Source organism: Rhinatrema bivittatum, chromosome 13 (assembly GCF_901001135.1).
Source record: "Rhinatrema bivittatum chromosome 13, aRhiBiv1.1, whole genome shotgun sequence".
In the NCBI taxonomy this organism is placed as follows: domain Eukaryota; kingdom Metazoa; phylum Chordata; class Amphibia; order Gymnophiona; family Rhinatrematidae; genus Rhinatrema; species Rhinatrema bivittatum.
The window spans coordinates 27804901-28381616 of NC_042627.1; the positions used below are offsets into that span (position 1 = coordinate 27804901).

The window sequence follows — 576716 nt, forward strand, 5'->3', positions numbered from 1 at the left end:
ATTTTGAATACCAGGTATTATGTGCAGTACATTTAATTATGTGTTGTTCTGCTACCATTTGTGGCTGTCTGTACCTGGTGTCCAGGAAGCAGAATTCAGCAGTCGTATGTTTCTGATTGCATAATTGACCCTTTTTTTTTTTGCTAACCTTTTGCTAGTATTCCAGTCGCTTTTGCTCCCTTTTCTGCAAATCTCACAGCTCTCAAATGAGACATCTACTCTTCTTGATCTGGAAGAGTAGCTCTGTAACTACAACCAATGGGGTAGAGTTTCAAAGGGATACACGCGTACCCCCCGAAAACCTATCCCAAACCCCCCCCTGCGCGCGCCGAGCCTATTTTGCACAGGCTCCGCAGCGCGCGCAAGTCCCGGGGCTTGCAAAAAGGGGCGGTCGGGGGCGTGGCCAGGGGGCGCGGTTAGGGATTGGGGGCGAGGCCGAGTGCCCCGACACAGCGGCCTGTGTCTGGGCCTGCCACGCCGGTGCGCGTAAGTTACTACTGCCCGGAGGCAGTAGTAACATCTCCGATAAAGGTAGGGGGGGGTGCTAGGTAGGGGAAGGGAAGGGAAGGTGCGGGGGGGTAGAAAAAAAGTTCCCTCCAATTTCGGAGCGGCCTCGGAGGGAACGGGCAGCTTGCGCAGGGCTCGGCGCGCGCAAGTTGCACAAATGTGCACCTCCTTGCGCGTGCCGACCCCGGATTTTATAGGCTACTCGCGTATCTTATAAAATCCAGCGTACTTTTGTTCTCGCGCGCGCGTATGTTTTTAAAATCTATCTCAAATATGTACTAAATACATTTTACCCTTAAAATCAATAACTTTCAAAAGTCTTCATAGTTTTGGCCTGTGTAAAATCTAACAGACACGGCTGGATGTATTTTTCCTGGATGCGCTTGCAGAAATAGTTTTCTCAGGAAACTGAAATCAGTCAGTCTTTGTCTGCTTGGTATTTTGCAGCTGTTGAGGATGCACAAGCCAATTGTCTCCTGCTCTGACTTCAACCAGACAATCCAGCTTTTCCAAGATTTTTTAGTCTTGGTTGGCAGTTCCTTCTATTATTTTGGACTTCACTTGTAGCTAGAACTGGGCAGCGGTACCCCGAGCCTTCATTTACAACTTCCTGCTGTTTCCCCCCATTTCTTATCCTCTCCTCCCTCTCTCTTATAGCCCAGCAATCGCAGCAATATTTGCTTGATGTACTTCCTCCTTCATCCATTGCTGCTTGACAGTTACCTGTATGTGTAGGACTGCAAGACATGCCAAGGCCTGAATGTGATCATCATGGAGGTGCAATATAAACAAAAAACTGAGATCAAACATAACCAAACCAGCTGTGTCGCTCTATAAAGCAGCTGTAAGAAACATGATCTGTTAAAAAATCCACAGAACTGAAGATTAACAAAAATAAAATATAAGGTGATACCTTTTTATTGGACTAATTTAATACGTTTCTTTGCTAGCTTTTAAGAGCTAATACTCTTTTCTTCAGGTGAAAATTCAAATGAGCAAAAGATGACATTTAGCAAGAAATGTAAAGTAGTGTGGGTGCAATAAATGAATCAAGAAAGGTTTTGCAATGATAAGGGGAAGGGGTGAGGGAGGTGCGATGGGTGATTTGAGCAAAGGCATTATCACTGTTTTTTTTTTTTTTTATTGTTGAATCTTAGCATTCCTCTGGCTCTTGAGACCCTTGGATATAATCACCCAGAGATCTCTTTGCTGTTTAGTGCTTTATCCACTACCGTGTACTCCTCTCTTGGATTACTACATCCCAAAAGCATGATTTCATTTTTTTTGCATTACCTCTTAACTGTACTGTTTACTGCTACTCATTTTTCTACTTCATCTTATGTCCATTCTGCTTCAGATTTTTTGTATCAAGTGAAGAAAGACAAACCATTTCTTCTAATCCCTCAGATGAAAATACTGAATAGGATTGATCCATGAAACATTCCACTGATAACCTTCTTTCTTTCTTTGGAGTTAATTCCATTTACCACTTCCTTCTGTTGCTTATCACTCAAACAGTTTCTAACCAGGTAATCCCCTTTTAGCCCATCCCTAGACTGCTCAATTTCAGGCCAATACAGTAAAGTGTGGCCGCAGTTACCCTGCTTCTAACCCGCTTTCTACTCACAATTTGGCCGCGTTAGACCAACCCGCGATTCACTATCCCTTTTAACCCATCCTTACTGCTTCTTTAAATCAACGGGTAACCCTTTCCGCCCGCGGCATGTATATGAGATGTAAACGATCGGATTAGCTATTCCCTCCCATACAGTAACACGCGCCCCGATTATCGCTTTTTAAACCTGCAGTTTTGCCGCGCGTTTAACCTAACTTACCGCCTAAATTAAAACAAAAGGGAATAAAGTGTAAAAAAAAAGTAAACTTACTGGCGGGCGTGCGTTCGATCCAGGCGGCGGCGGGATCCGGCGGGCGGGTGGGCGCCCGTTCATCCAGACGGCGGCAGCGGCAGGAGCCGGCGGGTGCCCGTTCATCCAGGCGGCGAGAGCCGGCGGGCGGGTGGGCGCGCGTTTGATCCAGGCCGTGGCGGGAGCCGGCGGGCGCCCGTTCATCCATGCGGCGGTGGCGGGAGCCGGCGGGCGGGTGGGCGCGCGTTTGATCCAGGCCGTGGCGGGAGCCGGCGGGCGCCCGTTCATCCAGGTGGCGGTGGCGGGAGCCGGCGGGCGGGTGGGCGCCCGTTCATCCAGGCTGCGGCGGGAGCCGGCAGGCGGGTGGGCGCGCATTCGATCCAGGCCGCGGCGGGAGCCGGCGGGCGGGTGGGCGCCCGTTCATCCAGGTGGCGGCGGGAGCCGGCGGGCACGCGTTTGATCCAGGCCGCGGCGGGGGCCGGTGGGCGGGTGGGCGCCCGTTCATCCAGGCGGCAGCGGCGGGAGCCGGCGGGCTCCCGCCGCTGCGTTAGAGGCAGGGGAAAGGGTAGGCTGCGTTAGAGGCAGGGGAAAGGGTAGGCGGCAGGGGAAAGGGTAGGCGGCAAACTTTCCCCCAGCCCCCGCTCACCTGCCCTGGCCGTGTCCATGGGTGCCGGTCTCCGGGGCAGCCCCAGTCCTCTCTACCCTCCTCCCGAAGCAACTTTAACCAAAAGAAAACCTAAAATTCCCTCCTCCTGAAGCAAGGCACAGGCGAAAAGCGACTCGACATGTAAAGTGAAGCCAAAGTTAACTTACTTTTCTTGCAGCCCTCTCTGCCCTCCTCTGGAGACGCGCACCATGGCTCCCCTGCCGGCGGGGGCCGCTTTCACTGCTTTCGCCGCCGGGCATCCATCTTCGCCGGCGGGGGCTGCTTTCGCTGCCAGTCATCCATCTTCGCCGGCGGGGGCCGCTTTCGCCGCCCGCATCCACTTCCTGGTACCTGTACAGTAAAATGGATTGCGCTTCATGGGCGCGCGTTGGACGCGGCTTGCATTTGAATGCAATTTAAATACAGTATCGAGTGGTAGGTGATGCAGACTGTGCGTGCAGCAAACGCGGGTGCGCCCGGCACTAACGCACCTCTTTCTACCGCTCCTTACTGTCAGGTCGATACTGTAAGGCCGCGTTAGAAAGAGTGCGGCAGTGCCGGGCGCACCCTCATTCCCCGCACGCACAGTCCTGCTCACATACCGCTCGATACTCTATGTAAATTGCTTGCAAATGCAAGCCGCGTCTGCGAAGCGTTAGGGAAGCATTAGGCCCGCGCAACCCATTTTACTGTATAGGTGCTTAATACAGCGCCTATACAGTATCCTGGGTGCGCTGGTACCTGTCATTTCAAATGTCATTTCATCTGACATTTGAAATGACATTTGAAATGACAGGTACCAGGAAGTGGATGGTTCCCCCCCTCCCGAAGCAAGGCGCAGGGCGAAAATTAAAACAAAAGGGAATAAAGTGTAAAAAAAAAGTAAACTTACTGGCGGGCGTGCGTTCGATCCAGGCGGCGGCGGGATCCGGCGGGCGGGTGGGCGCCCGTTCATCCAGGCGGCGGCAGCGGCAGGAGCCGGCGGGTGCCCGTTCATCCAGGCGGCGAGAGCCGGCGGGCGGGTGGGCGCGCGTTTGATCCAGGCCGTGGCGGGAGCCGGCGGGCGCCCGTTCATCCAGGCGGCGGCGGCGGGAGCCGGCGGGCGGGTGGGCGCGCGTTTGATCCAGGCCGTGGCGGGAGCCGGCGGGCGCCCGTTCATCCAGGTGGCGGGTGGCGGCGGCGGGAGCCGGCGGGCGCCCGTTCATCCAGGCTGCGGCGGGAGCCGGCAGGCGGGTGGGCGCGCATTCGATCCAGGCCGCGGCGGGAGCCGGCGGGCGGGTGGGCGCCCGTTCATCCAGGTGGCGGCGGGAGCCGGCGGGCACGCGTTTGATCCAGGCCGCGGCGGGAGCCGGTGGGCGGGTGGGCGCCCGTTCATCCAGGCGGCAGCGGCGGGAGCCGGCGGGCGGGTGGGCGCGCGTTCGATCCAGGCTGCGGCGGGAGCCGGTGGGTGGGTGGGCATGCATTCATCCAGGCGGAGGGATCCGGCGGCGAAAGCGGCCTTCGGCAGCCCCTGCCGGCAGTGAATGAATGCACGCCTGTGTACGCCCGTGCGATTTCGGTGCTCAAGGCGTGACGTCACGACGCTTGACGTCACGGCATGTGAGTGCCTTGAGCGCCAAAATCGCACGGGCGTACACAGGCGTGCATTCATTCACTGCCGGCGGGGGCTGCCGGAGGCCGCTTTCACCGCCGGCTCCCTCCACCTGGATGAATGCACGCCCGCCGGCTCCCGTCGCCGCCTGGATTGAACGCGCACCTGCCCGCCCGCCGGCTCCCACCGCCGCCTGGATGAACGGACTCCCGCCGCCGCCTGGATCGAACGCGCGCCCACCCGCCTGCTGGCTCCCGCCGCCGCCTGGATGAACAGACTCCCGCCGCCGCCTGGATGAACGGACGCCCACCGGCTCCCGCCGCCGCCTGGATCGAACGCGCGCCCACCCGCCCGCCGGCTCTCGCCGCAGCCTCGATGACCGCACGCCCACCCGCCCGCCCGTGTGGAGATGGGGGATTCGGAAAGTGACATCTAGGTATATATATATAAATATATATAACAACTTTAGCATTTTATGAGAACTGTAATTTTTTTTGTAAGCCGCTGTCAGCTCCCATACGGAACATGCGGGATGAAATAATTTTAAGCAAATAACTAATGCAATCGGAGTTCCGTGCAGCATCGTTCATGCAAAAAGAAGGGCTGAATGCAGTTTGAAAGCAGGTTAGTATATATGGAGGTTGTCCATGGTGCAGGACTAACACCAGGTAGAGGGTAGGCGGTAAACTAACAGGTTAAGGACGCGGCAAAATAGCGGGTTACAAAGGAGATAATCGGAGCGCGCGTCACAGTATCGGAGGGAATAGCTAATTCCTTCACTAAATAGCTAATTCGTTCATTTACATATGATATACATGCTGGGTGCAGAAAGGGTTATGCGTCGGTTTCAAGAAGCGCTAAGGACGCGTGAAACTGGAGACTGTATCGCAGGATCGCTTTACGCGTCCCAATTGTGCGCCCACAGCGAGTTGCAGATGGGGAATCTCCAACCGCACTTTACAGTATAGACCTGTCAGCCTGTTTATTTGTGAACCATCAATGTGGAATAGTGTCAAAGGCCTTGCTGAAATCGAAATGCAAGACTTCTACCATACCCCAATCTAAATTCTTTGGTCACCTAATCTAAGAAATTTTTCAGATTTGATGAGCCTAATCTCCCTCTGTTAAAGTTACAGCTGAAACATCTTCTTTTCTGTTTTGCAGAATGATTATTTTGTAGTTAATTAATGACTAATATTTTCCATAAAACATCATGACTCGTAAAGGTACTCACATTTGAAATATGTCTGTCTTATTTACTTTGAAGGCAGCAAGACTTAACGTCTCCTTCTAAGACATTGTCCTGCCTTTTTGAGCTATAAAATTCCTCTGTGGTGCAGTCAGATGGTGGGATCTCATATTTCAGTGGGTTAGGACTGCAGACTCTTTTTATAAGCAGTCATGAATTAATACATCATATACAGTATAAGTTCCAACAGTTGACTTTCATTATGAGCCAAATCCTCAGAATTTGAAATCAAATTCCCTCTGTCTGATGTTCAAAGCAATGGCAACTCTATCTGTTATTGAACTCTATAAAATAGGAGATTTCAAAGAGGATTACAAAAAGCCATCTTCAAATAATTCTTTTTTTTTTTTTTCCACAGAACTAATCAACTGAATGCATTATATTAAGGAATGTCTTTAAATGAGTATTATTAAAAATATAATTTGTGCACTAAATCTCTGCATTTAATACGTTAACTACAGTGCAGTTACAGCATCTAACCCAGCAGTGCCTCAGGGAACATTAAGTGAAGTTATCTATTAACTGTGGAACAATGCTTATTGCACAGAAATGCTATGTCAGACAGAGATCAAAGCAAACTTGACTAGTCATTTTTTTCTTATAGTGAAGTTTAATTTTAAGCATGTTTCCCCCTTTCAGCTTCCGACTGATGGCCTCACTCACATATTCAACCAAAACAACCCTTCAAAAACTTCCTAGCATTGCTTGTTACACAAACATGGAAGGACCATCACAACACCCGTGTATATGAAGTCAAACTTCCACTTCTATAAGTTTGTGAACGGGTCACATATAATCAATGATTGATCACAATCCATGATTGTGATCAAGTATTTAAAAAAAAATAATTTTTTTTTTAACTTTCTCGTGCATTTAAAACAGTTTATATTCAGGACATCAAGCTTGCTTCCCTTCAGACAGATTCAGCATTCTTGAATGTGGGACGTCCAAAGACAGAAACCTGAAGTTTTGCGTCAGAGGTCTAAACAGCACTTGATGGTACTTCTCCTGCTTATTTGCACTAAAAATAAAACACATGGTCACCATGCTACTGACAGCATTTTGATATTTTATAGAAAATTGGCTTATTAAATAAATCATCACGATTACCAATTGTCCTTACCATAGCCATATTATTTTAAAGGACCAGTAACATGAGAAAAATATCTCCTTTTACTGGGCCATTCCCATACAATTATCTGCAACATAGTAAAGAGGCCCCTTTCTGTCAAATCTTCAGATGTTCACTGATTTTTGGAAAATCAGAAGTGAATTTTATCAATTTCTACTTTGCGATTTCCCCAGATCTGTTTGGAAAAACCTAATACATTTTCCCATAAAACCTGAACCAAGCTGAAACCCACCTGCTTAAGACCCTGCGTTGTTCACCCATCTCTCAATATAAATGTTGGCTTTTCCAAATAATTTTATGAGAATTATTATTCACAAAATCACTTTTTAAAGGATTGAGTCACAAAAAGGGGAGAAAAGGTGGCAATTATTGTATTTTTGGTTTTGAAATCCTGCACATTGTCATTCAAAACCTGTTCCTGTGTATTCATGGAAAGTAAAATTTTAATTTTGTGGCTTGGTGGCAGAGCTGCGCTCTGTCATGCAGAATGTCCTGGTTTGATCCCTGTGTCAACTGGGGCCCAGGGATGTTGCAGAGGCAAAATTCATTCTCCAAAAGTTTTTAAAACAGGTTTGAATAAATTCCTGGTGGAGAAGTCTATAAACTGCTGTTAATCAATAGGGAATAGTCACTGATTGTTGCCAGCATTAGAGAGCAACTCTTACAGACGTACCGTGCTTGCGTGGATGAGACAACTCTCACCGATGTGCCGCGTCTGCACCGCGAATGCGCACGTTAAATGGGAGGGAGCCTTGATCATTGCTTAACGATGACACCTACCAGCCAGATTCAGGGCCCACAATTGCAGAGCTCTGGCAGGAACCTTGGTACATGGCCCCAGGCCCAAGATCATCACTGCAATGACCAAATTAGGTATGTTGGGGGCAGGGTGGGTGGTGATTTTATAAGGGAAAAATCCCCACTTAGTTGCCAATGAAGGCTGAAGGTGCCAGATTCTACATCTGTTTCCGACTGATCTGGAAGTACAAAAGAGCAGGTGGAAACTGCAAGATTTAAAAAAACAAAAAACTGGTATAGCGAGCTGACTTTTGCTGAATTTGTTGCCAGCAGAGATGTGGACCCTTAGGCCGGCCTGACGGAGTGAAGATGTGGAAGAGGAAGTGCACTCCGTGGAGAACAAGCAGACCGGGAGGCGGATACTGACAAGGCGTTGAGCAGGAGTCTTCACTCTGGAAGCCCAGATCCCCCCGGGAGGAGCCCGTGAGGACCCGAGCCGCTGGGACTAGGTGACTGGTGAGATGAGAAGACTTCACCCTGGAGACCTGAGGTCCCCCCGGGAGGAGCCCGTGAGGACCCGGGCCGCTGGGACTTGAGATGAGGAAGCAATCCGAAGTCGAGGCAGGCAGCATCACGGAAGACCGGAAACAGGCAGGAGTCAGGAACCAGAGAATCAATGCCCAGAACTGAAGGAGATCCGGAACTGGAACTGAAGCGGGAACTGGAACAGAAGAAGATCCGGAACTGGAACTGAAGCAGGAACTGGAACAGAAGAAGATCCGGAACTGGAACTGAAGCAGAAACTGGAAAGAAGCACAAGCAGGTCCAGGAACCAACAAGGGAGCAGGCAAGAGTCAGCCGAGCGCAGCAACTAACTTCCAGCAAGGAACCTCCTTGCAAGGCGTCTGACTGAAGCAGACGCCGGCTTTAACTACTTGCCGGCGTCTGACGTCACTCTGAGGGGCGGTCCGTGGTCCGGCGGGAAAAGCCCTTTAAATTGGGCCTCCATGCTCACATGCGTGTGCCTAGGAAGGGAGGGGCTGGATTCAGAGGCCTGGCGGCGTCTCCCTTGTGGAGACGCCGCTGCGAGACAGGCAGGACAGGCCCGAACACCCGCAGACCCTGTCCCCGGCATGCCGACACGGAGCGCGGCGGCCCGAGCCGCGGATCCCGACAAGGAAGCCCCGTGGAGAGAGCTAAGGACCCGGTTGCAGAACCTGCGACCAGGACCGCAACAGAATTCTCAGCATTAAATTGACCACCTATGAGATACAAAACAGTGGCAGATATTAAACTGAAGTTTCTACTAAAACAGTCGATAAAGTGTGTTTATCTTAACCTGGAGACAACTGTAGACACTGTTGGATGCATGTGTGTTTTAGGCCCAGTCAGCTGTAGTGTATGGTAAAGCCAAGCTCCACGAGTACAGACTAGAATCAATGAACCCCGGCTGAACTCCAGACAGTAAGTGCTTTCTGTGCATTATTTAGGGGATGTCAGGAAGCAAAAGGAAACATTAAAAATGCAGAATATGAAAATGGGTTAAAAAAAAGTGAGCTGACTTGTAGTGTATGAGTAATGTTTGTCTAGTCATTAAAACAGTCTGCATGTTATCACATGTTTAAGTGGATAATCGGTATGACAGTGTTGGCTAACACATTGTATCTACAATACCAAGTGTCATGTCAACACTGTGTGCTAGGGAAAGAACTCCTAGTGTCTGTGATTCCACACTTTGTTTCTAGCTTCTGTGGTTAAAGTATTCTCTGACATGAGGCATCTCAGTCTTGTATAGTGATTATCAATAATGATTAACTCCCTCAAATACAATAAATAAGTGCCACAGCTATCTGTTGAGCAGCATTCCACACCATACCACACAGCAATGAGTGACATACATGTTGATGCCTTCAGAACTCCCCAATATTCAGGTTTATCTATTCCTGTTTCTTTAGCTTTTAAATCAAAGTTGTAGGATTATTATTGAAATTATTATTTTCCAGGATAAAATACATCATTCACTATGGGGAGGGTGGAGAGAGAAGCTTATAGCAATTTTATATATCTCAGTCTATGTGTATATATATATATACAGCTATAAATTCAAACGGCTATGATCCCAAAACATAAGACTCTAATATCAGTGTAAGTACACAGCGTGATATTCAAGATAACTTAGCAGCAGACCTCATACAAGGCATACATATTTAATGCTAATTAGCACAAAGTATACCAGTAGTATAATCATAGGTCAATTAGTGTCAGTTCGACTTTTAAAAAAAATTTTTTTTTTATGCTCAAGTGAACATTAAAATGGCCCATAATAGGGTATGCAACATTTGCACAATTTTGCACTTAGCTTTCTGTAATCGAGGAAACAGCAGAGTCATGGACGTGAGGACATGCACAGCGTCAAGCCCGACACGGACCGCGTTTCGGCTTCAAAAGCCTTCATCAAGGGCCAGTGGTATCTGCAAATTTAAAGAGCATCCATAGTAAAGCATAATTTCAACACATCTTATATACATGATTCAACGCAACAGTGGTACCAACGTGAAAGTGTGATAGCAGTATATTGAAGCAGTAATGTTTCTCCTCTACTGGAGGGGCCGCTTTCGCGCTAGTTTTCAAGCAGCATTAGCCAATCAGAAAAGGTCTACACCCAGGATATGACGCAGATGGTTGCTAGGTGATTCATAGCAATGAATACCATTCAATAGCTCCATTGAGCCCATCTGGATGTATACTTTTAAGCTGGAAAATCCAGCGTTGTTCCCGGAAGTTAAGAAGTTTCTGAAGATCTCCCCCTCTTTTTGTCGGGAATATACGATCAATAACCCGCCACTTGAGGTCCACGAACTGATGTTGGTTATCAAGGCAGTGTTGGACTATTGGTGCATTAATTTTGCCCGTATTAAGACAGCTGCGGTGTTCAATCAGCCGTGTTCTAATATTGCGCTTCGTTCTACCCACGTAGATTTTAGTGCATGGGCACACGATGATGTATATCACGTGGGAAGTAGAACAGGAGGAGTGAAAATAAGCTTCGTGAATTAAACCAACATTATCAGTCCATGACAGTCCATCAAGAGATTGTGAGCACATAGTGCATTTGCCACAGGCCCAATGACCAAGGGGTTCATCGAGTAAAGCAGGCGTGTCAGTGTATACACACATACACATATACATATACAGTATATACAATCAGCAGTAAGGTATTTGTTAAGCCGTCATTACAGCCCCTAAGCAATATGGATGAGTATTGTATTTTATTATGCATAGATCAATAAATGTATAGGGACCTCATCATGAGTCTAACGATAGCCTAATACTAGAAGTAAACCTACAGAGAAAAGCAGATAGTTTAGTGTTAAATTGCGATATTGATTGGGAAGTGCCCAAGTTGACCTGGCCAGTCTCAGACTTTGACTAGCAGGGGCACTGAAGTATTTAACCCCTTGGTTCCCCAAATTTGATAAATGTGGCCTTTGTTCAAGGCATTAGTACCAGATTAATTTTTAACACTTTTTACTGCTAAATTTTACTAATACCACTTCAAGCAACCTAGCGATTCTGCTTTCTTCTTTTCTCAGAATTTCCTACTGTGTCTGAATAACCCTCCTTCTAGCAAGCACTAGTTTTATTTTTTCCATCTTGTCTGTGGTAATAGACATTGTATGAATTGTTATAATATGGAGATACTACATACAAATTACATCCTCAGACTTAAGACACAATTGGTTCCTGAAAACTGTTCAGTTGAAACATTGTAAGCTGAAACCAATAGTTCCATAGGGACATGGGGGATTGGTTACAGCACCAGGGCTCTATATCCTATTTCCACCAAAATAACCCAGAATTTAGTAATATATAGACACATTTTAAAGCATTACTTTTTTTTGGTCTGAAGAGGAAAGTGCTAAGAGATGTCTAGAGGACATTGCACTGACCCTGCTTTGAGGTGAGGAAGTCCCTGGTACTCTTTCTACTGAAATCACCTTACCATGCCTCATGGTCATCAGCACATCAATGTGAACCTCCTGTTGTAAAGTCAAAACAAGTGTTGTAAGGTGGATAACGGGTGTCAGTTTAAAAACATAACTGAGTAGCAACTCAAAACACCTTAAGTCAAGGACTTCCTTCCTATGTATTATTAGAGTCGATCTGCTAAACTGAAGGAAATGTATAGCATCATACAATTTATTAGGGATGTGCAGAAGGAAAAATTTGTTTTGTTTCATTTTTCGTTTCACTGGGACCCAAATTCGTTTCATTAGTTTCATAGGGGAGAAAACCAATTTGTATATTAGTTTAATTTGTTTTTCGTTTTGCCATTAAAGTCAATGGGAGAAGTATTTGCAGCCTATTTTTGGCTGTAGAATTGGGGTTCTCTCATCAATTCTGATGAAACTTTTGGGGAGCAATCATCAGAATGAGAAAAGCACTCCAAGGTACTTAGACTGTGGCAAAGTGGCACCAAAGTGGCATGAATAGCCTAAGGCACTGTAAAGGGGTAAAGGGGTACCAGGAGTGGCAAGAGTGCTTTAACAGAGGTGCAAAGCAGCAGCGAGAGTGTCAAAAACACACCACAGCTTCAAAAGAGAGCACCGATAACAGTTGCATGAACCCTTGAAGGCAGCATGACAGGCAAAGTGGCAAGCAAGTGGCATCAACATCCTACAGCACAATGAAGGGGAAACATAGCAAGCAGAACGGGTGTCAGAAAAAACCACAAGGTGCTGATAAAGGGACAAAGCAGCAGAAAGACTAGCATCAACACACTGAGGAACCATGATAGTGGCAAGAACACCACAAGGAGTAGAATCGTCTGGTGTATGGCAGCAAGGCAGAGTGGCAGAAAGTTGATAGGTGCAAGACAGGATGGCAGAGCAGAGGTAGTCTGGTACCTGTGGTTTTGATAGGGGCAAGACAGGCTGGCAGAGCTGAGGGTAGGCTGGCAAACAGCCTTCTCAGATAGAACCCAAGAAGAAAGTGCACTGTGTGCTATGTTTGCTTAAGGTAGAAATTCAGTGGACCCTTGACTTACAAACTCAATTGATTCCAGAGGGCTGGTTGTAACTCAAGTTGGTTGTAAGTCAAGACTAGTTTTTCCATAGGAAATAATGGAAATACTCATAAAGCGTTCCAAACTTCCCAAAAGCACCCCTTATCTAACCATCAGCTATATAACTGAGCGGTGACCGACATGCCATGAATGTACAATAGAGAGCAACTCTTACAGACGTACCGTGCTTGCGTGGATGAGACAACTCTCACCGATGTGCCGGGCCTGCACCGCGATTGCACAGAAGGGAGCAGCTCTGACTGCATGGAAGAGAGCTCTGACCGACGTGCCGCGAACATCCAGAGCTCTGACCGACGTGCCGCGAACATCTCGCCCGTTTTAACAGGCCCATGAGCAGCTGTGACTGTGCGGAATAGACAGTTCTGGCCGGCACACCTCGCCCGTTTTAATGGGCTTAACGGCTTGTTTCTATAATAAAAAACGGTTGTATAATGTCTGTAATTACCAGAAACACCAATAATTTCCTAGTGTACTCACTAAAAAGTTATAAAATGTGCCTAGCCTACCAGAAAATTTCAACTCCTCCACCAGTTCCTTTACGATATATTTTTTTTAAATTTTGATTTATATTCCACTTTTCACACTTTTTTCAGCACTTCAAAGGGGATTGCATTCAGGTACTGTAGGTATTTCCCTTTCCCCAGAGGGCTTACAATCTAACCCCCTCATTTATCAAAATGCGCTAAGGCGTTTTTGCATGCGAAAAGCCCAGTTAACACATGCGATAGGCCCTTACCGCCTACGATAACATCATATTGTATGGTGCGATGCAAATTTGAAAAACAGGAAGAGCTGGGAGTAGGTTGGGTTAGCCAGTCTGTGAAGTGCTATTTCACAGACTTAATGTTGATTTTATCTACACCTTTTTCATTATTGTTAAGCTGTGCGATAGCTTGTGTTATGGGGCAGTAAGGTGTTATTGCATATTGCGATGTCTCCTGAAAGGCCTGTTTTAGTAGATTTGAAGGACCTGGAGCACCAGGGAGGGAGAGCGAGCGAGAGACTAGCCATAATGTCTTCTCCCTATGGTAAGCCCACCCACTAACTCGAGGTGAGGTTTAGGTATTAGTGTACGGGGTTAGGGACCACTTTGACATGCAACATGAGACGTACGAACAGAACAGTGGTCTCTTGTAAAGATTTGATGGCCTTCGGAGTGAGGAAACTCACCCAAAGATGAGATTTGGCCAATGTTCTCTCAACCTAGCTTGATGAGAGTCCATCAAGCTAGGTTGAGAGAACATTGGCCAAATCTCATCTTTGGGTGAGTTTCCTCACTCCGAAGGCCATCAAATCTTCACAAGAGACCACTGTTCTGTTTGTACATCTCACTTTGAATGTCAAAGTGGCCCCTAACCCCCTACACTAATACCTAAACCTCACCTCGAGTTACTAGGTGGGCCTTCCATAAGGATACAAATACCTATCTAGGGAGAAGACATCATGGCTAGTGTCTGCCTGTCTCTCTCTCACCATTAACAATGGTCCCCCAGTGGTTGAATGCAGGAAAAACAACAGGTCTGGTGCTTATTGCAAAGTCTGAAAAGGTTATCACAATTTGCACTAACTTAGCTCTTTGCATAGGTAATTAGCACAAATTGCAATAAACTGTATATTAGCATAAACCACACTTATTGCATTTTGATAAATCCAGGCCTAAGTTTGTACCTGAGGCAATGGAGGGTAAAGTGACTTGCTCAAGGTCACAAGGAGTGAAAGCAGGCCTCAAACCCTGGTCTCCTGGTTTATAGACCACTGCTCTAACCACCAGGCTATTCATCCACTCTGCATTTGGACTCTCTACCTGGGTATCTGGGTGACATCAAGCTAGGTTGAGAGAACATTGCACAAATCTCATCTTTGTGTGTTTCCTCACTCTGAAGGTCATCAAATCTTCACAAGGGAGCACTGTTCTGTTCGTACATCACACTCTGCATGTCAAAGTGGCTCCTAACCCCTACACTAATACCTACACCTCACCTCAAGTAACTAGGTGGGCCTCATATAGAGGTATAAATCTACCTAGTATGAGGGCATTATGGCTAGTCTCTCTATCTCTCTCATGATATGTTTCATTCATGGGGGATTGCTATTTGTTTCATAGACCCATGACTGCAACGAATAGGTTGCAGATTACACATTCATTGAAAACAAATGCACATCCCTACAATTTATAAACCTGTCTTCTTACCATTTTTAAACTGGTTTAAAAGTGCTTAAATCTGTGTCCTCGCACCAAGATACGTTTAAAGCCATTTTGGAAACCTGTTGAGGAGAAGACTTGAAAAAGAGCTGAAAACTGTTTCAAACCAAATGACCATTTAAAACAGAGCTTATGAAGCACGTCTGCCATTTTGAAGAGCAATCAAGGTTCTCCTGAGCTGGTCAATACAGGCCCACATTGTATCTGAATCCTTCTGGGTTTTGTTTTGGTTTTTTTTACGAGGCACTGCACTTCCCCATGCACCAAATGTTCCAAAATAAAATTTAATAACAAAACCGTACCATGCAAAGAGCAGGAGAAAAAACAGAAGATAGAGAGTAGATGGTATACTTCAGTTTATGAAAATCGGTAGGCACTCCATCTCAACAGTGTGCTAGCACAGGGTTAGGTATCAGCTCACCCCAGCTAGCATTTACATTAGTGAACCAATTTCAGTTTCTGCTGCAGTATTGTTGATGTCTTAAACTGATTGTGACAATTTTCTTTTAATGGAAATAAAGATAAACAAAAATATGTAAGATACCTTTTTTATTTCATTAACTTAATAAGTTTCTTCACTAGCATGCAAGAGGACGAACATGGCAGCCACCCTACTTTATGCAAAAACATTTTTGTCATGTGGACAGTCTCCTTACAGCAAGTATTTTCATAGAATGCTTTTTTTTTTTTGCTCTCCTTGAAACAAGCTTATCTAGCAGTTAGAGCAGAGGTCCCCCAACCCTGTCCTGGGGGCCCACCAGCCAGTCGGGTTTTCAGGATACCCACAATGAATAAGCATGAGAGAAACTTTGCACTGCAAACCCGACTGGCTGGTGGGCCCCCAGGACAGGGTTGGGGACCACTGAGTTCGAGAACTGAACTACAAATCAGGAGATGTTCTAAGGTGCAAGGTAAAGATGCCATTTTCCTAAAGGCTGACCTTGGGGAAACTTGGTTTATTTAATTGTGCAGCAGTTTACCTGTGGTAACTAACTGGACAATAATTATTTCAGTGTTTATGTAGTACCATAAACTGGAGCACATTTACAACAAATTACAAGTCATCCACCCCAGGGGTGGTTGCATGCATAATTCATAAGAATTAAAAGCTGTAAAAGTGTTGGAATAAATATTGCCATATGAAACCAAATTATTTCCATGGCTGAACACATGTAGATTACTTAGGGAAAGTGAGGTACAAGAAGTGTTTCAGTCTATGATAAGCAGCTTCGCATAAAGAATGGGATAGGCACAGAAGGACCCGAGCCCTGAAGTACAAGATCAAGTTTGGGTCTACAACAGGCAATAGGCAGCAGTTTGGACAGACCGAAATGGGCCCTGCATTTCTTATACGCCTTCTCATTCTGTTTCTATAATGAAAACAGACAATCAACTTTACATTATTTACCTTTATATCACAAGCCAAAGCTTTCTGAAACATAAATCAGCAGTGGGAAATGGCTAACAAAATATTACAACTATATAAAAAAAAAAATACTAAAAATGTGTATTGACTTATCTTTCACAAATATTTATTTATCTCTCTCTTCAATTTCTGTGCTGCCTGTGCAATTAGAAGTTCTAGAAGGGCTACAGAAAGCCACAGTATGCTGCTTGTGCCATCTCTTCTGCACCATGTGTTCTTGGAACAAAGAACAGTCAGGGAGTATTCCCTGCATAAAATGCATAAAACGTGACAGGTCTGTAGGAACAACAGGCAGCCATGTCACTAAAATCACAGGAATGACAGAGAATATAAAATTTGTTTCAGATGTGGTCCTCCAGGGAGCTTTTTGGGGTGGTGGTGAAGTACTATGACAGGATTGCTTTAGTAGCTCTTTTTGCCAGTTGTTTGGCGTGCTTATCAGTATCAGGGGCCATGTACATGATTTTTGCACCATGCAGAATAACTCCCTGGGTGATCAGGGATCCCTTGCTAGCTTTGAGCTGGAAGGGAAGTCTCCTTTGAGAAAGAACTCATTGCACGACCCAAGGACGATGAGGGGGGACAACCCCACAGTGGCAGTTGTTTTACCCTCCCCCCCTTTAGCTTCGCAAGCTTGTCAGCTCTGTGCTGCACACACTCCATTGCTTTTGTCTGCCTTCTCTGTGTGCCAAAGGCACATAAGAAATTCCCTGGCCAACTTCCACCCTGGAAAATCAGGCAAAGCCAAGCCAACTAAGCATTAAAATGTGGTTTGAGCTCACTTAAGACATGTGAATGAGCTGTAAAACTTTGTTTTTCAGTCTGAACTGGTTTGCAGTTGAACACAAATCCAATCAAATGGGCAAGCTGAGTGCAACCTATCTGAGCTAGAATATGAGCCAGACATTAGCAGAGTGGACCATCCTTTCTGGCAGCTCTGTCCTCTGTCTTCTCTTTCTTGGAATGTATTTTATATATTTCAGTAATCCATTTTCTTGCTCTGTGTTTTATATACTTTGATGCTCTATTTTTTTTTAAACATGCATCCATTGTTTTGTAGCTGTTATAACTGTATTAATCCCTTGCATACCGTAAAAACAAATAATAATGACCCATAATCGTGGTGGAGGTAACCATTCATACTATTGAAGTAGCAATTAGTAAGGCAAGCTTGCTGAGGTTTTTAATTTCCAAGCTCTGCTGAAATACATCTGAGTAAGGAGCCAGGGGCCTAATTTAGAAAGGCACTCAGAGCTGACGAAGGAATATTTCCTCTTCTCTCATTTGCATGGGGAAAAATAAAGGGGAAAAAAACTATCAAGAAGAGAGCTGAGCATGGTAGTGTGGATAGTGTGCATGTTAAGACTGATCTATAAAAGTTGTGGAAGACAGCCAAAGAAAATAACTGCACGATCACATGCTCTGCGGCACGTGATGAAAACTCTTCAACCCAAACTCACATTGCATTATGTCATATTGTCCCTAAAAAGGCTGCATGCATTTCCCATGGATTTGTACAACTTTAAGGAATGCTTGATTTTATTTTATTCCCATAGAGCTCTGCAAGAAAAGTAACCTGAACATAAAATAATTCAGATGGCCACTAATTACTTCTACAAGTCCCGGGGCGGTTCTCTAATGAAGCAGGGTGAGGCGGCTGCTTCAGGCGGCAAGATGTTGAGGTGACAAAATTGCCCCTGAAACCTTCCTGCCACAGCTGCCTCATCCTTCATTCAGGCAAACTCTGGCAGTAGGAAAACCTGCAGTGCTGGTGGCGTGGAGCAGTGACTTGCCCTGTGAGAGTGAGTGCCTATGTATGAGAAAGACTTTGTGAGTATATACATATAAAAGGGTGTGTGTGTATGAGAAGGAGGGTGAGTGTGGGGTGATGTCTTTATGAGAGGGGTGTGTATCTATTTGAGAAGGGTATGTATGTGTGTATATGAGAAGGGTTGTGTGTATTTGTGCATATATGAGAAGAATGTGTATAGTATGAGAGGGGTTTTGTGTGTACCTTTGTATATGTGTGGGATAGAGGTTAATGTTTGTTGTCATCCTCCTCCAATCTATGACAATCTCAAGGGGCTGGAAATCTAAGTTCCCAGGTATGGAGAGTGGAAAGATGTTTTGTTATCCTTGTTAGTTTAATTATTGGATGTGATGTATCTGCTTGTTTGAAATATTTAGCAGTGTTTGGTAATTTTAACATTTTTATACATGTTTTTAACTGGCTGAATTTATCAGCAGATTTGACATTTTGTTATTGGTATGTTTAATGTTTTATATTTCTTGATTTTGTGTTTCCATTGCTTACAGAGTTTGGCTCTGTGATTTCCAGTTCAGTTTTTATCTGTACGTTTCAATTTTTCTTTTATGATCTCTTATTCTGTATTTGGTGAGAGTCTATCTGTGATCTGCTTTATATAAGAAACATAAGAACATAAGAAAATGCCATACTGGGTCAGACCAAGGGTCCATCAAGCCCAGCATCCTGTTTCCAACAGTGGCCAATCCAGGCCATAAGAACCTGGCAAGTACCCAAAAACTAAGTCTATTCCATGTAACCATTGCTAATGGCAGTGGCTATTCTCTAAGTGAACTTAATAGCAGGTAATGGACTTCTCCTCCAAGAACTTATCCAATCCTTTTTAAACACAGCTATACTAACTGCACGAACCACATTCTCTGGCAACAAATTCCAGAGTTTAATTGTGCGTTGAGTAAAAAAGAACTTTCTCCGATTAGTTTTAAATGTGCACCATGCTAACTTCATGGAGTGCCCCCTAGTCTTTCTACTATCCGAAAGAGTAAATAACCGATTCACATCTACCCGTTCTAGACCTCTCATGATTTTAAACACCTCTATCATATCCCCCCTCAGTCGTCTCTTCTCCAAGCTGAAAAGTCCTAACCTCTTTAGTCTTTCCTCATAGGGGAGCTGTTCCATTCCCCTTATCATTTTGGGTAGCCCTTCTCTGTACCTTCTCCATCGCAATTATATCTTTTTTGAGATGCGGCGACCAGAATTGTACACAGTATTCAAGGTGCGGTCTCACCATGGAGCGATACAGAGGCATTATGACATTTTCCGTTTTATTCATCATTCCTTTTCTAATAATTCCCACATTGTTTGCTTTTTTGACTGCCGCAGCACACTGCACCGACGATTTCAATGTGTTATCCACTATGACACCTAGATCTCTTTCTTGGGTTGTAGCACCTAATATGGAACCCAACATTGTGTAATTATAGCATGGGTTATTTTTCCCTATATGCATCACCTTGCACTTATCCACATTAAATTTCATCTGCCATTTGGATGCCCAATTTTCCAGTCTCACAAGGTCTTCCTGCAATTTATCACAATCTGCTTGTGATTTAACTACTCTGAACAATTTTGTGTCATCTGCAAATTTGATTATCTCACTCGTCGTATTCTTTCCAGATCATTTATAAATATATTGAACAGTAAGGGTCCCAATACAGATCCCTGAGGCACTCCACTGTCCACTCCCTTCCACTGAGAAAATTGCCCATTTAATCCTACTCTCTGCTTCCTGTCCTTTAGCCAGTTTGCAATCCACGAAAGGACATCGCCACCTATCCCATGACTTTTTACTTTTCCTAGAAGCCTCTCATGAGGAACTTTGTCAAACGCCTCTGAAAATCCAAGTATACTATATCTACCGGTTCACCTTTATTCACATGTTTATTAACTCCTTCAAAAAAGTGAAGCAGATTTGTGAGGCAAGACTTGCCCTGGGTAAAGCCATGCTGACTTTGTTCCATTAAACCATGTCTTTCTATATGTTCTGTGATTTTGATGTTTAGAACACTTTCCACTATTTTTCCTGGCACTGAAGTCAGGCTAACCGGTCTGTAGTTTCCCGGATCGCCCCTGGAGCCCTTTTTAAATATTGGGGTTACATTTGCTATCCTCCAGTCTTCAGGTACAATGGATGATTTTAATGATAAGTTACAAATTTTTACTAATAGGACTGAAATTTCATTTTTTAGTTCCTTCAGAACTCTGGGGTGTATACCATCCGGTCCAGGTGATTTACTACTCTTCAGTTTGTCAATCAGGCCTACCACATCTTCTAGGTTCACCGTGATTTGATTCAGTCCATCTGAATCATTCCCATGAAAACCTTCTCCATTACGGGTACCTCCCCAACATCCTCTTCAGTAAACACCGAAGCAAAGAAATCATTTAATCTTTCCGCGATGGCCTTATCTTCTCTAAGTGCCCCTTTAACCCCTCGATCATCTAACGGTCCAAATGACTGCCTCACAGGCTTTCTGCTTCGGATATATTTAAAAAAGTTTTTACTGTGAGTTTTTGCCTCTACAGCCAACTTCTTTTCAAATTCTCTCTTAGCCTGTCTTATCAATGTCTTACATTTAACTTGCCAATGTTTATGCTTTATCCTATTTTCTTCTGTTGGATCCTTCTTCCAATTTTTGAATGAAGATCTTTTGGCTAAAATAGCTTCTTTCACCTCCCCTTTTAACCATGCCGGTAATCGTTTTGCCTTCTTTCCACCTTTCTTAATGTGTGGAATACATCTGGCCTGTGCTTCTAGAATGGTATTTTTTAACAATGACCATGCCTCTTGGACATTTTTTACTTTTGTAGCTGCTCCTTTCAGTTTTTTTCTAACAATTTTTCTCATTTTATCAAAGTTTCCCTTTTGAAAGTTTAGCACGAGAGCCTTGGATTTGCACACTGTTCCTTTTCCAGTCATTAAATCAAATTTGATCATATTATGATCACTATTGCCAAGCGGCCCCACCACCGTTACCTCTCTCACCAAGTCCTGTGCTCCACTGAGAATTAGATCTAAAATTGCTCCCTCTCTCGTTGGTTCCTGAACCAATTGCTCATAAAGCTATCATTTATTCCATCCAGGAACGTTATCTCTCTAGTGTGACCCGATGATACATTTACCCAGTCTATATTGGGGTAATTGAAGTCTCCCATTATTACTGCACTACCAATTTGGTTAGCTTCCCTAATTTCTCTTAGCATTTCACTGTCCATCTCACCATCTTGACCAGGTGGACGGTAGTATACCCCTATCACTGTAGTCTTCCCTGACACACAAGGGATTTCTACCCATAAAGATTCAATTTTGTATTTAGTCTCATGCAGGATGGTTATCCTGTTGGACTCTGTGCCACCCCGGACATAAAGCGCCACACCTCCTCCCGACTGCTCCTCTCTGTCATTGCGATATAATTTGTACCCCGGTATAGCACTGTCCCATTGGTTATCCTCTTTCCACCATGTCTCTGAGATGCCAATTAAGTCTATGTCATCATTTACTGCTATACATTCTAATTCTCCCATCTTACTTCTTAGACTTCTGGCATTAGCATACAAACATTTCAAAGTTTGTTTTTTGTTTGTATTTTTATTCTGCTTTTTAATTGATAGGGATAAGTTAGAATTTTTTTAGCTCAGGTGAGCTTTTAGTTACAGGCACTTGGACTACTTTTCTAATTATTGGAACCTCACTGTCGGGATGCCCTAATTCTAATGCATCATTAGTATCCTTTAAAGATACCTCTCTCCGAACCATGCGCTGCTGAGCGACTGTCGGCTTTCCCCTTTGTTCTAGTTTAAAAGCTGCTCTCTCTCCTTTTTAAAGGTTAGCGCCAGCAGTCTGGTTCCACCCTGGTTAAGGTGGAGCCCATCCCTTCAGAAGAGACTCCCCCTTCCCCAAAAGGTTCCCCAGTTCCTAACAAAACTGAATCCCTCTTCCTTGCACCATCGTCTCATCCACGCATTGAGACTCCGGAGCTCTGCCTGCCTCTGGTGACCTGCGCGTGGAACAGGGAGCATTTCAGAGAATGCTACGCTGGAGGTTCTGGATTTAATCTTTCTACCTAAGAGCCTAAATTTGGCTTCCAGAACCTCCCTCCCACATTTTCCTATGTCGTTGGTGCCCACGTGTACCACGACAGCCGGCTCCTCCCCAGCACTGTCTAAAATCCTATCTAGGTGACGCATGAGGTCCGCCACCTTTGCACCAGGTAGGCATGTTACCAGGCGATCCTCACGCCCACCAGCCACCCAGCTATCTACATTCCTAATAATATGACTGAGGCTTTAGGTATTCTGCTAGCATGTTATTTATAACAACCTGGCTTTAATCTGTTGTCTTAATAGGAGGTGTTTAGGGCTTGATGTAATATTTGCAATATGGCTTTTTCATAAATTGAGGGCTGGTAGTTATGATATGGAAGGCTTATTAATATTGGAATTGTAGTTCAGTTTATTCCTGGCTTTCTGTGGGCCAAGTCCACACCCAGTGCACTTTTCCATAGGCCTAATAGGATCCAGTAATCCCCCTGATTACTATGAGAAAGATAGTTTATTAAGTCTATTAAACTATTATTATTATGCCTATATATTATATATGTTGTTGTAAGTGATATTTCTGCTTCAGAAGATTGTACTTTGAATGTCTACTTTCCATATGCAATCTTCCTTTTTAGGTTGGGGAAGTTAATACATTTTAAAATGGAAAAGAATGCATACGTTTTAATTGTGTGCGGTGGGGAGGGGAGGAGAAGAGAGAGAAGAGGAAATGAAAGGCTGTAAGGTTTGTCTAGGGTATCTACTACTCTTGTATCAGTCCTAAGAGAGGGTGTCACACAAACTTCCACCATTTCACCACTCTCACACCCCCAGGGGACAGATCCTGGAGAAGGATGGTAGGCAGGCAATAGGGAATGGAAGAGTCCTATTTCTAGATCCAGGAGATGGGGTGGCCAAAGGCTGCCCAGCCCCATTAAACATTTCTCTGGCGCCCCTAGTGCGGACGCCGAAGACTGAGAAAAAAAAAATAACAGGCCCACAAAACTGAGTGGTTAGAGCAGTGGGCTGCAAACAAGGGAAAAGCCAGGTTCAAATCCTATTGCCATTCCTTGTGAGCTGGACAAGTCACTTCACCCTCCATTGCTTCCCCCTGCACCGGGCCATTGGGGGGATGGGGGGGCAGGATTTCATCCTTCAAATGAGGAAGCAGATTGCCTTGAGGCGCTCCTGTCTACAGCTATAGGAGGTGCTGAGTCTATTCAACCTTATGAAGGAAATAGATGTTGTGGTGAGCTAATTTAGTATTCTCACTATTAACATGCTTTTGCTTGAGTCCCCCATGTGGATTTTTTTTTATTTATACACTTTTTTTTTTGTAATGAATGCCAGCCAAGTAATATTTTTCAATCATTTTTCTTCTTTGATTATCAGTAAGGTAGGCGTTAATTTCTCTGGGCACCGGGAAAGTGCACAGAAAAGCAGTAAAGACTGCACTTTTTCAACCACAGCAAGTTTCAAAGAGAAAGTTCACACAAACTTTGAAGGTATTGCAGTATATTAAATTAATAAACTAAACTAAATGAAATTTTGCGTTGAGGAGTGATGCAAGCCCCGTATATGCGAACTTTGTCCCAATCCGAACAGTTTGAAAATTGTCCCACTATCGGGCCGATACAGTAAAGTCCGTGGGAGAGCGGGCATTCGGGCATGCGCACAGGCCACTCTCCTGTGCGCGCGATACAGTATTCAAATTAGGGCCGGCGGTAAAAAGAGGCGCTAGGGACACTAGCGCATCCCTAGCGCCTCTTTTTGGACAGGAGCGGTGGCTGTCAGCGGGTTTGACAGCCAACGCTCAATTTTGCCGGCATCAGTTCTCAAACCCGCTGACGGAGGGTGCACAGGAAAGCAGTAAAGACTGCTTTCCTGTGTACCCTCCGACTTAATATCATGGCGATATTAAGTCGGAGGTCCCGAAAGTTACAAAAAGTTAACTGTCATGACCACGCTCGGCAGACCACGTGACTAGAGCGACCAGCCCACCGGGGGATGCCCGATCCCCCGATAGGCCAATCCGCCCCTGCACAGTGGGGGAGGGGGCAGTTCTGAGATGGATATAATATTTAGCTAAAATACTTTTAACTTGTGAAATTGCTTTGAACTTTGGCCTTCCCATAAGCAAGAAACACATTGACCAGCCAAAACTTGTTCCCTAGAAAATCACCATAGGGTGGAATAAAGTGAAACCCTCTTAAAAAAATGAAAACAAACCACACTACAGAAAATATGAAATCATTAAAAGACAATAATGTCAAAGTATTTTAATATAAAGTCAGGAAAAAAGCCAAATATTTAAATTATAGCATGCTCGGCGATTGTCGAAAGGTTGAATGTATTAATCCAATCCATCATGTAGTCTTAAAAAGCCAAAGGAATTGACCTGAACACACTTTTAGTTATTGCCAGTCCTCTAGGTTTCAGGAGGTTTAATCCTCCTGTTTTGCTGCTGGTCATTACATCATTGTGTGCCCAATAAGATCGGCTGGTAGGATAGTCATATTATACAGGTTCTCAGTCTTAGCCAAAGACCAAGAAGGACTGTCCTCAGCGGATATTTTCAAATCTGTGTTGGATCTTAGCCCAAAGGCCAAGAAGGCAATCCCTTTCCATGTTCATAGAACCTCACGGTCTTAAGTTCTCAGGGGACTACCAAATCATAAATCTACTAACCTCACCAAGTGCCCCAGGAGGTCTAAACACTCCTTCAGTAGTGACAGTGCTCAACCTGAGTCAGATCTTTGATTATAATTAATAGCTTTTTTTCTTTGCGGGAAATGGTGGCCCAAACACTTCCAAAGCCAGTCCCGTTTCAGCTTACGTCAACAAGCAAAAGCTCAGATGGAGGAATAAGAATTGGGCTTCTTTTTCAATTCCCTCTCTCATTTCAAAACAGATGTATCCAAACGTTTGTTGAGAAAAGCCCGAGACACTGACTTTGCATCGTTATGTTGATTAAACAACATAAAAGTAAATTAACATTAAACAAGGGAATAATGAACAAGCCTATATCCTGAAGTGTGAAATCAAGGAATTTGTATCAATAGCAGTGGGTGTGATTGACTCTAGGAATGATATGAATTTAATAAAAGGCAAAAAGTAATGATGAAGACTCATCTGTTTTAACAAAATTATATAGCAAAAGACCCTCATATTAAAAGAAATAAAAACAGAAATATGAAAGAAGATTTAGAAATATCATTTTTCTCCCAGCAGTTTGGGCTTCCAGCTCAATTAGGTGATAGCATAATGAGCCTTCATTTACAACTACCCTGGGAGTTTCCCCCTATTTTACAATCCCCATCTCAACTCAAATAGTCCAATCATTATGACAACAATCCTCAGCTAGGACCATGCACCAGGACTCCTTGTGGATTACTGCAATTATGAATCCAAAGTCTGGTCACTAGGTGCTGCTGCTTTCGCAACTTCCCTATCCCTGGCCACCCATAGGGAAGTAGAATTGAACCCCAGTCCTCCACATCACAGCAAACAGCTCTTGCCAGCCCTTTATAAATATTTTTTACATTTAGAAAAAAATATCAAAATACAACCTGATAGGTTGGGCAGAAATAAAGGAAAAAAAACCACATAAAAAAGTAAAGTGAATTTAGGAATGATACAGGGAAGGGCAGCAAAGCTGATTATGGGGGTATGAAACAACTTTTATATGAACACATAAAAAACTAGGATCCTTACCTTGGAAAAAAGAACACTAAGGGGAGATATGATATAAGCACATATACAGGGCCAGTGCTACACACTGTGCATACTGTACATTTGCACAGAGCAGTTGCTTCCTTTTTGCCAACACAGATTTAATTTACAAAGCAAATCTTCCTCTCAGTTTTGTGTATAGAAAGTGCTCACACTTCCCATGCAGTATTCTTTTAGCAGCAGCAATCCTAAAAAAAAACCCCCCCCAGACCTGTTTCCCCCCTCAAAGGCTCTATCTGTCTCTCCCCAAATGGTCAGCTAGCATGTCCTCTCAGCTGCTCATCCCCCTGCCTTCCAGCTTGCCTTTTTGGAGCAGGCTGTCTATGGCTCAGCCCCCAGCTGTTTGCTTGTTTTGGTACAAGTACTGGTTGTTGTTTCTATTCCCTCCCCCAACAATCCAGGGAGGAAAACCCTTGTACTAGTCTCAATATTTCCTTCCAGGACTTATTTCCTGTCAACTTCAGCTCCCTCCTCAGCAGCCCAAACAGCTTCTATTCAAAGCAGCAGCAGGAACTGGCACCCTGGGAAGAGAGGTGGGGTTTAAGTAAGGTATGTTACTGTGATTAGCAGCTAGTAGGAGGTATAAGAAATCACTTTGTATGGGGTTCTGGCTAGTGATGGACCTGGAGACATCCAACAATTCTCAGGAAACCCCTCAGTAATTTTTATTATTATTATTTTTTAAATAACAAAATGTGTTACATTGAGGGCAATTTTCAAAACTATCAGGCAAGTTAACATTTACTGTGGATGTTTGCATGAATTCTCAGAGAAAGTATAAGATTACTTTCCCGTGCAACTTAGCCAACGAACAAGTACCCAACAGAGATTGCCCCTAGCTTTTTCTGCTGATGCTTTTTTCTTGCCCCAGACTATGCACATTGTTACCATTCAGGTAAAAATGAATGCGACTTGTGTAACACCACCTGTACTTATACCCGCATACAGAGTGGGCAGTTTTTCAAAAAAGCTTTTTTTGTTTTGTATCAATGGCTTTTGAAAATTGCCCTCCTTGTGGAGCGGAAGTGTTAAGAGCCCTTTCACAAGAAATTGGTAATGCATCACCTGTTGGTTCTGGTTTTTATACTGGATCCAATCCAGGTAATGCCACTGGAAACAAGCTCACAGGGTAATTTCTTTATTCTGCGATGTGCCGATATTTGCACGCGATAAGGCCCTACTGCATGCGATACCGGCCACATCGCAGGTGGTTATTATTCTAATTAGGGGAAGAGGAGGAGCGTGGGTGGGGTTTGGGCAAAGTTATCTCCCGGCAGCGCTGCGGGCGATAATGTTTTTCACATTATCACCGGCAGCACTGCGGGAAATAACTACACCTTTTCCCGTGGCGCTATGGCGGTGATAGTGTGCAGGGCAGCCGTGCTGCACACTATCGCCGGTTGCTCGCTATCACCCCCTGCCCCTTTTTTTTTTTTTTTTTTTTGCACCTTATCATTCTGCTATATAGCAGAATGATAAGGTGCAAATAATGCTATATAATGCTATATAATGCTAGATAATGCTATATAGCAGAATGATGAATCTAGACGTGAGTGCGAAGAGCAAGAGATCCACAAAGTAATTTCAGGGCTGTTGCTAAGATTACACACTCACTCAAGAGATCCAGATTACATATGACGACATCTCACTGGGCATTTGTACAGCTGCACTGAGGAAACTTCCAACTCAATGGGCAATACAGATTTTAAAATCTTTTGAATGTTTTACTTTAGCTTTTATTATTCAGTTTTTTTGGGAGAGATTGCATATTTAGGAGGCTTGCCAGAAAATAAATCATGGGACTTTACTGCTGAGTTGATTTGCTTTTTAATGAATTTGATGAACAGCAGAGGTCACTTCTCTCCTTTTTAATTTTTATTAAATTTAAAATCATTTACAACAGATGACAAAAATATAGAAAATAATGAAGATGCCATCTAAATCAAAAGAAAAAAAAAAAACCACACAGCAACAGATAATCAGATTCATAATCTAGTCCTCATTAAAAGGGGGAAGGGGGAAAAAAGGAAAAAAGAATCTTCAATAGAAAAACATGAAAAGAATGGGGGATGTGACCAGATCAATATTTAAAAGTCTACCAGATTACAGCTTTCTATAGTGATGATTACATAATATCATCAGTTATTCTCCCATTGTATCTCTGAGAAAAAGTTCTAGATGTGCAGGGTCAGTAAATACACATTTATTCTTTTGATATGAAACTAAACATTTACAAGGAAACTTGAGAAAGTTGCTCCAAGTGACAATACTCTCTGTTTCAGTAAAAGAAACTGCTTCCTTCGACATTGTGAATTAAGAAACAGGAAATACCCGTCTCATCGTCTCCCTTCTAAGCTACTAAAATGAAAGCTTTAAGAGAGAGGTTTCCTTGAAGCTTGCATGGCATAGTGAAATGCAATAGGAACTGCAGGGGAAGTGGGCCTAGGCAGCTTGGAAAACAGAGCTGCTGCCCTGTGGCTGGATGCTTCAGCAGCATTCCTCAGTCATGACAGCCAGGTCTCTCTTTGCAGCTGGGTCTCTTGGCAGCTTTCCTGCAAACAGTCCCAGGGTGGAACTTACAATAGCCTCTTGGGGCTTTTACTCAGTTTTTCCCTGGGAAGGCAGTTTCCTGTCTCACAATTAGCAAAGACATTATGCTCTGGGAAGATCCTGGATCTAATATAATGCTGCTCAATTGTTCGCCCTGATACTTTTTGCTTCAATCTCTCAGAACATAAGAACATTCCATACTGGGTCAGACCAAGGGTCCATCAAGCCCAGCATCCTGTTTCCAACAGTGGCCAATCCAGGCCATAAGAACCTGGCAAGTACCCAAAAACTAAGTCTATCCCATGCTACTGTTGCTAGTAATAGCAGTGGCTATTTTCTAAGTCAGCTTGATTAATAGCAAGTAATGGACTTCTCCAAGAACTTATCCAATCCTTTTTTAAACACAGCTATACTAACTGCACCAACCACATCCTCTGGCAACAAATTCCAGAGTTTAATTGTGCATTGAGTGAAAAAGAACTTTCTCAGATTAGTTTTAAATGTGCCACATGCTAACTTCATGGAGTGCCCCCTAGTCTTTCTATTATCTGAAAGAGTAAATAACCGATTCACATCTACCCGTTCTAGACCTCATGATTTTAAACACCTCTAGCATATCCTGACAAATTTTCCACAAATTCAGTGCTTTGCATCTGTACCTTAAAGCTGCTGTATCTGCATGGCATCTTTTGCTTCCACATACTTTTATAATGCAGTACAGTACAAAAAGGTACAATTTGTGCATGGAGGACAGTAAGGAAGCTCAGCATTGTGTCTCTAATATAAAAAAATACCTGCACAAAGGTATTTCCGAAAACAACTGTATCTTCAAAAGACAATACACTGAATATGGACAGCTCTGATTCATAGTGGAATGAATGCACCTATTAGCACTGCTGTATCTGTTTGTCCAACCATAGGCATATCTGTCTTTCTCAGTCATCTTTAGACATGCAGGTAACCAGGCATCTGCATCATGAACACACCTAATTTTTGCTACATGGCTAGCGTGCTGTTACTTTCCGTATTCCTTTCTGGAGGCAGGGAAGACAATTCCATAGAAAGGGCCGGATTTTAAATGCCCTGTGCGCGCCAGCGGCCTATTTTGCATAGGCCACTGGTGCGCGCAGAGCCCCGGGACGCGAATAAGTCCCGGGGCTTCGTAAAAGGGGCGTGTCGGGGGCGTGTCGGGCGTTCCCTAAATGATGCGGCATTTCGGGGGCGGGCCCGGGGGCGTGGCGCCGGCCCGGGGGCATAGTCGAGGTCTCCGGACCAGCCCCCGGGTCGGGTGATGGCACGCCAGCAGCCCGCTGGCGCGCGCAGATTTACGTCTGCTTTCAGCAGGCATAAATCTGCCAACAAAGGTAAGGGGGGGGTTAGATAGGGCCGGGGGGGTGGGGGGAGGGCGAAGAAAAGTTCCCTCCGAGGCCGCTCCGAAATCGGAGCGGCCTCGGAGGGAACAGGCAGCGCGCGCTGGGCTTGGCACGCGCTGGTTGCACAAATGTGCACCCCCTTGCGCGCGCCGACCCCGGATTTTATAAGATACACGCGTATCTTATAAAATCCAGCGTACGTTTGTTCGCGCCTGGTGCGCGAACAAAAGTACGCGCTCGCGCAAAATTATAAAATCTACCCAAAATGTATTTTTCTCTGCTGCTGTGAACTGCCCAAGTTAAGACAAGGTAATAAGATGTGCTCGGCTATGTATACATGTTAGCACATGGTTGTTCGCACATTTTTCTGTGTTAATAAAAGCATTGGCTCTTACTCCCTAATGGAGGGCAGTATGTTAAAACCCTGAAGGCTTAACATCAAGTTTGTTTGTTGGGTTTTGGGTTTTTTGTTTTTTTTTAAACACCGTAAATTTAACTCTTGATCTGAGTTGGAGTAAATTTATTTCTGGGGCTAGTGGTCATCTATGGTGCTGTGTAAGTGTGGTCCCAGACCAGATAGTCCTGCATATCAGGGTCCTTGTGCTCAGGTCTCCTGAATCCATAGACCATAGTTGCACATACAACGAGCATTGCATAATAGTGACAATTGCGCTACTTTAAATGTCTTCTCTAAAGAGCTATTACAACAAAGCACCAAAAAATATTTTTTTGGGGAGTTCTACTATATTAATCAATTCACACTCAATCTCCCCTTATAAGTTATCTTTATATCTAATATGAAAACACTATATTGCTCACAAACAGTGAGTTATCTCATTCGGAACGCCACAACTATTCACTCAGAGGCAGTTGGGTCTGAATTATGACCCGAATTTGCCTCGCTATTTAAATGGAGAGAAAAATGTATAAAAGATGGAGGAAGGGTTTCATATATATGAGTTTAAACCCCCACCAGGGTGGACTCAATTTATGTCAATATAATCATAAACGACCTCCTCCATCCATTCATATCTGTTGAAAACCAACAGATATGAGCGCATCATGGCGTCTTCTTGAAAAAGAACTTTAATATCGCAGAAGACTTGGGTACACCGACTGATCATGAAATAGGATAACATCCCCTGAGGAAAGGTCTGTTTGTGGACCAGAAACGTGGCTACGTCGGGTTGTCAACTTTGACCAGATAAGTCGGGACTTTTAAATTGTTTGGTGAAGTCAATTATTTACGACATTTAGAAAAGAAAAAAAGTGAAAAATCACATAAAAAATGCACACAGGTGTTTGAACTGGCTGCACATATTTTTTCGAAAAAACAATGGATGGAGAAGGTCGTTTATGATTATATTGACATAAATTGAGTCCACCCTGGTGGGGGTTTAAACTCATATATATGAAACCCTTCCTCCATCTTTTATAAATTTTTCTCTCCATTTAAATAGCGAGGCAAATTCGGGTCATAATTCAGACCCGACTGCCTCTGAGTGAATAGTTGTGGCGTTCCGAATGAGATAACTCACTGTTTGTGAGCAATATAGTGTTTTCATATTAGATATAAAGATAACTTATAAGGGGAGATTGAGTGTGAATTGATTCTCTAAAGAGCTTACATAACGACAGTTATACATACAACAATCTTGCCTACAATGGTGACAACTGTGCAAATTGCCTTTCCCAAAGAGCACTTAAGCAAATGGTGACAGTTGTGCTAATAAGTGTCTGCCCCATGGACATTTTTACTTGTACATCTATCTAGTGCACTTTTTCAGTTATTTTATATACATAAATCATATTTTATAAACAATGGGGTAGATTTTAAAAGGCATGTGTGCGGGTCCCAGCGCATGCACTATAAAATACTTTGGCTGCGCCCAGACGTGTGCCAGATTTTAAAATCTGCATGCGCATGTGCGGGCAGTGCACACAAGGGGGTGAATTTTAGTAAATTGCACATGGCGATACAATCAGACCTTTCCCAGTTCCCTCCCAGTCCGCTCTAATTAACGACCCCTAACCTAACCCTAATTATTCCCATTTTTATTTTGGTTTTTTGCTTACTGCTCCATTGGAGCAACTTCTGTGCGATGGTCGGCTGTCAGTGCGCACTTCCCTGGAACAGCGGTAATGGCCGCTGTCCCTGCCGGCCTCCCGTCCCTCCTTGCCCAGACCACACCCCTGGCCTGCCCCTTTTTTCAGGGCACAGCACTTGTGCGCTTATCAGGACTTAAGCGTTTGGCTGGGCCCTTTTGAAAATGCGTGCAGGGCCCAGCCAAGCGCGTAAGTCCCAATTTTTATGCATGCGGCCCTTTAAAAATTCACCCTAATACACAGTTTTGTGTGCACTTTTTTTTAATGCTGCAGTAATTTACAAGCCATTAGTTTCCTGCATTAGGTGGAATTTTTTTTTACTGCATGAATTTCAATGCACGTTTTTTATGCACATCAGCCTAGAGACAAAATGTAACATAGGGGCCCTTTAGGAAACATCTGAAAACCTTTTTGCTCCCTTCTAATTGCTCCATCTGAGCATCTGGGTATGTTATTGAATTTTTCTGGTTTCTAGTTTATTTTTATATTAAATATTTTTTTTTCAGTTTAAATTTTTTGGTTTAGTATTGTATTTATTATTTTATTTTTTGCTCTAAAATTTCCAGGATAGTATGACTGATCAGGTGTCATTTTTGTTTCCTTTTTATGTATTTTGAGTGCTGTTTTTGAGCTTGCAATGCCTGTATTATGTATATATATATATGTCTATGTATTATTATTATTATTTTTACCGTAAATTACTTTTATTTCAGTTCATACACCAATTCAAATAACCTTACAAAGACTGGGAAGGGGGTATATAAATAAAGCAAGATAAATAAGATGTGTTTGCTCAGCCTTCATTGGTACTAGGCACACATTGAGAAGTGGAGATTAAAGGCATATGAATGTCTTTGCTCCAATGCTGAGCTAATTGGGACCAGGAGTAATGTTGGAAACATCTCAGTGGCAGGCTGTGCACAGACTTCGTTCTGAAGGTTCCAGTGAGGAGGTCGAGGTGTGAGATTACTGACTGTATCACTAGTTCTGGTACTCAGACCGCCAAAAATAGTCATCTCCCCATTCCCCAATGTTAGTTTGCTGCTGTTTCAGAAAAGACTTGGAGCTCTGTCAGTGACAATTTATTTTGGGTGAGGTAAGGCAGTGCTCTTTGAAATGAGACACCTGGAAATGGATGCTTTGAGAAGGGAAAAATTAGGGACTCGTGGCATTGTTCTGAAGCAAACAGGCACGCGATCCAAAAAAAAAAAAGACAGTGATGTCAGATCCAGAGGAAAGTCATCCTACTCTCATCTCCTTCAAGGGAGCCTGAAAGTCAAGTGCTATAACAGCAGCTTGGCAAAAGAGAAGGTGAAACATGAAACAGCTCTGGACGTGTACAAGTGATGACTGAAACTCTGAAAGAGGATGCTGAGCGATCTAAAAAAAAAAAAAAAAAAAGGTGACATCGCTGCCTGCATTTATTCTGCCTACAAATGTAAATCAGAAAAGTTAAAGAGATCCAGAAAAGGAAACATTTGTTTGAGATGGTAGAGTAGCTCATTAGTTAGCAGAATGGACTGCAAACTAAAAGATTCTAATTCAAATCCAATATTTGCCGTTTTTGGTAAACCTAGGCAGGTTGTTTCAGCACCTCTTAGTACCATGTGATCAGTCTGGATGCATTTGGTTTGGAAAACATTGAAGTTGGAAAACCGTAATGTAAAGATCCATGGATATTTGAGCACAAAGACTGTTGTACATTTGAGGAGTATTTCCTTTTAAAATATTTTATCTTCTGTAAGTATACAGACACTCTCCTCCCCGGAATTTTGGTTATGGGTTTTAAACCCAGTTTGAAGCCCCCAAATGCAATTGCGGTGCTTTACATCAAGAATCTGTTGGCTTATTAGGTGTTCTTTATGAAAGAAGAAAAAAACACCATATGGAAAGTTTGTCCATCTGTCTGTCTATGACCTAGTATCAGTGAAGAAGAGAGTCAGATTTGATATTTTCTAACTGTCAAAAAAAAGCAGGGCTGGATTTAGATGCAGGCAACCTGAGCGATTACCTCTCTAGAGCTAAGGTTACCAGACATCCCTGTTTTCTCAGGGATTGTCCCCGAATTTGCATGCATATCCTCGACTGGTCACTGCCAGAATTAAATTGTCCCCGATTTGGTCCCTCGTTATCCTGTGCACACTCCTTCGATCTGTGGCAGCACGGGGAGGAATTATTAGCGCCAAATGTGTCAGTCAGTTCCCTCTCCTGCCACAGGAGGAGGAAGAGCAGCACTGGCTGGATGGCAGTGTTAGAGGTGGAAGCTGAAGAGGACCAGGCCTGGCCAGTCCTAGGAGCAGCTGGACCCGCCCTCAGCTCCTGTTGGTGGGAGGGCAGCAAGGCCTGGTGGATACGCTTTAGACATTGGCAGGGGTAAGATGACAAGCACCCGCCCCCACTCCAGCCCCTGAAGCAGGAACAAAAAGGCTCCGCCTCTCTCCCCCCCCCCCCCCAGGTGAAAGCAGCAAGACCAGCCAATGGGCTGGCAGATGGAGGAGTTGCTCCCTTCCTCAGAGGAAGGATGTAGGAGGACTTGGTTTCCCTGCCAACCACCACTGAAGGAAGGGAAGAGCAAGAGCGGCGGGCAGCAGGAAGTCTTGTTTCCTTCCTCCCCCTCTCACCCACTCAAGTGGAGCCAAAGCAGCAGGAGGACTTCAGACCCCCTCCTCCCAGGGCAAAACAGGAGAAGCAACTTGGGGGGGGGGGGGGCAGGAAGAAGCAGCAGGAGGTCTGCAACCACTTCTTGGGAGAGGTAGAGATCCAGAGACAGTGGGAGGGGAGCTGTAGAGCTCATAGGAAGAGCATTAGATCTGTCAGCAGTGTGAGTTGGTGGAGAGGGGTATGACATTGTTATTATAGGCGGAATATAAATATTTTAAAATAAACAAGCAAATAAGGATCCCAAACAGGGAGTCATGGGAAGAGGGTGTTTGATCCAGGTGGGGGGTGACTGGGAGAGGGGTGGCAGAACCAAGGCGGGGAAGGGGGGGGGGGGAGATGGGTGAGAGGGTGGCGGAACGGAGATGAGGGGGCAAGATGTAATGGAACAGAGGGAGGATGACTTAGTTTTTGGGTACTTGCCAGGTTCTTATGGCCTGGATTGGCCACTGTTGGAGACAGGATGCTGGGCTTGATGGACCCTTGGCCTGACCCAGTATGGCATTTTCTTATGTTCTTATGATGGAGCACAGAGTGAAGGAAGGGGATAAGGGTATTCAAAAAGAGAGAGAGGAATTGGGGAGGAAGCTTTAAGGGGCTAAGAAAAGGTAGAAACGGGAAAGGTGATACTGGGGGAAGGAAGCGCTGATGGAACTGAAGAGGGGCAGGGCATAGGCGTCACTATGAGGTGGCAAGTGTCACCCCTTTACCATTCCAGTTTTACCCATTGGATCGGGCAGGGATAAACCAAACCTCTGCGTGATTTGATGTAAAGAGAGAATGCCATCAGTCATGCGATCTTTGAAGTAATCCACTTCCCTCTCTCCCCTCTGCAGCTGTCAGCGGGAGTTGTGTTTAAGTGAACGTCATCTCCTGCTGTCCCGGGGCCAATCTCGCAGCTCTTACCGCAAGATCAGCCCTGCAGCAGCAGAAGACGATGTTGCTTAAATGCAACTCCTGCTGCTCTTCGCCCATGCCACAGCCATTAATGGAGTTTGAGGGTGGGGTGGGCTGCATCTTCCTTCCAAACAAGAGCAGAGTCAATCCCACCAGCAGCCAAAGAAAGGAAAAAGGTCTGGTCTGGCAGGCCAGCAGCAGAGCCCATCCCCACTGGCAGCCGAAGAAAGGAAAAAGGTCTGGTGGCTGCTGTGGTCCCCATTCCGCTGGCAGTCATGGCCGAGGAAAAGAAATATTCCTGTGGTGGCCGAAGAAGAGGCCCTGGACAGGGGAGAGCCCTGAGAGTGAGAGAAAGTGTGTGTTTGTATGGGAGAGAGCGGGTGGGTGGGTGTATGTATGTGGGAAAGGCCGGGGAGGGGGGGGGGTGTGCTTGTGAGTGGGAGAGGGGGTATGAAAGAGAAAATGTGTGTCCCGTCCCCCCCACTAATCCATGTCAATCTCAGGGCTCCTGGAAATGAAAAGTTCCCAGTTATGGAGAGAGGAATTTTTTTACTCATTTGTTTTAATTATTGTGGGGTGTTTGATGTGCCTGATGATCTGAAATATCTTATTGGTGTCTGGAAAATTTTGGATGTTCTGTTCTTATGTTGTTTTGAAATATTTATTCTTTTTATGAATATGGCTTTACTATTATTAATGTTTGACATTTCTAGATTTTATTGTTTGATGATTTATAAGAAATGGTGATGTTTCTCTTTTTCCACTGCATAGAAGCTGGCTTGTTGAAGTTTCCAGTTCAGAATTCATACACCTTGAACGAAAAACAACTGAATTAATCCAGAATCCCATCAAACTCAGAAACAATCAGAGAGTGGAACTAACCGAAAAAACTCGAAACCTAGAAGTAATAATTGACAATGAAATCAACCTCAAACAACACATATCATTGAAAGTCAGAGAGGGGTACGCGAAACTAATGGTCCTTAGAAGGCTAAAACCACTACTAACCCAAGCGCACTTTTGAACTGTTCTTCAAGCACTTATTTTCGCTAGCACAGACTATTGTAACACATTCTTCCTTGGATTACCACATTCAACACTAAGACCACTCCAAATCTTACAGAACTCTGCAGCCAGAATCCTAACTGGAAAAAGCAGAAGGGACCACATCACTCAAACTCTTGCCGAATTACACTGGCTGCCAATCGAACAAAGAGTACAATTTAAAACACTTTGCACAATCCACAAGTTAATTAATGAAGAAAATACTGATTGGTTAAACACTGCATTAAGACTACATGTTCCCCAAAGAAATCTCAGATCAGCAAATAAAGCCTTACTAACAATACCCTCTGTAAAGACAGCTAAACTGACACAAGTAAGGGAGAGAACACTGTCATTAATCGGCCCTATATTATGGAACTCAATGCCACCCGAAATAAGACTAATAAGAGACCATAAACTCTTCAAAAAAAGCCTAAAAACATGGCTTTTCAAAAAAGCATTTCATAATGAGAATGGGGGAATAGGTAGTACTAAGAAACAAGAAAAGGACTTATACACACAGGCAAAAGTCACCTGAGAACATATGTGTTTTTATTTTATCACACTTAAGTATTAAGTTAAAGAATTACAGTATACCGCATCTACGGTTAGCCCATAAAGGGAATTTTAATACACTTTACCTACAGCTTATAATATTGAATCATGTATCTGAACAACTGCGGCACCCTCTGGATAAAGTACAATCCATCTCAAATTTATTTATGTGCCTATTTGTAAACCGTTGTGATGGTATATCACTAAACGACGGTATAGAAAAATTTCTAAATAAATAAATATTTGATGAGGGTCTGTCTCTTTTCTGCATGTGTGACCAAAGTGAGGGAATCTGTTAGGGTAGAGCTTGCTGTGTTTTTTTCCCACATAGGCGATATATTGTTATTTCCTAGGTAGAGTTGTTGCTGTTTTCCATTCTGGGAGTTAGTACTGTTATAGTATGGCAGGGCTGCTGTACAGGTTGGGTGGGACTTTTCAGCAGGGTATTATGTTACTTCATAAAGTGTCTTGCGGTGGAAGGCATTTGTTTTGCTGTTACTGAGGTGACACCAAAGGTCCATTGTAGGGGGAAAGTTTTATGGATGTGGAGTGTATTACAGACTGCAGACCTTGTGCTCATATCAATATTGAAGAACAGGTTAAATGAGGATATCAAATAATTATATTTGGAGTTTTACTGGGAAAATGAAAGTGACCTGTTTTTTTTTTTTTTTTTAGAACGGCACAGAAGGCCAATGGGATTTTTTCTTACTGTGCCTTTAAAGCCAATTTAGGAAGGGGATAGGTGGGATTTGTGGAAGTGTCACTTTTTGGCTTGCTCCCCTCCATACTTGCTTGCCCTCATTGCCCCCCCTCCCTTCCCCACATAATTCTGTCTCTAGAGATGCCGCTGAGCCAGGGGAAGGGGTCTTTTGGATCTAGTGGTGGAAGTAAATGTGGGGCTGGTGATGGAAGTAGAGAGCAAAAGGCTCTTGTATTAGGCCCTAACTATTTTGTGGTAACAATATTTAAAGAATATACTTTTAAGTACGAGGAAGTTGCACATTTTTAGATCACATTTGCTATAATCTTTCTATGAGGATAGTCCTCTTAAGTTACCTCTAATGCCTCCCCGGCTCAACACGCTCACTCCGGATACTGTGACGAAGTGTTCTGTATTCACCCACAAAATATCTGCTAACTTTATCTGGTGCCGGATTTGCATAGGCACTGGAGGACTGCTGTTCCCATGCCCTCAAGTCACACCTCTGCCCTCCATACTGGTCCTGGCCTTGCAGCAGCTTCAGAGGCCCTATGCCACCCTGCCCCTTGCACAGGTTTCCACGGTAACAGGAAGCCCACGGAGAAGAGGGTGGGGCACCGCAGGGCCTCTGAGTGAGAGCAAGGGGCTCACAGACCCCATGGAGAATTTCACAGCTGAAGCTGTTGTAGGGCCAGTAAGGAGGACAGCAGCAGCGGCAGCTCCAAGGTGAGGGGTGAAAAGGGGATTCTGGGAGATGGGAAGGATCCGAACAAGGGCAAGCAAGGGGTGGGATGATTTTCTCCCCCCCCCCTTCCCTATAGACACCCACATAATAAAGTCAGCCCTGCAAAACAGGCAGCCACTTTAATGTAAAGAAGGCCTATGGAAATTTTGCGTGCCCCATAGAGAACCCCTTTCCAGTCTAGTTTCTACTTAAGCTGATTTCTTACTCAAGCAAAGCTTTACCTCAAGACTTCTTCTTTAAAGGAATTCTCCCAATTTATTCCTGTGAAAATTGTCCTTCGCTAATCATATGTTAAAAAAAAAAAAAAGTATTCTGTAAACTTGATGATAATGCATCAAACTGTGAAGGTTCTACAGATCTGATAATTTTTCTATCACGCATTGAACCAATAGAAGATTGTGCTTCAGAAATTCAGATTAATTTCTACAGAATTTGTATAGTAAGCAGATATTTTATCCCACACCTTGGGTGGACAATGGAATTATTACCTGCCTTTTTGAACCAAACAAACAGAGCAATTTATACAATTTAATTTAAATTATATGAAGACATCTGTTTTTAATTAATGTTTCCGTAATAGCTATTTTTGAGAAGAACTTTAGGTTTTTTTTTCCACCATAGGCATATGATAGTTGGGAGGGGAGGTTTGAGTGAAAAGCTTTTGTGAGCCTTTAGATTTCTTAAAGGCAGGTTCCAGCAACATCTGCCTGTAACCATCCAATGCCTTCCCGTGGCAAGTTTTTTCCTTTTGAGGATAGTTTTAATTGATATTTTCTGATATGTTCCGGCATTTGGAAAATGTTAAGATTTCAACATGAAAACTTGGGGACTTGATGGTTTTGTATAAACCCACTCTGATTCCTACTTTCCTTATGCAGGTATTCTAGAAGTTGGAGGCCTGACTTCTTGCGGCTTTCTTCAACTATTTCCCACCTAATGACCCACCTGGTTCTGGTTCACCCCCACTTATGCCCATCTTAATTTTCATGTCTTAATTTGTCTTGTCTAGCTTGATGATTGTAAGCTTCCAGGAGCGAGGACTTTCTTATGTGCATCTGGTAGTACTATAGAAAGGACCAGTGGCAACACTAGTATACAAGGGACATTCTGAGCAATAGCGACAAAGCTATAATCTGTTCTCCCACACTAGCAGCTTAACAGAAAAAGTAAATTTGTCTTACGTCACCGAGAAATGAATCTGTGGTGTGTAAGAAGTGAAGCAAAGCTGATTGCATGTATGACCTTGTGTGGCAGTGAATCCTAACAAGCGCTCAAGCTTGTCCTGTCCCTCCTGCTGGCTGATATTTTTTTTCTTTCCATTTGGATGAGAATCCAAGCCTATTTAAAATTGTTTGACAAACGCGCTTGAGATTAGAAACAGGCTTCCTTTTAATGTATGTGCAGTAGGACTAGAATGCTTCTCTGGTGTCAAAATCCTCCCTTGTGGGTAGAGCTAAGCTGCAGCTTGCCTCTGGCAAACAGAGACTTTGGAGAGATAGAGCCAAATATGGGCCTGGGCAAGAAGCCGTGAATGTTTAGGTTTGCACGATGCTGGGAGGACTGGAGATGCTCATCTCCCTTTTCTCAGTGGCAATCCATTAAGTGTTTCAGCTAATCTAACCTATGGCCACTTACTAGCAAATTAAAAAGGACAAAACAGAGAAACTCGCATGCATTTTCCTCCAGCTCCTGGCTGTTAGGCATGGTTTTCTCAGTTTCTGTTCTCATTTATTGACGACTGACTACAGTATTTTGCTTAACAGAAAAGGTAAATGAAGATCCTCCTGTTTGTTTCTTGCTTCCTCCATCAATGTTTAGGAATATCATTTGGTATCATAAAATGTCCTGTCATTGTGACCATCACATTATGGCAGTGAATCATGATGCAAACAAACATAAAAAAGACCGCAGCATCAGCAATAGAAGGAAAAGGCTAGGCTAGTAAGGGAGTGGATTACCATTGCTCCCAAAATCTTTGCAGAGTCTTCTCCAGTTATGATGTTGTTCAGTTCCAATAAGGACAACAATTGCTGACAGGTGCTGGGGCAATTGAATATGTACAAACTGATAAAATAACCGCATAGGAATTGAAAAAATAAGAATAAAATACATGCCACAATTATACAGTACAACAATCTGCGAAGTTTGCATGAAACATGACTCTGAAAGAAACCTCTTTTTAGAGAGAAATCCAAAGATGGCAATTGGCAATCTAAGGTCCTGATGTAATAGGGTGCACTAGAGGTATGCACATTAGTGTGCAGCTGTGCACATGTGTGTGTGTGTACACGATTTTACTCATAATTTAGCAGGTTTTGCACCTAAAAAATATGCACACAAAAATGTGAGAGTATGTTAAGCATGCCGCCATGCAAACTCCAAGTTAATGAAGGCATTAGTTAATACTCCCCAATACAGGAAAGTGCATTAAAGCCCCAAAGGGTTAAAGTAACATTTTTGTTTTTTGGTGCTGTGAGCCAGTGCAATTCTGGATCTGGAATTCCTGGTGCAGGGGTCCTGGATTGGGTCTTCTAGGTCCAAGGTGGATGAATACAGCTAAGAATCCCAGGTCCAGGACCATGCTGGAACAACACTATAGACAAACAGTAGCCCGATAAATGTGAGTTAACTTATTTCACCTCTGACCCAGCAGTTACAGTAAATTACCAAGCCTAAAAAGAGCATCAAGATGAATCCAGAGAATCATGAGGTGACAGTGCTAGCCAGTTATACACTCAATAAGCACTGCACAATGGTGATAATTTTGCTACTATAACAGGTCGATACAGTAAAAATCGCCGGAGAGCGGGCAAGTGCCCGCTCACCCGGTGCGCACACAGGCCCGGGTGCGCGCACACAGGCCTGGTGCGCGCGATTCAGTAAATAAAAATATTCAAATTAAGGCCCGCGGTAAAAGGAGGCACTAGGGACACTAGTGCGTCCCTAGCGCCTCTTTTTTTTGACAAGAGCAGCGGCTGTCAGCGAGTTTGACAGCCGACACTCAATTTTGCCGGCGTCTGTTCTCAAACCCGCTGACAGCCACGGGTTCGGAAACTGGACGCCGGCAAAATTGAGTATCCGGTTTTCAACTCGCGAGCCGATTTTAAATTTTGTTTTTTTATTTTTAATTAATTTTTAACTTTTGAAACCTCCAACTTAATATCGCCATGATATTAAATCGGAGGGTGCACAGAAAAGCAGTTTTTACTGCTTTTCTGTGCACTTTCCCGGTGCTGAGAGAAATTAACGCCTACCTTTGGGTAGGTGCTAATTTCTGAAAGTAAAATATGTGGCTTGGCTGCACATTTTACTTACTGAATCGCGCAGGAATAACTAATAGGGCCATCAACATGCATTTGCATGTTTGCGGGTGCTATTAGTTTCAGGGGGTTGGACGCACGTTTTCTACGGGCTATTACCCCTTACTGAATAAGGGGTAAAGCTAGCGTGTCGAAAACGCACGTCCAAACGTACTGTATCGTCCTGTAAGTGCCTTACCCAAACAGCTTATATAGCAATAACAAATGGTGACGTTTCTAATAAGAGCCTGTCGAAAAGATTTTTTATTTTAATTTTTTTTTTTACTTTATGTCGGTCTACAAGCCTTTACACTGTTTTATGCTCATAAATCATGGTTTACATTCCTAAATAATTTTTTCCGGCACATAAACCATGGTTTGTCCTCCTAAATGATGGATTTTATGCTTTAAACAGAATTTAAATGCCCTACTCTTTTCTTTGTGCAAATTTTTGGCATTGTGTGCTTTTTATTTCCCATTCCCAATATATTTGCATATTATTAGCTTCCCGCATCAGCAGTAAACTCTTTTCTTAGCACATGCATAAAAAAAAAAAAAAGTGAACTGTAATTCAGTGCATATATTTTATGCATGTTTTATTACATGGCACTCTAATTTGGCTTCTTTTTCTGTTTTCGTTCTTCCTGACTCTCTTGCCTTCTACCAGTTTTATGCTGCGTGCAACAGCACCATCCACAGGCCACGCTCAGTTCCATGACATTCCCCGAGCACATCTACAGAGCAGCAGGCACTGAATACCAAGGATACTGCATCCTCCCAGCCCGGTGAGACAGGCTACAGAAATATGAACACAATTTCAAAGAACACTACAAAGTCAGTGCTATTAAATAAAATAGTAATGTGTGTGTCAGTCCACTGGAATGCAGAGAAATAAAGGTCAATAAACAAAAAAAAAAAAAAAAAGGTGATATATTCTGTTGGTCCAATAAGTATTTCTTGACTAGTTAAGACACTAGAGTGTAAATAATTGAAAGCTAATCAAGAAACATAAATCCAATTAAAAAAAAAAAAAAATAGCATCTTTTATTTATTGACCTTTAAATAGAACAAAATCACTTATACAGCAAATCTCCAAAAGCAAGGATAGTGCTTGTCTCTTGCCTTTGTAGTGTCACAGAGAAGAATAAATCCTCGCAATGACTCATGGTATGCTAGTCCTAGAGAGGTGCCCCATGCCAAATCACTAACCATTTCTGGCTTTCTGGCTTTCTGACCCATAGCAAACCTCCCTTTCATTGCCAAAGTTATGGAGAAAGTTGTAAACAAACAACTTACTGAATATCTTGACGAAAACAATATCCTCACCTCAAACCAATTTGGCTTTCGTAAGACTATGAACACTGAATCATTATTAACATCATTATCCGATACTATCATTTTCAACCTAGAAAAGGGCAAACCTTGCCTCCTCGCTCTCCTAGATCTCTCATCTGCGTTTGATACCGTAAACCACTCATGCCTCCTACAACGCCTAATAGACATTGGCATTACAGGAGTAGCTTTTAACTGGTTCAAATCGTTTTTGGAGAACAGATCATACAAGGTCAAGATAAATAACAAAGAGTCCCATACCATCGAATCCAAGAGGGGGGTACCACAAGGATCATCCCTATCCCCGACTCTTTTCAACATTTATCTGCTCCCGCTCTGTCAACTTCTCACCAACCTTAAGCTAAGACATTACCTATACGCGGATGATATTCAAATCCTCATCCCTATAGAAGATTCCCTACACAAAGCTATTTCATACTGGAATAAATGTCTGTCAGCTATTAACAATCTACTCACCAGCATCAACTTGGTTCTAAACAAAAACAAAACTGAAATCCTCATTATAGCACCGGAAAACTATACCCCCTCCTCACATTCTAATACTAACCAACTTCCGGACACTGCAGGACTCCCCACCACGCAACAAGTTAGAGACCTGGGAGTCATCATAGACAGCAGACTCAATCTCAACAAATTTGTCAACAACACAACAAAAGAATGTTTCTTTAAACTTCAAACTTTAAAGAAACTCAAACCACTCCTCCTTTACAGAGACTTCCGCATGGTTCTACAAGCCATCATTCTCACTAAGCTGGATTACTGTAACTCTCTCCTCCTAGGCCTACCAGCATGCACCATCAAACCACTCCAGATGGTCCTGAACGCCTCTGCAAGAATTCTATCAAATGCCAAAAAAAGAGATCATATCACCCCAATCCTCCACCATCTCCACTGGCTTCCGATTAAATTCAGGATCCAGTTTAAGTCTTTAATGATGATACATAAGGCCTTACACAACATCGCACCTCTCAACCTAACATTTCCAATTCAACTACACACATCCGTGAAACCAACCAGAAGCGCCTATCAGAACAGACTAATCTCACAACCGGCGAAATCCGTTCTGAGGAAACGTGCATTATCCACAGCGGGCCCTTCACTTTGGAACTCGCTCCCTCCAGACCTTCGTCTGGAACCATGCCACTCTACATTTAAAAAGAACCTTAAGACTTGGCTGTTCAAACAAGCTTTCCCCTAGAGCCAAGAACACGAAGAAAAGTAACCTACTTAGATTAATTTTTGCAATGTTAAAACTTGTTTACTTAATTTGTTCAATGTAAAACTCCTGTTTTATTCTTATTCTGTTCTATGTAAACCGCTAAATGTAGCGACAGTTACTGTTCCTTGTGAACCGGGGTGATATGTATATTATACAGGAACCTCCGGTATATAAATCATTTAAATAAATAAATAAAATAAAGAAATAAATTTTAATAAAAAATAAAGAAAAAGCTTGGTTGTTCATGTTTCTGAGGTGACTCATGTCACCAACCAGAAAATCTGGAGAACGGAAAGTAGCCCAAGCAAATATTTATGATCTAGAGAGTCAATAGTGTACATTGAGCCTTTCAAGACCAAACAACTGAGTGAGATGTCTCTCCCCCAGGGAGATTAGAATTTATAGGACAGGGAGGCTGAGTGACTGGTTCAAGGTCACCAAGTTTGTAGTGACTAAGGGAAGTGCACCAGGGCTGAAAAAGCAATGCTTTTCATGTGAAACTTCATTGTCCACTGTAAGAAACATTTTAATAGGATAGTTTTAATTATTTAAAGTCTATAAAGGTACTCAAATTATACACAAATGGAATAATTTATAATAATTTCTGTTATCAGGTGCTGTCTTCCTTTCTGCTTTTTCTCCTTTTTGTATAGATTTGCTTGTGTTTGCTTTCTAGCAGGCCGATACAGTAAAGTTCGCGGGTGAGCGCCCGCTCTCCTGTGCGCGCGATTCACTACAACAAATTATTCAAATTAGGGCCTGCGGTAAAAAGAGGCGCTAGGGACTTAGCGCGTCCTTAGCGCCTCTTTTTTGACGGGAGCGGCGGCTGTCAGCAGGTTTGACAGCCGACGCTCAATTTTGTCGGCGTCTGTTCTCAAACCCGCTGACAGCCACGGGTTCGGAAACCGCACGCCTGCAAAACTGAGCGTCCGGTTTTCAACTCGCAAGCCGATTTTAAATTTTGTTTTTTTATTTGTAATTAATTTTTAACTTTTGAAACCTCCGACTTAATATCACCATGAGGCTGTACAGAAAAGCAGGTTTTTCTGCTTTTCTGTGCACTTCCCCGGCACCGGCAGAAATTAACGCCAGCCTTTGGGTAGGCGCTAATTTCTGAATGTAAAATGTGCGGCTTGGCTGCACATTTTACTTACTGTATCGCGCGGGGGGTTGGACGCGCGTTTTCGATGGGCTATTACCCCTTACTGAATAAGGGGTAAAGCTGGCGCGTCCAAACGCGGGTTAACAGTGCGCTCCGCCAGAGCTGGATAAAAAAAAGGCAAGGCAGGGACACGGTTAGCAATGATATTCAGTGCTAACTGGGTGGAGTCTGGTCGGAATAATCTCAGGCGTAAAGTTACCTGGGTAACCTGGTTAAATATTTTTTAAAAGTTACATAGAGGGCCCTGACAGTCGCCGGTGTCCAAAGGTTACTGCAAGGGATTCCCCTCCTTTCTGGCCAAAAGATACTGGAAAATGAGTGGTGCAGAGATCTCCCCCCCCCCTGCCCATTCCTCTGAGGTAAAGCCTTCTGCCCCAGTCCCTCAATATCTGGGGGGGTTGAGGCACAGATTTGGGATAGGGACTGGTGCAGGTTTTACCTTCACACTGGAGGACTGGGTGGGAGGGGAAGGGTCCCAGCACCGCAAGTTTCCATAATCTTTTTGACTGGAAAGAAAGGGTATCCCAAGGGGAGGGGGGCACTGTTGAGCCCCCAGTGGGAACCTTTGGACACAAGCAGAAGGGAGGGAGATCTCGTGCATAGGTAATTTTGAGGAAGCTAGTGAGTGGCAAAGTTCCTTGGATATCTCTGTCTGGGTAACTTTGGCCAAGCATATTCAGTAGAAGGTAAGTTCTGGTGCATATCATGGGTACATTTACCAGGGACGGATTTAGGATTTTGCTGCTTTCACTCTTCCACCTCCTCTAGGAGTCTGTTACAGGGTAGCAGGGGGCTGATCTCTGCTGAATGAGAGCAGGAAGGCAGGGAGTCAGTCTCACCTCCCCCTCCCCACCAGCAGTCTTGCTCGTTCAGTTCCCTCTCCCTTCCCAAATCCCCTTCCCTCAGGCCTCCTCTGCAGGCTCACTCCCTCAACCTCTTCTCCACAAGACACAAAAGATATTTGGAACCCATATGGCATTGGGCCCATTTTAACATGTACTGGGTGAGGGCTTAGCCCTCAGAAAGGCATGAATAAGGAATTACAGTATAGTAAACCTCCCATACCAAAACACTGCTCAAGCAACAACTAACCTATCCATGAAAAGGCTACACTGCAAATATTACACCAGGCCCTAAACACCAATACTCCTATTAGGAAAAGAAAATGTCAGGCTGCCTAAAAATATCTGTAAAATAAAAATACATGTATCTAAAAATACTGTACAAAAGCTTTTAAACTACATAGATCTCTTCTTCAGATGTCAGATCAGAGACATTCACAAGACAGGTCCTACATTGTCTCAATAGCGCACAAATAGTATTTTTGGATAATACTTAAACACAGTCCAATACAAGTTATCACAGCCTTCCAAGACTACACTTTACCCCAAAAAACAGATCTGCCAAAACAAAACACTAACTCCCAGGACTCAAACAGTTACCACCATACCCAGGAAAGAGCAGCACTGCAAATGTTACAACAGGCCCTAGAAAACAAATACACCTCCTACTTAAAACAGAACAAGTCAGACTGCTATAGATCCCTACTGACAAACTACTCACTAGCAGAATCCTTCCTCTTGGTTGCACTGGAAGACCAACCAACAATAAAATCAAGAAAGATAAAACATCAATCATAATAGTAAAACTATACTAATAAAAAGAATAATTCATGACAGCTGATGAAGAGTATTCAGTAATTTAAATCTCATAAAATGTTTATGTTTCCCAGAACACCAATATAACATTTCAAAAGAGCAACTGCATCAAACATCCAATAATGAAACTTATAAGAATTACAAAATCTCCTGCTCTGCATACCTAGGATTTTTTATCCTCTCTCACACACGCACACTCACATGATTTCACTCACACTCCCTCTCTTTCTGTCTCAAACACACACAAATGCTCACACAGTGCACCCCTGCTCCCCCACCCAGTCCCCAGCAGTCTTGTTCTCCAGCCCCCAATAGTCTTGCTTCCTAGCCCCTCCCCTTTCCCATTTTCCAGTCATCTTGTTCTCCACCCTCCCCTCCCCTCTTCTCCTCTCTCACCGATCACTCTGAGCTCACTGAATATTTTCTCAGCGATGCCCAAATACCGGCACTGAGATCCTGTAAGAAATAGCCACATGGCATTTATTTATCCTCCTCCCACCTGCCCTTGGATCCACAAGGGTGAAGAAGCTAGCTCAGAGTTTGAAGACATCCCGTCCCACACTCCCTGCCGGCCTGTTTTTCACGTGGGGTAGAAGGCGAGACCTTCTTCCAGCCAAAGTCCCATCTTCTACCTCATGCTGGGCTGCTGCTTCAATCAGTGCCTGAGCTCAGCTGCCACTTGTCTGCATGCAGTCCCTGCGATTGGTCCCACCCATGAAGGGCCCCCCCCCCCATCTGCTCTGCCCAAACCTTGTTATTGGCTCCCTCTGAGGTGCAGCTGCAGGTTGCTGTTTCTATTGGCCAAGAGAACTGCAGCCAAAATAAAAAAAAATCCCCGCCCCCCCCCCCCAAAAAAAGGGTCCAGGGCTGCGGATTCACTGAATCCCTTGAAGGCCCTGACCGCACGCCACTGAATGTTTGCCACCCTAGGCACAGGCATAATGGATGCTTATTGACAAAAAACAACAAAAGGAGAGCAAGTCCTGCACTTGAGAAATACACAGTAGCGAAAAAAGTGCAGAATAAAGTAAGAATCCACACAATATTTCCAATAGGGTATAGAAAGTGATTTACTCGGTGGTAGCAACTCCACAAGTCTTGAAACAGTGCTTTACAATACTCTTAACAAGTCCCCCGACACGGATCCTGTGTTTCGCCGCGAGGCTGCGTCGGGAGGGATAGAGCAGAAAACTAAATCTGCTTGAATTTTGAGTGAAAGTTTCCGGGAGTGCACTCAAAATTCAAGCAGATTTAGAGTTTTCTGCTCTGCCCCTACTGTAAAGCTTGCTTGAAAGCAAATGACTTTTCTACAGCGGTTCCCTCTCTTTGGAATAAGCTACGTCTAGATTTCTGGTTGGATCAGAACTATTTTACCTTCCATAGACATAAAATCATTAATGTTTTTTTCTTGGTCTTTATGATAAATCGCTGGGTTTTTCTGTGGACTGATGATAGCATTAGGTAACTAATGGTTAAAGGGTTAGGAACTGATGGGATGCAAACCAGCATGTGTAAGGGTATGGTAATTTGTTTTGGGATGGAGGTATTTTTGTTCAAATGTTAGATTTGTTTGTCTATAGTTGTTTGATTTAGGTATTGTATTTAGGGCTTCTGATTTTAGCTGATAAACCCTGATAAAACATCCCCGATGCAGAACAATAAAATAGGTGTTTTTTAGATAAATTCCAGAGAAACCCCCTAGTACTCTCTCATCCCTCTTTTGCCTGCCTTCGATCTTCCACTGTGTTTTTGGTCTTTTTCCACAACTCCTCAGCTGCACAAATCTGTTTTTGATTCATCCAGAAAATGTACCCAACAAATGTACTTGTGCCATGAAAACACTGTTTTTTGGTACCCCCAAATCAACTGGAAAGTAAACACCTAAATTTACAATTTATAAACACCTAAAATCATAAGCCTTAATTGTATTTTTAAAACATAAGCAGTTGATTTTTCTTGCTTGCCTCAGCTATAAAATGATGTTGGGAATGTGCATTTATTTGAAGTAAAATGGGAAATGATAACAAAACTTCCCATTTCATTTTTAAAACAGAAACAAAAAATGGTTTTCATTTGTTTCATTTAAAAATAAAAATTTCACTTCCACTACTGCTCTCTAAGCCCTCTCATTCCCCAAAACCTTCTTACCATATTTTTCTTTCTTCATGGAGCAGGAGCAATCCCCAGTCGCTGGTAAGCTTGCAGATGGCATCGTCAGACTAAGGCTGGCACCTAATAATTCCGTACCAAATGGAACCGGCCTTGCCCGGCGCAGCAGGTTCCATTTTATTATGGAAGAAACTACCAAGAGTGTTAATCTCAGTCTGCTGGTGCCATGTCAAAGCCTGCCCCTGCCAGGGTAGGAGCAACTGGGGATTGCTCCTACCCCATGAAAAAACAAAAATATTGTGGGGGGGGGGGGGGGTGTTCTTCTCCAATAGGGCCTGACATTTTTGCTTTGTTTTCCATTTTGTTTTTTAAATTGTTTATTTCTTTTTTTTTTTTCACTTTAAATAAAAACAAACAAAATGAAAAAAAAAACCCCCAAAGCAAAAAATGAAAAACAAAACAAAATGCAAACACATCTATGCACACCCCTAGATGGTGTTATAGCTCAGCAATTCTACACAAGGGCCGCTTCCCATATTGTAAAGCTTCTGAAATGTTTTGAGATAAACATAGCAGCTTTAGTTTTCATGAATGAAGGGCGTTGTGTCGGACAAGCTCAGAGTGTGGCATTTGCATTTATCATGTTGAGCAAATAAGTGACTGATAGCTATCCTAAGCAAGCAAGTGGGACACTGTCACTGGAGTGTTTCTTGACGTGAGTAATCAACTCCTGGAAGAGTCTTTAGAGCTGTTAACTCCAAATACTGAGTTCTCTTTAAACTGGACTTTCTTAAACACAGCTGATTATTCTGGCCAGTAAAGATATTTGTCTCCTAGGATTTCAAGGAAAGGTGTTTGAGTGGGGTCTGCAGCTATGTCCTTTAAAAATGGAGGTTCCCATGCTCATTATGTTCTTACTGATACATATACATAGATACATAGAAATGATGGCAGAAAAAGACCAAACGGCCCATCCAGTCTGCCCAGCAAGCTCCCACACTTATTTTCCCATACTTATCTGTTTCACTGACCACCAAGTTCAGGGCCCTTGTTGGTAATTGTTTGATTCGAATTTCCTGCCTCCTCCTGCCATTGATGCAGAGCGTGATGTTGGAGTTGCAGCAAAGGTGAATCATAAGGCTTAATGGTTAAGGGTAGTAACCACTGCATCAAGCAAGTTACCCCGTTGCTTGTTTATCCTGACTGCACAGATCAATGCCTTGTTGGATGTTGTCTGAATGTAAATCCTCTTTTCCACATTTCCCCCTGCCGTTGAAGCAGAGAACAATGCTGTATGTGCATTCAAAGTAAAGTATCAGGCTTAATTGGTTTAGGGTAGTAATGAGTAAGCTACCCCCACGCTTATTTGTTTACCCAGACTGTGTAATTCAGTCCTTATTGGTTGTTGTCTGAATGCAAATCCTTTTTTCCACATTTCTCCTTACCGTTGAAGCAGAGAGCAATGTTGGAGCTGCATTAACCGTGTGAAGGCTTATTGAGTAAGGGTAGTATAGTAGCCAGCAAGCCACTCCCATAGCTCTTCTCTTCATTCCCATCCTCTAGCCTTTATGGATCCACAGTGTTTATCTCATGCCCCTTTGAAATCCTTCACAGTTTTAGTCTTCACCACTTCCTCCGGAAGAGCATTCCAGGAATCCACCACTCTCTCTGTGAAGAAATACTTCCTGAAAGGTTCTGAGTCTTCCTTCCTGGAGTTTCAAATCGTGACCCCTAGTTCTACTGATTTTTTTCCAACAGAAAAGGTTTGTTGTTGCCCATGGATCATTAAAACCTTTCAAGTATCTGAAAGTCTGTACTGAAGGCCTCCAATGCAAAGTATAATTCCATTAATGATTTCACCTGCTCCTTCCCACATTTTTATAAACTTCAGAGGAAAGATTTTATTTTAAAAGTACTCTTAATTCCTGTTCCTCCAAATGTTCGATCCCGGACATTACTCCAGTCACATGGCTGGGGCAAGGTGAGGTCGGCACCACCTGCAACCTTCATTCCATTTTGGCTGCAGTTGGCCCAGTCCGCCACCCCCTCGGAGCGGCCGGCTTGTGCAAGTGCACGGTTTGCACAGTGGGTTGCGCCAGCCCCGCACACATCTAATGCTTACCAGGGAGGTGGTGGTGTTTTATCGCAGCCGACCACCTTCTCTGTTTGCTGCGATAAAATATTTGCAACTTATTGCCTAGTAATGACCACCTTTGCATGCATTTGCATTATTCATGCATGCAAATCACAGGCAAAGGTCATTGTAATAGGGGAGGGTATTTGGACGGGGATATGCAAAATATTGCGTATATCGTACATTAGAGTCCTAACACAATTTGATGAATGACCCTGTTAGTTAACAACCAGGAGAAACATACCATTCCCTAAGGCATCTCTCCCTGAGGTTTGCCTAGATGGTAGATTCCTTTTCTGGTAAGGGAGGGTGAGCCTAGGAGTAGTGAGGGCAGTGTAGTTTTGATTTCCATGAGGGAGGAAGAGTTCCTGTGTGTTCTCTGAGTTGGGCCGCAACCTACCCCATCAGAGGAGAGAGACAGCCCTGCCAGTGCTTTCTACTAAAGGCTGGAGGGAAGGGGGATCGGAGAGAGGGGTTTTATCTGGTTTATTACTTTGTGATATTTTTGGGACTGTTCAGACCTGCAATTCTGGGAGGCAGAAATCACCTCTCTAGGAGGAGGGATTCTGTGTACCTTTCTTGCGAAGCCAAAAGGAGGTTGCAGAGACAATAGTAAGATTCCTGTTTTGTTAAAATTGTACCATTTTTTGGGAAGGAAGTATTTTTTTTCTTCCTTGCCCAGGACTGGAAGTTAAGATCTGATTCCAGAGTAGACCTTCCTCTAAGAAAGGGTCCCACAAGATTCACATTTGAGAGAAGAGAAAAGAACATCAGTAGACCCCCCCCCCCCAATGGAAATCTCTACCCCGGGATGCAGGACCACAGATTGGCTGGAGTTTGGGACGTGCAACATGGACCTCAGATACAATGGGCACCAGGGACTCTACACACAGCTAGGACACCCCAGCCACATTGGTATTCTTCCCAAATGGAGGTTACAAATATCTCAGCTTCCCACACTGAGACAAGAGAAGAACATTAAATATCCTGTACTCTACCAAATCTGGAAGTAAATGGACTTTGGGTTACTTAAATATCTTGATTATGTTATTGCAGCTGACCGTAAAATATTTGAACACCCAGCCTGTGAGTCAGGCCTGATCTGTTCAGGTTCCTGCACCAAAGAGTAAGGGTAACACACAGAAGGTTTCTAGTGCCTGGAATATGAAGGTTTGCCTCCACCCCTTAGAATCAGAAGAGCTGGGGAAAAGGCAGAGCCGCTAGCCTCATTGGATTAATTCTTTTATGTGCCCTGGAAATTAGCCACATTCCTGGAAAAAGGGTTACATTAGCCTTTGTTGCCTGATTTCATTGACTGGTTACTCACTTTTTCCTTTCTTTTCTTTGTGTATCTGAGCTTCATTGCTTTCTGTTTCTTGTCTCTTAATGTCCTCCTATTTCAAAAGCTGTTGTGGCAGTCCATTGGGAGATGCATCGTAGCAACTTTTCTTTTCTGCTAAGTAAAATCATTCTTTCCTCCATTATTTTGTGTTCTTTAATAACTAGTTTTAACCTGAGACCGAATGATAATTTTTGCTACCATTTTCTAACAGCCTGAGATAACACCAAAACAAAAAATAACCAGTTCCGTTGGAAGTCCTCTGTCTCTGAAACTCTTGCATCTGGTCATTCTCTAGCAAGGAATGTACTACATGCTGCATAATTAGTGCATACATTTATACACCAGTAAAAGAATCCAATTAAGGTACAACTGGACTATATTTTCGAAGAGTGCTGTCGTAGACACAATACACCATGTCACTTCTTGCAATTACATGACTGGAAAGGTCCTGTTATACACGCCAGGTAGGTATAGTTGGTCACTTGGATTCTTGATTCTGCTGTTGCAGGCTGCCTGTGTCAGAGGAAATTCTGGTCACAGAAGGGGGAAGGGGCTGCTGCTTTTACAAAGAATGTGGCAAGTCTTGGGTAAGGATAAGTTAATGTTTCCTCACACTGCAGGCACGCCTACACATGCAGGAGTCCATATTAAGTAAGCCAGAGAGTGGGAAAGTTATCTGGGTACAGTTCAGCCCTGGGTTTGTCAATAAGCGGTAACGAAAAAAGTACAGGAGGAACAACAAACAATGCTCCTCGACTGAAACATAATTGATGTTTAGGGGTGTACCGCTAATTTATTTACTGGCAAGGCCTTAAATTGTAGATGGGCCTTAATAGGGAGCTAATGCAAAGATTGCAAAACCAGGATCATTGAAGTACACTTTAAACAAACACATATTCAGCATTCTGGACCATTTGTAGCCTATGCATGAGCCACTCAAGGAGGTCCATAGTAGTCTAATTGCACCATTGGTAGTGAGTGAATTATTGATTGGAATTGTTTACTATAAAGAAACAGTGTCTTCTCAACTTAAGAAAGGCATTCTGTACCACCAACAAAAAATAAGATTCCAGATTGAATACAAAGTTCAAGTTAATACCCAAACATATCACAACTGTAGAAAATCCCACATAACTGTAGAAGTTTCTACATCCTTCAGTCTTACTGAGGAAGGATGTTGGAGAGATACCCATACCAATAATGATCTTAGAATGTGAAGCTTCAGAAAAACTGAAGCAAATAACTGAGACGGGAAGATAATAATAGTGCAACTTGACAAACTAAACAGATCACCAAGCCTGGATGGTATTCACCCCAGAGCTCTGAAATAATTCAAATATGAAATTGCAGACCTATTACTAGCAATCTGTAACTTATCATTAAAATTTAACCACTGTGCTTGGAGAGTGGCCAGTATGACAAATATTTAAAAAGCTATGGTATAATTACACAAAGGGTAAACAAATAACTACTCTTCTTTACTATAATACCTCAGTATACACAAGAAGAAGACACCATCATAAACTTTTTTTTATTGATATTCACATATATTAAATACCTATCTAACATTAAAAATCTCTCTAGCACATACATCCATCACACACATACCCATATACATAAAATCACATGCCTCACTTTTAAATGTAATTTTATAACAATATCAATCAATAAAGTGCAAAAATGTATTTATCACATTTAAATTCAGTAATTGTTGAAGAAATAATGATAATGATGTTGGTCCCTATATCCTACAGGACCTTTGTTTCACCCCCTTTGTCTTGAGGGCTTCCTCAGGGATGGACTAAACATTGAAAGTATCTCAATAGAATCAATCACGTAGTGTCTCAACCATATAATTTCATCCTTCATTAATTAAATCTTCATATAACCCACATCTATATAAATAAAAAATAATAAATAGTAAATTGCATGACAGATACTGGATTTTAAACTAATGCATCAACCATCACAGCCTGAGAAACGGCTCTATACTTCTTACCACACCAGGGCAATTCTAAATGTATCACGTAAATTTTTCTATTTTTTTATGTTAAATTTCTTCACGGAACCCCGATGACACGCCAAACGTGAACTTGCCATACAATCAATATATCACACCACCCGGTACATATCTCTAAAACAAACAAATCAATATGTCAACAATTTTATTCAAACACAAAGAGAACTTGCTCAATCAGAAGATGTTTCAAAATATGGATACTAACCGGAACTACAGATTATTATCTGCGTCGTTTAACCTCACATTAACCATCGTATACCAAAGGGAATATCTATTTCACCATCTCCACACATACCAGAAAACCGGATGTGAATTCACCATCTGCAAAACATAACCATACCCAAAGATAAAACAATTTAGACCCCGTACACTTACCAACGCGCTCTTCCAACTGCTACATCTTACACTTACCCAGAACTGATGCCTTCCTAGCGTTTGAAAAGGCGTAATGACGTAGCCTACCACCTTATAATATATACACTCCCACAAAGGGGATTGTCCTCAAATCAGTCATTCAATAACCAAATCAACACCCGTCATACAACAGAATCAAAATCTCAAAGTCAAATGACATTATATAAATACATTCCATTCAACCGGACCATTAAGTCCCTTCGGGGCTGTAGTAGACCAATTAAAAATGAAACGTTGTTCAGCTTTTCGCAGCGCAGCAGACAAATCCCCACCGTTCTTTAAATATACTTTCTTTATATCGAAAAACTTGATATCCTCCCATGAATGTTTAAGATCGATCCAATGATCGACTAAAGGGGCATGATCTTTCAACGCCTTGACACGACTCCGATGTTCTATAATGTGGGTTCTAATTGATTTACTTGTTTGCCCCACATATATCAAGTCACAAGGACATTTAATAATATATATAACCCCACTACTTTCACACAAACAATTCTGGTAATGAATATATATAATTAGTATTTGGAGGCTGAAAATTTGTACATTGTAACACATGTCTGCAAACCGAACATGATCCACAGGGGACCTGTCCCCGAATTTGATTATCTTCTGTGTCCCTGATATTACACCCTTTCAATCTGTCGTGCAAAGACTGCCATTTTTTAATGGCAAAAATCGGAGATTGGTCAAAAACTTTTAAAGGAGACAATATGTGCCAATGTTTTAAGATGATGATTTTTATATCAAAAACCTTCGTTGAATGAGGGACCACACACACTACCCAAGAGGGTGTATCCCTAGTATTTGGCAAAAAGAGAAAAATGGGTTGTTGGAGCGACGTGTGGAATTTCTTCTCATTATCGCTGAGATTACTCTCACTTCCAACATTTTCAGTTATGATAATCAGCTGTATTTGTAAACTAAGGGGATCCCTATGGGGTGCCCAGTGTGGCGTGTTTGTACGTGTCTCATTTTGAACAATGTTATATATACTCTTCCAGATGGTATCTATGAGCATACAATGCTCTCTTGTATGCTTTCTTTATGCAAGATTTAGAATAACCCGGGGCCAAAAACCTATCTGACAATTTTTGTGCTTGAATCTTAAAATCTAAAGTAGAACTATATAAACGTCTATAACGCAAAAATTGTCCCACAGGAATGTTATCTTTTAATTTTTTCGGATGAAAACTATTGTAATGTAACAAAGTATTTTTATCCTCATCTTCCTGTAAACAGTAGTAACCAATTTCCCCTGGTGAATAAACACCTGGGTGTCCAAAAAATTAATTGTCTGAGTGTGCTTGGTTACAGTAAATTTCAAATTAGCATCACTCGTATTTAATACCAGTAAGAACTGATTCAACTCATTTTCTGAACCTTGCCATATAAAAAATAGGTCATCAATATATCTTTTCCAACTAACGACACATTGATACCATCTGGAAGAGTATATATAACATTGTTCAAAATGAGACACGTACAAACACGCCACACTGGGCACCATCGGGGACCCCATAGGGATCCCCTTAGTTTACAAATACAGCTGATTATCATAACTGAAAATGTTGGAAGTGAGAGTAATCTCAGCGATAATGAGAAGAAATTCCAGACGTCGCTCCAACAACCCATTTTTCTTAAGTTCAATTTCAATAATCTTTAATGCCTCACCCTAAGGTATACTCGTATATAAGGCAGTAATATCCGCTATAACAAGAATCCAATCCTCCGCTGCATCAGGAAGGTTGGATAACTGCACAATAAAATCAGAAGTATCCCGTACATAAGACTCGATGTTAAGCACATTGGACTGTAGATGATAATCCAACAGTTTGGCTAACGGTTCCAATACTGTACCTATCCCAGCCAAACTGGAAGGATGAAATTATATGGTTGAGACGCTACGTGATTGATTCTATTGAGATACTCTGGATGCACTTTCGATGTTTAGTCCATCCCTGAGGAAGCCCTCAAGACAAAGGGGGTGAAACAAAGATCTTTGTAGGATATAGGGACCAACATCATTATCATTATTTCTTCAACAATTACTGAATTTAAATGTGATAAATACATTTTTGCACTTTATTGATTGATATTGTTATAAAATTATATTTAAAAGTGAGGTATGTGATTTTATGTGTATGGATATGCGTGTGATGGATGTATGTGCTAGAGAGATTTTTAATGTTAGATAGGTATTTAATATATGTGAATATCAATAAAAAAAAGTTTATGATGTGTCGTCTTCTTGTGTATACTGAAATATTTAAAAAGGGCATCAGGGGTGATCTGGGAAATTATAGACAGTGAGCCTGACATCGGTGCTGGGCAAAATAGTAGAAGCTCTACTTAAGAATAAAATTACTGGTCATATAGATTGGGGAAGAGCCAACATGGATTCAGCAAAGAGAAATCTTGCAAATAATTTTTCAAAGTTATAAATAAGGGCAAGCCTGTCAATACAGTGTATCTGTATTTTCAGAAGGCATTTTACCAAGTCTCTCATGAGAGACTCCTCAGGAAATTAAAAAGTCACAAGATATAGGATTGGTAACTGGCTAAAAGGTAGGAAACAGATTTGGACTAAATGGTCAGTTTTCCCAATGGAGAGAGCTAAATAGAGGAGTGCCTCAGGGATCAGTAATGTGACTAGCGCTGTTTGCTGTTTAACATTTAATAAAAGTCCTGGAAACAGCAGCTGTTAATGAGATGGTCAAGTCTGCAGATTCTACTATGCAACAACCCTCATTAGAAGCCAAAGTGTAATCTATTGGTTTTAGCCAATCACAATAGGCACTACCGGCACTCAAAATGCCTTCCTTGTCTTATATTTAATCATAGGCTATAGCACAGTTCTACTTTTTTTTTTTTTTGTCTTTTTCTTATTGGAAATAAAAAATAACTTATCTTAAAATGGTTCATGAGAGTTCATCTTTAGATCAAAATACCCGAAGCTGGCTGTGTTTCATTGATCTACATCGGGGGCAGATGACACAAAATTACTCACAGCTGTGAGGAACAACAGAAAGACCTTCCCAGTTATGTTTAATTCGCCAGCTGTGGTCTTATCTGGATCAAGCACATTTAGTCACAATTAATTACTTGACTGGCAAGAAGAATAGACTACTATAATTTTCTGAATCAAGGTCTTCCTATAACAGGTATTAAGAGATTGCAACCATTACAGGACACAGCAGCGAGGCTTCTCAGAAGTAGAAAGAAATAGGATTGTATTACCTTTCTCCTATGTGGCCTTCATTGGCACTGGGTGGAAACGACGTAGAATTTTAAGGTAACTCTGCTTGGTTTTTAAATATTTGTGTAGAGACTCTCCAAGTTACTTAGATCATCCCAGCAGTGGCTCCTGAAGACACCATCATCGAAAACAACACTCCACTAAACATCCTGCGATTAGTTATTTTGGCCCAGCTGTTTGGAATGAAATATCCCATGAGTTTTGTGAAGAATCAAACTATTTGTGATGTAGAAAGAAAATCAAAACATAGCTTTCTATCAGAGCATTTGGTGAGGAGAGTGGAAATTCTCCATTAAGAGAAAAATAGGGTACCTGTTGGGGAAAGTGAAGGGAGAGAAACTATGTAGGGGGATGTAGAATAGTATTACCTACTGATAAGTGTACAGGAAGAAGTGGTAAGGGGTTAATTCCCCCAACCTTTTACAGAGTATGCCAAGCTTTTATTGTTAGTACTCCTTGTTCATTTTGTAATTTCTTTTTATTTTATGTACTATGTCTTGGTGAACTTATTTTATTGCAAACTGCCTTGGTTGCCTTTGCTAATAGGTGGGATATCACATTTAAGTTTATGCTACTGAAATTTTGTGGAATCAATTTGGAGTAGGTTGAGAAGGCACACCGGGTTAATTTGTCAAAGAATCTTGATCATGAGAGAGAGAGAATCACATTGGCTGCAGCGGTGACAGAAGCAGTAGCCACAGCTGTAGAGGCCATTGTGGTGGGAGAGAGCTCATTAGGAGAGAATGAATGGGATCAGCTGGTGCGGGGCAGAGCTGGCAAACTGGAGCTGCTCGACAAGAAAACGAGGCAGCAGCGATAGCAGCACAAAAGCTGACAACAAAAGAAACAGAACAGAAGGGATACTGAAATACTATAGTAATTGGTATTGTACTCTTAATTGATTGCCTGTTATGGGAAAACAGTCGATTTCCAGTTTTGGAGGATGCCTCAGGTAGCACAGGTGATGTTAAACAAGGCCATTTACAGCTGCAAGTTCCCTAGCTGGCTTTGTGGGGTTTTTATTTTCTGCACTTTTAAGGGTCTGTTCCCAGTCCGTACCATTTGATCAAAAGCACAACAGATGGTTCAGCACTAATCGGACTATGGGCACCACTTTAAACACGGTTTAGCACACGTTTTTCAATTCTCCTTTATTCCTGTGAATACATGCGGTTTTGTTGACTATTTCAGCCACACTCCAAAAATCCTTCCCTATAGTACACAACTTGGTAACTTTCTGAGGCCATAGGAGCTGACTTTGGAAAATGATTGGGGGTGTTGAATGAGACACAAATGACAACGCCCCCAGCAAGAGAGAAACAGAACATACAGGCACTGTTAACCCGCGTTTGGACGCGCTAGCTTTACCCCTTATTCAGTAAGGAGTAATAGCGCGTCGAAAACGCGTGTCCAACCTCCCCAAAACTAATAGCGCCGGCAACATGCAAATGTATGTTGATTGCCCTATTAGTCATTCCCGTGTGATTCAGTAAGTAAAATGTGCAGCCAAGCCACACATTTTACTTTCAGCAATTAGCGCCTACCCAAAGGTAGGCATCAATTTCTCTCAGCACCGGAAAAGTGTACAGAAAGCAGTAAAAACTGCTTTTCTGTGCACCCTCCGACTTAATATCATGGTGATATTAAGTTGGAGGTCCCAAAAGTAAAAAATAATTAAAAAAAATTTTTTTAATCTGTCAGCGGGTTTGAGAACCGACGCCGGTGGCCCTAGTGCCTCTTTTTACCACGGGCCCTCATTTGAATACTGAATCGCTCGCCCGCTCTCCCGCGACTTTCACTGAATCGGCCTGATAGTAAGATGTGAATGTTACTGAACAGTCAGTATTTAAATGTCAAGAGAGGAGCAGGTAATATGGAGATGGGGGAAGACAAGTCCCACAATGCATTCGTCTCTCTAACTCCAGCTCATCCGCACCAGTCTCTTCCTTTCTGCTCCATCCCCCCTCCCCCACAAACCATCCACATCACAGACTCTTCCTCCACTTTCCTGTCACCCCCACTCCTTTTTCTCTCATTCTCCATCTTTTCTTCCCTCCCTCCTTACTCCCCCTGCACTCTTAATTCTCCCCTTCCTTTATGAATTTTCTATTTGTGGGGAGGGGATTAATAGCCCTCTTCCAGCTTCACTACCTACATCCCCTCCCCCTTCCCCTCCCCAGCAGGTTCCTCCTCACTGATCCTTGGTCAGCTGCCCTCCCCCTGCAGGCTTGGTTCACCCACCCCTTCACTGACTCCTATCCCTCATCAGCAGGTTAGGCTTCCCTTTATTGGCAGGCTCAGCTCACCTTTCAATTTGTGGGTCCCCCTCCTCCACAGGCTTGGATGACTTCTTTGCTTTGCTCTCCCTGAGCCCATGCCCTTTTTTATTTTTTGGAACTGCTTCTGCCTCCCCCACCCTTGCAGCACTTCTCCCGGCACTCACAGATCCCGAGCGGGTCCCATGCTTGCACTCCACCACCTGCATGCCCTGAGCCCTGGCAGCGCCAGCTGCAGGTGGTGCTTCCTACCCTTTATTTGGAAACCCCAGAAATAACGGCTGTCTACTGTGGTATATAACAGGGGTACCTTGAAAGACCCTCACATAAATATCTATACAATCCTTGAAAATACTTAATCCAATCCTTCTCTTTCATTCCCCCCCCCCCCCCCCAGGTGAGCATCCCTAGTTCCAGACCTCCCAGTGTAGAGGAAAGCAGCTTGGCTTATACAGCAGTTGTGTTACTTCCCTTTCCTTACTGCCAGCCAGCCTTTTCCATGCACCTGGCTGGAGGCTACTTGATTCCATAACATTAATTTTGGTTTATTGTCTATGTGGATGCTTAAGCCTGGAGTCTGCTTTTGCTATTGTATGCGAATGCTCGGCAGTTTTCAGATCCTGCTTTACTCATTCCATATGAATGTCTGGCACTTTCCAAGACTGCCCCTGTCATTGTGTGTGGATGTGTAATAGCGTCTGAGTCTGTTTGTGTTATCAGGGTATGAAAAAGTCTCTCTGCACTGCAGGACTCACCCCAGGTGACTTTGTGGGTTAATAAATCAGTCTGCCTTGGATCCCTCCCCCTATTCCCTGCCACCCCTCCTGGCAGCAGCAGAAGAGCAGGAATCCTCACCTGTGTCCTCTGCCGGCTTCACTCTGAATATTGAACATGTGGGGCCAGCAGGTCCTATGAGACCAGGTGGTTTCAAGCAGTTTGGACTTCAGAGTGAAGCTGGCAGAGGAGATGGCAGATGCAGGTAGGGAGGGCTGCAGTTCTCCTCCCTGCTGGTGGTGGTGGTGGTGGTGGTGGGGGGGGGGGGGGGGTGTGTGTGTGTGAGGAAGGGGAGATGCCCGCAGTACAGCCAGGAAGGACTTTGCTTTGGGAAGGTGGCACACCAGCCGCTTCTCAAAGCGAAGGGGGCCTGCTCAGAGACGGATTTAAAGTTTGGTGCCCCCTAGGCACTGTCAACCCCTGTTACCCTCTTCCCCCGCCCCAAGGTTGGACAACAGGGAGCAAGAGGTCTAAGGCACAGTTCCCTAGTTTCCTGTGGCAGCTCAGGGGTAGAGATTCTGTGGCAAAATGGCAAGCATTTCCATCGTTTATATTACATTACAAAAATACATTAGCATTACAGCATATTTATTAGTATAATTTATTTTATTTTTATTGGGTTAAGAAAAGTGATCTCAAGTGAGGAGAAAGGGGGAGTGGTGGGAGAAGGAAAGAGGATCAGGGACAGGGAGGATGGAAGGGGGGAAGATTAGGAATCCGGGAGTAGGAAAGGTTGGGGAGTGGGTTCTAGGATCTGGAGAGGTAGGAAGGAATGAAGAGAGGGTGCCAGGATCTGAGGGATAGAATCAAAGAACAAGGGAGGGAGTATTTGAATTGTAGTGGGAAGGGAGGAGATGAGGGAGGTGTCCTACCATATTCTGGTCCTGCTCCTCCTTGCATCCCCTCTCTAACATCCCCCATCCAATATGTTGCACATTTATACATTTGGCATCAATACCTTCTCTCTCACATACACACAAACACTGCCCTCCCTTGTTCCCCCCCCACACAGATTGACAGATTTACACTCCCCAGCTGATTCCTCTCTCATCTCCCAGCCTCTCTTCCCACCCTTCAATGATCTCTACTCAGATGCTCCTAATCTTCCAAAATGATCCCCCTTTGTTCTGTCGGTGGGTCGTAGGCTCACTCTCTCTCCTCTCTTGTTCCCTGCATCCTGGGTGAGATTAGGAAACAGACTGCTATTCTCTCGAGTGAAATTCAGCACAGCTGAAAGGCAGCAAATCATCAGCCAGCCTGCTGCACCCCCCACTCCCCGAGTTTTGCCACCCCTAGGCATGGGCCTAGTGTGCCTATTGACAAATCCAGGCCCGGGTCTGGGGAGTCGACCCTGACGTCCTCCTAGGGACGGCTCTGTCTGTGAGCGACGTTTTTCTCTAGTTGATTTCAGAGCAACCTAAAGATACCGGGACTAACGGCAGTGGACACCAGTTTTCCACCGAAGTGCTACAACACAGGTAGAGAAGTGCTGGACTTAGCTTTCTTGGCGCCCTGACAAAGCTCAGGTTTGGGTCACTGAAACTGTTACTCTCTTCATGCTGCACATGCCCTCTTCCTCTCTGAATCATAACCTGTCTTGGGCTGCTGCAGTTGGCTCCTCTACGTCTGGGTTCTACAGCCCGTGAGTGTGTGTGTGTGTGTGTGTGAGTGTGTGAGTGAGTGTGTGAGTGAGTGAGTGTGTGAGTGAGAGTGAGAGTTCACTCTCTTCTGGCTCTTGCAGCCCGGAGGAGCTGTACCAACATTCCGGCTCTGAAACCCTGGGTTCTGGCTACCACGTGGGTCTCCAGTTCGAGCCGCCTCCTGTTTCTATAGCCTGGGGCTCTGACTTTACGCCTTCCATTCTGCTCACTGGTGTAGCAGCAATAGTGGCAACATGAGGCTTAAAGTCAGCATCGTTACAGTTCAGGAATTCAGTCCTGCCTCCTCTGCTCTTTCTCCCTGGACCTCCCCCTCTCCTACAGTGAGCTGCAATGGTAGCAGGAGTGGAACTATGGATTGGGGGAAACACTTTCTCATTCTCCTCTGCTCCTTCGTCCAGTCAGGCGTAGCATGGGCTGGGAACATATTCCTACCTTGTCCATGTGGTCTCCGCTCTAGGCTCTAATTTGCTTGTATGGCTTGGGTGGGAACAGCAGCAGTTGCTAGACACACGCTCCCAGTCTCCTCTGCTTTCTCTTCTCGCCAGGCCCCTTTCTCTACTTACCTTTCTGCTATCCCCATGCCTTGCCTACCTATTTCCTATTCTAGGCAATCACCTACCTTAGCTACCCACTAAGGCCAGCACTGCAGGTTATGCCAGTACCAGCTCCCGTTTGGTCAGCAGTTTGGATAATGTCGTCTCCCTTTCCATTCAAGCGTGGGCCTCGCTGTCAAGGCAAATAAAGTTGCTGGTAAGTACAATTTGGTGTTCTGGGTACTGAAATCAGTAAATTACACAAACAGGCCAGATCTCACAGATATTGCTTTACCTTAATCCTTTAGGAATGTCAGCTTTGTGAGCTTGGCTTAGAATCATTAAGAATAAACAATTCATCTCCTGATAAATCAAACAATCTGCAATGATTTATAGGTTCATCTTGGAATAGGTTAGAAGTTAAGGGAGAGTCTGTAGAAATAAAGAACTCATCTGTGGGATGGATTATCTCCTTGCCTGGCAAGTTTATGAGCTCTGAGGCCTCTCGTGACGTGTGGGGCGTTTTGAATGACATTCTTTTCCCAAATAACATCTGCAGCCTGTTGTGCACTGCACGCAAGGTACATGCTGGCATGACAGCGCATTGGCTCCCAAACATTAGAGATTTATCTCCAGAAATTTAAGTTTTTTTCTTTGGTAATAAAATTTAAAATACTTAAGTTGACATTTTTAATAAATCTATTTGAGGAGGACTTTTGTCCCATGAAACAAAACAGACTACATTAAACATTCTCTAGGTGTTCTCTTTGAGTGATCAGTGGAGGTTTTCCAGAGCATTCTGAATCCTATAGAAGTGCCAAGAAATTACATCACAATCGGGCCGATACAGAAAACCTAGCGGGAGAGCTGGCGAGCGCCCGCTCTCCCGACGTGCGCCCAGGCCACTCTCCTGGGCGTGCAATTCAGGAAGCCAAGGTATGTAAAGTAGGGCCCGTGGCAAAAAGGAGGCGCTAGGGACACTAGCGTGTCCCTAGCACCTCCTTTTTGACAGAAGTGGCGGCTGTCAGTGGGTTTGACAGCCGACGCTCAATTTTACTGGCGTCTGTTCTCGAACCCGCTGCCAGCCATGGGTTTGGAAAATGGACGCCGGCAAAATTGAGTGTCCATTTTCCAACCCGCAGGCCGATTTTTTTTTTTTTTTTTTTAGCTTTTGATATTAAGTCGGAGGGTGTACAGAAAAGCAGTTTTTTCTGCTTTTCTGTACACTTTCCCTGTGCTGGCCGAAATTAACTTCTCCCTTTGGGCAGGCGTTAATTTCTGAAAGTAAAATGTGTGGCTTCGCTCCACATTTCACTTTCTGTATTGCGCGGGAATAACTAATAGGCCCATCAACATGCATTTGCATATTGCGGGCGTTATTAGTTTTGGGGGTTTGGCCGCGCATTTTCCACATGCTATTACCTCTTATGAATAAGGGGTAAAAATAGCGCATCAAAAACGCGCGGCCAAACAGGGGCTAAAGGTGCGCTCGGCTGAGCGTACCATACTGAATTGGCCTGAATGTGAAGAATGAGGATTTGCACTGAGATGCACAAAAAATAAAAACGATCTTTATCAGTTCATTTTAGTATTTTAGTGCTCTGCAGTTCATCAAAGCCCCCCCCCCCCTTTAATGAGTCATTTCAGCTTAATATTTCTTAGGACTAAAACTATTTTTTACATGCTGCATATGCTAAAGCAGTACTTTAGATGGACTGATTATTGTAGGGAATATGCAGTTCTTCTAATTTAGAGTCCACTTTCAGGGGTCGAGGTAATAAAGCCCATGCAGCATAAAGCATTGGTGCTCATCCCTTCAGTTTGCAGAAATTGTGGTTACATCCCTGCCCTTCCTTCCGGCACAGATGCTTCACCCACTCAGACGCCTCATCTCCACGTGGACACCTCTCCCATTCGGTTGCCTCATTTGAGCCATCACTCACTGCACCGCCAACGCTGGTCTCCCCTCTCCTCCCATGGGCATTTACACACTTACATTCCTGCATGCTAGTCTTGCTGGTTCCACATTGGGCGTTGGACGGTCTCTCTCTCAGCTTCTGATCTGCATTGCTCACTTTTGGCTTGCTTTTCTCTTCTTTTTGCAGGCAAGTGCATTTTCATCATCTGCTCTTGTCAATGCAGTCTGCAGAAAAGGTGGTTCCAGTCCTGATCACTCATTATTGCTGCTTTACAATGGTGGATCATCTGCAACTCTGGACAGGGGGTGCTTCGTCTGCTTTGCCAGGCTGTCAGTTTGGGTCTTCCAACGGATTTCCAGTTTATGTAAGCTCTCTAGAATGGAATTTGTGCACTCTTGCTAGATATGCAACCTTGCATTTTATGCAATTACTTTGATGTCAATCTTAAATTTGTACTTGTGCAATTGCTTTTGAAGTCAAGTAAACAATCCGAAAATTTTACTTGTGACTTTTTTTTTCCTGGTTGCAAGTGGGTTATGGGCCTTTCCTTTCCTCCTTTTGGCCTTGGATTTACAGAAAGTGTGGAAACCTCAGACACAAAGATGGCTAGTCTGTGATAAGAATCACAGGCCCATCCTTGCTCCACAGATTTCACAGTTGCCACAGGTGCTGCTTCCTTGGGACAGAATGTGGAAATCTCTGGCCCAAGCATGACATGCCTGTGATAAAATGGAGTCACGCCAATGAAGAATCAGACCAGCCTGTCATTAAAAATGTCACTTTAACAACTCACATTCAAAAACAGAACATATTAGGAAAAAAAAAACAGGTACATGACCACAGCACATATTAAAAACATTTAAAACTGGAAAATATAAAAAACATATAAATAGAAAAAAACAGGTAGATGGCTACATTGCTTATTTCTCCTGGCATTCATCTTCCCTGGATTTCTTGCTGATCTGAGAAGAGACAAATGTTGGAATTAGAACACTAGTTCTTCCCCTCAACCCCCCCCCCTCCCCCCACTATGTGTTGAAAGTACCTCCAAAATAGTCCGCTATGACCCTGCAATGGAACGCAGTTCTCCTTGCTGTACTATCTGCGGTAGGTGGGCACATCCACCCTGGCTCCAGACCCACATCTTGAGGAATACCATGCTGGAGGGTGATATTTGAGAAGCATTCAGTGCACCAGGATGAGTTCTGCCACTTTCTCCGGCAATACTGTAGTGCTCCTCCAGTTAAGGCAGCGGAACTAGATTTTCAAAATGCCAAACGTACATTCTATGACTGCTCTGGTTTTTGTAGGCAACTTGTTAAACTGGATTTCTGCTGCTGTATTTGGCACAGACAGAAGTGTGAGCAGCCATGCTTTGCATCCACAACCAGCATCTCCTGCAAACAAAATGGCAAGTATGTACTATTGGTTTTGGTATCCACCCCAGAGAGTTTACATTTTATATTTTCAGCTAACGCTTTCAGCGCCCATTCTAGAGAGCTTAGACGCGTAGGAGAAGAGTATACAATTTGGCACCAGGCATCAACTATTCTGCCTTTGGTACCCACCCCCAGCCAGCTAACATTTGATTGTATCCTGGAATAGTACATGCTTTTTGCAGCGTGCACGAGAAAGTGCACGCTAATCTGCTTTCAGTACCCACCCATTTTAGCTTGCGCTTTGGTTTGACTTCTATTTTAAACTTACCAAGCAACCAGCCTGTGCCGTATTTCCCTTCAATGAAATTTTCAGCCCGCGCTGACTGCGGAAGGATGGAGTCATGGTTGCTTCCAGAAAATTGGGAGACACGGAGGATATTCATATGCACATTGCACATAACTTGCACAATCAGGGAATGGAAATGCTTCCTATTATGGGATGCATTTTCTGTGTGTGTGTATGGGGGGAGGGTGAGAGAGACATGGATGTAATCGATTGCACCAATTACATTCGGCAGGCCAGTTACATCAACAAAAAAGCATGCTTCATCTCCTACCACTCTGTAAGCTGCTGTGGGTCCTTTATGTATTCTCAAATTTGTTTCATCAAAGCCTCCGTATCTGGCTGAAATGCTTTGAAAACGATGACTGGTCCACACCAGTCACCACAGCCACTGTATTCTGGAATGAGCCAGTGGCAAGAAAATGCAAGGTAGAGAGAAGCTTGACCAAGCCTGGAATGGCACATCCACGATGGGTTACAGGATTAATGTCGTCACCGATTTCTTCAGGGGAGAAAACTGAGGGGAGTTCAGGCTGAAGAACCAGGAGGATCTTGATGATCTAGAAATAGACTGAGCAAATTGGGGGACTGACTGGTAAAACCAGTAATTTCTTTCATGTGTACATATTATATAATTGGATGATTTACATGCATAAAAGACAACAACTGCTAAGGAAAATATGTGAATTAGATTTCCTGATGTACATGATTAAAATTAGGAGCATAAATATGCATGCATAGCAGATATCTACTTATCCAGATTATTTTTTTCTTATCCAGTTTACTGCCACTTATCTGGATATCTTAAAAAGTGCTATATAGCCAGATAAGTAAGATAGCTGGATAAGTCTTCAAATGCTGTTTATCTGTCTTACTTATCTGTCTATGTAGTGCTTTACTTAGCCAGATAAGTCACCACAGTGCTACTTAGCCAGATAAACCAACATTTATGGGGGTATGTTTAAAATATGTGCTGCATATTTTTCGATATGCGAACATGTTGTTGTTGGTAGACTTGCACATATTTAATATAGTGTGCGCACATTTATGCACATAAAATCTGTGTGCATGAGTATATGGGTCTTGCACATGTTTTAAAGTTACTCTCTAGATTTACAGATGATGCTGCAACCAGCAGGGACAATTTGCTTTAGCTTAAGAACACATGACGATATTGCAGGCTAATTTTACTTTGCTTTACTTGTGATTTTCTTAGTGGGATTCTATGTTATGAGCTACCTGTAAGTGACCCACTGGCTTAGATCTACTAGAGGAGAAGACTGAGACGGGAGACAAAGGACAGATGTACTGAAAAAGAGGCAGTTCCTGTTTCACTTATAAATCTTAAGCAAGCAGCAGAAATAGGAAAGCAAATACAGAAAAAGAAACATGATAAGGAGGAGGAATAGCCTAGTGGTTAGAGCAGTGGACTATGAACCAGGAGACCAGGGTTCGAGTCCTGCTGTCATTCCTTGTGACCTTGGGCAAGTCACTTTACCCTCCATTGCCTCAGGTACAAAAACTTAGATTGTAAGCCCTCTGGGGATAGGGAAATACCTACAGTACCTGAATGAATATCGGTATATAAAAATAATAAATAAATAAATAAACGTCCATTACAATGAGGGCTAGGTTTAATGACAGAACTTTAACAAGTTTTATTAATGTGGCTTTCAGGTAATCAGAAAGCTGAAATAGTCACTCATTGTTTGCATGGGTAATGAATCACAGCACCTAGGTGTAAGATAGCTAGGATAACACTCAAGTGCAAAAGTAAACATCTTTGTAAATCTTGCAAGTTAACAATAGTATTACTGTGAATCTTTCAAACTAGAATTCTGGGTAAAAACAATTCTTGGGAAATAGCATTTGAAAATTACAGCAAAAATAACTTCCACTTATTTGGACATATATGGCTCACTGAGGGTTTTATAGGAAGAAAAATACATACCTAGGGTCAGCAGGATCATATTTGACAACTGTGGGAGTCAGAGCATCAAGAGACTATTCTAGAAGTGTTTTATGTGAGGGTCATTATTCAGGGTCATGCTGGATAAGATTTCGGGAATGGCTTGTTTTTTGGTATGTTATTTGTCATCATTAGTGAGCCGAGAAAAGAGTGGAAGAAGGCTGAACACTTTTAAGGATTCTCAGGCATGTAGGATGCATAGTCCTTTCAACATTCTTAGAATGTTTTAGGTCAATATTGAAAGGCATTTCTCTGGTTAACTTTTGAGTTTAGAAAAAGAATACCCTACCAGTCCAATCCCTCGATACAAGTGTTTAACCTGCTGGCTGATCCCCTCTCCCCTATTCCTCACCCAAAATAGTTAAAAACAAAAACAAACAAAAAACAAACTTCATGACTATAGATCTGATGTCTCCCTTCTCCCCCCCCAAATTGGCTACACATAATGAACTCTGCAGATGCCCTCCCTCATCAACCCAACCCCTTTCCATCCCATCCTGAAGCCCAAACCTCTTACTATGGCTGGGAACTTGGAGCAAACGTCCAGCTCCTGGCACATCCAGCATTGCTCCGACAGCAACGATGGTAGCTTACACTATCAGAGTTACTATCAGAGCAATGCACCTGGAAGGGGATACTTTTTCCTAGTTTTGAACATGCTCACAGGGCTGGCATTGACAGAGGAATGGTGGTAGCGGCTCTGCACCAAGCAGGCATTTTGTCTGGAGAGGACGCAGGGAGAATATGGAGATGGAAAGATGCAGGGGAGAGGCAGGAGGCTGATGCTGGGGATGCAGGAGTGGTTAAAAGGCAAGGGAGAGGATGCTGGGAAAAGAAAGAATAAAAGGTGAAGGAGCTAGAGGGCAGATGCTAGGGGAGAGTAAGGGACAGGGAGATAGATACTGAAAAGGGACAAACACCTGGCTGCTCACTTGTAGAGAAAGCTTGGGTGAACATCCCCTCCATCAACAATTTTCATCCGGGTGCCATTTGCTGTAGAGCGAGCCCTGGTGGTGGTGATTGTCATTGTAGTGTGTGTGTGTGTGTTTTGTGGGGGGGGGAGCACTCTTCAAGAGGTAGCTGTGGGTTTCTGTGTGTATTGTGGGGTTGTAAGTGTATGTGGAAGTTGTGTGTGTGGATATTTTGAGCGGTGCTGATTGTGGGTTGTGTCTATGCTGAGAGGGCTGTGCCATCCTTCATCAGCTGCTTTTTTTTTTTTTTTTGTCTGTCGGCCTTCCTTACTTTGGACCAAGCATTTGGAGGAAGTAAGGTCTTTTAGACTGGAACGGGCGCCAACATTTTGCAGCCTCTGTTTCCCACAGAAAACAATGGAGATTTTATCGGAGGGTCTGCTCTCCAAAAATCCCCACTCAATGGGGCCGATGCAAAACAGTGCGCTCAGCATTAATTTCTGAGAACCCCAAAAAGTTGTACAGAAAAGCAGAAAATACTGCTTTTCTGTACATCATCTGACTTAATATCGTGGTGATATTAAGTTGGAGGAACGAAAAGTTTAAAAGATTTAAGAAAAAAAAATAAAAATTAAACAAAAACAAACAAACAAAAAAAAAAAAAAAAAAAGGAGTGCCAGTGGTCAGGTTAAGGAAATGGATGCTCAGTTAACCATCGTCTGTTTTCCAAACCTGTGGACAGCCGACCTCTCCTGGCTGCCCGCTGCCAAGGAGGCGCGAAGGGCGCGCAACTGATCCTGGCGCCTCCTTGGCAGCGCGACTCCTAATTTAAATATTGCATGACACCCCCAGGAGAGGTGCCTCGGCGCACTGAACACTCAGCGCCTGCTTTTGGTGCATTTTTATTGCATGGGCCCCAATGTTTCTAGTTTGCAAACTTGCCTGAGATAGTCCTATTTTATTCCTGTACGCACCATTTGGTGATATTCCATCCTTCCCCTTTGAAGAGTTAATTTGCTCATGGATGGAGACAGACAGAGATCCCTTCTGCATAATTCTTTTCAACATTCTATATGTTGGAAGGCACAGAAATTGTACACAGGGAGGATAACTTTCAAACAACTGCATGCGGTGGCGTATATGCACACATATGGCCTCATATAGTTTTACCAGAAAGATGAATTTTAAATGCCCAAAGCATGTATTACTTAGGGGATGTGAGAATATTTTGGGCTGGTGTGCACCGAGTGGATTTTAAAGGCTGCCAAGATATGCGCATATCTTCCACAGCGCGTACAACATGGAAGTTTTAAAAAAGGGAGCATGGCATGAACATTTCAGGGCATACACCCGAGATGTGCACATAAATACTGACATGATCCAATGCACTCAAAGGCCCCCTGCTGCGTAACTTTACTTCTATGGATGACGTGTTAAGTAAAAAAAATAAGTAAATAAAAAAAATAGGCAGATCTGTGGTGTTTTTAAGTGTCTGAGATAACTGGGGGGGAGTGGAGGGCCTTTCTCTTAACTGGGCAAATTGGCAAAACTGGGAATAGCATTAGCACACATTTAAAATCCTTCAATTTATGCGGTAGAAGTGGCATTTGTGAGTACGTGTGCGCATCCACTTAAAATCTGGCGCACATGTACACATGGCTAAGCTATTTTATAACATGTGCGCAAGTTATAAAATAGCCATGTCCCTGGGTGCGGGCCAATATACGTGCGCCCATGCGCCAGTTTGAAAATTACCATCATAGTATTTTATGATCCACATGGATCACATACGCTCATATTATAAAATATACGAACCTGCAACATACGTGCGTACATATGCTTACGCATGAATACACACGATGCATTGAAACCACCTATATCAATGCCTTGAACACGTCCTTTTCATATTTTAAAAATACATGTGCGTATATTTTACATGCAAAAGTAAAGTAGGACCCACTCCTACCCGATCTACATGTGTAAGTCAGCCAATTATAAAACAGTCACACGTCAAGGAAATTATCAGTTTTACCAATTATTCCACCAGTTCGCTCACTCTTCCAGGTCACTGCGACCCTCCTGGTTCTTCAGCCTGAACCCCTCCAATTCAGCCAGACCTCCCACAGGGCCAATAATGGAAACAATAAACAAGTTTAATATCACTTATGCCAGATAATTAGCAGGTGTAAAAATATGCAAGTAAATTGGCAAATGTACGCATGACCCTTAAAATAGCAACTTATGTGCGTGCACTGGCACCATTCAGGAACACCCCAGAATGCCCCCGATTTTTGCATACGTGCGCGCGTGAAAGTGAAAATCCACACGTGGTTTTTGACTTCTATAAAATATGGCACATGCGAGTAGATGCTACTGACGTGCATATATGCTAATTTTGGTGCACGCAACATTTTGAAAATTCACCCCCCAGTTTATGAATGCATCCACGGTGGCAGACCCCCCTGCGTATCCAGCCATGTTAATTCAGACAGCACAAAATTTAAGTTTCTGGCTTGCTTTCTGTCCTTGCCCTGTTCTCGGAGTCCCAGATAGAGGAATTTTGTTTCCTGCAAGATCTCTGCAAATAGCAACATGCGGGAGTGAACCATAACACCCTGCAGGGATTTGTAACTACACTGCGGTAATGTGCGGCAGAGGTGGTACGTGAAAGAAAGACTACGGATTACTTTCAACAATATTAATTTGTCTTTTTCATAGAAGCAGAGCAAAACCATGTTGGTGTTCAGTTCTGGTCATACCTGCTAGTTATATCAGAGGGGTCCCCCTTGCCAAAATTTTGCCCATGGATTTTTTTTCTGCATTTGCTGTTATGTTTTCATTTCCTCTGAAATACTGATGTTATCATAGGACACACAGTACAATCTGTACTTTTTAACACACCATGGGCCTAAGTTAGGACTTAGCCGGACAAATGGCAGGATTTGAAAATCCCACCTTATTAATTTTTATCCGGCTAACTCAGGGACAAAGTGGGGCAGAATCAGCTATCCAGCTAAGTTAGCTGGATAAATGCCCATTTTCAGTGTAAACTGGCTAAAATAGCTGGATACCTTTAGGACCGAGGAGGAGCAGGATAAGTTAGTGGATAAATGTATCTGCCTAACTTTAAGATAGGCCGGTATATTCAGTAGTGTGACTGCACTGCTGAATATTCCACCAAAGTTAGTCAAATAAGTTTATCTGCCTAACTTGGCTGGCTGGCAGGCCCAACTGCGACTGAATATCTACCTTTATATTTTTCTACGTACAGTATATATCCTCCTCCTCTCTATTAAATGTCTATAAACTTCTCTGACATTTAAATGTGGGATGTTATTAACAGTTGAAGTGAAGATATTGAACACAATTAGGAAACAATAGCTCTGATAATGTTAGTGTTTTTTCCCCAATAGTTTTCTGATAGGTGGGGATATTCTTTAATACGTTAAGAGGTATATTTTAAAAGATGTGTGCACGGTCCATGTTTGCGCGGTTCCCGACGCGTGCATATTATAAAACGGGTGGCCGCGTGCAGATGTGCGCCAGATTTTACAATTTGCGCGGAAAGCGGGGGCGGGGGGACTTTTGCAATTTCTGTGCGGCGACGCAATCGGGCCTTCCCCAGTTCCTTTCCCCCTACCTAAACTCCCTCTTCCCCTATCCTCTCCACCCCCTAAACCCTACCTGTCATTTTTTTTTTGCTTGTTTTACAACTTACTTCAGCTTTGGCCCTGAAATAAGTTGTACAACAAAAAAAAAAAAAAATCGGAGCGGACTGGGAGGGAACTGGAGAAGGCTCGATTGTGTCGCGGTGTGGAAATTGCAAAAGTTCACCTCCCTTGCGCGTGCCGCCTGCACACGTGCGCGTGGATTGTAAAATACGGTGCACATGTGCACGTGGCCACCCGATTTTATAACTTGCGCGTGCATGTTATAAAACTGGCACGCCCACATCTTTTAAAATCTACCCCTTAAGTTGTATTTCTTATTTGAGTTATTGAATATCACATTGTACAATTATACATCAACTATAAACAAGTTTTGGGGTTTTTTTTAGCAATTGAGATGACACCACCATTTATAAAATGTTGGAAAACAAAAGCCCTCCTATAATGTGGTTTCACACACATATAACTACCTTCAAAACCTCAAAATATGTAATTAGTGGGAGAGTCAACTGACTGATTCCTATTTATTTGCTTCTCATGACCCTCAGGACCTGCAGCTTGGCACATGGCTACCTTGAGAAATCTCTCTTGGCTTAGCAGGGCAAGAACCACTAATATGCGGAGGACCCACTGCACTTAGGAAAACATTTTTGGGGGCGATATTCAAACAGCCCGTACAGTGGCAAGCCACATAGTCACATTTAACATGTGCAAGTTACATGCATATTTCTGAAGAGTAACTACTTGTCTTGTTTCTCTTTGAAAATGAACAGATGCAACGTATGTGTGTTAACAGCATTCCCGTGCTTTGCCTCTGCTCTTTGTGCGTGTGGGGAAATAGCATCTATGAACCTAAACATGCCTACAGGAATGCCTCTTCTTCTGGTGGTTAAAAGCATGCGTGGAAAGCCTTTTAGCCGGATTTGAGGAAAGCAATTTTCAGTCATGACGTATTACCCAGGCTATTGCTTTTGAAAACTGAGCTCTCTTCATGATAAGAGGCAAGCTTTGCCACATTTCCGAGGGAAGAACTAAGTTTTATTCATAGGAAACGTGCTCTCAAACTGTTGGCCCCCACCCCTTTTTGCTAATTCACCCATGCTTCTTCAAGAAGACACAAGGTGATAGCTGCTTATCACCTGTGTATTAAGGACAAGTGAAAATAAAGAAGGGTTGAATTAGGTGGATTGTGGCTTCATTCAATTCCCTGAAACTCTACAGGTTTTCTGAAACCTGTGGTGATCTGCATGAATCTATTGATCCATGTGAGATTTTACTGGAAATGGTTTCAAGGTTTGTAAATAATAATTAAAAAGTTTACAAACTATTTTGATCAATTTGCAGATTTTCTGCAAGTTCATCAATTTAGTTCAGCAGCTTTTTTTTTTTAACTGTAATTAAAAAAAAAAAAAAAGTCTAACAGCCTGGAAGCGATGGAGCAACTAGGTCCTGAGAGTCATGCAGGTGAAATAATAAAACTGAGGAGCTGCAGAGAGAGATATTCAGATTGGTGCGACTGCGAACAAAAGGAGAAAACGCACACCTGCCTCCATCAGTTCACTTCATGTTCTTTCCAACAAGCCTCTTTGTTCTTTATTTCTTTAAGCAGTAGTTTCAACATAGCTGGAATATTTTCCATTACATGGAACTATTCCTCCAAGGATACGTAGTGCACTAAGTATCGCTACTTATCCTCTGGAAAATTAACAACTTCTAGCCACTTTTCGTTTCCTAAAAAGCCAAAAACTTTCTGAAAGGCAGAAGAACAGAGCTGCAGAATCACTGGGAAGAGTGATGTGTAGTAGGTTCAGTATATTATCAGATGATGATTTTTTTTTCTTCTTTAATTTCCCCAGGAAGTTGGCATAGTTTTTGGCCATTCGAACTGCTGCTGCTGCTCCCTTCCTAGGAGGGAAATAGAAATAAAATCTTCCACAGACTTCTCTCTTGCCAAATAGCTCTTCCAATGAAGGGAAACTAAGTTATTCTGTATGCTCGTGAAAAGCCTCATCACCAGACAAAGGCCCTTACTGCAGTCCATGTTTCCTTGGTTACGTCGACTAAAACATTCCAAACATTTACAGGTTCTCTTACTGTACATGGAAAGCTGATGTTATGAGGCACAAAAGACAACGAGTCTTTAAACAGGGGCCCGATTCACACTGAAACCTCTGCTCAGACTACCGTAGGCTATTGCAGATCTCTAGTTCGTCTATATGATTATTCAATAAGAGGCTTGCCACCTGCATAAGACATCCTTTACGATATGGTCTGGACTTTCTGAATTGCCTCCTAAGGCCTGCTTGTGTCCGAGGAGCTAGTCCTTAGTAGAACCAAGTTGAACATACAGAAGCTGGCAATATCTAGCAAACAAATGAATTCCGGCACTTACCATAAAACTGTCAATGAAGACCAATAAAGACATCTTTAGCTGGTCTGAATTTTTCTCTCTTTTTTTTTTTTTTTTTTTACAAGTGGCTGTAATATAGATTTTATTTTAACAAGCCAAGTGCGAGCTTGTAAATAACTTGATAGATCCAAAATAATAAAAAAAAAAGCTCCTTTAGTGGCCAGGTGCCCTTTATTCCAATGTGAACAACAGGTTTTACTTCAATATAATACTTCTGAGCCGGAGTGAACCAGCTATTTTCACATTTGAAGCAAAACAACTAAAAAGGGAAAGGGAAATTTATATATATATATTTATATATATATATATATATTTTTTTTAATATATTTCATATCTATAAAATGTAAGAGCACACAGTAGGTTGTTTCCTTATGTTCTGCAGCTTTCACACTTAACTTTTATGTATCTATCTCAATTTTAACATCTCTTTCCAGAGAGGATCCACCCCCTCCCCATTTTAACACCTGATTTTCCAATTTTGTTTCCCATTAACACGAGGTTTTACATGAGCAGCTCTTTCAGGGAGTAGAACAGGTCAAGCCTCACAGAACAGCACAATGCTGGATTCATCATAATTGGTTTTTTTTGTTTTTTTTTTATAAAGAAAGGCAGATCCTGAGGTTCAGTGAGCGAACAGGGGTTGGGGGTAGAGGTTTACAATAGTGAACATATAATACTGAGCCGCCTGTTCAGCCCTCCCGGCCCTCCTACAGCTTGAACCGACAAGGACGAACAAAGGCTGGGTACTGCCTGTTCATTTCAGCTTCTACATTTGTTCCAAATTTCCGCAGGCGGCTTTCAAGTGCCTCATATCAGCATAGTCTCAAGTCCACTCAAATGAGTGCCGCCGCCTTCATCTCCAGTACCTCACCTAAAAAAAAACCCCCCAACAAAACAAAACAAAAAAATCTCCGAAATTCTTAGCCCTCATCCTCTCGCAGTTCTGAAGGGAGAAATTTATATTGCTGCTGGCGAATCTGAGCCAGTTTTTTTTCTTGCCTCTTCCAATTCTCGTTCTTTCTTGAGCATTTCTTCCTGGGCTGCAATAATCTATAGAGAGAAAAAAAAACAAACAAACCCCAGCAAGGTCTGTCATACTAGATCTTTTTAAATGTAACCCTTCGCTCTCCTCTCTTCTGTTTTCCGTTCTCTCGTGATCAAACTCTGCAAGCTGCCTTCAAGAGACTGAGCCTCCTGATGCCGCATGCGATAATGATCAGACTACCTAGGACCTCTTCTTTGTTAAAGTTAAGTTTCATTTGCATGCTTAGAGTGCGGGATCACTTGGCTTCGTTGCCCTCTTCACCTTCTGCTTGTTTTACAAGACGACTACTTTTTGATATCTACAAAACCCTTTTGAGATTATGGTTCTTTTTTTGGTATGAAAGAAGAGATCACACTGTGAAGAGCCACAAACCTGAGCAATTCCTCCAACAAATTTTGTCTTGACCACTACATCCTCGTCATCTGCTTTGCTAAATACTGCTTTTTGGGCTGCTCGGACAAGGTTATCCGATGCTCGTTTGACAGCGTTGCCAGCAGCCTAGAAGGAGAGAGAAAGAAACACAATGCAGAAAAATGTAAAGATAATAATGGATTTAATGGGCTTGCTATGTAGCAATATCCAATTCCAAGACAGACAGGCCTAAAAATCCATTCCTTTAACAACTAAGGTATTTCAAGCTAAAATATATTTTCAGTTCACCAGTTGAGCTGGAATTTGGGGATTAAATCAAGAAACGATTAGTAGACTGGATAAAGTTCTGGCCTTTTGATTGGTGCCCAAGTGCTATCTTGCCAGCATTGTTTGAGCTGAGATGAAATGATAAGCATTTCAACCATTTCCTTATGGAAAGTTAAAGTCTGTTGGTTAATATTGAAATCACTGTTGCCAGACAGATTGCTTCAACAATACCTTTTTACTTGGAACAGGGGAATTGCTCTTGTTCCTGGCTGGAGTATAATAAGTTAGTCTTGTTTAGAACGGGATTTGGGTCTATTGTATATGTGATAGTAACAATTATAACCTTCCATCAAAACTCAAAATGGAATTAAAGATCAAAATGATGATGCATAAGGGTATTGTGTAAAGGTCAGCCTCTAAGATATAACTATATTTACAGTACATAAAAATGTTTTTGTAATGCAATACAATTTAGTAGACATTCAATATCCCCAGATAAGATCTGCTTTGACAAAAATCAAACATCATCTTATGTGTACTAATACATTTTTGTATATATGGTTAAGGCTCCCTCATAATAAGCAAACTTGTTCATTTGACTTGGAGGCCACTTGAAATAATTTTTATAAAATATGCTGGTAAGGTATCTTTCAAAGGGGCATATGAGTGGGCCTACATTGACGTGTGTGCGTTGGCACATGCCCAGGGACATGGTAATTTTATAACATATCAGAATGCTAATATCCCCTAGGTTGGTAGTAAAAGGTCTTATTTATTTATTTATTAACTTTTTTATACCGACATTCGTGGGAAACATCACGCCAGTTTACATAATAACTGAAGAAAGGCAGAAAAGTACAATGAACAGGGGAACAGGGAAAGGGAGTAGAAAGGAAGATAGGAGAGAGAGTAACAGCAGCGAAAAAAGGCAGCAGGAAGGCAGTAGGAACAGTACCAGGAGGTGGTACAGGCAGAGTTATAAATGGGGAGGGAGAGGCCAACTTGTATTTACAGGGGGAAATCTTCACCTAGAAACAGAGAATCCTCTCTGTTCAATAGTTCCACTCTCCTCAAATAGACCACCTGTTACAATGCAAGAATCTATCTTAATGTCAGAAGAAGATATCCTTCTACCTATCCCAGAGGACACAACATTTGCTTGACCAAATTGCAGGGCTCGTGAGGAGTTTCTTTACTTTTCTTTGTCATCTCTTGTTTTTGTTATTCAAATTTAGTCTATTGTTATCTGCACACTTAAAGTATGTTTTTACCCTTTTAAGTATGCTTATTGCTCTGTTGCAACCCTTGATACCAGTTTAATTATCCCTTGTTCGATGTAATGCATTCGTTTAATGCTGCTTCTCGTTCGCTGTAAACCGATCTGATATGTTCTTTTGCACATGAATGTCGGTATAGAAAAGTTTAAAATAAATAAATAAATATATAGGAATAGTATAGCTCTAAAACATTGTAGGATCCTTGTAGAGGTGATATGAATCAAAAATAATCAGTGAAGGATATTTTCCAAATATTTTATTCAAAGATGCTGTAGATCTCGGTCCCCTGACACAGACTGAAGCCCAAAGCGGTCAACAAATAAATAAATGAGAAGGTAGACAAACAAGGATCCAAAGACAGAACAACAAATATAGCAAAGCAGAGATGCTGTATATCTCGGTGGAAAGAGATCTACAGCATCTTTGAATAAAATATTTGGAAAATATCCCTGATTATTTTTGATTCATATCACCTCTTCAAGGATCCTATATTTTTTTTTAGTGCTATACTATTCATATAAGTTTTTTTCCTTTTCTTTTTTTTTAACAAGTGGGTATACTGCTCATCTCCTCCACTTTATTCTTTGCTGAACTGTATAACATATACACACTCACGCATTATAAAATAACCTTGGTGTGAGTATGCGTGCATCTAGTTTTGCAAGCAGGCAGACCCAATTGCGCAAATCGAGTTTCGGCCACGCCAAGGCCAGTTTAACCAGTTTGTCCACCAATTCGACCAGTGTAGAGCTAGATTCTCCAGCCCCCCTGGTTTTATATCCTACACTCCCCTGAGTTACCCCAAACCCTTTAAATCCCTCAGGAATATTTATTTTGTTGTTTTTTTAAATGTACACCTCCTCTGTAGCAGATGTAAAGTTATACGCACTAGATCTGTGTGGGTGTCCAGGCACGAAATAATTTGCATACACATCTCTTGGCCCTGTCCGGGAATGCCCATGTCACACCCCTTTTTCATTCTGAGTGAGATGTGTGCGCAGTGGGAGATACGCACACAGGTAGGCAGCATTTAAAATACAGCGGGTGCGTGTAAGCCCTACATGCTCATGCATCTCCCAATTTTGGCATGTGCTGGGCTTTTTAAAATTCACTTTTTAGTGACTGTGACTGCTATGGGGTATGGCATGATCAAAAAGGCATAGATTGCACTGAGCAAAGCAGCACAAGACCCCGATCAAGCCACAGGCTGGAGAGAGACAGCACCACAGACAAACAAGCAGGCAGGAATAGACTCCTGGTGGCTACCACTTGCATACTAAGCAAAGCACAGCTGCAAAGGAGCACACTCAGCCATGCGGTTGGAAGGAGGTAGCAGGACAAGCAGTAACAGGCTCCAAACCCAAATAAATAAGCAGCAGGAGGGTTTAGAGAGGAAGATCAAAAGTGGTTGATTCATGTTGGATTTTTATACTATTTTGTACTGATATTGTATTTTTATTTATTTTAAAATTTTATGTATGTAAAATTTGTAAACCACCTAGATTGATGATAGGCAGCATAGAAAAAAGAGAAATAACTAAATAACTATGCAACTGAATTGGGGGATTCAATGGTGCAAAAAATTATAAAAGTTTTTTTTGTACGACTTAGCTGAGGAAATAAGATGGCGGCATGACGCGGGCTGTGTTTTGCTGCTCTGGAATTTCCTTTTAATTACCTTCAAAATGTCCTCAAAGCATAAAAAGAAGGTTCAGGTGTTTCCCCCCGATACTCCCCCCCCCCTTCCTGGGCAGCAGCTTATCTCATCCTATATGCCCACTGGACCAGCACTAGTTGGGACTGAAGGCTCCTTTGCGAGTACGGTGAGGGAGCACCTGACCTGCCTGGAGAGGTATCACTCAGTCCCGCCGGATCATCAGCTTCTCCTGCGGAGAGACTTACCGCTGCACTTCCATTGGAGGTGCACAATAACAGCGTCTTGCTAACTCTTCCATTGGCAGGGGCTTTAGGTGGAGCGGCACCCAATCAGTTGTCTCCATTGGTCTTGCTCAGTGAAGCTAATGGAGAGCTTTTTGGCACAATTTTGGCTCAGGGAGAGCCTTTGCCATCATTTGTGCCGGTGTCGATGACTTTATGGCCCTGCCCCCTGAGTCATCATCTTTTTTGACTAACAAGCAGTGGTTAACACTGGATGCTATTTGGGATCTTTTAGAAGGCCTTGGCAGATCCCTTAAAGGTTTTAATAATAAAATTGACCTTTTAACCTCTGAATTTGAGTCTTCGAAGATTGAATGTGACTCCCATATTGCAGATATTCAAGGGAAGTTGACTAATACTGAAAACAAGGTCAAGGACGTACAAAGTCTTCAATGCGGCAGTAGCCAAGTACTCAAATATTTTGTCTCGGCATATTTGTGGAATATTTTGTCTCGGCATATTTGTGGAATATTTGGAAAATCAAGCCACACATTCAAATGTAAGATTTCTTAATTTTCCTAAAGTACTGGGAGAGACATCACTTACTATATTTAACAAAACTTTGCAGTCATATTGATTCGGGGAAAATTCCGCCCATTAATAAAGCTGTTTTTCTTTCCTCTAATCATGGACTGAGTGCTCAGAGCTCTCATCAGGTTTCCTTCAATATTGCTAATAATTTGTCAGAATTTTTAGAAAGTTCAGGAATTGAGATAGCTGAGTGCTCTACTTTGTTACTCTGTTTTATTTATGAACAAAATGTTAGTGATGTAATGAGAAGATTTTTTAGACATTTACCTTCTCTTTTTCCGGGTCAAATGATTCGTATATTTCCTGATTTTGATCAGCCTACGCAGGAGTGGCGGGAAAACTTTAATGCTTTAAAGTTATCTCTGTGAGTATTCCTTTTTCTTTTGTTATCCTTGTAGGTATACTATTAAGGATTGCGAAAATTGTTTCTTTTTCTTCCTGAACAACTAAGGGTTTTTTTAGAATCAAGAAGAGAGCCAATAGTACCTGCTGGCCTCTCAGTAGGAAGCTTTTATATAGATCCAATTACTTAGAGTGCTGTGTAACACATTAAGTATTACTTTGTTGTTGTATTTCTTGGATTCTCCCATAATTTACTGGTTCCTCCTCCTCATTGTTTTTCTTCATGGAGATGAATATGTTTTTTTTTGTCAAACTGTTTCTTTTCGTATCAATGTAATACATACTCTATGTATCCTCTTTCTGTATGCAATGCATTTGTATATAATTAAAATTCAATAAATATAAAGTTAAAACAAAAGTCTTTTGGACTGTTTAATCACACTGTTCAGTTGCGTGGAGTTGTGTTTTGGTGTTCCTTTGGAATTATGCCACTGGCCCCATTTTGATTTTGGATTTTCCAGCAAGAGGATTCCTGCACTTGAACAGGTACGAGAGTGGAAAGGAGAAGAGGCCTGGCATTGGGTTTGATTTCCAAAAAATATGAGATATTCAACATAAAATTACTGACTCTAGTATGAATTGTAACTGGCACTAAGATCATTGTATATTTATTTTTAATATTTTTTATGGTGAAAGTTAAAATCATCTTTGCAGTACAACTTTTACTCAAACTATAGCCCTATGCACTTTGCAATTAATAACAAAAGGAAAGAAACCTTTAGGGGAATCAATATGCAGGAACTGTTAATGTAATAGCAAAATGCACCACAATGGGGAGAAGGTAAAGAACAGTAGAGAAAGAAGATGAGAGAGATGGTCATAAAGTCTTAAGTGGCAATGGAAGAATTTTCATCTAGGTCCATGGATTTCTAGATACTACAATTTTGGTTTATCTATTCCAAATAAGCATGCCATCCACAGTAATATCGAAAGGAAGGAAGATGTCCATATCATTAGCTGACTTCTGGTCTAGTCGGGTCTCCAATGCACTTAACAATCAATGACATTTCCATATTTAATATATATCCACATAGATATACTATATAGATTACGGTACACCCTGCTGAAGATGACTTGAGAAAAATAATTCACAGAGGCTAAACATTTCAGTGTCGCTTCACAGAGAGCTGGAGTCCTATCAGAAGCCCGAATGTCTTACATTCCTGATGTGCACAGGATCTGACAGTTTCAACTTTAGGTCCTTAGCACTGTGCTACTTTAAACCGTTGACATTTTCAATCCAGAAACATGAATTGTTTTATCTTTTTCACATTCTGTGCCCGTATGAAAAAGACTTTGGTAAAATAAACCCCATGTCTTAATGTTTCAGACGGCGCTTCATCCTAAGCACTAACATTCGATGTCACAGGCTATAACAAGTTTTGCTGTTCCACTGTTGCAGTAATGAGTCTTGACACAGATACTGGGGCACTAACTGGATACAGTGCCTTCATAATTTCCAGTATAGCTCAAACATAATTGGCCTTCTACTCATAGGCAAATAGCATAACTCAGAAAAACTATTAAGATGCATTGCCTTGCTTAGGAACCCATCAGGACCACATATGGAAGGGAAACTGTGCATACCTGCTCTACCAGCATCATTATGGATACTCGAAAGATCATCTATCTCAATCCCAAAGCTAGTGTCCAAATGGGATATGACACAAAGAAAAACGAGAAGCAAGAGAGGATTGAAAGGGTTCTCTGTGCATGTAAAGGCCTTATGCTCAAAGTCAATAATTTCTGAGTTCAATTTCCATTTTTGTGCACTAGAAAACTAAAAGGTCATTATACCCCTCAGTTTCAGCAAAATTTCTGAGAATACACAGATATTACAATACCTCTAACACAGCTATCCAAATAGCAATCATGATCCTACTTGAAATTCTTTCAAACTGAAACAATGTGTTTGGAAACAGTATCATTATCTTGGCTTAATGACTTGTTTGGAAGAATACTGTCACTGACAATAAAATAACCTTGCTTTTTAAAAAGCATGCCAAGTTAGTCAACTCAGAAGATAACTTATCAGAATTACTACCCAAGTGAGGATAGCACCACAAACTCATAGGAAGAGCAGAAAGCTTTTGAACTAGAATTCATTCTCTTTGAAATATCAGGACTTTCTTCTGGGTGCCATGAATGCAGCTGCCCTACAACTCCTGCCAAGTCTGGTAAACTATGGAAAACTGCTGAGGAAGAAAATAATGCTCTCTTGCCAGACTCCAATCTACTAAATTCGGGGGAAGAGACAATTTACAAGCTCTAAATTAAAAGTAATTTTATATTTCTCTGGGTAATACCTGTGGGTAGTGTTTCAATCCAGCCTGCTTTTGAATGGCCTATGTTGCAGTGCCTTTTTAAACTTATGCCATGTTTATCTGCAAGGATCTACAGTTTGCACGTTCTATGCATAAAGAGAGGGTCCTGAGCATATTCCAATGTGCCTCCCAACGAGTTCAGGAGAACATAACAATGGCTTTAGCAACCTTACCTGTAGTCTCCTCATGGCTTCTGAATCTTGGTCAGCCTTTACTTTACAGGCCACCAGCAACTGTGCTGTGGAAGCTGCTACTTGCTTGGCAGACGAGATGAGTTTTTCCTCACTGGCATGGCCTTGAACGGAGGCATTAGCTGCCTCACACAGATTGCTAGTAGCGGCTGCTACCATTCTAGCCTAAAAGTCAATGGCCAGAATGTTACTTCTTGTTTTAAGTTTCTTAAGTGCAACACAAGGATAAATGTTAACAGAAATCACTTACGGCTGAAATAAGTCCCTGAGACCACTGTCCATCATCAACCGCGTTTGCAGGTATTGCGCCAACCTAGGAAGACAGTTTGAGAGTTAGTTAATTGGAAGAAGAATGGAATAAACTATATTTTTGTACTTCACCTTGTCATCATGGATGGAATCATTCTTTGACTTAGTCTAGCCTGATATTTACAAATGGAGAACATGTTTCTAATGGTCAGGAAAGTGATCCAATGATCATCAGATGATATAGCTTTATGTAAGAGCCAAATCAAGGAGAGTTCATATAAAAGTAAGAGTCCTGGACTGAATACCAACTTTGTAAAAATGGAGAAGTACAGTAAAGAGGACCAGGCAAGTGAAGTACAATAGTAGGTTAAACTAGAAGGAGCTATAGTACTGAAGACATGAGGAGAAATGACTAGGCAATACATTTTTTTTCTTTCCTGGGAAGAAGTTCTCCTGGAAGAAAAGTTGTAGAACTTCAGTGTCTTCTATCAAATTGACTAATTCAATCTGGATGATGGGAGAAAATACCTTATTGCACAATAGCTCAAAGGAATGCTTATATCCCTGCATCAAAGGCTATCATTTGGTCAGTTTAAATTTATTTATTTATTTATACGCTTTTTATATACCGAAGTTTAGCTAGATGCCTTCACTACAGTTTACAGGTAAAACAACGAAATACAATTGAGGAAACAACTGGTATAATAACATACCGGTAACTGGAAAGAAAACAGATAAGGAGAGGTTATAGCAATGAATACAGAATGGTTAAAGCTAGCAGCTTATTTAACAACAGATTGGGGTTATCATTGGCTAGAGACTGTACCAGAATGCTGTTGGCTTGCATAATTCTAGTATGCTGAAGACATTTTTACCTGGCTTAGAAATTCATGGCTTTCTTTTAACAGAGGTGGAAAAATGGATTTGCAAGTTAGCGGTAGTTCCTCTAAAACACAGTGGCCACATGACCACCTACTGCTGAAGACAGATGGTCAGTTCAATTTCTAAGAAAGCCATTACTAATGTTCTTGGAAGGCAATAAAACCTTTTATAGATAGTAGTTATATGTTCACCTAATGATAAAATTAATCGCAAAATTAGTTTCTTAGTCATTAAATACTACTGCATTTCAAAAGTTTTAATGAGCAGCTTATTTCTAATATTTTGTCTCTTTCTTTTAAAGGTGCACTCAGGCGTTTGCTCTGGTTGTGTCTCAAAAAAAAAAAAAAAAAATCTGCTCCCTTGAAGTTATTGATCAGTCACGTAAGTTACTTTACTTGTGCCTGTATGGTATACAGGATTCATCTCAATGGTTTGTTCGGTTCTATGTCTGTGCAAGACGTTGCTTGAAGACAGGGCCCACGTTGTGATTCTTAAGTAAGAAGAGCTCTAAGAACGGATTTCATTTCACGGATAAAATAAAAATGAGGACGGAGGAAGGCAGTATAATTATTTCATTATAGTTTCAGCTGCCAACAATTCTGGTAATATTGCTTCTTTGGAATGCAATTTTATGATCTGAGTCTTTGAAGGCTGACTGTATTTAAAATGTCACTGTGGACTAACAGTTCCTGTTTTTGTCTCCAAACATGCCCTTAGCTACCACTCACTGGGAATAAGTCTTATTACCTCCCATTACTTATGTACCCCATTGCACTATATGGGATTTGGGGCAGGGATTTATTGTACCTGTATGTAATTTCTTGCACCAGCCCTGCCCAAATTATACTAAAAATACACACATACATTATTAACACAGAACTGAGGACTCTACTGAGTGGAATGTTTTTTTCCTTGATAAAAAAAACCAGCTGCATGGCATGGAAGCCAAATACCCAATTTTGTGTGCGTCAGGCTGAAATAAATTCTATTCTATGAAGCAGCCAGGACTAATCATATGATCCAGTAAGTAATAGCATGTTACACCATTTCACAAATCAATCATACATTATATATATACATTTTTATACCATAACCAATAACTCTATTCCTGAATTTATCCGAATGATACCTAACCGTAAAGAATTCAAAAAAATGTTAAAAACTTATCTGTTTAATGATGCCTACCGAGTACAATAATCAATATGTTACTCTGGCCGTACCATTATGAAGTTAAACCTTTTATAAAATCTGTTCTATTTGTCTTGCTAAGTTTGTTTTAAATTGTGCTTGTTTGATTGTAAACCGCCCAGACAGCCATGTAAATGCCTAATTGTGTGGTATACAAAACTTTTTAAATAAATAAAATAAATAAATATTAATTTTTAGCTATTTGATTTTGGTAGGGTACTCACCTTTCCCTGTGCCACAAGCTCCCGCTGGGCTGCAGAGGCTGACTTAACAAGGGCGCTTGTAGCAGCTGCAATGGATTTAGCTGCTTCTAAGATTTGTTCTTCAAAATCCAAAGTTTCATCTGCTTGCTATAATCAAAGGAGAACAAAGTCGCATATTGTTCATCAACCATATAGTTAGAACCTTCTCATAAGCATAACTTAGCCAAAGAGGCCACATCTGAAACACACTGTATACATTCTAACAAAAAATATACAGGAAAGACACAACCAAATATTGTACAAAGTGTTTTAAAGCAAAAAAGGTTAAAAGTAATAAAGGTAAATAATTTCTGAGAGGGTGGAAGAGGATGAAATGAATTCTAGCCGTGAGCTACTAAGGAATTCAAAGAATGGTAACCAAAAACAGATGTGATGCTAAGAACCAAGTGAAAGACAGGAAACGTAAGAGGAAAGATTAAGCATGCTCTACAGATAACTCAAACTTGAACAATCATGGGGTGCTTGAGAGTTTGCTGTCAGAGAGACATACAAGAGATCGGCTCGCTGAGGAACAAGCCACAAGTAAGAAAACCCTGCAAGTAAAATTGCTCTCTCTTCCAAGTACTTATAAGAGATAACTCTCATGGCTAGTAGCAAATCAGTAAAGCAGAGATTTTTTTTTCAGTGTCACCCAGCACGTCATAAAATGGCTGCTGGCATGGAAAGTAAAACCTCACCTCACTATGAACGTGAAGGAGCTGAACTATGCTGCAATTAAAAGAAAAATTGAGGTGGCTTCCCTTAAAGTGCAATTTTCTTTATCTCAAAACAGAGTGAACGGATTGGAGGAAAAGACATGTTTGTTGGAATATACCACAATGCTATTGTAAGGTCAAAGTAAAAAAATCAATGAACTGAACAGGAGCTTTGAAGATGGAAATAGGAGTCAGAGAACAATATGAAAATTTTGGGGATACCAGAGGGAATGGAAGATTGAAATTTATGGAAATTCAGTTTTTGAAGGTCTTTGAAAATGAAAAAAGCGTATAGTGTGCCTTCCCATAACACCAGAAACAACAAATATGCTAGATTGATGGCAATTTCAAATTTGAGATACCTTCAACTATTGGAAATCCTGAAGGCACATGTGATGGATAAAAAATGGATGGTCATGGATCTAAATAAAGTCACAGCACAAAAAATGAAGAGGTTTCTGACCATGCAAAAGCAACCAAAAAAACTCTAAACAATAAGTTTTGGATTCTTTTATTCAATGAGCATGAAAGTCATTGTTAAAAAGACCAAAACATTTGAGGATCCTGAAGAACTACAATATTATGTTGAGTCTCTTCAGAAAGCAAAATGGAGGAGACACAGGTGAGACAGTGAGTTTTATGTACAGTAATCCAGGCTAAGAAACTACATGGTGGATTTTGATTTGCATTGTTGTTATAACTCCCAACAAGAATATGTATATAGGTTTGAGTTTAAATAAGATTCTTGATTACAGCTGGACTAACTGAGGAAAGTCTGAGACTTAGAAAAGACAGGAAGTTGAGTCAGTTCACATGAAGATCATATAATTTGAAAGTTTCAGTTCTACAGGCAGACTTGTTATTGGAGACAGTGAAATATGACTATGTAAGGATTTACAGTAATGAAATGGTATTCCATACTGCCTCTATGTAATGTGCAAAATGTTTCAGAGATTTCATGTGTAATATAATGTGAATGAAGAAAACAAATCACAGTAATCTAGGTCCATATGGAAATCTTGCAGATATGTGCCAGCACACCATTTAACCTTACATGCATATCAGTAAGTTTTCCAACGACCAATCAGACCAATTGAGTAAAAGTCGCAGGAGAGCTGGCGAGCGCCCGCTCTCCCGACGCGCGCACAGGCCACTCTCCTGTGCGCGCGATTCAGGAGGGAACAACATGCAAATGAGGGCCCGTGGTAAAAGGAGGCGCTAGGGACACTAGCGCATCCCTAGTGCCTCCTTTTTGACAGAAGCGGCGGCTGTCAGCGGGTTTGACAGCCAACGCTTAAATTTTACCGGCGTCTGTTCTTGAACCCGCTGACAGCTACGGATTCGGAAAACAGACGTCGGCAAAATTGAGCGACCGTCTTCTGACCTGTGGGCAGATTTTTAAACTTTTTTTTTTAAAATTTTTACTTTTTTTTTAAACTTTTAGGGCCTCCGACTTAATATCACTATGATATTAAGTCGGATGGTGCACAGAAAAGCAGTTTTTACTGCTTTTCTGTACAATTTCCTGGTGCCAGCCGAAATTAATGCCAGCCTTTGGGCAGGTGTTAATTTCTGAAAGTAAAATGTGTGGCTTGGCTGCACATTTTACTTTCTGTATCGCGCGGGAATAACTAATAGGGCCATCAACATGCATTTGCATGTTGCAGGCGCTATTAGTTTCGGGGGGTTGGCCGCGCGTTTTCGACGCACTATTACCCCTTACTGTATAAGGGGTAAAAATAGCGCATTGAAAACGCGCGGCCAAACACGGGCTAACAGTGCGCTCCACCGGAGCGCACTATACTGTATCGGCCTGAATGGAAATGCAGAGATGAAGTACTCCATTGATTTATATATTTTCATATCATCTACAGGAGTATGTTTTTGCATTACTAGGGCTGTGATATCATGTCATGGACCTTAAAGTGACAATTTTAATGGGGTTCAATTGTTATAAAGGCTCATTGTTTTACAGACATAGGAAAGATCTTACATACTGTGACATCAGAAGAAATTCTACAGATTGTGTGCAAGAAATGACAGGGCTATCGAAAGGGGTAGGCAAGAAGGATGATTATCTTTGGCGCCAAGCCACCTTTGAGTCAGTCTACGAGCATGCAAACCCAAAAGAGAAGAGCTTCGTGAACAATCCTTGCCTGAGGCGCCTTTTATGATTAGGGAATTCATGAATCTGTGTCGGGGATTGAGAACTACTATATTAATGAATTTAGCTATGAAAACAAAAAAGGTCACAGTTGGTTTATTTGCAAAGTGTAAAGGCTTCCAGAGAATTCCTAGGAAATGTATTTATTTTGATTTCTTACACTACCTTTCTGAATATAAATTCACCCAAAGTGGTTTACAGTACATTAGCAATAACAGCAAATGTGCAAAGATCATTTGCAGCTTTACAAAAGTATCACAATTTAAGTAGAAGCAATTTAAGTCTGCAGCAGTAGACACTTCATTTTGGCAATAAAATGTGCTCGACAAAATACCGATTCAGTTCTGCAAAACAACATAGTGGAAAAATACAAGTAAATAAATTCAGAAAAACAAGTTGCATGAAGCAAAAATATTTGTTTGAGGGTGCATTTTTTAGCAGCAATGTTGAAGGCACTCAAGATGAGGCCAGCATTTGAAGTAGGAAAGTTGTGTGCAAACAAGTCAACAAAATCTCTTGACTTTTAAATTTGATGCATTGAGCTTTGCTAATGACCATGGTTTTGTTTGACAATTTGGAGAAAGGGTTTAAAACTGCATGATATAGCAGGGTTCATACATAGGAACATGTTCTCTGTTACAGGTGGTCTTAAAAAGTAACATAATAGACAAAATGCTTGTTCTACGGTTAATTTTACAGTTCATAATTTTGTTGAAGGAGGATTTAACTACTGAAATGAAACTTTTGGTGCATATTTGTTGTTGATACTAAAATATTGTTATAGCGATGAGCTATGTTATACAATATGGTGGTTGCATACTCCCAGTCAGCTGATGTCATGTTTAAATTGTATAGTAAAAAAATTGTGACTTCAATAAAAATATATATACCCAAACTTGACCAACTACGTATTTCTCTCTTTATATATATATATATATATATATATATCTACAGTACACACCACCCCCACACATACACATATCTATCTCTATAGTGTAAAGGTGTCACCAAAATGTTCTTTACTATATATATACCACAAAGTCTTCACAGACACTAGCAGACTGATGCAACATCAGCGCGTGGAAATGGGCATTCATTATTGAGTGCCTGCTCTCCTAATGGGTGCCGATAGACCTCTCCAGTGCACCCGATGCAACATGCAAATGGGCGGCAGTGGTAAAAAGGAGGCACTAGGGGAAATTGTGTGTCCATAGCTCATCCTTGGCAGCAGGTGCCCAGGAGAGGTAGCTGTCAGCGGGTTAGGAAAATGGACACTCATTAATTGAGCATCTCTTTTCCTAATCTGACTGCAGGCACATTTTTAAATTTTTTTTTCTCTAACTCCTTTTTTTTAAGTCCTCCAACTTAATATCGCCATGATATTAAGTTGGAGGAACTACAGCAAAGCAGCATTTTCTGCTTTTCTGTCAACTTTAGGGGCTCCTCAAAACTTAATACCTGCTCCAGGGCAGACGTTAATTTCTGAAGGTAAAAATGTGTGCATCGGGTGCACTTTTTTTTTTTTTGCATTAGGAGGTAATAGCTAATAGCCTCATCAGCATGAATTTACATGTGATGGGTGCTACTAGCTTTGTGGGTGGTTAGATGCACATTTTGGACACATTAATCCCCTTAATGCATAAGGGGCTGTGGACGCACGTTCAATCATGGGTTAACCAGAGTGTTTGGCTGAGTGCACTGTAATGCATCAGCCTGTAGATGTTTGAGGTCAAAGGGAGAACAACACTGTATAGTGTTCTCCAATACTCCCCCATTGGAAGGTGTCTTGTAAAGGAGTGTGCTTAGCTAAACTCATGAGCCCATTTTGCCTCATGTCCTTTTGTTCCATTTTCCATCCTGGGAAGGCGGCTGAAGCTCAAAGTCGGATCATTAAGACGTTCCAGGAAATAAGGTGATTTTTTTTGGAGGTCCAAGGAGGACCCTGAGATAAAAGAGGTGAAGAATAATGAAAGGAGAAAGTCAGTCCCATGTGCCTTGCATTTCACTGAAGATTTGCTTTATGATTTGCAGAGTGGATTTCTGGTTGGAGTCAGAGTAACGACTGCTAGATTGGGAGATCTACTTTCAAAGTCACTGTTTGGAAGTAGTCAGCAGAAGCTTATTCTCCAGGAAAGTGTTCCAGTTCAGCTCTGTCCTGAACCACAGAGATCTGCATACCAGTAACAGATACCAATAAGAGGAAAGCCCAAAAGCTACTGGGTACTGAAGCAGAAAAGTGTGTGTGTGTGTGTGAAAGTGTATGTGAGTGTGAAAGTGTGTGTGTAGATTACTATTGTCTGACCTCTGAACTATTCTACTTTGAGCTTCTTTTGCTTTATGGATTACATTATTCTTCAGTATGTATTCTACTGAATTTATTTATCTGCATGATATTATAGTAATTTATTTTGGAATATCATCAGATTGTGGGGCAGTGTTAGAAGACCTCCTAAAAGCCTAAAGAGTAGACTTTTAAACATACGTGCGATTTTATAATTTGCATATGCTGGCGCCGGACGTTATGAAATCCAGGGCAGCGCGCGCAAAGGGGGCTGGAATAATGCAATGTTCACCCGGCAACACATTGCAGCCTTCCCCAATTCCCTACCCTAACCTCCCTTTCCCTCTCCTCCCTTACCCATTTTTTTAAATTTTACCTTTTGCTCCTCAACAGGAATAGTAGCAAGTTGCGTGTGCCGGAAGAGTGCCAGTGCGCGCTTCCCCAGAACAGCGGCAAATGGCTGCTGTACCGGCACCTCAAGCCCTGCCCCTCCCCCCAGACCACCCTTTTCTTCGGCCCAGCACTTCTGCACTTAACGGGAGTTATTCGTGTGGCCGGGCCTTGTGTGCGCCGTGCATATTTTAGAAGGGGCCCGGCTGCCTATAACCCCCATATTTTACACGAGCGGGCGATGTAAAATCTGCCGTAAGAGAGCCTTGGAAAACTAACTTTTCCCTCTGTCATGAAAGAACCTAGGTGATGGATCACAACTTGGCCCTAGCATTCCCCAGTGAGCCCCTCAGCTCTACTAGCTGGTGGAGCAGGGGAAGTAATGGGGGCTAAAATAATACAGTGAGCAAGGACTGTAAAATGGGCTTGGAGTCTTTGCTCTTGACCTGAAATAACCTTAACCCTACTCTAGAACAGACTAATTTTCTAAGAGAGGGGATGGATGCCACTGATGTTTCCATTCGTGCTTCTTGAAATGATTGGAAGTCATCTTATTGCTCCACCCTTTCCTTAATATCCTGGCCAGCTCATGGCCTGTTCAGCTCATTGGACACAGAGGATGAGAGATGGCGGCATGGCCACCTTTCTTTGGATGGCCATCATTAATAAGACTTCCAAAAACATACATGCACAGATCTACCAAAGTCAGTTGCTTTGAAAACAACATTGTTTTTTGGAAGATTATACAGTTACTTTAGACTAGAGGGACAGTTAGGACTGGTCAAAAGCAAATTGAAAATCAAATATATTTATTTACAATCATGGTGCACTGAAAAGATATACGAAGTAAAGAAAGGGTGACAGACGTTGCTGAGCAAACTTCTGCATAAAATGGAGGCAATGCAGGCAAACAGATTGCATCCATATTCCAATGTGGAAATTCAGAAAACCTGACTAGGTTGAGACCTTTGATCTCATGCCTGGATTTAGGTCCCATAATTGCAGGGTTCCAAAAGTAGACCTGGTGCATGGCTTTCAGTTGATGGGAGAGGATATAAAAAAAAAAAAAAAAAGGGAAAAATATCACTAAGTCCTTGCAAACAAAGGCCACAATTCTGATTGAGCTGCAAGCCCAAAAAGGTAGGAAAAAACCCCAGACAAACTAAAAAAAAAAAAAAAAAAAAGATCAGCAAACCCTTGTTTATCAGTTTGGATATATTAGAATCCTGCTAGATTATGCTCTGAAATACTTGTTTCCACATGTAAATTGGTAGTAATGAGAAGGTAGGGTGAGCTTTCAATAACGTCTAACATTTATTTCACATAGAAAATGAAACAGAGCAGATAACGGTGTGCACTATTTAAACTGCCAAGTGAACACACTGAAAAAAATGAATTTAGTACTGTTGCATTACTAATCTGCTCTGTTTCATACAAGGATTTTTTGTGGATGTTTTGTTTTTAAACACATGCAAAACCAATGGCAAAATGAGAGCTACAACAGTTTAGGCTTTGACAGAGAAATATGCCACTGGAGACAGATAAATCAAACAGAGGTGTTTATTTACCACCTGCATCTGCCTAGTAATGATAACGCTGTGTAACACTGTACATGGAGAGAAAGGAGGAAAAATGCATTAAAACACACTCCCTACTTAGTGTGAACATCTTGTACTGGCAAATATTGTGCAAAGTGACCTACTGAGATTTCCCTGACTAAAGGTGTTGTGTAGTTGCTTAAAAATGAGATACAGTGTGTAGCAGATTCACTGCATCCTTTGGTCCTTGTCTAGTTCCACAGAAGCTCCAGGACTTTAGATGCTCTCTAGTAGTTGGTTTATCTGCCTATCGCTCTTCAGACGTATGAGTTCTCCACGGCTATTTCATAAATGTACAAAGATAGGCAGGGGATTACTTGGGTAATGAACAGTTTGGGTAGCTGATGGCAACAATAAAAAAAAATAATGACAGGAAACTGGCCTTTTATGAGTGTCACCTACTAATCACAAGCATGGATGACATGACAATGAGATTATGAGAACATTTCTACACTATTTGCAGCATCTTTCCATATGCTTAAACCAAGGAGCAGTAGCTTACAATAATTATGTTTATTGGCATTGCTGGTTTGTAACAAGAACCAACTGGTATCATATTATTGGGATATATGTCAGTGTGCAGGGGGAATTCTTGAGATCACACATTCTTAGTGAGGCGATATAACAGGGTCTTACCACATAATTATAAAATTTCTCTTTACTTTGCACTGCTTGGCTTCAGAAGTGTTTTGGCTTACATCCACTGACATATTTGCCGCAATACACACATTACATAAACCTAGGATACATACTGTGATGCACGGCTGTGCACAAAGCCTCAGCTGAAGGGTTTACAACAGCCATGCTGCACCAAATCACAGAGCCACAGCCATCTTAAAAACTGCTCCATAACATTATTAAAATGGCAGCTGTAAGTTACAAAGCTACATTTGTTTCCTCATATGCAACAGGAGTTTAGTAATTATAAAGGCCAGGAAATATTTGCTCTCTTCCTTTGTAAATCTGTGGTAGACCACATCAAGTAAACGGTGAACAATTGGTCACAACACAGTAAATGTAAGAAACTTAGCTTAAGCTACATCAGCCAGGAGGTTTTGGGGTTAAACTAAATCCTAGCCAATACAGGGGCCGATGCAATACAGTGCGCTCAGCCGAGCGCACTGTATAACCAGCAGTTGGACGCGGATTATAAGTAGGAGGAAAAATCTCACACAAACTAATTAAAAAAAAAAAAGCGCTAGCAGTCAAGTGCAGGAAACGGATGCTCAATTGACAAGGAAAACAGATGCCGATAAATTCAGCATCTGTTTTCCTAACCAGCGGACGGCGGAAGCTCTCGGGCTCTCGTTATCAAGGAGACGCTAGGGGCGCACAAGCGACCCTACCGCCTCCTTGTTAACATGACTCCTAATTTAAATATTGCATGGCGCCCCCATGAAGGGCGCCTGGGGGTGCATTAGGAAAGTGGGCACTGACTGTTCAGTGCCCGCTTTCTGCGCATAAATATTGCATCGGCCCCACAGTGATGGAAACGCTGGACTGATGTCTGTTGGTCAATCTGTATTTTTTTTTTTATAATATAAATGAGCATTTTGATGCAGTACTTATTATAACAAGAGGACAGATACCATGCATACTGGCTTTCCTCACATAGCTAGACCTCTTGTAGCAAGAGGGCAGAATAAATCCAAGTCCAGAATTTTAAAAAAGGCAGCAAAATACATCCCAGAAAATAAGACACTGCAATTTTTTCCCTTCTTATAATTAAAACGAATCTAAATCTGAAATACCATTTTATTTTCCGTTTAGCTAACACACAGCAATAAGGATTACTTTATTTGGATTATCTAGATGAAATGCAATGAATCCTGATTGTACAGCTTTCAGTTTCTACCATGTCTGTTGCGTACAAGCTTCTGATGATCCTGGAAGTCGCACAACTTCTCAGAGCTATCTTAAATAGGAGGACATCTGTGGTAAGACTGTGTATGAGCCTTCTAGTCCTTAAAACACCTGCTACCAGCTTTAGATGCTACTCCGTATCGCCTTTATTACTACTTTACGAACACCCGGAGTCAGGGCAGGACACTGTAGGAATATGTTTGATATATAGTTGGATTAAATAACAACCTAATATATCAAACATATCACACAGAGTCCTGCAGAGTAAGAAATTCTGGTTTGATTCGGCTTGGTAAAAGACAACATGCTGAAGGTGACTGGTAGGGAACAGACTACTACGTTGAAAGTCCTTTACCTGCCTTTGGAGACACAAAACCTACCTGCAAATGTGAAGACAAAAACCATTAAAAATCTCTCTGCCAAGTACTAGACTCACGTACCTGATTTGTTTTCCCACCATTTTGAAAAACGTACAAAAAATAAAATCAATATAAATGTACATTCTTGCCCCGCCCCATAGTATCTGTTGATGGAAAAAATTCATTTTTAAAGCAGTAGTACTAGCTAGATTCTTTAAAATATCTACTTTCCTGGGGGGGGGTGTGTGTTGGGGGTGGAGAGAAGTTGGCCTCCTTTTTTCCCCACTCCCCCAAATATATTTTATTTTTTGGAAGTATTTTTTTTTTTTTTAATTATTTTTCACCTTAAAAGGTACAAGACCCATATGTATCATTGATATGACCAGGGCTTTTTTTTCAGAAACTATTTGCCAGAACCGAGTACTGGCATTTTTCCTCCACCTGCTTGATTTATCCTGTGGTCCCTCAAAAAATACAAAACAAAATATGCATCCTGCATGTGAGTACTGACACTTTTTCCCCCCAGAAAAAACTGTTTTAACCGCTCCCTCCCCAATGTCATTCTTCAGCTGTCTATACTCTATTTATGTTTTTTATGTTTTACATGTATGGAGTTCTGATTAGGAGCAGCACAGCAGCACCTCAATTTGCTAAGATTTATAAACAGTTAAGCCACAGAGGAGTGAGATACAAAACAGAATGCCAAAGGGGGTGATTTTAAGCATTCTGTCCATTCTCACTGCCCACTGAATCATATATTAAAAAAAAGGTTTGCTAGAACTGCTGCTTTACATTGGGTACCAGCAAATTAAGGATCACCTGAGCAATGACTAAAAAGCATGTGCACTTAGCACATTGGAGATCTCCCATAGGCTGAAGTCCACTTATGTTAGTAAAGACTGCTCAATTACAGTCAATGCCACCTACATGCATTCTGGCTTTTTGTACATTTCAGCTTGGACTGCATGTTCAGACATTTTAACCATATGAAGCTAACCATTCCAAGCCCTTGACCATGTTAGGACAGACAATACAGTTCAAAATTAACTTTCTTGCAATGGAGACTTACTTCAAACTAGATTTCAATGCTTTCCATGCTAGTTGAAGACATTTTAGTTTATAGTTTAATAGGCAGTCTGAAACCAATTGCTAAACTCATTGGGTGAGAAAGTTTAGTGAGAGCTATACTGTACTATAGCTGGATTACATATTTGGGGAAGGTAAAAATAATTTAAGTTATTTTGCAGAGTAATTTTGGAGCCAGTTTTGGGCCTAGTGCTCTTGGTTGGCTTTTGAACCCTTGCCAAGCCCCATCATGATGCAGCCTGAGAGGCCAACCAAGGATCTGGAAAGAGTCATATTCAGCACTACTTATAGCCGGATAAGTTAGGACTTATCTAGCTAAGGAATGGCAGTTGAATATCCTGCCCTGCTGAATGGTCAACACTTAGCAGGATAGCTAGTTATTTGGCTAACTAGTAGCCAGTTAAGTGGTGGAGCTGACTTAGCTGGATACGTTATCTGGCTAACTCGGATATTCAGAATTAGTCTGATAAGTTATCTAGTTAAGTCTGGTCGGCCTGTCCTAAAGTTGGCCAGATACATTTATCCGGCTAACTTTAAGATATCCAGATAAATTCAGCGACATACCAGCTAACTAGCTGAGCCACAGTGTCACTCAACATCTACCTCATGTTTCCTTTTGCTTTAAATCTGAAACAGGAAAATACCACAATAGTTATTTTTAATCTCAGATATGTATACCAGAATAGGGTAACATAGCCACACAAAAACATTTCAATAAAGTCAACTTTCAGAATAGTTATACTGATGTAATCCTCTGAATAGCAAAAATACCTGTTTATTCTCAGATAAGATGGATTACAAGGCTAATTACACTCAGTTTATTTCTCATACACTCAAATTCACCTCCAGCTATTGGCCACCCAGAACCAAGTACAAAGCAAATCTGAAATAAAATACTATCAAAAATGCAATCACATCAATGGTTACAAACAGTATTAGATTATAAACATATTAGCAGTTCCATATATCCACACTCTTTTTTTTATTTTTTAAGTTCTCCGTAACGTGCAAGCAAGAGAAATTCATTGTACATTTTATCATGAGCGTTAGTGGAAAGGTTCATAGGCAAGGACACCAGTGTTATAGCCTTAATGCCTGTAATAAAATACAGGCCCCAGAAAGGTTACTGTTTGAAAGAAGAAAAAATAGAAGAATAGGTCTCCCTGGAATGAAAGTTTACCTCAACAGATTCCTGGCTCAACAGCGGGCAGAGGAGAGAAAAGGCTAAAAAAAAAAAAAAAAAAAAAAAAGGACCATATGGCCAGTCTGATTAAGACTAAAGCTGAGCACTCTGCCATCTGCTTTATTTTAACCATAATTGGTGCACAGTTTTTTGGATTTATAACATCTTAAAATGGAAAGTTTTGTCTTTCAGGGTTTGCCTAAAACAAAGACAGTATCCCCAAAACTGACAATGTGAGACGGAAATTATCCATGAATGACAGAGGAGATGGAGAGAAATAAAGGAGAGACGGACAGACAACAAAAGAAAGAATGAGGAAAATATTTCTCAACATATACTTAGCCTATGAAACATGACTAAACAGAGTCTTGCTCAAAACTTACACTGTAATTTTTAAATAGGTGCATGGGCACACGTGTGTGTGCATTTTCTGGCTTGCACCCATGGACCCAGCTATTTTATTGCCTATGTGTGTATGTGTGTGCAAGGTATCAAACAGGCTGATCTTGCGCACACGTGTGCGCAAATTTAAGTGGACATGTGCATGCGCGTGCAAATCTAATTTCCATTGGGTAAATGGCATTTTAAAAGGAGCGCACATCTTTGCCATTGCCAGTTTGGGCCAGTTCATTCCCAGTTCGTCCAGGAAAGGGATAGGACTTCCAAACCTCCCTAGTTTACAAGCCTCCCTTTTCCCGTTAACCCCGATCATTAAAACCCTGACATGCCTATATTTTTTTTGTTTTATGACTTACATGCCATCCATAGCAGAAGGAAAGTTACGCAGTAGGGGAACCCAGTGCGCACTTGTGCCTGTAAGTATTTACGCGCTGTTTGAGAAATCCAGGAATGCCCGTGCCCTGCCCGGACCCCACTCCTTTTTTAGAGAAACATTTTTGTGCACGCAGTGGAGATATGCGTGTATCTGGGTGGCTTTAAAAAAAATCGGCTCGGTGTGCGCTGGCCTGACATATTCGCATCTCTCCCAGTTTTGGCGCACGCTGGGCTTTTAAAATTCACCTTTAAGTGTGGAGGGAATGCAGAAAATTTGAAACAATATAAAATAACCTTCCATGTACCAAGAATTGGAAAACTAGCAGATATAGTACACGTATCAAATTACAGTTTCAAATAAATGCTGGCATGTAATAAATGGTATATGTGCCAGTGCCCAGTGAAGAGGCCGAGCTGTCAGCAGGAAGTGTTTGGAGAACAATGGTTACTAGGCAACTCATTGATGCTATTGTGTGCAGGCTGCACAGGAAGGAAATGAATGGAACTGTACTGCCCAAGGGCGCGACTCATTGAAGTTACTTATTTATTTATTTTTTTGCAGGGGGAGGGGGATGATGGTGGACTGACAGCTTCTCCCTGCTCCATTGGGCTTCTAGCTCAATCAGAACTGGTCTCAGTTGACCTACAGTTTTATAAACCTTGGAGCACAACTACCTAGGCGTTCCTCCCCAGATTTACATCATCTTTTAACTACACTGAATACCTGTGGATTTATGGAATTGTTGATTTTGTTTACTTATTCTTGCCTTGTTTTTATGAAGCTCTCTGTCTTATGTTTCTTCTTCTGTTTGTTGTAATGGATTCCACATTGAATTAACTTGAAATAAATCTATCCCAGCAACAGTCCCTGGCCAGGGACTCAAACCTGTTCCTTTCAGAACCTGGGCAATGTGACCTCTAAGCCTGGCCACCAGGCGTCACCATGGAGCACCAGCTGAGACTCCCACCAGGAGCTGTGAACACTGCCTCTGTGGCTGGCCCGAGAAGCAGACCACTGACAGATTTCCCCCCCCCCCCCCATTTCATGGCAGATTCAAAAAAGCAGTATACGTACATGTTTACTGTACTGTTGCTAAATGTATTTGCAAGTTTGCATGCCATATGATTGTAAAATAAATGAAAACTAAGTTTTGATTCTGAACTGAAAGAAAACATATCAAGTACTCACAGATCCCTAAAGTTACTCTATTGCTGGTCTACTTAAGCTTCGGTCAGCTCTAGACTTGTAACATCAATAAACCAGAAAACCAAATTTTAAGCCCAAAGTAATAAGGCATGAGTAAAAAATTTGAGTTGAATTTCAGCGCACATATTCTTTATGCAAGTGATTAAAAGAGACAGTTAACTCTCGATGCAGTAAACTAATAGTCTGCTAATGCATCATGAGATTAAAAATATCATGCCAACCCAAAAATGTACAAATAAAACATTATTCATGTGCATAAATCACATATACTGCACAGAAAATGTGTTATGTGCACAAATAAAGCATGTTTTATGCAAATACATTCAGAGTACAGGACCCCGGGCTGGCACCATGAATTCCAGGTTCAATTCCCCAGGCTAACATTAGTCCAAGAAACTTTACTTCACCTCTGACTAGGAGTTCCAATTCCACGCACCTCTCTGCAATGGCAAATAATAGCTAATGCCTCGATTAACATGGGATGTGCATGGAGGAGCACTGATTTGCATGCATATTTTTATTCACTTTTATGCACTAATCTCCTTGTTAAATTGCAAGTAAAGCTGTGTGCACAAAAATGTGCATACAACTACATGTTAACATATACACAGCCGAGTGCATGTTATTATAGCAGCCTAGTGTGTTTTCTATCTAGCAGAAAATCTTTTCTTTGCAACACAAATGAAAGCAGCAGCAACAAATTCTCTACTACAATAAATAAAACAGAATTTCATGCTTTTTCCTTTAAATTAAATTAAACCTGCGAAATCAAGTACTCGCATATACCATGCTTTGGAACCTAGTCCAGTGCCTGTACATGCTGTCACCATGCATGCGCTTTTTAGCCACTAGGAAATTGATTCATTTCGATTTAGCGCACTAAATCAAAACAACAAAAAAATGAATTAAAAAAAAAACAAAACAAAAATTTAAAAAAAATCCCCAAACCAATTTTTTCTGCTTGCACACCCCTAAAATTATATGTACACCATAAATGCGAGCCTGAAATATGGTGGAGGTGGGGAAAGTTCGGGGCTATGAGTCTTCATGCCTTTTTTGCCTGTCATTTTTGATGGGCCCTTCCACTACAGTTAATGAATATAAAATCATTAAGATTTGTTTTTATTTTCAGAAGATACTTGTGTTTTAATATTTGTTGAACATACCTCCTAACCCTGGCATCCCCTTGCTATGAAGTTAAGTAAATCAGGGAGCTGCTATGCTGCACGCATCATCGTTATACAAGCGGGGTGCATCTCATCTCATGAGTAGCTCTCAAATGTGCCCGGGGACCCCTGCCCCCAACCCCAAGTCAGGCTGGTTTTCAGAATATCCCTAATGATATATCTGCATGCAGTGGGGTCCAATAACTATGCTGATGTATGCATATTCGTCATGAATATGCTGAAACCCAGACTGTCTGGGCAGGTGGCGGTGTCCTAAGGACAGGTTTGAAAGCCAGTGAATTTGGGGATGGATTGTTTTAGAGAAAGTGGTGTTGGAACAGAAGCTACATGCTTCCCTCCCCAGTCCCCTTAAAAAAAAAAAAAAGGTGCAAATATAGTGACAAAAAAAAAAAAGGAGGAGGTAGGAATAAGCCAAAAGAGGGCACACTAAAGCCAAGCAAGTTGACATTTTTGTAGAATCCGGTTAGTATCGTTGCTTATACGGTGCTTAGGTGACTTTTAGTCCAAAAAATGAAATGCAGTCCTGAACAGATGAGGCAGAGATATTTCTGCCAAAACTGTGTGGGCAAATTGTAATTCCACCCAGATACAAGCAGCTGCATAACACTTTGCAATACTCAAATTTTTATTAAAATATGAGAAATATTTGTTTTGTGTGTTCTTTTTATCTTGACTTGAGTCCAAGTCCAAAAGGTTTGAGAATCCTGAGATTTGAGATATCATAATTAAAGACAAATAACTCATGAGGCAAAAAAAAAACAAAAAAACCCCCAACAAACCAAATCATATACAGTACTTTTAAAGAGATTGTCAAGTAGGAAGTGTGCACTTCTTAGCACTGGGCATCTCTATAGGCAAAAGCTCCATTTAGATGAAAATAATTTTGACCAAGAGGGGTAATTGTTTAAGAAGTGAGTGAATTTAACTTTTCTGGCTTCTGAAGTGTTTTTAACAGCACTCCATTTAATTCCTAATCAAACTGTGAATTTTATGCAGGCTCGCCTGTTTAAATGAAATCTAGATCCACAGTGAACCATAAAATACATCAAAACTGCAGAGGTGCACCAAATTGCATTGTGCATTAAAATAAAAGCTTAATTTTGAAACTTAGTATGTCCAAATTCTTTAAAACGTATCCCTGCAGTTTTCCTCTGAGTTCCTACAAAAATGGTTTATGAAAATGTCACAAATTACCTCAGAAATGCCTTTATCGATTGGCTGATATTGAGTGTGATGTCATTGGTATCATCTCACACACATCACCCAGTCAGATACCGTTCTGTAATGCAAATTGCTGTCACTGTTACAAACCTCTGGATGCTTCTAGATGTTTAGGGAAATTGCTATGAAGATGTGTAAAGAATTTCACTTACAAGAACTTCAAATGATAAATTATAATTTTTGATACAGGTGAGTGTTACTATTCACCATATGAACTTAGAAAGCTTTGCACAATACTTGATGGGTAGAGTTCTTTTTGAAATGCTCTGGACTAGATGATCTGGAAAGACCAATGTATTTCTTCCCCTAATGTTCACTTTCATAGGAAAAACAAATGCCTTTGGACAACTGATATTTTTCTTTTCCCAGTGCCATAACTATGACCAGTATAAGGAATCTTCAACCAATATACTTTAATTGTTAAAACTTGTTTTGTAATCCGCCTTGAGGTCTTTTGTGGAAAAAAGGAAGAATGTCAAATGTCTCTAAATAAATAAACACATGGTTGTGCTCAACAAATCCTATCAATTCCCCTAAGACATACTACTACTAATTTAACAGTGCTATTAGACATATGCAGCACTGTACAGACACATACACATAATAGACAATTCCTGCTCCATGGGAGCTTACAGTCTAGTCAAGAGAGACAAACAGAACACACAAGAAGCTACAGGAAATTCATTTATTACAGAAAAGTGATTAAAATAAACAAAACTGGTATCAGGGAGAGCCAGAGTTTAAGATTTATAAAAGCAACCTAAAAAAAGATAGGCTTTTAGGCTGGATTTGAATATGGCCAGAGAGAGAGAGCATGATGCACAACTCAAGAAGTCTACTCTAGGCATACATCCACCTATTTAGCTCACATAGGCATCTAATTTAATTTTCAGATGGAGGTTGAGATGATTAATACTGACTGAGAATCTGCCTCACAAGCTTAAGCATTTGTATATGAAACCTTAAGGCCTGATGTTAAAAAGCATTTAAACACTTGGATTTTACACATGTAAATGCATTTTACCTGTGTAAGTGGGCTTTTGAAAATTGCTACAATATATATTCCATTGTCCATAGGATATTCACATGTAAGTGCATTTTACACAATTAAATGGCTTTTAAAATTGCTATGATAGTATGTTACATTTAGATGTGTAACTCCTTTTAAAATTACCTCCGTAGTTTGTTATATTTAGGAAATAAAAATATATAAAGTAAATTAGCCAAACAACCCTAGCTAATATAATGACATTTACAGGATACATTACAAAAATTATTCACAAAAGGCAGAATTCATTGCTTGACATAAATCAGTACCATTATTATCTTGAATACCATTAACAGGTCCTGTATCTGTTTATCCCTAACTCAATTTTTCTGCTGAATGTATATCTGTACCTCAGTAATACACACTAACATGTCACATTTGCAGATGGCGTACAAAAATACTTGTGTAGAACAAAAGCTATTTTCATATTAGTAAAGTAATTTGAGTAAAAGGCAGAGGTATTTGTTCACAGTAAATGCTCTGCAATGTTGTATATTGCTGGGGACTATTTATTTATGTGTTTTGTACACCGTCATTCCATGTGAGAATCACTAGTTCATAATGGTGTATAGGTTTAACACTCATAAATAAATGATGAAAAACAGAGGTAGACAGACAAACAGGTAGTAAACTAGGTAAACATTTAGAGACAGAGTGCATTTCAAGGACTGATTCATTAAGGAAAGCATAACTGGGTATTAGGGGGGTTAAGGGAAGGAGGGCATTGCTCAGAACCGATTAGGATATCTGACTCATTGCGAACTGGAGATTTCAGTCAGACAGTAGGCATTTTTGAATAGCCAAGTTTTCAACTCGATCTTAAATTTTTTAGTGTCTGTTACTGTTTGTAGGTCCTCTGGCATGGGGTTCCATAGTTTTGGGCTGGCGACTGATCGCTCTCTCTCATTTGTGTTAGATGAGAGTTTGACATGCTGTGATTTTCAAGGGATGGGGGTACTGCAGAGACAATGCTCTTCATGCAGAATCCTGAGTCTAGAAAAAAGGCGGCCATCTTGGATGGAAAGAACTTTCTAAACATAGGTAGCATAACAAACAGTCCTAAAAGGGGAAGATACTATGGTGAACACAATTTGAACAGAACAGGCTGGTTATGAGGTTCCTGGCATACTGCTGACCTAAACCCTTCAGCTCTATATCATATTCCACATTTTCCCTGTTCGTGGTTAGCTGAACCTTACATTAAAGGATTTTACAATGGCATGCAGATGGCAGTTATATAGGGTGTGGCTCAAGTAGAATGATGTTTGGCCAAAGTAAAACAAGACCTAAAATTTTAAATGACTACTAGTACAGCTCGATAAAATGATATTTGTGAGAAAGCTGTATCATGTTTCTTAAAAGACACACCGATGCTCCATGCTTGCAAATGACTGACCAATCCATTCATTGTCTTTCAAACCATACAAATCATATCTACCTTCTCTAATTGGTCATCAACACACTTGTGAGCGTAAATACTGGGTCAGTTTTAGTGGATAAATAACCCAGATAGTATCAGGTATTCTTTTTTATGCTCTATTAACAACAAAGACTAGCTGTAGACATGCACTTACTCTTGGTTTAGCTCTGGGTTTCAGCTGCTCTAATTTCTTAGCAGCAGCCTCTATTGAAGCTGCAGCCCCCAACAGCTCTGTCTCAGCAATGACTGTTGGGTCTTCAGGATCCACCCACTCCGTACCTGAAAATCAATCAAAATGCAAATCTGGTCACCACAAATATAACGGAATACGTTTTCACTCCATTTCAAAATTCAGATTCTAAGCCAAACAACTATATATATATATTAGCGAGGGGCTGAAAAAGTATGATTGCTAATGTGTGTAGGCTTTATTGTATTGTATTCAATGATCATCAATAGTCATAACCAGGAAACTGAGGTAGAATTGAGAAAATCCCCTAAATAATCAGGGACTGTCATTTTTCCTATGATTTCCTGGATTCAAATTATTGTGATTTGCTGATCGTGAAGAGAGAATCCTGCCTGCAGCTGGTCTGCAATTGCAGTACTTCATTTGATCTCAAAGATATTTTGTTCATTCTTGTTAATAAAACATTGGGCCCCGCTTTCCAAACTATTCTGCCATAGCCACAGAACAGGACACTGTCTTCTGAAAACAGGCTAGTGCATTATACACGTCCATGGACCAGCCTGTGCAATGTGAATGGTAACAGCACTGAAGAGAAGTGCCATTACTAAACAGAATCTAAATTAGCAATGCACCAATGTATTTAAACTAAACAAGTCAGCACAACCCGATCCAAACACCAGTTCTGCTGAAATGCTCCCCTGAATTGCTTTAATGCTGTTGCTTATAATCACAAAAAAAATGTCCCCAGCCATTATGGTGCCTTTGAAAAATACAAGAGCCATTGTTTGGAAACAGCATGTTACAAAGCTATGCAGTAATCTACCTCCCTAAAAGTGGGCAATCTGTACATTTCTATAACTGGAGTAATTCTAGAGCTCACAAAACACAGAACAGCAGACAAGCTGCAGTGACACACAAGATTATAACAAATCGAGAGGAACCAGTGACATCACAAACGAAAACTCAAGTGGTTTGAAATATCACAGGAGCAGCGAGATGTAACCGTTTCTTTATATGGCAGCAGTAGAGATGTTTAATTCTAGATACATGGCATGCTTGTTTGAGACTGTCCCGGCTCTAGCTTCTGCTGAATAAGTAATTCCAAAACAGCAGCATCTAAAGACACCAAGGAATTAGCCAGATGACTGAGACACTTCTTTATCGAACATGCCTTGCTGTAGTTACACGATGTTAGGTTCCATATTAGGAGCTACCACCCAGGAAAAAGATCTAGGCATCATAGTGGATAATACTTTAAAATCGTCGGCTCAGTGTGCTGCAGCAGTCAAAAAAGCAAACAATGTTAGGAATTATTAGGAAGGGAATGGTTAAAAGAACGGAAAATGTCATAATGCCTCTGTATCGCTCCATGGTGAGACCGCACCTTGAATACTGTGTACAATTCTGGTCGCCGCATCTCAAAAAAGATATAGTTGCGATGGAGAAGGTACAGAGAAGGGCAACCAAAATGATAAAGGGGATGAAACAGCTCCCTTATGAGGAAAGGCTGAAGAGGTTAGGGCTGTTCAACTTGGAGAAGAGACGGCTGAGGGGGGATATGATAGAGGTCTTTAAGATCATTAGAGGTCTCGAACGAGTAGATGTGCCTCGGTTATTTACACTTTCGAATAATAGAAGGACTAGGGGGCATTCCATGAAGTTAGCAAGTAGCACATTTAAGACTAATCAGAGAAAATTCTTTCACTCAATGCACAATAAAGCTCTGGAATTTGTTGCCAGAGGATGTGGTTTGTGCAGTTAGTGTAGCTGGGTTCAAAAAAGATTTGGATATGTTCTTGGAGGAGAAGTCCATTAATGGCTATTAATCAATTTTACTTAGGGAATAGCCACTGCTATTAATTGCATCAGTAACATGGGATCTTCTTAGTGTTTGGGTAATTGCCAGGTTCTTGTGACCTGGTTTTGGCCTCTGTTGGAAACAGGATGCTGGGCTTGATGGACCCTTGGCCTGACCCAGCATGGCAATTTCTTATCTTCTTATGTTCTTAAAGAAGCAAACTTCAGAAGGGCTTGAATCATGTGATCTACTGAGTCTATTCATTAGGCCAGCGCTTCTCAACCGGTGTGTCGCGACACACTAGTGTGTCGCCAAACACCGGCAGGTGTGTCGCGTCTCCAGGTGTCCCACTGCCCCATTGTACTTTCCTTCTCCCTTTTTCCAGCCCTCGCGGTCCAATTGAAAGCTTCCTTTCTTCCTACCCCCACTGCCCAATGGGAAGCCTCCTTCATTTTGCCTTCCCCCGCGCAGGCCAATTGGAAGCCTCCTCCCTGCCACCTGCCAGTGGTAGTAGGAAGAAGGGAGGAAGCCTTTGATTGGCCGGTGAGGCAGGCATGGCACTGCCCGGGAGTGGGGTGGGAGGAACAGCAGTGTAGGACCCCGACGAAGCAAGGCCGCTACGGGAGCCCATCCCCGTAGCGGTGAAGAGAAAACCCGACCCCGACAAAGCAAGGCCGCTACGGGAGCCCATCCCCGTAGCGGTGAAGAGAAAACCTGACCCCGACGGTGCAAGGCCGCTACGGGAGCCCAGCCCCGTAGCGGTGAAGAGAAAACCCGACCCCGACGGTGCAAGGCCGCTACGGGAGCCCATCCCCGTAGCGGTTGAAGAGAAAACCCGACCCCGACGGTGCAAGGCCGCTACGGGAGCCCATCCCCGTAGCGGTGAAGAGAAAACCCGACCCCGACGGTGCAAGGCCGCTACGGGAGCCCATCCCCGTAGCGGTGAAGAGAAAACCCGACCCCTAGCGACGAAGAGGAAACCCGACCTCTGACTGAGGCGCCCATCCCAGTGGCGCCGAAAAAAGAAGGCCCGCCGGATTAAAGCCACGGCGGAACCGGAGCCCATCCCTGCAATGAAGGAAGAAGTTATTTTTGGTGAGAGCTGGTGTGTCTGAGGGTGTGAATGGGTGCCTGGGGGAGAGCTTGTGTCGGAGGGTGTGAATGGGTACCTGGGTGAGAGCTTGTGTCTGTGGGTGTGAATGGGTGCCTGGGGGAGAGCTTGTGTCTGTGGGTGTGAATGGGTGCCTGGGGGAGAGCTTGTGTCTGTGGGTGTGAATGGGTGCCTGGGTGAGAGCTTGTGTCTGTGGGTGTGAATGGGTGCCTGGGGGAGAGCTTGTGTCTGAGGGTGTGAATGGGTGCCTGGGTGAGAGCTTGTGTCATTGGGTGTGAATGGGTGCCTGGGGGAGAGCTTGTGTCTGTGGGTGTGAATGGGTACCTGGGTGAGAGCTTGTGTCATTGGGTGTGAATGGGTGCTTGGGTGAGAGCTTGTATGTAGGGGTGTGAATGGAAGCCTGGGTGAGAGCTGGTGTGAATGGGTGTAAGAGCTTTTGTATGTGATTGAGAGCTTGTATATAAGAGAACATGAGTGTGATTGAGAGAGCGAGACTGGTCAGGGAGGTGATGTGTTTCTGTGTGAGAGAGAGAAACTGGTCAGGAAGATGACTGGTGTGAAAGAGACCGAGACTGGTCGTGAGGTCTATTTGGGGGTGTGTGTGTGTTGTGAGTGACTGGTTGTGGGTGCTAAGGAAGAAGATTGAGGACAGAGCTTCAGCAGCCCTTGCTGCTTCTGGTTAGTGCTATTGGCCTGGAAGGGAAAGGAGTAGGAGAGTTGCTGGAGAAGGTAAGTAAAGGTGGCTTTTTACATTTATTTTTCTTGATTGACTGCCATTTTAATTATTGGGTATTATGCGATGTCTGCTGTTTTGAAATATTTTATTGATATTTGGACATGTTTTAATAATTTTTATGAGTATTTAATTGAATATTATTCTGTTCAGCAGCTGCTTTGTAACATTTTTGGTATAACTTTACAATGATTTCTGTGTGGGGCTCTGTAGCAGCTTGGCTTATTCTGTTTTCCCAATAGGAAATGTTTTAGTGTTTAGGGCCTGGTTTAATAGTTGTATTTCTTAGATAGGGTTGTTACTGTTTGCGTGTGTTCCGTAATACATGTGTAACTTTGTGCAGGTTAGTTTGTGTGCTTTATTGCAAATCCTGAGTCTGTTAGGTGCTATATTTCTCTTTCCATTTCTCCAGGTTCACACTGTATGCAGAGTGGCTTTTTTGGTTTTCCGTTCCAGTTTCTGTCTCCATATTTATAATTTGTGTTTTTTCTGTACTTGGTGAAGGTCAGTTCTGGGTGTGTGACCAAAGTGAGGTATTTTACTAGCATGTAGGCATTTGTATCAATCTTATTTGATGTGTTTTCTCGATACGATATGCATTAGTGGTAAATTACTGTCTTTTCATAAGGAAGGCTATTGTGCCTGGTAGTAAAGGGAGTTTGTTTTGCTTTTACTGAGATGTCATCAGAACCAGAATATCTTTTTTTTGTATGGTGAGTTGTACGGGTTATACCCTAGATCTGCTTTGCACTCATTGCTGAGGGTTGAGGGGATTCCTGTGGATGCAGAGTGCATGTTTACACTTAGCCCCGTGATGGTCACATGTTCAGTGTGTCACGCATATGAGAACCATTTGTCAGGTGTGTCCCGGCCAAAAAAAGGTTGAGAACCACTGCATTAGGCTACACAGAACGAAGACAATATTGGATTTCTGCTATTTGGTTTGTTAGGGGTGGGTCTAGGAACACTTATGGAAGCAATGCTCATAGCTTTCACTGGAAGAAACATGAAGAACCACTAAAAAAAAAAAAGCAACATCTGCTGGCCGGCATAAATGAAGCGATAAATGAATCACTGATTTGGTCACATCCTACATTCAGGTCCAAGGCATTCACTGTGATATCTGGTTTACAGCAGAGAGAGAAAAAAGGCTTTAACAACAGAAAATAAAGAGAGGAAAGCTTTATGCTGTAGCTTTATGATCAAGTAAACAAACAAACAGGCTAGGTGCAGGGGCGGTCTGGCCCTACAGGTCCGTGGCCGGCAACATCGCACAGATGGAGGTTTGAGTCTTGGCCCCAGCTCCTATGGATCAGTCTGACAGGAGCTGGGAGTGATGCATAGGTCATATCCCATGGCAGCAGTGAATGAAGCCTCACAGCCTTGGACCTCTTGCCATAACATGGCCGTCAGCGGGATTGGGAGGTTTTGTGAGGAGGAAGATGAACCAAGCTAAGCACCAAAGGACGTGAAGGAGCAATCTGGACTGCATAGAAGACCTGGGGCAGCTCTTATTTAGGGCCAAAAAGCGTAAGGAGTGGTGGAGGCATATAAGGAAAACACAATACAATAAAAGAAAATGATTTAGGATTATTAGGGACTAGTAACAGAGATGGTGTTGCACAGGACATAATTCTAGGCTATTAAACTTTGATTATCGATTTGAAAAACCACAGCCAGCTGCCTTTCATCTGATTAGATCTAATGGTCAGGAAAGTGCCAAATGGATGGATGGCAATAGTCATTTCTTTCCAAACTAGTCAATGGGAGAATGATCAGTCACATCATTATATGGCAATGCAAATTCTTGGGACCCAGGTATATTTTAAGTCAGCAGGAAAAGCTCAAATTCACAAACACGTAAAGAAAAAAAAAAAAAAGACCTTCTCTAAATGTAAACCCACCTTTGATGCTCTCTGCTGTCTGGATGAGCTCTGTGACAGCTGCAGCTACTCGCTTAGAGAATCCAGCCAAATGATGTTTAAGTTCTGGAGATGGTTTCTGTAGAATCTGAAAATGAAACGTAAAACTAAGTGGTAGCTATAGGGGAGGAGAAAGACAGTGTGTGCATTTTATTATAATTAAAACAGAACATTGTTGGAAACAGGATGCTGGGCTTGATGGATCCTTGGTCTGACCCAGTATGGCATGTTCTTATGTTCTTATTTATCAAGCAATTTCTCAAATACAGGTCAAAAAATGGTCACTGTTATAAAGTGTCATGATTTTCAGATTTTGAAATGTACAAATCATTTATAGACAGTATATAAATCTTTTCTAAGACTATTAATACACTTATTTGTTCTACACCATTAGTGTAAACAGCACTGTAGATAATTTACATGTTTACAATATCTCTAACCTCAGAGAGCTTAGAGTCTAATTCTGGGCATAGGAAGGTCAGGAGATTTGCATAAGTGACTAGGGTATTCAGACTTAATGCTCTGTGCTGACCACTGAACTACAATACACTGTCAGTGTATCAACATATTAATTAAATGCTGTAATCATAATTATAAAAACCATGCATAAATATGCACGACCCCCATGACCAAGGATGATAAATCCTAAAACACATCCATAGGTTATGATGTGGATTTCCAAATGCAGTCCTTTCACTGGTTCATGATGGTCGTTAAGAATTCAGAACATGATGGCTATTTAGTACATATTTATGCATTTTTTTTAAGAATTATATTTGATCATCATTACTGAGTAGTCAGTGAAATTATTTTGTATTTGCTTGTGATTTTTTTCACTCGTTGGGTTCTTTTTATTTAGTAATAATAACTATGGTAAATGCAAATTAAACATATGAATATGAAAAGAATAGGAGACAGAAGTTGTTAAAGGAATAAACAAAGTCAAGTTCCAGTCATAGGCAGCTACAATTTATATTATCTGTATGAACGGAGGCCACATTTCCTGAGAGACCCGTTTGATCCTTCTTCTTATAAGAAACACTTTCCATGGCTAGCAGTATTAAAATAACCAATCATGGAGTTTGTATTGCTGGTTTTTATAAAGAAAAATTAGTTTTGGTAAATATTATGTATCACTCCTGATAACAACCTTCACCTAACATAGTAAAGGCTTCATAAAAAGTAAACCATATAGATGAAGTTGCACCTCTGACTCAAACTTGGAAGTGGGGGTTAAAAGAAGAGGTGCTTTCTCTCTCCTTAATCTTAGCTCTAATCATCGGCAATCCAACTGCAATATATTGTTTAGAACATTTTGTATACAAATAAAATTATATTAAAATATTTTAATCTGTGAAAAGTATGTTGCTGAATATTAGCCTGTATGAGTTTCTGCATTTGCAAGAGACTAGAAGAGATGGTCCTTTGATAACCTGACTAGTCCCAGATTAGTACAGAAGCTTGCTTTTAAGTGAAATAGGTCCAGAAAACTCATCCCAATTTCTCTTACAACAAAGAAATAACTTTGCTTTTGACCTTACACATGCTCCTGGTGCATGCATCCCTGAAGAGTTTCGTGTCCAACTAAGAATAGACCTGCATCCTGAGCTTAGCATTTAGAGTTATCTGCACCATGGTAAGCACTCAAGCGGGTCGATACTGTACTATACTGAACATTTTCTTGTGGTAAGCTTTGTAGGTAATGCCAGACTTGTAAGTATCCGTAAAAATCTTTAGAGGGGAGGCCAAACATTGTTTGCAAATCTTGGAAGCTACAGATCACTAGAACTGAAGTGAAAACAGCTGAGAAAAGTGTCTAAGGCCTCGCTCCTTCCAGTGAGCAAATATAGTATTAAAGATCCCTGGAGGAAACTCACGGTTCTCCTGGATTGGCATTAGTGCTGTTTTATTTCTCCTAATTGTAAAGACAGACAAATACAGCGCCAAGCAGCCCTACAGGAAAGTATCATAAAATTACATTTTAATACTTCTGGCAGGATTTTATGTGACATCTGCAAAAGGACCCCCAAAGAAAGGGGAACAGACCCAAGTTTGTAAATATACGAGTGTACTATAAGAGGTTTCAAAAATCCAATCCCTCAAATGCCGTTATAAACAAGCTATGTTGTATTGATGTAAATTAGGGCAATTCAACCTCCCTGACTTTGGAAGTTTATCAGAGTTTTCAAGTGAATCCTAGGACGCTCTCCCCCCCCCCCCCCCCACCCATAAAAAAGAACCTACACTCTTATTAATTTCTAACAAATCCTGTTTACTCAGCCATTTGGGTAACATTTGCAAAAAGTAAAGCCATTTAGAGATCTCCATCATTTTCAGAAGATAAATTCTCCCCATTAATGATAGTGGTATGCCATGCCAGGAGTGAAGAGCTGAAACAAGTTTTCGTTTTAAAGGGTCCCACATTGGAATCATATAATTTTCCTATATGTACAGGGATATTGATTCCTAAATATTTCATCTCCCCAGCCACCCATTTCAAGGGAAAATTCCCCTCCCAATTAGCCTGTTTGCCAGTCACATCCAAATTAGCAGTTTGCCAGTCACATCCAAAGCCTCAGATTTGTCACGATTAATTTTAATCCAGCAAATATGCCAAACTCTTGTTGAGTTTGTAAAACATCATCAGCGAAAGCTGCTGGTTTAAATTCCTGATTATTTATTACAAATCCTTGAATAGTCGAGTTGCAAGCAATTTTCCTTAGGAGTGGATCTACTGACAGAATCTACAAAATCAGAGATAGCGGGCAACCCTGGTAAACCCACTCCAAATGTGTATATCATCGGAAATCGTATTATTTACCAAAATGTTTGAGACAGGGTTCTTGTACAGTAGGGAAATGTACATCAACATGGGATCCTGAATACCAAATCTCCTCAAAACCTAAAACATGTAGGCTCAAGAAACCTTTTCAAAGGCTTTTTCTGAATCAAAGCCTATAGCCAAGGCCCAGGTACGAGAGAGACTGCACGCTTCCATAGCAGTAAGTAGTTTAATTATATGAGAACTTGCTGCCCTATTTTTAACAAACCCCACTTGATGTGATGAAATAATGCAACAATAATGTGAGCATAAATTTTCAGGTCGTTGTTTAGTAATGAGATTGGCCTATATGAAGACGCCACCTCAGGATCTTTACCGGGTTTGGGGAGAAAAGAAATAAAAGCCTTATTACAACTTGATGGGAAGGCTTGCTTCTGAAAAGCATCCATAAAGAATTCACTTAAAGGACTCGCCAACGCAGGACATAGCAGTTTGTAGAAATCTGCTGTATAGCCATCAGGGCCAGGAGTCTTATGATATTTACTAGACTTGATCACCTTCAAAACTCCAAAGCTACTGATCGGGCAGTTTAGATACTCCAATTGCTCAGACAACTGAGGCAAAGTAATATCTTTAAAGAAGGCATCTTCCTCCTTTTGTCTTCCTAACCTATGATCTGTATATAATTTTTCATAGAATGTCCTCAATATTCCTCCTATTTCCTTTGCTTTTAGTCTTCCGCTGCCCACTATCCGTCTTTATACTTTCTATGAAAGTTTTCCCTTTCCAAAATTTAACAAGATTGCTAACAGTGTGTCTGATTTATTCCCAAATCAGAAAAAACATGCTCCGAGAAGTGTAAGGATCTCTGGGCTCTCTCAGATGTAAATAGGAATTCTGATTGTTAAGGGTAGCACAGTAGCACTCTTTATTAGATGAAGTAGGGCAATGTGCTAGTGCCTGCTTCGCCTCTTGCAACTGACCTTCCACAAGTACAGAAAGAACTTATTTAGTTGTTTATTCTTACTAATACAATATGCCATGATCTCCCCCCTCCTTAAAACAACTTTACAGGTTTCCCAAACTAGGGGAGGGTTATCTTTATGCTGCAAATTATGTTTTTCAAAATCATCCCATTTACCCACTAAAAAAGAGTGAAATCCTTTATTGTCTCCCAAGAGCCCAGGGAGCCTCCAGGGTCGAAAAGAAGTTTCATCTGACAGAGCGAGGGCTGCAATTATTGCTTTCTTCACGTTTTTACATTAAAAACCTTGTTTGCTTTTGCTTCCAAATCATCTATTAATCAATTAAGTGTCAGATTAATAGAATGCAGTCAGATTTCTGGCATTCATGAAGCTCAATAATCTGTAGCAAGAAAAATCACAACAGTAGTAAAACCTGAGAAGTTTAGATGCCCATATCATGCCCAGCAAAAGAGCTGCTACTGACAAGGTACAAGATAGCACTTGCATAAGGATTCAAATGATGAAAGTAATGCATTGGAAGGGAAAGGGTGTTAATTATTTTAAAATATTTATTACCTGCCCTTCCTACATTCAGAGCAGGGTACAAGAAAACACATAATAAAATTACGTAAGATTACATAAGAATCACCTTGTGTCTTTATTTATTTAGACATTTTATATACCATTGTTCCAAGTAATGATCACAACGGTTTACAATGTGACATTCACAGTTATAACTTAACAAAGAATCAAACATAGATTTTCTACCAGAAGGAATGCTTTTTTCAACACTGGGCACTTACAATTCTTCTGTTTAGGCCACTGAATGTTTCTAAAACCTGTTGGGCTACCTATTAAAATATTTTTAGAATTCCCAGCAACAATTTATTTCAACATAAGACCAAAGAATTTCTTGTCAAATAAATGGCTAATCTAAATCTGCAATACTGAGAGTGAGTATGCTGATAGCTGTAGAGGACACTGATCTTCATGTTACCCAAACAGGATTTCATTACTTAATCTACCTTGCCATGCAGATAATTATTTATATACTATGGGAAATAATATGCACAATGGTTACATTTCTACATTTTAGACTAGAAAATGAAGCCATTAACATCAGTTTTCTTCAAGTTCCCTGACAGGTAAACTAATACTGCAACAAAAGGCTCATGAATGTAAACCACATACCCATTCATACCTTTTGATATTCAAGATGTTTTCTGAATTTCTCTTAAAATATCTTCTAGAACAGCATGCTCCAGACTAATAGTCCTTATAAAAAAGAAACCATTTCTTCAACTAAGAGAATTTTATTCTGTTGTGTTTAAGCACTAGTATCTCTCTTATTTTCATAGTTTAAACACCCAATAAAAATACAAATACATCCTCCTACATTTGTACAAGGCAAACCATGTTGTGTTTCTCTTTAAACTCTACAGTACCAACTGCATAGGTCTCTTGCTAACTTTTTTTTTTCATAAGTTCTTCACCTCTATACATCTTCTCTCCCTCCACACTGCTCAATCTCCTCTTTGAAGTACAACAACAAAAGACAGCATACTATGCTAAAATGGGGTCTAGTCAATGCTTTGTACAGTGGGAAAATTATCTCCATGTCAGCTTGACAATGATCTGCTATCTTATAATTTAGTCCTTTTCTCTTGTACTGCTCACTCTTCTCAGACCTGACAAAGAATGTAACTCAAAATCTTGTAAATATTTATGTTAGGTCAATACAAGTTACCTGCAAAGCATTTGCTGATGTTTGTATAAATCCCTTTTCAGTATTTTCTGTTACAACACAAATTACTTGCTTACTTTATCGAAGTGTATCATCATGTAAAGATGTTAATTAAATTTCACATGCCAACTGGTTTGTTTAAATAATTCTGCAAACTCTGCCTCACTTGTGGAGTTTGCTAAGCTTGGGTTCTTCCCAAGTAAAGAAAGCAGGCATTTTTTTTTATACATAACAAATGCATTACTCTGCCTATAGTAAAAAGTTTGTTAACATTACTGATCTGTACTAGCATATAAAAATGTTAAAATATGTTTTGAAGACCTGGGAAGCTTGTGCCAAAATAATTTGGAAGTAGCACCATTAAAACTATTTCACACTTCTTTGTGCCCTAAAAATGCACGGAATGGACATGCATTACCAATAACTGCAGCTCACAGAGTCAATGCATCTGATAAAGGCGGCACTCTTGGTCTGAAGCAGACATCAAGTGTCCGGACCTTGGAATTCAAGTTTGAGGAAGCCCATTATCACAGCCTAATACAGACCAACAAATGTCCTGCAAACCTGACAACAAAAATATTGCAAGGCTAATAAAAACAAAAGGATTACCTGTGGTATATTCAGATGATGATAAACAGCACTTTCCGCTTTTTAAGCTGCTTCCGCAGAGAATGGCAGTCTGCTTTTTGGGATTAATAGAACCAACCCTCACACAGCAGAAACAGCCAAAAATAAGTAGCACTGTGATCAAGACAATAGAAGAGCACCACGTTCTGTGGCAGAAACAGCTTCTGTCATCACTGGTGCCCCCGGAATGTCAGCGGAATGGCAATTAAATTAGTAGGTACAGCCTAAGCGTATGAACTCTGAATTGTTCCTGTTCCATTTTTCCCCCTGCTTTGCGGGAGATACATTGTTAAGAGAAGATAAAATCGAACCTTTAGAAGCAAAGCACTAGACATTAAAGTTTGCTTTTGTATTTGTTAAAAGATCTTAACAAGAACAGAGATGTGTTAATTCTGGGTGTCCTGCAGTCGGTTCCAACAGAAACAAGTGCAGTACAGCTCAGCTTACTTACATGATAAGAGACACAGGTACCATTTGTAGTACATCAAAGGCACAATAAGGACTGAGTTATTGTCACAAACATAGCCCAAGAGGGCCAAATGTGAAAATCGAGTGGCTTGCTCTGTGGGCCCCTGGTTGGATTTTACTTAAGGTAATCAAAACCTTGTCATATTTCAGTCATTGTGGGGCTTTCTCACCCAGCAATACATCAGTTTTCAGAACAAATGAAATAAGGCAGTCTGGGAGCATTTAAAGCTCAAAGAAGGCTAGCAAGTAGGCTTTTGGAGACTGAAATGAATCTTTCTGAATTATAAAGAGTCAGATATAATACTTCTAAAGCTTACCGAGATCATTTCATATCTAACTCAGTGAAAACAAAGTTGTGAAGGCAGTCGAAGCCCTAGTGGGTCATGGTGGTTTGTGGGTGTTTTTTGGGGAGATGACTAAGTCGCACTTTGAACACGGCTTTTGCTCTTTTGGCATTTTTTACAATTTCCTTCGTTTTTTCCTTTCTCCCTCATAATTGCACTTAGGTACAAATGTGATTTTTTTTTCAGGTTCACAGGCTGATGGTTAACTGAAACTTAAGATACAAAGCAGGTTCTTAGGCAGAGTGCTTTTCATTTAGTACTCACTAAATTGTCTTTTTTTTTTTTTGTCAATACTACTTATTTTGGAACCATTAGTTTTGCTAGTAACAAGCTTAATTAATTACAACTTTGCTTCTATTTTTCATTTAGCAAAATCTAAAAAAAAAAATTCAAATAAAAAAACAAACAATGAAAACATTTGCCAGGGAACTCCCATCTGAATCTCGTTTTCCCTCTTTCGGATTAATCGCACTTATGTGCATACATCTCTGTTGATCGAGATCTAGAGTAACGTGATATACCCGTCATCTTTTCAAACAGCCATGAAGAGGCAGACACTGTCCAGTGTTTGTGCACCAGAGCGGTGCATCACGTCATCTCAATCAGCTATTACTAGGAACGTAAGTGCTTCCATAAATCACTGTGGGCTGGCCCTGGAGCATCAAAAAAATAAACCATTTTACAGTATGACTCACTGATTAATGGAAGCAGTGCAACGCTGTAACAGAGAGGACCGCAAGCATTTACTACTGATAAAATAATCTTTAAAGCAGCACCCCCAAATCAAGTTGGTTAATTTTAGTGCATCCCACTTTTCTTTTTTTCATGATACTGAATTATTGTCTTGTCTGCTTCCATCAAGACTTGAACACTAATAACCATTTTTAGAGCAGCTGCAGTCTAATAACAGTTAAGGTAGTCTATGATTATTAAACGGAAAATGCTTCAGAGAGACTCATTATATCGCACACAAAGCTTCTCTATGAGCAGCAAAGTTGGGGGAAGGAAAAATATTTACCATTAGGACATGTTCTAACAGCTCCAAATATCCCAGGGTACACTCTGTTCCATATCTCAGTGCTCTCGTCCTGATATCCTCATTCACGTCTGGGTGATAAACAGCTTGCTACAATAAAGAAAACATTATTATCCTATACACACACAGCATAAATGGGGCTTAGAGATTTAGAGACATACAATAAAAAGGTAAAAAAAAAGATGTCATTGTTCAGAAAATCTCTTATTGCTTAGATGCCTCTGCACCTAGAAATCTGAAGAAAGCAAGGGAGGAATCAGCTTTAATTTCAATGAATATTTTTATTTTCACCAATTAGACTCCATTTAATAACAGAATCTACTGCTAACCCCAGCTGCGTGCATACGATTAGCTGTGATAAAGCACAGCTTTGGTCCAGCACTGTGAATCTTGCACATCCAGTCCCTACACTGTCAATCAGGCAGAGAAAGAACTGCCAAGTCACTGGCAAGCTGAATAGAAAGAATGATGACCGAATCTAAGGAAGAGTTCAAGGAGCCATACTGGGCCTGAATAAAAACAGGATTCTTTGCTGTTATGTGGCAGCATTTATTGGACCAAGACCAGAACCATCCAAAAAGGAAGATGCTGGACGCGAGTTTGAGATCGCCCTTCTTCAGAGGTCACTCATTCAGATGGGGCACACAGCACAAGAAGGGACCCACCTAGTCTTGAACGTGCCAGTAAAATATTTTGGATATTTTTTTTTTTTATTGTAGGTGCTGTAAAAAGCCAACCCAAGCTGTAAAGAAGCCCAAAACTTGAAAACCGATCTCTTTCTGCGTGGGGATGCTCACACTTATTCTTGCATACTCAGGTAACCTATTGGGATTTTGCTATTAATCCGATTCTCCTGTCTTCCACAAAACAAACTCCGCTTTCTCCTCCTGCGCTCCTCCCTGTAACTGCCAATTAGATTTTGCTCGCCTAACAAGTCTGTATTACTTATGAAGGCAGTAAGGACTCACGCTACCTGCATGTAATAGTTGTAAAGCACCCTGGTTTCTTGTGCTTTATCAAATGCTAAAATCATAGTATTGCAGTGCTAGGCTGAATCTTGAGAAACACCCTCATGCCTTTTCTCTTAGCTTTTTGCTCCCTATTCTGGATTCGCTGCTGGGCCTTCTTTCTGTTTTGTTTTAACATATTTCTCCTCCTATATGCTCCTATTTTTAGGACAACAGCAGCATGCATCATTTATTATGGAATAGACCCCTTCCCCCCCAGGCCCTTATTTTTTTTTAAATTCTCCTTTTCTAAACACAGTCTGTATTTGTGCTGGACATGTATCAATGTGCGCTGGCATGAGCTCTGATAAAGATCAGCCTATCAGCTGCCAAATGTAATTAGTAGCTTAAAGGTAGTTGTGACTAAGAGAAGCATCCCAAAATGTAACAATAGCACTTCAGGAATGAAATGAAAAAATGATTTTGTTTAGTTTCACTGTTAACTATGTTATCCAAAAAACATTTCCAAGCACTGCTGCTTTAATTATTAATAATGCCCCATATTGCGTGCAGTGATCAATCAGATAAGGGACTGACAGGATGCAACAAAAGTACATCTGCAGCTGCTTAGCTTTCCAGATGCCTGTTTGATTGAGACCTGACTGACAGAGATTTATAGTAGCAATAATGCTTTCTACATATTAATATACATTAAAACATTAAAAGATTATTCCAAAGACCTTACATGAACCATATCTTCTGCCTGCCAATTAGGACTTAGATAGAGCCATCTGCTGGATATACAGAAATGGAGTTGAACAATTTTAAATTTTGATGAAAAACAAAATACTGGAGATGTGATATTGGAGGAAGTGTCCACATTAAACATTCTTCTCCTTGGCATGTTTATACCTACTACTGTTTGTGGCAATGACTTCCCACATTCAAGCTAAAAGGACCTCAAGACTGAAACTCAAGGTGTAGGTTGGGCCTTACGAGAGACCGTCTATTAATGCAGTAATAATAGGACACCTGGAGAGTGGGACTCTTTTCCTATGAGATTTAGTTATCACTAGACCCTCACATCCATACCTGTCTCATTACTCATATTTTATTTTATTCTGACTCTAAAACGTTTAGTCTAGGACAAAACCCAAGTCAATACTAAAACAGAAATTAGTACAACATGGGTGCTAGCCAAAACATTTTTGGGAGCCAGGATAAAGTGTCCCCGCCCCCCCCCCCCCCCCCCATAACTTTATTTTGCTTTTACTCTTTTGCTTAGCTTATTTGTTCATTTTAATTTCTATATTTCTTATTTTGCTCTTTTTATTTTTAACTATTTATCTCCCTCTCTCCACCCCTCACTTTCTCTATTCCCCGGTTCCTCCCTTTCCTCTCTCTCCCCTCCCCAACTCTTTTCCCAAATCTGGGGAATCTGAAGTGGTGTTCTCAGTCCGGCCTGGTGGTGGCAGGAATGGCAGTGTCTCAGCATAGCCACACAGGGGCAATAGCAGGCATCTCGGCCCTAGCCAGACTCTTAGCAGCAGCTACTGTTAGCCTTACAATAGACACCTTGAGGCAGCAGGACTCCTATTCTAGGTGTGCTGGTGCCTGGGAAGTTTCCAGCCTTGCTCATATTCCTACAGCTATTACTACTGTAGGGTGTTGATCCAACGTGCTTTACAGACACATAATTAACTGTTTAGCTTGTTCTGGATGCAGTGTGGATCAGGATTGTAGCCAACCTAGGTATGGTAGAACTTGAAGTGTAGAGGAGTTGGGTAAGAACAGATTAAGCAGTGCTCAAAACTGCAAATGGGTAACCTTATAAATCCTTCATGCCCGCCTCCCCCCAACCCCGTAATAGTAAGTGTATCATCAAGCAAGCATCTTCCAATGTCATACAAAGGTTGGCCAGCAGGTGTCCACGTAAGAATAGAATTTATTCCCTCTCTCCTACTAAGGGGCCATAAGCAGTGGTCTCAGCACTCTCAAACCAATTGGCTTAACAAGCAGGAATGAGTGGGAGTGAAATTCAGTTGCCACTTGGTAACCAATAGCATTACCTACTGGATTAGCTTTCATGTGAGCACGATTTAATTAATAAACATGTTGAACACAATTAAAATACCATTTGTGATAATTCAATTGGAAACGCATCAAGACCTACATTTTTTGCTGTGTAGTTCAGTAGCACCAATGTTTCATTATGCAATGCTTTATAGATTTAAGGTTTCTACATGCAGTAGATTCAAATTTACATCAGATTTAAAAAAAAAAAGGTGATTTACAGTTCTGACAGCCTTGCCAGATGGGTAATGCCAGAGATCGGATGTCCTGGGCTAACTTCAGGATTCAAACTAATGATCCCAGTGACTTCCTGCGTGCCTAAATTCAGTGATCCAAGCAATCGATTTAGAGGAGTCCACTGTGACCTTACTAACAGATTGCTTGGATCACTGAATCTAGGCACGCTGGAAGCCACTGGGACCATTAGTTTCAATGCTGAAGTTAGCCCAATCTCTGGCATGCACCCATCTGGCAAGGTTGTCAGAACTAAGTGTAAATCACTTTTTTTTTTTTTTAATCTGATGTAAATTTGAATCTACTGCTTGTGGAAACCTTAAATCGATGATTTAATCGACCTGTACAGCATTTCCCACTCCACATGCCAATTAGTACAACGTCGCTCCATAAAAGGTATCTGTAGAAAAATAATCCCGAACAACTGGAAACAAAGTAAACTGTTAATAAAAGCCATGAACAACAAAGAAAAAAAAAAACAACAAACCAAAACAGGCCTGCAGCAGATTGACATCTTCCTGCATGTAACTAAACCGGCCACATTACAGCTGCCGTGCCGCTCTAAGTCCCTCAACAAAGAACTCGGCCCCCTAACTCAGCAAACTTTTACAAAGTACTGAAAGCTGAGCAAGGAAACAAAACAACTCATTAAATAACGCAAAAACCTCAAGACACATGTCTCCTTACGGATTCCGTGTATTTTCAAGCCTCGCTGCTTCTACCCTGCAACGCTGCATGGTACACAAACACTTTTTCAGATTTAATGCTCCGATCAAGCTCCCAAACACCTGAAACTTCAAACACGCACAAGTTTAAAAAGTTATTCCATCTTCACGGCATGAAGCATGGCAAACAGAGCATTTGCAGGTATAACACACACACACACACACTAGTACTCTGCACCCTGTAAAGGCAACAACTGACTCAGTACTACAGCAGCCACTTTTGTTTAGTGAGCAAGGGTGTCTGAAAACACTAGGAATGGTAAAATGTGTGCATCTTCAGATGCTCTCTGAATTTTTTTGCCAAGTTCAAGGGCTCAGCAGCAAATACGGATCAAATTTCATTTGCAGCAGTTCAATCTCAGGCACAATAAATAAATTTCAAGCTTAAAGCCAAAGAAACCTTAACCATACAGCACTGTGAGAGCAATTTCTATAATCTGTGTGTGTGTTTTTTTTTTTTTAGGCAATACATAAAAGACTTCACGCCAACTAATCAATGCTCTGCTTTGTAAGCCTTGCAGCTATTACTCTTTTCTAGCCAAAATTAAATTCTGGAAAATCAGGCATAACATGGGCTACATTTTACAAACAAGAGGAAGAGTGAAGAGGCTCTTTACCTTACAAGCTGTTAGCATGTCAGACACTGCTTTGCGGCTCAGATTTGCTGTAGCAATCACATCCTCTTGTCTGCATGAGTTCCCAGCTGCAACAGCTTTGGCAGTTGCCATGGTGATGCCTTTCGTCATCCGGATTGATTCTTCAGGTGTCGAGGTCTTTTCTGGTACCTCTTTGGACTGGAACACCTGGATAAAAGAGAGGGAAGCAGAGAAAGTAGTTATTCTCCGCCAGTCCCTGCTCTCCTCCCAGGCTTCCAGGGCTGAAAGAGGCAACCTTTCCAAGGCAGGAAATTAGAAATATAATTTCTGCAGGCTCATATCATTCCTGCTCGTCATTTTAGCTCCCAATAAGCCTTCGACACCTACACACAGAGTGCGAAAGAATAAGCAGTAGGATGCATACTTAAAACGTTAACCCATTGCTTTGAATCAACTGACTCAGCATTGGTATTTAACTACTGAGATATATTATGCATCTGTATTTATATAGCTAATTTCTCTATCTGTATATATATAAATATCATCTCCCTATATTAATTTATCTCAATGTCTATCTACATGGCCACATGTTCTTATTCATTCTATTCTAGTGCACTTGAGATTGCCTTCCACATACACCATGCACTCTCTTCTATTAAAAACACTGCTGTATAGAGCTAAATAAATAGAACAAATTACTCATGTCAGGTTCTCTATTTTAGGTGGGGATAGTGAATGTGATGGCAGTGGAAATTACTATTTTCCCCATCTATAGTTACAAAGGTGAAGGTACAACTACAAACAGGCTGTCTCCTGTAAAGTTTCTATCCATTATCCCACACCACAAAGCATTAGGACTTATTTAGGGAGGCAAAGCACTAATACTACCAACAGGGCAGGATTTAGGCACAGGCAACATTTGCATGTGTCTAGGGTACTGAATTTTGATGGCCCCTCAAAATGGGACTCCCCCTGCTACTATCTGAGGACATCAAGTTGAGAACCAACAGGAGGTGGAAGGCGCCAAAGTCAAGAATAATATATTCCTCAGGAATAAAAGAGAACCTAGTAAACATTGGTGAGGCAGCGTAATTTGAGACTGGTAAACATTCTGCGATTACCCTTGATATCTCCACTTGAAATGTTTAAAAGATACTTAACTGAGGGGCTTCAAATACCTTCCCAGTATCTCCCTCCTTTGACTAGGGCTTACCTGCCACATTATAAGAGAATAGGAGAGGCTGAATGGGTTTAGTGGAACATACAAGTATCTCAAGGTAGTCTAGAATGACCGCCTTATTACCGTCTTCAGAAGAGAATACGGCAACTCTGGCTACTTTGGTAGTCACTTTTGTATTGGATCCAGATCGTGATCGGGTGCTAGGTTTATTTATTTTTATTTTTTGCCATCATGAGGTGCTCTTTTGTTATATGACGATTCATATATTCCCTGATAATTCAAAAATGACTCAGAGGAAAAGGAAGTCCTTTCTAGCATTACAGTCTAAAGTAGTACATCTTAGTGCTTCTGCTTTCCTCAAATGTACTTATAAGTGCTTCATAAAATACCAAGGGAATAGTTATGTTGTCTTTGAACCTTCCCAGTTAGTTCTTTTTCTAAATGATAAGGCTGTCCATGAAGGATGCCTCCCAAAGCAGTTCTATTAAATAGCTGGGTTACATTTAAATTATAGATCCCTAGGATGCTTCTTCATTGTTGCATTTAAAGTATAGTTTGGGTTGAGACTTGGATCTTCTTATATTTGGAGGCTGGTGACTATCGCATTTTTTAATTGTTTTCTTTATTGAATTGTATTTTCCTCTCATTTTTTGTGCTTTGTTTTTATATCTCAATATATTATGCTTGAAGTATATTTGAAAATTTAGCAAAAAACCCCCCAAAAAACCTTAAGTAAAATGTTTTCTATCTTTGTTGGCTGGGCATTTTAGTTTTTCTAACCAGGTTGATTCTTGGCTTTTTCTCCTGTTTTCACTGCCTTTCTCTTCTCCATTTTCCTTTTCAGGTTCTCCTTTTCCATTTTTTGTTTCTTCTCACACCTCCTGTTTACTTTACTTATTCTCCTATATCTCAGTTATTGATCTTATCCTTTCATCTTATCTCTCTGCCTCTCTTTTCACTCATAGCTAGACCACCCCTTCCTCTCCCCCTCCAGTTCTCATTGCCCAAGCGTTTCATCTAACTCTCCCACTGCCCTCCCCTCTCAGCCCTCCATCTTTCCCTGTTTTCCAAAAATCTTTTTTCCTTATCCTCTCAACTGCTGGCTCCTTTCTGACTCTCATTTCCCATCATCCCCAAGCTCTCCTATACCTACCTCTTTACCTTTTTCTTCTTGCCATTTCTCTTTTGTTTTGTACTCTCCCTCACTTCTCCTCATCCTACTGATTTATATGCAACTGCCCTTCCGAGTCCTCAATCTCCCTATTTTCTTCTCTTGCCTACCCTACTTACTATCTCTGAATCTCACCCCTTTCCTAGCCCTTCTTCCCATTCACACTCCTTCCCTAATCTCCTCACTCCCTCAACTATTTTTTTCTTCCTCTCATCCTCCATTAGCTCAGGTTACTTCTCTGTTACTCACCCTTTCTCCTTGTTCCAATCCCTTTCTTCTGCCTCTGTGGGTCCTTTCTTTTCATCTTCCCATTCCTAATCTCCTCTCCAGCTCCCTCCATCCCAATTCTCATGTCCTCTCTCTCTTTTCCTTCCAGATTTAGTTTGCCCCCACTCCTGATCCCCTGTATACACTTAGTTTTCCTTCCATCAAAATGTGGTCCTCTCTCCCTCTGTTACCTCATTCCCAGTTCTTTCCATTTTCCAATCCTCTCTCCCCCATATACCTATCGCTCTATTCTGGATCCTCTCACCCACCTCATGCTACTATCATAACTGCTTTCCTGCTCCCCTACCCCATGTATAGTCTCCTTCTCCCTGTACTCCCCACCATCATACCATGTAGATCTCCTTCTCCGTGTCGTTCCTCACTATCCCATGTACAGTCTCCCTAAATACATAAGATTTACAATACTGGGTCAGACCAAAGGTCCTTCAATCCCAGTAACCTGCCTCCAGCAGTGGCCAATCCAGGTCAAAAGTACATGGCAGGAACCCAAGGGATAGATTCCATGCACTTATCCCCAGGGATAAGTGGATTTCAGCAGCTCCACCTAAGTAATGGTTTATGGACACTTCCTCCAGGAACTTGTCCAAATCTTTTTTAAATGCAACTATACTAATTGCTTTCACCACATCCTCTCCCCCAACCCATCCCCACCAGTCTTTCCATCTCCCCCAACCCATCTCCACCAGTCTTTCTCATCACATCCTCTGATCTCTCCTCCAGCCCATCCCCACCAGCCAAGCCGCACATTTTATTTTCAGAAATTAGCGCCTACCCAAAGGTAGGCATTAATTTCTGCCGGCACCGGGAAAGTGCACAGAAAAGCAGTAAAAACTGCTTTTCTGTACACCCTCACACTTAATATCATGGCGAAATTAAATCGGAGGTCCCAAAAGTTAAAAATAATTTAAAAAAAAAAATTTAAATCAGCCCGCGGCTTGAAACCCGGACGCTCAATTTTGCCGGCGTCCGGTTTCCGAACCCGTGGCTGTCAGCGGGTTTGAGAACTGACGCCGGCAAAATTGAGTGTTGGCTGTCAAACTCGCTGACAGCCGCTGCTCCTGTCAAAAAAGAGGCACTAGGGACACGCTAGTGTTCCTAGTGCCTCTTTTTACCGCGGGCCCTAATTTGAATATTTTTTTTTAGTGAATCACTCGCACAGGAGAGCGGGCGCTCGCCCGTTCTCCCACGAACTTTACTGTATTGGCCTGACTGAGCAGAAGATTTCAATGAATTATCACCTAGATCCTTTTCCTGAGTGGTGACTCCTAATGTGGAATCTTGCATTTTGTAGCTATAATTTGGGTTACTCTTCCCTAAGTGCTTCACTTTGCACTTGCTCACGTTAAATTTCATTTCCCATTTGTATGCCCAGTCTCCCAGGTTTGCAAGGTACTCTTGCAATGTCTTACAATCCTCTTGTGATTTAACAACTTTGAATAGTTTTGTGTCACTGGAGAATTTGATCCCATTTCCAGGTCATTTATAACTTTATTAAAAAGCAGTGATCCTAGTACAGATCATCTTTCTCCATTGGGAAAATTTACCATTTAGCCTTACTCTCTATTTTCTATCTTTTAACCAGGTGGCAAGAGACAATAGGACACTGCCCCCTACCCCATGACTAATTACCTAAGAAGTCTCTCATGGGGGATTTTGTCTTTCCCTGCCTATACTACTGTATGCACAGTCTCCCATTATCTCTCCTGCTCCATACCTCCAATTCATGGTACTTTTGGATTCCCCCATCCCGCATTCTCAGCTCCTCTTTGAGCCTCTTGTGGCTGGCTGGGATGGCGCTTAATAGCACATTAGCTACTTCCGCTGCACAGGGCCAGTCTTGTGATCTGAGCCACAGGGTCTCATAAGCTCATGGTGCATACTGTGAGACTGGCTCATCATGGCAGAGGAAGCTGAGGCATATTAACTGGTGCTCCTCCTACCAGATGCCTGCATAGAAGCAGGCCCGGGGTGACCGGAGGTGCATTCCGTGCATTTGCAAGGATCAGCACACCTGGGGAGGTGGCAGGCTGGCGACAACAGGCTGCCGGCGGACAGCTTCCACCCCCTCCCCCCCCCCCCAAGTGGGAAGTAAGAGTGGGCCTGCACCACCACTTTTGCCTAAAGGAAGCCTGCACCATGGCTCGGGAAGAGGAAAAGAGTGAGGAAGGGCCAAGCAGCAGAAATAAGGTGAGCCAAAGCCAGAGCCTGGGGAAGAGAGAGAGAGGGTAGTGGATATGAACTGGGGGGGGGGGGGGGGAGAGAGTGCCTGGAGGGGATGTGCTGGGGAGAGAGTGGGAACCACCTGGTGGGAGAGAGAGAGACAAATGGGGATGGGCTGGAAGAGAGATCAATGGAAGTGATGAGAGAGACTGGTGGGGATGGACTGGGGGAGAGTAAAAGACTGGTGAGGATGGGCTGGGGTGAGAGTGAAAGACTGGTGGGGATGGGCTGGGGAGAGTAAAAGACTGGTGAGGATGGGCTGGGGTGAGAGTGAAAAACTGGTAGGGATGGGCTGGGGGAGAGTAAAAGACTGGTGGGGATGGGCGGGGTGAGTGAAAGACTGGTGGGGATGGGCTGGGGGAGAGTAAAAGACTGGTAGGGATGGGCTGGGGGAGAGTAAAAGACTGGTGGGGATGGGCGGGGTGAGAGTAAAAGACTGGTGGGGATGGGCGGGGTGAGTGAAAGACTGGTGGGGATGGGCGGGGTGAGTGAAAGACTGGTGAGGATGGGCTGGGGTGAGAGTGAAAAACTGGTAGGGATGGACTGGGGGAGAGTAAAAGACTGGTGGGGATGGGCGGGGTGAGTGAAAGACTGGTGGGGATGGGCTGGGGGAGAGTAAAAGACTGGTAGGGATGGGCTGGGGGAGAGTAAAAGACTGGTGGGGATGGGCGGGGTGAGAGTAAAAGACTGGTGGGGATGGGCGGGGTGAGTGAAAGACTGGTGGGGATGGGCGGGGTGAGTGAAAGACTGGTGAGGATGGGCTGGGGTGAGAGTGAAAAACTGGTAGGGATGGACTGGGGGAGAGTAAAAGACTGGTGGGGATGGGCGGGGTGAGTGAAAGACTGGTGGGGATGGGCTGGGGAGAGTGAAAGACTGGTGGGGATGGACTGGGGGAGAGTGAAAGACTGGTGAGGATGGGCTGGGGAGAGTGAAAGACTGGTGAGGATGGGCTGGGGAGAGTGAAAGACTGGTGGGGATGGACTGGGGGAGAGTAAAAGACTGGTGAGGATGGGCTGGGGAGAGTGAAAGACTGGTGGGGATGGGCTGGGGAGAGTGAAAGACTGGTGGGGATGGACTGGGGGAGAGTAAAAGACTGGTGAGGATGGGCTGGGGGAGAGTAAAAGACTGGTGAGGATGGGCTGGGGAGAGTGAAAGACTGGTGGGGATGGGCTGGGGAGAGTGAAAGACTGGTGGGGATGGACTGGGGGAGAGTAAAAGACTGGTGAGGATGGGCTGGGGGAGAGTAAAAGACTGGTGGGGATGGGCTGGGGAGAGTGAAAGACTGGTGAGGATGGGCTGGGGAGAGTGAAAGACTGGTGGGGATGGGCTGGGGAGAGTGAAAGACTGGTGAGGATGGGCTGGGGAGAGTGAAAGACTGGTGGGGATGGGCTGGGGGAGAGATCAGTGGAGGTTATGAGAGAGACTGGTGGGAATGGGCTGTTAGAAGAGTGGTGGGATAGCAAGAGAGACTGGTGAGGATAGGCTTGGCGGAGAGAATGTTGGGGAAGATAGATATTGGTAGGGATGGACTAAGGGGATACAGTATGGGAGACAGACTGGGGAAAAGCATGGTGGGGAAGGGAAAGAGATCACTGGGAAGAGGGGGGATGGATTTGAGGCAGGTCTGCACCACTGAAGGGGAAGGGCGGAAAGAAGATTGGCCATCACCCCATCCTCCATCCCATTCCCAATTCCTCCCCTCCCCCATACACACCACTGACAGTGTCTCTATTTTTTGCATAATCACACCGAGCACTGACGCCTCAATTTCTGGAATTTGAGTTTATAAAAAATGTAATTCCGCACTTTCTCAGGCAAAATAGCGTTCAGGGCGGATTTCAGTCACTTACAACCATAAAATCCTTAACATGATAAAAACAGAATGATCACAGCAAAATACAAACATATAAGAAAAAAATTCTTGTATCAGCTCTGACTCTGTGCCATAAAATAGGAGAATAAGTGGGTCATAACCATTGCTGCCGCCAATAAAAGCACCCAAAGTTGTTGCTAGCAGTGCGTCCGCACACAGCTTCTGCTCTCTCCCACCCTCCAAGCGGCAAGATCAGTGGGCCATACAGCTCAAAGATAGCAGGAGGCCCTTGGGGCATGGTGGAGCTCATCCCATCACGGCCCGAAGACAACAGGAGACCATAATGTGTGTGAGCTTGTAGGCATGTGTGAATGAGTGAGAGCCAGTTTGTGTGTGCATCTGTGTGAGATCCTATGAGTGTGTGTGTGTGTCTGTGACTGTGTAAGAGCCTGGTGTGTCTGTGAATGTGTTTGAGAACTTACGCATGTATGTTTTGTGCCTGTGAGAGTCTGTGTGTCACATATAGGCTCTCACAGGCATGCACACACACAATGTATCTTTGAAGGTGAGAGAGAGGCAGAGAGGTATGTTAGAGAGAGGGAGTGTGCGAGATAATGAATGTGTTATGGTGCATGCGTGTGAGAGAGAAGATAACATTTGTGCGGCCCTACCTCCCCCAATCCAATCCCAGGTATAGAAAGCAGATTTTTAAATCATTATTAGTTTTAATTATTGGGTGTAATTTAATGATTCTGCTTTTTGAAATTTTTTTGGGGAGGGGGACTAGAACAATTTTTAATTGGATTTTTTAATTATCAGTTTTTTGAAAAATTTTTTGGTGTTTGGGAAATTTTCAATATTCTATTCATTAACTGGTTTGAAATATTTTTATGACTGATTTTACTATTATGATTGTTTTAAAATTCTTGATTTTATTTAATGTTTTATGAAGAATGGTAATGTTTCTGTTTTTCCATTGTTGCCCTGCATGTAGAGGCTGGCTTGTTGTGGGTTCCAGTTCAGTTCTTCTTAGTATGTTTCTGTTTATACTTTCTGATCTCTTTATTCTGTATTTGGTCAGGGTCTCTGTATTTTGCATATGTGATCGAGGTGAGGTATTTTGCTAGCATACAATTTCTGTGTAGGGCTCTACAGCAGCCTGGTTTCCTAATAAGAGTTTTATTGGAGTTTTAGGGCCTGGTGTAATATGTGCAGTGTTGCCTTTTCATAGATAAGTTTTTAGGGCTGTTTTCCTATGGGAGGTTTATTATATTGTAATGGTAATTCTGTTTGTTCACGGCTTTCTGAGGGCCAAGCTCACACCCAATACGCATTACAAAAAGTCTAATTCCACAGGAGCTCCAAGTGCATTTTTTGCAGAGTTTTCTGGTTGGCACTACAGGTGTGCATGTAAATAAAATAAGATTGTTATGATATTTTTGCCTCAGAAGACTGTAATCTTGAATGTTCTTTTTCATGTAAAATTTGTTATAAACGTATAATTTGTGGGTATTTGTAAAGGGTGTGAGAGTGTGTGTGTGTCTGGGTGGTGAGTATGCAAGGCTATAAGGTTTACCTAGGGTACCTAATACTTTTCCCTATCCATGGATTCTGGGGGGTCAGTTAAAAAAAAAAAAAGAAAAAAAAAAAAAAAAAAGATTGCAGGACAGAGCTGGGCCCGGGACAGACACTAAATGAATCGGGGAGGGGGGGGGGCTCATCTTGCACAGGGCAGCAAAAAAAGCTAGCACCAGCCCTGCATGGAATCAGACCCAGTACATCAGTCTTGTCTTATACTGGGCGCCTAGGATCACAACTGCTACCTTGCCTACCGGCTGACCAAACCAATAGGCTAATGCAGGCAGTGCCCAAGACACCTCTTGACTCACAGTGCTTTGGGTGACCTTCCTGCTCGTCCTATAAAAAAGGCCATTTCTGAGTAAAGGAGCCATCCTTTCAGCAGCCTCATCTAGAGTTCTTTTCTATGGGATAATAACAGATAGGTCTAATGCAAAGCTAATGTCTGAAAATTGGGCTTGGCAGTTAAGGCTAAATGAGGTATTCTCACACAGAATTTGCAAATAGTTTCCTAAATTAAGACAGCAAAACTGACCAAAAATAAACCAAGAGAAGGAAAACTATTTTGAGCCTGATAGGAGAAATGGACTTGGTGTATCTCCTCATGACAATGAATTTCAGAGGCAGGTCCTGCCTTGAAGGCCTCTCAACCACCCCGGCTCCTCAAATATTTTGCAGGAAGGACAACTGATGGTCCACCCTTTCCTTTCTGATCTATAGGGTGAGGAGGGGAGGTGCATATTGATTTAGTCTTTCAACCATTTCATATCACAAATTGCAGAGTAAGAACAATCCAGTAGGGTTGTTTTTTTTTTTTTTAACCAGAAGTTTCCTCTTGGTTCTTTAGGGCTTTTAGCTCAATCAGAAACAGGATAAAAGAAGCTGACCTATGAACCGTCATTGGAAACTTTTCAGGGATTTTTTTTTTTTTAATTTCCTCTTTTATTTACTCTTTCAATCCAGTCACTGGAGTGAGTGTCCTCAGCTGGGGATCGCGCATCAGGGCTCCTTCCTGAACTCTTCACAGGCCCCGAGTCCTGCCACTAGGTGTCCCTGTTGCACGACGGACTCCCTGTCTGCTAGGAGCTGTGAATGCTGTCTCCATGGTAAGCCCAAGCCCTGGCTGATTCAGGAAGCAGAAGACCTGAGCTCCCTTCCAGGTCCTCTTGGCCCAAGCTCAGTTCTAATTAGGTACAAAAATGGGATTGACCGGGGGGGGGGGGGGGGGGGGGGGGGGGGTGGGTGAAGATTTCTTCTGCAGTGTTTAGGGTCTTCACTTTTCAAGGAAGTAATGTCAGTGTCTGCTCTGCAGAAATGATCCTTTAGAAAACTGCGTTGCTGATGTTTGAGTAAAATTACATAACCCGAACCTTATATGTGCACTTTTATGTGCATGGGGAGAGGCATTCCAGGGCTGGGACTTAGGCGTATAGTTTTTGGTTTTAAAAAGTACGTGCACCAATTTTCTTTGTGAACCCCCCCCCCCCAATCAAACAGCAGGGGTAATTGCGTATGCGTAGTTTCGCTGGGATAATTTTCAGCGCAGACTTGCGCGAGTAAATCCGCTTTGAAAATCGGTACAGCTTAGTCGCACGTTTATCGGCTAACTTATGTACAACATTATAAAATGATCTCCCAAACGATCACACAGATAAGGATTAGAAATTATTGATGACAATCAGGTTAGAAACAGGATGAACAAAAGGATAGATGCCAATAGTCTTATATAATTCCTTTATTGAAGTCATGTTTGACCGCCCAAGTGGAGATTCTTTCGTGAATGCGTTCAAAAGATTCAATACTGTTGTTGGTCATATATTGGTTTATATGATCCTCCATACACAATTTGTTTGAATTTAAATTGGGAACTCAAGAGAATATATGTAAGCCCCTGAGGCAGCCGTTTTCAGACGGCGAAACTCGGCCAGAGTCGGGCTACCCTTGTGTCTCCACTTCAATAAAGGAATTATATAAGACTATTGGCATCTATCCTTTTGTTCATCCTGACGGCTTTTATAGATCGCCTTCCTTTGTGTTTTTTGGGTCCATCAGGTTAGAAACATGCAGGTTGATGTTTAGGTCTATTGAAGAAAAGAAGAAAAAAAAAAAAAAAAAAGAAGTGGCCAAACCATCTCTTTATTGACCAATGGCATTTCCTTTTAAGAAAACTGGTTGGATTTGATGTAAACCGATGTGATATGACTTGTGCCATGAACGTAGGTATAGAAAAGAATTTAAATAAATAAATAGCAGTCTTTATGGCAAAACATTTCTTCACCTTAGCCATAGATCAGGAAATCCCAGGAACCCAATTATACAGTATTTAAATCGCAGACATTTGTTCCACCCAGAAGATTTCACCTTGTCTCCATCTCAGCTTCCCACTATTGTAACTGGTAAATGAGGCGCAAACGAATGCATTTTCTCTCGTTCTCCTTTTTGTCTTTTGATACTCATTATTTTACAAGTCAACGTGGCGTCTCTCAGTGCAGTTCATGAAATACCTGCTGTACAGTGCAGCACTATTGATATTATGGGTCATCTTGTTGAAAAAAAGAAAACCAAAATGAAGAATATCCTTTTGCCTCTTTCACTGTGGTTTAAATGACTGCAAGAGAAGCATTTCTCTAATGATTGCTGCAATGGGAATTTCTGAAGCATTAATGCTCACTACAATTAACTAATCAAAGTGAGAATCATTCCCCCCCACCTTTAGGTTTATATATAATGTAGGAATGCAACTGTTATATACACCTGATTTATTTAGACCGTTTTGCATTAGGCTTTCCGGCTTTAAGGCTTTTTATTCTTTACTGCTCGATCCTCCCGTAGGCTTAAACCAAACAAGTCCTTGATAGGACTTTGATAATCTGATCATCCGCAGTGCTGCTGTTAGTTTGGTTCTGCTGAGATTAAGCATTGCGTGTGCTACAAGGGACCAGGCTTCAGACAATTCTATAGGCTGCACACACAAGCACATGCTATCCAAGATGGAGCACCACAAAATGCTGATGCTAGTGAGAGAGCCAAGAACCACATTTTGCTGAAACTGCTGAGAACGGTCTCTAGGCTCCTGCATGCATGCAGGGATTGCAAAGCCACATTCCTGTTTTTTTTTTCAAAATAATAGGAGGCACACCTCTAAGCAAAGTTTCAGGGACTGTCCCAGAGCGCACACAACAGGGATGACATTCCCCGTGACGGTCACAGACACGCTACCAAAAAAATATGAGACATGAAACAAGACAAAGGAACTTTGCAATCTCCATCATCACCATCTGAAGCAAATGTGGGGGTGCAGACTGATCACCTGACTTCCCCGCCCATCTGGTTTATGGGAAGCAGTTTGGTCAACTTGTCAGTAAGTACTAATGCATCATCATCAAGAATACTAAACACTACATCCTAGCTTTCTTTTACATATTCTAACAACCCCTCGTGAATGCAAAATATATCTCCTAAGGGGATAGACTCAGGGGTAATCTTAGGAAATATTTCTTTTCACAGATAGTGGATGTATGGAACAGCCTCCTAGCAGATGTGGTAAAGACAAAAAACGTTATCTGAATTCATGAAAGCATGGGATAAATACAGGGGATCTCTAAGGAAGTGAAGGGCATTATAAAGCTAAATTAATTGGATGGATGGGCAGACTGGATGGGCCATGCAGTCTTTTTCTGCTGTCATGTTTCTGTATGTCTGTATATATGCTATAATCTGATTCGTGTTGTAATTTGAGGTATGTGTTCAGCTACACTAAAAATATGTTAGGGGTGCCAGGTGGGCATCTTGATGTCTGCACAGAGCAGTAAAACTCTCCTAGAGCAGGGGGAGGGGCCACCACTGGGCTTCAGGCAGCGAGGCGAGGAGCAGCAGGACGAAGCCACAGCGGTAGCAGCAGCAGAAAGACTGATGGCTTTCTCAGGTTCCACCAGCAGAAAATAAACGAGACACGGTGGCACCAGCAGTGAAAAGGCTGGTGGGGGTTTCTCATGCCCCACCAGCAGCAAGAAGATAAGGTTTGAGGTGGGAGGAGGGGTGGGTGAGAAGAATGAAAGGGATGGCAGGTGAGAAGCTGAGTAAGAGTAGAAGAGTGAATGGAAGAGGGGAGGAGGAAGAGTGAGAGTAGTGGAAGGAAAGGGGAGTGGAGTGTGAGTGTGTGTGTGTGTGGGGGGGCATTTGCACCCAGACACATATATCCACCCCACCCCATGCACCTACCAATCCAAACCTACCATCCCCAAAAATGCACACAATCCTCTTCATCACTACCCACCACCTCCTCATCACTCCATCTCTCTCTCTCTCTCTCTCTCTATATATATATATATATACAGACACACAGGAGTGAGGGAAGGAGTAGTGGGGAGTTAGGGAAGTGTCCCCACCCCCTACACCAAACTCAATCCCCTGACACACCCACATCTCAATCACTCATTCCCTGACACACACCCACTCCAACCTCACAACACAATACAAATCACTCACCCACACCCCACCTATACCATCACCCCTGCACACGCACACACAAAGAGGAAGAAAGTGAAGAGTGCCACGGGGCAGAGTGCAAACATACTCCTCCTCCCATGCCATCCCTCCACAAACATAAGAGGGAAGGAGAGGGGTTAGGAGAGTAAAGAGAAAAAGTACACAGTATGGTGTGGGGAGCAGAGGAGACAAAGTGGAGCATGTGAGGGGGGAAGAGTGCACCCCCCAACTCACCCCATAACATCCCCCGAAAACACATGAAGGAGATGGGGGACAATGTGGAGAGTGCAATGGGGGGTTGAAAGAATGCACACACCGCTCCCCTCAGCCCCTGACACCATTCACATATTCCTCACTCACACCCACACCATACCTAAATATGGGTGAGGAAGGGTAGGGGGAGTAAGTGGAGAGAGCAAGGGAGAAAGAGTGCACACACACACACAATCCACTCATCCCCACACCAATAACGCACCACCTACACAAAATCCAACCACATACACCACCCTCACCTTTCCACGCCTTCCCCACTGACCTACAGACACACCTACCCCCAATTCCTCCACCGCAATAGGGCAAATATAGGATACCATGTATAATGCACACATCCAAGTCATGGCATCATAAAACATGCTCTTTGAAGCCGGCATGCAGTTCTCACCCTCTCTTTTTTGGGGTTCTCTTAATGTCCATGCAAAATGAGTAGGGTTAAAAAAGGAGGAGTGTGATTGAGAATTTTATGGCTCTCTCCCTACCTTTCCTTTCATATAGAGACAAGAGAGGAGAGCCCATTTGTAGGGTTGGCAAGCAAAGCAAGCTTGGATGCAGCCCTTGGTAATCTTTATAAAAAAATATTGGCCTATTTGGGTCATTTAGGTCTACAAGATTTATGTAGTTCCATTTGCAAGTCTGATTGCATATCAGCCTGGTTACCGTTCTTACAGCTAATTCCACTCACAAAACTGGTAAAAGGAAGGAAGGAAAGAAGAGAACAAGCTTCCTCTCTCAATATCCGGATTTTCGCTCCTTTAGAGAGCAGGTACTTCGGCTCTTCCTGCAGCCTTTACCAGGTGGTGCTCAATGCACTCAGTGGCTCCTGGTCAGAATGGCGAGCCAGTCATTGGTGGTCAATCTGCAAGTTTCTAGATGCAATGCGGTGGTAGTAATTATTCTCTCTTAACAATTCAGGGTCCATAACAAGTGACATTCATTCAATAGAGAAAATGTGTTTTTAACATTTTCTAAAGCTAATTAAAATAAGTCTTTGAATACTAATTGGCTAACACTACAATCTGATTGGCTGTTGTGGTTATTGCTTTTGTGGTAGCATACATGGTATAATTTTTAAGTAAAAGTATTAATAAAGCATCAAACATTTCTAACAATACAAGACAATTTTCTGTATAACAGCTGACCTTTCATCTTGATTTCTACACAAGTGTCATATTGCCTTTTCTGAAGAATAAAAGATGCCATTTCTGATTTTAATGAAATAGCCTACATATTACGAGGCTGATGACATGGAAGTCAATGGAGGCAAATGAAGGCTTGAGATGAGGGCAGGCATAACAGTATTAAATACTCCTGGGGACAGTCTGTGCCAAAAATCTTTTTTCTAAGGTACCTGAATATGAGCTAAAATCAAGCTGTTGTAGGACCTCCCAAGTGTTTTGGCTTTCAGTGAAAGAGAGAATTCCAAATATTCCAACTGTGCTGAAGCAGACAGAAGTTTTCCCACTGTACAATCTGATACTTTCTGCCAGAAAGAAATCACTAAATGAGAAACTTGAAAGCTCTGTTTTCTGTACCACAATTTAATTGAAAATAATCAACTGAAATGCAGGATGATGCGAAGCAAAAATTGTGTTTTATCTTGATAAGTGCAGAATTTTAAGATATTGCTTCAAAGTGCTCATAGAATGAGATGTTTCCCATCGCGGTGCTTTCCTGCCTGGTCAAGTCATCCTGTTCTTTCCTGATGTCTGACCTTATCTGCCACCATTCACACACACGACCTCACTACTACGACCTTTGAACTGCTGCATGTTTGCTTGCTGGGTTGTAATTATTAGCTGAGCATAGAGTAGCTTGAGTTGTAACAGTACCACCTTCCCATGACCTCCAGTTTTATTGCCTACACTGCTTTTAAAAAAAAAAGACATCATCTGAACCTGGCCCTGTTCTTTACCGTCAGCTCCTGCTTGATGAACTCAATTGTGGCTTCAAGAGCTCTTGTGCCTCGAGTGGCCTCATCTTCTACAGCTTTAACAGTTTTCAAGAGTGATGTCACATTTGTCACCATCACCTGAAAAGCAAAAAAAGAGAAATAAAAATAATGCAGGTTACAATTTTTTTTTTCAGTTGTTAGGATGCACACACTGAGCATAAGCAGTTTCATTAACATGAACTTCACCAACCATGATGACTATGTTCATGATTCAAAAAGGCCTGATGCATTGATCAGTTTTTCTAATGCAAAACATTCACAATTTTGTATACTTGGGATAGAAATGCATAAGGACAGACTTAAGTCATGACACTGTCCATGGCTTAGTTAATAGCTGAGGGTGAGGTTAAAGACTTCATTATTATTTATTTATTTATTTATTTTTAATTTTTATATACCGAAGTTCTTGTAGGGACTACATTAGCGACACTATTCAGGGACTTGTAGGGACTATTAGCGACACTTATTCAGAACTTATTATTATATTATTATATTATATTATTATTATATTATTAGACACTTATTCAGAACTTATTCAGAACTTATTCAGGGACTTGTAGGGACTATTAGCGACACTTATTCAGAACAGGTGGACTATTTTAATAATGTAATTACTTTGGAAGTACCACTATGTAAACTATGAAAATAATGGTGCGTGGAGTACAGCAGGGCAAAGCACCTATCACAGCATTGGCATGGGCTTCAAACTAATCTCTTCTGCTCTGATGACTACAACAGACCTTTGAAATGAATCCAGCTCACTTGTACTGAAGGAATTATGTAATGCGTGTTGATGTTTGATGCTCCGGATGCAGCCGTAAGCGAAACATGGTACCGTGTCAGGGGATACAATATGGACATTGTCTGTACAATTCTGTTCAACTCTTAATTTTTGAAATTTGGTGTCTGTGCGATTTTCTACGTTATTGGCTTAATTATGATTGGTCAGACACCCTGTGCTTTTTTGATGATTTTTGAAGTGTATCACCTTCAGCTCTCTTTTTGTCTGGCTTCTTCTGAATTTCTCCTATCTCAAAGTCAAAGAAAACTTAAAATCAACAACAACAAAAAAACATTTCAATGTCCCATACCTTTGCAGCACTCTTGAGCTGGTACATAGATGGATCATCAGCTGGTTTGCCAGCAGCACATTTTGTAGCACCAATAAGATCACCAAGGGCCTTGGTAACATCTTTAATGGCATTAATAAGTACAACCTGGAAGAAAGCAGCATTCCAAGAGTGATTTACACTGTGGGCAAATCAAGGTTCGTTTTACCAATACATTTGGGTATTTTCTACACTAGCAATTTACTAGGCAGCAGTACTACTACATTGACTACTATACTGAAGTATGCATGTGACATCTTTGTTCAAAGCATCTCAGAGTTAAGTGGTACAGAGAAAGAACTAGCGAAAAGAATATGGAGCAAAGGATCTAAGAGCTTTTGAAGCCACAAACAATTCCCGCCATGCACCTAAATTAAACAAGTGCTCAGTAGGCCTGTGACAATCTTAGCATGTACTGCAAGGAAGGGGGCAGGCTTTCCCTTTCACCACTGTAGTTGGTGATTCAATCACTAAGGGGCGGCTTTTAAGAGCCCTGCTCGCCTAAATCCGCCCAAATCCGGGCGGATTTAGGCGAGCAGGGCCCTGCGCGCCGGTGAGCCTATTTTACATAGGCCTACCGGCGCGCGCAGAGCCCCGGGGTTTTCGGAGGGGGGCGTGTCGGGGGCGGGACCGAGCGCAGCGCCGTTTTGGGGGCTTCTCGGGAGCGTTTCGGGGGCGGGTCCGGGGGCGTGGTTACGGCCCGGGGCGGTCCGGGGGCGTGGCTGCGCCCTCCGGACCCGCCCCCAGGTTGCGTCCCGGCGCGCTAGCGGCCCGCTGGCGCGCGGGGATTTACGCCTCCCTCTGGGAGGCGTAAATCCCCCGACAAAGGTAAGGATGGGGTTTAGACAGGGCCGGGCGGGTGGGTTAGGTAGGGGAAGGGAGGGGAAGGTGAGGGGAGGGCAAAAGAAAGTTCCCTCCGAGGCCGCTCCGATTTCAGAGCAGCCTCGGAGGGAACTTAAAATCACTAAGGGGCTCTTAAAATCCGCCCCTTAGTGATTGAATCACCAACTACAGTGGTGAAAGGGAAAGCCTGCCCCCTTCCTTGCAGTACATGCTAAGATTGTCACAGGCCTACTGAGCACTTGTTTAATTTAGGTGCATGGCAGGAATTGTTTGTGGCTTCAAAAGCTCTTAGATCCTTTGCTCCATATTCTTTTCGCTAGTTCTTTCTCTGTACCACTTAACTCTGAGATGCTTTGAACAAAGATGTCACATGCATACTTCCCTCCGAGGCCGCTCCGCTTTCGGAGCGGCCTCGGAGGGAACGGAGGTAGGCTGCGCGGCTTGGCGCGCGCCGGCTATACAGAATCCATAGCCTTGCGCGCGCCGATCCCGGATTTTAGCGGCTCCGCGCGTATCTACTAAAATACCGCGTACTTTTGCTTGCGCCTGATGCGCCAGCAAAAGTACGCCTATTCGCGCGGTCTGAAAATCTACCCCTAAGAACATAGATAGCTGGGCGGCTGGTGGGCATGAGGATCAGCTGGTAACTTGCCTGCCTAGTACAAAGACAGCAGACTTCACATCACCTGGACAGAATTTTAGAGAGCGCTGGGGAGGAGCCAAATGTCATGGTGCATAAGAGTATCAACATAGGTGTAGGAGGCGGCTCTAGAGGCTAAATGAGGTCTTTTAGGTAAGAAATGAAATCCAGAACCTCCAGGATTGCATTCTCAGAAAGGATCCCTGTTCCACTTGTGACTCGAATTGGCCACTGTTGAAAGCAGGATGCCAGGTTTGCAGCACCGTGGTCTGGACCTAGCATGGTATATCTTATGCTCCTATGTAGAAGGGGTGACACTTTAGGTAAGATCTGAAAACCCTTAAAGAAAGAGGAGTAAATATGGTTTGGGCGCTTCCTCAGTATAGCAGGAGTGAATCAAGGCCTGGATTTGTCAATCAGGACATTAGGCCTGTGCATGGGGCAGCAGGCTGGCTGAACAGATACTGCCTTCCAGCTGTGCTACATTTCACTTAAAGAACAGCCCTCTGCTTCCTGATCCAGCCCCTTCCCTTCCCAGGGAGTATGCAGCGAAGAGAATGGGAGGGGAGTGAGCATGGAGCACACAGAGGAAAGGGGGACCATTTTGGTACAGTTAGGAGGGGTTATAAATGGGGATCACCGAGGGTGGGGAGAGAGACTAGGGGGAGGAAAGTGCATGTGAGAGAAGGGATTGGGGCTGGTGTGTGTGTGTGTGTGCCAGAGGACAGAGATGGTATTTGGGGGGGGGGGGGGGGGAGGTCGGACCTGAGCACAGTAGGGACGCCTGCCTCCTCTCCCCCCACCCCCTACTGCAGTCCATGTTCTCTCCTCCTTGACCTGGGATTCTATTCCCAGATCCTGGAACCCTCCCCTTCCTCTCTTTTCTCCAGATCCTAGAATCTACTCCCCAATATATCCTCCTCCCTTTTCTCAATCCCAGAACCCCCTCCCTCCTTTTCTCCCATCCCAGATTCCTGATTGTCCACATCGCGCATCCCCGCTCCTCTTTCCTTCTCATACTCCTCTCCCTCTTATCCCCAGTCCTTTCACTTTCTCCTCACCCCATTCCTAGTTCTCCTCATTTCCTTTCCCCATCGCTGGTCCTCTCACCCCTTCCTCCTCTTCTGCCCATCCCCAAGATCTCGTCCCCAAGATCTCACCCAATAAAAAACAACAAATTATACAGACAGAAGCAATATTGGAAAAATTACTTTGTTTTTATAACATAATATAAAAGTTGGAAATGTTTGTCAATATGCTTGAAACTTTTCAGATTTTTGCCACAGAATTTACCCCTGAGCTGCAGCAGCGAACTGTGGGGCTGTGCCTGAGACCTCCTGTTTCTGTTATCTGACCTTACTGGGGGAGGGGGGCGACAGTAACAACAGTGCCTAGGGGTGGCAAACCCCTAAATCTGCCTCTGAGTTTAGGGAGGACTTGGTGGTTCTCCAGATTTCCCTGAGCATTTCTGACAGTAGAACAAAGCCATTCACATTCAGCCAACCAGGCTGGCTAACAGGGGTGTGTGATAATGGAATGGCAACAGCCTCAGCCATGGAAAAGTTGCTTTTGTTCTGATAATCAAAGTGCAAAAATATAAAACATAATGTAATGTCTCTATTCCATCATCATATCACGCTACTAAATTACATATTTTCATGTTGGCACACCAAAGAAAGAAATACAAACTACCAGTTCATAACACACAAAAAGAAAGCAAACTGTGAAACCCACATTTTTTTGCCATTATATAATGTGGAAGCCTGGCCTCTGCAATAAAATAATTTCATAACATGGAATTTTAAACTAAAGAACCTGATAGACAAGCTCAGTAGGAGGCCCAGAATGAAATGGCAACAAATAATGAGCCATTTCATCCTTGGAGCATTTGGATTTAGATTTCTGGTGGCAGCATGTAATCAATTCTTTTCGATTTATTTCGAGTAGAGGGCTGGCAAACACAGGGTAGAAGCAGAGATGTGTTGAAGGAGACATTCAGGAGATCCCTTGTTAAAATATTTTATGAAAACAAAAAGGCTGATGCACTAACCCATGGATATTTCCTGCATGATTTCAACCATTTTCGTGCTAAAGTTTGCTACCTATGCAAATGAGCCAGGTGATATATTGTTATGGGACCCAATGGAAAACCGAAGATATTTTTGCACATCTGTTTTTGCAAAATTCATAATGAATGAGCTGTTTTGAATTATATTATGTTGTAGCAGCTCAATTATGAATTGGAATACAATTTTGCACATAGTGAATCATGTGTCAAACTTTACTATGCGCGAACCTGAAACCTGTGAAAAATTTCAGACAGGGCTATCCGGGTCAGTCATCAAAATGCGTTATGGTGTTAACGCAAGCAATAACTCGTAAACTTGCTTGAGGGGTTAAACTCCATGCTAAATGGCAGCCTGTTTGAGATTTCTTGGCACAACAATAATAATTTCACTGTATAACTTGTTTTACTGATATAGGACTCTAATTATTTCTGTTCTTTATATAGGCTTTGTACTTCCTCTTGTATTACTACTGTCTGTTTTGTGGTGGTTCTTTTCTTGTTTTGTTTCCAAAAAGATTGAACTAAAAAAAAAAAAAAAGAGAGAGAAAAGAAATAATGTACAGCCATTTTGCAAATCATAGGAAGTTAGATGGTTGCACCAATTCATTCTGTGCACCAGAATCCCAATTAATACTACACATTGTCTGAATGTTGTAGAGAATATATGGGGCTGCTGCTTTAAATAAATACAAAATTTAGACTAGGATCGTACAAGCAGCACCTTTTTTCTTATAACAAAAAAATTGCCTAACACGTCACATTCTTGTTAGCTTACAAAGAACTAATCTTTTACATCACAGAAAGTGAATAAAAGAATCATTTATAGTAACGGTGGAATGAAATATGCAAATATCAGTTACAATTTTTTTCATTATAAAATTGTAGGTGTTTTAAAAATTTATTTCTATGCATTATTTATATGAAACAAAAATCAAATGTATGGGGTACTATATGCTTAAGATAACTGTTTAACTTTATTCAACTGTGTATAAAATTGAATATAGCAGATATATTCATGTATTTGAAGTCTGGTTAAGTATGTATATTTTGGGTTATGAATGTGACTTTTTAATGTATGAACGTGTTGGGGTTTATTTGGGATTATGAGAGTGAATTTGTTTGGAAGTTTTTTTTTTTTTTTAACTTTTACTATGTTCCATTTGGCACTGTAATATAATTGCACATTTTGTTGTTTCTAAAACTATTGTAATAAAAAAAGTGTGAATTTTAATTCTTCCCTTCCATTTTTTTGTTGTAACTATAGCACATAGGAGCTTATTCAAATGAGGTGACCAGATATTCCTACTAGTTATTTCGTGGATTGACTAGATAATGCTAATTTAAGTTTCTCAGTTTTCTTCATATTGCACCTACCTGGGTAAATATAAGTCAATATTGTATATAAGCATAGGACATAAGTATTATACTTACAATATTTTCTGTAACCTATGTTGGCATAGATTGTACAACAGCAGCATTTCAAGGCATCACTACACAGAAAAAGTGCACAGCATATATGGGGCACACAGGGCAGAACACAGATGGAGCTCTCAAAGATATAACTAGTACTGAAGCACTAATCCAGTCTCTCCTTTACTCTGCGCTTTCTATGTCTGCTTCATTTGAGGATCACTAGTCCTAAATTCAAAGGAATATTAGTATACTACAGATACTACAGTATATATGTGATATCTATGTGTTATATACATGTAACAAGTGGAACAAGAGTCAGTGAAAAAAATATGGAACAGACAATGGAAAGGAGGTAACTTCTAGGCAAGATCTGAAATGCCTATGCAGGCTAATCTTCCAAGATAGATACATATGGAACTTGCTACTGATAATTTCTCTATTAGTCTAAATGGTCTACCTTCATACGATACCAAAAAATGGTTATCGTGCTGATAAGCTCTATCAATCATTAGGTGACCAGGTACTGTGCTGTTCTATTGCTTCATAATGTTTACAGTCCAGGAAAATTAGTCAATCAAAATAGTACTGAAAAAGTACTTATCTGGAAATCCATTGAAATAGTTTTTACTGTCTGTGAACGCGTGCAGGTAATTTGGTGGGAGAATTTTTCAAAGCTGACTAATGCATGCAAGTCCACTATGAAAATTGGTGTAACTTAAATGTATTCTTGCCAGCTAACTTATGTGGGCTGTTACACAATTACCCTCTAAAAGCGCAAGGAGCAGGGAAGGTTTCTGAAGCAAGCACACTTTTTTTTTTTTTAATTTTAAACATCATGCGCCTACATTTCATTGGGAAAACTAACTCGATGGGTAAAAATTATCCACAGGCTTTATACTCATTGCAAACTGATATATGGGGAAACCTATTCACATAAGCCCTGTATGTGCATAATTTTGCCCAGACTGAATGGAGGTATTCTTGGGGAGGGGGAGGAGGGTGCACAGAGTTGGGGAGGGGTTTGTACTATGTGCATACTTTTGCATTTTCAAAAGCACGCATGCAAATTCTTCCCTGAAATTTTCTGTGGACATAATAGCAGATGTAATTGGGTGGGAAATAACTTTTTGAAAGCATACTTAGGTGCCTAAGTCTGCTTTGAAAAACTGGTGTAACTTCTGCATGGAATTTAGGCAGGCTGCTAAACAATTACCCCCTTAAATGTGAATTTTAAAAGCCGCGTGCTGATGTAGCACATGTGCTCTCGTCCACCCGATTTTATAAGCCGCCCACATGTGCGCACAAGTCCCAGTACGTGAATATCTAGCATCGGAGAAAAAAAGGGCAGAATTTGGGCATGGGGTGGAGCCAAGAAATGTGCATACAAGTGGGCATAAAATTACTTCTGCCAAGTCTAAAAAAGATTTCCAGGTATCTAGGAAGTGTTTGAGGGGTCTGGGATAACTGGGGGGGGGGGGGAGTACAGGATAAATAACTAGGGGGGGGAGGTTTGGAGGACCTAGCTCTATTCTGGACAAACTGGTGGACAAATTGGGGAAACTGGTCATTGGCTAGATGCATGCCTGTTATAGAATACCCTCACTCGTGCGTCTGTAGTTGTGTAGTACGACTTAGGCTGTTGGGCACATACAAGTTTAAAATTAGGAGCATATATAGTCCCGCCTCGGCTATTTTATAATACATACATGTATGTGCAGACATGTTATAAAACCGCTGCGTATATGGCTGCATGCCCATATACTCCTGTATGTGTGTGCCCACATGCCAGTTTGAAACTTATCGTCCCCTATGTCTGCACTGCAATAAGATACCACTTTACTAAACAAACAGGACAAACTTTTGCCAATAAAATCCTTGGGATGCCAAGAAAGGAACACACAAGCTACCAGCTTGTATTGCAACCTCCTCTTCTCCCAAAAAAGAATAAACTGTGAAATGCACATTTTGAGCTATGTAACAGTGAAACGAGACTTTTACAACAACAGGGAATTTTAAAATAAGAAACCTGATGGACTATCTTGGTATTCAGACCAAGAAGGAAAATATTACAGAGACTAAAGCACTACCATCCTTGCCTCATTAGGATTCAGGTGCTGCATACAATCAGCTCTTTGGAGCTTAAAGAATCCGAGTTCTGTTATTTCCAGCACATTATGCTCATTATAAAAGTCCTGACTCCAGGTAGCAAAGAGTTAAAGCTGCAGATTCAACAACACTTGAATAAAACAGAAATACATTTCGGACTAATTTTGAAAACTTGAGAAAATATCATGGAGGGCTTATTCCTTTTCTGCAAAATAAGAGAATTTGTGCCATTTCCTTTCAGAAAAATTAAGGAAAGCCCTGATCTTCTCCGATCTTTCTCCTGCTCATCTTCCTGCTTCCTCTTTCATACTCATACCTGTGTTTCGGGATCATCAGATCCTAAGCTGGCTGATCCCATCTTCACCACCTCTGCCAGCTGTGTGATGGTGGTAGCCGAGGAGTGGGCAGCCTGGGCCAGCTTATCCTGACTCGAAGCAGCACCGGACACCAACAGCTTTGTATCTTCAACAAGTGCCTTTGCCGTTTTCAAGATATTTTCCCTAGAATTAAGAGAAAAATGGCATTAAAAGCAGCAATGCACGAGTTGCTGAGAAAGGAAAGAAAATGGACACTAGGATCAATCAGAAGACTGATGAGAAAACCTTGAGCAGTATTCATATGTTGGTCCCACAGGAGGGAAAAATTAAATAAAAAGACTTCACTCTCTTTTAATGCTGTCAACTTCCTAAACATACACGGACAAAGAGAGAATTCACAATGCATTTACATTAATATCTAACAAGGAATATAATGATATATATCAGGAGTTTGTTTTCAATTCCAGTCCCGGAGAGCCACATACAGGCAATGGTTTCAAGGATATTCATAAAGAATGTTAATGAGATATGCTAATTAAAAATAAGAATAAAATAGTTGTAAAGGGTGATTTAGATGAGGTATTATACGGTTGGGTCCCCTTTCATAGATAAGAGAACATGACCCTTGGATAACTCTTCTTTTAGTATACTCCCAGCAATAATGTATGTTGTAATTATGCTACCAGCAAGGCTGGTGATGTTCTTAGATGGAAGAAAGGACCATCTACAAGTGAAGTTTGTGAAAAGTTCATTTTAGTTTATTTATAAATATGTATACAGTATAACAGTAATTGCAATTATGTACTCTTTAGAAAATCGCTATTCTTGCATACACATTAAAAAAGTGTTGGTGTGAACATTGAGCCTTGTTAACAGACCATTGTTGAGGAAGTGGGACAAGCTTTCTCAGCTGGACATATAGCCATCTATTGCTCAACACTGTTCATATCATGTGTAATATTTGATAGCAGGGGAAGCTCTTTGCAAGTTTCAGCACGAAACCTTGAAACCAGACCTCATATTAGGTCTATAAAACCTACATTGATCCTGGACTTTTTCTAGAAATCAGCCTTAGTGTACACTACAAAAGCCAATACTTAATTTCAACAACTTTGTTTAGTCTGGAATTTGGATTGTTTATCAGAGATTGGGGATGGGCATTCGGGAGAAACAAAATAGAAATGAGACAAAATTTCCTATTTCGTTTTGAATGGTTTTCAATGACATTTCAATGGAACCTCATTTCATTTTGAAAATATTAAAAAAAAAAAGGTCACCATTTGGGCCTAGGCCTAAAGCCGGGGCCTCGCCTAGGGAGAAGGCAGAGACCCAAAGTAGGGGTCCTGGCCTATGCTTGAGTGCGACTCTGGTGCCTTGGCCTCGCCTAAGCATAGGCCACAACCTGATGAAGGGCGCGTGACCTATGCCCAAGCGGGATGCCAGGGTCTCGGCCTAGGCCCTGGCCCAATACTGGGCCCTAGCCCAAAACTCAAGCAAAGGCCCAGGACCAGGCATGGAAAATTTCCCGCCACCTCCATACTTACCAAATCCGACAACAGGGCCTCGCCTGGACCCAGGTCCAAAGCCGGAGCCTGCCCCGGACACCAGGTCCTGACGCCTTGACCTCAACCTAAACCTGGGCCCGGGTCCCAATGCTACAGCCTTGGCCTGGAGGGGCCTGGCCAAGAGACAAGGTCCTGATGCCTGCGCGCCGAGGCCTGACACTGCAGTCCGGCCTGGCCCAGCCCAGACCCAGGGATAACACCGGGGCATCAGCCTAGTGTCGGCCTCAGGTCCAGCGTCTAGGCCTTGATCTTTGAAGACAAAACAGTGAAGGAATTCAAAAGGACATGGCATAAACACTGTGGATCCCTAAAGGCTAGAGGTTGAAAATGAAGAAAGAGTGCATGAGGGTAACTTTCTGGTGTGGCGTTTGCTACCCTTAACAAATAAGCCTTGATACTGTTAATGCCACGCCATCATTGCTCTCTGCTTCAACGGTAGTGAGAAAAGGGGGAATTGGATTCAGACAACAACCAATGAGGGCACAAACTTTTACAGTTTGGGGAACAAATAAGCATGGTGTTAACTTGCTGATGCGGCTTTTACTACCTTTAACAATAAGCCTGATAATTTTGATGCAACTCCAACATTGATCTCTGCTTCCACAGCAAGGGTAAAGGGAAATTGGATTCAAACGGCACCTAACGAGGACCATGACTTTTACAGTCTGAGAAACTGAGAAGCATGGGGGTAACCTGCATAGTACAATAGATTCTAGCTTAAGCCTGCTGGGCAGACTGGGTGGATCATTTGGTCCTTTTCTGCCATCATTTCTATGTTTCTATGTCTTCTTTCTTCTTTGACAGAATGATGCATATACTTGGGAGGTGCCGGAGTTAACGATTGATGTTTGGGAATCTTACGTTTTTTGGAACTTGCGTCAACATTTTCAATAATAATTTTACTTGCATTTTCATGAACCCCCCCCCCCAAAAAAAAGGCTATGGTTTGAAACGCTATAGTTTGTTTGGGTGGATGACAGAGGTCTGGAGATCCTCTATGTTTGGTGGCATAAAAGGACTAGCAGTAACCCCAGCTTGCTGACACCCATATCATTTGTTTAGCTTGTTTGCCATTTTGAATTTTGTTTTTTAAGTGTCTCTCTTTTGCTTTGGCTAGTTAGCTGTTACTATTAATTCAGGCTCTAGTGTGTTTCTTTTTGGATTATAAACAGGTCTATGAAATCCATTTATCCTTAGCAAGATGAATATGTATACCTTGCATTTTCAAAGGTTTTCTGTATGTTCTTTTTTTTTTTTTTTAACGGAAACCACAAGTCAGACTTTCTTCAAATTGAAATTGCTCTCACCTTATGCCCATATGTGAAAAATGCTAATTAAAAATAAGAATGAAATGGTTATAGAGCACACAAAGGCTGATTTCTAGAAAAAGTCCAGGATCAATGCAGCCTTTATAGAGGGAGGCATGGGACAACACCCTCCTGCCCACCAAGAAAATGTAATTAAACTTTTATTGGAGGAAAGGAAGTTTTTCAAATGTTTGATGGCTTCACATTTCAAGCAATATTCCCATCTTCCTCCACTACTTAACCAGCTGACTGGATACCGTATAAAAAGCAGCCATGTTTGCTCACTGCAAATGCCAGGAAAGGTCCATGCAGACAGGTTTCCTGATATCAAAGCAGTTCCCCTCTTTTTTTTTTTTTAAGTCTGACCTGTGATCTGCAAATGATTCGTTGTTTTCTGCGTTGAGGGTTCCAGCTGTAGCAAACATGATTGTGGTGTCAAGGTCTGCAATGATCCCAGATACTGTGCTACCTGCAGTGATGCAGGCCTGAGTCCCTTTGTTTCCAGCCTGAAGGGCAGACAGAACCAAGGAAACCTTACAGAAAAAAGGGTAAAACAAGAGGAGAATTATAGAAAAAATCGTGGCAATGTGGTGATATGGCCAACAGTTCTCTCTCTTTCTCTATCAGAAATAGTTTCAATTTAAATGACAGAAAATGTGTTCTGAAGTCTCATCTAACCACCTGTAATATACTTCACATCAAAGTCGCTTCCCCACCAGCAGACTGTCTGAATAACCTTTGTACACAGAGAGAACATTTATGGTATCTCTGTCATGCAAACACAGTTTGTCTCATGTACCATACAATTAAAATCTGCTTTCTCTGGGGAATACTGAGCACTGTAATTCTGGCCTTGCCAGTCAAAAAGTAGCTTCTCATACTCTCTTCCCCATCAATAAAATAACCAGCTTCTGCTTAAAATACATTGACAGCATAAAGAAACATGCATCTACAGCAATTTATTTATTTAAAAGATTTATATCCTGCAAGTATGGTGGGGAACAATGATTAAACATACACAAAAAAATCAGGTTGCAATCAAAACAAAACATACATCATTAAACATGCATAAAAATCAAGCAACAAAACAAAGCATTTGACAGATTGTGTCACTTGAGGGCCAGGAAAAATAATGGACATTCCATAACTGCTTATTGGGACACTGGTGAAAAAGCCTGCTGGAACAGAAACATTTTTAGAGCTTTCTTAAAGCGCTGAGTATCAGTCAACAACCGTATAGAGGTAGGGAGCTTGTTCCAGAGGATGAGGCCAGTGATACAAAAGGCCCTTTTGCGTGTTTCAACAAGTTGGGCGAGATGGAAGAAAGCACTTCCAGTGAAGCATGCTGCACGGACCTTAGTGCCTGAGACTGTTTATTAACATGCAACACTGCGTTTGCCCAAGGAGAGATGTTTAAACTCAATCTGTGGACCAACATGGCAATCTTATATTTTATTCTCCATTTGAACGGTAGCCAGTGCAGGGAGCGAAGGACAGGAGAAATTTGCTCACAAATGGATTTGTTAGTTAAAATATGGGCTGCTGCATTTTGGACAATCTTTACAGCACACAGTGCATTCGCTGGGAGACCGAGAAAAACGGAGTTACAGTAATCCAAATATGTGAGAATTAATGCTTGTAGGACTGTCCAGAAATCATTAAAACTTAAATAAGGTCTTAATCGTCTTAAGAAATGTAGCTTGTAGAATTCAGATTGGATTAATCTCTTCAGATGTATATGCATGTTAAGATTAGAATCCAATATCACACCAAGATTATATGCATGTGCTGCTACAGAGTGTGTGATCCTCAAAGAGAAAGGAGGAAGGCATATCATATAGAGGAACTTTACTTAGTATATAACTTCAGTTTTTTCAACACAGAGATAATTTGCTTTAAAACAGCTATTGCTTATGCACAAGTGATGATAAAGTTGAATGTAGATGATCAAGAGGATTTTATGGGGACAAAAACTGTTTTGTCATCTATAAAGATTATAAGAGACACAGAGTGTGGCAAGTAATTTGCATAAAGGGATAAAGTAAATATTAAATAGGGTAGCTGACAGAGCCGAAGCTTGAGGAACACCAGACACTATAGGCAGCCATGTGGGCACAGCTGACCCAATTCAAATCTGTTGTACTTGGCCAGTTAAATAGGATTGAAACCATTTAAAGACAAGGCCAGAGATACCAGTATTGGCCAGCTGCTCTAACAGGATCCGCTGGTTAAGTGTGCCAAAGGCAGCTGATATATCCAAGACCACCGTGACATTTAGTATCAAAGCCACAATGCATGGTGTCTAAAGTTGATAACAGGAGAGTTTCAGTGCTTTGAGGCCTCTGGAAACCAAACTGATATTGATCTAAAATTGAGTGATCTTCAAGATAATCAATCTACTGGCTGTGAAATGCAGCTTCAACTATTTTTGACAGAAATGAAAGGGAGGAAACTGGACAATAGTTGGTCAACAGTGACACATCTAATTATGATTTTTTTAAATGGACTGACAGAGGCCTGTTTTAGTGAAGAGGGCACTGAACCCTCAGACAACAGATTAACTATATGGATCAGATATGGACTGATGTTGTCTCGGAGGTGCTTAAGCAGCACAGTACAACAAAGGTTTCATGGGCTGGAAGAGGTGTTCATTTTAGCAAGTATTTGAACAATCTCAGTAGCACAGAAATAAGAAAATTGATCCCACTTAGATCCTGTATCAGCAGTAGTAACACGTATTATTGGTTTTGGATAGTCAGAGAGAAATTTATAAGGCAGCATGTTGACATATAACACGGTATTCACACACGATATATACACCGTGGCCAAGCACCAGCAAATAATTATAGAAAAAGGGTAACCCCCTGCATTGGCCACTATTCTTACCTTTTCAGTAACAACACGAGCGCACTCTATCAGCTCACGCTTCGTGTAACCATCGGACGGGCAGATTTGAAGAGCTCCAGCTTTCTGAACAAGAAAGATGCAGCCATGTCCCAAATCCTGAACCCGGGTCTTTATCTGGAACCCAATCTAGACAAAATGTAAAAACAAAACAAAAAAACAAAACAAAAAAAAGAGTTAATGCACACTATATATAAAATTTTCAACCTAGAACGATAACAAAAATGTGCTGAAAACCCAAAGTCTACAGTTCAAACACTTAGAAAATGAACATAAAACCGAATATACAAGAACAAACTTTGAGGTGAAAAAGTCCCAGCATGCAATGCTAATGAAAAGATCAAAACCAGAAGGTAACCTAGATAAATAAGGATCGTTTTAAAGCATTTATCATATTTACTCTGGCTTCCTGAGTTTTTATTATTGCAACTAAACCTGTCCTGTATGAATACCTAAGTTGGCAGGTGGTGTTTTGGATTGCTATCACTGATTATCTGGTCCATCGAAAGTACTAAAAACTAAAATTAAAAGTACTCATTTTGACCTAATTCATTCATAAATATAGCAAAACACATGCAGACAATGAAATAAATTGTTTTGCTTAAATAAATAAATAAATAATGGGTTTTTCTTTTTAACTTTAAGCTCAACATATAATCAGGGGCTCTCAAAGGCATACAATTATCAAACTAGACATCTATATCAGGCATACATCGTTTTAATACCTTAAATGGACACTGTTTACTTATTTCAGTTCTCATTGCCAGGTGAGAACTGCAAAAAGCAGAAGGATTTTTCAACCAGGCATGTGCATGAGTCTAAAAGGCTTTATTTTTAGGCTGATTGCAAACAATATCTCAATGCTGGATTAAGGATGTAACATTGGTTTTTTTTTTTTTTTTTCAACCATCAGTTTTCATCTGCCATTTGGTTTAACGCAAGCAACTAAACACTAGACACGTTCATTTCAAATTAAAGCTGATCATTATCTCAAATGAATATTTCACAAAATCCATCTATATTCTTTAATTTAGCCCTGTTACCCATAAAATACTATGAGAGCCAACTACTGACAATAACTCAACACCTTTCTTTGATTTTTTTTTTTATGCAAATTGCCATTCTGCTTCCAAGAAGTACAAGAAAATGTTGTAGTAATTACATCACTCAAACTGTGGCCAAGCAAAGAAATAGTTTTTTTTTAATCCAGCATAACACGTGTCAAACTTTGGTCCCCTAACAAACTTTTTTATATGAGTGCTTTATAGTTTACATTTGTAGTTGTAACTTAAATTGTGCATTTCATTAAGATATGTCATGCTAGGCACATAATAGCTGGCTGGCATGGGTTACTGTACATGGACTCTTCCCATTCTGGAATTTATTTAGTGTAACTGTTTCTATTAACAAGCACTTAGGACACAGTCAACAAACTGGACTCCAGTACCAGATGGTTTGCAAACCTCCTTTTAATCAGATTTCTCTAGAGAAATCAGGCTTGCAAACTGCTGTGGCAGTATCATTCCAGCAAGGTGAGAAGCCTGTTTATTCTGCTCTAAATGCTGCCACAACCAAGGTCTGGGCCAACCATCAGCTCAGAGCTACCTGCATTCCCTGACCCAGGGCTTCTCAAACCCATCCTGGGGACCCTCCCTTGACCAGTTAGATTTTCAAGATATCCACAATAAATATCCATGAGACAGCTGTGCCTCTGAGTCTCCAGTGTTTGCACTGATCTCTCATGCATATTCATGGTGCCTACCCTGAGAACCCGACTAACTGGGAGGGATCCCAAGGAGAGGTTTGAGGAGTCCTGCCCCGACCACTAACAATGCCTTATGGACAAGGTACTTACTGGTAAGGGCCACTCAGGGGCGGCTTGTTATAAAATCGGTGCTTCCATGTGTGTGCGCTCCTTTTAAAATAGACTCTTAAGTGACTAGCTCAGCATCACACAGGAGATGCTAAGTAGGGGGAACAGTGTCAGGATCTCCAGGTTAACAGTTCAGCTCTAACGATTATACTTCAATTCTATAATAGTGCAATTGTAACACTATACAATGGGAAGAGAAAACCAAAACAGGTGTACTAACTCTAATTTATTCAGAGTCCTAGGTTTTCTGCACTTGACTGGAAGTTAACCCCAAAGAGCAGCACATATACCATCATCTCTGAGGAGGTCCAAGAGAGGTCAAAGACTGACCATGACCAAAATTAGGCAGTTCTGAGAAATCAATGCACTGTGCAGCAACCAGTGAGACTGGCTATGTCCTTCTGAAACACTATGGGGTAGATTTTCAAACAAGGCGCGTTGGCGTACTTTTGTTGGCGCTCCAGGCTCAAACAAAAGTACGCGGGATTTTAGTAGATACGCGCGGAGCCGCGCGTATCCGCTAAAATCCTGGATCGGCGCGCAAGGCTATCAATTATGTATAGCCGGCGCGCGCCGAGCCGCGCAGCCTACCCCCGTTCCCTCCAAGGCCGCTCCGAAATCGGAGCGGCCTCGGAGGGAATCCTCTAACGCCCTCCCCTCACCTTCCCCTCCCTTCCTCTACCTAACCCACCACCCCGGCCCTGTCTAAACCCCCCCCTTACCTTTGTCGGGGGATTTACGCCTCCCGGAGGGAAACGTAAATCCCCGCGCGCCAGCGGGCCCGCTAGTGCGCCGGGACCCGACCTGGGGGCGGGTATGGAGGGCGCGGCCACGCCCCCCGCCCCGGGCCGTAACCACGCCCCCGGACCCGCCCCCAAAACGCTGCCGACACGCCCCCTAAACGCCACGACGACCGGGCCCGCCCCCCTCGGCGAGTCCCGGGGTCTGCGCGCGCCGGTGAGCCTATGTAAAATAGGCTCACCGGCGCGCAGGGCCCTGCTCGCATAAATCCGCCCGGATTTGGGCGGATTTAGGCGAGCAGGGCTCTTAAAATCCGCCCCTATATGAAGCTAATGCAACTTCTCGTTAACATTTTTTTTTTTAAATTACAAACCTCCTCAGGTTCTGCAGTGGCAGCTGCCAATCGACCCTGAGCAGCCAAATTTCCATAATCACTGGCCACTTGTGATGCCAGCCCTCCTAACTCTTCTGGGTTTGTAAAGGATTTTGTCATCTATGGAAAAAAAAGAACAAATAAATGGAAACGACATAAGCCAGTGCTGAAAAGAACTTCTAGTCTTATGCTTGAGCACACTGCTTATAGTTTATATAAATTTCAGGTCTGCTGTCTTTGATAATACAAGGCACAGGAAAGGTGAGGGCAGGCCATGGCATGCTGAAAAGCCAACGTCACTCTTGCCATACCTAGAAAGAAATTCATGAGTCCATACAACAAGGCCCACACTGAGCTAGGCAGGGCACAAACAAGCCAGCACAAAGCCTCCACCAAAAAACTAGCAGAATTAAGCATGTCATTTGTTTGTTTTTGCAATTTCAAAAAAATACTTACATATTCAAAGAACACACAAGTATTTGTTTCTTTAATAAATGCCCCAGATTTATTTCCTTAGAATATAAATTGTTGTTTTACTCATTTGCATAGCAGATTAGCTCTTATCTGAATTATTACATGCTTCAGTACAAATTAAAAAAACATTCTGAAATACACACGCTAACGTACAGGGGAGGCAATTTTCAGACTATCTGCTTCTGGACAAAATTTGGGAGTGCTTTTTACCCATGGACTTTGTACCAAGTTTGAAAGAGAAAACACATGCATACTTTTCCTTTGAAATGTGCCCCAGGTAAAAACAACCAAAAAAGAAATCTAGGGACTTCTGCACCTGGATTTTGTGCGGGTATATTTTCTATGGAAAATGACATGCACAGCCTTAAAAATATGATCTGCATAAATTATTTTCCAATGCCCCAAATCATGCCCCCAGGAATGCCTCCCTTGAGTGCATGTAAAAGTACATGGACTGTGAAACACCACACACACTTTTAGGTCTAGTAAGAGAGGGGAACTGTCAGCCAATTTACACACATAAATTACTATTTACCTGCATAAATAGTTTGAAAATTTGCACTTTTCAATAAGGCAGAGGCATAGGAGGAAAAACAGCAAGTTTGTTTACCTGTAAACATGGTTCTCTGTAGAGAACAGGATAAATTAGACATAATACGTGGGTGAGGTCATCAGACATTGCTGACATGGTCCCAGCTCTCAAAACTCAGTAAAGACTTTACTTTGAGCATACACAGGAGTTTCCACAAATGCACACTGCCTCATGAGCCCCTTAGTTTCTTCCAACATTTAAACTTTAGTATGACAGATGACTCTCCAGGGAAGCAGATATGCATTAAGTATGGTTAATTCATCCTGTCTATGAAAAACCTATTTACAGTTAAGAAAATTTGCTTTCTCTGTTACCAAGCAGGCATGAATTAGCTATAATCCATGGAGATTCCCAAGCTGAGGGTTGCATTGGAAAGCAAATACTTAAAGAGAAACCAACCCCACCAAGAGAAGAGTAGATTACTGACTGAATAGACTTCATAGAAGTGTTTGTCTAAAGTTACTGTCTCTTTGAGACACTTTGTTCAGAAAGTAGTGGTGCATGGAGGTGTAAACAGACAATCAAGCAGCAGCTTTTCAAAGGTCTTCAATAAAAGTGGCCCTAAGATGAGCCATTGAAGTCACCATGGCTCTCATTTGATGGGTCTTGACTAAGTCTGTAATCTATAAGCAAGCGAGTTCATAACAGTGTGCTATACAGTCCACTAGCTAATTGGAGAGAGTTTGGCAACTGCCCTTCCTAATCTATTGGGATCAAAGTACACAAACAGCTGAGAAGTTTGACTATGAAGTTGAGTTCTCTTTAGGTAGTACACCAGGTCTCCCTAGGAGTGAAGAGCCCATTCTCCTTTGCATTGATGTGGTCTTGGAAAGAATGTAGGTAGCCCAATAGTTTGATTAATGTGAAATGCAGATTCTGTTTTCAGAAGGAATTTGGGGCAATATCGTAGAACTATCATATTATGACAAAACTGAAGGTATGGTGAATGAGATCAAAGCATGTAGTTCACGTACTCTTCATGCCAAAGTGAGGGCCACAAGAAACATTTTGTAGATGAGAAACTTCAAGTTCATCAACCCCGAGAAATTTGAAAGGAGGTTCCATGAGTTGAGCTAGAGCGACACTGAGATTCCAAAGCACTGGAGGTTTACTTACCAGAGGTTTGGGATCCCAAAGACTTTTCATGAACTTTCATAGCGAAGGGAGGAGAGGGATATGAGCCGCTTCCACCTGCTGATGATATGCTGCAATGGCACTGAGATGAACTTTGATTAAAGAGGTGCTGAGGATAAGAGATAGAACAGATACTGAAGCAAGCCCCTTGAGTCACAGGGATCAAGCTGGCTGGTTTTATACCAAGTTAAGAATTTCTTCCATTTGAAAAAATAGTATCTTCTAGTTGTGGATTTCCTGGCCAAAATCAGAACATCCTCTACTTCTTTTGGAAGGAGAATACTGCATGTATAACATCACATTGAGATGGCAAAGCCTGTTTTTGTCCTGTGTGATAAGAATCTAAGATGTTCCCAGTAGAACTGGAGATGAATTGACAGATAGATTAGATATGGATACTACACTTGCTGTGGCCAGGCTGGTACTATGAAGATTGTCTTTGCCTTGTCCTGAAGGATCTTATGATCAATAAGAGGAATCAGCAGTTACATATAGAGTAGACCAATGCTCCAGTCTATCACAAAAGTGTTGGGAATTGATTTGTAATTGTTTGGATACATGGAGCAGAACGTCTTGATCCTTTTGATGCTAATAGTTGATCATCAATCTTCCTCAGTGACTGAACAATTTGTCTGTGATTCCTTGATACAAGGACCACTAGTGCAGTTGCAACACACTGTTGGGGTAGGTTGCTTGGAGAAAGGCACTATTATGTCTTGCTCATGGCCAGATTTGGACAACCCCATGACAGAGGGCATAAGAGCCCATAACTCCCTGCTTGTTTATGTAGAACATGGCTGCTTGGTTGTCTGTCTGGTTATCCATCTTGGTTGTCTGACACTCAATGAGAGAAAGCCCTTAGGGCATAGTGGATGATTTACAGATCCAGTTGGTTAATTCAGCGACAGTTCTACCAATAGGCAGGAAGAGGTAGCTGTCTCAGGTGGCAGCAAGTACCCCCACCCCCACTCCTTTATTCCATCTACCGCCATTTAATGGAAGGAGATCAGTGTTGCAGGCCACTTTAATAATATGCTGGCAGGGTTCCCACGAGCCACTGGCAAAAAACAAACCCATCAGCAGGAGGACAGTCTTGCATGGTGGCATGATTAAATGAAGTTGATACCACCCTGTTGGCAAGTAAAGGAAGTTAACCAGGAGAGGGTTAAGAGGGGAGGAGAGTGAGGGGGTGAGTGAGAAGGAAAGAGAAAGAATAGGAAAAGGAAAGCGGTAAAAGATGGGGGTGAGAAGGGAGGGAAAGGGAAGAGGAGGGTGAGTCTAAGAGAAGAGAAGAGGGGTGAGTGATAGGGAAGAGAAAATGGGTGGTGAGTATAAAGGAAAAGAAAGGGAATGGAAGGGGGCTTGAGCAGGGGTAGAATTCTGTTTTTGTTGTCTCTAGGCACTGTTGTTGCCTGTTATCTCCACCCCCCCTGCCCCAGGATCTCCGATTTCCCCTTCTCCATTAACCCTCAATTCCTCTGCTGCTCTTACCTGCAATCCTCAAATTCGATTCTCACCTCAGCCTGGACCTGAGGTCATTTCCCTTCAGTGTTGTGATAAATCAGTGAGCATAGGGCCTGAGTTAGGTTGAGCCATATGCAGAGGAGGCAAGGCTGACACAGGCCTTGCCTCCTCTGGTCTATTGTATGTGCATGGAGGGGGTTAGGGTCTGTGAGCACATGGCTCAACTTGAATTACTCTCTGCACTCACTGATTTTTTAACAGTGGAGGAAGAGCAGGAGCCCTGCATTCTGCAGGATGGGGAGGCGAGAGAGAATCAGGTTGTGACAGATCACGTGGTGGGAAGGAGTGGTGAAATTAGAGCTGGGCAGGGCAGAAGCTTTGCTACTCCTAAAACTGTGCTGCCCTAGGCACAGATATAGTACATCTATTAGGAATCCAGGCCTGGGGGACAGGAGGAGGGAGGGAGGGAGAGGAAAAGAGGGGAAAAAGGAAGGAAGTAGGGAGGGAGCAAGACTATATGGGAGGGTGAGTGGGAGAGAGTACGCCACACACAGACCCTCACCATTTACCCATTTTCCACTTTACCAGAGGGATCCAGAATGTGGGGAATGTGGGGAAGGGTGGAAGGCAGGGAGCAGCGCTGCCAGCTTCCTACAAATATCAACAACACAGTATCTGCCACTCCTCTGAGAACCCTGTTCCTTGCCTCCCCACTCCCCTAGGCTTTCAAATCACTGAACAGCAAGAATCCTGGGGATTTCCGCTCAGTAAAACTCCAAGGGGGACCCCTCTTCCTTCTGTGCGGTGCCTTGGGAGGTGGTGGCAGAGAGCCATTACATCCTTCAACTCAGGCAGTAGATTACCTTGAGACACCCCTGGATTTATCTGTAGATGACGTTCCACTGAGGTCCATAATCCTTTGGTCCATGCCCCATTCCTTAGCGGAGGCATACGTATTTGAGAGTCATCTGAGGTTGAATGCACAGCGAGACACCCACATTTAGAACTTCCAGATTCATTCATAACTGAAGAGATGTTATAACATTAGGGGTTACAGAGATTTGGTCAGATAATATCTGATAGAGCTGATCCTATTTGGCTCAAAAGGCCACATTGAAGGCCCTGCAAGTATGGATGAGTCAGAACCATCCATACTTGTACCACAGTAGCAATGTTTTCAAGAAGGATCAGGAGTGAACTTGCTGACATTCAGTCCTGTTGAAGGAGAGCCCTACTAGGCCCATCAGCAATGTGGCTCTTTTAATGGGGAAGGGATATCTTTGGAAGAATGGACTCTTGTAGGAAAAATACCGCGTCGGGCAGGAGTCGATAAGTCCCCCGCTGTAGCCAATAATGGCTCGCTTGCAACCATGAAAGCCTTTTGGCTCTTATGGAAGTAGCCAAAAGTCCTGACCACGGTATCTAAAGCTTTGTAAGTGGAAAGAATGAGGCACTTTTCATACTCCATGCCCTCTATTGCTCTACAGAATTCTGCCTACTCTGGGTCTGACAATTCTGTCAAAGGCTTTAGCTTTGGCACACAGCATAGATCCATGAAACACCTTTTCCCCAAACCCACCCAATGCTTTTGGGTGCATCTCAGGAGACAGTGATGGAGTGATCAGGAGTGCGTATAAATGCTGACTCCACAATCGTGGCATGGTGTGATAGCTAAACTACCCCAAATCCTGCGATGGACCAGACCCTGTAATTTAGATTCAGATTCTGGACCTCCGGAAGGAATACTGGTGTCTGCCACATCCTCATGAATAGGCCTTTGAAGAGTTTATGAGCCTAGATAGCCATAGAGTCTGCTGGAGGTTAAAGGAATTGAAGACACCCAAAGACATCTGTTCTTGGGTCCCTTTCCTTCCTGACACTGATAGAAAGCATTTTTGCCATTTTATCCAAAAAACTTGGCAAACCAGAGATTGCCAGGAGGAGAGGTAAGCTGAGACAAGTCTGGCAGAGGGATCTGAAAGAATCCTAGTGAAATCTTCCTCCTCTCATGACCTCGGATGGGAACATTAAGCCATGACCCCAAAGATGAGGGTGACAGAAAAGGAGACATCTAGTAGGAACTCAGAATGAACTGATCCCACTTCTTCCCCTCCCAATTTGTGAAGGGAACAAGGAGGAGAATCCACCACCTCATGGTGAGGACTTATTCTCAATTTTGTAAACTCTTGAGGGAAGGTATGCACTAGTGTGGGACTTTGGATGGCCCCAATATGCAGAAAACTTTCCTCCATCCTGGAAAGGAGAAGTTCTAATTTCCCTTTCTGGTCTTCAGAGCTAAAAGCAGCAAATAAATTCTTCACTATCTCCGAGTTGGGATTGCACTGGCTGGGGGACTTTCTGCATCTGAGTTGGAAGAGAGATAACACCTTTTCAGAAACCCATATCAACTCATCCTCACACAAAGGTGAATTTTAAAAGCCAGCGCACATTAAAACTAGGAGATACGCGAATAAGTTGAGCTTGTGCGCACAGAGTGGATTTTAAAGCCGTCTGTGTACGCTATGTGCACAAATGAAAAATTCCAATAAAGTGCAAGGCATGGGCATTCCTGAATTTCAACTTCAAATTTGCGTGTAAATGCTTACATGCACAAGTGTGTGCTGGGCTCCCCTACTGTGTAACTTTACTTCTGGCTATGGAGGATGTGTAAGTAATAAAAGAAAGATTAATATATACATTGGCAGGGTTTTGAGGGTTGGGGCTAACAGGGGAGAAAGGAGGCTATTAAACTAGGGTGGTTTGGAAGTCCTATCCCTTACCTGGGCGAACTGGGAATGAACAGGAAAAATTGGTAATGGCGTTGGTGCACGTCTTTTAAAATCCACCCACTTGCGCAGTAGAAGCAGCATTTGCGCACCTAGGTGCACGCCCACATAAAATTGTGAAGACATGTATGTGCATTCAGGCTATTTTATAACATACACACATATAAGCCTGCATGCCTGTTTAAAGGTTACTGTATTAGGGCTGCTGGCAAGCTACGGATCAACTCGATGTCATAGCTGTTGCATCTGCTGTGACAGCGGCTGGCTCTGAGGCACTTCACACCAGTTGTATCAACAACTCTTATCCTACAGTGCCTTGGTCCATGGATGGCACTGGCAGCATCTCCTTCCATTTCATAGTGGGACTCTTGGGCTTAGGTGCCAAAGTACTCCGCTCTGACATGAGGATCTTCTGCGCCATAAGGAAAATGAGACTTGTGCCAATGAGGCTATCTCTGGCTTTGGTGTCAAAGAGGGGCCCATTCTGGTAGAGCCCTGTGCCAACAGTATCAATCTTTTCTTCTGCTCCGAGGGAGCTAGCCCTGAAGGGGGTCTCTTGCATTGCTTAGGTGCTCTTGGCACCTCACTTAGCAGCACAGGCTTCCACACCCCTGAACTGAGATGGACAAGGGAACTGGCGCCATGAGGGGAGCTTTCCTATGCTTGCAGGAGCAAGAGGGAGAAGATTCCTATCTCAATTTCCTATGCCGAGTGTCCAGTGTCTTTCTCCTGGACAAGGAGCAGCTCTACTGTTCAACTTGTGCTGAGGCTTCGGGCTCTTACCCACCAGTGCCTTCCTTAGGACCTCCATCTTCCAAGCATAATCTTGCCAGACCCTATGGGCTATCAAAGCAGATCTGTAAAAGTTGGAGGAGTCATGGCACGGGCTCAGAGAGCAATAACAGATGGTGTGTGTGCGCCCATGATGGACATCTGGTACTTACAGATGCAGTTTTGCCTGAGGGTCTCTGCTGGTGGCAGAAAAAGCAATGAGGCAGTAAGGTAAAAAAAAAATATATATATTTATTTAGTGCTTTTTTTTTTTTTTTTAAGAACGCACTATTGGGCACAATATTGTAAAGAAAGACACTTGGATATACTCCTGTGGTAGCTTGGATGAAGAAAGAGTGAAGGGGATCACAAGGCACGTGTGAGAACTCACACATGCTCTGAGAACTGGGTCCGTCTCAGCACCCTCGGATGATATCACTCACGTTATGGTTATTTCATGCCTGTTTGTCGATGGAGAAAAATCAGTTCCTCTCCCACTGGTTTCTTACAAACGTGTGCTGCAAAACAACTATAGCTAAGGCAATATGTCAGCAACGATTAAGGAAAGGTGAACTAGAATCACATAACAGAGACCTTCACAGTGATGCACACCAAGTTTAATCATCGAAAACTAAATTATTTTATTTATTTATTTATTTATTTAAGACTTTTCTATACCGTCGTTAAGTAGCTTCCGTCACAACGGTTTACAGTGGGCACATCAAGATAGGGATGTTGAGACATTAATTTACACAAGTGCCAACTCGTTCGGTACATAGTTTTTTATAATAAAATAATTGGAATGTGAAACAATATTGTTTGGAGTTTTTTATTTTTTTTTTTTCAGAAATAAAAGTAATACTAACTTTATAAGTGTCACTTTATCTTAACGTGAATGATGATAAAATAAAGTAATATAGAATAAAATACAGCTACACACATATTGATTGTGTTGGTGTGTGTTTGATATTCATTTTCATTTGTTCCTACCACGCACTTCGCCGGTTTCTCTACTCCCCCACTCTTTTAAGCAACATGTCTCAGGGGCATTCCAAGACACAAGGCGGAAGACTGCCTAGCCCCCATCTCTCAAACCTGTACAACTGTAGCACAATACAAACCCGGGAGAGAGATGTTACTACTGCATGATAAAATGGATTTGTACAGTTTAAAATGTTTTCTTACAACAATTTCTACCTGTTCAATGACAGGCTATTATAAAAACAGAACTCTTAGGAAGAACTTGTATTGGATTAGGGGTCAAATACAAAGACTGTATAATTGATGTACTATACATATGCAAAGTATATAAATTAGCTTTCTCAGAACATCAGGATTAACATAGCAGCTGCCATATTCTTACCCAATTTTATGAAGGGGTATCAAATATTAAGTAAATCCTCTCTGGATTTCCAGCCGTAAAGAACATGAGTTCAATGAAATTACATGTGTTAGCTCAGCCTCTAGTGGACACAATTCCATATAACAAAAAAAGTACTCTGACATTTATTGCTGCTGAGATTCAAATTCTTTGCTTCAGGATAGGTAGAAGTCTGAATGCCAAATAACAATAGAACAGGGCCTCTATTTGAATGCACCAGACCCTGTCTAGTCCATCATAGCTCTGAATGGTTGGCAAAATCAAATTTTTGCAATCACAAATATTCATTAAGGACCCTTTGCACTATCAATGCAGTATCAAATAGGATTATATTCTCATTGTGCCCAATAGTGCGTTCTTAAATTTATCATGTTTTTGTTCACAAGCAAAGCAGAAGCTCATTCACCACATGAATAATATATATAACTACCACCAAGAAACACATCAAATTAGGTCTCAAAAGAAATAAAAGAATGAAGAAAGAAAAGAACCAGTAGTTCTAAAGTCTCGCCTGCCAGAACAAGGGATTCACAAAATCCACAGGATAAATATCTAATATAAAGGAAAACCAAACTTAGTGGCAGAACAATGCATGGTTAGTATTTTTAGCATACCTGTAATTTTCGCCTAGTTAAACCAAAGTGCTCTTTCCCTGAAACTGTGATGTAATCAAACAGCACACTAGATGTTGGCAGATAAGGACCACATGGCCCAAGCAAACCACTCAAACTCTGCCTCACATAACTCTCAGTCTTGGCATTACCGTGCCTTGCACCAACCAACCACCATACTCTGCACTAAATGACAGGGATGTGCATTCGTTAGAAATCAATGCAATGAATGAGGACATTGATGGTTTGTTCTGAATGAAACAAAAGAAAAATGGCCTCCTACAAAAATACCTGAAAATGTTCATATTCCTGGCAATCATTTAAAAAAAAAAAAAAAAAAAAAAAAAGTGCCTCCCAAAGCCCTGAAAATTCCTTCCCTCCCAGCAAAACGTAATCCCAGAGCCAGGGCTGCTCATCTGAGCCTCCTGGGCCCCTCCAAGCCCCTACTCCTTGCCCAAAAACTAATCCGGCCTGCTGGGGCCTTCCCCCCACTGTTTATAAATGTACTGGGGCTGGGGAGCTCCCATCCCAGCTTCTACTTACCCCCTTCCGGAATCCAGAATAAAAAAGGGCAGGAGTGACGCCTAATTGCTCCCACTTGGGTTGTAGTCCTTTAAAGATGGCGCTATCCTCCAGCCAGGCAGCGAAAGTTTTAAGGACCCAGGTGGGTTTGAATGGGCATTCTTCCTGCCCTTTCTTATTCAGGATCGGTAAAGGGGGTAAGTGGGGGCCAGGGTACAATCTCCCAGCCCTGGCACGTTTACCCTGGGGACGGAGGAAGGAAGGACCTTGGGCAGGCCCCAGCAATACTGTATTAGTTTTTTTGGGTCAGGAGTAGGGGTCAGAGGAGCCCAGGCTCGGATTCATGTTATGCTGAGACAGACAAGTTACGAGGGTTGCAGAAGGTCCTTTTGGGGGAGTTTTGGGCTTTTTCCATGTTTAATGTTTTTTTTTTTTTCAGTTTAGCAAACAAACTGAAAAATTCATTAAACAAACCAAAAAAATGTAAAAGAAAAAGAAAATCTCTTACTTGTAAGCAACATAAGCTGGAATGCCAAGAGGAAAAGGGACTTTTATTTATTTATTTTTTTTACTCTTGTCTGGGGTGTAACCAAACCATTTTGCTACTCACCCTAGGCAACCTTCTTACTTCCTTCCTTCCCACAATTATACCTGAATGCATATCAGAGTATATTTTGAGTCTGTTAAGCCTTTCTGTGTGGGGTTTATGTTGAAGGCACCAAACCATTTCAGTAGCCCTCCTCTCCTTGTCTCAACAGAAGCGCGGCCTTCAGAGCAGGATCTCATCAGTGTTTTGTACAAGGTCGATATCACATCTTCTTTCCTTCTGGTGATACTTCTTTTTATGCACACCAACATACTGCTAACGTTCCCTGCTGCTTCACCAAACTGACCAACAACCGTCAGGCCATTTGTGCTAATCACCCCTAATTTCCTTTCCTGTTTGGCTATTGCTAATCCCTGCCCTTGTAACTGGTTAGTGGATTTTTGTGCCATCTTACATTTTTTTTGCACTGAAGTGCAGCTTCCAAACTCTTAATACTTTGTCAGTTTTTCAAGATTTGCAAAAAAAAAAAAAAAAAAATGCAATGCAATGCTAATAAATTGCAGAAGTGCATTTCCTAAAGCTACATCCCATGTAAATCAGGTACAGGTCTGCCACAATTGAGAAAGGTTAAATTGGACTTTTAGCAGACTTTGGCACCAGAGGTGTCTGAATATTACTCAGGTCAGCAAAGTTTTCTTCTTAGCAGAGCCCAGACATTTTTTTCTTACCATTTCTTGGGCTGTCACAGCAATGGCTTTAGAATATTTAACCACTGTAGTTTGATAATCGACAAACGTTCCTCTTGGCTCTGGTGGGGTACCTTCATCCAACTACAGCAGGAAGAAAAAAAAATGAGATCACACAAACATGCAATACTAATTAAAAGAGAGACTTCCCAATATTTTCAACAAATTGCTGATAATCCAAAAATCACTGTTTTCCAGCTGATCATGCTAAAATGGTTTAAATTTGCTGTGATGGATACAAAGACTTGCACTAAAATGATTCAATTAAACCGAAGTGACCCCAACATGCAAGGAATAATTTTAACAAATGTTACATCATTTTCTAGCTGCACCTTTCATGTATTTACTATGTAGAGATGTGAATCGTGTGATCGATCGTCTTAACGATCGATTTCGGCTGGGGGGGGGAGGGAATCGGATTGTCACAGTTTTGTTTTTTTTAAATATTGTGTAAATCGTAAATCGGGGGAGGGCGGGAAAACCGGCACACTAAAACAACCCTAAAACCCACCCCGACCCTTTAAAATAAATCCCCCACCCTCCCGAACCCCCCCCAAAATGTCTTAAATTACCTGGGGTCCAGTGGGGGGGTCCTGGTGTGATCTTCCACTCTCGGGCCACGGGTGCGTTGATAGAAATGGCGCCGGCGCCATTTTGGTTCCTGTCCCCCGACGTCGCGAGCGTAGGAGATCGCTGCCGGACCCCCGCTGGACCCCAGGGACTTTTGGCCAGCTTGGGGGGGCCTCCTGACCCCCACAAGACTTGCCAAAAGTCCAGCGGGGGTCCGGGAACGACCTCCTGCACTCGAATAGTGTTGCCGTAATGCAAAATGGCCATACGGCCGGCGCCATTTTGCATTACGGCAACACGATTCGAGTGCAGGTCGTTCCCGGACCCCCGCTGGACTTTTGGCAAGTCTTGTGGGGGTCAGGAGGCCCCCCCAAGCTGGCCAAAAGTCCCTGGGGGTCCAGCGGGGGTCCGGGAGCGATCTCCTACGCTCGTGACGTCGGGGGACAGGAACCAAAATGGCGCCGGCGCTACCTTTGCCCTGTCATATGACAGCCAAAAACCATATAAAGTGACATATATTTTGTATTCTTTATTACATTGAAAAAATTACAACAACATTTAAATATTTAACATATTACCCACAAAAATATGCATCTAAAAATTCTCCCTCCATTCATACATCATACATACCCTTACATACTTCCAACTTTTCTTCATAAAACCATCTCAATCCTCTCAGATTAAGTCACATACCAAAACTTCCTTACAGTGTACTATAAATTTTAAATACAATTTTTAAATACAAATTAAATAAGCAGAGAAAATCCCATTGATGTCGGCATCTGTTTGAACGTTATGAAGGTGGTAGTGCGCTAAGAATTATAAGATATGGTAACTCATAAAAGGAAGGGTGGAAGAAGTGTTTAAAACTAAGCGTCTGGGTGAATACCTGTTGAAAAGACGTGGAGTAGCGGGAGTGGAATGGTACATTTATATGTACGTCTAAGAGAAATCTTTTTGAGTACGTACAGGTAAAATCTATTTGTTAGATGTCTTTTGAAGATGAAATCCTTTCAGAAATATGTGATGAATATGAACAGCTGAGCAGTAGGAGATTCGTTCAAATATCTCCTGAGGAAGCCTGTGGGCGAAACATGTTGAGAGAATAAAAGATCTAAAGAATTGGTCGTTTTTTTAAACGAGTGATAATTCATGAAAAATGGGATTTTCTCTGCTTATTTAATAATTTGTATTTAAAAATTGTATTTAAAATTTATAGTACACTGTAAGGAAGTTTTGGTATGTGACTTAATCTGAGAGGATTGAGATGGTTTTATGAAGAAAAGTTGGAAGTATGTAAGGGTATGTATGATGTATGAATGGAGGGAGAATTTTTAGATGCATATTTTTGTGGGTAATATGTTAAATATTTAAATGTTGTTGTAATTTTTTCAATGTAATAAAGAATACAAAATATATGTCACTTTATATGGTTTTTGGCTGTCATATGACAGGGCAAAGGTAGCGCCGGCGCCATTTTGGTTCCTGTCCCCCGACGTCACGAGCGTAGGAGATCGCTCCCGGACCCCCGCTGGACCCCCAGGGACTTTTGGCCAGCTTGGGGGGGCCTCCTGACCCCCACAAGACTTGCCAAAAGTCCAGCGGGGGTCCGGGAACGACCTCCTGCACTCGAATAGTGTTGCCGTAATGCAAAATGGCCATACGGCCGGCGCCATTACGGCAACACGATTCGAGTGCAGGTCGTTCCCCAACACACATGGGATTTCTACCCATATAGATTCTACTGAGCATTTACTCTCTTGTATGATCTTTATCCTGTTGGACTCTATACCCTCCCGGACATAAAGTGCCACACCCCCACCAAGATGTGCCTAGCACCAGCTTTCCCTTAATGCTAAGCCACCAAAGATATGTGAAAATTGTAGCTCATTCCACCGAATTCTATACAAATGCACTTTTGTTTCCTTGTTGCAAAGTTAAAAATGTAATGCAAAATGCAAAATGGCGCCGGCCGTATGGCCATTTTGCATTACGGCAACACTATTCGAGTGCAGGAGGTCGTTCCCGGACCCCCGCTGGACTTTTGGCAAGTCTTGTGGGGGTCAGGAGGCCCCCCCAAGCTGGCCAAAAGTCCCTGGGGGTCCAGCGGGGGTCCGGGAGCGATCTCCTACGCTCGTGACGTCGGGGGACAGGAACCAAAATGGCGCCGGCGCTACCTTTGCCCTGTCATATGACAGCCAAAAACCATATAAAGTGACATATATTTTGTATTCTTTATTACATTGAAAAAATTACAACAACATTTAAATATTTAACATATTACCCACAAAAATATGCATCTAAAAATTCTCCCTCCATTCATACATCATACATACCCTTACATACTTCCAACTTTTCTTCATAAAACCATCTCAATCCTCTCAGATTAAGTCACATACCAAAACTTCCTTACAGTGTACTATAAATTTTAAATACAATTTTTAAATACAAATTATTAAATAAGCAGAGAAAATCCCATTTTTCATGAATTATCACTCGTTTAAAAAAACGACCAATTCTTTAGATCTTTTATTCTCTCAACATGTTTCGCCCACAGGCTTCCTCAGGAGATATTTGAACGAATCTCCTACTGCTCAGCTGTTCATATTCATCACATATTTCTGAAAGGATTTCATCTTCAAAAGACATCTAACAAATAGATTTTACCTGTACGTACTCAAAAAGATTTCTCTTAGACGTACATATAAATGTACCATTCCACTCCCGCTACTCCACGTCTTTTCAACAGGTATTCACCCAGACGCTTAGTTTTAAACACTTCTTCCACCCTTCCTTTTATGAGTTACCATATCTTATAATTCTTAGCGCACTACCACCTTCATAACGTTCAAACAGATGCCGACATCAATGGAATTTTCTCTGCTTATTTAATTTGTATTTAAAAATTGTATTTAAAATTTATAGTACACTGTAAGGAAGTTTTGGTATGTGACTTAATCTGAGAGGATTGAGATGGTTTTATGAAGAAAAGTTGGAAGTATGTAAGGGTATGTATGATGTATGAATGGAGGGAGAATTTTTAGATGCATATTTTTGTGGGTAATATATTAAATATTTAAATGTTGTTGTAATTTTTTCAGTGTAATAAAGAATACAAAATATATGTCACTTTATATGGTTTTTGGTTGACACTTGTGTGATATATAATTTAAGTAGCCAGTATAATCATATCCTGTCATATGACAGGGCAAAGGTAGCGCCGGCGCCATTTCTATCAATGCACCAGTGGCCCGAGAGTGGAACATCACACCGGGACCCCCCCACTGGACCCCAGGTAATTTAAGACATTTTGGGGGGTTCGGGAGGGTGGGGGATTTATTTTAAAGGGTCGGGGTGGGTTTTAGGGTTGTTTTAGTGTGCCGGTTTTCCCGCCCTCCCCCTTCCCCTCCCCCTTCCCCCGATTTACGATTTTTGACGATAAATTGGGGGAATTCCTATTATATATCGCCTCTAACGATTTTTGAAGATTTAAAATATATCGGACGATATTTTAAATCGTCAAAAAATGATTCACATCCCTATTACTATGTGATGACCCAGATGAAAGAGGGCTAAAACCCAGGGCTAGTGCAAGGGTATTAGGCACCCAAGGTGAACCTTATGCTTTGCACACAGTCCCCCACATTAACTTTTGCAAATTAATATTGTGCATTCATATGGATAAAAATCCTGCATTTATATAAACATTTGTTTAATATGAAAAAGAAGAATGTGCTATTGATTGTAATACAATACAGGACGGCAGAAAAAGATCAATTGCTCCATCCAATCTGGTCCACATTGATAAAGAAATATTCCAGCGAAAGAACCTTGACCACTTGTAGGATATTGCTCTTTATCCATTATCAGTTTTTGTTGTCTCTCTCTTTTTGGTTCCCTTGCAGATCAGCATACGAGTTCCCACACCACTTTCAACACTCATCAATTCCTCTCCTCTCACCTTCATCCCATGTGACATCAAAATCAATGAGGCCACTGCACAAATATTCAGCCATCTGTGGCCTTGCTGAACAATAATTAGCTGCCACCAACCAACCTGCTGGCACTGACCTGGTAGCAGTCTGGCTGTCCGATGCCCTCTGCTGATTGCTGCTCCCCTTTCTCTTTAAAACCAGAACCACATGGGGCCCAAAGTCTTGAAAGACTGGACAGCTCTGTGCATAATGACTTTTACAGGGAAGCTACAGAGGAGGCATTTGACCAGCGTTTGGTGTAAAACTCTTGCAAGTAAGGCATAGCTTTATTCTAGGCAGTGTTATAATTTAATTAGTTTGAAGAAAACTGTACAGGAATTTTCAAGATGATCTCACTGGCACAATCTATTGTTAGAATTAGCCATGTGTGCCATGAAATGGAGAGAATGACAATGGTGTAAAAAAATCTCTCTTCTAGCTAGATTACCTTGCTCATTGCCTCGGCTATGGAGTCTACCATTCCACCAACCATGCCTACTTCACTGGCAGCTTCATTCAAGGTCACCATTATGTCATCGACTGCTTCTTTCATCAGCTGGGCAGCTTCTGTGATTGCATCATGAGTGTGTAATGCCTAAGGTATGAGAGGGGGAAGAAACAAGGGAATAACCATTCTTAGCAGCTGAAATCAGCCATCAAGTGCCACCTTATTTGAAATGCAAGAAAGTTAAAAAGTGAAAAAATGCCCTTGTAGGTCCTACTCTGTTCCTTTCATATCTTCTAGCCCTGAACAGGCCATACCCCAGTGCCAAAGTCACCCTATACTGCGCTGTGAAAGACTGCTCTCTCTGCAACAGGAATTTGGCATATGATAAGGGGACATTGAAGACTAAGGCTCAATGCCAGAAAGACTTGATGTTCAACTTTGGTACTTTTCTCCCCTTTTCCCATTCCTGTCATCTCGAACTGGTAAAGGAAGCCCTAGAGAGATCATCTGGAGCTGAGGGGCAGGATGCAGGTCCTCTCATGAGCCCATCCAATAGTGTGTTCAAGTCATCCCCAAGAAAATGGTGCATGCGCCCCTTTCCCCATGGCAATGAAGGCTAACATTTCTGTCTTATCTGAGGTGCAGAGCATGCGGGTTTTATCGTTACCTGAATGCTTGCTTGGGCAAAAATGAGGTACTACAGGTAAGCATGCTAGGTGAGATATATTTTTCAGGGTCTTCATGTTACCTCATCTATCAACACCACATTTACCAAAAAGCCCCAAATAATTATTCATAACAATTACATCAGTCCACCTAAAATTAGCGAGCAAGTCACTAAGAGAAGAACAAACTTAGTAGAATCTGATGCAAATGGGCTTATGGCTCAATAAATGTAATGTTTTACACACTATCTCTATCATGTGCACTGGATGCTGACTTTGAATGGGGAATACAATTCTTTATCAGACTACTGGGGAGATAGTGTGTGGTGCGGCCGGCTGCTCACTATCACCCCCACCCCTTTTTGTTTTCACAACTCATAAATATAGCAGAATGATGAATCTAAGGGTCAGATGGTAAATCCTCTGGAGACAGGGAAATAGCTCCTGTAACTGAATTGGTAACTTGCCTTGTGATACCAATGAAAAAGTATGTTAAATCTAAATAAATAAATGTGTTTACATTTTTAACTTTGCAACAAGGAAACAAAAGTGCATTTGTATAGAATTCGGTGGAATGAGCTACAATTTTCACATATCTTTGGTGGCTTAGCATTAAGGGAAAGCTGGTGCTAGGCACATCTTGGTGGGGGTGTGGCACTTTATGTCCGGGAGGGTATAGAGTCCAACAGGATAAAGATCATACAAGAGAGTAAATGCTCAGTAGAATCTATATGGGTAGAAATCCCATGTGTGTTGGGTAAGAGTATAGTGATAGGAGTATACTACCGTCCACCTGGACAAAATGGTCAGACAGATGATGAAATGCTAAGAGAAATCAGGGAAGCAAACCAATTTGGCAGTGCAAGAATAATGGGAGATTTCAATTACCCCAATATTGACTGGGTAAATGTAACATCAGGACTTGCTAGAGACAAAGTTCCTGGATGTAATAAATGATTGCTTCATGGAGCAATTGGTTCAGGAACCAACAAGAGAGGGAGCTATTTTAGATTTAATTCTTAGTGGAACGCAAGATTTGGTGAGAGAAGTAACAGTGGTGGGGCCACTTGGCAACAGTGATTATAACATGATCCAATTTAAACTAATAACTGGAATGGGGACAATAAGTAAATCTGCAGCTCTAACACTAAATTTTAAAAAGGGAAACTTTGATAAAATGAGGAAAATAGTTAGAAAAAAACTGAAAGGTGCAGCTCCAAAGGTTAAAAGTGTTCAACAGGCTTGGACATTGTTTAAAAATACAATCCTAGAGGCGCAGTCCATATGTATTCCGCGCATTAAGAAAGGTGGAAGGAAGGCAAAACGATTACCGTCATGGTTAAAAGGTGAGGTGAAAGAGGCTATTTTAGCCAAAAAACATCCTTCAAAAATTGGAAGAAGGATCCATCTGAAGAAAATAGGATAGAACATAAGCATTGTCAAGGTAAGTGTAAAACATTGATAAGACAGGCGAAGAGAGAATTTGAAATGAAGTTGGCCATAGAGGCAAAAACTCATAACAAAAACTTTTTAAAATATATCCAAATCAAGAAACCCGTGAGGGAGTCGGTTGGACCATTAGATGACAGAGGAGTTAAAGGGGCTCTTAGGGAAGATAAGGCCATTGCAGAAAGACTAAATGAATTCTTTGCCTCCGTGTTTACTAATGAGGATGTTGGGGAGATACCAGTTCGGGAGATGGTTTTCAGGGGTGATGAGTCAGACGAACTGAACGAAATCACTGTGAACCTGGAAGATGTAGTAGGCCAGATTGACAAACTAAAGAGTAGCAAATCATCTGGTCCAGATGGTATGCATCCTAGGGTTCTGAAGGAACTAAAAAATGAAATTTCTGATCTATTATTTAAAATTTGTAACCTATCATTAAAATCATCCATTGTACCTGAAGACTGGAGGGTGGCCAATGTAACCCCAATATTTAAAAAAGGCTCCAGGGGCGAACCGGGTAACTATAGACCAGTGAACCTGACTTCAGTGCCAGGAAAAATAGTGGAAACTATTCTGAAGATCAAAATCTTAGAGCATATAGAAAGACATGATTTAATGGGACACAGTCAACATGGATTTACCCAAGGGAAGTCTTGCCTAACAAATCTGCTTCATTTTTTTGAAGGGGTTAATAAACATGTGGATAAAGGTGAACCGGTAGATGTAGTGTATTTGGATTTTCAGAAGGCGTTTGACAAAGTCCCTCATGAGAGGCTTCTACGAAAACTAAAAAGTCATGGGATAGGAGGCGATGTCCTTTCATGGATTACAAACTGGTTAAAGGACAGGAAACAGAGAGGAGGATTAAATGGTCAATTTTCTCAGTGGAAAAGGGTAAACAGTGGAGTGCCTCAGGGATCTGTACTAGGACCGGTGCTTTTCAATATATATATAAATGATCTGGAAAGGAATACGAGTGAGGTTATCAAATTTGCGGATGATACAAAATTATTCAGAGTAGTTAAATCACAAGCAGACTGATACATTACAGGAGGACCTTGCAAGACTGGAAGATTGGGCATCCAAATGGCAGATGAAATTTAATGTGGACAAGTGCAAGGTGTTGCATATAGGGAAAAAATAACCCTTGCTGTAGTTACACGATGTTAGGTTCCATATCAGGAGCTACCACCCAGGAAAAAGATCTAGGCATCATAGTGGATAATACTTTAAAATCATCGGCTCAGTGTGCTGCAGCAGTCAAAAAAGCAAATAGAATGTTAATAATTATTAGGAAGGGAATGGTTAATAGAACAGAAAATGTCATAATGCCTCTGTATCGCTCCATGGTGAGACCGCACCTTGAATACTGTGTACAATTCTGGTCGCCGCATCTCGAAAAAGATATAGTTGTGATGGAGAAGGTCAACCAAAATGATAAAGGGGATGGAACAGCTCCCCTATGAGGAAAGGCTAAAGAGGTTAGGGCTGTTCAGCTTGGAGAAGAGACGGCTGAGGGGGGGATATGATAGAGGTCTTGAATGAGTAGATGTGACTCGGTTATTTACACTTTCGAATAATAGAAAGACTAGGGGGCATTCCATGAAGTTAGCAAGTAGCACATTTAAGACTAATTGGAGAAAATTATTTTTCACTCAACGCACAATAAAGCTCTGGAATTTGTTACCAGAGGATGTGGTTAGTGCAGTTAGTGTAACTGGTTTCAAATAAGGTTTGGATAAGTTCTTGGAGAAGTCCATTAATTGCTATTAATCAAGTTTACTTAGGGAATAGCCACTGCTATTTAATTGCATCAGTAGCATGGGATCTTCTTAGTATTTGGGTAATTGCCAGGTTCTTGTGGCCTGGTTTTGGCCTCTGTTGGAAACAGGATGCTGGGCTTGATGGGCCCTTGGTCTGACCCAGCATGGCAATTTTCTTATGTTCTTAAAATGGAAAAAAACTGGCATGTTTACATGTAGATCAAGAAGGATTTGGCCTTAAAATGCACTATAAAATATATATATATATTCAAATGGGATATTGATAATAAGAAAAATGGTTTGGAAACAAAGATATCTAATAAAAAATAACATGTGTTTCATATAGGTTCTTTCTGTCTGCTCTTTATTCTCGGTGAGTCACAGTCCTCAACCTCTGACATCCCAATCGCTTCCTTTCTACTGATTATCTCACCAAAAAAGGGATTAGGATTAGTAACCAGAGATTAAAAACTTTCAAAGTCAAGGACTTGTGTTATTGTGCAAGTACTGCTCAACCTAATTAATAATCATTATAAAAAAAAGGGGGAAGGAGCCATACATTATTACTAAGTATGAAGTGCAGCAGTCCCTTTTTAATAGAACTCCTTATATAACACATCCTGGGTATCAGAAACTAAAGTCTTGCTCACTGGGAGATCATTTTTCAAAGTGTCTGAAATTTGCCTGTCCTTTCTACCGGTAAAAGTTTGTGCAAGGATTGACAATGCACATATATCTACCTGCAGATAAAGTAGGCAGGCTCAGAGGTGGCCAGTGCTGCAAGCAAGCTGGTACAGTCAAGTTGGGAGTATATCAGACAGAGAGACAGGATTTAGCCCCTCTCCTTCAGGCAGTCTTCAATCAGTAAGTGCTCAGCTAAATGAATGGCTAACAGATTCAGAAAAGACCATGAAACAGACAGTCCTCGTCTCCCTGTTGGATCTCCTGAAATATCATGGCAGAAGCTAGGCAGCACATCTAGTGTTACTGGAATGCTAAGCAGCCTTTGATACTGTACATCACATCATACTATTACACCCAAGTGGAAAGGTCCTAACCTAGCTCAACTCCTTTCTGTGAAACAGGCAACAACTGGTATTTTGCTAACACCGCATTGACACCCTAGAGATCTTGAACACTTGGTTCCTCAAGACTCCATACTAGGGTTGGGCATTTGGGAGACATGAAATGGGAAATTAGAAGAAAATTTCCCCTTTCATTTCATTTCGTTCTCAAAGCAAAATGATTGAAAATCCGACAAAATTTTGTTGGTTTTCACATCTTGTTTTGAAATAAAATTGATCTGTTGGGCCCTAGGCCCAGAACCGAAGCCAGGACCTCACCTAGGGAAAAGGGTGAGGATTAAAGCAAGGGCATCGGCCTAGGCCAGGGCCTTGCCGAGGCACAGACCACGTCCCAATGCAGGAGCCGCAGCCTAGGTCAGAGTGCGAGGCTGGGGTCTCAGCCGAGGCCCGACACTAGGCCCTTGACTGAGACCCCAAAAATGCAAAAAACGTACCTGCTCTGTCGGGGATCCAGCATTGCGATCCAAGTCCAACCTGGCCTCCTGGTTGAGTACAGACTGAAGCCTGGGTCTTGCATAAGGCTCAGGTTTCTGTGACCTACTGTGGTTTAAGCCTATGCATGACTGAAGCTCAGCCTTGCATAGGCCTAGACCATGGTAGGATGCCGCAACTTCGGCCTGCACACTACGAAAGGCCCAGGCTTCGGCCTAGGCCTTGGATCCCCCTGGACTAGGTAAGTAGGGGCCAGGGAGGATCCTGGCCCTGGCATTTTTTCAGGTGGGACAGATGGGTGGGGGGCTTGGGAGGCTTCAGAAGCCTACTTTAAAAATTTTTTAAATATTTATTTTGTTTTTTTTTAAACAAAATTAATGAAATATTAGATGAAATGAAATTCATGGAAAACCAAACCCTCCAAAACGAAATGAAAACCAAAAAAAATGTTTCTTCCCACCATATTTTCACTAATACTGGCATAGCCAATTCAAACCTTTGAGATAAAGGTCTACATCTAAGCAGATGATGTCCAGCTCATAGTACCACTGGATCTATCTAGACCCATCAACAACTATAATTAAGCTAAGCACATGTCTTGCAGCTGTTCAAGAATGGACAAAAAACAAAGTGACATCTGAATCCCAACAAAACAAAGATACTATGGATATAAAACAGGCACAAACAAGTCCCTGACCTGAAAATCTCATTCGGAATCTGTGAACTATTAAAAGCACAAGTAAAACGTCTTGGTGTTTTAGTGGATCAGAACTCACCATGCTACCTTAAATCCAAGTAACAGTAAAGAGCTGCCATTTTCAATTACGGAACTTACAAAGGCTATGCCCACTAATTGAGAAATCAACCTTTTTGCAGTGGCTCATGCCATGGTAACTATAGTATTGGACTGTTGCAATGAGCTGTAGAAGGATCTTAAAAGACCAGACCCTCCACAAACTATAAATACAAATTAATACATGACTAATAGGAGGATACAAACCATATGATTACATCATACCTGTGCAACACAAACTACACTAGTTGCCAATACCATACAGAATGAAATTCAAAACAGACACTGACATACAAGGCTCCAAGACTAGATGGACCTATCTACCTGAGGAACAGGCTCACTTCATACATGCCTTCCAGACCACTAAGATCATCACATGGAGCCTCAATAACTTCAAAAACAACAAACAAACAGCTCGATACAGTAACATTCATTTGAAGATTTCTCGTCTGTAACGAGCTCGCTGCGCACAATTCGGACGCGTAAGGCAAACCAGCGATACAGTCTCCAGTTTCGCGCGTCCGTAGCGCTTCTTAAAACAGACGCGTAACCCTTCCCCACCCGGCATGTAAATGAACGAATTAGCTGTATAATGAAGGAATTAGCTATTCCCCTCCGATACCGTAACGCGTGCTCAGGTTATCTCATTAGTAACGCACTGTTTTGCCGCGGCCGTAACGTGTTAGTTTACCGCCTCCCCCTAGTAGGAGTTAGGACTGTGAGTCTAGTAACAAATCCATCGACACCGCTTAAGACACTCAAAAACAATAAAACACAATAAAAAAAAAAAGCGATACAGAGATGATCGAGAAAATGTAATGATGTGGGACACATAAAACCTGTCAGAAAAAAAAATAAAAATTTTTAAATACCTGTCGGAGGGCCGCGTGGGTACAGGCGGCGGCGGCGGCGGGAGCCGGGTGGTCGCGTGTTAAATCTAGGCCGCGGGCGGGTGGGCGCCTGTTCCAGGCGGCAGCGGGGGGACACGCGTTAGTTCGAGACGGTCGGTGGGCGGCGGGTGGTCGCGTGTTAAATCTAGGCCGGGTCGCACAGGCGCGCATTCATTCATCCAGGCGGAGGAGCCGGTGGCGAAAGCCGCCGGCTCCGCCTGAATGAATGCGCGCCTGTGCGACCCCTGCGATTCGGCGCTCAAGGCAGTCACAGCATTCATTCACTGCCGGTGGGGGCTGCCTCGCAGCCCCCACCGGCAGTGAATGAATGCGCGCCTGTGCGACCCCTGCGATTCGGCGCTCAAGGCAGTCACATGCCGTGACGTCACGGCATGTGACTGCCTTGAGCGCCGAATCGCAGGGGTCGCATTCATTCACTGCCGCCTCCACCGGCAGTGAATGAATGCTGTGACTGCCTTGAGCGCCGAATCGCAGGGGCCGCACAGGCGCGCATTCATTCAGGCGGAGCCGGCGGCTTTCGCCGCCGGCTCCTCCGCCTGGATGAATGAATGCGCGCCTGTGCGACCCGGCCTAGATTTAACACGCGACCACCCGCCGCCCACCGACCGTCTCGAACTAACGCGTGTCCCCCCGCTGCCGCTGCCGCTGCCGCCTGGAACAGGCGCCCACCCGCCCGCGGCCTAGATTTAACACGCGACCACCCGGCTCCCGCCGCCGCCGCCTGGACCCACGCGGCCCTCCGACAGGTATTTAAATTTTTTTTTTTTTTTTGAACACTCAGGTTTGTACTTATTTTGGTATTTTTTTTTTTCACTTCATGGTGCCTGTCATTTCAAATGTCATTTGAAATGACAGGTACCAGCGCACCCAGGTTACTGTATAGGCGCTGTATTAAGCGCCTATACAGTAAAATGGGTTACGCGGGCATAACCCTTCCCTACCGCTTTAAAGCCGCGGCATGCATTTGCATGCGATTAGAGGAGAGTATCGGGGAGTTAGTGAAGAGAACTGTGCGTGCGGGGAGGAAGGGTGCGCCTGACACTGCCGCACTGTTATTACCGCGGCCTTACAGGATCGACCTGAAAATCAGAAGAACAGATACACACAAAAAGTCCTTCATGGGAAGAGTACCTAAACCTATGGAACTCCCTCCCACTACAGGAAACAAATAAAACCCTGACTTTTCTATCAAACCATTAAATACTATATCAGGAACTCAAAGCTGCTAAACTGAATAGGCATGAGATAAATTTGCATACAATGGAGACTCAGTATATGCAAATTCATTGTGGCTATCCTGAAAACTGAACTGGCTGTGGGGTCCCCAGGACAGGTTTGGGAAGCCCTGGTCTATTTTACAATTCCTGGATTTATCAAAAAAAGCAAGATGCAGGTTAAGGACTGATCTATCACCCATCCCCCACCGAGGAATTCAGCTTTCCAGGACGCAGCCACTTACAGTATGAAGACAGTGAAAGGGGCTGTTTGCATAATTCACACTGAACTGGCATTCTTCTCCAAGGACAAACCAAGCCTTTTCAGGACAGGCATCTCACACTAACTGGTTGCACAATGACCTGGAATTCTGGGTCTAGACATGCTAATTGCAACAAACATTGCACCACAGACAAACATTTTCGCCTAACAAACTGTGAGCTACGTTAAAATATATATATTAATAAAAATGTAACTAGACGCAAAACAAATTTTTGTGAAGTAAACATGTCCTGTGCTATAGCACACACTGGTGGACTAAAAGCTTGAGGGCAGCCTGCTGACAAGGAGCTTGCTCCTTGGCTCTATCATCAGTAGTTTTATTCATGCTACTGCTACTCCTCAACATCACACATGCATATTTAAACAGCATTCTCTCCCACAACTTGTCATCTACCCAGGCGTTATCCTGTCAGTGAGCGTTAATCCAGTGTTTCAAACTATGCGCTTGCTCGCTTACTGTGCCATTAACTGTGATGCCAAGATCACAGGACTCAGGGGGTGGTCGTTTCTTGTGGAGGAGGAGGCTAGGTGCTGAACAAATCACACGACTAGCAACCCTGGTAAGCAACATTCCGACACACGTGACATGCACAGAAATCCAAAGCTAAAAAAAGAATAATTTATGGAGCTCTTAAAGGACTGTAGGGGACCCCTCTGAGTTGTTTTTTTTTTCCCTTGGGTAAGATGAATTCAGACTCCCACATTAATTTAATAATTCAATAAAATATTCAGAATTTTTTTTAAAGCTAATCTCCAGGCAGACTGGCTATTTTAAGTAAGAGCTTTGCTCTATTTTTCTATGTTAGTGAGATCTTTTGGGAACTACGCTGAAGTGCAAAATACATGGTATTTCTGAATTTACATCGTTTGCATTCTTCATCTAATCCAAAGGGCTGGTGGATGACGTCTATCAACAAGCAACTGATGGTCCTGGATTACCTGATCAGCCAATGAAAAATTCATACGATCAGTAGCAATACATTAGAAAAGCCTGAAATTCTACAGTTTTTATTTTTCAAGCAATTTCATGGCTCCAGCAGTGTACTGATGTATCCAGTATGCACTTTATGAGGGATCTAGTAGGAAAACCCATCATAAAATGAAGGGATAAACAGATTACTTCTTGTTGCCTCTTAGCCTGTGTCAACATAACCCCTGTCCCCTCGAGCTCACCCCAAAAATAAAATCAATTATCGTAACTTTTAAACAGGTGTGCGGACTCACATGTACACGCATTTGCCGGCTCATCCCCATAGACGCGGCTATTTTCCCAGCATATATGCGTATGTGTACTCATGTTATAAAATAGGACGAGTGTGCGCAAATCCTGTTTCCACCATGTAAGTGGAGAGATTTTAAAAGGGGCACATGTCCACATCATTGCCAGTTCCCAGTTCGCATAGACAAGGGATAGGATTTTCCAATCCCCTAGTTTAATAGACGCCCTTTTCCCCTGTTAGTCCCAATCTTTAAAACCCCACTGACTAACATAGATTTTTTTAAATTTTATTACACGTCATCCATAGCAGTAGTAAAGTTACACTGCATGGAACCCCGGTACGCACCTGTGCATTTAAATATTTACGCGCACATCTCTTGGTCTTCCCCTGACAAGCCCCGCCCCTTTTTTTGAAACGTTATATTTGTGAAAATTGTGGGAGATAAGCACGCAGTTAGGCGGCTTTTAAAATCCACTCCTGCGCGCTGGCCCGATTTGTGCTCGTATCTTCCACTTTTGGTGCACGCAGGGCTTTAAAATTCGCCTGAATGGTGAATCACCACCCTAACAAACTTTCAAAAAATGTGCATCCCCATTTCCTTTCAGACCCCTCCTCATGCGACTTCCGCTTGTCCCAGGGAAGCCATGTTTCTCCTGGCCTGCTGGCCACGATACTGCTGAGAATTCTGTCTCTATGTCTACTCTCTTGTACCCCGTCGGCACTGCACATGTGTCAGAGGGTCACAGCATGCACTAATTGCCAATAGCATGCTATATCCCTGTGGCATATGAGCAGAGAGGGCCTGAAATACAAAAACTTGAAGGGCATAAACTTGCAGGAAATTACCTTTTTATACATTATCGGGCCGATACAGTACAGTGCGCTCCGACGGAGCGCACTGTTAACCCTCGATTGGACGCGCGTTTTCGATGCACTAGCGTTACTCCTTATTCAGTAAGGGGTCGAAAACGCGCGTCCAACCCCCCCCCCCGAACCTAATAGCGCCCGCAACATGCAAATGCATGTTGATAGCCCCATTAGGCATTCCCTCGCGATTCAGAAAGGAAAATGTGCAGCCAAGCCGCACATTTTACTTTCAGAAATTAGCGCTACCCAAAGGTAGTAAAAACTGCTTTTCTGTGCACCCTCCAACTTAATATCATGGTGATATTAAGTCGGAGGGTGCACCGTTACTATCACCCTCCATCACTATCATGGTGATATTAAGTCTGTCCCGAAAGCTACCAAAAGTTTAAAAAAAAAAAAAAAGTGAAGTCGGCCCGCGGCTTGAAAACCGGACGCTCAATTTTGCCGGCGTCCGGTTTCCGAACGCGTGGCTGTCAGCGGGCTCGAGAACAGATGCCAGCAAAATTGAGCGTCGGCTGTCAAACCCGCTGACAGCTGCCACTCCAGTCAAAAAAGAGGCGCTAGGGACGCGCTAGTGTCTCTAGCGCCTCTTTTTACCGCCGGGCCTAATTTGCATACTGAATCGCACACACGGAGAGTGGCCTGTTCGCCCGCACTCCCACGAACTTTACTGTATCGGCCCATATGTCTGTTATATATCTATGGATCCATAAGACTTCCAAATTTAAGGTTTTAAAAGTGTTGCTCGCACAAAAATGCCCATATACATGAGTATGTGGTCTGCGCATGACCAATGCTGATTTTAAAAAGCCATGATTTACATGTGTATACATGAGTGCTATACATGCTCCTTTCTGAGAAGAAGCAAGTCTGCAGATCTCGCGTTTTAGGGCTTAAACAACAGGGTGAGGGGTCTGGGTCAATTGGCGGGTGTGCAGGATGAAGAACCAGAGGGATCTGGAGGATGACCTCCAGAATGACTGGGCAAACTGGTGGACTAATTGGAAAAACTGGGAATGTCCCTGACGTGAGCATGTTTTAGGAAAAATCTTTACAAAGTTAACAAATACAACTTGTCAATTATAAACATTACTAACATAATGCAAAGCATAATTTCTAACAATTAAATATTATGGATCTTCCTCAAAAAGAACATTTCAGGTCACCCTCAACCCTTATTTCCCCCCTTTATCCCTCCTTTTTTTTTTCTTCCCAAGTGCGCGCATGATTTAAAGCTCTAGCTTTCTCTGCTCGCATGCCGATGTGTGTGTATATGAGCACATGCATGCTAATAAATTGCACTTGGCACAAAGAATATTAACTATTCATATGCAAACCATACTGCACCCACCAACCCAAGCATCAATTGACTTAATCCTGTGCAGTTGCTTCACACTCCCCTAGTAGGTGCATGGCTCAAACTGTTTAACAGAGGGATACCTTCAAAGTATATCCAAAATCTTAATCTGTCTAGAATTCAAACACTGGTGTAACTGGGCAGAAAGACTCATTAAAAACTCTTCAGTACTCCTTGCCATTGTCAGCAGCTTGAAAACAACTGCTTCATGTTGTTTTGGCCAAACAGTAAAGTAGCTGGCAAGTCTTTTTCCTTAAGTAGCTCAAAACTTATCCTGCCTTATGAACTGGCTCCAAATGCACACACAACAGCACATAGAAACATAGAAATGACGGCAGAAGAAGACCAAATGGCCCATCCAGTCTGCCCAGCAAGCTATGTACTTTTTTTTTTTCTCTGTCTCTTATACTTGTTACGCTTGGCTTCTAGTACTCTCTAGTTCTATTTCCCCTCCACCCCACTTTCAATGTAGAGAGCAGCGCTGAAACTGCATCCAAGTGAATATCCAGCTCAATTAGGCAACACCCCTGCCCCTGTCCACCCAGACTATGCAATCCACATACAGATCCTCCCTTCCTCATTCTCCCTGCTGTAGAAGCAGAGAGCTATGCGTTGAACGAAAAGTATTAGACTTTCTCCCCTGCCGTTGAAGCAGAGAGCTACGCTGGACATGCATTGAAAGTAAAGTATCTGCCCAGCTACACCTCGCTTCCCTGTGAATACAAATATTTTTTTTATTTTTTTTTTATTTTTCTTCCAAATTACCTCTTGCCGTTGAAGCCCAGAGCAATGATGGAGTCTCATCAACCGTGTGTATGTACACTGAACAAGGGTATTATCTCTAGGTAGTAGCCCCCATTTCCGCGAGCCACATTAACAAACAACAAATATTGAACAAGCCTAATAATTGGCAATACCTATAGCCTATGACCTCACCGGTAATTTTACATACTCTTATCCACCCCTGTTTTTTTTTTTTGGAGATGGCAGCCCTCCATCCTTCCGCTCCGTGAAGGTGGAACACCGACCACTGGCATCCCGCTCCGTGAATGCCTCTGTGGCCAGATGAATCTCATCTGGCCAAAATGACTCTGAACAAGCTCATCATGTGTAAAGTGATTTGCAAGCAAGCAGTTAATAGTATACTTGGATTTTCAGAAGGCGTTTGACAAAGTTCCTCATGAGAGGCTTCTAGGAAAAGTAAAAAGTCATGGGATAGGTGGTGATGTCCTTTCGTGGATTGCAAACTGGGTAAAAGACAGGAAACAGAGAGTAGGATTAAATGGACAATTTTCTCAGTGGAAGGGAGTGGGATAGTGGAGTGCCTCAGGGATCTGTATTGGGACCCTTACTTTTTAATATATTTATAAATGATCTGGAAAGAAATACGACAAGTGAGATAATCAAATTTGCAGATGACACAAAATTGTTCAGAGTAGTTAAATCACAAGCAGATTGTGATAAATTGCAGGAAGACCTTGTGAGACTGGAAAATTGGGCATCCAAATGGCAGATGAAATTTAATGTGGATAAGTGCAAGGTGATGCATATAGGGAAAAATAACCCATGCTATAATTACACAATGTTGGGTTCCATATTAGGTGCTACAACCCAAGAAAGGGATCTAGGTGTCATAGTGGATAACACATTGAAATCGTCGGTTCAGTGTGCTGCGGGAGTCAAAAAAGCAAACAGAATGTTGGGAATTATTAGGAAGGGAATGGTGAATAAAACAGAAAATGTCATAATGCCTCTGTATCGCTCCATGGTGAGACTGCACCTTGAATACTGGGTACAATTCTCGTTGCCACATCTCAAAAAAGATATAATTGCGATGGAGAAGGAACAGAGAAGGGCTACCAAAATGATAAGGGGAATGGAACAGCTCTCCTATGAGGAAAGACTAAAGAGGTTAGGACTTTTCAGCATGGAGAAGAGACGACTGAGGGGGGATATGATAGAGATGTTTAAAATCAAGAGAGGTCTAGAACGGGTAGATGTGAATCGGTTATTTACTCTTTCGGGTAGTAGAAAGACTAGGGGGCACTCCATGAAGTTAGCATGGGGCACATTTAAAACTAATCTGAGAAAGTTCTTTTTTACTCAGCGCACAATTAAACTCTGGAATTTGTTGCCAGAGGATGTGGTTAGTGCAGTTAGTATAGCTGTGTTTAAAAAAGGATTGGATAAGTTCTTGGAGGAGAAGTCCATTACCTGCTATTAAGTTCACTTAGAGAATAGCCACTGCCATTAGCAATGGTAACATGGAATAGACTTAGTTTTTGGGTACTTGCCAGGTTCTTATGGCCTGGATTGGCCACTGTTGGAAACGGGATGCTGGGCTTGATGGACCCTTGGTCTGACCCAGTATGGCATGTTCTTCTTAACCACAGCTCATCATCTGCAATATCAATTCTAACCTCTCACCAGGTATGCAGTGCTATCTGTCATACATGATAATGCAGTATCAAAATCACTATATAATGGGGTAGATTTTAAAAGGGTGTGCGCGCTACCCAGTGTGCACACATGTACACCCGATTTTATAAAGTTATAAAATCATGGGTTGGCGTGCGCAACGGGGTGCACAATTGTGCACGCCGAGCTGTGCTGCCTTACTCCGTTCCCTCCCCCCCCCTAGCCTGACCTTCCCACTCCTTCCCCTCCTAGCCCTACTCTAACTCCCCCAAAAGTTTTATCATACCTTTTGTGCCTGCCTCTGGCCCTGACCCCACCCCTCCCTTTTTACAAGCCCCGGGACCTACACGCGTCCCGGGGCTTTAATGTGCGTCGCCGGGCCTTTTTAAAATAGGCCTGACACGCGTAGGGCTTTTAAAATCCAGCCCAATGTGTTTAAAACTTCCACCCTGCTCAATGTGATCACTGTAAGAAATAGTGATATTAATATTAAGCAGTGGTGGAGCAGTCCTTCCTGGGTGGGCCCGTCATGTTACATTGCTTACCATATTCAAATCCTCCCTAAAAACACTCATCTCTTTCTGGGTGCTTTTAACACATTAACCTTGGTTCTCCCAGTCTATGGCAAGTTGGAGAGATTGCTGGGGACATGGTGGATTTTGAGACAGGCCTGCACCACTGAAGGGGAGTGGGGTAGGGGGAAGAGCATTAGACTATAAATGCCATGCTCAGTCAGACCAATGGTCCATTGAGCCCAGCATCCTGTGTCCAATAATGGCTAGTCCAGGTCATCTGGGAGTATCCAGCACATCCCAATGCCAAAGTACGTTTCATGTTGATCTCCCCAAGAATTTAGAGATAGAGAAACCAAAGTCTACCTGGCTAATAATTATTTATGGCCTTGTCCTCCAGTAACTTGTCCAAACCTTTTTAAAAACCAGTTATATTACTAGCCTTAGCCACATTTTCTGGCAACAAATTCCCTAGCTTATTGTGCGTTGACTGAAAAAATACTCTCTCCAATTTGTTTTAAATCTACTACCTGTTATTTTCATGGAGTGTCCCCTAGGCCTAGAACTATTTGACAGCGTAAGAAACCATTCCCTACTAACCTGTTCTATGTCATATCATTTTATAAACTATCATATAAACTTTGTCTCCAAGCTAAAGAGCTCTAACTTGTTTAGCCTTTCTTCATAAGGGAACCAAGCCATCCCTGGGATATCTATATCTATCCCTCTCTCTAAATTATTATTATTACTTTTTTAGGAAAAAATCATCCCTGCACAAGTAGTAAATCTTTTTCATAGGAATGAACACTCTACAATAAAAGATAATGGCATTAGGCTCCTATATTGTAGATGTAGGAGTAACATCAGAAAATATTTCTTCATGGAAATAGTAGTGGATACATGGAATGGTCTTCCAGGAAAAGTGGGGGGAGAAAAAGAAATTAGTAACTGAATTCAAAGTAGCATGGTATAAGCACACAGCATCCCCAGTTGCGAAGAAGTGAAGGGAAAACCAGAGATCAACTGGGATATATGGCATTGCACCAGGAATAAAATGGGGCATAGATCGTCATTTTGTATTTCGATAAAACGTTTCTAAGCTGACTTTTCATCATAAGGTGATAGCACCATACCTTAGGATTGCCTCCTCCTTCTTTGGCTGCATAGAGCATCTGCAGGGCAGATTCAGCCAAAGTCTTGGTTTGGTCTAACACAGTCATCTGCTGTTGGTGATCCAGGTTTTTGGAAACCACACCCACTGCAGCCAAAACCAAGGGTTCAAAGTACTTTGCCAGCTGAGTGACCTAAAAGGAGAGAAAAGAATAAAATGTCTCTGACCTACGTTCTTATATACAGTATATGAAAGAAAACAATTCACCTGTTCTTCCTGAGCATCTTCATTAGAAGCTACAATTTTTTTTATAGCAGTGTTTATAACATCACTCTTCCATGTTGTGTGGCTGTATTAGTGTGTAATTTTATGTTATTTTTATGAGAGAAAACAACAGTGAATATTTTATAATAGCAACACCACACTTCATGGTGTTGTCAATCCTGATATTAGCATTGCAAGATGAATCATAATACAGATGATATGTGATGGCAACCCTTGCCAAGCAATCTGTTGCTAAATGCCATTGCTTCAAGGAGAAGTGACAAAACATGTGCGCGATCAATATTTAAATGAAGGGTCACACTGCCAAAGAGGCACTAGGAACAAATGTGCGCCCCTAGTGCCTCCTTGGCAGTGGGTGCCTAGGAGAGGCGGCTGTCAGTGGATTAGGAAAAAGGAGGATACATTTTACAAGCGTTTGTTTTCTTAACCTGTGCACAGCCACGAGTTAGCAAAACTGACACTCGTTAATTGAGCATCCCTTTTCCTAACCTGACAGCACACTTTTTTTTTTACATTCTCATCTTTTTTGTTCCTCCGATTTAATATGGCCAGTATTTTCTGCTTTTCTGTACACTTTTTGGGCAGCTCAGAAATTAATGCCTGCAAACTCTGCCCCAATTTTTAAAGTGAAAGTACACATTTACTTTCATTTTGAAAACTGCCTAAGGAATAAAGTCCCCGCAGACACTGGCACCTGCTTGTTCTGCAGATACTTTTAAAAATGCAAAAGCACATGCCTTGTTGCAATTCCCGCCCCCAGGGACGACATCTCTAACTGCGGGTAAACGTATACGCATTGTGGAACTGTGTGCTGTACTTTTTACTCGCATAAAGGGTAGGCTATTAATTGCCCTCATTATGTTTTATTTAGCTTAACAATACAGTGTTTATTTAAATAAATACAAGCCAGATACAGTAATCATCTGGATGATGTTGAAAGCCAGCACTTGGTAATACTGCAGCCAGCTCCAGTATGATCCCTCCAAATCAAGGACCTCTCTGTCCACTTATATCTTCTATTTTTTCAGGCATGCTTAATGCAGTATATGAACCTTTTCCCCTGAATTGTTTTTAGTTTTCTCAAGTGGATATTTTTTTTTTGCTTCTCCTTTTATTTAGTGTGATTTAACATACATGCATATTTGTCCCACTCTCAGCTAATGGCGTGGTAAGGAAACAAAGTAATTTTCCCCTGCTAGTTTTAGTTACGGCATGCTAACAACTAAACATGTTCCACAAAATTCAGAATAACCACTGTATGTCATGTCTTATTTTTTAAGAACAGCTTAACGTTAACAATGCTTTTGCGGATAGCAGTGTGTTGCAGTTTTAATATTTTACTAAATAAAATATCTAATTGCAAAAAGTGACATACCATACAGGAGAACCTGTAACCTGAACGTAGTAAGAGTTCAGTCTGTTTCCCACGGAGGCAACAACAAAGACGGCTGGGGCCAGTGAAATTACACATTTAACACACTGCATCCTGATTACATAATGTCATGTTCTTCTTGCTTTACAGATGGACAACAGACTGTACAGAGATTAAGATGCATATTCTTTACTGAATATCCAAGATCATGATCATCCAAGATCATAAACTGGTGGTACCTTGTGTCCCAGCTGAGCTGCTTCTCCTCGAGCTGCAATAGTTATGGGATCGATAAGGTGTCCAATTTCCTGGACCACTGATGTCAACTGCTCCTGCAAAGCCTGATAAGAAAAAAAAATGACAGTCATTTCCAAAACACTGCATTCACTCTGCTGTGCTGTGTCACAAGATGGATTTAACCATCAAGGGCAAACTAAGGTGTGGTGTGTTACTGCTTATGTTAATTTAGAAAAAAAACAATGTACAGCGTAATCTACTGACTGAAGCAGGCAATTTCAGACTAATGATTGTGGCAATTTCAGACTATTCATTTTTTCAAGTGACAGTTTTCCTCTATATTTAAATGTGTTCAAGGTCAAATGCCACACACAATTCCCTACAGTATCCCATTTCTTTTCTGTTTAAATCAAATCTCCCCATCCCCTACCATTTCTGACAATAGCAATTCTAGTAGTCTGGCCCTGTACACGTGTCGGGTTTATGTAATCTGAATACGGATGTAATATATTTCTTTGTGTCTCTGTAAATCTGACATCCCATGGAGCAGTAAACATTAGAAGCGGTCTGAATAAAAGACAATACAAGCGAAACCCTTCCCTCCCCACCCCTGCCAAAGAACGTTACTCCTGCTATACATTTCAATAACAGCCTCATTTAGAAAATGGTCTGGGATGCTGACATAAGCCCCTGCCTTCTATTAAAATATATGTGATGTTGCTGATAGGGGAACGAAAGCTAGGACCAATTCGGAAGCTCCAGCAAAATGTTCTGGGCTATAATAGCACAAGTCAGGAAATTGGAACACACGCTTCTCTAAACCTGCTATCAAACAGAGGTTATTTCACTATAAAATTAAGATTCATACTAGTGTAAGGGCACATCAAAAATGAGGAGGGGGAAAAAAAGGCATGACCATGACCATGAGTAGACCCTCTCTCGGTACCTGGAACACACCCGTATCTCAGCCATGCACTTTGTACTACGGGTAAAATTACAAACACACAAACCCGGAGACACTGCACAAGTTAATGTGCGCACAGGTCCTCAACCACCAGAAAAAAGTGCAGAAAACAGGCATCCAATGAGAAAACCATTTTTAAGTATACTAGGGCAGAACTTTGGGTGGGATACCATAGGGACACATTAAAGAAATGAAATCAATCATCAGACCTCCCCAACATACAAATGTGCATCTTTTTTAAATTTTAGAATGTGACACACAAACATAGGAAATAATATATCTATCTATAAGGGACTGCTTAGTATCAGAGGGTGAACTAAAACCAGATATGGACTTTATATAAACCTGCTGTAGATGGCAGTGTCTGGCAGGCTGGGGCCAAAGGTTACTGTCCTTAGCATTGTGTGCGTCTTTGTGCCTCGTCCTGCCAGTTCTGTATTGTGTTGGGTCCTTCCTTCCATCTCTCCTCATTCTAGCCCTATGAGTTTGGGTTAGCTTTGGCTTGCATGGATTTCTCAGCTTTTACATTAATAATGTTAGGCTTCTTTATTTTTCCAGCGGGTTTTCTGTGCTGTTAATCTCTGTATCTCTTTTGTATAGTGCCATGATTAGGACACAATACAAAAACCATAAATAAAAAAAATAAGATTGAAGCATACTATATACAGCATGAACTTATTAGCAACCACATTATTTCTAACTGTCAAATCCCCACAAACTGCCAATCACTGCCTTCAGTGGTAAATAATTCAGGCTCGAATATTCCTGACTTATACTCATGAAACTGAGGAATGAAGCCAACAATGTGTGTCCCGAACCCCAGACAACACAAAATGAACCAAGCTTTGAAGAATGATTACACGTTTCCCTCTTATGGGATGGGCATTTAGATTTCTCACCTCAACAGGTGTAGCTGAATGACGCTCACAAGGTGGGAAGGTAACTTCTCTGAACTTCACAAATGAGGATTTTAAGTAGCGATGTCAGGAGACGTAAAATGGAGCGGTTGTAGCCCGGTAAGTTAAGACATTACCACTAAGGAAGCAGTAAGAGTAGTACGCTAACTTACCCCTGCGACCAATCAGGAATCCTTTTGTATATTCCATTTTATAGTAAATCAAACATTTTCACCCACACATCTGACCTGATAATCAGTTAAAATGGCTCCTCTCACCCACAATCCATGCCTGGTAGCTCTGCTATATTTCCTTTGTAAATGTTACGGGGGTGGACCCTTGGACTAAGACGAGGTTGACGCTACCTGCAGAAGGAGGTCCCCCAACAGGACCTTCACCAATACTAGCCTTCATTCCCTGCAGGTTGAGCCCCTGGGTACTGGGACCGGCTGGACTTAGGCGCAGGTCTCCGGGCGACGAATCCGAGGATGACGGCAGACTAGCAGAATCCAGAAGACAGGCTGAAGATCAGGGCAAGCAGCGAGCAGAAGAGTCCAGGTGGAGGCCAAAGGTCAGGGCAGGCGGCGAAGAGAGCAGAGTCCAGGAAACAGGCAGAAGATCAGGACAGGCAGCAGACAATCCGAGGTCAGAGGAATGTATTGAGGTCAAGCCAGAGAATCAGTCCAAGGGAAGGGAACACAGAGCCAGGAACGGAAGCAGGAACATGGAGCCAGGAACGGAAGCAGGAACACGAAGGAATAACAGGCACACAGAGCAACTCACTACTCAGAAGAGTTTGACCTGTTGCTGAGGCAAGAGTTGGGCAGCATAGGCTGCCTTAAATAGTCCTGGGGCTGACGTCATTATCCAGGGCCATGGGAAGTTTTCCCACTGCGGCCTCTTTAAGTTCCGGGGGAAGCTGCGCGCTCGCCTAGAGGGGACTGAGGCAGGCTGTGTGTCAGCGGCGTTGGCGCCCTGCCATGACGACAGAAACTGGCGATGGCGGCTCTGAAAGGCCGCGATAGGCTCAGCGGGGGGTAGGTGTGGCGGCCGCGGAGTCACACGGTCTGCCATCACAACAGTAAACTATTCTATTTAAAATCCATGCAGGATTTTTTTCCCCCCCAAAAATGAAAACACCGCAGTTTAACTGCTTGAAAGTCTTTGTTCTATATTTTAGAGGCTTATTTGTGTCACCATAACACAGCTGCATAGTTGGTTTAGGTTGAAAAAAGACCAGACGTCATCCTTTAGCTTTCTCCCCCATGTTCCATAGTTTACACCAGATAACATCGTTAGCCTGGTTAGCTGCAGGGGCGCATGCGTGCACTGAAAGTAATACTATCCGTGACTGACGTAGTCTGTAACCTTTCAATGAATGACTTTTCTTATTATCCACGAGTTTGGAAAAGACAGACAAAACCTTTCATGCTGTGTTTCTATCTCCCTCCTAATGGATGCGCTCAGAGTCTACAGCCCAGTTCTCTCACGGAGCAGATGTGGGTCAAGGCTGCTCTCTGAATGGAACCTACTAAATGGAAACTCAGAAAACCTAAAAGAAAGGCAGTAACATTTACGGCCAGACAGCATTTGCCAGAAGTCATCAAGTTAAAAATAACATTCATCTATTTATTATTTTGGGGGCAGCCAGTGCAGTATTTTACCCAAAATATCTTTAAAAAGCACTGGCTTCTGGTCATACTTTTTGATTTTCTTTTTTAAGTTATAAGTTTTTATGTTTCAAATCTGTTTATGAATATATACAAGAAAAACTAAACAGAACAAAAGTAAAATGAGAAAAGCATTGGTGTGATCTTTCTAATGCCTGCACTTTACAACTGTGTACAAACCCACCGTGATACCCCCCATCCCCTTCCCCGCACTTCCTGTGAACGTCTCGAGAAAAGATACACGTTTTTAAATTCAATTATAAAATAGCACTTACTGACCAGCAGCAAATTCTTTTATTTCTTTTCTCTAAATTGTTACCTCAATTGAGATGTCATCCCTCGTGGCCAGGTTCTGACTGACTGTTGCAAGGGAAGCCTGCTCAATATCCCTAATGCATTTGTTGATGCTGTCGATGGAATAATCACACTCTCTCTGGCCTGGAGCCTTATCCCTGCAAACAAGACCATGCTATGATAAGCCAACTCAAACTTTAATCTTGTTTGTTTTCTAGACATATCGCAGCACTCTCCGGAGATGCAATCTGGGGAAAAAAAGCACTCCATAACAACTACAAAAGGCTTTGGTTACAATTCCAAGGACAGCTTTTGGGCAGCATTTGACACATGACATATCCCAGCTGTTCATGGAGAAGTTCTCTAAAACTGAAGCCTTTTCCTAATGCCTCAGTAAGTACGTTTATTTTATTTTACATTTGAAAATGCTTTAAGGTGGCAGCATATGATTAGTCATGTCTGTGCAAATTACGGTAAAAGTCAAAATTAATTTATATAAAGCAAGTACAAATTAACTGCCCCAGATTCATCCAAGTTAAACTTTTGTTAAATATTAATTTTTTGTAATGTAAGGAGAGTCAATGTAAATATTAATCTATGACATAAAAATTCAGGTGCTGCAATTCAGCACTTCCATTCCATTATTTTATAATCTATCCTCAGAACATCAGAAGTCATGTAAATAACAAACCCAAGTGCCCTCAATTAATATTTATTGTATACAAGCATACAGATGCAGACCGACAGAGTAAGGCCACATGGTAATCACTTCAGCCTATAAACTTAAAAGAACATGGCATAATGTGATAAACTGTTCCATTCACAAGACTTTATCAGGTTTTCATGTATTTACTGTATGTTTCATGCCATAATGTGGTTACATTGTGTCACGGTTATTTTGGTAACTGCCAGTAATTGACAAACACTAAGACGAAATTGATCCATTAATGAGAGACCAGGTCACAGCTGTAACAGAAATATACATGATTCCAAAGGCAGGGTTTGATTAGTGATGTTCTTTGAAAAGTCTTTGCAATACTGACTGAAATTTTGACATCTGAATGACATGCCCACCACACATGGCTATTTGGGACTGTATCTTGACAGGTTCTCCAACATTTATGTGCATAAATCAAGGACCTACCAAAAACAATCCTATCCTGCCTAGTAAAAAATGTAAATGCCTCTCTACAAGGAGGACATTAAACTCATAAAAGTCAACCCAAGTCAGGCCTACACTGAAAAAGCCCCTCAAAATGTGCCTACCACCACTCAATATCAAAACCAACTACTACTGGCCAAACTCTTGGAGTCTATAGTCACCCGACAACTGTAAGTCTACCTTGAAGAGATAATCAAATTTCAGTATAGTATTCCTAGTAAATGACTGATTGATCAGTGAGTCAGGTCTCCTAATCTTCCTTGACCTTTCCGCTGCATTCAACATGGTCAACCACAAAATCATGCAGACTAGGCTGACATACCTAAGTATCTGGAGAAAAGCAGAAAGGTGAAATTTAATTTTACCTGTTAATTTCCTTTCCTCAAGTTCAGCTAGGCCAGTCCATGTGTATGGGAATTTTCCCTTCCACAGTTGCCAAAGACAGGGGGCACCTTTTTCTCATATGACACCACTTATAGTTATAAGGAAGGTGTGACTCTCTGCAATTGCCAGAAACCTTCTGTCAAAGCAAAAGTGGCCAACTACCCTATTCTTAATTTGGAATGAATATCCATAAACATGAATTACAAAATAAAGAAGCAGGAAGGAGTGAGGAAGTCAGAAAGAAAGATTAAGTAATGTTATCTAGGCACTTCTGTTGACTGAGGAATCTGTCAGTCTTGGCATTTGCTCAAATGGCCCATCAAGTTTATTGCTGGTGGCCCCTACTGGTGTACTATCATCCAAAATGCTTCTTAGCCAAGTTCCCATTCTCTGGCATCCAGCCAATTTGGGCTGAGGAAGTTGGCTTTAACGTTCTCAATTCCAGTGATGTGGATAGCAAAACTTAGGTTTAGTTCTGCCCACCTGAACTGAAGGCCTACTTCTGACCGACTGAGTGCCCCATTGTTTGTACACATATGCTACTGCTGTGGCATGGTCTGACAAGATCCTTGTACTCTGATTGATGGCAGGAAAAATAGAAGGACTCATCTGATATCCTTGTTTCCAATTTGTTTATTGACCATGTTGCTGCTGACTTCAATCACGGACCCTGTGCAACCTGACCTTGGAAATGGGCTCCCCAACCCACTGTACTGGCATCCATGGTTAGGGTAATTCAGGAGGGAGGATCTAGGTCCATACCCTTCAAAAGGCTGGATGACTCTGAGCACCATCCCAGGCTTCTTCTTACTGCTGGAAGTAGGAGAAGACATGATTCGTAGCCTTGAGACTTGGAAGACCACCACATCAAGAGAGACCTGTTACAAGAGTGGCACTTATGGGCTCTTGAACATGGGACTAGATCTATTGTGGCCAACTTCAGGCCCAAAAGATGGTGGTTGATCCAAACTCTGGGTGCCTTTTGAGCTCAGAACTCCTATACCTGTGCTATCCATATGACAATTTTCTTTGGGGTGAGGGAAACCCTTTCCTCCTCTACTGTACTGAAGAGGGCCCCATGAAATTCCCAGGACTGAGTAGGGTACAGACTGCTTTTTGTGTAGTTTACCACCCAGCCTAACTGTTCCAATATCCACAGGATAGTGTTTTGAGGCCTGCTGGTTTTCCTGGAAAGACATGGCTCTGAAAAGCCAGTTGTCTAGTCAGGGTGTTTCAATATCCCTTGCTTGAGAAGTGTGGCTGCCAAAATGACCACTACCCTGCTGAAATCAGTAAGACAATTGCAAGATTGAAAGGAAGGACATGGAATTGAAAATGCTCATTCAAAACACATAATTGCAGAAGATTTTGGTGAGTGTCTCCTATTGGAATATGGAAATAAGTTTCCGCCAGATCCAAGGATGCTAGGAACTCTCCTTTTCTTACTGACATGATGACAAAACTGAGAGTCTCCATTCAAAAATAAAGTATCTGGAGACACTTGTTGACTTTTTAGGTCTAGAACTGGATCGAAGGAACAATTCCTCTTTGGGACAACAAAACAGATTGAATATGTACCAAGTCCCTGTTTCCCTGAGAGAACTGTGACTATTGCTGCAAATTTTGTAACTTTGTTAATGCGGCTCTTATTTTATTTATTTAACATTTTTATAGACCAACATTCATTGGGAACATCACATCGGTTTACACAGAACAAAAAGCAGCAAAAGGCTTTACAGGGAACTGGAATTTAAACAGCTAAGAACTAAAATTTAGAACAGGAACTGAGTGAGAAGATTGTCAAACAATTTAGGGTATATATAGTATCAAATATTTACAGTAAAAGGACATAGCATTTCTAAGGATGGGTTGGGTTTAAGGGAAGGGTATGTTGAGGGGTCAGGCGCTTTCAATGAGATAAAATGAAGAGGGCATTTATATAGAATAACTATGCAGCGAATGGCTTTACAGGGAAAATGGTAATTAACCAGTTTAGAACTAAAATTAGGAGCATTAGCTATGTAAAAGTTTGTCCTACAATTCAAGTTATATACAGTATGCAGATATTTACAGTAAGAAGGGAAATATTATTACTCTTCAATCAATATAGAGGCTCTTATTGCCTCTATCTTGATTAGAGAGTAATAGGGGAGGCCATAAATACCTTGGTAACAGGACAACCGTTCCAGGGAATAGACCTTCTGGATGACATCTAAGACCCATTGGTCTGAATTATGTGGGTCCATTCCATGTAGAATTCTTGGAGGTATCTCCTCACCAGTAATATATAAAAGAGCAGGAGCAAAGAAAGCTGACTTAAAGGGGGACAGAGAGAGAGGGAGAGAGAGAAAGAGAGCACGCACGCGAGGGTTACAGCTCCTATTCCCTACTTCTAACCCCATCTCCACTGCCCAAACAGGAGGCAGTAGGTGAGGGGAAATATCCCTACAAGGGTTGATCTACCAGACGCCTAAGAGCTGAGGGCAAGCTCAACCAGAAAAACTTTTTTTTTTGTTGTTTTAAATATTCAGATTTTTTCCAATTTTAAATTCTGGGCTAATACTGTGAGAAGAAACTCCTAAGTGTTGTTGCTCCAGGACCCAGTAGGATCAACTAGGCTGAGGACTAACCAGGCCCCTGGGAGCTGATCTAGAGGCTTTCCTCACTGGTCTGCATCTGCTGGAGGACACAGACTCCTGTCAACTGCCAAGAGCCACATGGAAAAATGGTGTGTCCTCTGTCTCTGTCAGCTGTGGAGGGGAAAATTCCTCTATCTAAGGACTGATCTAGCAGGAAGATAAGGAAGCTGGTTTGAGTCATTCCTCACCAGCAAAATCCAAGAAACAACCTGGAATGCAGGGTCATCCAAACCCTGGGTCCCTGAAATGTGGTACACCCCAAGGCTTTCCACTATCACCCATCTTATTCAGAGGATACTTCAGGCCCCTCACAACCACTGCAATGAGATTTGGACTTATCTATGTGGCTGACATTCAAATCCTCATGCTAACATCAGACACCTTGGAAAAAAAAACACAGTAGCCTTAAAAAAGGTTTCTAAAAAAAGATAGCATTTTGGATAACTAATAAATGACTTCTGATAAACAGGGACAAAACAGATCTCCACAATCCAAACGCCCCCTGCTTGCCTTAGACCAGAGCTTCTTAAACGTTTAGCTAATGTGACCCCATTTTAGCAGCTGAAAATTCACATGACCCCAGAAGATGACTAAAACAAACAGGGGTGTGGGTCCCCCTCCAACAATCACTTCACTTTTACCTTCCCATATTCAAGCTGCTCTTCTCGCTCAGCCTTCACCCTCTTTAGTCAATCTTTTCTTTCCACCTCTACCCCTCCAAAGAAACTCCTCTCTTAACCTCCTCCCCCAGCAATCTCCCTCTCTCAATTTTTACCCTTTCAGTTGATCTCATATTGCCCCCTCCAGCCCACTCTCTCTCACCCCTTCAGTCCTTTTTTCAACCCTCACCTGATCCTCTCACCCCAAGCCTTTCTTATAACCTCCAACTGATCCTGTCATCCTTTCCCTCTCCCTCTCCCTCCATCCCCATTCCCTCCTTACTCTCATTCCCATTCCCACCACTTTCCCCACCAGCTCCTTTCATACTTCTCCTGGTTTATCTTCTTTCATCCTCCCACAACCAGTCCCTCTCTAGCTGATCCAACCCTCAAACCTCTCCTAACAGCCCCTTCTCCAAATATCCCCTGGACCAGAGTCAGTGGCAATATTTTCCTTTTGGTCTTTTGGGCCATAGGTTGATGACAACAGAGCGCAGGCTGTTGAGAGGGGAAACATTTCTCTTGGGGAGGTTCAGTGGTGGATGAGGAGAAAGGTCCACTGGCAATCTCCACTGGCCTGATGCATTATCAGCCCCCCTCCCCGCCTGACTGTGATCTGCAAGCATCAGCATCATCAGCATTAGTAATGAAAGTCAGCATGGGCCAGTGCAAGATCAAAGGCCCTGCAGCAGCCTGGATTCCAACTCATGCAAGGCTTCCACAAAAGGATGGGGCCAATGGGGGGCCTTTGATTACATGCTAGCACACAGGCCCCATGCTGCTTTCCACTACTAATACTTGTGCCTAAAGAATGTTGCCATTTGAAGCACTTGTTACCCAACCTGAAGATTTTATGACCCCATTTGGGGTCCTGACCCATAGTTTGGGAAGTCCTACAGACGATATCACCCTAGACCCATAACAGGGTATTAGCAGCACTGAAAGTGTTTTAAATGGTGATGATATTATTTTAATTGATCAATTGTATATTGATTATTTGTTCTGTTGTAAACTGCTGTGACCAGAATTCTGTTTGCGTGAAAAAGAAAAGTTGGGAAATAAATAAATACAAAAAACGGGAGGCAGAGTCTGGGAGTCATCCTGGACTCTGCACAGGCCTTGGAAAACCAGATAATAGCAGTGACAAAGAAAGCATTCTGGTATCTCTGAATGGTGGTGGTGAAGCAACTATGCCCCTTCCTGCTACCAACTGACCTTACTGTTTGCACACACAGACTATTGCAAGGTCATCTACACAGAACAAAACAAATGACCAAACTACAAGTGCTCCAAAATGCCACTGCCAGAAAATTCACAAGCAGCAACAAATGGAAAACATGCTTTACATCTCTTAGTCACCCTCCATAGGCTTCCCATTTCACTACCTATCAAATTTAATGTCTTATCACTCACATTCAAATCATTGAAAAACTTTGGCCCTGAATATCTGTCTAGAAAGGTAAAAAGGGTATTGTCCAATAAGAAACCTTCATTCAATTCAACAAAAACAGCTAAGCAGCCTGCCCTTTAAATGATTCAACTAAAAAACAAAATCTAGATTTAGAGCTCTCAGAGGTGTGACACTCAATCCAAAGAATGCACTTTCCCTAATCTGCAAGGAATCAATGACTACCTAGACTTCAGGCGCCAACTGAAAACATGGCTGTTTAGTCAACAGAATGATGCCATCTGTAACTTACCCCCTCCCCGCCCCCCTGGTTTGGTATTGGCTAATCACAAAGAAACTGAAAACAAGGAACCAGGGACTCAAAAAACTGATATACCTATAAACCATGCTACATGGAAATTTGCAAGCAACGCAATGCTTCCCTATTCGCTTTGTAATGTATCTCATTATAATGTAACCCTCTATTTGACCTAACCTACCACAATGTAATGTAATCTCTTTTAATGTAATACCTCAACTTTTGACCTAATCTACCTTACTGTAATGTACCTCACTATAAACTACCTCCAAGTAATGTAACCTCCTAACTCTGGTCTAAGCTACCACATTGTAATTCGCCTCAAAGTGGCCTTGTAATGTAATACAATTATCTCCAATTTTTGACCTGATCTACCACACTGTAACCCACTTTGAAGCAGCTGACCAGCCATAAGAGTAGACTAGAAATATTAAATTAAATTAGGTTCAGAAGTAACTTTACTGGGGACATACGAGTTAACTAAGTTTTGTAAAATAAAATTCTGGTTGGCCTGAATTACTTTATTCCTCAAGAAAGAAATGAAGGACTAGGTCACGGAACAATGAGCTGCTTTGTTTCGTCAAAGACCTCAGCATGCAATAGCATTTAATGATTTGACTACTGTGTCCCTTTCTCAAAGAAGGAAGAAGGACGTGCTACACAATGGAGCTGTTGTAATGTTTTATTAATATGGATAGTAAGAGTTCAGTAGTCACCAGTTTCATTATGTGATCAGAGCAGCATAAGTAAAGCAGATTAAGTAATTTTGATATGGTGGGTTTGACCAAGTTATTATCCAAAACATTATGAAAGACAACTATCTAAAAATAAGTTTACAAAAGTTCAACCAAACATTTCCTTATATATTAAGAAATATTTTCTGAAAAATTTACTTCAAATAGAATTAAAAAAAATGAACTATTTTAATGCAATTTGGTCTCGGATTTTTAAAAAAATTGTATTATCTATTGCAGAAAAAACTCTAGGCACATAGCTAAAGTTTTTTTCCATCATACAGTCAAAATGAACTATCATACCTATTGACATGGTTCAGCATAAATTTATAAAAGGTCAAAAAGCATGACCAGTTCAAACCATGCAAGCATTCTGCATTCACACCACTTAAATTGTGGAAAAACTGCTAACTCAAATTATTAGAATTGCTTGTTATTTTTAAAAGATTTATACATTTATTTTATGTTCCACTTTTTCAGACACTTTTTCAGACACATTCAGGTACTAAACTTCCCTATCCCCAGGAGGTTTAGAATCTAAATTTATATCCGAGGTGATGGAGGGTGAAGTGACGTGCCCAAGGTCACAAGATTTGAACCCTAGGCTACTCTGACAGCAAAGAACAAAAACAACAAACAAATTCATAATGTTAAACAGGAATGAAAAGCATATAGCAACATGGAAGATTTGTTAACAAAAACGAACAAACAAAAGAATGCTGCTGAATGAGATATCAGAAATACACTTTCTTTTCTTTGTAATTAAGTTTACTTCAGTACACAGTCATTATCAGTAACAAGCACTGAGAGGGAAAATCAGGGATATGTGCTTTTGGTCTACTTTTTACACTATTTAGAACTGAGCCAATTCCATTACATTTGCAAACAAAAAGTTTTAATTGTGGAGCACCTACCTAATAGATGTTATAAGGCTCTTAATAGAGTCAGAAACTATTCGAGAGTGGCCGGCCAGTGTGGACCACGTGGGCGGGTCTTTTGGATTAATAGCCAATGAGCGAGCAGTTCTGATTAATGACGACGAGCTCTCCAGCATGGTCTTGGCAGAAATAAGAATTGGCTCCTGCGCTTGAGTTCCCTATTTATGAAAATGCAAGAAGAAAAAACAGTTCTCCTTAATGAGGCTGTGTGCGAACTGTAGGGTTAATTTATTAATTGATGTACCTGGAAGCCTTTTTCATCAAGAAAAATTGCCACTATTTTTTGGTTAGTGAAACAAAAAAAAAAAAAAAAAAATTCGCTCTCTTGTGAATTCATGTAAAAATAAATATTCATGTAGCAACACAACTACTTATGTTTCTATATAGTGCATACATCTAAAGCATTTTATGAACAGATGGAACGTTATTCAAATTTCAATCATTTCTCATTTTAGTTACCCCAAAAAGGAGGACAGGATGTTGAGCATGCTAGAATTTGATCCTAAGAACCCCTAGGTGTGGAGCGATGGCAGTCAGCAGAACTTTTCCTGCATTTCTTTTGCATGGTCCTCATGCAGTAAACACAAAGTCCAGTTTTCACTGTTCTAACTTCAGTAACTGAAGGAACCCAGTTTGTGCTGAGGTATCACATTAAGGGGCTTATGTACTAAGTATTTATTTTTCCCCCCAGATACAAAATAGGAAAAAATTCCAAAGTACATCTGGCCCTAATTTACTAGTACAATTACTACAGATGGAAGAACAGATACTAAAGAAAATAACCTTACTCAGCCAGTACAGCAAAGCTGCCTACTGTAACAGGTGTAGAGATAGCCATTCACCAGTCACAAATATGGTCATGTGACTGCACTTTGCACCACAGGGATTCTTCCAGTGTAAAAACCTCTCACTGCTCACATGTCATGATTCTTGGGCTGCCATAACCCCTTTAAGGTACATATATAATAGATTTGATTGGAGAGAAAGCTCTAGAGGGAAGAAAGGACAGATCATGTGACTGGTGAGCTGCTGTCTTCAGAGAACACTTATTACAAGCAAGCACCTTTGATTTCCCTGAAGATAAATGATTTGCATTAATCACACAACTCCCCAGCTAAGGAAACAGCAATAAAAACTGCCGATGGACAATAAATCACTTCTTTGCTGGGAAAAATCTTTTTTAGTTTTGTAAATTTTTTTTTAAACAGAGGAAATAACCCAAAATTGCAAAATCTCTCTCAGGAGGGATGGAGTTAGGCTCTACTATTCAAAAAGATTGTGAAGAAAGGGCCGTCCACACTCACTATCCTAGAAAATAATGGAATATGAATATGTGGACTGAATTCCAGGTTGCAGCCTTGCAAATCTCTTCAATGGAGGTAGTTCCAATGTGGACAACTGACATTACCATGGCCCTAGTATTATGGGCCTTGACATGCTCCTCTATAATTGGATCTACCTGGGCATAGCAGAAGGAAATGCAAAGTTATCCAATTAGAAATGGTATGTTTTATCACCGCATTCCCAGGTCTATTAGGGTCAAAAGAAATGAAAAGATGGGTGGACTTTTTATAGAACTGGAGCCTGTTTCAAGAAGAAGGAAATAGTTCTCTTGCAAGCACATTTTCAAGTTGTAACCTATACCACTCATAGTTGTTATCGTGCCTATATGTAAACCGTTGTGATGGTTCTCCAACTTAACGACGGTATAGAAGAGTTTTTAAATAAATAAAATAAATAAATAAATCCAGGAAACTAAGGGCCTTTTCACCTTTATAGGCTTAGGAAAATGTTAGATTTCATTTTTCCAATGTCACTTTAGGCAGAAACTTAGAATACATGCAGAGCACCACTCCAAGATAAAATCTGTATAAAGTAGGCCTAGAGCTCACTGACTCTGCAGGTTGAAGTAACCACCACAAAAATTCTCACCTTCCAGGTCAGGTACTTGAGCTCCCATGAATCTAGAAGCTTGAATGAGGCTTGCTCCATATTAATATGACAACGATAAGCTGAACAGACATGGGTTTCTTTCTACATGCTAGTGATAATCATGCTGCACTGACATGAACCGTGACAGAGCTGGTTTTGAGGTCAGACTCTGAAAGATGCAGAAGGCATTTAAACATTTTTATGGGCCATGAGAAGGGATCTAATGCCTTACCCTCACAACAGACGGCAAATTTCTTCCATTTAAAACCATAACGTCTTCTGGTAGACTCCCTTCTAGAAGTTGGAATGATTTCAGACACTTGCTTAGATAAACTGAGGGATTTTATTCTATCCCCTCATAGCATCCAGGCTATGAGAATCAGAGACTGGATTGCTAGGGAGAAGCAATATTCCTTGGTTTCAGGTGGTCAGAGCTGAGCAAGTTCCCAACTTGACTGGTTTCCTCAGGGACAAATCCAAAAGAGTTGCTATAAGGATCATTGAGTTTTACTAAGGTTGTCATCACCAGGGTTATGGAAGGATATGTGTACAGGTCCTCCAGTGAAGGGAATACTGCTAACCTGCCTTCTGATCTCCTTTTTGAGCAGAAAATGTGCACCTTCAGGGGTTCCCCACTTAAGAAAGTGTCAGTTTGCTACACCCCAATCCAAGAACCACTTGTGAGGTCTAGCTGTCAACTTTCTTCTAGGATATTGTCTGTTTCTCAGGTACATGGCTTTTAGGGTCATCATGTGAGAAATGGCCCAGTTCCACACCTTGACAGACTCCTGACACAAGAGGAAGGAAGTCTGTTCTTTTCTGTTTGTTCAGGCAGAACAGAATTATTTGGTTTGCCTGTTTGAACTATGCTGATTTTGTTGGCAATCTGATTTCTGAAAGCCTTTAAAGCATTCCTGCCTTTATCTCCAGTAATTTAACATAGAAACATGATGGCAGAAAGACTATGGTCCCTCTTGTCAGCCCATCACACAACTGCTCAGCTCTACAATTCCCACTAATCCCTGCACTTGTCCATGTTTTCTGAATTCAGATACTGGCCTTAACTCCACCACCTACACTGGGAGGCTGCTCTATGCATTTACTACCCTTTCTGTAAAGGAATACTTCCTTATATTAATCATCAGACTATGCCCTTTCACTCTCATCCCATGACTTCTCATTCTAGAATCGTGTTTCTATTGAAAGAGATCCGCCTCCTGTGCAATGATCTCTTGGAGATATTTAAATGCCTCTATTACATCTCTCCTATCCCAACTTCCTCTGGAGTACATATGTTTAGATCTTTACGTCTACCCCCATATGCCTACTTTAAAAGACCACTGCCCATTTCAGAAATTATCTTCTGGATAGATTCCATCCTGTTTATAACCTTTTGAGGTTATGATTCTAGAATTATTCATAATATTCTATCCTGGCAGGACTGACCTTACCTCCACCACATACACCTATACCGTTCCATGCAGGGGGTAAGCTGCATGGAGCAGCAGTTACTACCATAAGAAACTTGCTGGGCAGACTAGAAGGACCATTTGGTCTTTATCGGCCATTATTTCTATGTTATTTATTTGTTAATATTTCTATACTGCTATTCAGTCAAGTCATCATGGCGGTCTACATATTTTCAAAGAATAAAAAAATACATAAATAAATATAGCCTAAATAAAACAAATATATTAAAATACAGTATGCTAAATAAACAAGATAAAATACAGTATACTAAAATTATTCATAAGAAAATACAATAAATAAGATGAGATAAAAGAATCAAATAGAAGAGTTCTTTGCCTATTTTTCTTCCAGGTTCTTAAAAGCAATACCAAACAGCCAAGTTTTAAGGTTTTTTTCCCTAAACACTTTTACATCTGCTTGTAATCTCAGTTCCGCTGGGAGTGAGTTCCAGAGTCTCAGGCCTGCTATTGAAACAGCTCTGTCCCTCACTTGACTTAAATGATCTTAATTTACAGATAGCACTGTAAGCAAACCCTTATTTGCCGAACGCAGGTTCCTTTGTGGTGTATGTAAATGAACCACTGCTTTCAGCCAATCTCTCTGGACACCATATATCATTTTATGTATAATACACAATACTTTAAATTGTATTTGAAATTCAATGGGAAGCCAATGTTACTATGACTTATACAGAGACAATATCACCTCTTTTTCCCTGCAGATTCATTCCTCTCTCGATGCAACTAAGCATCTTTCCGGCTTTTACCATCACCATATCCATCTGTTTGGCCACCTTGAGATCATTAGATTTGATCATTCCCAGATCCTGCTCTTGTTTCACTCCTTAAAATGTAATAACTCCCTTGAGTTTTTGCAGCTCGAATGCATGCCTTTGCATTTTTTTACATTAAATTTTAGCTTTTAGACTCAAGACAATTCCTCAAGCTTCACTAGATTCCTCCTCATGGGTGAGGCACTGGGTACAAAGCCATTGTAGGAAAGCCAGGAAGGAAACATCTGTACTAAGATAAATTGATGAGGAAGGATGTGAAAGGGTAAACCTCAGATAAAATTGGAATGGGAGAACCTCCAAGACAGGGAGGCTCATCTGACAGATGATCTCAGGGAGCCCCAACTGGCCCAATGTCACTGGAACATCTGGCTTCATTGGACATCTCGTGCAAAGATTTGCCACAGGAATTACATGAACTGTGGGAACCATAAAGCCTAACACTCTCAACATGGACCAAGTCTGCTAAATCTGAATTACTCTTTTATTCCAACACAGTCATTTTTATTGTTGGTCCTGCTAGTAGAGAGATGTTATGGCTTGAGTTGTGTTTAGAAGAGCCTCTATAAATTTCATTTGTTGGGTTTAGATTGGATTTGGGGTAACCTGTGAAGAACTCTAGTGACTGCAACATCCAGTTGGTGCTCCGTATGGATTCATTCTGCTCAAGAGGTGCTTTTGACCAGTCAGTTGTCCAGGAGGAACACCTGAATCCCTCCCTAGGTTGCTTAGAAATACTGAAATAACTCAAGACATTTTGTGAATACTCAAAGTGCCGAGATTACACAAAAAAGCAGGAGGTGGTACTAGAGGTCTTCCCCTAAGAAATCTGAGATTCTTCTTGTGACTAGAATTTATCAATATATTTTATTTATTTATTTTGAATTTTTCTATACCGGCGTTCATTTAGCAAATACATATCACGTTGGTTTACATTAAAACAGTAGTTATATGGATATATACCTCCTTAAATTCCAGAAAAAAATAACCAGTCTCCCTTGCTTATAAGAAGAAATATGAAGTACAGGGTAACCATCTTGAACCTTTCCTTTTTTAAGACATTGTTCAGGGCTCTAAATATCTAAGATGGAACGGAATCATCCTGTGTTTTTGGGGACCAGTATGTACCTGGAGTAAAATCTGCAGCCTCTCTCCTGCAGTGGGTCAGGTCTGAGCCCTCTGGCCTGCAAGAGGAAGATTCCCAACTTGAACAGGTCCTGGTACTGAATAAGACTTACTGCTCTTTTGGGCAGCAATTTGGTGAGATTCCCAATAGGTATATTTTATAACCTTACTTTACAATCTAGAGGAACCAGATGTCTAAGGTTACAATAGTTGTTTACAAAAAACTTTTAACCTCCTTCACACATGGAGATCTTCCAGAACAGAGACTAGAATTCAGATTAACTTCTCTGGATTCAGACAAAAACTTACCCCAATTTTGACAGGGTGGTCATATGGGGCTTACAGCTCCTCTAGTCTCACACCGGTGAGGGAAAAACTGCTTCCTAGGCAGACCACTATGAAATCTTTGATATGTAGAGGATACTTTAAAGATGGTAGTAGATATGATTCTGAAGCATAGAATAGTGATCTTTCATGAGCTCTACTGCTTTCTTGACCTTAACTTTGAAGAAATTTCCAACACTGCAAGCCTTTCCTGCACATCATCATTAAGGCCTGAAGCCCATTACTGAGAGTCTGTGGGTAACTGGGTATCAAGAGGCAAGGAAAAGGCTCTCAATGCCATTTCAAAAGCATCATAGGTCATGTGAATCAGATGCTTCTCACACTCCTCACTGGTCCCCATCATTCTTTATTTATTTTATTTATATTCCATGTGATAGAGCCCTTTTTGCTTCTCTTCAGGGAGAAACTAGGTAAATTACTGGGCCCATTCCAGGACTGTAAACAAGTACTGCATCCTGTACTTCTGGTAATATGCTTTTCAGGATGGAAGAAATATTCTGGTAGTGCTTTATCCCAAAGAGATCTAGAATCAGAGTAAAGTCCAGGGGTAACACAGCATGGGCTCAACTTCTTATCCCTTTTCAAGGCAGATCTCACCACACTCTGGTATGGTACCCAATATATTAAAGTCATAAGAACATGCCATACTGGGTCAGACCAAGGGTCCATCAAGCCCAGCATCCTGTCTCCAACAGTGGCCAATCCAGGCCACAAGAACCCGGCAAGTACCCAAAAACTAAGTCTATTCCATGCTACTGTTGCTAGTAATAGCAGTGGCTATTTTCTAAGTCAACAATTAATAGCCATAGCTACTTGGACACAATTCTTTATGTTTGCCTTCTTAATGCAGGACCTCATACATTTTCTGTACTTTTGGGAAGAGAGGGTGGATGGGCCACCAACTTTTTAAAGTCATTCTTAAGAAGGCCAAGAAAAGGTGACCTGAGTTTATCCTCAACCTGCAACTCAAAGGGGACAGTCACAGCCATCCTATGCACAAACTTCAGAAAGGAAATATCTTCAGAAGATGGCTTATACCCAGCTTGTAGTGGAGAGGGCACTGATGGGAGGTCAGTAGGGTATTTTTCCTCAGGTTTCCAAAACTCCATCACTCTTCAACTCAGAAAACCTTGGTTGGATGGAGGTTTTGGACTGCACCAACCATGGAATCAAAAAGACCTCTGTGGTCTAAAATGTGGCACCTGGGCAAATTGCACAAGTGATGTAGTGAGGCAGGAGAAGCTTCCAATGCTGAACCCATCATGATTTAGCACAGACGACACCTAGCCTCTTCAAGGTGCTGAATGGACATATGCCAGCATTAGCATGTTCAGTACTTAAGGAGAGAAACTGAGGAAAATCACTCAGTGCACCAAAATTAATGAATGTGCTTTACTTTAGGATCTTGATTAATATGGCATGTTGAGTGAATACTTTGGCAATTCTCCTGTACAAGTGCACCTCAAAGAATGCTGATGACAACACAGGGGTGGGCCTAGTAGGTGAGTGGACATCCTCCATAGCTCTCTGAGCATCAATGTCGAAGGACCTGAGTGTGGATTGCTTCAGAAACAAGCAGCATAACATCAGGAGAGTCAAATCCAGGCAGCTGGCAGTAGAAGGTCTTCTGCTTGTGCCAGTCATCTTCCCTTTGAATTGAACCATAAGGTACTGTGGCTAGTGAGGCATAAGAAATGGAGATAGCTCCCAATATGAACAAAGAGCGAGAGTTCTGGAATGGAGTAAGGAACTGGAACAAACCAGGAGTCTAACATCTGTCAGGATCGCTGAAGGCAGAACCTGGAGCCAAAGATGTCTGCTGGAAACAGGAAAGGAGCCAGAGTACAAGGTCCAGAAGGTAGAACCAAGCTTCGGCTACTGACTGATGAAACTGCCTCAGTTTAAATGCAAGCCTATACAGAAAAGAAGATGGTCACTGGAAGGGAAGCGAGGGGCACATGGCTGAAAGAACTGGATAGATAGACCAAACAGCTCATAGCACCACCTGCAAACTGGAGGAGAATTTGGCAATGGATCGTTACACTGGGGCTGGATCTCTGAAGACTGTTCAGTTTTGGGAGGCAGAACTTACTTCAAGATAGTCACTTTAAATGATGAAGAACTTTCTGTACCTCCTTGCTCTCAGAGATGTGTGTCAAAGATATACAGCGAGGCTTTGGAGCCTCTTCTCCATCTCTGCAGTCGAGTGATGAGTCCTTCTCTTGGCTTTGAGCTGTAAGAGTTAGATTTCTTTAAACTAGGGAACCAAAGTTGAAGTCTTCTTTGGCATAGCATGGCCTGGGCCAGACCACTAGCAGTCAATGCAGTTCTGTGGTCCTCACTTAGAACATAAGAACTAAGTCTTGAAATACTGGGTCAGACCAAGGGTCCATCAAGCCAATCCAGGTCACAAGCACCTGGCAGGATCCCAAGGGGTAGATAGATACCATGCTTATTTCAAGAATAAGCAGTGGATATCTGCAGCTCCACCTTAATAATGGTTTATGGCTTTTCCTACAGGAACTTATCCAAACCATTTTTAAATTTTTAAATGCAGCTGCATTAATAGATTTTACCACATACTCTGGCAATGAATTCCAAAGCTTAATTATGCATTGAGTAAAAACATTTTCTCTTATTAGTTTTAAATGTATTACGTATCTTCATTGTGTGTCCCTTAGTATTTGTACTTTTTGAAAGAGTAAACTCATTAACATTTACTTGTTCCATTCCACTCATTTTATAAACCTCTATCATATTTCCCCCTCAGTCATCTCTTCTCTAAGCTGAAAAGTCCCAACCTCTTAGGGGAATCATTCTATCCCCTTTATCATTTTGGTTGCCCGTCTCTGTACCTTTGCTAATTCTGTTATATCTTTTTTGAGATGCGGTGACCAGAAATGCACACAATACTAGAGATGAGGTCGACCATGGAGCGAAACAGAGGCATTATGAAATTTATTTTATTCTCCATTCCTTTCCTAATAATCCCTAGCATTCTGTTTGCTTTCTTGGTTGCTGCTGCACACTGAGCAGATTTCAATGTATGATGCCTAGATCCTTTTTCCTGAATGGTGACTCCTAATGTGGAACCTTGCATTATGTAGCTGTAATTTGGATTATTCTTCCCTAAGTGCATCACTTTGCACTTGTCCACATTAAATTTCATTAGCTATTTGCATGCCCAGTCTCCCAGTTTTGCAAAGTCCTCTTGCAATTTCTCACAGTCCTCTTGTGATTTAACAACTTTGAATAATTTTGTGTCAGCAGCAAATCTGATCACTTAAGAAGTCTCTCATGAGGGACTTTGTCAAATGCTTTCTGGAAAGCCAAATACACTATATCAATTGGTTCACCTTTATCCATGCTTATTTATGTCCTCAAAAAATACAGCAAATTGGTGAGGTAAGACTTCCCTTGGCTAAATCAATGTTGGCTTTGTCCCATTAAACTATGCTTTTCTATATGCTCAGCAATTTTGTTCTTTATGATAAAAACTATCATTTTGCCTGGCAAGGATGTCAGACTCACTGGCCTGTAGTTTCCTGGATCACCCCTTGATCCCGTTTTAAAAATTGCCATTACATTGGCAACCCTCCAGTCCTCTGGTACCACAGATGTTATTGATAGCTTAAAAATTTCCAATAGCAGATCCACAATGTCATTTCTCAGTTCTTTCAGAAACTCTGGGATGTTACCATCTGGTCCAGATGCTTCATGCTTCAATGTCAACTTTAATGACTTGGGCTTTTATTCACTTGTAAGAAAGGCAAGAAACTTGACCTTTTGGGACAGAACTACTCTGGGTGACATCCTGCAACACAGATTATACAACCTCATGGCCTTGACCCAGACACTTAAAGCATACAGTACAGTGCGCATGTTGAGGGCGCTATTAGGTATTCTTGCTCGATTCAGAAAACAAAATGTGCAGCCAAGCCGCACATTTTGCTTTCAGAAATTAGCGCCTACCCAAAGGTAGGCACTAATTTCTTCGGGCACCGGGAAAGTGCACAGAAAAGCAGTAAAAACTGCTTTTCTGTGCATCCTCTGACTTAATATCATGGCGATATTAAGTCGGAGGTCCCGAAGGGTAAAAAAATAAAACGGATGCTCAATTTTGCCGGCGTCCGGTTTTCGAGTCCGTGGCTGTCAGCGGGCTTGAGAACCGATGCCGGCAAAATTGAGCGTCGGCTGTCAAACCCGCTGACAGCTGCCGCTCCGGGCCAAAAGGAGGCGCTAGGGACACACTAGTGTCCCTAGCGCCTCATTTAAATACTGAATCGCGCGTACAGGCGAGTGGCCTATGCGGGCCGATTCAGTAAAGACCGCGGGAGAGTGGGCAAATGCCCACTCTCCCGCGGTCTTTACTGAATCGGCCCGAAAGTTTGCACTTGGACAGAACTTGATACTGCAAGCCTGCTTCTTGGACATGGTAAGGAAAATGGATAATGTGAAATCAAACAAAGAAATTTTCCTCTAAAATTAGATGGTACAAACAGAAGAAAAAAATGTGGCTGGGCAGCCTAGTGGTAATAATCTTGTCAAAAAAATGCGTGGGCCAGGTTCAGTGGAGATATGAAAATGAAAATAAATCTGTGCCAAAAATATAACTAGGAGTAAACTAGAGTTTTAATGGCTTAATCCAGAAGAAGAAAAAAAAAGAGAGAAGGAAGATTCTCTTCATTAATTTTTCATGCTGCAGTGCTAAGATGCATCTCATGGTTTCTATGGAAAAAACAGGAGTGAGAGGAGCCATGGGGCTTCAGCAGCATGGAAACCACATGCACGAGCAGTGAAAGGCTTTTATGTCTATCCAGCAAGCTCTGGGAGAATCTGTCTGCTCATCACCAAACATGGTTGTGTGCCCCATGTGTGTGACTAAGGTTACTTGGCTTCAGGGGAAAAGTAGCTAGACACAAGCTTGTATCTTTTGTAAGCACCTCTTCTGTGGAAATACAAGGCTATTTTTCATGCAGAAACCTCCGAAACAAAAATAAAATGGAGGTGAGCAGTTCTACCATTCACTCAGAGGATTTACAACAGGTGTGAAGCACATTATTACCCACATTAATTAGGGAACCCTGCAGGTTACTACAAAGCAAGCATCTAAACAAAATAAGCCAGATGCACTAAGCATTTTCCCCAAAGACACAAAATGGTAACAATGCCAGGGGTAATTTTATAAGAGGCTGCATACATTTGCAGGCTGTTATGCACCAAAGTTATACTAATTTTCAAAGCAAACTTATGCTTGTAAGTTTGCTTTGAAAATTATTCCGGCATAATTAAATGCACACAATTACACTTGCTGTTTGATACGTGTAGCTTTGCTGAGAAAATTTATGCAAAAACATTTTAAAAGCAGAAATCCCTACCTCTCGAAGACTCCCCCCGCTCTGGAACACCTCTTCCCTATGTGCATAAAATTATGCACATGCAATGCGTATGCACATAATTTTACTCCTGTATTGGTTGTACAGCTTTCTAAAGGGCCATTTCTTCAGGCACAGAATTATTCTACCCACAAAAGGCCCTCTGAAATGTTCCCTCCCCTTCAAATATCAGGCTCAATGAGAATTATAATAGGATATCCTGTGATGAAAGAAAAATCAACATCTCAAAGGTGGTGTTAAATTTAGACAACAATTTTTTTACATTATTAACATATCTACTACGTATATAGAACTTGTTAGAGTATGCTGTCCTCTACCCAGTAGTTCAAATGCTTACGTGATTCCTAATCCAAAGTATATTTTATTCAGTGAGATACAAGAAATAAATCAACTATTGAGGATCTGGTGGATACTTGTGACCTGGACTGGCCACTTTCAGAGACAGGATGCTGGACTTTGGTCTGATCCAGCATGGCACTTCTTATTTCTTATGGAACAAAACTGGGGAAATCCCATAATCGGTATATATATATATATATATCTATCCCAAAAACGTGTACACAGGTTGATGAACTTGCTCAAGGTCAAGCAGTGAGAAATGGAGATGGTATCTAAACCTCAGGTCTTCTCCAGGGGTCACAGGCTTATGCACCAACTCACTAGGCCACATTCAAAGCCTTAAATATAGTCTAGATACTGTATAAATCAACTCAAAATTTCTTACCTCATTGCTGATCTGAGCTGGAATGCTGACAAACTCGGGATTGGAAGCAAATGCTGTCAGATTCTCTACTGCTTCAATTAAAGGGGCTGTTGCAATTCGACACTTATCACGAGTGCTTTCCGAAAAATCTCCATCCAGAGTCTGGAGAAGAGATTGAAGGGAAGCTCAGTGCAGACACCCACTTTTCAAGATATAGCATAAAGAGTATTTGTGCATTTTTCATTTGGATAAGCATGTCTAATATTTGTTTTAGAGTGGAAAAACAGAACATATATTGGATATTTCCAATGGTAAACATAACTAATCTGATCAGTAAGTGATCTACTAAATATCAAGCTGATGCAATATCGTCGCATGGAAAACAGGCACTCATGATTCAGCACCCGCTCTCCTAATGCGCACCAATTGACCTCTCCGGGGTGCCCGATTTAATATTTAAATCGGCTGCCACGGTAAAAAGGAGGTGCTAGGGGAAACTGTGCGCCCTTAGCACCTCCTTGGCAGCAGGTGCCCCGGAGAAGTAGCTGTCAGCAGGTTAGGAAAATGGAAGCTCAATTTTACGAGCATCCCTTTTCCTAACCTGACTGCCAGCATACTTTTTTTTTTTTAATTTTTTTTTTTGGACAGTTCTAAATTTTCAGTGGCTCAGACTTAATATAGTCACAATATTACGTTGGAGGAAGTACAGAAAAGCAGTATTTTCTGCTTTTCTGTATACTTTTTGGGATCCTCAAAAATTAATGCCTGCTCTGGGGCAGGTGTTAATTTTGGAGAGTAAAAATATGCATGTCTGGCGGTTTTTTTTTTTGCATCGGGGGGGATAGCTAATAGCCTCATCAGCAAATGTACATGTGATGTATGCTATTAGATTCGTGGGGGGTTAGATGTGCTTTTTGGACGCGCTAATCCCCTTATAAGCATAAGGGGTTGTGAATGCGCATCCAAAACGCGTATCCAATCACAGGTTAACCAGTGCGCTTGACTAAGCACACTGTATTGCATTGGCCCATATTCAAATAAATCAGAATTTCAATTTTTCCCATTCACAGCTATGATATCTGGCCAAAAACCCATTACAGCTGCCATGATGCTAACTTAAATAAAAGATTTACAACTGAACCAGAATATGTTGAGATCGTTTCAGTACCTCTTAAATAACAAACACCCCCCCCCCCCCCCGGGATGCCCATTTCTAAAGAGTTTATGTTTAGACAGACAGACCTGGCTTTTTTGCTGTTATAATTTTCACTCAAATAAACTATCATTTTCTCTTCTTTCCCTGCAGGAAATCTCTCAACATGAAAGCACCTTCTGCAGAGCATCCCAAATGAGTCTTCCCGTCCTGGAAGGCCTGCTGTTTTGCAATGGGTTTTAGTTGGGGGTTGGCTAGGGCCGTTCAGAGGCATTCTATTCACAGCCCCAGGGGCCACACAATCTTATTTCTCTCTAACAGGAAAAAAAAAACAAAACTGTATTGTGCCGGAGCTCAAGGACCTAATGTCATTATGAACAAGTCACCAGGTGGTGTTTAAGCGCTAGCCAGGGAGACCTGCGTTAAAGCAACATTCAATCTTATTGTTATTGACCAGTAAATGTAGTGCATTAGTAAAGCATATGGCAGCTTGAAGCTGTCATGAGGAACACAAGCTCCTTAGTAAGCAGGGCCCAGCATAAGATTGAAAGCTGCTGGGGAGAGAAATGATAGGAGGCAAGAGCAAGCAAGAAATGTACCACTTAATCGTAGTCCGGGCTTGACAAACAATAAATATGCAAAATCCCTGTACTGTCAACTTTCAAACACACGTACGAGGTCACATGACCTTCTGCATTTTCCTACCATTGCTCCAGGATCTATCACTCCTCCTTATCCTGAATTAAAATGGGTAAGCAGAACATCTGGGGCACTTTGCTGGTGTCTGTTCTCTCAGCTCCTGTCTTTTTAACTTGATCCTTCTTAACACTTTGTGGTCTACAAGACTCCTTCTGCTCACCCTCTAATCTCCCAAATTAACTTTTAAACTGTTTTATTTCATGCTAGTCAACTGCCTGCAACCTTGCTTGCTCTTTTCTTTCTTTTTTTTTGATTGCCTAATCACCCTTGACTTATATAGTAACATAGTAAATTACAGCAGAAGAAAGAACAATTGGCCCATCCCATCTGCCCAACTGAAATTCCTCTTCTGGTTTTCTACCACACTGGGCAGATGAGCATACAAATCCCCACCATGGCTTCCACCTGACCTCTCAACCTGCCTCTTACCATGGCCCTACACATCTTTTCCAATTAACAAATATGAAAAAAATAACCTTAAATAAAATACATTTCTAAAAAAAAAAACCAAAAAAAAAATTAGCTTTAATTCACCTCGGTTTATAAACTTTATTTTGATCTGTAACAAAAACAGTACAGATAAGTAATTTGTGTTTGATATTTACAATGTGCTTGCAAATGTAAGTTCACTGATGTAAAATTAGAAATTTACCATCCCACTAGCCAACTGGCCATTATACTGCTTGTGGGAGTCCTGGCACGATTTCCTTAAACCATGCACAGTTTGCGCAAAGGTACTGCATGCAAATTAAAACCTTTTATACATTGCAAAACACAAAATGTGATGTCTCAGCTTTCAGTAGCCAGCAGATAAAAAGGAGACAGCAAGGACTCTTCTTTTACCCTCACTGCAGTAAGACACAACCAAAGTGCTGTGAACTGCCCTTCAGGAGAGTCATTTTTTTTTTACCGTGTGGTGGGGATAAAGTCTGTGGGTATCTTGCATATGCAAGACTTTAGCCAAGATTTTCAAAGCAAACTTATGCACATGCATTCACTTTGAAAGTGCTCAATTAATTGGCTTACGTAAGATTAACTGGCAGAAGGCGTAACTTGTGTGGGTTAATTTATGTTCTTGCTTTTTACAATCACAAAGAATGCACGCGAGTTCTAACTTCACCTCTGGAACGCCTCTCTTCGGTTTGCGTAAAAGTACACCTGCAGTTTTACGCATCTGAGGCCCGGCCAATTTTACAACAGCCATTTACGCATAAAACACAGTTTTGGGTGCGTGTAAATGGCACTGAAAATTCAGCCCACTCAAGTACCTAATGATCATTCTGCCAGCTCTTATTAAGCTCCCTGCATTAGCTGCATATTTTCCAGTGCTTGTTGCATGTTTTGTTTTGTTCTTTCTTGCTGCTGCTGCTTTGCCCTCAGCTACTTTGCTGGAAATCACTTTTCTCAGATGCATTACAACCTGCACTGGATGTCTTTCAATGCTCCCAGGAGTGGACTGAGAGTCTGTTATACTAAGATGTATGAAAACAATTTTCAAAAACATTTGCCCAAGTAGCTAAGCAGCTACCCAGGTAGATTCCCCAGGTGGAAAATCTGCCTTCCCCTTGGCAGGAAGAAGTTCACCCACTGTTTCACAGTGCACGTAGTTTCGCCTGTGATGTAAAAGGACAGGGCCAAGGAGTGGTGTTAGAATGGGGAAGGTGAGATAAGGTACACCCGGGGATATCATTTGGAAGTCCCTATGCATACTTTGCACCTGGTACTAAAGTAGCTGTGGTTTCTGCTGGTCCTGAAATTTGAGAGGGAAACTGGCCAAGGAGTTTCCCCTTTGAAAGTTACCCATGAGCGGGCGAGCTAACAGCCTGCAAGCTGCCCATGGGCATTGGAGAAATGCCATCTATTGGTTAAAATACAGTGATCAGTTAGGGGGAAATTCCTCTATTGGCTCCATGTTATAGTTTAAAAAAAGCAGTTGGAAAGAAAAAGAGCAGAAAAATTCACGTTCCTTAGATGCAGAGCAAACGCTTTCTTTGCACTGCTACCAGGTGACTCCATTTTTTCGATGCAAACCAATCCTGCTTTTAGCCCACAACATAAATTGGTGGCTTTGTTTTTTTTTTTTTTTTTTGGGGGGGGGGGTGGGGGGGGGGGAAGAAATTGGAACTACATACATACAACTGGAGTAAAAATAGGACTGAATCAATCTGTCCTAAAAAAAATAAAATGAAAAGCTGATTGATAACACTCAGTATATCTTGGCCACTTCTTATAATTAGTTCAGAAACCTCAGAGTATATCAGAGGCATAGCGTATATAAAAGTCTGTGTGTCAGGGAGATGATGTTCCACCGTTAAGTTTGATTTGATTTTTGTGTTTTACAGAGTATCCAATCTAGGGTTAGACTTTTTTTTTTTTGGCCCAGCAGTTTCCTCCTGCTTCCAGTTCAGTTTGAACTAGGGCTGGGATCTTGTGCAATGAGCCTTATTTTAGTCTGCCTGCTCCCAAATCACTTAGCTCAGTCACTGCTGCAAAAGTCCTCAGCCAGGTGCCACACACACAAGGGCTCCTTCCAGGTCTGGGCAATTACGAGCCTTAAGTATAGCCACTAGGTGTTGCTGTTGTGCAATGACCGAGACTTCCTCTCGCCAAGGGCTATGAACACTGCCTCTGTAACATACTAAGCCCTGAGCAGTCCAGAGAGCAGTGTCCTGGTCTTGGAATCAAACCTAGATCCCCCACATAGCAGTGAGCCAATGAACCATTTGGCTGGCCCAAGTTATCAGATTGCCGATTACAGGTTTTATATTATAAAACGGAATACAACTAAGAAACTTAACACTGAGACTGCATCGATAGCGGGAACAAAACTCTGTGAAATTCTTACATAAACAGGTTAATCTGTATGGAACTAGAAGCCAGATATTTTGCTAAATATTAATTTGCTGTGGAAATCATAATACCTCTAAACTCTAAATTTTTCCAACAACCAACAGAGTGCAACTTGAATCTAATTACAGGTTCTTCTCTCCTCTTTGTCTGGAATTGTTCCTGAAGTGAGGGTAGTGCATGTCTGTCCTTATACAAAAGACAAAGGAAACCAGGTCCCAAGCAGTTTAGTACAAGAACACAGACTTACTTAATGCTACTTTCCCTTCTGCCAGATCATTCTGACCCAATTAGATGTCCGAGACCATTAGAGGCCTTTTCCTTTTCCAGCTCTACACAGAAACTTCCTATGCAAGTCTGGTCAAATTATTTAAAATGAAAATCATATAAATTTCACAAAGGCTACAGCAAGTTAAAAACAAAAAGCCCTCTAAAACTAAAGTGAATATAAAACATGTTAAAAAAAACCCTTATATTTGGGGGGTGAAGCAAGATGGTGGTGTGAAGGTGGTTGTGAACTGCTGTTGCCCTAATCTTCTGGATTTTCTTCATGGAGAGTTCGGTTATGCCCCAATTTTCCAGGCAGTCGTCGATTATCTCCTTCATGGTCCTAGTCTCCTGGGATAGTGGGTGGTAATGTCCCCCGTTGCATCTTTTGGTGTTGATGCACCACATTCACCAGGGGAAGAGGTTTCTCTCAGTCCTCGCGTTCAAAATCCCCAACTGAGAGAGGGACACGATCACTCCTAAGTCAGCAGCAGTGCGGGAATGACGACATTGGTCCGGCGATCGTGTGAGAGGTTGCTGAGGAGGCTTTGGCATCTGGATGTGCTCTCTTTTCCAACTGATTTACTCTGTTGAGGCTACTTTCGTCCAGTGGTCTTTGGGCTTGACCTCTGAAGGGGGGATTGCTGTGGAGGACGGTCATCCGATCCTCCACTCTGGGCTTGACCACAGCAGCCTCATGGTGAGTCTTTTCAGCTGTCTATGAAGCCGGCGGTGGTTATGCTAGAGTCGCTCTGGGAGTTAATGGCTAGGTTTGGCTGAGTATTGAATGACTGTTAATAAATTGGACTCTTACTTCCAGTTTAGAGTCTATGGTTTTGAAACACAAAGGCTTGTTACTGGAGCAAGGTGAGGTTCAGACTTTGAAAAAAGAGATTAAGGATATTTGTCAAGTTCAGGCCACAATGATTCACAAGCGAGGAGCAGTATTAAAAGACTGGAGTTCTTGAAAAATCCTTTGCACATCATGAATTTCCCTAAGGTTACAGGGAATTACCCATGGTGACATTAAAGATATATTTTATGGAAGTTCTACATAAGTCAGCGATTAAAATGCAGAAGATAAAGGATTCACCTTAAGGCTGTTTTCTTATTTTGTTTTTTTCTTATATTTTTCTAATTTCTCTCTCATTCTCCAGGTTTCTTATATTTTTATGAATGGGGATGATTTGTTTGTCAAATTACTGTCTTGCTCCTTTTTTCTTATTTGTATTTCTCTGCAAAGTGATTGGGCTTTTTATTTGATAGTTAAAATAATAAATATAAAAATAAAAAAAAGCCTTATATTTTAAAATTGCTTTCATAAATTGATTAGATTTATATCCCAACAGAATATTTTGCGTCACACATTAATTAACCAACTCTGAAAGCCTTAAGATGGGCATTTTTTCCTGAGACTTATCTAGAGCTACAGCTCCTTTGGCTTTGGGCTTTATCAAAGATCTTTTTACTTCTATTTACATCTGCGAACCTTGAAGCAATGAGTTGCAGTGACAAGTCTGTACCTAGCAAGCCTCACACCCCCCAAATGCCCAGTGTTCTCTTGGTGAAGTCATCATTTGGTTCTAGTTATCAAAGCCATCAGAATGCCACTCCACCTCAACCAGGTGCCATGTGACAATATTTCAACCAAGTTAAAAGAGCAGTGGTGGATTTACTGCTCTTCAACAAGGAAATTGAATGGGAGAAATGTTAGGCTTGTCTGTTTATCCAGTTTTCTTTCACGAGCACAGAACTGGGTATTTTCCCCTTTTGAGTATGTTTCTATTGGCTTTGTATCATTTTAGAAAGTATTTTTCTAATGAGTAGTTCTCTTTCATGTCTGTTTTTGTCTTTGTTCCGCCTCCCCTCTTTTTTGGTTTGATAGATTGAAATGTTCTATATTTGAATGGCATTTTTTTTGCTTGAGAGGGGTTGAGCAGCTTTTCACCATTACTACACCGGGTCTTGACACAGCCCAGGAATGTTTGAAGGTGGGTCTCGTTTGTATATGTGTTTAGTTTTAATTTATAGACATTCTAATTCTGGTTTTTTTTTAATTGTTTAATTATTTATTTATTTTTTTACAGATTGTTGACCCTTTTTAAGGCCATTGAAATACCCATTCCCCTTTACATTGCCCTTGAGGCAGGCAGTGCAGCCTGCAGAAATATGGGCTCATGTCGGGCATCCTGAGCTTTTGAAGAGCCAACAGTTTTTGGTTTACCCCTTTCCATGGGTTTTATTGACCTTGTACGATAAGTAATTTCTTTACATTTTGGGCATATTGAGTTTTGGGGGAGTTCATGTTAGTGGTGGGTGACATATGCTGTTTGGATATTCATAGGAAAGGAGTCTTTAATTTAGTTTTAGAGAAGTGCATAACACTAGAACTGGCAAATGCCTGAAATTTCAGGGGTTTAAGCTGATACTGCTTGAGGCCCATTGCGTGATGAGAGGTGGTGGATGTACACCGAGTAACATCATTTACTTCTGATGCTGTGTTCTTTTTGATTGATCTTGTGTTTTTGAATTTAATTCTTCTTTTTTACTTAGATTAATTTTTGTTCTATATCCTATTTTGTTTGTGGTTTTTTTTTAAATTCTATTAGGGGGATATCTGCTTTTTTGTTTATATATAAAATCAGACATTTTTCAGTGCAGATATACAGATCGCACATACACTATGGATATTGTATGTACTATTTTATTTGTTACATGGATGATTTTACTTTTATCTGTAAACCGTTGTGATTGTTTAAACAGAATGGCGGTATATAAATCAAATAAATAAATAAATTATAAAAATGATACCACACATTTATTACATTTTCCTCTTCCTAAAAATACCTTGGGGCCAATGTTAAAAACCATTTTGATTACTACAAGGTTGAAGTCTTGGCATTAAATACCTTGATAGTTTTAACCAGGTTGGCGGTGCTATTGGCAACCTCCTTGGCAGACTGAACAAAATGTCTCTTGGCAACAGGATTGGCGGTCTTTGATGAGGCGATGCGGCACGCGTTACACAAAGCTGATGTATGTTTGGCAACTATTGTGGCAGCTGACAAGACCTAGAACACAAATATAAATAATGCAGATTTAAAAAACAAGGCTAAACTAATGTTTAAGCAATATGGTGGTCAGCAAGCTTTGCTTCTGTAAAATTGAAATTAATCACCAAAACAAACCCCCCAAAAAACATTATGCCCAATCCTTATACTGAACAGTCAGAAAACAGAACAATTGGAGGAATTCATAAACTGGTATCATAAAACAGCACCTGTAAAACTCCACTATAACGGGATCGTTGGATGAGCAGACACATGCTGATGACCTATGCGGACATCTGCAGCCCTTGACGCAGATGTCCGTACAGAAACACTGCCAGTGTCAGGCATGTCTTTCCAACATCAAAGCCGCCCTGGCTAGGGTTTCCATCCATTGCAAGCTTGTCATGCCTTAAGTTAAATACTATTTAAGCTAAGTGCTACACATTTAAACAGTTTGAGTTTACCATAATTATTTTATTTGCATTTCAAAAAGTATAGAAAAAAATCAGCTGCCATTAGTGGACACTCACTGGTATATGATTACACGTTTCCCTGTATGTACACTAGTTTGAGGTGTTTTTTTTTAGCCCGCTATAGTGGAGTTTATAGGTGTTTTATGATACCAGTTTATGAATTGCCTCCATTTGGTCTGTTTTGTGACTAAACTGAAATTAATCCAGGCCCACTGGACAAACTGCAATCTGCTAAGTCAACCCATTTCAGACGGCTGGAACCACTTCAAAATTCCCTACACTCGCTTTTATGAAACTCTGATCTTGTGCGTACACCTTAATACTCTTTGGAAAGTTTTCTGTCTCTCTCTTCCCTTCCCCCAATTAATTTTAAGGAGGTATGGGGGAATCTGCCAAAAGACAAAAAAAAAAAACGGAGAGAAGGAAGGAAGGGAATAAGTGCACTTTCAAACTTAATCTTTTACAGCCCGATCCAGTAAAGTCCGTGGGAGAGCGGACTAACGCCCGCTCTCCTGGCGCGCGCACCGGCCCCTCGCCGGTGCGAGCGATCCAGTATTTAAATTAGGCGACGCGGTGCAAACGAGGAAAAGGAGGCGCTAGGGACACTAGCGCGTCCCTAGCGCCTCCTTTTGGCCTGGAGCGGCGGCTGTCAGCGGGTTTGACAGCCGACGCTCAATTTTGCCGGCGTCGGTTCTCGAGCCCACTGACAGCCACGGGCTCGGAAACCGGACGCCGGCAAAATTGAGCGTCTGGTTTTCGGCCCGACAGCTGCGGGCCGAATTCAAAATTTTTTTTTTTTTTTTTTTTTTTACTTTTTTTTTACTTTTGGGGACCTCCGATTTAATATCGCTATGATATTAAGTCGGAGGGTGCACAGAAAAGCAGTTTTTACTGCTTTTCTGTGCACTTCCCTGGCGCCGGAAGAAATTAGCGCCGACCTTTGGGCGGCGCTAATTTCTTAAGAGTAAAATGTGCGGCTTGGCTGCACATTTTACTTACTGGATCGCTCGGGAATACCTAATAGGGCCATCAACATGCATTTGCATGTTGAGGGCGCTATTAGGTGCCGCGGGTGGGCCGCGTGTTTTCCTCCCCTTACTGAATAAGGGGTAAGGGAAAACACGCGTCCAGAGCAGGGTGACAGTGCGCTCCGACGGAGCACACTTTACTGGATCGACCTGTTAATGTGCAAAATGACCTTCTCTAGTTAAAATGATGCACATTAAAGATGGTACTTTATTTTATATTGTATATTTCTGGCCTAGCAATTTGCTACTGTTCCTTTGGTTTTCCATCTCAAATGGAACCAGCTTTTACTGGGCTACAGGGTCATGAGCCTTCATTTGCAACTCTTTCCCCTTCCCTGTTTTTGTCTCTGTAACCTTGCATTTAGCTTAGCTATTCTATTACAGCAAATGCCTTTGAACATGTGGATTCTATCAGAAAAGTAGCACACATGCATCTATCTGGCCACTAGGTGGTGGTGTGCTATAGTTAAGCCCCTTCTCCCCCCACCCACCACCAAGGCTGTGAATGCGGTACCCCCAGCCACAGCTGACCTGATGAGAGGATGCCTGGCATGGGGATCAAACCCACCTCAATGCCTCTGAGCCACCAGGCTGCTATGGGTAGCTCTGTGTTAAAGACAGAAGTGCCAGTGCCAGAAATCCTATCACTCTTTTTTGCATGCGCAAACCTGTACAAAGTGCAATTAGAAACCAAGGCAGATCGCTACACTGAAGCCATGATCTGTTAAGTGCAACACTATGATTCCATTTAGACACTAGGAATGTGCATCGTTTTTTTTGACAGATGAAAATATCGTACGATATTTTCTAATCCGTCATGTATCGGGGGTCCCCGAAAATGATAGGAAAACCCCATGAAATTTTCGTGTGGTTTTCTTATTGTTTTGGGGGGGGGGGAAAGAAAGGGCACACAGAACCCCCCTGACCCTTTAGATCTAATTATTTACAATCCCCCACCCTCCCAAAACTTTCCTAAAGTACCTGGCGGTCCAGTGGGGGTCCCGGGAGTGATCTCCCACTCTCGGGCCATCGGCTGCCAGTAAACAAAATGGCACCAGTGGCCCTTTGCCCTTACCATATGACAGGGACTATCGGTGCCATTGGCCAGCCCTTATCACATGGTAGGAGCAATGCATGGCCTGTGCCATTTTTTAAGTTGGTGCTGGCTGTCCATTGCTCCTACCATGTGATAGGGGTTGGCCAATGGCACATGGTAAGGGCAAAGGGCCACTGGCACCATTTTGTTTACTGGCAGCAGACGGCCCGAGAGCAGGAGATCTCTCCCAGGACCCCCGCTGGATCACCTGGTACTTTAGGAAAGTTTGGGGGGGGGGGGGGGGGCCGGGAGGGTGGGGGATTGTAAATAATTTGATTTAAAGGGTCAGGGTGGGTTTTTTTTTTTCGGCTCAGGACAGCCGAAAAAAAAACCCAAAAACGTCTGGACCGCGGGAAATGGAATTTCCCGTGGGTCCACGATACTGAAACCGGAACAGATTCCGGCACCCGATTCACATCTCTATTGGACACTAGTTCAGCCCTGGCTTTTCAGTACCTCCTGTGATTACATTTTTTTTTTTTTTTTTGCAATTGATCAGATACAGAAATAGTCCGGTTTCCTTTCAAAACCTGGGTTCTTCAGCAGCTTTGACACTGTGAATATGAAATCTAACAAGTTTGTCAGTAACAGAGATGCAATTTCGAGAGGGAATAGTTTCTTAATAATCATTTTACGGACTAAAATATCTCCTGGTTTCAAGTAACATTAATTATGGATACATGTCCAAGACTCACTTTAAAGCTTACCATTCACTAAGCTGTACAGTTTGGTTTGAAAAATAGCAACTATTTCCATCAGTAAGATGAGGTTTGTTGAGTGGCTGCTTCCAGCTGCAGAACTACAGCGTTACAATCGGTTATGCTAGAGCAACCTAATCCAGAAGCTATCCAAACTGCAGGTGCTTTTCATTTGTCCTGATGACTGTGCACCAGAGAATGAGGACTGGGGAAAGAATTCACGCCTTCATTTTCCACTTTCTTCCTTGTCTGTAAACCCTATGAATCACAGATACTGTTCTCTACATACATCATCATAATCAACTCCTTCACTTTTTCAGAATCATGTCATTTTAACTCACAGCTTTTTTTTTTTTTTTTTAAACTTACCCTCAACTTCTCTGGGTCACATTCTGCCAAGTCTTCAGTGTTATTTATATAATTCAGCTAATTCAGTTTTTTTTTTTTTTACTTTGTGGTTTCCTCCTGCTCCCTTGAGCTTCCAGCTCAGTTGGAACGAGCTCCTACTGGGCATCCAATTTGGCAGTCTTTGCTAGTATTAGCAGTGAACAGGAGGAACTATTCCTAAATGAATAAAATGAATGTTTCACCTACTCTACGTTCTACCACCCTAGTAAATACAGATGTTTGTGACTTCACATAGACTGTTTATTGGTAGCACTGAACACAATTGTGGGCAGAATATGTCTTAAGTAAACTTGATTGTTAATGGAGACCGCTGCTTCACAATGACTCTTCTGCATCACCATCCTTAAGCTACAAACTAGGAAAACAACTATTGATTTTACAGCAGTAACAATGATTTTAACTGATGTAGCTGGCAGTTACTTAAGAACCTAGGATGCGCCATGCTGGTTCAGATCAAAATATCAGTGAGCCCAGTGTCCTGTCTCCATCAGCAGCCAATCCAGATAATTAGGAAGAACCTGGCAGATCCCAAAAATAGATCAGTTCTTTTTTGCTCACTCCCAGGGGATAGGCTGTGGATTTCCCCAGCTAATAACTGTTTATGGACGCTTACTCCAGAAACTTGTCCAAATTCATTTTAACCCCAGCTATATTAGAGGATGGGCTCAAAGCATCTAACAACAAATTTCACAGCTTAATTGTACGAGTAAAAAAACAGACTTTCCCTGATCTGTTTTCAATCTGCTACCTGCTGGTTTCATGATGTGTCCCTACTCCTAGTAGTTTTTGAAAGAATAAATAACCATTCCCTATTTACCTGTTACTGCCCACTGATGATTTTACAAACCCACATTATATTTCCCTCAGGTGCCTCTTCTCTAAGTTGTCCTAACCTATTTAATTTTATTTAATAAGTGAACCATTGTATCCCTTTTATTATTTTTATTGCCCTTCTCTGTACCGCCTCTATTTCTGTTATGCATACAGTACTCAATCTGTGGTTGAACCACAGATCTATACACCGGCATTATGATATTCTCAGTTTTATTCTCCTTCAGATTTAAATGGATTTCTAACATTCTATTTGCTTTTTTTTTCTTGGGTGGCACCTCCTAAAACAGAATCCTACAGTTAGATTATTTTTCCCTATGTGTATCACTTCGCACTTATTCACTTTAAATTTTATCTGCTATTTAGATGCCCAGTTCTCAGTCTGGCAAAGTCCTTCTGTACTTCCTCACAGTCTGCTTGTGTTTTAACTACTTGGAAATTTTTTTGTTATCTGAAAATCTTATCACTTAACTCATTGCTCCCTTTTCTAGATGGTTAGTGAATAAGCTAAACACCACTCCAAGAACAGATCAACTATTCACCTCTCTTCACTGGAAAAATTGACAATGTAGCCCTACTCTCTGTTTCCTATCTTTTAACCAGTTACCAATCCATAATGAGACACTGCATCCTATCCATGATTTTTGAGTTTTATGAGGAGTCTCTCATGATAAACATCTTCTGAAATACTGTGTCTATTGGCTCACCTTTATCCACATGCTTATTCACATCAAAGAATTGAAATAGGGCATGATCTCCCTTTGCTACATCCATGCGGACTCTTCCCCAGTAAGGGGAATTTTAATAACCATATGCGAGCGTCCATGTGTGCGTGGTGCCTGACGCACGCACATGGATGTGCCAATTTTTTTTTTTTAACATGTGCGCGTTGATGCACGCATGTTATAAAATCCACTACCCGCGCGCCAGATGGTGAACACATAGTGATTTGTTACTATTTAATTTGTCAGTTTATTCAAGCACCTCTTTCAGATTTACCTGATATGATCCAGTTTCTCTGAATTGTCACCTACAAATAATGGTATTGGTATCTCAACAGTCTCTATAGTAAAGCCCAAAGCAAATAATCATTTAGTTTTTGTTATGTTTTTTAATTTTATGTGTATTCCGCTTTTCAGCATTTCAAAGTGGATTACATTCAGGTACTGTGGATAATTCTGCTAGTTTTTCTGCTGTGGCCTTACCTTTTCCCTGAGCGTTCCTTTTACCCACCTGTTCATGTAATGATCCAACTGTCTCCCTCACAGGTTTGCTGTTTTTAATATACTTAAAAAAGTTATTAGCAGCTTTTGCATCTTTGGCAAATCTCTCGTCAAATTCCTTTTTGCCTGCTTTATTAATGTTTTAATTTGGCAGTGCTTATGTGCCTCTCTCTTTTCCTCATTATGCTTTATTTTTCATTTTATTAAAAAATGCCTTTTTTGGCTTTCATAACCTTTTTTACAGCAACATTTAAACACACTGGCAGATGCTTGTTATTCTTATGACCTTTTCAAATTTTTGGAATACATTTTATCTGGGCTTCCAAGATGTTTTAAAAGTGTCCACACCTCATGCAGACTTTTAACCTTTCAGTTTCTAACTAGTTTGTACAGGAACATTTACATTTTTCTTTCATTTAGATCTACAAAGTTTTTAAAAGCTCCATCTATTTAGTTATACTCATCATTATGAATCTATGAAAGTCAGGGATCTACTGTGCTGATTCTCATCAGAATGTCACGCAGACAGTGCCCTGATACACACAAAGCATAAATACAATACAAAGACTGAAGAACAGATACTGAGAAGGTTTCTTAAAAACCAGGGTGCGGTCTGACCATAAAAGGTATACACCTTTCTTTCTGAAACAAATGTGCAAGTATAGGAATCAAAGAAGGTTAGGACAAAGACCACCAAGTAAAATGACCATATAAGAACCAAAAGCAAATTTTCTAATATTTTTCATAGTAATCTAGCTAGTACTACTGTTGTAATTTTACAAGCCTGGTACTGTAATTAAAGACAACTAAACTCTCAGATTCAGCAGACATGAAGGTGAAGAATTACTACAGAAAAAAAAAAGTGTAAGTTATTGTGCATCTTCAACAGTTCAGGAGTTAAACTACTTTCTGCAACTTTTCTATGGAAAACAAAATGATGGTTTTGATTACAGTAAAACTACATGAAGTAGTGAAAGACTTAATGATATAGCATGTATGCAAATTTTCATTCAGTTGCTATTCAAAGAAATATCCTATTGTTTTAAAAGCAAGGATAGCGATGGGAATGACTTCTGACTTTGCTAAATGTAAGATCACTATCTTTTTAGGTTATTTAAATTGAAATTTTTAACTCTGTTGATCCAACAATTGGCAGGATTCTGGGAATATATTACAGTCACTTCAAAAAGCGAAAATGTATATATTTTTTAAAATAAAAATTATTCTTCTAATCTTCAAGGTTTGTTTCTGGTGAGCTATCTTCCTCATTCAATATGCACAAAAAGGCAAACACCCTTTGATAAGTTAAACCCACCATTCAGCATGAAGTGAACAGAACAGACTTTTTCTCATTGTCTTCTTGATTTTATGGACAGTACCTGAGAGGGGCTACTCGCTGGATCCACCAGATTTTGACAAGCCATTTGGATAGCTTGATTGGCTCTGGCAAACTGAATGTGATCTACCAGTCCCTGGTGACCAGCTTGGCTGTTGGGATCTGAAATGCCAACTAGATATGCAGCCTAAACAGAGGAGAGAAAAAACAGTGAAGTCAAATTCCATGCAGGGAAAACTGTTTAAAGATTTTTTTGTTTTTAAGTGTTAGTTCATTTAGATTATTTAATCTGCAAAAGGGTACCAATTTTTAAAGAGCACACAAAAATACAATTATACCCTTCCTGTACAGTCCCAGTACAAATATCAGAACAGAATATCTCAAGTCTGGAATAATGCCATTTCAATTGAAATGTGCATTTGTCTTCTGGCATGCACAATAAATAAAACCAAAAAGTAAGCCTAAAAGCTTATGAATCTTCTGAGACTCTAAACTTTCAAAAATAATCAAGATCAAATATACAATGTCCAGCAGAAAATTTTATTCCTGGTTGATTTTTATTTAGGTGATAATGCATCAGTTCTACCTATCTCAGGCTTTGAGATATATAAAGTCAAATGATTATTAATTTAGATGTGACTTCTCTGGATTATTCTACTTTTATGTGCTTATACCTTACTCTACTGAACCAGTTCAATTTACAGTTAAGCATGATACCTCAACCATTTTATTATGAAAAAGGACTCCATGCTAATTTTATGTCAAGATTTGCATTCAGTCATTACTTGGAAACAGTAATACTGTCTGCTATTAAAGCAGTTTTAACCATGCTTTCTTTTTTTTGCATTTATTGTTTTTGGCAAGAATATGTTTCTGCTGTACTTTTTTTCTGGAATAAAAGGGTGCCAATACTCAGACGCAGGATGCATTTTTTTTTTTTTTGTGGGACCAAGGGCAAATCAAACAGGTGCTGGTATTCAGTGCCAGCAACTACCCCTCTGAAAAAAGCCCTGTGTGTTTGATATCAAATTCTGCACTGATGTTTAATGTCCTAAAACAATTCAGTCATAAAATGACAGACGATGACCCTCTTTTGGCCATTGAGTTGCCAGACATCCATTGAGACCTCATACAAACCAATCGGGATTTCGGAGGCTCTCATTCCAGTTCATTAATTTTGTATTCGTTTGGTGAAAGCCTCCTAAATCCTTATTGTGATTTGGTAATTCTAACTGCTCCTACAAGGACTGGGGACAAAGTCAGCTGTAACAGCATAGTACAAGACTACCAAGGGTAGTGTGGACAACCTAGACCATCTGGTGTAGATGTTTACTTGCCGATGCAACAGGAATAGGTGACCAACAGTACTATTTAGAAACATCCTAGATATTAGTGCCATTGCCAGGTTACTATTTGGATCTCCCACAATGTAACCTGGCAACAGTCATTCATAAAAGTAAGCGTTTGGTCCTGGACAGTCTAGGCTGAGAACTGATAGATGGGTGATTAAAAAGAGCTCAAAGCGTCAACTCTTCTCCCCCCCCCCCCCCACCTGTCAAATCAGATTTCTCTGCGGTGCAAGCTATCATTTCATCTCCAAGACCATTCTACATAGAGTTGACAGAGTGGTTTGCCCACCCTCAGAGAAGTGAAAATGCAAGAAATGAGAGCACTATTTTCAGTTTGTACGCCCTGGAGACTCCATAACTACCGTCTTGTGCAAGTCCTGCATTTAGGATAGCCATTATATAACCAGAATAGGTCGAATTATTAGAAATGATCAGAAACATTCATAAGTTTGTAAAAAATCTGATAACTTTGCTTATGTGTTTTCTGTAAAATCTATTTTTGAAACAAAACGGAATAAACACTAGATAGTCATACACACTCGAATGTGTGTCATTGTAAGTAAGGTATGTAGAAACTATTTGGTGCATCTTCTGTAACGAAGGATTCCATCCCTTCAGCAATTTCAACTGAGAAGCTTTTGATAGTTGTTTTGTTTTGGGTTTATTTTTGTCATTTTGTTTTGTTTCTTGCTGCAGTCCTTGTCTCTGGTAGGGATGTGCATTCATTAGAAGCGTGCAAACATACAGCCAATCATCAAAATGTCGCTGGCCAGCCTTGAGACTCGTGCCATCACTAGAACACTGGTCTCAGGGCTGTCTGGCACCATTTGAAAGGGATGACAGAGGGGGCAGGAGGTGAGTGGGCATCCCTCCTGGCCCTTTTACTGACCAGGAGGGATGGGTTAATTGAGGGCCGGGATGGGTCCTGACAACTTTTACAGAGTGGGGTGGAAGGGGTGTCAGAGTGGCCCAGGACAGGCTCTGTTTTTTTTTTTTTTGGGGGGGGGTTGTTTATTTTGGTTCAGTAATCTGTCACACTCAGGTATTAATATAATGTTTATGATGTAATGGTGCAGTTAGGGGCTCAGTATGGCAATGGGTGTGTGTGTAAAACCCTCTTAAACCAAGCAGTGGGAAAATGTGTGTTGTACTTGGACAGTTGTGCGGCGTTCTAGCAGTTGCATTGGTCCTGAAGAAAAGTAGATTGTTTGCAGGTTGATACAGTTTATTGGACCAACATAACATTTTCCAAAGCTGGTAATTTACATGGGCTTTTGAGTCTATAGATCTGAAGAAGGGATCCATGTGGTCTTGAAAGTTTAGAAACAAAATCTTGGATAATTCAGGACACAGAATTTTCTAGCGAGAGACTGAAGCTGCTCATTTCAGCTTCCTCAGATTTTGGTTTGGCTATCAGAATCCTGCATTACTAGGAAGAAAAAACAAACTGAGAGAAAAGAATTTAGTCTGTGGTCTTGTCGTGTCTTCCATTTTATCAGCAATTGCTTTTATTGCTTGATATAATTTGTATCAGAGAACTGACCTCCTTAATAGGTCAGAGCTTATCTTCACCTTGCAGAAAACAGACATTTCTTGGTTTTGGGAGCTAACTTTCTACCCCAGGTAGATTTTTGTGGTGGTATCATTTGAGAGAAACTGAACATCACAACCTGTGCATCACAGGACAGAGAGAGAAAAAAGAACTGGAAGGTGATGGTGCAACTGAAGAGGCCTGTTGTTGCTGTTGGCGTGATGTGTAGAGAGGTCCATTGGTGCTGTAGGGGAGACGTGCCTGTGCAGGAAGACTGTTGGCTGGAAGCAGCCGAACGCTACTGCAAAAAAATTACCATAATGAGGTGCGCCCGAAAACTGCAGAGGCAAAAGGTCCATTGCTACTGCCAGAGCTTGTAGAGCCCCTGCAGAAGCCTCACTGGAGGTGAGTAATGGCAGAGACACCAACCCCCTCACCTTTATTCTGTCCAGTGGGCCCCGACTGCGTGACTTTTCAGTGGGGCTTCCAAGCTCTGGCAGGAATTTTACATAATGGAAAGGGGGGAGTGGTGGAAGGAAGGGGCTGGGTGCATGGCATAAATGGTTATGGGCAATTGCTGTGCACCCCGGCCCATTGCCTATTATCTAAAAACAAAGAGCAAGCCATTTTGTCTCCTAAACTCATGCATTCACTTTCCAAATGCTGTGACTTTGATTAGAATCACAGTTGACCGAAAAAATGATAGCAAGCATAAGTGATAGTTGGGCATTTAATCATATCAAGAGCAAAATAATAAAACATAACATCTTCTTGGAGAAAAGAAGCTTATTATTAATTTTCCCCTTGGCAACAGATACACTCACTCTTAAAAAAAAAAAAAAAGTGAGAACCACCAAATGCTATTATCCTTATCTAAACACTGTTGCTTTTAACTACCTCCCAGAAGCAATTACAAAGATTAAGACATTATCTCCTCAAGTGCCCCAGAAGAATTACATTCACTTAAGTCTGATAAAAGATGATTGTGGATGAAAGTAGAATATTTTAGCCAAGAAATCCTCTAGGTCCTTAATAAGACGAACGTTCACACTGTACAAGAAGAACAGAAACTTCTTTTGTCTGTTAGAATATTTTAAGTTACTGTCACAGCATAAATAAACCAATAAATCTTAAACATGCTTGCATGTCACTGGGTAGAACCAGGAGTGGATTGGGTTACCAGATTTTGGACATTCCTTGGTGGGCTGGTTAGGCTATGTCAGGGGTGGCTGACACCAGTCCTTGAGAGCCACAAACAGGCCAGGTTTTCAGGATATCCACAATGAATATGTATGAGATACAGCTGCATGGATTGCCTCCATTATATGCAAAACTCTCTCATACACATTCATGAGGACAGGAGGGCTAAGGTGTATTCACCTCCTTAAAGATATAAAATGTCTAACATAAGTAAAAAGAAGAATCATGAAGAAAATACAGGCATTTGAAATGTGATGTTACAGAAAAATTCTGAAAATTAGCTGAAAGGATGTGATCTCAAATGAACGAGTGCTTGAGATGAATGGGAAATAGAAGAACCCTAGAAGACGACTTAGTCAACAAGTAAAAGATTTGCTGATCATGTACTCAGGAGACTCTGATGGTAACTTAGCTAATCCAGTACTGGAATGCATGACAGAAGAAAAGGAGATAGAGAAAACCAGAAAGCAGTTTGTGGCGACATTAAAAAATGGCCAAGATCTGGAAGCATAGGTGAAAGAGGAAAGCTGATTACATAGAGAAATGGTGCACCATGTTGCGAACCTTCATATCAAATATGGCATCTGAGGATGACGATGACTAATAGCAAAGTATAAATACAATCATACAAGCTTTTTTATAATTTCAAGGCAATACCTGGTAGAACTACAAACATGATGTTGAGCCCATTCTCTCCCATTTTCCATTTCCCCCCTCACCCACCACCCCACATCCACACTCTAGAGCCATCATAAAAATGTAACATAAGAACATAAGATATGCCATACTGGGTCAGACCATGGATCCATCAAGCCCAGTATCCTGTTACCAACAGTGGCCAATTCAAGTCATAAGTACCTGGCAAGTATCCAAACACTAGACAGATCACAAGCTACTATTGCTTATTAATTACAGTCATAGCAGTTTATGGATTTATCCTCTAGGAACTTATCCAAACCTTTTTTAAACCCAGTTACACTAACTGCTGTAACCACATCCTCTGGCAATGAATAACAGAGCTTAACTATGCACTGAGTGAAAAGGAATTTTCTTCAATTTGTTTTAAATAAGCTACTTGCTAACTTAATGGAGTGCCCCCTGGGCCTTCTATTATCTGAGAGAATAAACAACCGATTTAAATTAACTTGTTCAAGTCCTCATGATTTTATAGACCTCTATTATATCCCCCCCTTAGTCATCTCTTCTCCAAACTGAACAGCCCTAACTTCTTTAGCCTTTCCTCATAGGGCAGCCGTTCCATGCCCCTTACCATTTTGGTTGCCCTTCTCTGCACTTTCTCCAGTGCAGCTATATCCTTTTTGAGATGCAGTGACCAGAACTGCACACAGTATTCAAGGTGCAGTCTCTTCGTGGAGCAATACAGAGGCATTATGACATCCTCCGTTTTATTTTCCATTCCCTTCTTAATAAGTCCTAACATTCTGTTTGCTTTTTTGATTGCCACAGCACACTGGGCCGACGATTTCAATGTATTATCCACTATGATGCCTAGATCTCTTTCCTGGGTGGTAACTCCTAAGACAGAACCTAACATCACTTTGCACGTTAAAATTCATCTGCCATTTGGAAGCCCAATCTACCAGTCTCACAAGATCCTCCTGTAATTCATCACAATCCGCTTGAGATTTAACTAATCTGCATAACTTTGTGTCATCCGCAAATTTGATCACCTCACTCATCGTACCCCTTTCCAAATCATTTATAAATATATTAAATCTCACCGGTCCTAGTACAGATCCCTGAGGCACTCCACTGTTTACCTTTTTCCACTATGAAAACTGACCATTTAATCCTACTCTCTGTTTTCTATCTTTTAACCAACTTGCAATCCACAAAAGAACATCACCTCCTATCCCATGACTTTTTAGTTTTCTTAGAAGCCTCTCATGCACTATTTTGTTGAATGCCTTCTGAAAATCCAAATACACCACATCTACCAGTTCACCTTTGTCCACATGTTTATTAACCCCTTCAAAAAAACGTAGGAGATTTGTGAGGCAAGACTTCCCTTGGGTAAATCCATGCTGGCTGCGTCCCAAACCATGTATATCTAAATGTTTTGTGATTTTATTCTTTATAACAGTTTCCACAATTTTTCCCGGCACTGAAGTCAGGCTCACCGGTCTATAGTTTCTTGGATCACCCCTGAATCCCTTTTTAAATATAGGGGTTACATTGGCCATCTTCTAATCTTCACGTACATCAGATGATTGTAATGATAGGTTATAAATGTTTACTAATAGGTCTGAAACTTAACTAATAGATCTAAACTTAACTAGGAACTAGGAACTCAATAAAACTAAGATGAAGGCAGCAGTCCAGCAGCAAGAGGGGGGCTTTCCAGTCTTTTGCATTGATTGTCACATGTATGATTTTTTACCTGCCGGTGAGAGATTGTATGTGTGCACTCAGTGCACAGAGCTCCTGGCTCTCAGGGAACGAGTCCGAACTCTGGAGGCTAGAAGAGCAGACTTGGAGGAACTGAGGGAGACAGAGAGGTACATTGATGAGACCTTCAGGGACATAGTAGCCAAGTCCCAAATCCAGTCTGGCAGCCCTAGTGCTGCCTTGGATCAGAAAGGTCTCCCAGTAGGAGAACATCACCCTGGTGTAGCAGGAAGTGATCCTGTAGCAAGGACCTGCTCTCCAGGTAATGTATTGTCCTCTTGCACTGAGGACAAGTCTCCCAGGGCTACTGCCCAGGAGGGAAGGGTTAGGCTGGCCATCATAGTTGGTGATTCGATTATTAGAAATGTAGATAGCTGGGTGGCTGGTGGACGTGAGGACTGCCTGGTAACTTGCCTGCCTGGTGCGAAGGTGGCAGACCTCACGCATCACCTAGATAGGATTATAGACAGTGCTGGGGAGGAGCCGGCTGTCATGGTACATGTGAGCACCAACGACATAGGAAAATGTGGGAGAGAGGTTCTGGAAGCCAAATTTAGGATTTTAGGTAGGAAGCTAAAATCCAGATCCTCCAGGGTGGCATTCTCTAAAATGCTTCCAGTTCCATGTGCAGGTCCCCAGAAGCAGGTAGAGCTCCAGAGTTTCAATGTGTGGATGAGACAATGGTGCAGGGAAGAGGGATTCAGCTTTGTAAGGAACTGGGGAAACTTTTGAGGAAAGGGGAGACTTTTCCGAAAGGATGGGCTCCACCTTAACCAGAGTGGAACCAAGCTGCTGGCACTAACTTTCAAAAAGGAGATAGAGCAGCTTTTAAACTAGAACAAGGGGGAAAGCCGACAGTCACTCAGCAGTGCATGGTTCGGAAAAATGTATCCTTGAAGGATTCTAATGAAACAGGAAAGTGAGGGCATCCCAACAGAGAGGTTCCATTAAAAGCAAACATAGTCCATATGCCTATATGTAAAAAATCACCAAAGCTAATGATTTCCGAATTATCCCAAACAACTGAAAAGCAGGTTGTTAAAACAAACAAAAAACACACTTTGAAATGTCTGTATGCCAATGCCAGAAGTCTAAGAAGTAAGATGGAAGAGTTAGAGTGTATAGCAGCAAATGAAGAGATTGACATAATTGGCATCACAGAAACTTGGTGGAAGGAGGATAACCAATGGGACAGTGCTATATCAGGGTACAAATTATATTGCAATGATAGGGAGGATCAATTTGGTGGGGGTGTGGCACTTTATGTCCGGGAGGGTATAGCGTCCAACAGGATAAAGATCATACAAGAGACTAAATGCTCAGTGGAATCTATATGGGTAGAAATCCCATGTGTGTTGGGTAAGAGTATAGTGATAGGTGTTTACTACCGTCCACCTGGACAAAATAGTCAGACAGATGATGAAATGCTAAAAGAAATCAGGGAAGCAAACCAATTTGGCAGTGCAATAATAATGGGAGATTTCAATAACACCAATATTGACTGGGTAAATGTAACATCAGGACTTGCTAGAGACGAAGTTCCTGGGTGTAATAAATGATTGCTTCATGGAGCAATTGGTTCAGGAACCAACAAGAGAGGGAGCTATTTTAGATTTAATTCTTAGTGGAACGCAGGATTTGGTGAGAGAGGCAACAGTGATCATAACATGATCAAATTTAAACTAATAACTGGAAGGGGGACAATAAGTAAATCTGCAGCTCTAACACTAAACTTTCAAACTAAACTTTGATAAAATGAGGAAAATAGTTAGAAAAAAAACTGAAAGGTGCAGCTGCAAAGGTTAAAAGTGCTCAACAGGCTTGGACATTGTTTAAAAATACAATCCTAGAGGCACAGTTCATATGTATTCCACACATTAAGAAAGGTGGAAGGAAGGCAAAATGATTACCGTCATGGTTAAAAGGTGAGGTGAAAGAGGCTATTTTAGCCAAAAAAACAACCTTCAAAAATTGGAAGAAGGATCCATCTGAAGAAAATAGGATAAAACATAAGCAGGCGAAGAAAGAATTTGAAATGAAGTTGGCCATAGAGGCAAAAACTCATATTAAAAACTTTTTAAAATATATCCAAAGCAAGAAACCTGTGAGGGAGTCGGTTGGACCATTAGATGACCGAGGGGTTAAAGGGGCTCTTAGGGAAGATAAGGCCATTGCAGAAAAACTAAATGAATTCTTTGCTTCCGTGTTTACTAATGAGGATGTTGGGGAGATACCAGTTCCGGAGATGGTTTTCAGGGGTGATGAGTCAGACGAACTGAACGAAATCACTGTGAACCTGGAAGATGTAGTAGGCCAGATTGACAAACTAAAGAGTAGCAAATCACCTGGACCGGATGGTATGCATCCTAGGGTACTGAAGGAACTAAAAAATGAAATTTCTGATCTATTAGTTAAAATTTGTAACCTATCATTAAAATCATCCATTGTACCTGAAGACTGGAGGGTGGCCAATGTAACCCCAATATTTAAAAAAGGCTCCAGGGGCGATACGGGTAACTATAGACCAGTGAGCCTAACTTCAGTGCCAGGAAAAATAATGGAAACTATTCTCAAGATCAAAATTGTAGAGCATATAGATAGAGATGATTTAATGGAACACAGTCAACATGGATTTACCCAAGGGAAGTCTTGCCTAACAAATCTGCTTCATTTTTTTTGAAGGGGTTAATAAATATGTGGATAAAGGTGAACCGGTAGATGTAGTGTATTTGGATTTTCAGAAGGCGTTTGACAAAGCCCCTCATGAGAGGCTTCTACGAAAACTAAAAAGTCATGGGATAGGAGTCCTTTCGTGGATTACAAACTGGTTAAAACACAGGAAATAGTAAGTAGGATTAAATGGCCAATTTTCTCAGTGGAAAAGAGTAAACAGTGGAGTGCCTCAGGGATCTGTACTTGGACCGGTGCTTTTCAATATATATATAAATGATCTGGAAAGGAATAAGACGAGTGAGGTTATCAGATTTGCGGATGATACAAAATTATTCAGAGTAGTTAAATCACAAGCAGACTGTGATACATTACAGGAGGACCTTGCAAGACTGGAAGATTGGGCATCCAAATGGCAGATGAAATTTAATGTGGACAAGTGCAAGGTGTTGCATATAGGGAAAAATAACCCTTGCTATAGTTACACGATGTTAGGTTCCATATTAGGAGCTACCACCCAGGAAAAAGATCTAGGCATCATAGTGGATAATACTTTAAAATCGTCGGCTCAGTGTGCTGCAGCAGTCAAAAAAGCAAACAGAATGTTAGGAATTATTAGTAAGGGAATTGTTAATAAAACGGAAAATGTCATCATGCCTCTATATCGCTCCATGGTGAGACCACACCTTGAATACTGTGTACAATTCTGGTCGCCACATCTCAAAAAAAGATATAGTTGCAATGGAGAAGGTACAGAGAAGGGCAACCAAAATGATAAAGGGGATGGAACAGCTCCCCTATGAGGAAAGGCTGAAAAGGTTAGGGCTGTTCAGCTTGGAGAAGAGACGGCTGAGGGGGGATATGATAGAGGTCTTTAAGATCATGAGAGGTCTTGAATGAGTAGATGTGACTCGGTTATTTACACTTTCGAATAATAGAAGGACCAGGGGGCATTCCATGAAGTTAGCAAGTAGCACAGTGTAGCACTAATAACACAATAACTAATAACTAATAACACAAGTAGCACTAATCGGAGAAAATTCTTTTTCACTCAACGCACAATAAAGCTCTGGAATTTGTTGCCAGAGGATGTGGTTAGTGCAGTTAGTGTAGCTGGGTTCAAAAAAGGTTTAGATAAGTTCTTGGAGGAGAAGCCCATTAACGGCTATTAATCAAGTTTACTTAGGGAATAGCCACTGCTATTAATTGCATCAGTAGCATGGGATCTTCTTAGTGTTTGGATAATTGCCAGGTTCTTGTGGCCTGGTTTGGCCTCTGCTGGAAACAGGATGCTGGGGTTGATGGACCCTTGATCTGACCCAGCATGGCAATTTCTTATGTTCTTAAATTTCATTTTTTAGTTCTTTCAGACCCCTGGGATCAATACCATCTGGTCCAGGTGATTTACTACTCTTCAGTTTGTCAATCAAGCCTACCATATCTTCCAGGTTCACCATGATTTGGTTCAATTGATCTGAATCATCACCCATGAAAACCGGAATGGGTATCTCACCAATATCCTCTTCAGTAAACACTGAAGCAAAGAAATTGTTTAATCTTTCCGCTATGGTCTTATCTTCTCTAAGGGCCCCTTTAACCCCTTGATCATCCCACTGTCCAACTGACTCCCTTACAGGCTTTCTGATTCAGACATATTTAAAAAAGTTTTTATTGTGAGTTTTTGCCTCTTTGGTCAACTTCTTTTCAAATTTTCTCTTAGCCTGTCTATAGGCCTTATTCAATTTACAGTATTTATGAGGTTGTTATTTGCCCACAATTTGGAGACTTATTCACCAGAAGAATCTGAAATTGGCCAAGCCGATTAGTCCCTGCTACTTCTTTTGGTAAAAAAAACCTTCCCTGGCATGTGTTTGTCAACCAGGTATACAAATTAGATGTCAGAGATAATATCAATGTGATACTTATCACTTCAATGTATGCAGCACTGTTCAAATACAAAAGAAATTTTAGTGCCTCAAGATAAATGTTAGCCAGAATTAAAATTTTCCAATTAAAGTTATATTTCTTCCTACTAGAATACCTAATATGCCAAATGAAAATCTCAAATGAATTCACATTTGCCCATATTCAGCAGCACAGGCAGCAGGAGTGTACCCAGGTAACTTTAGGCAAGAATTGTAATGGGAGTTACCCGGGTAACATTAGGATCAGACTCACCTGTGCATGTTTAGGTAGGTAGCACTCAATATTGGCACTGGGTAAACTTAAACCCTGATCCCAGAACCCCCCTACTCTCTCCTTTTTACCCAACTATTTTTTTTATCTGGGTAAAAAAAAAAAAAAGCAACCAAATTAAAATGTAGCTGATGTGAGGAGGGGAAAAGGTTCAGTTACTGGTTTTATCTGGGTAAATGAAAAGTTATGTGAACAGGCCTCTTTAAACATGGCCCTCCAAGTGATTCTAGGCGGATTCTGGCAGCTGTGCTACACACAGGTGAGAAGAATGTGCGTCTTTCTGCTGCTGATAGAAGCTCAGGTAAAAGCAAACAATGTCCAATACAGAGAGCAAACCAAAGGAAAAAAAAAACCCCCAAACCAACCAAAAAGAGCAACGATAAATTAAACCAAACCTTCAAACTCATACAGATTAGCAGAAATTTGTTCTAATAAGGATATGAATTAATACAATTAAATTAAAAACAACAAATACAAATGTAATGTCTCTCTAACAAGGCCATATTTTGGCAAATTGCATGCATCAGGGGAAATTAATAGTCCAATATGCATGTTTTCAAAAAAATAGACACAAAGACATAAAAAAGATTAAAAGTTATAAATATCCAGACTGACTTCAGTCTATCCTATTTATTTTATTTATTTAAAGGCTTTTATATACCGGAGTTCATGCACTAGTGCATACCACTTCAGTTTACACAGAACAATGATCAGAAAATTACATCAAACAGATTGAACAATTAAACAAATATACAATTACATCCAACGATTGGGTATAAATAACATGGCTAACTTAGTAGGAACTTAGAGTTTGAGGTAAAGGAGAGAAATAGTACCAAGTGGTAACAGAACAATGTTAATAGCTAAATAATAAATATAAATAGTAAATACAAATTCTTATAATAAATACAGATGCTTACAGATTACAGTCTTCATGAAAAGTTTACGTCTACAGAATAGGGTTAAGTAAATAAGAACTGGCGGTTATTTCTTTAGGAGTGAAGACTTCAAAAACTGAGGTTACATCTGGATTAAGAGGTATTGGTGTAGCATGCTCAAATATTTAATGATTTGGAATTGTGAGACCAAGGATAAAAATTAGGAGTTGTTTGATATGATTATAAAAGCGAGAATGATTCAAGTTCTGGGACGTGGTTCTGAGCTAGACCTTTAAGTGTAGGCTTTTGTAAAGAGCCAGGTCTTGAGTTTCTTTTTGAATGTTCGAGTACACGTTTCGAGGCGAATGTCCGTGGGGAGGGCATTCCAATGAAGGGGGCTGGCAGTCGAGAATGCACGTTTCTTGAGTGAGGACTTGGCTGAAGGTACGTGTAAGGTGCCTAAGTATCTGTTTCTGATTGGTCTTGAAGACTCGTGTAGGCGAAGTGGAAGGCTTAGATCTAGCGACGTTTGTGAATGGATGTTCTTGTGTGTTATAGTTAGCACTTTGAAAATGATTCTGGATCTGATGGGGACTATCCTATGTCATTTCTATGACTATCCTAGTCATAGAAAGACTGCATGAATGCCGGGTTCAAGATTCAAAGTCTGGTCCTCAAACTAGTTGGATTTCCAGAATTCTATTTATTTATTTAATTTATATACCAACTCCCCAGCTCTTTCTCAGAATGCCCAGAATGGAGTCCAGTTCAACATCACTGCGCAAATAAAAACAAGACAATCATTCATACATAAAAGCAAAACAAAAAACAAAACAAAACTTACTGTAAACTTCATCTGACCTCGTAATATGCTGGGGTCGTGGAACTTGGGCTTATCATAGAAGTCCACAGCCAAAAGAATATTCATGAGATACATTTGTACATATATTTGGTTTAAGAAATAGGCTAATTTGTATAACCTGGTTACCCTGAAAACCAGACCAGCTTCTGGCCCCTCCAAAACTGGAAAGGTGCACCCCTTATCTGCTTAAGAAAAGAACAGGATTCTATGAAATTAGTGGAATACTACGAACTAGAAGCAGAAGGAAGAAATTAAGGAGGAGGAAACCAGGAGATATAAAATTAAGGTCACCCCAAAATTAACAAAGCCTAAATGGTCCTCTCTTAAGTAAGAGAGAGCTTTTTACAAAGCGTTGGATAAGCATTATTAATGGGCCGACGGCTCGAGTCTCATTAAAATAGAAGGCTCATATAAGAGAAGATGATCTCCTCTGAAACTTAAGCTAAGTAAACGATAACCTTAGAGATGGAGACCGTGTAAGAGAGCTTTTTACAACGTTTTGGACAAGCATTATTAATGAGAGTTAAAAAGAGTATACTGCATTAAAATGGAAATGAATTAAAATGCAATGAAAAATTCAAAAAATCGAAAAACTTAAAAAAAATTGAGAAAATTAAAAACGGTATCAATAAACATAAGGTTATCACCAATATATGGGATAACCTATTTAGTTATGCTGAACATTTGTGTACTCTGATTGTTGATATTTGTGATATAAAATTAAGGCCAAAAACATACTAGACAAGGAGTAGATTAAAAGGCCATCTTTTCAGCATGAAACCATCAAGCCCCTTGTACTGCTTCTGGAATGCAATATACATCGCACTCTTGGAATATTTTTTCAATTTGTACTTACGATTCTTGTGCTGGAAGTGGTTTAAGCTTGTAAACATCTCAAGGAATGCAATACAACAACAGTGGAATAAGCCTTTAGAATGCTTTTTCAGACTGTACACAAAGGTAAGGTTTTATTTATTCGTTTATGTTTACCTGGGCTGCAGCCTCTGTGAGACCACAAAGAGCCTTGGATGCAATACCCACACATTCCCCAAAGACTGGAAGATCACCAGTTTTGGCATTATGAGAAATTCCTGCCATTGACTCCCCTAGAACCTGCAAGATAGAAAATATTAGGAACAACGTTAAGTGTACCCTATTCAATATAGAAGAACATGACATGCAGGTCTCAGTTATACAGACAAATGCGTGGAGTAATCATCAGTCACGCATGCAGATAAGGCATGCAGAGGTGCGTGGCCAACAAGAGCTTCAGCTACTGCTTGAGAGACGCCTTGCTGTTAAGAACATACAACCCTTGTCAGAATGATAATCTCCTGCTATGCTGTTTATGAGATTTGTGCTCCATAATCCCGACTGGGGGACTGTACTTATATCTAAGATTGTCCTTTGGAGTCTTTGAATAAAACAGCACTTGATAAAACAGCATTTGACCAGCTTGTTATTCGTTTATTGCCACAAGGAGCAACTGAAGCTATTATTAGCCATGCACCTCTCTGCAGTCTCAGTTATACAACATTCCTGATCCATGTAAATGACACAAGATCTGGAGACATTTGGCTCTCTGCCTTTTTCTTTATACTGCAAAACAGATAATTGTCCCACAGAGCTTTACATCTCTTTATAACTGCTCGCTTACCTTCAACAGGCCACAGAATTTCCTATTCAAGTCTTGCTGAGACTCTCACCACCCTAAATTAACATTAGCTTCACTTCTTGCTCCTCCTGCAAATTCTGAGTTCAGTTTCTTTATAAACCTTGCAGAGACCATATCTTTGATCCTTATAGCCGGAGTTTGATTTTGAATGACTTTTAGGGATTGATATCCATACTGCCAGCCCAGGGAAACAAGGGGAGAGGGTTGAGGTTAAGGGGGTGGGGGCGGGAATTGTAAGGGGGATGGTTCAGTTGGTTGTATTATTCATGTACGGTGTTGGACACTGAGAAGAGTTCACCAGAGTTTGGGCCTTTCACTGTACTGATTTGTTGTAATCAACAAAAGGTTTTAACCAGAAATAGCAAAATTATGTGTCTGCAAAAGAACATGCCACTCCATCATTCTCCGCACCATTTAACGATCGAAAAAGTATGATGTGGCGATGTCATGCTGTGCCATCTGAAAATGGCTCTGTACTGCTGTGGCCCTGAAACCTTGAAGCTTTGGAAAATACAAACTGTTGACGAGAACGTTTCCTTGCACAACCAAGACAATATAGTGAACAATCACTCCTCAGTATCAGCATGCTTTCTGAGATGCAAGATTCTAATATTGGAGACCATTCCCCCTGTGTAGCTGTTATGTTTAAATAATGCTTGGGAGGGGATAAAAAAAAAAAAAAGCCTGCTTTAATAAATTCATGTAAAACACATCCAACTGGAAAACACAAGATGTGCCATTGTATACTGAAATCCACACCCCCTCAACCCTCAACCAACAATCCTTATACGAGTTTACAATTAAGGAACTTTTGTTTCGATACACAGTACCTCTCAGCAGCCACACACAGCAGAAACATTATATTCTGTAATTACGTGGTACAACAATAAGCCTTTGACATTTCTGATATGCCTAAAACTGAGCCCATTTACAAAGGAAATCTAATGCAACATAGCTCTAAAAATACCACCAGCCACACATAGGACACTTTGAAAAGCTCCCATGACAATGGATCGTCAAATCTGCAGCCTGTCAATTGTGTTCAATTACAACATTCTCAACACATCCTGCATAACCTGTATCTGACTTAATAGTACTCTAACTTACTAACTTTTACTCAGCAATCAGTACTGGCCAACTAGTGTTGTTTGACTGGAGGATGATCAATAGGTCAAGGCAATACTAGGGAATTCATCCTCTCTCAAAACTATCTGCTACCCAAGATGTCTAGTACATCCATAACTTGTAATTATAAATAAAATGGAACCTGCTCGAAACAGATCCTTCCTGTATCCCCCATCTGACGTAGTACATGCCCGATTCCTATCTTGAGCCAATTAGTGAGAAAATAATACTGTCCACCTTACATTCAAATGTATAAATATTACAGTGTTTTATAGAAGACTTTGGTCAGGTTTTCTAGGATAGAATTTCAATGGGCTTATATAGCCAATTATTACGTTTAAGACTGCTTACCTTGGAGTTTTCCATAACACTCTCAATACAGTCAAAGTATGAGAGGTCACTAACTGGTTCACTGGGGTTTTCCAGCATCCCTTTAACAGTCTGAAAGAAAAAAAATCATATTGACACAATGCAACGTTCAGGCAGCCTGTGTAGCTGCAAAGTCTGGGGGTGGTTTCCCTTTGAAAATTCAATGTCCCCATGGATGTTGCAACTGCATATTCTGCAGCACAATAAATTAGCTGGATAACAAAGTATGCACATTTGAAAATTCAGTTGTTTCCCTATCATTAGTTTACAGGTAAAATATACTTTAGGGTAACAAATGTTTGTTCTTACAAGGGCCGATACAGTAAAGTGCGCTCGGGTGGAGCGCACTGTTAGCCCGCGTTTTCCCCGAAACTAATAGCTCCCGCAACATGCAAATGCATGTTGATGGGCCTATTAGTTATTCCTGCTCAATTCAGAAAGTAAAATGTGCAGCCAAGCCGCACATTTTACTCTCAAAAATTAACTCCTTCCAAAGGCAGGCATTGATTTCGGCCGGCACCGGGGAAGTGTACAGAAAAGCAGAAAAAACTGCTTTTCTGTACACCCTCCGACTTAATATCATAGCGATATTAAGTCGGAGGCCTCAAAATTAAAAAAAATTAAATAAAAAAATGTTAAATCTGCCTGTGACCTGCCGGTTGGAAGATGGATGTTCAATTATGCCGGTGTCCACTTTCTGAACCCGTGGCTGTCAGCGGGTTCGAGAACAGACACCGGTAAAATTGAGCATCGGCTGTCAAACCCGCTGACAGCTGCCGCTTCTGTCAAAAAGGAGGCGCTAGGGACGCGCTAGTGTCCCTAGTGCCTCCTTTTACCGCAGGCCCTCATTTACATAGATTTATTTACTGGATCGTGCGCCTGAAAAGTTGTATGATTTATGAGTTACCATCAGTATTAAATGTTACTACAGTAAGAATACATGATACACACAAAACCCAATAGTACACTATATTAATTTAGACACACGTGCTTAAAAGTTTACTATAAGGATATTCTGCATTTTATGGTTTACAAAGCTGTTTTAGAAGTGAAAGGGATTTCAATCCATCTTGTTTTGCAGGCTGAATTTGTCAATATTTTTTACTGAATAGTTTCTAGGCAGACGTCTTTGTGAAGTGATGGCTGGGCAGTTAATGACTCAGACCAGCAGTTACTGTTAAATATTACATACACATACAAATTCTAAATTAAATATTAATACAAAAACTAAACTCTGTCCCTCATAATAAAGAAAAACAAAACTCGCTGTACTTAGTTGTGAATGGCTTTCAGCTTCCCAAACACATGCATTGAAATGTTCTGTCAATGTCATTTAAAAGAAACACAATTACTGATATTTGGCCCTAGTGATTCAAGTCATATTTCTTTCACACTGCCTTTTCTTTCTCTTCTTCATGCTGCCGCCAGTGGTAATATATTAACTAGTGTTCCTTACTCACTGAATACTGGGCAACCATAAATCAAAAATTCTCTAGGGGTAATATGACAGTACAAGTTCATTTCACTTCTCTGCATTTATAATAATCACAGCTTTACTTCTTCCTTGCATGATCTACTTGTTAGCATGCAGGCATTTTTTATCCCACCCATTGGAGTCACTCTCCTGACATGGCTGGAACACCCTTGCCCCTCTGTGGGCTGTCAAAATCTGCCTTCCTCTTGAGGTTACCCAGATTTTCTAAGGAAGCACATCTGGTATGAACAGCGTTTGGCATTGTTTGACCTTTGTTTTCAAGATGTTTTCTAATAAAGATTAAGGGGCGGATTTTAAACCCCCTGCTCGTGTAAATCCGGCTGGATTTACGCGAGCAGGGCCCTCCTGCCCCAGCGCGCCTATGTTGCATAGGCCACCGGCGCGCACAGAGCCCCGGGACTCGCGAAAAGGGACATGTCGGGGCGTGTCGGGGGCAGGGCCGGGGGCGTGACGCTGGCCTGGGGGCGTGGTCGAGGCCTCCAGACCAGTCCCCGGGTCGGATGATGGCGCGCCAGCAGTCTGCTGGCGCGCGTTGATTTACGTCTGCTTTGGGCAGGCGTAAATCACGAAATAAAGGTAAGGGGGGGGTTTAGATAGGGCCGGGGGGGTGGGTTAGGCAGGGGAAGGGAGGGGAAGGGGAGGGCAGGCGAAAAGAAAGTTCCCTCCGAGGCCGCTCCGATTTCGGAGTGGCCTCGGAGGGAACGGAGGCAGGCTGCGCGGCTCGGCGTGCACAGGCTGCCCAAAATCGGCAGCCTTGCGCACGCTGATCCTGGATTTTATAGGATACTCGCGGCTACACGCGTATCTTATAAAATCCAGCGTACTTTTGTTTGCGCCTGGTGCGCCAACAAAAGTACGCAATTGCGTATTGTTTAAAGATCTACCTCTAAGGGTTATTTTTGAAGAGCTGAGAGCCCAGATTTGTCTATCTACAGGAACCCAAGTCAAAAGTGTGTTTTTACTATCTTCTATGATAGATTAGTCAATTAATAGAGTCTTTTCCTGGTTTGGCAGCACAACTACAAATAAAGACATTTGTTTAACTGTCTAATTATAATGCACAATTTACAATATGTTCTATACAATACTTTAATAAAGTCACACATCCATCACATAAATGCCACATTGCTCAGCAATGCAAGAGGTGCTTTTAATTTTGATATGAACATCTGTCTTTTTGAAAACTGTCTAGACCATGATGCTTTACAGACTGGATGTGCAAGCAAACATGCACATTTCACTTCAGATGAACTCTCTAAAGACCCTTCAGCAGAGACACAGAGTAAGGACACTGCGTTTTACAAAGGAAAGCTGCTCAGAACCAAGACTATGTTCCTTCAGAGGTCTCTCAGGATGCCTTTGGAAATGCATCCTGAGAGACATGGAAGAAGCATATCCCATGCTCATGGTCAAAAAAGCAGAATATCTAGAGGTGTAGGTGTGTGTGTGTTATTTTATTTATTTATTTATTTAAAGCTTTTCTTTACTGACATTTGTCAGGGACATCATGCCGGTTTACATCGAACAAGGGGGAACAACATGGCGAAATCAGTTACAAAAAACAGGGAGAAGCAAACTGGGAGATGCCAATGTGAAATGCATAATAGAAAGGAGTAAAAGCATTAGAAAGTTATCATCAAACTAATACAGTGACATTAAACGTAAGAGTGTAACATTAGAGAACTATAGAGAACATTAGAGAACTATATACTCCCCCTATCTAAAATAGCCTTGGGAGCACCTCTCTTAAACTTGGTTAAATGTATGCATGCTATGGAAGCCTGTACATACTTTTAACCAAGCAGAAGAGAGAAATTTTCAGACAAGCCACTCGCAGTGGTAAATACCTATTTACCCATGCAAATAGCTTTAAAAATGGTACTCTATAAGGGATAATTTTCAAATGCACGTCTGTACGTAAAACACTGTTTTACAGATAGAAAGAAGGTTTTATAAAACCGTTCACCTGATATGCGGGTGAACTTAAGTGCATAAGTCCTTTTCATGTGTAAGCTTACCCAGACTGTGTGAAGAAGCTCCTGGGGACGAGTTTTTTCTTAAGTACATCCTTTTGAATTCTATGAAGTATGCAGGTAATTCACAGGCAATTTTTGTGCCCCAGAGAACAGATGCAATTTTTGTGGGTACTTTCGGTGGGAAAATTTTCAAAGTGAATGTACATGCATATTTAAGGATATTTAATATGCATTAATATGCATTTAATGCATATTTAATGCATATTTAATGCATATTTAATATGCATTTAATGCATATTTAAGGATTTAATATGCATTTAATGCATATTTAATGCATATTTAAGGATTTATTGTTATTGTTCAATGTTCTTTGTATTATGAATGGATTATATGTTATTGTTCAATGTTCTTTGTAAAAAAAACCCTGATCTGACTTCCCAGACCAGGGCTATCTTTTCGTTCCATGTAAACCGGACTGATTTGTATTGTATACAGGAATTCCGGTATATAAAAATTAAAAATAAATAAATAAATAAATGTTCTCTTTCAAACTGGTGTAAATTATGCCCCTATTTTCCACTACAGTATCTGCAATGTTATAAAATTAAACTCCCTAAAACTTCTTGTGGTAATACACTGTTCTGCGTTCACATGACTGGATGAACAATCTCTGTCGTCTTCTTGGACTTGAATGAAGAAAAGATACACGCTACATTCTATGAGGTCGATATTCAAAAGCCTTTTAGACGGATAACTGAAAACTGGCCTATTTATAGACTTATCCAGCTAGAAATTAGTCAGGGGTGTTCCGGAGGCTGGCGGGAGGCCTTTCAGGGGACGAGTAGAGTTAGACAGTTAACTTATGTGACTACCTTTGGTTGTACTGCTGATCTGTCCTACAGTTATGAGGAGAGATTGAACAATCTAAATATGTACTCCCTGGAGGAAAGGAGGAGCAGGGGTGATATGATTCAGACTTTCAGATACTTGAAAAACTTTAATGATCCAAAGACAACGACAAACCTTTTCCGTCGGAAAAAAGTCAGCAGAACCAGAGGTCATGAGCTGAGGCTCCAGGGAGGAAGACTAAGAACCAATGTCAGGAAGTATTTCTTCACGGAAAGGGTGGTGGATGCCTGGAATGCCCTACCGGAGGCAGTGGTGAAGTCTAAAACTGTGAACGACTTCAAAGGGGCGTGGGATAAACACTGTGGATCCATTAAGTCTAGAGGGCGTGAATAAAGAGGAGGCAGCAAAACACTGCACGGAGCGGCAGTAGCCACAGAGGCATTCATGGAGCGGGATGCCAGTGGCCAGTAGTTGGTGTTCCACCTTCACGGAGTGGAAGGATGGAGGGCTGCTATCTCCAAAAAACCCCCCAAAAAAAACCAGACAAAAAAATAAAAACAGGGGTGGGTAAGAGTATGGGGCAAGGGGGTGGCCTGCTTGTTACAGCGGTTGCTACCCCTAATTGAGCTGGACGATCACTTGGATGCAGATACGGCGCTGCTCTCTAAATTGGTGGTGGGGTGGAGGGGAATTAGGGCTGGAGGGTACTGGAAGCCAATAGTAACAGGTGGGAGAGAAAAAAAAGGGGAAAAAAATGGATAAAGTGCGTAGCTTGCTGGGCAGACTGGATGGGCCGTTTGGTCTTCTTCTGCCGTCATTTCTATGTTTCTATGTTTAAATTAGCCGGATAAACATATCCGGCTAACTTTAAAATAGCCAGGTATATTCAGTGCCATGCTTGCACTGCTGAATACACTGTTAGTTAGCCGGATATGTTTATCTGGTTAACTAGCCGAGCCGCTAAGCGGCTGAATTTTGCCCCGTGTGCATGCCAATGAATAAGTTGTTAGCAAGCAAATAAAACTACTTTGGTTGTTACATTTAGCTGTTTTCCGTGGAAAATACAAAATTCTTCTTAATTTGCTCTTTTATGAACCATTTTAACATCCATATGGACAACTTTGATTAGTCTTTTTCACAAGACTACCATGCTGTGAGTAAAGTAATCAGAAAATAAGTGTATTGTGGCCACCTTAGGCCCTGTTCAAATGAAGTTTTCTATTATTCTCTGTGGTACCCAATACAGAAACAAATCTTCAGCTGTATAAGGTGGTTTACACAGGTGAAATTCACAAATCTGAGCATTTTGCAAAGAGAGATTTTGAATTACCTGCCAACTTTAAGGTTGCAATAAAACATAAAAGTTAAAAGGTATACCTAATTCTTAAAAAATAATCATTGTCTTGCAATTTCACTATATAAAACAGATCTAACTTCTAGTCATTTATCTAAAAGAAAAGAGGGTCCAGCAGATACTTCCTCTGAATGGAAAAGTTAAAGGCAGGAAATAACATTCAAACTAAAAAGGTAAGAGGCAAGATAAACTCCATCAGGAAGTAAAATGGGTTACAGGTGATACAGTACCTCCAGCTCCCTTAAGGCATTGTCACATTCCTTTTGCCCAGGTGCCTGCTGCGTGCACAGTGTGATGAGTTGATTAATGCTCTCAGTTACAGCTCTATAAAGAAAAAAAAGTATATTAAATCCTTTCAGAATTGCAAACTGATTTTTTTGTATTATTTAATTGAATTTACAGAGGTCAATATTCAACCATGGAACAGCTAGTTAAGTTAGCCGGATACACCTATCCGGTTAACTTAACCGGGATATTCAGCAGCACCGCTGAATATACCCAGCTATGATAAATATGATATGTATATCCGGCTAACTTTAGATCAGTTCTATGATGCGGACAGTTAGTTGGATAGGTTAACTGACTAACTCCGAATACTGGAGGTAGCTGGTTAACCTATCCAGCCAACTCAAGCCCTCCCTGTAATACTTACCTCCTACCCCAGGAATGCCATTTAATATCGCGGCTAAGCCATTTAGACTGATAACTTTTCGTTGTTCCTCTAAATGGCTTTTGCGTACAGATCTCACAATATTCCCCTTGTCCCTCCAGTGCTCAGAGTTTACAAGTCCACATCCTATAGACATAAGCGCTGTCAAGTAGAAGATCTAAATGTACTTAGAATACATTTTAACACTGTTTAAAAGAATGGCATATACGTCGGTAGCTATCATGCCTTTTTATACATTGAGCAGCCTAATGAGCTGGAATTCACTACCCAATATTATTGGAGAGGAACTTGGCTATTTGAAACTTTTTTTTTGGGGGGGGGGGGGGGGGAAACAAGGGTTTTTTTCTTCATGCAGGTATATGACTACCTATGACTGCTACTACTATTTATTGGAACCATGTACAGAGCCCGTGCTTCCATTAGGCAAACTAAGTGGGATTTGGGGGGCAGCAAAAATGCCACCAGCATGAGGCCCAGAGGGAGAAAACCAAAGAAGGGTGTGCTATACTGGAGCTACCGCCAATAGGTAAGATGGGGGAGGGGGATGCATGACCAAAGGTTCACCTTTGGCTCTCTGCTTCAATGGCAGGGGGGAATGAAGAAAGGTGGATCTATTTTCAGGCAACAATCAACAAGGACTGAATTACATAGTCTGGATAAACAGATAAGCATGGGTGTAGCTTGCTTATTGCGGTGGTTAATACCCCTAACTAATTAAGCTATTTCATTTAGATGCAGTTCCAACACTGCTCTCTACATTAATGGCGGGGGTGGAAGGGAAATAGAATAAAAAAAGGTTACTAAGAGCCAAGAGAAACAGATAAGTATGTGAGAGAAAAAAAAAAGGGCGAAAGCTTGCTGGGCAGACTGGATGGGCCGTTTGGTCTTCTTCTGCCGTCATTTCTATGTTTCTATGTTTCACCTAGGGCACCAATTGCTCTTGCACCGGCCCTGAACATGTGCAAATAAGAATATTTTTTTCTGTGCTGATTTTCCATGTTTGTTTTATTGTAAAGACCTGTTTTAGTAATGTTTTATTATAATCTGCACCGAACAAACAATTGGATACTTGCAGAATAGAAGAATGCATTAGTAAAATTTAAAAACAAAATTAACTAATTAATTTTGGCCTGTTATTGTTGTCTGGAGATTCACTCGCACCTAACTAGGTAAACCTGTGGCTGAATATCTGGTTAAATCTAAGCACAGAAGGTTTGTGCGGCCATTTGTGCAGGCGCACTTAGGGAGACAAATCTACCTAATTTATTTATTTATTTATTTATTTATTTTAAATTTTTATATACCGGAATTCCTGTATGCAATACAAATCAGTCCGGTTTACAAGTAACGAAAGAGGTTGCCCTGGTCTGGGAAGTTAGACCTGGGTTTTTTTACATAGAACATGGAACAATAACAATAAACCATTGAACATTATTACAAATAACATAGAGTGTAACAATAGCGTTTAACAGATTTAACCTTTTTTACAAGGAACTTTAGTAGCGAATATGGTCTGCAGTAGACGGTTATATAAAGGTGAATAATGACTGTTAGAATTGTGAATAAGCAATTACGGTATGAAAATTAAGTGGCAAGGTGTTGGTGATACCCTGCAATGGTTTAATTAGCCCTGAATATCCTGCAACTTGGCTAAATTTAAAAATCCTGCCCCAGGCATGCCTTGACCTTGCCCCAGTTTTGACTGGCTATATCGATGCGCATGGTGACTTTGTGTGGGTAGATTTTAACCTGATGGAGGGATGGGAGGAATTTTTATACCTGTTCGATTTATGTGGTTAAAAGCCAATTTTAACCACATTAATCTTTTGAATATCAACCCTTTGCCTTTTGAACACTCCCAAGTTAAGAGATGAGGTAATATATAAAAGGCCGTTTCTGGAGAGAAGACAAAAACTAAATAGATATGATTTCTACTTCTACTAGCATCATTTCTAAAGCATACAGTAAATCTGTACAGTGCTGTACAGATTTACATCCCTAGCGCTTACAATCAAGCCAAGACAAGCGTATGCGATTAAAAAAAAAATCTATGGAAAGTATATTTATTGTAGAGAAGTGCTTAGGATTCTAAAGCAGTTTAAAAAGGTAAGTTAGACTACATGAAGCATGGCAGTGGAGGGAAGGAAGAGGATAACAGATAAAAGTGACTTGCACTATGAACAGAGTTCATGAAGAAAGGTGTAGGTAGAGAGGAGGCAAGATAGGAATGAGGAGCTGCAGAGTTAATGCATTTATAAATGAGTAAGAAAAGCTTGAATTTGATGAGGAAGCAGACAGAGGGGGTCAAATGTAGAGATTTGATAAGGGATTATGTGGTTAAACAGCAGTGAAGAAAGATAAGTTGTGCAGCCAAATTTTGACTAGCTTGCAGGGGAGAAAGATGGTTCAGTGAGAGGCCCGCAAAAAGCAAGTTGTAATAGTCTAAGTGGAAGATGATATGAGATTGGATGAGCATTTTGGTAGCATGCTGAGAAAGAAAGGGACAGATTTTAGCTATGTTACAGAGGAAGTACAGACACGATTTACCAGTGTTTTGGACATGCGTAGAGAATGAGAAAGAAGCATCAAAAATGACCCCAAGTTTATGGGATGATTAAACTGGATGGATGAGAGTACCAGCCACAGAGACAGACAGAAGAGGGGGAAGTGTTGTTTTTTTTTGGCGGGGCGGGGGGGGGGGGGGGGGGGGAACGGGACAAGTTCTATCTTGGCCATGTTGTTTAAAGTGGTGTTGGGACATCTAGGCAGTGAAGTCAGACAAGCTGAAATTTGGGACTGGATTTGTGGTGGCATTTCTGATGTAGTATGATAGATCTGGGAGTCATCAGCAGAAAAGCATTGATTGAAGAAGCGTAACTAGAGGGAAAAAGAGCAACTAGAAGGGTCAAGAGGGCCCAGGAGAGAGTCCTGAAGCTCAACAAATGAAAGTGGAATACCAGTGGAGGAAAGACCACCAGAGGGAAAGATAAGAAGAAAACCAAGATGGAGCCAAGTTCCATACTCTAATCCAGTACAGCATGTCAAGGAGGAGAATATGATCAACAGTGTCAATAAAACAGCAAATAGGTCAAGAATCATGACAATCAGGTAAAGACCCTTGTCTATGAAAAGGTATATTCAAGCACTTTGGATGCAAAAGGAAGTAGGGCGATGGGATGATAGTGAGCAGGTCAGGTAGGATCCAGTGAAGGTTTTTGAGGAGCGGCATTATCACATCATATTTGAAGGAAGATGGGGCAGTTGCAGTGGTACGTGATCAACGGAGGATGTGACAGATAGAGGGGATAATTGCAGCTGAGATAGAACCGAGAAGCTGAGTGGAATGGGGTAAGAAGAATAAGTAGTAAATTTGGAGGTGGACAGAAGGGCAATTTCTTCCTTAATGATTCCAGAAAAGGAAGAAAGCATGCCAGGGGCCCTAGGAGGGAGAGGTGACTGAAGTAGGGGTGGAGGTTGTGGTCAGGTGAAGAATTCATGATTAATCTTGTCAACCTTTTTATGGCAGAAATCTGTTATATTCTGGGCAGAAAATGCAGGTGGATGGAAGGTGGAATCAGTTTCAGGAGGTAGGTGAGTGTGGCAAGGCTATGGTAAGGGTTGGAGGAAAGGGTGTTTGTCAGATTACCATAATAATTTTACTTGCCACGTGTAACAGTAGATCGGAAGGAGGCAAGTATGAATCCTATTAAACAAGGTTTGTTACATGCATCTGCAGGGTTGTATGGTACTCTCTTATGTAACTTTCTGTTATTGCAAAATGCTTCTGAAGAGGTGCCTAACAATAATAAATAAATACTCTCTTCCAGATACAATAGAAAAAATGTATTATTCAGCATTTAAATGAAAGTCAGCTTAAACTGATGTTTGACCACAACAGAAGCAATATCTTGATGTCTGTTAATTTATTAGCAAGAATTTTATCACAAAGAACACATCAGTTAAAATATGAGAAAGTACCATTAAAAAACAAAACAAAACAAAGACCACACCACAAACTGCTCTGCTACTGGCTCAAAACAGAGAACCTTAACTGCTTTAGTCATCATCATCCTTATCGCTTATTTCATGCTCCAAGTCAGTTCAAAGTGAGATACATAAGGCGGCCAACAGAGACATTAAATAAAACCAAGGCCAGAGAATTACAAAGCACAGGGATGCTTGAGGCAACACAGGACAAGAAGGTGTGGGGGTAGAACAACTAGAGGCAGAAGGAGTGATCAAAAAAAAAAAGAAAAAAAATGTCACGAGGCAAAAAGAAACAAGCGAACAAAGGTAGGAGCAGAAAGGAACAATCTAAATAAGAAATGCAATATCATTCAGCAGTAAACTAAGATGGTGAGAAATCCATTCCGGAAAGGGAGAGGCAGGGTGGACTATAGGTACAATTTACAGGGGGTCCAGGGGAAGAAAGTACCTGCAACTCAGAAGAGAAAGGGATGAGAAACTGAGGGCAGCTCGGGGCAGATCCGGGGCGGGGGGCATGGGTTACGGATTTGGAAAGGCGGAGCTAAATGGTCCAAGTTCACGACCCAAAAGCTTCAACAAACAGCCATATTTTTCAGTGTTTTTCCTGAGGGTCGAGAGATCTGATGTCAGCCTGATGTCCAGCGGTAAGGAGTTTCAGAGAGAGGGGATGCATCTAGCAAAATTCTCCTCTTTGTGCTCGAGTCTTGCATTTCCCTGAGGACAGGTGCTACAAGGCAAGCATTAGGCAGAGTACGCAGAGGGAGCAAGACCCTTGAGAGCCTTATAAGCTAGGAGCAGGAATTTGAAGATGATGCAACAGGAGTATGCTAACTCGAGCATAGTGAACATATAAGAACATAAGATATGCCATACTGGTCAGACAAAGAGTCCATCAAGCCCAGCATCCTGTTTCCAACAGTGGCCAATCCAAGTCACAAGTACCTTGGTGAGTACAGTCAGAGGAAAAAGGATACAGACTGACTGTTCCTCAGTACACTATTTACAATGGAAAAGCATACACAGAAACAAAAGGCAGCACAACTTAACTTCAATTCTCAAAACAAACAGTGCTGTTCACCATAACTTCAGGTCAAACATTTAGTGCAGCTCTCCTTTAGGATATAACAAGTTCTGGCATATAGTATATGTCTCTTTCTGCTTCCCAGGGCCTCCCTAACCCTTCTAAGCCCTGAGGTCTTATACTCTGGTGAAGGGCTCATCCCGTCTCCCAGGATTCCCTGCGGGTCTCAACCTTAAGGTAGTCTGAGGGAGTTTTCTGCATTCTCTCACACATGGAGAGATTTTAGGAGAGAAGAGATTTTAGGAGAGAAGGAACCTGATCAAATTTGCTCATGATGAGCAGGGTCCTGTTGCAGCATTTTGAATGAGCTGCAGTTGTTGAGTCTGCTTTTTTATTCAACCAAATCTGCAAACAATGGACCAAAGAGATCACAGGCATGAGTTCTGTGCAAATTGGAGAAATCTGGTGGATCATTGGTGAATCTGGCAGTTTGCGAAATGCTGAAGCGATCAGAAACATAGAAATGATGGCAGAAAAAGACAGAGTGGTCCATCCAGTGTGCCCAGCAAGCTTATGGTAGTATCTACCGCACACCGCAGGTTAATCCCCATCAGTTTCCCAAATTGCAAAAGTCAGGGCCTTTGTTGGTTACTGTCTGAATCCAATTCCCTGTTACCCCTTGCTGCTGAAGTAGACAGCAAATGTTGAAGTTGCATCAAAAGTATCAGTCTTATTGATTAAGGCTAGTAACTGCCACACCAGCAAATTACACCCATACTTGTTTCTTTCCCCAGACAGTAAAAGTTGAGCCCCTTGTTGGTTGCTGTCTGAATCCCATTCCCCTTTTTCCCCCCGTCATTGAAGCAGAGAGCAATGATGGAGTTGCATTAACAGAAAGTAGGCTTATTGGTTAAGGGTAGTAACCGCCACAACAGCAAGTTACCTAAATGCATGCTTTTCTTCATTTCCATCCACTAATTTTTAGGGATCCACAATGTTTATCCCATGCCTCTTTGAATTCTTTCACAGGTTTTGTTTTCACCACCTCCTCCAGAAGGGCATTCCAGGCATCTACCACCCTCTCCATGAAGAAATATTTCCTGACGTTGGTTCTCAGTTGTCCTCAAAGTTTCATTTCATGACCCCAGTTCTACTGATTTCTTTCCAACAGAAAAGGTTTGATGATTGTGCATCATTAAAATCTTTCAGGTATCTGAAGGTCTGTATCATATCTCCCCTGAACCTCCTCTCTTCCAGGATATACATATTCAGATCCTTCAGCCTCTCTTCATAGGTCTTCTGATACAGACCCCATGCCATTTTGGTCGCTCTTCTCTGAACCACCTCCATTCTGTCTTTATCCCTTCTTCAGATACAGACTCCACAACTGACACAGTACTCCAAATGAGGCCTCACCAAGGACCTGTAGAAGGGCATTATCATCTCTTTTTTCTTACTGGTTATTCCTCTCTCTATGCAGCCCAGCATTCTTCTGGCTTTAGCTATTGCCTTGTTACATTGTTTCGCCATCTTCAGATCTCCAGACACTATTACCCCAAGATCTCTCTCCTGATCTGTGCACATCATTCTTACATCCCCCATCACATACAGCTCTTTTGGGTTATCACACCCCAGATGCATGACTCTGCACTTCTTGGCACTGAATCCCAGCTGCCAAATCTTCGACCACTCTTCCAGCTTTCTTAAATCACTTTTCATTCTCTCTACTCCTTCAGGCGTGTCCATTTTATTGCAGGTCTTAGAATCATCTGCAAATAGACAGTTTACCTTCTATCCCTTCTGCAGTGTCATTCACAAAGATATTGAACAGAACCGGTCCCAAGACCAATCCATGTAGCACTCCGCTTAACACGATTCTCTCTTCAAAGTAGGTTCCATTTACCATTACACGTTATCTCCTATCAGTCAACCAGTTTGTAATCCACTCCACCACCTTGGCGCTCACTCCCAAGCTTGTTTTTGTCACAAGCCTCCTATGCAGGACCGTATCAAAAGCTTTGCTGAAATACAAGAAGATCACATCAAGCGCTGTTCCTCAATCCAATTCTCTAGTCACCCAGCCAAAAAAATCAATCAGATTTAAGAAGAAATTGCCATGCTGGGTTAGACCAAGGGTCCATCAAGCCCAGCATCCTGTTTCCAACAGAGGCCAAATCAGGCCACAAGAACCTGGCAATTACCCAAACACTAAGAAGATCCCATGCTACTGATGCAATTAATAGCAGTGGTTATTCCCTAAGTAAACTTGATTAATAGCAGTTAATGGATTTCTCCTGACAGGACCTTCCCCCGGTGAATCCATACTGCCTTGGGTCCAGCAACCCATTGGACTGTAAGTAGTTCACAAGCTGCAGTAAATACTGGAGTTGAAATGACATGGGCTCTCTCTCTCTCTCCTCTCCCTTCCCCTCCCACTCTCCCCTCATCTCAGACCTTCCCTCAATCTCCCCCCACATCTCAGGCCCTTCCCTCAATCCCTCCCCCAACATCTCAGAACCTTCCCCAGCCTAAAAATGCCCAAAAAGGAATTTGCGAAAAAAATTGCAATTTGCGTTATGGGCATATCGCATTACATCGCACAGCTTAATGCTAATGAAAAAGGTATACTTATTTTCGGCGTTAAAACTGTGATATCATGCGTTATGGCTTCACACTTTGTGAAGCCAGCCCACTTTTACAAAATTCCCACCCCCAACTCCGCCCCAATCCCTCCCCTTTTAAAAATTAGCATTCCATCATGCGTAATGGTGCTTTTCGCATGTGTTAAGGCGTTTTTTGCATGCGTAAACGCCTTAACGCATGCAAAAATGCCATAGTGCAAGTTGGAAAATGACCCTATAAGATAGTGAAAAAGTGAGTCTAACCAAAGGCAGATATATCTTGGAAATCCCACAGCAGAGATATAGAAAGAACATAAGATTATTTTCACACTTTTAAGAATTGAAAAGTAATTTTAAGGGTGCTACATATTCAGTAAAAACTGATAGATTATTTCATCAAATTTGGGATGATCACCCAAGTAAACATGCAATGAAATAAGATTCCAAAATCAAGAAAGTTAAAATATATATATCTAATTGTACTTTACAAGTTCTAAAGCTGTTTTGCTTTAGGCCTTGCGCCTTAGCATACCTCAAATATGCAGTAAATCACGACTCGCCATCCCCCTCATTCTTAAACATTTTCCTATAGAATGAACACAGTTTACCTGCACCACTTCCAGAGCTGCCAAGTGCAGCAGAGATCACCTGCTTGCCCATATATTCAGAATTAAGTGAGGCGCAGTATAATAATTAAAAGAACGTTTACAAGTGAGGTGCACTAAAAGAAAAACAAAATTGTAATACCAAGTCTCGTAAAGTGTCACCAGCATTCCCACCCTTACCTGGCAGCTGCTGCTAGGAGATTCTTTGCATTGGGGGCTCCAGGATCAACAGAGAGGGACTTGGCTGCCAATAGCAGCTTACTGGATGCCATAGAGATGGTCTTTAAATTCCCCACGACTTGCATCTGGTCCTCTTTAGTCTGAGACATCACAGAAGCACACGGTGACACAAGCAGAGATATTACAAAGGGGACTAGGGCTCCACACAAACAGCATTTTAAAATACAAATCTTCCTGCTCAGAAACTATCTAGGATGATTATTGCTTGGGTAAGTGATTAACAATTTGTACCTCTCTGCAGCACATTCAGCATCTCCTGCTCTAGTCATGCCAGGACGGAAAAAAAATAAAAATCACCAACTGGTGGGTTTGGTTTTCAAATTCTGCAACATCCTTACAGAAGTGGACGGGGAAACGGTCTCACTTCTGAACAATGATTTGGTTGTTAAATGACTTTGTGTCGGATGTCATCTCTGCCTGGCACAGCTGTCAAACTGGGTCATGGTCCTCTCCGCACCGTTCGGATCACGCGAGTTGACTAATTATTCAGAAGCTAATGGCACACGAACACCTGCACAAGACGCTTGTCCGGCAATGAGAGGGTGTTTGTCAGTGATGATGTTCATACACAAAGCCAACAAAAAGACTTTCATAAGCATACTCTCTGTTTTATTTGAAAGAAGCAGAAGCCAACAGGGGACTCCCTGCTTTGAGATTAACACACCTGTAGCTCCTTTCTGGTCTTCTGACAGGTACAAAGATGTATGACCGTATCATGCCAATTTTGAAGGAGCTGCATTGGCTGCCAGTGTGCATAACTTGAAGTTAAATACGATAAATAGAATATTCTAAGTGTCTTTTTTTTGGCTACTCCTAATCTGTTGGCCAATACTTCACAATGAATACGAACCTAAGTGATTACCCTTAGGTTACCACAGCAAGCGCAAGAGGCCAGCCTGCCCTTTGGCTGCGTTCTTAGCTGCATTGCTCCCTTGCTGGAGAAAGTGTTCCCTTGGATGTCTGTTTGGGGACTAATTATTTGCGATTTAGGAATAAGCTGAAATGTTGGTTGTGTGGGCATTTGATGAACAGGGCATGATAAGGATTTGGGGAGGTTTAATTTTAACTGCACTTTTTATGCTTCTGTATGATATTTATGAGTTTTCTAGATAACATTTGAATTGTTCATGCTTGTTAATTTGTCGCTCGCCTTAAGGTGTATAAGGAAATGCAAGTCATCAAGTGAAAATTGAACATTAAACTTGCAGGTCATCACACTAAGGCTTGGATTATTTTATTCAGAGTTTTCAGGGATCTAAAATATTTTAATTTTTATTACATATGAAAGTGTATCTGCTCCTGTATTGTTTCTATGCATAGATTTGTAGATAAGTGGAATACCCAGAGGTGGATTGGCCTATCGGGGGGGATCAGGCATCCCCCGGTAGGCCGGTCGCTTTGGTCACGTGGTCTGCTAAGCACGGCCGCGACAGAGCCGCGCTCGGCACACCATGGGGAATCTCCTGGGCCGGCCTGGGCGGAAAATCCCCGGGCCGATCTTTACCTGGAATTCGTCCCTGGGAATACCTCTCTCTCTCTCTCTCTATATATATATATATATGTAGGCTTGTTTTGGTCAGTCAGTGGGTCACACTGTCATGTTTGTGACCACCAGGTGGTGCCCAGAAAAGAGGAAGGTGCACTGTACAAAGACACTATGTTCTGTCTGTAAAGCACTGTCATGAACCCGCTCAGATGCACATCATACACACACATGCACACACAAGTACATGCACCCCTACACCAGCTGTTATTGATCAGACAATCCAAACAAAGCTCGGTAATGTTCACTAATATGCTCTGCCAGTGAAGCCCAGTCTCACACAGGGCCAGGCAGGCATAGGCACCCACACACAAACATACACAAGCACATACAAGCACACACACACAGGCAGACACACATATAGGCAGAGAAACACTCACACAGGCACACGCTCCTCCACACACACACACACACACACACAGGTTGTTATTGCTAACCTGCCCTGTCTTTGAAACCCTATTTCTTATGCTTCCACACATAGGGCCTGGCAGGCATAGGCACACACAAACTTGCACAAGTGCACACGCTCATACGTGCACACACATACATGTATAGGCAGGCATAGAAAGATACACACACACAGGCAGATATATGCACACATGCACACACACAATCAGGCATAGGGAGACACACACATACACACAAGCAAGCACAAGTAAACACACGCTTATGATCAGGACCACACACACACAAACACACACACGTATGCACAGACAAGCTGTTATAGACCAGACTATCCGAGTAACACTGGATGGTTTTTACTAGTAAATCAATAATTTAAGACATATGTTTTACTCTGACAGTACGTTTTTTACAAACCAGTTACACACAGCCTCTACTTTTTTCTGAATCAAGATAAATGATATGAAAATATTCCCCATTTTCCTGGACTCCTTATAACTCGCACACAAAACAGTCACCTAATTCAGAGATGGATTCAAACCCCCCCGAGGTCATGCGTATCCTTCTATGTACCGAGAATGCACGCTGGAAAAAGCTTAGTCAGTCCTTCTGAAGGGCTGACTCGTCTCTTTTCTAGTGCAGACTCCATCTGCCATATTCTCCACCCTAACATCTTCTCTGCTTAGATTCACCAACAGGCATAAATCCATTGGGTTACAGCCCCCCCACCCACCGTGTGTACTACCAACAAATTACAGATCTAAAAAAGGAGCCGAACAAAAGCATCCTTGAACTCACCTGAGCCTGTCCAGCCATTTCAACCCCAGCGTCCACAAACTCATCAAAATCTTCACTGAATTTTCCAGAAGCGGCTGCCAGCTGCCCACTCTGGCCCCGGGATGCATGAACCACTTCCCCGGCAGACTGGTTCAGGTCTGCTGCTGCCTGGTTGAGTTCACTCTGAGCTGCCTGGAAAGACTTTGTACTGGGAGGCAACTTCAAGAGAGCAGATAAAGCATCAAAGATAATTAAGAACTAATTATTCCTGTTACAGAGGCTTAATTGTGCCCAAATAAATCCCCCAAACTTATAAGTAATATTGTTAAAAGAAAGCAACTGGGTATCTGGAAGTACTCTTGAAGCAGGAAATCTGACATGGGAGAATACATCACACCGCACATGTTGCTGTTTCCTAGGCACCAACTTCTAAAAATACGTAAGGAAGTCCAGGTTTCTAGCAGGACAAAATCCTAATTACCTTTCAAACTGCATTCTGGAGGCAGATCGATAAAAATTATGATTATTGTATTTAATATCAACTGCTAATTCATAAGAGGATTTTTTTTTAACATGACATAGAAGCACCCAACAATAGCGCACTGCCAACTATAGCCCACTCTAAAAATTATTAGCAATGCTCAGTAACCATGGGTCCAACTATCCTATTGATTTCAGAGGTCCAAATTCACCATTTAATATAAAGCCATGCAAAATGACTTATGACAATCATGCTTGAATTGTTTAGACAGACTGCTCTACACAATGCTTACAAGTATATAAGGCACCCTTCCCAGTCCACAATGCTTATTATGGAATTAATAATAAAATTACTTACTCACTTATTCCTTATAGAAAAAAATAAGTGCCAAACACCTTTCACAATGCAGTGGTTGCTTTATTTAGTTTTGGGCCTGTGATCACTCTCAGTAAAATGCCAGTCTACCTTCCAGAGCCAAAAAATGGAAGCTTGGCCACTGCCAAAGAGCTGTTGCAGTCTGATAGAAAAATACAGCTAAAACAGACCATTAGAAAGCTGTGCATGGTCTGACAATTCGACTGAACTCAGGTTTTATAAACAGATTACACCTGGACAGAAAGTGTGTGCTAGATAGTGCATTGAATGTCTTCTGGTTTTAAAGAGACATACTGCTAATTGTAATATTAAATACCCTAGCTGTATGAATCCGTTTCTATTTAATCCTCATTTTTATGCTGTTCAATTTCTGCCTCCAACAACTGACCTGGGGGTCTTCATCTTATTCTCAAACACACCCATCAATAAAGTACTAGTTCCACTTGGGAGTTTTAATAGGTGCTATTTGTTCACAGAGGAGTGCCTTAATATGCAATTTTTCAGGTGTCATATATTGACCATTCTTAGATAACATCAAACACATATACCCTATTCTGACACAGTTTTAGCATCTACCGTGCAACAAAAGCCATCAGAACACTCAAAAACTGCACCGTGAGACAAGCGGTTTTATCTACGCACTCAGTCTACGGCACAAAAGAATTAAAGAGCAATGAGCGCTAAATGAAAAAGCACTAGGAGCAGCAGCGAAAAGACACAAAGAATTCTTAGAGGCTTAGCTGAAGGCAACTGAACTTCATGTGTGTCTGCTGCCCTTTGAACTCTGACAATTAAAAAAATAATGCAAACTTACCGTACATGTATGCGGGCAGGGGTGGGAGATATGTTGAATGTAGGGGGAAGAGAAAGTAACGTGATTGAGGGTCATTATTAAAACTTGAGGCTTAGTGGCTGAGTCACTAAAAGCCATTATCACTTAGGGGCCGTTGAAATAAAACACACAGTAAAACAGGCACTTGTATACTGGATACTAAGATAATCCACTGGAATTATACAGCGATACTAATTATACCAAGGAATTAATCAGCAATACTAAGATAATCAACTGGAATTATACAGCGCTACTGCAGAAACACAGGACATCAATGATAATGCGCCAGCTTTTCTCACCAGTCAAACTGCGTGGCCAGAAAATGAGTGCTCGCATTGAGCGCCCGTTTTCCTTAATGTGCACACAACCACCTCTCCTGGATGCGCAATGGCATATTTTGATGAGCTGCCATGTTAAAAGGGACTCGCGAAGGGAAATTGTGCATCCCTAACGCTGAGCATTCGGTCCCAGGGGAGCAGTGGCTGAGCGTGAGTTAAGAAAAACAGGCACTCAATACGAGCATCCGTATTCCTGCCCCACAATTTGGCTGCTGAGGAAAGCTGGAGCATTGTCATTGATATCCTGTATTTCTGCAGTAGCACCGTATAATTCTAGTTGATTATTTTAGTATCGCTGTATAATTCCAGTGGATTATCTTAGTTTCCAGTGCATTATTTTAGTATTGCAAGCAGGAGGATCAAAAAAAGAGCAGTATTTCTGTTTTTTTGGTTTTTTTTACATGTGTCCTTGACTCACTGTTGACTTATCGCCAGCTCTGGGGCTGGTGTTAAATTTGCCGTGTTAAAATGGGTGTGTTAGCCGAGCGGAGATTTTCTGTATTGGGAGGTAATAGCTAATAGTCTCATCTACATGGCATTTACATGTTAATCGGCGCTATTAGCTATGCGTGTTTTGGACGTGCTAATCTCCTTATTGCATCGGGTATTAGCCAATGCACCTCTAAACACACGTTGAGCTGTGCGCTAGTCTGAGCGCACTATATTTATTTTATTTTTTTATTTTTAACTTTTATATACCGACATTCTTGCATTAAATGCAAATCATGCCGGTTTACAGTGAAACAGAAAAAGCAGGAAAAAATTCCTTAGTCGAATACAATGAAACAGCTTAATTAACAAAGGAAACATAAAAATAAATTTTTACATATACACAAAGGTTTGCACGAAGGGGTGCACAAAGGGGAGAGCCCCTTTGTCGCGCCCCTTCGGCGCGCGACGCCTGGTGTTGAGGCTGTCTTAACTGTCCGATGTTAGTGACGTCATGGGGGGGCGGGTCTAATGATCGCAGCACTTACATCGCTGCTTCTTTCCAGTTCCAGGTGAAGATCAAGCTGTTTCCTTCACTTCACTTCCCCTCCCCATGACTGTGCATGCTAACTGGGAAAGCTAATCACTAACAGTGTTGCCTGGGTTTAGGCCATGTGCTTAAACATACATAATTAGCATGCAAATGCAAACAAGATGTGTAAACTGGATGATAATAAACTCATTTTCCTAATCACTAAAGCAATGCTGCGATGACTAGTAGCACTACAGAAAAGATAAGTAGTAGAGGCTGTTAGGCCACCATAAATTTACCACCAGCATGCTACTATTTAACATTGGGGTAGGATAGGAAATATTTTTGTATGCTCCCTTCATTCAAAAGGGGACCCTTAGCCCTCACCAATCTAAGCAAATGTTCTCTCCAGACCCAAAGGCCCCTCTTTTCCCATTCCTATCCACAACCACGTCTATGGACGCCTGATCCCTCTCCTTTCTGCAATCTACAACAGAAGCATCTTTGCGGGGACCCCTGTTTTTGCCTTTTTTTTCTATTCCCCAATCCAAGTGAAAGACCCCCCCCCCCCCCAACATGGGCACCCAGCCCATCTCCCAGTCCCTATCAGGACAGGCCCCTTCTGGGGCCCAGGCTAACCCCTTCCTTTACTCTTCCTTCTACACATAAAATGGCTACCTGCCTTCACCTCAGCAGTGATAAACTGTGAGGTGCCACTAGATGGTGCTATTCAGAGTGCAGCAGCTGTGCCAGCAGCAGAGCTTTCCATTCTTTCCTGTTGGTGAAGACGGAGAAGGGCAGACCTCTGGAATGGTTAAGTAGCCATTCCAGAAGGATAGGTGGTGTTGGCCTGAGCCCTGGAGGTGAAAGGCTAACACCGGAAGGGTTTTGGGGGCTTTTCACTTTGATTGAGAGGGGGCATGTGATGGAGAGCCCGAAGTGGCATGTATGTGATGGATTCGAGGAGATGTGTGTGGAATAAGTAACCTCAGAGGATTATTCTTAAGGGATTGTTGGGGGGGGGGGGGGGGGGGAGAACTGAACCCCCCATGTTATATGGTCGTTGCATTTTTGGCTGATTAGTGCAGGGGATTTTGATATACACAGCATGCACCTCCTATAAGAGCAGGGGCGGATTGACCTATCAGCGGATCGGGCATCCCCTGGTGGGCCGATCGCTCCAGTCACGTGGTCTGCCATGCGTGGCAGTGACAGAGCTGCGCTCGGCAGACCACGTGATGTGTCCTGGGCGGCGAATACCCAGGCCGGTCCGCCATCGTGAGTCCGCCGCTGTATAAGAGGCACGCCCCCCTTCAGTGTGGGATATATATATATATATTTTTTTTTTAGCAAGTGCACACTGCATCTCATGAACTACATTGTCTAAACTCCTGTGAATGGAAAAGATAAGCAGGTAATTTTACTCAGTTATCTTTAGCCAGACCTATTCAGCTAGGTTTTCATCTGAAAATTCTCCAGAACTTGGCCAGACAAAATCTGCTGGCTAGATTTAGGGTAGCTAGATTTCTACTCAGCTTTAACTGGACAAATTAACCGGCTAGTGATGAAAAGCAGGGTTAACCAGCTAAATTCTGTCCTCTGAACTAGCCATGCTTTTAGCCCAACCCTTTTTTAACCAGCTAAATGTAGGAATTTTGTGCATTTAGCCAATCCAAGGAAGGAATGTTTAACTTGTTAACTCCCAAAGTTAGCCAGTTAAACCTTTTGAAAATCCACCCCTTGGTAACTAGAATGCTATGCAAGAGGTTTAATGACTCTTCCCCGTAAAAGTATTATTAGCAGCCAAAAGATTGGCCAAAATTAATTTAATTATAGAGGTGGGTTGAACTGCATAAAAAACGAACCCGTTAATGTAACTTACTGTTACGGATCCCACCTATGTTATAAAGGCAGAAACAATTGGCAGAAATCATAACTGGAACTTAATGGTAAATCCAGTTTTTATTAAAAAAAAAAAAAGTTTCTAGCTTACCGAGTCAATAAGAAGTTTCTTGCTGGATTCACCAATGCTCTTCAGTGCCATGTCCACGTCCTTTTGTCCAGGCAAACAGTTCACACAGTTATTCAAAGAGTGAGAAACTGCTTTGGCCACCTCAATACATAAAAAGAAATAGAGGCACAAGGAATTATAAAAACTGGATCTTGGAATCTTTTTATTTACAGCAGGCAATCTCCATTCCTGCATTTTCACATTACAAGAATTCTCTCTGAACATCCTGCAGTCTCAACAAACTTCATCTACAGACAGTGCAGGTCTACCCAAGCCTGTTCTGGGGACCCCACAGCCAGTCGGGATTTCAGGATATCCTCAGTGAATATGCAAGCGATAAATTAGCATATACTGGGTTTCCAACTTATGCAAATATATCTCATGCATAATGCATCTGCCTTAAGTGTAGGCACAGAGGTAAAAAATAGAGCTTTGCTCACATGTAAATCCAAATGGTGTGAAAAAGTGCTGAGAAGTACCATCTAATGTCTGCTTTCTATAATAAGTTATTTTAGATGTAGTCATGCAGCTGTTATAGAAATAAAAGGCACTAGAGAAGCTTCATTTCACCACCTTAAATCTGTATTAAAGTTTCAGATTCGCCAGAAATTGCCTTGTTACCTGTGCTAGCCTTTGCTGACTTTCTGCATCTCCTGGGGCAGCCAGTGCTTGCTTGGCCTCCTGAATTAGCATGGCTGAACCATCCATCACATCTCGCGCAGAGTCTAGCATGGCGTTTGCAGCCTGCGGGTCGCTGGTGGATGCTGCAACTCCCCGAGCCGCCTGCGCTAAAGACTTCAGAGCCTGCGCTGTCTCTCTTGCAGCAACACCTAAGAGAGAAACCGGCAAATCCCCTCAAAGGACCACCTCTCTCTCAGCCAACGTTTATGCTGGAACCCTTTAGGAGTGTCCAATTATCTAAAGACGGCACAGATTTTAATAAAACAGTTTTTCCCCAAGAGACACTGATACTCTTTCCTTGAAAAGTCCAAGATGGAAACAGAGGAAAATATCACATTTAAAAATAAACATCTGTACCATGCAATTTGGTTTTTAAAAATTTCTTTGCACCACAAAAAAGGCTTTTACTCTTATCTACCAAAGACTGTCATTTATTTTATTTTATTTTTTTGCTGGCCACTAGCTTTCAAAGCAGCAGTTTCACTCTGTTGGCCATGTAGAAATAATGGTTGACAAACAAGTAGTAGTGATACCCTTTTATCGTACTAAAGCAATACATTTGTGACTGGCTTTTGAGAGCATTGCCCCCTTCATGAGGGTAGAGCAGAATGAGCTAACAATGATGTTCCCTGAGTATGCCAGAAACCTTGAGGGTGGATTAAAACTTCAGTGTTCGTTTTCAAACTGCAAAGAGCTATAAAACACAAGAATGATGGAGGGAATGGGTTAAAGAGGAGACAGAGAGGTGAGAGATATACAGCAAAAGACAGAGTTATAGGAAGGCTATACTGTTAAATTCCCTTACCTTTATCTAAACATTTTTTTTACTATACCCCTCCAATCATCCTTTTAGAGAGCAAAACTTAAGAAATTGTGAACATTAGCCCAATGAAAAGGTATCACTTACAACTTATTTCTTATCCAGTTGGTGTCTCTTTATTGTCATCCCATGTGGTACTGTGACCTTGATTTCCTACACATCTTAATGAACTAACATGGCAACTAACTGGTTGCCATGTTATTACCAGAGTACTTTACCCAGTTGATTAAAAATTAGTCATATTAAACTATCTTGCCATAGATGTACAATTTTTGGGTGGAAAAGTTACTTAAAAAAATTGTTTGCAGGAGGAAATGACATCACTAGGCAAAATGGCTTCCTAAGGGAGAAGCTTCTGATGAGAATGCTACAAGTCTCTACATTCCTGGAACCATATGCTTCCCTCCTGGCCTAAAATGACCTTAAAAAAGCAAGACTTATAACGTTCAATGTCTTTGAGGGTGAAGACCATCTACCTGAAAAAGTCTGTGCTCTCTGGTGGTGATAACAGCTCAGCAGAACCTCTAAACATGGCAGAAGGTGGTGCCTCTGAGCTAGCTGAAATGCGCAGTGTGGCAGCAGGTGGGGAGACTGACCAGGGCTTGGCAGAAAGCACTGCACGTGCTGAACTGAAGATGTTGTTTCGAGAACTCTGGAAGGACTTAAAGGCAGTAAAAGAAGAGATTCTGGAAATGGGTACAAGGGGGATATTTTGGATATTGGAAGAAGGGCGGAAGGAGTCGAATCAAAAGCGGAAGAGCATGCTATTACAGCTGCATAAATCAATCCAAGATCTCGCTCAAGTTAACTCAGATCTCTCACAGAAATCAGAAAATCTTAAAAACAAAATGTGCAAAAGACATTAGGTTTAGAGAAATCCCCGAATCACCTGAATATACTTACTGAGACCATAAGGTGAAGCAATCTTAGCAGCTGAGGATTCTTCTAATAAGAATATTGAGCTAATGACTGATAGTGTACATTTGGGAATCCCTAGGAAAAACGTTCCGTGGCACATTGTGGCTTGCTTGCATGATTTTCCCATTAAGGAGGCGGTGTTGACACAAGCCAGCACTCTGGGATCCTTCAGTTGGGAGGGACTTTCCATTGAAATTTATAGTGATCTCTCGCCTGTAATACCTTAGAGGAAGAGATAACTTAAGGAGATCACTGTCATTTTGAAAAAGAACATTTATTTGCTCTTTCCGTTGGGACTCATGTTCACGCTCAGTGGAACTACATTGAGAGCCAGTTGATGAGGTATATCTGGATTTTAAGAAACCATTTGACAAAGCACCTCATGAGAGACTATTTAGGAAATTAAAAAGTCATGGGATAGGAGGAAGTGTTCTGTTGTGGACCAAGAACTGGTTAAAAGACAGAAAACAGAAAGTAGGGCTAAATGATCAATTTTCTCAATGGAGAAAGGTGAATAGTGGAGTGCCCCAGGGATCTGTATTAGGATTGCTGCTTTTTAACATATTCATAAATAGCCTAGATATAGGAACAAGTGAAGTGATCAAATTTGCTGATACAAATTTATTCAAAGTTGTTAAATCAACAAGAGGATTGTGAGAAATTGCATGATGACCTTGCAAGACAGGGCATTCAAATAGCATTTAATGTAGACAAGTGCAAAGTGATGCATGTAGGGAAGAGTAACCCAAATTATAGCTACACAATACAAGGTTCCACATTAGGAGTCACCAAGCAGGAAAAGGATCTAGGCGTCATCAAGGATAATGTGTTAAAATCCTCTGCTAACTGTGCAGTGGTGGTGGCCAAGAAAGCAAATAGAATGCTAGGAATTATGATGAAAGGAAAGGAGAATAAAACAGAGAATATCATAATGCCTCTGTATCGCCTTGAGTATTGTGCACAGTTCTGGTAACTGCATCTCAAAAGAGACATAGCAGAATTAGAAACGGTATAGAGAAGAGCAACCAAAATGATAACGGGGATGGAATAATTCCCCTATGAGGAAAGGCCGAAGAGGTTAGGACTCTTCAGCTTGGAGAAGAGACGGCTGAGGGGAGATATGACAGAGTGAAAAGGAGGGATAAACACAAATCTGTTGTTTACTTTTTCAAAAAGTACAAAGACTAGAGGACATTCAATGAAGTTATTAGGTGATATAGTTAAGACAAATAGGAGAAAATATTTTTTTTACTCAATGCATAATTAAACACTGGAATTCGATGCCAGAGGATGTACTGAAAGCTGTAAGTGTAGCTGGGTTTTAAAAAGTTTAAGACAAGTTCCTGAAAGAAAAGTCCACAATCCATTATTAAGGTGAACTTGGGGAAATCCACTGCTTATCCCTGGGATAAGAAGTGTGAAATCTATCAACCTTTTGTGATCCTGCCAGGTACTTGTGACCTGGATTGGCCAGTGTTGGAAACAGGATACTGGGCTTGATGGACCTTCGGTCTGACCCCGTATGGCAAACCTTTTGTTCTTATGATGAAGCTGCTAAAAACCTGCATAATGGTGGTTTGTCAGTTAAAACCCTTGCTGACCTCATGCCAGCTCCTTCTCAGAAAGCAACCCATCTAGGTAGGGTGACCAACTGCCCGATTTTGAACCAGACAGTCCGGTTTTTCTATCATTGTACAGTGTCTGGTTCCAAGGGTAACCGGACACTGTAAAATCTGGTCAAAGGCGACTGGCAGGAGACAACAGAGAGGATGAGCTGCGCATGCTCAGAAGAGCGCTGTGCTCTGATCCTCCCCCTTTCCTGCAACTTGCTCCTGATGGAAGCTAAATCTTATAGATGTAACTTCCGCTGCCAGCAAATAAACCCCCCCCCCCCCCAAAACTATAGCTCAATGAGTTAATCCTTTTTACCACCAGACTTTTCACTGCCTGCTTGCTGCTGCTGCTGTTGGTAAAGCTTCTGTTGCAGATTTGCTGCTGAATACTGTCATCCTTTCACCCCCCCCCCCGCAGCAAAGCGTGAGCAAGTCCCAGTGCATCTCCATGGGAACGGGGAACGCCTCTCTCTCCTCGGCCCCTCAATAATAAAGCAGAACACCAAGCCGGGAGTCTCAGAGAGGGTGAGGAGGGAAGCATATGGTTCCAGGAATGTAGGGACTTGTAGCATTCTCATCAGAAGCTCATCAGAGGAGAGAGGATGACCTGCTTCATCAAAATCTGGTGTGGAACTGAAAGATGCATGATGGGGAGGACTAGGAGAAGGAGAACCGGGGAGCAGCCATCATGGGGTGGGGGCAGGAGTGAGTGGGAGCAAGAAAAGAGGAGAAGAGGAGAGGGTGTGAGGTCAGTAGGGAGAGAAGAGAGAATGTGGGAATGGAGGAGGGAGGCTGGGGGAAGAGACAGAAGAAAGCTGAGATTAGTGAAGAGGAAAGTTTGAGTTGGGAGGATAGGGCATGGGCAAGTGCAATGAGGCTGGGGAAGATCTGAAGTGAGAAGAGGATTTTGCTGAAGGGTGAAAAAGCTGGTGGCTCTCCCACCCCAGCTCCCTCCTTTCTTCCCCATCCACTGCCTCTTGCTCTCAACTCCTCCCTATCCTCACACGTCAACCCCATTCTCACCTGCCACTAGCCATTTCCCCCGGCAGCCATTTCCCTCTGCTCCCAGCCCCCTTGTCACCCTTCAGCACCTCCTCTCTCCCCTTATTTCCCCTTGCTTTTGCCCCCTGAAAAGGCACACTGGTACTCCCACCACTCCAGGCCTGGGGCCCGGTGCATCCTGAATGGTTGTCTGGTCTAGTTCCTCTCGTACCACCCCTCCCCCTTCCCAGCATCCCTCTGGTCTCTCTGCCCTACACCTTCCTGCTAGTAGCATTTATTTTGCCCCCTCCTTTTGCCAAGAGTGACTTCTACAATATCCTAGTTATTCCAGAAAAATTCCCCCTCCCCTGAAACCTGTGTCAAGAAATACATACACACACACGCCCCCTTCAGTGACTGATGACCCCATCTCCTTCTCTCCCCTGCAACTCATAGGCAAACACACTAGAGGAATTCCAAGTTATCCCTCACCCTCCTGCATGTGAAGTAAATCATTCCTCCTTATTCCTATTAGAATAGTCTTAATATATAGATTTTATAAGGCTTGGTTTTATGCAAATTTATGCAAATGAGGGGGAAGGGAGGCAAACTCCCTCCCCTCAGTCCTCGAGTGGCCAGTTCAGGTCTGTGGAAAAGTTGGGCCACCCTACATCTAGGTGGCAGCTGTTTACCAACGGAAAGGAGCCCCTGTGGCAGAACTCTGCTGGTTCTACTTCACCTAAAGATATTACCACCTGATCACTTACGTCAGAGTCTTCCCAGATTTATCTCATCTACTGATTCTGTCATCTGATATCTGCTGCTGTTCTGGTGGATGGGCATTATTTTTAAAACTGCCTGATTTTTTTTTTCTTTTTCTCAATATTAACCCAGCCATAATTAAGTGGTTGTGAGCTGTATGGAGACCCATTTTCATCTCATTCTCTCTCATGTTCTGTTTCATCTTTTATTGATCTTTGATTGATAACCAGTTGTAAAGTGAATGTAAAGTTTGTAATTTTATAGTATGTCCGATATTATGTATGTTTTATGATGTAAACCGCTAAGATGGATAGTTCACTACCCCTAGTGCGGTATATAAAACCTTTTAAATAAATAAATAAATACATACATACTATATACGTTTGGGAATCAGAGATCATACATTTGTCTTTGTTTTTCTCAGGGTGTTGCTATCGGCGATGTCGTTCCTTAGGGAAGGAGAGGGTCTCTACTAGGTGGTAATGTAGGCTATAGATTATTGCTACATTCTTTAGCTTCTGAATGAATTGTGGAACTCAAGCACTAGTGACATCACCAGTAAGAAGATTCAGTAATAATGTGGAAAAAGGAAAATCCATCAACTGCCACACTAAACAATATGACCAGAAGATGACACAAAGAAATGCACCTAAACTCATATGGAATCCAGGCATTTCTATAGAGGCAATATAGATCCTGTACATGATTGTACTCACACAGCAGATGTGTATATGAAATAGCAGTTCTTACTGTGCTCTGCACCAATCAACTTTAAATGCCTGCAACGTTTTCTTCCTCATGTTAGTTAAGTACTAGATTTTTAGCTCTGTCTTGCATTTCCAATGAGCTGTCAGTACATTGGAACTTCTAAGCAGCAGTGTCAAGAAAAACAAACGTATTTCTGGATGTACTAGCACTTAGACAGAAAGATTGTGCCTGGCAATTGTCTTAGTGGATCCTATTGGTAGCATCCATGTAAAACTCTGCTTGTTTTACAGAATATATTGCAGAATTCCTCAGTAGGCAATTGATAAGAATGCCAGAATCGTATAAACTTTCACAAAAAGCCAAGACCAAACAGGAAAGCATCTTCATTTCATTTATTAAAATCTATTTTTTGCTTAATACTAGTGGCCTAGGCATCTCTTAATTAATAATCTATAGCCTACATTTCATTTACTCATCCAAACCAAAACTACACAAGCTAATAAACCAGGTAGCAGCCCTTCTTTCAATACCCATTGAGTGATGTGATTCTAAGCTGGTTTTAAGATGGGTTCAAATATTAAAACAACGGATATAAAGCAGACAATGGGGCAGATTTTAAAAGGTATGCGCGCGCTACCCGTCGCGCACAAATGTACGCCCGATTTTATAACATGCGTGTGCAGCCGTGCACCTTGCGCGCGCCGAGCCCTCGGGGAGACCAGCTGGTTTTCCCCTTTCCCTCCGAGGCCGCTCCAAAATCGAAGCAGCCTCAGAGGGAACTTTCCTTCCCCCCCCCACCTTCCCCTCCCTGTCCCACCCCCAGTCCAAAAACCCCCTCCCTGTACCTTTGTTTTGGAAGTTACGCCTGCCTCTGGCAGGCGTATCTTGCACATGCCAGCCGAGTGCTGTGCCAGCGCGCAATCCCCCGGCCGCTGTGCCAGAGTCCTCGGCCACGCCTCCCAGACTGCCCAGCCATGCCCACAGACCGTCTGCTCCGCCCCCATCCCGCCCCCTGCCCACCCATTCAGAAAAGCCCCAGGATATACACACATCCCGGGGCTTTACGTGCGCCACCGGGCCTTTTGAAAATAGGCCCGGCGCACGTAGGGCTTTGAAAATCTACCCCAATATATTGACAGATTACAAAATCAAGAAAATAAGAAATAATCAATAACTAAAACTGGGGTACACAATCATCTTGAGGGAAAAAAAAGTGAGATAATGATTTAGACACAAGGAAGCTGATGTTCAAAAGTGTTTGTTCAGATAACTTTGAGTTACCCAGACAAACCCCGAGTTTCACATCTTCCATCCCACCGAAAGGATGTGTTTTACCCCAGGCAGGTCATTACCTGGGTAAAAATGAGAGGAGGGGGTAGCTCCAAGGGTGTGGTTAAACGTATCCAGATTGTGCCAATGTTCAGCATTACCTGGATACATTTAGTCAGATAAATCTGGTCGAGGAAATCACGGTGCTAAAGTTACCCAGATAGCTTTACCTAGGCATATTCAAGCAGCAGCCATATCCCAAGGGAAGAGTTGCTGAATATCCATGCAAAGTTATGCGGATAACTCTACAGCTCAGCAGCCTGCTGAATATGGACCACAAGGATTTTTCTTCTTTTAGGAAATTTTACGGTCAGGGGGTATTTTTCCCCTCAGAAGGTTATGAATAAAGTTGTACCTGTGTAGTGTTCGTTGCCTTGAGCCGCACAAGTTAGCAGCTGGGCCATAGATGAACCAACAGCTTTAGAAGTACTTCCTAGGTCTTGAGCACACTTTTCTAGCTGTGAAAGTAATCAGTGAAAAGGTTAGCTGTCCGGTACCCATGAACATTAAATACAGAAAGAAAGCATCCACTGCCACAATTCATGCTTCAGAAATTCTTTCAGAATATAAAAAAATGCACACAAAACACCGTATTTAGGCCATTGCATAAATTTAATTGTGGCGGGTCCCAGGTAGAAGGAAATCAAATTGTAAGCTCTGATCATGTTCCCCATCTTAACACAAAGTAGAAGAAAGCTCACTGTGTACCTACTGTAACTATAAGCAACTGGAAGGGAAGAAAACATTTTCATAAGGATAACCAACTTGCCGTGAGCTACCAACAAAACGGAAAGAGCTAAATAAAAATAAGCAAAACAAAAGTAAGCTATTTGTATAATCGCCAGGGCAACTACACAACAGGATGTCTTGGACTAACCAGTACCTATTATTTCATCATTGCCTTTGGCAAATAGCTTTTTGACCAAAATCATCAAGAAACTAGTAAACCAAAGAATGTAGCTCCTAAAGAAATGAGCTCTACAAACCTGGCTAGAAAAGCCCTGATTATGAGGCATGTTGTTCTGTTTTATGAAAGAAATCAGACAAGGCAGCTGAATTTAACACTAGCTTTCACACCGATTGGTGACAAGTTAAGAAGTGCAGTTACAATCCACAGCTGGCTAAATCTGGCAGACATGGTCTCTCACACCGCACTTAACTGCAATTTATAGGGGACAAAGCTAATTCACACTGAGGGTGATCCAGTACCGAGCGGTAGGAAGAGCTGCGTTAGTGCCTACGGCACCCGCGGTTACCGCCCGCACAGTGCAGCTCACCTACCGCTCGATCCTGAAGCCTAATTATATGTAAATGTAAGCCGCGTCCGAAAAGCCTTAGTCCCGCGCAACCCAGGATACTGGATAGAGCGCCTATACAGGATCCTGGGTGCGCGGGCCTAAGGCTTCACGCCACGCTGGTATCTGTCATTTCAAATGTCATTTGAAATGACAGATACCAGGAAGTCTGGTCCGATCGGGTGCAAAAGTAAGTTGCTTCGCCGCTGTCAGTGTCCCCCCCCCCTCCTCTCGGAGCAGGGAGCGAAAAGCAGCCTTGCTCCGGGAGGGGGGGGGGGGGGGACACTGACGGCGGCGAAGCAACGCAGAAGCAACGGCGAAACGACTTTTCAGTGTCCCCCCCCCCTCTCGGAGCAGGGCGCGAAAAGCAGCCTTGTTCCGGGAGGGGGGGGGGGGACACTGACGGCGGCGAAGCAACGCAGAAGCAACGGCGAAACGACTTTTCAGTGTCCCCCCCCCTCTCGGAGCAGGGCGCGAAAAGCAGCCTTGCTCCGGGAGGGGGGGGGGACACTGACAGCGGCGAAGCTTTCCCCCAGCCCGGACACCGGCAAAACTTGCTGTTTTGCAGCCATGAGCCACGAGCAGGAACGCGAAGATCTGGCTCCGATAGCTCCTCCCGACAAGATGGCCGCCTGCACGGGGAAAGAGTACAATTGGCCGCTGAAGACGTGACATCACGACATCACGTCTTGAGCGGCCAATTGTACTCTTTCCCCGTGCAGGCGGCCATCTTGTCGGGAGGAGCTATCGGAGCCAGATCTTCGCGTTCCTGCTCGTGGCTCATGGCTGCAAAACAGCAAGTTTTGCCGGTGTCCGGGCTGGGGGAAAGCTTCGCCGCTGTCAGTGTCCCCCCCCCCTCCCGGAGCAAGGCTGCTTTTCGCGCCCTGCTCCGAGAGGGGGGGGGACACTAAAAAGTCGTTTCGCCGTTGCTTCTGCGTTGCTTCGCCGCCGTCAGTGTCCCCCCCCTCCCGGAGCAAGGCTGCTTTTCGCGCCCTGCTCCGAGAGGGGGGGGGGACACTGAAAAGTCGTTTCGCCGTTTTCTCCGCCGCTGTCTTCTGGCTTCGCCGGTGTCCGGGCTGGGGGAAAGCTTCGCCGCTCTCAGTGTCCCCCCTCCTCCCGGAGCAAGGCGGCTTTTCGCGCCCTGCTCCGAGAGGAGGGGGGGACACTGAAAAGTCGCTTTGCCGTTGCAGTCTCCGTGGCAGCCCCAGTCCGGACATCGGAGGGGGGCTGCAACGTTTTTTTCGCTTTTTTTTTTTTTTTTTTTTGGCTTCTGGAGGAGGGGAGAGGACTGGGGCTGCCACGGAGACCGGCACCCATGATCGCGGCCGGGGCAGGTGAGCGGGGGCTGGGGGAAAGCTTGCCACCTACCCTTACCCATGCCTCTACCGCCTGGGTCAGGGTAGGCGGTAAATTTGCAGGTTAAACGCGCGACAAAACGGCAGGGAAAGGTAGCGTTAGTCGGGGTGCGGGTTACGGGATGCTAGGGGAATAGCTAATTGGCTCGTTTGCATGCAATATCGCGCTAATTCGCTCGTTTGCATGCAATATGCATGCCGCGGGCGGAAGGGGTTACCCGGGGAATTTAGGACGCGGTAGGAGTAGGTTAAAGGGGATTCGGGATCGCAGGAAGGGCTAACGCGGCCGAAACGTGAGTTAGAAGCGGCTTAGGAGCAGGGTAAACACGGCCGCACTTTACAGGATAGGCCTGAAAGTCAGGTTATTTTTCAGCTATCATATAGTGCCTTAAAAGTTGTAAACTGCCCAGTCAGTAAAGATGTTATCTTCTGCCTTAGGATTCCAGAGAAAACAAGGTGGTTCTCTCACCTATGACATGAAAAGACTTAATGAATTAATGAGTACAAGAACCAGCCGAATGGAAAAAGTTAATACTTTTAAAACATTCATTTACCGTTTCTCCGGGAAGTGGTTTCAATTGGCCCTCGGTGGAAGCCAGTTTGGCATCCTGAAGTTCATTCTTTAGCGTCTGTACTGTGTTTAAGGCAGAGTCAATTTCCATAGGGCCACAGGCTTCATGAGCCTACTCACAAAGCAGCAAAGAAAGGTAGCGTCAAGTATCTCTGCAACTCTAAGTTTCCAATTACTAAAAGAAAATCCTGACTTTCCCCACAGACTATAGTTATTGTACATTATTTCTGAAGGGAGCAGTAACCTGGGGATACAAATTCTCCCTTTCCATGTACACTACAACTTTCAAATGGAAAACAAAAATACTAGAAATTACGATTCTAAGACAACCGCACAAATGTGAGGAATAATTATGATGGGATAATTCTTTTATTTACTATTTCCATTAATACAGAGCACTTCAATAAATTATTTTAATTTGGAAAGGAAAAAAAAAAGAATGCAAAATCTTTCAATATATGTTTTAACATTCTGTATCATCTATACTCTACCAGTGGTGAAAATGAGAAGGCTATGTTTTCTCCAAAACTAGTCAGGGTCGTTCCTAGGCCCAGGGTTCGATACACTGATGAGAGCTTCCTCTCTCCTCCTCCCTGCTGGCAGTACTACATATGCCTCCTTATCTGCTAGTTTCAATCAACAGTCAGGGAGGATAACTTTCAAACAACTGGACGCAGTGGCATATACACATGTACGTGGCCATATGCATATTTGCTATAGCATTTTATAATAGGTGCACATGAAATGTGCGTATTTAATAAAATATGTGTAATTCCAAAAAGCAACAAATGCGTGTATGCAGACTTACATGTGAATACATGCAATACATTGAAACCATGTATCAACGGATTGAATGCACGCACCTTACCCTTTTAAAAATATATCCGTGTGTTTATTTTAGGCGTGAAAGTAAACTCATGCAAGTCCCGATTTACATGCATAAGTTGGTAAATTTTAAAGTGTGTGTGCATTGAGGAAATTAACCAGTTTATGAATTAGTCCACCAATTCTCCCAGGTCATCAAGACCCTCTTAGTTCTTCATCCTGAACTCCCACCCATGCAACAGCAGACAACAGAAGAGTCTGATATCAATTGCGCTGGATAATTCTGTGAATAAGTTGCCTAATGTATTTGCATAAATCTCTTATAAAATAGCAGCTAGCGTGTGTTCCTCTTGACCTTGCCCAGGAACGTCCCTAGACCAGGGGTAGACAATTCCAGTCCTGGAGAGTCAGAAAAAGGCCAGATTTTCAGGAAATCTACAATTAGATTTCACTGCCTCCATTATATGCAGGTGACTCACATGCATATTCATTGTGGATATCCTGAAAACATGGCCTGTTTATGGCTCTCGAGGACTGGAGTTGGCCACCCCTGCCCTAGAGCGCCTTTTTTTGCACAAGTATATTTGCGTGCGAAATTGATTATGAGGCATGCGCTGCTCCTTTGAAAATTACTGCCTATGAGTAAGTGCAAACCCCTTCCCAACACCAGTCCCAGAAACCCCTGGGCTCACTGCAGTAAAAGCATGCACGTAATTTTACCTGCATATAGCAATTGTCTAAAAGCCCATTTCTGCAGGTAAAGCATTGTTTTACCTACAGAAATTATTTTTAAAAAGTACCCTCTAAGTGTATAGTTCCAGGAGAAACCAACCTTCTGTGTTGCAGCTCTTAGCTCAGCTAAGCTGGTGGCAAGGTTCTTGGCACATTGACTTAATTGCATTGCTGCAGCTTGGTCAGCTACTGTGGGTACTGCAGCTTTAGCAGATGCCACCATCTTACTACCAGGCTGGTGAAAAATGAACAGAAAGATTACGACTCACAGGTGCAGGAACAAATGCATATATTTTTTAAAACTAACTGAAAGCTTGGTGTTCTGAAGACAACACTCTACACAGGACATGCAACTAAATATACTTTAAAAGGCATTTCTGAATCTTAAACAACAAAAAAGCTTCGCCAAACATTTTTGGATAAAATTATTTATCTGCTTCTCAGTAGTAGGAAAAGATGTACAGGGAGATCTGGTTATCTTTTTCAAAAAACATGAATAACTGTGAAAGCCATATGACTGTGCACTAGGCTACTGTACCTCTTTGTGAGCAATAATGTAGAGGGGGTTACACGAAAAAGTTTGCCTTTTTGTAGACGACATTAAGATTTGCAAGTGTGGAGACAGCCTTGAGGGAGCAGACAGAATGAGAAGTGATCTGAGAAAGCTTGAGTCGTCATTGAATGCTTGGTAATTAAGATTCAAAGCAAAAAAGTGCAGAGGAATGCATTTGGGATATAGAAATCCAAGGGAGCAGTCTTCCGCGGTGGATGAGAAGCTGATGTGCACCAACTAGGAAAGAGATGTCGAGGTGAAAGTGCTTGATGATGTCTAGGCAGCGAAGGACTGTGATGAGAGAGGGATTCCAGTGTACACACAGAAAGGGGAGGGGAGGAAGAGATAATGCTTCTGTATATGTCTTTGGTGAAGCCTCATGTACAATACTGGGTTCAGTAGTGGAGGCTGCACCTCTGAAAGGATAAAACTAGGCTAGAGGTAGTCCAGAGAAAGGCAATCAAAATGGTGTGGGGTCTGCCCCAAAAGCCATATGAGATGAGACAAGGACCTACATATGTAAATGTTAGAGAAGAGGAGAGATGGGGAATATAACAAACACATTTCAAAGCACAAGGAGGAAACATTTATCAATGGAAAGGGGTGATATGAAACATCCATGGGGTAGACTCGGGGGAAAAACCCCCCAAAACATCAGGAGGTATTTTCCACAGAGAGTGGTGGATGCTTGGAATGCCCTCCCTGAATGGGTGATGGAAGCTAAAACAGTAACAGACTTGAAAAAGATATGTGATAAATACAGAGGATCCTTACTTTCAAAAAGTGACAGGATAACGGAAGCATGATCTAATGGTACCAGAGGCCAAAGAGTCAGCCAAGGGATAACCTGGACAGAGCAGTGGTTACATCCCCAACAGCAGTGGCAGGACTGCAACAAGCTTCCAAGAAAGCACTGGGGTATCCTGCATGGAGTGGCAGGATGCTTTGGACAATGGCTTCCCTAGTTTTGGTTATCGTGTAGATTGTTAGAAAACTTGGTAATAAGACATGGAAAGGGATCTGGGTGTTGGATTTAGGAATCATAGGGGAAAAGGACAGGGCTTGAAACAACTTCCCAGTGGAAGGGGTGAGGGCCAGCACTTTAACAGCTTCTGCACATGCTTGGGATGGATATGGAGAGCAGTGGTCAGAAAAGGGTTGAAAGCTCAGGTGAAAAACATGGGAGGTGGGACAGTTGATTTTGAGCTAAGTATGAGAACCTATAAACTCATCTACCCAACGTGGGAGACAGGCTGGGCCTATTTAATCTTTTTCTGCTGTTATTTACTATTTATTTATTTTTTATTTATTTATTTAACATTTTTTATGTGACTAAGTTTGAAGGCAGCTCCCCGCTGCTACCAGGAGCATGCATTTTGAGCTATCAGCAGTGCCATCAGCAAGCTCTCCGCATTGTGGGGGTAACTTTGTAAAGACCCCATAAATTTAAAGTCAGTGCCTTGCAGACTTTACACCAATTTTAAAGGAAAGTATGCATGTACTTTCCCTTTGAAAATGATCCCACCACTCGCACATTTACTTCTGCTAACGTGGGTACAGTTTTTTTCAAGAAAGATTTTGCATTTTCAAAAGCATACAAATGAGTATACGTGTAAAGACAAACCCCTAACCCATCCTGCCTATAGGAACCCCTCTGCTTAATGCGGGTAAACATATGCACATACAGGCCATATGAGCACACGTTTATCGACATATAGAATGGACAGTTTTGTAAAAGCTCATTTCTGCAGGTAAGGCATGGTTTTACCCAAGGAAGGGGCTTTGAAAATTACCCTTCCCATGAAATAAGAGGTTTGCTGATATGAATGATTGCCTTGCACCGCCTCACCGTCCACCTGAAGCTAAACTGTCAACTTTGGATCCGCCTTGAATTTTGACTACTGGAGTTTCCTTTTATTTCCAATCCTTACCATGGAGGTAGAACCCCACTATCTTCTGTGCACAATATTGTATTTCTTTATTATAAAGATTTTATTGCTCAGTGTCCTACCATAGTATTCAGAATGATGTTCAAGGTTACTGGGTGGACTATGGTAAAGTTATATCTAGTTACAATATTCTGTCCCATATGAGCCTGTGGCAAGGAATAGCTCAAAAATGGGATGAAAACCACCCTTGTAAGTTCTTTTATTTGAACCTCATACCACTAGTTAAAAAACTGTCCTTGAAGATGTGGAAACTAAGAGCACCCCTGCTTCACAAGTGACTTGAGGTAAGACCAACTTCTACTACTAACCCAATGGCAAAACCAATAAGGTTATATCATGCTGAATGGGCCGGAGAGAATAGTCACATTTGGAGGTGCAAGATATTGCAAAGATAATGCAATTGTTTCTATGAATTTTACCTGAAGAAAGCTCTGACTGCAAATTATAAGAGCCAGCTGAGCACTAAGATCTTCCGTTTGAGCTTGGCTTCCTCTCACACCTTGCACAAGCTGAGGAATATGATCTGCGACAGCCTGTGGAGGAAAGTAAAATTTTCACAGACGTATTCAAGACTTAAAACAGTTCTTTAAATGGATTTTCTGAGAGAACTACTTTCCTGAGTTCAGCTGGATACAGAATTGTCTCATTTTTACTGATGCTCTACACCACTCTGGGCAGGTTTTTCCTGATATAGCGGTATAAAATAATAAATGAAATGAAGCGACAGTGAAAGGGAAGACATCTCCTCAGCTCACTCCTTGCTTTGGTATACCCAACTTAAGGAACTCTCTTTCCCTTGCAGTAACATCAGGGTCCCCCCCTTTTGCTCCATCTTCAAGTCCCATCTTATGATGAAACTCTTCACAGAGGCATTTTGGGCCAGATTTTGTAATCTACGTGCGGGCTTGGATTTGTGCGCACAACCCGGCGCGCCCAAATCTACGCCCAATTTTATAACATGGGTGCGCAGCCGCGCGCATGTTATAAAATCTGGGGATGGCGCGTGCAAGGGGGTGCACACTTGTGCACCTTGCGTGCGCCGAGCCCTAGGGGAGCCCTGATGGCTTTCCCCATTCCCTCCGAGGCCGCTGCGTAATATATATATTATATATATATATATATATATATATATATATATATATAGTTATAATAATTAATTCAAGACAAAGGTACAGTGGGAAAGGTAGTTTCCTTGCGTGAAAAGCTCTCAATGTAAATAATAGGCATGCATGAGATACAAAGGTTGTTGCAGGATACAAAGGTTGTTGAGGATAGGCTGAAAAGATTAGGGCTGTTCAGCTTGGAGAAGAAACGGCTGAGGGGGGATATGATAGAGGTCTTTAAGATCATGAGAGGTCTTGAACGAGTAGATGTGACTCGGTTATTTTCACTTTCGAATAATAGAAGGACTAGGGGGCATTCCATGAAGTTAGCAAGTAGCACATTTAAGACTAATCGGAGAAAATTCTTTTTCACTCAACGCACAATAAAGCTCTGGAATTTGGTGCCAGAGGATGTGGTTAGTGCAGTTAGTGTAGCTGGGTTCAAAAAAGGTTTGGATAAGTTCTTGGAGGAGAAGTCCATTAATGGCTATTATTCAATTTTACTTAGGGAATAGCCACTGCTATTAATTGCATCAGTAGCATGGGATCTTCTTAGTGTTTGGGTAATTGCCAGGTTCTTGTGGCCTGGTTTTGGCCTCTGTTGGAAACAGGATGCTGGGCTTGATGGACCCTTGGTCTGACCCAGCATGGCAATTTCTTATGTTCTTATCAGTGTAAAGGAAGAGCCCAGTTTCATGTCTATTCATAAAGGGGCGGATTTTAAAAGGGTTACACGCATAATATATTATATATATATAATATATATATATTATGCACATAATATACTGTACCTTTGTCTTGAATTAATTATTATAACCCTATACGGACTCATCTATGGTTACCTTGTGATGCACGGTATACGTAGCCAGCATAACATAACTGCTAGATTTGGGATAGGAATTTTTTCTTGGATGTACAGGTTAGGTTTGGTGGTAAAGATATCAACATATTTGAAAAGCCAAAGTAAAAACCTTCTCAAACACTGATCCACCAGATACCACAAGTATGTAAAAGGTCCAACTGTAGTCGAGATTTTTTTTAATTGATGTAATTTTTATTTATAATTTTATGATTATGTAGTTTTTGATCATTTACGCAGATGTACTGCATATGGGTAATATAAGACCAGTTAACAGGCACTGGGTGTGGGACTGTCCCGTATTAAGGTGTGTGTATAAAGTTATATTACATACATATTTTCCATGATTCCTTCTGAATTGTATCCCTCCACCTTGGGTCATTGTGGGATATAAACATGAATAAATAACTTGCCAATTACAGTACTTGTCACATAACCATTTTACTGTAAATTCTTAGAAATGCCACAATGAAATACACATTCGTACTTGCCCTGGCAGGTCAAGTTGGTGCTTATATCAGAAAGCAGGCCCCCCAAAAATTACATTCAACTAATTTGAGTGAAATGAACAAAAGCTGCACATTAACTATAAAATATTGTGTCCCCTATAGTATAATTCACTCTGGAATACCTAGCATCAGTACTAAAATGGGCAGAGAGAAAAAAATACATTATAAATACTGGGGCAGATTTTTAAAAGCCCTACGCGTGTAAATCCAGGAGGACAGGGGTGGGGCGGAGTCTGGGGGCGTGGCCAAGGACTCAGGCACAACGGCTGTGCCGGGGAATCTCGCGCTGGCAGTTGGCTGGTAGGCGTAACTTGTGAGATAAAAGTAAGGGTTTTTTTTTTCGGGCTGGGGGGGGGGGGGGCGGGACAGGTCGGGGAAGGAAAGTTCTCTCCAAGGCCGCTCCGATTTCGCAGCGGCCTCGGAGAGAACCAGATGGCTTTCCCCCTTAGTGGGAAAGCCATCTGGTTTCCCCGAGGGCTTGGCGCGCGCAAGGTGCACTAGTGTGTACTCCCTTGGGTGCGCTGACCCCTGATTTTATAACATGCGCGTATATTTGTGCGCACCAGGTAGCACGCACAAATGTATACCGCACGCGTATCTTTTAAAATCTGCCCCACTTTGTTTAAGTTTCATGTATGCATAGCCAAGGAAAGCACTACAGAAAGTAATTTCAACAGGGAAATGTGATAGTTTATGGATCACTTTTTGTTGCAGCCTCCTTATATATGGGGCAGAGGAATAACCTAGTGGTTAGAGCAGCGGACTCAGAATCAGGGAAGCCAGGGCTCACATCCCATTGCAACGCCTTGTGACCCTGTAAAAGTCACTCCATTGCCTCAGGTAGAAATTTAGGGGGGTCATTTATTAAGCTGCATTAAGCATTTACCATACAGTAAAAGCCTTGCAGTATTTTAAAATAACATGTGTTATTTCATCCCTGATAACACTGGTATGGTTAGTATTCTCACAAATGCCACACAATAGCTGCCCCACAGCCCAGGCTGCCATTGTGTTAAAGGGCTAGAATGGCCTGAGCAAATCTCTCTTCTCCCCCAATCGGTGGAGACTCCAGTCCCATGTCCCCCACTGGCCCAAAAGGCCGCCCCAGTGAATATAAAAAAAAAAAATAAGCTCAGCATAGCCCCCTACCTTCCCAATCCTGCTCCTTTGGAAAAAGTGAAACCCAGCCCGACCTCAGAAACCCCCACTACCAACACTGGTCATACCTCAAAAACCCCAGTGGCCTTGTGGGCTCTGGAGCACCTCCTAGGCTTTTGGCCCTGCTCATTCTTAGTTGAAATGGTGCCAGCCTTTTTTTGTAAGAAACGCCATCCGAGAAGAAGCAAGCAATGACTTAAGCCAAAGGGGGACAGTAACTCCAGCACAATATCCCTGATACAGATGGTTTTTGAAACAGACCCGTGTTGGGTGCAGCAATATCACATCATAGATAAGTTTTTCCTACTTGGGGTACAGTTTCTTTTTTTTATTTGTAAATAAGGACTCTGATTCATTTTACTTGCATCATTAAAACCAGCCTTAAAAAAATGTACACAGAACCTGACCACATAGTTTGATGATCAAGCATAAGGCAAGTGAAGGCTTTCTGAATGCCGGGAATGATTATTATGAAGGTCTTTATCTAACACAGACTAAATCTATTAAAATATAGGTCATACTGGGGAGACTTTTTATGAAGTACTTGTGTGAGTTGTCCTCCATCCTTCAGACATCCTATTTTTTAAAAATATTTCACGTGTTTATTTATACCTCCAGTACATTATAAGTCAAGGAATGTCTATGTTCTTATCTATTAATAAACCAGCATTGAAGCACCATCTTCAATGCAGTTTATATTGCAGGGGCTTCCAACCTGACAAGGGGAGATGTGAGAATGACAAACATGCAAGTAAATAAAAGTGATTTCCTCATTAACACAAAATGTGAAAATTTCCTTCAAAAATCAGATCCAAAACATTTATGCTTTGTATTAAAAGGTAACTGCATTACTTACAAGTGATAAAATCCCTCAAGTCTTTCAGAATCAATTTAATGGAGGGTAAATAAAAACTTTAATGCTATTTCCACAAGGTATTTGCTCAGGCCTCATGGTAAACCAGATGGCCATTATCTAGAAGATGCAAGGAAATCTCCATGGCAACCCATGCATTCATCACTGTTGTAGGCCCCATAACAAAAATGTAATACTTTTTTTCTCACATGGCTCACAATTTTTGTTCATTTTTCTTATTCGCCTTACCAATTATGCTCAAAATGGAGAACTGTAATATGAAACAATCTTAGTCAAATAGCTTAAACCAAAAATAATCAAAATGACCCATCAAAAATCATGTGACAATATAACACAGCAAAATGCCATATGGAGTGCATATCTGTTGGCAATTCCTGAGGGGAAGCAATCTCGGCTCCTTCTCATGTTCTTTGCCACCACCTGGCTGCTCCTCCTCCTCATCTAAATTGGCCAAAAGAAGATACTTACTCTGTGAACTTAAGTATCGCACTTCAAGGCTTAATACTTTGCAATGAACCACAATGCCAACAAAAGCAGCTGGTCTTTCAATCACTCTGTAGCTGACTGTAGCAGGGCAGAGCCAAGTTGTTGGTATATGTTATGGTGCCTTGCCACTCATTAAAGAACATTTAAAATAATGTTGGGCAAGGTAGTAATTGTCTTGTATAGAAAACACTGGTATAAAGATGAATGTGTCAGCAGTTTTGTTGTGGGACTAACATGTAACCAATACTGTATTAACAACTGTATTTACTAGTTTGAGCATGATAGTAGTATAAATATTACTTCAAATAGTATTATATACTACACAAATTAAAGGATGATAAATGAAATATGAAAAAAAAAAACCCCCCAACTACGTCCCTAATGACATGGGCAGAATGAGCCTATTTTAAAAATTCTAGACCAGGAAAAACAAGATATCCTTTTTGTGTCGTTAGAACCTATAACGGGGCAGCCAATTCCAGTCCTCAAGAGACACAAACAGGTCGGGTTATTAGGATATCCACAATGAATAAGCAAGAGAGATATTTGCTTATAGTGGTGGCAATGCATGCAAATCTATCTCATGCATATTCATTGTGGATATCCTGAAAACCAGGCTGGAAGACTGGAGTTGGAAATCTCTGTCCTGTACTAAGACACAATACTACAAACAATATGTGAGCCACAGACATGGTCGAACATGTGGAGATGCTTGGCTCATGACTCTACAGCCCTTTAAAGTTAAGACCCTCCCGGCGGCGTCCCTCTTTGCCGTTCCTCGCTCGGCTTCATCAGCTTCTCTCCGCTGGGGCTCGCGTGATCGGCGCAGCCCACTCGGGGCAAGAGCCCGCTCACCTCCCAAGGTGAGCCGTGCAGAGGAGGAGCAAGCAAGCGGGAACCTCAAACAAACAATTAAATAAAAAAAAAAGAAGAAGAAGGCGGCCAGATGCTGTGCAGCAAAGCCCCGACACCACACGGTGAGTTAACCGTGCCCCCTGAGAGGCTTTAGGCCTATCAGAGGGCACTCTACAGCCCTTTAAAGTTAAGACCCTCCCGGCGGCGTCGCCTGCCGGGCGTCGCGCATCCGAAGGAGCGCGACCTAAGGGGCCTGCCCCTTAGCGCGCCCCTTGGAGTGCCCTAGGCCCAGGCCCAGGCCTATCCCTCTCGCAATTCAGCCATTATCTTCTGGGTTCGTCATTAGTGCAGCCGCGCATGTGCAGCCCTTATAAGATCTGTCTGTCTACAGAACGCTATTGACCCTATCTCTTACCCTGAACCGTTTGTGAGTCCCGGGTCGAGACTTCACCCCACCCATAGAGGCTCCCAGACGCGCTCCTGCCCGGCCCTCTGAGAACTAATTACACCTATCGCACCTCCAGCTTTCTTCCAAACAGTGCCCAGCACCAATCCGATCTGTCTCCAGCACTCACCCAATCTTCATCATACATCCAGCCAACCAATTTTCAACAATCTTACAATCGTCATCCAGCACTCATCCAACCAATCTCCAACCGCCATCAAACCTATCTCCAGCACTCTTGCTACCATCCTCCAATAGTCAACAATCTTCATCATCCGCTCTCATCAACCTATCCCATACATTAAGACTCGGAGCTCCAAAAACCAGTTCACCGATTACACCAGTCCTCAATATTCTCCATATTACATCAAGACACTCCAAACATTCATCCAGACGACTCCCACATTCATTCATACCCCTCCAGCAAGCATCGAGGTGCTTCCAGCAAGCATACAGACAACCCCAGCACTCTCTCTGACGACCCAGTACTCTCTCTGACGAATCAGCACTCATCCAGCCGACTCCAGCACGCATTCAGACACCTCCAGCAATCATCCAGACTTCTCCGCATCCATCCAGATGTCTCTAGCATTCCCGCAGACTCCCCCATCTTCCATCCAGACTTCACCAACATTCCTTCAGACTTCACCACTCCTCCAGAATTTTATTCCTCATGCACACTTTCAACATCCCGATCATTTACAACCAAAGGAGAAACTCCGTAATAAACTACACCAACTCCAATGTCATACAAAAATAATTATTCCAATCATGACTTCACCATTGAACCAACTACTGGGCCTCACGCTACTCTCCTTAACCCTGATCAATCACTCTCGAAAAAAACACATCTCCTCCTTGACTATCTAACAGAATCAAAGCCGGACTGCTGCACAATTACCGAAACATGGCTGAACCCGGAAGACACGGTCCTAATCAACCAACTTCCTACACACGCCTACGACATATTCTCTATCCCTAGACCCAAAAAAAAGAGGCGGCGGTCTTTTATTAGCCACAAAAAAAGAGCTAGGGCTATCTCTACAGGCTTCAAATTCATCTACCACTCTTGAATTCGCAACATTCAAATCTAAACACCTTCAAATCTGCCTTATCTATGCCCCTCCTGGAAGCCTAGAATCAGACCCGTCACCTTTAATTGAACTCTTAGCCAAACACATTAACACAGATACCCCAGCTATAATAATGAGAGATTTCAACCTTCACGTGGATAAAACCCCTCAATCCTCCAGTTGTGAAACCTCTCACACCACACTTCAATATATGGGTTTCAAACAAATTATTAAAGATCCGACGCTCAAAGCGGGACACACACTGGATTTAATTTTCATAAATGAAAGCCTCACCACTGCCTCATCCACGACTTACTCCCCAGTCCCCTGGTCGGACGTTAGATCGATCTCTATTACTCTCAAGCTCATCCAACCCATCCCCCTTCCAGTACAAAAAACCTCAGTCCAATTCAGGAAGTTATGCAACCCAGAATCTCTCAGCCCACAACTATCCTCTGCATTAGACAAAATAGACCTCACGGATGCCAATTCAGCCACTTCCGCCTGGATCAAAATAACTAAGAATGTAGCAGACCTCATGTGCCCATTAACTACGAAAGCCCTCCTCTCTAATTCAAACAGGAAACCCTGGTACACCCCTCAACTCAAAACCCTGAAACAAGAACTTAGAAGACTCGAACATGCATGGCGAAAGAACCCTTCCTCATCAAACCTGGGTGCCTACAAATCCCTCATGCACCGCTACCGGATATCCATCCTACAAACTAAAAGGGATTTTTTCTCAAAGAAAATACACCACTTCATCTTCGATCCTAAAGCTTTATTCTCCCTCGTCTTGACTCTCTCCATATCTTCCCCCAGACCATCCCAGATGATCAAGCGTCCAGCAAAGCCTTAGAGTTAGCCACATATTTCAAGAAAAAAAATCACAGACTTGATCAGACCTTTAAAGGCCAACAACGTTCCTCTTCCACCACCAGCCTACTCCTCACATATTCAACAGAACACGGGCCTGGAAACATTCAAGCCGACTTCCTCCTTAGAGATTGAAACAGTCCTAAAGAAGCTCAAACCTGCCTCGCACCCCACAGATGTGATTCCTGCCAACTTACTCATTGCCATCTCAAAAACAGTCGCCAAACCAATTGCCGACATCATTAACTGCTCACTAATGCAAGGTACAGTTCCTGACCCTTTGAAACTTGCAATTCTTAAACCTCTCTTGAAAAAACCCAACCTGTCTCCAGATGACCCCGTCAACTATCGCCCGATTGCTAAACTCCCCTTCATCTCCAAAATCTTAGAAAAAATAGTGAATAAGCAACTTTCGGAGTACTTAGACGACAACAAAATACTAGCCCCCTCTCAATTCGGCTTCCAAAAAGCCAGAAACACAGAAGCTCTCCTAATCTCCCTAACAGACACAATACTGTTGCATCTGGATAAAAAACAACCCGGTCTACTCATTCTTCTCGCCCTATCGGCCGCATTTGACACGGTGAACCGCTCAACACTTCTGGACCGTCTAGCCGACATTGGCATCAAAGGCACTGCTCTCAGCTGGTTCAAATCTTTTCTACATAACAGATTTTACAAGGTCAGAGTCAACCATAACGAATCACACCCAGTCCGCTCATCTCTAGGAGTCCCTCAAGGCTTATCCTTATCCCCTACCCTCTTCAACATTTATCTTCTACCACTTTGCCAGCTCCTCTCCAAACTAAAACTAACCCACTACATCTACGCAGACGATGTACACATTTTCATCCCAGTTATGGAATCTCTTCAAAACACACTAGAATTCTGGAACAACTGCCTCCAATCCATCAACAACCTGCTCATGAGCCTTAACTTAATCCTTAATTCAAATAAAACTGAAATTCTCCTCGTCTCACAGGACTGTAACAATGCAATGTTTAACATACTCCCTACTATTCAACCTTCCTTGTCTTCTCAAGTCAGAAACCTCGGAGTCATCATGGACAATCAACTAAACCTAAAGAGATTCATTAATAATACCACAAAGGATGGCTTCTATAAATTACAAGTTCTGAAACGGCTCAGACCGCTCCTCCACTTCCAAGACTACCGGTCGGTTCTCCAGGCAATCATTTTCTCAAAAATTGACTATTGTAATTCCCTTCTACTCGGCCTCCCAGCTAACTCCATAAAACCTTTACAAATGCTTCAAAACGCTTCAGCTAGGATCCTGACTAAGTCTAACAAAAGAAATCATATTACCCCCATCTTGAGAAACCTTCACTGGCTCCCAAATAAGTTCAGAATCTCCTACAAAGTACTAACAATCATTCACAAATATATACACAACCTCATTCCACTGGAACTCAGTATACCTATTCGACCACATATACCCGCAAGACCGGTGAGAGCAGCGTATAGAGATACCCTCCTTGCCCCTCCTATCAAGACCTCATTAAATAAACGATCTCTATCCACAGCGGGCCCCGCACAATGGAACTCTCTACCGCCAGAACTCCGGAAGGAACCTTGCCTAATCACATTTAAAAAGAGACTCAAAACTTGGCTATTCGAACAAGCTTTTAATCTATGCCAATAATCGCCGCCTTATCTATCCAATCAGGTGCTCCATGTACCGTGACTATTGAATCCAATAAGCACCTAGATATTTAGCCTTAACTTCGCAGTAGAACTCGCACTACTTTATTTATTCGTTGTAATTTATTCCCCAGTTACTTGTTCCTAGTTTATCTCCCTGTTCGATGTAACCGCATTCTTACATGCATGTTAATGTTATAATGTAAACCGAATTGATATGTAACATTGCTACATGAATTTCGGTATATAAAAATGTTAAATAAATAAATGACATTTTCTCACATGGTGCAGAAAGGATATTCGGACAGGCTCAGGGGGATATCTCTCTCTCCCACCAAGCTTTGCACCTGTGCATGAAATATTTGCATGCCTCAGAATTTAGCAGACGATATCTATGTGTCTTTGGGCATCTTTACGTATCACCTTCACTATCTACACACTTGAAAGAAATAACAAATCACCTTTTAGCTGAATATGCACACCAAATTTTCAGTGTGTCAGGGGTCCTAGGAGATTCCAATGGAGATTTTTATTTTTGAACCATGTATAAGTAGGCTCCATTATCTTTGCGTGGAGCTTCTTGTTCTACCAAACAGCTATTTATGGCTCCACCAAAATTTAACAATTGTCACGAGACATATGAAAGTACCCGCAGTATGGCAATTTCCTAATGCAATGCATTCCTTCAGTATTTCAGTCAATTCAAGTGATATTATGCATAAATGAGCTGCTTTTTAAAATCTTAAACATTGACTCTAAAGTCTCAACTGGAAACTGATATACATTAATAAACAAAGCAGAAAAACAATTCTTGGTCTGCCATGCACTGAATACGTACCTTGCAACTCTGAACCAACTGCTGGTGGGCGGCGGTATTCTTGTTGGAAAGAGCTGCATTCTGGGAGGCTGCAATGGTTTGTGTTGCAGCAGCCGCTGCCTGTTTAGCTGCAGCCTTGAGAGAAATATTAAAATCAAAGAAATTCAGAACAGCCCCAGAGACTGTAAAACATTCTAGATGTGAAAGGACGGAAATGCCACTAAAACCGTATAAAATATTCAGTCCGTGCATGGGGGAAATACTCATTTTGCAAAAATATATAGATCTCAGTGTAAATCAGCTCACCCAAAATGATACTTCCCAGACTGCACGTCATTATTCTATGCTGCCAGACACGCTAAGAGGTAAATTTTAAAAGCCGGGCGCACACCAAAATCGGGAGATGTGCGTGCCTACCCAATTTTAAAATCTGCCTACATGCGCATGCATCTCCCGATTGGCGAATATCTCACTTGGAATGTAAAAGAGGCCAGGTGAGGGTGGGGCATGGGTATTCTGAGGCAGGGCCAAGAGCTGAGCGTGCAAGTACCTATGCACCTGGGTATGCACCCAGGCTCCACTGTCTCAAAAGTTTATTTCTGCTATGGAGGAGGTACAAGTTTAAAAAAAATAAATTACAAACATTCTTGAGGGTTTTCAGGGGTCTGGGTTAACCGGGGGGGGGGGAGGGGGTGCAAGCTAAAGAACCAGGAGGATTTGGAGGACCTACCTCTAGGCTGGGGGAAGTGGTGGGTGAACTGGTGAAACTGGTCATGGCATTGATGGGCACCTGTTATATACTTCTTCCAGTTGCCCGGCTCATACCCGGATGTGGGCAGTTATGCACGCCCAGTTGCAAAACTGGGCGCACGGATACTTGCTCTTAGGCCATTTTACAGCATACGTGCATATGTGTGCACGTATGTTACAAAATTGCTGCGTCCCTGGGCGCATGCCGACACACATGCATCAATGTGCGCCTGCGCGCTCCTTTGAAAGTTACTGTCCCTGGAAATACAAATAAATGTCCTAAAAAGAATTACTTCTCCATTTTAGAGGAAATGAGTATTGGGTATTCAAAATCATCTCAAGCTTGTGATAACTAAAAAACCCAAAACAAACAAAAACATATTTTCACATTTAAACCTTGTGCATAGAAATAAAATCTAGCGCTATACACCTTTCAAAGGCCCCAATAACTTTAGATCCTGATTTCCTCTAGTTCTCAGGATGGTGCATGATGAAAACAAACATTTTCTTATCAGTATGTCCTGCTGGGCTAGCAACAATTCTTTGAAAGGTCACAACAGGAACCAAAAGACAGCTGAGAGCTCCCAAGACCTGGCCAAACATTATGTAGCAAACCATTTAAGTGATATGCTTCTTGAAAAGAATATTTTACAATACAATTTAAATTTATATCTCATCCTCTTTCTAAAGAGAATTCGGAGCTATATACTTGACTTTTAGAAGTTCTGCATGACTGTTGCTTCAATTATTTTTCTGAACCAGCAGTTTCTTCCTACTCCTCCTCCTCTGTATTTTCAGCTTAATCAGAACCAAGACTGGGATCTAGTGCCATGAGCCTTCATTTGCAATTTATCGGGGATATTTTGTCCTATTTTATATCCTTCCCTCCTCCTTATCCCAACATACCTAGTCTAATCATTGCAGTGAAAGTCCTGGGATAGGGGCCATGCAATAGGAGTCTTTCTGGAACCCGGTAATCATGGACCCTCAATTTGGCCACTAGGTGTCACAATGACTACAACTCCCTCTCCCAAAAAGGGCTGTGACCTGGGGAATAAAGACCTGACGTCAGGATTGAACTGGAGACCGCCCTCAGCCCTGGCACGACCGGGTGTGCATACTGTGTATTTGCACGGGGCCGCACCCCCCGGGGAGGGTCTGTATGAGAGCCTATGTGCCTGTGAATGTGTCTGTGAGAGCCTGTGTGCTTGTGTGTGTGTCTGTGAATGTGTGCCTGGAAGAGTCTGTTTGTCATATATAGGCTCGCACAGGCACACACACACACATAATGTATCTGTGAGGGAGAAGGAGCCTGTGTATGTGAGAGAGAGAATGTGTGAGAGAATGAATGTGTTATTGTGCTTGCGTGTGTGAGGGAAAATAAAATTTGTACAGCTCTACCTCCCCAATCCACGATCTCAGGGTGACTGGAAATCAGATCCCAGGTATGGAGAGAGCAGGAGATTTTAAAATCCTTATTAGTTTTAATTATTGGGTGTAATCTGATGTTTCTGCTCTTTTGAAATATTACATTTTTTGGGGGAAATAGAACATTTTTTTAAATTATTGGATTTTTTTTAAAATTCATCAGATGTTTTGAAATATTTTATTAGTGTTTGGGAAATTTTGGATACTCTTATTCATTAGTTGATTTGAAATATTTATTCTTTTTTGAATATGGTTTTACTATTATGATTGTTTTATATTTCTTGATTTTATTATTTAATTTTTTATGAAGAACGGTACTGTTTCTGTTTTCCATTGTTGCTCTGCATGTAGAGGCTGACTTGCTCTGGGTTCTAGTTCAGTTCTTCTCAGCACGTTTTTCTTTATACTTTCTGGTCTCTTCATTCTGTATTGGGTGTTCTGTATATGTGACGGAGGTGAGGGGGTGGGGGCATGTCAGTTTTTGAAAATATAGATTGTAGGATGGAGCTGGGCTTTATTTGATGGGCTGGGACAGAGACTGAATAAATCAGGGGAGGGAGGGAGCAGCACTGTAATAGTTCGCACAGGGCAGCAAAAAACATAGAACTGGCCCTGTTCACCCTGCTGCTTAACTTTAGCAACCCTGGTGGCATAATTAGCTTGGAACCTGGTCCAATCCTTGTACAATCAATTTCTCTGAAAGCCCAACTCTTTTTGCTATATGTACAATCTCTCACCTCTAGTCGATTGACAATTTTTTTCTTGATGGCATTCTGAGCAGCTGCATTGGTTGCAACCCGAAGACCCTCTGCAGCTTCCCTCAATCTCTGCTGCTGGTCTTCATTTTCAGGATTAGCTGCAGCCCCCTAGAAAACAGAACACAGAAAAACCCCTTAAATATCACATATGCTAGGCTTCAAATGTTATTTATCTATTTACTCTGTGTTTTCAAGATATTCACTTTTAAATATGTCACATGGCAAGTGATTTGAGATTATTGAAGCAATGTGTAACGAGAAGGGAGCATTGTTGGAGGATGTCTCCCTCAAAGTCAGCTAAAACGGCCTATTACCATGTTCTGGCAAAATATTATGCCAAGTTAAATTTAGCCAATAAATCGTATTATGCAAGTAGTGGAATCACTGATCATCAGATTCTTCTGAAATCTATTTTACAAGTGCAATAAATTCGCTATGTACTTCCTCTCAAAGATAGCAGACATTCAGCAATGTTTTCCACAAAACGTCTCCCTAACATCTGTAGCAAATATTCATTCATCAACTAGTTGGGTCAATTTTGATCTGACAACTACAACTGAGGTAAACTCAATACTGACAAGAATGAATTTATCTTGTACCCTTAAATCCTTGTCCTACCTCATTAATAAAACTTTTGAGGGACGTTGCTAGCGAATCCATTGCCCAGATTGTTACTCTGTCGTTATCTTCTGGTTGTTTTCCCGATGAGTTCAAACAAGCATACGAGAGACCCATTTTTAAAGAAAATCTAATGCAGATCCTATGGTTCTGTCCAATTAGAGACCAATATCTTTACTGCCTTTACTAGCCAAAGTGATGGAATGTGGTGCAGCCATTTTTCAAAGCATCAACTAGTAACCGCAAGGGACAGAAAAAGATAAAACAAAGATGTAAAGCTGGTCTCACTACATTCTCCCTGACGCAGCCCACACAGGCGAAATGCTGACAGTGTTAGGGGATTTGAGCTACCGTTAAAAGGTAAGTGCTAAGGCAGTGATTTTTTGCCCACTTTGAAAAATGCCATTGTAGTGATACACTAAAGGCTGAATTTGTATTCACCCGTGCGTGTAAAATATGGGGGTTACACGTATGGCCGGGCATTGTGTGCGCTGCGTGCATTTTAGAAGGGGCCCGGCCCTGCGAATAACTCCTGTTACACGCACAAGAGCCGGGCCTCGCAAAAGGGGTGGGGAGGGGAGGGGCAGAGCTGGAGGCGGCCAGTACAGCAGTCATTTTTGACTGTGCCAGCAGGAGCTGGCGTAAGTACTGAAACAAAGAAAAAAAAATTGGGCCATTTTAAGGGGTCGGGGAGGAGAGGGGAAGAGGGAGGGAGTATGGGCAGGGGGGCAAGGAAGTTCCCTCCTAGTCCGCTCCTTAATTGGAATGGACCAGGAGGGAACTAGGGAAGGCTGCGATGTGATGCTGCGTGAAAGTTGCATTATTTCACCCCCCCCCTTGTGTGCGTCACTACGGATTTTATAATGTGCACCTTAACACATGTGAAAACGCCATAACGTGATTTGATAAATGACCCTGTAAGATTGGGAAGAAGACTGAAACCTTTCTTAGAGACCTCTGATTTTACAACAGTTTTATAAGCATTAGTTTGATCAGGTTTCGATTACTGCAATGCGCTCTTATAATGGACTTCCCACCATCTCGATAAGACCTTTGCAGCGTGTGCAGAATACTGCTGCACACATTCTGTTAGGGACTCTATTGTGAGAGCATATTTCTCCTGGTCTACAAGCCTTACATTGGCTTCTGATCAAATTTAGATACAAATATAAGAAGTTGGTTTCGAGTCGTCCCCCTGGAGTTTCATTTCATGACCCTGAGTTCTACTGTTTCCCTTCCAACTGAAAAGGTTTGAAGTTCATGCATCATTAAAACCTTTCAGATATCTGAAAGTCTGCATCGTATCTCCCCCGTACCTCCTCTCTTCCAGGGTATACATAGTCAGATCCTTTTCTTTGTTTCTACTCTCTTAAACCTGACCATGTTACTGCTCTCCTGCACGTCAATGAAGCGCAAATACAATAGCGTTCCCTGCATATGATAGTCAGTGCTGGAGGAGTAAACTGAGCAGCTTATGCCTCCAACGCTGGAACCGCCGGGAGCAGGTGAGACCCTTGCTCCCATCAGGGATGATTTTTTTTGTTACTGGGGGGAGGGGGGAGAGAGGGGGTGTTGGATGGTTTGGGGGTGAACTAACAGATACTTCGAGACTAGGCGAAGCAAGGATTCCAATAGAAATTATTAAACTAAAAACGGGAAAAGGAGGAGGATAGACGGTGGTAATGTATTTGAGGAGCACTGGGCCAGACATTATAATTTATATAATTTACATGAGCCCTTTCATCTTTTTCCTGTTTTTAATACTAATACAGCGATACTTATCCAGATATCTTAAAAACATCTGAAGAAGTAGTAACTTATCCGGCCACACGAAGCCGGATAACTTCAGACCTGCTTTAGATAAATGGCTGAATGTGCCACATTTGGTATTTAGATGGATAACTTTATGAGTTATCTGTCTAAATAGGTTTTGAATATGGACCTCCCAGTAACTAAACCTATAGCAAAAACTTCAAAGATCCAGTTACATGTTCAAATACTCAAGAGAATAATTTTCAAAGCCATTTCCATGGGTAAAACAGTGCTTTCAGACAACAGCCCTTTCCTTGGGAAACCTACCAACATACGTTAGCAGGTGTAAATAAGGAGGAACAGTTTTCCTGGGATCATTTTCAAAGTGAAAGTAGGCGCATAACTTTCACTTTGAAAACTGGTGCAAAATCTGCTGGTAAAAAGCACCTATCAGTGTGGGAAGTTATAAAATTACAGCCTAAACGTGCAACAAGCGACTTACTCAAACAGTCACACCCCCAACAGCAGAACAGGGATGTTGCAACGTCCGGCTGTACTGCGATTTCATAAAGCTCTTAAAATGTTCCAAAAATGCAATGCAGAAACGGCAGCTGAAATAGACTTAATGCAAACCAATTAGTAGTTTACATTGGTGTAGTTACAAAATAGTAACAAAGCTTGATGGCATGATGCGAGGGTGGGTGCTGAATGTTGGGATAAATGTGGAAACCTGTATACTCATCTATCCAGGATCGTAGAGAACCAAATAGAAAGAGAACAAAAACTGATTTGGTTAAGGAATGATATCCCAAGTAATCACACTTCTAAGACTGGGATCTGGGATATATCCTTAGCAGTGTGGACCAAAATAACTAGATAAAGAAGACTGGCTGGTGGTTTTTATCTGCCATCATCTACTATGTTACTACGTAGTCTTCTGTGCCACCAAGATGGGATGGGAAAATAGGGTGTGGGATGACCATCACCTTCTCTTCAGAAAACATATTAGACAAAACTCTAAAAATGCAGTGAGGAAAAAATATTTTTAGCATCCAAAATGAAAGCCTGGGTTATAACTGTTGGCTCCAGTGGAGTTTTTCTAGATAATCAGGAAATGCTATGGACTACTGCTGATTAAAACATTGTATTTCTGGGTTCAAGGACTACTTAGCATTCCATTTAGATACAGTCTCTATCTACAGTGAGTTTACATAAACTTCCTTTATTCAATAAGGACTTGGTTGAGAAAAAAGTTGCATAGCTTCTGAGTTGTAGGGATGTGCATTCTTTGGTCATTCATTTCCTTCATTCTGCAGAATGGGCATGTCTAGTAAGCATGTATGTTTTCCATTGTACAAGCATGGAGACTGACGTGCGTACAAAGATATGTGCGTATCACAAAACAGATGAAACGAATGATCGGCGAATGCATATCTCTAATGATTTGTATCCAAATAAGGCTATTAGACATTACAGCACAGATTACTAAAACGTAATAGATTTCTGGGGGTAAGCCACATGTGCCATCAGAAAGCTCTCTCTTTACACAGCACTGCATACAGTTATCTACAGAAATCAGGAGTCCTTCAGCAGTCTGAATATTCATCAGGTTTGTTTTTTTTTAGTTACATTTATCCACCTACATACCTTTGCGGCTTCAACCATGCGAGCCGTAGAATCTGCCAAAAGCTTAGCAGCAGCCAAGAGCTTCTTGGAATTGTCCATGTCGATTTCAGCCTCAGCATCTGACCTCATGGCATTGACAAGGTCAGAGGTAGCCTGAGCAAGCACTCGGGCTTGCCGCACCATTTCACCTAAAACATGAATAAAGACTAGGAATTTCTTGTCTTGTAAACTGAAATTACTAAGCACGTCCAATGCTCCACTGCATTTTGGTTTAACAACTGACGAGATTCGTGAGAAAAATCATCTAAACAAAATTCATAAACCGTTGTAGTCTATCACTGTAAACTATTGCATCAGTTGATGGCAAATTAGTACTCTCAATGAAATGGAGGAAAGATTATTGGTTTACGTGAGAAAAGAGATCCTTCTTATAAACTGACACATGACCAAAAACTTAAGTTATTGCTAGAATACTGAAATAAATCATTAATCCACAGTTGGCTAACAACAAAACTCAGATATAACTCCAAAATAAATGTTTCACCTCTAATAGCCTGGACTTGAGAGGCAAAGAATGAGGGGTCAATATTCAGCCATGGTCTATCCAGATAAGTTACCTGGATGCATTTACATGGGTAACAACAAATTGGATATTCAGCAGCACAGATGCACCACTGAATATACCCAACCCCAAAGTTATCCAGGTACGTTTTCCCAGGTAAATTTAGGAATGAATTGTGGCACAACTAAAGTTATCCAGATATCGTACTTGGATAACTCTGAATATATCCGGGTAGGTTAACTGGCTAAGGCCTAGAGCCACTAAGCTGCGATGTTTTTTCACACAAGAGGGGGTCCCACTACTATTTGGGGGAGAGCCAGGGCTGTCGCCACTCAGCAACATCTGCATTAATTTTTAACTTTGGGGGGAGTCGGGGCCACCTCAAGTGGCAGTCCCAATTTGAGCTCTTCTCGTGTTTTGTTTTTTTGGATCAGCACTTTAAATATGAGGCGGGAGCCACGTTAGAGTACCGGGCCTCCCTCCTTACATTTACCAATCTCAAGTAGGTGTAGATATTAGAACAGCTGACCATCTTCTCGGTCAGCTGCAATAAAGTATTTGCAGCAGATTGCCTAGTAATGATCTTCTTTGCATGCATTTGCATTATTCAGGCAAGCAAATCGCATGCAAAGGTCATTGAAGTGGGGGAGGGCAGGAAGATGCAAAATGCCATGTATATCACATGATATTGCAGCAATTGTGCTCTATCATGCTGTTTAATGCGCGTTAGAGTACTACGGTACCACGGCTTGTTGCATCTCCCAGTAAGTTGGCCTCCCTCAATATGCTCCCAATGTATCTGGGTAAGCTTCATCTGGCTAAATATCGACTTGTGATATTCTAGTGTAAATAAATAATGAAGGAACATGTACAACAAACTGGCCATTTGACTGTGGTGTCCAGATGACAGATCGCTCAGCATTTTCTGTGTACTCATCAATGTGATTCCTTCTCTTTTAAAGATCCTCCAAGATACTCACACAGTCGCTATCATTATTCTGTTAGGTAGGCATTCTTTTTCAAACATCATTATGTATTCTCTTCACATGATCATAAATACTAGTCCAGGGATAGGCAACTCCAGTCCTTGAGTGCCGCAGCCAGGTCTGGTTTTCAGGATATCCACAATGAATATGCATGAGATAAATGTGCATGTACCGCCTTCATCATACACGAATATATTTCATGCATATTTCACTGTGGAGATCCTGAGAACCAGACCTGTTGGTGGCACTGAAGGAAACGGAGGAGTACCTACCTCTGCACTAGACTGTTATAAAACAGATTTTCAAGAATCAAAACTGATATAATCATACTCCTATTATTGGTACTTTCATGTGAACTAATCAATTTTAAGTCCTATTTGATTGCATCATTACACCCTGAGCACTTGCAATAAAGTACATATCCCAAAGAATCTGAGCACAGCATAGGATGTTATTGACTATTTTTATAGCATACTGTATTGCAGCGCTTCTCAACCAGTGTGTCGCCAAGCACCGGCTGGTGTGTCGCGTGCTCCCGGTCTCTCCCGCTGCTCTTTCTTCCCTGCTGCCATTGCCGCCGGGCTATCAGCACATTCAAGCCCAGTGAGAACAGCAGCAGTGCTAAAAGAAGCTGTGGCACCCATGGCTGGCCTTTTCCTCTTCCCGCGCCTTCAGAGATGTGGCCTCAACAGAAGAACACAAAATTCCAAGCAATGTGTATAGAGAGGTATTACCACAATAGTTTATCTGTTTATACCTCTCCCAATGTTCCCAACTGGTACCCCTCACTGCCCTAAAAACAAGTACTGTATATTGTATGTTACTTATGATATTTCTAAGTTAAATAGAATGGCTGGTTTGTTTTTCCAGATGTACTATGCCACAAAAATAACCCAGAAGGAGCAAAAGGGTTAACAAATTATAATTGCAATTAACTGAAAGACAGAAGTAACAACCTGAACAAACAATGCTGAAGGCCAAACCTTGAGCATATATTTATTTATTTATTTATTTATTTCTTTCTTTTGTATACCGACATTCGATCGAGATATCACATCGGTTTCCAGATAACAGGTTGAATAGAGCCGGAACTGCCCTATTTTTACATTGTAACAAGATAACAGTTGATTAAACAATTTGCCTTTCTCCAAACTGTCCCTGATCAGTGACATTTTTATTTATTTTACTTAAAATATCTTATTAACTATTTCCCTGATACAAAGATCTCCCGAGGCGGTATACAGAATCAACATGCATAATTTCCTCAGCTCACATAAAATAAAAGACTGCACACAATCCATACAAAAACAACGACAAAACACATAAAAATGAATAAAAAGAGTCTCTGAGACTATTCCAGCTTTAGATTGTATGTTGTGGTAGTGGTCTTTGGAGTAACACAATTCATATTCCTGAGAGAAAGTTATTTTTGGTGCCATTTCTCACTATTGTTAAACTTTAAAGTTTTAAATCTTTCAATGTAACAAGTTGTTCCATATGTAAACCGGAGTGAAGGCATCTATGCTATACCTCGGTATATAAAAAAAAAATGCTAAATAAATAAATAAATAAATAAATAAAAGTAGCAGATAGCTCACTAACAAAATCAAAGAGAAAACAGGCTAAACTAGCTAGCTGAGTTGGGAGAACAGCAAGTTGAGAAAACTAAGAAGCATATGGGAATGGAGGCGGAGGAAGAACAGACTGAGCCACATGCTAAAGAGGAACCCTGAAGCAAAGGATGAGTGTGGCAGCAGAAAGTCGGTACTGAGAGCAGGAGGAGCACCTTGTATCTTGCTGTACCATAAATCCACCACAGCTGCGACAGGAGTTGGCTCAACCAGCGCAGTGTGAAAGATTATAATATTCTGAAAAAGCCAAAGCACTGAGAGTATTTCTTTATCTTAACAGGCCCAAGTTTGGGATATGGACTGCAGGATACAAATCGTTTAAATAAATCAATAAATGGCGCTGGCCAAGCAGGGAACTGAGCGCTGTCATTTCTGCTGCACACAAAGCAGAAGAGCTTCAAGTATGGCAGACATGTTCAATCTTCTTCCTGTACCATATTCAGAGTACAGAGCTGCACAGAGGTTCCTCGAGTCTACAGAGCATTCGCCCACACACATCTGTGCGTGTGTTATTTAGAAGATCAAGCCCGAAGGAGAGGCGATAATAACCTCTTTTTTTCCAGGCAGAACTAACATGTAGAATATTTCCTTAGTGGAGCTTCTCCGGCTGAAATATAGCAGTAGGTTAAGCACACACAAATGAAGCTGAGGCTCGACACCTTTCTACTCCAATACTAATTACCAACGGCAGCTAAAAAAGGCTGAACCCTGGCTGTAAGGGTCTCCGACAGCAGCAGCACTAAAACCCTCCTCGGCTTCAGTATGAACTCTGACCTCCCCCACTGTTACAGGCAGTCATAACCACTGCACATCAGAAAACCGAACAGAAACAATACAACCAAATTAAAGCTAGCAGATATTTTATGATTTCAAAGGTAAAAAAAATCAACATGCATTATTCCTATGACATTTGACATGTAGGAGGTAGTTTTCAAAAGGATTTAAGCGTAAAAGTGGGTTTTATGAGCATAAATGGGCTTTTGAAATTTGCTATGATATATGCTACTTTTATGCATGTAAATCCTTTTGAAAATTACTTCCACAATATCTTCTCAGAAGCAGGAAAAGTTTATACACTGAAATCTCAGGATGTAATGTCCAGGAGGAGGTGGAGTAACTGATATCCTGACCTTCAATGCTCTATTTCACAACTATTTTGCTCCATTTTATTCAGTGTAATAGAGTCACACTGGGATTTCAGAACCGTTTAGCCACAGGTCTCCTGCTGAGATACCACCCAGAAGTGGAAAGCCTGAGAAACCCCCACTTGGCTGGAAAGAATTCACATCCTTAAATCTACATTGCAAGCCTCACATGCATAATACAAGGGAAAAAGTGAGATACTGTCAATTAAATAAATCTACTGGGAACAAATCAGTGGGAAGTAAAGAGTACAGTCACTGATTGTGCAGGGAAAGTGGGGAGTGCACAAAATAACACCGTGGGATGCTTAACTACTAAAAAGTGCACCACTGACCAGGAGGGAGGCAGATTTGTCCATGGGTTCTTTTCAAATCCAGCAGTACTTCCCAGATACATTGAACTAGTAAACAGATATAAGCAGGGATGGAAAAACCCTGGATGCCTGATTAAAGTTTCACTGCTGGTGCCTGTCTCACAAGGGCCCTGCTGGCAGTATCAGACAGGACATCCCAGAAGGGGACCGCTGGAAGAGTCAGCAGCATCAGCAGCATACTGGGGGCAGCCCAGTGCAAGGCAGCCGAGAGAGGAGCATGCTTGGGGGGGTGGGGGAAAATGCTGGCAGGGTCCCCAAGGAGGAGGCTGAAAGAGGCAGCTGTAGCAACCCCCTCCCCCCGTCAGGCTGAGTGTCAAATATATGGTTCAGGAGATGTAAATTAGAATGAAATTCCCAGAGTAAAAAAGAATAGACATGACAGACTTCATAAGGGTCCCTGTGCTTACATTTGGTGAAGCCAAACCTGAGCAGTAACACTAACTCAGGGAGAGGTACAGAGTCCACATATGTTTTAAATTATAAAGCAAGTACAATTTTCCCAATCAACAGACCCTTTATTTAAAAGAAAAAAAGTCAAAGAGAAAAGTTTCCCTTTTATAGCCCACAGTGAAACAATCCACCTGCCATTCCTTTGCAGATTGGTGACAGGTAGGGTTGCAAAATGTCTGGTTTTGGACTGGAAACCCCAGTTTTCAAATTTCCTGTACAATGTCCAGCCAGGAGTACTGACTAGACGACACTGAAAACGGTTTGTGCAGCAGGCTGGCTGTGTCAGGCGCCTCTTCATCCTGATTAGGAGAGGGGAGAGAGGGCTGAGCTGTGTCCCTGCCACTGCCTCCTTTCTCTGTGCTGTGATTGCATGCAATAAGGAGAGGATGTGGGACACAGCGCTGCCCCTCCAATACAGCTCTCTGTGGCTCCTGCAAATCTCAAGCAGCAGCAGCCTTCCCTGTACTACTGAGTCATGGGAGAGAGAAACAAGAAGAAACAGATGAGAGACAGAAACAGAGGGAAAAAGGAGATGGGAGGGGAGAGGTGATAGAGGGGGCATGGAGGGGACAGAGATGGAATACAGGGAAGGGAAAGGAAAGGAGCAACAGAAGGCAGGGAAGAGTGGAAGAGAGAGGCACAAGGCAGGCTACGGAGAGACAGGAAGGCACGAGAAGAGAAAGAGGACATTGAGAGACAGAGGGCTAAAAACAGAAGGGCAGGACAGGAGACAGGGCAGACAGAGAAAAAGGGGCTTTGTGAGAGACAGGGATGAAAGAATGGGAAGGGTTAAAGGAAAGGGAGCAAGTAGGCTTGGACAGAGGGGAGAAAAGGCAAAGATGGCTGGATGGGAGAGACTGGAGGAGAAGGGCTGGGAGGAACTGATGGAAGAATAAATTTAGCGGATGTATGGGTGAAAGGTAGAAAACTGGCTGAGACAATAGAATGAGAAATATGAAGTGATGGATGTAAGAAAAGCAGAAAAGAGATGGGGGAAATGGCATGGAAGGAAAAATTCAGCTGGAGAAAGGAGGAGAGTTATAGAAGGGAAAAGTAAAATGGAAAGAAAAACTTGACTCCAAAGAAAGGAGTCAATTAAAAACAGAAGATGAAAACAGAGGAGGAAGAACAATATGATATGGGAGGAAAATGTAAAGGTAGAAGTGCCAAAAGATACTTCAAATCAGCTATAGGATTGTGACACTCTGGAATGTATTTAATGATTTAATATTATTTAATGATTTAATATTCTAGCTGTGGTCTATTCTTTTTTAGCTTTATGCCCTGTCAATCGATATGATGGGTGCTGTGCACACTAACTTTTGCTTCTCTCCCTTGATCCCTCCCCACACCTGTCTCTCTATATTCCAGCTGGGCTGTATGTGGAAGGGAGATTTGGAAGAGGGAGGGAAAAAGGAAAGAGTGAGAAAAGAGTGTAAGAGAGAGAGAAAAACAAGCTGAATATGTCTGGGTAATTGAGAAAGGAGGCTGTGTTTTTGGGAACGTGTATAGGTATGTAAGGCGGCATGTGTTTGGGAGTGGGGGATGTATATATGTACTCCAGAAGCTTATGTTGTGAAAGAGAGCAAAACTGGGTTTAAGAGAGGATGACTGAAATAATTAATAACATTTTCTAAAACAGAGTATAGAAGAGGCATGCTTGAAGCCCATGTGCAGCACAGACTCAGAGGGTAACACACCTCCCCCCCTATGCACCCTCCACCGGACTTCAAGTTTGGTGGGTGTCCAGTTCCAGTCCATGGGAAAATTGGCAACCCTAGTGACAAGCCATTTAATTGGATAATGCCTTTCTGGTCCTTTTTAATCCCATCATAAGTAAACACTTTGGTAAATAAAGTTGCTTACCAGCATCTCCCATGGAACTGAAGATACTTTCGGTTACAGACATAATGGTACCAGTTGCCTGGTCGTAGCGTCCAATTGGCTCCCCCCGGCTGGCAAATTGGCGGACATGCTGGAGGAGGTCATTCAGTGCCTGGCTGACCACGCTTGCAGCTGCACTGACCTGCTTCAGGAGCTCAGTGTCATCTGTTGCAGCCTGGCAAGCTTTGACACAGTTGTCCACTGACCGGTCCACTAGCTTTCCAGCCTCTATCAGCTGTTCCTGGCACACAGGGGAGCTGATAGTGGGACTCACCACCTATGAAAGAACATTTATAACAGATGGGGGCTTACTGAAAATACCAAAAAGAATGTTAACTCTCCCTCCCCCACAACACTACATATGACTACATCTGTATGAGCTTTGGCCTACTACAAGAAAATAATTCAGTCACAGCACCAAGCTTTGCAGCCTTTTGTATCATATGACTGTAACAGACTGAGTACATTGTCCAAGTTAATAGTGGAGTTGCTTCACTTCAACAGGCTTGCAAATTACAGACCCTGTCAATGCTTATCAAGTGAGAGCTATGGCCTCTTCCATTGCTCATCTGCAAAAGGTACCTCTCTCAAAGTCACCTGTAGAGCTACAACTAGGTCGTCAATTCACATCGTTATGTCCAACTATTGTCTGGACAATCTTCCAAGGACTGACTAAATTTGTACAAGTAATTTTTCATAACATGTTCTTGCAGTAGTTTACCTCTACAGTAGAGTCCGGGTTACATACTCAGTAAACGCTCCACTGCAACTCCTCACACATCATAGCTAACTCAGCTTGATAATAGATAGAAAAAGCAAGTTTGCTTACAATAAAAAGTTTTCTGTAGCTAACAGGATGAATTAGCCATGCTAAATACCCATTCACCACCCTAGAGAATAAACTACCTGGCTACAATTAGCCCCAATATCGGCTGAGGAGGCTCACGAGGCAACGCCAGAGTGGGAACACCCACACATGCTCAGTAGAATTAAAAACTCTACTAGCTTACGGGCCGATACAGTAAAGTCCGCGGGACAGCGGACAAACGCCCGCTCTCCTGGCACACGCACCGGCCCTTTGCCGGTGCGCGCGATTCTCTATTTAAATTAGGTGATGCGGTAGATCCGGGTAAAAGGAGGCACTAGGGACACTAGAGCGTCCCTAGCGCCTCCTTTTTGACAGGAGCGGCGGCTGTCAGCGTGTTTGACAGCCGACGCTCAATTTCGCTGGTGTCTGTTCTTGAGCCCGCGGACAGCCACGGGATCGGAAACTGCGGGCTGAATTCAAAATTTTTTTTTTTTTTTTTTTTTTTTACTTTTTGGGACCTCCGACTTAATATCGCTATGATATTAAGTCGGAGGGTGCACAGGAAAGCAGTTTTTACTGCTTTTCTGTGCACTTTCCCGGCGCCGGAAGAAATTAGCGCCGACCTTTGGGTCGGCGCTAATTTCTGAAAGTAAAATGTGCGGCTTGGCTGCACATTTTACTTTCTGTATCCCACGCGCATACCTAATAAGGCCATCAACATGCATTTGCATGTTGAGGGAGCTATTAGGTGCTACGGGTTGGACGCGCGTTTTCCTCCCCTTACTGAATAAGGGGTAAGGGAAAACGCGCGTCCCAGAGCAGGCTAACAGTGCACTCCATCGGAGCGCACTGTACTGTATCGGCCTGTTAGAGAGATGGGTCCGTTTGGTGCTGCTAGATGACCAGCACACAGAATCAAAATAAAGAAAATCATGAACAGCATACAAGAAAAAACACAGTCCACAAAGACCCCATTAAAACACTTACTTTTGAGTTACCCATAACACCATTAAGAAAGCAAAAATAAAAATAATTTTTGTAATGTGCAAATAGCACTGGCCTGGTACACAGTGCTGAATGAGAAACTATATGGTCATAAGGTTTCTGATCCTCCATGTTTGAGCTTGGGGACATTACGTGATTTGCCGAAGATCTCACAGTGAGAGGCAGAATGGAAGAGAACCAGAGCCTGTGTGCTAAGCCTGTATTACCACTTTTTCTAGAAAGGGCTTCAGATTGCCTAGACCCTCTCTTACCTTGGCACAAGCCACAAGCTGTGAGGTAGACAGTGCACATTGTGTAGCAGCAGCAATGACCTTGTTCTGTAGAACCATATCCTCAGCAACCTGAGCTACATTCTTAGCTTTGAGCACCAGCATAGCTGCAGCATTGGCAACAGCTTTAGCTAGATTCATCAGGACATCCTGGTTTAAAAAAAAAACAACACACACACATTATAAATTACAGGGAGCACTCAAGGTGTTTGTTTCTTTGCTCTCATAGTGTTTTGTCACAATGACTATCTGCATTTATGGGGTCTCTATTCTCCGTTCTGCAAAACTCAGATGTATAAGAAATTATGCATAGCAGTTTGCCTGAATATAGATTTTTTTCAATATGAGAAAAACATCATAGGCTGAATATTTGGCTATTTATATGGTTTACAAACTCTACATAATTGAGGCTTTGGTTACTGAAATAGTCGTTATCCTAAATTAATGCAAATGAACTCTGAAAATAAATATACACAGTATATGCACACATACACATATATATATATATACATATACGTACATACATAAAGAGAGATACCTATTTGCACAAGAGTTTGAATTATGCCCAAATAATCCAATAAACATTTTAGTTCTGACACCAACCTTCCTTTTTCTGATAAGAAACCCTCAAGCATGGGCCCTTTGCATTTTATTCTCATACTGTTCTAGGGAACGTTAAATGTCTCATGCCATCTTCAGCTAAACCCGTACAGTCAGAAAGCATCATATATCAGCTCACTCCAAATTCACATATTACGCAGTAAAAGCTGCCTTTCACATTGTGCTTGTAGCAAGAATTCTTTTTGAATAGAACCTAAATGTATGAAAATTTAACACCCTGTACACAGGCAAGATCACATAGGGATCAAAAACAGAGTCCTTTATCTGTGGGAACAGTAGGCAAGCTCAGAGGTGGGGTCAGGTTATAGGAGTTAATGCACTTACGGCCGATTCAGTAAAAGTCGCGGGAGAGCGTCTGCTCTCCCGGCGCGCACTCAGGCCATTCTCTTGTGCGCGCAATTCAGGGGGGAAGAAGATGCAAATTAGGGCCCGCGGTAAAAAGAGGCACTAGGGACACTAGCGCGTCCCTAGCGCCTCCTTTTTGACAGGAGCGGCTGCTATCAGCGGGTTTAACAGCTGAATCTCAATTTTTCTGGCGTCGGTTCTCGAACCAGTTGACAGCCATGGGTTTGGAAAACGGACGCCGGCTAAATTGAGCATCCGTCTTCCGACCCGCGGGCCACCGGTCGATTTAACATTTTTTTTTTCATTTAAAATTTTTTTTTAATTTTGGGGCCTCCGACTTAATATCGCTATGATATTAAGTCGGAGGGTGTATAGAAAAGCAGTTTTGTTTTTTTTTTGCTTTTCTGTACACTTTCCCGGTGCCAGCAGAAATTAACGCCAGCCTTTGGGCAGGTGTTAATTTCTGGATCATGCGGGAATAACTAATAGGGCCATCAACATGCATTTGCATGTTGCGGGCACTAATAGCTTCGCGGGGGGGGGGGGGGGGGGGGGGGGGTTTGGACGTGCATTTTCGACGCGCTATTACCCCTTACTGTTTAAGTGGTACAGCTAGCGCATCGAAAACACGCATCCAAACCCAAGCTCTGTCCAGGAAGTTGTCTGCACTCTAGTGGAATGAGCCCTCACTCTCTTAGACAGAGACAAACCCTTCTGCTGCTATGATAATCACTTTGATCCAGCATGCCATGGAGCTCTTTAGAAGTCGCTTTTCTTCTGGATCCTACAAAAGTACAAATGGTCTGACTTCCTGAACTCATTTGTGACCTTCAAAAACCATAAAAAGAACCTTTGTGCATCTAAGGAATGAAGCTGGGAATACTCATCCCCTCATAATTCTCTACTGAATGATGAGAGAAACATGACTAGATCAAGGTGAAATGATGAAACCACCTTCGGAAGAAAAGACAAAACAGTACAAATCCATATCATTAAGTCTGTAAATACAAAAAAAATGGATCTTAGTGAAAATGGACCAGTACTTCCAAAATACACAGCCAAAAACATCAAAAACAGAGGAGCTTCAGTGAAATTCTTCTTAGAGGTTCAAACGTGGAATCTATCAAGAATGAGAAAAACATATTTAGATTCCATAAAGGGAGCCAAGCTTTCTCAGAGGCGGTCTAATATGTCTCATTTCCTAAAGGGGGTGAAGCATATCTTGATGACTAGATAATGGTGACTTTTGACAAGACCTTATAAAATGCAATTGCTACTACCTGCACCTTAAGAGATTTCAATGCTAAACCCTTAGGCAGACCCTGCTGTAAAAACTAAGATGGACAGAATTGAAGAAGTTCTAGTGCAAATTTGCTGAGAAACACAACAATCCTCAAATCTTCCCTAACCTAACAAAGGCCAAAGTAGTAGAATTTTTTCTAGAACACATTAAGATAGTCACTACCTCTTTAAAGTAACCCTTCTTGACTAATTTAGACCACTCAAGGGCCAGGCCATAAGACAAAACCAATCTTGATGTTCGTACCACACCAGCCCCTGAGACAGCAGGCCCGGATCCTGTGGTAATAGTAGAGGACTCCAGTCCAGTAACCTGATCAGGTCTGCATACCATGGATACCTGGGCCAATCAAGAGCAACAAAGATCACCACCCCCTGAGGGCTGGTAATCCTCTGAACTACTCTACCTATCAAAGGCAGTGAACCACCACCCATCTAGTGGCCTTCCTGCTTTTCTGAGCTGATTTTACAGTGATCATCCAATCATCCAGGTAGATGCACCAAAATCTCTTCTTGATGCAAGACAGCTGCCACTATTACCATGACCTTGGAAAAGTTTTGCAGAACAGTGGCCAGACCAAAGGGCAGGGTCCAAAATGGATAGTGGCCACCCAGAATTGAAAAATGAAGAAATTTCTGAAGGTCCTCTCTGATGGGAATATGCAGATATGCCTCCATCAAATCTATGGAAGTGAAGTCAGATATTCCCCCTGCCAAATTGCTATGACAGACCTCAAGGTTTCCATCCTGAAGTGTGGAAGTCTCAAATGCTTGTTGATCTTCTTGAAATCTAAAACTGGGAGAAATGTCCTCTCCTTCTTGGGAACAACAAAGTAAACTGAATACCCACTTTGGAGTCCAAGCCCTTATACTTAAAAGATAATAGAGTTCACTGAACCACCTCCCGTTTCAGTGGAGAAAGGCAAAGAGAAACTATAAAAGTGTCTAAAATTGGATGGGCAAACTTCAAGGCGTAGCTATTCTGGATGACATCTAAGACCCACTGATCTGAAGTTATTTGGACCCATCCCCAGTAATAGTTTGACAGACAACTGCCTATTCTCACCACCAGATTGGGCCCCCAAACAGTGATTGAGAGCCTCAGGAAGGTCTCGCATTCGCCAAGCCTCCCTCAGTATCAGTCTTTTTGAAGTTCAAGAAGAGGAGATAGCCACAAATCCTAGACTTTAGACTCCCAGAGAACCTTCCTGCTTATATCTTCTACTGTCCCAAAAACAATTCCTAGAAGACAGTGTACGGGAAGGTCTCTTCTACTTATCTACCGGCAATTGGGGGACCTTAAGATTCCCCCCATGCTTTGGCCATTTTCTCTAGCTTCTCCCCAAAGAGGAATCTGGCCTTGAAAGGAAGCTTTGTAAGTTGACTCTTAGAAATCAAGTCTGCTGACTAATTTCTAAGCCAAAGCAACTGTCTGGTTGCCACAATTGAGGCCATACTTCTAGTTGTAGTATAAACCAAATCAAAGGAAGCATCCGTTAAAAAACGTGCTCTCCATCACCTTCTTGAAAACACTCCTGCAACTACTAAGACATATAAAACTCCGCTCTAGTCACTATACTACTACATGCAGCCACCTGCAGGGCCATAATCAAATGCCTACTGCACATCCTGAATGCCGCACCATCTTCTGTGGGATTTATAATCCTTTTCAGAACTGAGTACACCAAAGCATCCACCATAGGAAACCTTAATTTCTCACTCTTTTGAGTGATAACAGGATACAGCTTTACTAAGGATCACCTCCCCCTTTAAAATTAGCTTCAAGTGAAACCCATTCCAACTCAAATCTTTAACTGAGCTGTGCAAGGGGAAAGAGCTCATGCCAGATTCCTAATACTAGTCATAATAGGGTCTTCCAGGGAAGCCAAAGTTTCCTCCACTTTCTCATCTACAATCTTAAGAACACTCAAGGAATGGAAAGTGACAGAAGAAAGCTCTTCTCTGTGAAACAGATGGACTATGGGATACCCCCCTTTCTCTAACTCTCCCCCATTGACAATCTCCTTTAAGTCTCTCAAACCACCAAGAGAAATATCCAAATTGATCGAACTCCTGCCTTCCAAATCTTCATTTTCTGTCCTTTGCAGCCTCTTGTGATCTGACTCTTCCCTACCCAGGATTGTCCTCCTAGGTAGCTGCAGGCTTCCAGGAAAGCAGTGAGGCAGCAGTTTGCCCCATAAAAAAGGCTTAGTGACAGCATCTAAAAATTCAGTTAAAATTGAGGACCAATTCATATGAGCATCAGGAAGGGAAGTATTTTGTAAATTGAGAGCAACTCCTTTAGAAACAGCTGAGCTAGCAAGACCCAGAGGGAATGCTCACCAGCTCCTGTAGCATGGGAGTTAAACGAGGGCTTGGCTCAAAAACTTACCGATGTGGGCTTAAAATAGCTACCTCTTCCTCCACAGGTGAAGACACCCCCACCAGAATCCAGTTGCAGCCCCTGCACCTCCAATATGGTTCCTCTCTCCCACAGGAGAGTTTTCTGTGGTCAGGAATCTCCCATCTGTACACTCCCATGGTATGGTGCACCACCCCTGTCCTCTGCCAGTCTAATAGCATTGCAGCATGGTGTGGTCTTTTTCCTTCGCTCTTGAGGAGCTGCCATTGAAAATTTAGAATCCCTATTTACCCAGGAACAGCTGTTTGTTGCTTGAGCAAAAATAAAAACCAAAGCACTTCACTTCCTCTTGAAGACTCCTTTATTTCAATGTTCTTCTCTTTATTTGTAAAACTTAGCAACCAATACAGGGAAACAAACACAGAATTAGAGAAGTAACCTGTGAGGAATCCTGCTCTTGATACTATTTTTTTCCCCCAGATAAGGTAGTGAAGGGGGGGGGGGGGGAGGGGAAGTGGGGGAAGGCAACGTAGAGAAACTGGAGTCTAACCCAGGCCTTGGAAGTCTGGTCTATGACTAGGTTCAAATGGGGGAGAGAATACAAGGCTTTCACCACAGGAGCAGCTCTTGATAAACCTGAATGAGTGTTGAATCATATCAGGCCTCAGCACAGAGCTCAGGATACGCACTCCTACCATCTGCTGGAGAAAGAATAATGGAAGGCTGGAGGTAAGAACGGTGATCAGAAGTTCTATTGTTCTGTCTCCATCTGCTGGTCAGGGGATATCACCCATGTGTCTGGACTAGTCTGGCTGGCTAAAACTGTAAACGTTATTCAGGGAAAAAGTATCCACAGAAAAAGCATGTGCAAACTCTGCAGGTACTTTTTCCCCCTCCAATTTTCTCTCTTTTTTTTTTTTTTTTTTTTTACAGTTTATATTTATTGAATTTTAACAAAAATCATACAAAGCATATACTTTCCCTTTGAGGACTGGTGCAAAGTCCGCAGGAAAATGTGCCCGTAGACTTTACAACAATATGGGTGCTTTTGAAAACTGCCCCCAAGAAGGGCAATTCAAATGCAATACAGATGGAACCTTGTATCCTTTTTGCTATGGTATTCTGAATGGAGTCCTGCATGGGTCTTATAGATTGGTAAAAATATAAAAACATATTTTGACCTCCATCCTGTTCAAACTTGTAAATTCATTTACCGTATTTTTCGCTCCATAAGACGCACCTGACCATAAGACGCACCTAGGATTCCGAGGGGGAAAATTAAAAAAAAAAAAATTGTGCTAAACCGGCTCTGCGTCTGGGCGTCTTATGGAGCAAATTAGGGGAGTGCATAGCTTTTTTTTTTCTCCCCATTTTGTTTTCGGGTCTGGGGAGGGCCATTTCGGTCCACTCCCCAGATCAGAAAACTTTTCTTTCTCTGGGAACCCCCAAACCCCCCCCCCCCATCCCAACCCTTTAAATTAACAACCTCCACCCCCCTGACCCCCCAAGACCTGCCGAATTAATTTCCTGTAACCCCCCACCCTCCTGACCCCCCCAAGACCTGCCGAATTAATTTCCTGCAACCCCCCACCCTCCTGACCCCCCCAAGACCTGCCAAACGTCCCTGGTGGTCCAGCGGGGGTCCAGGAGCGGTCCGGGAACGATCTCCTGGGCGTGAGCCGTCGGCTGCCAGTAAACAAAATGGCGCCGACGGCCCTATGCCCTCACTATGTCACTGAGACCGACCAATAGCAGCGGTCGGTCTCAGTGACATAGTGTGGGCATAGGGCCGTCGGCTGCCAGTAAACAAAATGGCGCCGACGGCCCTATGCCCTCACTATGTCACTGAGACCGACCAATAGCAGCAGTTGGTCTCAGTGACATAGTGAAGGGCATAGGGCCGTCGGCGCCATTTTGTTTACTGGCAGCCGACGGCCCACACCCAGGAGATCATTCCCGGACCCCCGCTGGACCACCAGGGACGTTTGTCAGGTCTTGGGGGGGGTCAGGAGGGTGGGGGGTTGTAGGAAATTAAGTCGGCAGGTCTTGGGGGAGTCGGGTGGGGGGGGGTTTGTTAGATTTTTGTTTGGTTTTTTTTTTTATATTCGCTCCATAAGACGCACATACATTTTCCCCCCACCTTTGGGGGAAAAAAGTGCGTCTTATGGAGCGAAAAATACGGTAATTATTCTTATCCCAAAGCAAAAAAAAACCAAACAAAAAACAAAACCCAATAAAAATGACTTTTGATGTACTGGAGAAGCAAGCAGGGCACCTTATTCATTAATATGATGGACAAAACCAGATATAAATTAAACTAATTAATATTCAAGCAACAGGTCCATAAATTCACATTGCAATAAAGTTAGCAATGTTTCTTAAGTGAGATGGTCCATAATTAGCTACACTCAATACGTGAAAATCTAGAATAAAATGTTTGGATTCTGAAAGGCTGCAAGAAACATCAAAATTATAGAGATAAGATACAAGGTGGATATTAAACACATGTATTGTCATTATACCACTAAAGACTCTTAACCAATAAGTGTTTTACTACCTGGAAACGTTCATCAATATCATTCTCTCCAATTTGCTTCAGAAGATCACCACTGGCTTGTCCAATGCTTCCAGCTGCAGTCAAGACTGTCTGGCGAGGCTATCAAATAAAACAAATAATGAATACAAAAACCCCAAATCTATAAGTGGAAACAAACCAAGCCCTTGCTGTGCCTGACAGAGTGACAGACAGCGAGAGAGTGACTTGGTGGAGAGCAGAAAGTTAATAATCTTCTGTTAGCAGACTTGCAAATACAGGGAAAGTGCAACAGAAAATCTAACATATTCCTATCAGAACTATACTTAATGATTTAGATGCACTAGAATGTTTTCTAATTTTCTGCATAACATCTCCAGAGAACATTACTGATCTCACTATAAAGAAAATGAAACACAAGATGATTGCTATAAAGTAAAATTTAGAGAGGAAAAAGTGCTCCAAATTAAGGGGATGAGAATGCAATCTGCGGATCTTTTTGTGCTAAGTGCTTCAGGACCCATTTCACATGGACTGTAGACACTGCTTTACATACTCCACTAAATACACTTAAAGAAGAACATTTTCAATTAATTTGTATTAAAAATCACAGAGGTGGGCGGCACCTTATAAACTAAACAATTTGAGGCATGATCTTTTGAGATCTGAAGAGCTCAAGCTTCAATAAACTGGTTTGTCATTTTTGCTACATCAGACTAACAGTTACCCCTCTGGAAATTAATTTGCACTGTACTGCTTATAACAGATGTTCATCTTTGTAGTTTGAAATGCCAATTAACATCTTTTCCAAACTCTCACCTCTTCGGAGGTGGGCTGGACAGCAGTCAGCAAATCAGAGACAGCACCAGCCAAGGTCCGAGCAGCTTTCAAAAGGTTCTCTCCGCTTTGGACCTCATCATCCATCAGGGCAGCAAGCATCTTCACGCCCCTTGACATCTCCGTTAAGTTGGAGGAGATGGTCGTGATGGCACATCCCACTGCTGTGTAGTCCGTGTCAGCGGGGTCACCTGCAATACAGAAAACTGCCTCAGAATGGGGAAGGAAGAGAATAGGTGTCCTCATCAGGGAGCATTTTAACACGGCAGCTGTTTATTTCTGGCTTTTAATTAAACCATCACAGCAATTTGTTACAGGGTTGATTTGAATTTTCAAAACAGATTAGTCTTTTTTGGATTGTGGCAGCAGTTCATACAGCACTTCAGTCTATTTTAGGATGCAAACTTGTGGGAAAATGAATTGCAAATCAGTTAACCAATGAAAGCAGAATGTCCCCATTATTCAAATACCATGCTATTTTCTTTTCTGTTTCATTTAAACTGGTATTTTTAGTGAACGTGGTGCAAACTACGTGTATTCGTCAACAAAAGACTGTGGATGGACACTGTTAAAGTACTGACACCTCCCACGGTCTAGAGAAGCTCTCAACAGAACTGACCATTTTTGCATTCAGGAATGAGTGAGTTCTTTAATGAGTTAAGGAAATCAACCCTTGTCCGTACACTAGAACACCCAGATGGGAATTACATTGCTAGGTGGAATCACAGGTGACATACTGTACTTTCCAACAACTTCAAAGCAACTGCAGATCAAAAGAGGCTGAAAACTTAACAATAAATTCACACTAGAGGACTGTCAACAAATTGAGGGTCTGGGTTTCATACTTAGAGACAACTATAAATCAAATTAATTTATTTAAAAAAAAAAAAAACAAATAAGGGTTTTGGTTTTTTTTTTTTTTAAAGGGGGAAGAGTGAAATTTAAAAAAAAATCAATTTCTGCAAGATGGCAGGATAATGCTACTCACCTGCTGTGAGATTGACAACAGAAGCTGTTCCTGCTGTGATTGCATCAACCTGAGAGTGGATTTCATGCTTCGATTCATCTACTTTGTTTTGAACCCAAACTCTTGAAGCCTGTAAAAGCAGCACCATTCCAAAACATAATTAGCACACTTAAAATATGATTGATAATGTGGCATGAGCTGGATTTCTGTACTCCAAAATGTCAAAGGACGATTTTAATAAGTCTTTCAATCTATTTTTACTTTAGAGGGCAAACCTTATAGATTTTTTTTTCCTACAGTAGATATATACACACTAAGTTTTTTTTTTTGTTTTGTTGTTTAAATCAGAAAGTCAGTAAGGTTAAAACTCAGGGCTATACACAGCCTCATAAGACGTTATCCGTATTCTCATTAATTCAAAGTTTGATAGCCACCAGCAATTCTAAGCTCTTTCCCCACTGGCACTCTGGCAGCTCTCAGCAGAGCCTATCACAGAGGTCCTGGCCTTCCACAGCTCAGATTTAGAAGAATGAAGACCTGAAGTTACAGAGAGAATAACTTTTCACTGAAAGTTTATTTACTGCTTTTGATGAGTATAATACTAGGTGTTTTAGGAAGGAGTATAATACTAGGTGTTCTAGGATTACGCACCCACATTTCATCCTGCTGACCTTTGGGAATCTCTCTCTTTTCCAGCTTCGTTGTTGCAAAGAGGTGGTAGGAACTATGGTGTGAATTATTGTGATTTTACAGAGCAGAGTTGGGACTCATGGAAGAAATATTTTACTCGGCAAGCAGAGCTCAAACTGTAGGACAACCCAGGGGGCGAAGCTCTGATGGTCTCACCCCTTCTGAAGCAGTTGGCTTTTATGGTTCACTTTTTGCCTCTTGTGAGATAAAGCATAATATCTATCATGTCAGCTGTGTGTCTAGGTAAGTGCAGGGTATACTTTTCAAATAAGTTACAAAATTTGTTCGTTTAGGATTTGATAAAATTCTGTTGTAGCAATTGTTTATGTGTAACAAACTATGTTGTGGCCATGAATATCTAATATCGTAGGCGTGTGTGTGTGTGTAAATGGTTGAGTAGGAGTGTGTGAATGGTGTTGTAAGTAGTAGTGTTGGAGGAATGGGAGGAGGGATTATAAACAAATGGATCCATTGAGTCAGTCATACAAATTTACACTTATTTTTTTCTCTTTTTGGCTTAATGGTTGATAAAGTGTATAATATTTAAATAACTCCTTTAATTAAGATACTTAAATAAAAACATTTCTGATTGTGTGAACTTTAATATTTTCACGGAGAAGGGGGTATATATATGGTAGTTGGCAGTGCCAAAGTAGCACCTGTCCCTGTTATGGACACTCACCTACAAACACACATCATGCTATAAGGTCTATCAATCAACTTGCAATGTGTAGCAATGTGCATTATTAGTAAATAGCCCCCATCATAAATCATGGGAGCTGTGGTAAATAATGTGCATGCATTGCAGGTTGATAAATAGGCTCCTTAGTATGTGTGCAACTAAATGACCTCTTCACTGCTGCCAGTCAACTACCAGGTTAAACACCTATGTCAGAGAAGCATGGAGATCCACCACTGGGCAAGAAGTGTGACTCTAGGGTTAGCTAGCCATAATGAAGAGCAATTACAGTTGCATGCAATATCATCTATGTGAAATTTAATAGATTGGCTTTTTATTGTGTTCACTTAGGATATGTTGTCTCCTTGGGTAACCTATTTTGTTTTGTTGCATTCTGTAGTGTAAGGAGTTTGTCTAAAATATTCAACTAAATCATAAAGCTGACCCTTTTTGCTTACTAGTATAGCAGAATTAAAACCATGGACAGTCCCCTGACAATATTGCACATTAAAGAGACTGAGTTATACTCATTCATGTCTCATCTAATGAATGATTATTACTCATATGAAACAAGATCCAGAAGTCAAGGAGTGTGCTGGCAGACAGCACAATGCAGTATATAACGTACCCTGGGAATATCAGAGAAGGTTCAGTTTACACTCTATTTACCAATTTTAAATCATTTGCTTTCTTTTTATGTTTATACTAAATATATTATGAAAAGAGGATGGTTATAGAGATGGGCACTAGTGCAGAGAGCCTTGCCTGAAAGGCTTACAACTATGCCCCAGAGCCACGTACCATATCCTGTCCGAGAGGTGGCAGATTATCCACTTCATTGAGGTCAGCCTGTGCCTGCTGCACAGCGTGCATGCTAGTGTTAATAGTCCCCATCAAGGCCTGCTGGGCTGAGGTCTGGGACAAAGAACACACAAGGATAACAGATGAAGACCAGATGTACCCATAGTCATATCCTAGGCAAACTAAAAGGCCAATGCAATATCATGTGCTCGGGATAGCACACAGATTAACCCACAGTTGGACGTACATCCTTGATTCCCGATGCAATAAGGTGATCAGCGGGTCCAAAAAGCATGTCTAAACAAGCATGTAGCTAATGGTGCTCATCGTATGTAAATGCCATGCTGATGAGGCTTTTAGCTATTACCCCTCGATGTAAAAAATAACCATGCACCTGACATGCACATTTACCCTCAAAAATTAACTTCAGCCTCGGAGTTGGCATTAGGTTTTGAACTAAAGTTGAACTAAAAAGCGGAAAAAAAACCCCCAAATGTGAAAAAAAAAAATGTCTTGATGACGATCAGATTAGGAAAATGGACGCTCAACTTACGAGCTCATAAATGCTTGTAAAATTGAGCGTCCATTTTCCTAACCAATGCGCACAGCCATTTCTCCTGGGCGCCCAATGTCGAGGAGGCACTAGGGGTGCACAATTTCCCCTAGCGTCTCCTTTTTAATGCAGCGGCTCATTTGCCCACTGCCTCGCATGCCTGGGAGAGGTAGATGGGTGTGCGTTAGGAAAGCAGGCACTCAATCATGAGTGCCATTTTTCCCACTCAGATACTGCATTGGCCTGTGAGGTTTTACATGAAAAAAAATCTAGTACCATTAAAATAGTGATGCAAATAATATCTGAAAAAAACAAAAGTTCAGTAATATGGTTAAGCTTATGTCCCAGAACATTCCACTGTTTTAACTGGCATATTATTATATCTATAAGATCCTGCATCTTTGAAAACTTTGCTCACTCCACGTTTAGTGAAGCTGAGCTTCATCAATACTCTATTCCTTGAGTCACTAAAGAAGAAAATATTAGTAAGTTTACTCAGTTAAAAAAAAAGTCTTTAAAAATTAATTAATATACAACAAACATACGATAACCACTTTTTTTATTCCTCTGTGGCATCTTACTTTAAAAAGGCTAACAAAGTGCTGAAACCCAAATTCCACAGGCCCCTTCTTCAGATGTGGCCTATATCACACAACTGAAAACAGGTGGATAAAGCGATGGTAAAAGCCAGAAAGAGGCTTGGCTGCATAGGGAGAGGAATGGTCAGCAGAAAAAGGGAGGTGGTATTGCCCCTGCATAGGTCCATGGTGAGACCTCATTTGGAATACTGTGTACAATTCTGGAGACCGTACCTTCAAAAGGATGTAAACAGGTCAAAAGGGTGGCTACTGAAATGGTCAGTGAACTTCGTTCTAAAGCATATAGGGGGATAGATAAAGATCTAGACCTATATATACCCTGGAGGAAAGATGAGATAGGGGAGATATAGAGACATTCATATATCTCAAAGGTTTCCATGCACAGGAGGTGAGCCTCCTTCAACAGAAAGGAGGCTCTAGAACGAAGGGTCATGCAATGAAGTTGAAAGGAGTAATCTTAGGAAATATTACTTTACAGAGAGGGTTGGTGGTGGATGTTTGGAAAAGCCTTCCAGTGGAGGTGGTGGAGACAGAAACAGTATCTGAATTCAAGAAAGTAAGGGATAAATACAGGGAATCTGTAAGGAAGTGATGGGAATTATAATGCTAAATTAATTGGGTGACTGGACAGACTGGAAGGACCATACAGTCTTTTTCTGCTATGTTTCTAGGACCTGCAAGGTCTAAAAAGCTCATTCTCAGTAGGAAAAACTACAACTTAAACATAATCCAGTCTTCTCTAGGATTAATACAGCTACCAAAACTCTGCAATACACTTCTGAGCTCCTCATGTATTTGAGATGAATTGGACAACAATATATAAATGCATTTTTGCCTTTGGAACAGAAACAAAAACGTGTCTAATTTAGAGGGACAGTTACATGACAATTATTCAAACAGAATATATTTTAAATTCATTATAGGTAAAGGTAAATGAGGACTGTCCTGCACCCTTAAGACATGATTTTCAACTCAACCTGCGAGAAATTAAGGGCCTGGAATATCAAGACCTAACTAGGCTCCAGATCCTGTTCCATGTCTATGGCAAGAATGTTGAAGAAAATGGTCCCTTTTGCAGCATAAATATTTTATTTTTCTAGATGTCTAGTACTATTTTTTTTTAACATCTTTATCTTTTAGTGTTACTCATGTTAGTATGTTACAATTCCTGATTTATTAAATCAAATAATGCAAAGTTAAAATGCAGCTGCAAAGACAAACAGCAGATGATGTAGAGCCTAAACAGACAGTGACGGCCCAAAAGACAGATGAATGCAGTTCTGTCTCCTGGAAAAGGGAAAGAGTGAAGGGATTTCTTTTTACACCATGATATCTCTGAAATGGATAAAAACATAACACACCCAGCCTCTAAAGAACTTTCTTGTGATTTTCTATCTTATTAGCTGTCACAGCTCCTGAGATTATAAGTGACTTGGCACTTAATTTGTATAAAAGCCACTGCATGAAACATCCTGTTGTGATTATGTAATTTACCTTTATTCTGCTCTTGAATCCTGGCCTCAAAACTTTGAAACTAATTCTGACAATTGAACAAATCTCTTTTTATTTAATACATTCCAGCACTTGTTGCTTATTTGCATGCTGTGGAGGCACTGCATGCAAATTTATCTCATGCATATTTATTGTGGATATCCTGAAAACCTGACTGGCTGGGGGTCTTTCAGGATAGGTTTGGGAAGCACTGACTTATTCTAACCAATGCCCAGAAATAAAGGCTAGCAAGATAACCATAATAATAAGGTAATAGCATTTTATTGGACTAACTAAATACATTTCTTGACTAGCTTTTAAAAGCTAATACTCTCTTCTTCAGGTCAAAATGGAACGAGCAAAAAATGACATTTTAGCAGGAAATTTTAATTGAATCAAAGGCATTCCAATGATAGGATGAAGGAGAAGGGAGGGTTGGGGGTGGCTTGATTAGTGATCAGATGGCGACGTGTAGTAACATTTTATAAGAATATAAGAACATGCCATACTGGGTCAGACCAAGGGTCCATCAAGCCCAGCATCCTGTTTTGATATTTAGAATACTTTCCACTATTTTTCCTGGGACTGAAGTCAGGCTAACCGGTCTGTAGTTTCCCGGATCGCCCCTGGAGCCCTTTTTAAATATTGGGGTTACATTAGCTATTCTCCAGTCTTCAGGGACAATGGATGATTTTAATGATAGGTTACAAATTTTTACTAATAGGTCTGAAATTTCATTTTTCAGTTCCTTCAGAACTCTGGGGTGTATACCATCCAGTCCAGGTGATTTACTACTCTTCAATTTGTCAATCAGGCCTACCACATCTTCTAGGTTCACCGTGATTTGGTTCAGTCCATTTGAATTATTACCCATGAAAACCTTCTCTGGTATGGGGACCTCCCCAACATCCTCTTCAGTAAACACCGAAGCAAAGAAATAATTTAATCTTTCTGCGATGGCCTTATCTTCTCTAAGTGCCCCTTTAACCCCTCGATCATCTAACGGTCCAACTGACTCCCTCACAAACTTTCTGCTTCGGAAATATTTTTAAAAGTTTTTACTGTGAGTCTTTGCCTCTACAGCCAACTTTTTTTCAAATTCTCTCTTAGCTTGTCTTATCAATGTCTTACATTTAACTTGTCAACCCTTATGCATTATCCTATTTTCTTCTGTTGGATCCTTCTTCCAATTTTCGAATAAAGATCTTTTGGCTAAAATAGCTCCGTTCACCTCCCCTTTTAACCATGCCGGTAATCGTTTTGCTGATGTGAGAAGACCCAGAGGTCTCTGTTGAGTCCTTTTTTGTCAGTCCGAAGTGTCTGATAATTTTAACTTCAAAAATCTTGTGTTGCTAAATTGTTTTAAAATTTTCCCGATCATAAGGTCATTGATGCGGTAGTCTGGATCAGAAAAGTGCTCCCCCCCCCAGAGGTGTCAGATTGGTCTTCCTTGTTGTGTTTGATCTTGTCTCTATGTGAATTGACTTTCTGCCTTTAATGTTTGGCCTGTCTCACCAATACAATGTGTCTCTTCACATTTTCTGAGGAACATGAACAGGATTCCCCTACAGGCGACAGCTCTTGGGTGCATAGGTGCTTGAGCACCCCCAACATTGAGCAAACTCTTCACTGTGTCCAGGGAGGGGTAATTTGACTTGAAAGTAGCAACCCCCAATCATTTTGAAAAGTTGGCTCCTATGAATTCCCTTATGTTGAATGTTTTTCCCATGCAAGTGATTATGGGATCCTTGATATATGCTGGCATAGCTTGCAGCATGGGACATTGCAGGGATATATGTCCCCTTCTTCTGAGTTCAAGCGATGCCAGCACATATCACATGACCCCACAATCACCCACATAGGAAGAGGATCCTACTTGTGCTCCTCCTCTAATGTAGTATATATTATTCAGTACAGAAAATGTGAAGACGCATGCTATATTGGTGAGACAGGCCAGACAAAGGCTAGAGAGTCAATTCACACAGACATAAGATCAAATGCCACAGGGAAGCCTGAGGTGCCACCTGTGTGTGTGTGTGTGTGTGTGTGTGTGTGTGTGTGTGTGTGTTGGGGGGGGGGGAACCACTTTTAGAAACATTTTGAAATCAATGACCTTATGATCAGGATAATTAACGGAAACTTTAACAAGATTTTTGAAGTTAAAATGATCAAACATTTTGGACTGACACAAAATAACTCTGAAACCTAGGTTTATCATCACATTATCAGTGATAAATTTTTACTGCCTGTCACCTTCTAAGCATCCATCAACTCCCCCCCCCCCCCCTCCACACACACATATCCTATTCCCCCTTCTTCTTTTTCACCTTATTATTGGAATGCCTTTTATGATTCACTTACATTTCCTAATGACATCTTTTATTCCCTCTATTCTGACCCAGGGACAGTCAAGAAATGCATTAAGTTGGCCTAATAAAAGGGTATCACCTTATATATTCAGGTGAATTTTCAAAGAAGTTAAGCATGTAAATGTAAAATACTATCATAGCAATTTTCAAAAGCTATTTACCCACGTTAAGTGCCCTTAACATAGATAAAACCTATCGACAATTCAATGGCATATTATTGTAGCAATTATCAAAAGCCAATATATATGGATAAAGTGCAGTTACATGTGTAAAACCTAGTTTTAAGCTTCTGAAAATCAGGCCCAGTTTTTTGTGTTTTTATTTAACCTTTAGTTCTGTGCATTCAAGTAGACTAAACGGAAGCCAATCCAAGATGGCTAGCAGCGATAAACACGAAGAGAAGGATCGGTATAAAAAGGATCGGTATAAAAAGGGCTTTTATTAAATCTTCTCTGTGTTTATTGCTTCAAGTAGGTTAACACAGCAGTGCTTATTCTTGTCAATTAAAAGTATTCTGTCAGGTCTCTGTTGCCTCTTCTCAGTCAAACTAATGGGAATCATAGTATCTATTTTATTTAAAAATTTCTTCTACACAGCTTTAGACTAAAATGGTTTACAGTAAAACATTCATCAAACAACATCTTATTGGAATATTTGACTACCTTAAATTCTTACTTGCAATTAAAGATCAAAACAACATTGACAAAAGTTAACAAACTCATAAAATAAATTCTTATTCATTAAACACCAGCTAAAACAACCAGGTTTTAAGCCCCTTTTAAAATTATCGACTGAATCTCAGGCCTTCCGGCATTTTGTTCCAAAAACTAAGTCCAGCAACAGATAAAGCTCTTCCCTTTACTTCATCCAAAAGTGCTTGTTTAATTGTGGGGACAGGTAATAAAAACCTTTTATGTGCTGAGCAGAGATTCCTAGATGGAGTGTAGAGGTGCAATCTAGTGCCAAGCCAGGTCAAATCACAACAGTAATACCACAAGATAAAAAAAAAGCACAAAGGACTTTATAATATACCCAATCTAAATGATACAAGTCCCCCTGCACATCATTACCAGAAGATTAAATAGCAAGGGAGAATCTGCATCATGATACACTACAGAAGTGCCTCTCACTAAATGTGCAGAGCTTGGACTGCATCGAAAACACCCATCTGTTTCAATGGAGTAATTAGACAAGGATTCTGCTTCTTCATAGACTGCTGAGAGTGAACTGTCAGACTGATATCACAGAATTCAGCAATGCAGATGCTGCAAAAACAGCAATCTTTTATATCAACCTACTGAGTGATTAACTTTACATACTCATTACATGTGACACAAAAGATTATAGGCAACCCTTACAGAACAACTGCAAGAAATTATATAATCTATAAATTCTATAATAAAATTTTTTAAATATAAATAATAAATAACTATTTATACTATACGAAATATTTTAGAGGACTTTACTTGAAGAAGATCTGCACTGTTTAACCTAAGGAATAATTTAGTCTATACCAGCGCTTCCCAAACCTGTCCTGGGGACCTCACACTCAGTCAGGTTTTCAGGATATCCACAATGAATATGCATGAGATACATTTGAGTACCATGGAGACTCAGTATATGTAAATTTATCTCATGCATATTCATTGTGGATATCCTAAAAACCAGACTGGTTGTGGGGTCCCCAGGACAGGTTTGGGAAGCCCTGGTCTATACATTCAATTTAAAGTGAAGCAACTCGAGTCCTCAAACACCAATGAACATTTCAAGTTTCTACTAATGAGGTGGCAAGTTTCGCTAAAGCTCTTGAATACTCCCCACAGCCATATCTCCTGCCTAATAACTATGGTGACATATATATGGGTCCTGTATCAGCAGCCATTGTTCTTGCAGTATTGGGCATATGATATGGGCTGGTCTGTAACCCAAGTGAAGTCTTCCATGGTGCATGATTTCTCCCAGCAGAGCAGACAATCCCATTTTCTGTGTGTCATCAGGTGCCTGGCTCACTGACAGCAACTCCAATTCTGCATGGGATCTTTTCACCTGCCAACTCTTGTTCAAAGATAATTCAAACATTTCCCTTTGGGTCTCGTACTTTGCTGCGTCAAGAGAAGGTGTTTTTGTCACCATCAAAATGCATTTTGCTACCCTCATTCAGTGTACAACACTGAATGCGCCACACTTACATTCATTTAGCTTTTGGTGATTGTTTATGCATTGCTATTGCAAATACATTTTCTCATGATTTTAGAGTAGATTTTTCAGGCAATCGTTATTGTTCTATTTCACTTGCAATTGCCCTTCTAGTGTCTGTTGGAACTACTCAAGCAAACATATATAGGTTATTCAAGTTTGTTGGTTTTAGGCATCCTGTGATATAGTAGCTGTCATTCATCTTAGGATCTAGCTTCCAAATGAGATCTATCCCACATCAAATAAATAGGTATATGAAACTGTTGACCAGTAAAGTGTTGTGAGGTAGCATAAGAAACTCCCTCAGAATGCCTTAAAGGACTGGCTACAGTTATCTGTACCGGTCCTCCTTAACTCTCAACACAGCAAGGGATTCTGGACTCGGGTGGATCACTGCAAGCAGGGTAAGAGGCCAGGGCCCAAGGAATGAGGGTGGCCCCGGAGAAAGACAGAAGCCTCAAGATAATGAACTGTTACTGCTGAACTGCACAAACCAGCTCAGTTGATTTCTTTATTAATGCTCACCAATAAAGAAGTTTATAAAGAGTTTTTATCAGAGTCCAGCCTGGAGTCTGTTCTCTGGCTAGTCCTGACCACTCAGCATCACATACGGTGTCAGAAGAGGGGCAAAAGTCCACAGCTGCAGCAGAGAAGGGAAAAAAAACCCCCTGAGTTTTTTTCCTTTTCTCCTGGGACCTCCAAGTTCCACTCAACAGGCTAAGGTGGGAGTAGTACCACCTGTGCAGACAGGGTTCAAGCACTGAGTTAGGGCTGGACAGTGCAGTCAGTATTTTTTTTGTTTCCTCCCTCTTCTTTTCCCAGAGAGATACCCAGTTTGGTGATGGCTCAGAAAACAAGGGAGATGGAGCAAGTGATCCAGGTCCTTGCTATAGAGCAGCAGAATTGCAGAATACCCTACAAACTCAAACTGACCAGCAGCAGGCATTGCAAGAACAACTTACACAGCAAACCTCAGTGCTAACTCAGGTAGCACAGGTCATGCAGAGCACTGTGACCAGGTTACCCCAGATGAATTCATTACCTCACATCCTTTTCTTTTTTTTTTTTAAATCTCTTTTATTGAAGTTCACGAAGTTAAAGGTTGTACCTCACATCCTTTTTAAAATGAAGGCAGGCAAGGACCCAGAGGTCTTCCTGAAAAACTTTGAGAGGACCGCCCACCTGTTGGCTTGGCTTAAAGCCAGTTGGATTATGTACTTGTTTAACTTGTTTACGGGCAGGAGTCAAACGGCTTTCCAAGCAGCCAATCCGGATGGGATGAGTACCTATGCGGAAGTCAAAGCCTCTATTCCTGGAGAGAGCTGGGTACACCTTAGAAACATACTGGCAGCAGTTTCATCAGGGGTTCCTGCAGCCCAGAGAGAGCCCCCTAAACCTGTTTCATTTTGTGAAGGATGTTGGCTAGAAGTGGTTACAGCCGCAGGCAAAGACTGGCCTCAAAGTAACTCAACAGATGCTTCTGGAACAATTCTTAGAAGGGCTTGACCTGCCCATATATATGGAACTGAGTCTGCTGACACAGGGCTTATGCTGGAAAGAGCTCTAGAAGTGATGGACACCTTCCACCAGGTGCAGTTAATGCCCAACGTGGCAAGGAGGCTAGAAAGACAGCACACACCAACTACCTGGCAAAGCAAAGAGTGAAGGTCCACAGCAGCTTTCCTCAGAGATGAATAGCTAGTCTTCTGTACCTAGAACTCAGGCCACAGTCTATTCCATGTACTTTCACTGTAGTATAAGAGGTCATTTGGCAAGGGACTGCCAATTTGAGGGATCTGAAGTTATGGATGTCAGCTTGGTTACCCAGCCAACACTAGAATGTAAAGTCTCTGGGGATAAAGGAAAAACCCTCATATTGAAAGATGAATGGTACCTCAGGAAATTCAACCCACCCCAGGAATGAAATTGTGGACAATTATTCTTTCTGTGCCCTCTGGGGAATGGTAATCAAGAAGACCGCTGCCCATGTGGATAGAGCCCTTAAAGGCAAAGGTGAACCTACTCAGTGGGCATGCTCTTTTTGTAAGGCGATAGACCATAACATTGAAGTGTGTCAATGGTTAGATGACATGGCGTGGAAATGCAAGCTGGAGGGACAGTCCACGAAAGAGAAGGCAGCAATAGCAGACCCCCAAAATGAGAATGAAAAATGGGAAAAAGACTGGGTGAACATGTTCGCAAAACTGCACAATTGTAGCTTAGGAGATGCTCCCCATCAGCATCATAAGGAGTTCGTGATTCAGGTAGAACTGAATGAAGTGCCCACCCAAACATTCATGGATTCAGGGTCTGGCAAGACTCTCATTCGTGAGGACCTTCTCCAAAAGAGTGCATCAATCACAAAAGAAAAAAAAAAAGACTCACCTTCGTACATAGGGACAAACAGTAATATCCAACCAGTCAGGTCTTGCTGACGACCCTGGCAGGTCATACCATTATGGAAGCAGGAATCCTTCCTAAGCTCCTGTACTCAGTTATTCTGGGAAACGATTGCCACCAATTTACGGCCCTGTGAAGCCAGCTCAGGGAAGCCCACCCAGGGGTGGGTCACTGGTGAGGAAGAGCCGGGAAGTAGCCCGGGCACAGCTGGAAGCCTGGCTTGACAAGGCCCAGTTGAGTGGGAGTGTATGTGAGGGGGCATTTAAGAAACTCCCTCACAACACCTTAAAGGACCAGCTACAATTATCTGTACCAGTCCTCCTTAACTCCCAACCCAAGAAAGGATTCTGGGCTAGAGTGGATCACCACAAGCAGGGTGGATGAGGGAGGCCCCAGAGAGAGACGAAGTCTTGAGCTAACGAACTTTAAGTTACAATTGTTTAGTTGAACTGCACAAACCAGTTAAGTTGTTTTGTTTATTACTGTTCACCGATAAAGAAGCTTATAAAGATTTTTGCCAAAGTCCAGCCTGGAGTCTATTCTCTGGTTATTTGGATTGTTTCCCACTTTAAATCTGAAAGATTGCCAATTATCCTATTCCACATGCAAATTGTCTTTGGTCTTCTTCATAATATGATCTGAAGGAAAATGTGTGATCAAGTGTCACTCCAAAGTAAACTCCAGCAAATGGATGAGTGTACCCTGCTCCAGACAGTGCCGAGTTGTCTGTTGGCCTCACATTTCCAGAAATGAAAGATATTCACTAACATATTAACTGGATTGAGAAATATTTGCTATTAATGTATAAGTCAGATGAATACTTACTGTTAGAATTCCTTTGGAAAAGGAAAATTAGAGGATAGATCTGGATTTGGTCAGATATTTTTAAGAAACTTGGAAAAGGATAGGTTCTCTTCAGAAAATACATTAAGGTTGCCTAGACCAGAAGAACCTGTATCTTAATCAAGCCTCTCCAATACTAAATGTCCTTAAGTTTCCTGAAATGAACGGTTGGGCTTGGTTAAGTTTTCAGATGAGCAACATCTGGATCCAAAGCAATAGGCAGCAAATATTTTGGACCCTGGATCCAAATGTCTGAGGAACAATCGGAATGTTTAACCTCTGGACATAAAATACCAAATAGAAAGAAGGAAATAAGACATCAAGTAATATGACAGGAAGGGAGATCAGTTGGGTGGCCAAACAAATTCCACTACTGTATGAATATATATACATACATACATATATATACATATACATGTGTATATATATATATATACACACACACACACACACACACACACACAGAAAAAAAAACAAACTAATTCCACTACTCCAAAAAACCTTGAATATGAGAAAATGTCTTCTCCTTAAAACTCAAGTTAAGACAGTCAATTGTTTATTATTCATTATCAATATTTTATTAAGGGTAGTCCTAAATATAGAGCAAGCCACTTTTTACCTGTTACACCCATGCCAGCAGGCTACGAGAATTTTAATCAGTACTGGTTTACTAGCACAGCATTTTCACAAAAATCTCACAGTGGACAAAAAAAGTATGCAGTACTTATTTTATGTATTTCATTGATGGCACCACATCTTTTTTTTTTATAAAGCAACCAAGGACCCAGCTTCTTCGCCAGACTCAAAGTGTATTGAAGTTCTAAACATGCACTATTGATCTTCAAACAACTTCAATCACAGCTTCAGATCCATTGTAATGGATCCATTTGGTATTTATAATGAATCTGAAGCCATTATTGAAGTTGTCTGAAGATCAATAGTGCATGTTTAGAAGTTCAATACACTTTGAATCCAGCGAAGAAGCTGGGTCCTTGTTGGCTTTATAAAATAAAATGTGCTGCCATCAAAGAAATACATAAGTATTGCATATTTTTTCATCCACCAAGAGACTTTTGTGAAAACACTGTGCTAGTAATCCTCTGAAAAAGCTATCACATGATAGCAAATCAGAGGCCTCAAGTTGGGGGATTACTAAGTTTGATGTATATTATCCTTCGAGATTAACGATACACATACAGCTAAACAAGCCTTAGTGGTTTTGGCTTAAAGAATATAATATTTTTTAGAGGACTGGTTTTTTTTGTTTTTTTACAATGTCATCTACAATAGGGATGGGCATTCGGGAGAAACAAAGTAGGAAATGAGACAAAATTTCCTATTTCATTTTGGATCATTTTCATAATGGAATAAGTTAAATTTGATGAACTTTTGTTGGAATTCCATTTCGTTTCAAAAACCTATTTAAAATTAAAAAAAAAAGTCGCCGGTTGAGCCTAGGCCTAGGAGCGATGCCAAAGCCTCTCCTAGGGAGTAGGACAAGACCCAAAGCAGAGGTCCTGGCCTACACCTGATCATGATTTCAGTGCTTCAGCCTAGGCCCGAAGCCTGGAACTCGCCTAGGCATAGGCTGTGACCTGATGAAGTAGCCACTGCCTAGATTTAGGATCTGGCCCAATGCTGGGGCCTAGGCCGAGGTTCCAACAAAGGCCCAGGCAATTTCCCATTGACCCCCCCCCCCCCATACTTACCAAATACAAAGCCATGTTCTGACCCAGTCCCGATGCCAGGGGCTGGACTGAAGGCTGGGTCCCAATGTCTGAACCTCAGCCTAAGCCAGGTCCAGCCAGGAGGTTGGGTCCCCCTGCCGAGGCCTCAGCCCGAACCCAGGCCAGACGCCAAGGCCTATACATTAAAATGGCTCCCACCGCTGGGAAGGATGTGATGAGCTCATGAACTCCAGCGCAACGACTCCAGTGGACAGCGTCAGTTGACAAAGAAGAGTTGAAGAAAGAAGATGCTGAAGAGAAGCTCTGAGGCTTGTGCCTGACCCTAGATTAAAGCCAAGGTATCAGAACCTGGATTTGGACCGGGCCCCAGCATCAGGCCTGGGTCCTGGCCCAGGGGCCAGAACCCGGCTTCTGGGCCGAGCCCCAGTGTTGGGCCTGAGGTCTAGGTACCATGATCTACCCTTCGGACTGGGCATCGGCATCAGGCCTGGGTCTGGGCAGAAGCCCAGGTGTTGTGACCCAGCCTCCAGGCAGGGTCTTAGCATCTGGCCTGAGTTTGGGCCCTGGCCTAGGCCCAGGCATTGAGATCTGTCCTCCAGGCTGGGCCTAAGTCTAGGCCAAGGCCCTGGCATCATCTGCAGTTTCCCCTGGACCAGGTAAGAGGGGGCCGGGGAGGATCCTGGGTCCCTTATTTTTCTGGATGGGAGAGATAGGTGGGGGCACAGGAGGCCCCATTTCTTTTTTACTTTTTTTTTTTTTTAAGTTTTCTTGTTTTTTTTTTTAAACTAGACATTACACCCAAAAACAAAACAAAATTACCCCCTTTCCCACTTCTAATATATAATAAGAACTGACATTTCAAGAAGGGGGTTTTTTTTTTGCCAGTACTGATTAAAATCCTTGTAGCCTGCTGGCACATGTGTAAAAGGCAAACAACAAAGTTTCTATATATTCAAATAAGGGATGAACTGACTTTTTTACCCTTAAAAATTTGATAATAAACAAAAAATTGATAATTTTCATTTAAGTTGAGTTTTAAGGAAAAGGTTAAAAATATTAATAAAAAATGCCACAATTTTCACTGATTTGGGATAAGGAATTTTCTCATTTTCAAGGTTTATTGGAGTTAAGAATATAAGAAAACGCCATACTGGGTCAGACCAAGGGTCCATCAAGCCCAGCATCCTGTTTCCAACAGTGGCCAATCCAGGCCATAAGAACCTGGCAAGTACCCAGTTATGGGATTTGTTGTGTTTCTGTTTTCATATTTGTACACTACTTAATTTTGGTGAGTACTGCCAATTTTTTTTACACATTATATCTCTGACAAATAAGAGACAAACCCAGCAGCTCTGATATACCATATAAATACAGTATACAGAGACAGATAAAGAGATGCTGGGATTAAGGTGTCTTATTTGTATGTTAGGGACTCTCTCTCCCATATATATAGGGACAATTTTCAAAGCTAGAGGTAGATAGGAAAAGACTTAAGACTTGGATGTTCAAACAAGCTTTCCCGGACACAATCTAATGACTTCACTGTCTCCTTCTCAAAACAAGCAGCCCTCAGCCATGTTTTTTGGTCTTGTGTATAGTATTTAATTTGTATATTGTTTAACTGTTACTAATCTATCCTCTCTTTTCCTCCTTCTCCCAGTTCTGCTTCCCTTGTTAAATGTAACTACACCTTCGGTCACCACAGTTCCAGTTTGATGTATCTACTGCACTCCTGTTTTATGTAAACCAGCAAGATATGTTTTTCATGATTGCCGGTATATAAAAACCTTAAATAAATAAAATAAATAAATAAAATATTTAGCCACTATCTGGCTGAGAAAGTTAGCCGGATATACTAAGCCAGGATATTCAGTTGCACTGCTACACTGATGATCATACCCAGCTGTCTAAATTTTAGTCAGATAAGTTTAGACCTGCTCAATAGCAAGCCTAATTCTCGGCTCGATACAGTAAGGCCGCGGTAAAAACAGTGCTGCAGTGTCAGGCGCACCCTTCCTTCCCGCACGCACAGTTCTCTTCACTAACTCCCCGATACTCTCCTCTAATCGCATGCAAATGCATGCCGCGGCTGTGAAGCGTTAGGGAAGGGTTATGCCCGCGCAACCCATTTTACTGTATAGGCGCTGTAACAGCGCCTATACAGTAACCTGGGTGCGCTGGTACCTGTCATTTCAAATGACATTTGAAATGACAGGCACCAGAAAGTGTAAAAAAGTGTAAAAAACAAAAAACCTGTGTGTTATATAAAAAAATAAAACAATTTTAAATACCTGTCGGAGGGCCGTGGGTCCCGGTGGGCGGCGGGCAGCCATCAGCGGCATCCGGTAGTCCCTTCTCCCTTCCTCCCTCCCCTGCCTGGATGAGCGCCAAAATCGCACGGGTGGGTCGGCAGTGGGGGGGCGGCAGCAGGATCCGGGAGCGGCGGGTAGGCAGCAGCGGGGTCCAGGGGGGCAGCGGCAGCGGGGTCCAGGGGCGGCAGCGAGATCCGGGGAGCGAGTAGCGGCAGCGTGTTCGATCGGGCAGTCAGGTAGGTGGCAAAATAAAGATGGCCGCCTGCACGGGAAAATCGTGCAATTGGCCGCTGAAGACGTGACATCACACCCCGTGACGCCAAACGTCGTGACGTCACGTCTTCAGCGGCCAATTGCATGATTTTCCCGTGCAGGCGGCCATCTTTATTTTGCCACCTACCTGCCTGCCCGATCGAACACGCTGCCGCTACTCGCTCCCCGGATCTCGCTGCCGCCCCTGGATCCCGCTGCCGCTGCCCCCCCGGACCCCGCTGCTGCCTACCCGCCGCTCCCGGATCCTGCTGCCGCCCCCCCCCCCCCCCCGCTGCCGACCCGCCGGTGCGATTTTGCCGCTCATCCTGGCAGGAGAGGGAGGGAGGAAGGGAGAAGGGACTACCGGATGCCGCTGATGGCTGCCCGCCGCCCACCGGGACCCACGGCCCTCCGACAGGTATTTAAAATTGTTTTATTTTTTTATATAACACACAGGTTTTTTGTTTTTTACACTTTATACACTTTTTACACTTACCATAGCAGGCCCGAGCCTTGCTACTTTTTCGTTTGTTTTTTTTTTTGCTTCGGGAGGAGGGGACCGGACGGGGCTGCAGAAGACCGGACGGGACCAGGGCGGGTAAGCAATGTTTTTACACTACACTACACTAACTCCTACTAGGGGGAGGCGGTAAACTAGCAGGTTAAGGACGCGGCAGAACAGAGGGTTACGGAGGAGATAATATCAGCGCCCGTTACAGTATCGCAGGGGAATAGCTAATTCCTTCATTATACAGCTTTTTCGTTCATTTACATGCTGGGTGCGGAAAGGGTTTAGGAAAGGGTTTAGGAAGCGCTAAGGACGCGTGAAACTGGAGACTGTATCGCTGGATGGCCTTATTCGTCTGTATTGTGCGCTCCCAGCACGTTACAGACCGGGAATCTTTAACTCAACGTTACTGTATCGACCTGTTAGCCAGATAAATAGTTGTGCAGCTAAGTAGCAGCCACTGAATGTGACCGAATATTCAAACAGTGCCACTTAGCTGGATAAGTCCTAACTTCGACCTAACTTTTGGAATTAAGCACCTAAATTGGCTCTTTTGAAATTGTACAAGTGCTAAGCGCCTTAATTTAGGTTCTAGTTTCACTATGCTCCTAAATTTAGGAGCCTAAGAAGTAGGTGGCTATAGAAGCAGAGTTAGGGCAGGGAAACAAAAGAGCTTAGCACTGATTTTTAGAGTTAGGAGACTAAATCTAGGCAAATGAATAGCAGCCCTAAATTTAGGATCGTAACTTTTAGATACCTAAATTTTGTGACTTTTCAGCTGAAAACAGAAACCAATTTAGGTCCCTAAAAATTAAGGGTTCAGCTTTTTTTGGTTATTAAATAAACAGACACTGCTGTGGATCCAACGGCAATTGACCCCTTTCATCCAAAGGACGTATATAAGTGGGCCTGCATTTACAGACCCCATGCTTGCACCAAGGTTCAGTCACAAATCCAAATCAATGCTTATTTTTTAATTACTGTTTTTATTCACTTCTTTGTAAATGTAAACCAAATGCTCTGTGAGGCACATAACTCATGCCCCAATCCATACCATTGTGAGATGATACCAAATGCGTCAATATGCCATGTGCAGGTGACAAGCTGGCTTCATGTCATCTGGACAGGCCTGGCTTTACTCATCTACAGGTTTGTAATCCTGCTATCTCACAAAAATTACAACTACGCTGCCATAGACAAAATGGCATAAACCCTGCACTGGTTTAGCCTGTCCAGGTGATATAAATTTAAATTGGGAAATGTATGCACACACAAAGCAAAAGCTTGCTGAATTTTTCCACCTAAAAACGCTTCCCCTTACATAATTTGCATTTGCATTCTCTAGTTTTGGGTCTGAATCACAGAATTACCAATAATTAAAAAAAAAAAAAAAAAAGCCTGGTATTACTTAAAAGGCCAATTATCTGTCAGTATCAGCAACCTTTAAAGTTCTTGTATCCTCAGACCGACTCTTCTGATTAAAAACTACTTAATTTTGTTCAAGAAAACTTTTATCCTCATTTTATTACTAAACCTGATTTCTTAATTTCTCAGGCAGTCTCCTATAACCTTTTCTGACCTTTTCTTTAGCAAGCTGACACAGGCTTTTTGTGCTTACTCTTTCCAATTCAATTACATAACCACGAAGCAACTACAGCCTGGACTGATGCTGCAGCTTTCTCTGCCAAACGTCCTCCCCCCTCACCTTCAATGGAAAGATTCAAACAGGAGGCAAAACCCATCAGGGATACAGGGTCAGGTAAATGAGCATCGTTGGATTCATGGATTTGCTTGCATGTTCCTAAAAACCTCTTCGCCACTACCACCACCTGTGATTAATATTCTTCATCGGACTGTAAGACTAATACTGCAGCTCTGTCCATTTTCTTTTTATAGTGTTACAGCACGTATCAGCAAACAATTTAAGAGGAGATGTACTGCTTTAACTTTAATCTGAGGGCAAAGACAAAAAGCATTCAATATACAAGAACAGGAAGTGTATGCACCTTTCTTCCCTACCCTAGACCCTAATAATTTACATCTTAATATGGGTGTTTCACTGAGATTTTTCTCACCAGTGGAGGCATGTGGCCCCTGTGCATTTGCCCAACTGTGACTTGCTGCTGGGGGGCAGGCATACTGCCTGTGTTAAAGGTCTCGGGTCCACTGGAGCCAGAACGCATGATGGCAGGAAGGGCCACAGAACCATGCTCCACCTTACCCGTGCGATTGAACTGCTGCTGCACAATGGTGGATCTGAGAAGAGTGCAAAAAAGCCAAAGGATGAGCAGTGTATTCCTACTATTATCAAAAATAGAAAAAGAATTAAAATATATTTACACACACACACACACACAGAGCTGTACTCATAAGTTTACATAACCCTGGCATAATTTGTAAGATGTGTAGCATTTTAAGAAAACATGAGTGATCAGACACAACACATCTGTTAATTTTTTATATATTCCAAATTAAACTATTATGCATCACAGAATAGCAAAATCATTAAACAAACCATAACAATAAAGGGAATAATAAAATGGTCTGTTCAAAAGTTTGCATACCCTTGAATGTTTGGGCTGATCATATACACTCAAGTTGTTGCACACAGGTTGAGATGTCAGTGAAGGATAGGTATCCATAACTGTGCCTTTTTGATTGTAATTAATGTGTGTATAAATAGTCAATAATGTTCTTAACTCTTGAGAAACCCTTGTGCATTTCATCCAGGGCTGCACTGACTTTGGTGGTTACTGAAGCATGGGGAAAGCAAAAGAACTGTCAAAGGATCTGTGAGCAAAAGTAGTTTGACTTTATAAATCAGTCAGAGGCTATTAAAAAATTTCCAAAGATTTGAAAATACCAATCAGTACTGTTCAAACTCTGATCAAGAAGTGGAAAATTATGGGTCCTGTTAATATCAAGGTAGGCCAAGAAAGATTTCAGATAACTGCAAGGAAAATTTGTTGGGATGCAAAGAAAAATCCATAAGTAACTTCTACTGAAATAAAGTGGTGTAGGTTTTTCAGCATGCACAATATGGTTGGCATAGTACTGTTGCCAGAAAAAAGCCATTGCTGCACCAATACCACAAAACAGCCTGCTTTCAATATGCCAAACAGAACCTAGACACACCTTAACATTTCTGGAACAAAATAATTTGGAGTGATGAGACCAAAATTGAACCTTATGGTCACATCAATAAATGCTATGAAGGGACGCACATCATCTCTACTGTGAAGCATGGCAGGATGAATGCGGCATCTTATCAGAGAATTTGCATTCATCAGCCAGGAAGCTGCACATGGGGTGCACTTGGACTTTCCAACATGACACCAATCCGAAATATAAGTCCACGTCGATCTTTCAGTGGCTGCAGCAGAAGAAAGTGAAGGTTCTGGAGTGGCCATCACAGTCTCCTGACCTCGACATGTTTGAGCCTTTTTGGGGAGAACTCAAACATGCATCTCATGCTAGACATCTAAAGAATTTACAGGATCTGGAGGCTTTTTGCCGAGAGTAATGGGCAGCTTTACCACATGAGAAAATAAAGGGCCTCATTCTCAATGATCACAACAAATGCAAACTTTTGAACAGGACCATCATATTATTTCCCTTACTGCTATGGTTTGTTTGATGATTGTAGTACTCTGTGATGCATAATCATTTAATTTGTAACACATTAAAAATAACAGACATCTGATCACGCATGTTTTCTTAAAATGCTACACATCTTACAAATTCTGCCAGGGGTATGTAAACATGAGCACACATATAGACATACATTTCTTTTAGAATGTTTGATTTGTTTTCAGTTACATTTGATTTTGCTTTTTAACTTCAGGAATGCTTTTTCATCATTGTGTTTTCATAACCTGCAAAGAAATATGAGACCCTGAGTTCCCATCCATTTGTCATAACAACCTGCCATGGAGAGAAACATGGTAGCAGGGATTAATGAGCAGCAAACGCTGTGAGGTTTCACACACACCGTCACAGAAGGGAAGATTTTAACTGGAAAGACTGACAGCACATACTTTTCTGTGATGTATCATAAAAGAACAAGGAGACATTACGGGGTCAATTTATCCTTGCAGTTAAAACATGGCACTGAGAGTCTGTAAACTTGCCTTGAATTGGACATTTTCATCTTCTGGAAATACCCATTTAAACATTCAGAAATTATTGTGCGTACGTGTTTTTAATCACAGCACTCTTCAGCAGAAACACAAATGCCTCACTTCTTGATATATGACATCAGTTATATTTAACATTAGCAAATGTTCCTGCTAAAGTGATCATCCTCACAGTTAATGATCAGGCTTAAACACACTCATCTTTTCAACTATTAGCTGATTGCCCATCTAATAGAAGGCCAGATCTTACGGAATTCAAACTGGAATGCTAATGCAGGAATTAGCTTACTGTGCAAGATAAAAGGAAATGAGCCCTGGGGCCAGTCTAATGCAATCTGTAAGCCAACGATGTATGAGAAAAAGGAACAAAACCAAATATATAGCCACGGGCATAGCAAGCAATTTACATGTAAATTCAGAAATATCAATAACGTTAATTAATAACATGCTTGTTTGTGTATTCAGGCCACTTAAGATTTATTTCTTCACCTCTAGGTCAACAACACATCAAATGCTCATGCTTAAATTGGGAAAATATCTTTTACGCTGTGCCCTTTAGCACAATTATCTTTCCTGTATGGTAATAACATAGTAATAATGGCAGAAAAAGACCAAAATGGTCCATCTAGTCTGCCCAGCAAGCTTCCCAAGGTAGTAACTGCCACTCCGTGCAGGTTACCCCCATGCTTCTCTTTGATTTAGCTTTTTTATTTATTCCCATCCTCTAGCCTTTTAGGGATTCACAGTGTTTATCCTATGCCCCTTTGAAATCCTTCACCACAAATGTGCTCAGTCAAGTCAAATGTGCTCAGTCAAATCTTTCACCACTAATGTGCTCAGGCAAGTCGATTTTAAAAGCGTTGCTCGTGCAAAAAATGCCCACATAAGCGAGCATGTGGGCTGCACGCGAGGAACGCGGATTTAAAAAAGCTGCAAATTACGAGCATATGTGTGACAAGAACACAGGTTGGCGCACTGAATTTGTGGTTAAGCCCTGAAGCAGTGTCCTCGAAACATGGTGCCATGTCGGGCGAACCTTGATCTGAAGCACAAATTTAATGGAAGCATATGATTAATAAATAATATATTTTTTATAAGCAATTTCAAAAAAGTAAAAAAAAAAATCAGCTGAAGAGTTGTCAAATAACTCTAGTGGACCGATGATTATATATGATCGGTTAAGCAGAAGAAAAATTATAATTAACCAAGTAAACCGTTTCAGTGTTATGATGGGCCTTAACAGGTAAAAGAATATTAAGCCTTTGTGACTTGAGGAATTTGAATTTGGATACCTAAGTGGATTTTTTACAAGATTGATTTGGTTTGTTATACTTTTTGTGCTTTGGACTATTTTTTTTGGATGATTGCGTTTGTTTTGAGATTTAACCAAACAAAACCACTGTCCAAAAAGGTTCCCACAATAAACTGATGCCGTAGGTGGGCAAGGTTCCTGAGATTAATTGGATCTGTAGGGCTCTCATTTAATCATCGCTATGCTTTCATATATTCGTACTACAGCAATTTTGGAAACGTAATACAAAGAAATTTAAAAAAATGAGTACTTTGGTGTACTGCAGAAACATCAAACCATTCTGTACCAGAGAAAAAGTGAACTCTAACATCTCTCACATAGCAGTCAAACACATTTATTATTTCACTTTTAACCCAACATGGTTAGCCATGTCAGGCTGGAGATTTCAATCTCTACTAAACAAATAATAATGTTCAACAGTCATCTTTTTAGTCCTACCAAAATGCTTTGGACTCCGGCAAGCATGGTATAACATGGTAATCAAAAATAACAAATATGCTTTGCCTTCAGTAGCAGAACAATATGTAATATTGTTTGGAAGGTCTGGAAAGAACATTTTTTATTTATTTTTTTTTGCCAAAGAGCAAGAAAACACCACTGCATACAAACTCTGTGACCGACAGAAGGAAACTCTGCACACATGCTGCAATAAAATTAAAACATAAAATACTGGATAATACTTAGCTTTTTATTTCACTTCTTACAAAATATTCCTACCACAAAGATTTTCATAGGGCGACCACATGTCAAGTTCTAATTTCCCTACGGAAAACAAGACTATATTTCTATGAATGCAGAGGGGTAAAACCAGGAGCTAGTTGAGTTTATTACCCCTTGACATGGAGCTAGACTTTGAAGGACCATAGTTAATGAAGTAACTCAATGTGAATAAAATGTGATATTGTTCGGGACTTTAAAGTCATTGATAAATGCCAATGAAACTTACTAAAGGCCATTTTCAAGCTGAGGGTCTTTTTAACACTTGCTCCCTAAAACAGATCATTCATTTGACAACATTTAATAGGTATTGGGTGTTCTGAAAGTGTGGATTTTGCCTGTTAGTTTTCACTCCTGTGTTATTTCAAAAAGAGCAGGTTTCTCTCATTTATCCAACTGTGTCTTCCCCTATGTAGAAGATACTCCAGATGGCCCCTATGGGGCCAATTTTCAAAATGATTTCAGCATGTACAAAGCATTTTACTTACATAACATCAGTTGTCTGAAAACTAGCCACCCTCGAAGCGAGCTAAAAGCCTGCGCTGTGGTCCATAATGCCGCACTGAGAGAAGGCATTTGAAGGGGTGTGTTTAGGTTGGAGGAAGGAAAAGCATGCACGCAGATTGTGTTTCCAAGTCTATACATTTACTTTTCAAGCAAAATTCCACCCGCAGAAAGAGTGGATGCAAGGGACCGCACATACTTTGCATCCATGGCAATTTTCAAAGAGAAAGTCTATGAGTAGTTTCACTTTGAGAGCTACTGCAAAGTTGGCTGGTATAAAGTATGCATGGTCTTTGTCCCAATGGGAACAGTTTGAAAACTGCCCCCTCTATGTTTGGCTCCCATTTGTTGCAGGCAGGAAGCTGTATACATACTTCTGATTAAAGGCAAAAAAGACCTATACATTATATGGACTTGTAGTGGGGGCTTGGATTCTTGTCCCAAGGAACTCATCGCTACAGTAAAAAAAAAGTCAGTCATACAAAGATCAGTTCTCACTATATTAATTCTTTCAGTGTTCAAGAAGAGTCATCCAATTTTCATGAACAGAAATCTCTCTACAACTGACCGATACATTTTGTTCTTTTTGACTACACAAAGTTGCATCATGTAAACCTACTTTTTAGGCGATACAGATTCTTCTAACATTGTAGATTCTTCATCACCTTCTAGACCAAATCTATCCTTGCTTTGTTTCTGAAAAACAGAAGAAAAAATAAATTTGCACCCGTAATTTTCATTTTTTCCTAAACCCTTATATGAAATTTTATATATGCACTCTTTACAAAGTTATGATTTTTCTGTACTTATGTAATGCCAATGCTAGTGAATTTTCTATCTTCTCCAAATATTACTGTAGAAGTTAAAATCTGAGATTAAAAACTGTACAATAGGGATTATTCTGTTCCTATTAGGGATGATGATGATTATGTTTTTCCAGTATTTTATTTCCTTTTCAGTGAGGTAAGAGCCTGAGATCAGGTAGGCATTGTAGATTATAGTGCCTTGTAAAGACTTTTCACATTGGGGCACTATCAGGCCCATCACTGTAGAGTGGAAAGAGTTTGTCACCACCAAGACACTGCTTTGAACAGGTATCACTCCAAAGTCAGTAGCTGTGGCTGATGGAAACTGCTGTGGAAAGTCATTGTGAAGGCTAAGATTACTTAAAAACAAATTACAGAGGTCTCTGGCTGAGACTATTATATAGGAACAGAGGGTATGAAAATTGCAATGCTACAGAAAATGCCTTATAAAAATTTCTACACCCTTGTACATTTTTCAGATTCGACTGTTTAAAAAATACAAATAAAAATGCAATAAAGTAGGTGTTTGTTTCACTGATCTACAAGACATACTCTACATTTTCTTCATGAAAGAATAATTATAGAAATATTCCAAAAGTAATTAAGAATACAAAATAAAAAGCTGGTTTCACACTCATTGACTCAATACTTGGTGGAGGCTTCTTTTAAAGCAATAACAGCCCTGAGTCATTTCAAATAAGTGTCTACCAACTTTGCATAGTGGGATGGTGCACTTTTTCCCCCATTCTTCTTGGCAGATCATCTGCGGCATGCAATCTTTAAGTCTTGTCATAAGTTTTCATTTATTTAAAAAATTAATAGACCACTCGATCCATAATTCTTGGTGGTTTACATATTAAGATCCATATTGGATTCATATCTGGGCTTTTTCTGGGCCACTGGAGGATATTCAGTTTCTTCTTGCTAAGTCCCTCTACTGTTTTTGCTTTGTGCTTGCTTTGTCCTGCTGAAAGGTGAATCTTCTCTACAGTCTATGGCAGAATGGAACAGGTTTTATTTTCCAGGATCTGTCTGTACTTTGCACTATCCATCTATCTCTTGACCTTTACAAGCCTCCTTTCTCTACTGTTGCAAACAATAATACTACCACTTCTATGTTTTACTGTAGGGATGGTGCTAGCAGGGCGATGTGCTGTGTGTACTCAATGCCAAACATATCGCTTAGCACCAAGGCCAAAAAGTTAAGTTTCTTCTGATCAGACCACAAAGCCTTCTACCACATGCATGCAGGGGCCCGTTTCTTTGCAAATACTGTGCAGCACATCATAAGGCTTTTCTTCAGCAGTGGCTTCCTCCTTGCCACCCTACCTAGAGGCCATTTTTGGAGTAATCTTGAAATTGGTGGAGTCAACATTTCCCCCCCAGTCTCAGCCAGAGACCTCAGTAATTTCTTTTTAAGTAATCTTAGCCCTGACAATGACTTTCCACAGCAATTTCCTTTAGCCACAGCTACTGACTTTGGAGGGATTGCCTGATCACAATAGTGTCTTGGTGGTGACAAACTCTTTACACTTTACAATGATGGGCCTGACAGTGCCCCAAAGTGAAAAATGTTTACAAGGCACTATAATCTGCAATGCGTAACTGGTCTCAAGCTCTACCCTCACTGGAAAGGAAATAAAAACACTGGAAGAACATCAGCATCGTCGTCTCTAAGGACTGAGGATCAAAAATCTTCTACAGACAACATACAACTCTGACTGTACAGAAACAATCTGCAAATGCACTAGTCAGAATCTGAGAAATGAACTTGCATACCAACTATACAAGAAGCAGCAACTGTTAACAACCCAAAAGGAGGAAATCCTAAAGATCATTAAGGAACAAAATCCTAACCTTGCAGACTAACTGCAAAAAGAACTATGAGGACTCCACACAGAAGCAATGTACTTCCAAATCCCAAGAAAACACAGAAAAGTGGATCATCTCATGTCAGACCATCATCATGATCACTGATGTAGAAGATGGGACTAACTGGAATGGATCTTTCAATATTCTGAACCCTGTTAAACATGGAGATTTTATCATACAGCTGCCAGGAGAACACGACAATCACCAGATCCTACACAAGCAAACTCCCACTGACCACACTGATGGAAGTGTAAATCAAATGGGGATAATAAACATCTCTAACTACAAATTATCAAAGCCTGAAGTCTCAGTGTTGTCTGGGGTCTCATTTTGCCCTTTGAGTAAACTAGATGAACTTCAATGATATTTAGGTATTGAAGCATTTCGTTTTGTAGGGAACTCTGCCTAAAGGTACATTTCTATAAACACAAAAAACACCTCCACCTCCAATACATTGGATTCCAAATTTTAAGAAAAGAACTTGAATTTCACCCAACCAAGTGCACAAAACAGTCAACTAGAGTCTAGACAACTAGATAGAAAGTTAAGACACAGGATTAAAACACTACTTTGCAGAAAACAGAAGAAAATCCTGTACAACCTTTCTACAATAGAAAAAACTGCCATAAGGAACCTACAAAACAATCAAGACATCATCATCAAATCAGCAAAGGAGGCTCTGTGGCAATTATGGATGCACAAAAATACACAGAAGAGGGACATAGAGGGGATTCTCAAACCTTGGCGCACAACACAAACAGCTTCCTACATGATACCATAGACTTTCTGAACAAATTAAACAGCATTGAACAGCTACCACCTGACACTCTCCTGGTGACAATAGATGTAGAATCACTATACAGCAACATTCCCCATGCAGACGGCATAACTACACACAACAAATTTCTAAACACATCCGCCTTGGATGACCAATATACATCAGAAACGATTCCAAAATTAACTGAATTCATCCCGACACACACTACTTCAGCTTTAATGACATCTGTCTACAAATCAGGGCACCAGGATGGCAGTACAATCTGCCAAGCTTTTTATGGCAGAACTGGAAGAGACACTTTTTAATAAACATCAGACTAAACCCATCAAATATTACAGGCACTTTGATGACAGTTTTATGATTTGGACAAAAGGAAGAGAGACTCTCAAACAATTTTACAATTCCTGAAATGCACACCATCCTTGAATCAGATTCAAAATGAACTACTTCACAGAAATAATTAATTTCTAATACCGTAGTTTTCTATCAACAATGGCTATCTACAAACACCTGTATACAGGAAAACGACTGTCAGATGCAGTTACCTTCACAGTTACAGCTTCCATCCTTCACATACATAAAAGTCCATTACACTCAGTGAAACCATATCGTACCACCATATATGCACTGATCGAAAAGACAGGTATGAACACCTCAAAGTTATGACCGAATCCTTCAAACAAAAATGCAACAACCCCAAAATAATCTCCAAAAAGACTGTTTGTTCAGTTAAAACACCTAGTACAAATCTACTGGAACAGGAAGACTCCAGCTACTACTCCTGGAAGATGAAGAACTGAAAGAAATATTCCCTGCTCCACCAGTATTAGCCTTCAGGCAACCACCTAATATGAAGCAAAAATTACTAAAAAGCAAGCTTCTAACACTCAGAAAGAAGAAAATGGCACATACCCCCCTGCAATGAGCCACGTTGCAAACTATGCCAACGCACATCACAAGACCTCATAATCGCCTATACAGGTAAAACATCCAAGATAAGGGGATCCTACTCATGTTCCTCCTCTTATGTGGTGTATATCATTCAATGCAGAAAATAAGAAGAGCATGCTGCTACTTTGGTGAGACAGGCCAGACAAGATCACACACTTCAGGGAAAACCAGGTCAATCCCTCCATGGAGCAGCACTTTTCAGAGTGAGACCACTGTATCAATGACCTTAGGATAATCAAAGGAATATTTCAAAAATTCAGGAATGCAAGACTTTTGAAGTTAAAATGATCAGACACTGGAAGGGACAAAAAAGGACTCAATAACGACCTAGGTTTCCTAACACATTTTGAACCATAAAATTACATTGCCTGTTGCCTTCTGATCACCCATCGAAGCTTCCTCACCCTCTCTCTCCACCCCTTCCCTCCTATCATTGTAATGCCTTTTACGATTCACTTAATGCACCCACACTATTTTGTATTTCCTTCTACTGCCATCCTTTGCTCATTTCAGTTCTGATCTGCAGAGCATTAACTCTCGAAGGCTAGTTAAGAAACGCATTAAGTCCAATGAAAAGGTATAATGAATTTTTTTTTTTTTGCTAACCTTTATTTCTGTGCATCCTTATATTTAAAGATCCTCTGTATTAAACCCAGGTTTTCTTGAAATCTCTTATTGTTTTGTTCTCCACCAAATCCACTGGGAGCTATTCTGAATATTAACACCCTTTTAACAAAGAAATATTTCCTTATGTTACTCTTGAGTCAATCCCTCTGAGTTACATATCCTGACTTCTTCTAGAATTTGTTTTCCATTGAAAAATTATTTCTATGTTTGTGTATTAATGCTGCCAAAGAATTTGAATGTTTCTAACATATTTCCCTTCTCCTATTTAGGCCCTTAGGTCTCATTTCATAAAGCTTATCATGCAGAAGGCTTGGGCAAACTACACAGAGAAGCTCACAGTTAGCCTGATGTTTAGGGCCTCATCCTTACTAGTTTGGCGGCTGTTTCGACTACTACAAAATTTGGTGGCAAAAATAGGGGAGTCCCTGATTTCTGGATTAAATATGGGTCTTTAAGGAAAAAAAAAAAAAGAGGAAGTCAACCAGGCCTATAAATAGCCTACCAGCTGAGGTGGTGGAGGCCAGCACTGCAACAAAATGTATACATGCTTTGGATAAAGCTAAAAGGCAGTAGAAACATGATTGTGAGGATGGAGAAAAGATATGGGGGGAGCTGATGTTTAAGAATGGGAATTTATATGCTCGCCTATCCAAAGTGGTAACGAACAAGAAAGTTAGATGATTGGGCAGGCTGGATGGCTCAAGGATTCTTATCTGCCATCATCTACTATGTTAGAATGGTAAACTTTATGTACTCAATATCATAAAAGTATCCAGCCATGATATAAAAGTAATCAGCTTTAGAAAAGAACATTTGGAATTCCATAGTCTACAGCAATAAAACTAACTCAGTTTAATATTTCAATTAAACAAAGATTGAACAAAGATTCTGGTTATAATGTAGTACCCATCACCTTCTTTCTATGATAGAGGTGTTTAAAATCATGAGAGGTCTAGAACGGGTAGATGTGAATCGGTTATTTACTCTTTCGGATAGTAGAAGGACTAGGGGACACTCCATGAAGTTAGCATGGGGCACATTTAAAACTAATCGGAGAAAGTTCTTTTTTACTCAACGCACAATTAAACTCTGGAATTTGTTGCCAGAGAATGTGGTTCGTGCAGTTAGTATAGCTGTGTTTAAAAAAGGATTGGATAAGTTCTTGGAGGAGAAGTCCATTACCAGCTATTAAGTTCACTTAGAGAATAGCCACTGCCATTAGCAATGGTTACATGGAATGGACTTAGTTTTTGGGTACTTGCCAGGTTCTTATGGCCTGGATTGGCCACTGTTGGAAACAGGATGCTGGGCTTGATGGACCCTTGGTCTGACCCAGTATGGCATTTTCTTATGTTCTTATGTTCTTACTCCCTCCACAAATTCCTTTGATAAACTAGATTTATTACATAACATATACAGATATCCTTTTGCCAACTTTTCATTCAATTTCCTAGCCCTGAAGTTTATAGTCACAAAAACTGGGAATTCTCTAGTTCATCAGAACTAGCAGTGAACTGATGAATTCAATGTTCAACAGTATTGGGTTAGATGGCGCAGGCAAATAAAGAGATGTTTTCTAGAGGTTTTACCACTGGCTCCATGCCTTATCATCAGGGTAATTATGGCTGACTCTCAGGCTTAAAAGTACATACCTTTGTTAAACAATACCAGCAAAAGGCTATGCTCTTTAGGAGATAGAGAGAGGATGGAAGGGTATCACCACAACTGCCAAAGACCTGAAGTTGAAGATCTTATGCATGAATGCAATGACTACCACCCTTAAGGTTTTTCAACTTGCACAAGGACACAGAGCTTAAACCACAGTGTAAATACCAATACAAAATAGATATTCCAATAAATTATATATCTTGAATCTTAGACACACTCATGCGTACTGTATAGAATAAAAATAGTATATGCATGGGAAAGGAGCTATTAAGCTTATTAATTTTAAGAACTGAATATCTTGTTTGAAAAATTGTACCTAGAAGCACTAATGAATATTGATACAGTACAAGTGTACAATAATCTTTTTTTATTTTTAACACGTTACTTTAATAAATCATTCAACTGACGTGATTACTGAATGAAAGAAGCAGGAAAATAGATTTTGTAAAAGGAATTAATTCCAGATTATCTCAGAAACAGAAGTATACAGAATATTTATCTATAAGTTTGTATAGCCGTATTTCCAAAAAAACCTCACTCAGAGCTGTGTAGAATAATCAAGTGTGATGTGAAATCTGCATTTGCACTAAACCAATAGTCAGATGAGCATGACCTTGGAAATTCCCCACTACAGGGTGCTTTTGAAACCTATGTATGATGTGTGAGTGCACAGGTACAGTGACCTATCTGAGCACACAGCTTTTTCCAGCCTAACTCTTTAATATTCTTACCTTTTTAAGAATGATATCAATGTAACCTGCTATGAGTTGAGAGATTTGTTCTCCTTCTGTGGTCTGCACTGAATAGTAGCTTTCTTGATATTCTCCAAAATCCTGAAAGAGAAAATATCGTTCTTCCTGAATATTATTTTAAAAGGACTAGAAGAAACTATTTGCTCGTTTTATAACCAATTATAAATCACATTTTTTCTAAATTTATTTTTTTTCCCTCTTACTTTTGATTTATTGAGAGATTGGAACTCAACACCATTACAAACAGTTCGGTTTTTTTTTCATCTTTTCTCCCAAGTTTTCCCGCAGGATTTTCTTCTATCTCCTCATTTCCTATTGCTTTTTTTTTCATATAGAAAGGCTTAAAGCAGGAGGAGGATACTTTATTCTTTATAACGATCTCTCTATTGCAGTCTTTCCCCCACCTCTAAGGTACTGTACACAAGTGAATGGTGCATGGCATTAGTAACAAATTAGAGAGCTACTGGACAGTCAACGTATCTGATAGCTTCTGAGTGGAGGTCTGAATCAGCCATACCATCCTTTCTCAGTTTTTTCCTTTCCATCAACTCCCACTTATTGAGCAGATACTGCAGTGACCCCCTTATAGAAAACAGGATGGAGCTCCCCCTGAAGCTGTAGCAAGTACTGATCTAAACCATTCCGATTAGTACTCAACTCCATCATCTCCCAAAATACCAGGAAAAAAACAATTTTCTTAGCGGTGGTTTATACAAATGCCAACCACTCCAGGACACCGCAATTTATAGGAGGAAACCAAAGCTGAGCATTTAGCCCACACAGCAAAAGCTCCCTTATAACACACTACTGAGACAGTACCAAGGTGAAGCTCTTTGGAGATGCGGCCCAGCGCTTTACAGTCGTCAGAGGCCATTCCTGCAATACTTCTTTGGTTCTTTCATCCACACGCATCACTGAGTCTTTGGTAATTCCCAGCAAGCGAGGGACCAATTTGTTCTTGCCTTTCATTTTTTCCTGAAATTAAAAAAAAAAACCAAAAAAAACAAGAAGTGAATTTTAAAAGCTCAGCCCGCATCAAAAAAAAAAAAAACCGGGAGATGCGCGCGGAAGTCGGCCCCGCGCACGCAGCCACCCAATTTTAAAAGCCGCCCAGATGCGCGCGTAATCTCCTGCGGCACGCACATCTCGCTTCGATTCCAAAAGGGGCGTGGCCTAGGCATTCTGGGACGAGGCCAAGAGATGTGCACGTCAATACTTAACACGCCTGGGCGCACACCCCGGTGCACTGCCGTCTAAACTTTACTTCTGCTGTGGAGGAGGTGTAACTTGAAAAAATAAAATAAATTAGCCATTTCTGCTGGGTTTAAAGGATGTGGGGTAACTGAGGGCTGGACAGGGTATCAAACCAGGGGGGGCTTGGAGGACCTGGGCTCCTAACTGGACGAACTAGTGAAACTGGTAATGGCGTGGACAAGCACCAGTTTTAAAATACCCTTAAACGGTAGAATCTGGATTTGCGCACTCACTTAAAATTGTGTGCTCATGGGCTCACACCCAGGCTATTTTATAATGTACGTGCATGTGTGTGTGCACAAGTTATAAAATGGCCACATATCTGGGCGTAAGCTGACGCACATGCAAAGTGAGCTTGCGCGCTGGATTGAAAGTTATCCTCACAGTATCATAGCAACTGTTGCCAGATAAGGACCATCCGGCCCACCCAACATTTTACTTGGCCTCTGGTCATCCTCCTCTCGCTCTTATCACCATCACCATGAATCTGTCCTAAACGTACTTTAATCTGGGTACTGTTTTGGCTACTGCCAACTGTGCTAGTAGGTTTTTCCTGTGGGGGAAATGAGAGATGGAAAAAAGTACCAGCAATCACACAGAGGCAACACCTTGTGGCCAAACTCGGGGTGCATGCATACATTTGTTTTATTGTCTCTGTATTTTGTCCTAATATCCTTATGAAATGGCTTCCTTTTTTATTAAAAGGAAGGAATCCATGATGACAGCAAAATATAATTCAAGAGCTATATATGGCCAGAAACTGTTTGACTAAAAGCTCAGTTATGATGATCTCAACTTACACTGTTGTGTGCTAACACTCTGGTGGTTTCAACTGGTTCTTTTCAGTGCAATAGCAATGCTACCCCCCTAAGAGAACACCATTGCTCCCTGACATGACTCAACCCTGTTCTAAGCAACCATTTTTCAGATTTTATAGAAAGAATATCTGTAGCTTTGCTCTTAAGAGTAATAAAAATAACCATGATTTATCTTTTACTCTTGATTCTTGAAATATCCTATTTATTAAATACTATTTTAAAAAAAAGAAGTGCTCTCTTCTGCAGTAATTTCATGAATATTTATGAGAATGCATTCATTATGTAGATTTTTAAGCTTAAACCTATCACAAATGCCATATGTACAAATTCTTTAAAGGCCACCAACTGGAAATGGAATGCACGACATACTATTTTAAAATTTTTGACAACTTTCTTCAGGTATGCTGCAAATTTTTTAAACTGAGAAGCCTACTGATCTGTGAAATTTACATTGCTAAATGCTTTAAGCTTTGTCTGAGGTTCAGCTGTGTCTGACACTACTGCTGAACATTATTTTTAGCAGGCTGTGTTCATGTAATACTTTTTTTTTCCTAATGATTTTGACTTTAAATAGCTGTCCCTTAATTTGTTGAAGGTTGACAGAAGATCACTGGCAGCAGCCTTTGAACTGCAGCTCTGCTTCTCCTGTGCCATAGAAGGGCCTTACTCAGAACAAAGTGGGTTTGCTCATATAAGCTGTGGAATCTTTAAATGACTGACCATGAGCCCAATGAAGTACAAAAAGTAAATATTAGAATAAACACAAACACGGAAACCCATCAAATACTCTAAACTGTGGCTTACGCCAGAGCTAAAAGAATTACAAAGAACCAGCAGACGGTTGGAATAAAAATGGCAGAAATCAAAGTCTCAATCAGACAGGATCGAATGCAGACTGCACTAGACAATGTACCACAGAGGCATCGTTGAAGCAAAGAAAGCCTATTACTCAAAAGCTATCACTCAAGCTAAAACCTCTCTCAAAGAGCTTTTCCAAACCAACACCACACATCTAAGTCCTCCCTACCCCCCCTCCCTCACTACCAACTTCAATTGTAATAGCCATGTTTTTTTGAATTGTGTGCATCTGATCGGATCTTAGAACATAAGAATTGCTATGCCAGGTCAGACCAAGGTCCATCAAGCTCAGCATCCTGTCTCTGACAGTAGCCAATTCAGATCACAAGTACCTGGCAGTTCCCATAAAGTAGATCCAATTCCTGTTACTCACTCCCATGGATAGCAACAGCTTACTTCAGTGTACTTGTCTAACAATGTGTTATGGACTTTTGCTTCAGGAGCTTGTCCAAACTTCTTTTAAACCCAGGTACGCTAGTCGCCTTAATCATATCCTCTGGCAACAGACTCCACAGCTTGACAGGATACTGAAGGGAACCCCACCAACAACACAGGATAGCCCATCTCCCCAAATCTTGTCCACTTTCTGCCCATTTCTGGAAGAAAAAGTCTATGCCTTGTTCATCTTCCTAAACTTCATCAACAGCTAGCACAACCACTGCCAATCCAGATTAATCAAACTGACTTAACCTGTATCAAGGCTATAATAACTCATCTCTAGCTGAAGACCTACCTTGAAGAAACCCAACTTTGAATCAAACAACCTCAACAACTATTGCCCAATCTCTAATCTCCCTTTTCTTAGCAAATTCATTGAAAAAACTGTGCTACTCTAACTATCCAGTCATCTCCTCACCATAAACACCTTGACTCCCTACCAATCCAGTTTCTATCCACCCCATATCACCAAAACTAGCTTATTAAGCCTGATCCAATGAACTGCAACTGTAGCATTTTGGCTGGCTATGGGATGTCCCGCAATTGGCTGCACTTACCCCAAATGCCAAGATACTGCCATGCCACCATGTTCCCTGGTTCTCTCTAGGTGCATGTGCGCACCCCGCACTTATAGTTAAAGGCCCCCACCGATGGGAAACTGAGCTGTCAACACCTCAACAACAGGCCCTCCTGCCTAGCAACGTTTTGCCTTGCCTTGTTCTGCCCAGCCCTCCTTGTGCTTCAGTCCCTTGTGCCTTCTCCCTGTCTAGTCCATTTGCTCTGCCTGATTGCCTGGTTCTGACCTTGCTACGAACTTTATTACTCCTACTCGCTGTCTGCCCTGACCCTGGCCTGGACCCAGATACCGTTAGCTTGCTGCCTGCCCCGATCTCAGTCTGTGTTAGGAACATGGCTCACAGGAAGGCCCTGCAAGCGGCGGTACTCACCCTGATATCATCTAGTACAGCTCAGGACTCCACCTGTGCCATCCCACAGCACAGACGCAATCTGCACTCCCGTATGAGGCTCCATGTTGCCAGCCTGTTCTTGCCCTGGATGTCCTAATGTGCACATGCGTGCATAATTTCTCCTCCTAAGAGGCCTGTGACGGGAAAGCCTCCGCAGTGCTCCTTGATGATGTCATACTGCCTTCACTATTTAAGGGCTCCTGAGACTGTGCTCCAGTGCCTCAGCAAGGGGTTTCCTGCATCTTGTTGTGTAGAGTGTATTGCTGCTTTCTAATTCCTGATCTTGCCTCATCTTTCCAGCCCAGCCTTGCCTCTCCTGCTCTTCAGCCTCATCTTATTCAGCCTTTCGCCTTCCTTCCTACTCTGCGACATTAGTTCTTTTCCTCGTCTCACATAGCTGCTCTTGGACTGACTTCTGGATATGCCTGGATTTACCATTCTGGTTTGCTGCCTGCCACTGACCCTTGCCTGGACATTGACCACTCTCGCTTGCCACCTGCTGACCTTAGCCTGGCTCTGGACCTACGCATATGCCACTTCCATAAAGGCTCTTGCCTGAGACCTGCCAGCTCCTGGAAACCAAGGGTTCAACCCAAGGGGTTGGTATAGGTGAAGTTTTTGTCCAGTCTCTCTCCTGTGTAGCTCCACCAGGTGTCTATGAGGACCTACCCCATAGCTCGAATCAACCTCACCACAGCAGCAAGGTTGCACAAATCTTACAGCCTGCACTTGGATACCATTGCTCGCTGCCAGCCCTGACCTTTACTTGCTACTTAACCTCATCTGACCAGCCCTTACTGAGCTCTTGCCCAAGCCTTGCTGGTCCCTGGAATCCAAAGACTCAACCTGCGGGGAATAGGGCTGGTGTAGTTGAAGCCCTAGATATTAGGGATGTGAATCGTTTTCCATATCGTCTTAACGATAGAAATCGTGTGGCAGGGCAAGAAAATCGTCTTAGGCACGATTTTTTAGTTAAAAAATCGTTAAAAATCGTTTTTTCCGATTAGTGCGCACTAACTCGAGTTAGTGCGCACTAACGGGAGTTAGTGCGCACTAACTGGGAGTTAGTGCGCACTAACTGAAAATGATACAATTTGACACTTTTCAGGTCAGTTAAGGTCAGTTTAGGAATGAATATGTATTCCTATTGGCTGCCCTCTTATTTATTCATGTTACCAAGTTTCCTACTGACAGTATATGGGGGATGGGAAATGGAAACAGTTGGTAGCTTGACAAAACAAGTAATGTGATCAGTCAATGTGACTAGAACTTGTGCCCTAACCCTGATACCAGGGGTATTGTGATCTTCCTGCACACAGTGCCCTATCCCTATTAATACCAGGAGTGTTGTGATCTTCCTGCACACAGTGCCCTATCCCTAATACCAGGGGTGTTGTGATCTTCCTGCACACAGTGCCCTATTCCTGATACTGGGGGTGTTGTGATCTTCCTGCACACAGTGCCCTATTCCTGATACCGGGGTGTTGTGATCTTCTTGCACACATCCCGATATCAGGGATAGGGCACTGCGTGCAGGAAGATCACAACACTCCTGGTATTAATAGGGATAGGGCACTGCATGCAGGAAGATCACAACACTCCTGGTATTAATAGGGATAGGGCACTGCATGCAGGAAGATCACAACACCCCTGGTATCAGGGATAGGGCACTGTGTGCAGGAAGATCACAATACCCCGGAGGAGTGAGGGTCAGGCAGCTCCCCCCTGTCTGTGAAGCCAGCCTCTCACTAGTAATGCAGGGAGGGAGCTGTCTCAGACTTCACCACCCCCCCCCCCCCCCCCTTACCCACACACCATTCACTAGCTGGGACATGGGGGAAGTCAGGAGTGAGGGTCAGGCAGCTCCCCCCTGTCTGTGAAGCCAGCCTCTCACTAGTAATGCAGGGAGGGAGCTGTCTCAGACTTCACCATCCACCCCCCCCCCTCACCCACACACCATTCACTAGCTGGGACATGGGGGAAGTCAGGAGTGAGGGACAGGCAGCTCCCCCCTGTCTGTGAAGCCAGCCTCTCACTAGTAATGCAGGGAGGGAGCTGTCTCAGACTTCACCATCCTCCCCCCCCCCCCTCACCCACACACCATTCACTAGCTGGGACATGGGGGAAGTCAGGAGTGAGGGTCAGGCAGCTCCCCCCTGTCTGTGAAGCCAGCCTCTCACTAGTAATGCAGGGAGGGAGCTGTCTCAGACTTCACCATCCTCCCTCCCCCCCTCACCCACACACCATTCACTAGCTGGGACATGGGGAAGTCAGGAGTGAGGGTCAGGCAGCTCCCCCCTGTCTGCGAAGCCAGCCTCTCACTAGTAATGCAGGGAGGGAGCTGTCTCAGACTTCACCATCCTCCCCCCCCCTCACCCACACACCATTCACTAGCTGGGACATGGGGGAAGTCAGGAGTGAGGGTCAGGCAGCTCCCCCCTGTCTGTGAAGCCAGCCTCTCACTAGTAATGCAGGGAGGGAGCTGTCTCAGACTTCACCATCCTCCCCCCCCCCCCCTCACCCACACACCATTCACTAGCTGGGACATGGGGGAAGTCAGGAGTGAGGGTCAGGCAGCTCCCCCCTGTCTGTGAAGCCAGCCTCTCACTAGTAATGCAGGGAGGGAGCTGTCTCAGACTGGTATCAGGGTTAGGGCACTGTGTGCAGGAAGATCACAACACTCCTGGTATTAATAGGGATAGGGCACTGTAAGAGATGACTGTAGTAGATTGAATAAAGATCTGATGTTTCTGCTCTCCTCACACCAAACAAAAACAACACACAAGCAGAGAAGCCCTTCTTACAAAGCTGAGCTAGTGAGTTAAGTAGGAGGAAAAGTAAACATACTGGTGCCAGTGTGGCTACTTAAAAAATACACTTACCAACAATCAATTACATATATTTGAACTGTGTACAGTTCCAGCCAGGACCACCTTTCTAAAATGCACAGTGATTGGCAAATTCAACATGCACTAGCATTTCAGGTGCCTGCTAACAAAAATAATAAACAAGCAAGTTCTAGTCACGTGAGTGCTGATCATTACATTACTTTTTTTGTCAAGCTTCCAACTGTTTCCATTTCACATCCCCCCAACCATATTGGTAACATCAATAGATAAGAGCACAGCCAGCCAATAGGAATACATACATACATATTCATTCCTAAGTGACCTTTACTGACCTGGGAAGTGTGAACACTTTGTTTCATTTTCTGTTGGTGTTCGTTAGTTTCCAGTTCCATTTCCCATCCCCCCAACCATCACCTCAGTGGTAACCTTGGTAACATCAATAGATAAGAGGGCAGCCAGCCAATAGGAACACATATTCATTCCTAACTGACCTTCAGTGACCTGGAAAGTGTTTATTTGTATCATTTTCAGTTAGTGCGCACTAAATCGAGTTAGTGCGCACTAACACGATTTAACGATTTTTAACGATAAATCGTTAGAATTTCTATTGTATCGTGTTCTATAACGATTTAAGACGATATAAACATTATCGGACGATAATTTTAATCGTTGAAAAACGATTCACATCCCTACTAGATATAGCCCCAGCAAGGACATGTCCACCTGCTGTCAGTGTAGGTCTAGCAGTTTTACCTACTAGGCTGCGTCAACTATGCCACACAGCCCAAAAACTCACATCTATGATCATGATCAACCTGCTCTCCAGATTCTCCTTGACCTTTCTGTGGCGTTCAATACAACTGACTACAACCTCCTGATCACCTGACTAGGAGACCTAGGACTAACAGGCACAGTTTTAACCTGGTTAACCTCCAATACTAACTGCACCCAAACTGTAGCCTGTTCTCAAACCCACCCACTATCTGATGGTGTTCAGGGCTCTTTTCTTTCACTTACTTTATTCAGCATCTACATGGGCCCTCTAGCACAAATCATCACGGACTGCCAAATCAATCACTACTCCCATGCCGATGACATTCAACTATTAATCCTACTCAAAAAATATGAAAAACTGCAGATTGGCTGTACTAAAGCAAACTAAGCCTAAACCTCCAGAAAACAGAAATGTAGATCGATAAAAGTGAACCTACCCAAGCCCACCTACAAGTCCCTCCTGACGATAATACTCCCAAATTTAGAGCCTAGGCATTTTCCTAGGCTCTCAACTCACTATCAATTCCAAGTTGTAACCAAAGCAGCTTTCTCCCACTTACGGCATCTCCATCACTTCTGTTCCCTCCTTAATGACACAGCCTTTGACACTGCTGCTTGAGTCTATTCTCGCCTGCCTAGACTACTGGAACTCGCTCTATGTTGGACTCCCTGGCCCCTTAAACCATTGACCTCAGCCCAAATGATTAGGAATGCAAACAGAATGGTTTGAGTAACACCAATCCTGAAATCCCTACGCTGGCTCCCAATACTCTACTGCACCAAATTCAACATACTGGTTTGAACTAGCAAAAACCCCAAAAAGGCCAGGCTCTCATGTCTCAGCCAAATTTTTATTCCCTACTTGCTATCCTGCTCTCTATCCTCACAAAACGCAGAAATGCTTAATGGTTCCCTCACTTAAAATCAATGCGCCTCACCTGTACCGGGAAAAGGATTTTCACTGGATCTCCCCAACTCTGTGGAACAGACTGCCACCTGCCATTAGACTTGCTCCAAATCTCCGCTCTTTCAGAAAACTAATTAGAAGAAGGCTCATAGCAGCAACCTGCAAGAAGCTTTGCTTATTTTGGCTGCTCAATGCCCTCTCAGTTCTTGGTCACACTTACACTTTGATGTACTACCACTCTGGATCTACTCCTCCCCTGTTTAATTTGTTATGATGCTCATTGCTGGAGTTATTTGCAGTAATTGCCATATTTACACACTCCAACTTAAAGGTTAAAATGGTTGATCACAATTATCCTAATTTCTTAAATATTTGCTATTATTTTGTAACACACTTTGAACTCTTCAAAGGTAAAGCATGTCAAATAAATTTTAATAAGTGATTTAACAAAAAAAACATTTTTGCTCATGCTTACTTTTTAGAGATTTCCCAGCCCTGTGCTCTCTGTGGTCCAGGGCCTGAAAAAGTGATACCTCAGCCTTGAATTCACTTAGCTCACTGCTTCCAGGACATAGGGAAAGGATCCCTGGTCTCGCACTGACTTAATGACAAAGGAATCTGCATGTACTGTGTGGCGGCCATTTTTATGGCTGCTGTTATAACAGCTCCAGCACAGACAATTTTTTTTTTTTAACCATATCACTATCTTTAAAAAAAACCACCTTTTCAATGAGATGATGACTTTCGCTCTTTGCAAAGGCTCCTCAACCATATGTGAGGGCAATAGGTGAGTTCACAATATTGTGTGTGTGTGTGTGTGTGTGTGTGTGTGTGTGTGTATGTGAGGGTAAACATATATAAAACATTTATTTAGAGATATATATGTTTACACGTACCTAAATAAAATACATAAAATTAAATTAATGAAATAAAATTAAGAAAACAAATACTTAGATAGAATGGTTATAAATAGGGGATTTCATTTTGCACACTTTTCATACTGGGGCTTAGTCTGAGTTCTGTGACTCTAATGGGTATGATGGACTCCCTAGAGCATTTTAACTAATTTACTGCATCCCTAACAAAGAGAAACGTTTTGTAGCATGGCATCTGATGTGACTGCATCCACTGATGCTGCTGCAACTAGTGCTCCATCTTTATGGAAATGCCCTACTCTCATTGGCTTATCCACCCTAAGAAATATTTCAAAAAGTTACTACCAATGCAGTCTAAGGATTTGTATCTTATGGGATATTTGTACCTGAATTTACTGCTGTGATTTGTTTACGCTGTTTATCTCCAAATTATGTGTATGTGTTGCATTTAAGTGTATATACATATATACGTACATATGCGCACACACACACACACACATATATATATCTCCTGAACATTAGCCCTCTCAATAACAAAACATTTGAGTTAACAAGCAATTTCAGTGTTAGATAAAGAAAATGTATTTACATCCAGTATAGTCAGAAACCAGGATATATAACCATTGCAATATTAAAAAAAAACAAAAAACCCAAGAATGAATGAAGAGAAGATCAATTGCACATATTCTGAACTACAGTATGTATGTTTGACAAATAGCTGTTTAATGCATGTCATTAATCTTTGGGTTCACATGCATGTACTTTTTCTATCAATTTCTATCTGACAAAGGTACAAGTGAAGACCGAGGGTGCAGTGGGGTAGGGAGAGAGGTGGAAGGTGCGGCCGGGATATAAATTTCATATGCAGCCTTTTCTACAGACCCTACCACCAATTAATACAAGGTAGTTCCAAATAAACTATTACAACCAACCATTTCTGATCATTTATTACAGATATCATTAATCACCCAAAAACATATTGAATTTCGCAACATGAAACATCCTTTCAATATAGAGTAAAGCAACACTCACAAACAAAGAATGCTGAGGCTTTTAACATGGCAATTGAGCAAAAGGATAAAACAGGAACAAAGGCAATGCTTAAATTTAAAGTGATCTAATGCAAAAAATGAAACTATATGGTTCCAGCCAATAGAAAGTGTGGGCAAGGCAAATTAATCTAGTACGGTTATTATGAAATTTATTGTAACTACAGTAAGAAGCAAGCAAAAAGCCCAGTACAGTATCCAACAGAAAAGCCATTCAGTTATCTTAAGGGACAAAGAACAGGATCTCTAAAGGAAGCCTGGGAACATTTGGGATTGGCCAAGGAAAGGAGCAGATATGTCTATAAGGAATATGATGGGAGAAATTAACTGCATTAATTGTACAAGCAAGCATTATAATACTACAAATGGGAGGAACAAAACTGAAAGAGAGGAACTGAGCAGCCATTAGCAGAATATTTATCACACATAAAGATGCTCCCATTCATATAAATATCAGATGTGGGCAAAAGGGCTAACAAAACTATTAGACCTGTTTCTCTTCATAATCTTTGAATTTTCTTGGCTATAAGTGGAATTGGGGCAGGGGAGGATTGAAAAAAATAAGACTGCTCTTTGCTGCCCTCTTGGAAAAGTAGGTAGGGAATTTGTTTTTGAATGGCGATGCAAAGAAATCTATCTACAGAGTGCCCCCCCAAGTAGAAACATTCATTATGGTTTAATGACTATTCTTGTGGCTATAAATGGCAACTTTGCATGTCCACTGTCTGGTTTTGGTGTCTAGGGAGACTATCAGATACATTCTTTGGGAAATTGCCCATTTCCATACATTGCATACCTTTTGACAGAGACTGAAAAATCTATTCCTCCTTTTTTTGTTGATACAGAGCATCACTATTGGATTGTCTGGATTAACATCATTTTTCCTTTTAAACAGAGACTGAATACTTTTTATAGCACGGATCTAAATCAATTTGGGTTGAACTGGTCTACAAATGTAATAACATAACACTTAAGATTGCCCTCAAAGCTAGGTGATTTATGTGGCATGATAATCTTTTCTGAGGAGACCAAGTTCCTTGAGAGCTCTTCAGAGCAGCTCCTCATCTCTGATTGGAGGTATCTGTGGTATTCATAACTTGACATTGGTTTAAAGGGCTGTCCTCCCAGCAGATTTGAAGGATCCGGTCCCCATGCTAGAGATTAGATGAGAGCGTTTGTTATATTCTCTTTTTCACAAATATTTGTAGGTGTTGGTTCCAATGAGACTTCAGCGGCCACTGAACCTCCTGTTTGCTTCTCACAGAGTTATATTAAATACTAGGGATGTGAATCGTTTTTCTGACTATTGAAAATATTGGACGATATTTTCAAACTCGTCAAATATCGGGGTGTCCCCGAAAGCAACAGGAAACCCCACGAAATTTTCATGTGGTTTTCTTATCATTTGGGGGGTGGGTGGGAAGAAAGGGCACATTGAAAAACAACCCCCAAACCCACTCCAAGCCTTTAAATCATTTTGAATTATTTCAAATCCCCGACCCCCCAAAAACTTTTTAAAAGTACCTGGTGGTCCAGCAGGGGTCCAGGAGCGATCTCCTGCTCTTGGGCCGTCGGCTGCCAGTAAACAAAATGGCGCCAATGGCCCTTTGCCCTTACCATGTGACAGGGGCCATCGGTGCCATTGGCCCGGCCCCTGTCACATGGTAGGAGCAATGGATGGCCAGCGCAGTCTTAAAAAATGGCGCCGGTGCAGCTCTGGGGTAATCATGGATTACCTTCACTTTTTCCAGATACTATGGTACATTTTGCTGAAGAAATCTTGGCTGTATTTCCCGCACTTACCCGCATGCACCAGTACACCTGCCACACGATCAGAGACAGAACATGGAGTTGCTAGACATTGCTCTACCCACCTTCAGTCCCATGGATCATTGACTTCTTCAGTATTTTATGAAAGGGGATGGCTTTTGTCCTGTGAATCACTCATGGGTTAGCACGGTTTCTGTTCGGTTTACTACATAGGGCCTTGATTGCACATATCTGCGTGCATTGTCACACGTGTTTTACTTTTCTGTGTATTTTCCGCATGCATCTCATCTGCATACCCATCCTTTATTACATCCCGTGAGGCACCTGCTTTTGCTGTGCACACTAAAAAAAAAATTATGCACAGACAACCAGCACCGATTTCACCGCAGATCTTATTACATCGCCCCAGAGGATCCTTGTCATTAGCACCACATGTGGCAGTTCACATCTTTAGCTCTAATATACTAGCTGATTAAAAAAACAAGGTCCACGTGTCTATGTTTTATTTTTCTTTGCCTTGATATTTATGTTAAACCTCTGGTATTTGGTGTCATGGAGAACTTTTACTGTTATGCCTTCATAAAAGATTTTATTTCAACTCATTTTAAAGTCATTGCATAAAAAAAAACTGCAGACAAAATTTAACAAGCTGAGAGCAACAAAAAATGTCACATCTTGGAACAGTAAATTAATGGAAATATGATTAGATAAGGGACGATAAAGATGATGAAAGATGTTTATATCTGTAGGACATAATTTGTACACTGAATAATTGAACTACAAGAATATTTTTATTTATATAACAAGCTATGTTTCAGTTCCACCCCACTGAGTAAAATCTATGTTAACTGCCTGGTCCTTCTTGAAAACCACCACTTTCCATGGCTTCACAACAGATGAAAGTTTCAGAATACAAACTCACTGAAGTTCAATTTTAAAATTAAAGGGACGCAAGACTTTTTACCTTTGGAAGGCATGCTGAATTCAGGAAAAGAGATTATACCCAAAAGGAAAACATTGAAATTGACTGTGATCTGTCACCATGACACAGCTACTGAACAGGTTTGATTTAAAGCCTACAGGCACTAGAGAATGCTGACTTATGAACCCAAGTGAGTTTTCAGAGGAAGAAATATTGACAAAGACACAGTTACCATGGAGCTAAGCCACTTCTAAAATGTGTCCCAGTACTGGGTGAAGAGTTTAATGTGATCAAGCGCAGGCAAGTAATACTTTAAAATTCATATTTGCACAGGACTTTAAGCTACCTCAGCTTTAACGCTGTGCTTACTTAAGCACCCTTTAAGGTGTAGCTAATTTAACAGTAAACATCAGACTGACTCAAATTGCTACAGAATGGGAGTCTTAAAATATTCCCCATGCAGAGGCCCCATGGCTTGACCCATACTTAATCTTACGGAACACATTAATTCTGCATTTCAAGTAAGCACTATCAGGTTTTATAGCTTTACCTAAGCAGAGGGAATAATTCATGAATGGCTAAGATGACAGACAAGCTTAACTAAAAGAGACAAGTAGAAAAATATCATTACATGTAATACAAACAAAGACTGGAGGGTTTACCCTGATAGTCCTTGCATGGAGAAAATGTATCCAACAGGTTTAACCCCTTCATTGCCAAGGGATTAACAACTTCCCTGACTAAAAGAATTTAAGGTATTAAGAATTTTGAAGGGGTTTTTTTTTTTTTGCAACAACATTTTCAAACTACCATAAGTTAATTCAGTCATTCTTACATAAGTAAATGAAAGATTTATTGCAGCACAACAAAGGCTTTTTATGGGTGAAAAGCTTTTTTTTCTATCTCCTCCTTTCCTAAACCTTCCCTCCACTCTCCTGTACACCTACCTGTAGCACCCTCATTGTCCTGACCTCCTTTCCGTCTCTACCAATGTACTTTCCTTGCGTGCTTCCTACCTACCTGCTTTCCCACAATCCTCCCTGCCTTTAAACCCAATTTCCTTCTTCTATCCACAATTATACTTTCATGTTCTTTTCTGGTTTTCTTGTCCCTGCACATTCCTAACTCCTACCCACCCCAACTCTCGGTGAGCACGGCACAGGCAGTTGCGTGACCCTCTAAATGTTGCTGGCACTGCTGGCTTCTCTCACCTCCCACTTTTCAAGCTCACAGAGTATCATTTTTCTATTTTAGTCACCGGTGAGTGGCCGAAGCAGAAGCAGGTGAGATCCCAATCTGTGAAGTCATATACCCATATGTCTCAATGGCTATGGGTTCTACTAAATATGGCACTCTGACTTTAAAGTAGCAAAAGGAAATACATTCTAAAAAAACCCCAAAAAAACGCAATTACATTACAGTAGTCATGGACAGAAGGGACTGTGTTCATGGCCATGCCGCTGTATGAAATGCTGTTACTGTGATCTACTAGATATTATTAGAGAAAGATGGACTATAAGGCAAAATAGAATGTGGTTTTGAGTAATGTTTCAGTTAGTACAAAGTCTCTGAAGGATCACCTAACAATTTGCATTATATAGGGATATGTAAAATACCTATTTTTATTCATACAGATTTAATCTACAAGGAGTAGGAATAAGGACTGGATTAATTACTTTACCTGATGGGCGTAAACATTAAAAGCAGGCATAACGAACAACAAAAGAAAAGCCTTTCCATAGGAAAAATATTATTTATCATTCTGTAAAGAAAACACAGATTATAGGGCAAGGAGAGGGGCCTTATTATGAAGGAACAGAACTGAAACTTTTATCAAAGGCTGATCATTTACAGAAAGTTCCTTAAAAAGACAGCTTAGAGCTGAGGGACCTTAATTATCAAAGAGGTTTTGGTTATCCGGTGACCGATCACCTGTTTTTCAACAGACAGACCCTTTGTCTGAAAAAAAAAAGTGATGGCAGATATATTAAACATATTTAATTATCAGGTTTATTAACATGTAATTTATCTCAGCTCAAAGTTCAGTCACATGCTACAATTACTCCAATTTGTACACACACCCTACAGTATATGATTACTGACCACTGACTAGTGATGACTAGTGATGAGACCTATAGAGAAATAATTATGGTGAATAAATGAACGTTTTAAAAACTGACCTTCACAAGGAAAAAGGACACGCCATAAGTCCTGAGGGAGCGGGCTAGCTTCACATACTTGACCTTGGCTTCAATTTCAGTCATTTCTCCACAGTTTTTGTGTTCCTATAAAAGAAATCCAATCTAATGTAATATAGTTCATTGTGCTGATCCCTCACACATAAAACCACCACTATTCTTATCCACCCTGGACACAAGCATGCTCATAGTTGTACCACTCCAGAAACACAAGCATTCATGCTTGGAATCTCAATACTATTTTGGTCACCTAACTCGTACATCACCCTGTAAAATACAAAAAATGAACAAACGGTTTTGCAAGGGGCTGCCGTTACTGTATGTGTACAGAAGACCCATTCATTACAAAAATTAACAACTTATTTCAGATTTTATTTTGAGAATATGTATTAAGTTTTATATATTTCTATTGTTAATTTGTATCTGTTGTTGTTTTCTTGCCTTCAGCTTTAATATGAAAAGACAGGTGACAAAGTTGCATTGCATTGTAAGACATTAAAATGCCTGTGCATTTAGTGAGCCTGTTAGTTTTTAGTAGAAACGTTTTTTCCCCTTAAGATAACTGTGGCTCAGGAAATTGGTGAGCGCTTCATACTTTTGGTATCATTTTATGAAAATTTGAGTTTTTCAGGAGTACAGCCAGGTTGAACTTTAGACAAGAAGTAAGGAGGTGGCCAGAGATCAGCTGGGGTCTATTGCACTGGAAGAGGAGAAACTGTGCAGACTAAATGCATGTTACATTTCTCATCTGCCATTTTATTCAATCTTTCTATGGAGTTGAGCCTGCAATTGTAGTAATGCACCCAGTAATTATCCAGTTGTTCCATCTTGGGGAAGGGAAGGGACATTGCTAACTGAACAGATTTAGTGACATGATTTTCTGGATGTTATCATACAATAAAACAAGGTAATAAATTAACATTCATAATAAGACAAGTCAATCTTGCATTCTGATTTGTTGATATCCTATATTCTTTTCTCTTTAGAGATCTACAGTCTAACTGAGAAGGATGTATGACAACATAAATCATATTATTCACAGGCAACATTATATATACATGCAACTACTACAGACAGAAGGCAGGTGTATTATAAAATAAATTTAACAATCAAGAGTAAGCTGTTAGTTTTTATTTGTTGGGTCTGCTTAAAAGTAATCACAATCTAATTCATACATATGTGCTCTTATATTCAGCCTCTTTGTAAGCTCTCTTATGGAGGTCAATGATTAAACTATACTGATTCACTTTATTTCACAGCTTTTCTAATTTTTCTAATGTTCCCTGCAGCACATAAAGAATTACTGATACAATCTGTTCCCACTGCAACCATGGCCCCTTTGTAGCCTCTAATGCCAGTGTATGTCTTATTAATCACACTGCTCTTCACAAAGGTAAGGATTCAATACAGAAGCACTGGGAGATGACATGCAAGTTTTAATGCACAGCACAACCTCCATAAAAAAATCCATAAAAATATAACAGCGGTGCAAAAATGACTGATCTCTATAAGCTGCTGCAACCTGGGGAATTAAAGCACATACAAAGGAACAGGATTAAGGCAAGGATAGCGAATTGCAGCCTTCAACTGCTACAGACCTGGTTTTCAAAAATGCAACAAGGAATATTCACAAGACTATTATTAGCATACATCTGAATGAACAAATGAGTTAATTTGCATAATTTAGCTATCCTGAGAACCAGAGCTGATTGCTGCACTTGAAAATCGAAGTTTACCAACCAGGAACTAAAGTGTTCAATCTGGACATTTAGTAAAAGGGTTGAATTTGGGTAGACCTACAATATCAGAATTTAGTGGGAAATTATTACGCAGCAGGATTAAGGATTTTCTGAGGAAGACGAGGGTCTACTGATTCACACAATTAGAAGTGATACATTTGCACTCAGATTTTTATTTATATATACACAATCTCATTCTCCAGAATCCAAAAATTGTTCAGTATGGATTACATAAAAACATGCACAATACAAAAACAATGTAGAACTGCTTAATCCAATACTGTTTACTAATTCAACAATTTGGGGCGGATTTTAAGAGCCCTGCTCGCCTAAATCCGGGCGGATTTAGGCGAGCAGGGCCCTGCGCGCCGGTGCGCCTATTTTACATAGGCCTACCGGCGCGGGCAGAGCCCCGGGGTTTTCTGAGGGGGGTGTGTCAGGGGGCGGGCCCGATCCGCACGGCGTTTTCGGGGCATGTCGGGAGCGTTTCGGGTGCGGGCCCGGGGGCGTGGCCGCGCCCTCCGGACCCGCCCCCAGGTCGCATCCCGGTGCGCTAGCGGCCCGCTGGCGCGCGGGGATTTACGTCTCCCTCCGGGAGGCGTAAATCCCCCGACAAAGATAAGGGGGGGGGGGTTTAGACAGGGCCGGGCGGGTGGGTTAGGTAGGGGAAGGTGAGGGGAGGGCAAAAGAAAGTTCCCTCCGAGGCCGCTCCGAAATCGGAGCGGCCTCGGAGGGAACGGGGGTAGGCTGCGCGGCTCGGCGCGCGCCAGCTATACGGAATCGATAGCCTTGCGCGCGCCGATCCAGGATTTTAGCGGCTACGCGGGTATCTACTAAAATCCCGCATGCTTTTGCTTGCGCCTGATGCGCCAGCAAAAGTACGCCAAATCGCGCGGTTTGAAAATCTACCCCTATGTGTATAAATTTAACTAAAAAGCAATACTTTGATTTTTTTCCCTAAAAGGTTAATATTCAATTCCTTCTCTCAGCAAAGACTTTAAATCATTCTATAACATAGGTGCTGCATATAAAAAAGCTTTAACACATGTCCCTAGTATCCTATATTCACACAGAGGCAGATTAACCAACAAATTTTGCCCCGACTGTTTGCAGATGTGCTGATTTCTTAGATAATATAAACACAGCCAAACTATGGGGCCCTTTCCTATAAAGATTTTTATGAATAATTGTAAGAATTTTGAATTGAGTTCTCAAATGTGTTGCCAACCAATGCAACTCCCTCCGTTTTGGTGTAATACTGGCTCCAGGTTTTTGACTGTTGTACCTGTATTTACAAAAATCATTAAATAAAAAAGTTTACAGCCAACCCAATGGCTCAGCACCAGTGCTGTGCACTGCCATGCAAAGGAGAAGAGTTTGATTCTGGGTCAGGTCCTGCTTCCCTTGGGGCAAACAAGGGGCTGGGAAAAAAATGTAAAGCAGGGATGGCGAACTCCAGTCCTCAAGTGCCACCAACAGGCCAGGTTTTCAGGATATCCCCAATGAAAATGCATGAGAAGGATTGGCAAGCACTGCCTCCACTGGATGCAAATCTATCTCCTGCATTTTCATTGGGGATATCCTGAAACACCTGGCCTGTTGGTGGCACTTGAGGACTGGCGTTCGCCATCCCTGATGTAAAGGCAGTGAGGAAATGCTGGGTAAAGGGCCTGTGATTGAGGGGTTCTGGAAGGCAACCTCGTGCACAGATCCTGGCCAAGGAGTGACGCTGCAAAGACTGGGCTAGATGAGCTGAGAGGGGACATAAATGATCAGGATTTGAATAGCTCAGTGGTGCTCAAACTGATCCTTGGGGTCCCCCAGCTAGTCAGGTTTTCAGGATAATTCTGCTGAATATGCATGAGATTTATTTGCATACGCTACCTCCTATGTATGCAAAACATATCTCATGCATATTTATTAGAGATATCCTGGCTGGGGGGGGGGGGTAGGAGGGTCGCGGAACGGTTTGAGAACCTCTGGTATAGCTCATACCAGATGTATGCAAAGCTATAGAGAGACTCAGGAACGGTAACTTTTAAACAGGTGCGCGGGAGCATATGTGCTTGTGTTCGTCGGCCCGCACCCATTTTATAATATTCATGCGTATATGCGCATACTTATAAAATAGTCTGCCCGTGCGCACGTGTGCGAATCCCACTTCTACTGTGTAAGTGGTGGGATTTTAAAAGACATGCGTGCCGACGCCATTACCAGTTCATTCCCAGCTTGCTCAGATAAGGAGTAGAACTTCCAAACCTCCCCCCCCCTAGTTTAATAGCCTCCCTTCTCCCCTGATAGCCCCCAACCTTTAAAACCCCGCCAATTTATTTGTCTTTATTTTATAACTTGCACATCATCCATAGCAGAAGTAAAGTTACGTGGCAGGGGATCCTGGCGCGTGCCTGTGCGCGTAAGTATTTGCGCGAGGATTTCAGTGTGAAATCCAGGAACGCCTGTACCCTACCCAGATCATATCCATGCCCGCCCTTCTTTTTTTTTTTTTTTTTTGGAACTGTTCATTTGTGCATGTAGCAGCAAGTACGCGCTTATGCGGGCAGCTTTTAAAATTCGCTCGGCACGTGCTGGCTCAACTTCTGTACATATCTCCCGGTTTTGGCGCACCAGGCTTTTAAAATTCACCTAATACAGGACAGTCCCATCTCCTTAAAATGGGGGGGAAAAAAAGCCCTATATGGCTGCAAATGAAGGCTCATGGCATCTGATCACAACCCTGGCTCCAACTGAGCTGGAAATTTAAAGGAGCAGGAGAAATCTCACAGACTCACACACTCCTTTATCCCGTCACCCTTGCCCCGTCCCCCCAAAAAACCCTCAAATAAAAGTTCAAAGAATATAATAAAAGCAGTCCCAAACCTGCTCATTTTATAGAAACACTCGCAAAAGACCCAATAAACCAGCCAGATCTCCAGAAGTATTCTATTTCTTCCCCCTTTTTTATCTTTTTGATTCTCAAACTTACAGCATAGACCACTAAAATATTCCAGGTTTCTACAGGCAATCCATAGGTGCCCACAGGATACTGCATTGCTCTATGTCGAACATGCGGCTGATTGCCACAGAAATCCCAAACATTTTAGAGGTCTGTGCTACAGCAACTGTAATAAAGAATAAAATTAACCTTTAGACCGTGACATTAAATCCTACAGGATTTAGCCCTAAGCAATGCTCTCACACAATTCCTGTATAAACCAATGTCATCATGTATCGTCTTACATTTTTTATTGACCATAACAATAATTTCTCGGGTGTCAACCTACATATTCCATCACCAGGAGTGCTTTTGTTGCAGTTGGAAATCTTGAGTCTGTCACACATTAATTGGCTACCTGAGGTTTTGGCTTGCATAAAGCTGCCTTGCAGGGTACCAAATAACGTTTTCTTGTTTCACTTTGATCAAAGTCTTCCAAAACTGCACAGCTTTATAAATTTAGTGTTGTACAAATTGAGAATAATCTTCTGCAAGAAAAGTAGTTTCAATCTGAATAGCAGAACCTGAATACTGTCAGTTTTTAATTGGGTTAACAATGATGTCTATCTTTAGTGGAAGCTTCTCTATACATCACTGAAGGAGGTGGCCAAGTTTTAAGGTTTTTAGTTTTCCAAATGTATGGCCAGATGGCAGTGGATGTAATCCCCTGCTGTAACTCCTAGCTATTGCTTAGCTCATCTTGCTATGCAGAACAGAAACAGTCTCTAGAGAGCCAAATGCTACTCTCATGAAGACCCGGTGACCCTCCAGAGAAGAACACAAATGGGTAAAGCTGCAAACTGTTCTTTTGTTTATGGAGGTTGATGAAATATTTGATCTTTAAATGAAACAAGGGTAACAGAAAATGACTCTTCATGAGGAGGTGGGGGATGGTAATTTTTTTTTTTTTTTTTTTTGCTTATGACAGATAAAGGGTGGGAGAAAGATGGCTTTTGGCTGGCAAGATATGGAAAACTAAGAATCACTGGATGAGAGAGGGAGGAGGGACAAAGCTAAATTTGATTCGACAGACATTCATTTCAAACATATGTTCATTCACCTCAAGAACTCAAATTCTATGAGGCAAGGTAAGGGCCTTTTCCTTGACATTCACCCATGCCTGTGCCAACGGGTAAGGGTCATTGTGCAGCAAAACCTAGGGCTAACCCTCACACACACACACACACACACACACACACACACACACACAAAAGTACACCTTTGGTTACACTGCATAAAGATTAGGCTTCCCTCACTGCGGATTATAGTGCAGTTCCATGTGATGACTTCATACATTCATCAAGACATTTGCTTCTTTTTCATTACAAAACCTTATCCAGCAGCTGTACTTTCTTTCATATTATTATAGCACAGAACTATCTTCCCTACTTATGGGACCACCAGAAGATATCCAGATGTCACCAGCATAAGCCAACCCCTAGAACTTAGATACTTTGCTTTACCTGAAATACTCTTTTCTCTGCTCCTCTTTGCTTGATATATTCTTTAGGTAAGAATTCCTTTAACCTGGAAAAAAAAAAAAAGGGCTCAACCTTTTTATCATTTCATTGGTTCAAGCACGATATTAAGAAATTACCAACCACCCCAATATATAATTTTTTCTGCACATCTGCACTTTATAAAAGGCTGAGAACATGCCCTGCCAATCAAGATTATTGGCTTAACATTCCAGGACTTCTCTTGGGGACGCAGCGCTCTCATGCACAGGACAGCACGGCTCACGGTTGTGCTGTTTTAGAAATACTGAAATCATCCAGGTACATGCAGAAAATTAATATATGCATAGCTCAGAAGCTTCATGGTTAAGGGATCTCAGTTTGGGGACAAAGACAAATCTGCTTCCTTTCAAAAGTACTGACGTTATCAATGGTGCTGTCAGAGATGCTTATGCTTGCAAGACGATCTCTGTACAAATTACTTCTATGCAAACTTTCAGGCCGATACAGTAAAGCGCGGCCGCGGTTACCCTGTTTCTAACCCACTTTGTAGCCACAATTTGGCCGCGTAAGTCTAACCCGCGATTCACTATCCGTTTTTACCAATCCTTACCGCTTCTTTAAATCGACGCATTTCCCTTTCCGCCCGCGGCATGTATATGATATGTAAATGATCGGATTAGCTATTCCCTCCCATAAAGTAACATGCGGCCCCATTATCGCCTTTTTAACCAACTGTTTTGCCGCGTCTTTAACCCGCTAATTTACCGCCTTCCCTGACCCTGGCGTTAGAGGGATGTGACAGCAATAGGCAGGCTCCGGTCAAATAAGTGGGTGGGTTGGAGCAAGCGAGTAACATGGTGTGGCCTGGTTCTCCTACGCTCGGGCCTGGTTCTCCTATGCTCGGGCATCAGGGATTGCCAGTCCTCTCTCCCCCCCCTCCCGAAGCAAGGCGCAGGGCGAAAATCAACTCGACATGTTATTAAAGCAAATAGAAATTGTAACAAAAGTAAACTTACTGCATGCTTCCAGCAGCCCCAGTCTTCTCTCCCCTCCTCCCGAGGCGCCCACCGCGGCTCCCCTGCCTCCCGGGGGCAGCCGGCGGTGAAAGCGGCTTCCAGCAGCCCCGCCAGCGAAGGTGCATGAACGCACATCCAATTTGGGCGCTCAAGGCAGCGAAGGCGCATGAGCGCACGCCGTGACCTGAGCGCCCGGATGGACGTCCGAGGTCACGGCGTGCGCTCATGCACTTTTGCTGCCTGGCCTCCATCCCCAGCATCCTCACCCTCACTTCTTATCCCCCATCCCAGCATCCTCTTCCCCGACTTATTCCCATCTCAAGTATCATCTCTGCTGCAGAATCTGCCTGCACACCTTTTCCCACTGCAGCCACCACATCCGCTCATTCCCCCTGCCTCCTCCCCAGGCAAAATATATATTTAACAGCAGACTTGATACTAACACTTCTCCCCCATCTGCACTGGCTTTGCAAGCTCACAAGTGGGCACTTCCTGTATGATGATCCCACAGTGCATGAGAAGTGCTGACACATGAGAGTTGAACATGCTGACAGTGCTGACACAGATGGAAAGGAGCAGTGGCTCAGCCCCTGCTGTTTCTCCAGATATCCCACTGGGGTCAAGAGCTAGGTCTGGGCCTGGGTCTGCACGGCCTAAAGTGCAGCGTGCACTGCTGCTCAAGGAACACCTGCTCAGCCACACATGGAGCGCACCACAGGGGACAATGTTGGTAGTGAGCCTGGACCAGCAGTGTCCCTCGTCACCCAGTGCCCTGGGCGATCACCTTGCTCACCCTACGCAAAAGACAGACTCTAACCACCTCTATTCTTCCTCTTTCCACCACTCCTCATATTGAACTCATTCATGTGCATCCAAATTTCCCTGTGCATGGCCTTCACATCCATCAGCCTGGTCTGCACCTATTTCTTTCTGCTCCCCTCCCTTTGTGGTCAGCTCCTGTGACCCTGTAGCTCCCCTGCCTCCCGGGGGCAGCCGGCGGCAAAAGCGGCTTCCAGCAGCTCCGCCGGCAAAGGTGCATGAACACACGTCCAATTTGGGCGCTCAAGGCAGGCAGCGAAAGTGCATGAGTGCACGCTGTGACCTTGGACGTCCAGCCGGGTGCTCAGGTCATGGCATGCGCTCATGCGCCTTCGCTGCCTTGAGCACCCAAATTGGACGTACGTTCATGCACCTTTGCCGGCGGGGCTGCTGGAAGCTGCTTTCGCCGCCGGCTGCCCCCGGGAGGCAGGGGAGCCGCGGTGGGCGCCTCGGGAGGAAGGGAGAGAGGACTGGGGCTGCTGGAAGCATGCAGAAAGTTTACTTTTGTTACAATTTCTATTTGCTTTAATAACATGTCGAGTCGATTTTCGCCCTGCGCCTTGCTTCGGGAAGTGGATGGTACCAGGAAGTGGTACCATCCACTTCCTGGTACCTGGAACCATCCACTTCCTGGTACCTGGTACCATCCATTTCCTGGTACCTGGTACATTTGAAATGACATTTGAAATGACAGGTACCAGCGCACCGAGGATACTGTATAGGCGCTGTATAGCACTCTATACAGTAAAATGGATTGCGCACGCCTACCGCTTCATGGACGTGCTTTGGACGCCGCTTGCATTTGTGTCTAATTTAAATACTGTATCGAGCGGTATGTGATCCGAACTGTGCTTGCGGGAAACGAGCGAGCGCCCGGCACTGCCGCACTTTTTCTTACGCGCCCTTACTGTATCGGCCTGTTTGTTAATAGATAAACATAAGGAGTAAAGAGCTAAAGCGCTCCAATTTTAGAAGGTCTTGCAGAAAACACAGAAGTAACCTTTTACTTTGTAAATGAAAATGTGATCATCATTGTGCTTTCTTCAGGGTCAGACATTCTTAATTATATTTCTTGAGTCCAGTTTAAAAGGTTTAACATAGTTAAGGATACAAAATAGTGTGCTACTGCATAAAACAAATAATGAATTTATACAGAAGTCAAAAATAAAAAAAAAAATAAAGACAGACAGGTTTCACACATTTGGGTACAGTAGATACATTTTGTTGTGACACGAAATAATGGGTTTGGGGTTCCTTGCAATGTGCAAGACAGATCTAGCATTGTTTTCCCTCCACAGACAAAAAAAACAAAATTAAAGCAGCTTTCTAGTATATATGGCAGTACAGTCCAGGCTGCTAAAAACTCAGATTCCCACGGGCAATACTGGCCACAGTTGTCTAACTTTTATCCATAAATTCCCATAGAAAAACTCTGCTTTTAGCCATCTGCATTAAAATGTCTTACATCCTCTTATCTTTTTTAAACATCCTGTTCCGAGATACATCTCACAAATATGCAAGTGATTTTCAGACTTTTCCGTAAGTCAACTTCAAGTGGATAATTTCTCTAATATTTTTACAAAAAAGTCATTAAGGTCACAAACTTTTCTAGAAGATTAGCGTTACCACAAAGGGAAAGTCAGGTTGTTCTCAAAACTCCCACTGCAGCCTACAAACAGGCTTCACATATTTAATTTGAGGTGGATCTCATTTCATATGTAACTGGAAGCACAACATAGGATGATATTACTGGGAACGTGAAAGAAATATACCATAAAAACTCTTTAAAAAAGAAAAAACCCCAAAACATTGGGCCACTATTCGAGAACATTTGGAATAAATCATTTTCAAATGAATTATTTAGATCAAGAGAACTAAATAACGGTTTTACTGAAATAATCTATTTCACTTAACTAAGCAACCCCCAGATCTGTTAACCTAGATCTTCTGTAGGGATAAAGGCAGAAACCAATTATTTGACTGATTTAGCAGTCACTGAAATATTTCCTGACTTCTCTCTCCATATGTTAATAGCATGTTCATAAACTTGTTACTCTTTTCACCTTCCCATATGGGATGTGAACAGATATCAACCTGATTTACGTCAGAAGGTCTGAAATATATATTTCAGCACTATTTGCAAATTATTTTCTTAGCATATTTAGATAACAGTTTATATGCGACAAGCACTGCCAAAATGTATCAAATAGCAATGCATTTGTATTTGTGCCAACACCGGAATCCTTCATACTTACATTTCCAATATGTGAAAAGCTTACATAAGAACATAAAAACATAAGGCTTGCCATACTGGGTCAGACCAAGGGTCCATCAAGCCCAGTATCCTGTTTCCAACAGTGGCCAGTCCAGATCACAAATATCTGGCAGCATCCCAAGGGGTAGATAGATCCCAAGCTGCTTATCCCAAGAATAAGCAGTGGATTTCTGCAACTCTACCTTAATAATGGTTAATGGATTTTTCCTCCAGCAACTTGCCCAAACCTTTTTTTAAACGCAGCTATACTTAATAGTTTTCATGTACAATATAACAAAAGCTAAAAATAAGGTCCTTTAAAAAAAAAAAATTTAGGTAAAGGAATAGGTGACTAAAGATATTTAAAAATAAAAAAACAAAAACCCAATACAAACAGATCACTTGATGTCAGAAAACACTACAGGTTTTCACTCAGAAATTACTTCCATAACACATCTGCAAATTCATTTACCTGCTCTGTAGAAACTTGGTATTAACTTTAAAAAAAAGCCTTTAACAGCTAAAAGCTTCCATGGTTTACTTTCTATATAACATGTAAATCTCATAACTGGCTAAGTTCCATGTGAAACCATATGGAACATGGAAGACATTTTCTAATGTAAATTTACAATCTTATAGGGTCATTCATCAAAATGTGTTATAGCATTAACGCATGCATTGGGTGGAATTTATAAAAATGAGGAGCGCTATTGCACGGTTTTAATGCCGGAAATAACTACACCTTTTTTCCTGGCATTAAGCTGTGCGATATGCCCAAAACAGCCGTAACGCAATTCATGATAAATTTTTAGAATTGCATTTCGGTCATTTCTGGGCTTGAGGGAGGGAGAGAGCTCAAATGACGTCAAATCTTCACAGAGGTGTACTGTGCTGTTCATACGTCTCACTCTGCATGAAAAACTGGCTCCTAGATGGCTCTCCTATAGAGATATAAATACTTGACTACTTTGAGGGCCTTATAGATAGGTGCTCTCTCTCCCACCACGCGAAATTACTGTTGTGAAGCACTATGTTGCTGCAGTAATTCTAAAATTTCTATAAACAGACCCCTCTTTCTTAGCATGGATGTTATTCATGCGTTATCGCATTTTGATGAATCTAGGGGTTAATATGCAAATACATGCAAGAAACTGAAAATTAATATGGGGAGATTGGGATTTATGCAATATAATAATAAACACAACAGCACAACTCTTTTCTTCAACAGCTATAAACAGGTCTGATTTTCAAACTGTGCAAAATGAAGTTATTTGCATGCACTGCCTTCACTGTATGCAAATACATCTCATGCATATTCACTGTGGACAGCTGAAAAACAGACTTGTCTGTGGTTCTTGAGGACCAGAATTGGCCACCCTAGTTGTTCATGGCAGAAAAAGACCAGCTGGTTCAACCAGTCTGCCCATTTATTCCTGTCAATATTGCAGACTATATCCCAGGTGCCAGCTACAAAGCATGACCGCTTGTAGAATATCGCTCTTTATCCAAGACAGTACCTGAATGTAATCTACTTTGCAGTGTCAAAAAGCAGACGAAAAAATCAAATTAAAAAAAAAAAATTGGCAACTTCTTCCACTGTACTCCACCATCTTGGGTAGCAGAGCATGCAAGACCCTTATTTACACCCAGCACCCCTCCCACGTCAAATCACAAAGTCTTACAATAATCCAAACAGCCATCAATACTACCAAGGCTGTTACTTGAATATCCAAGTCTTCTTGGGTCCCTATTTTCTTTCAGGGTGTCTCCCCATCCCCACCATATCAATTTCAACACCACAAGGCATATGTAGATTGTCAGACAGACCCACTAGGACTTCCACTTCTAATTATTACTGTTCTTGCAGCCTGTCAGAAAGAGGCAGCATTAATTTTATCATCACAGCCTGCTAGACAGACCTGGCTATGTGAACCCTTGCATGTCTGCTAAATCTTCCATTATCTCTCTACTTTTTTGCAACTAATGAGTCTGTTTCTTATCCCATGCCTTTAAGTCTGTTACCGTTTTAACTTCCACCTCCCAATCCAGAAGGGCATTTTAGACATCTACAACCTATTCTGTAAACATTTTTTCTTCAGTCTACTTCTAAAACCTCCTTTACACTGAGAAAATAGTGCTCAAGAAGCAACCTAATTCCTTTCAGATAACTGAATGTCTATCATATACCTCTATTCCCTCTCTCCTCTAGAATCCTAAGTCTCATCTCACAGAGATTCAGGACTTATACCATTTTGGTAGTCCTTCGCTGAATCATATCCACTGTCAATATTCTTCTAACATTAGAGCCTCTAGAACTGGAAATACTAATTCTAGGCGAGGTCCCAACAATGACCTGTAAATGCTGTAATTACTTCCTTTTGTCTACTAGTTATGTCTCTCCTTATTCACTCTAGCAGCCCCTCCAGCTCCACCATGTTGGACTCTTTGCTACCTTGAAATCACTGGATATAATCACTCCAAAGTCTTGCTCCTGTTCTGTGGGAATCAGTAACTCACTTTCCAATGTATACTGTTTCCTCTGATTTTTGTACCCAATACATGCATAAATCTGCATTTTTTCAGTATTGAAACTTAGCTGCCCACACTCCTCATGCTTTCTCTGTCACTTCTCATGCTGTCAGCTCTCATGTATTTTCATTCTGGTGCAGATCTCTGCATTATCTGCAAAAGTAGAGTGTTCCCACCTATTGGTTAGAGTAGGAGGCTGAGAACCAGGGAAGCCAAGATTCAAATCCTGCTTCTCCCTCAGATGCTTCTTGTGATCTTGGCACACCTTCCACTACCTCAGGTAGCCTAAGTCCTGTTGGGCAGGGAAATCACTACAGTACCTGGATTGTAACTCACCTTGAGCTCGGATTTGGAAAAGGCAAGAAATTAAATCTAAAACCTAAATCCAAATTCAGAAAGACAAACTTTTTCTACTAGCGTCTCTGCATCATCACTCACAAAGATATCAAACTAAACATGCACCAATCCTTGAGGCACTCCACTCTTCACTTTTCTTTCTTCAGCCTGCAGTCCCTTTACCACCATGCTCTTAACTATTCCTTACCCAATTTCTATGCCAGTCTACCACCTCAAGCTGTTCATTTTATTTATTAGCCTCATATGTAGGAAAGTTTCAAAAGCTTGTTGAAATCTAACTACACCACATTCAGTGCCCACTGCCAATGTAATTGTTTGGTTGTCCATTCAAAGAAATTAGATTTGTCTTATAATTTCCCAGGCTCCCTCTAATCCTGCAACCTGTTGGAATCAAGATACTTCACTGTCCTTTCCTTCTTTTCCCCACCCACTGGCCTGTAATTTTCAACCTCCTTCCTTTTACCAGTTCTGTAACAGGAGGACATCAGCCCTTCTCCACCCCTTCAGTAGACCTACCAGAACTCTGAGCTCCCTTAATATTGTTTAACGGGGGTGAACAAACTAAAGCCTATGGGCCAGAAACAGACCAACATCATTTTTTTTCTCTCATATGGCCTCAGACAGGCCATAACACAGGCAATAATAGCACTATCACATGGTGCAAATGCAAATTTTGGGAAGGGACGGAATTACGGAGGAATTTGGGTGGGATTTATGAAAATGAGGGGTAATACCGCACCATGCGACAGCATAATGCATGCTATCATACAATTTTAATGCTGGAAATAACTACACCTTTTTTCCTGGCGTTAAGCTGTGCGATATGCCCAAAACGGTCATAATGCAATTTGCGTTAAAAATTGCATTTCAGCCACTTCTGCTGGGGAGGTCTTCACTGTATTCAACTATTTATATGCCTATAGGAGGGCCAGCTAATAGCTCGAGGTGAGGTGTTGGTGGTGTTTTAGGGGTCAGTTTCACATGCAGACTAAGACATATGTATACCTCAGTATACCTTGGTGAAGATTTGACATCATTTGGAGTGAGGAAAGTCTCACAAACATGAGATTGATACTATGCTCTCTCGCCCTAGCTTGATGATACCCTGTTATAGAGTCCATCAATGTAGGGTGAGAGAATAGACATGTCAGGGAAAAATAATTCCAACTACAGATATACAATGCTCAGTTCTGTATTAGGAGTCCAGGAAAAGGACTGTGGAGTCCTTGTGGAGAATACTCAAATCCTCAGCTCAGTATGCAGCAGCGGTCAAAAAAGCAAATAGAATGTTAGGAATGATCTGAAAAGGAATGGAAAATAAAACAGAAAGTATAATGGCTCTGTATTGACCCATTTTGTGTCCACAGTTCGAGGACTGTGTGCAGTTCTGTTTGTTACTGTTCATCATTGTTAATTCCTGTCATTTTTCGCTCGGCTGCCTCTATATTTCCAGCTGTCTTTATCCCTTACCCCCTCTTCCCTTTTCTCGCCTGCTCCCCTTACCCGCCCCCCTTGTTCAATGTATTTTCTACCTGCTTCAGTTATTTGTAAACCGGCGTGATGTGCCCTACGAACGTCGGTATAGTAAAAGTTCTTAAATAAATAAGAAAGAAGTAACATAGCTAGAAACGGTGCAGAGGAGAGCAATACAAATGATGAAGAGAAAGGGACATCTCTGCTATGAGGACAGGCTACGCAAGCCAGGGCTTTTCAGCTTGTAAAAAAGACAGCTGAGACACAGAAGTTCATAAAATCATGAGAGGGGTGGAACGGGTAAATAAAAGGACAGTTAGTTATCCTTTTAAATAATACTCAAACAAAGGGTTTGAACAAGTTCCTGGAGGAAAAGTCCACAGCACATTATTAGCCAGGTAGACAGATAGCAGTAGTTATCTTCGGGAATAATAGGAATTAGATCTACTTTATGAGACCTTCCAGGTTCTTGAAACCTGGACTGGCCACTGTTGGAAACAGGATGCTGGGCTCAATGGACCTTTTATGTTCTTAGCCAGATCTCAGAGCTTCGGGACATTCATGTCACTTTTGATGGTTTCTTAAAATATTGCTGGATTTATTAACATCTCTGCAGCTGCTGCTTTGGGCCTCTTGATAATTCATGAAATTTTTAAGTTCACATAGGTTTGGCTCCTTGCACTGCCTTTTTTTTTAAGAATCCAAGTTCACAATTTATTTGTAAACTATTATATGTTTGTGCATCTGTATTTTGGAGCTAAAATAAAGAAACGTAAATAAACCTTAGCAACTGTGTATTTTACTGAGGAGCTCCAAGCTTGATACCCCTCTCCCCCAGCCCCTGTTACAGATGAGAACTGATAAAGTGGCCCCAGCACAAAATTGTTTGCCCACCCCTGTCCTAGGATATATCCTGTCCAGCCCAAGTGCTTTATCCACTTTCAGTTCCTCTAGTTCCACACAATCTCTCCTCTATAAATGGTATGGCCTCTATACCACTACCATGCATATCTTTTCCATCAACAGTTTTTATCTAATCCCTTCTTCAGTAAACACCAAAGTTAATATTTCTGCATTTCCCTTATCCCTCTCTACATAATTCTCCTCATCTTCTTTTATTATTAGAATTCCACGTCCATCTCTTCCATTGGTGTTGAAATCACCACTTCAGATTTCCAGTGCCATGTAGGCATTTTGTTCTGGTATCATTTGTAAGGAGTCTGTCACAGGTCCAGAACTCACTGTAGCCCATCTACTCCTGGCTCTTCAGATCATTTGATGGATTGGAGGCAGATTTTCTAGATACTGCATATAGGGGAAGGCAACTCTAATTATAGCCAATTACTCCTTCAGCTGGGTCAACTCTTGTCTATATTGTAGAGACAATCTGCTTACAACCCTATCTGCATTGTAGAGACAGTCTGCGGACAGATGGCGCAAGCTCGAAGCCTCCAGAATAATTAACATTGGGCCAAGTCTTGTTTCTTCTATGTGAAACACCTGAATTATTGTAAAGAATGCACAAAATTCCTTAGATTATCACTTTTGAAAAAAAAGATCTCTTTTGTAAGCTACACATATGGTAGTCCAGCTTGGAAAATAAGGATAATTTATTAAAAAAAAAAAAAATGGAAAGGCTATCAGCACATGCAATTCGAAACGCAAGAGAATGCCACTTTTATAATACTTACCTTTTGCAATTAGGGAAAACAAGTCAGTGTCAAGTGAGTGTTCCCTTAAATGCAACGATTTGCTTTTACACTAGCTGTCTACATGCAGTCCAAAAAAAAAAAAAGAGATTTACTTTCTATGTCAATTCAAATGATCAAGTTACACATGACAGCAGTCTTGAGAATATCTAGGAGAACTTGAAAAGACAACATGGGAGCTGCAGAACACATTAATGCAAATAATTGTTCCTAAGAGGACAGTTATTAGGCATTTAATCCAGAGTGATTTTACCATAATCTTTACATGGATTGTTGGTAAGAAATGTCATGGATTCAAACTTAGGCCAATCCGCCCCTGTATAGAGGTAAATATCGGGGGATCGGGCCATCCCCCGGTGGGCCGGTCGCACTAGTCACGTGGTCTGCCGAGCGCGGCCGTGACAGAGCCGCGCTCGGCAGACCATGTGGTATCCCTGGGCTGGCCTGGGCGGCGAATCCCCAGGCCGGTCTTCATCAGGAATCCACCGCTGCCTCTATAACACTCAATATTTTCAAAATATTGTATCTCTTTGGTATTTATCATTTGCCACCTAGACTTAAAAGAAGAGAACTTGGCACTTACTCTAAAAATCCAGGTTTATGTTTATTTTCTACATGAGGTCCAAACTGGATCTGTGCCTGAATTCCACCAAACTCGCAAGCCTTCTCGAAGGAGACTGGATGTGAACCATTTAGAATATCATCTCGAGCCTGTAAAATAAGAGTAGATAAACTCACACAAGAAGTATCTCATGTCCACAGTGCCAGTAATGCAAAGAATGTAACTTTTTTATTATTGTCTATACATATATGCAATCCCATAGGATACACCTTACTGCTACTCCAATACATATATACATATATATCGTCCACAAAACCATCCACAAACACATCCCGCTGGAACTCAACATACCACTTCAACCTCATCTTCCAACCAGACCAATGAGAACAGCATACAAAAATACTCTTTTAACAACACACATCAAAACCGCTCTAAGCAAACGTGCCATGTCCGCAGCAGGTCCATCACATTGGAACTCACTACCACCAGCACTTCGGGCAGAACCATGCCCAACCAACTTCAAAAAGACTAAAAACCTTACTATTCGAACAAGGATTCCAGTCATGATAATTATATACCTCTACACCACCTCCCGTCCCAAAAACCTAAATAAAACTCTCATACCATTCTTATATTAGAACACAGACGCCTATTAAGACAAATCTGCTTCTTCCCTCTCCAGTTTGTTCCAAGTTATTGCTCCCCCCACTCTGACCCAATCTTACCCTAACCCAAAATTCATACCCTGTATTATATATTTAGTATTAGGTTTAATATTCTATCATGCTTGTTTATTACAGTTTCATGCAACTTTAGCATTCTATGTTATTAGCATTAACATTTTATGTTCTATGAAATTAGCATGCTCTCATGCTTGTGTTTTAGTTTCAATGTAAACCGAGACGATATGCAATATCTTGCATGAATCTCGGTATATAAAAATGTTAAATAAATAAATAAATAAACAAACATACATGGTGAGGTCCATATTCAAAAGTCAGCCAGCTAAATGAATATTTGGGCACATATCTGGCTAAATTCTAGTGGGCTAATGAGTTAGCCCACTAGAATTTAGCCAGATAAGTTAGGGGCATTCTGGGGGCATAACTGGGAGGCGTTGAATTAGCCAGCTAAGTTAACCAGCTAACTCTGATATTCAGAGTTAGCCGGATGACTTAGCCAACTAACTCTGGTTTGATCAAACAGCTGCCCTAAAGTTAGCCAGCTAACTAATTAAGATAGCCAGCTATATATTCAATAGTGTTGCCTCTATAGCTAGCCAGTTAAGTTTATCCGGTTAAGGGCCTGATTTATCAAGGTCTTTTCCCATAGATACAGAATACATTTTCATTGTAAAGGGACAATACCAAAAATATTCCAAAAGTAATTAAGAATAAAAAACAAGAACGTCTTGATTGCATAATTCTTTACATCCTTTATCACGGCAAACCCAAATAAGCTCCAGTTAAAGAAAAATGACTTGAAGTCCATAGTAAGTTAAACAGAACCCATCTGTGCACAATCACAGTAGATGAGCTAATTCGAATACTTCTGGATGAAGAATCAAGCTGTTTGTGTTGTATGACGTGAATCTGAATCAAAGATCAAAACATGCCAAAAAAAAGGAGTGGCCGCTAGTACTCCAGGATATTCATAGGTATGAACTGGGGAAAGACTATAAGAAAACGTCAATGAGTTTGAACATTCCTTGGGGCACTGTTAGGTTCATCACTATAGAGTGCAAACAGTTTGGCAGTACCAAAATACTGCTATGATCAGGCAATCCTTCCAAAGTCAGTGGTTGTGGGTTAAGGAGACTGCCGCTGAAGGTCGCCGAGAGACCTAAGATTACTTTAAAACTAAATAGGTTTCTGGCTGAGACTGCGAAAAATGTTAACTGTTCAACGACTTCAAAATTAATCCACAACATGGCCTATATGGGACAGCGGCAAGAAGGAAGGCACTGCTGATGAAAAGTCAAGTGATGTGCTACATAGTGTTTGCAAAGAAAGCGTTAAGGGAAACTACAGACATGGGGGAGATTCTGTGGTCTGATGAGACCAAAGTGGAATTTTCTGGTCTTGGTGCTAAGCGATCTGTGGTGTAAAACAAACACAGCACATCACCCTGCTAAGACCATCCCTAAAGTAAAGCATAATAGTGGCATTATGTTATGCAGATGTTTTGCGGCAGCAGCAACAGCAGGGATGAGAGACTTTTGAAGATTGAGGGAAGGAAGGATAATTCAAAATGCAGGCAGAACCTGGAGTATAACATGGAACTGGAGAGAAAATTCACCTTTCAGCGGAACAATGATCTTAAGCACAAAGCGAAAGCAACAATGGAGTATCTCCGATTTCACCCTTCTTCCTCCTCCACTTTCTCCTGCACTCATTCTTCCATTCCTCATCTCTTCAATCCTATATTATCTCCCTGGATTCCTTCCTTTCCCTCCCTCCCAATCCATGGCCCTCACATTCTCCATCTCCCACCATTTATGATCCTCTCTCCCCTTTCATCCCTTTTTCCTCTGGCCCCACCCCACACCTTTGGTTGCTCTATCTCACCCTTATTCATCGCTTTCTCCCCCCTGCTATTCCCTACTCCCTCCCCCTCCCTCCCTATCCTCTCATTCTCTCCTCTCTCTCTTTTCCCACTCTTCCTATTCCCTGTTCTTCCTTATTGATCACTTCCCCACTTTCAACCATTCCACGCACATTCTTGTTCTTTTTTTTGCCCCTTCACTTTCCAAACTCTTGCTTTCTCCTCCTGCTGTTCCCCAGTCTTGTTTGCCCCTCTTTCCTTCCTTGCTAGCCCCACTAACTCCCTCCTATTCTTGATCTCCCTTCTCATTCTCACACCCACTCACTCTGACCACTTCCTCCCCCTACAACTTGCTCTCGTCTCACTGCCCCCACCATACGCTCTTCTACTCTCACTGCTACCTCCCCCATATTCTCTTCTATACTTTTTTGTATTCTTCTCCCTGCTCCAATACACTCTCTTGCCCTCACTGCCCACTTCCCCTTGCTAACCTTCCACACTTGACTCTCTGCTCATTGCCATCCCCACAGTCTCTTGCTCTCTCCTCCATCCATATGCACACTTTCTTCACACTGCCCCCTACATTCTCTCACCTCTCAGTCACCTCCACACTCTTACTCTTTTCTCTTACTGCCCCATCCAAAAAAAAAAAATATTCTCACTGCCCTCCCCCCCCCCCCACACACACACTTTCTTGCTTCCTCCTTGGGCCCCGAAGTAGAAATGGGAGATGGGGAGGCAGCTATTTTTTTTTTGATCCTAGGGCGTATCACAGTTGGGGGGGGGGGCAGTGCCTTGATGACAGCCCCTTGCAATGAGACACCCAGGACAGCCACTCCTTTGCATGCCCCTCCCCAGCAGTATTGCCCCCCCACAGATGATCATGTGATCTCCATTTAACCTGAAGGTATTTGATATCTCTTCTGTGTCATCCCACTGTGCAAAGTTGGTAGACACTTATCCTAAACAATACATGGCTGCTAAAACTTGGTGGAAGTCCCTTTTACAGTAATGAGTCAAAGGGTGTGAAGATTTATACAAACAAGACTTTTTGATTCACTTTTGGAATGTTTCTATAATTGTTCTTTCACAGTGAAAAGTGTAGAGTATATTGTGCAGATTAGTTAGACGTGCCAACTTTAATGCATTTTGATTTGTATTATTCATACCACAGATACATGTGAAAAAATGTACAAGGGGATGAAGACGTTTACAAGGCACTATACAGAGAGGGAGCTGGATAAATCCAAAACATTCTTATTTTGCTATTAGTGTGTATGTATGTGCATAGAAGTGTCTATATCTTTATAGGGAATAAACTCACGATTGAGTGCAATGAAGAGATATAGATACATGACTTGTTAGACACAAGACCAACTTCTCAATCTGAATTCACAAGAATTGTTTTTTTATATATAATTTAAACATAACATTAACTAGGATAGTCCACCATATTATATAATACAATTTATCTATATGCCATTTTAGCATCAGCAACCAACATATACCAAACTTTGCACTGTTTCTGCAGTTAAATTTTCCCAGCCCAGACTATGAACAGTAAAATGACTGTAAAACAAATATTTGGTCCCACAAGTTGCAGAGACCTGTAGGGGGAATCTGCTATTCAACCTTTTCTTCCTCGTGCTGCATTTTCCATAAAATAACTTACTTCTTCTCAAACAGGTCTAAAACAGAGATCTAACACCATATATTGAAAGCAGACATCAAGAAAACTAATTTCTTATTTCTCTCTCTTTCTCACTTTCCAGACGCACAAACTCATTCCTGATACATTTTTACACTTTTTCTTCTCTTCCCTGTAAACATTTATCCTTAAAATAAGTGAATGAAATTAAATTAAACTAGCATTCTATATACAGTACATGAACCATTTCTCATAGCCACATTCCTGAATAAATTCTGAACCATTTTCCAGAACAATTACTGAAAAAATTATTAAAACTGCAAAACTGTTCAGATCCTAGCGTTTCAGCCTATCTCATTAATAAACTTACTACATACAACTTTTCCCTATTAGCCCCGTAGATCTTTTCTTATATACTTCCAAGAATCAACTTGCTGATTCCCCAGGTCTGCTTCCATTATGTTTTCTTTTGAGATATGTGAATGCATTTCTATTACCCCTATCATGCTTAACATATTCCTGTATCCAACCTCTACTACATTATGCATTTTTAAGCCTTCAACTAAAATTTCTCAAAAATGAAAGACATTAATAAAAAGTCAATGCATCATAGTTAAAATAATGAGATGCACTAATAGTCAAACACAACATTACTTCACGTATTTGCTGAATTCTATAGCAATTCCCTTGAAGAGTTTACAATTAAACCAGACCGGCCTTTTCCTTTTTACTGTTAAATTCAAAAAGACAGTAATTTTTCTCAGTTCCCAACACAGGCTCATCAACTGAGATAAATACACAAATCACATTTTTCATTTATTAAAATATTTACATGTCGCACAATCCAATGTTCTAGGCGACTTACAATAAAACACAGTTATGTGAAACAAGAAGTGCACATGAGATCTGCAGTTTTTCCCAACTACTCCCACATCACATGACTCATTGCATCTCCCAGGATTTCTCTGATTGCCTCTCTTTCCTATGCATATAAACTCTGAGCCTCCACAATGGCTGAGTGCCATTAAGCTGGCCAGTCAAGTCAGTTCACACATTCACAGCCCTTCTAACAAAAAATATACTCCCCTAGATGATCCCCGTTATTTTATGCATTCCCATATCTTCATCTCCATATTTTCTATTAAAGCCACAGATTGTTGGCAAAACTCACTGGCTCATCTTTAAATTAAAGGATGTACAGGCACACATCTGCAAGATTTCCATATAGATCTAAATTATTATGATGCATTCTCTGCATTTCCATTATGTTTCACAGAAAGCCTTTGGAAGATTTTTTTTTTTTTTTACAGGATAGCATTTTGTTTTTCTAATAAACTCTTTTAGACTTCACAATTCGCAGTAACAAAACTTCTTATATACCCCAAACTCTCAAACTATACAAGAATTAACATCTCATAGTAATTCTTTTGACGTCTCTCAGTTACTCACAGATTTTCAACAGTTAGTCTAGTTATAACTAAAAAGTTTACAAATCTGAACTGATAGAAAGACTGGCTGGTATATGCACAAATTTAAAAAACCAAATTCACAATCTTAACCAGGATTACATAAAACCCAATTAATATTGCTTTTGAAAGCGTTGTTAAACACTTTCTTTTGGTAAATGTAATCCATTAATTTGTGAGCTTATATTAAGGATTAACACTAAACAGAGAAATATTCCCTAGAGTTTAGGAACTATCCTACCAATGATGATTCAAAAATAAATCTAATACATACATTAACATCAATAAAACTTCACAAGGCAGCTGCTACATCTCTGACAGCAGAAATGTCGCAGAAAAGTCCCCCAGAAGCCTATGCTGTTTCGGAACCTATGATTTCTGACATTCTCAGTCTATGTAATGATTTCATGAAGTTTATTTGCCATGCTATTATAAATCTTTGTAGCATTTGAAAGCCACAAATCTCAGTTTCCCTGAAATTATTTATCTGAGTGGCCAATGGGTCCCAAGATATTTTAGATTAAAAATGGCTTGGTGCAATACAAAATGCCCCAAATTAGATTTTTTAAATCAGAACAGATTCAGAAGCAACCAGTATTTTTTTTTCTCTTGGGAAGCTGGATTTCCAAGATGGCTACTGAAAGCTTTATGAATGAAAAAGTGCTCATTTTCTGGCTGACAGCTGTTTTATCCAATATTTCTCCACTTCTAGATACATGACTATGAGGTAGAATGCTGAGGTAAAGCCAAGTCCAAACCATGCACATACAAAGGTTTATATGCAAGTCAGGAAGTAATCTTAGTCAGAATGCTCCATTCTATATAAAAGGAAATAGAAAAATAAATAACATATGTGTTGTTTTTTTAAGTTGTAACATAAATACCATGTAGGTCAATTTTCAGAATGATCTAGCCAGATAATGAAGGTGTTAACCCAATAGATCAGAGGTTGTGAAACTTCCCCAACATATAACTGTTAGATTCACAAGAAGGCTATATTTAATTGCTCAAAAAAAAAAAAAAAAAAAAAAGGCATTTTGGAAGAGGGGCTTCTATCACAGGAGTAAACTCAGGCATGTATATTCTGTTTCCAAATATTCATGTGCAGCTTTATCCATGTAACCCCGCTTGCAGATAAAGCAGAGGTAAAATACTCTGGTCCTTTTTGTAGCCGTGCAGCTTGTAGCATATTTAAAAAAAAAAAAAAAAAAAAAAAGGGAAAATTCACTACAAGTTATGCAGGTACAAAAGTAGCTGTGAATCTTGCCACAATAAGCTGTCTTATATGTTTCAGTGTTATAAAGTTTTTCTGGGAGGGGTTATTATATAGTGCGGATCAGTAGACTGTATAAGCATTACACAAGCCACAATTAATATTTCTAATAGAGTTCCACTGCTATCAACTAAGTCCAGTGGGAGACTAAGAATTGTGCCTGAGATTTTTCTTATACTTTTTCTTTATCAATGCAGTTCATGCCTTACTTTCACACAATCTTGACTATTTCACTAAGAGACTGACCAGAATAACATATATGACAGTGAGTAACCAGAAAAACTCTCATAGGGTTGCTTTGAAGGGGTTTTCTGTGGAGATTGACTGGTGGTGGTGATAAAACAAGGATAATTTCGGCACAATAAGATTGCACTGATCAGATCTGTAGAAACAGCCAAAGCTGCTGAAATGCTAAAAATTAAGCTAAAAGTTTAACCAGTATGTTAAAGGTCCATATTAAGTTTCATTTCTGCCTTCTGGGCTCAATTTACAAGAACGCATATGACTTTGACTTATAAGAATCCAGTCTTATTGGCACACTATATATGAGATAAAATTCTAATGACAACCAGTTGGAAAATGTTATGCAAACTAACCCATTGGCTTGTTTGGGTGCAGTGATGTGTTTACCTGAGTAACAGTTCAGAAAAACTGAGCTGGCTTTTACTCTACATTTCTTAGTAGGCACTGCTCCTTATAAGATATTTTATAATAAAATGATTTCTTTCTCTTTTTAGTTTGTCAGTATTAAGCATTTCTTTCAGCCCACAACCCTCTGGGTTGAAAGTCTGCATGCATTTAATTTGCATCCTGAACTACACTCTTTTCTAAACCTCCAGATATTATATAAATCCTTCTTCCCACCAGCCTCTCTCCAAAAACTGGAAAAAAATGGTGTTAGGAGTGAGATATAATCATGCTACACAACATTCCACAATGCTGGAAAACTGACAGCACAGCACAACATAGTGATCCATCTCTTCTTTGTTTTGTAATTGGCATAATTACCTGTATCCTACATTGTATTTGAAAACTAGTAAGTGCAACAGCTAGCACTGAAAAAGAATAAAAAGAAAGCAACAACAAGAACAGATGTTACTGTTGCTCACATACCTGAACATACAGTAGGTTCAGTTGAACAGGATCTCTTGAATCTACATTCTGGTCTGAATAGAAGAATTTGCGTCTGAGAAGCAAAGTTTCGTTTTCATCTACACCTTGTTCTCTGAATGTTCGGCTATGATCTAACCAGTTCACTGCAAAAAGATCCCAGTATCACATCAGTATCTCTCACATTCAGTTATTCGCTATAAAACAATTTAACCAGATACACAACAAAAGACTGAAATTTGTCATGCACAGAAAGAGATTATGACAACAGATAAAGGCTGCAAGGCTCTTCTACTCTTCCTAATTTTAATTCCTACTGTAGTTGAGTACCACAGACCACAGTAGGGCTCTGGCTTTTCCCTCATTTCTAAGCAACTAGGATTCTTTTGTGCCTCTACCATGCTTTCTTGAATTCTATTACTGTTTTTGTCTTCACCATCTTACAGGCAAGCTCTTCCATGATTCCACCACCATTTGTGTGCAGAAATATTTTCTCATGTCATATTGTGTCTTCTTGTCCTACAGGATTCTTTCCTCTGGGAAAAAAGTTTGCTTCTTGTGCATTTATATCTTGAAGGTATTTAAATGTCTTCAGCACATTCCTACCCACCCCTCCAATCTCTTCTCTAAGTCCTGGAGTCTTCTCTCATATGGCTTCTGCTGTATAACTTGCATTATTTTGGAAGCCTCTCTCCGGAACACCTTTTTGAGAATTGGCTTCCAGAACTAGACACATTATTCTAGGTAAGGTCTCACCATTGAGCTGTAGAGAGACATCACCACCTTTTTTCTCCCTAAGTATCTTAGCATCCCTCTAGCTCTGTTTCACTATCCTGATCAGACATGCTCACCCTGAGGCCTCTCTCCTGGTTAGTGCACATCAGTAGCTCACTCCCTATCATGTACAGATAACTTGTTTTTTTGCATCACAAATGATTCAGCACTTTTTTTTGCACTGAATCTCATCTGTCAAGCACCCTGCACAAGCTCTCCCAGATCCCTTTTCATTTCTGACTACTATCTCAAGGCTTTCCACTCTATGGCAGATCTTGGTATAATCTGCAAAAAGGAAAATCTTTTCCCACTAACTCATCCCCACCCCCATTGTGACATAATTGGGCGGCGCCATATATAAAGGAAGACTATGGACACTGAAGGGGCACGGGCCTCTGTCACACACACACAAAAAAGGAGCTTGCCCCTTTGTGCATGCGACAGTGCATAAACCTTTTTCCTGTTTACTGTTGGTTGTTCTATCCAACTCTGCCCTGCTCATAATGTTTGAGGGAACCTATTTCTACCATCACCAGACTTGGAAGATATAGTCCAGAAAAGCTGCTGCAAAGGACTTCTAATACTACTAGGTCAAGCCCTGTTTTCCATTCCACTGCAACCTACACTATTAACTCTCTCATCTGCTTTGACCAACTTATTAATTAATGTTCAGTCAGTAAGCAAAAGGCTGCCATGATATATGATATTTCGAATACCAAATCAAACTGTTTTTGTTTTACTGACTCGTGGATGTCTGACAGCGATACTGTATTAATCAATGTTGTCCACCTAGTTATTGCTATATCTCTCAACCCAGGAGTCTGCGCAGAAGCGGTGGCCTTTTAGTCACCTTTAAAAAAAAAAAAGTTTAGGGTTAACCAAAATGTCAGTTTCTGTTCCTGCATCAGAAAAATGAGGAAAGGTGTGGAGGAACCTGAAATATCCACAAAACAATATCTTAGAAGCAAGCTGCTTTATTCCAGTTCTAATATATTGTTTTGTGGATATTTCATGTTCCTCACCTTCCCTCATTTTTCTGATACTTAACCAGTTGGTGTGTGTTTCTACGCTCCTGCTTTTTTGCTATTAGCTTCTGTTCCTGTGCCAATGAGGTATCTTTCTTCTGACTCTGCTAATCTGTCATCAACATCATTTATTTATTACACACTCTTCCAACATATGAGCTCAAAGCAAGTTACAAAACAACAAGGCCAAGGAGGCCAAAGTTAACATCTTACATGGAACATAAACTCCAAAACACAGATTATAATAGTAAAGGGGAATCAGAAAGCAAAAAGCAACTTTTTAAAAACCAAAAGCAGCAGCAGAATTTGGAGTGTTTAGTATATTGCCCTCTTAGTCTTCCCGCATACAATATTTCCCATTGATTGAGATGCTGCAAGTGCCAACATTGATTTAACTAAAAGAATTATTCTGGGCGACTATGCATGTTGACCAGATTCCCCTTACATCAGCCTGAGGATTATTTTTAGACTCAATGACCACTTTTGACCAGGATCAAGTTTTAATTGGTCCTACTTATAAAGCTGGACAAACTTTAAATCTCATATTCTTGAATACTATTTTTCTCTTCCTAAGGCTAATTTATCAGTGAGTAAGGTACCATAGTCTAATCACTCTTTCCCATGGAGTCATATTTATGTATACGCCTAGTAATTTTGGTCTACGGATCCTCGGAATTTTTCCCATGCTTTCTTCAATGTCATTATTGTTTGGCCTCCTTTGCCTCTACTGGGAAACTGTTCCATATAGTCATCACCTTTTCCTTATGTTACTCCCAAGTCTGGTTTTATGATATACGGTACTACCATATTTGCACAGCAGTGCTAGTGAGAAAGGCATCTGCAGGCTGGTTCACTGGCTGTGAACAATAGTGCAGAAATACAAATTTGGGGTCATGGTGGGCTACAGGTAGATCATGGAGGTGAAGTCCTGGGACACGAACATAAGAAATTGCCATGCTGGGTCAGGCCAAGGGTCCATCAAGCCCAGCAACCGGTTTCCAACAGAGGCCAAACCAGGCCACAAGAACCTGTAATTACCCAAACACTAAGAAGATCCCAAGCTACTGATGCAATTAATAGCAGTGGCTATTCCTTAAGTAAACTTGATTAATAGCCGTTAATGGACTTCTCCTCCAAGAACTTATCCAAACCTTTTTTGAACCCAGCTACACTAACTGCACTAACCACATCCTCTGGCAACAAATTCCAGAGCTTTATTGTGCGTTGAGTGAAAAAGAATTTTTTCCTATTAGAAGGTGGTAAATAAAAATTTAAATAAATGAAACAAGCAGCAGAACAGCAGCTGTAAAGGGATCAGTATTACCGAGTAGAAGTGAGAAAAAAAGTTAAAGTAAAAATCCTAAAGGCATTTGTTGCCCCTATATTTACATATTATTTCAACCTTCATGAGCCGAAAGGGGCTACCAAATGGTACAGGATCTGAATCGTAAGTTCTAAAGTAAGATTTATAGCTTTAAATATGTATACCCTGGATAAGAGGAGAGAAATGGGATACAATAATTTCATTGACAAGACTGCAAGCCTATGTGCAAAAATTAAGCCAACTTGGAATAAACCTTTATCCTTAGACATGCCTCACCCACTGAGAAATGGTGCAAATTTCACTAAATCTCTCTTGATGATGTACCTCATTTGCTATCTCAGTTAAAAACTACTTCATGTCCATTTGATATATATATATATATATATTTGGAAAAATATGCATTTATACAGCTGTAGGACTTTTAAAGAGAGAGTAATATGCTGGACATCTTCCAGTGTAGATTTTGGCGTGGGCATAGTACTGAAACACTGATGGTCTCACTAATGGATGCCATATTATCCTATGTGGTTAAGGGTAATGCCATCATCCTAGTATTATTAGATATCACCACAGCATTTCATACGCTCAATCATGAAAATCTGCCTGATAGACTACATAATATGGGGTTAAGAGATAAGGTCCTAAAATGGCTCAAAACACTTTTTTTTTTTTTAACAAGCAAGTTCTTACAGGTCAAGTCAGTGGGGGCAGATCTCAATTGGGAAGTCCATAAGAGCAAGAGTTTCCTAGGGCTCTGCACTTTCAACAATGCAATTTAATATCTATCTGCAATCTCTAGGAACACATTGGTGGCATGTGTTAATATGGTTAATAACTGAATGCAGAATAATATGCTGGTTTTGAATATAAAAAAAATTCCCAAACTGTGCTGGATGAGTAGATCTGCTCTACCACCAGATCACGCCAACTCCAGATAGACAGAGGGTTGATTCCATTTTCCAGTGTGACCTGGGTTGTCTTATTAAACTCTTGATTGTCTATGTGCTGCCAGGTAAAAATGATCATGAAAGCTGCATTTTTTAAATTAAGATTAATCTGTCATGAAAGATACTTTGTTGAGAAAGATGATTTTTGAACTGTGTCTAATCAATAGTGATTGGATCATTACAATTACTGCAATGCCCTATACATTGGCCTACCTAAATCTTTGCTGGGTGTAATGTAAATTTTACAACATTTTGCAGCCTAATTCATAGGCAAATGTGTTCCCCTATGAGGGAACACATTTGCCCCAGACTAAACAGCTTCATTGGTTACTTCAAGCTGGCCATACTTGATTTTAAAGCAATAAATGAAGGAGGTCCTAGTTACCTATCTAATTTATTTAAGATCGATTGAACATCATTTATTGGTACTCCCAGCTATGAAACAGGTTAGACTTCAAAAAACTCAAATTTTCTCAATAGCTAGTTCACTATTATGGAATTCACTTTCCCCAAGTATACAAGAAAGCAGATCGTATAATGTACTTTTTCACTCAATGCATTACCAAAACTGTGGACTGAGTTGCTAAAGGATGTGATCAAGGCGACTAGCATAGAGGTTTGTACAAATTCCTGGAGGAAGTGTCCATAACACATTAGCCAGGTGACTAAAGAAAGCAACAGGAATTAGATCTACTTTATGGGATCTGCTGGGTTCTTGTGACCTGGACTGGTCACTGTCAGATATAGGATAGTTCAATGGACCTTGGTCTGACCCAACATGGCAATTCTTATGTTCAAGTTTTTTTGAAAACAGGTTACAGTTTTCTATTTTGCTCAAACTTTCACAGCTTTGAACTAGAGTATATTCCTTTTCTGTATCTCTATTTTGTCAGATATTCTATTTATTTATTGCTTGTTTAGCCTAATCTATTTTGCTGTGTGTGTGTGTGAAGTTCTGCACTTAGATTTTATTTGTAAAGACTGTATTTATATTTTTTCTGCTCTACTCCACTCATAACAAGTTTTATTGTATAATGTGTACCATAGGAATTTTAAATAATAAATTCAAGAGATATAAATGTACAAAAGCTGAGCATCCTTTGGCAGAAAAAAGGGATTACATTATAAGGCTAGAAGCGGGAACCTCAGGGGCAATCTAAGGAAGTAATTTTTCACAGGAAGGAAAAACAGAGGCTGGTAGCTCCTTATAGACTAAGATTTAGAGAGGAATAAGCTTTGGAGCTCACAACTCCACTTCTTTAGTTGCAAGATGGGTAGCAGATGAACAGAACAGTAAGAGTCCTAGGCCAGAAAAAGGAATCTGGATTCAAGACGACATGGGGTAAGTACAAACATGAAGATAAATAAGAAATAAACCTTAAAAGGAAAATTATTAAATAATATTTCAGGTCAGCTGAACCTTAGGTAGTTATACAATGACTAATATAACAGAGCAACTTAAAACTTCAAAAAGTGAATATAAACCATCTTACTACTTCAGAATAAAAAACGGGAAGTTTACATGAGAATAAGCCAGTATGTACTCCACAGATAACTTCTGGGAACTCTGGAAATGGATTGGCAGAAATTGTGAACGTCTGTACTAATTTCACTGACATTTCAAAGGTTCACAGAGTGTCTCAGGGCCCAGTAGAGAGGAAATCATCACTGAAGACGTGCCTACCTAGATAAAACTACTTAAAAGATGCACAGCACCGAAACACCTTAAAAAGCAGGGAGATAGGACAGCAATTCGGAAGTGGTGAGATTTATCACAGACTCTTTCCATAGTGAAAAAAGGAGAGCAATTCTTTATAAATCTAGCTCAATGGAGGGTCATTTTCAAGAGTATTTCTGTGGGTTAAACGCTGATTTACCTGCAGAAACGGCCTGTGATAAAATCATCCGAATGTTACGTTTGTGCATAGGTTTACCCAGACTGAGTGGAGGCGCTCCCGAAGGCAGAGTCAGGGAAGGGTATGCACATGCATGTATAGTTATTTCACTTTCAAAAACATGCATGTAAAAGTTCATGAAAACTTTCCCCATACACATAAGAGCGGGAGTAACTGCGCACAGGTAAATTTGGAAGGGGGGGGGGGAAGTTTCACATAAATCCGCTTTGAAAATTGGTGTAACTTATGAGCTTATTTGCTGGCTAACTTACGCGAGCTGTTATAAAATTACCCCCATGCTGAACTGCAGCACACAATAAGCAGCAAATCAAGGTTGAAGCACCACTTTCAGTGATGTCACTAACTAGGGCATCAGCTTCCTGCTATGTGCCATGGATGACAAAGTTGAACACCACAATGAATATGCATGAGATAAATTTGCATACCATGAAGGCAGTGCATGCAAATTTCTCATGCACATTCATTGTGGATATCCTGAAAACCTGGCCTGTTTGTGGCTCTTGAGGACCGGAGCTGGCTATCCTTGCCCTAACAGAAAATTACAAGCATATTATTTCTTTAAGGTTATCTAGCATAATAAAATTATTAAAAGTCTAAGTATGGTTTTTGCAAAAATAAAAATTCTCACTTGTGAACAGGAATGGGAAACTTTTTTTTTAATCTACTACTTGATGCTGTTAAAAACACACATTTAAAGGTGAATTTTAAAAGCCTGGCGTGCACCAAAACTGGGAGATACGCGAATATTTTGGGCCAGCGTGCACCAAAGGATTTTAAAAGCCTCCCTGATACGCAAATATCTCCTGCTGCACACACAAAAATTGCTTTCCATGAAATTGGGGGGGCATGAGCGTGGTCTGGGCAGGGCTGGATTTCTCAATAAAACCAGCGCATAAATACTTACGCGTACAAGTGCGTGCCGAGGTCCCTTTCTGCCTATCTACTTCTGCTATGGACGGCGTGTAAGTCATGAAATTAAAAAAATTACTTAAATCAGCAGGGTTTTGAGGGTCAAGGTTAATAGGGGAAAAGGGGAAAAGGGAGGCTATCAAACTAGGAGTGGGGTTTGGAAGTCCCATCCCTTGCCTGGACGAACTGGGAATGAACTGGTGAAACTGGCAATGGCGTGGACAAGCGCCCCTTTTAAAATCCCCCATTTACGTGGTGGAAGCAGGATTTGCGTGCTCATGCGCTTGCCACTTAAAACTGCGTTATACCGTGCGCGCATATACGCCCATTCATTTATAAAACAGCCGGGTCCCTGGGCGCGAGCCAGCAAACATGTGCACATGTGCGCCCGCGTGCCTGTTTAAAAGTTACCATCTTAGGTTACAGTGCAGCAGCTGTTGCTCATTTGGCATCAGAGTTTAGAAGTAATCCCGAGATGCCGATATGCTGCCTTTCAAACTCACAGGATTGCTCTTCTCAGGAAGTAGAAATTCAAAACCCAAATCCAACCAAGGATGCTTAACCACAAAACATATCACAAACGTTTGAGTGTGGTTTTCTTTTCTTCTTCACAACCGAAGTATGTTTTCATTTTGCTGGTTGTGAATGGCAGGATCCACTGACTTGTGACACCAACAAATAGTAGTGAGTCATTGTGTAATAACTCACCATGCATAAAATAAAATCACCCAAGCTATTTGCTGAACACATTAATTACTTATTTATCCATGGTGCCTTCTACAGCTTTACTAGATGAACAGGTTCCAAAACCTCTTAAAACCTTTATCTTGGTTGTTCTCGATTTACTCTGTCTAAATTTTCCTAACCCAGGATTCAAAAAGTTGAGAAAATTATACATGGGGGGGGGGGGGGGGGGGGGAGAATGATACAGCTCAAACCAACAGCCGCCATATTTGGGACATCATCACTAGGATTCCAGTCAGACTAACGGATATTTTGCCCCATATTGTTCTAATAACCTACAATTAATTATACTTACCACTGTGCAAACTTTTTTTTCGGCTGCCTAGATGTGATGGCAGAAGTCTGACAGCAAAATTAAATGCGACAGAGTCCAAATGTCATCTGTTAAAAAGGCAATACTAGTACTTATCCCTTCCCGTAACATCAATACTGGGCACACTAGATGAGCCTTTGCGTCTTTATCAGCCATCATTTACTATGTTACTATCAGAGACAAAACCATTAAGCACTGATTCATGAACGTCCCACTTGTGACCTTATTCCAGTATGAATTTGTGTCACTAATTATGACTGATAACTGTCCCTAAATTCATTCCCACCTCCTTTCCCCTCCCCCACAAACCTCTAAGAGACCTATGCACTGAAGGGTAGTGTGCACCCTAGGGTCATTTCTGATACACCTGAATAGCAAGCTATGTATGTCGAACCAGGGTTAGAGGACATAAGCGGAACATGCACTTTCCTGCAGGTAAAGAGGACAACTTTGTATGCAATTTAAGATTTATGAGGGCACAGTATGTTCTGCTCCATGCACTATTTACAGTGAGCCCACTAAAGCTTAATATTTAACATTTGCCTCAGACCAGATGTTAACTTCAGTGTGCTTGCTGCAAACCAAAAGAGTCAGTAAGCATGGGAACCATCAAGATACCCCTGACTTCCCCTTTCTCCAACCGCCACATGCAGTCCCCAACCCACCTAACATCAAGACCCCTCCCTCCCATTCAAAGAGGCCTAACCCCCAAACCCCTTTTTTTCCTTGCCAGACATAACAATATGAATTCAGTTTTCCTCTGTCATTTTAGGTGCTGCAGTTTGAGTATGCAAGTGAACAGTCTTCTGGGCTACCACATGCTCCACTGACATTTATCAGTGGTACATGATTGCACTCTGCACTGATTTATGGTTGTCTAGTTCAGATCTAAATCCCCTTTGATTTATGGGAGCCAAAGGCACTCATTGCTTGTCCTGAAGTACCTTCCATAATTCAAATAATTCCTGAAATAATATGCACAACAATCATGGAACCATTTAATTCATTTCCCTAGCACTTATCAAGTTCAGTTCTTTATTTACCAGCTCCCATACACCTCATGCTTGGATATGTAATGCTTAAGAAGTTTACAGGGTTGGTTTTGCTATTTTTAGCAATATTTCTATTGTTCTAAGCTTTAGTTTCCATAATTACTTTCCTATATTCCAAGTTAAATGCTTTATAGTTTTATAAAGCCTCTATCATTCCCCTTCCATTACTAGCTAATTTCTTATTGACCCAACTACAGTATCCTTGTTTGATTTGCTTTATCATCGGTATGCATACAGCTTGTCAATGCTGCAAAATTATTTAACACCATTTCTTCTCTGTATCCTTTCCAATGCACTATGAAGTTTTGCATTTCAATTTATTTTAGCCAGCAAACTAATTCTTTCCGTTTCTGCTTTTATCCTAATTTTAAAATGGTAACATGTGGTGATCACTGTTCCTCGAGAAGTGATAAACCCTTTGCAAACAGGGCTAACATAAAATCATTAGGATTAACAGAGGTTCTTTGTTCCAGCTGCTGTCAGTTGCCGATACAGTAAAAGTTGCGAGAGAGCAGGCGAATGCCCGTTCTCCTGTGTGTGCGATTCTATATTCATGAGGGCCCACGGCAAAAAGAGGCGCTAGGGACACTAGTGCGTCCCTAGCGCCTCTTTTTGGACAGGAGCGGCGGCTGTCAGCGGGTTTGACAGCCGACGCTCAATTTTGCCGGCGTTGGTTCTCAAACCCGTTGACAGCCACAGGTTTGGAAACCGGACGCTGGCAAAATTGAGCGTCCGATTTTCAAACCATGAACAGCAGGCCGATTTCAAATTTTTTTAAAACTTTATTTATTTATTTTTTTAACTTTCGGGACTTCCGACTTAATATCGCCATGATATTAAGTCGGAAGTCTGTGCACTTTTCCGGTGCCCGGAGAAATTAACGCCTACCTTTGGGTAGGCACTAATTTCTGAAAGTAAAATATGCGGCTTGGCTGCACATTTTGCTTTCTGAATCGGCGGGAATACCTAATAGGGCCATCAACATGCATTTGCATGTTGCGGGCGCTATTAGGTTCAGGGGGGTTGGACGCGCGTTTTCGACATGCTATTACCCCTTACTGAATAAGAGGTAAAGCTAGCACATCGAAAACGCGTGTCCAATCACGGGTTAACAGTGCGCTCCACCGGTAAAATAATTTCAATTCATTCTGCTCTCTAATGGTGGTTGGTTTACAACACATGCATTTTATGTGTCTGTTTCCTTTAAGTTATAAACACTGGGTGAATAGACCTAATTCCTCTATAAGTGCAATACTACACCGAGATAAACCTGATATACATCTAAGAAATGCATTAAGAAGGGAGGATACTTTGGAGAAGTCAGACTACCGAGGATACATATTTTTATAAGTGTATTGATAGATTGTAAGTGGAATTTGTCCACAGGGATCAACAATTATTAGATTAGGTTTACATGTGTATTTTGTAGGTGTTCAGATGTACCTTCCTTGAGGATGCATATTTTTAAGGTATGAGTGCGTATGGATGGATGTGTGTTATTTTAAGTGGACACATTTTGATAATAAAGATTTGTATTAATAAATGATTAAAAATTTCAAGCTATCCTCTTTTTGAATTAGTAGTGTTTCCTTTAAGTGCCATCTGTAAATCCTCAGCCCCTTCATCCAATTCTCCTGCAATATATTCTCCTCAGAAAGAATCCAATTTAGTCTTGGTGCAAAGGCAGACCTCTCTCCATTCTTATACGTATGTTTTATGAATAATGTGTAATTTGAATATATCTGCTATTCAATCACGAGACTGATCTTACCCAGTGCCAGAGAAATCAATTCTGTCATATCCAGCCCTGGCTACTATTAATTTTACCATTCCAGTTATCTGTCATGCTTCTTGTATTAGTATGTAACAAAGTTTCAGCATTTTATTTTGATGAACATTATTGAAATAGTATGACTTTCATTATATTTAGTTATAACGAACTCATTAGATATATCCCTACAATTTAGCCTGAGTTGTTTGTGGTTACATTGCTGTTGGTTGCCAATGTTTATTTTTGGGTCTCTCATTGCTCTTCCTAGCTTTGTATCATTTCTGTAACCCACAGCTATCTGTTCCCTCTGCACTGGCCAATGTCAGTGTTAAGTTCCTAGTACTATTTACCCTCCACCCCCCCAGCTTAATTTATCCTTCAAAAGAATCATCCCTCAAAATTACATGGGCTTACCTGTCATTCAAATGTATTTCACTAAACCTACACAGACTACTTTATCCCAAGATAGTCTCCCAATGAACAACCAATGGGATAGTGCCTTACCAGGGTACAAATTATAGCGCAATGATAGGGAGGAGCAATTTGGTGGAGAGAGGTGACACTTTATGTCTGGGATGGCATAGAGTCCAACAGGATAATGATCCTGCAAGAGATTAAATACACAATAGAATCTTTAATCAGTAGAAATCCCATGTGTTGGGTAAGAGTATAGTAATAGGAGTATACTACTGTCCAACTAGCCAAAATGATGAGGCAGATGAGGAAATGCTAAGAGAAATTAGAGAAGCTAACCAAATTGGTATTGCAGTAATAATGGGAGATTTCAATTACCCAAATATTGATTGGGTAAATGTAACATTGGGACATACTAGAGAGATAAAAGTTCCAGGATGGAATAAATGACAGCTTTATGGAGCAATTGATTCAGGAACTGATGAGAGAGGGAGCTATTTTAGATCTAAGTAGAATGCAGGATTTGGTGAGAGAGGTAATGGCGGTGGGGCCACTTGGCAATAGTGGTCATAATATGATCAAATTTGAATTGGTGACTGGAAAGGGGACAATAAATAAATCCATGGCTCTAACACTAAACTTTCAAAAGGAAAATTTTGATAAAATGAGAAAAAACTGAAAGGTGCAGCTGCAAAGGTCATGAGTGTAGAACAGGCTGGACATTGTTAAAAAATACCATCTTAGAAGCACATTAAGAAAGGTGGAAGGAAGGCCAAACGATTGCTGGTATGGTTAAAAGGTGAGGTGAAAGAGGCTATTTTAGCCAAAAGATCTTCCTTCAAAAAAATGGAAGAAGGATCTATCTGAAGAAAATGGGAAAAGGCATAAAAATAAAAAACATTGATATGACAGGCTAAAAAAGAATTTGAAAAGAAGTTGGCCATAGGGGCAAAAACTCTTTATCAAAATTTTAAAAAATTTATCTGAAGCAAGAAGCCTGCAAGAGAGTCGATGAGACTATTAGAAGATTGAGGGATTAAAGGGACATTTAGGGAAGATAAAGCCATCACAGAAAGACTAAATGAATTCTTTCCTTCGATGTTTACCAAGGAGGATGTCGGGTAGATACATGTTCCAGAGATAGTTTTCAAGGGTTTCGATTCAGATGAACTAACCCAAATTACGGTGAACCTGGAAGATGTAGTTGGCTAGACTGACAAACTGAAGATTAGCAAATCACCTGGACAAGATGGTATACATCCCAGGGTTCTGAAAGAACTAAAAAATGAAATTTCAGACCAGTAATCTATCATTAAAATCATCCATTGTACCTGAAGACTTGAAGGTGGCTAATATAACCCAGATATATAAAAAGGGCTCCAGAGGTGATCCTGGAAACTATAGACCAGTGAGCCTGACTTCAGTGCCAGGAAAAATTGTGGAAACTCTTAAAAATAATAAAATCACAGATCATTTAGATAGACATGATTTCATGGGAGACAGCCAGTATAGATTTACTCAAGGGAAGTCTTGCCTCACAAATCTGCTACTTATTTCACCCCTTCACAAAAATGTATGTGGATAAAGGTTAACTGGTGGATGTGGTGTATTTGGATTTTCAGAAGGTGTTTGACAAAGTCCCTCATGAGAGGCTTCTAAAAAAACAAACAAACCTAAAAAGTCATGGGATAGGAGGCGGTGTGAATTTTGTTTGTGAATTACAAACTGGTTAAAAAACAACAAACAGAGTAGGATCTGTACTTGTGACTTGGATTTGCCACTGTTGGAGACAGGATACTGGGTTTGATGGACCCTTGGTCTGACCCAGTGTGGCATATCTTATGTTCTCCCTTCCTGCACCATGATCATTTAGATATATGTCACTTATTAAAATTTAAACTGGACAATGGTAGTCAACATGAGCACGTAGACGACAACAACTATTTGAAACACTTTTCCATTTCCTCTGAAGTACTCACAATCATCATCTGTGTGAAGCTTGGCTTTTAATTTTTCCATTTTTCTTTCATCTCGTAGTAGTGTTCTGTCTTTCTTAAGTGTCCCTGTCCCTTCTTCTTTTTTCTCTTCAATAGTTTCTTGGATTAAAGAGTACTCTTCATAATTTGTAATTCCTGAAATTAGAAACACAGTTCAAACAATTAAAGCAAAGCCACTTCTATCATCTAAACCAAGAAAGATAAAATGTTGAACATTGGTACAAAAGCACCAACATAATTTATATTTAAATAGCACCTTTTATCCCAACAAGGTCCCAACTTTGTGTTTTGTTTTTTTTAATCAATCATAGCACTTCATTATCATGTATGCAATCACCTCTAAAGAGCAGCCAAGTATGCTAAAACAGTTGTATATTTTATATAGAAGACTATGAACTTCATGCGTTTTGAAGAGCCATGTCTGTGAAGTTATTAAAATAGTGGCTTTAACAAAGAAATGAAAAAAAATGATGTTCAAAAATGCAAGTGTATGCATGCCTGCCTGCTACATACAAAACACGTAGAGATTTAGATATTTGGGGGAGGAGTAGAAGGGACTGAGATGAAGAAATAGGTTGCCAAAGGTGCCATACAGTGCACAAGAAAAACAAACCTCTAAGTCTATAAATTTAACCAGAGCACCACTGCGCCAACAGATGAAGGTATTTGTTACCGCAGAATGGACTGATCACATGAGAAACACGAATAGTCCCAGCTCTCCCTACTAAAATGAGCTCTCTCTCTAATCAGTTTTAAGCAGGCTCATGTATGCAGACTGGGACTCTTTACCCCACTTTTTTCTCTCAGGTCCTAGAATTAAGAGTGAAAGTAAGAGTACCAGATCACACTATTTTTCACAAAACAGCTTAAGGTTATTTATACAAGGTTGTGTTTTTGTTAATCACTAAACTAATTCTTCAAAAGTGCTGACAGAGCTCATTATAAACACATCAATGTTATGTAATGCTCTTGATGTCCAATACATCAAGAAAACCAGATGTACAGAAATGCTAAGAAATGCAAGTTTGCAGATGATCTTTTTTAAGACTTGTGGAGCCACTCCCCTGAAGCAGGCAATTCTATGGCCAAAACACAAGCAATGGGTTTGCTAGAGACTCGTTAAACATGGAATAGCTGGCAATTTTAAAAAGAGATAGCACAGCTTTTAAACTGGATCATGGCGGAAAGCTGAAAATTGCTCAGGAGCACACAGTTTGGAATGAGGTATTTTCAAAGGATACTGGTGTTATGTGGAAGTTTTCATAAAGGCAGAAAGTAGCCTAGGTGCATTTAAATAAAGAGCAGATAGCAAATGATTACAAACTGCCCGTTTCAGCTGCTTGGCAGGCTATAAATACAATACAGAAGTGTAAAAATAAGATTGGAGAGTTGGAATGTATGGCATTGAAAAAAAAAGATGTGTATATATAATAAGCAACTCAGAGACCTAGTGGAAGTGAGATAACCAATTAGACACTGATACCATTGTACAAATTAAATTGCAATGACAGGCCAGGTCAAATTGGTGGAGAGGTGGCACAATGTGTTAAGGATGGCATAGAGTCAAATAGTATGGATAGAAATTCCCTGTGTAATGGGGAAGAATATACTAAGGTAGAAGTATACTATTGTCTGCCTGGCCAGGATGAAGAGAGAGACAGAAATGCAAAGAAAAATTAGAAATGCTAATAAGTTAGGCAACATAATAAAAGGAGATTTCAATTACCCCAATACCAAATAGGTAAAAGTCTTATCAGGATATGCCAGAAAGGTAAAGTTTCTTAAATACATTACTGCTTCATGGGGCAGCTGATCCTAGAACAGACAAAAGCGGGGGATACTCTAGATCTTATCCTCACTGCAATACAGGATCTGGTGCAAAAACTATAGAAATAGGGCCACTTGGCAATATTTATTTATGGCTCATTTTTAACCCACAGCTCTAAATAAGCTTGCTCCCTGCATGGTACATCCTAACATACATAATTAAATATACATAAAAGCAGTCATAAAATACAAATACAACATAGTCAATATACATTATTTATTCATAAACATAAAATCAATCAATAATACAAGATTACATGAGCCAAAATAATAAAAACACTAAAATCCCTAAAATAGTAATCATAATGTAATAAAATGTAACTATACCTGAAGGGAGGATATTAAGGAAACCTACTGCGGCAACATTTATTTTAAACAAGGAGACTATGATAAAATGAGGAAATTAGTTAGAAAAAAATATAAAAAGTTGCAAAAGGTTAAGAGTTTATATAAGGCATGGAAGCTTTTTAAAAAACAACATCTTGGAAGCCCAGACCAGATGCATTGTAAAAAAACCCCCAAAGGTCGAAAGAAGAGCAAACAACTATCAGCATGGTTAAATGGTGCAGTGAAAGAGGCTACTAAAACCAAAAAGACAACTTTCAAAAACTGGACGTGGATCCAAATGAAGAAAAAAGGAAACATTAACTTCAACAGCAAATTAGATGTAAAGCATCAATAAAGCAGGTCAAAATAGAATTTCAAAAGAAGCTTGCCAGAAAATCAAAAATTCAATACACATTTTTTTCAAGTATATTTGAAACAAGAAGCCTATGAAGGATTCAGCTGGACTGCTAGATGACCAAGGGGTAAAGGGCACTCAGGGAAGACAAGGCCACAGCAAAAAACCTAAGATGTTAACTTTCAAACGTGCGCGCGGGTGCACATATACACGTGATTGTCAGCGCTTGCCCAGATATGCAGCAGTTTTATAATATGCAAGCACATCCACGTGCACGTTATAAAATATCCTAAGTGCGCGTGTATGTGCAGCTAATTTTAAGCTTGTGCACACCCAGCAGTAAATTGGCTTACGGACACACAAGCGAGGGTATTTTATAACCGATGCACATCCAGCCGACCCCCAGTTTCACCAGGTCATCCACCAGTTAAGCCAGTGTTCAGCCAGCTCTTCCAAACTCACCTGGTTTGTTAGCTTGCACTCTCTCCAGTTAACCCAGCCCCCTCAAACACTTCCTAAATGCCTGTATTTTTTTTTTTAATTGAGAACTGCATCTCCTCTATAGAAGAATTAAAGTTATGCTGCACTGGACCTGGGCATGTGCCAGGACACAGATATTTGCATGCCCATCTCTTGGTCCCACCCTGGAAAGCTTACACCCCACCCACATTCTGCTCCTTTTTTCTCTGATGCGCATATGTGGGCGGCTTTTAAAATTGGGTGGAAATGCGCATATACTACCATGCTCACCCGATTTTGATGTGTGCTCGGCTTTTAAAATTCACTTTTAAATGAATTATTTGCTTCACTCTTTACTGAGGGAGGATATCAGAGATACCTACACTGGAAACATTCTTTCAAAGTGATGATTCAGAGGAACTGAAGCAAATCATTGTGAACTGGGAAGATGTAAGAGAGTAAATCAACAAACTAAAGAGTAACAAATCATCAGGACAAGATGGTATACACATCAGAGTTCTCAAAAGGATAAAAAATGAAGATGCAGGCTTACTACTAGTAATCTGTAACTTCTCATTCCAATAAACTATGTTGCCTGAGGCTTGGAGAGTGGCCAACATAATGCCCATTTTTTTTTTTTTAAATGGGTTCTAAAGTCATCCAGGCAAACTGCAGACAGTGAGCTTAATGTTGGTGCCAGGCAAATTGGTAGAAGCTATTCTGAAGGACAAAATTACTGACCATCTGTACAGACACAGACTAATGAGTAAGAGCCAGCATGGATTTTGCAAAGGGAAATCTTGTCTTAATCCCATCAAAAATATCTAATGGATTTGTAACATGTGGATAGTGGTGAATCATTTGATATAGTGTATCTGGATTTTCAAAATATATTTGACAAAATTATTTATGAGAAGCTTATCAGGAAATTAAAGCGTCATATAAGAGACAATGTTTTACTGTTCATTGGTATCTAGCAAAAGCATAAGAAATGGAAAGAAGGAGTAGTAGCCTAGTGGTTAGAGCAGTGGGCTATGAACCAAGAGACCAGAGTTCAAGTCCTGCTATTGCTTCATGTGACCTTGGGCAAGTCATTTTACCCTCCATTGCTTCAGGTACAAACTTACAAACCTGCATTTAGACGCGCGTTTTCGGCGCGCTAGCTTTACCCCTTATTCAGCCGCACGTTTTACTTTTAGAAATTAGCGCCTATCCAAAGGTAGGCATTAATTTCTCCGGGCACCGGGAAAGTGCACAGAAAAGCAGTAAAAACTGCTTTTCTGTGCACCCTCCGACTTAATATCATGGCGATATTAAGTCGGAGGTCCCGAAAGTTAAAAAAAAGTTTTAAAAAAATTTGAAAACTGGCCCGTGGCTTGAAAACCGGACACTCAATTTTGCCGGCGTCCGGTTTCTGAACCCATGGCTGTCAGCGGGTTTGAGAACCGACGCCTGCAAATTTGAGCATCGGCTGTCAAAACTGCTGACAGCCGCCGCTCCTGTCAAAAAAGAGGCGCTAGGGACGCGCTAGTGTCCCTAGCGCCTCTTTTTACTGCGGGCCTCATTTAAATAAATTAATTTACTGAATTGCGTGCACAGGAGAGTGGCCTGTGCGCTCGCATGCTCTCCCGCGATTTTTACTGTATCGGCCTGTTAGATTGTAAGCCCTCTGGGGATAGGGAAATACCTACAGTACCCGAATAAAAAATGTGTGAAAAGTGGAATATAAATCAAAATTAAATCAATAGTCATTTCTCACAATGGAGTGCCCCAGAGATTTGTGCGAGGACCAGTGTTTTTAATATATTAATAAATGATCTGTAAAAGAGAGAAAGAGGTAATCAAATTTGCAGATGACAAAATTATTACAGCACGCGCATGTTATAAAATCGGGTGCACATTTGTGTGCGCCGGGTAGCACGCACATATGTACCCCCTCGCGTAATATTAAAAATCTGGCCCATTGTGGACAATACTTTGAAATTCTCTGCTGTGGTCAAAAAAGCAAATAGAATGTTAGGTAATATTAGGAAAAGAATGAAAAATAAAACAGGAGATATCATAATGCCTCTGTATCAATCCATGGTGTGATTTCACCTTGAGTATCATGTGCAATTCTGTTTGTCCCATTTCAAAAAGATACAGTGGAACTAGAAAACATACAGAGAAGGGCAACCAGAATAATAAAGGAGATGGAACAGTTCCCCTATAACGAAAGTTTAAACAGTTTAGGGCTCTTCAAACTGGAGAAGAGAAGGCTGAGAGGAGATACTATAGAGGTCGATAAAACCATAAGTGGTGTGAAACGTAAAACAGAACAGTAACTAACTAGCATATGATTCCCCTACGTTTAACAACTGTTTGAACCTTTTTTGAAACCCTGTTAATCCCCTTAACCTTTTAACCTTCGTATTTTTGTAAACCGTTATGATGGCTTTATGATGATGAACCCGAATGATGGTATATAAAACTCGACAAATAAATAAATAAATGAGTAAATAGGGAACAGTTATTTACCCTTTGAAATAGTACTATTACTAATGGACACTCCATGAAGCTAGCATATTTAAAACAAATTGGAAAAAGCATTTTTTTTCCACACAGCACACAATTAAACTATGGAATTTCTTGCCAGGATATTTGGTGAAAGCAGCTGACACGGCTGGCTTTAAAAAAAGGTGTAGACAAGTTCCTGGAGGAAAAGTCTATAAACCACTATTAGCCATAGACTTAGGAATGCCACTATCTACCATGATGAGCTTAATGGACTTTAGCTTAACCCATATGGATTTTTTTTATTGTTTTATGATCAGCGTTTTACAGCTGTATACATTAGTTCATGCAGCTGGATGACTGGGTCAGTTTATTTGGTAAAGCCTAGATGTAAACATTATTTTTAGACACACTGGAATTATCAAAGGAGTTGCATGTGCAAATTTAACATTTTCAAAAGCCGTTTCCACACTTAAAGTGAACTTATGCATTTAAAACCTATAGACAATTCAATGGAATATATTGTAGCAATTTTCAAAAGCCCACTTACATGTTTGGGAGGTAATTTTAAAAAGAGATACATGTGGAAATTTAACATACTATCATAGCAATTTTCAAAAGCCATTTATACGCTTAAAGTGCACTTACCAGTGTAATGGTTACTGACAATTCAATGGTATAGTAGCAATTTTCAAAAGCCCAATTTAAAGTGTGTAAATCCTTTTGAACAATGACCCATATTGTTTCTCATGAAAATGTTTTTGGTTTTTTTTTAATGATTTTTAACCAATACTGGATTTGTTGCAGGATTAAATATTAAAGTTTGAACATTCATTGTAGCAGATGAACTACGTGGATGATTGTACCTTGATACAGAAGTGCTATGCACACTGATAGCACAAATTGCTTCATAATTAAATGACACCTTTGAGAAATTTTGATACATTTTATTGATGTGTCCCACATTTTTTGCAATTAGTTGTTCAATTTGAGGTGCTTTTGTACATTTGCTATGGTTATAGCAAGAGTATGCAACTCCAGTCTCAGAGTGCCAAATACAGGTCTGGTTTTCAAGAGATCTACAATGAATAAGTATGGGAGATATTTGCATGCACGCCATTGTATGCAAAAATATCTCATGTATATTAATCGGTGGTGTCAACACCCCCAACTTCACATAAAGTTCCTTTATTATGTATCAAATTCCTACTCTATTTAATACCGCCCAATTTCAATTAAAAAAAACCAAACACAAATACACAAGTAACTAACAAAAAACATCACTACTAAGGGCCAACAATTAACAAATGACAAATTCACACAAAAACTTATAAACAATAAAAAAAACTACAACCCGTATCACCCTACACATTTTTGATACAATATAAAGAAATTTCATGTAAAATTGGGGATTTTATGTTTTGTTTTGATATTTTTCAAATAAAAATTGGGACTTTATTATATGATGTTACATCCTGTTTGAATTTATACACGTGTGTATTGATGTACATTGTGAAACCATATCTATTGGTTATTCATCAAAAAATTACTGTACCAAGATAAAATTACATGTTTATTAAAATAATGCAAGTAGGTCTAAATGGCTCACATCTTTGCTTCTATAATTCTCGAGTGCCTTTTTCTCTTCGGGCCTATGCATTTTTTTTTACCAAGCATAAGCAAAGAAGAAATAAAGTCTTTAATCCTCTTGTAATCCTTCTCTTTTCGCTCAAGAGACCCACTGTGTCTAGGAAAAGGTTGCTGTGATCTTAAGCCGAGCCTCAGACAGAAGGGGGAAACTACCCCCCTTCTGAGCAGTACAAAGGTTATGTGTCTAGGGAAGGACAGACAAGAGAAACAGTCCTGAGGGGGATCATGGAACCCAAAGACAACTATTTCATTACTGTTAATACTAAAAAGCTGAAGCCATCCTGCACTGTAGATCATTATGGATACACCACAAGCATGCACATTAAATCCTTCTGATGAAATTACTTTTCTGTTTTAAGAGAGGCGAGTTCTCAAGTAAGCCTTTTGTGGAAAAATGACTATTCATGGGCCCTCAGCTTTGCACACATCATCTGTTGTTTAGTGGGAGAAATATCTGCAATTAATTATGTTTTGCCTATGAAACATCTTTTTACATAACTCGTAGCTCGTTCCTGCAAGTCTTCATGGGCAGCAGCTCTTGGTGACCTCACCGCGTGCTGAGCAGCACGCATCTCTGGCTCTGGTTTTGCTCAGCACTCTGCAAGGCTGTCTCTCGCATGGTTGCAAACAAAAAAAAAAAAAAAAAAGAACAAACTAGCAAGGTCTTGTCTTACTGGACCAGGCTTTGGAGACACATTCAGGAAGCAAATACCAGGATCAATGCTGAAATAATTAAAGATAATTAAGAGCAGTATCTGTGAGTCCACACCCTTTGTATTTGCATTGTTTGGACTTTTTTTGTGTGTTTTATGCAAATTATGGCAACTCTTTCCATAAAGTCTTCTATCAGTATACATATAAACTAATAAATACAGCCATTATGGAAATAGACTATAAACATACGGGATAATTCTGTGTTGAAGCCAATCTCCTTACACACAGCTCTTTCTCAGCTGCTGCAGGGAAGCAATACAAGCCAGCTTCCCTCTCCTCAGATCATGGAGCCGTTATCCCTTGTACCAGCAATCTGATCTCTAAAGCTGCATTCACATGAACCTTCCAGAGAGGTAAAGGCAGTTCCACTTTGACAGACATGCATCTAGAATTCTTTTCTTCCTTTGTGTCATACCAAAAACAGGAGGTGTTTTCTTTCATCAAATCCTGACCAACTCCTGACCTCTTGCAGAGCATAACTGAGCCCAGCAGTTTCAACCTGAAGTTGCACCATAGCACTCCTCCTCTTGCAGTGATCCTCCCCACACCATCTTCTGCTGGATTCCGACAGGGAAGGACAATAGCAATAGTGGCATTCTACTTCTGGGCTCTGAAGGTTAAAATAGTAATAATAATTGAAGTACTGTCACAGCAGCCTGGGAGGCTCAGCACCACCTTGGGTCACAGCCAGACTATTGGTACAGCCATTACTGAAGGGTGTCCCACATGCAGCTCCATTCAGCAACCTTTTCAGCAGGAAATGTATATGATAAGGTTCCACAAACTATTAAATTGAAACAGCCCCAAAATATCTGGAATTTTCTATTATTAGATGTTTGACCCTTTATTTATTTATTTATTTTTAATTCTTTATTTCTAGATTTTCAAACCATACAATAAATAATTGTATATTTGTTTAATTGTTCAATCTGTTTGATGTAATTTTCTGTTCCTTGTTCTGTGTAAACCGAAGTGGTATGCACAAGTGCATGAACTCCGGTATATAAAAGCCTTTAAATAAATAAATAAATAAATAAATAAATAAATCAATATATTGCATATGAAATACAATAGTATAATCAGCAAAAACTTCAACGTTATATTTTTAAATTCATAATTCAAATTTTACTATTTAACTATCAATCAAAATGGAGGGGTGTGTAGTTTCATAGATACTGGGAGAAAAAATAAAAAGAAAACATTTCAATTTCAGAAAATCTAGCATGCCATTTTTACCCTATATTTCTAAGTTAACACTGGGGTAGATGTGGTCAATCTCAATGGTTCTAAGAAATTAAGTGCATAATAAAGAAACAGGAAAATATGTATATATTTTTCACCCTTTATAAAATTTATAAGAGGCACATTTTTTCCTTCATGAAAAAAAGTAGGGAGGGAGAAAAAAGTGTTTGCGTCTTCAACTTAAGTTACACAATTGACCAGGTCCTAAGCCAGTTCTGCTTCCTGGATCCAGGTCTTTCAAATAACTCCTTTTAAAGAAGGAGATTTAGTTTGATCTCTCTGGATCTTTGGCTCCCAGGGTAGTGATGACCTGACAATAGCTTTGTCAATAGCTTTGTCAAATGAGCCCAGAGGTCTCAGAATACTTTGGGCCTTGGGAAGGAGAGCATCCAGGTCACACTCTTATTTAAGGGTTGAACTACCAGGGGTCTACAGCTATCCCTTGGGACTAGGGCAGACTTTCCTATGGCTGGTAAGAGAAAGTCCCCCTCTCAAGAAGGAGACGTTGAAATATTTATGGGACCAGGCTTCCAGCTTCTGAAACAAAACCCTTTTACTTGTAGTTTCTTGAAGGTATCAAACAGAGAATCCAGAAGAGCTCCTAGATCTTAAAACCTTGAATCACAAAGTGATGACTCAAAGAAGAAACATAGAAACATAGAAATGACGGCAGAAGACCAAATGGTCCATCCAGTCTGCCCAGCAAGCTTGCACTTTTTTTTTTATTTTTTTCCCCCCATACTTAACTTTTTCTCTTGTCCCTTGTAAGTGGCTTTTTGTTCTATTTCCCTTCCATCCCACCATCCCTTCCACCCTTGCCATTGATGTAGTTAGCAGTGCTGGAGCTGCATCTAAGTGAAGTATCTAGCTAATTGTTTAGGGGTAGTAACCACCATCATAGCAAGCTACTCCCACGCATGTTTATCCAGCCTGTGCAACTCCATCCTTGTTGGTTGTTGTCCGAATATAAATAATCTTTTCATTATTCCCCCCTGCAGTTGAAGCAGAGATCTTTTCATCATTCCCCCTGCCGTTGAAGCAGAGAACTATGCTGGATATCATTGAAAGTGAAGTATCAGGCTAATTTGGTTTGGAAGGATTTATTCTTGGTACTGGTGAGATACATTTCCTTGGGGGAAGATATGGTGAGAATGGGGAGGAATGTATGGGGTGAGAAACCTATTGAGGTAAGGCAAACCCATCCTTTGAGGAACTGTAGGCCAAGACAAGGATTTTGATTTATGTATGGTAGATAGTTGGGAGCCAGTGTAGAGATTTCAGGACTCGAATGATTCTGATGAATTTACTTGCCTTTAGCAATATTCAGGTTGCTGCATTTTGGAGAATTGTAAGCACCGGTTCAGTTTCTTTTGCATCACAATGTAGAAGGAATTGTAGTAGTCCAATCTAACCCCACCCTTCTTGTGGGTAGTGACTCTCCCCTACTACAGTGATAAAGGTGGCAAATATATTGGTGTAATAGTATTTCAGATGTTTAAATAGTAGAGCCACTTGATGTTGTGTGCAAGAGTGGCAGTCACTATCCAAGTAAAATTAAATTATTTTTTTTATGTTTGATTTTAATCCCATCTTTGCCTCCCATGTTACACCAGGCAGGAAATAATATAACACCCCCCCCCCCCTAAAAAAAAAAAGAAAGAAGCAATAAAGAAATAGCAAAAACCTCACCAACAAAGCAAAACATAAAAATGAAGTTGAGATATGCCACCATGCTATATATAATTAGGGACATTTTTCAGTTTTTATTTTAATTTGCCCAGTAATGTATCGGTGTTTATTTCAACAAATTAAAAAATGGGCAAAATCAGTGTAAAAGAGTGACACCATTTTTTCAGTTAAATATAAATTTTGTTCTTGTTGTAAAACTGATAAATTCTCAGGAAACAAAAATATGAAAACAAAGGTCCCTAGCTATCTCACCTAAATAAAAAAAAAAAACCAACCCCAACTAATTGTATTATAAAAAAGATATTCAAAACAGTAACAACCATATGCTCAAACCACACGGGCATAATATTTACTATTGTGATGTGTTATATAATCATTTTCCATTAGTCGAAACAATCATTGTCCAAAAGATGTCCCTCATTCATCGTGCATTATATATAGCGATTTATAATTTTTTGTTTGTAAATATAAATAAGAATACTCAGTCCAGGCAGAACACGGTTGGAAAAACTAATACTTTCAATACTTATTTCAAAAATGAAATATGTAGACCAGCCAGAGTAAATTTCCAGAAGTTAGTAACATACGTTAAACCAAATCAGTATGAAACCATGATACCAATATCACCTGTTAGTGGCAAAATCCAGCTATCATCATCACAAGGTCAAACCACTAATCTGCTGGTCAACATCTCGGCATCAAGAAAGCACCAAATTCCAGACTGCCTGTTTCAGGGGTTACATATACACACGGTGCTTTCAATTCGTCAAGCAAAATGTCTCCCTCTGATATGTGTACATGGAAATGATACAAACCTGGATTACCACAGTGAAGGCTGGGAGTGGGGATTGAAGAGGGGAAAGAGATGGCATACGTGGAAGAAGGTTATTTTAGTCACTGCCCAGATATGGGCTTCCATGGATGGTTTACAGTCAAGCTTGTCACCCAGCTTCCAGGTTTGGACAACAAATGATAGTTCTGTTCTTTCTGGGGTTATTTTCGAGCATATGTCCCCAATCCACAGTGCCTCTGATGTTGTGGGTTTAGTATTAGTTTGTTTTTCTCTCTCATCTAGGCAGGGGTTAGGGTTAGAGATTGCATCATCTGGATTTGGGCAGAGGGAGATAAATAATTTGAAGTCTGTGTATGAATGGTAGATTATGTGATATTTCCTGTTGAATCTGCCAACGGGGGGGTGGGGGGGATGTAAATGTTGGATCCTTGTGGCATACCAAGGTGGAGAGGTGGGGACATGATAGCACTATTCCAAGTGATGCAGATTGCGTATGATTATGGCAGAAGGAAGGGTTTACCTAACAATCTAGTGCCCTTTAGTCATGTGATTAGTATTCCAAGATCGATGGTATCAAACGCTGAAAGGTCAAGGAGTAGCAGTAGTGCTGACTGATCACAGGCTAAGCAGAGCCATAGTTCATAGCTATGATTCTTAATGCTGTTTCTGTGCTGTGGTAGGGTTTGAAACCAGATTACAAAAGTCTCTCCCTCTCCTTATGTGTGTTTGTATGTCTTTATATAAACACACAAAGCACACACATATACCCCCACCCCTATAGAAAATGAAAGACGGATGCATACAGCATGCAGAAAACTGCTGCTGGTTTTGTTCCTCTAGTCATTACACTTGAATTTCCACAACCATCATCATGGTTCTTCTGGCACTAAAGGCTGAAGTTTAAGTTGCATTTGTGGGTTACCCACAGCTTCAGCACATTTTTCAATTAACACTTTCTTGGTCTTCAGCCACAATTTATTCTCTCACCGTGGGAACCCCTCTACTCTCATTCTGCTGCTCACTCATTTTTTAAATTTTAATTTAAATTTTTTTTTTTAACATGGGCACAGAGCCCATCAAACCTAGCTCCTCACTTTGCAGATACTCCTGGCTCCCTTTTCTTCTGTCTACCCTCAAAGCTCCTTGCAATGCATGGCTTCCTATCCCACACCCTCATAAGAACATAAGAAATTGCCATTCTGGTTCAGACCAAGGGTCCATCAAGCCCAGCATCCTGTTTCAACAGAGGCCAAACCAGGCCACAAGAACCTGGCAATTACCCAAACACTAAGAAGATCCCATGCTACTGATGCAATTAATTCTCCAACATCTATTGATTCAAGGAAAACCTTGTTTGGTGGTTTATTTTGTACGGTGGCTCTGTTCAAGGATAACCAATTTTTAGTTATCCTTCTCATTTGCCCCATGGATTACTCTTTATTGTTCATGCTTTAATATACTTTAATATTTATTATTTTTTTCTTTTTATTTACTCCTTATACAGTTCCTTCTCCCTAACTGCTTGTACGACCCACTTGTTTATTCTTATTGTAAGATACTTATCAAGGCCGCCGCCTCCATTTCTTCTTATGGGTTTGGATCTGCCTGCCCAACAATGGCCATGTTTCGTCACCGTGTGCCTGCTTCAGGGGCTGCGAGGAGGAAATCTACTGTGTCCAAACAGGGTTCACAGTATCGACATTTTTTGTGCTATGCGTGTAATGTGGACTGTGGTCAGCAGAGTCCCCCAAGACTTGCCAAAAGTCCCTGGTGGTCCAGCGGGGGTCCGGGAGCGATCTCCTGCACTCGGGCCGTCGGCTGCCAGTAATCAAAATGGCGCCAATAGCCTTTGCCCTTACTATGTTACAGGGGCTACTGGTGCCATTGGTCAGCCCCTGTCACATGGATGGCCAGCGCCATCTTGTGCTCCTACCATGTGACAGGGGCTGACCAATGGCACGGTAGCCCCTGTGACATAGTAAGGGCAAAGGCTATTGGCGCCATTTTGATTACTGGCAGCCAACGGCCCGAGTGCAGGAGATCGCTCCCGGACCCCCGCTGGACCACCAGGGACTTTTGGCAAGTCTTGGGGGACCCTGCTGACCCCCACAAGACTTGCCAAAAGTCCAGCGAGGGTCCGGGAGAGACCTCTTGCACTCGGGCCGTCGCCTGCCATTATTCAAAATGGCGCCGATAGCCTTTGCCCTCACTATGTCACAGGGGAAACGAATAGAAATCGACGTATTAACGTATCGGGGCGCCATACGGCCGAATGCAACGTATCTGCCCCCCCCCCCCCCCCCCGACGAATCCGAATTCCGAATGCAACCTATGGCGTCCCTCTGCTCATCCCTAATTGTGACTATTTTCTTGGGGATTTGGGGAACCTTGTTTAGGAAACAGCAGATGGTGACTTTGAATCAATGTAATAGAAACCACTGCAGGATGCTAGCTTTGATATAGCACAACTCATGAGAAAGCCAGAGAGTGACAGCTCTAAAAGGGAAAAAAGATAACAGGAAGAGGACAAAAAGGCATATTCAGACAACAGGGAATTTCAAGGACAGGAGTTTTTGCTCTTCTTTAAGTTTAAAGTTATTGCCTAGAACATAGTTTGGGAGAGATTAGCTCAATATTAGGGGGTGGCAGGAAGGCTGAGCAATACACACCCAGACATATTAGCTGAAGCTGCCTTAACCAGTGCTGGGGTAGGGTGCATGTGTGTTAATTTGTGGGAATGTTTGGAACACTGAAATCATGTAATAAAAGGTCAGTACTTTACAGCCACGCTTGATCATCTCTGTCCTCGTATGCTTCTGGGAAAACCCTGAACCTTTAAAGTCTGACGTGTATTCCATCATTAATTGTCTTTAATTTGTGCTGCAAGCTATATAACTAGAACTCCAGACTGTAAGGGTTAACTCGAGTCAATCACTTGGAAACTACGGCATGGAATCCTTGTAATCTGCGTCAACCAGCCCAGGACTAGCAGGAGCACTCTTTTCAGCTTATGCTTGAGACTGGTTGGAAGCTTAGCGGTTGAGCTGTCTTACGCCGTGCTCATCCCCGTTTCAAGCTGTTACTGCTATGGTTGAGTGTTAGCTGTTAATGAATATAAAGAGTTTGGGGAATTGATTTATAGCTTGTTTTTGCAGTCATTAAGGACTGGAATTGTGCAAGAGTTTTGGCAAATAGATGCAGAGCATTACAAGAGTTGCCACAAAGAAATGGGAGCCCAGTTCCAGGTCTTTGTTTTGGGTAAAAAAAAAAAAAAAAAAGGGTGTGTGTGTGTGTGGGGAATTCCCACTTGGTTATCTGAGAAACAGTTAAGCTGAAAACACGAGAGCCTTTCTTACTGAGACTGGTGCTAAACTCAGCGTCACAATGCCTTAATGCCACATAGGAAAACTCTGGCAATAGAAAACTCACTGATGTAGAGAGGGCACTCCACCTTCTTAAAAAAAGGGTTCACTCTAATCGTAGAAATCAGCCCCACAGACACCCTGAGATTACACCCCACATCACTCTGAGGTACAACTTCCAGAACTGAATGCAATATTCTTAGCCAGGTCTCAGCAATTACTCATATAGTGGAATTATCAACTCTTTCTACTGCTAGTTATGCCTCTCCCTATGCACCCCAGAAACCCTCTAGCTCTGGCCACCACCTTATCACACTCTTCACTATATTGAGATCAGACACCATCACCCCCATCGTATACTTCTCCCTCACATTTCTGAACTCAAAATGCACGATTCTGCACTTTTGTGCACTGAATCCTAACTCAAAAGCATTCAACCTCTCCTCAAGCTCTCTTAGATGACTTCTCATTCTGCCTATTCCAATACAGTATTGACAACTCCTCAATGAAACCTGCTTGCATTTTCACAAGAAAGCAACTGGGCTCCTCAATCTGGAGTCCATACAACAGAAATCTGATAGTTCTGTGAAGTGTCTGCTTAGCACAGAGGCTAAGGGGAACAACTGATGACTGATACACTGCCTAGTATTTCCCTGGTGTAACAAAATCTTTTTTTCAGGTTGTTTCATGACGACGAAAATGCCTCTTCAGCTTTACCCTGCCTGTCATCCGTTTGTACGTGCATGTGTCAATATGCAGCATCAATGTAAGTAATTTGTGCTATACAGCCAGTGTGCAGTTCCCTAAGTGAAGCGAGCTCTGTAGCATAAAAGAATGCATACATTATAGGAATCCACATAAGAACATAAGAAATTGCCATGCTGGGTCAGACCAAGGATCCATCAAGCCCAGCATCCTGTTTCCAACAGAGGCCAATCCAGGCCATAAGAACCTGGCAATTACCCAAACACTAAGAAGATCCCATGCTACTGATGCAATTAATAGCAGTGGCTATTCCCTAAGTAAATTTGATTAATAGCCGTTAATGGACTTCTCCTCCAAGAACTTATCCAAACCTTTTTTGAACCCAGCTACACTAACTGCACTAACCACATCCTCTGGCAACAAATTCCAGAGCTTTATTTTGCGTTAAGTGAAAAAGAATTTTCTCCAATTAGTCTTAAATGTGCTACTTGCTAACTTCATGGAATGCCCCCTAGTCCTTCTATTATTCGAAAGTGTAAATAACCGAGTCACATCTACTCGTTCAAGACCTCTCATGATCTTAAAGACCTCTATCATATCCCCCCCTCAGCCGTCTGTTCTCCAAGCTTTTGAAAAAAGCTAAACCCTGCTCCTTTTACTAACAGTTTTTATGCAGTTCACAGATGAGCACAGTGCACCACCTGTCATAGACCAACATGTACACAGAAAATGCTTCGTACACACCAAATAATATTACACAGCAGCAGGCAAATCATGTTTAAAATAGGGTCTGCTTTTTGCCTCCTGCTCCATGACATTATCTGGCTTGAGCGAGGAGTTTTCTGGGGACAATTGCCAGCTTGCTGCCAGTGGCACCTGGCTTCTGAGCAACAATCATCATTGTACTGTCTGCTGTTGCAAACTGTTTCTCTCTGTTTATGCACAAATTTGCAGTACAGATGTCCATTAACATTTTTACTTGCTAAGCTTTAAAACTGATTCTAAAGAGTTTGCATTCTAGTAAACTGCCAGGACATAACATAAGATATGAAAGTGAGCAAATGACAGCTATTGCACAGCATGCTCAGAGCAGGACTGTTAAAACCTTAGGACCTGCTTTTAAAAAGCATTTACACGCTTAAAATTGGATTTTACATATATAAATACTCTTTATCCTTATAAGTAGGCTTTTGAAAATTGCTTTGCTATATGCCATTGAATTCTCATAGCATTTGCTCACATAAGTGCACTTTACACATGTAAATGGCTTTTGAAAATTGCTACAATATTAATAACATTTACACATGTAAATCATTTTGAAAATGACCCCCCCCCCTTCCTAGGAAGGAGGAACTTCCCAAAACTGTCCACAGTTTATCAGCAATGATTCAGATTTAAAGACACTTACCTATCCTGCTGCAAATAGTAACCAGTAATTCGCCCACAGTTTTAGAATCATCCACCATGATAGTTTTCACTGCACCATCCAGCATCCTTATTTTCTGAGGCCTCTGCTTCTTTTTATATTCCAAAACATCCTAAGGTGGAAACCATATAACAGTAAGTATATTATACATAGGTATTCAAGAAGGTATCTTATCTGACACAGCTGCAAAATCAAGTCAAAATAAAAGATGAAACTTGTAGAAAAGATAGAAATCAGTTATGAAAAGTCGATAAAAATACATGAACACAAAATTCTATCAGTTATAAAAATGTAATTTTTTTTCTTTTTGAAGCTTATGTAAAATCTACCTTTTTCTGAAGCTCAGTGGTCCACCTCAAAGTTTGAGGATATAGAAATAAGGGTCAACCAACAAGTAACAGGGGATATGTTTTTATTGGACTAACCATATGTACGTGGCCAGCTTTTGAGAACCATGCTGCAGTCATCTGGTCAATAGAGAATTGGCACGGACCTGCTGAAGGGAGCACATATTTCAAAAGCTTGTCACAGATGTACTGAATTAATCCTATACAAAAGTATCACCTGCAGCTTGTTTGACTCTTGTTTCTACATATTCAAGAAGAATAATACAGCAACCACAATCCTTTGCTCAAAGTTTGAGGAAAAAACTCTATAAATAAATAAATAAATAAATAAATAAAGTGGAGTTTCTATTCAACAGTGACATTGCTCTCAGTGTCCTTGTGATGCTGGCTGCATGCATCCTGGCATGGAGGGATCCTCTTGCATCAGCATCGCTAGAAAGAACTCTGTGGCTACTTACTGGAAAGCTCTCCTTTTTCCTCAAACTAATTTTTTTGGTTTTGTACTATACCCACCATCCACATTTAAATATATGAATAAATCTGTGGCACCCCATCACCCTTAAGGAAACAAACAGGCTGATTCAGTACAGTGTGCTCAGGCCGAGTGCACTGTTAGCCCCCGTCTGGATGCGCGTTTTCAACGCGCTATTATTACCCCCTATACAGTAAGGGGTAATTGCGCGAGGAAAACGCGTGTCCAACCCCCCCCCCCCCAAAAAAAACCAATAGCACCTGCAACATGCAAATGCATGTTGATGAGCGTATTAATTATTCCCGCGCCATACAGAAAGTAAAATGTGCAGCCAAGCCGCACATTTTACTCTCAGAAATTAATGCCTGCCCAAAGACAGGAGTTAATTTCAGCCAGCACAGGGAAAGTCTACAGAAAAGCAGAAAAAATGTTTTTCTGTACACCCTCTGACTTAATATCATAGCAATATTAAGTCAGAGGACCCCCCCCCCAAAAAAAAAATAATATATATATATATATATCGCGGGTTGGAAGATGGATGCTCAATTTTGCCGGCGTCTGTTTTCTGAACCTGTGACTGTCAGTGGGTTAGACAACCGACACCGGTAAAATTAAGCGGCGGCTGTCAAACCCGCTGACAGCCGCCGCTTCTGCCAATAAGGAGGCGCTAGTATCCCTAGCGTCTCCTTATTACCGCGGGCCCTCATTTGAATAAAAGATTGCGCGCCCAGGAGAGTGGCCTGGGTGTGTGTCGGGAGAGCGGGCGCTCGCCTCGGAGCGCCGGCTCTCCTGCGCATTTTACTGAATCGGCCCAAATGTGAAGCACGACCATGACCGCATCACTGTTCCAAGTAAACAAAAACCCAATGAGTAAATTTACTAGATTAACAGTTGCAAAAGAAAGCTTATTCCTTCATGCTGCTGGGATTGCCTGGAAATATTCCTTCTGTGCCCTAAGCAGCTGGAACCTACGACATATACCAGGGAAGAGGGGGTTAAGTTTGTGTTCTCTTCAAAGTGACTAAGCACATTCAGCACCTCCCACTTTCCTTCCAGCACTGCCCTTTTTCCATATTTAAATCAGTATATTCTGAGGGGTATGGGTTGCATCTCATTATCCCTCCTCCTCCAATTACCCAAACATCCGCTAGACACTGCCAGGCTGTGGCTCGTTCAGGAGCAACTGGATGCAAGAAGAAGGGTGAACATGACTGCAGCCATCTCTGAGGGACCCAAGCAACTTTGTCAAAACAAAATAAAATGGCAACGTAGGTTGCGTTTAAAAATAGAGTATGGGAGAGACATTTTGCAACAGTTTCCTTTGCTAGGCAAAACATTTCTAGCTCGTTGTGTTGCTGCTTTTAAATGGTCTGCAGCTATGCAAATGGAATTTGAAGACATCTTGACAAAAATTCCTCATTTGCTAAACAGTTGCGTCACCCAAGCTCCTACTTGCCCAGTGTTACCCACATTCTCTCACTGCCACTCATAATAAAGTATCAAGTCTATTTAACTCTCTTCTTTGCAAGAATACAAGAGTTTGTACATGATAAATTCTACAAAAAAGCAAGATTTGTTTCTATTTATAAAGTAATATGTGGCTGGTGACGAAGGAACAGTGCTGTACGTTGCCATAAGCAATGTCTCCAGTTTGATCCCCAAGTTGGGTCAGCTAGGGTTGGGGGATGTTGCGGAAGCAGCATCCACAGTCTCTGGGGGGCAAGGGCGGGCAAGGTTGCGGAGAACTGTGGTCACTGCTTAGGGGATGACACCCAGTGACCGGATTCAGGGCCCTCAACTGCAGGGTTCCTGGCCCAGGACTGTCACTGCCATGGCAGCACTAGATATGTTTAGGGAGTGGGGTGAAAATCCCCAAGGAATGGTGACAGAAAGATCGTAGCACCAGACACCAGCCCTGTTTGTGACTGAGCTAGAGGAGGAGGAGGAGGCATAAACTGTCGGCTGGAAAAATAAAGCAAGCAGTGCGTCTGCCCTGGGAACTCGCCTGAATGTACAGAAATAAAGATCAATAAACAAAAACAATTCTATAAGGCGAGACCTTTTATTGGCCTAACTGAATACATTTCCTGAGTAGCTTTTCCAGAGCCCATCTTCCTGTCCCCAGAATAAGCAGGACAAGGAGCAGGATGCTGCTGCCTGAACATACGGGGGCATCATCACAAGGAAGGGCAAGGCAAGCATCTCAGGATACCGAAAAGGAAATTCTGATCAAAGCAAGTATATGTGACATCTGATGTTAAAATGAACAAACACGTCGATACCAAGAGAGAGCAGGGGCTTTTAAAATTTTATCTCACGGACAGTTTTGTGCGTCTCTGCCACCTTCTCATCGCTCTCTTTACACATCAACCCCACCCTCCCTATCCCATCATTGCAATGCGATTTTATCCTTTTCTTGTTTTGACCTTAGGAAGGGAGAGTCAGCTCCTGAAAAGCTAGTCAAGAGATGTATTTAGTCAGCCCAATCAGAAGGTGTCACCTTATATCAACTCTTGTGCTTTGGGGCCTTTATTTTCACTCTTTATTTACAGAGAAGTCATGGAGCTTCAATATGCTGGAAGAGATTAAGCTGAGAAGTTAAGTCTCCTCAGTCACACATCACTACTGCTTTAGATGAATGCGGCAGTAAAGTCTCCAGGTTACGGCACAACACTGTGAAAACTGAAGCCTCAAATGTGAATTCCACTGCTGGGCAAAAAAAAATAAATAAATAAATTCTTTCACAACTCTTTGTGTCCTTCTCAGCCCATACCGACTCTTTCCTCCTCAAAGTACACATAAGGAAGAGGAGAGAACTAGATTCCTGATAGCAGCTCAACATGCCACATGTACAAAGTACAAAAGACATAGGGAAAACACGAATACAGGGGGGAATGGCCCAAGATCAAGTCAACCTTATGCACAGGCCCATCACGGCTTCACTGCATTCAGTGGCTCATAGGCTTTAACAACATCTTGCATTTCACTCTGCAACCAAACCAACCACGCTGAATGCTAAAAAGCAGCAGATTTCTGGAGGGAGGGGAAGGGGGCGAGAAATCTGTGCACCACCCTATTTTTATTTTATAGGGAGCTGCCAGCAGGCTGCTGAAAGTCAACCCTTGCACTGCCCACGAATTCCAGAAGATCTGCAGTTTGGTTTAGTTTATTCATCTTGATTAATCGCCTTTCTGAAAAAAACCAGTAATCATAGTGATATACAATTGGCAGTGCTTTGCACTATAGTTTTCTGTTTATTTTCTAAAACCAATTTAATGACTTTTGACACCCATGAGTGGCTAAGTAAATATTTGTAAAACTAATATATTGGTGACCTTTCTCCTTTAAGTTCAGAGACCAAAAGAAATCATACACTTCCCCTCCACGCCAAACACAAAAAGAAAGAAGAGAAATAAAGAAATCTACATGCACACGCATCCACTCATTTCTTCTGTGCATATAATTAGACTACTGGAGAGTGTGACACATTGATACTGGGAGAACCTGTAGACCACCAAGGACCTCACTCACTGTAAACTCTCTTTTTGCAACAAAACAATTATTGAAAACCTACAAGAGAATATTTGCTATTGAAAGGCATTGTGGGAGGTGGTGTGGGGAGACAGGAGAAACAGGGAGGAGGAAGAAAAAAAGTCATACCCCATTTCGAAGCATGTAATAATCCAGCGTCCTACCAGCTTCCAACCAAATTCCTTTCCTGGGATCGTCGTCTGACAGGAATAAACCATAATCAAATGCTGAAAAAACAACGAGGAAAACATTTGCACTGGAATACTTTTTTTCAAACAAGATAAGTGCAGTAAGGTGGCTTGAGAAATTGTACTCCAAAGTAATCTATTATACTAACAAGAAAATAAAAACAAAATTAGAAGTCAAATTTGGTACCTTTGCGCACCTTATGAAAACTAAACAGTTCATGAACGCTGCAATGTTCAATAGCATCCCTTCTGTTCTATCTGCAGTGGGATTCCGGGTGCCAACATATATTTCTTGTTATTTCAGTTAATCCACAAATGTCTGGCTTGCTCAGAGGCCAGGGTGTCTATAAAGACAGAGCGCTCTGCTGCATACTAAAACCAGATTACGTACAACCCACCTCAGAAGAGGCGGCTGGTGGCTGAAAATAAAGAGGACTGCATTTGTACAAAGCTCAGCCTCTGCTGTTATGCCCACAGGTGAAGCAGGCGCAAAGCAACCATAAGCAAAGTGTCTTATCGCAAGTATCAGGGCACCTTTCAAACAGATCTCAAGTGTAATGGCTTTCTTTTAGGAATCAAGTTAAGAAGTTAAATACCAGAGGTCCTTAAAGAAGAGCTGACTGCTGGCCCATTACTTACTTAGGCCCTGAAACAATCAGAAGCGCTGGGCTATGCACACGTTGGCACTAGACTGTATACACATTTTTGTGTAAACTTCATGCCTGATGCAAAAAGTTTTAGTGTACAAAAAACACGAGTAAAGCTGTATGCACAAATTAGCACTCCTCCGTTCAAAACCCAGGTTAAGCATTACAATGTCTTTAGGACTAAAGTTGGTTTTATAAACATGAATCCTTTTGGAGGATCCAGTGCTGTATAAAGGTCACAATTCAGTACATGGTACAACTTGGTGGGTCCATCTTTCTTGACCCTCTATACTTCGTGCAGAGAGTGAGATGGTAATTCATGATTTTTGATTCTCTCACTTTTGGGTTCTGTTTTATACTGTATCAAAACATTTTGTATGCATAAACCATGTTTGGAGCATATAAATAATGCTTTATGCTCAGACAACAATTTGTGTACACAAAATATTTTTATGTGCCCTAAGCATGTGTTCTGTATACATTTTTGGGTTGGCATGTACTGTGTTGTTTTTTTTTTTTAAATCTCCTGATGCATTACCTTATCATTAACTTAAAAGCAATTTAATGCCAGATGCAGTAACATGTGTGTTTAGAAACTGTGCACTACATATCAGCATATAGCTTATTTAAATAATATCCTCTCCTTCTCGCAGTCACTATAGTGGTTCAATCAAGAGAACCAAGATCCCCAGCTGTACTTGCGACTGGGAATGAACTGCATGCTCACTAATGATACCTGCAAGCTCTTCTATCTAGGAGGTCCCCCACCACACATACTTGTAAAATCTTTCCCAATGCCTAAGGACAGTACTTTCCTAGCTCTCAGGCCGATGCACAACATAAGAACATAACATAAGAAATCCATACTGGGTCAGACCAAGGGTCCATCAAGCCCAGTATCCTGTTTCCAACAGTGGCCAATCCAGGCCATAAGAACCTGGCAAGTAGCCAAACATTACATAGATCACAAGCTACTATTGCTTATTGATTACTGTAATAGCAGTTTATGGATTTAACTTCTAGGAACTTATCCAAACCTTTTTTAAACCCAGTTACACTAACTGCTGTAACCACATCCTCTGGCAATTAATTTCAGAGTTTAACTATGCGCTGACTGAAAAAAAAATTTCTTCAATTTGGTTTAAATGAGCTACTTGCTAACTTCATGGAGTGCCCCCTGGTCCTTCTACCGATTTACATTAACTTGTTCAAGTCCTTTCATGATTTTGTAGACGTCTATCATATCCCCCCCTCAGTCGTCTCTCCTCCAAACTGAATAGCTCTAACTTCTTTACCCTTTCCTCATAGGGCAGCCGTTCCATGCCCCATATCATTTTGGTAGCCCTTCTCTGCACTTTCTCCAGTGCAGCGATATCCTTTTTGAGATGCGACCAGAACTGTACACAGTATTCAAGGAACAGTCTCACCATGGAGCGATACAGAGGCATTATGACATCCTCCAATGTTTCCATCCAAACTGGGTGCTTTTTTTTTTTTTAACGTGCGCATAGCCATGTCTCCTGGGTGCCTAATATAATATTTACATGAGCTGCTGCGTTAAAAAAGACACACTAGAGTAGATTTGTGCAACCCTAGTGCACAAATGCATCAGGCGCCAAGGAGATGTGGCTGTGTGCCCACAATTGCAATGGGCGCACAATACGTGCGTCCATTTTATCCTGCCTCAGTTGATTACGCACAATATACACGCCTGGAATGTGTATAGTGTGTGTGCAGAAATTCTTTTTTTTTTTTTTTTTTTTTTAAAGATCAGGGCATCACATTATTCCTTTAATTTTGAACACTGCAAGATTAAGTATCACAACGAAACTTAGGAGGAATCACACAAAACAGTATTTTTGCATTTCTCTGAAGCCTTTGACTGGCGGCATAACTTATTTATTATTATTTTATTTAAATTCTTTTAATATACCGATGCTCAAGACCAAGTCTTATCGTACCGGTTTACAATAGAACTAGGGGGAAAACCAATTAACATTGGTATAGAAGGCAAAGTTACAAAAAACAGGGAGCATAAACATGGGCGTTAGAAGAGAGTAAGAAGTTCAAACGAGTACAATTGGAGAGTAATGTAACAAAATAGGCAGCGAACAATTGATAAAAAACTTAACACCAGCTCTGAGGCTGGATTTAAAATTTCCACATTGAAAAGTGTGTATTGGGCGCCATGCAATTTACTGCATTGGGGGTAATAGCTAATAGCCTCATCTACATGGAAGTTACATATGATCAGTGCTATCAGCTGCACAGTTGTTTGGGCGCGCATTTTAGATGTGCTAATTCCCTTATTGATTCAGGTGCTAGTCTCGCATGTCCAAGCCATGCATCCAACCACTTGTTAACCAGTCCTCTAGGCTGGGTGTACTTATTGCATCGGCTCCTCTGAATGGGAAGAAACCCAAACCTGGATCTCTGTGAGGCAATATGTGGTACTATCTTTAAGCAAGAATCTGGGTCCAGGAAAGACTTCTTGATTGTTAAAACTGAATTCAACATATGCTACCTTTTCTTCTCCCATTATCTTCCTTTCTATCAGCCAACTGATTGAACAAATTAAAATCCCAACATGCATCATGTTTTTAAGCGGAGTGGTGCAAGGTGGTACTTTATTCTACAAGAACATTTAAAAAGGCAATATCTAGTACCATCACTATGGAACTAGGAAAGCAATAAAAAGGTAAACTAACGTATACTACACATTTGGAACACATTCAGGAAAAACAGACGCACCGGCTGAAAACATTCAAAACATATTTGGGTGTGGCTCTCTGCTCCAAGAACAAGAAGAAGTGTACATGATAGCTAAATTCACAAAGTACAAGCATCACACTTCCAATAGTTTTTAAGTGCCTGTTCCTGTACGGGTTTATTAGAATTGGTTTGCCCCCAAGAAATTTTTTGCTTAGTTCTAAGCAAAAAATAACGTTTGCTATCGATAATGGCAGACGAGTGCGTTACACTTTCTCAATCAGAGTTGCAAGGCCCCCATAGCATTCCTACTGGTGCGGCAGTAGACTGCCTTGCAGGGCACATTCAGTGTTTATGAGGCTTACTGCATTGTACCACAAAGAATTCAGCTAGCTGCCACTATCAAAAGCAATGAACTTTTACCACTCTCCAACTGCACTGAAAAATATTTTCAACTGGAACATGTCACCATGGCCCATTATGCTCTTTAGCACCATGAGCATTTAGGTATGGTTTCTTAGCGGCTTAGCAGTCCGCTGAGTGTGTGTTGAAGTGAGACATAAAAATCACGAATGTCAATATTTCCAGACATCAGCATCTTTTTAAAGTTTCTTATAAGGAATGGAACCCGTGTTGAGAAACCAACCTTGGCCAATCTGAGCCTCAGGCACACGTTCCCTAATAATTCGACATGCATCGTAGACAGCAGTGGATGGCTCAAACTGCATGGTCTTCACCACGTTGCACTGGCGAACACAGATCTTCAAGGATAGTGCCACCATTGTGACAGGTGATTTCAAGCCTCCCAGCTACAACACCTGAAAAAAACAAACAAAAACAATAAATAAATAAAAACACATTCACTTTTATTTTTAAGAACTAAGAAGCTTTTTAAAATCACCATGTATGAACTAGTTACCGATTTTTGTAACCATATGTGTTCAACTCTACTGTAACAGTGCTGAGAACACTGCCTTTCCAGAGCAAAAAACAAGTTTCTTGTTTCTCTGTTTCTCCAATCTCTAACTCAATTATGCACTTAGCTTCATGAATCAAACTCAGCCAGCAGTGGCGCACACATCTATCCGAGGAATGTCGAAAATACTGTGATAAATAATAAACAATATCCTTTCTTCCTGGGCATAATTCCAACATAGAGTTCAGTCACCATGAACCCCATGGGGGTTTAATTACCACAGCACAGCACACAATGCAGTGTGTCAAAAACCTCACATTCCAGGCATCTCCAAGAAACATGTTAATTTACATAATGCAGTGGCAAGTCCGTTTTTCTTTTTTAAAACTCCTACCCCTTGCTCCTATCATACCACTCTCAAGAGACCCTAAAAAGCAAGCCTGCCTCCTACTTATTTGTTGCAGGAGTGTTTGAAGAGGCCTAAATCCTGGTATGACTATCTGCCAAAATTCTGATATACGCTCAACTTTTGTCACCTTTGCTTGGCATTGGCTGATACTCAACAGCAGCTAAGCCTGAGCAAAAATGAGAAACACATTACAGTTGTGTAAGCAGACAGGGTTTTCCGACACTACTTGAGATTTCTTTTTGTAGCTTGTAGAAAAGGGAAACCCCCCCCCCCACAACAAATCCCCTATAAAATGCCACATTAGCAAGATTACCATGCTTTCTCTCCAAGTGTTCTTCTGACTACTTAGCCTCCCACTGATAATATTTCAATTTTGAAAATAAGAAAAACTGTGTTTGTAAACCACAGAGCTATCAACACAAGGGGACAGACCAGTGCTTTTAATTTGTATGAATACACATGAATAATAAAGCTAACATGTTAATTTTATATTCCTGCTGTTATTAATCTTTCCAGATAATTGAGGTTTGCATATTTGTATTTGGAATAGAGATTTCTAACAAATGTTATGCATACATTGCTCCCTTCCTAAAACAACTTTACTCCCAAGCTTATAATCTTATATGCTGGGTTCAACCTCAATTATTTACAATTTCCTGCATCAATCTCTAATTATCAGGGATATAAAAATATTTCAAAAACTTTGGCACAAGCCAAATGATTTAGGAGCCAAATTAAATCTTTTTGGCTTATAAGGTTTTTTGCTTTTCTTTTAGTCTTTAATTCCCTTCTCTTTTTCTGGTCTATTATCCACCTCTCATTTTTGTTGGGGGGGGGGGGGGGGAATATTGTTCTTTTCTCACCTAACTTTCTTCCTCTCTCTCTCCCCCCTCCCCCTTCCCTCAAGCTCTCCCCTATGCCAGCCTTTTGACTCTCCTCCTGCCTTCTTTATTCTCTCTGGGCTCCCTCCAGTTTTCCCAGCTCCATCCGTGCCTGCACCCTGGACCACTACAAACTCCCTCAGGCCATGCAAGCCAATACAGTTCTGGGCCCCAGCGCTTAGAAATTGTAGGCAAACAAAATGTATGTCCCTGCTAAACACTTGGGGATACATTTTAAAAGACAGCGCTCGCGCATACTTTTGCTCGCGCATCAGGCGCGCAAGGGGGGGCACATTTGTGCAACTTGCGAGCCCTGCGCGCGCAGCCCGTTCCCTCCGAGACTGCTCCGAAATCGGAGCGAACTTTCCTTCCACCCCCCCTCACCTTCCCCTACCTAAACCCCCCCCCCGGCCCTATCTAGACCCCCCCTACCTTTATCCGAGAAGTTATTACTGCCTCCGGGCAGTAGTAACTTATGTGCGCAGGCCCGACACAGGCCGCTGTGTTGGGGCACTCGGCCACGCCCCCGATCTGACACCACGCCCCCCTGGCCACGACCCCGACCGCCCCTTTTTGCAAGCCCCGGGACTTACGCTCGCTGCCGAGCCTATGCAAAATAGGCTCGGCACGCGCAGGGTTTTTTTTTAAGGGTTACACGCGTACCTTATGCTCGTAACCCTTTTAAAATCCGGCCCTTGATTAACACGTAATTTCTGCTGTATACTCATAAAGTGTAGCTTCTCAGAAGTCATTTTTATCATATTTTCCTAGCCTATAGAAATTATTCAACTAGACTCAAGGGGAAAAAAAATCTTTTTTTACATTTATTTATTTAAAACATTTCTCTGCTATGCCATCCTATGTTGTGGGCTGTTTACAGAAATTACATTAGTTCAAAGCGAATTACATTCAGGTGCTGTAGTTTATTTTGTTAGGGCTCATAATATAAACCCTAGATTCATCAAAATGTTATAAAAGTGTTGCATGAATAACACCCGCACTAAAGAAAAGGGGCATGATTGGGGTAATTCTGGAGTTTGCTAGGGCGAGAGTACATTGTAGAAATCTCATCTTTGTGTATCTTTCCTCATTCCAAATCACATCAAATCTTCAATGCTGAGTACTGTGCTGTTCGTATGTCTGACTGCGAATGTAAAATTGGCACCAAAACCTCACCTCAGATTACTAGATGACCCTCCTATGGTGGTATAAATAGATGACTAATATGTGTGCCACCCCAGAGGCTCTCTCTCTCTGAAACGGAATTTGCAATAAATATCGCAAAACCCATTTCGGGCATATCGCACAGTTTAATGCCAGGAAAAAAGGTGCAGTTAATTTCTGGTGTTATAACCTGTTTTATGCTATCGCATGCAACGCTAAATGTCCCTCTTTCATAAATCCTGCCTGAACTCCTCCCCTTTGACTAAAATTAAAAGATTTGCATACGCATCTCGCAATGCGATAACACGTGTTATAGCGTTATCACGGGTGTTAAGGACCTAACGACCATGATAACGCCATATCGCATTTTGATGAACAACCCTCTAACGGCTCGATCCAGTAAGGCCGCGGTAAAAACAGTGCGGTAGTGTCAGGCGCACCCTTCCTCCCCGCACGCACAGTTCTCTTCACTAACTCCCCGATACTCTCCTCTAATCGCATGCAAATGCATGCCGCGGCTTTAAAGCGGTAGGGAAGGGTTATGGCCGCGTAACCCATTTTACTGTATAGGCGCTTAATACAGCGCCTATACAGTAACCAGGGTGCGCTGGTACCTGTCATTTCAAATGACATTTGAAATGACAGGCACCAGGAAGTGTAAAAATCAAAATTTGTAAATACCTGTCGGAGGGCCGCGTGGGTCCAGGCGGCCGGCGGGATCCGGGGGGCCGGTGGTCGCGTGTTAAATCTAGGCCGTGGGCGGGTGGGCGCGGCGGCAGCGGCGGCGGGGGGACACGCGTTAGTTCGAGACGGCCGGCGGGCGGTCGCGTGTTAAATCTAGGCCGGGTCCGCACAGGCGCACATTCATTCATTCACTGCCGGTGGGGGCTGCCGGAGAGGCAACCCCCACCGGCAGTGAATGAATTCATTCATCCAGGCGGAGGAGCCGGCTGCTTTCGCCACCGGCTCCTCCGCCTGGATGAATGAATGCGCGCCTGTGCGACCCCTGCGTTTCGGCGCTCAAGGCGTGACGTCACGGCATGTGACTGCCTTGAGCGCCGAAACGCAGGGGTCGCACAGGCGCGCATTCATTCATCCAGGCGGAGGAGCCGGCGGCTTTCCGGCTCCTCCGCCTGGATGAATGCGCGTCTGTGCGACCCGGCCTAGATTTAACACGCGACCACCCGCCGCCCGCCGGCCGTCTCGAACTAACGCGTGTCCCCCCGCCGCCGCTGCCGCCGCCGCCTGGAACAGGCGCCCACCCGCCCGCGGCCTAGATTTAACACGCGACCACCGGCCCCCCCGGATCCCGCCGGCAGCCTGGACCGACGCGGCCCTCAGACAGGTATTTAAAATTTTTTTTTTCTTCTGACAGGTTTTATGTGTCCCACATCATTACATTTTCTCGATCATCTCTGTATCGCTTTTTTTTTTAATTGTGTTTTATTGTTTTTGAGTGTCTTAAGCGGTGTCGATGGATTTGTTACTAGACTCACAGTCCTAACTCCTACTAGGGGGAGGCGGTAAACTAACACGTTACGGCCGCGGCAAAACAGTGCGTTACTAATGAGATAACTTGAGCGCGCGTTACGGTATCGGAGGGGAATAGCTAATTCCTTCATTATACAGCTAATTCGTTCATTTACATGCCGGGTGCGGGAAGGGTTACGCGTCTGTTTTAAGAAGCGCTACGGACGCGCGAAACTGGAAACTGTATCGCTGATTTGCCTTACGCCTCCGAATTGTGCGCAGGGAGCTCGTTACAGACGAGAAAACTTCAACTGAATGTTACTGTATCGAGCTGTAAGTTTGTACCTGAGGCGATGGAGGGTGAAATGATTTGCCCAAGGTCATAAACAGCAGTGGGATTTGATTCCTGGCTTCCCTGGTTCATAGCCCAGTGCCCTAATCACTAGGCTACTCCTCCAATTTACACTAAGATATTTACTTATAGGAAATATCACATTGTAAACAGAGAATAATCATTGTTAACAAAAAAAACCTCTTAAAGGTAGTTCCATGACATGATCCCAAATCCAAACTAGTCTTCATTATTTCTAACAGGTTAGCAGAATATCTGCTGCCTGGGACAATAAAACATCTGGAGCCTTATCACAAACAAGTTACACAAACTTCTTTCAATTTAGTAGGAAGAAACATGGAATATAAACCTATGGCATCTGAAGAAAAGCAAAAAGACCTCCCATTTCTGTCAAAGGTCTATAGAAACAGTCTGACTTGAAGAATTTAAGAGACGCGCTTCAGCTCAGAGACAGGCCAATAGAAAGGACGAGGTGCTCTAAATAGGACTGTTATCAGAGTATGATGATAAACACACGTGACATTTTGCTCATCAAAACATCAATTCCTCAAAGAGTAAAGCAACTGTCCACAGATTAAAAAAAAAAAAAAAAAAAATACCGTGTAGTTTGGAAGCTCAGTGACTCTGCCATGGCATCTGGGACCCATATTTAAAACTCCATCTATCATGGTCAACAGAGACTGTGGGTGCAATGTGGGGGCGACTGCTATTACACTGCTGGTGAATGGCACAGCAGAAGGGTTCAGTAAAGGAGAATGTACGTCACTCAGCCATCATTCTATGGCGAAGGAAAGGAGAAAAAAACAACCAAAATGCAGTTCTGGCTATTAATTTTATAGTCTCAATCAGGAAGAAGCCAATGTAAAGTTAATAAAAGGCTTTCTTTCAAAAATACTTTTTTTTTTCACCAACGTAATATGAACTTTCATTGCTAAGCCCAATGCATAAAATTATGACAAATGCTGTTAGGGTGTATTTCCTCATTATAATTGTTTCCTCTCTACAAGAAGATATGTGGTCTAGTGGCAGAGCTTGGAACTAGAGTAAGAACACCTCCTGGGAGATGAGCTCACATCCTGTCTACCGCTGACTCTGTATGTTTCAGATGTCTGTCTCTCTGTCACTCTCACTAATTGATTAACCACAATGTTCCTGTCCTCTTCCCCCTCTGAAAGCTTACAAGCTTGATGAACAAACTGCCAGGACATTTACTCCACAGGCAATGCCATGGAGGTTTCTGATATACAGAATATTTTATTTATACCTTTTTTATGCCAATATTCGTGGGGACATCATATCGGTTTACAGTGTAACAAGAGATGGAAAGTACATTGAACAGGTAGAGGGAAGGGGCGAAATAGGAACAGAGAAAAGCATAGAAGAGGTAAAAAATTAGTAACAGAAAACTTCAAATGCATACATAATACATGTGCAAGTCAGAATATATAAACAAACTTCAAATGCTTACATATTAAAGTGAAAATCACCTGAATGATGATAACAGGACCATGTACAAGGATTCTAGTAAGAACAGTCAGGAGGGGTAGGGGAGTGGGCGGAGGATAAAGGTTATTGAGAGTAGGCTTGTTTAAAGAGCCATGTTTTTAGGTTGGCTCTGAAAGAAGATATGTGGGCTAGTGGCACAAATGCACATATGAAGCATACTGGTATCCTGTTCACATAATATAAACCTAAATATTAAGACAGTTATTTTCAGTTCCTATCCACTTTTCTCCCTTCTCTCCTACTCTTGTTCTTCTCACCCCTCAGGCTCTAACTGTCCCCCCACCCCCCTCTCTCCCGTTTCCTCCTCTGCTCCCCCTCCCCCTTCCCGGTTATTTGTAATTTCTATTTCCTTTTCTCCAAGAGTTTATTGTGAACCGGTATGATGTGTTCCACGAATATCGGTATATTAAACGTTCATAAATAAATAAATAAATTATTGTCCTAAATTGCCATTAATACATTACAAATTCCTGATTAACAAAATGATCTAAACTGAACAGGAACAATTCATGAAAAGCCAAAAAGACATCATCATTGTTTATTAGGCAAGTTTCATATTCCAGAATCGGACAGTAGATGTTCTTCCTTATCCTGCTGTGCTGAGCCCTGCCTCTACCTCTTTTGTAAAAAGCTCCATAGTTTATGAAGAGCCTGTGAAGAGATAAGATTATCTTAATAGCTCCAATGGCAACACATCTATGCCCAGCTCCTTGAAGAAACAGTAGTCATGTTTGCCACCATTTTTACATTGGGTTTTTTTTTTTTAAGGCATAAACAAAATTTTTACATTTTCTTTGATCACTAGAAATAACCTCTTCTGTTGTCAAACAGCTGATGCACAGAAAATAAATGCACCAATCAACTTTGAGTCAACAGAGATTGCAACTTGAGGCCAGTACTTGCAAACAATGTAAGAAAGCATTATGGGTCCTAAATTAGGAAAGGAAGCCAACATTGGTTTTAACATTCCGGAATGTCCCGATGAAAAAATTTTACAACAAAGGAATCCATAAGATTCTCCCAAAATTACAAAGCACATTGGAATCTTACCCAAAACCAAATAGCCAAAGTATCAAAAAGCAATGACGTTAGCGAGGAAACATCCACTGGGCTAGACTTTGTACACTCACTAATAAGTTATTAACTATATCTGCAGTCACTTAGAACAGCAGGACTAGACGCTTTATGAATTTGGCATTTCTTGTTCTGTTTAAGCACACAGTGTAATTTTATAGCAGTGAGAGACTACAAATCAAAAGCTTAAAAAAGTCTCTAAATTATGAGCAAGAAACTTCATTCTATTCTGGATCAGTCTTTGTAAATATATCTGAAAATGAATATTAGCGATCTGTGACAATGATCTGAAATTAAACTACAAGCCCTTCCCTCATTCATTTATTTTCTGATTAAAAGTACAACACTGTTCCTTTAAAATAAGTAAAGCAACAACTTGTTATTAACATAACAACAATTTTTAATAGTGCCAATCTATATATGAGTAAGACCACAAAAAGTGACAAAATATTAAATGAATAATTCTTCATACAAAAATATCACCATGTTATAAGAACCAATTTTTTTTTTAAAGGAACTTCATATATGCGTAAGGGCTCTCATATGAACCCTACCAGTTCAATATCCAACCTATATGATAATGGGCCCCATTTTCTAACTTTCAAACGTTTAGAAGCTTCTAACCATTTAGTTAAAAATGCCAACAGTATCTGTAAATAAAGTTTTCAAAAATTATACTTTTCTCTTCCACTGTAACCCCTGAGTGTCTGCATTTCTGTGCCTGCATCAAGAGAATTTGGCGTCTATGAAAATCTGTCTCTTCTGTGTACAACCTGCCTCCACAATGCTTAATGGACAAAACCAAAACATTCCCTTTCATTGACTGCACAGTCTTCTCTAATGGAAGGGCAGCCTGAACAATCTGATCCCTGATGCTGTGTCCTCTGGAGAAATCCACTGATGGAGGTTCAGAAAAACACTGCAGAGCTGTAACATCTGCCAGTGTTTGCAAATGATGTCAAGGATCATTTTGCCTTAGTGACCCATTCTGTTTGTTCATTAATAAAGCAACCCAGTTCAAGCATAATGCTTTTATGTAAGCCCTTTGAACAGATGAGACAGGTTGCCCTCCAGGGGACATAGCATCAGGCATGGGATTCTTTCTGCTTCCCTTCCATTAGAAAAGAGAAAACTATGCAATCAACAGAGTGGAGTCAGAAACTGAGAGGCCATTTTTCGTGTAGTAATCGTTCCACATGCCCTCACATACTTGCATTAGAGATTTGCTCATCCTACCAAGATCACCACTTGGAAACCATATTTCTTTACTAACTGCAGGTCCATGGAAGAAATCCATGTGGTGATGTGCCCTTTTCATCTAATATACATTGGTTATGTGGAATTAAAGGTCAAACAAGTTGCAGGTGATACCTTTTTATTGGACTAACAATACGTCTGCTACAAGATTTGGAGAGTTTTCCTCTTTTCAGGTCAGTGAATATTTTCAACTGCAAAGTTTCTCATCTCCTCTGGCATTTTCCTCTCCTTCCCCCATTTTTTGAACAGTAATGGGCAGATGACTCTGTACTCTACCCAACGTAGCTGCATTCTTTTGCTGACCTGATGAAGTGAGGATAATCCTCCAAAATGTGTCAGTCATATTAAGTTAGGACAGTAAAAAGAATCACACCTATAACTTGTTTGTTGACCTTAATTCCACATATCCAAATGGATAAACATGGCAACTACAATTATTTGCTCAATATTCATTGGTAAAACTAAACAATGTGATAGAATCAGAATCAAAGCATATCATATTAGTTTCAAAACTCTCAATATTGAAGCCTCAATGGTTTAACATGGCAGGATGTTTCATCACTCTTTTGAAAAACTAAAGTATTTTGATGTGGACCAAGCTAAATACTCATGATGTGATAGGGATACACTACTCTCCAGAATAGAGTAACAATATATTTTTAAAATGTGACACTGTAGCCCCAGGGAGATTTAACACAGATTACCTGAAAGGTATTCCTTGTGCCTAAACATTAATATTATTAATTATATTAATATTTCAACCCTGTAAGTTTGTCACAAATTCGGCTACTAGTCAGCACCCCCCCCCCCCCCCCCCATCCCTGGCCAGAAAGGGCTCTCACTAGGCCATACTCAGACTTGCTTCTAGCTGCCGTCTTGAACGCTGCATAAAACAGCAAGGTGAGCCCTATAAGAATCTCACAGAGTATACTCCCTGCCTCAACATGGAGTCTCCTCTCCGCTTTTGACCACTTGTTCTTGTGCTCTTACCTGTGTAACCTTTGCTCCCTGACCTGTCTCTCTCTCAGTCACACATATGCTCTCATTTTGATACATACTGTCAATCGCACTTGACACACATGCTGTCAATCACACACACAAGCTCTCTCTCCCTCTGACTCACTCTCAACCCCCCTAGCACAAATGTCAGCTGCAGTAGCCTCCTCCTCCAGCCCCATGGCTCGAGAATGAAGAATCCCATTGGCTGCGGGGGCTAACTCTGCTCTTTCTCCTGTTGCTGTGCTTGATTTTGCTCTGGGTCCATGCTTCTGCCATTACTTTATGTAGCATGGTCTTCTCTTCTTCCCGTGTCCCCCACTCACATCACTTCCTGTTCCAGGCTGTGGGAGCAGGAAGAAGAAAGGGCCATGCTACTGCTGATGTTGACAGCTTCCACCAGTGGCATACCTAAAGTATTTGGCACCTGGTGCGGATACTTCCTTTGGCACCTCCATCCCATATATAAATTTTAAAATTTCCTAAGCATCGATACAATTTTTCAAAACAGCACACACATCCAATCACCACCCAATATTTAAAACTAATAAGGATTTAAAAAATACCATACTCTCCAAATTTGTCACCCTGAGATTATCGTAGACTGGGGGCAAGCATACACCCTCACACACACTTCCTCTGACTGTCGCTCTCTCTCTTACACACACACACACACACACACACACACAAAAACTGAACCAGAAACTGCAACAAGCCAGATTCTGTACGCAGTGCAACAATGGAAAAGCAGAACATTACTACTCCTCAAAACATGACAATCAAGAAATATAAAATCAAAATAGTAAAACCATACTAAAAAAATATCCATATCAAAACAGTTGATGAATAGAACATCATCCAGTAATTAGAGCTTCTGTACAAATTTCCTAAACATCGATAACATATTTCAAAAACAGACATATCAAACACCCAATAATTAAAAACCAATAAGGATTACATTTTTTCCCTGTGCCATACCTAGGAACTTTTGATTTACAGTAACCCTGACATTGTCATGGATAGTGGAGGGCACACACAAACTTTCTCTACTCTCTTATATTGTCACTCTTCTACAATCCTTCTTCACCCCCTCTTCCTCTTACCTCTCAGTCACTCATCCCCCTTCCCCCTACTCTCACCTCCTTTCCCTCCCACTCGTCAGTGGCGTAGATAGACAATTTGGCGCCCGGGGCAAGAGACTTCTTCGGCGCCCCCTCCCTCCATCAATGATTTGCATCTTGCGTAAAAATTGACAGTAACATTGATTCGCTCCGGTCCGCCTTCTAGTATGTGATGCCTGATTTAGGGAACCGATCCGCTCTCCTTTTTATATTCCTTTATAAAACTGGCGGACCGGGTTCTTTGCTTCTCTTGCCTCGGTCTGTCAGTCTGTCTGGCTTTGGTTTGGAGCGTCTCTCCGTCTCAGTCTCTGCCTCGGTCTCCCAAAGCCTCCGGGGAGGGGAAAGGGGGGTGGGGAGGAGTCTTCGCCGGCCTCGCCGGCTTCCCATTGGTCGGCCCCGGGCAGCCCTGCCCCTTTTTCCTGGAAAATTCTTGGAAATCTATCAAAGGTATTTCCTTTCGCCCACGTGCTGACGGCAGCTCCGAGCTGCTGCTACCCAGCAGGAGCTGGGGCGACAACCGGAACCCGCACCCCATTCTCTATTACTCACCTGAACCAGTACCAAGCGGGAACAGTCCCCCCCCCCCCGCCCCCCAGTACCCCACGGTGAGGGGTTCAGAGGCCCTAGTTCCAGCCCCCGCCTGCCCGGCTATTTATACCGCTCCCCCGTGAGGGAGGCACCAGCGCCCGAGCTGTGATTCTCATATACACACACCGCTCCTTTCTCACATACACACAGAAGCACCCTTCCGATCCAAGGTTGAACAGCTGGTCTCCGGCGGCGGTTAGCAGACCGGTGTTCACTTCTTCGGCCCCCGCAAGCCTCGATTTTAATGTCTTCGGCCCTCTTGGTCTCCGGCGGGGGCTGAAGACATTAAAATCGAGGCCGGCGGGGGCCGAAGAAAAGAAGATGGGCGCCGCCCAGTCGGCCCCCGCTTGAGGCTGGCTGGGAGGCGCCCATCTTCTTTGCTTCGGCCTCCGCCGCCGGCCTCGATTTTAATTTATTCGGCCCCCGCCGGCCTTCGGGGGCCGGCTGTCTCCGGCGGAGGCCGAAGAAATTAAAAATCAAAGCCGGCGGAGGCCGAAGAAAAGAAGATGGGCACCTCCCAGCCAGCCTCAAGCGGGGGCTGGCTGGGAGGCGCCCATCTTCTTTTCTTCAGCTGCCGCCGGCCTCGATTTTAATTTCTCCAGCGGGGGCTGGCTGGGAGGTTCCCATCTTCATTTCTTCGGCCCACGCACCGCTGGCTGATCTTCTTTTCTTCGGCCCCTGCCGGCTTGGCGAAGGCGTTGAGGCTGGGCTGAAGAAGAGCCACGCGGTTGAGACCATGTGACCAGGTAGACCGGCCCACCGGGGGATGCCCGATCCCCCGATAGGTCAATCCGCCCCTGACCATTACTATAAATCTCTCATAACAAAACAAAACAAAAAAAAAAAAGACGATCTGCCAGTATTCAACAACACTTACATCTGGGCTTAAAATACTAATTGCTTTTTTAAATTTAAATAGCTTTTTGGCGCCCTTAGACCTGGCACCCGGGGCGGCCGCCCACCCCTCGCTATGCTACTGCCACTTGTCTTCCATCCCTCTCCCCCAATCACTCAAACCCCTTCCCACTCAGTCACCCCCTTATTCTCATTCCCACTCCATCCCCTTTCCTCTCAGTCACTCACCACCCTCTCCCATTCCTTATTCACACCCCGTCCTCTCTGTCAATGCCACGTGGCTCACCTCTGCCCCAAGGTGGTCCTTCTTCCTGCTGGCGAGGTGCAAGAATCCCACTGGCAGGACACCACAGTGCTACCATGCTGGAGGCCTCCAATTGCTGGCAGGGGGTGGGGGGGAACTCCCACCTGCCTGTCACAAATCTGTGCCATGCTGGGCCTCTAATTTTTGGCCACAGCAAGGGTGGTGCCAGGAGAGGGACAGGGCGGGAGCCAGCGAGCACAGCAGAAGTGGTACGAGAAGCACATGCTCAGGGGCAGGCAAAGCATGTTTTCTTTCCTCTTCTGCAGCTGCGCCGCCAGATTGTACATAAAATCAGCTGACTGGTACTACAAAACAGTCCGGATGTCACCCGTCCCCCTGTTGTCACCCAGGGTGGCCTGCCCCCTTGTCCCCACCCCTCCCCTTTACTACGCTGCTGGCTTCCACTGCTGCTGTTCCTGCCTGAACGGCAGCAGTACTGGTGGAAGAATATATGCAACTTGCTGCCATGAAGGAGAGGGAGGGGAAGCTATTTGTCTTCCTCACTTCTCTTCCGTCAGCATCTCCCATCATCCTTTTACTTTGCAAACAAACACCACCATTGTAATGCAAACGGTCATTTAACTTGCACACGCACGCAACATCACCTTCAGCTCAATGTGCAATGATCAGATCTCTCGAACGTTACCCACAAATATGTTGTCAGTCCAACAAATGCTAGCACCTACAACTTGTCTGCTGAACTTTATTTCTACAAGTCTAGACTGCAGAAAGAAAAGGGATGGGGACCAGTATTAATTCAACTAGAATGTAGTGTGAAAAGAAACTATATTATTCATAACATGCATGCTAATTTGCAGTTCTTTAAAAAAAATAAAATAAAATTGTTACATCCTTATTACAGTTGCAGACAGTTACTGCAAGGTTTATTTTAGAGAGTTCCTCTAAATTACATGACCATTTCAAATGTGGGACGTGCCAAAGTGGATCTAACTTAAGTTTGAATATCCAGGTGCAAAACACTGCTTTAAGTAACATAAATCCACAACTATACGTAGCCTGTCTTTACAGTGGCATCCGAAACCAAAAACTAATATGAACTTTGCTGAAAATCCACTATAAACCCTGCGAAGTGAACAACAAAATGAAATACTGGCAATGATTAACCTGTTGCATGTTTTATCACTGGCTGGACAAAATCCAGAGGAATGAAAGTTACAGCTCAGTAGCTTACTCTCAGGATTAATGAGCTTTACTTTTTGCCACAGAGGAGATGTTCTTTGCTTGCCTCATTATCTACACATATTTTGCAACATTCATTTGATTAACAAATGCCATTCATGCTAACTGTATTTTATAAATGCTATGCCACTCACAAATCCGGACACATTTAGAACTGAGCACCAAGAGTGAAAAATACTTACAAATGCCAAGTACTATTTGCCATCCATTGAAAACACAACAAACACAGAAACAACTTGTAAGACACAACAGTTTCTAAACCAATGTTGCTTTAAGCATTTGGCATGCCACCTTACATCACTACATTATAAAAGAAAACCTCTCATGTTTTTAGCTTGCCCAAACCTCCAGTGTTTTATCATGAGTAGGTAAAAAGCTTTGCTAGAGCTTCATGAATAATTAAACATCACACTGCTTAATGTAAGGCTTCTTAAGTGGAGCAACATTTATAGACTTAAATGACCCAATGGCGAGACAAACAGTGATTTTAAAATGCAGGGAAAAAAAAAATATATATATATATATGCCTCCGCAAAACTTGTACACCCAGCTGTTTATGTCATTTAGGCAGAAAATCTTTTGCATGATGGCATTGACAGGGCTGAACACTGAAATGCTGTCGTACGTGTACATTAGGATAAAACTCCTAAGCTGGTCATATTCAGTGTACTTGGGTTTGTGGTCACACACTTTGCTCCTGGCCTTCGACAACCAACACAAACATGAAAGCAAACGTTTGTTAAGATAGCACTCAGCAGCAGTACAATTACCATTAACATTTTATCCTAATTAAAATGAAATGACTCTTTCTCCAGAGGTCTGACCAGACTTCTGGTATTTTCTATGGTTGAAAATGGTTAAAAGGAATTTTTTTTAGCAGTACAATTCAGATATATGGATAAATCAAACAGCCCTCATTTAACTTTACCTGAAAGAAATTTCAAATTAATTTCATTTGTGTTTCAAATACATTTATTCAAATGCATTTGAAACAAAAACTTAATTTCAAAGAATGTACTATATGGTCGTCAAACTTGAATACAATCATCTCTGGATACGTCTTAAGATCGTCCAATAAAAACAAAAACAAAAAAAATCTCAAGCATTAAAGGATGAACACTCATCTAAGAAATAGTTAATGGAGGACCGAAGTTCAGGGCTTACTCTTCAGGGTCACATTAAGATGGCAAACCAATATCATGTTAATTGGACAGATATCAAGATCTGTTAGTCCATAAAAAATAAATCTTTACCATTTTTATTAAAAACAGCTAGAATGGTGAAACCAAGCGTAATAGCCACCTGAAAGTATCACTTGCCTTCTCTATGCAATCTTTAACAGTTTAAATTCATAAACTGTATTTTCTCTACAGAAAGCAGGGGCTTACCTGGAACAGGTATTCTCTAAAGCAGCAGTAAATGGCACCAGGAGCCCCCTCGCACGACAGGGCAAAGGGCTGGCCAGCACAATTTTCCAAAATGGCAGCCACCGGGTCCAGGAGCGGAGGAGTCACTTCGGGCCTGCACTAGACCACCAGGTAGCATTTGTAAATCTGAGGGAGGGTCGGGAAGGTGGACTAAGGTGGGCAATGGGGGACTGGCAGCTGGGGGGGGGGGGGGTACTATTTTTTTCTCTCAAAAGAGGAGGGCAGGTCAGGGCGAGACATATGTAGTTTTTTTTTTTTACACAAATATTAATTCTCTGGGAAAGTGGCCATCTCCAGGGGTGGTGGTGGGGGAAGGGAGTAGGGGCAGGGGGTCTCCAGAGACCCGAGAGGTATGATGTTTGTCAGGGGAACCAGTGCACCCTGTTTGAAAATAGTGCACAGAAAAATAAGGAAATTTACATTTTTTTCTATCTTTTTGTTTAAAAAATAACAGCACATCCCTAATGAACTGCCCAAACCTACTACTCCAATACAAGGCTATGTCCAAACAATAATATGATGTGAATGTTTGGACTGAACTCTGTCACAGACTTGCAAATCTTCTTAAGGGAGTCGTACCTTAAATTGGCAAATGACATTACCATGGCCCCAACATGTTGGAATCTTTTCATGCTCTTCTAAGGTAGCAAAGACAAGAACAGCAATGGAATTCAAAAGAGCATGGGATAAACACAGAAAGAAGATCCCTGTGGCTACAGAATGGCAATGAAAAAAATGAACTTGTGGTTGTTCAGGAGCCACCACAGGTTAAGAAACAGCTAGGAGTTCAAAAGTAAGGCTAAACTCCAACTGCTTCCACACGAACCAAAGACTTTATTTACATACAAAACCAAAAGTACAGCGCAGAGGCCGCTTACCTCAGCAGTCTCTCAACAGTTCAATACACACAGTCCTTGCTTAGGCTGCCTGCTTTCTCTGTGCAGCCTCCCCAGCTTTCTGGGCCTTGCCTTCTTATCTGAGGCGGCAGGGATCCTCCTTGGCCCAGGATCCCTTGCTGGGTTGGCTTTTAAGGAGGACTTGGCCAGTTAGCAGTGGATGGTACTTTAAGGTGTTCTGAGGGAGATTCTTATACACTCCTTCACAAACACTTCAGCACAGGAGTAGTTTGCAAGGAGCAGCAGTTACTATCTTTAACAGAAGGCATGGCAGTGACCTGGAAAGAGAGGCAGCTACCACCCAAAACAACCTGCTGGCCAGGAGGGATGTGCATTCATATCCAACACCTGCTAAAAATGCAACAAAGGAGGCCATTTCCGGTATGGAATGAACCAAAAATAGGCTCCAAAATTACACATTTTTCAGATCTTATCGTATTCATAGCATAAAGAAAAGAAAGCACGGCCTCCAGTGGCCCTGGCTGGGAATTCGTGATGAAAAACAGCCCAGGCCAGGCTCGGCACCATGGAATAGGCCAGAGTTAGACCCAACACCCTCCAGATGTGTCCCTTTAACACCTGCCTTCAAGCAAACAGGCGCCATTTTTAAAGCACCAGGAGCCAGGCAGGAGAGACAAGGCATAATCCTAACTCTCTTATCAGCTGGACCTGGAAAACAGGGTAAGTGGGAGCTCCCTAGCCACAACATGGGTCCAGGGACACATAAGATAGCACCAGCCTTGGCATCAGCACTCGAGCCTAGGCCTCAGCATCGGGCCATTTTTTGGCCCAGGAAGGCCCAACCAGGGCTGCCAGAGGACAATTTTTCTTTTAATCGATTTGGAGGTTATTTTTTAATTAATTAATTTTTTTTTTTTTTTGGCAAACAAAAAAATAAATTACATTAAGTGAACCAAATAAAAATGGGGAAAAAAAAACCCCAACTTGAAACAAATCAACGAATCAAACCGGCTGTACATCCCTATTGAGCAGATTGGATGGACCATTTATGTCTTTATCTGCAGTTACTACGGTGAATATTGCCTAGGTATAACAGGAAGACATGCAGTCGGCTATTTAAGTGGAAATCATGCTTTTTATAACATTACCAGATCTGTTGGTGTAAAAACAAAAAAAACAAACAAACCTGGGTAGACTTTCTAAGTTTGGGTGACTTTCTTAGTTTGATCTTTCCCTACACTGCAAGAAAGGGTGAAGCAGCTTGCCATGCAATCCAAAGCATTGGGGGAGGGGCGTGAAAGAAAATAAAACCTGAAAAAGGACTGAAAAAACCTGACAAGGAAACTAAGAGGGTAAACTAAAGTTTCTGGCCAAAGCCAAGCAGAAAATTAGCGTGACCGCTTAAGGAAAGCTGCAAAGCCTGCTGGAAGACATGCTACAAGGCCAGAGAGAAAACAGAAAGAGAGCAGCTGCAGCGCTTCTCCACTGTGCAATATAAACTTTTGGTCTTTACCAGAAACCTCTGTAAATATCATTATGCTGAGTGCCAAATGCGGTCACGTTACCCACTTGCATGACATGGCAAATCTGCTTGCCTTCAGAGAACTGGTGGTTTCAGTGGCAGGCTGAGAGCCAGGGAAGCAAGGTTTGAATCCCGCTGATGCTCCTTGTGATCTCAAGCAAGTCACTTCACCCTCAGGTACAAATTTAGATTATAAACCATTCTGGAACAGAGAAACACCAGTTGTACCAGACCTGACTTCAGCTACCAATGAAAAAAATATGAGATTAATAAAAAAAAAATTAAATAAAAAAAATAAATTCCATTTCGGTTCCATTATTCCACATTCCATTCCATACCAAAGTGTCTAAGGACGTGTGTTTGGGAGAAATGAAATAGGAAATGACAATGAAATGTCCTATTTTCTTTCGGCTAGTTTTCAAAACTAAACGAAATATATTCTAGCCAAAAAAAAAAAATAGAAGACATCCTAGGTGCAAGGCCAGGGACTTGCCCAGGGAATAGGCTAAGACCCAAAGCAGGGTCCACGGCCTAATTTCAAGTGCGATGCCAGCACCTTGGGAGTCTTGGCCTGATGCCGGAGTCTCAGAGGGGATCTGAACAAAGGCCTAGGCCCAAAATATTTTGCCAAGGTTGGTAGATTTCCCAACTCCCACTTACCTTCTCCATCAGGGATCTAATGTCACAACCAGGCTCGGGCCCAATGCCAGACCGGGCTCAGACATGGCATTGGGGCCCAAACCAGATGTCGGGTACCGATGCCTGGGCCTTGACCTGGGCCTAGACCTGACTCTGGGGCCAGAACCAGAGGTCTGGTCTTGACAGCTGGGCCTCAACCCAGCCCCGGGCCTGATGCTAGGCCCCAGCCCAGGGGCCAGGTCCCGACCTTAGCATCTTGGTCCAGGGTCAAGCCCAGGCCTCGGAAGTTTTTTTCCAATGTCTTCTTTCTTTGCTTTTCAAATGATGGCATCCGATCGGGTGCTCGCAGCAATCTACCGCAGCCTAGGTCTATGCAAAGCTCAGGCTTTGGCCTGAGCCTAGGCCTTGTCTGCAGATCCCCCTGGACCAGGTCAGTGGGGGCTAGGGACGATCCTAGCCCCGGCATTTTTCCAGATGGGAGGGATGGGTGATAGGTACATCAGGTCTTGGGAGGTTCAGTTTCATTTTCTTCCGGTTATTTTTTTTGGTTTGTTTTAATGTTGATTTCCTTTTTTTTTTTTTTTTTAAAGTAAAGAAACAAATCAAACATTAAACGAAATGTAATTCGTGAGGCATCCCCTCCCAAAAAAAAAATGAAAAAAAAAAAAAAAAACCCCTTAAATTTTTATCCCTGTACACCAAGTGTTTACTGCTAAGGATTGCCCACCAGTAAATTATAATTAAGGTCCTTCATTTTCAGTTTAAACAGACTTTTACCCACAAATTCCTGGAGTTTTCCAAAAATAAAGATTGGTTTAAACCGATTTTCACCCTAATTTTAGGCTGATGTAAGAGCAACGCCAGAGCTACTGATACAGCATTTCAAGGCCTTTCGCCATTTCTAGGAGTCAGTGCGTGCCAAAGCGTGGGCTGTGCTTCAAGTCCCACCTCCCACCAGTGAAAGTGTTTGCCCTTCACTGACACCAATGCAGACGTTCAAGTTCCGCCTCCATCCAAGCAGCCCAAATGCCTCCTGTTGGTGCTTCCCATGCAGTGTTTGAACTGGATCCCCTCCCATTCACCAGAAGCACTGCCTAGCTGCCTTCCTTTGCCACGCACAGTATCAGAAGCGCGGTGCTGTGCAGCAGTGGAGCCACAGTGGGCATGCTCCTGAAGAAAGAGGGAGGAGCAACCTAGAGCCACCACTGGTAAGAATGAACGTGGTTGTGACTGGGGCAGGAGGAGTTAGGAAATTCTTGATGGAAGGCGGGGATAGTGAGAGACTTGCTAGGCAGGGATGAGGGTACAGGAGGAGGAGGATGGTGCGTGGGAAGGTGCTTAATACTGTTTTACTATCCTGGCTTCTCTCTATTATTATTCTCTGATATTTACCCATAATAATACTGAGTCATTGTTTTTTACACTGATTTTCTCCTGTTTTTTGTTTTTGTCATAATAAATTCCCAGGAAAAAAAAATATGTAAATGAAGGTCCCTAATTATGATGTAGCAAATGGATGAATACATTTCATTAACATGCAACGACTGAGTCACTGAATTTATTAGCTCAGAGATTAAATTCCTAGGATAGAAAGAAAAAAAATGCATTATGATGTCCAAAAGGTAAAATTACCTCTGTACAGCCATGCTATGAACCAAAAAAAAAAATGCGCTTTATAAAATTAATTTTAATTTTAAAACTGTATTATAAACGAAAGCAATGAATCAGAAAAAGAATAGGAAAATGACACACTACAGACATGTAACGTGGGCTGTTTAAAATTTTCCACAGTACTGATACAGATGCTTTGCAAGTATATGAAAAGGAACAGCAACCATCAAAACCACCATTGCCACCGAAGATAAGATACTATTAAAAATTAGCTACTATCAGAATTATGTATTTGTGGACCGAGATTTAAATACATAGGATTGCTTGTTGTAAGAATACACATCCCATGAAAAGGAAACAAATCAGATAATTGTCATAATTCCCCTCCAACATGAATTTACAGTTTTATATGTTATTGTAGAACAAGGTAGCATGGAAGGTTGTAACAGCGCAGACTGCCAAATGATTCCATATAATCAATGACAATCCTCTATTGTCTGAAAATTAGAGATTCAAAATTTTACTAAGGCTATCCTTCAATAGCCCTGTGCCAAAGGGCGCCTTCTGAATCCATGCCCGAGACTGCTCGGCAAAAGTGTTCAACTTCCACAGCCACCTCTGCAATTCAGGCAGAACTCCAAAGGTCCTATTTGCCTTACAATTGTATTGCAATAGAATGTAGCAAGAAAAAAATGTAAGATTAAAAAAACCAAAAAACAGTAATATGCCAGAGCATCCCATCTATTTCAAGAATGTGCTATTGCCCATCCCCAACCCTTTTTTGCATAGATGTTACTACATAATACAAGAGAAACCTTTTAAAAGTCTATCATCAGTACGTAATATGATATGAATTGAATAAAGTCCACAAGATCTAAGGCTCCAAAACTACATGAAAACAAAAGACAATACACAATATAGGACTGCTGCCAACCACATCTGGCAGAGAAATACTAATAGAAACATGCTCTAGAAATAATAGGATTTTAAAAAGCAAACATGTCTAACATCTTTAAAAATGAGAGCGAAAGCCTCCACTGATGAAGCCTTGGCCCAGTGATGTGCCAGTCAGGTGCTAAGGCAGTGCTCTTGGTAAGGCCAGGGGGGCAAGTGGCTGCTCCCATGAACCCCTAGGGTGGCTCCTGATTGGTCCACTGCGGGGGGGGGGGGGGGGGGGGGGACGGGGACGGACAACTCCTTGCATATGCTGCAACCACAACTGTAGGTCTCTCCAGAACAGCCCTGCCCCTTCTCCAGCCCCAGCCTAGTCCAGGAGTTTGCTGCAGTGGAGGCAGGCAGGCCATGGCAAGAAAGAGCACTGCCCTCCGGGTCAGCATGGCCCTGCAGTGAATCAGAAAGGAGGAGAAGGAGAGACAGCCTGCTGTGCTGTGAAGACTGAGCACATTTTAAAGACAGAGGAGAAGGTCCTAAGAGCCATGGGAATTGGAACACGCCATTCTCCTTCCTATGGCAGAGGAGCAGGAAACATGGCAGAGCAGGAAGAGCACAGCACTGGGGGGAGGTGGTCGACCCCAGCGTAGCCAGTGGCAGGAAGAATATCAAAGAGGGAAGAGTGAAAGCACAGAGCTGCTGACTGAGTACACTTTTTCAGTGCCTTAGCTGTTGGCAAGGGGAACCAGTGGCAATGTCATTTGAGAGGGGCGAGAGACGGAGAGTAGGAGCTAAGGGGGGAGGACTCGAGGTGGAGGGGTAATAGAACAGGTAAAGCAAGACAACAGCAGTGCAAGCTCTACACATTATTTTAATCTGACATATTACACCTTTCCACACTTCAAAGCCAATTACATTCAGGTACTGCAGAGGTATTGCCCTATCCCCAGAGGGCTTACCATCAAAATCTGCAGCAGAGGTAATGGAGAGTAAAGCGATTTGTGCAAGATCATAGGAGTGGCAGTGGGATTGGTACCCTGGCTTCATTGGTTTGTAGCTGCTCTAACCACTAGGTTGTTCCTCCGTGCCAAACAGCAGCTTGGAAGGACAAAGAGGGTGGTGATGGCCAATGGGAGATTTTAAGGGGCACTTCCTAGGTCAGCTGTGACAGAGGAGCGACACTCCCCCAACCCCTCCCAGCCACAAACTGCAAAAGGATTCCCCTCCCCAACCTGGCTCTGTTCCAACTCCACTGGATCCAAAGTGGCCCCCAATTAAAAAAAAAACAAAACAGTGAATACCACTGTGCTAAGGACTTTCTTAAAAAGGTAACGCATCCAAAACCTCAGGGGAATTCTTCGTTATTTTCACTGACGGCAGAAATCAATCTTCATTCTGCTTGATATGCACCAGATGAGGGCACACAGCATCTCGTGATTTCAGGCAAGTCCCAAAGGAACATGGGTTCATCTAAACAGATAACTGCACCAGGACAAGAAATGACACAACTGTGGCAATCACCACGAAAATCTCTCAGATTAAAAATCATCATTCAGAGGGCTAGAGATCTTAAAAGTAAAATAATATTCAAATCAAAAGAAAATAAATGGTGCAGAAATATTTTCATCAATTTGACGCTCCAGCCAACGTACTTCATTTTAAGCAATGCTGCTGGAAACAGAATAGTAATTTTCAGTTATTTGTTTTTTTAACACCACCGAACTTATGACTCTCTGTGTCCTGATGCCTCCTGTAGAAGTCCTTCCCATCCAACCTGAATACTTCAATAGATCATGGTTGAAATGCACAAAACCATATTGTCCCTTACTATCACTTATCGACATCTATATAAATAAAAATGTTAAATAGTTTGGACAAACTCGCTAATCTCAGAAACCACTGAACCGATTGCTTTCAAATTTGGACACAACCTTCATTTCGCATACAGGAAGGTTCTTCTGTATTTATATTACAGATATGTCACACCTGTGACAGGTAAAATAGATTTAAAGATTTTTTCCAGAAAACAGCGACATCTGCTGGACGTAAGCGCCATCTGTTACACCTTACACTAACACACGCTACACTAATCATTTCGCCAGTCCAGGTCCACGTTTCACTTCCATTTTAACACATTTGCACACTTTTTTTGCCGGAAGATAACTATTTCCTTTACAGAAATACACCCACCACCCTCCTCACACCCCCCACACACATGCCAAATTTATTTACTTCCCAGGCCCTCACAACACACACAAAACCTGACAGAAGTCCGGGAGGCTCCAGCGGGGGGCCAGGACCGGTCCGGGACACATCTCCTGCACTACGGCCGTCGGCTGCCAGCAATCAACATGGTGCCGACGGCCCTTTCCCTTACTATGCCACTCGGTGACACCAATGGCGGCAGTAGCCCATGTGACATAGTAAGGGTGAGGGCCCCTCGTCGCCATTTTCGGGACTGGCAGCCGGCGGACCTTTGCCCTTACTATGTCAGAGGACCTACTGCTGCCATTGCTCCACCCCCACTGACATAGTAAGGGCAAAGGGCCGTCTGAACCCGTTTCAGTGCTCGCAGCCGGACCAATGCCAATACATCGCTCCCGGACCGCTCCTGAACGCCCGCTCCACCGATTGACATTTTTATCAGGTCTTGGGGGGTCTGGAGGGTGGGGGGTGGTAATGAATTTATTGCGAACATCTTGGGGAGGGGTCACAAGGGGGGGGGCAGGTTTCATTCATTCGGTAACTCGGGGGGGGGGGCAGGGGGAGCTACTGTTTTTTGCAGGGCTGGGAGAGGGGGGGCAGGAGAGTGTGGGGTGGTTAGTTTAAGAGAACGTTTCTCATAGGGTTGTTTTTTGGGGGAAGGGGGAGGTTCACACACAAATTCGTACACGAAACTTGCACGATCTCGGGAACGCACCAAAATAGCCCTCTCCAGACCACAAAACAACTTTGGGAGTGCAAATTTGGTTAGGCACTCCCCTATTTGGCTACATAATGCGCACAGGCGCCCAGGGACAGACCACATGTAGCACCAACAATTTTAATTTCCCAGGTCTTGGGGGGGGGGGTTGTTATTTGATTTAAAGGGTTGGGATTGGGGGTTTTTTTGGGGGGTGGGGGGTTCCCACAGAAATAGAAAGACAAAAGTTTTCTGATCTGCAGGGTTGGCAGTAGGCGGGGGAGGTGACAGTGAGGGGAGGGAGAATGAGGGGGGAGGTGAGTGTCAGGGGAGGGAGAATGAGGGGAGAGAGTTGGAGTGGGGACAGGGGAGGGAAGGGGGGGTGAGTGACCAAGGGGGAGGAATATGAGTGACTGAGGTAAATGGGGAAGGGGGAAGGAGGGAAAAGAACCTGACTCTGCCACTGCAACGCGTCATGGGGTACCGCTAGTTATTCTATATAAACCAATAGATTCTATGTATCAAGCAGTATACCCAAAACATTTATGGAAGGCTTGGTCCAGACTGCTGTAGGACTTAATAAAACAGAACAAATGGCAAGGGAAATTCCTATTATATTACACTCCCAGCACGCATGACCTATGGGATGCAGCAGAGCAGTATCTCAAACTGGGAGTCAGAGCAGCTTGGAGAACATCTTCCAAATGCTGCAAATGATACTCAATTATCCTTTCTGTAGTGAACAGAATCCAATGTTGCTGCTTGGCATCTCTCTTCCCTAGAAGCATCTTTCTTCTTCACATATGAAACGGAGAATGCTCTAGCTGAGAATGTGTGGACAACACTTGGGTGAATTTTTTTGGAATATTTTTTAAATGAAAACAGCAATACATAATTTAACATCTCGAGATGGAACAGTTCTAACCACAATGCAGAAAAAGGTGACACTTGTTAAGAGCTTTCAATTCGCCCATTCTAATGTTTAAGTAAATAGCAATAAAAAATATTAGCACGTGATGGCCAAAACGTAGAGATGACCACCTATAAGTTTAAATGTGGGCTCCATAGAGGCATTCAAGGTAATAGTGCCCTCAGTACTAAAGGCCTTCAAAAATTCACCTCTCATCAAGTTCAGGTCTGAATACCAAGGAATGCCAGTAATCACACCTCTGATGTTAGAAATAGAAGACACACGAATCACAATGCACTAACATTAAGACCCAAGTCTAGGCTCTGAAATAAAACATCCAAAATCTGGCACTTAATATCCTGACGCGTATATCTTTGCACCACAAGGCAAATCATCTCCGGACAACATACTGGGCTTTGATAGGAGATGCCTTCCTTGCCCCCAACAAACCTGAGATTGCCCTCAGAGTTGCCCTTGAATCTCAGGCTGTGCTCCTTTCAGCCTCAAACACATCAGGTTTAGAAATGTGGATTGAATTGCAGAATGGGACTCTATTTTACTATTTCTTGAACTTCTGGGAATCTGAGAGATTATTCTACCTTCAGAAACAAACTTTAGAAATAAAGATCATATCAATAGTGAGAAAACTATCACCTTTGCTTTGCAAGATCTTGTCTTTGCCAGAATTACAAGGAGCATTGCCCACGGAGAAAAAATACATCTAGAAGTGACTTTTTTGCTATCTTGGATGGGTACATCAATGACCACCACTCTGTCCTCCTTGAAGCAACTAAAAATACTCAATAATTTCGTGCTGTGGATGACTGATGCCCTCAAATCCATGACTGGGGTACTCCAATGAGCACAAATGAGCATGAAGGTCTGTCTTGAATTCCCATTTCACAGGGAACAGAATTGCTGTGCTCAACCAGCCTGCCGGCACATTCAGAGAGCCTGCAATGTGAATTGCTGGCAGACTATTCAGATTTTGTTCTACCAAACAGGCCAATACAGTACAGTGCGCTCCGGTGGAGCACACTGTTAACCTGCATTTTGATGCACGTTTTCGACGTGCTAGCTTTACCCCTTATTCGAAAACGCGCGTCCAACCCCCCCCCCCCCCCCCCCCCCGAAACTAATAGCGCCCACAACATGCAAATGCATGTCGATGGCCCTATTAGTTATTGCCGAGCGATTCAGTAAGTAAAATGTGCAGCCAAGCCGCACATTTTACTTTCAGAAATTAGCGCCTACCCAAAGGTAGGTGTTAATTTCTGCCGGCACCGGGAACGTGCACAGAAAAGCAGTAAAAACTACTTTTCTGTACATCCTCCGACTTAATATCATGGCGATATTAAGTCTGAGGTCCCAAAAGTTAAAAATAATTAAAAAAAAAATTTTTAAATTGGCCCGCGGCTCGAAAACCGGATGCTCAATTTTGCCGGCGTCCTGTTTCCGAACCCATGGCTGTCAGCGGGTTTGAGAATCGACGCCGGCAAAAATGAGCGTCGGCTGACAAATTCGCTGACAGCTGCCACTCCTGTCAAAAAAAGAGCGCTAGGGTTGCACTAGTGTCCCTAGTGCCTCTTTTTACCATGGGCCCTCATTTGCATGCGGGCCGATACTAAATCGCGCGCACAGGAGAGTAGGCGCTCACCCACTCTCCCGCAACTTTTACTGTATCAGTCCGATAGTAACTAACTTAAAAGGCTTCAGCTCATACCTGCATTCCTTGGGCCACCTCATGGCTTATCACCTCATTGTAAGATCTCAATCTTACACATTTCTGACAAATTGGATCCTGCAAAACTATCAAAGATCACACCTGACTATAGACGTTGTATATAATCACAGGCAAGCATAAGAAATATGTAAGACTGAGCTGAGAGGTCAATGCTATGAACAGTGGAGTAGGTAGCATATATATTTATTTTTTAAATGCAATTAAATGTGACCTAATAAGGAAGTGAAATTCTGCAGCTCTTTGCATGTGTTGCTTTATTTAGTTTTTTAAAAGTGTTATTTCCTAGTGCTTCCCAACTATTGAAAATGAAGGTATGGATTGAGTCATAACTGCCCGCAATCTTCAATCTACAAATCAGAGGTTGTTAGAAATATCATTTCTTAAGGACTGTAAGCTTCAGGAAACAAGGCAGGCAGCATTCTCAATATCAGGCCCAGTTTTATGGAATATGTTAAGAGATTGCTCTGGGGGGGAATGATTATTTACATTTTAGAAAAACAGTTATGGCTGGGCTTTTGAGGGAGGCATATAGGAAAGAAGAATTCTTTACGAAAGTTATGGGATTTGTTAAAGTCTACTGCGTCGTATGCATCTGTTGTGTGTTTTATTGGAATCCGCAAGAAACAGATTTTCCTGGAATTTGCGGAAAATAAGATAAATAAAATAAGGGATGTAATGATTTGTGAATAATTTGCAATTGCTTTTGAGTATTTTCAAATGTATTTTGATGGAATGATTTAAAAAAAAAAAAAAAAAAAAAAGGAATGTGTTAGATTGGGATGGAAAGAGAAAATATCACATTTAAGTCGAACAAACAAAAGGAACAGGTTTTGAAAATCCACTCGCCAGAGGCTGGTAAGCTAATTTCCATGAGGCCAGGAGATGGCAATGTTTTCAGAGGGACAAGAAGGCTGTGCTGTGCTGTCTTTGGCCCACAGAGGAAGAGGCCTCAGCGAGGATTAGTGAGAGGACTACAGAGGGTGGAAGAGAAGGGTGCAGAGTGAGAGCTGCAGGAGCTATGGGGCAGAGAAGAGATTAAGAGGGCTGGAAAGAGAGGTCAGAAGTACATGGTGAGTGCATTTCTATCCTGAAGAGCAAGTCATGGATACATTTTCAAATCCATGAAAATGATGCAAAAAACTGGGAAACAGGTACATCAGTATTTTGAGGCTAGCAGACTGTCATGGCTTTCACATAATGGAAATCAACTAAAGAACAGAGTACAAAAGTGCAAATACAGTGAGAAATAAAAGTTAAACAGCACAGACTGAAAAATGCTACCTAAGCCGAAAGCGTAATACAAGAAAGTAACGGCAATTATTATAAATAAGGATACTATTACAGTGTACGTGAATGATTTATTGTTTCTATTTTAAACTACTGCCAACAGTTCAAATGACAAAAAATCCCATCTTAGTTAAAAGCTACAAGAATCCACTGTAGGAAAAACAGGCAACAAAGCAACAAGCAATGCACGAAAAGAAGCTCTGACAGATTAGAAAGACATCTTGTAGGAGTTCCCAGGTTAGTACTGGGATCTAGGCCACTTCAAATGTTACAGTCAGAAAACAAATAGGTAAAATGGGCACAGATTGTAAACGGAGAGGACTTGGCAATTAAATCAGTCTGGAAAATGGTTGAAAAACATGAAATAGCCAAAATAAAAAAAAAAAACAAAAAAAACTGGAAGGGTGCTAGTGAGCCCAGAGGGCAACTGCTGCCTAACCTCTGAGCTCCTCTCTCCCGCTGAAAGACAAAAGAGGGTTTTTGGTATGGTTATTCTATTACCACCACCCCTCAAAAAAAAAAAAAATCAAAATAAATCATCAAGATATAACTTTTTAAGCCTAAGACACAGGCCTGAAACGCTCAGTGCCGAGCTTCAGCTTCCTGATTTGCGAGCCCCGGTGACTGAAATGGTGGACTCCATTGAAGAGCACCGGAATAAAGCAGCTGAAATAACGTTAGCAATGCCGGCAACTGGCAGGGAAACCGAAGCAGCAGCAGTACGCGTCGGTCACCATGAAACCTCATCTAGGACACTGTTACAAGTTTAATGCCTTGCAAAGATTCACATGGGGATCTAAGTGCGCAGGTACCAGTGAGAGGGGCGGGGTGGAAGAGAACATTTTAAAAGGAACTGTTAAGGGCAGCCAACAGTTTCATGAAATACTGTGTGACTCAGTATTCTGACTTCGCTTGCTGTAATAGTCATAAGCAGTTATAAATACAAGTTTGGCATCCTCTTGGAAGTACTAATAAAAACTGTTAATTATATTGAAGGGGAAAGATATGAGGAGAGTTCATAACTTACTATTAGCTTAATTACTAAAACCATTTAAAAGCTGGTCCATGAAAAGCCATTTTTTTAAATCTTGCTTTTATTAATTAGATGTTGGCATTTATATTCTTCAACTATTTGCATTACATTAAAATGTCAATAAAAACATCTCAAATAAAAACCAACCATGCATATGCATAGATTTGGAGATTTTCAATCTTCACCCTATTGAAATGGGTCCCACGCATCTCGGATTAAAGTTATTTTCACTATGGTAGATGCCAGAACCACGCTCACCGAATCTGACCCCAATTAGACCAGGAGTATGAGAGTTTCTGTGCTCCTAAATAAATGGGCAGATTAAATCATTCCTATAGTAATTTCATCCCTAATAGAAAAGTGCTAAAGAAACTGAGGCATGTTTTTCATGATGTCATAATATATAAAGTTTCTAGAGATATAAGGCTGACTAGACCCAGTGCCGTACAAGATACACATAAATAATGCATAAGAATATAAGACTTGCCATACTGGGTCGCACCAAAGGTCCATTAAGCCCAGTATCCTGTTTCCAACAGTGGCCAATCCAGGTCACAAGTACCTGGCAGCATCCCAAGGGGTAGATAGATTCCATTCTGCTTATCCCAGGAATAAGCAGTGGATTTCTGCAACTCTTCCTTAAAAGTTTATGGACTTTTCCTCCAGGAATTGTCCAAACCTTTTTAAATGCAACTACACTAACAGCTTTCACCACATCCTCTGGCAATGAATTTCAGAGATTAATTATGCTTTGAGTAAAAAAAATATTTTCTCTTATTAGTTTTAAATGTATCACTAATAACTTCATTGTGAGTCCCCTAGATTTTGTACTCTTTGAAAGCATAAACAACTGATTAACATTTACTCGTCCCACTCCACTCATTTTATAGACTATCATATCTCCCCTCAGATATCGCCTCTCAAAGCTAAAGAGTCCTAACCTCTTTAGTCTTTCTTCATGGGGGAATTGTTTCATCTCCTTTATCATTTTTGCTGTACCTTTTCTAATTCTGCTATAGCTTTTCTTGAGATGTGGTGACTAGAACTGCACACAATATTCAAGATATGGTCACACCATGGAGCGATTCGGAGGCATTGTGAAATTCTCTGTTTTATTCTCCATTCCTTTCCTAATAATTCCTAGCATTCTATTTGCTTTCTTGGCTGGGCAGAAGATTTCAATGTATTAACAATGATGCCTAGATCCATTTCCTGTATGGTGACTCTTAACGTGGAACTTTGCATTGTGTAGCCATTGGATTACTCTTCCTTAAGTGCATCACTTTGTACTTGTCCACATTAAATTTCATTAGCTATTTGTATGCCTCACCTCCCAGTTTTGCAAGGTTCTCTTGCAATTTCTCACAATCCTTTTGTGATTGAATAATTTTGTGTAATCAGCAAATTTGATCACCTCACTCACTGTCCCCATTTCCAGGTCATTTATAACTATATCAAAAAGCAGTTGTCCCAGAACAGATCCCTGGGGTACCTTTCTCCATTGGGAAAATTTACCATATAGCCCTATACTCTGTTTTCTATCTTTTCACCAGTTTACAATCCACAATAGGACACACTGCCACTTATTCCCCTGACTTTTTAATTTCCTAAGAAGTCTCTCATGAGGGATTTTGTAAAATGCTTTCTGGAAATCCAGGTATACTATATCAGGGGTGGCCAACTCCAGTCCTCAAGAGCCACAAATAGGCCAGATTTTCAGGGTATTCACAACAAATATGCATGAGATAGCTTTGCATACAATGGAGGCAGTGCATGCAAAACTATCTCACGCATATTCATTCTGGACATTCTGAAATCCAGGCCTGTTTGTGGCTCTCGAGGACAGAAGTTGCTCACCCCTGCACTGCATCAACTGGTTCCCCTTTATCCACATATTTATTTATGCTGATTAAAAAAATGTAACAGATTGGTAGGACAAGAATTTCCTTGGCTAAATCCATGTTGGCTTTGTCCCATTAAAATATATCTACATGTTCAGCAATTTTATTCTACATGATAAGAACTATCATTTTGCCTGGCACAGATGACAGACTCGCTTGTCTGTATTTACCTTGATCACTCCTTGAGCCTTTTTAAAAAATTGGCGTTACATTGGCAACCTTCCAATGTTCAGGTACCATAGACAATTTAAATAATAGTTTACAAATTACTAATAGCAGCTCCACAATTTCATTTTTCAGTTCTTTCAGCACTCTGTGATGCATAGCATCTGGTCCAGGTGATTTGCTACTTTTGTCAGTTTGCCCTGGTACATCTTCCAGGTTCACTGAGATTTGTTTCAGTTGTGCAGAATCATCACCTTGGAATATCATTTTTGGCATAGGTATCTCCCTTACATTTTTCTCAGTGAAGACTAAAACAAAGAATTTATTTAATCTCTCTGCTATGGCTTTGACATCCCTAAGTCTTTTCTATTTGCCTGTGCTAGACTTGAAAAAATGGAAGATGAAGCTACAGGCCAATGACCAATGCACGTAAAAAACAAGAATCATTACTAAACCTCAGAGGCAGCACTTAAATATAAATCTAATATAGCTCACATGCTACTACAAAAGCACAGCGGGGACCTTATTATTATTACAAGAAAATAAGGAACTTGGAATGCCAATTATGCAGCTACTTGTTCAAATCTATATGGCCATACTGCTCACAGGATGACTTATTTACTACAAAGTATTCCTAAATACATGTATTTACTTATCTAACACATCAGTAAAATATAGCTCCGTAGCCCCTTGTTTATAGTTACTTTAATAGGGATGGACCCAAAAAGCAAAGCGGTAGCCGATCCAGTGAACTGTGTAACAGTGACGACAAGGAGAATCGGATGATAGCAAGCCCTTTATTAAAATGCCCGACTCTGGCCGAGTTTCGCTCCCTTGCACAGAGCTGCCTCAGGGGCAATTCATTTATCCAGGACTTGGTTTGATCAATGTGGAGGATATCAGATTGATTATACCTTGGTTGCAGATGAATTCTTTTTCAGACTGATGGGCTTTCTCTTATCAACACAACGTTGTTGCGTGATACCGACGTTGGAGTGAAAAAATGTTCCATAAATAGCAAATGCAAACAAACGAGCCGTCTCTCAGCTTGTTTATAGTTACTTTAATATACATACAAAGCCAATGTGAACTATCATTATACTGAAATTCTTTGAATCACAATTTAACAATGGTAAACAAGCTAACAATTTTGTTTAATGTCCTGCACTCCATTTACAGCTATAACTGACATAAGAAATTCAGCAGATAGTAATCAGTTTCATCACTTCCAGTTGCCAAAAATGAGATGGCATGATGTAATCTCAGCAAGACATGGAAATCTCCCAGGATGGACACTCCAAATGATAACGATTGTTCAGTTGAACAGAAAACAAAGTAGTAAAATAACAGCGAGAAAAATCACTAACACCATCATTCAGTGAGCTCACCAACTCAGATATTTTATGTAGAGCCAAATACTTCAGATATCACTGCCAGTTTTAACCCACACAATTCCCAACGTTCACTTCTATAAAAGTCTAAAATTGGCCAGAACACTACCACATCATCCACCATCACAAAACGAATGTGCAAGATGAGAATGGAAACAGAATTACTCAATGTCAAAAATAAAGAAAACCATCCAAGAACTTATCAAACCCCTTACAGATGATATCACTAAAAGCAGCTGAAAATTAGCACTGAGGATGCTTTCCAAACATCATGAGAAAGAGAAATTACTATGACAGTTCAATGGTGAATTCTATTTACAGATCCATGGCATAGCTATGGGGTCCTCAGTGGCCCCATCAATAGCCAATTTGGTGATGGACCGTTTTGAACGCACATTTATTTATCCCTCAACTTGGTTTTCCCACATTAACTTTTGGATCCGTTACATTGATGATTTATTATTTTTTTGGACAGCTGAAGAAAGTAGTCTTCAAAATTTTTTATCTTGGATAAACAATTTGGATCCCGATCTAAAATTTACTCTACAATTTAGTAATATTCAACTTCCATTTTTGGATATACTCATTAGTAAGCAATCCACTATCCTCAATACTACAGTCTATCGCAAAGAAATCAAAAGAAATAATTTCCTGCGCTATAACAGTTTTCATCCCCGTGCATCCCCGTGCATTCAAAAATGGCGTCCCAGTTAGCCAATTTTTTAGAATACGGCGGCTATGTTCATCTAATCAGGACTTCAAGATCCAAGCGCAAATTCTGGCAAAAAGATTTTTTGAACGAGGATATCCATATTCAGTTGTACATAAAGCTTATAAACGAGCTTATTATTCACCCCGTGAATCACTTCTCCAGTATCGTGCCCGAGGATCAGTCACAGCTAATATCTGTGTATTACCTCACACAGACAAATCATATTTGATAGTTCAAAGCATCAAAAAGCATTGGCACATCCTACAACTTCACCCCACTTTTTCAGAATCTCCTCTGATATCGTACCAGCGAAGCAGAAACATTAAGGATCACGTGGTACACGCATCAGTTTCAAACAGTGGATCCAAAGTCACCAACGGGACTCATTCCAAGTGTGGCAAATGTGATATGTGTGAGCTCACAATAGAAGGACATGAATGGCAACATCCTGTCACTCATAAAACCTATACAAAAAATGCCAACACTACATGCGAATCCACACAGATAGTTTATCTCATTCAATGCCCATGCCCACTCTTATATGTGGGTCGGACCAAAAGACAAATAAAAGTTAGGTTACGTGAACACAGAAGCCGTATTAATACTGCTAACATTGAAGCCCCAATTGTTAAACATTGCTCCCAGTGTTCTCACACATTTGATCAATTACAATGGACCGTACTAGAACAGGTGCATACAAATTTAAGAGGAGGTGACGTCATGAGTCATCTCAACTACCATGAACAATGGTGGATCTTCACCTTAGCAACAGAAGCTCCAGCCGGACTGAATGATAACATTGAGTGGTCATCATTGTTCTAGCCTGTGCTTAGCTGACGTAATTTCCGGTTTTGAGCTGATTGGTCTGCTGATACCCCTATTCTTTCTCTTTAAATAAAGCGCGGCAAACAAATGGCGGATCCTGCTTCTTAAAGCTGTGATCACGCTCAAAGCGTTGTGTGATGGGACAGACTTCTAAAAACGTATGCCTATAGCATCAGGTGACGAATGGTTAAACATCATGCTAGTAAATATATGGTTTAAACAACTAACATTTGATTTTTGTTATAGACACCGTTGCAAGAATATACCCCTGAAGAAGTCCACGAAACACGGACGTGTCGGGTTCGTGCCGGTGTTTGAAAAGCTGTCACCTTTGCACGCCAAGCATACAATGATAAGTGATCTGTTACATCCATCTTAATTTTCACCAAAAATGTAAAAATTTGCAAAGCACCTTAAAAATTACTTGATTGTTGATACCAGTGATTATACACAAAAAAAGTCTTTACGGCATTAAACCAAACCTGTGAACTGTGGTTAACGTTTGAAATGTGACTTTTCTTGAAGTGAGCACCCTCTGACAAATATAGAGAGGCTCCACACTCTATGAGGTATCACAATCTAAAAAACAGCTTCTATTTATGATGTTCTCTTTACACTACTGGACCAACAATGTCATGCTAAAACTGAGAAAAAAAAACCCAACTGAATCTGAAAGTTTATAAAAATTGTCTTATAAAATATGTTTGCATCAGATTACATGATGCAATGACCAGGGCAGAACCTGGGTTCTGCTGACTCTGGGTGCCAACTCATTCATTCCGCAGTAAGCCAAAATTTTATAGGCTCCAGTAGTATGATTCAGGTTTGCTCAGATTTCTTACTGCCTTAGATAGAGTTTTTGGTGCTTTTATGGCTATTAGAGAACTGAAAAATGACAAAGAAAAATGGAAGGCTCCAGACATGAAACATGGAAAACAGTAATGTGGAGCCAGATAGAGGGTTGATGCAGGAGTCAGTGTTCATGAAGCTTCCTGCAGCAGTGGTACCTGCATTGGAGCCTAAACTGATTAAAATAGATCAAATATATGACAAATTGGAAGAGGTCAAATCTGCGGTAGTGGTGATCGGATATCAAGTGATTGATCTGGAGCAATGAGTCTCTGATGTACAAGATGGTCTCTAGATATGAAGTGGTGAGTTGAACTTGAAACACCAACTAACAAAAATCAAAGGATAAACTGGAAGATCTAAAAAAAAAAAAAAAATAAAAATTGCTCGAGGAGAAATAACTTGAAAGTTCATTGGAATCCCGGAGACAGTCAACAGCACGGAGCTGAGAAGCGTCCTGGAAAAATAGCTCCCTGTGGAACTGGGACTGAGTGAGGACCATGGGAAGGTGTGGGTTGAAAAGGCCCTTTGGTTAGGCCTCCTCAGTGCGTTGTAGCAGGCCACATATAGTAATTGCCCAACTGCTTAACTTTGTTCATAAATTATCAGTTCTGCAGGCCCTTTGGAGAGAACAACACTTGCTCTACAATAATGCTAAGATCCTGGTCTTTCAAGGGTATTCCTCATGTACAGCTGCACATTATCATGAATTCATGCTGCCCGCTCCTGGCTTCATGTGCTAAGTATCAAGTGCTCCCTTTTTTTTTTATCCTGCAAAGCTCCAGGTCTTCCATGAAGGTAACATTTCTTGGTTTACCTCCTCAAAAGAGGCTGGAACCATTATTTTAATGATGGAAAAACAGGCCTTTGTGATTCGGTGGATTCAGGGCCTGTATCAGGTCTGCAGTGCATGTGGGACTGCATAGCTTTGCTGTGTTTTGGAGAAATTTTTCATCTCGGTGAGTATATATTTTTTTTAAAACAATTTAGGTGGAGATTCTTAGTTGGATCAGTTGCCTATCTTCACAGACTGAAAATTTTGAGGAAGTTTTTGACTGTGAAATATTTTAGACTGTGTCATCACCCGCAGCTTTGTTTGTGGGATCTTTTCTTGATGGAGTTTCTCCTCTCTCCATTGGACTTGGCTTGCTTGCATATTTTTAATTTTTGGAGCGAAGTTGTGTTCTCAACTTGGAACTTTAACATGCCTGGTATATTCCTGAAGGAGCTCCTTAACTGCGTGGCTGAGGCCAGTGACTTTACAGTGTAGAACAATTTTTTCCTCGGGATAATCTTGCACTATTTCTTTTATTTCCTTTCTCCCCCCCCCCTTGCTATGGTTTATTAGGGGATGGAGATTCTGGGTTCTGGTTTCTAGGTTACATAGGGAAAGAGTTAATGGGATGATGAGACCAATAGGACAGATACTATATTTTATTATGGGTCTATTACAGTAATCATGAGCTGGAGGGTGGGGTAGCACCCTAGGCATTAAAAATGGTCAGGTCGGGAAGCCATGGTGGCATGGCTGAGATCTTGTTTGCCTGCTGCTCTTGACTTTGCATTATTTTTTCCTATTTCTTTGTCAATTATGCTTCCTAAACGAAAAGGAAAGTGAGGGTTTTCTTGGCAGAACCTTCCCCTTCCTTGGGTCAGCAAGCTATAACTTACATGACCTCTCTAGTAGAGTTGCAGAGAGCTGAAGAATCCGATGTTCTGTGTGGCCAGGGAGAGCTACATTTGCTTGCAGAGAAAGCATCTCTTGAACCCTGATCAGCGATTCTTCCAGCTCAGAGAGGCACCTCTTGCAGTGATGCTTGTATCGTCACGGAGAGGTCAGTTGCTGGTTTGGCACCCGCATTGCAAGGCTCTCCCTTTCTCGCAATGGAAAGTGGCAAAGGGGTGGGACCATGGCTGCTTTTTCCTCCCCTCCTGCAGTTGGTTTGGGGACAGTGGAGGTGACAAAGGAGATAGCCTTGTTGGGGTTTGTCCCAGGAAGAATGGACTGTCACTAATGGTGAGTCTTATGATTCCATCTCGTCTGGAGGTAGCGACATTGGAATCCATCTGGGACCTGGTAGTTGGATTAAGGAAATACTTAAATTTTTTAAGTTTCCAGCAAAAATCTTCACATCTTCAAGATCAAATAACTGCAGTAAATTCTAAGGTTTCTTATACTGAGGACTCAAGGATTTACAATCTTTCAATGTTGCTACTGTGAAGGATCAAAATGTTCTCTCCAGACATCTTGAACATTTAGAGAATAACATAAGGCATTTAAATATCCGTTTTTAAAATTTTCCTAAAGCCAGAATTTTAAAAGTCCTGCGCACATAAAATTTGGGGGTTACGCGCATGGCTGGGCCCTGTGCGTGCCCCGCGCATAATCCCCGATACGCGCAGAAGTACTGAGCCAGAAGAAAGGGGTGGGCTGGAGTCTGAGCTGGGAGGGGCAGGACGTGGGCCGAGACAGCGCCATTACACGCTCTGTCCTGGAGAGGCGTGCGCCGGCAGCCGACTGGCACATGTAACTTACCTGCTCTGATGAGCAGAAGTTACGTTGCAAAAAAAAAAAAAAAAAAAAAAAAGGGGGTTAGCTAGGGTAGATTTAGGGTTGGGGTGAAGAGGGTAAAAGGGAAGAGGGTTAGGTAAGGGGGTAGGGAAGTTCCCTCCCTGTACGCTCCTTAATTGGAGCGAACCAGGAGGGAACTGGGAAAAGGCCCAATCATGTCGCTGCGAGTAATTGAAAAAATCCCCCTCGCATACCGACGTGCTTATGTTATAAAATAGCTGCATCCACGTGCGCACGCCAGGACCCATGCGCACATGGGCTCGCGCTCGGGCGTTTTAAAATCTACCCCCTAAGGTTTTAGGAGAAATTCTGTATGTAACTTTAAAGATGTTTTAGATTTTTTACCTGATCAAATGCCATCAGTGAACATTTGTTTCTTCCTTCCAAAGAGGACGCCTGTTTCTTCTCAAAATATTGATGTTCAATCTTTTAACTTGACAAATTTTCTTTAAAACTCCTCTGTGGAAATTTTTGATCGATGAACTGTTATGGTTTCCTTTATCTCTTCTTGATTTGAGCAAAAATCGTGTGAAATTACTTTAGAAATTTTTCCTTTCAATTTTATGGTCAGGCTGTAAAGATTTTTCCTGATCTTGCTCAAGTTATTCAATTTAGAAGAAAGGGTTTTCTAGCCTTTAGACAAGCTTTTCCTTCATACTTCGTTACTCTTACAAATGTGTTATGAAAAGTAGTAATTGTTTCATTTTTTTCCTACCTGAACAACTGAAAGCTTTTTTGGAGTTCCGAAGATCTGTAACCTCCTCTCCAGTGCCTACTAATTTATAGGGGCATTATATTTAATATTCTGCTAGCTTTATAACTAAGTTAATGCTATTTCACATTTGGTTTCTTTAAATTTCTCCCTTAATTATTTTCTTTGTTCCCTCCCTCATTTGTACAGCCTGAATTTGGAGGATGGTATTATATCCATTGCCTTATTGAATTTGCTACTAAAATATCTTTGTTTCATATACTGGAATCCATATGTTTCTGTGACAAAGGAATATCTGTTTTTGTATTTTTGAAAATCTATAAATAAAAAAAAAAAAGGTCAATTTTCCTAGAACACGGAAGAGAAGAGTGTAGAGGTTGGAGTACAAGAGATTTCGAGGGGCAGAGTAGTAGGGATGAGGTTTATAGAAATAGGGATAGGGTAAGGGAGGAGGGAGAGTGGGAAGGGAGATGGATTGGGTGGGGTGGGGTTGGGTTGGGGAATGAGATAGGAGGATAGTAGGATTTGGATCTGTCATTAAAAAAAACTTGAATTTTTCAATCTGTATCACCAATCGGTCTGGAAGTGTGGATCTAGGCTGGGGGACCCACACTGGGATGCTCAGTGATAAGATAATAGGGGTGTGCATTTGTTTCTAACGTATTGGTAATCCACAACGTATAGGGCCATATTCGTTGTATTCGTGGGGAAGCGAAATGTATCGTGATTCCCCACGAATACAACAAATTTTCGCCGAATTATTCGGCCATCTAAAGGAGCGAATTTAAACAAATCCCCCACCCTCCTGACCCCCCCCCCAAAACTTACCAAAACTCCCTGGTGGCCCGGGGGGGGGGGGGGGGGGGTCCGGGAGCGATCTCCTGCACTCAGGCCGTCGGCTGCCAGTAATCAAAATGGCACCAATAGCCTTTGCCCTTACTATGTCACAGGGGCTACTGGTGTCATTGGTCAGCCCCTGTCACATGGTAGGAGCACAAGATGGTGCTGGCCATCCATTTCTCCTACCATGTGACAAGGGCTGACCAATGGCCCCTGTGAGAGCAGGTCAAAGGCTATCGGCGCCATTTTGAATACCGGCAGCCAAGGGCTTGAGTGCAGGAGATGGCTCCCGGACGCCCCACTAGACCACCAGGGAGTTTTGGTAAGTCTTGGTGGGTCAGGAGGGTAGGGGGTTGTAGTTAATTCAATTTTAGCTGGGAAACGAAAAAGAATAAATGCATTAACGTATCGGGGGCTCCCCTTGCCGAATGCAATGTATCTGCCCCCTGACGAATACGAATTCCGAATGCAACGTATGATGTCCCTCTGCACATCCCTATAAAATAATCTCTTGTTCTTTCAATTGATGGTTTGTCATCTGAGGGGATATGGATAGCACCTCACTAAATATTTTCCTGGACTGTCTGAGGGATAAACTCACCTACTGAAAGAAAAAAATGTTTAGTTGCATTGAACAGGAAAAAGGCAAACATTGCAATCTTGGAAGAAGCACATCTTACAGATGTAGTGTGGTGTATTTGGATTTTCAGAAGGTGCTTGACAAAGTCCCTCATGAGAGGCTTCTAAGAAAACTGAAAAGTCATGGGATAGGAGGCAATGTCCTTTCATGGATTACAAACTGGTTAAAAGACAGGAAACAGAGAGTAGGATTAAATGGTCAATTTTCTCAGTGGAAAAGAATAAACAGTGGAGTGCCTCAGGGATCTGTATTTGGATCGGTGTTTTTGAATATATATATAAATGATCTGGAAAGGAATACGTTAAGTGAGGTTATCAAATTTGCGGATGACACAAAATTATTCAGAGTAGTTAAATCACAAGCGGATTGTGATACATTACAGGAGGACCTTGCAAGACTGGAAGATTGGGCATCCAAATGGCAGATGAAATTTAACGTGGACAAGTGCAAGGTGTTGCATATAGGGAAAAATAACCCTTGCTGTAGTTACACGATGTTAGGTTCCACATTGGGAGCTACCACCCAGGAAAAAGATCTAGGCATCATAGTGGATACTTTAAAATCGTCGGCTCAGTGTGCTGCAGCAGTCAAAAAAGCAAACAGAATGTTAGGAATTATTAGGAAGGGAATGCTTAATAAAACAGAAAATGTCAATGCCTCTATATCGCTCCATGGTGAGACCGCACCTGGAATACTGTGTACAATTCTGGCCGCCGCATCTCAAAAAAGATATAGTTGCGATGGAGAAGGTACAGAGAAGGGCAATCAAAATGATAAAGGGGATGGAACAGCTCCCCTATGAGGCAAAGCTGAAGAGGTTAGGGCTGGTCAGCTTGGAGAAGAAACGGCTGAGGGGGGATATGATAGAGGTCTTTAAAATCATGAGAGGTCTTGAAAGAGTAGATGTGAATCGGTTATTTACACTCCCTAGAAGGACTAGGGAGCATTGCATGAAGTTAGCAAGTAGCACATTTAAGACTAATCCGAGAAAATTATTTTTCACTCAATGCACAATAAAGCTCTGGAATTTGTTGCCAGAGGATGTGGTTAGTGCAGTTAGTGTAGCTGGGTTCAAAAAAGGTTTGGATAAGTTCTTGGAGAAGAAGTCCATTAACAGCTATTAATCAAATTTACTTACGAGCTGATTCAGTAAAGTCCGTGGGAAAGTGGATGAATGCCCACTCTCCCGGCGCGCGCACAGGCCACTTGCCTGTGCCCGCGATACAGTATTTAAATTAGGTGGTGTGGTAGAAATGGGCAAAAGGAGGCACTAGGGAAACTAGCGTGTCCCTAACACCTGCTTTTAGCCTGGAGCGGCAGCTGTCAGCGGGTTTGACAGCTGACGCTCAATTTTGCCGGTTGTACGGTTTTTGGCCCATTTAAAAAATTATTTTTTTTAAACTTCTTTTTTCTCTTTGGGAAAAGCAGTTTTTACTGCTTTTCGGTGCACTTTCCTGGTGCCGGCAGAAACTAGCGCCTACCTTTGGGTAGGCGCTAATTTTTTAAAGTAAAATGTGCAGCTTGGCTGCACATTTTACTTACTGTATCGTGCGGGCATACCTAATAGGGCCCTCAACATGCATTTGCATGTTGAGGGCCCTATTAGGTGCCGCGGGTTGGACACGCGTTTTCCTCCCCTTACTGAATAAGGGATAAGGGAAAACGCGCGTCCAAGGGCAGGTTAACAGTGCGCTCCAACGGAGCGCACTGTACTGTATCGGCCTGTTAGGGAATAGCTAATGCTATTAATTGCATCAGTAGCATAGGATCTTCTTAGTATTTGGATAATTGCCAGGTTCTTGTGGCTTGGTTTGGCTTCTGTTGGAAACAGGATGCTGGGCTTGATGGACCCTTGGTCTGACCCAGCACGGCAATTTCTTATGTTCTTATACAAATTGAAAAGATGGTGGACTGGCAATGTGTGGTTTGCTTCTGCGCCAACTATGAGAGCAGGTGTTTCAATTTTGGTGTGAGGATCAGGTGTGCTGATGGTGAAAGGTTATCAAGGACACGGAAGAAATTCATAAATAAGATCTATTTCCCTAATCTCTCTCAAATGTATTTAGTGAGCTCAAATGCCAATGCATCCCCCCCCCCCCTCCTTAACTAGAGAAGAGGTCCTGATAGGTATCCAGTTGGCGAGGTTGTATAAGGCTCCAAAGACTAGATGGGTATATAGTGCCGACTTTTTAAAAACATTTACAGAGAGATTGGATGGCCCTTTGCTTTCATATTTTGAGCTCTGGTAAGAAGGGGGAATTTCCTTTGGTGCCAAATTTGGCCCTAATAACAATAATCCCCAGGCCAGAAAAGGACCCCCACTTCCCTATTTCTCTATTAAATTGGGATGCCAAACTGTTGGCAAAAATACTGGCCAAAGGCCTAGCTCTGATTCTTCCAGATTTCATTTCTAAAAGTCGGGTAGGTTTTGTAAGGGGTAGATACTCCAAACAAATGAGTGATAAAAAGGTGACTAGATTAAAAATGATGAGGTTGATATTCAGCCATGGAGAGGCTAGTTAAGTTAGCTGGATATAGCTATCCAGCTAACTTTACAGGGATATTCAGCAGTGCATATGGTGCTGAATATCCTCGGCTAGCCATTTAGATGGATAACTTTTCAGTTATTCGTCTAAATAGCTTTTGAATAATGACCTCCGCATCTTTGCTGATTAGTTTTGACACCAAAAATGTGGTTGACTGTGTAGAATGGAGTTACTTGTTTTTTTTGTCCTGGATAAAATAGGCTTGAAGTGAAATTTCCTTGAAGCAATTAAGTTGCTATACACAAATCCTAAGAGCGGTGGTTTTGGCTCACGGTGAATGCTCTGGTGAATTCAATTTGGCAAGGGGAACTTGTCAAGGCTGTGCTTTATATCCCCTTTACTTTTCTTTTTGTCATCATTGGATCCTTTGTTGAAAGCCATACAGGGGGATGATGGTATTGAAAGAATTAGGCTGGCCCTTTCTTATTTAAAAATCACAGTATTCACAAATGATTTCCTAGCATTTATGTCTACTCCTAAAGTCTCTTGGTTAACTTTGTAAAATATTTTTGGGCAATTTAAATAGTTTTCTGATTTTAAGTTAAACAAAGATAAGCATGAAGCGATGCTGTTTCTAGAATCTCTGAACTTTGTGGGGGGCAGGATTTTCTTTCTGCGAATCTACTTTTACTTATCGGGGTAGACAGATTCCAGTAGATCTGATTCACCTGTATGAGTAAAGTTTCCCCTTTATTGGAGTATTCAAATTTTAAACTCAAGCAGTGGCATAATCTGTTGCTTTCTCTGGTAGGTAGAATAAATTTATTTAAGATAGTGATATTTCCAAGGTGGTGTTATGTTCTTCAGGTTCTCACCATTCAAGTATTAAAGGGGGATGTAAAAACCTTTGGATGCTCTTTTATTAAAATTCTTATGGAAGGGTTCCAGGCCTACGGTGTCATTACGTTGTCAATCTAGATTAAGGAATGCAAGATCTCCCCGTTCCCAACCTTAAGCTTTACAATGAGGCTTGTCTGGTTTAGATTATTTGGGACTGGCTGTTCTCCACTTCAGTCTCTCAATTTCTCTATAGAATCTGTAATATATGCCTCACTTTCTCTTTCTTTCTTTATTTAAAATCACTTATACCCCACACCCTTCAAAGTTTGGGGTGAGTTACATAAAAACATCCATAAAATTTCACAATAAATGTCAGTACATACATGTTAAATGATATCAAGACAGCAGTGACACACACTTGTGTTAAAGGGATATAATGACTGATTAACTGCCGAGATCACTTGTCATTAAATCTTTGAAAGCCTGACTGAAAAGATAAGTTTTTAAGTCTTTCTTGAATTCCTTTTAACTACTGATCACGTGGCGTTGGAGAGGTAGAGAGTTCAACAATGCTAGACCGGCTACTGAAAAAGCATGTTCTCTAGTGCAGTCAAGACGGGCATGACGTATTGAGGGAATGTCAAGTAGCTGTTGTGATGAGCGTAATATTCTACTGGAGATGTATAACTTCATGTTATGAGTTACATGCAAAGAGCAAAAAATTGTGACGTAGATTACAACAAGTATTAGTGGCTCCTTTGCAGCAATTGAGTGTAGGGTTAGAAAAAGTTTAGGCTGACTTCTGGGGATGACATCACCCCGCACGGAAGCTTAACCCAAGAGCTCCGTGCCCCCCCTCTCCCCCAAAATCCCTTACCATCGGTCGGGGAATCAATCCATTGCAAACCAGACTGCTGAGGGTGTGAAGGGGAACTCCAGCACAAAAGAATCATCATACTCCGGTACTGATTAGCGGCGGGGAAGCTCGGGATGCGCCATCGGAGCTCCCGAGCCTGCACTGAGCGAGGGACCCCCGCTACCAAAATGGCGGCCAGCACAGAGGGCATGAAACAATTCACCTCCGTGTCAGAAGATGTACTCCTGCAAATTTCATCCTGGGTCTCCGGCACCCTAGACGAGTGACTCATCAAGTTACAAACAGCGATGGACGACATTAAAGGTGCGCTGGAAGGGCAGGCCAAGCACTTGGATGGAGTCGAGCAGCGTGTGGGCGAGCAGGACGACAAGACTTGTGAGTGCAGAGCGACAGGTGCAACTCTTAATGGAACAACAGGCTGTACTAGTGAATCGGATAGAAGATCAGGAGAACAGAAATCGCCGAAACAATGTAAAACTGGTAGGGCTGCCAGAAACTGTAAAAGAAAATGATTTGTACCAGTTTGTAGAAGAATGGCTCCCTAATCATCTGGGCCTGACATCCCTAGTAGGCCAGCTACGCTGCGAACTTGATCATCGGATGGGCTCAGCCCAGGAAGGGGTCAACCGGCCACGACCCGTCATGGTGCGCATCATAAATTGGCAGCACCAAAGTGCAACCGATGTGGGAGTGCAGGAAACACCCTGTGCTTGAATACGAGGGCAGCCAAATCCTAATCTTCAATGATTTCTCAGCAGTGGTAGCCTCACAGTGGCGAGCTATGGCTCCCACGTGCTCTGAATTGCATAAAAGAGACATTTCGTTCGAGCTGCTTTACCCAGCTAAATTATATGTTCAACATGACAATAAAATTTTATTTTTCAATAAGCATGAAGACGCTTCTAACTTCTTGGCTGCCCTCACACCGGGAGCAGTCTCTTAGAGTGCAGTGGATTCACAGATACAGAGTATGGGATTAAACTGAGTCTACACATCTTCACACGGCGAGCAGCCGGTACTGTGCAACTAATGAATCTTTATCGGTCTCATGGTAGCTGAGCTAAGGTTGCTGTTTTCTGCTTTCTCAGTTTGTTAGGTACCTGAGTGGTACTGAGCCTGCAGTTATATTTCACTAGGCCTGCTAACAGACCACTTTATCATTCTGGAGATTGTCACTTCCTGCCCACGCAGGTTGTGCTCTCGAGGCAGCCTTTGGATACTGGGCGCTGGAGTCTCAAGTCCCTTAAATGTTTTCAGTATTCTACTGGTTTGCACTTCTGTGTTATGCATATTGTTATGTTAAATACAGTTCAAATTATAGCTAGAGGGGTGGGGGGGGGGATGTCAGCTCGCCCCGGATTGGAGGGGGGCGCTGATATCTCGGGCCTTCTAGAGCTACGTGGTGAAGAACATAAGTTTGAGAGGATGAACATTTGGTGCAAATGGTGTGAATGGTGTGTATGGGTGTGGATGTTGGGGATAGGGTTGGGAAAGGTGGGAGCATTAGGAGATGCGCATATTGCATTGGATTGGAGGCAGTTCCTGCTGGAAAATTACGGGCTCATACTGTTGTTGCTACATTATGATCCCGGAGGCTCAGGCTGGGGAGCAGAGGGATTCCTGAAACTAACAATTACTATGAAATGCCTGCTCGAGGCAGATTCTTGGGTTCTCAATACCATGGCTACAGTAAAATTCACATCTCTTAATGTGGATGGAATCCACTCCCCTATCAAACGGAAGAAATTATTAATGGCCTTTAAACGTACGGGCTCACAGGTGGTGTTCCTCCAGGAGACTCACCTATCGTCAGGTGAGCATGCCAAATTACAGACAGAGTGGGTGGGGCAATGCTTCTTCTCTTCATATTCCTCAAGAAGATGAGGGGTGGCCATACTAATAAACAATTATCTTTCCAATCGGAAAGAGTGTGGCATGACCCAGAGGGCCATTACGTCATTGTCCAGGGACTGTGTAACCAGCAAAAAGTGGCGCTGTGCAATGTATATGCTCCCAATGTTTATGTACATGAGTTTTTCACACACTTATTGGGGCTTTTCGGTGAGCTCTCCAATTGTGCATTGTTGGTGGGGGAAGGCTTTAATATAGTAGCAAATAAGCAGGATGACTGTAAACCACCTAAGCCTGTGGAGCCCAACGATGCCCGTATGGGACTCAATTTTTTTGTGTCAAGAGTTGCGCCTGTTGGATATATGGAGGGCTTTGCATCCCGGGGAACAAGACTACACTTTTTTCTCCCATCCTCACGGGTCCTACTCCCAGCTAGACTACTTCTTGATCTTGGATCCCCTGTTTCCTAGAATGACTGCAGCCACCATAGGTACGATTGCTTTGTCAGACCATGCACCGGTGTCAGTAAATGTCACTCTTGGGTGGACCCCTAAGCCTCCCTTTCTCATGGCGCATGCCCCCGGGCTTAATACTAGACAAAGAGTTTTCTCACTTTCTTACAGAGCCCTGGGAGGAATATATGCTTTCAAACTCTAGTCCTGATGTAGCACCAAGCGTTCTATGGGAAGTGGGAAAAGCAGTAATGAGAGGACACATTATAGTATATGTTGCTACCCAAAATAAGAAGCAAAATGCTGCGATCCTTAAATTAACGGTGGAATTAAAAAATGCCCAGCTACGGCATATACAGGCGATGTCGGAGACTAGCAAACGGGAGGTGGAGGGTACTAAAAACCTTCAAATCATGATGGTATAAGCCCCACTCAAATGCCTGGACCGCCACATATCCTCTCTCATAGAAATCATCCCGTCACACATTAACATGGACACAGCAGCAATCATCCTAGGAGACTTCAACCTCCACTTAGACTCCACCCCACAATCACCCACATACAACCTCCTGCTCGAAACTATGTCAGCCACCGGATTCAATCAAATAGTAAACACACTAACACAGAAATCGGGCCACACACTTGACCTCATCTTTATCAACAACAAAACATCATGCACCAACACAACCCCCTCACAACCAACATCCCATGGTCCAACCACAAACTCAAAACCAACCACACAGAAACCAGCTACAACAAAAAATACATCAAATCCCCCAAGCCATGCCCCAGTGAAGACATCGCTGAAACCCTCCCCACACCACTAAAAGATCTTAACCTTAACACCGCAAACACAGCTACCAACTCCTGGCTTACCATCAATGCTGAAATAGCAAAAGCAAATTGTCCTACCATCACCAAAGAAATCAAAACTGGGAATACTACACAAAGAAAATCCACGATCACCAATACAACCCAAGAGCCCTCTTCAACTTCGTCACCAAGCTTACCCAACCCATTCAAACTCTACCCTCCAATGAGAATGCCTCATTAACCTGCGACAAACTAGCACAATTCTTCCTAGACAAAATCTCCAAACTAATAACGCCCACCTCTCAAGCCACCAAGGATACAGTGACCTCCCAACCCACAACCGTCCCCCACTTGGACCATCTTTGAACCCCCTGCCTCTACCGAGATAAAAACCATCATACGAAAAATAAACCCAGCCACATACCCCCTCGTCCCCATACCTATCTCAACCTTGAAACTAATTCCAGATATCATAGCCATACCTATAGCAGACATCATCGACAAATCCCTAGAGCAAGGAAATTTCCCCAAAGCCCTGAAATGCACCATCATCAAACCTATACTAAAAATACCACACCTTGATTCCAATGACCCTACTAACTTCAGACCCATATCTAACCCTCATTCATCGCAAACATTCTTGAAAAAAACTGTTAACCATCAAGTCACTGAACACCTGGAATCACAAAAAATTCTATATCCATCACAACATGGATTCAGAAAAACCCTCAGTACGGAGACACTCCTACTTACCCTTACCGACTCAGCACTCAGAGGACTAGACGCCGGCCACTCCTACCTTCTTATACTACTACACATACCTGCCACATTCGACACCATCAACCACAACACCCTCCTAACAAGAAGTGAGATTGGACTAGACGGCACCACAATCAATTGGTTTAACTCCTACCTAACAAACAGATTATACAAAGTAAACTTGAACAACAAAGAATCAAAACAGCTCCCCCTTTCACATGGTGTTCCTCAAGGATCATCACTTTCCTCCACCCTCTTCAACATCTACATGCTCCCAATATGCAAACTCCTCACCGACCTGGGCCTACAATACTTTGTATACGCCTATGACGTCCAGATCCTCCTCCCCATGAAAGAAGGCAAACAAAACACCCTCCTACAATGGAACTCCATCCTAGCCCAAATACAAAAACTCCTATCACAAATATCATTCACCATTAACCACTCAAAAACAGAAATCCTGCACATCTCTAACAATCCCCCTACAGAGAATATCCAAGACCATTCCTCCATGCAAAGCAAAAGCCAAATCGTTGCAACTGTAAGAGACCTAGGCATCACACTTGACTCCGAGCTCAACCTGAAAACCTTTATCAATACTATAATAAAAGAAGGCTACTTCAAACTACAAGTCCTCAAAAAAATCAAACCCCTACAACTCACTCAAGACTACCGGTCAATGCTCCAGGCCCTCATCCTATCAAAACTAGACTACTGTAACTCCATCCTCCTCGGACTCCCTGCCTCCACCCTCAAGCCACTCCAGCTACTGCAAAATGTGACAGCCAGATCCCTCACAAACTGCAAACACTCCACACATCACCCGCATACTAAAAAACCTACATTGGCTCCCCATAACCCACAGAATTCAATATAAAGCCCTCATCCTCATGCACAAATCCATTAACAATGAGAAAACAGACTGGCTAAAGGACACCCTTCATCCATACACCATGCAAAGAAACCTGCACTCTAAAACACTGGACTGCTCACTATCCCCTTCATCAAACAGGCCCACCTCACCTCAACACGACAACGCGCAATCTCAATAGCAGGCCCTGCACTGTGGAACAAACTACCAGCAAAACTCCGAACAGAACCCTCATCACAAAACTTCAAGAAAGCACTAAAAACCTGGCTTTTCCGAAAAGCCTATCCCACGAACAATTAACCCTCGCCACTGAGATCCAACCCTAAACAACCAGCTCTATAACCCCACACATAACCCACTAGAGATCTCAATACATCTATAACCAAAGGCCCATATTTTTCACAATAACGTTAGCCGTTATGTTAAGAATTTAAGTTGTGTTTGTTATTCAATATAATAATATTATAATTGTTAGAGCAATACGTAGATGCAGTTTTTTACTATGTTACAATGTAAAGATAATATGATCTGTGGTCACACTAACACTTAAGTTATTATATAAACCGATGTGATACTTATGTTTGAATATCGGTATATAAAAACAAATAAATAAACCCGTGAAATGCTACAAGTGCTCCTCCACCAGCAAGCGTCCAAGTCTAAGAGATACTACAAGTATCAGCTGTACCGGTATGGCAATCGGCCCAGTAAATTACTAGCCAGCTTAGTTAGAGCCCATGGCCCTAAATCCCTCATTACTAGTATAAAAGATAAGGCAGGGGCTTGTAAAGTAACCACTAAAGTTATTGCGGCAAGATTCCATGAGTATTAAAGTGGACTTTATGGGGGGAAATCCAGTAGTTTATCGGCAATGGAGGACTTCTTTCATAATCTTCCATGGCCTAGACTAACTGAGGAGCAGCTTATCTTGTTAAATAAACAGATAGTAGACACAGAAATTCATGCTGTAATACACGGCCTGAAAACGGGGAGGGCGGCTGGCCCTGACGGGCTGGGGCCTGAATTTTACAAGATTTTAAAGTTCCCTGTGTTACCAGTGTTGCAGCAGTACTATAATAGTTTAGTTCATGGTGCTTCCGTTAATCCCATGGAAAACCAATCTACTATAGCTCTACTCCCCAGGAAGTGGGCTCGTATAGGCCCATCTCACTTATTAATGGAGATCTAAAGATTTTATCAGCTCTCCTAGCAGCCAGATTAAATTCCATATTGCCCTTTATAATTCAAGCGGATCAAACAGGCTTTATTAAAGGGAGGCAAGGTATAAAAAATGAGAGACGCTTGATCGGTCTCTTCCACCCAAGGACCGAAGCTCTGGTCCTGAGCCTGGATGCAGAGAAGGCCTTCGACTCCCTCTCGTGGGATTACTTGTTTTGGGCTTTACAAATTTATGGTGTCACAGGCACTTTTCTAACTTGGTTGCAGGCGCTGTATGATAACCCTAGTGCACGGCTACTTTTTAATGGTGCCCTATCAGAGCCCTTTCCCATTCTATGTGGAGTACGTCAGGGGTGCCCCTTATCACCTCTCCTATTTGGTCTAGAGCTGGAGCCTCTGGCTATCAAATTCAGGTTGGATGAAGAGTTAAAGGTCTCCCACATTGGGCGACATCAGATGAAAATAGCAATGTTCGCTGATGACATCCTGTTTGTGGGGCAACCCAGGGATAGTATTCCTATAATTATCCATAATTTTAACTTTTTTAAAACAATAGCTGGATTGGCCATCAACTTTTCTAAGTCAGAGATGCTGGCGCTAGATCCTAGAGTACAGCTAAATTGGCCGGGAGGGTTTCCTATTATGTGGGCCCAGAACAAAATAAAATACCTGGGGTCTGGATCCCGTGCGATCCAGCGGATCTTTATAATCTGAACATAAAGAGCCCGCTGGTGGAATTGGATGCACAACTCAAGGCGTGGCGATCCCTACTTCTCTCTCTCTTTGGCAGGAGTGCCCTTCTCCAGATGGTGCTTATGCCAAATCTGTTATACAAGTGGCACATGTTGCCCTGCTGGCTGGCTGGCAAGGACATACAATGGCTGCAGTCTTCATTTCAAAAATTTCTTTGGGCTGGGAAGAAAGCTAGGCTGTGATATACGGTATTGACACACCCTAGAGAGGGAGGAGGGCTGGGCCTGCCAGATATTCGGCTTTATAATGCGGCTTGCCAACTTCCCGGATCTAGCTCCCCCTACCCAACTGAGGCGTAAAGCCTTTTTGGGGCTTCGGCAGGAAGTAATTTCGTTAGGATATTCTTATACATTACGCTATCCATGTAAATGCATAATACAGAAACAAGATAACACATATATATTTTTTGCCCCAGATCAATTAAAGAAATTCGTGGAACAAGTTAGAGTGCCGACATCTACCCCAATTTCTAGTTAACAAGCCAAAAAAGAGAAAGAAAAAGATATAGGGAATGCAATAGTTTGAATGATTTGTTTCTCTTGTTAAGCTCCCATTTTTCAGGAATAATGACCCTCCAATATGATTGATAATTAAATGCAGTGGTTCCATTATATCTTTTACAGGTCAGTAATACGGCCTTCCGCAACTTAGCAGTCCCTCGTGCACTGGTTCAGCCCTGCCGGCAGGCTTGGCGTTGGATTAGGGCACAGGGGGGCCTGGATGGTATCATCTCCCTTTTCATGCCATTGTTGGGTAACCAGGATTTCCTTCCAGGACATGAAAGTTATTTCATCTTTGATGAATGGCTACAAAAAGGACTACCGTTCATCTTTCACTTTTATTCTCGTGATTTGCAGACGGTGAGAGAGTTTGCATCCTTGGCGACAGACTATGGTCTACCGCCTAAACATTTTTTTGCATACTTACAGACATGTTATTACCTCCAACCCTTCCGATGGACTGCGGAGATCTATCGCCTGGAATCCATCTTTGCCCAGCAATTTTTTGAAAACAAAATCGAGCCATATCTGTAGCCGGCCACACTCTATGGAACTCCCTCCCGCCCCGCCTCAGAAATGAACCTTCCATGCAAATCTTCAAGAAACAACTCAAATCCTGGCTCTTCAGATAAGCCTTCACGCCAGATACATAACCCCCTCCTCCTGCCTGGGCCCTCCTACACCTATAAACTCCTCCCCGCTTTTCCCCTTCCCCTACCCTTGCGCCCTCTTTCTATCCTCTACATCTTGGGTAGTACCCCACCCCAGCCTCCTGCTAATTGCTACACACTAATGAATCTTCTACATTTATCCAATTCATGCCCCTATCTAGATTTTATTGTTAAGCTATCCTCTCATGTTACAGTGTCACTTTGTTTATACTGCTACATGTAGATCGTTACATTAATTTATCATTCTTATGTTACAATGTCAGAATGTTATAATCCTATTATATAAATGTATCTTTTAATTCTTTTTACAAGTTAACATGTTACAATGTAGAAACAAGCAGTTCCTGCCTTATTTGTTATGTTAGATGTAAACCGATGTGATATCTCGATCGAATGTCGGTATATAAAAACAATTAAATAAATAAATAAATAAATAAATAAATAAATAAATAAATGTTGCTCTGAAACAGAACACCATCAAGGGATGGTCCGAGCTGAGTAAGGCATATCGCTCACCTCTTCACATTGCTTCCCTGGCGCAGTATTGGACAGAGGCGTGGGTGACAGACAACTCTAATACCTATCTGCTTTCTTTTTTTTAAGTATATGCCCAAGAGTCTACTGGATTTATCCCTCCAAGAACTTCAATTTAAGATCTTACACCACATTCTTTGTGATGATGTTCATCGCTACCATATGGGGAGGCTGCCCTCACCCCTATGTATTAAATGCAACCAGGAGAGAGGTACCTTGGCTCATCGGCTGTTTACCTGCACTAGCCTAGCAATGTTTTGGAATGGAGTGCTTGAAGTTCTTGCTCAATGCACAGGCTCTACCATTAGCCGGACAGGCAAACTACTTTTGTCCGGACTACGAGGAGCTCTTCCCACTTATCAGTTATCACTGGACAAGTTTGGCCATACCGTAGTGTTATTGGCATGTTGTATGATCTTAGCTGACTGGACAGCGCCGGGCACCCCCCCCACCCTGCAGACCTGGTATCAGCTTGCATCTTCAATGCAAATGGAGCGCTTGGGCCTCCTTGGGCAGCATACGAGCGCCGGACCAGAATTACAGAAATTGCTGGTCTATTTGTTTCACACTCCTGCTACTGGACATTCAATCAAACCTACTGGATACCACCCATCTTGGAAATGAATAGGTCCCGGATGCCTGACCAGCTGCAAAGAGCAAGGACGATTAGTATGCTGCGACTTGTGCAGATGTGAGTGTGTGTGTGTGTGTGTGGGGAGGGGGGGGTGTAATGAAAAGTTTTGTACCTGTCAACATTTGATCATTTGTAGGAGTTTGCAGTGTCAGTTTATTACAGGCGCTATCTCCTAGGGGTGGGGGGAGGGGGGATAGGAAGCATGCGGATGTGTGTGTGTTGTGTGGGATGACTGATTTGTGAGGATATCTGTTGTGATTTTATTTGGAGGTTCTGGTTCACTGGACCTTTAAAGGAGAGCATGCAGGACACCAGCTTAAGGCACTTTGAGGAGTATATTCTTGGCATTGCAAATATGTAGATCTGTTGACTTGTGCTGAGCTCCTCAACATTGTTATGGTTGTTGTACTGCTTGTACTCACTAATAAAAATAATTTTGACCAAAAAAAAAATAAATTTTAGGCAGTGACTTGGAGGTCTCCATCTTGTCTATTCAAGGTACCCATTACTTTTCCCTGGAAGACCAGGTAAAACAATTTTTAGTTTGGGCTAGATTGGGGAATCACCCACCTCCAAAATATATTGGGAATTGATGGTACTATACTATCTGTCCAGCAACTAAAAGAGCAATATCAGCTAAGTAATAACAATGTTTTTGCCTTTTTACAGTTGAGGCATTACTAAATAAGCGTTTTCTTAATCCCACTTTTCTACTTGCGGGAAGAAATGAAAGTGGGATTGATACTGAAATTGAATAAGGTTTTATAAAAATCAGCTTTTGATTTGACTCATGTACTGAACTAGCCAACTCCTGGAACTGGGGCTTACCTTCAGCTCCTACAGCAGAGGCCTTACTGGGGTGTTCTAAACGAATAAAGACATTGTCAGATAATGCATATTTGTGAGAGATGTTTCTTAAATCCCTACGCAGAGCTTCTATAACTCCCGTAAGAGCTCATAAAGCGCATTTAGTGGATTCAGGTCTGAGTGTGAAATGTCTTAGAACCCCGTTGATTTGCACATTCTTTTTGGACCTGTCCTCAGGCTGTGACTCTTTGGAAGAACGTTACCAGCTTTCTTGGTTTTCCCCTGAATCAAACTATCCCCCCCTACAGTTAATATGGACTTGCATGATGATCCTTTTGTTGCAATTTCGAACAAAAGGGGAAAAAGATGCTTGCGAGAAAACTCTTTTGGTAAGGAAAAGCTCCTCATTCTGGTACTGGAGCAATCAATTTCATTCCATAATGCAGATGAAAATTTGGCTAGTTTGTCTTCCTATCCTTACCTAAGATCTTTTTTGAATGTTTGACACAATTATATTCAAAGGCTTTCCCCTCATGATTGTATTGTAATTATGTTATATTGTAACTATTGATTTTTAGTCATTGTACTGTTAACTGACCTGATATCTAGTGAGGAAGGCCGGTATACAAAAAAATGTTTAAATAAATAAATAAAAATATTAGGAGTTGGGTAACTCAATTTTTTAATTGATGTTTATCCCATTTCCTTTCATTGGATTGGTTGGACTATCCAGGCTGATTGGTTCTAGCAAATGGATGATTTTTTTGTAGGGGGTTGTGCGGCTGGAAAGGATAGGTGCTCAAAGGGGTACATAGGCCAATATATGGCTTCAGCACCTCTGATGGTTTATGGGAAACTCATCGTTGTAACCATGGGGGCATAGGAACAAATGAGCCCCATGGTTTGTTTCATGATACCAGTGTTGTGACATTTACTAAAAATGTTTCTTAGATGGAGGCTGGGATAATGTGAGATGAGTTATTTATGCTGACGTGCCTTGGGGCAGACTTGGGGGTGGGGGGATAGGAGAGGAAGAGAAAACTTGTAAAATGAAATGGCTTGGGCTATCAGGTATAATTCAGAAGTTGATATTCGATGGCTTTTATATACGTAATAATTCTTTTAATAAAAGCTCCAACAATAAAAGATATGGCTGCATCATTTAAGCCACTTTGCATATTTGCTAAAAGTGCATGAGCCGTGGCAGAGTTAGATTTTTGCCAACCCCAGGCGCTCCTGATGCTTCTGCTCCCTTCCTGATTACGAAGGATGGCAATGGCAGTGTCTCAGCAGATCTTTTGTCACAGCCTCCTTTGCATATTGAAAACAGCAGAGACAGCAGGAGAGATGCTGCCAAGAAGCTCCAGTCCCTGCACTGCAATCCCCGATGGAACGCACAACCGCCATCAAACAAGGCAGCTGATGAGGCGCTACGTCCACAAAATGCTGCAAACCCTTGCAACTTTACTAATCCCAGAATTCTGCCACCAAAGTAAGCCTGTGCAGCAATCCAAGTGTGTGCATGAATAGGAATAAGTAGTCTCTGTACTGAATTGCAGACAGAGAGAGAATTAGAGACTACTTAAAACTGTCAAATTAATTTGCTAATCTGTATTCCCACTTAAAGTCAGGTAGCAGAAGAGAACGTTAAAAATAAACACACTGAAGCTTTTCCACCTCAAGTGTAACATCTCAATGCTGCCAATCTGCTTAAAACACTATCAGGCACCAGGAAGGTCAATTAAAGTTTCAGAGTGTCCATTCAACCATGTTTTGAAGTAGAAATAGAGGTGGTGAATTTAATATAAAGTGATTTGGTAAACAAGTTTTCTCTTCAAACCAGTTTCCCTCTAAAAGACAAAGGAAGGAGTGTACTATAAACACAACACAACTGGCATGTTCCTCTTGCACATTCTTTCGTATCACAAGCATACAGAAAACAAGCAAGACTGACCACTATCCAAAATGATTCTAGGAAAAGAATATTCTAGTGATCTTGAAGTCCATGGATTATGCAAAACCTAAGCAGAGACTGAACCATATGTTCAAATCTAAAATCAGCCACTGTCTGGCATTTACCCCCAAACTATGACATTCATTCTAACAATTCATTAAGATTAAACTTTGCCAGCAATTAGGCTTCTCTAAGATGTAGTCTGTTATGGTGTTAATCTTCAGTTTGGACAGCCTATGACTTTATAAAAAGAGTTGCTTACTCAGGGCTTGACAAATCCTGGTATTTAGCAATCTATAGTTATTTGGAATAATTGTGGATGGATCCTTGGACCAGTGGCAGGTGACCACGCTCTCAGGGGAAATCCCGAGAGGGACAACTGGTCAGGCTTAGTATAGGAGACAGACACACACTAGTTCTTTTATTAGACAATGTAGTAAACCACCAGAGGTGGCAGTAGTGAGATGGAAGCACCCAGCTGGGCTGTAGACCCTCAGGTATTGGAACAGCGATCCCAGGGTGACTGAGCTGTAGAGAAACTAAGAAAGTGAGTAGGCAGTATATGCAGAGTTCTGGAACAAGTCCTTGATGGTAACACTCACACAATAGTCTCTTGAGGCAGCCCAGGAGATGGTATACATTAGGCCAGGGGTCGGGAACCCATGGCTCGCGAGCCAGATATGGCTCTTTTGAGGGCTGCATCTGGCTCGCAGACAAGTGTCGCCATACTTCGCGGTTCCCCGCTGACCCAGCTGCTCCCCGGTCCTCCGCCGCCCGGGCTTAAAATGCTGTCAGCCCGGGCGGAACGCGGCAGGACAGCTGGAGTCAGCGGCACCGGCGTGCTCTCTTCTCCTCCCCCCCCCCCCCGCGGCCCGGAAGGGGAAGTGGAGAGCATCGGGTGCCTGCGCGGGAAGAAGAGACCACACTAGCGTGGTCTCTTCTTCCGCGCAGGCACCCGATGCTCACCACTTCCTCTTCCGGGCCGCGGGGGGGGGGGGAGGAGAAGAGAGCACGCCGACTGGAGTCATCCGGGTGCCTGCGCGGGAGTCATCGGGTGTCAGCCGGGTGCCAGCGCTGGAGTCATCGTGCAGGCACCCGATGCTCTCCACTTCCTCTTCCGGGCCGCGGGAAGAAGAGAGCACGCCGGTGCTCTCTTCTTCCCGCGGCCCGGAAGAGGAAGTGGAGAGCATCGGGTGCCTGCGCGGGAAGAAGACTGCAGCGCGGCTCGGAGGAAAATGAAAATCTTCAACCGCGGCCGATGGGACTCCGCCTTCGCCTCCGCGAGGGCTGAAAATGAAGGAGGTTAGCGTTGGGAGGTGGCTGCTGCTGCCGCGAGTTCCCGGGGGGGAGAGTGAATGAGCGAGCAAGCATGTGTGTTTGAGATCCTGTGTGTGTGAGTGAGAGATTGCATGTATGTGAATGATTGATTGAGAGCCTGTATATGTGAAAGAGAGTATGTCTGTGATTGAGATCCTGCCTGTGAGAGAGAGAGCATGAATGTAAGTTTACCATTGGGAACCTGTATGTGTAAGTTTGTAATTGAAAACCTGTTTGTTTGAAAGAGTATGTGTGTATGATTGAGATCCTTTGTGTGTGAGAGAGATCATGTGTATGTATGATTAAGAGCCTGTGTGTATAAGTAAGAGAGAGATCATGTGTGTCTGTGTCTGATTGACAGCTGGTTTAGGTGATGGAGCATGTGAGTATGTGATTGAGAGCCTGTGTGTAAATGAGAGAGAGAGACCATGTGTGTCTGTGTGTGATTGAGAGCTGATTTAGGTGAGGGAGCATGTGAGTATGTGATTGAGAGCCTGTGTGTAAATGAGAGAAAGAGAGGACATGTTTGTAAGCATGTGAATGAGAGTCTGTGTGTGAGAGAAAAAGACAGCATGTATTTATGTGATTGAAAGCCTGTGTGTGTGTAAGCGTGAAAAGATAGACAGCATGTGTGTAAATGTGTAATTAAGACCCTATATAAGTGAGAGAGAAAAAACATTTGTATATGTGAGTGACTGAGAGCATGTGTGTATAGGTGTGTCATTGAGAGCCAGTGTGAGAGAGAGCGCTGGTATGTGACTGAGAGAGGAGAAAGTTCCAAGCAAACCACCCCACCTCCTGCTAATTCAGAACAATCTCAGGACACCTGGATATCAAACGTTCCCAGGTATGCAGAGCAAAAAAAATTTTGTATCCTTATTATTTTTCATTACTTTATTATTTTTCATTACTGGATCTTTGTGTCTGCTATTTTGAAATATTTTGTTGGTATCTGGAAATGTTTTATATGAGTTTTTAATTATTGGATATTCCACTCATCAGCTGTTTCGAAATATGTTCTTTTTGTTAGTACAGTTTTACTGCTGATGATTTTATATTTCTTGATTTGTTTTATAAGGATGTGTGATGTTTCTTTTTTCCTTTGTTACACTGCATACAGAGACTCTGGCTTGTTGCAGTTTCCAATTCAGTTTTTGTCTGCATGCTTCTTGTTATGCGTTTTGGTCTCTTTATTCTATGTTAGGTGAGGGACAGCACGTGATTCAGGTGAGGTTTTCTGCTGGCGTGTAGTTTCTGTGTAGGACTCTATAGCAGCCTGACTTGGTCCGTTTTCCTAATAGGAGATGTATTGGTGTCTTAAGGCCTGGTGTAATATTTTCAGAGACTTATTGTACTTTAAAAGTGTGATCTTACATAAAATGCACACATTTACTTGTATTTAGTTTTAAACATATTGTATGGCTCTCATGGAATTACATTTTAAAATATGTGGTGTTTATGGCTCTCTCAGCCAAAAAGGTTCCTGACCCCTGCATTAGGCCCTCGAGGAGCGAGTACCTGGACCCAGGGAAAGCTCTGAGAGATAGATGGGAACTCACTGATGTTGTAAGCAGTGATGACTTCTTAGCAGAAGTGGTATCCAGGAGCAAGTCCAGGACGTGGGCCCTCGAGGAGCGAGTACCAGACTGCGACCTGAAAAGAAAGAGAGAGAGCAAGGCCCCCAAGGAGCGGGTACTTCTAAGGAAAGTCCAAGGAGGCAGAGTAGCTAGGGTTGCGGAGAGCGAATCCCACCCACAGCGACCAGGAGGAAGTGAACCCATGCTAACTCGTCTTGTTAGTGAAAACTGAAACCTTCAATATCTGGAGCTGGTGACGTCATCTAAGGGGGATGCCCCAGAGGTTCGCGCCAACGCTGGTACATCAGTCGGGCCGGGCGTGCGCGCCCCTAGGCATCTGGTCAACATGGCGGCTTGCAGCGTCTAGCCGGTCCGGGAACGCTGGAGGAGGATGGCAAGGAGACGCCGCAGCAGCCAGCCTTCCATCAACCCCGAAGGGAATCGCCAACGAGGTAAGGTGGGCCGAGCGGAGACGTCGGGCAGCGACGGACACAACAGGATGCCTGGGATATGCCTCCACACCCTTGTCAGGCTAACATAAGTTGTGGCTGGAGCGAAAGAGCAAGCAAGAAGGAAGATGGATGTAACACAGGCATCCACCTATAATCCTTTTCCTTAACAGTCCCCCTAACTGAGGTGAATGCTGTGGCCTGAACTTCGAGAGAGCTTGCTTTAATGTCCCTTCTAGGCCATTAAAAATAGAACTACACATACTTAATAGAAGCTGTTTGCCGAAATATCTCTTAAGGAACCAGAAAGCAATTTTTTTCCAAATGCTATCATAATAAATATTAATAGAGGATTTTATAATGCCCAGATATCACACTATCAGAATAATTTCGTTTTAGAGCCTTCCAGGCTATCAAAGAACCAGTGCTTTGTTACTAGGAGCCCCAGTGAGCCTGAGGGTGAAAACACTATCAGATGGGAAAAGCATGGTCTCCTGGAACCAAAACAGGGCCACAAGTATCACAGGACGAAGAAGGCTCCTGACTGGAACCCACCCAGATATGAACTGGGGCAAAACAGGCAAGGAGGTGCAAGCTCCATCTTTATTACTAACTGTTGCACCACTTTTCTCGAACCTAAAATACTGAGATTCTTTCCTGCTAAATCTAATTTCTATGAGATCCATTGTTGAAAACTGGATTCATTCTGCAACATCAGGCATCTGACCTGCTCTGTCAATACTTTATCTGTTGTCATCTACTATGTTATAATATACACATATGTAAAAGTGACATCCATTTCTAAATATCTGATTACTTCTTAGTATTTCAAGGGGAATACTGGCATACAAGTTCATTTACATTTAACAGTTAATATCTTTCAATAAAGTCACTTTATTAGCCTACACATTTGTTTATCCCACTGCAGTTTAGTAATAATTACAACACTGTTACTTCTCCTCTTAGCCCTTTGGAAGATTTTATGCAATCTGAGTACCAGAAATGTTTTGTTGGACCTTCTATCCCACAGATGGCTACTCATGTTTTTTCTAAAGTTCTGAATTGCAAATCATATCAATATTCCATGTTGTATGTTCGGTCACAATCCATGTATCAGTACCTCTTACTGCTTAAACAGTGAAAAAAGCAGCTTGCGAGCTTGGGGTTCCTGTCCATCCTTCTAAATATAAAAAGGGCATTATTCAGTGAATGGCTTTTAGGTCAGACTGCTTCATTTTGTACATCATCTCTGGACTGCTTTAACTACCAAGAAAGGAGGTTCTAATCACCTGGGCTATTCCCTCTGCCTGCCTTGGACCCTGGAATGCCAGCTTGCAGACTTAAAACTCCAGCATGGCAAGGTCCGCCCCTATAGTGACATCATCAATCGGTGAGACTAAATGTCTTCTGCCATGGGCAGGTTGCTGCCAAAGAGATGAAACTTAGGGAGGTCATCCCTTTGGAAGCTCCTGGAAGTGAATGGAATGGTTTCAAAAGGGGTATAAATGTAATTTGCTTTGTTTGTTTTGTTTTCTTTGGGGTGGACAGGACTTCAGATTTTCCATGCCCTTCTGTGAGTGAAAGGGGGGCAGATATTTCAATGGGCTATATATTAGTTGGTAGAACTGCATTTTATATAGATGACAGAATTGGATTTTTAATGGCTATTTCTACTCATTTCAATTTTTATTATATATATATATATATATATATATATATATATATATATATATATATTTTATTTATTTATTTATTTATTTAAAGTTTTTATATACCGGCAATCATGAAAACATATCTTGCTGGTTTACATAGAATGGGGGTGCAATAAAATACATAGAACTTAAGAACAAAGAACTAGAACTGTGGTGACAGAAGGTACAGTTACATTTAACAAGGTGGCCAAACTTGGAGTAGGAAAAATAGAAAAGAGGATAGAAAATGGTTAAACAATATACAATTTAAATGTAGTATACAAAATAGATAAATGTTATAAACAAACTGCAAGGTGATTTAGGAGTTATTGGATTGTGTCATTGAGTTGTGTCCGGAAAGGCTTGCTTGAATAACCAAGTCTTAAGTTTTTTCCTAAAATTTGGGAGGCAAGGCTCCTGTCTGAGGTCTGTAGGAATGGAATTCCACAGTAGAGGGCCAGCTGTGGAGGTGGCACGATCTCTTACGGTAATGTGTTTGGTTGTTTTCGCTGGGGGAACCAGGAGGGAACCTCTATATGCATCTCTGGTAGGTCTGGTGGAATTATGTACTTGGAGAGGGAATTGGAGATCGAGAGTGGTGAGTTGATGTATAGTTTTATAGGTGATAGTTAAGGCTTTATACATGATGCGGAAGTATACGGGTAACCAATGAAGCTCTTTCAGGATGGGTGAAATGTGGTCTCTTTTCCTTGCGCCTGTCAGAATACGGGCAGCTGAATTTTGAACCATCTGTAGTGGTTTGGAGTATGATGAAGGTAGACCTAGCAATAGGGAGTTGCAGTAGTCCAGTTTCGAAAATATGACTGCTTGGATGATCGTTCTGAAGTCTTGAGCGTGGAAAAGAGGTCTTATCCTTTTCAGGACCTGGAGTTTGTAGAAACAGTCTTTGGTTGTTTTGTTGATGTGTGCTTTGAAGTTTAGCCGGTTATCTATTAACACTCCTAGGTCTCTAGTTTGTGTGGTAGGGAGATTGGTGGGAAGAGTACTGTTGTTGGTGTTGTTTTCAGGTGAGATAAGAAGGATCTCAGTCTTGGAGGAATTTAAGATGAGGTGTAGACTGTTGAGTAGTTGTTTGATTTTTTGGTGGCATGATTCCCAGTAGTCAAGAGTATTAGAGTATGTGTCTTTGATGGGGATGATGATTTGGATATTGTCTGCGTATAGAAAAAACTTTAGATTGAGGTCGGTGAGAAGTTGGCATAGAGGAAGAAGGTAAATATTGAATAGAGTCGGAGATAATGAAGAACCTTGTGGGACTCCTATGGTAGAGTCAAATCTTGAGGATTCCTTGTTTTGGAGTTTGACTTTGTAACCTCTATTGTTGAGAAAGGTTTTAAACCAGGAAAGGACGGTGCCTCTGATTCCTATGGATGACAACTGGTTTAGGAGGATAGCGTGGTTGACCGTGTCGAACGCTGCGGATAGGTCTAGCAAGATCAAAAGGAATGAGTTTCCTTTGTCGAGGCCCAGTAGGAGATGGTCTGTCAAAGAGATAAGGAGAGATTCTGTGCCTCGGTTTTTTCGGAATCCGTGTTGAGGGGCAAAGAAGAGATTATTGTCTTCGATGTAGTTTGACAGTTGAGAGTTGACTAGTTTTTCCATGATCTTGGCGATGAATGGGAGGTTAGCAATGGGTCGGAAGTTGTTGGGGTCCTTCGGGTCAAGGTTGGGTTTCTTTAGGAGTGGTGAGATTGAGGCCATTTTGAGATCATCTGGGAAGGATCCTTGGGCTAGAGAGCAGTTGATGATGTTTGATAATGATGTGGCTATTGAGTCAGGAATAGATAGGAGTAGTTTGGTGGGGATGTGGTCAGCAGGATGAGACGAAGGTTTCATTCTTCTCAGGATGGTTTGTATCTCAGTGGAAGAGATGGGCTCAAAAGTGTTTAGGCTGGAGTTTATGTAAGTCGGGTGATTATATGTCGGGAGGGCATCAGCTGTATTGGAAGGCAGTTGAGTTAAAAGATTGTTGATTTTATTTTGGAAAAACTGGGCGAGTTCTTCAGCTTTGGATTGTGTCAAGTCGCTGGGGATTTCTCGTGGTATAGTTTGAGTGAGGCTGGATACATAAGCGAAGAGGGCTTTAGAATCAAAGACCAAGTTGTGAATCTTAGATGCAAAGTAATCTTTTTTTGATTTTGAAGTGAGGGCTTTGTATTGGTATAGCGTGGATTTGTATGATGAAATGGTGAAGTCACAAGGAGTTTTACGCCAAGTCGCTTCTTTCTTTCTTAAACTTTGTTTTAGTTTTCTGAGTTCATTGGTGAACCAAGGTTGTCTGTTGGAGGCATTGGTGTGAGATTTTTTTATAGTTGAAGGGCAGAGCTTGTTTGCTATATTTTCTGTTATATTATTCCAGGAGCGAATGGCAGTGTTCGGGTCGGTGAGATCTAATAGAGGGAGCTGTGACTCTAGCAAGTTGTTGAGATCATCTGGGGAGCATCGCCTCCTGTATTGGAATGAAGGTGAAGGGATATTAGGAGTGGTTGTTTCTTTCAAAGTGAAAGAGGTAGAGATAAGCATGTGGTCCGACCATGGTACTTTTTGGATCTTCAAATTTGATGTAGTCGTAATGCCTTTGTTGCTGAAGATCAAGTCCAGTGTGTGACCCGCTTTGTGAGTGGGTTCGTTGACTAATTGTTGGAATCCCATTGCTGAAAGGGCTGTGAGGAGGGTTACGCAGCTATTAGATGGTGAAGGATTGTCTATGTGCAGATTGAAATCTCCTAAGATGATTGTTGGAGAATCCAGGTCGATGAGTGTGGTGGTGATTTCGAGGATTGGGGAGATGTCTGCTTCTAGGAGCCCTGGGGGGGCGTAGACAAGGAGGATTTGAAGATGTTGTGATGTGAAGAAACCGACTTCCAGTTTTGTGTTAGAAGTGAATGGGTGTTGGGTGAAATTAAGACTTTTTTTAGTAGCTAGAAGGATTCCACCTCCTCTTTTTTTCAGTCTCGGGAGTGAGAAGAAGTCGTAGGTCAGCGTAGGGAGTTGGTTTATTAAAGCTGTATCTGTGGGCTTAAGCCATGTTTCGGTTACAGCACAAATATCAGGCTTGGCGTCGGTGAGATAATCGTTGAAAATAAGGGATTTTTTTGTTAGGGATTGTGCATTGAAGAGTGAGAGTGAGAAGAGGGTGAGGCCTAAAAGCTGGGTGATTGGTGCAATCAGAATAGGGGTGAGTGATTTTAAGTTGTTGTGAATGGCTTGTCTGGTGGATGGTCTTTTAGGTAGGAGGCGGTGTTGCAACGTTGGTATTGGAAGAGCTGGAGACATAATGGATGGTTAACTGGCTGTCGCTGAGGTAAGATGTCGCTGAGGTTAAAATGGAAGGCCAATGGGGGGGAGGCTAGGATGAGAGGATAAATTAATTGGGAGGTTAGGGCTCTGGATGAACGCTGGTTAGCTGCTTGCTGGAAGAGTTCAGGAAGAGCGCAGGATGGTTGTTTGTAGGATGAGTGCAGAATGGTTGTTTGTAGGGTGAGCGCTGGATGGTTGTTTGGTGAGCGCTGGATGGTTGTTTGCAAGGTGAGCGCTGGATGGTTGTTTGGTGAGCGCTGGATTGTTGTTTGGTGAGCGCTGGATTGTTGTTTGGTGAGCGCTGGATTGTTGTTTGGTGAGCGCTGGATTGTTGTTTGGTGAGCGCTGGATTGTTGTTTGGTGAGCGCTGGATTGTTGTTTGGTGAGCGCTGGATGGTTGTTTGTAGGATGAGCGCTGGATGGTTGTTTGTAGGATGAGCGCTGGATGGTTGTTTGAGCGCTGGATTGTTGTTTGAGCGCTGGATTGTTGTTTGGTGAGCGCTGGATTGTTGTTTGAGCGCTGGATTGTTGTTTGGTGAGCGCTGGATTGTTGTTTGGTGAGCGCTGGATTGTTGTTTGAGCGCTGGATTGTTGTTTGAGCGCTGGATTGTTGTTTGGTGAGCGCTGGATTGTTGTTTGAGCGCTGGATTGTTGTTTGAGCGCTGGATTGTTGTTTGGTGAGCGCTGGATTGTTGTTTGAGCGCTGGATTGTTGTTTGAGCGCTGGATGGTTGTTTGGTGAGCGCTGGATTGTTGTTTGGTGAGCGCTGGATTGTTGTTTGAGCGCTGGATTGTTGTTTGAGCGCTGGATGGTTGTTTGGTGAGCGCTGGATTGTTGTTTGAGCGCTGGATGGTTGTTTGAGCGCTGGATGGTTGTTTGGTGAGCGCTGGATTGTTGTTTGAGCGCTGGATGGTTGTTTGAGTGCTGGATGGTTGTTTGGTGAGCGCTGGATGGTTGTTTGGTGAGCGCTGGATGGTTGTTTGGTGAGCGCTGGATGGTTGTTTGGTGAGCGCTGGATGGTTGTTTGGTGAGCGCTGGATGGTTGTTTGGTGAGCGCTGGATGGTTGTTTGAGCGCTGGATTGTTGTTTGGTGAGCGCTGGATGGTTGTTTGGTGAGCGCTGGATGGTTGTTTGGTGAGCGCTGGAAGTTGTTGCAGGATGAGCGCTAGCAGGTAGAGTGCAGGGTGGGCATAGGGTGAGCACTAGTGCGGTGCTGGTGGGGTACTGCTCGGGGCGAATCGAAGGGGCGAAACAAAGGGGCAGGCCCCTTTGTCGCGCTCCTTCGTGCGCGCGACGCCCGGCGCGCGACGCCAGGGAGGGTGGCGGTTTAAATACCCCGCCGGTCGGTCGCGCCTCTGACGTCACCGCCGCGACGTTTTCGTGGGCGTTTCTTGTTTTGTGCTGGCGGTTCTGGGGCGTGGGCTCGCGGCTCGGGTCGAGGCCTGCAGGGCACGAGGTCTCCGGGTCCGGATGTTCGCTCGGGTCGGGGCCTGCAGGAAGCAAGGGCTCGTGGCCCAGGTCGAGGCCGAAGAGAGCGGAAGTTCGCGGCCTTGCAGGAAGGTGAGCTGCTGGAGGGCTGCTGGATAGAAGGGCCGGCGATCGGCGAGGGAGCCCGATCGGGGTGAGCGGAACAAGAGGCCTTACCCCGACGGGCTTCAGCGCCGATCGCGCAGGCCAAGTTCACCGCTGGACCCCGAAGGAATCAAAAAGGAGTAAGTAGAGGAGAGCGGCAGTTTAAATACCCCGCCGGTCGGTCGCGCCTCTGACGTCACCGCCGCGACGTTTTCGTGGGCGTTTCTTGTTTTGTGCTGGCGGTTCTGGGGCGTGGGCTCGCGGCTCGGGTCGAGGCCTGCAGGGCACGAGGTCTCCGGGTCCGGATGTTCGCTCGGGTCGGGGCCTGCAGGAAGCAAGGGCTCGTGGCCCAGGTCGAGGCCGAAGAGAGCGGAAGTTCGCGGCCTTGCAGGAAGGTGAGCTGCTGGAGGGCTGCTGGATAGAAGGGCCGGCGATCGGCGAGGGAGCCCGATCGGGGTGAGCGGAACATATATATATAATATATATATTATATAACATAGTAACATAGTAATGATGGCAGAAAAAGACCAAAATGGTTCATCTGGTCTGCCCTGCAAGCTTCCCAAGGTAGTAACTGCCGCTGCGTGCTGGTTTAGCTTTTTTATTTATTCCCATCTTCTAGCCTTTAGGGATCCACAATGTTTATATCCCATGCCCCTTTGAAATCCATCACAGTTTTAGTCTTCATAAATGTGTGTGTGCTTGAATTATATGTTATATTTTACATTTTTGTATTTTAGGATTGTAAACTGCCTTGAATAAACTCAAAATAAAACCTACAGTGCTAATTAACTACGGTATCTATAGATACAAACACTTTTTTCACTTTTATCTCTGCTTCTGGCAATCACCAATCAGAATACAAGTTCTACAGCAATCATACTGTGTGTCCTTAAGGAGAATGCTCAGTTTGAAGTTGCAAGTCTTCACAGTTTGTAACTCTTGTCTTTTTTATTTTCTAAAATATTCAAACTGGCCACCTTAGTTCTGTCTGTTTTTCTATAGATTATATACCTACGCAGGAAGAATCTGGATGAAAATTCCATATAAATGGAGGAATGATTTTACTACTCCCATTAAAGCATGATAAATTTGCATCTTCTGAGCAAAGCCAGTGCTTGGTTATGTAATGCTTTCTCAAATTATATGCAAATTAATTTCTGCATTTTAAACTGCTCTTAAGTATCATCATATACTTCAGAGTACCAGAGGAAAGGCAAGATATGATAGAAATATTTAAATATTTCAAAGGTTTTCATAGAAAGGAAGTTCTAGAACAAGGTATCATGGGATGAGGGTGAAAGGGGTAGATTTAGGAGTAGTCTTAGGAAATATTTCTTTAAAAAGAGAGGGTAGCAGATGCATCAAACAGCCTTTTAGTGGAGGTGGTGAACACAAAAACATTATCTGAATTCAAGAAAGCATGGAATAAATACAGGGGATTTCTGAGTGAGTGATGGGAATTGTAAGGTCTAAATAAATTGGATAAATGGGTAAACTAGACAGGTCATATGGTCTTTTTCTGCCATCAAGTTTCTATGGAAGATCATCTCGATGTTTAAGAAAATGGGGTTTATTTTGTGTATCCACAGTACTTCGGTCTTTTGTGGTTTCAGTCAATTTATTTAGGTGTAGGCAGCTAAAGATCTTTCCCAGTTATTCAGATTAGCAATTGATTTGTTAGGGATTGGGGGTTAGACAGACTAGTAGTTGTATATGGTAGACACATGAATAGTATGTGATCTGATACTCTGATGAGTTGCCTTAGAGGAGTAACGTAAATAATGAATAATGTTGGTGAAGGATACATCCCTGTGGAATTCCACACTAGAGAGCATGAAGATGTGAATGCTGTTCCAAGACATAATCTGGGAGTGATTCTGAAGAGAGGATTTGAACCAGTTTGTGAATAGTTCCCCTAGAAAGTGATTAGAACTTCATAGTCAATGGTGTCAAATGCCACAAAAAGGTCAAGGAGTATCAATAGAACTGCTTGTCCATTCTCTATGCATAATCAGAGTTCAACTATGCTTACTAAATGGAATGGTTCAAAGGGGTCTAGTGCAGTAGTGTTGTGTAGGTGGTTGGAGAATTGCGTTTGGACCACTTTCTCAATGACTTTGCTTAAGAATGGGAGGACAGAGACCAGGCATTAAATTGTTCAAGTCATTTAGATCAAGACTGCTTCTTGAGAGTAGGTCAGACTATTGCAATGGACACGGATCTTCTAGGCAAGTAGTTGCTTTGATAGTGGCAAGTATGGAGTTGGTATCCTCACAGCTGGGTAAAAGTTATGAGGGTTAGCAGTGGTGAGAATTACTGTTTGAACCGGATGCCTGTAATCTTTTCAGTGAAAATAAGGCCAGTTTTTTACATTAGACCTTGGTTGTGAAGGAAAGGGAATAAAGGTGGTGGGATATTCAAGAGCTTGTTTACGGTTTGGAAATGTTCTCTGGGTGAATTTTACATTTTGTTGATTATGTTGCCTTTATGATGGGTTTGCAGTATGTTATCTGGTGCTGCCTGCATTCAGTTTTGTCTATGTGGGATTTCATCTTTCTCAGTTTTCTTTCTAGTTTTCTGCCTGTTCTTTTTTGTTCTTTTAATGCAGTTATGAACCAGGGAATGGGTTTGGGATTCTTGATGCAAACAGTTTTTCCAGGGAACAAATTCATCCATGGCTAACTTAACAGCTGTAATCCAGCTTTTGACCAGGGTGTCAATAATGGAAGTTTCAGAAGTGGTGAGTTGTTTCATGTCCCACTGAAGAGTATTTAGGAAAGACTAGAGTTTATGTGAGATGTTGTTTTGACCGGTCTTAAGGTAGTAACTAGGATGACATTTCAAAGAGGAGCTGGTAATGGTTTGTCCAGGAGAGTTGGGTGGTCTGAATTTTTTCAATTGCAAATTACTGTAGCAGGGGGATTGGTGCTAGTATTAGGTCCAGTGTGTGTCCTGCTTCCCGGGATGGTTCAGAGATCAGTTGGGGCAGACACAGATTCTTAAGTGTGACTAGGAAGTCTTAGGGTGTGGGTAGGTTAGGTTTATCAACATAAATGCTGAAGTCTCCGAGGATAAACATTAAAGAATGGGGTTAAGAAGAATCTCCAACATTAGTTGTAGGATCTTGTGCAAGGCTTCAACTGTACTGGATGGTGGGTGGTATACTAAAAGGATCCCCCCCCCCCCCCCCATCCAGGGATAGAACATCTGCCTGTAAGATGACGACTTCTGTTCCCTTCAGGATTCTGTGTAGGGTAGGATGAGAGTATGGACCTGAAAATCATATGTCAATATCAAAAGTCTAAAGATATTTATAAAAACTAAAAAAAAAAGCAGAATAAAGCACCATCTCCAAAGGTCTTCCTGACTGTCGTAAGAGCTGCAGAGATTAAGAGAAAAAGGACATGGCAGCAACACAAAGCAGCTGACTCCACGGTAATACTGTCCTGCTTTCAGACATTGTATATAATCTGCAAAGGTTGATTAAAGCTCTTAGACTACGAAAAGCAAGAGACATGATTAAAATGAAAACAATTAATTAATTCTACTGAACAGATGGAAGGGGCAGAAATCAGCAGTATAAGAACATGCTGTGAACAAATGAGACGATCAAAATATCTTGGACAGCTGGTAAGTTCAGTAGGCAACCAGGTAAAATATTACTCGGCATCAATATTTGCTCTCTCTGCCCAGAAAAGTGGCAGATACATTTTACAAAAGGGTGCCATAAACTATGAAATAATAACTGTAGATTATATGAGAAGTAAATTTAAAATGTGACAAACAAAAGGTCTAATTCAAGCTAACATATTCCACCTTGCTGGAGGAGACTGACTAATACAGAACTGGTAAGACAGACTTCATCCAATATATTGATATTCTGAGTCAAGAGTTGGATTATACCTGTAAAAATAAAGATTTAGCATTTTAAGAACAAAATAAAGTTCATTTTGTACTCCTAATCAGCTTGGAACAAAATATACAACATTTTCTGGTCTTTTTTTTTTTTTTTTTTTTTTTTTTTATAGCTTAGGGCTATATTGAATTACCCAGAAAATGGAAAATATTATTACTGCCTCAGAGGGAATGACAGAACCTAAGCTACAAAAGAACAGGCAGTAGCCAAATATATCTAAAGCAAAAACTAACTATCAAGACCAACAGAAACATATTGAAACATAGAAATGTCAGCAGAAAAGGACCAATCGGTCCATCCAGTCTGCCCAGTAAACCTATGGTAGCATCTGCTGCACCATACAGGTCAGACCCATACTTAGTTTCCCAAATCGTCAAAGTCAGGGCCCTTATTGTTTCCTGTCTGGGTCCAATTCCCCGTTACCTCTTGTCACTGCAGAGAGCAATGTTGGAGTTGAATCAAAAGTATCAGGCTTACTGGTTAAGGGTAGTATCAGCTGCATCAGCAAGTTACTCCCATACTTGTTTTCCCAGACAGTAAAATTCAATGTTTTGTTGATTGCTGTCTGAATCTAATTCAACTTTTCCTCCTTTCCCCCTGCAGTTAAAGTAGAGAGCAATAATGAAGTTGTATCACAGTATGAAGGCCTATTGGTTGACCAGCAAGTTAACCACATGGTTAAAGGTAGAAACTGCCACACCAGCAAGTTACCCCCATACACTCTTTTCTTCATTTCCATCCTCTAGCCTTTAGGGATCCACAGTGTTTATCCTATGCCCCTTTGAAATCTTTCAACATTTTTGTCTTCACTACCTCCTCCAGGACTGTATTCCAGGCATCCACCACCCTTCTTCATGAAGAAATATTTTCTGACGTTGGTTCTCAGTCGTCCTCCCTGGAGTTTCATTATGTGACCCCTAGTCTACTGACTTCTTTCCAACAGAAGTTTTATTGATTGTGCACAATTAAAACCTTTCAGGTATCTGAAGGTCTTTATCTCCCCTGCCCTACTCTTCTCCAGGGTATACATATTTAGGTCCTTCAACCTCTCCTCATAAGTCATTTGATGGAGACCACCCCACCATTTTTGATGCCCTTTCTGGACCACCTCCATCCTGTCTCTGCCCCTTTTGAGATATGATCTCCAGAACTGAACACAATATTCCAGATAAGGCTTCACCAAAAACCTGTACAAGGGGATTATCACCTCCTTTTTCTTACTGGTTATTCCTCTCTCTATGTAGCCCAGCATTCTTCTGGCTTTAGCTATCGCCTTGTCACATTGCTTCGCCGCCTTCAGATCACTAGACACTATCATCCCAAGGTCCCTCTCTTGCTCCGTCCACAATAGACCTTCACCCCCCCCCCATATCAGGCTTCCTTAAATCACATCTCATTCTCTCTACTCCTTCTGGCATGTCCACTCTGTTGCAGATCTTAGTATGATCCGCAAATAGACAAACTTTACCTTCTATCCCTTTTGCAATGTTGTTCAAAGATATTGAACAGGACTGGTCCCAACACCGATCCTTGTAGCACTCCATTTAACACCATTCTCTCTTCAGAGTAGATTCCATTTATCATTATCCTCCGTCTTCTATCCATCAAGCAGTTTGTAATCCATGCCACTACCTTGGCGCTCACTCCCAAGCTTCTCATTTTATTCACAAGCTTCCTATACAGGACCATAATCAAAAGCTTTGCTGAAATCCAAGCAGATCACATTGAGTGCTCTTCCTTGATCCAATTCTTTAGTCGCCTCGGGTCCAGCAATCCTGACTATAGATAGAAAACACTAACCTTTCCTTAGTAGAGTCTCCATTAATTTTCCCACCACCAAGGTGAGGCTAACCGGTCTGTAGTTTCCAGCCTCCTCTCTGCTCCCACTCTTGTGAAGCGGGACCACTACTGCTCTTCAATCACTTGGCACCACTCCTGTTTTCAGGGATCTATTGAACAGGTCATGCAGCGGAACCACCAGCACATCTCTGAGCTCCCTCAGTATCCTGGGATGAACCTCATCAGGCCCCATGGCTTTGTCTACTTTCAGTTTTCCTAGCTCATCCCATACATTCCTAGCTCATCCCACACATTCTCTTCTGTGAAATTTCATCTACTCTATCCCAAGGTAGTTACACCTGAAGGTTTAGAATACCATAGCTCAAACAGGGACCAGTTCTGAGTGAGCAGAAAACCCAAGGGTGTGCTTATTATTTTAGTCAATAAATTATCGTAGCTTAAAGGTTTCACTATTTAAATTATACCCAAGTAATAAATGACACTTTGAGAGGCATCTAAAAACATTAACATTAAAAAATGCTAAATAATAGTTATGTTCCACTTTTTGCAGCACTTCAGACCAGATTACATTCAGGTACTATAGGTATTTCCAGAGGACTTGCAATCTATTTGAACCTGAGGCAATGGAGGGTAAAGTGACTTGCCCAAGGTCACAAGGAGCCTGCCTCTCTAACCATTAGGCTACTCCTCCACTCACTGATACACTAATGGATACAATATATCTACCTCCCTTCTTCAGAGGCCACCCCTTGCTCATTTATCTAGCTGGCAATTTTTCCTTTAATTTTAAGACCCAAATAGAGCTATAGCTAGCCTATGGCTGATATGACTTCAGCCATAGGACCCCATCCACCAGGACGCCATCTCTCTCACAGTTTGGTAGAAGATCCATCTCCCCTCAACCCAATACACAGCTTTAGGGCCTCAAGAGCTTAGCTGTCCAAAAGGAGAAGAGCTGCTGCTCCTGTTCCCGGTGTCCTGCCTATCCTAAGGCCATTCTTGGGGGAGCGGTGGCCCAAATTGTGAGAAAATAAAAATCACCGCCATCTTCCCCCTCTGCCTGCAGTCAGAAGTAGAGCAGCTTGGGAGGCAGAAAGAAGCATTGGACTCCCACTCTACCCTGGCAGTCGGAAGAAGTACGGCCCACGGAGCAACAAGAAGCATCAGCTTCATAGCCCTGGAAATCAGGAGGAGTGTGCCCCGCAGAGATGTGCTGGCCTCTTCCACCCTCCTCCCCAGCAATATAGGAAGGGCAAAGTCTGGGGGACCTAAAGAAGAAACATTGGCTTCCTATTCCTCACACCAACTCCTAGCAATCAGGAGGAGTGCGGCTAATGGAGAGAAAGAGAGAGTGTGAATGACCATGTTTATGTGTGATTAAGCATGTGTGTGTGAGAGACAGCGAATGAGAATGTGTGTGTATATAACTGTGCATGTGTGAGAGAGCAAATGAGAGTGTATAACTGTATGATTGTGCATGAGAAAGTTCAAATGATCCTGAGTACGACTGAGCATATAAGAGCGAATGCATGTGTGTGTATGACTGAGCATGTGAGTGTATATGTGTGTGTGTGTGTGTATATGACTGAGCATGTGAGTGTGAGTGTGTGTGTGTATGACTGAGCCTGCAAGAGAGAATGAGAGCAAATAAGCATGGGTGTATGTGTGTTAGAGACGAAAGGAAGTTTGTATGCAACAATCTCCTCACTTCTCATTCATGACAATCTCAGAGCATCTGGAACTTAAAAGTTCCCAGGTATGGAAAGCAAGAGAATTTTTTTTTTTTTTAAATACTAGTTTTAATTATTGGATGTTATTTGCTGTTTATAAATATTGTATTGCCATTTGGAAAAAAGTTTTATATTCTGCTTTTTGGCACTTCCAAGTACAATCAGATATTGTAGGAATTTCTCTATTCCCAGAGGGCTTACAAACTTATGGGCCGATTCAGTGAAGTCTGCGGGAGAGCGGGCAAATGCCCGCACTCCCGGTACGCGCACAGGCCACTCTCGCCTGTGCGCGCGATTCAGTATTTAAATGAGGCCCGGCAGCAGAAACAGGCAAAAGGAGGCACTAGGGACACTAGTGCGTCCCTAGCGCCTACTTTTGGCCCGGAGCGGTGGCTGTCAGCGGGTTTGACAGCCGATGCTCAATTTTGCTGGCGTCGGTTCTCGAGCCCGCTGACAGCCACGGACTCTGAAACTGGCAAAATTGAGCGTCCGGTTTTCGACCAGACAGACGTGGGCCGACTTCAAAAAATTTTTTTTTTTTTAACTTTTTTTTACCCTTCGAGACCTCCGACTTAATATCGCCATGATATTAAGTCAGAGGGTGCACAGAAAAGCAGTTTTTACTCATTTTCTGTGCACTTTCCCGGTGCCCGAAGAAATTAGCGCCTACCTTTGGGTAGGCGCCAATTTCTGAAAGCAAAATGTGCAGCTTGGCTGCACATTTTGTTTTCTGAATCGCACGGGAATACCTAATAGGGCCATCAACATGCATTTGCACGTTGAGGGCGCTATTAAGTTCGGCGGGTTGTACGCGCGTTTCTGGCCCCTTACTGAATAAGGGTAAGGGAAAACATGCGTCCAATGGCGGGTTAACAGTGCACTCCGTCAGAGCGCACTGTACTGTATTGGCCCGTTAATTGTATGTAAGGCAATGGAGAGTGACTTACCCAAGGTCACAAAGGGTAGCAGTGGGATTTGAAGCCTTGTTGCCCTGGTTTGTGTCCTGCTGCTCTAACACTAGGCTACGCCTTACTCCAAGTTAGTTGTTAATTACTGAATATGTTCTATTTGTCAGTTCTTTTGAAATATTTTTAATTAGCACTGGAGATGTTTCTGATTTTTCCCTTGTGGCATTGCATACAGAATCTAGCTTGCTGCAGTTTCCAGTTCACTTTTTGTCTGCACATTTCTATTTATAATTTATGGTCTTTTAAATTTTGTATTTAGTGAAAGTTTGTCTGTGTTCTGCATGTGTGACTGAGGTGAGGTATTCTGCTAGCATGTAGTTTCTATAGCAGCCTGGCTTGTATTGGTGTTTTAGGGCCTGGTATAGTATTTGCAGTGTTTTCTAACTTTAGGACAACTATTTGGTCTGACCAGAGTTATCTGGCTAAGTCATCCAGCTAACTCTGAATATTGGAGTGAGCCGATTAACAATTCCTCACCCCTAACTTAGCCAGCTAAATTCTACCTGGTTATCTTATTAATCAGCTAGAATTTAGCCAGATAAGCACCCAAATATTAATTTAGCAGGCTGAGTTAGCCGGCTAAATGCTTTTGAATAACATTTGAATAAGCATTTGAATGCTTTTGAATAAGCACACGATTTTTAATAGTGTGGGGGAAGGGCATGACCAGGGAGGAAGGGGTGCAAGGCTCTAAGGTTCACCTAAAGTGCCTAATACACACACGCTGGCTCTAGGGAAGGGTGGAAAGTATGACTGGTTGGAAGATTGGGGGGGGGGGGGGGGAAGGAGGATTCGGAGGATTTGGGGGTGATGGGATTTCAAGAGGACAAAAAAAGATGTAGCTGTTCAGGGGAGAGCTGGAGATAACATGGGGAGCAACTCAATGAGAGGAAGATGGAGAACAGAAAGGGCAATAGAGGGGAGATATAGAATTAGCACAGAGAATTGGAGGGAGAGAAAGGGGGATGAAATTTAGATGAGTGGTTAAAGAGGCAAAGAAAGAAAATGAAGAAAAATGAGAACAAAAGGTAAAGATCGAGAGGGCGTGAACCGGACGCTGGAAACTGCTCTCTGTTTTCTTGCCTTAAATCATACCATCTAAAAGAAAGGGGAAGATGCGCATCTTCCCGACCGACACTCACCTCTTACACGGGCAGCAACTAATGCCATCTTGTGTGTCTGGTCTGGCAGTGACAGAAGGGGTAGCTAGCCCCATTGCGTTTGCGGGTGACGGAGCACCTGTTTCTCCAGGGGAAGGCACCCTGAGCCCCCCATATCTTTGGTTCCTTGTTGGCTCCTGGACTTGCTGTTTCTCCACTGCTGCTGCGAAATGATGTGCGGTTGGTGCCAGGGAGGGGGGGGGGGGGGGTCAGAGTGGAGCTTCGTTATCTTAGTCGCTGCTGTCTATTCCAGTGTTTGAGGACTCGGACGTGCTGGTCTGGCTGTGTGCTTGGCCTCTTCTTCTCCTGCTGAGAGCCAGGAAAAGCCAGCGGATAATGCTGTATAGACAGTGATTGAAGTCCCTGGTACCTCAGATCTTGGGTCTCTTGGTGAGTCCTTTTCCTTACCAAGCCGGCCGTGATCACTCTAGATGCCATGTGGGACCCGATGGTAGGCTTTGGCTGTTTCTTGAAGGACTGCAACATAAAAATTGATCCCCTATGAAGTAAAGTTGACTCTATAGGAAACAAATTATGATTTACAGCTTGACGAATTATAATCCCAGGTTAGAGCTTCTGATAAGAACATAAGAACATAAGAAATTGCCATGCTGGGTCAGACCAAGGGTCTATCAAGCCCAGCATCCTGTTTCCAACAGAGGCCAAAACCAGGCCACAAGAACCTGATACTGCTATTCTAAAATGCAACAGTGGTTAAGGATAGAAACAATTTGTCTCGTAGACTGGGATATCTTGAGATTCCTCTCAGGCACCTAAATCTTCGATTTCTTCATTTCCCAAAAGATAGTGGGAGAGGATTCCTACCGCACTTTGAGTAAATATTTCCTTGAAATTCTTCATTTTGATGCTGATAAAGTTCCTTCAATAAACAAAATGTTTTCCTTCCATCTGTTAACAACGCAAGGTCCTCTCAGGCACTATCTGCCCAAGTACCTGATGTTTTAGAAAATTTGTCTGAATTCATGGAGGGCTCTAATGGTGAGATTTATGAACGTTTGTTTCACCCTTCTTGTTTCCTTTATATCTGAATAGGAATTAAGCGAGGTGATGAAAAGATATTTTAGGAATATCTCCTCTATTTTATGGGCAGTTGATGCGTATCTTTCCTGATTTTTCTTGTTCTACACAAGAGAGAGATGGGAAAGACTTCCTTGCTCTTAGTTCTCAAGCTGCATCTTTGGGGTGTTGTTTTGGGCTTAGTTATCCCTGCAAATGTGCAATTCAGTTTCGTAATGAATGTTTTGTGTTCTTCCTGCTGCAACAACTTATGTCTTATCAACTCCAGTAGTGTCTTGTCCTTTCCGCCTGGGAATTAGCAGGCCTGTATTGATCCTATAGATTTATCGCTGCCATTACACATTAAGGGGGTCATTTTCTATCCGTATCGCACGCAAAAAGGGACTTTTCGCGTGCGATATCTTGATGGGGCGGAGTCGGGACCAGAAGAGGAGTCGTCGGGGCGGTCACAGCGGTAACTTCACTGGCGGCGATAAGGTAAGACCCGTTATCGCCGCCAGTAGTGTGCCCAATAGCGCCACCATTCAAGGTGGCGCTATTGGGTGCGAAAGCCGGCAGCGATAACACCGCGGTGGTGTGATCGCTGCCAGCTTTCGCAGGCCTGCCCCCCCATTACTGCGGGATTCACAAAGCTGTGCGACAATAGAAAATCCGGCCCTAAGCTAGTTTCCTATATTTTTTTCTTTTCCTTTTCACTCCCAATTATTTCTGCCCTTTTTCTTTGCATTGTTTTTCCTGTAAAGATGATTTGTTATTAGATGTATTCCCTGTTTATTATTATTGTTTTCCTTTATCTGAAATGTAATAACTAATCTTTTTCTGTAAGGTGATACTCTTGCTTTAATAAAAATTAATCAAAATTAAATTAAAAATCTGAAGATAGAAGGAGAGAGATGAAATGAGAAATGAACAGGAGCCCTGTAAAGGAGTTAGGAGACCAACAAGAGGAAAACAATATAAAGAGATGAGGATCAAAATGATTAGAAAAACAGAATGGCCAGACAGCAAGGGTAAGAAAAAGCATTTTATATTCAATGTAATGAATGGAATGTGTCAATATAGGAGGAAATGTATTTCTGTTTCTATTTCTCTGATGCTGCATGGCATGTAGAATCTGGCTTCTTGGGGTTTCCAGTTCAGTTTCTGAATGAAGGCTTATGACGCGAGAATCCTTATACTGGTGCTGATTGAGCTGGAACATCAAAGGAGCAGAAGGAAACTACTGGATCACCATAGAAATGAAAATTAATGCCCCCTACATTTAACAGTCTCCAAGATCATGGTGTTGTGCTCAGGATGAGGGTATGCTTTTATACTTAGCCATAGGTGCTAAACAGCCTGGCTACGGCTCTGGTCCCATATCAAGTTTTCTATTGAATTGTGACTAAGTATTGAAAAATGTTTAATATTCACAACACTTGTTTTTTTTCCCTTTATAAAGTACATTATATGCATGTACAAGCCAAAAGCTATTGGCCCTTCTCTTACCATAGTGTCCAACAACATTTAATCTCAAGAAATATTCATCCAGCCTAGTTTTCAAGATATCTGCAGTGAACCCTTTGTGCCTCCCCAACGCCCCTTCCCCCTCCTCCCAGGAACCCCTATAAACTCTCCTGCCCACAAGACCCACCCCTTGGCCCTTTACAATCCCCACCCAGGGTACCCTCCGCCTGCATGGCACCTCCTCACACAAACAACCCCAACCCCCCCCCCCCCCAGCCAAACTCACCGCCATTACTAAAACTTCACTGGCGCAGCAATCACCACAAGACATCACACACTATCAACAACATCTCCACCCTCCTTCCACACCATGGATATCTACAACAAATCACCACCATCTAACTGCATCTGCTTCATCAATAAGAAACACAACATACCACAATGCCCACGACGACTCATAGCCATCCCTATAAACCCAAACGCCCACATGGCAACAATCTCAGTCCTAACACTGTTCCTGATTAACGCCCAATCCGTCTCCAACAAAATCCCCATACTACATGACCTCCTAATGGACAACCTCCCAGACATCTTCTGTATCACCGAGTCCTGGCTTAAAAGCTCGGACATAGCACTAATAAACCAACTACCTCTCACTCAGTATACAACATCGTCTCCTTGTCTAGACAAAAAAAAAAAGAGGTGGCCTACTCTTCCTGGCCTTAAAGAAATTCAAGCTCACATATCACTCCATCAACTTACCTCCTCCACTGGAAATATGCCTCTTTAAAGCAAAAAACCTACAAATAATGCTGGTATACGCCCTGCCGAAATGCCTAGAACTCCATGTATCCTCCCTCATCAAAGCCATTCCCTCCCACATCAACATAGACATACCTGCAATCATCCTAGGGGACTTCAACCGCCACATAGACACAACTTCCCTACCTCCTTCATGCAAACTCCTACTTGATACTATGACAGCAATTGGATTTAAACAGATAATCAACACACTGACCCAGACATCAGGCCACACCCTCGACCTCATATTTATCAACGACAAAGTATCATACACTAACAGTCAACCCACACAAAGCACCATGGTACAAACCTGAACTGAAAAACATCAAGCGACTTCTCCAACAAGCCGAACAAAAATGGAGAAGGGACCCAACTCCACGCCAACTGGACAAATACAGGACACTACTCTAAATCTACAAAAGAGACACAAACAAAGCCAAACGTGGGTACTATGCAAAGAAAATCCACGCCCATCAATTCAATCCCAGAGCCCTTTTTGCCCTCATCTCCAACTTGATACAACCAAATCACATCCCAACCACAACAGAAAACCTCCAAAAACTTGTGAAGAACTAGCCCAATTCTTCTCTGAGAGAATCACAAAAGTAATAACATCAATCCCCCAGGCAAGTTACGAAATGCTGAAATCTCTGAGCTCAAAATTCCCTACATGGACTAACTTCGAACTCATCGCCTCAACTGAAGTAATAAAAATTGTACAAAAAAATAAACCCAGCCGCCCATCCCCTAGTCCCTATCCCAGTTAAAACCCTTAAACTAATCCCAGAAATTATTGCCAGTCCTACAGCAGACATAATTAACACATCCCTCGAACAAGGTAACTTCCCTGAAGCCCTGAAATGCGCTGTAATCAAACCCATACTCAAAAAAACCACAACTTGACGCTTCCAACCCAGCCAATTTTAGACCCATATCTAATCTACTATTCATCTCAAAGATTCTGGAAAAAAAATCGTAAACCAACAACTCTCCGAACCCCTTGAAACCCAGAAAATACTGTACCCCTCACAACACGGCTTCAGGAAGTCACTCAGCACAAAGACACTCCCTTCTAACCCTTGCTGACACAGCACTCAGAGGACTAGACGCCGGCCACGCCTACCTTCTGATACTACTGGATATATCTGTGGCCTTCGACACCATCAACCATGATATCCTTCTAACCAGGCTAAGGGAGATTGGATTAGAAGATACCACCATAAAATGGTTCTGCTCTTACCTATCAAATAGAACATACAAAGTAAGACTCAACACCAGTGAATCAAAGCAATTCCCCCTCTCACATGGCATTCCACAAGTTTCATCACTCTCCTCTACCCTCTTCAACATATACATGCTTCCCCTCTGCAAGCTCCTCTCTGACCTGGGCCTCTCCCACTATGTCTATGCAGATGACGTCCAGATCCTACTCCCCTTGAAAGAAAACCACCAGAACACCTTACTACAATGGGAGTCTTACTCATACCAAATACAAAAACTCCTAACTCAGATTTCGCTCACTCTCAACCACAAGAAAACCGAAATACTATATATATATATATAAAAAAAAACCCCTTACAAAAAGCATTCAAAACCCCTCGATCATACAACCTAATAATCAACTAGTATCAATCGGGAAAGACCTAGGCGTCACCTTAGACTCCGAACTAAACCTAAAAAAAGACACATCAATGCAATAATAAAAGAGGGCTACTTCAAGCTACAGGTCCTCAAAAAAACTCAAACCTCTCCTATTCAATCATGACTATCGGTTAGTGCTCCAGGCCCTCTTATTCTCCAAGCTAGACTACTGCAACTCACTCCTCCTCGGGCTCCCAGCATCCACCCTCAAACCACTGCAAAATGCAGCAGCCAGATCTCTCACAAACAGCAAACGCTCCACCCACATCACTCCCATTCTTAAAGACCTCCACTGGCGCCCCATAACCCACAGAATACAATACAAAGCCCTAACCCTCATGCATAAGACCATCAACAATGAAAAGATAGACTGGCTAAAGGACACCCTCCATCCACACGACCCGCAAAGAAACTTCCGATCCAAAAACATCGGACTACTAACCATTCCTTCCCTCAAACTGGCCCACCTTACCACAACAAGAGAATGCACCATCTCAACTGCAGGTGCCTCTCTGTGGAATAAACTCCCGACCAGAATCAGAACGGAACCCTCAACCCAGACGTTCAAGAAGATCCTAAAAACATGGCTATTCCATAAAGCATTCCAGCCAACGAATTAATTTCATTCCCCACCCTTCTCCCCTTCTCCTCCCCCACTTCAGCCACCAAGCCCTTATTCAAGTGTCTAAACTGCCAGTTAATTATTATTTACCCCATCAAGAAGAATAAGACACCACTATTCCAGCACCTCATGCTCCCTGTATGTTCCAAACTAGAGTTCCAAATGGTTAAACTAAGTCACTTTGTTTCTTTGTATATCATATACTATACGATAGTTCCTAATTGTTAAAATATTTTATTCTGTAACGATGTAAAATAATAAGACACCGTTGTCATATTATCCCATGAGTTACTCTATAAACCGATGTGATATTCCATATTGAATGTTGGCATAGAAAAAATAAATAAATAAATATGCATGAGATACGTTTGAATGCACTGCCTCCACTGCATGCACACATCTTTCATACCTATTCATGGTGGATATCTGAAAATCAGACTGGTTGGGTGGTCTTCGAGGACTGGATTGAGAAACACTGTTCTACAAGACTATACAGAATTTGCTGTTCTTGAAAACATATTAGTCAAAATCAAAACCACTCAGCATGTTCAGAGATTCTCAGATTTGCAACACTAGACAGATACTGTGTGCAGTAGCTGTTAGAAATCTCTGTCCAGCATATGAGGTAGACAGTAGCCAGGGTACTGTTTTAGTGTCCTAAGTAGCACAGTAGATGACAGCAGAGAAGAACCAATGCGTCTGTCCAATCTAACCAGTTATTCTCAATTAAGGAAAACACATACACACAAAACTTTGAGCAAACAACTGTTCTTCAGTCTCTTATATGACCTACAACATAAATTTATCCCAAGGCTTCATAAATTGCAGCACCTTGGGTCTGATCTATCAAGCACTTTGTCACTTTGAACCAGATGCACACTAAATGGTTTTTTCCTGTATTGATGGGAAAAATGCTTAGTATACTGCCCCTTTATGCCTAAGGGAAAGCCCTTTTGGCTTCTGGTGGATGGTGAAATCTTATGATCCATAGAAGAACATGTTTATATTATACAGGAAGTGAAAGTCTGGCAACATACTTGAACTACCACAGACCTGCGAAGCTGGAGGACTCAACTTACTCAAACTCAGCCCTACCATTTACTGTGTGAGTTTGAACAAAGTAATTCCAGTGATTAAACCTACAGACCATTAGTGTTTAAGGGCAGAGACCTTTATGCCTATGATTTATATTACACAGTACTAAGTATTAGGATTAATTATATTTTATGGTGTGTGCTATATACACCAACTTGGAAGCTACACTTTGGAGGTAATTGTATAACACTGAATATAAGTTAGGTGGCAAATACACACTTAAGTTGCACCAATTTTCAAAGTGAATTTACACATAAGCTTGTTTTGAAAATTAGCCCACCAAATCTGCCTGCACACAGATTCACCTGCTAAAATGGATACAGAAATTTGTCATGAAAATTTAGGGGCATTTCTGCTCAGTCCAGGTAAACATACATGCAATAGGACATATACGCAAAGGTTTCCCTGCATATTGGGACGGTAATTTTAAAAGGGGCAATTTCTGTGGGCAAAATCCTGTTTTAGCTGTGGAAATGCTTTTGAAAATTACCCTTTAATTCCTTTTTAAAAAACCTCTCTTTCTTCTCTCTCTCTCTCTATATATATATACTTTTACATGTATTTCATGCGACTTCTCCCTCACAAGCACACTACAAGCCAGTGTTAATCAGCTGTTTCCTGGAAAACCATTGTCGTGGTTCTTGGTAGGACACGGACTATTATCCACACAAAATCTTCAGAGATTTTGCTTTGCCTTACATACACTCTGTATGGCAGAGTTTTATCTGCATAATAAAACACACACATTTCCTATGTTCAGTCTCCACCATTCAGCCTGCTGCTCCATTACAAGGAAATTGTTGCAAAAGACACAAAACAGATGTGCACCACCCTCCATCTGTTCACACTGCAGCGTACAGATGGAATGCATCCTTCCTGATGTGGCCTCTCCCAGGTCAAGGAGGGGCACAGCCTAATGGGCCAAGTAGAGTTGAAGATCAGAAGTTACACAGGAGAAATGTTCAAACAATAAATAAGGTTAATTAAAAAAAAAAAAAGGTTTTCAGTGGGAGTTAAGGTTAGGTCTTTACATTCTAAGTTATCCCTATTTGCAGATGACATCTTATTTACTTTATCCAATTCAGAAACGTATTTATTAGGGGTAATACATGAAGTGAAACAATTTAGTGTGGTTTCAGGTTTCAAAATTAATTTTGAAAAATTAGAAAATATTGAATATATCTACCCCAGATCATTTAGCAGCTTTGATTCATAGGACGTTTCCCTTTAAAAAGGCCAAACAAAAACTCCAAGTATTTGGGAGTTTATCTTTATAACCGAATTGCGGATTTATTTAATCTAAACTATATTCCGGGAAACCTAGCTACTGGACCAAGGCACACATCTGAGGGACCACGAAAATCACCTCAGGAATTCTCAATTGGGGGAGGGACCATTTGGTTATCACCCCAGGAGAGCGGGTCTTTTCTTTTTCTATGTTGAATTCTCCTTCCAAAACCTGAAGTAATCCTCATAGGGAGATGCACATCCACCATCTGCTGGAGACAGAGAATACTGGCAGGCTGGTGTTACTGCAGGAGAATATATACTGTGACGTCAGCTTGCTCCGTCTCCAACTGCTGGCAGGGGAGCATAACCCACTGGTCCTGAGTCCACCTGTCTATACACTAGGAAAATTTAGTTTCCTAGCAGACTAAACTTGCCACAAGAGTTCTTTAAAAAGGTAAAAGAAAGCTGAAGGGGGCTGAAAAGTTTGCAAAGCAAAATGCAATGTAAACCCTGGGTGGAACGATCCTTTGGCGGCACCCAGGGGCACATAGGAAAAGAGAGATGGACCCTTTTTGCACACAATAACTCTTAAAACTCTGCCTCTTCACAGACAGCAACTATAACCTGCGTTCCAGGACCCCCAGAGTGGGAAAAACAATAGTTCCAAGGCCCCTTCTGCAATAGTCCAGTATAAGTTCTATTCCGTCCTTGTGATCTGCCACAGAACACAGAGACGCAGAATGGTTTCCAACTTTTTACTAATAGTTGATTAGATGACTGAAGAATTTTTACAGCTTCATTTCTTCTTTAAATAAACTCAATAATTATTAGGACAGCAGAAAGATTAATAAATCTGTGACCTTACTTCTTTAGCTAAGTCTCTTAATTTCTTGGAAGCACACACTTAATGACACTTGAAATATTCTTCCCAATAACTCCAAATCATTCAAACTACTCAGATTGCTCAGATTGAAAATAGCTCAGTCCTCCTTTATGCTCTCAAATTTATCCCAGCATCTTCTGGACTGTAGGTGGCTAGAATATAGTCCCAGTATATTATTAGAACTTAATTCTCACCTCTGCTACCTTTCCTGAAGTATTCGGTTATACTTTAGCTCTCCTACTTAGTACCTGCTGGGCACTCTCATCAAGTACCTCTCACTGGTTCTCAATATCTTTTGGTTTCTGCAATGGGCAGAACGCCCTTTGAAGATGATTCCTCCATGCTTCTGATTCCTCACTCCTAATGTAGAGGACCCAGTGTCCCTGATACCATGGCATTCAAGCTCCAAATACTAAAAATAGAATTTAATCCCAATAGGGGAAAAAAAGCAAAACAGATACAGGTAGAGTGGGAAAAACTTCCTCGTCTCTCAAACTGAGGAAATAGTCTAAAAACAGTTAAGGTAAAGTTGAAACTCCTCTGCACACCACATTAAAATGTTCTACATTAAATTATCTAGACTTTTTAAATAAATGCTTGCAAACAGAAAAGTAGATCATGAAATTGTCATACTAACCTCCTGTGCTAGTATATGAAAAAGCTTTAATTTTGATGCTTAAAAAAAACAAACCATAATATAATGCTTCATGTTCTGTGATCTTCAATATGCCTTAAATCTGGGGTGCTCAGACCAGTCCTTGGGCCCAACCCCCAAGCTAGCCAGGTTTTCAGGATATCTCTAGTGAATATGCATGAGATTTATTTGCATGCATTACCTAATTACACAAATACTTCTCATGCATATTCATTAGGCATATCCTGAAAACATGGGGCTCGCGGGAATGATGGCTACTTTGTTCAATGTATACCCTGTTTATAGCTTGTTCAATATTTATTGCATTGTTTTGTTAGATGGTTTTTTGTTCCTTGTACACCATGTCTATGGTAATTCCAATGCTGGTTATCTGTAAACCGAAGCGATATGTACTTGTACATGATGTTCGGTATATAAAAGACTGTAAATAAATAAATAAATAAATACATACATACTACCTGGAGATAATACCCTTATTCAATAAACATACACATGGTTAATGCAACTCCAACATTGTTCTAAGCTTCAACAGCAAGACAAAATGTGGAAAAAAGGATTTGCATTCACAAAAAAGCTTGCTTGTTACGGCGGTTACTACCCCAAACCAAATAGGCCTGATACTTCACTTTCAATGCATATCCAGCATAGCTCTCTGCTTCAATGGCAGGTGAGAAAGACCGATACTTCACGCATATCCAGCATAGCTCTCTGCTTCAACGGCAGGGGGGAAAGACCGATTCATCACGCATATGCAGCATAGCTCTCTGCTTCAACGGCAGGGGGAATGAAGAAAAGTGAATATATACACAGACAACAACCAACAAGGACTGAATTACATAGTCTGGGTAAACAAATAAGCATGGGTGTAGCTTGCTTATTGCGGCGGTTACTACCCCTAACTAATTTAGCTAGATATTTCACTTAGATGCCGTTCCAACATTGCTCTCTACATTAATGGTGGGGGTGGAAGGGAAATAGAACCAAAAGGTTACTAAGAGCCAATAGAAACAGATAAGTATGAGAAAAAAAAAGTGCGAAGCTTGCTGGGCAGACTGGATGGGCCGTTTGGTCTTCTTCTGCCATCATTTCTATGTTTCTGTGTTTAAATGTTACCTCTGTTTCACTACAACGTTGGTATTTGATGAAATCCCTTTGGGCAACCTACAGGATTTTGAGAGTAATACTAACTTATCAGCAAAAATCTTATCAGGCTGTGTCTTGGAATGGAGACAAGCCCTTTATGTGCACTGGTTGCATTTCTTTCTTCAGAGTCCCCAAGAATATAAACAAAATATGAATGCAGATTAAGAACACAGGGCCCTTTCAATGGGAATGGCCTTTCCTCTAGTAGTCTCACTTCACTGGCTCCCCATCTCTCATCAAATTCAAAACCCTCTCTCTTCAAAGCTAACGAAGGCCTTGGCCCTACTTCTCTGATGGAACAGGTGAGAGTATATCACGCCACTCACATACCATCTGATCATATTACCTCTCAAGGTTATCCAGCTGAAGAAAAGAAGATGGAAAACCTCCAAGAGTGCAGCGCCTGATCTGTGTAAATCGCTCCTCCCCCTCCCTAAGAGACACCAAGTACCTGGCATTTCATCACCAACTGAGATCTTGACTCTTCAGCCAGCCAAGCCAGACTCAAAACCACTCCCAGGGCTCACATTAGGTCATAGGCCAAAATACTTTAGACAATTAGTGCTCGACTTCTATGGGCTCTGAACATAAAATTCCAGCTTTTACTTTGAAATTGAGCTATCTTTTAGTGAAGCAGTTTGCCAAGCTGTTACCGTCTTGGTTTTTATTTTATTTGGTTTAATGAATTGACATGTAATGCCTCCTTTCGTTATTATCGTGGCCTAGCATATAAAACCTACCCTTGATCTCATAATCCGCTTTGGCTGTCTAGCCACCAAAGGCAGAGTAGAAATCAAATTAAATGTCCCTCTACTTTTGCAATATCACACAAATCCTGAAAGCTCAAGCTAGACACTCACTTCTCCATGGGAAAGCTTTTTAAATTTTATCAATATTTATCAATATTTTTCAATATTTTTCTTTTACCTCCTCTACTAGGCCACTGTGCCCATACACATACCATCCTTTCTGTACAGAAATGCTTCTTTACATTACTACTGAATCTACCCCCTTCCAACCCAGTGCAGGGATACACATCAAACATATGGGGTACCTGCTCGGAACATAACATGCTAAAATAGTGCCATTATGGTCACCTGTTTCGTTGGCCAAGGACAGTCTGATGCTTTGCTCTCAGAGTGCAGAAGTGCATCAGCTGGGGAGCACATGGGGAGACACCGCCATGGAAGGGAAGAGGAGTGCAGCATAAGCCACAGCCTGGAGCCGCTGCCAACATAGAAGGGAAGAGGAGTTCAGCCTGTGCTGGCACTCAGAGCTGCCACCAGGAGAGAGAGAGAGAGAGCAAGGCACTAGGGGGAAGCGAGAGGGGGAACGAATCCTGCTGGGTGGGGGAAGAAAAGGGAATGCTAGGGAGAGAGAGAATGCTGGGAGAGAAATGGTGGACAAGGGGAAAAGGAGAGAGGATGCTTTGCCAGAGTCGTCAATGAGAGCTGTGATGAAGCTGCTACCAAAGGAGAATGCGCTGCTCCTGAGCAGAGGCTTTGGGTAAAGGGTCTTCAGCCTGCTGAGAGGTGGAGGGGAGAGTTAGAAAGAGGATGCTGGGAAGGTAAGTGATGGGAGATACTGCTGGGGAGAGATGCCACTTTTTTTTCTGCAACCATAAGTCCAAGGGGTGGGGAACGGCTAATTTTAAATACCTACCCTGGGCACAGAAAAAGCTAGCTCCAGTGTTGTTTCCTTCTTATATTATGGCCTCTTGTTTGAAAACATTACTTCCCTTGAAAAGAGAACGTGAGAAAAACATGCGCAGCATTGAAGCCAGAGCTCAAATCACACCAAAACTCCTCTTGATCCTGGGCAAGTCATTTTACCCTCCTTTGTCTCAGGTCCTAATTTAGGGGATTATTTACTAAAAGCGTTCCCTCATTTGCTGGATGGGGAAACTGCTTTGTAAACAGAGCCCTTAGATAAGCTCTCTGGGATGGGGAAATGCCTATTGTACTCAAATATTTTATCTGCTACACAGTAAACCCAACACTAGTAAATGGGACATAAATAGTTAAATTTAAACTATCCTGCTTTTCAAAGCTCAGAGGCTAAACTCTAAAAGACAATGCTGAATGTAACCATTAGAAGATTAACTTAAACAAAAATAAACTCTCCTCGATACTCATGGTACTAGAAGACAATTAGGCAGCACAGGTTCTTAAATCAAATTTAGTCCAAATGATCCTGCACACAGCATAATCCAACAATTATGCATGGTAGTATATAAAATTAAACCTTAATTGCAATCTATCATAGATCACCAAATGGCCAGCAAAGGGAGGATACCAAGCAACCAGTGCAAATCAGTGTCCAGAATATCCTAATCAGCCCCATGTATGAAGCATTCTTCCCAAGGAAAGAGACTTATGAGAAAATCTTTGTACATACCTGAATTGCACTATTAATATTTTTTTAAACAAAAATGATAATAAAGCACTGCTTTATTGGGAATAGTTTTTTCACTCTAGGAAAGTGCTGGAACATTACAGGCATGATGTGGGCCTCTGGGCACAACTCTCAGTAGAGCTCATGGCTGTTAAGGTGACTGTGGCTAGTGGCTAGCAAAAACTGTGGTTGCCAGGTTAGTTTACTTGGATTCATATAATTAAGGGTCCAACAAGCTGTAGGTGATACTATTTTTTTTTTTTTTTATTTTACTGACTTGATACATCTGTGAGTAGCTTTTGAGAGTTATCCCCTCACTGACCCCTTGAAGAGAGAGTAACTCTTAAAGACCAGTCACAAATGTATCAAATCAGTAAAATAACAAAAGGTATCACCTACAACTTGTTTGCTAGCCTATAATTCCAGCTTTTATAGCTATATAGCTGTAAACCGGAGTGAAGGCCTTCACCAATACTTCGGTATATAAAAACCTATAAATAAAAAATAGCCCAAAAATGGAAACCAAGCTTTTGTATGGGTATCTTTATTGTCTACTTTTCTCTCCACTCCCAGTTTTATTCCCTTAGGGGTAGATTTTAAAAGGTGCGCGCGTGCTTCCCGGCGCACACACATGTACACGCCAATTTAAAACATGTGCATGCATGTTATATAATCCCATGGACACGTGCACCTTTTAAAATCTACCCCCTAAACCCTCTCCTCCTACCTTTTGTTATTTTTGTTTTGTTGCTTACTACTCTGTAGAGCAGAAGCAACTTGCACGCGCCGGCCGACTGCTGGCACAGCGGCAAATGGCCGCCGTACCAGCCACCTCCAGCCCTGACCCTCCCCCCGGACCGCCTCTTTCTCTGGGCCTGGCACTTTGGCGCCTAACAGGGGTTACATGCGTGGCCAGGCCCCTTTGAAAATATGCATGCAAGGCCCGGCCACGCATGTAACCCCCTCTCCCCCCTTTTTTTTTTTTTTTTTACACGCGTGGCCGATTAAAATTCACCAGACATTTTCTTCCTATAATAATCTTTGCTTATTTTTCTCTTTTGTACTTCTTTTGGCACATTTAGTTTTGATTCTCCTACCTATGTTCAAAGTATTTTGCTTTCTCCTTTTCAGTGTTCAAGTCCTTGCCCTTTGATTATCCTCTTTCTCTCTGCCTCCTCCCCTCGTGCCTCCCTCAGTCTCTTTCCCTACCCAACAATCTAGAGAAAAATAAAAGCAAGGTTAACTTGTAAATCCCATCCCAGCGTTGGCAGCCATTTATTTTTTTTTGGTACTATCAGCACCTGACAAAAATGCATGTGAAACCATTTATCCCCTTCTGCCTGGTCCATCCCTTGTGCCAGAAAGACTGGGCATGCTCTCACTTCAAGTTCAGGCAGACTGCAGATTAGCCATAGAAAGATCATAGCTATGGCTGTCACATTTCATGGAATATCCCCTATTAAGCAAGCCAAATCTAACTAAATACACTTAATGAAAAGCCTTTCCGCTAAGCAACATATCATGCTATTCACCGTGCAAATAAATTACAGTTATATTAGGATTTCCCCAATTATTTTGAGGACCCATACGTATTGAGTCACAGGGAGTAACAGATAGTAATACAGTATACTTCAGAGTGGAATGAAAAAGCCCAGTACCTCAGAGACTATTACTGTATACCCTCTTAGCACTTCTATCAATGTTCAAAACAAGACAATGCAGCAAGTGCCTGCTCCCTCGTTCATTATTACTACAGTATAAACCAGGGTAGGAACCGTCGGTCCTCCAGCGAACCAATCACTTTAAGGTATTCACATTGAATATTCATGAGGTGCCGTAGCATACAAATGCATCTCAGAGTGTGGATATCTTGAAAACCCAACCAGACCCGACTTGCCCGTCTATGATGTATACATAGTTTAGGACCACTGTGCATGTACAGCATGCTTCCTAAAGCAGAGGATTAATGTTTACAGTCCTCTGCTTTAGGATGCACGCCTTCAGTGCTCACTGATCCTGTTCCAATCTCCTTGATCTCCTCCAATATGCGCATGTGCTCACACACACTCACTTTGCCCCCCAGTAATAAGATCTACAGTTTCTATAAAAACCACCTATCGAACATACTATTCCAAATCCTCCTGGGCTTGTCTAGAGTTAACTTTCCATTTCAGGTTAATAACACCTGCTGAAATATTTCATTTCTATGCCAGTGTGTGCTGTACTATATTATGATTTCAAACCTAATTAATCATTGTGAACGTCAGCCCGCTGCACAACTGGCCTTGAAATATTGCCAGCGCAACTAATTCCAGCTGACAGTGCTAATCAAGATGATCAATACAGTTCCCATCATGTCATTCAACAGCTACAGTAAGTACATCTTGTTTACTTAATATCCATATGGGCTGATTATCTAGATGTACTGCAGAGGTTTAAATCAGCAGTGTGCTTATAAACCTTCAGCTCAAGGGAGCCCAATGTTTAGAATTTAGTATTTCTCAAATCAGGCCAGATAGCAGCTGTTCCATACTATCTACAGTGAAACCTCAAGCATTCAGGCAGCTTTGCACACCACAGGCAAGCTCTCAAATAGCTGGTTTTCTTGAAATGCAAGGTAGAAAAGCACTATTCTCCTGGTATATTGTATTAAGCACAGGACTATTCCAAAGAAAGGCAGATAATTGTGAAGATGCCAATGACAAATTCAAAAATAGAAATTCTTCACATGTATATATAATTTGAATAAATTCTAAATTTAAAGATGTTTAAAATAAGCAGGAAAAAGACCTCAGAACCTGTATACCAGTTCTAGCAAGAACTCAATGGTATGCATGAGGTTATTCCAATCATAGGTCTTAAAAAATCTCCAACCCCCTATTTTAATTCATTGTCCAGAAAAAAAACCTTTATTACAAATTTTCATGTATATTTTTCATAAAAAAAATTTTATATCTTAAATTTTTCTTGTATGTTAAAATACCTTCACTCAATGGATCACTTCACACGGGATTCATAGAAGAAATAGAAAACATGCTAATGCAATTGAAGCCTCCAAAAGAAATGGTCTTTTCAATGCCTTCTGTTCGCAATTCATGATATTGTATACAAACATATCAAACGCTTTGAATGAGTGCTCTGGAGGAATTGATATTGTAATTTTTCTAATTAAATTTAAAAATTCCACTTATCTTAATCTTGAATATTATGCACAGCCATCTCCTTCATATGTAGACAATTGTCTATGTCCCACATTTCTTTCTTTAGCAATTATTGGGGCAGGATGGATGATTGCAGAAAGAATTGTTCATGTTGAAGCCATGGAAGCTTGTTCAAACAGGAGCCGACATTAGCTAGTGATTGTTAGTGATTTGTGGTTTGATTAATTGAGAACACATTTTATAACATTGTGGCTCAGACGATTTAAAACTGGCTGGTTATTTCTGATTGGTGGAAGGAACACATAAATTAATGCGCGTAACCCTTTAAAACCTACCCCTGCGCGCGCCGAGCCTATTTTGCAGAGGCTCGGTGGCGTGCGCAAGCTCCGGGATGCACGTATGTCCAGGGGCTTTGAAAAAGGGGCGGGGCCGTGGCTGTGGTCCGGGGGCAGTCCCGAGTCCTCTGTCACAGCAGGCGTAACTCCTGCAATATAGGTGGGGGGGGGGGGGGAGCGAAAGGAAAGTTCCCTCCGGAGTGGCCTTGGAGGGAATGGGAAAAGCCATTGGGCCTCCCCTAGGACTCGGCGTGTGCACCCCTTTGCGCGTGCTGACCCTGGATTTTATAACATGCGCGCGGCAGCGCTCGCATGTTATAAAATCGGGTGTACATTTGTGCGCGCCGGGTAGCGCGCACAAATGTACCCCGCGCGCGAATGATTAAAAATCTACCTCTAAAAGCGCATGCGCCTGCGTTCTTCATTCAGTAAAATCTAGTAGCGGAGGTCCGCTGGAGAAAAACACATGGATATATGAAATCTTCATTGAGGTAACAAGGAGATTAATTTAAAATGTTTGTTTTGCTTTGAAACAAGAATTTAATCGATTGTCATTCATTCGTATAGTTTGAGCCTTGACACAGCCTGTCGGCGAAACATTAGCTAATGTCGGCTCCTGTTTGAACAAGCTTCCATGGCTTCAACATGAACAATTCTTTCTGCAATCATCCATCCTGCCCCAATAATTGCTAAAGAAAGAAACGTGGGACATAGACAATTGTCTACATATGAAGGAGATGGCTGTGCATAATATTCAAGATTAAGATAAGTGGAATTTTTAAATTTAATTAGAAAAATTACAATATCAATTCCTCCAGAGCACTCATTCAAAGCGTTTGATATGTTTGTATACAATATCATGAATTGAGAACAGAAGGCATTGAAAAGACCATTTCTTTTGGAGGCTTCAATTGCATTAGCATGTTTTCTATTTCTTCTATGAATCCCGTGTGAAGTGATCCATTGAGTGAAGGTATTTTAACATACAAGAAAAATGTAAAAAGATATAAAACATTTTTTATGAAAAATATACATGAAAATTTGGAATAAAGTTTTTTCTGGACAATGAATTAAAATAGGGGGTTGGAGGTTTTTGTTTTTTTAAGACCTATGATTGGAATAACCTCATGCATACCATTGAGTTCTTGCTAGAACTGGTATAGAGGTTCTAAGGTCTTTTTCCTCCTTATTTTAAGCACAGGACTGCCAGCCCATAGACTGTCCAAAGTCTACGGGCTGCAGATCCTCTTACATACAGACCGCATGTTAGCCAAATAATCCTTAGCAAACATATGCAAGGATTCTTCCTAAAGAAGATTTTAGAGAGCACACTAGTACACTAAGAGGGCCGTATTCAAAGCCATTTACCCTGGTAAACAGAATGCATGAAATTCACCAATCTGGAAATGGGTAGAGGTTTGCATGATATTTCATAGCACCTGCATATTCCTGGGGACATTCCTGGGGCAGGTTTTGGGTTGGAGGACACAACAACGAGCACAGTTTTGCATTTTCAGAACTACATGGACAGAGAAAGGAGCCACAGAAGAAAGCAGGTACCAATCTTTGCAGGTTCTTTTTCCACGGGCATTTTTCAAAAGAAAGCTATGCATGTACTTTTCCTTTTCAAATTGGTACAAAGCTCACAGATTAAAGCACCTACAGATTGTTGCATCAAAACACATGATTTTGAAAATTGCTCCTTATGTTTTGCACGTTGCCTGCCTATAAACGGATATCCATGAAGACCTAAATAAATGTCCTTTAAGAGGGTAATTTTCAAAAGGACTTCTGTGGGTCAAATAGAAACACAAACATAGAAACATAACGGCAAAAAAAAAATAAAAAAATAAAAAGACCATATGGCCCATCTGTCCAATTAATTTAGCATTATAATTCCCACCACTCCCTTAGAGATCCCCTGTATTTATCCCATGCTTTCTTGAATTCAGAAACTGTTTTTATCTCTACCACCTCCATTGGGAGGCCACTCCATGCATTCATCACCCTCTCTGCAAAGAAAAATTTCCCAAGATTACTCCTTTCAACCGCATCACATGACTGCTCATTCTAGAGCCTCCTGTGCATGGACATCTTTGAGATATTTGAATTTTTCTATCATATTTCCCCCATAATCCTTTCCTCCAGCATGTACATGTTTAGATCTTTAAGTCTGTCCCCATTTCGTTAGAATGAAGACCATTGATAATTTTAGTAGCCACTCTCTAGAATGACTCCATCCTATTTATATCCTTTTGAAGATGCAGTCTCTAGAATTGTATACAGTATTCCAAATGAGTTCTCACCAGGGTCCTATGCAGGGGCAATATCACCTCCCTTTTTCTGCTGACCATTCCTCTCCCTATGCAGCCAAGCATTGTTCTGGCTTTTACCATCGCTTTATCCACCTGTTTGGACACCTTAAGATCAGATGCAATCACCCCAGATCCCAATCGATTTAGTTAACTTGGGCAGGTAGATTTGGTGGGATAAATATACACACAAGTCCGCCTTGAAAACTGTAATTTATGCGTTTATTTGCTGACTTTTTTTTTTATGCGCAATGTTACGAAATTAGGCCCCCTAGAAGACCACAGAAAACTGCATACATTGCATTTATTGTTGGGGCTTGCAGGTATCACAATATTTAATTATCGCAATGGTGTACATGCTAACACCTAAAACCTCTTAAAAAGAAGATTCAGTGAAGACAAAGGGAATGCCATAATATTCCACTAAAATACACTGGAGAAAGAACATTAAAGAGAAATGCAGTGGTAACTGTTTTCATTATTTTTTTTTTAAACCAAAAGGAAAATTGGCAACTTATTTAAAAAATGTATTTATTACAAGGATTTATTACTCACTCTCCTGCAGTAGCACTCAGAGTGAGGTGCAGGGTTTTCACATTGGATCATTATATTTGAAAAGAGCAATATGTCACAGCTGACATTTTTCCAGCCAACTTGAATTGCGTTGGTATAGTTGAATAGTGCTAAAAAGTCAAATGGTCTTATTTTTCTTAAAGTTCATACAGGGACCCATTGGCCCTGCTATAGAGATAACTTACTTTGGCAGAAGGTAAATACATTCTCAGGAAAAGAGAATGTTTCAGTTTTGCACATCCAGCACTCAAGTAGATGGGAGTGTGGACTCAGCTGCACAAGACTTTCAGTCTTGAACTTGTCCTGGAAGAGATAGGAAGCAAGTTCATTGTCCCTAGTACAGAAGGGAAGGTGGTCGACAGCTGAAAGAGCAGCTTCCTGGTCTCGCCTCTATGCCAGAGGAAGACTGTGAATCCTATTTCCATCCCTGCTGCAGAAGCATAACTCTCTAGTTTGAAATTACCATTACCCATGGAAAGAATTCCTGGGAGCAGGGGCCATGTGAATAGAGAAATGTTTACGCTCTAATCTAAATAAACTACCAACATGCAGGCTATTTTAATAAGAAGCGCGGGAGAACGGGCGCTCCGTGTTCAGCGCCTGCTCTCCCAACGCGTGCCCAGCCAGCTCTCCTGGGCGCACGATCCTGTATTTAAATGAGGGGTTACGCTAAAAAAAAAAGAAGGAGGCGCTAGGGACGATAGCATGTCCCTAGCGCCTCCTTATTAGCAGCAACCCAGGAGAGGTGGCTGTCAGCGGGTTCAGGAAATCGACGCTCAATTTCACAAGCGCTGGTTTTCCAAACCCGCTGATAGCCATCGGTTAGGAAAATGGACACCGGTAAAATTGAGCGTCCGCTCTCCTAACCTGCCGGCACATTTTTCTATTTTATTTATTTATTTGTTTATTTTTTTAAGGATTTTTTTTGTTCCTCTGATTTAATATTGCTAGTACATTAAGTCAGAGGGTGTACAGAAAAGCAGTTTTTTTCTTAATCTTCCACAAAAATACACTGGAGAAAGAACATTAAGGAGAAATGCAGTGGTGACTCTTTTCATTATTTTTTTTTTTAAACCAAAAGGTAAATTGGCACATATTACTTTCAGAATCCCGGGTGAATAACTAATAGCCTCATCAACATGCATTTGCATGTGATGAGCACTATTGGTTTCGGGGGGGGGGGGGGGGGTGTTGGGGTTGGCTGCACGTTTTCAATGCGCTAAACCCCTTACAGTATAAAGGGTAGCGGACGTGTGTCAGCCAAGCAGGTGTTAAACAGTGAGCTTGGCCAAGCGTACCTTACAGTATCAGCCTGATGGCGTTTTAAACTGGGAAAGGAACAGCCCTAGAGAAATGGATAATTAGCCAGTCAGCAGCCTGAGTCTGGAATATTCTGATGGGGTGTGTCCCTATGTGGATTTTACTCTAACTCCAGTGTAGCTTCCCTGTAGCTGAGAGGCTTATGAAAGCAACTATGACGAAATTACTATCCTTATGATGGACTATAAGGAAGAGAGAAGTGTAAATATTTGATTGTGCCAGCTACTAGATGTATTCTGTTTCCTATTTTGAAATGTAACTATTTATCTTCTTGATATAGCTCACAAAGAAACCTAAAGATACTGTAAATATTTTGCTGGCCACTTTCAAGTAAAGGGTTTTGTTTTAAGAACCACATATCCTGTGTGCTGTGTCTTGATTACACAAAAGAAGTGAAATGCTTTAAACAGTCTTCACCAGAGGGTCTTCGAGGCTTGTATCTATCCCCTAACAACAAAAATCCACAGTGTTATTTTTGTACAACATGGAGCTGAGGGATAAGCTTACATTTTTTCCTTCATGGTCTCTGCTCTGTCATGAATTAGCCGACATATACTTGCCTATACTCTGGAGACATTTCACCTTCCCCCTTGTATGCCCAAACCTTTTGCAGGCTATGGAAATTCTTATTTTAATCCAATAAAAGGTATCACACACAGCAATGAATCCAGTTTCCTCTTGGGCAAGAAAAGGTTATGTAGCCAACAATTATGTAGCCCCAGTATCATGCAATCCTCTTGGTAGACAGCAAAGAATGAAAGATACGCTTTGCCACTTTCCCACTCTTGTGCCTGCAGGATGAGCAGAGCTGAAGGCACACTGCACTGACTGAATCTTTAGTAGAGGAGCTATTAAGGGTAGGGGGTGACTATGACCTGAAGAAATGTTTAATCAACTACTGAGTGTTATGGTTATGAGGTGTTGGAGTGGATTCTTGGGTACTGTGGTGATGGCCACTCCCACAGGGAGGAGCCCCGTGAGGAACCGCAGTACTAGGCTAGACTCTATACACGCAGACACAGAGAGATAGTATTTATTGTACAACTCGATGGTACTGCCCGGGGCGGACAGCAGTGAAGGTAGTCCAGTGAAGTAGTCCAGGGGTCCTCAGCAGAGGAGACCGGTCTCACATTCGAATAGGTGATAGGCAGCGCAGCATAACAGGGACAGGTCCCGGATGTAAACCCTGAGCGCTGAAGCTGAAGTAGTACTCACTGAAGCAGAAGCTGTATTGTAGAAGGTCCTGGCAGGCAGAAGTTGTTCAGTGGCAGGCACCAGATTAGGGAGAGCAGGCCCTCGAGAAGCGAGAACCTGGTGTCCCAGGATAGGTACCTGAAATAGAGAAGAAGGGCCCCCGAGGAGCGGGTACCCAGGTTAGTGAAGAATACCCCGAAGGGCAGAAAGCTTCCTACGGCAGCTGGGAAGCAGCAGAGCAGCTTAGACCGGAGGCAATCCAATCTTTGCTAACACTCAGGGGGTCATTTATCAAAATGTGCTAAGGCATTTTCGTATGCGTTAAGGGCTTATCGCATGCAAAAACGTCATTAACGCATGCGATAACACCATATCGTATGGTGCGATGCAAATTTGAAAAACAGGAGGAGTTAGGGGTGGGGAGTGGGCTGGGTTTGCCTGTCTGCGAAGTGCTATCGTACAGACTTAACGCCGATTTTAAGTACACCTTTTTCAGTAGCGTTAAGCCATGCGATAGCTTCCGTTACGGGGTGGTAAGGTTTTATCCCATTTTGCGATGTAGCCTACAAAGCCTGTTTTAGTTGATTTGAAGCTCCCAGAACAGGGGGGGGGGGGGGAGAGAGAGAGAGAGCCTAGCCATGATGTGGAGACCTCTGTTCTGTTCGTACGTCTCACGTTGACTGTCAAGGTGGCCCCTAACCCCCTACCATAGGGATACACATATCTCTCTCTCTCAGTGGTTGACTGCAGGAAATGCATCAGGTCTGGCACTTATCGCAAAGTTTGAAAAGGTTAGCGCAATGTGCACTAACTTAGCTCTTCGCATAGGTAAATAGCGCAAATTGCGATAAACTGTAAATTAGCATAAACCACGCCCCTTTTGCTATCGCATGCGATACTTATTGCATTTTGATAAATCCAGGCCTTAGTTTGTTAGCAAATGATGGGCAGGCTAAATACCAAGATGTGATGACGTCACTCGGAGGGGACGCCCCGGAGGTTCCCGCCATGATGTCGATAAAGACATGGGTGGCATGCGCGCGCACACCCTAGGAGGCCCTCAGGAAAATGATGGTGAACACCGTCGCCGTTGCCATTCTGGGGTCGCCAGAGAGAGCGGCATGATGATGCAGCAGCAGCCATCTTCACAAGGCTTGAGGAGAGAGAAGGAAGAAAGGTGAGGCACAGAGGTCGAAGCCGTCTGAGACCGACGGACGCAACACTGAGGTATATTAAATGCATAGCTCCCTGTGAGAGGATGCTTAATAACCTGATACTTAAAGGTTCAAGAGCAAAGGTAAACTACTGTTTGTGATTGAGAAGTAAGTTCTTTTCTGATTTAATTAATCACTGTGATTTGACAGAGACAGATCACCCAATGGGAAAGCTGTCCTGTGTGAATATCCCAATAAGAGAGGCAGAGAGAGGAAAGAAAATATTATTCATGATCTTTCTGTCTTAATTAAGTTAGAAAAACAGATCTCAGATGCAGGCTCCTAATGCAAGTCTCTGTCCTGTGCCAGTGTGAGACTCATGGGTGACTGAATGCCCTGCCTGACCAGAATAAAACCTGTATAAATCATTTTCTCTAAGTTGCAGGTGACTGATAGTTTGATATGCATGTTTTAGAATGAGAATGGCTGCACCCCTCAGTGAGGTGTGCAGAACATGTGCTAAACACTACATGTCACATGACTACGCATCCCTGGACCTCCTTCACAGATCAAGTCAGGACTGCCAGACTCCATAACAACCAGGTCTCAGAGAAGATAACCAGAGACTAATCTATCAGATCAGCAGTCTCTGAGTGGAAACTTTTCCTATCTTTAGTCAGTCTACATAGAAATCAGATTCCTTAGAGACTGTATCCAAACTATTTATTTTTTATTTATTTAATTTTATATACCGACAGCCGTTTGCACATCGTGCCGGTTTACAAGTAACTTACAACCATAAGATATATAGGCAGAAGCCTTTACAAATAACAGTATGTAACATAAATGCAGTAACAGAGCAAGAAACTAATGCAGTAACAGAGCAAGAAACTAAATAACTTAGGGAGGGAGGGGTAGGGGTAGTCATGACAAAAGGGGGGCGGGGGGAGGGTGAAAACAGACACATGGGGATAAGATTCTCTGATTCTGGGGTCCATGCTTAAAAACAAAAACAAAGAGTTGTAAACTCTAACCCCCACTATAAACTATTACACAATTCTCCACTATACGGGTTAACAAAAACAAACAAAAAAAACCCCAACAAAACAAAGGATGCCTATGAGCTGTGATTACAGGAAGCACCTCTGCAGCCTGAATGAGGGCTAATCCCCAGAGCAAATATGCACAATTGATAAGCAGTCTTTGATCTACAAATGGATAACTTTTGGTTCTTTGACAGGCCTGACCTCTAGTGACTTTTACTTTCAGTTTTACCATGACTTCTAGAAACATAGAAACATGACAGCAGAAAAAGACCTTATGGCCCATTCAGTCTGCCCAACCATCCAATTAATTTAGCATTATAACTCTTATCACTTTCATAGAGATCTTCATCATGACAGATGCTATCCTTCGGGTGGCAATCAGAAGAATAGCATCTGACATTTTATCCGCACTGGTGTGACCTTTAGTGATCACCTAGAATATTGCTGCTTACATTTAATACATTGGAAGCACAAATGGTTGGCTAATTGAGATTATTTACAGAATATACAAAGGACATAAGCAGCAAACACTCTAGTTTACTTAATTGCATAATATATTTTATGCAGTTTGTTAGTCTCAATGTACCTTGTAAAGTGTGCAGGGTATTGCGTATTTTCATTTTCAGCACTGACCCCAATATTCTTGTACAGAAGGAACAAGAGGGGTGAAGGTATCATTGGTGCTAATTATATGAAGAACAGCGAAGGGGGAACAGATGTCATTGATTATGGAACAAAACCCAGGACCTGTGGCATTGCTGAGAGAACTGGTGAGGAATGCAAAAAGGGCTATAAGAACTTAAGTATAGCAGAAGGGTGACCCGGGCCCACAGCTTGTGCCTTAGCAAATGGTGTCAGACTCCTTTCCCTAGCACGTGGCTCTAACTGGCCCAGACAGCAGAATTATGCATGAGATTCAAACCTGGGTTTCCTGCATGATAATCCACTGGGCCAACATGACGAACAAAATCCTTTTCTGGTTAATGCTAAAAGGCGCACTGCTCTAATTGATATGGAGTGAAAGCACAATGCTGAGAGCCAGAAATATTTAAATGCAGAAAATTCCCTCAAACAGGAGTATAACTGTAAAGCTCCCACATTGCCCCTTTATCACAGGCAGCATAACTGAGTGAGACACATACAGAGCTCAAATATATCCTCGAGACTTACCCTTGGCACTGCTCCTTCTGCCAGCAATGGTTGCCGCAGCGGTAGCAATCATTTTGCTTTCCTCCCTGGGATTGAGCGCTTCACCTCCGTGGCGTGCCCAGCGCTCTCATCTTGTCCATGACATTTTAATATACTGTAGCAAAGAAAAATTCACTGGGAGGAATTTGCAGCATCTTGCAGTTTTTCCTACTTTACTTTACTTTTCAATTTAAGATTGAGTTGTAGGAAGTAAAGAGGCCACTACCTTTTACCATATAATAGTGTCACTGTACCCACAAGTAAGAGACTATTGAGCAAATTCAGCAAGCTCACTCTAGCCAAACATGCAAGTGGTAATACTTTTACAGTGAGAGGCACTGGCAACAGCTAGTCTTACCTTATTCTATAGCTCCTATGAATTTCACAGTGTTGTAGTAGAAGAGCCCCAATGTTATCCCCTGGGTATTATAGGCTAATATGCTATGAGGTGTTTTTCAACTATGGTAAATAAGTATACAGTAATTATAACCAGTAAGAAAAAGGTGATAATGCCCTTGTACAGTTCCTTGGTAAGACCTCATTTGGAGTACTGTGTTCATTTCTGGAGTCCGTGTCTGAAGAGGGATAAAGACAGGATGGAGGTGGTCCAGAGAAGAGCGACTAAAATGGTATGGGGTCTTATGTGAAGATCTAAGAGGAGAGGCTGAAGGATGTGAATATATATACCCTGGAAGAGAGGAGGTGCAGGGGAGATATGATACAGACCTTCAGATACCTACAAGGTTTTAATGATGCACAATCATCAAATCTTTTCCATTGGAAAGAAATCAGTAGAAGTAGGGGTCACAAAATGAAACATCAGGGAGGATGACTCAGAACCAACATCAGGACATATTTCTTCACGGAGAGGGTGGTGGATGCCTGGAATGCACTTTCAGAGGAAGTGGTGAAGACGAAAACGGTGAAAGGATTCAAAAGGGATACAATTGTCAATCTCTAAAGATTAGAGGATGGAAATGAAGAAATGAGTGCATGGGGGTAATCTGCTGTTGTGGCATCTACTAACCTCAACCAATAAGTCTACATTCTGTTAATGCAACTTCATCATTGCTCTCTGCTTCAATGACAGGGGAAAAGGGGAATGGGATTCAGACAGCAGCCAACAAGGGTCCTGACTTTTATGGTCTGGGAAACTGATAAGCATGGGCTAACCTGCAGTGCATGGCAGATACTACCATAAGCTTGCTGGGCAGACTGGATGGACCATTTGGTTCTTCTCTGCCTTCACTTCTATTATATACACATATATTACATACATATACATACACATATACATGCATATATGTACACAAATATATAAAGATTGCTTAAACTAGGCTGGCCCAGTGGCAGCACCATGTACTACGTGTAAGACCTATGTTTGTCTTCCAGGCCAGAACTCTACACTCTTGACTGGTTGGGAAATTATAGAGGCAGTGTTCACAAGACCTATGGGGAAGGAGTCCCAGTCATCGCTCAATGTTGACAACTAGTGACCAGACTTAGGGTCCACATTAGCCAGGTTCTGAAGGGAGCCAAAGATTGTGGCCTTTGGCCAAGGACTCTTGCTGCAATGGCTGAACTGAGTCAGGAGAGGGAAATACAAAAATAGAGGAGGGGGGGAGGAGAATTCTGGTAATCACAAATGAAGACCATAGCCCAATAGAAGCCGGTTCTGACTGAGCTGGAAGCACAAAGAAGTAGGAGGAAGCTATCATGCCAAAAATTATAAAACCAAACCAAACTATTCAAACCATCCACAAACTATACTTGACAGCATCTGTTCTGTCAACAGCTCCACTCTCAGATATACAAAAGTTAGCTTTAGAGGGAGGCAGATGATTGATAAATCAGCATCATGTTTTACCCTCCCATCATGTAAGAAAAAAACAAAACAAAAATGGAAATCATCATCGGGCACTATAAACATTTAGTGAACTCTTTTTCACACAGTTTAACACAGTAACACATGAGCACTGAGCATGCTTAGAAGCAAAGGCAGTGGGAAGAAGCTGGCATCATTGCACCATCCAAAGAATGCTGAGAATCCATGAGGGAAAGCAAACCATATGGCATCAGTTCACATAACATAGTATGCATTTGTCACTGACGCTAATTACTAATGACATGCTGGGTTTATTAAAGCGAAACAGTGAATGGCTCTTTCTAGAAACAGAAAAACATGAAAATAGGCTTAAATTTTGGCTAAACTTTATTTCTGGTCTACTATCTAAAGATCAGCAACTTCTCACCATCCTTTGCCTTATTTCTGTTGGCGCACGCATAAAATGCAAGAGAGGAGTCGAAGTAAGGAAATCACCCATGGATTCACTTGGGAGGAAATGGAAACCTATAATCTTTCATCTCAAGTACAGTTTTAGATACAAACCACCCCTTACCCTACTCCATTCCCCCCCCCCCCCCCCCCACCAGAGGCAGCGTCATATGGTACAAGAACCCTGATCACTGTGTGCCAAGTAGTTTTGTGGCAATAGTAAAAAATTCCCAAAAGGCTATATTCCCTGAAACACTTAAAATGCCATCCTTGTGAATCATTACAACAGGATTCTCTGAGTCACCCCACCAGATCGAGGGCCAATCCCAGCCTTAAGCTTCCTTTGCCTCCAGAGATTTTGTAATGTGGTCACTTCAGTTACAGCTGTCTGCCACAACTCTGAAGGAAGGAAAGAGTGAGATGTTAACACATATTAAAATCTTTCTGTTTCTGTGCTTCTACGGTCTTTCTTACTTAGAAAAATCTGATTCTTGTCAAACTAATAAGAAAAGAAGGTAGAGACTAGATGTTCCAATTATTTCTAAGGGCTCAACATAGAGAACAAACATGTGTTGTCAATACTACTAGTCTTAACTCATTTTCATCCAATAAAAGATTAGCCAGTTTGGTATTTCAGCTGATATAAAAGGTCAAATAAATAGTTGTAGGTGATACCTTCTTACTGGAGGAAATAAAAACATTTGTGACTAGCTTTTGAGAGTTATGTTTCCTTCATCAGATCAATCAATAGTTGTAGAAGGGTGCACGGCTCTTAAAAACTAGACAATTGTATTAAGTTAACCCAGGCCTGGCCAGTTCCAGTCCCTCAAGAGCCTCAAATAGGTACAGTTTTCAGGTTTTTATCCATAATGAATATGTATGAGATACTTTTATGTGAATGCAAACATTTTATGGATATTCGTTGTGCATATGTTGAAAACCAGACCTCTTTGTTGCTTTTGAGGACCAGAACTGGCCACCCTCGATTTAGTCCAATAAAAGTTGCCATCTACAATCTGTTTCTTGACTTTTATTTATGCATATCTAGATAGACTAACGTACAAGCACACTAGGAGGCTGATGCAGTAAAGTGTGCCCAGCCTAACACACAGGTTAATGAGCAGCTGGACTCGCATTTTGGATGCGTGTCCATAACCCCTGATGCAATAATATCAGCATCTCCAAAACATGTGTCCAAACAAAGGCGTAGCTAATAGCGTTCATTACATTTAAATGCCATGTAGAAGAGAATATGAGCTATTACCCTGCGATACAAAAAAAAAAAAAAAATTCACCGTGCACCCAAGGTGCACTTTTTAACTGTCAAATTTTATGCCTGCCTCAGAGCAGGTGTAAAGTCTTGCTGCATGTCAAGGAGTCTACTTAAAAACAAGAAATACTACTATTTGGTGATTCCTCCTACTTAGGATTGTTGCAATACAAGTAGGAGGAACCACAGAAAGCAGCATCCTGGGAAAAAAAAGAAAAGACTTGATTGAAAAAACAATTTATGGGCACACAATGCACATGCATAATATACATGCTCCAAGCCATATATATTGTGCATGTATATTGCCGATAAATTGCTACCATGAGATAAAACCGACGCAAGTAAATTGAGCATCCATTTTGGTAACCCACACACAGCCACATCTCCTGGGCACCCAATGCCAAGGATGGCACTAGAGATGCACAGTTTATCCCTAGTGCATCAGTTTAGCACTGCAGCTCATTTACATATTGCATCAGGCACCCAGGAGAGGTGGATGTGTGCACATTAAAAAAATGGGTGCCCAGTTTGGACGCATGTTTTTATGTGTGCTTTATTTCATCGGCCTGTATGTATTTAATCAGTTTATAATACCTTTACAACTGAAATAATTCAGCCAATCAAGCAAAAGTAGATGAGATGATAGAGGAGAAAAGTACTGAGGGAATTAGAAGTCACGCCAAGTGAGATAGAAGTGAGCTTTTAATTTAGAAGGGAAGACCAAATTTTGGGTTGGGCGGATGGAGAAGAGGATGAGAACAGGACTTCATTTTGGAAGAAGATACCTAGCAGTGAGAATTCATGAAAACAATAGGGGGCTTTCTTGGTAAGGGGACGGTAGAGTACTGGGCAAGTCTGGGAGCAGAGGAAAGGAGTAGGGAGTGTAAATACAGGTAGAGGAGAGAAGGGACACGCAAGACCATCTATATATTTAAAGATCAAGGTTACGCACGATTCAGCTTTTGGCAGGTAGCCATTGCAAAAAGAGAAGCAATGAAGTAATGTGAGAATAGAAAAGAAGAATGCAAAAGGTTAGCAGAAGAGTTTTGAAAACGTTTAAGTGAAAGTGCAGCATCAGGGAGGACCATACAGAAGGGAACTGCAGTAATCCAAGCATGGGAAAAATAAAGCAAGAAACACAATACAGCTGGAACCAAAGGTAAAGGAAGAGTAGATTGTGTGAATGTTGTGGAACTGGTGGTGGTAGAGGGAAGAGCAGAGAGAGATGGTGCCCTGCCAAAGGACAAGGATTAAGGCCAAGCTTTTCACCTACTCTAATGCTCTTGATTAATCTGATAGAACAATAGAACCCAGGCCTCCAGAGGGGAAACGATATGGCAGAAATGTTCATGCTCCAGGTAAAGAGTAAACAGAAACGTCTTTAAAAGCTCTAGTCAAAACTGGATATGGAGGCTTTAATTCTTTAGTAACACAATGACAGGGAATAAAGTGTTGATTTAAGAGACAATAACTCTCTTTTCAATCGCACACAGCTGTTTGATTTAGTAAAAATAAATAAATAAATAAAATAAAGTGATGTATTGTTATGACAGCATTTCTTAAATCCTACTATAGGCTTTTGATTTATAAATGGTGAGCTTTAGATAGTCAAGGCCAGAAGAGTACATGTGCAGGACAACAGAGAATCACTTGACATACGAAGACAAGTGAAGAGTTAACGCTAAAATACACAGATAAGAGGTATAAAATGCACCACTTTCTTTATCATATCACAGTACATTTCAATTCAGTTAGAACAGGCCTACTTAACTGCCAGTGCATGCATTCAATATATAATAATTACCATAAAATACTAGTGCTGAACTTAATTATTTATAAGCATATGATATTCAACCTTTTTCCAAAAATGGTCTCAAGGTGGATTACAGTCCAGATTAATTACAATTATAGATTATAAATTGTGATGTAACATTATACAGCAATTGAACACAAAGGGAACATAGAATAAGAGTAGAGAAATGAAAGAGCTCACCATTATGGATGTCAGTCTAAGGAGGGAGATCTATGTACATGATCTATAGGGCAGCATGGGCACAGTGCCGGTGGAAGGATGGCCAGCTGCCCTAGGCAGCGATGTCATCATTCCACGTGACTCTCTCTCTCTCCTGCTTCCCCCCACTCAACTCCAACACTTTTAAACATGTTACTCTTGCATCCCTGTATGCCGGCCCATCCACATATGGTGCCCTAGGCGGCCACGTAGTACACCTAAGACCTCCTGCTGGCCCTGCCTGCATGAATAGCCAAACCCTGGCATGTTTCCTCAAGGTAAGATAGCTTGCGTCGATTGGTAATTTGCTCCAAAGCTTAGGGGCATAGCAACTGAATGCATGAAGTCTTGTGCAAGTTAATCTGGCAGTTGACAAAGGAGGTGAGGACAGGAGGACCATTTGGGAGGATCAGAGTTCTCTTGTGGGGCATAGCAGTATAGAGTATGAGAGAGATATTCAGGGGCCACTTTGTTCACATTTATAGGAAAGAAATTTTATATTTTATGCGCACACACACACACATACGCACACACATTGATTAAAGTCAAACATTTTTCAAACGTTAACTGTGTTTGTGCATAACGGGAATAGGAGTTACTGCAATACCTGTGTTTTTCCTATGCAAACCTCTCTAAGTATCGAATGGCCACCTAGAAATTAATTAGTTTTGCATAGCATCCTCTAGATAACAGCAGTAAAAAGGAATGTGTACATTATTTCACCAAACTGTCGTTTATAGGCTACTGTAGCTGTCTTTCCTAATATTGTCCTATCTTAAGGATGCAGATTTCTTTAAAAAAAAAAAAAATCAGATCCTATGTGATGAAGGAAATTTCTCACATTCATAGGTTCATTATAATTAAAATAAAACCAAGAACAAAAAAATATATGTATTCCTTTGAAGATGTGTCTAATTCTGGCCACTAGATTTGTTTATACTTAGATAAAATGAGAGAGGCTTAGCCTCTATATGCATTAAAAGGATCATCTTCCAGTGCACCTGGGTATGTTTATGGAAAAAGGAGGTACATTATAGGGTCAGACATCCAATAAGGAACTTCTGTTCTTTCAGACCATTTCTACTTTTATGCACGTTTCTACTGTTATATAAATCACACTTCAATGTACTTTGTAACCAAGAAAAACTGCAATGACAAGCTATCATTTTATAAGGTAATTCAAAAGCACAGAATCATGCTCTTGAGGTGCAGAATCTCAATACAGCAACACCTAACAGAGGATAAGATATGGATATCCACCAAATCGGAGGAGGACTTTATCTGATGATCTCATAGTGGTGAAACAGTGTAACCTGGCGGCAATCAGAGAAGGATAGCCAGCAGAAAAAATAATGGGGCGGATTTTAAAAGCCCTGCTCGCGTAAATCCGGGCCTTGTGCGCCGGCGCGCCTATTTTCCATAGGACTGCCGGCGCGCGCAGAGCCCCGGGATTCGCGCAAGTCCCGGGGTTTTTCGAGGGGGGCGTGTTGGGGCGTGTCGGGGGCGTGGCTGATCGCGCCGCATTTTGGGGGCGGGATGCGGCATTTCGGGGCGGGCCCGGGGGCGTGGTTTCGGCCGGGGGCGTGGCCACGCCCTCCGGAACCGCCCCCAGGTCGCGTCTCGGCACGCTAGCGGCCCGCTGGCGCGCGGGGATTTACTTCTCCCACCGGGAGGCGTAAATCCCCCAACAAAGGTAGGGGGGGGTTTAGATAGGGCCGGGGGGTGGGTTAGCTAGAGGAAGGGAGGGGAAGGTGAGGGGAGGGCGAAAGCGAGTTCCCTCCGAGGCCGCTCCGATTTCGGAGCGGCCTTGCAGGGAACGGAGGCAGGCTGCGCGGCTTGGCACGCGCCGGCTGCACAAAATCGGCAGCCTTGCGCGCGCTGATCCTGGATTTTAGCGGCTACGCGCGTATCTACTAAAATCCAGCATACTTTTGTTTGCGCCTGGTGCGCCAACAAAAGTACGCGAAGGCGCACTTTTAAAAAATCTACCCCATAGCCTGTATTGTTGGTGAGATCCAATCCGGGAGGCCATACCTCCAAAAGGATATAAAAAGAATGGAAACTGTCCAGAAATGGACTACTAAAGGGTGCAGAGACTGCATCAAAATTATTCTAACTAGTTCTACCTAGAGGAGAGGAGGATCTGCAGGATGAGACATTTAAATACCTCAAAAGTACTATATAAATAATGCTCAGAAAGTAATCTTTTCTATAGGAAAGAATGCACTAGGCCAGGGGTCGGGAACCTTTTTGGCTGAGAGAGCCATGAACGCCACATATTTTAAAATGTAATTCTGTGAGAGCCATACAAGACCTACCAAATTAATTTACTACAACCCCCTACTCTCCTGACCCCCCCAAGACCTGCCAAAAGTCCCTGGTGGTCTAGCGGGGGTCCAGGGCTCGCAGACAAATCTTTAATAAAAAAGTAAAAATCTAACAAAACCCCCCACCCTCCTGTTGCCCCCCACTACCTCCAAAATTAATTTATTACAATCCCCCACCCTCCTGACCCCCCCAAGACCTGCCAAAAGTCCCTGGTGGTCCAGTGGGGGTCCAAGAGCGGTCCGGGAGCGATCTCCTGGACTTGGGCTGTCGGCTGCCAATAGTCAAAATGGCGCCGACGGCCCTTTGCCCTCACTATGTCACTGGGGTCGACCAATGGCGGCGGTAGCCCCTGTGACATAGTAAGGGCAAAGGGCCATCGATGCCATTTTGATTACTGGCAGCCGACAGCCCTTTGCCCTTACTATGTCACAGGGGCTACCGCCGCCATTGGTCGACCCCAGTGACCTAGTGAGGGCAAAGGGCCGTCAGCGCCATTTTGACTACTGGCAGCCGACAGCCCAAGTCCAGGAGATCGCTCCCGGACCGCTCCTGGACCCCCGCTGGACCACCAGGGATTTTGGCAGGTCTTGGGGGGGTCAGGAGGGTGGGGGGGGGGTTGTAGTAAATTAATTTTGGAGGTCTTGGGGGGCGTCAGGAGGGTGGGGGTTTTGTTAGATTTTTACTTTTTTATTAAAGATTTGTCTACAAGCCAGATGCAGCCATCAAAAGAGCCACATCTGGCTCGCGAGCCATTGGTTCCCGACCCCTGCACTAGGCCATGGCATGAAGCTTCAAGAAAGTGTACTAGTAACGTTAGAAAATCTCTCCTCACCGAAAGGGTAGTGGATGCATGGAGACATACTATTTTCATGAATTTAAGTTTAACAGCGAAGCAACCGCTCCTTGCGGATAGACTCTTCTATACGTTTAGAATAGTAATTGTTAATTTATCCTTTTTCTTCTAACAGCCATGTTCGATCTCCCTGTTTTAATGTAACTTTTTTTTCGCTTCCTATGTTAACTGGTTTTCCCCCTTGTTTATTGTAAACCGGTACGGTAAGACCTAGTCTTGAGCATCGGTATATTAAAAGAACTTAAATAAATAAATGAATTTATTGATGATTATATTATTGCTATTACTGAATGACACTTAGCCATGGAGGAAAGATGTTTTTAAATGCAATAAAACAAATAAACAGAATTCATGAAAGCTTGGAATAAGCATAGCAGATCCCTAACTGTGAAGATGGGAAATGAAAGCAAGACATCCACTGGGGCCTATGACATTGAATCAGAAATGAAAATGGGCAGACAAGATGGGCCTTATGCTCCTTACCTGCCATCATATTCTATGCTTAAGTTCACAAATTGTAATGTTTTCAGCTAATGAAATACAGCCAACATTGGTGCACCTCACTGTATGCTCTGGTAGTCCTCAGCTGGCAAAGGACATGGGGCAAAAACATTTTAAAAATGCATATTTGCTTTTCTAATTTTAGTACTAAAAAGTACTAAAATTAGAAAAAATTTTGGCATCTTAATATTCTTTATGTTACCAGCAGTTTCATCAACATGACTCTTTACAACCCATCAGTGGGGGCAGGATATCTAGTGCAGAAACCATACTCGTGCTACAGGGGGATTTTCCACCATTTCTTCTGGAAGGTTGTTCCAAAGTGTACTAGGACAGATTCCGCTTTAAGCATCACACCCCTGTCAGCGAGCTGTAAATAAATCCTTTAACACGACTCCCCAGGACACCATTCTGCTTCTTTTCCCCCAGAGTAAAATGGGACTTCCTCTAACCAGAGGGCAACAAAGGCACTAATTTCACAAAACTGTCTCCTCTTCTTCTTGATTCACCAGCCATAACTCTTGGAGAGAGGCAGCCAAAGGCAGTACAGCAGCTGTGCTCCTGTCCTAGCACTGCCTTCTCATTTCCCTATGGAAAAGTGGACTTCCTTGACTCAGTGTGCCACTGTCAGTATCCTGCAGAGAGGTGGTAAATGGAAAATTAGGGTGGGGGAGGGCCAAGACACACATGAGAGGTGCAGGCGACAGAGAGGGACAGTGTGTAAGAAACAGGGACGTGGAAGGTCGATAAAGGAGAAAATGGGAGATGAGAGAGAGACTATGAAGAGGAAGTGTAGTGGTAGGATGAGGACAGTAGAGGGTTGAAAGTGAGATGAAAGGACACGTGGCGAAGTAAACAGGAGTGAATGAAGCAATTTTATTCAAATGTATTCTGTGTACTTGGAGACTTCGTATGCACTAAAGAAAATGACGACTCCCATCCTTATGCTGAGTCGATGAAGAACCCCATGCTTATACAGACGCTCCCAAATATCACCTAACATCAATTAGTGAGCAGCCAGCTACACTGCTCACAAAAGAAAAAAAAACTATACAATAGGGAAAATAAATATTTACCAAAAATGTATTTTCTCCAAGTGCCATCTAGTAGAAAGGCGTCATATCAAAAGCAAATAAACTAAATTGAGCTATTTTTTGGTGCTATAAACCTGCAGGTAGCATTTCATCCCAGTTAGACTTAAAAGTAATAATTCATAAACCTTTGTAATAATGGTGACTATACTTGTATACATTTTTCTACTGCACTTTACAGTGACAAATTATGCACTTGGTTAAATGGAAAAGTATTTGTTTGCATGACTTAAGTCATCATGAATCAATCATTTAAACATGACAGATCAAAAATATTTTTGAAATCCAATTACAGCTCTTTGTACTGAATAATAGGCACTAATTCCTGCCAATTGGTGTCTTTCTGTCATATCTGCGAGAGCGAATGCATTAAAGAAAGCACAGAAGAAATCAGGGACTAAAGACGTAAGCAAGCTGGATATACCATGCATGATCAAACTGAAAAGGATCAGTTTCCTGACCAATTATTATTGGCAGTTTTTTTCTAAAAATGCACATGGATTCTTTATAGGCATTGACACCTTTTTACTGAACCAACATAAGAATTCTTTATTAAAAAATACTGATACATCTCCTTTTCTATTAACTGCACCACAGTCTGTACTATTAAGGATGTCCCCATATGCCAGTAGGCCTGAGAGTAACATTGGAAAATGTCACTCTTTCATGCTCCATCATGTTGTCATCAACCTGCACAGAACTACTGCTGCTCTTCCTGCAGTATCTCACTCAACTCCACTCGATCAATTTCCTCAACTGTCTTTTTTTCTGCTCTGAAAAAACATAATCCAAGTATAGGGGAGGTTCAGTATAGACTGTTGCTGAGGATAAAGAAAAGGAAATTTAATAAGACAAAATTCCTCTTTCACTACATCCACCAACAGTTGCTACCATCAGGAATTTACCACAGCAGTACTGGATAGGGCAAGACCTACACAGTTTGTAACAAATACTCTTCCCCAGAAAGATAAATCTGCTCAAGTCCACTTGACCTATAACAATTCTGTTTATTGCAAGGGTTAACTTGTACATACAAACAAACATCGCTACATGAAATGGTAGTTACATATAATATGCAATAGTATCAACGCAACAGCGTGACAATATTTTATTACCCCCCCTTCCCATACCACTAATCAATTTAATTGTGTTTTGTGAACATGCAAAGGGATCAATAGCCACCTTGTGGATTTCCACAACAGGCACCGCAGTTTTCAAAAGTGTCTGAAATCGGTCTTATCAAGTGGGTCTTGCCGAACAGGTTTTCCTTGCCACTCTGATAAGCATTCTTAATGAAATTTTTGATTCTCCTAGCAATAGCAGTTTTAAATGCAATCAATTCTTTATTTTGATGCCATAAAACACAGAGTTGGATTTAATAGAACAAAGTTTGTTTACAAAATAATACAAAAGGTGGTCTTCATATCCAAGGAGAAAATCTTAGTGTTTATTCTTCAGCAATTCCTTGCAATCAGTAATGGAGGTCTTCCATGATTGTGAGTTTGTAGATGGTTAACGAGACTGATTAAGTATTGATAGACATTGCTGCAAGTTGGACAAGCACTCCCTAGCATTGTAGGTAGTATGGAGCCATTAATTCAGTCCGTGGCACAAAGTTTCTAAAACTTCTATATATTACCATAGTGTTTCTAAGTGCTAAGATCCTTGAGGCATACTCCTTTTCCAACTGGTGTGGTGTGGGCAATAATCTCCCATTAGTCAATGCTGCAGTTTCGCACTGACCGTGATGACATCCTTGAAATGCTTTTTTTTGCCCTCTTCCTTAGTATATGCCTGGACTGAACTGGAAACATAAAACTTGCTTTGGAAGTCTGAAGTCAGACATCCAGATGATGTAGTTGGCCCAGCAAAACTGACATTGGATGATCAATCACCTTAACGTTCATGATATTTTCTTGAGAGAGGATGCTAATGTTGGAGTACCTGCCTTCATACTAGATTGAAAAAAAAAATCTTCCTCAGACAATGTTGATGGTTCTTTGCCAGCATTTTGAGTCTGATATCCATGTTTCAGTTTTATACATACAGTAGGATGATAATTATGGCTGCTTGATAAATTATAAGCTCAGTTTTTCATCAGATGTCAAGATCATCAAGCACCCATCTCCTCAGACAATCATAGGCTGCATAATACACCTCTCTTCTGGTCTTTAACAGGCACTTTACCATCTCATCTGAATAGCCTCTCCCCTTTAGCAACCTCCTGACAATCGTCAAGCCATCAAGAAGAGATGCTAAGGACCGAAATTATAGATCCATTTCCACAAGTTCGTTGGACGAAAAAGCCTTAATAGGATTCTATAAGCGCTGGAAAATAAGATGTTAGTGGCCACTGAAGAGACATCATGCACTCATGGCATACTATATCCAAAGGGAGAACCTCTTCTCAACTTTCCCCATTAATCCCATTAAGGGGAAACCCACAATTTTTCAGCTACATTAATGTGAAAAATTTAAATGGTTGCAGAATGATAAGATTAGACATATGGGGTAACTGCTCATGGAAGCTAAAGTTCTGTCACACCAAAACTGAAACACATACCTATAATTCAGTTATCTACAATTAAAAAGTGTGTTGAATAAAAGCCTGGAAAAATGATGGCATTTAAAAAATTAATTGGCACACTTGTCAATAGGGGACTAATACTGGAGATTGTCAATAATTATGATTGAAAATTAAATCCTGCTAATCAGATATAAAGATTTATGGATAAAAGATACAGGTAAGGAACAATGGGATTAGATAATCTGTAGAATCAGCTATTGTAATTCATTGTGTCTGACAAAGGAGATTGAATACAGAATTCTGTAGCACTCAGTCAGGTTGCAGAGTTCGAAGTTAATTTAACTTCAAACTCATTCTGTAAAAAGTCATGATGTTAAGCACATTATATTTGTAATACTATCTTATATAACTGTTACTTGTACTTAGTTATCCAATTAAACTGTTACACTGTATTAGGTCATTATAAGGCTTGCCTCTTGTTATATGTAAACCGATGTGATATGGCAAATCGAATGTCGGTATAGAAAAATAGATAAATTATTCCATCAAACAGATTGTGGCGCAGAGAAGTGACTCCTTTCTCCCCCTCATGTGGTGGACATGCCCATCAACAAAAATCTATTGGCAGGAGGTGATATCCTGGATCCATAAACTCTCTGGAGTTCTCCTTCCAATAGACCCATTGGTTATTTTACTGAGTCCTATATTAATAGTGTCCCTCCTCCCCTAAAAGTAGGGGTTCCATTAGTTTACACCTTCAGGTGGTACCAATACTAGGAAGGTTTTTAATAGGATACAAATTATTTACATCTGTGGTTTGTTTCAGGTCATAGCACTTCAGGCCATTTGTTTCTTCTATATAAAAGCAATATCTGCATCAACAACTGTACTTACACATCACTATGGTGCTAACTGAAAAATAGAAAAATGTAAAAATGCAATATTAGATTCTGCTATGAATCTAGTCATAAAAACAAGACTAACATGGATAAATGTAAATTATATAAATACATCTATTAAATAAATGTCACACTCGCTAGCTGTGGCCCCTGCCTGTGACCGGCATTACTCACTGCTGTGACACCCCGGATCCCGACGTGGCCTGGAGGCTGTGCTCCTCCTTCACGGCAGAACGCTGCCAACATGACCACCTCCTCCTTCCCCACCCCCCAAGGGCTCCCTTAGGCATGTATGTGCGCACCACACCACATTTAAAGAGCCCGCGGCAGGAGCCCGCGCTGCTGGTGCCAGCTGTCTTCGTCACGCGGCTGGGCATAAGGCCCAGCTGCCAATTGGAACTTTGTCTCTGCAATGGGTCTCTTGCTTCACAGTGCTTGTTGCTTCTGCTCTTGGCTCCTGATTGTCCAAGCCTTGCCTCATCCAGTCTTCCTTGTCCAGCGGTGTCTCCTATTCATCTCGTCCAGTGTTCCCTGTGTGTCTCCATCTATCCTTGGCCTGACTCTCTGGATCCTGACTGCTTGCTTGGACCTGACCACATTTGTCTGCAGCCTACCTCACCTTGGCTTGTCTGACTCTCTCATTCTACTGCCCGTCTTAACCCCAATGTGACCTTGGACTCTTGCTTGCCAGAGCGCCATAGGGACCCACTTAATCCCTGCCAGTCACCAGAAACCAAAGGCTCAACCTGCAGGGGAAGTGGCTGGTATAGGTGAAGCTCCAGCCTGTCCCGCTACAGGACACATCCACCAACTGTCTGCTTAGGCCTTACAGGTTCACCTACAAGGCTGCATCAATTATGCCACAGCATCAAGGGCTGACACCCAAGCCACCCATCACAATAAACACCAACTACACAGGCTTAGTACCATGGTTAGTAGACATGAGATATTTGTAAAATAGCAATAAATAATGCTCCCATTTAAACCGGAATATTTTAGGAGTTGTTGATAACATGCCAGCATACAAGCTGCAAGAACATTCTGTTACTGTTAGCCTTGACAACGGGAAAGTGCGGCATGTTCTACTACAAACTAAACTATCAGCAGGAGACTGGAAAGAATGGATAGAGGGAAGTTAGCGGTGTGGTAATCATGAAAGATCAGAGTAAAAGATCAAAGAAACAACTAATTAAATTTGAGATGCTTTACTATAAGACTATAACATATGGTTTTCTTCTGCTCCCTTGCTGAAGATGGCACCTAAATGTATTTATTATTTACCTTTTACTTACTTAAGAATAAATTCCTTCACAATCTGCATTTTGTTTGGGAAATGCTGATATGGAAGAGTGGCTGGATTCAAAACAGCACCAACGAACAAAACGTTGTACTTATTTTAAGATACTGTCGATTCCATTTGGCCTTCTGTCTGCCAATGGCCTTCACAAAGCTGAATTAAACTTTCAGAGTTCAAGGTGATTTACTGTACCAGACACTGAAAGCAACTCCTGCCACCCCCAAATAAACAGCAAGTTCAGGACTCCAGGAAGCTGCAAGCTAGCTTATACTGAAAACCTAGTGAATTCAGGCAGCACAAGTCCCTGCCCTGGTTAACCAATAAAATACATGCCCTAAGGCAAGAAAGAAGGCATCTAGAAAGAAACTGGCTCTGAAAATAACAATCTTAAATATAACCAGCATAGAGCAAAATAACGGATCCAGGATTCTCGCTAACATATTTCACACCACTTCCCACCAGTGCTCAGAATAATACAAACGAGCTATTCAAAATCCACAAAATTTTAGTCTAAAGCAATACCTAAACAAAATATGCTCAAAAGACAAATTTGAAAATTTTGCCTATCATTTTGCTGACAAAACATTGAAGTTTCATACAGAAAGACAACTCAAGCATTCCAAGACCAGATGATCCAACATCGGAACCCATCAATCCCATGCTCTCTCATTTTAAAAAAAGTGTCCAGGAACCAGAATGCAAAGATCCTCTTTGATTTCACCCATCATTCAACTCACTTGAGCCCTTTCCATCTAAACTAGTTAAGGCAGTTAAACTCGGCCTGTTCGGATGGATTGCTCATTTAGTGAACCACTCGCTAACCAAGGGTGTTAGGTTTCATGTTAGGAGTTACCACCCAGAAAAAATCTAGGCATCATAGCAGACAATACATTGAAATCGTCAGCTGTGTGCTGCAGCGGTAAAAAAAACAAACCAAAAAAACAAAAACAGAATATTAGGATTTATTAGAAAGGGTAATGCTCCGTGGTGAGACCGCACCTCGAGTACTCTGTTCAGTTCTGGTCACCGCATCTCCAAAAAGATATTGATCCACTGGAAAAGGCACAGAAAAGGGTGACCAAAATGATAAAGAGGATGGAATGACTCCCCTGTTGAGAAAGGCTAAAGATGTTAGGGCTCTTCAGCTTGGAGAAGAGACTGCTGAGGGGTGATATGATGGTGGTCTATAAAATCATGAGAGGACTAGAATGGGTTAATGTAAACTGGTTGTTTACTCTTTTAGATAATACAAGGACTAGGGGACAAGCCATAAAGTTTGCAAATAGCACATTTAAAATAAATCAAAGATAATTCTTTTTCACTCAATGCATAATTAAGCTCTGGAATTCATTGCCAGAGGATGTGATTAAAGCAGTTAGTTTATCTTAGTTTAAAAAAAAGATATGGACAAGTTGCTGGAGGAGAAGTCCATAGATTGCTATTAGTCAAGCTGACTTAGGGAATAGCCACTGCTTGTTACCGGAATTAGTAGCATGGGATCTGTTAAATGTTTGAGTACTTGCCAGGTACTTATATCCTGGATTCGCCACTGTTGGAAACAGGGTGCTGGGCTTGATGGACCCTTGGACTGATCCAGTGTAGCAACTTCTTATGTTATGTTGTTTTCCTGGAGAGTCAGACATGTCTCTTCTCTATTTCAGTGGAGGAGGGGGGTGGGGGCTGCCAAAGGTGGCCCTGCCCCTTTTAAATGTCACTGAAACTCTTCTCTGGTGCTCCTTGGTGGAAGCATCAAAGATTAATACACAAACTTTTAGGCCCTATTGGGTCACTACGTCCTGGCTGAACTGAGGTCATGTGCTTAATGCACACGGTTCCAAACTACCTGAAAACAAAAAGAAGAAACTATTCCCTGGCTACATCTTACTCTTTTCTTTTGACTTCATCTCACTTCAGGGTGGCAATGCAGTATTGGCAGCAAGAAAAAAAAGGGGCGGGGAACAGGTGAGAAAAAGGACCCCCAAAGCATGGGAGGAGGTCCATAACCCTGGCAAGGTAAGCTTCATAGTTACTCTTGCTTGCCCAAGGTACGACCCCCAAGACTCACTGTCGGATGGGCAGGAGTGCCTCACTGTGCCCAGAGAAGCCTGTTAGTCTTGCCCGCTGCCCGCTGCCCACTGACATGACCTGCAGGCTTCCTACGGGACCAGCATTAGGGGTGACCCCAAACTGAGGGCAGAATATATAAAGAGGTCTAGACTGACACACCTTTACTGGTTCAACAACCCTCTCAGCATTCGCCCCGTGGAAGTGCTATCCGTGGGACTCCTGATTTCCTCTAACTGTGTTCCTGTAATCTTGCCTGGCAAGAGTATCTTACAGACCAGTTTGCCATGTCCTGTTCGTGTCCAGTTCCAGCTGCCCTGCACACCTCCCCTGGTTCTTCTCCAGCACCTGGACTCCATCGGCCTTATCTCTCCAAGTGCGTGACCTTCCCTCCAGGGCAGCCCCTGACTGCCGAGCCCACATACCTCTTAACACGGCCTTTTGGCTGAGAATGAGAAACTGAAAATATGAGTTAAGTTCCTGATGTCTGACCCCAGTGGGGACATAATGTTACACAAGGGCCAAAGCAGGAAATTAAACTATTCAGCAAGGGCACACTTTCACCTGTCACTTTGAATTCTGAGCACAGAATTCCCTTTTTCTTTCATGGATTTTTTTGTCCATTCTCTGCAGTGAAGTTTGTGAACATTTTAAAGTTTTTGAGCTTAAAGCCCTCTAAGATGTGGAAGTAAGCTAAAGCCTGCCATCATATTGTATTAAGATAACATTTTCTCCAAAAGCGGCTGCTAATTTCTGAGCAATGGCTGTTGGACCCTACTAAGAGCAGAGGTTTACAATAAAGCCCATAGGCACAGAGAGATACAGGAAAGGAAACACAGTCCCTATATTCAATTTTTAAAAAATACAACATAAAAAGCTTAGTTTAAAGAAAGGACAAAAGTTGCCTCCAATAAGCAGACACTACTGAATAGCACTATAAGGTCATCTTAACTTTTCAATGTCATCAACTGGGTATAGCTGCTCCCTTAATGTAAAGCACTAAGAAACTAATCTGTGCAACACAGTACAGTCAGCTCATCCATGCATAGATCTGCTTTAGAGAATAACATTCACATTCTTCACACACAGACATTTTAATCAGATGTTCACCATAAAAAGTGAAGAGACAGGTTTCATAAGATATATGTTAGGGGTATGTAGGTCAAAATGTCATATTGAGGGGCTCCTGCCCTCACATTCTGTACTTTAAAAATGGCACCAGCAGTCCTCAGGATGAAACTGCAGTTAAAGTCATTTTGGTACTCTGTGCCAGCCATCCCCGAGACATTTTTAAAGTGCAGAGCGTGAGGGCAGAAGCAAATGGGCATCGCTCCTACCCTTTGGAGCTTATGGATTCCATGGATAGGGTAAGAGGGGCCAGGGATGTCCCTGGCAGTGGACATGTTTTTACAAGGAAGAAGTGGGGGGGGGGGGGTCGGAGGGGTTGGGGAAGGTCAAGCCAAACAGGCCTGGGACATTGGAAGGGCTCTGGTCATTTTAGGAAGGTAAGCTAAGGGGTGGGAGTGGAATTTATGGATCAAGGATTTTATTTTATTTTTTTACACTACGAAACAAACACTGGAAAAGTTTTAGGCCATTTTTGGTTCGTTCCATTTACAATGAACCAAAAATGCCTCATTGTCATTTTATGCATTTGAAACATATGACCACCCCTGTTGTATTCAGGCTATTATAATATGCTATGCAGGGTAAGAAGAAATGCTCTTCTTTAAATAATAAATGAGAATATTTTTTGTTTTAAAGTTATTCTTCTGCCCTCCTAATTAATGCAACACATCTAACTCCTCAGAGATTTTAAATATAATAGCCAAAAAGTTTTAACTATTACAGAGCACACAAATTATTAAGGTTTGCTTGCAGTATAATGATTACTGAGGATACCGAACAAAACCAAAGAAATGGCTAAATATTTTTCCTTAAAGAAACAGGGCCGATTTTTCATTTCAAAAATTACATTTGCATCAAGGAAGGGAGGGCATGAATTAATACTTAAACCCACTTTGGGTCCAAAGCCAAGCACAGTGCTGCTATGACAGTTGACTGCTTTTCTAGTTAAGGTCAACTATTACTTTAAGGTAACTACAGTATTTACAAAAACAACATTTGCAATTACATTACAAGAGTTTCTCAAGCTCTCCTGTGAACTAGTCTGAAGTGTTCAACTAATAAAGTCAAGACCTAGGGTCACTTACTATTAACTTCAGATACAATGATTATCTGTCAAGTCATATGCAATATTCATTTTGTTTTGTTTTACAAGAGGTCCCATTTCTAATTGTATGATTTTGCTTTCTGTTCCAAACAAATTCATTCTGCATATCAAAGTGCAAACTATCCTTTTCAGAAGGCATAAAACCCATTAAGGCCCTGCATTATTAAGAAGCTCTATTGTCAACATCAAATCTAGTTTTTCAAAACAGGCTTTAGGTATATCTATATAACACAAGTCTAATGATTAGTCAGTTGATTTTAAGTCATTTACATTCTTGAATATATCATAATAATTAAAAATAAATCCCAAGCCAATTTAGAATTCATTTCACTAAAAAGCACAAGAGGTATGTGTATAGCTCTGTATATGTGTGTGCGTGTGTACACACAAATACACACCTCTCTCTCTATATAGATACTTGCTCTTCCTACTCCAACAAGGGCCCTTATTGTTTTGACAGTGTTGGCTTCCTCAGGGGGAAATAATTTTATTTCACTACTTCAGGACACTAAAAATCAATAAAATGTTAAAAAATAAATTTAAAAACAGTCTTAATAAAGATCTAACTTCTTTGTATTAAATATAAATCCACTTACAGACATATTACAGTTGATAAGTGGCATGGAAAGGTCCCCCTATGAGGAAAGGCTAAAGAAGTTAGGGCTGTTCAGTTTGGTGAAGTGGGGGGATATGATAGAAATCTACAAAGTCATGAAAGGACTTGAAGAGGTTAATGTAAATCGGTTATTTACTCTCTCACGGGCCGATACAGTATTCAGTAAGGGGCAGAAAACGTGCGCGTCCAACCCGCTGAACCTAATAGCGCCCTCAACATGCAATTGCATGTTGATGGCCCTATTAGGTATTCACGCGCGATTCAGTAAGTAAAATGTGCAGCCAAGCCGCACATTTTACTTTCAGAAATTAGCGCCTACCCAAAGGTAGGCGCTAATTTCTTCGGGTACCGGGAAAGTGCACAGAAAAGCAGTAAAAACTGCTTTTCTGTGCATCCTCCGACTTAATATCATGGCGATATTAAGTTGGAGGTCCCAAAGAGTAAAAAAAAAAAAAGAAAAAAAATTTTGAAGTCGGCCGGCGGCTGTCAGGTCGAAAACCGGACACTCAATTTTGCTGGCGTCCGGTTTCCGAGCCCATGGCTGTCAGCAGGCTCGAGAACCGACGCCAGCAAAATTGAGCGTCTGCTGTCAAACCCGCTGACAGCCGTTGCTCCGGGGTAAAAGGAGGCACTAGGGACGCGCTAGTGTCCCTAGCGCCTCCTTTTGCCCGTTTCTACCGCCGGACCTAATTTAAATACTGAATCACGCGCACAGGCGAATGGCCTGTGCGCTCACCAGGAGAGCGGGCATTCGATCTCCCGCAGACTTTACTGAATCGGCCCGTCAGTTAATAGAAGGACTAGGAGGCACTCCATGAAGTTAGCAAGTAACTCGTTTAAAACAAATTGGAGAAAATTCTTTCACTCAGTGCATAGTTAAGCTCTGCAATTCATTGCCAGAGGATATGGTTATGGCAGTTAGTGTAACTGGATTTAAAAAAAGGTTTGGATAAGTTCCTAAAGGAAAAATGAATAAACTGCTATTAATTATTAAGAAATAGTAGCTTGAGATCTAATTAAGATTTGGGTACTTGCCCAGTACTTGTGACTTGGATTGGCCACTGTTGGAAACAGGATGCTGGGGGCTTGACAGACCCTTGGTCTGACCCAGTATGGGGGTGGGCAATGCCAGTCCTCAAGGGCCACAAACCTGTCGGGTTTTCAGGATATCCCAAATGAATATGCATGAGATAAATCTGCATGCACACTGCCTCAGTTGTATGCAAATTATACCATGCATATTCATTAGGGATATCCTGAAAACCCAACTGGTTTGCAGCCCTCGAGGACTGGAATTGCCCACTTCTGCAGTATGGCATATTTTATGTTCTTATGATACTCAATTCCATTAACTCCCACTAACATGGCATAGTGGGCTTACAGAATGTTTGATTTCAACAAGTTTTTCTCATCTGAAAAATAAATTTCCATATATAACTATTAAGAGTCAAGTAAAATGATTTTTAAAAATTCTGCTAGGATTAAAGAACCAACTTACAGAGTATGGTTCTCAGTTAATAAGGATTTCAGAGACCAGTGATCGCCACGTTGAGACTGTGGCTTGGATTAGGCTTTGGCTGCTGGAGATTTGAACTGTATACACGCTGTGCATTAATAGGATGTTTGCGTAAAACTCTGCCGTGTAAGGCAGCCTAACAGTTTGCTTCCAGTACATTTTTTTGTTTCTATAGATATTTAGTCTTTAGTAAATTAAGAGCTGAAAAATAGATTCAATTCTTTTTAGAGTGATTTTGATATTGTCACATGCAGCAGTTTGTATTAATAGATTGAGTTTTTTAGGGCTTCACTTGAGATAAAATTCTAAAAACCCTAAAAATTAATAAAAATAAGTTATTTTTTTATATATTGAGTGTTTGATGCTCTTGCTTTGTTCAATATATACTTAATGTATTAATAGGAACATTTAATATATTTATATCTGCCATTGTTAGTTTATATATATTACACACACACACACACACACACATCAATGGCTCTACATAGGTATTAGAATATAAGGTAGTAGGGACATGCATTCATTTAATTTGTTTATGAGTTATGCGCAGACTTTATATTACATGCATTAAAATGGAAAGTGTATGCTTAACAAGTTATTAAAAGTACACGCATATTATCCATTATGTGTACTAAAAAAATCCATGAAACAAATGAAACTATTGCATTTGCCTAATATTAATACACACACCACATCGCTCTTTTCCTCATATATAGAAATATATAAAAGTAGAAGGAGAGAGTGCAAACGATACATACACAAACATGCTTGCTCTGGCAATGTCAAGTAAAACTCTCTGGTACCTTGCAGTCTCTGAGCAGCCTTAGCAATAAATTATAATTATATTTTACACTTTATGGCACATTTCATGCAAATGGCACCTTATCACTCTTTACAACAATGGTTCTTCTGAAATGTGTGTGCAGTTAGCTCTGGAAAATCAACAGATTACTGTGCACTGACATTATCAATCATCATATCCAATTAGTTTGGTAAAATGACTTCAAATCACACATATTCCTAAATTGCCTCTGCTTCCTATTCCAAAGGTGATACGGGCAAGGTGAATCAAGAAGGTGACGCCCTTGGCCTTCACTTTCCTGGTTTGTTTTGAAAGAAACTCACTTTCAGGTCAATGCAATACCGGCGCGCATTAAAGGGGTGCTCATGATTGAGTGCCAGCTCCCTTAATGTGCGCCGATCCATCTCTTCGGGGCGCTAAATGCAAAATGTAAATGGGCAGCTGCAGTAAAAAAAAAAGAGGCACTAGAGGAAATCGTGCAACCCTAGTACCTCCTCGGCAGTGGGCACCCGGGAGAAGCACTTAGGAAAACGGACACTCAATTTTAGAGAGCCCATTTTCCTAACCTGACCGCCGGCACATTTTTTTTTTGGAAGGGGGGGGGGGGGGGGGGGGGACATTTCTAATTTTTTTAGTTCCTCCAATTTAATATCGCCACAATATTAAGTTATTTATTTATTTATTTAGGGCTTTTTTATACCGACATTCATGATACCAATCATATCATATCGGTTTACAAGAAACAATGGTGCAAAAATATTAACATCAACATGAACAATAGGCGAAGAGAGAACAAAGTGAACAAAAGTTACAATAAAACAGGGGCACATGAACTGGGAGGAGGAAGAGCCAGAGTCAAGGCTAACTCAGAAATAAATAATATCTAGTCATATATTCAGGATTATAATAATAACATGTACTCAGGATTGAATAATATCAAATATATAAATAATATCATATACTCAGGGCTGTAATAATATCATATGTTCCTGACTAAATAGTGTCAGTTCATAAAACTCGGGACTAATTAATGTATAGTCAGAAGCCATGTCAGGGATGGGGTACGTCGACTGGAAGACCATGGCGAGTTATTGTTGTTGGGGCGGTCATAGATCAGGGAAGGCTTGTAGAAATAGCCATGTCTTGAGTTTTTTCCTGAATGTCAGTCTGCAAGGTTCTTGTCTAAGATCTGGGGGCATGGTGTTCCAGATGGTTGGAGCCGCTGTCGAGAAGGCTCGATCTTTGGTGGATGAGAGATGTGTGGATTTGGCTGGGGGTGTGTGTAGCGAGCCCTTGTATGCTTCTCTGATGGGTCTAGAAGAGAAGTGCAGCGTGAGTGGGTAGTGTATATCGATGGGTGTTCTGTTGTAAATGGTTTTATGGATGATGGTGAGACACTTGTGTAGAATTTTAAAGTTTACTGGGAGCCAATGCAGGTTTTTTTAGGATGGGTGTGTTGTGGTCTCTTCTGTTGGAGTTTGTTAAAATTCTAGTGGCCGAATTTTGTAGCATCTGAAGCGGTTTGGTGGAAGAGGTGGGAAGGCCTAGCAGAATGGAGGAAATCCGTAAAAGCAGTATTTTCTGCTTTTCTGTACACTTTTTCGGTTCCTCCAAAATTAACGCCTGCTCCGGAGTAGGCATTAACTTTATTAAGTAAATGTGTGCGCCTCGAGCTCACTTTTTTTTTCCCATGGGGGGGGAATAGATAACAGCCTTACCAACATGCATTTGCACGTGATGAGCGATAGAATCGGCTTGTTTGTTTCTTAACCACCGGCAGAGAGTTATGCTGCCGCTTACCCAACTAATCAAACTTAATATTTCACTTGGAAGCAGCTCCATCACTGCTGTCTACATTAATGGTGGGGGTGAAAGGGAAATGGAACCTAAGGTTACTAAGAGCCAAGAGAAACTGATAAGTATGAGAAAAGAGAAGTGTGAAGCTTGCTGGGCAGACTGGATGGACTGATTGGTCTTCTGCTGTCATTTCTATGTTTCTATGAAGCAGCAACAAAGGTGTGTGCTGGCAGAAACGTTTTCAAGACATCAAATTCAGCACAGGTAGTGAGCCTGCAAAAATTGAAGAATGTGGATGCTAAAAAGGGAACTGGAAAATTATTCTCATTTCAAAAGGAGTTTATAAAAATAAATTTAGTCAGGCATATTGATAAAGAGTTCTTTGCCTACCCCAACAGTTATAAGTTAAACCAGATTCTAAACCATTAGCCAGATGGTTAAGATTTGCAACATATTTAACTCTTCAGAGGTTTTAAACACAATAGCCGAGAAGTTTTAACTATCACAGAGCAGACAGCACTTCTGTTCATGACGATACAACAAACCCCAGGGGAAACATTTGCTCACGCCTGTGTGTGATAGTTTATTGCAAGCAACGCTAGCAGCCCCTAATCTCCCTAAACCCCGCCCAAACTCCTCCCTGTTTAATAATTCATTTTTAATTTGCATATGCAATAGGACATTATTGCGCGCATTACAGCGTTATCGTGTGCGATACGGCCTATCGCAAAATGATGAATGACCCTGGCAAAAATCCTTCCAGCTTAATGGGATTTAAAAAAATGTAATTAGCTCCTTGAAATTAACATACCTACAAGGAAACGTCCACTGAGAGGTGGCACCTAAGGATAACACCCTCTGTTTTTTTAATCAGAAAGCGTCTCCCTCAAACTTGGATCTCCCCCTAACTACATCAGGGAAGATGGAAATCTTCTGCCCAAGAAAAGAAGATTCTCTTACACGAAAAAAGGCGTAAAAGCCCACTATCACTTTCCCCAAGTACATTCAACCAACAGAGTTGCTAATTGTTACTTTGTCTTTGAAAACTTTTATCATTTTTCTTTGCAACTGCTGTAATGTTTCCTTAAGTTTATCTTGAGAGTTAAATTTTAGAAAACAAAAAAGAAAAAAGAAAAGATAGTGTAACAAAACATTTCCACTACTGCAGTTGTTCGCTTAGTAGTGTTTTTCTTTTTTTTTTTTGTTGTTGCTTCTTTGGTTGTCTGACTCTTGACCTGCATTCCTGCTTACTGTCCCCTGAAGCAGAGGTGTAATTTCCGAAAGCACAGCCAACAATGCATGTTACTGCAATAGCGGAAACCTCCTCTATTATCCTACTATCCTCTGCATTCTTAATGAATCATGGTAAATAATTAATAACTGGTGGCGCTAAGGATACACAATTATCAAGCAGACCTTGCTGTAGTTATGTGTCACACTAGCCTGACTAGACGGTATCCATTAAAATACAGAGTAAGAAGCCATATTGCTGAAAAACATTCGAGCTATTTTTTAAATGAACTTCTTGGCCCCTTTTTGGCTAAGATTAACTATAAGATCTGACCCTAAGGCTGAGGACACTTCCTTCATGGCTTTTTGGCTAAGAGCCTGAGAACCTGTACAATTTAGGGAATTAATGCCCTGCCTCTGTACCCCACTGGGCATAAAAACTAGAGTTTGGATCCTGGCTAAACCAGAAAGATTAAATCTCCAGGTGGGAGGAAAAAAAATGTAAAAATAGCTCTCTCACATGCTGTGTTTTAATTCTAATACTGGAAATTAGGTTTACCAATATACAAAATGGCCCAGAACTACAGCTTTTCTGCGATATCAACATGCATTACATTAGCAATTTACTTCAGGGAAACAGATAAGTTAATTGGTTTTCAAAAAGATTACTGAAACTAAGTTAGGAATTACAGAACTATGCATATAACAAAAAAACCCCAAAACCCCCAAACTTCCAACAACCTAAAATCTTGGAAGAAACTGGAACAGAGGGTAAACCTTCAAAACCGCTTACACAAAACTGCGGACGTTATGATAGACCTATTGATCATTCAGCAATAATTAGGAATTAAACTGCAGGTGATAATGGAATTCTTCTTTTTGCATTGGTCTCAGATTTTCAACCGTCAGAAGACAGTACATATACTAAGCTCAAAACAAAATAGCAACATGAACTAAAAGCTACAGAGCTACTGACTGTCAACCCACCACAGAAATTATAATAATGTAATGAATGGGTTTCGGCAAGCCAATACATACGAGACCCTTACTGGTCACTGCTGGTGCGTTCGATCACATACCCATAAAAAATGCAGATTTTTTTCCAGCATTTTTATAATGCAATTAAAAAGGCCATAACCATCAACAAAAAAACATTTCTCTCCCATGTATTGGCTTGCTGACACCCATTCATCACATTATTACGATTTCTGTGGTGGGTTGAAAATCAGTAGTTCTGTAGCTCTTGGTCAAAAATTATTAACATCAAAACTCAAATAGGACTTCAGTGCACTTTATAATAACTGTATGTCAGAAAATTACAGTGCCATGCAGTCACAGCCATACAACAAGACTTTGCAACTGCTTCTAGTTCTTGCATGAGGTTCAAAGGATTTTGGAGACAAAATTAGAGACAATAATAAAATGCAAAACAGACAGAGTAACATGAGAGAGACTGTTATACCTAGAACTGTCTGGTCTGACTATTTTATCAATAGAACTCGTCATTCTAGCAGGGCTGACTGGGATAGTATATAACTATTTCATACTAGCACTTTCCTCACTCCAGTTCAACAGGAGAATACTGCAGCCGGTTCTTTGTTTTTCCAGCAATGTTGTAATTAAAATTGCCAATGGGATGTTTATAATACAAACAATTATGCGTAACATGGCTTTCATGTGTCAGATACAGACTCAGGATGATGTGGAATCTCTGTTTAATCTCCGATGGTCTGATGGTCTCACAACAACCACCAAGCTGAGCTTCATGCAATCTTGTATCACTTAGGGACCCTAGTCTTAGAATATCCTATGCAGGATTTAACAGCATGAGTACTACCCAGAGTTAAAGAGATTAAAAGCTGGTTAGAGGTGTTTAACATCTAAAGACTCCCATTATGAACATACTGATGCCGGAGGACCTGTTTTAAAACTAAGGCAGTAAAGTAACATGGGTTTTTTTCCCAATGTTAACTGCTTGTCAAAGTACAGTTCAAGGCGGCTGAACAAATGTCAGATGTGTTCAATGAGCAGTTGCAGCTATATCGAGCCATTACCTTTCTGCACTCAAGATTTGAAATTCATTGCAGGAACTGAGCCTCTGGTAGACTTCTGCCCTCCTGCTGGGATCCGCTAGAGCAACTCACTAAGCGCAGCTATCCTGCAGGGCCTCAGCAGGAGGTTAGAAATGTCTCGCATATATTAGGGAAAATAATGAATAAAGTAGATTAGGTACACTTATTAAATGCTTCAAATGGGTATTATAGCTGTTAAGGATAGTATTAATGCACCTGCAGATAAATAACTGATGTTTATAGACGGTTAAACTGGAATACTGCTTTATTTATAAAGCAAGTATCATGTACTTGTACAGTAATATAATTTTCAATAGTAACTGCAAAATAGGTAAAGACTTTTGTCAATCAGTCAATCAACATGAAATCTTGCAAAGATGACTCACTTTCAGAAAATCTGCCATTGACCACTATGTGATATGTAATGAATTCAGACAGATTTATGATTTTGCTGTCCCTAGGCACTGCTGGTCTTGTCGCCACCGCAGCCTCCCTCCCCACCCCAGTAAGATCAGACAAAAGTGAGCAACAGGTCAAAGGCACAGGCCCACAGTTGCCTGAAGAGGCTCAGGACTAAATCCTGTGGCAACAATTTGAAAATTCTGATGCACATTTGACAGACATGTCCATCTTTCATTTTACATTATAAAAATAAAGTAGTTTCTCTATCTTGCCTGCGTCTAAATAATGTATTTTCTTTCTACTGGGTGAGGAAGAGGGGTCTCAATTATCAGTACAAGGAGGAGATCTCAAGGATGGAGAGAAGAATATCATGAGGAGACCAGGAGAGTAGGTTAACTGAATCTAGAAATCGGATGTTCAGAATTTTGAGCCCAACTCTATGGAGTAATCTACCCGAAGAAATTAGGGCAGAAAAGGATTTAATGCGCTTTAGGAAAATCCATAAAGAACGCTTTTTCATTGGCATTTTCTCCATAAATTCCCTGGAGTCTTGTTGGATGGCCCTTGCTAGTTTAGGCTGATTGGCTGACATAATAAAAACAAAAGACACAGTGTTCAAGAAATATAAAGGATCCCAGAAAAGTGGGAGGATTATCTGGCAAAACTGAGGGAGACAAAAAAAATAATCAAGAAAGCAAAAAGTCAGGTGAGGAAAGGATTGCGAAGCAGGTAAAACAAGGTGTCAAAACAATTTTCAGATACTTCAGAGAAATAAAAAGGGAAGAGAAGACCATGATCGGGAGGACCCCCCCCCCCCCCGATGTCATCGCCACCAGCGCCGGACCGTTAAATGGCGCGAAACCACCAGGCGCCCGTAAAGAGAGAAACCCACCCACCACCAGGCGCCCTGCAACACCTGAAAAGCAAAAAAGAAAAAAAACAGAAACCTGAGAAATGAAAAGGGAAGAGAAGGCCATGATCGGGAGACCCGCCCTCCCGACGTTATTGCCACCAGCACCGGACTGTTAAATGGAGCGAAACTACCAGGCGTCGCGTGCCGAAGGGGCATGCGCCCCTTAGTGCAATCCATAGTCCTAGCTCTAATTATACACTTAAACAAACAATCTTTGCAAACTGATGTCTCTCTATGTTAACATTCATTTGAACCTGTTTTGGAAACATTGTTAACCATCTTAATTTGTAAACCATCGTATTTTTGTAAACCGTTGTGATGGCGAACCCGAACTACAGTATATAAAACTAGATAAATAAATAAAATAAAGGAGAAAGGTCCAAAGCGGCATAGTGAAATTGAAAGGTAATAAGGATCAATGTGTAGATAGAGACAAAGAAATGGCATAAAAATTAAACAAATACTTCAGTTCAGTGTTCACTAAGAAAGACCCTGGAGAAGGACCATCGCTAGTTGACAAAACTGGGAAGGGGTGTGGAGTAGACAAAACTCCAAGTAGCACATTTAATACTAATCGGAGAAAATTCTTTTTCACTCAACGCCCAATTAAGCTCTGGAATTTGTTGCCAGAGGATGTGGTTAGTGCAGTTAGTGTAGCTGGGTTCAAAAAAAGGTTTGGATAAGTTCATGGAGGAGAAGTCCATTAACTGCTATTAATAGAGTTGACTTAGGGAATAGCCACTGCTATTAATTGCATCAGTAGCATGGGATCTTCTTAGTGTTTGGATAATTGCCAGGTTCTTGTGACCTGGTTTTGGCCTCTGTTGGAAACAGGATGCTGGGCTTGATGAACCCTTGGTCTGACTCAGCATGGCAATTTTTTATATTCTTATAGGGATCTGGCAGGCTCTTATCTTACTTTTACATTTTATTTATATTTTGTAGTCTTTACCTGATTTATTGTATATTGCCATGTAAGAAATGTTACAATTTTATTGTAAGTACTATGGTTTGTCATTTTTGGTTCAAAATTGTGTATGTATCGTTATTACCCACCAAGATTTGTGGATTGGTGGAATATAAATCTTTTAAAATAAACAAACACTACATACATACACACAACACTATCAGTACCACCCCACCGCTGGCATCAATCCCTTCTCTTTCAACCACACACAGAAAGACCCCTCTCCCATTCCTCTCTCTCTCACACATATACATATGCACCCCAGCTTATTTCCTCTCATCCCCCAGCCTCTCTCCTTAGGCCCCAATCTGCTTCTCGGTCTCTCCTAACATAGAAACATGATGGCAGAAAAAGACCATATGGCTCATCTAGTTTGCCCATTTGTCCAAATGATCTAGCCTTTACAATTCCCATCACTCCCTCAGATATCCCCTATATTTATCCCATGCCTTCCTTGAATTCTGATACCATTTTTGCCTCCACCATCTCCACCGGGAGGCCGTTCCATGCATCCACTCCCCTCTTTGTAAATAAATATTTCCTAAGATTACTTCTGAGTCACCCTCATTCATGACCCCTGTTCTATAGCCTTACCTCCCCCCAAAGTGATCCTGCTTTGCTCTAGGCTGTCCCCTTCCCCATGTCCCTGAATGACAAGGGAGGAGATGCTGGATTAGGGAGCAAAGAAAACCTTTTTTGCTCTGCCCTGTCTGCTCCAGGCTTACCTCCTCCCTTCCTGTTTTCTACACACTACCTGGGGGGGCTGTTCTCTGCGGAGGGAGATTCAGCACAGCAGAAAACCTCAGATTCTTGCCACCCCAGACAAAGGGTTAGGGTGCCTACTGACAAATTCAGGATTGAATGAATTAACTTTTCTTCCCTGACAGCAACATAATATTTCTTACCTTAGAATTTACAGCAAGATCATTTAAATAGTCAGCTGCTCTTGTAGAAGTCCTCTTAAACATGAAGGATTCCTAATAATGCCTGAAATATATCGTTAAATCTATTTTACCGATCATCATGCTTACATCTGCCAGTGCCAATATAATATTTATCAGCTTTCTCACTGCCTTCGAAATCACATTTCCAATGGTACCGTCTTGCTGACAGGAAGTGGGGCCGTCACCTTCAATTCACAAATGGGGATTCAGAAGCCCCAGAAGAAAATAAAGAAGCAAAATTATAATTAGTCACAAGTGGGCTAATTATAGTCCATATTTTTTGTTTTTAATTAACCTTTGCTCCACACAAAAGGTAGAGCAGAACCGCAATCTGGATGCAGCTGTCCCTCTATGATTCAGGAAGCGAGAAGACTGATGGAATCCCAGCAGCAATATTCCTCTGCTTCTCTACACCCTCAGGACAACCAATTAAGTGCTTTCAAAGTGGCAACTCTACTTAAATCAATTTTGCTAAATTAGTCCAACTTTTCTTACCAAAGCAGCTGAAGCACAACAAGATGGGACTTTCAATTCTCAGATCTGCTTTATAATTAAGAAGATAGTGTGCATACAACATTCTTAAAACAAATGCTTAATATTCAACCAGAAAGAGAATACATCTGCAACCACCTTTTATTGCAAAAGCAAAGCTGCTGCCACCAACTGGCAGCATACGGCTAAGCTCCAGGGCAACTATGAACCATCCCTTCCCATTTAGCCAGGACTATAAATGTCAATTTTTAACTCAGGGTCTTTATAGAAAAATAATCAACCTGACCCTTTGATTGGTTTGGTTAGCGATTTTTTTTATGTTAACTCATTCTCTCTCGCTTGGGAAAAGTTTCCTATTAGTTAAATCCTATCTAATTTATATCAAATAGCAGCAGTAAAAAACACCAAGAGCTAATGTCTGACACACACTGTAGGTTGCTGCTGTTATACAGTAAACCTTTTCAGTATTCTTGACAACTATATGCAGATTAAGTTTAATATTATTCTGATGAATATAACGAGCCACACTTTAGAACCATCACCAATCTAAACAGAAATATGCCAGAATGTGCCCTGGAACACAGACACATGTCTGGGACGTTGTAATTATTAGAACTAGCCCCTCCCCACAATAATTTCAATTTCTCTCGCTTTCTATATATTAGACTTCTATGTATTAGAATTCTCTATAAAACGTTAACCATTATTCACAAAGCCATGTACTCTCACAAGTCCAACTGGCTCGATATCCCTTTCAGTGTGGTGCAGTCTAACCGACCCACAAGAACAACTAATAAAGGAACCCTGCTCGTGCCCTCCCTGAAAATAGTGCCCTCCCTGAAAATAGCACACCTCTCTTCCACCAGAGACCGTGCTCTCTCAATTGCCGGACCTTCACGCTGGAACTCCCTGCCCATCAGTCTCCGCTTAGAACCATGCTCATTCAAATTCAAAAAGAAACTTAAAACATGGCTGTTTAGACAAGCCTACCCAGACTAATCCACCCCTCCTCCCCTGCCTCTTAACCTCCCTGCTTCAGCTGTACACACGCTCATGATGCACTGTTGCTACTCTGTATCCTTTAACCTACTGTCATGACACTACCTTGTACATATTACCTTGTACATTTGACCCTGTTATTTTATATTAACCTGTTTCTCTTGCATTGATGTTTCTCCACACTTCTTGATGCTGCCCATTATTTTTCACATTTATGTTGCAGTTGCTCTGTATTTCTTCTCTGCACTTTGTTGGATTCCCCCCCCGTTACACAGTCCCTGTTATAATGTATTTTCAAACCTGTTGTTCAAATGTAAACCGGTATGATGTCCATACTAATACTGGTATAAAAAAAGGTCTTAAAATAAATACATAAATAGACACAGTAAAAAGGTAACTATACAGTTAAACATAAATAAGAAAAATGATCTGAAGTGCTATTGTAGTAAAAAAAAACAACCCACACACATATCAATACTGAAAAAGTTTACTGTATAACAGCAGTAACCTACTGTGGGTGTCAGACATTAGCTCTTGGTATTGTTTTGCTGCTAATTTGATATACATTTTCAGAACCCAAAAAGTCAACCTCTCTCATAATATTAATCTTTCAAGAATACAAAAGATTTATTTTACGGCAATTTACATATTGATACATTAACCTATTAACTTTTAAATACAACAAATTTCACAAACCAAAAATGTTTTACCATTCACTCTCATTCATAACACCATTAAAAAATTTTAAACAATCCTTATTTGTTATGACAATATTATAAACAATTAAAGTAACAAGCAACAAGACTAGTTAATTATGCATAAAGTTGCATATAAATGATGAATCCCGTTTCAAACATTACTTACTGTTACTCAATTTAAATTTGCCATAAGATATATATGAACAAGTGATCCCTTTTGAACTGTCACTCACTGTTGGCACAATACGAGTCTCTATTAGTCCATAAATGAACATGTTGTAGTTATCAGATAAATACATAAATATCCACATACATGTCACAGCACTGATATTAAACCAAGACAGACAATAACATCACAGTGCACAAACCAACCAAGTTCCCTGCCATGTGGCACTGATCCAAACAGGAATAAAGGGAATATTACAAAATAGCATACTAGTAAATTTTTCAGTGATTAGAAGGCAAATATTACTACTTATTTGAAATACAGTACAGTAAAGAAGGTACAGCTTTCTTTTCTACAATAGAATGTTTAGCACGCCAAATAATAATAATAAACAACAAAAATTTGGGACTCCTAACAGCGCTTTCAAAATGGTAATGGAAACACATGCATCTCTCAGATTTGTACAGATTCTGCCATTTTCTCACAGGTAATCATCTTCCTTTCAAGTTGGTATTATGGACCAGTTTAGGGTTTAACTATAATCTGCAACAACTGCCAGTTTCATCAACATTTAAAGGGACAAATGTCTTCCTTTCCTTGAAGATAGGACACATCAAAACCAAAAACAAAATAAATTCACTATGGTGACTTCACTCTGTAACGGATATTGTGTTCTCTTATGCTTCCAAACTTCTAAAGACAGACAGAAAAAAAACAGAACTCAAAAAAAAGAAATTGCAAAAGATTCTGAACAATTTTTATAGACTAGGTACAGAAGACTTTTCACGTGTATACTGCATGCCTGTATATCCCATACTTCTAGGTCCAGCACCTACGGCAGTAAATTACCTAACGGTAGTGCTGATTTTTAAAAAATGAAGTAAAAAAATCATTTAAAAAAATCAGCACTACCGTTAGGTAATTTACTGCCGTAGGTGCTGGACCTAGAAACATAGATTTTAGGATTAAAAAAAGACATGTGTGCCATCCTAAGCTCTCCAAAATCTATCAAACATTTGTTCCACACAAGACAGACGGAGAGAAAAGAGATCTTGGGGATGGACATTACCCTAGTTGACTGGTTTAATGTTTCAGATTCTTCTCTGATATTTCTTCCTTGTCCAAATCTCATGGCACACAATTCAACATTCTACTTTGGGTATAGAACTCTCATTACGATTGCCTTAAATGAAATTATCAGACTCCTGGAAATACTGGAGAGGATGTGAAATTCTGCTAACCTGGCACATGTACCTTAGACCTGCCCTAGCATTCAAGACATTTAGAGAGAGGTGAGCTGATGCAGACTGCATGAGTCAGTATTAAATTCCTTTTGACCCTTTTCTTTTTTTGCTTGGGTCAAGATTGTGTTCACCTAAAATATTAAGGGGGAAAAAAAAGATCCTGACAATTATTTGCTGCTCGAATGTCAATTCTTCAAAACTGCTGCACACTTTCCCCCTTCCCACCACTGATTGCCGGCTTCGCCTTGCTCAGTTTCTAAGACCCACCAAATTTGTTAATACCTGAGAGGCATCCTAAAACTTGAGCCCCTCTGGCTGCCATGTAGACTATTTACAGCAACTTACTCTCTCATGGTTACTGGTGTGACCCACCAGTGTTTGAGAGTTCTGTACTCATTTGGGTATAATTCGTATGCAGAATGACATATGTCCTTCCAGTATTACTTCCTTGTGTATGGTTTCTTTATTAGGTCTCAGGGACTTTCTCTATGTTTTGGGGGGAAAAAACTTCAATAAACAGAATAAAACAAAAGATATTTGTGCATCATGATCTGCCTACTAACGGGGGAATTTCAACACCTGATACACTATTTCCTTTAAAACCCCTGACAGCCTCCAAACAAGAAAGGCCTGAACAACGAGCTAGGGAAACATGTTATCACACCCTATAGTTGTCACACTTTTCTTCACCAGGAAAGGAGTCCCAGACTGAGCTGCACAGAATCTGGATGTTTCAAGACATTATAGAATCCCTAAGCCAGGAATTCCTTCAAACACTCGGCTGCGCTTGGCTCCAACAGTCTAATTTTTAAGGAAGAGATGATAGAGAGCATCATTTATTTTTAGCACCCTTTTCACAGTACATTTTGTGGCATGTCTTTGTTTGGAGGCTTTTTGTGGACCTCAAGGAATTAAGTGTTGAATGTAGCAACACTTTCGTCCATTGACGTGTTTGCACAGCCTGCATAATTCACGCTAGAGCTGGGCAGCACCCGCTGTGCTTTCTATGAGAGATTGTGACACATCACAGTATGTCATAATATTCAGCAACCACCTGAAGATTTCTTCTACCAAAACGGCCATTGCAACAATTTCAAATCTAATCACTGCTCCCAAAAGCTAGTTAAGAAATGTATTCAAATAGTACAATAAAAAAAAAAGTATCATCTTCTGTATTTTGTTTTTAATTGGTCTATTTCTGCATAGGCTAAGAATTTCCCTGGGAGCTCAGCACATTCTGCTTCTTCCGAACCATCATCAGTTTACAGAAAAGAAAATGGTCTTAACACGACAGACTCAAAAACTGGTTAATGGTTTCTCAGACTTCTCTGCATTGTACTGAAGCTTTTTGGAAAGGACAATACCAATAATACTATTTGAGCAAACTGACTGCTAAAGTACACACACGAGCTGGAAAAACAACCCAGAAAGTGTTATTTAAATAAGTCATTCCTGTCAAATAGGAAGACAGATTTAGTACAGCAATGTGCAATACTGCAAGGGACAGGCCATGTTTGCACTGCCTCACTATTACACAAAGATCCTGCAGAGACAGCACAATGAATCAGAAAGGACACAAGAAGATGGGTTGATTAATGTGAATTTCTTCTTTTCCCATGGAGAGCAACATGTCTGGCCTCTCTCCATCTACAGTATTTCAATATCCACAGTATCACTGGATTGAGCCAGGGTGTTAAACCATAGGAATGCCCTCACCTATTTAACTGATCCGGATGTACATATTAACTTTGGCAAGCTTGGAAGTTAGCTGAAAAAAGATTCAGACTCGAAAAGCAAATTTGAGTTTCTAACAGCAGTAATCTCTCCTACGAACAGCATATTCACTATGGGGTCCATTTTAACAGCAGCGCGCATGCGTCCATGTGCACGTGGTTCTCGGCGCACGCACGTGGACGCAATTTTATAGCATGTGCGTCGCTGCGCACATTATAAAATGTGATCTGCGCCAGATTTTAACATCCGCACACGCATGAGTGGGTGGCTCACGACTCGCACGCACGGGGGGGGGGGGATTTTATTAAGTACGCACGGCGACGCAATCGGGCCTAGACCAGTTCTCTCCCAATCCGCTCCAATTAAGAAGCAGACTGGGAGGGAACTTCCCTAACCCTGCCTTTTGCCCTCTCCTCCGCAACCTAAACCTAACTATCCCCTATTTTTTTTTCATACTTACTGCCCCTCTTTCTAATGGCTCTGTCCTGTCCCGCCCAGACCCCGCCCCTTTCTTATGGCCTGGCACTTCGGCGCAAATCAGGGGTTATGCCCGTGGCCGGGCCTTTTGTAAAATGTGTGCAACACGTGCAGGGCCCAGCCACATGCATAACCACCGAAATTTATGCGCGGGCCTTTTATCTGCATTAAAAGTCCTGCATTGTACTTTCAACTTCTCCAGGAAGGGCAATATACACCAATCAATGCCTTTTCGAGTCCTGAAAGTCCTGGTAAAGAGTGCACTTCTAGCGTGACACAAACAGGCCACATTTCTTAGTCGTGCTTTAAGCACCAGTTCCCACTCTTACAAACAGGACGACGCCCCCTCCCTACGCACACATCTATAAGCTTTCTTTCGTAAATGTACTGACGGCTCCTCTTCTCCTTGGACAGACTTCACCACACACTGACAAGAGGGGCTCTCTTACAAAAGTTTAGCCAAATCAGTCCGAAGAAAGAGGCCCACAATATGTGCATCCGGAGAAATACAGTGATCGCAACAGCTGCACTGCACTAATGAAATGCATATCAAAATGGATCTAGTTTGCATTCAGCTCATATTTATCTCAGTTCATCAGTTAAACTCACTGTTGCATACCTAGGAGCTTAAGAGTGAAAATGGATGTGTTTGTTCTGGAAATGATTGGCTTTAGTAACAGAACAGAGGGATGGTAATATTCAAAGCAGTGCACACTGGCACATGTGCTTTGGCGCACATCCAGGGGCATGGCAATATCCTAACTTGCACACACACACATTATAAAACAGCCTGAGTGCACGCACACATGCACCTAATTTAAGTGGGCACGCTCCTAGGCACATAAATCTCATTTCTATCTCCTAAGTCAGGGTATTTTAAAACCGGCACTCATCCACACCAGGACCAGTTCATCCACTGTCGAGTAAGGTCCTCCACTCTCCCCTGGTTTAATAGCCAGCACTCCCCCCAGTTACCCCAGACCCTTTAAACCCCTCCAAAATGGGTGGTATTTTTGTTTTTATAGCTTACACCTTCTCCACAGCAGAAGTAAAAGTTATGTGGCAGAGGACCTGGGCATGCGCACACATCTCTTGGCCATGCTCCAAAGTGTCCATGCCCCGAACAGACCACCCCCACACCACTTTCTGAAATCAATGGAGGTGCCCACACAGCGGTAATATCTACTGTTACGATCCCCCCTGTTGCTGCGCTTCAGGAGGTATTTTACCTTTCCTCCGGAGGCCGCTCCGAAGCCAGGGCCTCGCCTGTGCACCATCCAGGACTTGCTCCAGGGCCTGGAGGCCTAGCTGTTCCTGAGGCCTGCCTGTGGCTTGCATGGCTCTATTTTGGGAGGGAGGGAGGCGGGGGCGGCCTTTGGCCACCCCGCCCCCTTAAAGCAAAAGGGAGAAAAGGGACAACTAAAGAAGGGAAAGGAAAACACACAGAACTCCAGCGTCCCCTAGTGAGGGCACTGGAGAGAAGTAAAATTGGGACAGAGGAAGGGAAGGGTGGCTTGCATGGCTCTATTTTGGGAGGGAGGGAGGCGGGGGCGGCCTTTGGCCGCCCCGCCCCCTTAAAGCAGAAGGGAGAAAAAGGACAACCAAAGAAGGGGAAGGAGAATACACATAACTCCAGCGCCCCCTAGTGAGGGCGCTGGAGAGAAGTAAAATTGGGACAGAGGAAGGGAAGGGTGGCTTGCATGGCTGTGTTTGGACTTCCTGTTTGGCGACGCCCTTCTCCCTAGGGGCCGGCCCGCAGCTCTCTACCCCAGTTATAGGGCCAGCAAGGGGCGGTCCTGGCAAACTTCTCCCAGGGAGTTGCCTACTACCTGCAGTATTAAAGGACTCTCATTTCACTTGCTACTGGCCTTCGGATTGGGTTCTACAGTTGCCTGTAACCTCTCCTGATCCAGGTCCTCCGTGGTCTGCCTTGCTTTGATGGCTCCTTGTCCTGTCTCTGTCCGGATGTCTGCTACCTGATGTTACCTGATGTCTGCCTTGATGTGTTACCTGATGTCTGTTCCTGATCCTATGCTTGATCCAGTTCCTGATTTTCCCACTGAACCCTGCTTCAGGCTGCCGGTGTGCAGCGAACCCTGCTTCAGGCTGCCGGTGTGCAGCGATCCCTTGCTTCAGGCTGCTGGTGTGCAGCAAACCCTGCAATAGACTGCCAGGAGTGCAGCTATTTGCTTCTACCCTGTTCCTGTATCTTCAAGATGTCCTGGTGCCTTGCGGCAAGCCATGTCATGGTCCGTGACCAGCCCCGTGGGCGGGCTGAGTTGGGCGCTTCGTGATGCAAGCCATGCACCTCGTTCCTGTTCTTCAAGATGTCCTGGTGCCTTGCGGCCAGCCATGTCGTGGTCCGTGACCAGCCCCGTGGGTGGGCTGAGTAGGGCGCTTCGTGATGCAAGCCATGCACCTCATTCCTATATCTGTGAGAAAGCCTTACCTTATTATTGAAGGCAACCTCTGTAGGGGTCCGCGACCAGCCCCGCGGGTGGGCTGTGTAGGGTGCTCCATGTTGTCAGTCTCGTACCTCGCCCTTGAGTTTCCTGTATGCATCTTACCTTGTTCCTGCCTCTAATGTCTCTGCACTGGCCTACGCCTAAGATGTTCTTCGTGTACTATGGACTCTGTCTGCCCTCGTTCTCTGTCCGGCCTGCCGCCCTTTGCCGTTACCCAGCGGCAGGTCCGAAAGGGCTTGGAACAGTCGGAGGACCGTTCATCAACCAACATTGTGTTGCTGGTTGTCATGGGCGTGCAGGTCCGGCTGAGGGTCAGACTCTGTTTCTGAATTCCTGCTTCGGTACACGCCTGGCTCTCCATGCCAGCACCGGCTCACCTCCCACGGTGTGGCTGGGGCTCCTCCCTAGCTCTCGCCATGGCCCAAGGGCTCACACCACCCGCTTTAGAGATAGCCGTGCTCCCTGCGCCTACGATATGTACCCGAGGGTGCCGAGACCCTCGGCCCTTCAGCGGCGTGGCGGACGGGCCCATAACAATCTGCGTGGCTTTTACAATTCGGTGGGCACATCTCCTGATTTTGGCATGTGCTAGGCTTTTAAAATCTAACTCTTACTGTTTCATGTCTTTAGCCAGTTACCTGATATCAGTTCCAGAAAGAATAACGTCAGAGATCTACTTCTGGTTTTTGTTTTTTGTTGTTTTTTTTTACTGCATGAGTTTGCATGTGTTTTAAAAAAAAAAAAAAAGGAAGTAATTTATTAGGATATAAAATATGTAGTTGAAGTCACAAGTAAAATACATATGTATAGTCTGGCTGAGTATTGTATTTTCACAAAGTAACTTATCACTAAAAAGACATCGAATATGATCTTTCATATCCTTAAGTTCACTGAGCTGCCAGACTACTTAAGGCTTTTCTTCAGAACTTACAAGTTAATACAGTTGAGAACTTTTTATCTAGAATGTTCAGCATCAGATCATACAAGATAATGGATACTTCTAGATAAAACAACCTCCCCCCTCCAACCACACCTGATCTGGCATTTCACCTCCCATCCTTGCCATGCGCTCAGTGCTCTAGTTGGAACAGGCTGAGACTGTGAACCGTTTAGGAAGGAGAGGCAGTAGGAGCAACGGGTTAGCAAAGCATTGGGCCAGGTCATGCTGCAGGTCGTCCTTCACTCCAGATCACGGACGTTTTTCTGGATAATGGAATGTGTGATTCATTTCTGAATAATGAGAGTTTCAAGATAATGGATCTTCAGAGAAAGGATGCTTTTCTGTATTGTGTTTAATGGGAATGTGACTATAAGGGCTAGAACACAATTACAAGAATATAGTTAATGACCACATCCAGTCAAAAAAGGCCCATCCAGTCTGCCCAGCTGAGATTCATCCTCCTCTTTAAAACAAAACAAAAAAACTTTATTAACAGGTGTGAACAAACTGACAGCACAAATTGCATATAAACATAAAACACATCAGATCACAATAGTACATCGCCACACAGAAAAAGAAGAGAGATGCCCAAAGGAAAGAAACATTACAACATCAAAATGTATGATGTCAAAAATGGTTTCCAAATTCTCTCATATTTGAGTTTCTCCTTTAGCCAAATAAAATAGCTTTTCTATCAGAGCAATTTCTCCAATGTTTAATATGGGGCGAAAACTTCCAATGCAATGCTAAAATAAAACACACCATTAATATGAGCTGCGTCACAAGAGATCTTTATTTAGTAAACACTAACGAATCCAACAAACATCCAAGTATACCCAAGGTATTTTCTATTGGAAAATTAATGATCTTGGAGATTTCCCCTTTGACCTTATTCCAGAAATTTGAGATTACTTCTGGTTAATTCACAATAGTTCTTCAACTCCCGTTTACCACTCCTTCACCCCAAATGCAGGACTCTGTACTTTTTTTTTTTTGAGTGAATCTTAATTGCCAAACATTTGACTTCTCAAGCTTTTTTAGGTCACTTCTCATTCTATCTACTCTCCCAATGGTATCCACTCTGTTGCAGACTTTGGTGTCATATGCAAAAAGTCAAACTTTTCTTTTTAACACCTCTTTAATGTCTCTCACAAAGATACTGAATAGTACCGGCCTCAGAACCAATTCCCGAGGTACACCATTAATCTCCTTTTTCTCTTTAGAATGAATTTCATTTAACATTACCATCTGCTGTCTATATTCAACCAGTTTCTGATCCAGTCCACCACCTTAGGACCCTCCCCCAGGCTGTTCAGTACATTTATGAACTTCCTAATGGGTACAATAGCAAACGCTTTACTGAAATCCAAGTAAACCATATCCAGTGGAAGCCCCTGATCTAATTCTCTGGTCACCCAATCAAAAAAATAAGATTCATGACACAATCTCTCCGGTAAAGGCCTACTGCCTTGCATCCTGCAAGCTGCTGGCTTATAGATACTCATCCTGTCTTTCAGTAAAGTCTCCATTAATTTTTCCACCACCAATGCCTGACTATACTGGCCTAGAGTTGCCAACTTCCTCTGTTACAACTTTTATGAAGTATCATTCTCCAGTCACACAGGACCATATTGTCTCCAAAGATCTACTGAACAGATTCTTTAGTGGCCCTGCCAGAATCTCTCTGAGCTATATCCTTGGTTTTGCTTCAGTTTTGCTAATTCTATCCAAACATTCTCCTCTTTAAATGGTGGGGTATCTACCCACTCCCATAATGGCCCCTTTTCCACTCCTTTAACAAGATGGTGTCCGTGGACTGTGGGGCCATCACATGCTGACGACAGGGGAACTTTGCCCTGTTATTTTTCCTGGTGGTATTTTACCTCCAGGGAAAATACTGCAGGATTCACGCCTGCAGGACCAATTACCACAGCTTTGTGGATCCCATTGTATTTTTTCTTCTGGGAATACCACCACAGCTTAGTAAATATCCCTAAATTTGCATCTGAAGCAATGGAGAGTGAAGTGACTTGCCCAAGGCCACGTGGAGTAGCAACAGGATCTGAACCCTGTTTTCCCAAGGTTCTCAGCCGCCTGCTGCTGTAACCCTCCCCCCACCACTCCATTACCATTTGTCTAAGAACGCCTTGAAAAAGAGTCCAGGGTTGCTCTACTTCTAAGTGTCAACAGATAACTCTAATCCACACCCGTTAGGTTAAAGTCTCCCAGTACAACTACCTTTATCGCCACCTTCTGTATGTCTTAAAACCAGTTCTTTAGACATTTCTTCTGTATGAGTGTAGATGAAAGTACCATCTGCCCCTTCCAAGACAGCACACACCACCACCTCTTTCCCCCCCGATAATCTGCAGTGCCACCGCTTTAATATTTTTAGCACAGGAGTTTACTTCACCCCCCCTTTTTTGCCAACTCTGTCCTCCCTAAATAGCTTCTAACCTGATACAGCCATATCACATTCATGAGATTCACCGAACCATGTCTCCGTGAAAGCAATAATATCCGTCCATCTCTACCACTGGGGCTTGAAATTCTGGAAGTTTGTTGCACAGAAAATGAGCAATTGTACTCCTAGCTTTCCAGCTGTTTCCCCTGGCTTACTTATATTGCACAACCTTGCATCTACTTTCTTCTTTATCCGGTTGCGCCAGAGTAGACCAAAGAGAGTTCTTCACTTTCTAGATTTCCCCCACAAACTGAATCTTTGCACTTCATGTACTCTCTCCCCTTTTTTTCTAGTTCAAATGTCCATGAGACAAATCTTAGTATTTCTTAGCAAGTTTTGTTTTAAACACGATTTTTTAGGTTTATCTCCTGGAATTGTTTTCTATAATGACAGCATGTAATGGATTCTGAATGGACAAGTTATGCCCTTTTCCATTTTATCATTTTTCAGTAAGTCTAGTATGGTTGTCAATTATATAGCATAACAAAAGCATTTAATTTGTGACTCACCTTTCTAACATAATTGAAAGCTGTACTTGCTTTGTGCGCTAAGAACATAAGCTATAGAAACTCAGGTAGATATTGCTACTTCCTCTTTAGTGTCCCTTTTTTTTTTTTTTTTTAAATAGATTGAACCATTCAAGCACACCCCCTTACCTAAGACTCATCCATCTTGCTACAGATGAGCCAAACTCCTGTAGATTTTGAGTTGCCATAAACAAAATAAAAGGGGGAGGTTGGATCTGTATTAATAAAGACTGAAGGAAACACTGTTAATATTCAAATTTAATTTTATTTATTCTATATTTTTTTCCATTATGTTATTGTATTTACTACATAAACCATTGTGATGGTACCCCCAAATGATGGTATATAAAAATCTATAAATAAATAAACAAACCAGGGATAGGCAATATTAGCCCTTGAGTACTGCAAGTCAATTGGGTTTTCAATATATCCACACTTAATATACTTGCAATGCATTTGCATGCACTGCTTTCACTACATGCCAATACATCTCATGCATATTCATTGTGGATATTTGGTCCTCAAATGCTGGTCAGGTTTTAAGGAGTTGCCTACCCCCATGTTAAGCCATACAAATCTCTTCAGAAGGTAAAAACATGAAAGCACTTTCCAGACTTCTTTCTCTTGCTAGGCTACATTTTACCTTAAAGTGAAAAGCTGTACTGCATAGAACTAAAAATAAAACGTTTCATTAGTTTATATCTGTAGTTCCCAAACTTCTCTCTCAAAGTGTGATAGCATAGTCAGTTAGAAGTGTGACCCCCCAAATGTAGAGTGGCCGGTAAAATGGCAAGGCAAGCCTGCAAGGTTCCAACTGGACCAGCAACAGGGTGTCTTCTCCCTGTGATAGCTATCTTCCTCTTGGGTTGAGCCCTCGGATGATGGTGGCTGGCAAGGCTTAGGTAGGAAGCCTAATACCATTTTCTAAGCAGGACCAGTCGGAGGCATGAGTGAACAAAGGAAACTGAAGACTAGATGAGACTGATCAGAAGATTGGAAAAAGCAAGGAATATACTGGAGTCGATGCAGCGAGATGAACTTGGGAAGCAGAACTCCAATGGGAGGGTCAGAGAATGAGAAGCAAGCTTTAGCAAGCTGCCAATTGGAAGCCTGGAAATTATGTGTGTCCAGGCAGAAAACAAGATGGCTACTAGCAGGAAGTATGGGTCATAAAGCTGGGAGGACTGACCAAATTGTCCCAGAAGCCCACAAAGACTGTTGCTGTCGAAGGCAAGAACTAACAGGTCTTCACACAAGAACACCATAACAACGGACTAAACTTTTCAAACCCCATTATTTCTCCTATATCCAGAGCTAGTTCTTCTGAGCCTTAGAGCAGCCTCTACGTTTTGCTTATCCTGAGAACTGTCAGGGGAGGAGATTTTTACTCAGGCTCTTTTAGCACACAGTGGAGATTTTCTACATTATAAATAAATAGGGGAAGCATACAAAGTGATGGCTTTGGGAATGCTTTCCAACATAGTATTTCTGGAAGCAGTGTGTGCTGGAGGGAATGGTGTATGTGAGGCTGGGTGGGATTATGGGGGGAGTGTCTGTGAGCGTGTGAGTGATGGAGATGTGTTTTTGGAAGGTATAGGGCTGTGTGTAGTGTGGGACTGTATATATGAGAAGGAGTTGTATATGGGAGTGCCTGGGAATATAGGGGTATATGTATATGTGGGGGGATGTGCTGGGAGATGGATGTGTGAGTAAGTTTGTAGGTGGGAGTATGCTGTGGGAGGGATAATGTGAAGCACGGTTGTATGTGCAAGGGATGTTGTGAGGCTTTTTTTTTTTTTGCGGGGGGGGGGGGAGGAATGAGTGTGTTTGTGCGTACAAGGGTATGTGGGGAAGGGGGAGCGGTGAATTGAGAAGCTCCATCATTTATTTTCCTTGTTTCAGTAGGGGGTGTAAGTGTGGACGTGTGCGTGTATGTACGTGTGTGTGTGTGCGGAAGGGAGAGAGAGACAGTTTAGGGGTATGAGTGTGAGGTGGGGTACATATATGATGGGTGCATGTGGCTGGGTGGATTTGTGTGTGTGAGAATGGAGAATACGAAGGTGAGTGTGTGTAGGGAATTAAATGTAATTTAAAGCACTTTGTGACATCCTTTGCCAGTTACTTCATTTATTTTCCTTGTCTCTGTTGCACTGTGGCAAAGTACTGGAAGGCGGGGGGGGGGGGGGGTTGGAATAGTGTGCTAGTCTGCATTCTCATAGTTTCAACAAATTTGAACAGTTTCCCATTGAGGATTTCTTTTTTGGAGGTGGGTGGGGGGCTCGGTTCTCTGAAAATACTGATCTGGTTCAGTTTTTCCAAACAAGTGAGATATTCACATTTTCTTCCTGCCAAATTTTGTGAATTTCCATCCCTTTTTTGGAAAGGGACTGGTCTACAGTCAGATGGACATCATCCCTTTTACATAATTTTTTCCAACATTCTGTATGTCAGAAAGCATAAAAAGTACCAGGTTGGGGCCAGCACCTTCAACTCCAACTGCAAAAAGGAAAAGAAGCAAAGCTCAAAAAGATTTCAGATCAGTGCCCTGGTGTAACCTGGTAAAGAAATCATCACTGCTGCGTACACAACTGCAGCAAAACGACAGACAGGCTCCAGGGGAAGACTCTCTTCACAGTATCTGCAGCTTCCCTTCAAGTTTATTTTATTGTTGGCTCCTACCTGGTGCGTGGCGACCTCAAAATTTCTGCTATTATTTTTTTGACAGAACATAGAAATAGGATAAACTGCCATAATGGGTCAGATCAGGGGTCCATCAAGCCCAGCATCCTGTTTCCAACAGTGGCCAAACCAGGCTACAAGATCCTGGCAAATAGACAAACACTAAGAAGATCCCATGCTACTGATGCCAGTAGTAGCAGAGGCCATTCCCTAAGTCAACTTGATTAATAGCAGTTAATTGACATCTCCTCCAAGAACTTATCCAAACTTTTTTTAAACCCAGCTACAGTAACTGCACTAACCACATCCTCTGGCAACAAATTCCAGAGCTTTATTGTGCGTTGAGTGAAAAAGAATTTTCTCTGATTAGTTTTAAATGTGCCCCATGCTAACTTCATGGAATGCCCCCTAGTCCTTCTATTATCCGAAAGTGTAAATAACCAATTTACATCTACCCATTCTAGACCTCTCATGATTTTAAAGACCTCTATCATATCGACCCTCAGCCATCTCTTCTCCAAGCTGAACAGCCCTAACCTCTTTAGCCTTTCTTCACAGAGGAGCTGTTCCATCCCCTTTATCATTTTGGTCACCCTTCTCTGTATCTTCTCCAGTGCAATTGTATCTTTTTTTGAGATGCAGTGACCAGAACTGTACACAGTACTCAAGGTGCGGTCTCACCATGGAGCGATACAGAGGATTTATGACATTTTCTGTTTTATTCACCATTCCCTTCCTAATAATTCCTAACATTCTGTTTGCTTTTTTGGCTGCTGCAGCACACTGAGCTGACAATTTCAATGTATTATCCACTATGATGCCTAGATCTTTTTCCTGGGTGGTAGCTCCTAATATGGAACCTAACCGTGCAACTTCTGCATGGGTTATTTTTCTCTATATGCAACACCTTGCACTTGTCCACATTAAATTTCATCTGCCATTTGGATGCCCAATCTTCCAGTCTTTCAAGGTCCTCCTGTAATGTATCACAGTCTGCTTGTGATTTAACTATTCTGAATAATTTTCTATCATCTGCAAATTTGATAACTTCACTCGTCGTATTCCTTTCCAGAACATTTATAAATATATTGAAAAGCACCGGTCCAAGTACAGATCCCTGAGGTACTCCACTGTTTACCCTTTTCCCCTGAGAAAATTGACCATTTAATCCTACTCTCTGTTTCCTGTCTTTTAATCAGTTTGTTATCCATGAAAGGACATCGCCTCCTATCCCATGATTTCTTAGAAGCCTCTCAAACGCCTTCTGAAAATCCAAATACACTATAACTACCAGTTCACCTTTATCCACATATTTACAAACTCCTTCAAAAAAATGAAGCAGATTTGTGAGGCAAGACGTCCCTTGGGTAAATCCATGTTGACTGTGTTCCATTAAACCATGTCTTTCTATGTGCTCTGTGATTTTGATCTTCAGAATAGTTTCTACTATTTTTCCCGGTACTTAAGTCAGGCTCACTGGTCTATAGTTTCCCAGATCACCCCTGGAGCCCTTTTTAAATACTGGTGTTACATTGGCCACCCTCTAGTCTTCAGGTACGATGGATGGTTTTAATGATAGGTTACAAATTTTTAACTAATAGATCTGAAATTTCATTTTTGAGTTCCTTCAGAACCCTCAGATGCATACCATCCAGCCAGGCAATTTGTTATTCTTTAGTTTGTCAAACTGGCCTACTACATATTCCAGGTTCACAGTGATTTGGTTCCGTTCATCTGACTCAACACCCTTGAAACTCTCTCTGGAACTGGTATCTCCCCAACATCCTCATT

The 576716-nt window shown here is 41.8% G+C and overlaps 1 protein-coding gene across 1 annotated transcript; it reads right to left on the bottom strand.

Moving 5' to 3' along the window:
* Positions 1-77031: 77031 nt before the first annotated feature.
* On the bottom strand, positions 77032-429975 carry TLN2 (talin 2). Its single transcript, XM_029574657.1, has 56 exons — positions 429840-429975; positions 425779-425876; positions 421282-421411; positions 404240-404392; positions 391075-391217; positions 383052-383179; positions 372315-372378; positions 366103-366207; positions 351260-351415; positions 350420-350521; positions 343606-343682; positions 338393-338573; positions 321107-321220; positions 318958-319066; positions 317952-318160; positions 317157-317255; positions 309955-310122; positions 307873-308167; positions 300883-301049; positions 296845-296973; positions 293951-294064; positions 283632-283745; positions 280811-280945; positions 279137-279265; positions 276288-276390; positions 268742-268950; positions 268103-268222; positions 263144-263341; positions 260341-260480; positions 251487-251580; positions 245565-245654; positions 243404-243526; positions 229362-229505; positions 222085-222246; positions 214231-214371; positions 202425-202606; positions 194252-194384; positions 190405-190506; positions 188531-188701; positions 172429-172575; positions 167419-167520; positions 156409-156528; positions 153404-153550; positions 150884-151050; positions 147645-147828; positions 140241-140366; positions 139111-139227; positions 124206-124391; positions 119592-119699; positions 111626-111731; positions 106044-106168; positions 87375-87500; positions 85082-85144; positions 84814-84996; positions 77902-78027; positions 77032-77534 (listed from the first exon to the last, which is right to left on the bottom strand). The coding sequence occupies exons 1-56, from the start codon at positions 429973-429975 to the stop codon at positions 77442-77444; spliced, it is 7593 nt and encodes a 2530-aa protein (XP_029430517.1). The 3' UTR covers positions 77032-77441.
* Between the last annotated feature and the right edge of the window lie 146741 nt (positions 429976-576716).

Excerpts from the sequence above, each read along its gene's own strand:
- TLN2 (XM_029574657.1), bottom strand. The coding sequence starts at position 429,975 with ATGGTGGCACTATCCTTGAAGATCTGTGTTCGCCAGTGCAACGTGGTG. Across the intron at positions 243,527-245,564 it reads GTGTTATGGAAAACTCCAAG|GTTCTAGGGGAGTCAATGGC; the intron begins GTAAGCAGTCTT and ends TCTATCTTGCAG. Across the intron at positions 229,506-243,403 it reads TCACAGAGGCTGCAGCCCAG|GCTGCATATCTAGTTGGCAT; the intron begins GTAAACATAAAC and ends TCCTCTGTTTAG.